The sequence below is a fragment of the Lissotriton helveticus genome, chromosome 11 (genome assembly GCF_964261635.1).
Source record: "Lissotriton helveticus chromosome 11, aLisHel1.1, whole genome shotgun sequence".
Classification (NCBI taxonomy): domain Eukaryota; kingdom Metazoa; phylum Chordata; class Amphibia; order Caudata; family Salamandridae; genus Lissotriton; species Lissotriton helveticus.
The window spans coordinates 25522103-26098818 of NC_136072.1; the positions used below are offsets into that span (position 1 = coordinate 25522103).

General features: G+C 46.0%; 1 protein-coding gene and 2 long non-coding RNA genes across 6 annotated transcripts; 1 reads left to right on the plus strand and 2 right to left on the minus strand.

Annotated features, from left to right (window-relative positions):
• Positions 1-142142: 142142 nt before the first annotated feature.
• Positions 142143-433653, minus strand: LOC144791566 (uncharacterized). The gene is made up of 3 exons (XR_013602424.1): positions 433469-433653; positions 148616-150230; positions 142143-142927 (listed from the first exon to the last, which is right to left on the minus strand). It is a non-coding gene; the product is annotated as an uncharacterized LOC144791566 (long non-coding RNA).
• BCL6 (BCL6 transcription repressor) lies at positions 179234-391295 on the plus strand. 4 transcript variants are annotated; one of them, XM_078666287.1, is made up of 11 exons: positions 179234-179465; positions 259774-259906; positions 376266-376304; positions 376624-376789; positions 377649-377870; positions 378757-379728; positions 381122-381303; positions 385984-386151; positions 387181-387311; positions 389179-389316; positions 390151-391295. In XM_078666287.1, exons 4-11 carry the CDS (start codon positions 376626-376628, stop codon positions 390292-390294), a joined length of 2121 nt encoding a protein of 706 aa, XP_078522413.1. In that variant the 5' UTR covers positions 179234-179465; positions 259774-259906; positions 376266-376304; positions 376624-376625; the 3' UTR covers positions 390295-391295. The 4 variants fall into 4 exon arrangements, with proteins under 4 accessions (XP_078522413.1, XP_078522412.1, XP_078522415.1 ...); XM_078666286.1 differs by lacking the exons at positions 179234-179465; positions 259774-259906 and adding an exon at positions 359609-359688; XM_078666288.1 differs by lacking the exons at positions 179234-179465; positions 259774-259906 and adding an exon at positions 368515-370584.
• LOC144791568 (uncharacterized) lies at positions 275047-343552 on the minus strand. The gene is made up of 2 exons (XR_013602425.1): positions 342918-343552; positions 275047-275424 (listed from the first exon to the last, which is right to left on the minus strand). It is a non-coding gene; the product is annotated as an uncharacterized LOC144791568 (long non-coding RNA).
• Positions 433654-576716: the final 143063 nt, after the last annotated feature.

A 576716-nucleotide genomic window follows, 5' to 3' on the forward strand; every position in this document is an offset into this window, starting at 1 on the left:
TCAAAAAGAGAAGGGAAATCCAGAGAGAAAATGACTCTTTAAAGGATTTCCCTCCCCCACAACGCTCCCCTGGCATGACGTCACGCCGTAACTACTATTTAAATTAGCCCTCCCCGGCCTGATTTGCCGTTTATTCGAGTGCGCGCCAAAAACTGCTTTTTTAACTGAGCGTCAATATCCAATGCTTACAATACTAATCCACCTTACAATCACCCGTAAGTCTGTCGGGAAGTTTAAGTAAGCTATTGCCCAGCCGCTCAGGTATATAACAGCAGCGTATTTGCACCCGGCTGTTCTAAATTAGGTCGGCACCGATGCACTCGTTTCTGAAGCCCCCCGCCCCGCACAATACCTTACGGAGCCTCAAGCCGCCCCTTACAACGCTCTCCAAGCCGCTCTGTGCACTTGATGAACGGCAACCAGTGAAGCGATGATCCTCGACGTCTCTCTGCTCTCCCAATGCGGCAAGCCCCACGCGGCTGGGTCAGCGATCAGCGCGGCTCCAGAACCCCCGTACGTCCAAAGCCTGCGAAAGAAAGCACAAATTTACAAGTTCCAGCGATCCTCAGCGTCGATCCTCCAACAACCAGGATCCCAGCAACCCGCTCTCTCCCGCTTGTATTTCTTCCGTCTGTGTTCCTGAAATACCAAAAACAAGATGTTTAAAAACAAAGAAGCCCCGAGCGCGGGGCACACCGTGCTGTGAGGGAGCGTCCAGGTACAAGGGGGTCTCCTGGGCGCTCCCCACCTCTTTATTCCTAAGGGGCCAGGCGGGGGGGCAACGCCCCCCCGGCCCGCCCCTCCTGTAGCCCGCCCCCCCTGACCCGGACCTTCTACCTGGTATCCGGGTCAGGGAGGCCGCCGGCCAATCGGTGGTGTGTCGCGCCCACAAGGGCCCGCCCCCACCACCGAGAGACACCAAAGGGGAAAGGGGGGAAACGGTCGCCGCGCCGCCATGCGTGCGGGGGGGCCGAGGGCCCCCCCTTTTCACTCGCATCAGCCTCCTGCTGGCTGCTCAGTAGCGAGGGCAGTGTCAGTGCTAACAGGGGACACGCTGGGGGCAGCGGTGGGCACCCCTGTGCCAGGGCCGGGCTTGGCAACTAGAGCAACCCTGGCAGAAAGTTCAAACCAGCCCGGGGAGCACCAGCTCTCTCACTCCATCCTTTTTGTCTCCTCTTCCCTCCTCACTCTCCTCACTCTCCTCTCTCGCTCCCTCCATCTCTCTTTCAGTCTGCTCTCTTCCCCTCGCCCCCTCTTTCTCTCACACCCCTCCACCACCCACATCCAATCCCCAGCTGTACCCACAGCAGTGCCAGGGGGCTGGAGAGTGCCAGGAACTGCCATGGGCCCCACTGGGCCCAGATTGGGGAAATGCCTCATCAAATAGACGCCCCGCCAGCCGCCTCGGGTCACAGGCTACGTCAGTGCCCGGAGTGGCGCGCCGTGTGCTCCTCTGCACGGGATGCGGTGCAGGGAAGGATGGAACGGTCCCTGGGGGCAGGGTTCCTGGGACAGGCCCACCCACGCCCTGACACGGACCTGTGCTCGGTCAGATTACGGGGCAGACAGACGGCAGCTGATACCGACCGGTGCGAGGTGAGAACCGTGGATCCGGTTCCAGGGACAGGTCAGACTTGGTTATCAGATGGTGGGGGGGGGGGGGGGGGGGGGGGGGTGACGTCAGACTAACTTCAACTACAAGCCAAGCAAGGCTGGAGACCATCTGCAGGCGGGCAAGGCCATGCCCATGTCTACGATAGGATTATTAGGCAGAGAACACTGCTCCGGGCATATCATTTTATCAATTTTTAAACAAAGAACAATCAGCCTCGTCAGTAAACATTTCACTGCCAAGCCCTTTCCAATCAGATTGCAAGTTAACACAAATGTTCTTTTGACTGTTTGCGCCATTTGATGGTTCTGCAGGACACCGACGTAAATGAAACCCGCTGTTCCAGCCTTGAAGGGTGGAGAAGTGTGGCTCAATGGTTAGAGCGGCAGACACTGATGCAGAGGTCTGGCCCGGGACCAGGGTTCAATTCCCGCCTCGGCGGGTCTTGGGCTCAATTTCCTCGGACCTGATAATTCTCGCCTCGGTGCCTATTCTAATCATGGGTCCCACTCTGCACCTCTGGGCAATAGCTTGCTTAATCTCCACAACGGCCCCCACAACGCTAAGGATGCCTGGCCTCCACCTTGGGGGTGCCCAGGAGTGGACACCTCACAGGGAAAGCCAGGATGGGTTCCACAGCGGTATTCGTACAAGCGCCTTGAGACCCTTGCGGGTGAGTAGTGCATACAAGTATCAATTTACATTTACAAATGCATTGAAGGGGATATTGTTCGAAATATAATTTCCAAACCCAAAAGCACTGAGTGGTTTTATGTTTGTTTTGCTCTTTTGAAATACACGAGCCCAGTGGGTTCTGCGTTGTTTTCAAATAGTATAGATATCTGGGTCAGACCTTAACCCCTTCGGTGCTGATGACGGCTCCCGGTCGTCATTAGTTACAGTGGGCGTGTGCTGATGACGGCCAGGTGCCGTCATGTCCACACCCGCGATCGGAATGTGCCGCACAGGCTCAGAATTCCGACCGCGGCGGAGGGGTTAAAATGCTGTTGAGGGATATGGGCCGTGATTGGTCTTTAGGAGCTGAACATTGTTTTCCATCTGCCATGTGTGACGTCATGGATTCCCCTGAAGAAATAATGCATGACAGGGCACAGGGCGTGGCCAAGGATGCTGCCCGCTGTGCATAAATTGTTCCCCCTGCCACCAGGGTTAGCATGCGTAGGAACCGCCCTTAGGGGCCGCAAACTACTTGTGCACGCGCTGTGGAAACTTGGCAGAGATCATTGTTAGCATGAGCTGAAGCCATTTTGTTTGTGGCAGCTATTTTAGTTAGCCATGTGCTCCCCGTCTGCGCTGTTGCCTGCTTCTCTATTACGCCGGAGTCATCATCTATATTTAGCTCCTGCAGCACTGAGCCTGAGCACTGCGCATGCTCAGAGAGGCCTTAGTTGCTGGGATGCACCTGTTACACACTTTACTGTCCAGCTATTTTAACTAATGTCAGCAATATTGTAACTCCTCCCACTCTGTTGACTATGCAATTCTGATGTATCCTTGTATGTAACTGACTATTTGTGTGTACACTTGTGCCGCCTCTTTTTGAGCCTCCACGCTTACTCCGCAGTAAAAGGTGTATAAAAGGCCCACGGTTTCGTACTCCATGTGCTGCCTCATACATTGCCTGAGGGTTTTGTATCGATGTAGTTCCACTCATGAGTCCTAATAAACTATTTTCTTGATATTACAGCTTCCGTTCCAATCTCTAATTTGCCAGTCTAAAGGACCAGTGCGCAAAAGGGAAAACCCCTGCACCAGGTGGGCCCCTGAAAAGGCTCACCCCCACAGCGCGCTTACACTCACCTGTAGGCACTAGTGGTAAATGTGTGCAAATTAGCTTTACATCTTTTTTAGCAGTGGAGGGTGGGTCTACGTCACCCAGTTATAATATATTATTCTTCAAAGTTCTGAAAATCAACCCTTTGAAAAAAACATGAGTGTACATGGGTCGGCATAAATCAGCTACTAAACCCTGACTACCAAACTCCATCCAGCAAAGGTCAACATAGTGTGTGTCTTACTCACAGCAAACACCCACCAACACTCTGACTGCTAACAAATTGTTATAAAAACATAACAAAATCTTTGTCAACGTGCAAAACTGAACAAGTTACCTAAGCAAAGTGGCTTCAAAGGGGACTTGTGCGGTGCAACTGAGAACATCTGATTTACGAGAGTGTCTTCCTTCAAGGTTTTCACATTGTGTCGCCATCAGTTCCCCCGTTGCAGTTCCTAAGATTTGTGTGAAGCGACTGAGTTAGCCGTATCTGCTCTGTAAGAAGGGATAGTGTTTATCATGACGTTATTGTACATGATAGCAGATCCTGCGAGTTCATTGATTATGCTCTTTGGAGAAACGTCTGTGTTAGACCTGGGGGTCTCTAATTGGCAGAGGTAAGTACCTTAGACCAAGTAGGGACCCTTGCTTCTTGTCAGGGCAAAGGAATACACACAGTAGATAACCCCTGCTCCCCCTCTAGGTAGCTTGGCGCGAGCAGGCAGGCTTATCCCCAAGGCAATGTGTATAATAAATGCACTTAACACAAACAATGACTCCCCATCCACCACAAACTGAGACCACACAGGTAAGTATATTTATAAAAATATAACTTTATCTAGTTGCAGCAGTAAAAATCAATAGTACACTATAGTTGCTTCTCCGGTAAAAGGTTGCACTTAATCTTGATGGTTGCACTTGTATTTAGGAAGTTCTTGTTATGAAAGAATAGTCTCCAGTCTCTGTAAATCTGTATTAAAAATAATAATACTGACTTATTTCAAAATCAGCTCTTTAAACGAGCTGTCAAAGCAATGCCAGCGTGTAATTAACTTCAAGAATCAGCCCTTCAAACTACTGCGCCCAAGCAATGCGAGCGCGCCTCACCAATGACGTCAGGCACCACCGTGCCGAGCAGAACAGACTCGCTCCCAGCCCCGACCGGTCCCAGTAGCCCTCCGCCCGCTCTCAGATCCTTGGGGAGCGGCGGGGAGCTAGCTCGGCACTCCGAGCAGGGACAAACAGGCCAGGGGCAGAAAGCACTCACGTTGCTCCCTCGGCGAGGTCGGGTCAGTATTCCCCGGCTTCGGCGCTCGCAACATGGCTCTCGGCGGTTGCTTCTAGGGTCCCGGTCCCGCGGACCAATCCTGTCGCGGCCTTCGCGACGAGCCTCCTCAGACGCCCGGGAGTCAGCCAATAGCAGTGCGGCTCCCGGGACAGGCCCTTCCTGACACAAGCACAATCGGCCAATCGGGACGCAGCCTCAGTGATGACGCGGCGGCGCTAGGCCAATCCTAGCGCAGCGATCACTAAGGGGGCTCGTTCTTCTGGGCCAATGGGAGCGCGGCGGCTTCGATCTTCGCTACCGCAGCTCCGGTCAAGGACGGCAACTGTGGAGGGTGTTTCTGGCCGCGGCGGTGATTTGGCGGCAAGAGATTGTCGAGGCCACAGGTCGCGGCTGGACCATTTCCAGCCAGCAGATCGTCAGGGGGGATTCTGGATGCAGGGAGGCACCACGGGCCTCCGCTCACCCCTGAATCTGTGCCGATGAGCACAGCGATCTTTTCCCACAGCTGGCAATCAGAAACACGCGTTGGGGCAAAACACCACACGATCTCCTCAGCAGTTTGGCAATGCTTAGGAACCTTTTAACCCTGGGTTCCAAAACAGGAGGCCAGCTCTTCTCAGGCCCTTGGAGATTTAGTTAGGAGACACAGCACACAGCAAAGTCTCTGGAGATCAAGCAAGCAGGGTCACAGCACACAGTAAAGTCCCTCTTCTCCTCAGCTTCAGTTGGTCAGCAGAATAGGTCAGCCCTTAGAGCACACAGCAAGGCAATCTTCATTTAGTTCTTCAGCAGTCCTTCTTCCAGCAGAGGTTCCTCTTGATTGTACAATCTAATTTTCTGTTGTCTGGCGTCCTTCTCTTATACCCCAAAAAGTCTTTGAAGTCTTTGTGCAAGTGGGCCCTGAGCCCGGTCTAAACCAGTTCTGAGTGTTGCTGGAGCCCTTGGGCTTCCTGGCTTCCTTCTTTCTTTCAGTATCAGGGACAGAGGTGACAGTCGCCCAGCGGGAGGTGGAGCCAGCATTGTGGTAGGCAGGCACAGCCCTATTCACTCCCAGGTGCTATCTCCGCCCACAACTCTAGTTGCAGATGCAGTCATTCAAGCACGGGCTGACTCAGACAACCTCCTGGGGGCTCTCCAGCCTCTGTCACCCTCAAACCAGACAGTCAATCCACAAGCAGGCCCAGGCTCACTCCTGGAGCCAGGCTCCAGCCAATCACAGGCCAGGCACAGATTACACAAATATGCTAACTTCTAGAAGTGGCACTTCTACACTAGACACAATCATGCCGCATATATCATTGCGCAGCATTCAATCTCACGAGTTCGCACATACCAAACTCGACCCTGCACTCCCCACACATCAGGAACTACCAGGGACACACATATTCCCCATTCATTCCTATGGGAGGGCAGGTCACTCACCACACATACACAGAGAGCTCACGCACTTTACACTGTACCACAGTGAAAAAGTGCGCAGAGGCCTAAAATCACCAACACCAGGTCACAGAAACAGGCTAGGAAAAAGCAAAAAGTTTTGGGGTGAACCTGCCAAATGGGCCAGGTCCAACAGTCTGTATTTATGTTTTTAGGTCGAGCCTGGGCAGCGCATGCGCTGCTCTGCGAGGCATGCAGTATTGGGGTATGTACTTCAAGCCCCGCCCACTCTCCGCCCATATTTATCATTGGCTTGTGTGATTGTCCTTCGTAAGTGCTGGCTTCAGGTTCGTTATGAGGCTTGTTAGTCCCTCCTTGGTACCGCCTTGTCTTCATTTATAACCCATGAGGACTGGCCCTTTTACTTCTGTTGTTACACTGTACGTCTTCTTTCTTTTGTCTGTAAGCACTATTTTATTTAATGAGTTTCTCTTACTGCAGGAGGGTCTCTCGTGGGCAGTTGTGACCACCGCCTTGTTTATTTAACTCTTAGCGAACAGGGAGCTTTTCAGGGGCCATGGGAGACAGAAGGGGGCAACTCAGCGATGCCTTCAAGCATTTGGAATGCAATAGGTCTCGCATTTGCGAGAGTTTAAGCTGTTGATAAACGGCATTGTCATGTACAATGCCAATAGCACAAACGTGCATAAATGCAAGACCTATTGCATTGCAGAGGCTTGTTTTAGGAATGTTTGACGGTCTTGAAAGCCATCTTCATGAAAGAGGATGATTTGTACACTCTGCATCCCAGAGAGCCAGCAAGGTAGTGGGATGGTGATAGGGTTGGTTGATGGATTATTTTCTATGTGATTATTTTTAGTGAAAGCTTGTGGGCTCACACTCAATTCAGGGTGCAAATATTCACCCTGAATTGCAAGAAATGTTCGTGCAAGCCAGGCTCTTACCAGAGCCCCAGGATTTTGAAGCTGTTTCTCTGAATTAACATCTGGGAGAAAATGGACTATATAAAGAACTTTACAGAACAATTTTCCAACAATTAGTTAAAACCCCATATGGTTCACAGGCATTGTGAAATAACTCGATAACACGGGGTCTACTTACATGCACCAGAGCAAAATGTCTCTGCAACAGCAAATCATATATCTGTCCATCAGAAATGTGCATGTCTGATTGACGCACTGTATTTTTGTTTATAAAGTTTCATATAGCGCGAACTTGACCCAAGAGGTTATCAGAGCGCTTTACTTTTAGGATTGTTGCGTTACGTGTTACATCAGGTACAAGAGCATAGTAAGGTACAGTACATATAAACAATGTTTCAATATTTTGTAGGAGGAAGGAGTAATAGCGGGGAGACGAGGAGGAACAATGCCCAATGTCCGGCGGGGTAGGTGATGGTCAAGGGGGAAACCAAGGCCAGTCTCCTCATTAGCTGTCAGGCAGCTCCACCGGTCATCAGCCATGTTGCACAGGTCTCAGCGTTCAGGAAAAAACAGTTTTTTGTTTATTTTATTTGCGAAGGTTATATGGCGCTATCTAGACCCGGAGAATCACTGGAGCAGAGTCTGATACAGGCTTACACTCACTAGTGGGAAAACTGCCTCCATAAATTGTATATCAGTATGATCTACATAGCGTAAATACTTTGACAAGAGGTAGAATGTGCGAACACACTCTTTCCGTGCAGCACAGCTCATCAAAAAATAATAGGCAAGAAATTAAAGTGTCATTCAAATTTCTATTGTATAGCAATCTGCTTTCATCGCCATAGCAAAGTACGCCCAATCAGTACTTAATTTGTGAAAGAAACAGCGCCGTTGCCGAAGCTCTGCTCAGAAGCCCGCGGCGGGTGCGGTTTACCCTCGTTGCGCTGTATACCAAGGCTCGTAATCTTTAATCCACTACCAGGCACTCCCTGACCCTTTTTGTCGCCCTTGCAGTGTCCTGATTTCTCCCTTTGTGACAGTATTGCCGTCTTTCTCTTCTTCTGTCTTTCTGATCAGTGTGTTTTTCCCACTCTTGCACTCAGGAAATATCTGATGCAGAAAAGTAAGTGCTGGAGCCCCCCACCGGCAACCACCAGCTCAAATTAAGCACTCCTCCCAAGAAAGTTGTTGACATATCTTGTGGTGTTGCTTGTGTTATGTTTAAGGGGTGACACTCAGGAAGGATGACGCCTACATTCACATGCCAATTTCACATTGTCCAGGTCGTATATTGACACATAAGCATCTACTTGTACTGAGGAAACATTGTCTTGAGTGTTGCCTAAACTGTGCACACACTGTCATATGTCTGCTATGTTCACTCTGCCAATCACAACTTCTTATGCCATTTTCTACATTACCCACAGGTTTATAAATTGCTACTGTAATATATACATGCTCAGTTCTGTTTATTTCCACATTGTCTGCAGAAACCATGCCAGTCTCAAAATCGCCCTGGAAAATTATCATGTTATGTCCACTTTATCATGCTAGCCACCAAGCTCATGTATCTGTTTTTCATTACTAGAGTTATGCATATGTTGTAGTGTCAGATTCTTTGCTACTGCCACCAGAAAATTGTCATGATGTTTGTTCCTTTGTAGAGATAATCACACGTTGACATATCAGTTTCTACACTGCCTTAAAAAGTGATGGGTGGAACTGTTTTGATTAACCTGCACCACTGGTGATTGCTCTTGGTGCACTGCAGGGGATTATGGGAGGGTGCAAATCATATGCAAATCAGCATTGGTCCTGCTCCAATAGGAACACTTGAGACTGATTTCAAGGCCACATCTGCTTTGAATGGGAATTGTTCCAATAGGAATAGTCCAGACCAAACTTCTAGGCCCAGCCCATTCACTCTGAATAGGACCACAAGACCCACAGACAGCTTTCAGCCTTGTTTGGTCTCATCAGTGAGGAATAGTGAGCTGGGAACACACCTGTCGGCATAACAACTCCCTTACACAGCAAACGCATGACGGGTGGAAGAAAGGAAATTACTCTGGATTACTGGTGATCACTCTCTGCACAATCCACAGAACTGATTTTAACTGATCTGTGCCATTATTGGAGGGGACCAACCATATGTGAATAATCTGTGATCCTGCTCCAATAGAGACAGTATAGAACGAACAATGAGGTACCACTCACTCCGAATGGGCACTGTTCGAGTATAAACTAGGCCTGGGCGGTAAATTCCGATCCACTCGTGGAATTTGCGGTAATTGGGGAATTTCGCGTTCTGCGGAAAACGCAAAATTGCCCAAAATTCTGCATTCTGAGACTTCGCAAAATGTTTTGCTTGTTCACGTTCTCAAATGCATGTTCGCAACATATTTCCCCCCGAGCACACAAACAGCGATTGCGAACAGTAAAAAAGCATCGCTAACAAGCAATTCCGCGTGTTCACAGAATTTCTGCGTGTTTGCGGAGATTTTTTACTGTTTTGCAGAGATTTACGTAATGCGATTACGCAAATTCCGCCCACCCCTAGTATAAACCACCTAGAACAACCTGTACGCTCTGTCCACTATAAATGGCAACAGAAACAGCCCCAGAACATTTTCAGCCTGTGTTGCTTCTCATCTGGGAGCCACCTTTGAGCAGACCCATTCCCTTAGACAGCAAATGGCTCCTTAATGGAAATACTTGGATTAATCTGGGATATTGGTGGAGGCACTGGTCACACTGGGTACCTCATTTGTATCTTTACAGATGGACACCAAATGCCTGCAAATACGCCTTTGTTCTGCACCAGTGAGAAGAATCCAGACCGAGCACAAGCCATCACAATCTGGCTTCAATCACGCTGGGACTCATCAGTGATGGGATCCCTTCGGCTCAGTATGCAAGGGGTGCTGCCCACGTTGACGTAACCACTTGACATAGGCCGACTCACAACACTAGGCTCAGGGCCTCATCAGTGTGGTGAACCCTGGATCCTTTTGGCATAGCACGCAGGGGGTGCCGTTTTTGATGTAACCACTTGACGTAGGTCGACACAGAACAATAGGCCGAGGGCCTCATCACTGCAGGGAACCCTGAATCCATTTGGCACAGCACGCAAGAGGTGCCAACGTTGACGCAAGAGGTGCCAACGTTGACGTAACACTTGACGTAGGTCAACACACAACACTAGGCCCAGGTCATACTTTTGTTGGAATGTGGTGGGATGGATGGTTCTTTTCCATGCCATTACAGAAGGGAACAACAACATATGAATAAACTATGGGCCGGCTCCAGTAGTAACAGTTCAGCCCAAGTTGGTCGGCCATGTCCACTTTGCAACCTGAGATTGGGCGTCATCACTGAGGAACCCCTTGAATCTCTAAGGTGCAACACGCAAAGGATCCCCTCTGGGAAACCCATCTCCACTTAGACTCACCCGTTTAGCTAAAAATGCATGGATGGGCAGGTCTAAAGTAATCCGAATCGCTGCTAATGACTCATGGCGCATTGTATGTCACTTGTGATCTTCTGTACCATTACAACTTTGGATTGAAATATCCAAACAAGCCTTGGTCATGGCCTGGCAGTAACAGTGCAGATGAACTCTTAGGCCAGGCCCACTCTGATTAGAAACACAAGCCGGCCAGACTTGGTCCAGCCGTGTTGGACCTCAAGATGAAGTGTAGCCAGAATCCCTCCATCACGACAAGCATGGAACCAACTCTGGTCATACCCCACCATGGAAGGTGGCTCAACGAGACACCAAAAGCTGTGAATTAATCTGAATCACTGGTAGTTACTCTTGACGCATGCTGTACCACCAGTTCTAGCTCACCGATGCTATTGAAGCGAAGTAGCCGTACTCAAATCAGCTTAGCGTATTCGCCTTCAGGAACAATCCACACTGAAGTACAAGGCCACATCCTCACGGATCAGGAATGCAAGCCGCCCTCGAGTGGTTTGAGTCTTGTTCAGGCCCATCAGCGAGATGCAGCTCGAATTCCTGTGGCAAAAGCAAGAAATGGACTGACATTTGCACACCACTTAAGAGGACTCATTCACTGCACAAAACGTGAGGGATGGAAAAGCCTGAATTACTCTGAACCAATGCTAATTAGCCTGGAAGCTTTTTATGTCATCACTTTCAGCTCATTGAAGCCATTACAGGAGGAGGTCGTCCATTTGGAAACCAGCCTTGGTACTGTTCCAAAAATGATGCTTTTCTTGAACTTCTAGGGCACATCTCTTCTCAATGGGAATGGAAGCCAGCCCAGACCCAGATGCTGCCATCACTGACTGCCCAGCCAATTATCACTTCCCTTTGCCATGCCAGTTTCACATTTTGCACTGAAATTTGTGATATCAGTTACCCTTTGTTGGGCCGGATTTATAGTGCTTCATAAATCTGCATTTTCACTTTCCATGTTGCCATTAGGCCTGGGCGGTGAACTCCACTCTGTTCACGGAGTTTGCGAGGTTTTCTGCGCTCAGCGGAGTTCGAGGAGTGCACAAAACTCCACTTCGCGTAGTGCCAGCTGAATTTTTACCCTGCTCGCGCTCGCGAACGGTAAGTTTGCGAGCGCGAGCTGCTTGAATTTCTACCCAAGCGGCAGGAAGACCAGAGCGAACGCACCACACTACGCCACTTGCGAAACTTTGCGGAGGTCCACGTAGCAAAACTCAGCGAACTACGCCCAAGCTTAGTTGCCATGCCCTTTTCACATTGCCCACAGAAGATTGCCTTACTACTTTCTACAATGCCTTTTAATGCTTCACATTGCTGTGCAAGTTCCACATTATCAGGGTTAGGCCCCAGTTACACCAATCACTATATTTCACTACGATTTTGCAAGGCCAATTTTCACACTTCAATGCAATTTAAACAGTGAGTCACCCGAGCATACAAGACCATGTTGCATAACCAGATTTTTCTTGTGAATTTCCACATGTTAGTTTTGCACTCCCTCCGATGGACTACTCTTCCAGTTCCTAATTTCCTCATAGCTGTGTTATGTTATGTTATGTTGTGCATGACTCACCCATAAGGGTATCCTGGAGCTGAAAGCAGGGGCTGCATCAGCCGAACCATGGGCCTCATTTATGAAAAGTGACGCATCGCAGCGTGAAAACAGCGATGCGTCACTTTTCACTGCGCACTCCTTGCGACACCAATGATGCATCATATTGACAGTATGACGCATCATTGCACAAGGAGTTACAGATACGTCAGTATTTCTGCTGTATCTGTATGGCGCAAAAGTGGCGCATTGCTGGAGTGTGTCACAAAAGTGACGCAACTCCAGCAATGTATCCTTTCACATGGGGCAAGCCCCATGTCAAAGAGCCTGCGTCAGTCTTACACCTGCTGTGAGGCAGGCGTAAGAAATTGACGCATTTGTGTCCTAGAAGTGACGCAGTGAAATCTCATAGATTTCACTGCGTCACTTCCTTGACCCTTTCTTGCGTCAGAACGCCCCCCCCCTGCATACATTATACCTGGCATAGGTATAATGTGGCACAGGGGTGTACAAAGTGACGCATCTACCTAGATGCGTCACTTTGTAAATATGGCGCAACAAGGCGCATTTTTTACGCCACTGGTGCGTTACAAAAAGTGACGCACCAGCGGCGTAAAAGTGACGCACGGCCTCATAAATGAGGCCCCATGTCTTCCGTTTCTTTATATTTTTATTCTTTTTGTTTGACTAAGAAAAACAAGCATATGACAACATATAATAACGTGACATTTTGCATAAGTACCAAAACCACCATCGATTTGTCAGTGCAGTCCAACGTTCCCATCACATTCCAGAACATCAGTTTCCACATTATGACCAGTGATGTCACGGAGTCGCACCATCTTGTGTAGAGGGATCAAGAAACGGATCACACAACATTCCCCTCGCCTTGTTCCAATCATCCCAAATCTTGGTCTACTTTTGGGGGCAGGTCTTCCGTTTCGTGCAAAATTCTAGAACTGAGGAGGTATCTCTGATGTACAGGGACATGTCATTCCAAGTTTTAGGAGTGAGGTAGGAAAAGGCACAACCTAAATATCTGGTTTTGTATCTGAGGTGGGTTGTGTGAGCAGCAGTCCAGCTGAGCAGAGGTGTTGGTTAGGTTTGTGGAAGTTTATGCAGTTGTTGAGGTACTTGGGGCAAACGCTGTCTAAGGGTTTGTATATGTGTGTGAGGAGTTTGATATGTGCTCGTTTGTGGATTGGGGACCAGTGGAGCTCTTTGAGGTGTGGGGTGATGTGAGTATGGGATGGGATTTTGAGGTTGAGCCTGTCCACTGTGGGGCATATTTACAAGAAACTGAAGCATCTGTATAGATGCGTCAGTTTCCCTACGCCTGTGTGAAAAACCCTTGTACCACCATAGATGCACTGTATTAACAATATGGCGCACCATGGCGCAAGGATTGACAGATGCGTCAGAAATTCTGGCGCAACTGTTGGCGGAAAAGTCACGCATTGCTGGAGTCGTGTCGCAAGCACGGCGCAACTCCAGCATTGCATTTTGCGGTCTATTCCCAATACACTGCGTCACTCCTTACACTTGCTTCAAGCAGGCGTAAGGTTTTAACGCATCCTAAAGGTCACGCAGTGAAATCTTGTATATTTCACTGCGTCACTTTTACGAGGCTTTCCTGCGTGGGAACGCCCACCCTGCATATATTATACGTGACGCAGGTATAAAGTAGCGCAGGGCTTTACAACGTGATGCATCTTCCTAGATGCGCCACATTGTAAATTTAACACAGTTTCAACACCACCGTTGCATCACAGAAGTGACGCAACGGCAGCGCAAATGTGTCGCAAGGGGCTTGTAAATCTGCCCCTGGGTTTTTAAGGTTCTGGAGACTTCTGGTTAGTTGAGCTTCGATTCTGGCGTAGAGTGCGTTGCCGTGGTCCTGCCTGCTGGTGACGAGGGATTTGGGTGATAGTTCTGTGAGTGTTGATGGGGAGACATTTGTAGACCTCTTGAGCTTCCTGACTAAACAGCATTGTTCTGGAAAAACTGCTGTGCTCATTTCCTAATTTTAGTGCCTAGTTGTTGCAGCTCCCAGGAAATTACAACGCCTGTATCCAGATTGCCACGCTAGTTTCAAATCTGAATTGCCCACAGAAAACTCTGATGCCACTCTCCCCCATGACTGCGGGGCGTCCGCCACGGGTGCAGAGGCCCTTTGTGAATCAGGCCCACAATTTCTACATTTGCCCAAAAAACTGCACTTGCTCTGCCAGTTTCCATACTGGTGTGCCAATGTCGCTTTGCCCCATATGAGCAAACTATACCATGTTGATTTCCACGTTGTCAGACAACATTTTCAAATTTACAAGCCCATTTTAGATTGCCAGTCTTAAATACACTTTGCCTTTCCAGGGTACACAAGGGGCCTAGGTGGCAGAGATCACACCTCTTTGGGATACCAGGGGTGTGCAGAGATAGCGGAGAGCACAAAAGGATTGTGGAAGGCATGCAAAGTGCTGGCATGTGGAAGACAGACATTGAAAGGGTACCCACACAGATGGCGTAAGGTGCTGAAGGGTAAAGTTGTTACCCCATTAACGGTGCGCCTTTGACCATAACCGGTGAGTCTGAGGTTGGAGAAAACATGGTTGTCCCCGACCTACCACTGGGAGATGATATAGGGTGGGTAAGTCTGGAGACTACACAGACCTGTCATACACAGGATTACTTCATTTTGGACTGCCCTTCTTTTGTTCTGAGAAGTCCAGTAACATAAACTGTTGTACCGAAAAAGCGCTTCGACGCCTCGTCAGGGGTAGTAAGCGCTATATAAATGCAATTACAATACAATACAATACCTACAATCTGTATCTACAAATTGTACAATCGTTACAATCGCAAACAGAGCATTAGTCCAGGCAAATGTGAGAAAGAAAATTCCAAACATATATGAAAAGCAGTCTATAGACTCCTGTCTTATTCTCTCCCTTTGTTTGGCACTGCACACAACCCACACACCTCTTCCTGCCCTGCCTTCTACCTTCATCTCAAGTCTGTGTCCAAAGTCAGAGGAGTTATAACAAACGAAAGTCCTTCAGAATGTCCCCCACAAAATGATTCTCCTTCTACTTACAAGTTCGAACATGGGCTTTTGATCTGTTACACTGGATACAAATCTGAACAAATAACACTTTGGGGCATATTACCAACAAATAGCGATATTTATCGCTAAGTAGGCTTAGCAGCATTTTTTTTATCGCCACGCATTACGGGATTTTATCGCTGAGAAAACGTGCTGTTAGCAACGTTTATCTCAAAAGTGATAAAATTCCCGGCGATAGCGGCAAAATGCGTGAATATCGCTGAGAATACCGCGATATTCACGCATTATCGCTAACCGGGTCTTAGCCATTATATTCACCTCCCATTGGATATAATGACTAAGAACTGGTCTGAGCAGGCGTAAGTTTTTGGAGATATTCGCGCTAAGCGCGAATATTTCCATCGCTACTTCTGTGTTGGTAATAGGCGATAGCGATGTTAGTGACTGCTTTCAGTCGCTAGCAGGTTGTGTACGCCCACTTTGCATGTCATTAGCGATAAATATCGCTGACATGCAAAGCGGGCCCCAAACCGCTCGCTACCGCCTACAAGCTGTCGCTAACTACTGTTAGCGACAGCTTGCTAATAGGGCGATAGAATTATCGCCGCTTAGCGGCCGAAAACGGCCGCTAAAGCGGCGATAATTCCCTATCGCCCCCCTTGATAATATGCCCCTTACTTCCTAAAATGTTTGTGAGTATATGACATGAGAACTGCACGTCTAAAAGAGTTTTTTCCCCCAATCCACCTATATATTTTAGTGCTAAACAACACATCGATAAAATATATAAACATTTTACAAACATAATAACACATCTGAAACATATCTTTCAAAGCATAAGAAAACTATATAATGAAACCCACATTTTGTTATCACCATAGACAGAGACTAGCACTCTTCACCCTCCACATTTGAACATTTCTGTCCTGCCTTTAATTGTTACTGAAAATAATACTTCAATAAGGTAGACCCAAGGATCACTTGGGACATGGGGTAATAATTATAACAAAAAACACACTGGCGCCTAGTAACAATACTTTAGATGCAAAGAACCAAATGGAGAATATTTTTTTATTAGGGGTGGGCAAATAATTCCGCTCCACCGGCGGAGTTTGCAGAGTTTTGCCCACTCCACGTTCTGCTTGTGACGCAGAGCTCCGGCAAAACTCTGGCAGCCGCTGCATGGGAGAGTTTTTTCTCGAGCACGACTTGCCAACATTAGGTTGTTGAGTGAGAGAGAGAATTTGTGTCCCCTAGTGCACTTTGCTCGCTAGAACGCCTCCCGCCAACATGTCACAATGCGAGCGGTCGCGGCAGGTCGCGACCATTCACGTTGAGAAAGCTGCCACCCGACCAGAAAATCTACTCAAGTGGCACAAAGAAGCAGCACCCTCTTGTGTGTCACGTGGTGCTATTCACGCTCATTTTACAGCATGGAACAAGCTCCCGGCACTAAAAATCAAAGTAAACAGTGCGACATGCCGAATTACGCCAACTCTGTGGAATTCTACCCGAGGGAAAATCTGCGAGTTCCTCCCACCCCTAATTATTCACCATTTGGTTCTTTCCATCTAAAGTATTGTTACTAGCGACCAGTGTGTTTTTCGATATATGTTTGAATTGTTTCTGAGCAGGATAGTAGTTTTACGAAGCCCCTGGCAGGTGGTGTACATGTTTCTACTGTTCCTCAGCTGCGTTTGACCTACACTGCTGAAGGGCAAGTGATTTTTTTTCTAATGATTCTTTTTTAGGGGAAATAGACATCTTAAAGGTTCTCCTACTCCAGTTTCATGAAGTTTGTGTTTTTTAGCCATCACAAAAATTGTAAAAGACACGAATTTCACAAAACTTAAAAAAAAATCATATGAAGAAAATCTAGAAGCCGGTCTTTGCAGGAAAAAAATTCAGCAAAATATACTTTTATACCTAGAAATTTTTTGAAGCAAATCCTCCTTTGCTAGAATTTGTGCTGCAGATGAAGTTTGGCAAAGTAAAATCATGTGTGCCGCTGTACACAGTGCAATAGTTTAGCAATTTACCCAGCTGTAGTGATAAATGTATAATTTTACATATCGCTAAATTTGATTTCTTCTGATAAATACACATAATTCAATGTCTAAATTCCATCACAACGCCCACTAGAAAATTGATTTTACATTTGAGCTTGGTTTCAGTTTCAGTTTGTTGTTTATTGTGTGATTACTTAAAATCATTACAAATTGCATGAAACAAATTTCACAATAAATTGATTCCCTGTGACATGTTATGTTAAAATACTTATAAAGTGCAACAGCTGCCCATGCTGGGTTTAGCAACAAGTAAGGTTACTCCAAGCCCAACTAATTCAGAGCAGCCAAGTTTTTAATTGTCTGCGGAAAGAGGTCCGCGACATGGTATGTCACTCATCTACTGTCCCTTTTCCGAGGTGCCGACACTCTGTATTTCCAGTAGGACACTGTGATCACCCCATGTCAGATGCCTTTATTGAGATCTGTGGCAGTGTATTGATTTCCCATTTCCTCTTGATCAAAGCAGGTGTAGCTGAGATACAGAAGAAGACATTGATGAATGGGTTTCCCACCCCCTGGTCTGAGACTCTGCCCATCACACCTTAGATTAAATGTCTGCGTGGCGACTGACGTGTGGGACAAATGACGCCCTTCAAAGAAATGTTCATTCTTACACTTTGCTCTTAGAAAATGTTATGTAATTTGACTTTTGAATTTGGATGGTGTTTGAAGTTATAATCTTAATGTGCTACATTGAAAGCTTTCATCAAAATGTCTGAAGATGACATTGGAAAGGTGAACACCCTGCAGAGGTAACAAAAGACATTCAAGCACCATAGGTGTGGCATTCTGCAACACCAGAAGACAAGAAGAGACGAGCCCACATAAAATAATATATTTATGGTAAAAATATATATATGGTTGCCCAGTTTAAGGCATAAGCCGAAACGTGTTGACGTCCTATGTCGGATCTTTTTAAAATGAAAATAAAGCAATGTTGAGCAGCTGGATGGTGTCGTGCCGATCTCTGTAGGTTATGGCCTCGAGGTGCTGTTGATTTCAGTATAAGAATATATATATAGATCACGTCACATTTTTTGTGTTGCTAATAACTTTGGCCCCGTTTGATGAATATGAATAGAACGTTCGAAAATGGTGCTACTTTTATACTATTTTGCTCACAGATAGATTCGGGGCGATCTGCTGCGTGGGAATCGAGAGAAAAAGGGGGGGGTCCCAAAATACTAAATCCCTATGCATTTTCCATGGGCTTCTTTAAGAAGCACTACCACAAAAACTGCTGGACGGAATTACACCAAATTTGGCAGGAAGCTAGGGGCCAGATGTAGGTAATTCCTATTTACCGACTCTTAAATACCGAATTTTACCTATTCGGTATTTAAGAGTCGGTAAATAGGAAGGGGGCAGATGTAGGTAATTCTAATTTTAGGTAAATACCGAATCGGTATTGCCCATTGATTCCTATGGGCCTTGAAGGAATCAATGGGCAATACCGATTCGGTATTTACCGAATCGGTAAATACCGAATCCTGCAAGGGTGCAGGGGGTGTCACTTTGACACCCTCTAGCACCCCAAATACTGGCTTGTGTGACATGTGGCACACATACATGCCCTAATACATGGCACAGGTGTACATGCACAGATGTACACCTGAATTCGGTATTTTACCACCCAATTGGATTGGGTGGTAAAATACCGAATCCTGAAGGCCTGTAGCCTGTAGCACTGTGAACAGTGCTACCTACATCTGGGTTTTACAGAATCGGTAAAATTACCGATTCGGTATTTTACAGAATCGGTAAATTTACCGAATCGGTAAATTTACAGAATCTGTAAAATTAAGGGCCCTACATCTCAAACTCCAATTACCAGTCGGTAACGGCCGAATACGGCCGTTACCGACCGGTAATTGGCGACCTACATCTGGCCCTAGATCTTGGTCTGCAGATTGTGCTTTTTGGGATTTACTGCAAATCCGTCTCATAGATTTTGAAAAATTAAGGGTCAAAATATTTGTATATCTGGACATTTGGTTCCACAAGAGTCTCTCTAGAGTCTCACGGGAGCACCAAAATAGAGCGCTCTGATTGGCCAGGTGAGTTTTTTTTCCTTTGGGCCATCTCGCTCCCACAGGAGTCGGACTCCCTTAGGGTGGGGTGTCGTACAGATTAAATTTCTGAAGGCGTGTTGGGTTTCCATTCTTCCAGGAACACCAGTTGGTTTATTTCGAGAGATTTGATGTAGTCCATGGATGCCTGCATACATCTTGAAGCATCTTGGTCTCCAAAGGTGATGACAGTTTGATCCTCTGGTGCTGATGGGAGTCAAGCTTTTACCAGTCGCCCTTGAAATGTGAAGCTCTTGGCTTTTGCAATGGTTGTTTCAGGTTTCTCCTCAGTTGATTGAAATGTTGAAGGCATGAAATCATGTGGTCCCATGTTCAAATCACTTTGTTAAATATTGGAGGTCAGCTATTCTGACCACCCCATCCCCCCTTAAGACACCGTGGGGCCAATTTAGAGCTTGCCGGAGAGGGTTCTCCATCGCAAAGGCTGCAAATTACCCTCTACGTCAAACTGAAGGTCCACTCGGCTGATTTATAGATGGGCAGACCTTCAGTATGTAGACAACCACTACTAATCCATCGCTGCCACCTACATACCCCTCCGATGGCCTGACGGAGGAAGGCCCATCAGAGATTTGGCCATGTGTCCACCCTCCTGATTTGGAGTGGTGGGCACATGGCCAGTTTTTCCTTTTACAAACCACCATCCAAACCGTGAGAAAAAGTAAAAGTAAAAACCTTTCAAAGACCCCCAGGCCATGGAATAAACTGCCATGGTGAAGGGGGTCATTGCTTTTTTGGGGGAATTTATATTTGAAAATAAAAATAATGTTGAAGGTTTGACGTATGGCTCTGTCTTGTTGAAGGAGCCACACAGCTCCCTTTTAAAACATTTACAGGGACTTCTGTGATTGGGGTTCCTGTAAATGCTAGAAATGTCTGCTGAGGTGGCAAACATCTCTAAATCTGGCCGGCGGAGTACCCTCACCATGGTGCAAGTAAAGCACACCGCCATGGTGTTGGTACTAACACTGTCCGGAAAACTCTAAATTAGCCCCTCTGGTCTCACTGGGCCCGATTCACAGAACTAACTTAAGACACAATCCTAAACTTACTACTTTTGGTATTCACAGAAGTTAGGATTTTGTCTTAAGTTTGTCTTAAGACAAACTTAAGACAGACTTAAGACAGACTTAAGTTAGGATTTTGTCTTAAGTCTGTCTTAAGTCTGTCTTAAGTTTGTCTTAAGGCAAAATCCTAACTTCTGTGAATACCAAAAGTAGTAAGTTTAGGATTTTGTCTTAAGTTAGTTCTGTGAATCGGGCCCACGGTACCTTACAGCAGCGTCAGCATCCAGCTGTGACTCGGGTTTGGAGCAGTCGGTCACCTCAGTGGGATGCATGTTCAGTGCGAGGGGCTAGAGGATGCCAAGGTGTGTGACTCTGGACACAGTTTGGACTCCTTGAGGAAGTTCAGGGAGGTGAAAGATCTTTTAATGAATTCATTGGCTTTTTTAGAGCACATGGCTACTCGAAGGCATCCCAGCGCTATGAAGCAGTCCAATCGCAGAACTCCGAGAGGGACTTCAAGGAAACAAAAAAGTTGTAATAAGTTCTCGTAATTAGACTCGAGACGAATGTGAGTGGGTAGCTGGTTCCACAATTTCACGGCATTATAGGAGAACAGGCGGCCTCCACTTCCGGGACCTTTTTATCATGGGAACTAACGCCAAGTGCTTATTACCTGAGTACAGTGACCTATTGGGACAATAAGGAGAGATGATAGACCTAACAATGAGCGAGCCTTAGCTAGCATTGCCTTATGTGCAATACACAAAGCTTTAAACTGGACACTCTTCGCAATTGGGAGCCAGTGAAGAGTAGCAATAGAAGGCTTTGCAGATTCACAAATAGAGACATTCAAGGTCTTTTAACGCCTTTACCGCAGCGCAAATTCCGCCACGGTGCGGGAGTTCTATTAGGTGGGCGGGAACACGTCGGCCAATGGACGTGCGCAGCACTACCGAGGTAGTGGTTGCGACGGCCGTTGGCAGACGTGCGCACGCAAGGGTTTAATGACCCTTATGTGAAAGGAAGTGGATTTAAGGCCTAATTACGATCTTGGCGGATGGGATACTCTGTCACAAGCATCCACCAAATAACCTGTCTGCCGTATTACGAGTTCCACAGGATATAAAGGACTTGTAATAGGGCGGAAGGGATGGCCATCATGTTTGTGCTGGAGTAACGCTGTCCACCAAGATCGTAATCAGGCCCCTAAAGTTGCCGGAGACCTGGGTGCCAGCACCAGACTTCTTCAGTTGAGTCAGTGCAAGGCCCTCTCACTGGTGACTGCACACTCTGGCCTGCAAGAAGTAGGAAGAATGGTACATCATCATAAAAAGTCACCCCGCAAAGAGTGACATTCTTGGCCCCTAGCACTCGAAGCAGGTCTGAGCTTGAGAGAATATTAGAGGTGGTGGTTGGAGATCAGAGTATTTGCAGGCTAGGTGGACACCACACTCATACGCACATGTACACGGATATACACACATGCGCGCGCTCTTCGTACAGCCATGCCGTTTCATGAATTTGCACGAGTCTGTAATTATTTTGAGGGAGGTTTCTTTTGAGTCCGGATGTGCACAGTTCTGGAGAATGGGGTAGTACGCTGTGTTTTGAGGTAGACATGTTTCAACCTAACAACAAACACAGCAAAGCTGCAGCAGGAGGCAGCGCAGACTGTCTGACACCATCCCCTGCACCCTCCCACAGCATCCCCTGCCACCCCCGCTGACCTTTGTCACAGACCTCCTTCTGCATCCTGTTCTCTGGCTTTGGAAGAGAAACGCAGAGGCGCTTTAAGGAGGTCATCGTTTCGAGCTCCGCGCTGCTTCCGCGGCTGGCACCCACTCACAAGCCCACATGAAAAGAACGCGCGTGAACCTCCCCTGCCAAGACCCAGCTAGGGAGCTCACTTTTCTGGTCAGAGAAGGGACTCAGAATGAGTTTGGCTCTTCAATGAGGATCAATCAATCAATCAATCAATCAATCATATCATTTGTAAAGCGCACTACTTACCCGTGAGGGTCTGAAGGCGCTGGGGTGGGGAATGCTGCTACTGCTCGAAAAGCCAGGTCTTGAGCAGTTTTCTGAAGGCGAGCAGGTCTTGGGACTGCCGTATGTGGGTGGGGAGGGTGTTCCAGGTCTTGGCAGCGAGGTGAGAGAACGATCTTCTGCCGGAGGTCGCTCTTCGGAAGTGGGGGACTGTGCCGAGGGTGAGGTCGGCGGAGCGGAGCTGGCGGGTGGGGGTGTAGAAGCTGAGTCGTCTGTTGAGGTACGTTGGTCCGGTGTTGTGGAGTGCCTTGTGTGCGTGGGTGAGGAGCTTGAAGGTGAGCCTCTTGTTGACCGGGAGCCTGTGCAGGTCTCTCAGGTGGGGGTGATGACATGTGATGTGATGTGAGGATCAAACAAGGCACGTGTACTTGACTGGGCTCAGATGGGTGGCTGTGCATAGCAGAAACAGGGCTGAATGTTTTAGGAGGTGAAGGCCATTTCCTGACCCTAAAAAACCCAGCTGACCTCCTTATTTGAGTACTGGTAGCTGCCTTTTGTTTCCAGACAGATCTTTCCGCGGGGCTCCTTTTAATTGGTTGTAAAGTCATTCAGGAATATCTCTGAGTAAACCAAAGTCTCAACATTTAGGGGCATATTTACAATTCCCCTGCGGCACTTTGATGCCACCGGAGCGGCACTTTGTGATGCTCCGAAAGCGCAGTGTGCTGGCCCATATTTGCAAGGCCACGCAAAGTCACCCTGGGTGGCTTTTCATAGCCTTGTAAATATGGAGTATGGCAATGACTTGCTCTGCGTGGAAGGGGCATTCCATGGGTGTTGCTGTGGGTGTTCCCACGCAACACCCATGATTTCTGACACTCCCCCAGGTTTACAACATAGCGTAAATCTGGTGCAGCACCAAAACTAATGCCTTCCCAAAGCAGGCATAAAGAGGAGAAATCTTTTCATTCCTCCTTGTTTTTTCCTCTTTCCACGGGGGCTGTATTCTGTAGCACACATAAGGTTAACACCATAGGTTAACACCAGAACCTGGGCTGCTACTGGAATTCACAAGGACATATTATCAAGCCCATTACCGCCGCTTTAGCGGCAGTTTACTGTCGATAAAAGCGGTGATAATGTATGGCCCCCTGTGAATTATATTGAATTCATTAAGAAATAAAATTGCCTGGATAAGGGTTTTGAAACTTTTTTCCACCATCTCGAACCTTGTGAGCCCGCAGCGGTTTGAGAGTTTTGATCTGTGGAAAGGAAATTTCCACAGCTTGGGGGGCATTCCCAGGCATGACCGACTCCAAGGGTGTGTTTCGTGGTATTTAGAGGCATGGAAAACTCTGGGTTTACAATAGAATAAAAAATGTAGAAAAAGGCACAACACTCACGAGTAAACAAGAAACTGCGAGTTCGAGAGAAGCCATGTTTGGTGCCGAAAACAAATGACATTTTGTGAGTGACTTCTGACTTGCGAGCAGTGGGGGCTGGTGAAGTATTTATCGCTAAATGAGCTTAGCCATGTTTTTTTTATCGCCAAGCGCATTTAGCGAAAAATATCACTAGTTGTTGATAATATACCCCTAAGTGTGTTGTAAAAAACACAATGATGTTCACTAAAAAAACAGATAAAAACTGAGTCAGAGTTCAGGTTCAAATGGATAAAACCACTGAAGTTCATACGTTGTGGCTATCCAAGTCTGTGGCCTCAGTTCTTTCAATACAAATTAACAAATTTACATATAATATATATACCCCTTTCACATCTAATATTATATCTTTCTAAGTGGATAAGATCAGCAGAAAATAATAAGGGCGAAAATTTGCAAAGGTATGAATTGTATATCTATTTTATTTATCAAGCAATTTGTTATCTTTTCATTATTTTGGTAAAAACAACATCATATTTATTAAAAAAAAATACAATACATAATAAAACAATTTATGTTATAAGAAGAAATCTGTCGACGCGGCGTTTCGGTGAACAAGATCGTCACCTTCTTCAGGCCCTTATTGTTTTCTGATGATCTTATCCACTTAGAAAGATATAAAATTAGATGTGAAAGGGGTATATATTTTATATGTAAATCTGTTAATTTGTCTTGACTCCATTCTATACTCACCATACCGGCAATCAACACAGCAGATTTAGAGTAGACGACCACTTGAGATTTTGCCTTACAAAATAAGGAAAGGGGACTCTTTTATTTGTTAAACATAAACCCATCTCCTTTTCCTATAAAGGGTATCTCCCATAACTTTTTGATCCTCAGTTCTTTAAATGCTTAATTTGTAAAAGAATAAGTGTTAAGGCCCAAGGTTTTGCACCGAAGTCCGCGGCCAGCGCTATTGAATACCAGGGTGCAGAATATGGAGGCCGCGTAGTACTGACTCCACCTCTGGCTTCTCATTCTACACCAAGCACCGCCTACGCATTTATCTCACTCTATCAGGATATTTTTTTTAACCATGCTTTTTTTCTTTGTCACTCTGTTTCTGTTTTTATTTGCCTCCTTCTTTCCCACCTTTGAGTTTTTCTCTCTCTTGCTCTGAGCCAAAGTCTGTTGAGGACATATAAGTGCTGGACCCAAAAAATTAGTGTCGGTGGGCTCCACCATCAACCACCGGCTCAAATAAAGCCTACTAGCGTTTGTCCATTTAGCCATAAATAAAATATTCTTTAAGCAGAGAATGACTGGCACCCAGACTTGTTTCTGATAAGTTACTTGACAAACTCAAAATGATTCAGTATTATCTGCCTTTCAAACTTTCCTTTATTGTTTTTGTTCTTTTTGATTTTCCATGTGAAGCACACACATTCATATCCAATGAAGTATGAAATATAACAAATAAATATGACAGCCAGGCAGCTCGTCTGACATTGAGTGATTTAATATACTACGCCCACCTACAAAAAATGCTGTGATTATCCTATTATGGAAATTTTCGTGAAATGTGTATTTTGTACAATAAAAATATTTTGTAAAATAAAAATAACATCATTTTGACTTGTACAACACAACATTTTGTTATTCAGATCAGAAGTTGTAAAACAGTAAGAAATAATGGTATTATTCTCCTAAAGCAGTAATGGTTGAAAAGTTGACTTGAGGAACAGGTGACCGAGTACCTAAATTTCTTACGAACCCTCAAACTCGCTTATATCTTGACTAGTCGCAGAAAGCCTTTGTGAATCTGATCTGAAATGCATTCTTCTACATCATCTTGTCCAGGGGTCATGCTTTCTTTCCACCAGCATGAGTGCCGCCTTCTCCTAAGTCAGTAACTTAAGTGTACAACTTCTTTCCAGCATGAGTCCTTTTTTCATTTCACTGCCACAGCTGCCAATCTCCTACTACTTAACCTTAAAAGAACCTTTCCACGATTCCTCTTCAAGATGGCCGACTCTTTCGACAATGCCCTAGTGATGAGTGCGCTGGACCCCTGCATCAGATTATTAGTTCAACTGTCATAGGACTCCTCTCATCTGTATTTTAAGCTACTTCCCTGTCACACAAATTTATGCTCACTCTTCCAGGCATCACAAAGAAGCCCTTTCGCCAGCAGTTATGTTATATCAAGCGTGTTTGTTAAAACACACTATCACCAACAAGGGTATCGTAGAAACCCATACTGACATCGCCAACATAGCAAAGAGTCCACCACCTCCATTTCTTCATCTTTCAGGAGGCACCATCGTCACTAGCCTCCTGAGATCTTCTGCGGCCAGTTAAAGTTGGCTTCCGAGGCTTGTGATGGAGCGACGGCAAGGAACCACAATTACATACTTCAGAGTGAACTGCATCCCATATGAGAGGACACCAAAATATGGGCATGAGTTACAATAAATACCTTCTTTTAGATCTACTTCGCCCTGCGCTACTCAACTTAAGAAGATCAGCAGCCCGACCGATCCAAAAACTGCAAGAGAAGAAAGAATCCTCTGGAGTGTGATCAACAATAAATACAAAGACACTCTAAGGGTAAGTAGAAAGATATATAAATATTTTATGCAGCAATGACATCACACAGCATATCTAAAGAGACCCTTGTATATTATACATCTATTTATAGTTCCCTTAGATTTACCAGATTCTTTTTTTTTTTTAAATGACCGCTCTCCTGTTCTTCTCATGTGGATCGAGTTGAGGACAGTGGAGGACTGTGATGATCCGATGGGATTGGAGAACCCGTCGCTCAATCACGGCTCGCGGTTGTAAGACAACGCTTGGTTTTTGAGCTCTAGAAGTGATGCAGTCTGCTCTGCTGAGGGCTCCCTACAACATTAGGGAAAGGAAAGCGAAAGAGAACTTTCAGGAACAAACTCAGCAAGAATTGTAATGAAGTATGAGTGTGCCTTGTTTGAAGTTTTCTGTTTTCCTTCTGAATCAAGGATCCAAATTCTTTACAAAAGTTATTGTAATTTTTTGGGAGACTTGTCCACTGCATATGAGCTTTAGTCCAAGTCTGATGTGTTTGCTCTAGTTGACTCCTAGGAAGGGAAATTGACCCAGTAAGCATCTTGCATTCACAAATGTAACCTTGCAGAAGTTATGATGGACTTTTGTTACATCTCATTATGAAACTCTAAGGAGAAGTGTGTCCATCTCTTTCATGAAGTGGGGAACATTTTGAAATCTTTCATCAGCCGCTGTCTGGTAGTAATGTCGCTGTGCCACCTTATGTTGTAATTATTACGGGCACAGTGACGCAAACATCCTAGGACGGTGTCTGAGGGCACAGGGTCAGAGACAGCGGTGGGATGTCCTTGGAGGTTTCTTGTCTAGAGAAGAGTAGGTGATTCCCCAGCTCTTACAGGAACACAGATTGATTCCAGAATAATCAATACTTTCAGGCAGGTGTGGAGTCAGAACCTATTAGTTTCAAATTGACCTCCACACCAACCTTTTTCTGACCAACCCAACCAGCAGTTACGCATTAATATTAAAGAGCGGGTAAAGTTGTGAAGTCACGAGGCCTCCACTAGGTGAGAGAAATGTGGAACTACCTACAGTAGGTGTTATGTTGTCCAATTGGCAGGCGAGTCTTTATTTTAATGCTTTCACGTGTCACAGCCGACGTGCCTCTGCTTCGCCCTATATCTTTCTCAAGGCTTATATTCAACTTGTATATTAAAGAGCATTTTCCTACAAATATTGTTTGATGTAGTTTATCTTGTGTGTCATTGTTTCTTTGATTCCCTGATAATTTCTATTTTTTTCAACAAAGTAATCTTTATTGGAAGATGAAAACCATAGCCAAAATGTAGTCCACTAGTTGAGAAACGGAGACCACACTTACCGCTGACTGCACAAACAGTAGTGAGTGAAAACAAGTTTTTTGCTACGCAAGTAACCCCGTGAAAGACTTCGGCTGATATCACACTAGGCAGTAATCAAACTTGTTTTCCATAAAGAAACCTTAGGCCTCATTTATGAGAAATGATGCATCGCTGCGTGAAAGCAGCGATGCGTCACTTCTCATTGCGCTCTCCTTGCGTCATGATTGATGCGTCATATTTATAATATGATGCATCATGGCGCAAGGAGTTACAGATACGTCAGTATTTCTGACTTATTTGTAGGCGCAAAAGTTACGCATTGCTGGAGTGTGTCACAAAAGTGACGCAACTCCAGCAATGTGTACTTTCACATGGGGCAAGTCCCATGTTGTTAGTGCCTGCGTCAGTCTTACGCCTGCCATGAAGCAGGTGTAAGATTTTGGCGCATTAGCGGGCAGGAAATGGCGCGGTAAAATCTTATATATTTCACTGTGTTACTTCCATGACCCTTTCTTGCGTCAAAACGCCCCCCTTGCATACATTATACCTGGTGCAGGTATAATGTGGTACAGGGGTTTACAAAGTGACGCATCTACCTAGATGCGTCGCTTTGTAAATATGGCACAACAAGGCGAATTTTTTACGCCACTGGTGCGTCACAAAAAGTGACGCACCGGTGGCGTAAAAGTGACGCACAGCCTCATAAATGAGGCCCCTTGTATCTTTCTATGTACAGACGAAAGTCTTTCTCAAACTCAGATGCCACGTATTAACAGGCAGGAAATGTGTAGTGTATGGAGTCTCCTGGTGAAGTGCTTGTTACTGTGCGATATGTGGTGACACGTGTGACAAATGTGCAGGAACAGACCGCCAGGCTTGTCATGTGCACCCATTACCTTACTTACTGTGGAGTTTGTAGACCATAGTCTGTTACTAGTTATCTTTATCAAACCCCTTGGGAGCGAGGTAACCATTTTGAAATTCTGTTGTGAGAGTGCAGCAGCCATTTTGGAAGTTCTATTTGATAATAGGTGTGAGGCAGCCATTTTGAAATTCTACTTGATAGTATGTGTGAGGCAGCCATTTTGAAATTCTGCTTGATAGGAGGTGTGAGGCAGCCATTTTGAAATTTGCTTTAGTTGTTGACACTACCTTTACATAAACATAATTTCGAAAGTGAACCTCTGCATTTTTTCTCGTCACTTTGGAAAGCCCTTGAGAGTATGTCCAAGTTCACTTCTCATGGTCCTGATTTCTGCCACAGCCGCAAGGCGCCTTCCAAACACGAATGTGAGATGTTGGAAGGTATTTTAATTCCTACGCAATCCCATTATAAAAAGAATAAAACTGAATGAAAGAATTTTGTAAGACCTAACTGTAAACCCTACTGTAATGTGTTTACCTGCTTTGGGGACCTTTCCTGGAGCATGCCTATGATTAGATGTGACACTGTTTTGGCCTCACCTAGGGAGCCCCTCTGTCTGGTTAACCAACACCTACCTGGATTCTCAGGGGAATTGTGTTTCAGCTCTTTTCGTCCACACAGGTGCAGGCGTCACAACAAGGGGAGTGATGTGGGAAATATGTTAGGTGCCTAATCCCTGCTTTTAGGATTAGCATATCCAGGTGAAGGCCAAACAGTACCTGGGCGCTGTGGACAAACAAGCCTTTCTGCTTCTACAGCAGCCATCTTTGTCACCAAAAGTGAGAACTTTAAGTGACTTTCGACACCTTTCCTGAGACAACATTTTATTTTAAGCAGGTGAACCCAGAAGTGCATGTGACAGGGGTGTCCTAATCTTGTAGAACCAGCTTCTGCTGAGACACACCTGGCCTGGAAAGCACAACACACACAGGCAGGGTCAGGCAGAAATAGGTGGTAATTGTGTGGATTGGAAGAAATGTCATGCAAGTGCGTTACCAGACATTTCTATCAAACTCTGCACCATCACAAAATGAAATAGTAACACTATGGGCCTCATTTATGAGGCCGTGTGTCACTTTTACGCCACCGGTGCGTCACTTTTTCTGACGCACCAGCAGCGTAAAAAATGTGCCTTGTTGCACCATATTTACATATCTATAAGATTTCACTGCGCCACTTCTAGGACACAAATGCGGCAATTTCTTACGCCTGCCTCACAGCAGGCGTAAGAGTGATGCAGGCCCTTTCACATGGGGCTTGCCCCATGTGAAAGGACACATTGCTGGAGTTGCGTCACTTTTGTGACACACTCCAGCAATGCGTCACTTTTGCGCCATACAGATACGTCAGAAATACTGACGTATCTGTAACTCCTTGCGCCATGATGCGTCATACTGTAAATATGACGCATCATTGTTGTCGCAAGGAGGGCACAGTGAAAAGTGACGCATCGCTGCTTTCACGCAGCGATCACTTTTCATAAATGAGGCCCAATGTGCTTGACTTGATTGCTAAATTACCAGACCACCTCCCTGGTGTGGCAGAAATAGCTGCTAGTGAAGGAATTACCCCTCCAGCCATGTATACCTTGTTTCCTACCCAAGCTGAACTTGGAAACCTAAACTTTGAAGCAGGCTTTGTCATGTGACCGAAAATGGTTCAGGCAAATCCCTTAATATTACTGTTCCTTGAGTTGGGAATATGTGCTGTTTAAATGTGTTAAGGGATTGTACAGTTGCAAACAAACCCTGCAATTTACAGAACTGCAGGCTTTACGAATGAAAAATCAGTGGCTGCAATGCACTAAGTACAAGGGCTGTTTAAAAAAAAAAGCATGCAACGATGTAGGTCTGATGTCCCTCTCAGGCCTCCATCCGTACAATCTCAGGGTTTCACAGGGGGACACAAAATACTTCCAAGGCGGTAGGAAGTTTTGCTACCTCTGGAGAATTTACATTTTGTATTGTTTTGTGTGCACACTGCACTTGTCGTTCAGTGAGCGGTGCAGGATGCATCGGGCCCTGTGATTGGTGCACTGCTGTAATCACATGCCCCCACCTCCTCATCATACCCAGATATCTATGGCCTTGTCTCAGCTGGACCACAGGTGCTGCCATAAATGTCACATCGCTGAACCCATAGGGACTGTGTAAAATCCATGCGTCGCACACAGGGCACGTGTAGTAATTGAGCCCCGCCCACTCCGCAGGAGAGTGGTAAGGGAGTGGCATGTAGCTGGCGGGTGCATTTTGGTGCACTGGTGCAGCAGGCACTGTCATTTACAGACACCACATTTTCTGTTGAAGTGGTCACTAAATTCCATAACATTTACTGTTATAACAGTATAGCGCCCATCAATAATGTATGAAAATCCGGTTTCAGCGATTAATTATCATTTGCGCTGCCACCAAGTCATGCGTCTTGACCAGTGGCGGCTCTCTGCTAAGGCGCAGGAGCGTCGCCCCACTGCTCTGTGAGCATGTGAAAAAAGGAAAAAGCTTGTTGCACAGCCTGGTGGAGAACACACCCAGCCACCCAGTCCCTCCCTGAGCACCGAACCACAGCGCTCAGACCAATCACAACGCTGCTATCAGCCGCATCCTGATTGGCTAGGGGAGCCTGGAAGCCTGGGAGCTTCCTCTTCCTGCTTCCTGCCCCTGGAGTCCTGGAAGCGGGTGAAAAGGACTGAGAGGCAGTTGCTTTAAGGCAGGTAAGTGAGTTAAAAAAATTATTTTGATTCCCTCCCATCCCAACGACCTGCCTCCTCATCACAGCCACAGGTCTTGACTTATTATATCCTATTATTTGCTCTTTGCTAATTGCTGATATATCTTGAAATATGTGTTACAAAAAAACTAAACTGGCAGCCTACAGCCTTTCCTTTCACTTCCTGTACACAAGAAAGATTGACACATTGGTCACTTTAACCCCTTGGGTGCTCAGGACGGCTCCACGCGTCATGAGTCATGGTAGGCGTGCAGGGTCATGACGGCACCACGCCGTCATGAGCACACGCCGCCCGCGACTCATGACGGCGTCGAGCCGTCATGAGCACCGAAGGGCCACGCCCACCCCCTAGCCCCTCCGCGCTGCGGCGGAATTCACGGCGCAGGGAAGGGGTTCACAAAATATTCTCACTTTGCAGTCAGAGAAGTAAAAGAAAACACCAGTTTCCGAATAAACAGCAATATGTTAAAAGACAGAGGGCCCGATTCACAGAACTAACTTAAGACAAAATCCTAAACGTACTACTTTTGGTATTCACAGAAGGCATTTAGTAGTAGTAAAGTTAGGATTTTGTCTGAAGTTTGACTTAAGACAGACTTAAGACAGTCTTAAGACAGACTTAAGACAGACTTAAGAAAAAATCCTAACTTTACTACTACTAAATGCCTTCTGTGAATACCAAAAGAAGTACGTTTAGGATTTTGTCTTAAGTTAGTTCTGTGAATCGGGCCCAGAGCCTCAAAAATGACCCCTGTCTTTGAATAAAATGTAATGGCCTCTTTATTGCTCATTCACCTTCCGAACTCCATCTTGGTTATGTCTGAGGGCGCTACAGGACCCCTATGTATGTATGTATGCATGCATATATGTATATATATATAAATATATGCACACAACTCCTTCCAAGCGAAAGAAGACAGCGTCCCAGGAGGAAACGGTAGGAAACACTGGTTTAATGACACAGATGCGAATGCATTTCGGCAGCCATTCTGCCTTCCTCAGCGCCCAAAGCGTCCTACCAGTGAGATGTCACGCTGCAAGTAAGTCCCTCATTTGAACGCCTGCTGGTGCAAGCCAGCTCCACCCCTTTGGTGAATTCCCCGCACCTGTGTAAAGTCCCGTGTGTAGCGCAGGACTGCAGATCCCAGAATGCAACGTAGTGGAGACTGGGAACCTCGGTGCAGGAGGATACCATAATTGATGACAATGTCATTGCGGGGGGGGCAGGGAACAGCGTGAGCCTCTTAAAATGCTGTGATGGAAATCCCGCTTTGCTGTGCCAGCTGTCCAGTGCCTCCTCCGGTCCCCCAATACCGTCACAGCCACGTTAACCAGAGAGTCCATGAAGCAGGGGATGAGCCACAGTGTGCTCTACCCAGCATGGAATTAACAATCCCAAAACTGCTCGCTTTCCTCCTCGCTTTCGATGGCGGGCTCCCAGCCTTTCCAACAAACCCTGGCAAAACAAACCGAACTGCAAGAGTCCAAATCCCAGTGAAGCTGGTTGCCCAAAGCGTGACGGGGGTCATCTGAGAAGCGTCCCTGGGTGGCGCTATAATTGATGCACACAACTCCTTCCAAGCGAAAGAAGACAGCGACCCAGGAGGAAACGGTAGGAAACACTGGTTTAATGACACAGATGCGAATGCATTTCGGCAGCCATTCTGCCTTCCTCAGCGCCCAAAGCGTCCTACCAGTGAGATGTCACGCTGCAAGTAAGTCCCTCATTTGAACGCCTGCTGGTGCAAGCCAGCTCCACCCCTTTGGTGAATTCCCCGCACCTGTGTATAGATAGATAGATAGATAGATAGATAGATAGATAGATAGATAGATAGATAGATAGATAGATAGATAGATAGATAGATAGATAGATAGATAGATAGATAGATAGATAGATATATAACCCAGAAGCGGGCCCTGAAAGACCAGCCGTCTGGCTCCGGTAGTCGGCAGACAGGTTCTCGATTGGCACGGGTGTACAATGTGTAAAAATAATTTCAGAGGAACCAGTGAACCGGTCCCAGTCAATCATTACAGCAGGCACAGAGCTGGTACCAAGTGTCTTTGGCACCAGGCATCAGGGGCATAGAGGACATTTAAAGTCACTGACTCTGGGGCACCGAACGCGCATGCGCAGCCAAAAGCACACAGTGTGCTATTGCACGAAGGGTTCAGAAACATTACCGGGCGTGTGGGTCATTTGAGGGAACGAACATTGGAAAGGGTGGGCGTGTCAGGTGTGTGTGTGCGTGTATGTGTCTGTGGGGGGGGTTGGTGCTGGGTAACTTTGGTAAACATATTTTCTATTTTCATGGAAGGTTAGAGAATTCACTTTCAGTGACAAATGACAAACTCAGTAAATAAGTTAACAAAGGCTGTAGGTCTGACACAAGTCAGGCTAGCCTGTGCCCCGGGCGCGAACGCCGATAGCGCGAAAAAGGCTTCAATTGTGTGTCTCAGCCCGGGCTGCTGCAGCTTTCTTCTACAAGGATTGGGTCAGTGGGCGGAGTCAGAGGTGTGGCCAGAAAGTGAGAAACATCTCAATTTTTTGTATTTGGCATTTCACTGACCAGTAACAGCTGATTAAGTTATGTAATTCAACTAGTGGATACACGTGTTTATTTATGGTTTAATATGAGTTATTGACATTAAAAAACATTCACAGGTGGGGTATATTTCCAATAACAGAATGTCCCAAATATGCTTAAAAGTGGAAGCACAAGCCATTTGTCGCCGAGCTGTGCAGTTTCTGTCCTCAGCACTTCTCCCTTTTTCCACAAGAGCAGTTCAAACATGAATGGCAAAATATCATAGTTTGCAAATGTTTTTCACATAATTATAGCTCTGCTATATTTGCCTGATATTACACTATCTACAGCATAATCTGAAGATTTTTAACAAAAGAATTGTTTGTAGTTCAAATGGATGAAAACAACTACAAAATAATGTGACTTGTGTTGCTGTGAAGTGGAGGGCCCTTTCCAAAGGTTGAAAGGTCACCTTTATCACTGCTGCATGTGTATGTTATGCTGGTACTAGTGAGGCAAAATCGCTTTAGAGACTGTTAGCATGTGTAAAAATAATAAAGTATCAGAAAATGTCCCACATTACGCTACAGCCTTTGTTTTTGCTGCATAATTTAGTCAACACTGTGACAATTCTGTCCTCCATTGCTGCATAATTCCAATGCCCCCAAAGCAGGCAGCACATGTTAAATAAAAGTGCTTGTGCATAAAGCAGAGAGACCGTGAAGTTTGCAAACTACGGGGCATATTACCAACAAGTAGCGATATTTATCGCTAAATAGGCTTAGCGACTATTTTTTTATCGCTGCCTATCGCTGGATATGTTAGCGGAGAAAACATGCTATTAGCAACGTTTTTCTCCATTGTGCTAAAATATCCAGCGATAGCGGAGAAATGCGTGAATATCGCTGAGTATACAGCGATATTCACGCATTAGCAACAAAATGCTCTTAGCCATGTTATCCACCTCCCATTGGATAACATGGCTAAGAACTGGTCTGAGCAGGCTTTAGTTTTAGGCAATAGCGGGAATATTTCCATCGCTACGCCTGCCTAGCTAATAGGCGATAGCGACGTTAGGGACTGCTTTCAGTCGCTAACAGGTTGGCTACGCCCACTTTGCATGTCATTAGCGCTAAATATCGCTGACATGCAAAGCGGGCCCCAAACCGCTCGCTATTGCCTAAAAGCTGTCGCTAACATCAGGTAGCGACAGCCTGCTAATAGAGCAATAGAATTATCGCTGCTTAGCGGCTGAAAACGGCCGCTAAACCAGCGATAATTGCCTGTCGCCACCCTTGGTAATATGCCCCTTAGTTTGGTGTTCCTGCAAATCATGCATTGCTGATCACTGGTGAGTTGCACTACTACTGCTGAAACAAGGCCAATGGAGGTACCAATGGGTGAGGCGGACTGGCCTCAAGGGTCCTAGGACCTCAGTGACAGGGCCACTGTTGCTCTAGGGTGTGCTGCTTCGTAGGCCTGCCCTCAAGACTGGAGGTGAACTTCAGTATGGATTGTGGTGGACAGGCCTTCAAGGTTAACCCACACTTGCCACCCCTGGGTTCACCTGCTGGTGCTAAGACACCAGGGCTTCTAAAGTGTAGCAGGGTGTTCTAAAGTCTAGCACAGGAATGTGGTCCCTCAGGAGAGTGGTCTGGTGGACTTGTCATGAAGGGTGAACCTGGTTTCCCATTTCAAAACTCGGCAGCTCTGGGCATAGAGCCACATTCTCTCTCCCACTGAACACCATACTTTGCCACTGAGAGAAACTTGCACTGCCTTCAGCCATAACCCAATTGTGCCCCGCTATAAACACCTGAATGTGACTCAATTCAAATTATGCATTAGTCAAGAGTAATATGCTGCATGGAGAAAAAAAAACTAACAACATCCTGGAAAAAGCAAACACTCATATGGAATGCAAGGTTAAGTAAAGCAGGTGAAATGTAAGCAGGAACAACATGGTTACCTTAACGCTTTTACACTAATTTTTTAGAAACCAATGAGTGTTTTTGCCTGAAACATTAAGGACAAGACTAGAGGGCTTGGAAGGGGCCAGTTTTAATGTACATTGCTCATTTCTTTACAAAAAGTAAGCAGTATGGTTTAAAAACACCACATCCCTGAGCACAGAGCTGCAGTACACATTTGATATACTAAAATAAGGAAAACAGCAGATAAGGTCCACATTGAATGTTTTCCACTCCACCCATCAACTAGGTATTGCAGTACCTCCAAGAGCTGTGCACTACCCCACCCGGGTAAAACAAAAGTAGTGCTTCACTGGTAAACTCTGTAAAGTTGCGCTAATATGTTTGGGTAACACTATTTGCTCAACTTAATTGCTAAATGACCAGGCCACCGATACAGCGGAAATAGCTGCCAATGATGGAATTACCACTCCGTCAAAGAACCAGGTCTTGAGTCTCCTTTTGAAGTGTGTCAGCAAAGGGGCAGTAGGGTACCGGAGGGGAAGGTCGTTGCAGGTTTTGGCAGTAATGTAGGAGAAAAAGCGGCTCCGGTGGCGATGGATGCAGGAAGTGTGTGTGAGGGCGAGTGGATAGGAGCACAGGCGTCGAGCAGGATGGTGAAAGTTCAGTCGATGCTTGATGAAGGTTGGTCTTTGGTTGTGTTGAGCTTTGTAGGCGTGCGTGAGGATCTTGAACTGGCATCTTTTCTGAAAGGGGAGCAGGTGGAGGTCTCTCAGATGAGGGGGGGGCAATATGTGTTCTTTTAGGGAGGCCCAGGATGAGTAAAGCTGCAGTGTTCGGTATGGCCTGGAGTCTTCTGAGCAGCTGGGTGGAGATGCCGGTGTAGAGGGCTGGTGACGAGAGCTTGGGTGATGGTCTTTCTCATGTTTGTTCGAATCTATCTGAAGATTCTGTGGAGCGTGCAGAGGGTGCGGAAGCAGGAGCAGGCGACTGCGTTATCATGTCGTTTCATGGTCAGTTGGCTGTCGAGGATGATGCAGAGATTGCATGTGTGGTCAGTTGGTGTGGGTCCAAGTTTTGCAGGCCAACAGCTGTGGTCCCATGCGGAGGTGTTCCTACCAAAGATCAGCACATTGGTTTTGTCTGAGTTGAGTTGGAGGCAGTTGTATCTCATCCATTCCACTACGTTGGTCCTGGCATTACAGAAGTTGGTTTTGGCATTGGAGGGGTCCTCAGTGAGTGAGAGGGTTAGTTGAGTGTCATTTGCGTAGAATATTATGTTGAGTCTGTGGGATCTGACAACATGTTGAACAGGGTTGGGCTGAGGGATGATGCTTGTGGTACACCACATATGATGCCTTTGGGTGTGAAGGTGAAGGGGGTTAGTAGGATGCTTTGTGTGCATCCTGTGAGGAAGGAGACAATCCGCTCGAGTGCACCTTGCTGTATGCCTATGTTGTGGAGTCTGTTGATGAGGGTTTTGTGGGAGACTGTGCCGAACACTGAGGAGAGGTCAAGGAGGATCAGGGCCACAGTTTGTCTATGGTCGAGGAGTGTTCGGATGTCATCTGTGATGGCCATCAATGCGGTCTAGGTGCTGTGGTTGGCGCGCTCCTGGTTGTGAGGCGTCCAGTAAGTGGTTTTGTTCCAGGAATTTGGTGAGCAGCTGGTTGATGGCTTTCTCGAAGACCTTGGCCGGGTATGGGAGCAGAGAGATCGGATGATAGTTTTTGAGATTGTTGGAGTCAGCAAAGGCTTTCTTTAGAAGGGGTCTGCGTGTTTCCATCTGTTCGGGAAGGTTGCTGTGGAGATGGAGGTGTTGAGGATGCTGGTGAGTTGTGTGCTGATATAGTTCATTGCGAGGTTGCAGAGGTGGTTGGGGCAGGGGTCGGTGGGCACCCCGAATAGGATGAAAGACATGATGACTGAAGTGGTGAGAGCGGTGACCAGGTGGTGATGGTTTGGCTGGTGTTTGCTAGTTGGTTGAGGTCGTCGGGGATGAGAGTGGTGGTTTGGATGTTGAAATTGTTGTAGATGTTAGTGATATTGCTACGGCAGTAGTCTGAGAGGGTGGCACGGAGTTATGGGCTCATCAGTCAGATATAGCTTGGTTCCGGTGACACAGTGTGCACAGGACCCACATCTGGGCATACTCATGCCACTTAAGGCCACATACTCAAGTATACAGGAAGTGATGGATGCAATGCTTGAAGTAATCTCAGTCATTGGTAATTATTTGTGGCCGCATCCTAATCCATCGTTATTTTGGACACCATCCCACCTCGATTTGGACCCAGCTATATGCAAATCAGTCACACTCCTGCTCCAATTGGAAAAGTCCAGCTCAAACTGCCAGGCCAGGTCCTCCTTGAACTAGAACACAACTGAGCGTTTGCCGGTGGTTGAGATTGAGTCAATCTTTTCATACATCACCACGTTGCTGTTGCAGTTGATGCCCTTAGTGCAATGGGTATGCCCAGGCGTGGATCCCGTGTTCACTGTGCTACTGGAACCAAGCTAAACCTGGATGATGAGTCCTTATCAGGATGTAACCAGTCCTAGGTTGCTTGTCTTATGGTTCATGTAGGACCTGGCTTGGCAGTTCGGGCTGGACTGCTCTCACGAGGAGCACGGTCAAGACTGATTTTCACATGACTGGGTCCAAACTGATGTGTCATGGTGGGCGAAAAACAATGGGTTGGGATGCGGCAGAGTGATTGCCAAATTAACTCAAGCATTCCATCTATCACCTTGTTGTTGTTGCAGCTGTCATCCTAAGTTCGACAGGATTGCCCAGACTTGGGTTTTATGCTCACTGTGCTGCTGAAATCAAGCTGCACCTGGCGGCACTATGTTCAACCTGCGGGCATATGGAGCTTGAGTTCCCTTGAAGCTGCTCTGCTTAGCCACCTGCCAGTTGCTGCCGCCCACCAGCAACCAGACAAGAGGGATTAACTCACGCTGACTCGCCGCTTACTTGCTGGTCTCGCTGGACTCGGCTGCCGGCAGTGTCTGCTCGCAGCTCGCGGTAATGGCGGTAATGCACACGGCTCTCCGGTAGGCCAACCGCCTCAATTCCGCAACCGCCGTCAGCTGCTGCTTTGGCTGATGAGCCCTCATCAGGGTGAACCCAGTCCTAGGTTGCTTGTATTCCACTTCATGGAGGACCTGGCTTGGCAGTTTGGGCAGGACTGCTCACAAAAAGAGGGGTGTCAAGGCTGATTTATTTATGGATGGTTCAAAATTGAGAAGACATGGTGGGTGAAAAACAATGGATTGGGATGCGTCTGTAAGCGTTTGCCAGAGGCTGAGATTAATTCAAGAATGTTCTCCATCACGTTGTAGTTGTTGCAGTTTCTAACTAATTCATTACCCCTCAACCCTGCACAGTGCTGTCTGTGCCACCAAACTAATGTCATTTTGACACATCTATGTAGAGCCTTGAAGTTTCCTGCAGCACATATTGTCAAGTTAGGTGTTAGCTTGATCCGTGGATAGTGCACCCCCTTCTAGCGACCAATAGAAGGGTGTAGCTGCCTTTGACACTTCCACTAACCCTGTAGCCATCTGCTATCACCACCCTCTGACCTACTAAGAGTAAGGTGGAAAGTTGAGGCCACCCTGAAACATGCAGTTCCAGTAGAAAGTCTTGTAGTCTCTTCAGGTCCCTTAACAGTCAGCAGAATCTGTACATCATCTGTGGCTTTGAAGCAATCCTGTCCAAAGTTGACTCGCTTGATGGATGCATTTTCCCCAATCCTCTGTAACAAGCACTCACAAGCAAGGGCACATATCAGTGGGGTGAGGGAACACCCCTTCCACGTGCCCCTGCTGATAATCGTAGGCACGGTGTACTGTCCATTCCCTCTAAGCTGGGCCCAATTTCTTTGATGATTGGCCAAAAGGAAACTCACATATCTCATTCAAAGCCAAACACCACCAGGACAGGAACAAACATCTACCAAGTGACTCTCTCTAAGGCCTTTTCAGTATCAAAGAAGATAAGCACAGCATCCCTTCCCCTATGCCTAGCTCAAGTGATAAAAAGCATCACTCTTTTAGTGTTGTCCAATTGGCATGTATCAAATATTGGATATAGCCTATTCATCTATCAGTCAAAACAGCGTAGGGACGACCATGGTCTCCTCCGCAGAAAGTGAAATACCCATAGGGCCAGATGTATCAAAGGGTTTTATCCATTCTGTGTCTATGGGAAAATGTGTTCATACATATGGGTGTTAGTGCCTGAAACTCCTTTATTTGTTTCGACACTTGGACCACCAGTAATACCGGACCCGGGACATGATTAACCACTCATATGAACTCATCTTTAGTTATGGTGACCCCCAGGAACTCTGCCAACTCTCTGCTTACCTTAGGTTGACTGTACCTGGTTCAGATAGTCTCTCCTTGTTACACCATCACTACGGTTGTCCGTGTATAACATTCAATGGAAGGAAAAAAATCAGGACCTTTTCCCTCGTCTGTGTTCTACCCTCACTATCTTTCTACGGCGTTGATCCCTCACTGAAGGCCGAGTCAGTTGCTGTGGCTAGACTTGTGTTGATTCTCCAGTTCCTTCAGTGCATTCGCGAGTGCCTCGCTCATTCCTTGCTCATACCTCGCTCATTCCTTGCTCATACCTCGCTCATGCCTCGCTCGTGCCCTTCAGAAGGGCCACCTCTATAATGAGTGGGAGTATTTTTAAGCAGGCAAATTATATGTTTTGCCTTTAGATTTTGGACTGTGCTTGTGTGTTTTAAATAACCCATGCTTTCTTCAATGTGGGAATTCACCTTACTGAACACCTCAATTTCTCACCTTAGATCCCTTCTTCAGGTTATATAACAATAACAGTCCCCTTTCTTGGACTAAGCCTCTCCTTAGTTGTGTGTTCACACTGCTCTCAACTTCATCCTAGTGGAAGTGTTCCTACATTACAGAGGGTAAAACACCAGCTCACTGTTCATTCAGTGAGCTGGCGTTACCACCGATGCCAGATTGATTTCTGAATTTAACACTCCAACCCTTTCCGGTCTTGGTCATGGGGTGCCCTGACTCCCTCTTGCCTTCCGCTGCCCGTACCCACCACCCTCTTGTACACCCCTTCATTGGTAGAGTGCTCCATTGCTTTAGATATAGGTTCACGCTCTAGATCTTTTCATAAATTACCTTGGCGGCCATCTTACCTCTGGTGCAGGAAAAGGAGGATCTGGCTTCACAACTACACTTTGGTTCCTTTTCAGAGTTGATTGAAGCTATTGATTCCTCAAACTGCTTTGTAAAATATAGTTGAAATAAACACTTCTGATTATGGTATTATACAAGGTGGACATGTGTGACAGTGCTATGGCCTGGCGTCCATTTTGGGACCTACCCAACCCCTATGTACATAACACTTGTTCGACCACAAACGTCCGCTCGATGATTGAAACACATTACGTGGTAGTGCTTGGATATGGTGACCTGACTCAAACCTTCACAATTATGACTCACAGGGGACCTGTAGGGCAAGGAAGGAGGAAACATTTTTTACACATCCACCGCGCCACATTTCTATGATTGCTGAAGAGGAAGTAAGAAGTGCCCACCAGCCAGTCATTGCAGCTGGCAATCAGTATCCCAAAGGTGGGTTGCTTAATCAGTGGTTGAGGCAGACACGTGTCGGTGACATAGGCCACGGTGCAACCCTGAAGTCTCCCAATCCAGGATGGCTAGTGTTACCGCACCAGGTCAGTAAGATGTGCCCGACCTATCTGAGCCACTGTGGCAAGAGTTACCCGATGTTCCTCTCCACCTCCCGGTCTGACCTTCCATCAACCTGTCTGCAAGAAACCACCAAGACGTGAAGTAATGGGGCTGTCCTCAGAAGCTTCCTCTTTGAATGTCATGTACCCTTACTATAGGTTATAAGGATATTGTAAGTTATCACTGAGCTATGTGAAAGTTGTGAGAGGATGTTGGGGAGAGAATGTGGTCCGTCGGCTAGACTGCCGACTTTGGTGCTGGAGACCAGGGTTTGAGCCTCGGGGTCGTGTCCACATCCTGTGATTCTGGGCAAATCACTTAATCTCCCCGTGCCTGAATGTGTAACGTAAATACGGTGCTCATGTAAAGCGTTCCAATACCTTCGGGTAGAGTTTGTGCTATATAAAATATTCAACAAAAAAAAGGTTAAAGTACGAGGCACAGTCCTAGTGCATGGCAGGGCCGGCCTTCAGCATGGGCGATCTGGGCACGGGCCCAGGGCGCCAATTTTCTGAAGGGCAAATGGAGCTGTGTGTATCAAGGTTGTCAACAGCCTTGTCCTTGTCCCTGCCTGTTCGTTTCTGTCTGATTTGCCAGTTTAAGTGGTTTTAGTTCTTCATATTCATACCGCAGGTGATGTTTCTAACACCCCTTTAGCCCTTCCCTTGCCCTCCCTTCACCCTCTGACCCCTGCTGACACACATCAACAAAACCATTATCTGCATGAGGCAGCTGAGCTATAGGTGATTTAGGTGTGCTAGGGGAGATAAGGGGATGTTTGTGATCAGGGGCCACTCTCCGCTCATCCACGTACTGACTCAAAAAAGAGACCCCCTGCTGCCTCATTTAACCCCTCCCATGCTGGTGACGGAACCACTTCGTCACCAGCCACGTATACGCTGTGCTGATGACGGAGCGGTTCCGTCACGGCCCGCTCGGCGCGCCTGCGTGGCGCGGATACCGCGCCTGCGCTGGACGTTCTGTTGAGCGGGCGGGGCCGTGACGGAACCGCTCCGTCAGCAGCACAGCACACCCAAGGCTCATGACAGAGCGGTTCCATCACCAGCATGGGAGCACCGCGTGGCCCCCCCACCCCCTAGTGATGCGGCGGAATTGCCGCCGCAGCGAAGGGGTTAATTCACTACCATCAGCAAGGGCACCACAACTCTCTGCCCACGCCCAGGGCGCGGTCTTAGAAGGCACAGAACTTTGATGTGACTCCTAAAAAGCTTCAAAACATCTTCCATTGCCAGCCATTTGTCTGTAAAACTACCAAAATGGCTGCCATCCTCTTCCAATATGAATGTGCCGGCAAGGCAGGAAGAATTCTGCTGGGTGTAGGGAGGCTGATTTTTGTTTTTGGAAAGAACTACAGATTGTTGTGCAGCCTCATTCCTTTGCCTCAGAGTAGAGAAGGTCTGGCGATGTATTGCCTTTTTTACTTCTTTTACAGCTCAGTAGGAGAACATGGCAGCAGTGAGGTGAGATCAGGGGAGATAGAGCACCCTCCGCTGTTTCAGGGGATGAAGCTTCCACACATGTCCATTTGGAGGTCATCTGGATGCCCACAACATTGCAACTCCCACTTCCTTTCATATTTCCCTTCCAGGGGTCCCCACAGTTCACCTAGTTCCTCATAAACCACAAGAGCTTCATCCCCTGAAACAGCGGAGGGTGCTCTATCTCCCACCTGGTGTCTAAGACCTGGAACACCCCCCCTGCACCTCAGAGCCTCACCATCGCTCCAGCAGTTCAGGAAGGACCTCAAGACCTGGATGTTGTAGCAACAGGAACAGGCAGCGTGATCCCACAGCATGACCCCACAGCGCCTCGAGACCCTCACAGGTGAAGCTGCCCGCTTTATAAATCCAGATTGATATTTCCTCACTGGCCACAGACGGCACAGCATCTACCCTCAGCAGTACTGTCAGTGCCGCTGTCTGTACTGTTGCCCCTCCGGGTACCCTAAAGTCTCCCGATGACTACGAACCACAGCTCTGTGCTTCCTCACTGCTCTCTCTGCTTCTAGGCGCTAGCACAAGCCCAGCACATTGGTCTTTTCGTCACTTGTGGGCACCTTTGTGTCAGAGCAAGAGGGTTCACTAGGTACAATTCGGGGGTGCACCCAATGGGATTTCAGCAGGGCTGGCTTTTGGGCAGTGCGACTGATGCGGCCGCACTGGGCACTGACCTGTGGAGGGGGTGTTGACCTCGGGGGGGAGGGGCTGTGTTTAGCAATAACTTATGATTGGAGAGATGAGGGGCACTTCTACCAGGTGGTAGTGAGAGAATCCAAAGAGTTGGTCATGGGGGCGCCAAAAAAGGATTGTTGCACCAAGCGTCACCAGCGCTAACGCCAGCCCTGGGTTTTAGTGACTAAACTTTGTCTCAGACAAGTGACTCCCTAAGTAAATGCCAGCAGGATGTCCCCTGGATGTCTCAAAGATGTCCAAAGGAGGTCTCTTTGGTTTAAGAGGAGCTTCGATGGAGCCACTCATCTAAGAATCAGAGTAGTAACAATTGCGGATTTAAATTGATTCCTTGAAGAACCTTAATGGAACGAACCAGTCTGGGCTCTAGGTTGGATGACAAAAGTGTGAGGGGAGGGGGCTCTAAAAGTGGCTTAACCTTTGTAAGTAAAGGCATACCATAAACAGGTAAACTAAATTTCTGTGAGTCCCAGAATGTGCCATCCCACCAGTATTTTGGTTCCTCTTTGAGGTGTGTTATTGCATCCAGATCTGTAACACAACATCTGATATACACCTAAAACCAGCCAGGGCTATTGGCTTTGTCAGTTGCTCTTAACTCTTTAAGTTAAATGAGCAACACCAATGATTCTGTTATAAAGAATACTGAAAATGTTTTAATCCTGAGACTGTAAATTAAACAGTGCTCAGGCCTGTGGAAGAGATGACGTCTTCAGAGTGTCTCAATCACTCCTGCTGTGTTCACTCTGTTAGACATTTACGCCCTTTTCCCCCCCACATCTCATCCAGATCTTACACCCCATCTCTTTCCTCTTCAACACTCTGTTTTCACTCTCTCCTGAATCCTCTTCCTCTCACCTCCTTCCCTTCACCACCTCGAAACACACAAAGCGCCCACTAAGCTGTAAGCACTGCGTTTACTTTCACTTTGCCAATATTTTGACAGCTGTGTACCCCCTTCACACACAGGAGCACAGAATCACAATTACAACTGGAATATGTGAGCATTGCTCTGTGAACTCTGCAGAGAGGCCAAAGATTGGATGAGCATCTATTCAGAACATCTTTTTGACCCACTGACAGGCACTGTGGCCAACTTGCACAGCCTTCAGCCTCAGCTCCAGAGCTCTCAATCATAGCTCATTCTAAGCACTCAGAGGGGACTCCGTTCAAAGTATGTACTATATGAAAATAATGTGCTAAAAGCAAAAAAAAATACAGAAACGCATTATCCTGGAAGGAGCAAACGCTCTTGAGGAGTGTGAGAATAAGTAAAAAATTTGAAATATAAACAGGAATAAAATCGCTGACATAAATTACCTTAACGTTTTTTACATTCATTGTTCAGAAATCAATCAGTATGTTTGCCTGTAAAGTTAGGGACATGAATATAGGGCCTGATAGGTAACTATTTCAATGTCTAATATTGATAACTGCAGAGTCTGAGACCTGGAAGGACCTAGGCCACTTAAAACCCTAGAATCAGTTATCAAGGGGTGCATATAAAAAACATGGATTAGGTCTTGATTTGAAAGAGCTTGAGAATGTCCCCCATAAAATTGTTGATTTTCTGCAGACACCTCTGGTGCTCGTACACTTTTATTTGGAGATTCCTAGGTGCTGGACGTCCCGCTGAAGGCCATTTCTCTGACTCTTCCTTTCAGTCGCCACGGTTCGAAAGTAGCACCAGCCCATAAATGTTGGTGGATCGTCCACTTGACCTAGATAGGCTGGTCCACCACCATTTATGGTAAAGTGACCTTTGTGGAAGACCGCCATGGAAAGGGCGGGGTACTTTCCATAGAAGCCAAGTCTAAGCTCCTAAAGATGCTGGCAAGCACCCAACAGCAAGACAGACAGATCAGGTACCTGGGCAGTGGCACTTTACCACCACTTACTGGCGTATTTTCCAGTGCCAATTGGCAGTAATGGCACCATTCAACATTGCCAATGATGGATTTCCTATTCACGGTTCCTCCCAAAAGTGGCTCATGCAATGGTAGAGCTGGTCACTTTTGGCCTCTGGCGCCATGATGGAACCTCTACATGCACGGGGGTTACCACTGCCGGTGGGCACATTACTGGCACTTCATTCAATCTGAGGATGGGGCTGCACCCCTGTAGATGACCCTGTGCTGGTTTGCCTCTTGGGCCCAGGGGCGGCCTTAGGCATGTGCAAGCTGTGCACCTGCACAGGGCCACCAAACCCCAGGGGCCGCCACGCCAATATATATCCTTAATATAATAATCCTCTGAGGATGGATACATATTTGCGTGGCAGCCCCTGGCAGGGATTTGGCCGCCTCCAGCTCTGTTCCACTTCCAAACACCTTGACCCCCATCCGGGGGGCTCCGCCTTGCCCGGACCCCCTCTTCCGGGGCCCCCTACCTACGCTCCCTGCCCAGGGCCGCCATGAGCCTAGAGCCGCCCCTGTTGGGCCTGTATGAGTCCAAATAAGAAACTGAGCGTGCGTCACTTTTACGCTGCCGGTGCATCACTTTTTGTGACGCACCAGCAGCGTAAAAAATGTGCCTTGTTGCACCATATTTACAAAGTGACGCATCTAGGTAGATGCGTCACTTTGTAAACCCCTGCGCTACATTATACCTGCGTCAGGTATAATGTATGCAGAGGGGCCGTTCCCCCGCAAAAAGCCTCGTAGAAGTGACGCAGTGAAATCTATGGTCGCCGTTGCGTCAAAATCTTGCGCCTGCCTCACAACAGGCTTAAGACTGACGCAAGCTCTTTCACATGGGGCTTGCCCCATGTGAAAGGACACATTGCTGGAGTTGCGTCACTTTTGTGACACACTCCAGCAATGCGTCACTTTTGCGCCTACAGATACGTCGGAAATACTGACGTATCTGTAACTCCTTGCGCAATGATGCGTCATACTGTAAATATGACGCATCATTGGTGTCGCAAGGAGGGCGCAATGAAAAGTGACGCATCGCTGTTTTCACGCAGCGATACGTCACTTTTCATAAATGAGCCCCTGACAAATCTACAAATGGATCCATCTGTCCCCTCCTTCATCAAGGTTTCCAGGAGTTGAGAGTGGTCACCCAGCTGTGTTGACGCAGACACGTTTCCCAGGTTTCTGACTTGTGTCTTTTGCAGATGTCTGACTTGTTTTCGTTTCTATGTCTTTTGTTGCTGGGCTGCAGCCCGCAGGTGCATGGTCTGGGACATAGCCGTGTCAAGGCACAAACAGGGTCATGACCCCGCCAGGGCGTCAGGCAGGTTTCTCCAGTCTTGGAACTAAACCCGGGCTTAGAGACATTCCAAAACACCACAGTCATTTCACCTTTGTCTGTTGCTCTCGGGGGTCCTGGTAACCCCAAAGTATTTCTGGAGCACCTGCCTCGAGCTTGTGCTAACAGAATGACAGTTAAGTAACCTCTCAATGCGCTTGGGGCCAAAACAGGGCCAGCCCTAACCTCCAAGACCTGAACAAAGGAATGCTTCAGCCATCAGCACCTAAAACCGGTTCAGAACAAGCTAAAGTCCTCCAATCACATTTATAAACACTTTACGTCAGTGCGCAGTCGCCAAAAGTGACGCACACCTGACGCAAAGTGTTGATTCTGTTCTTAAAGTTGCTGTAAAAGTAGTGCATTCGTAGCACCTTGCTCGATTTGCATTAATTTGCATTAAGGGGTCGTCCCATGGGTGGTACATGGGATTTCCCACGCTACCACTTAAGGGGCCTCATTTATGAGAAATGACGCATCGCTGCGTGAAAGCAACGATGCGTCACTTTTCAGTGCGCACTCCTTGCGACATACCTGATGCGCCATATTTAATGTATGACGCATCATGTCGCAAGGAGTTACAGATACGTCAGTATTTCTGACATATCTGTAAGCGCAAAAGTGACGAATTGCTGGAGTGTGTCACAAAAGTGACGCAACTCCAGCAATACGTGCTTTCACATGGGGCAAGCCCCATGTGAAAGAGCTTGCGTCAGTCTTAAGCCTGTTGTGAGGCAGGCGCAAGATTTTGACGCAACGGCGACCATAGATTTCACTGCGTCACTTCTACGAGGCTTTTTGCGGGGGAACGGCCCCTCTGCATACATTATACCTGACGCAGGTATAATGTAGCGCAGGGGTTTACAAAGTGACGCATCTGCTTAGATGTGTCACTTTGTAAATAGTGCGCACCAGGAGGCATGTTTTACGCTGCCGATGCGTCACAAAAAGTGACGCATCGGATGCGCAAAACTGACGCAAGGCCTCCTAAATGAGGCCCATGGTTTTTGATGCAAAGCCCTATCTACTAACATCTGTAGACATAGGTTTCTGCCGTACAAATACAGCTCCTTGAGGCTTCTGAAAAGCCAGCGAAAAGTTTTGTTTTTCTCCCAACTTTTCACACTTTGCATATGAGCTGCACTGTACAGCACACATATAGACTGGCAAACGTTTAAAAGTATGCCTGAGCACTGTATTTCAAATGGAAGTGTACCCTTTCAGTACAAAACATATAGTGCACATGGCATACATACACCTTTACACTAGAATGCCAAGGTGTGCGCATAGCGAAAGGCAGCCTGACGGTGCACCCGTTCTTGGGACGAGAGCAGCCGTGCCCTGCCTTAGTAGATATGGGGCGGGAAACATCGGTTACATCGCGGTGTTTACACCGCAATACCTTTACAACGCGGGTATTACAACGCAAGTCATTTGCTGGATGCAACGCAAGTTGTTACAACGACTTACGCTAGACTTAGGAATAGTATGATTTACTATTCCAACACCACCTCTATTGTATGTAGACTGGAGTTGGAATAGTAAATCATACTATTCCTAAGTCCTGCGCAAGTCGTTGTAACAACTTGCGTTGTAATTCCTACGTTGTGACACACAGCCCAGTAGACTCCTCAAGCATCACCAAAACCATTGCCAATGCCAGGGAAGTTGGCCTTATTAGCTCCATCTCTTGAGTGGCCAAAAAAGTGTCGCCCTTCTAAACATCGTGAGGCGACTGATGTATTCTACGTTGAAGCAAACGCGTCATCGCTGGACCCTTCTGACTGCCTGATGCCCCAATACCTGCGCCCGAGGACCCCCACTGATGACGACGCGCGATGACCCACTTTGGATCTATACATTTCATATTCCAGATGATGGTGTCTTGGTGCCAGCTAAACTCCACCAACAAATAACAGGGTCAAACCAGCCACAAAGTGATGTTTGTGCCAGTTTTTACCCTTGCACGTTTTATGTAAGTAGCACTATTGTGTGCAGAAAACTCACAATTCTTTTTAAGCCAATATTCATTTCGACAGACAGAATAATTCGGAATAACCCCAATGTTATCTACTTGCACGTGCAAGTTTCCCAATGTTTTGACTGCACATTTCAAGGGGTGAGAGTGTCTTACTGCATAAGCACAAGGCCTCAGATGGTGCATGGGGCACTGTTAACACAAAAGGGCTGCCAAGGTGGAGTGTTGGGGCAACAGCTTGTTTACCTGCATCCTCTGTGGGTAAATCATTCAAGGTCTTTGAAAGAGAGAAAGATGCTCAGTCTGACACATCTGGGTTTAGAACACCAAGGCCTAGACTGCCGCATCTTAAAGGGGGTCCTGAGATAATATAATAATAATCCACATTTGTAGAGCGCACAATCACCCGTTAGGGTCTCTAGGCGCTGGGGGCCGTCGGGAAGATTAAGCCAGGTATTGCCCAGAGTCACATGGTGCTGGGCTATGCCGGGGATCGAACCGTGATCCCCAGATTCCGGAGTCAGTTGCCCTGGCCGCGGCGCCACACCTCTTCCAAACTAAATATGGTTGGTTAGCAGCTTGGTCGCCACAACTATATGTCGCACACATTCATGGTACTGAGGCACTCGACACAAATAAGCCAGCAGGACCACTAGAATGCCGGTTAGACCAATAAAAACTCCTTCTGGGATTAAAAAGAACTTCTAAATGTGCTTTGATGAAGAGTTCAGGATGATAATTACATTAATAAGGGATCCATTCACAAACTGCAGCTTTTAACCCCTTCGCCGCGGGGGTAATTCCCCCGCTGTGTTGGGGTAATTCCCCCGCTGTGTTGGGGTAATTCCCCCGCTGTGCTGGGGGGAGGGGGAGCGCACAGCGCCCCGGTGCTCACGACGAGCTCAGCTTGTCACGCTGCATGGTGACGTTGTGCTCATGACCAGCTGAGCTCGTCACGACCACGCCCGTTTCCTCAGAACGCTCAGCACAGAGGGGGAATTATCACGGCATGTGAGCGCCGCTGCCGTTATGACGAGCTCAGCTCGTCATGAGCACAGGGCAACCGTGCCTCATGACGAGCTGAACTCGTCATGAGCGTGCATGAGGGTACAGAACGCAGCGGCCAGGCTGGTGAGGGATATTCCTAAATTCCACCCAGTCTCGGCATCTATTCGCAAGTTGCACTGGCTTCCGCTAGGCCGGAGAATGCTATTCAAGGCCCTTTGCCTCATTCACAAAGCCTTTTATAACTTAGGCTCCGAAGGCATCAAAAGGCTTTTTCAACGCTATGTTCCTATCAAACATTTATGATCTGCCAGTAAAAACTGGCTGGTAGTTCCCAGGTTCAGGAGAACCTGGTGGGGAGGAGGGGAGCTTTTTCTGTTGCTCTGGAAATCACTTCTGCTGTCAATCTCCGGACAAGAGTCCCACTCTCTTTTCCGCAAGGCCCTTAACCCCTTTGCCGCGGGGCTAATTCCTCCGCGGTGTGGGGGGGAGGGGGGCCTTGTGACGAGCTCGGCTCGTCACGCTGCACGGTGGCACTGTGCTCATGACGAGCTGAGTTCGTCATGACCACGCCCGTTTTCATGGAACGCTCAGCACTGCAGGGGAATTATCCCCACGTGGGCGCGCCACGGCAGTCACGCCGAGCTCAGCGCCACTGTGCTAGCTGAGCTCGTCATTAACGCTCAATGGGATATGACCTGTCTCTTTACCACCTAATTCTTTGGAGCCTTTAGTGCACCTGCGACCTCTGTCTCTATCCACGTGCCTTGATGCCTTTGGGCAATGTTTGCGCTTTATAAGACTAATATTAATTAATTCATAATTCATAATGATGGATCAGGCTAGGGAAAACTCAGGGGTCACAAGCGGGTGTTTACATTTGGTCACTGGAACTCGTGGTCTAATTGGAAGAACTAGGTACCATAATAAACAATAGACACAGGGTAGTCATTCCCAATGTTATTTTATCATAACAATGCAGCATTTAAATATAATACAAAGGTATCTGGGACTGCCAAGAATTGATTGGCTCTGAGGATCTTTGTAGTTGAGAGTGCCTCCACACACTCGTATTACAAGAGATGGTGGTGGTCTGTGCCTCCACACACTCGTAGTACAAGAGATGGTGGTGGTCTGTGCCTCCACACACTCGTTACCACAAGGGATGGTGGTGGTCTGTGCCTTGACACACTCGTTACCACAAGGAATGGTGGTGGTCTGCGACTCCACACACTTGTTACCACAAGGGATGGTGGTGGTCTGTGCCTCCACACACTCGTACTACAAGTGATGGTTGTGGTCTGTGCCTCCACACACTCGTTACCACAAGGGATGGTGGTGGTCTGTGCCTTGACACACTCGTTACCACAAGGAATGGTGGTGGTCTGCGACTCCACACACTTGTTACCACAAGGGATGGTGGTGGTCTGTGCCTCCACACACTCGTACTACAAGAGATGGTGGTGGTCTGTGCCTCCACACACTCGTTACCACAAGAGATGGTGGTGGTCTGTGCCTCCACACACTCGTTGCCCCAAGGGATGGAGGTGGTCTGTGCTTCCACACACTCGTTGCCACAAGGGAAGGTGGTGGTCTGTGCCTCCACACACTCGTACTACAAGTGATGGTGGTGGTCTGTGCCTCCACACACTCGTAGTACAAGTGATGGTGGTGGTCTGTGCTTCCACACACTCGTAGTACAAGAGATGGTGGTGGTCTGTGCCTCCACACACTCTTTACCACAAGGGATGGTGGTGGGCTGTGCCTCCACACACTCGTTACCACAAGGGATGGTGGTGGTCTGTGCCTTGACACACTCGTTACCACAAGGAATGGTGGTGGTCTGCGACTCCACACACTCGTTACCACAAGGGATGGTGGTGATCTGTGCCTCCACACACTCGTACTACAAGAGATGGTGGTCTGTGCCTTTACACACTCGTTACCACAAGAGATGGTGGTGGTCTGTGCCTCCACACACTCGTTGCCACAAGGGATGGTGGTGGTCTGTGCTTCCACACACTCGTTGCCACAAGGGATGGTGGTGGTCTGTGCCTCCACACACTCGTACTACAAGTGATGGTTGTGGTCTGTGCCTCCACACACTCGTTACCACAAGGGATGGTGGTGGTCTGTGCCTTGACACACTCGTTACCACAAGGAATGGTGGTGGTCTGCGACTCCACACACTCGTTACCACAAGGGATGGTGGTGGTCTGTGCCTCCACACACTCGTACTACAAGAGAGGGTGGTGGTCTGTGCCTCCACACACTCGTTGCCACAAGGGATGGTGGTGGTCTGTGCTTCCACACACTCATTGCTACAAGGGATGGTGGCGGTCTGTGCTTCCACACACTCGTTGCCACAAGGGATGGTGGTGGTCTGTGCCTCCACACACCCGTACTACAAGTGATGGTTGTGGTCTGTGCCTCCACACACTCGTTACCACAAGGGATGGTGGTGGTCTGTGCCTTGACACACTCGTTACCACAAGGAATGGTGGTGGTCTGCGACTCCACACACTTGTTACCACAAGGGATGGTGGTGGTCTGTGCCTCCACACACTCGTACTACAAGAGATGGTGGTGGTCTGTGCCTCCACACACTCGTTGCCACAAGGGATGGTGGTGGTCTGTGCTTCCACACACTCGTTGCCACAAGGGATGGTGGTGGTCTGTGCCTCCACACACTCGTACTACAAGAGATGGTGGTGGTCTGTGCCTCCACACACTCTTTACCACAAGGGAAGGTGCTGCTCTGTGCCTCCACACACTCTTTACCACAAGGGATGGTGCTTGTCTGAGACTTCATACACTTGTTACCACAAGGGATGGTGGTGGTCTGTGCTTCCACACACTCGTTACCACAAGGGATGGTGGTGGTCTGTGCCTCAACACACTCGGAGTACAACAGATGGTGGTGGTATGTGCCTCCACACACTCTTTACCACAAGGGATGGTGTGGTCTGTGCCTTGACACACTCGTTACCACAAGGAATGGTGGTGGTCTGCGACTCCACACACTCGTTACCACAAGGGGTGGTGGTGGTCTGTGCCTCCACACACTCGTACTACAAGAGATGGTGGTGGTCTGTGCCTCCACACACTCGTTGCCACAAGGGATGGTGGTGGTCTGTGCTTCCACACACTCGTTGCCACAAGGGATGGTGGTGGTCTGTGCTTCCACACACTCGTTGCCACAAGGGATGGTGGTGGTCTGTGCCTCCACACACTCGTACTACAAGTGATGGTTGTGGTCTGTGCCTCCACACACTCTTTACCACAAGGGATGGTGGTGGTCTGTGCCTTGACACACTTGTTACCACAAGGAATGGTGGTGGTCTGTGCTTCCACACACTCGTTGCCACAAGGGATGGTGGTGGTCTGTGCTTCCACACACTCGTTGCCACAAGGGATGGTGGTGGTCTGTGCCTCCACACACTCGTACTACAAGAGATTGTGGTGGTCTGTGCCTCCACACACTCGGAGTACAACAGATGGTGGTGGTATGTGCCTCCACACACTCTTTACCACAAGGGATGGTGTGGTCTGTGCCTTGACACACTCGTTACCACAAGGAATGGTGGTGGTCTGCGACTCCACACACTTGTTACCACAAGGGATGGTGGTGGTCTGTGCCTCCACACACTCGTACTACAAGAGATGGTGGTGGTCTGTGCCTCCACACACTCGGAGTACAAGAGATGGTGGTGGTATGTGCCTCCACACACTCTTTACCACAAGGGATGGTGGTGGTCTGTGCCTTGACACACTCGTTACCACAAGGAATGGTGGTGGTCTGTGCTTCCACACACTCGTTGCCACAAGGGATGGTGGTGGTCTGTGCTTCCACACACTCGTTGCCACAAGGGATGGTGGTGGTCTGTGCCTCCACACACTCGTACTACAAGAGATGGTGGTGGTCTGTGCCTCCACACACTCTTTACCACAAGAGATGGTGGTGGTCTGTGCCTCCACACACTCTTTACCACAAGGGATGGTGCTGGTCTGAGACTTCATACACTTGTTACCACAAGGGATGGTGGTGGTCTGTGCCTTCACACACTCGTAGTACAAGAGATGGTGGTGGTCTGTGCCTCCACACACTCTTTACCACAAGGGATGGTGGTGGTCTGTGCCTTGACACACTCGTTACCACAAGGAATGGTGGTGGTCTGTGACTTCATACACTTGTTACCATAAGAGATGGTGGTGATCTGCGCCTCCACACACTTGTTACCACAAGGGATGGTGGTGATCTGTGCTTCCACACACTCGTTGCCACAAGGGATGGTGGTGGAGTGTGCCTCCACACACTCGTTACCAAAAGGGATGGTGGTGGTCTGTCCCTCCACACACTTGTTACCACAAGGGATGGTGGTAGTCTGTGCCTTCACACACTCATTACCACAAGGGATGGTGGTAGTCTGTGCCTTCACACACTTGTTACCTCAAGGAATGGTGCAGATCTGTGCCTTCACACACTTGTTACCACATGGGATGGTGGTGGTCTGTGACTTCACACACTTGTTACCACAAGGGGTGGTGGTGGTCTGTGCCTCCACACACTTGGTACTACAAGGAATGGTGCTGGTCTGTGCCTTCACACACTTGTTACCACAAGGGATGGTGGTGGTCTGTGCCTCCACACACTATGCACTACAAGGGATGGTGCTGGTCTGTGTCTTCACACACTCGTTACCACAAGAGATGGTGCAGGTCTGTACCTTCACACACTTGTTACCACAAGGGATGGTGGTGGTCTGTGCCTTCAGACACACTTTACCACAAGGGATGGTGCAGGTCTGTACCTTCACACACTCATTACCACAAGGGATGGTGGTGGTCTGTGCTTCCACACACTCGTTGCCACAAGGGATGGTGGTGGTCTGTGCCTCCACACACTCGTACTACAAGTGATGGTTGTGGTCTGTGCCTCCACACACTTGTTACCACAAGGGATGGTGGTGGTCTGTGTCTTGACACACTCGTTACCACAAGGAATGGTGGTGGTCTGCGACTCCACACACTCGTTACCACAAGGGATGGTGGTGGTCTGTGCCTCCACACACTCGTACTACAAGAGATGGTGGTGGTCTGTGCCTCCACACACTCGTTGCCACAAGGGATGGTGGTGGTCTGTGCTTCCACACACTCGTTGCCACAAGGGATGGTGGTGGTCTGTGCTTCCACACACTCGTTGCCACAAGGGATGGTGGTGGTCTGTGCCTCCACACACTCGTACTACAAGAGATTGTGGTGGTCTGTGCCTCCACACACTCGGAGTACAACAGATGGTGGTGGTATGTGCCTCCACACACTCTTTACCACAAGGGATGGTGTGGTCTGTGCCTTGACACACTCGTTACCACAAGGAATGGTGGTGGTCTGCGACTCCACACACTTGTTACCACAAGGGATGGTGGTGGTCTGTGCCTCCACACACTCGTACTACAAGAGATGGTGGTGGTCTGTGCCTCCACACACTCGGAGTACAAGAGATGGTGGTGGTATGTGCCTCCACACACTCTTTACCACAAGGGATGGTGGTGGTCTGTGCCTTGACACACTCGTTACCACAAGGAATGGTGGTGGTCTGTGCTTCCACACACTCGTTGCCACAAGGGATGGTGGTGGTCTGTGCTTCCACACACTCGTTGCCACAAGGGATGGTGGTGGTCTGTGCCTCCACACACTCGTACTACAAGAGATGGTGGTGGTCTGTGCCTCCACACACTCTTTACCACAAGAGATGGTGGTGGTCTGTGCCTCCACACACTCTTTACCACAAGGGATGGTGCTGGTCTGAGACTTCATACACTTGTTACCACAAGGGATGGTGGTGGTCTGTGCCTTCACACACTCGTAGTACAAGAGATGGTGGTGGTCTGTGCCTCCACACACTCTTTACCACAAGGGATGGTGGTGGTCTGTGCCTTGACACACTCGTTACCACAAGGAATGGTGGTGGTCTGTGACTTCATACACTTGTTACCATAAGAGATGGTGGTGATCTGCGCCTCCACACACTTGTTACCACAAGGGATGGTGGTGATCTGTGCTTCCACACACTCGTTGCCACAAGGGATGGTGGTGGAGTGTGCCTCCACACACTCGTTACCAAAAGGGATGGTGGTGGTCTGTCCCTCCACACACTTGTTACCACAAGGGATGGTGGTAGTCTGTGCCTTCACACACTCATTACCACAAGGGATGGTGGTAGTCTGTGCCTTCACACACTTGTTACCTCAAGGAATGGTGCAGATCTGTGCCTTCACACACTTGTTACCACATGGGATGGTGGTGGTCTGTGACTTCACACACTTGTTACCACAAGGGGTGGTGGTGGTCTGTGCCTCCACACACTTGGTACTACAAGGAATGGTGCTGGTCTGTGCCTTCACACACTTGTTACCACAAGGGATGGTGGTGGTCTGTGCCTCCACACACTATGCACTACAAGGGATGGTGCTGGTCTGTGTCTTCACACACTCGTTACCACAAGAGATGGTGCAGGTCTGTACCTTCACACACTTGTTACCACAAGGGATGGTGGTGGTCTGTGCCTTCAGACACACTTTACCACAAGGGATGGTGCAGGTCTGTACCTTCACACACTCATTACCACAAGGGATGGTGGTGGTCTGTGCTTCCACACACTCGTTGCCACAAGGGATGGTGGTGGTCTGTGCCTCCACACACTCGTACTACAAGTGATGGTTGTGGTCTGTGCCTCCACACACTTGTTACCACAAGGGATGGTGGTGGTCTGTGTCTTGACACACTCGTTACCACAAGGAATGGTGGTGGTCTGCGACTCCACACACTCGTTACCACAAGGGATGGTGGTGGTCTGTGCCTCCACACACTCGTACTACAAGAGATGGTGGTGGTCTGTGCCTCCACACACTCGTTGCCACAAGGGATGGTGGTGGTCTGTGCTTCCACACACTCGTTGCCACAAGGGATGGTGGTGGTCTGTGCTTCCACACACTCGTTGCCACAAGGGATGGTGGTGGTCTGTGCCTCCACACACTCGTACTACAAGTGATGGTTGTGGTCTGTGCCTCCACACACTCGTTACCACAAGGGATGGTGGTGGTCTGTGCCTTGACACACTCGTTACCACAAGGAATGGTGGTGGTCTGCGACTCCACACACTCGTTACCACAAGGGATGGTGGTGGTCTGTACCTCCACACACTCGTACTACAAGAGATGGTGGTGGTCTGTGCCTCCACACACTCGTTGCCACAAGGGATGGTGGTGGTCTGTGCTTCCACACACTCGTTGCCACAAGGGATGGTGGTGGTCTGTGCCTCCACACACTCGTACTACAAGAGATGGTGGTGGTCTGTGCCTCCACACACTCTTTACAACAAGGGATGGTGGTGGTCTGTGCCTCCACACACTCTTTACCACAAGGGAAGGTGCTGGTCTGTGCCTCCACACACTCTTTACCACAAGGGATGGTGCTGGTCTGAGACTTCATACACTTGTTACCACAAGGGATGGTGGTGGTCTGTGCTTCCACACACTCGTTACCACAAGGGATGGTGGTGGTCTGTGCCTCAACACACTCGGAGTACAACAGATGGTGGTGGTATGTGCCTCCACACACTCTTTACCACAAGGGATGGTGTGGTCTGTGCCTTGACACACTCGTTACCACAAGGAATGGTGGTGGTCTGCGACTCCACACACTCGTTACCACAAGGGATGGTGGTGGTCTGTGCCTCCACACACTCGTACTACAAGAGATGGTGGTGGTTTGTGCCTCCACACACTCGGAGTACAAGAGATGGTGGTGGTATGTGCCTCCACACACTCTTTACCACAAGGGATGGTGGTGGTCTGTGCCTTGACACACTCGTTACCACAAGGAATGGTGGTGGTCTGTGCTTCCACACACTCGTTGCCACAAGGGATGGTGGTGGTCTGTGCTTCCACACACTCGTTGCCACAAGGGATGGTGGTGGTCTGTGCCTCCACACACTCGTACTACAAGAGATTGTGGTGGTCTGTGCCTCCACACACTCTTTACCACAAGAGATGGTGGTGGTCTGTGCCTCCACACACTCTTTACCACAAGGGATGGTGCTGGTCTGAGACTTCATACACTTGTTACCACAAGGGATGGTGGTGGTCTGTGCCTTCACACACTCGTAGTACAAGAGATGGTGGTGGTCTGTGCCTCCACACACTCTTTACCACAAGGGATGGTGGTGGTCTGTGCCTTGACACACTCGTTACCACAAGGAATGGTGGTGGTCTGTGACTTCATACACTTGTTACCACAAGGGATGGTGGTGATCTGTGCTTCCACACACTCGTTGCCACAAGGGATGGTGGTGGAGTGTGCCTCCACACACTCGTTACCAAAAGGGATGGTGGTGGTCTGTCCCTCCACACACTTGTTACCACAAGGGATGGTGGTAGTCTGTGCCTTCACACACTCATTACCACAAGGGATGGTGGTAGTCTGTGCCTTCACACACTTGTTACCTCAAGGAATGGTGCAGATCTGTGCCTTCACACTAATTCCTCCGCGGTGTGGGGGGGAGGGGGGCCTTGTGACGAGCTCGGCTCGTCACGCTGCACGGTGGCACTGTGCTCATGACGAGCTGAGTTCGTCATGACCACGCCCGTTTTCATGGAACGCTCAGCACTGCAGGGGAATTATCCCCACGTGGGCGCGCCACGGCAGTCACGCCGAGCTCAGCGCCACTGTGCTAGCTGAGCTCGTCATTAACGCTCAATGGGATATGACCTGTCTCTTTACCACCTAATTCTTTGGAGCCTTTAGTGCACCTGCGACCTCTGTCTCTATCCACGTGCCTTGATGCCTTTGGGCAATGTTTGCGCTTTATAAGACTAATATTAATTAATTCATAATTCATAATGATGGATCAGGCTAGGGAAAACTCAGGGGTCACAAGCGGGTGTTTACATTTGGTCACTGGAACTCGTGGTCTAATTGGAAGAACTAGGTACCATAATAAACAATAGACACAGGGTAGTCATTCCCAATGTTATTTTATCATAACAATGCAGCATTTAAATATAATACAAAGGTATCTGGGACTGCCAAGAATTGATTGGCTCTGAGGATCTTTGTAGTTGAGAGTGCCTCCACACACTCGTATTACAAGAGATGGTGGTGGTCTGTGCCTCCACACACTCGTAGTACAAGAGATGGTGGTGGTCTGTGCCTCCACACACTCGTTACCACAAGGGATGGTGGTGGTCTGTGCCTTGACACACTCGTTACCACAAGGAATGGTGGTGGTCTGCGACTCCACACACTTGTTACCACAAGGGATGGTGGTGGTCTGTGCCTCCACACACTCGTACTACAAGTGATGGTTGTGGTCTGTGCCTCCACACACTCGTTACCACAAGGGATGGTGGTGGTCTGTGCCTTGACACACTCGTTACCACAAGGAATGGTGGTGGTCTGCGACTCCACACACTTGTTACCACAAGGGATGGTGGTGGTCTGTGCCTCCACACACTCGTACTACAAGAGATGGTGGTGGTCTGTGCCTCCACACACTCGTTACCACAAGAGATGGTGGTGGTCTGTGCCTCCACACACTCGTTGCCCCAAGGGATGGAGGTGGTCTGTGCTTCCACACACTCGTTGCCACAAGGGAAGGTGGTGGTCTGTGCCTCCACACACTCGTACTACAAGTGATGGTGGTGGTCTGTGCCTCCACACACTCGTAGTACAAGTGATGGTGGTGGTCTGTGCTTCCACACACTCGTAGTACAAGAGATGGTGGTGGTCTGTGCCTCCACACACTCTTTACCACAAGGGATGGTGGTGGGCTGTGCCTCCACACACTCGTTACCACAAGGGATGGTGGTGGTCTGTGCCTTGACACACTCGTTACCACAAGGAATGGTGGTGGTCTGCGACTCCACACACTCGTTACCACAAGGGATGGTGGTGATCTGTGCCTCCACACACTCGTACTACAAGAGATGGTGGTCTGTGCCTTTACACACTCGTTACCACAAGAGATGGTGGTGGTCTGTGCCTCCACACACTCGTTGCCACAAGGGATGGTGGTGGTCTGTGCTTCCACACACTCGTTGCCACAAGGGATGGTGGTGGTCTGTGCCTCCACACACTCGTACTACAAGTGATGGTTGTGGTCTGTGCCTCCACACACTCGTTACCACAAGGGATGGTGGTGGTCTGTGCCTTGACACACTCGTTACCACAAGGAATGGTGGTGGTCTGCGACTCCACACACTCGTTACCACAAGGGATGGTGGTGGTCTGTGCCTCCACACACTCGTACTACAAGAGAGGGTGGTGGTCTGTGCCTCCACACACTCGTTGCCACAAGGGATGGTGGTGGTCTGTGCTTCCACACACTCATTGCTACAAGGGATGGTGGCGGTCTGTGCTTCCACACACTCGTTGCCACAAGGGATGGTGGTGGTCTGTGCCTCCACACACCCGTACTACAAGTGATGGTTGTGGTCTGTGCCTCCACACACTCGTTACCACAAGGGATGGTGGTGGTCTGTGCCTTGACACACTCGTTACCACAAGGAATGGTGGTAGTCTGCGACTCCACACACTTGTTACCACAAGGGATGGTGGTGGTCTGTGCCTCCACACACTCGTACTACAAGAGATGGTGGTGGTCTGTGCCTCCACACACTCGTTGCCACAAGGGATGGTGGTGGTCTGTGCTTCCACACACTCGTTGCCACAAGGGATGGTGGTGGTCTGTGCCTCCACACACTCGTACTACAAGAGATGGTGGTGGTCTGTGCCTCCACACACTCTTTACAACAAGGGATGGTGGTGGTCTGTGCTCCACACACTCTTTACCACAAGGGAAGGTGCTGCTCTGTGCCTCCACACACTCTTTACCACAAGGGATGGTGCTTGTCTGAGACTTCATACACTTGTTACCACAAGGGATGGTGGTGGTCTGTGCTTCCACACACTCGTTACCACAAGGGATGGTGGTGGTCTGTGCCTCAACACACTCGGAGTACAACAGATGGTGGTGGTATGTGCCTCCACACACTCTTTACCACAAGGGATGGTGTGGTCTGTGCCTTGACACACTCGTTACCACAAGGAATGGTGGTGGTCTGCGACTCCACACACTCATTACCACAAGGGATGGTGGTGGTCTGTGCCTCCACACACTCGTACTACAAGAGATGGTGGTGGTCTGTGCCTCCACACACTCGTTGCCACAAGGGATGGTGGTGGTCTGTGCTTCCACACACTCGTTGCCACAAGGGATGGTGGTGGTCTGTGCTTCCACACACTCGTTGCCACAAGGGATGGTGGTGGTCTGTGCCTCCACACACTCGTACTACAAGTGATGGTTGTGGTCTGTGCCTCCACACACTCGTTGCCACAAGGGATGGTGGTGGTCTGTGCTTCCACACACTCGTTGCCACAAGGGATGGTGGTGGTCTGTGCTTCCACACACTCGTTGCCACAAGGGATGGTGGTGGTCTGTGCCTCCACACACTCGTACTACAAGAGATTGTGGTGGTCTGTGCCTCCACACACTCGGAGTACAACAGATGGTGGTGGTATGTGCCTCCACACACTCTTTACCACAAGGGATGGTGTGGTCTGTGCCTTGACACACTCGTTACCACAAGGAATGGTGGTGGTCTGCGACTCCACACACTTGTTACCACAAGGGATGGTGGTGGTCTGTGCCTCCACACACTCGTACTACAAGAGATGGTGGTGGTCTGTGCCTCCACACACTCGGAGTACAAGAGATGGTGGTGGTATGTGCCTCCACACACTCTTTACCACAAGGGATGGTGGTGGTCTGTGCCTTGACACACTCGTTACCACAAGGAATGGTGGTGGTCTGTGCTTCCACACACTCGTTGCCACAAGGGATGGTGGTGGTCTGTGCTTCCACACACTCGTTGCCACAAGGGATGGTGGTGGTCTGTGCCTCCTCACACTCGTACTACAAGAGATGGTGGTGGTCTGTGCCTCCACACACTCTTTACCACAAGAGATGGTGGTGGTCTGTGCCTCCACACACTCTTTACCACAAGGGATGGTGCTGGTCTGAGACTTCATACACTTGTTACCACAAGGGATGGTGGTGGTCTGTGCCTTCACACACTCGTAGTACAAGAGATGGTGGTGGTCTGTGCCTCCACACACTCTTTACCACAAGGGATGGTGGTGGTCTGTGCCTTGACACACTCGTTACCACAAGGAATGGTGGTGGTCTGTGACTTCATACACTTGTTACCATAAGAGATGGTGGTGATCTGCGCCTCCACACACTTGTTACCACAAGGGATGGTGGTGATCTGTGCTTCCACACACTCGTTGCCACAAGGGATGGTGGTGGAGTGTGCCTCCACACACTCGTTACCAAAAGGGATGGTGGTGGTCTGTCCCTCCACACACTTGTTACCACAAGGGATGGTGGTAGTCTGTGCCTTCACACACTCATTACCACAAGGGATGGTGGTAGTCTGTGCCTTCACACACTTGTTACCTCAAGGAATGGTGCAGATCTGTGCCTTCACACACTTGTTACCACATGGGATGGTGGTGGTCTGTGACTTCACACACTTGTTACCACAAGGGGTGGTGGTGGTCTGTGCCTCCACACACTTGGTACTACAAGGGATGGTGCTGGTCTGTGCCTTCACACACTTGTTACCACAAGGGATGGTGGTGGTCTGTGCCTCCACACACTATGCACTACAAGGGATGGTGCTGGTCTGTGTCTTCACACACTCGTTACCACAAGAGATGGTGCAGGTCTGTACCTTCACACACTTGTTACCACAAGGGATGGTGGTGGTCTGTGCCTTCAGACACACTTTACCACAAGGGATGGTGCAGGTCTGTACCTTCACACACTCATTACCACAAGGGATGGTGGTGGTCTGTGCTTCCACACACTCGTTGCCACAAGGGATGGTGGTGGTCTGTGCCTCCACACACTCATACTACAAGTGATGGTTGTGGTCTGTGCCTCCACACACTTGTTACCACAAGGGATGGTGGTGGTCTGTGTCTTGACACACTCGTTACCACAAGGAATGGTGGTGGTCTGCGACTCCACACACTCGTTACCACAAGGGATGGTGGTGGTCTGTGCCTCCACACACTCGTACTACAAGAGATGGTGGTGGTCTGTGCCTCCACACACTCGTTGCCACAAGGGATGGTGGTGGTCTGTGCTTCCACACACTCGTTGCCACAAGGGATGGTGGTGGTCTGTGCTTCCACACACTCGTTGCCACAAGGGATGGTGGTGGTCTGTGCCTCCACACACTCGTACTACAAGTGATGGTTGTGGTCTGTGCCTCCACACACTCGTTACCACAAGGGATGGTGGTGGTCTGTGCCTTGACACACTCGTTACCACAAGGAATGGTGGTGGTCTGCGACTCCACACACTCGTTACCACAAGGGATGGTGGTGGTCTGTACCTCCACACACTCGTACTACAAGAGATGGTGGTGGTCTGTGCCTCCACACACTCGTTGCCACAAGGGATGGTGGTGGTCTGTGCTTCCACACACTCGTTGCCACAAGGGATGGTGGTGGTCTGTGCCTCCACACACTCGTACTACAAGAGATGGTGGTGGTCTGTGCCTCCACACACTCTTTACAACAAGGGATGGTGGTGGTCTGTGCCTCCACACACTCTTTACCACAAGGGAAGGTGCTGGTCTGTGCCTCCACACACTCTTTACCACAAGGGATGGTGCTGGTCTGAGACTTCATACACTTGTTACCACAAGGGATGGTGGTGGTCTGTGCTTCCACACACTCGTTACCACAAGGGATGGTGGTGGTCTGTGCCTCAACACACTCGGAGTACAACAGATGGTGGTGGTATGTGCCTCCACACACTCTTTACCACAAGGGATGGTGTGGTCTGTGCCTTGACACACTCGTTACCACAAGGAATGGTGGTGGTCTGCGACTCCACACACTCGTTACCACAAGGGATGGTGGTGGTCTGTGCCTCCACACACTCGTACTACAAGAGATGGTGGTGGTTTGTGCCTCCACACACTCGGAGTACAAGAGATGGTGGTGGTATGTGCCTCCACACACTCTTTACCACAAGGGATGGTGGTGGTCTGTGCCTTGACACACTCGTTACCACAAGGAATGGTGGTGGTCTGTGCTTCCACACACTCGTTGCCACAAGGGATGGTGGTGGTCTGTGCTTCCACACACTCGTTGCCACAAGGGATGGTGGTGGTCTGTGCCTCCACACACTCGTACTACAAGAGATTGTGGTGGTCTGTGCCTCCACACACTCTTTACCACAAGAGATGGTGGTGGTCTGTGCCTCCACACACTCTTTACCACAAGGGATGGTGCTGGTCTGAGACTTCATACACTTGTTACCACAAGGGATGGTGGTGGTCTGTGCCTTCACACACTCGTAGTACAAGAGATGGTGGTGGTCTGTGCCTCCACACACTCTTTACCACAAGGGATGGTGGTGGTCTGTGCCTTGACACACTCGTTACCACAAGGAATGGTGGTGGTCTGTGACTTCATACACTTGTTACCACAAGGGATGGTGGTGATCTGTGCTTCCACACACTCGTTGCCACAAGGGATGGTGGTGGAGTGTGCCTCCACACACTCGTTACCAAAAGGGATGGTGGTGGTCTGTCCCTCCACACACTTGTTACCACAAGGGATGGTGGTAGTCTGTGCCTTCACACACTCATTACCACAAGGGATGGTGGTAGTCTGTGCCTTCACACACTTGTTACCTCAAGGAATGGTGCAGATCTGTGCCTTCACACTAATTCCTCCGCGGTGTGGGGGGGAGGGGGGCCTTGTGACGAGCTCGGCTCGTCACGCTGCACGGTGGCACTGTGCTCATGACGAGCTGAGTTCGTCATGACCACGCCCGTTTTCATGGAACGCTCAGCACTGCAGGGGAATTATCCCCACGTGGGCGCGCCACGGCAGTCACGCCGAGCTCAGCGCCACTGTGCTAGCTGAGCTCGTCATTAACGCTCAATGGGATATGACCTGTCTCTTTACCACCTAATTCTTTGGAGCCTTTAGTGCACCTGCGACCTCTGTCTCTATCCACGTGCCTTGATGCCTTTGGGCAATGTTTGCGCTTTATAAGACTAATATTAATTAATTCATAATTCATAATGATGGATCAGGCTAGGGAAAACTCAGGGGTCACAAGCGGGTGTTTACATTTGGTCACTGGAACTCGTGGTCTAATTGGAAGAACTAGGTACCATAATAAACAATAGACACAGGGTAGTCATTCCCAATGTTATTTTATCATAACAATGCAGCATTTAAATATAATACAAAGGTATCTGGGACTGCCAAGAATTGATTGGCTCTGAGGATCTTTGTAGTTGAGAGTGCCTCCACACACTCGTATTACAAGAGATGGTGGTGGTCTGTGCCTCCACACACTCGTAGTACAAGAGATGGTGGTGGTCTGTGCCTCCACACACTCGTTACCACAAGGGATGGTGGTGGTCTGTGCCTTGACACACTCGTTACCACAAGGAATGGTGGTGGTCTGCGACTCCACACACTTGTTACCACAAGGGATGGTGGTGGTCTGTGCCTCCACACACTCGTACTACAAGTGATGGTTGTGGTCTGTGCCTCCACACACTCGTTACCACAAGGGATGGTGGTGGTCTGTGCCTTGACACACTCGTTACCACAAGGAATGGTGGTGGTCTGCGACTCCACACACTTGTTACCACAAGGGATGGTGGTGGTCTGTGCCTCCACACACTCGTACTACAAGAGATGGTGGTGGTCTGTGCCTCCACACACTCGTTACCACAAGAGATGGTGGTGGTCTGTGCCTCCACACACTCGTTGCCCCAAGGGATGGAGGTGGTCTGTGCTTCCACACACTCGTTGCCACAAGGGAAGGTGGTGGTCTGTGCCTCCACACACTCGTACTACAAGTGATGGTGGTGGTCTGTGCCTCCACACACTCGTAGTACAAGTGATGGTGGTGGTCTGTGCTTCCACACACTCGTAGTACAAGAGATGGTGGTGGTCTGTGCCTCCACACACTCTTTACCACAAGGGATGGTGGTGGGCTGTGCCTCCACACACTCGTTACCACAAGGGATGGTGGTGGTCTGTGCCTTGACACACTCGTTACCACAAGGAATGGTGGTGGTCTGCGACTCCACACACTCGTTACCACAAGGGATGGTGGTGATCTGTGCCTCCACACACTCGTACTACAAGAGATGGTGGTCTGTGCCTTTACACACTCGTTACCACAAGAGATGGTGGTGGTCTGTGCCTCCACACACTCGTTGCCACAAGGGATGGTGGTGGTCTGTGCTTCCACACACTCGTTGCCACAAGGGATGGTGGTGGTCTGTGCCTCCACACACTCGTACTACAAGTGATGGTTGTGGTCTGTGCCTCCACACACTCGTTACCACAAGGGATGGTGGTGGTCTGTGCCTTGACACACTCGTTACCACAAGGAATGGTGGTGGTCTGCGACTCCACACACTCGTTACCACAAGGGATGGTGGTGGTCTGTGCCTCCACACACTCGTACTACAAGAGAGGGTGGTGGTCTGTGCCTCCACACACTCGTTGCCACAAGGGATGGTGGTGGTCTGTGCTTCCACACACTCATTGCTACAAGGGATGGTGGCGGTCTGTGCTTCCACACACTCGTTGCCACAAGGGATGGTGGTGGTCTGTGCCTCCACACACCCGTACTACAAGTGATGGTTGTGGTCTGTGCCTCCACACACTCGTTACCACAAGGGATGGTGGTGGTCTGTGCCTTGACACACTCGTTACCACAAGGAATGGTGGTGGTCTGCGACTCCACACACTTGTTACCACAAGGGATGGTGGTGGTCTGTGCCTCCACACACTCGTACTACAAGAGATGGTGGTGGTCTGTGCCTCCACACACTCGTTGCCACAAGGGATGGTGGTGGTCTGTGCTTCCACACACTCGTTGCCACAAGGGATGGTGGTGGTCTGTGCCTCCACACACTCGTACTACAAGAGATGGTGGTGGTCTGTGCCTCCACACACTCTTTACAACAAGGGATGGTGGTGGTCTGTGCTCCACACACTCTTTACCACAAGGGAAGGTGCTGCTCTGTGCCTCCACACACTCTTTACCACAAGGGATGGTGCTTGTCTGAGACTTCATACACTTGTTACCACAAGGGATGGTGGTGGTCTGTGCTTCCACACACTCGTTACCACAAGGGATGGTGGTGGTCTGTGCCTCAACACACTCGGAGTACAACAGATGGTGGTGGTATGTGCCTCCACACACTCTTTACCACAAGGGATGGTGTGGTCTGTGCCTTGACACACTCGTTACCACAAGGAATGGTGGTGGTCTGCGACTCCACACACTCGTTACCACAAGGGATGGTGGTGGTCTGTGCCTCCACACACTCGTACTACAAGAGATGGTGGTGGTCTGTGCCTCCACACACTCGTTGCCACAAGGGATGGTGGTGGTCTGTGCTTCCACACACTCGTTGCCACAAGGGATGGTGGTGGTCTGTGCTTCCACACACTCGTTGCCACAAGGGATGGTGGTGGTCTGTGCCTCCACACACTCGTACTACAAGTGATGGTTGTGGTCTGTGCCTCCACACACTCTTTACCACAAGGGATGGTGGTGGTCTGTGCCTTGACACACTCGTTACCACAAGGAATGGTGGTGGTCTGTGCTTCCACACACTCGTTGCCACAAGGGATGGTGGTGGTCTGTGCTTCCACACACTCGTTGCCACAAGGGATGGTGGTGGTCTGTGCCTCCACACACTCGTACTACAAGAGATTGTGGTGGTCTGTGCCTCCACACACTCGGAGTACAACAGATGGTGGTGGTATGTGCCTCCACACACTCTTTACCACAAGGGATGGTGTGGTCTGTGCCTTGACACACTCGTTACCACAAGGAATGGTGGTGGTCTGCGACTCCACACACTTGTTACCACAAGGGATGGTGGTGGTCTGTGCCTCCACACACTCGTACTACAAGAGATGGTGGTGGTCTGTGCCTCCACACACTCGGAGTACAAGAGATGGTGGTGGTATGTGCCTCCACACACTCTTTACCACAAGGGATGGTGGTGGTCTGTGCCTTGACACACTCGTTACCACAAGGGATGGTGGTGGTCTGTGTCTTGACACACTCGTTACCACAAGGAATGGTGGTGGTCTGCGACTCCACACACTCGTTGCCACAAGGGATGGTGGTGGTCTGTGCTTCCACACACTCGTTGCCACAAGGGATGGTGGTGGTCTGTGCTTCCACACACTCGTTGCCACAAGGGATGGTGGTGGTCTGTGCCTCCACACACTCGTACTACAAGTGATGGTTGTGGTCTGTGCCTCCACACACTCGTTACCACAAGGGATGGTGGTGGTCTGTGCCTTGACACACTCGTTACCACAAGGAATGGTGGTGGTCTGCGACTCCACACACTCGTTACCACAAGGGATGGTGGTGGTCTGTACCTCCACACACTCGTACTACAAGAGATGGTGGTGGTCTGTGCCTCCACACACTCGTTGCCAGAAGGGATGGTGGTGGTCTGTGCTTCCACACACTCGTTGCCACAAGGGATGGTGGTGGTCTGTGCCTCCACACACTCGTACTACAAGAGATGGTGGTGGTCTGTGCCTCCACACACTCTTTACAACAAGGGATGGTGGTGGTCTGTGCCTCCACACACTCTTTACCACAAGGGAAGGTGCTGGTCTGTGCCTCCACACACTCTTTACCACAAGGGATGGTGCTGGTCTGAGACTTCATACACTTGTTACCACAAGGGATGGTGGTGGTCTGTGCTTCCACACACTCGTTACCACAAGGGATGGTGGTGGTCTGTGCCTCAACACACTCGGAGTACAACAGATGGTGGTGGTATGTGCCTCCACACACTCTTTACCACAAGGGATGGTGTGGTCTGTGCCTTGACACACTCGTTACCACAAGGAATGGTGGTGGTCTGCGACTCCACACACTCGTTACCACAAGGGATGGTGGTGGTCTGTGCCTCCACACACTCGTACTACAAGAGATGGTGGTGGTTTGTGCCTCCACACACTCGGAGTACAAGAGATGGTGGTGGTATGTGCCTCCACACACTCTTTACCACAAGGGATGGTGGTGGTCTGTGCCTTGACACACTCGTTACCACAAGGAATGGTGGTGGTCTGTGCTTCCACACACTCGTTGCCACAAGGGATGGTGGTGGTCTGTGCTTCCACACACTCGTTGCCACAAGGGATGGTGGTGGTCTGTGCCTCCACACACTCGTACTACAAGAGATTGTGGTGGTCTGTGCCTCCACACACTCTTTACCACAAGAGATGGTGGTGGTCTGTGCCTCCACACACTCTTTACCACAAGGGATGGTGCTGGTCTGAGACTTCATACACTTGTTACCACAAGGGATGGTGGTGGTCTGTGCCTTCACACACTCGTAGTACAAGAGATGGTGGTGGTCTGTGCCTCCACACACTCTTTACCACAAGGGATGGTGGTGGTCTGTGCCTTGACACACTCGTTACCACAAGGAATGGTGGTGGTCTGTGACTTCATACACTTGTTACCACAAGGGATGGTGGTGATCTGTGCTTCCACACACTCGTTGCCACAAGGGATGGTGGTGGAGTGTGCCTCCACACACTCGTTACCAAAAGGGATGGTGGTGGTCTGTCCCTCCACACACTTGTTACCACAAGGGATGGTGGTAGTCTGTGCCTTCACACACTCATTACCACAAGGGATGGTGGTAGTCTGTGCCTTCACACACTTGTTACCTCAAGGAATGGTGCAGATCTGTGCCTTCACACACTTGTTACCACATGGGATGGTGTTGGTCTGTGACTTCACACACTTGTTACCACAAGGGGTGGTGGTGGTCTGTGCCTCCACACACTTGGTACTACAAGGGATGGTGCTGGTCTGTGCCTTCACACACTTGTTACCACAAGGGATGGTGGTGGTCTGTGCCTCCACACACTATGCACTACAAGGGATGGTGCTGGTCTGTGTCTTCACACACTCGTTACCACAAGAGATGGTGCAGGTCTGTACCTTCACACACTTGTTACCACAAGGGATGGTGGTGGTCTGTGCCTTCAGACACACTTTACCACAAGGGATGGTGCAGGTCTGTACCTTCACACACTCATTACCACAAGGGATGGTGGTGGTCTGTGCCTCCACACCCTCTTTACCACAAGGCATGGTGGTGGTCTGTGCCTCCACACACTCCTTACCACAAGGGATGGTGGTGGTCTGTGCCTTGACACACTCGTTACCACAAGGAATGGTGGTGGTCTGTGACTTCATACACTTTTTACCACAAGAGATGGTGGTGATCTGCGCCTCCACACACTTGTTACCACAAGGGATGGTGGTGGTCTGTGCTTCCACACACTCGTTGCCACAAGGGATGGTGCAGGTCTGTACCTTCACACACTTGTTACCACAAGGGATGGTGGTGGTCTGTGCCTCCAGACACACTTTACCACAAGGGATGGTGCAGGTCTGTACCTTCACACACTCATTACCACAACGGATGGTGGTGGTCTGTGCCTCCACACCCTCTTTACCACAAGGCATGGTGGTGGTCTGTGCCTCCACACACTCTTTACCACAAGGGATGGTGGTGGTCTGTGCCTCCACACACTTGTTACCATAAGAGATGGTGGTGATCTGCGCCTCCACACACTTGTTACCACAAGGGATGATGGTGATCTGTGCCTCCACACACTTGTTACCAAAAGGAATGGTGGTGGTCTGTCCATCCAGACACTTGTTACCACAAGGGATGGTGGTGGTCTGTGACTTCACTCACTCGTTACCACAAGGGATGGTGGTGGTCTGTGCCTTCACACACTCATTACCACAAGGGATGGTGCTGGTCTGTGCCTTCACACACTTGGTACTACAAGGGATGGTGGTGGTCTGTGCCTTCACACACTTGTTACCACAAGGGATGGTGCTGGTCTATGCCTCCACACACTCGTTACCACAAGGGATGGTGCAGGTCTGTGCCTCCACACACTCGTTACCACAAGGGATGGTGGTGGTCTGTGCTTCCGCACACTCGTTACCACAAGGGATGGTGGTGGTGTGTGACTTCACATACTCATTACCACAAGGGATGGTGCTGGTCTGTGCCTCCACACACTCGTTACCACAAGGGATGGTGGTGGTCTGTGCCTCCACACACTCTTTACCACAAGGGATGGTGGTGATCTGTGCTACCACACATTTGTTACCACAAGGGATGGTGGTGGTCTGTGCCTTCAAACACTCGTCAGCACAAGCGTTGGTGATGGTCTGCGACTTCATACACTCGTTACCAGAAGTGATGGTGGTGGTCTGTGCCTTCACACACTTGTTACCACAAGGGATGGTGGTGGTCTGTGACTTCACTCACTCGTTACCACAAGGGATGGTGGTGGTCTGTGCCTTCACACACTCATTACCACAAGGGATGGTGCTGGTCTGTGACTTCACACACTCGTTACCACAAGGGATGGTGGTAGTCTGTGACTTCACACCCTCGTTACTTCAAGGAATGGTGCTGGTCTGTGCCTTCACACACTTGGTACTACAAGGGATGGTGGTGGTCTGTGCCTTCACACACTTGTTACCACAAGGGATGGTGCTGGTCTGTGCCTCCACACACTCGTTACCACAAGGGATGGTGCAGGTCTGTGCCTCCACACACTCGTTACCACAAGGGATGGTGCAGGTCTGTGCCTCCACACACTCGTTACCACAAGGGATGGTGGTGGTCTGTGCCTCCACACACTCTTTACCACAAGTGATGGTGGTGATCTGTGCTACCACACATTTGTTACCACAAGGGATGGTGGTGGTCTATGCCTTCAAACACTCGTTAGCACAAGCGTTGGTGATGGTCTGCGCCTTCATACACTCGTTACCAGAAGTGATGGTGGTGGTCTGTGCCTTCACACACTTGTTACCACAAGGGATGGTGGTGGTCTGTGCCTTCACACACTTGTTACCACAAGGGATGGTGGTGGTCTGTGCCTCCACACACTCGTTACCAAAAGGGATGGTGGTGGTAGTCTGTGCCTTCACACACTTGGTACTACAAGGGATGGTGGTGGTCTGTGCCTTCACACACTTGTTACCACAAGGGATGGTGCTGGTCTGTGCCTCCACACACTCGTACTACAAGTGATGGTTGTGGTCTGTGCCTCCACACACTCGTTACCACAAGGGATGGTGGTGGTCTGTGCCTTGACACACTCGTTACCACAAGGAATGGTGGTGGTCTGCGACTCCACACACTTGTTACCACAAGGGATGGTGGTGGTCTGTGCCTTCACACACTCATTACCACAAGGGATGGTGCTGGTCTGTGACTTCACACACTCGTTACCACAAGGGATGGTGGTAGTCTGTGACTTCACACCCTCGTTACTTCAAGGAATGGTGCTGGTCTGTGCCTTCACACACTTGGTACTACAAGGGATGGTGGTGGTCTGTGCCTTCACACACTTGTTACCACAAGGGATGGTGCTGGTCTGTGCCTCCACACACTCGTTACCACAAGGGATGGTGCAGGTCTGTGCCTCCACACACTCGTTACCACAAGGGATGGTGGTGGTCTGTGCTTCCACACACTCGTTACCACAAGGGATGGTGGTGGTGTGTGACTTCACATACTCATTACCACAAGGGATGGTGCTGGTCTGTGCCTCCACACACTCGTTACCACAAGGGATGGTGGTGGTCTGTGCCTCCACACACTCTTTACCACAAGTGATGGTGGTGATCTGTGCTACCACACATTTGTTACCACAAGGGATGGTGGTGGTCTATGCCTTCAAACACTCGTTAGCACAAGCGTTGGTGATGGTCTGCGACTTCATACACTCGTTACCAGAAGTGATGGTGGTGGTCTGTGCCTTCACACACTTGTTACCACAAGGGATGGTGGTGGTCTGTGCCTTCACACACTTGTTACCACAAGGGATGGTGGTGGTCTGTGCCTCCACACACTCGTTACCAAAAGGGATGGTGGTGGTAGTCTGTGCCTTCACACACTTGGTACTACAAGGGATGGTGGTGGTCTGTGCCTTCACACACTTGTTACCACAAGGGGTGGTGCTGGTCTGTGCCTCCACACACTTGTTACCACAAGGGATGGTACAGGTCTGTGCCTCCACACACTCGTTACCACAAGGGATGGTGCTGGTCTGTGCCTTCACACACTCGTTACCACAAGGGATGGTGGTGGTCTGTGATTCCCCACACTCGTTACCACAAGGGATGGTGGTGGTGTGTGACTTCACACACTCATTACCACAGGTATGGTGCTGGTCTGTGCCTCCACACACTCGTTACCACAAGGGATGGTGGTGGTCTGTGCCTCCACACACTTGTTACCACAAGTGATGGTGGTGGTCTGTGCCTCCACACACTTGTTACCACAAGGGATGGTGGTGGTCTGTGCCTCCACACACACTTTACCACAAGGGATGGTGGTGGTCTGTGCCTCCACACACTTGTTACCACAAGGGATGGTGGTGGTCTGTGCCTCCACACACTTGTTACCACAAGGGATGGTGGTGGTCTGTGCCTCCACACACACTTTACCACAAGGGATGGTGGTGGTCTGTGCCTCCACACACTTGTTACCACAAGGGATGGTGGTGGTCTGTGCCTCCACACACTTGTTACCACAAGGGATGGTGGTGGTCTGTGCCTCCACACATACTTTACCACAAGGGATGGTGCTGGTCTGTGCCTTCACACACTCATTACAACAAGGGATGGTGGTGGTCTGTGCTTCCACACACTCGTTACCACAAGGGATGGTGGTGGTCTGTGACTTCACACACTCATTACCACAAGGGATGGTGCTGGTCTGTGCCTCCACGCACTTGTTACCACAAGGGATGGTGGTAGTCTGTGCCTCCACATACTCTTTACCACAAGGGATGGTGGTGACCTGCACTACCACACACTTGTTACCACAAGGAATGGTGGTGGTCTGTGCCTTCACACACTCGTTAGCACAAGCGTTGGTGGTGGTCTGCGACTTCATACACTCGTTACCAGAAGTGATGGTGGTGGTCTGTGCCTTCACACACTTGTTACCACAAGGGATGGTGGTGGTCTGTGCCTTCACACACTTGTTACCACAAGGGATGGTGGTGGTCTGTGCCTCCACACACTTGTTACCACAAGGGATGGTGGTGGTCTGTGCCTTCACACACTTGTTACCACAAGGGATGGTGGTGGTCTGTGCCTCCACACACTCATTACCACAAGGGATGGTGGTGGGCTGTGCCTCCAGACACTCGTTACCACAAGGGATGGTGGAGGTCTGTGCCTTCACACACTTGTTAGCACAAGCGTTGGTGGTGGTCTGCGACTTCATACACTCGTTACCAGAAGTGATGGTGGTAGTCTGTGCCTTCACACACTTGTTACCACAAGGGATGGTGGTGGTCTGTGCCTTCACACACCTGTTACCACAAGGGATGGTGGTGGTATGTGCCTCCACACACTTGTTACCACAAGGGATGGTGGTGGTCTGTGCCTCCACACACTTGTTACCACAAGGGATGGTGGTGGTCTGTGCCTCCACACACACTTTACCACAAGGGATGGTGCTGGTCTGTGCCTTCACACACTCATTACAACAAGGGATGGTGGTGGTCTGTGCTTCCACACACTCGTTACCACAAGGGATGGTGGTGGTGTGTGACTTCACACACTCATTACCACAAGGGATGGTGCTGGTCTGTGCCTCCACGCACTCGTTACCACAAGGGATGGTGGTAGTCTGTGCCTCCACATACTCTTTACCACAAGGGATGGTGGTGACCTGCACTACCACACACTTGTTACCACAAGGGATGGTGGTGGACTGTGCCTTCACACACTCGTTAGCACAAGCGTTGGTGGTGGTCTGCGACTTCATACACTCATTACCAGAAGTGATGGTGGTGGTCTGTGCCTTCACACACTTGTTACCACAAGGGATGGTGGTGGTCTGTGCCTTCACACACTTGTTACCACGAAGGATGGTGGTGGTCTGTGCCTCCACACACTTGTTACCACAAGGGATGGTGGTGGTCTGTGCCTTCACACACTTGTTACCACAAGGGATGGTTGTGGTCTGTGCCTCCACACACTCATTACCACAAGGGATGGTGGTGGGCTGTGCCTCCAGACACTCGTTACCACAAGGGATGGTGGTGGTCTGTGCCTTCACACACTTGTTAGCACAAGCGTTGGTGGTGGTCTGCGACTTCATACACTCGTTACCAGAAGTGATGGTGGTAGTCTGTGCCTTCACACACTTGTTACCACAAGGGATGGTGGTGGTCTGTGCCTTCACACACCTGTTACCACAAGGGATGGTGGTGGTCTGTGCCTCCACACACTTGTTACCACAAGGGATGGTGGTGGTCTGTGCCTCCACACACTTGTTACCACAAGGGATGGTGGTGGTCTGTGCCTCCACACACACTTTACCACAAGGGATGGTGCTGGTCTGTGCCTTCACACACTCATTACAACAAGGGATGGTGGTGGTCTGTGCTTCCACACACTCGTTACCACAAGGGATGGTGGTGGTGTGTGACTTCACACACTCATTACCACAAGGGATGGTGCTGGTCTGTGCCTCCACGCACTCGTAACCACAAGGGATGGTGGTTGTCTGTGCCTCCACACACTCTTTACCACAAGGGATGGTGGTGACCTGCGCTACCACACACTTGTTACCACAAGGGATGGTGGTGGTCTGTGCCTTCACACACTCGTTAGCACAAGCGTTGGTGGTGGTCTGCGACTTCATACACTCGTTACCAGAAGTGATGGTGGTGGTCTGTGCCTTCACACACTTGTTACCACAAGGGATGGTGGTGGTCTGTGCCTTCACACACTTGTTACCACAAGGGATGGTGGTGGTCTGTGCCTCCACACACTCATTACCACAAGGGATGGTTGTGGTCTGTGCCTCCAGACACTCGTTACCACAAGGGATGGTGGTGGGCTGTGCCTCCAGACACTCGTTACCACAATGGATGGTGGTGGTCTGTGCCTTCACACACTTGTTAGCACAAGCGTTGGTGGTGGTCTGCGACTTCATACACTCGTTACCAGAAGTGATGGTGGTGGTCTGTGCCTTCACACACTTGTTACCACAAGGGATGGTGGTGGTCTGTGCCTTCACACACCTGTTACCACAAGGGATGGTGGTGGTCTGTGCCTCCACACACTCATTACCACAAGGGACGGTGGTGGGCTGTGCCTCCAGACACTCGTTACCACAAGGGATGGTGGTGGTCTGTGCCTTCACACACTCGTTACCACAAGGGATGGTGGTGATTTGTGCCTTCACACACTCGTTACCACAAGGGATGGTGGTGGTCTGTGCCTTCCCACACTCATTACCACAAGGGATGGTGGTGGTCTGTGCCTCCACACACTCATTACCACATTGGATGGTGGTGGCCTGTGCCTTCACACACTCTTCGCCCCTTGCGGAAATACAGGATCCTTCTCATAGCAAATGTGTAGAGGCCTTGGGCACACCTAAATGTTCTGGATTTATCGGAGAACCCATGGATAACCTACCCTGGATACAAGTCATCTTCAGGGCTATTTATTCCAGCCCCCACTGTTCCCCCATGTATCTGATTCAAAGGTGGACGTGAAACCTCTTAACATTAAAATTTGTAAAATCATTTTGAAACTGAATATTCCGCGTCAAATTGGCTTCAATAACTCATGTCGAAATGTATTCAAATGAAAACAACATGTCGCTGTTAATATTTTTATTGTGCGCATTGTACAAACTCTGGGGCTGCCTCAGGTGCTCAAGAAATAAAATAAAATGCACCACTGCCAATTCTTCATCATCACAACAGCTCAGCATTATGCAGGTGTCTGGGGTCAAATGTTCAAGAAAAGCACGGCTCAGTTATTCCCTTTTCTCATCACCTCCAGAGGTGGGATCCACCATTAGACGTGGGACCCTCCATTAGACGTGGGACCCACCATTTGATGTGGGATCCTCCATTAGACGTGTGACCCACCGTTAGACCTGGGACCCACCATTAGAAGTGGGACCCTCCATTAGACGTGGGACCCACCATTAGATGTGGGACCCTCCATTAGACGTCGGACCCTCCATTAGACGTGTGACCCAAAATTAGACGTGAGACCCTCCATTAGACGTGGGATCCAACATTAAACGTGGGACCCAACATTAGACGTGGGACCCAACATTAGACGTGGGACCCACCATTAGATGTGGGACCCTCCATTAGATGTCGGACCCTCCATTAGACGTGTGACCCAAAATTAGACGTGAGACCCTCCATTAGACGTGGGATCCAACATTAGACGTGGGACCCAACATTAGACGTGGGGCCCACCATTAGACGTGGGGCCCACCATTAGACGTGGGGCCCACCATTAGATGTGGGACCCTCCATTAGACGTCGGACCCTCCATAAGACGTGTGACCCAAAATTAGACGTGGGACCCTCCATTAGACGTGGGACCCACCATTAGACGTGGGACCCTCCATTAGACGTGGGACCCACCATTAGACGTCGGACCCTCCATTAGACGTGTGACCCAAAATTAGACGTGAGACCCTCCATTAGACGTGGGATCCAACATTAGACGTGGGACCCAACATTAGACGTGGGACCCAACATTAGACGTGCTACCCACTATTAGACGTGGGGCGCCCAAATAGACATGGGATCCAACATTAGACGTGGGACCCAACATTAGACGTGGGACCCACCATTAGATGTGGGACCCTCCATTAGACGTCGGACCCTCCATTAGACGTGTGACCCAAAATTAGACGTGGGACCCTCCATTAGACGTGGGACCCACCATTAGACGTGGGACTCACCATTAGACGTGTGACCCAAAATTAGACGTGGGACCCTCCATTAGACGTGGGACCCAACATTAGACGTGGGACCCACCATTAGACGTGTGACCCAAAATTAGACGTGGGACCCTCCATTAGACGTCGGACCCTCCATTAGACGTGTGACCCAAAATTAGACGTGGGATCCAACATTAGACGTGGGACCCACCATTAGACGTCGGACCCTCCATTAGACGTGTGACCCAAAATTAGACGTGGGACCCACCATTAGACGTGGGACCCAACATTAGACGTGGGACCCACCATTAGACGTGTGACCCAAAATTAGACGTGGGACCCTCCATTAGACGTGGGACCCTCCATTAGACGTGGGACCCTCCTTTAGAAGTGGGACTCACCATTAGACGTGGGACGCACCATTACACAGGAACTGGGGAACCATTCATCTACCAGAGAACTCCTAATACAAGAAAAAACAGCCCTTTTCCAGGTTTTTGAAATAACATGATGCTAGAAGGTGACGCCTTAATGACTTTCGCCAGCCCTTATGGCAGAGCCGGCCCTGGTGGTATGGCTGCCAGTCCTTCTGCATGGACACCACCATTCAAGTGTAGGACACCACCCCTCGCTCGCCCCAGCAGAAGGAATCATCGAAAATAAAGAGAGGTGCAGGACTCATAGGGGGAGGGTAGCAGACTAAAAAGTTCAACCCACTTTCACCAGTCTGAACCCCCACTAGTAGGTCCCCCCCCCAAAAAAAATCCACTTTAGTGAACAAATATCCCAATGGCTAGCATTAAGCAAAATCACCGTCCCTGTCAGGGCGCCTTATAACAAGTCCCCTTGGCCCCCCTATAGCACTCACACCTGAAAGCTGCCAGATTGTCACCCAGCTGTCTGATTTGAGACTTTAACACCTTGGCCGCGGCTGGAATTCCGCGCCGGTGCTGGACATTCCGATCGCGGGCGTGGTCATGACGGCTCCCGGGCCGCCATCAGCACACGCCCACCAGGACTAATAATGGCCGGGAGCCGTCATCAGCACCGAAGGGGTTAAGCTCTCACTTCTAGGCTTTCTTCAAACAGTTCACAAAAAAATGGATTTAAAAGAAGGTGAGGTCCCAGGCATGGCGAGATAACATGTTATAAAATCAAATATTTCCCTTCATATGTAAAAAAGGCGTTCTGTAACTGACCATCAAGTTCATTTGCCCTGTGAAGCAGCTCTTATATCTGGCTGTAAACTCCTTTGATGATTTTAAGTCATATTCAGTACACAGCAGGGGCTCACCATTTTGCATTTATAAAAATAGGGCTCCGACTCTTATGGTACATATATTTTTGACATTTCTGTCTCTATTTATCCATATATATAGTTTGCAAATGTTATCCACATTTGGGTTTTGTGAAAAAACAAAGCCGAAATTAGTATATTTCCACATTTATTTAACCAATGAACGTTCGCTGAGCCTTGACTGACAGGTGTCAGTGATATGATACGCATAGACGATACTTGTCTGAAAACCCTGCACATTTTAGCAGCGGCCGGGTGCCCATTTCAGCTGTTAAATACCCATTAAGAAAACTTTCTCTGTTTTTGACTCCTCAACTTGTCAATCCGCACAGCTGCTGGCATGGCAACCATGACTGACAGCATTTCAAATAAGCAACTTGTGCCCGTTTATAAACATATTTTGAAATAAATGCAAAGAGGAACATAGAGGATTTTGCACTTGGTACCCTCCTTTCCACTAGTGCGTCCCTGACCTCATTCAAGTACCGACTGACCTCTGGCCGGTCCAGCCCTTCCTCTTAAAGGTTCTTCTTCTGATCTTCCTGGCTCTAGTTCTTCCTCTGGACCACCATCTCTTCTACCCTCCTTCCTCTGTTCTTCCTGGGTCCAGTCCTTCTTCTGGCCCACCCTCTCTTCTACCCTCCTTCCTCTCACCATGCATGGTTCTACCTTCTCTACTACCCTCTCTCTGGGTGGCTGCATTGCAAGGCCTCTGGTCTGGTCCAGCCCTCCCTCAGGTCCCAACCTCCTGAGGAGCCAGGTTCTTCCTGGGTCCAGTCCTTCTTCTGGCCCACCCTCTCTTCTACCCTCCTTCCTCTCACCCTGCATGGTTCTACCTTCGCTACTACCCTCTCTCGAGGTGGATGCATTGCAAGGCCTCTGGTCTGGTCCAGCCCTACCTCAGGTCCCAACCTCCTGAGGAGCCAGGTTCTTCCTGGGTCCAGTCCTTCTTCTGGCCCAACCCTCTCTTCTACCCTCCTTCCTCTCACCATGCATGGTTCTACCTTTGCTACTACCCTCTCTCTGGGTGGATGCATTGCAAAGCCTGTGGTCAGGTCCAACCCTTCCTAGGGTCCCAACCTCCTGAGGAGCCAGGTTCTTCCTGGGTCCAGTCCTTCTTCTGGCCCACCCTCTCTTCTACCCTCCTTCCTCTCACCATGCATGGTTCTACCTTCTCTACTACCCTCTCTCTGGGTGGATGCATTGCAAGGCCTCTGGTCTGGTCCAGCCCTTCCTCAGGTCCCAACCTCCTGAGGAGCCAGGTTCTTTCTGGGTCCAGTCCTTCTTCTGGCCCACCCTCTCTTCCACCCTCCTTCCTCTCACCCTGCATGGTTCTACCTTTACTACCACCCTCTCTCTGGGTGGATGCATTGCTAGGCCTATGGTCTGGTCCAGCCCTTCCTCAGGTCCCAACCTCCTGAGGAGCCAGGTTCTTCCTGGGTCCAGTCCTTCTTCTGGCCCACCCTCTCTTCTACCCTCCTTCCTCTCATGCTGCATGTTTCTACCTTCGCTACTACCCTCTCTCTGTGTGGCTGCATTGCAAGGCCTTTGGTCTGGTCCAACCTGCCCTCGGGTACCATCCTCCTGAGGAGCCAGGTTTTTCCTGGGCCCAGTACTTCTTCTAGCCCATCATCTTTTCTACCCATTCCCCCTCTCACCGCGCTTGGTTCTACCTTCTCTACTACCCTCTCTCCGGGTGGATGCATTGCAAGGCCTCTGATCTGGTCCAGCCTTCCCTCAGGTCCCAACCTCCTGAGGATCCAGGTTCTTTCTGGGTCCAGTCCTTCTTCTAGCCCATCATCTCTTCTACCCTCCTTCCTCTCACCCTGCATGGTTCTACCTTCTCTACTACCCTCTCTCCGGGTGGATGCATTGCAAGGCCTCTGATCTGGTCCAGCCCTCCCTCAGGTCCCAACCTCCTGAGGATCCAGGTTCTTTCTGGGTCCAGTCCTTCTTCTAGCCCATCATCTCTTCTACCCATTTCCCCTCTCACCGTGCATGGTTCTACTTCCGCTACTACCCTCTCTCCTGGTGAATGCACCTCAAGGCCTCTGGTCAGGGCTATACTGAGGAACCAGAAGCAGACCTGGCAAAAATGCTCAAACCAGCCCCACACCTTTTGTCTCCTCTTTCTATTTCCTTCCATTCTCTCTCTCTATATAAAATTTTCTCTCTTCTCTCTCTGATTGCTCTCTACCTTCCTCCTTTCTTCCTCTCTTTCCGTCTCTCTTCAAGCCTTCCTGTGCCTGCTGTGCTTAATTTGAGCTGGTGGTTGCCGGTAGGGGACATAGGCACTCATTTTACCTTATCAGACATTCCGTGAGAATAAAAGTGGGGAAAACACACAAACAGGGAAGTAGAAGGAAGAGAAGACAGTAAAAACATCAACATGCGAGGAAGCAGGAGCCTGCAAGAGAGAGATGAAGGGGCAGGGAGCGTCCGGCAGTGGGTTAAAGAGGCCTGTGGTGGATTCTGTACTACACAGCCTAGGTATTCAGTGCCAGAACATTTAGTAGCACCGGCCACTATCTTTTGAGCAGTGTTTTGGGGCTCCTCCCAGGCCTTCAAAAATGACCTCACAGTTCTCCTCCTTCAAAGACACTTCCAAATGTAATTCCTGCCCTCTCTATTATCTGAAGGAAGACCTTTCATTATAGGAAATTCTATTCTCCATGCCTATGGAAGTGCCTTCCCAGTGTGTTCTTGTGGTTTGAGTGTCTGCCATTTATTGCAGTATTACCCTTCTACCTGTGTTTGGTTCTCTTTTGTAACATGCACACGTCACTTTTCTCTTGTATCACACCGTTTGCTCCTCTCACATGTTTGCTTTTGATACTTGCACAAGTGCCACCATTGCCTACGTAACGTTTTTTCTTGTACTTTGTTCGCTTTTGTAACTTGCAAACATGTCACTTTTTCCTCCTGTAATGCATCGTTTGCTACCTCTTGTATTTTGTTTGCTCACAATTGTCACTTTTGCCTCATGTAACTTAACGTTTGCTTTTGTAATTTGTTCACTTGTAATGTTCTCCTCATGTAACATTACTGTTCCTATTGTAAGGCGCTCTGACGCCTTCGGGTAAAGTCCGCGCTATACAAAACCGCATAAAATAAATAAATAAATAATGTTACAAATTAAGCACTGCCAGCAGCAGCTCAGCTTAGGGAGCTAGGAAAGTGATAGAGGTAGTCCTGGGCTTTCATACCGGCCTCTAAGGGCCAGTGGTGGAAGTGGGCGTGATCTGAGGGGCAGGACTGCCTGTACTTTTAACCTCTACCGCGCTAGCGGGTTTTCCCGCTGTGCGCTGAAATTTGAAAAACGCGCGTTACGGTGACAAAGCCAGCTCGTCATCCGCGTAGCGCAGGTAACGCCCATGACGAGCTGGCTTTGTCATCAGCGCTGAAGGGGTTAAAATTTAACAAATACAGTTCCCCTACTTTTTGTAAAGAGACAACTATACCGGGGCTGTTAATTCTGAGAGTTGAGAGGCAGAAAGTCACCTGTGCTGTGAAACCGAGGGCGGGCAGGCAGCTTAGCAAGCCTTCCTGCCAGGGTGCTGCTGCCTGAAAGAAATGTAAATGTGGCAACTGGTTGATCTGCAGTGTAAAGGGCGCTTGGAAGCCGATATTGGCTTTAATTGATGTAACTCCTTGAAGCTTCCTAATGACACAGATGTATTCTTTTTTAGTGGTATTGCAAGGCTCAGTTGTGCAGTGTGTGTTTTAAAAAAGGAAAATAAAAAAATGCACTATAAAGTCTGGATTTTACTAAAAATCTATATTTTGGAAGTACTTGTTTTCCTTAAAATTGTTGTGCATTTTATAGCTGCCTATCTTATACTGAGTGTAATGCTAAATTAAAATAATAACGTAAATGTTCACAGTGCTTTCTGCTACAGACTGGGACCTCGTAGCACTAAACAAACACAAGTCACTATTCTCCACTGCAACAATCGGGTTTAAAATGTTGGTTCTCTTGTTACAGAGACCTCTGAAGAGCATTATCTAATAGAGGTTTTGTAATGTGTGGGCGAGTGCATTTCCCACTAATTATTTAAGTTGCATTTTTTGGTCATTTAAGCTGTGCGTAATTTTATATGTAGTTACCCGAAGGTGAAAGACAGAAAAAAGTTCTAGAATATTTAACTTTTCTTAGTCACACCTTTTACCCCGCCCACACGCTCACTCACCCAGCCCGATTGCATGCAACATCACAGTTCCCCTACTTTTTTTAATCCACTTCGAAGGCTGCCAAGTGCCTGGGCCTACCAGGGAAATGCCCGGTGGAGAAAAGTCCTGTCCAGCCCTGCTTCTAGTGCATACTAGTGCTGAGCTCTTGAACTAGGCAATGTGGGCATTGATAGGTCTTTCAGTTCTGTATGTTGTAATGTTTTTCAGTACTTGTAGCTTTCCTATGCTATAACAAATGCTGGAGAACTTTGACCGGACACATACCAGTGCTATAGCAGCGTAGTAATCTCACCAAACGTGAACGTCTCATCCTCTAGCACCCTTTCGGCTCTCAATCAATCAATCATACATTACATTTATAAAGCACGCTACACACCCGTGAGGGTCTCAAGGCGCTAAGGGGATGAGGGGGGCGCTACTGGTCGAAGCGCCAGGTCTTGAGGAGTCTTCTGAAGGCGAGTAGGTCCTGAGTCTGTCGTAGGCTGGTGGGGAGAGCGTTCCAGGTCTTGGTGGTGAGATAGAAGGATCTGCCGCCGGAGGTGGTTTTCCGGATTCGAGGGACTGTGGCGAGGGCGAGGTTGGCAGAGCGGAGGCTTCGGGTGGGGGTGGGGAAGCTGAGTCGGTTGTTGAGGTATGTAGGTCCGGTGTTGTGCAGTGCTTTGTGTGCATGGATGAGGAGTTTGAAGGTGATCCTCTTGTTGACGGGGAGCCAGTGCAGGCTTCTCAGGTGAGGTGTGATGTGGCTGCGGCGGGGGACGTCGAGGATCATTCGAGCCGAGGCGTTCTGGATTCGTTGTAGTCGTCTCAGGAGCTTGTTTGTGGTTCCTGAGTAGAGGGCATTCTCGTAGTCGAGTCTGCTGGTGATTAGGGCCTGGGTGACGGATTTTCTAGTGTCGGTGGGGATCCGTTTGAAGATTCTGAGGAGCATTCGGAGGGTGTTGAAGCAGGACACGGACACGGCGTTGACTTGCCTGGTCATGGAGAGGGTGGAGTTGAGGTTGACCCCCTGGCTGCATGCGCGGTCTGTGGGTTCCGGGCTGCGCCTAGTAACGTGGGCCACCAGGAGTCGTCCCAGGCTGATGGGGTGGGTCCGAGGATGAGGACCTCCGTCTTGTCTGAGTTCAGCTTCAGTCTTCTGTCCTTCATCCAGTCGTCTACGGCCTTCATTCCTCTGTGGAGGTTGGCTTTGGCGGTGTGGGGGTCTTCGGTGAGGGATATGATCAGCTGGGTGTCGTCGGCGTAGGAGATGATGTTGAGGTTATGTTGTCGTGCGGCGTGGGCGAGTGGTGCCATGTAGATATTGAACAGCGTCGGGCTGAGGGAGGATCCCTGTGGGACGCCGCAGATGATCTCGGTGGATTTTGAGCGGAAGGGTGGGAGGCGGACGCTCTGGGTTCTGCCGGAGAGGAAGGATGTGGTCCAGGCCAGGGCCTTCTTTTGAATTCCGGCGTCATGGAGGCGTGCTGATAGGGTGCGGTGGCAGACTGTGTCAAAGGCTGCTGATAGGTCCAGGAGGATGAGGGCGGCTGTTTCTCCTGTGTCCATCAGGATTCTGGTGTCGTCAGTGGCGGCGATAAGGGCGGTCTCGGTGCTATGGTTGCTGCGAAAACCGGATTGGGAGGGGTCCAGGATGTTGTTGTCTTCGAGGTAGCGGGTAAGCCGATTGTTAAAGATCTTCTCTGTCACTTTTGCCGGGAATGGGAGCAGGGACTCTAGTTTTTATGCAGTGTGGTAGAGGTTTTGCAAATGTCTTTGTTATGAATACGAAGGTAACAGAAATGCTGGGCTGCCCTTTTGCCAGCCCTGGCCTTGTAACATACTGCAAGAAGCATTTTGGGACTTTTTTTCCCTGGCCTGCGACATAGGCCCAGAAGCACCAGCAAGCACTATGGCTCATTAACACGTCCCGTGCACCGCCGTTACGACACTTTTAGTGACGGTCCAGTGGCGCACACTGCAGGGCCATATCTGCAGGGCCATATCTACAGGGCCATGGAAAGCCACCTTATATGGTTTTTCTTGGCCTCGTAGAAATTATGTGAGGCAACGCAGCGCAAGTTGCTGCGTTGCCTCACACTGCCATGGGGAGGCGTGCTATGGGCCTTATGGTGGGTGTTCCCATGTAACATCGCATTTGGGAATGCGTTAAAAGCCTATGCCTCCCTGGGTTGTTTTTGTGCATTAAGGTGTCTCTTCCTGCACAAAAACAACCTGATTTCAAGGCAGCCCCCCTTGCACCATGGTGCAAAGTTGCCTGCATAGGTGCTAGGCAGCCATTGTGTGCACCAGTGCAGCAAAAGACACGTAATAGATACAGCGCATTCCTGCCCTTTTCTTTTGACGTAAGGCAGTGCAGCAGGAAGGCTTGCGGCCCTGGCCTGCACCAAAAAAAAGTAAACGAGACCCTTCGTATCTACTTTCACAAACTGTCAAAGCGTTTTTAGCATCGAAAGAGAGTTTACCCCCCGACTTCTAGAAATGCACAAATGTGCACTAAATTATTCGCCCTGGATTTGCAGGTGACATTACAAATGCTAGATCGTTGTTTGCATTTGGTTTTAGTCATTTGTCATGGGACCTGGGGTGTCAGCTGCAACAACACAAACAGCGAATGGGCATCCTGTACCCCTTGCCAAGCGCCGAGAAGGCGTGTACGCAGGTTTCATAGCTGCACCACGCGCAGCTGCTCCGCAAAGAGTTGGCAAACTTCCTGCATTTTTCATGATGTTGTTGTTTAATGGAATAGTCAAAATGGCACTTTGATTTGTGGGGCATTTAAGGTCCCTAAACAAACAGATTGAGCTGCACACATTATGGGAAATCATGACAGATGAACTGTAGAATATTATGCATGAATCACACCCAGCAGGAAGAAGCGATGGAAAGGGGTTTACCTAACTCTGGGTCACCCTGCTTTGGCTTAATGCTGTGGTGAGTGCTTGGGGTACAGCTCGGATGTGCTTGGAGGAACATACTGCAGATTGAACATGTGTGTAAAATGCCAGAATAGAATGGCACACACTAGGTGGTGGTCAGTCTGTCACTCAGGTGTATCCCAACCCCAGCACCCATCACCTATCACAACAGGGGAGGTGTGCAATTTCAAGGTGCTCCCACCACCCGCCACGCCAATGTCTGATTGTGCTCAGAGGGCCTTGTATTGAGCCACTTGCCCCACGCTCGAGAAGTTAAAAATCCCTCTGTTTTGCAGGAAGAAAACAAGTTACTTACCTGTAACTTTGGTTCCCCAGTATTGGTAACTTTCATAGATTCCCATGCTTTGTATCATTCCCCGTCGTCAGCCTGGTACTACCGAGGCTCCCAGGCTGACGACGGGGAAAGATACAAAGCATGGGAATCTATGAAAGTTCCAATACTGGGGCAAGAAAACAAGTTACTTACCTGTAACTTTGGTTCCCCAGTATTGGTAACTTTCATAGATTCCCATGCTTTGTATCATTCCCCGTCGTCAGCCTGGGACTACCGAGGCTCCCAGGCTGACGACGGGGAATGATACAAAGAATGGGAATCTATGAAAGTTCCAATACTGGGGCAAGAAAACAAGTTACTTACCTGTAACTTTGGTTCCCCAGTATTGGTAACTTTCATAGATTCCCATGCTGTGTATCATTCCCCGTCGTCAGCCTGTGAGCCTCGGTAGTCCCAGGCTGACGACGGGGAATGATACAAAGCGTGGGAATCTATGAAAGTTCCAATACTGGGGCAATGCACATTTTGCTTGCTCTGTATGACTTACATACTCTGTGGTCCCCCAGTCATGAATAGCTGAAAATGTTTACTGAAAGGTTCTTGTTAGTTTGTACAGTTTACTGTCCTCCGACCCCATTCCTGTCGACTGCCGAAGACAATTTGAGGGTTTGGTTATTGCAGAGGGGTCAGGGGATGCACAGAATACTTTCCAAAGTATCACTGTGGATAAGGCTTCTTGCCGACAACTTCCTTACCACCACAAGGCATCACACCGTGGAGCCCCTGTTCCACAGAACTAGCCCAAGTATGGCCATTTGTGGAGGTCATCTCTGTGGGGCACCTCAACTGCAGTACCACCTGCCCCTAGCCGACAACTTCCCTACCACTACCGGGGCATCCCACCGTGGAGCCCCTGTTCCACAGAACCAGCCCAAGGATGGCCATTTGTGGAGGCCATCTCTGTGGGGCACCTCAACTGCAGTACCACCTGCCCCTAGCCGACAACTTCCCTACCACTACCGGGGCATCCCACCGTGGAGCCCCTGTTCCACAGAACCAGCCCAAGGATGGCCATTTGTGGAGGCCATCTCTGTGGGGCACCTCAACTGCAGTACCACCTGCCCCTAGCCGACAACTTCCCTACCACCACTGGGGCATCACACCGTGGAGCCCCTGTTCCACAGAACCAGCCCATGGATGGCCATTTGTGGGGGTCATCCTTGTGAGGCACCTTACCTGCAGTACCACCTGCCCCTAGCCGACAACTTCCCTACCACCACCGGGGCATCACACCGTGGAGCCCCGTTCCACAGAACCAGCCCAAGGATGGCCATTTGTGGAGGCCATCTCTGTGGGGCACCTCACCTGCAGTACCACCTGCCCCTTGCCGACAACTTCCCTACCACCACCAGGGCATCCCACGTGGAGCCCGTGTGCCACAGAACCAGCCCAAGGATGGCCATTTGTGGAGGCCATCTCTGTGGGGCACCTCATCTGCAGAACCACCTGCCCCTTGCAGACAACTTCCCTACCACCACCGGGGCATCCCACGTGGAGCCCCTGTGCCACAGAACCAGCTCGAGGATGGCCATTTGTGGAAGCCATCTCTGTGGGGCACCTCACCTGCAGTACCACCTGCCCCTAGCTGACAACTTCCCTACCACCACAAGGCATCCCACCGTGGAGCCCCTGTTTCACAGAACCAGCCCAAGGATGGCCATTTGTGGAAGCCATCTCTGTGGGTCACCTCACCTGCAGTATCACCTGGCGCTTGCCGACAGGTTCCCTACCACCACCGGGGCATCACACCGTGGAGCCCCTGTTCCACAGAAACAGCCCATGGATGGCCATTTGTGGAGGTCATCTCTGTGGGGCACCTCACCTGCAGTACGACCTTCCCCTAGCCGACAACTTCCCTACCACCACAAGGCATCACATCGTGGAGCCCCTGATCCACAGAACCAGCCCAAGGATTGCCATTTGTGGAGGCCATCTCTGTGGGGCACCTCACCTGCAGTACCACCTGCCCCTTGCCGACAACTTCCCTACCACCACCAAAGCATCACACTGTGGAGCCCCTGTTGCACAGAACCAGCCCATGGATGGCCATTTGTGGAAGCCATCTCTGTGGGGCACCTCACCTACAGTATCACCTGGCGCTTGCCGACAGGTTCCCTACCACCACCGGGGCATCACACCGTGGAGCCCCTGTTCCACAGAAACAGCCCATGGATGGCCATTTGTGGAGGTCATCTCTGTGGGGCACCTTACCTGCAGTACCACCTGGCGCTTGCCGACAGGTTCCCTACCACCACCAGGGCATCACACCGTGGAGCCCCTGTTCCACAGAAACAGCCCATGGATGGCCATTTGTGGAGGTCATCTCTGTGGGGCACCTCACCTGCAGTACCACCTGCCCCTAGCCGACAACTTCCCTACCACCACCAGGGCATCCCACGTGGAGCCCCTGTGCCACAGAACCAGCCCAAGGATGGCCATTTGTGGAGGCAATCTCTGTGGGGCACCTCAACTGCAGTACCACCTGCCCCTAGCCGACAACTTCCCTACCACTACCGGGGCATCCCACCGTGGAGCCCCTGTTCCACAGAACCAGCCCAAGGATGGCCATTTGTGGAGGCCATCTCTATGGGGCACCTCACCTGCAGTACCACCTGCCCCTTGCCGACAACTTCCTTACCACCACCAAAGCATCACACTGTGGAGCCCCTGTTGCACAGAACCAGCCCATGGATGGCCATTTGTGGAAGCCATCTCTGTGGGGCACCTCACCTGCAGTATCACCTGGCGCTTGCCGACAGGTTCCCTACCACCACCGGGGCATCACACCGTGGAGCCCCTGTTCCACAGAAACAGCTCATGGATGGCCATTTGTGGAGGTAATCTCTGTGGGGCACCTTACCTGCAGTACCACCTGGTGCTTGCCGACAGGTTCCCTACCACCACCAGGGCATCACACCGTGGAGCCCCTGTTCCACAGAAACAGCCCATGGATGGCCATTTGTGGAGGTCATCTCTGTGGGGCACCTTACCTGCAGTACCACCGGCAACATTAATTGCAAAACCAAAGGGATCCCTGGCACTCCAGGGGACTACCTTGAGTGTGACAGTGCTCCTTGAGAAAGAGCAGAATACTGTCACTCACAGAGAAGTTAGCCAATGGATGAAGTGGGCTTACCCGTTGTCTGAAGCTGTGCATTGCAGTAGGCGGAAGCAAAATGTAGATGACACAACAACAGACCAATGAATGAAGAGAACTGGGTGAAAGTGGGGAGAAAATGAAATCAAATGATTTTGGCTAATGCCAGACCCAGTGTTTAATTTGAGCTGGTGGCTTCCAGTGCTCAGCACGGGCACTTAATTGTCGACACCAGGACTAACGACAGTCTGCCATATGGTGGTGCTGTATATCTAAATAGAGATGAGGATAAAAACAGTTGTTTATTGGTTCATTATACAGTAAAAATGACTAGTACCTGCCACCCAAGCCATTCTTATAGTATTGGGGGCCTGGAATAGTATGAATTGTCACACTTTAACCCCTTGGCCGTGGCGGTAATTCTGCCGTGGCACTGGGGGGGAGGGAGCAGCACAGCGCTGCCATGCTCGTGACGGAACCACTCCGTCACGAGCCACGGGTGCGCTGTGCTTGTGACGGAGTGGTTCCGTCATGGCCACGCCCGCTTAAAAGAACGTGCCGCGCAGGCACGGAATCAAGGCAGCGTGGGCGGGGCAGCACGCCATCCGTGATGGAACCACTCCGTCACCAGCACAGCGCATCCGTGGTTGGTGACGGAGTGGTTCCGTCACCAGCACACAAGGGGTTAAGGAGTGTGATGGTTTGTAGTTATGTTTGTACTGTGAGTGGCAGCACCAGCAGGGGCAATAGGTGTCACAAGCTGCAGTTGCCTTCCGAGGACGGCCTTGGTACATATATTTTTTTTTAATTAAGCACTGGCCAGACCTAATAGTTTTATGGCTGTGCATGTGGTTTTGCAGTAGCACTGCCAATCTGTAGATTGTTACTCATTGTAGGGTCTACCATCAATAGCTGAACATTTCCCACCCCCAATAAATGCATCTCAGGGAGTAAAGCGCCCCTGTGGCATGCCACCCACTGGCAGCCCTATGCCATTTATTATGCTGCTGGCTACTTTAGCTTGCCACACAATGGTTGGCATAAGCCTCTAGTGTGTGAAAAGGCAAAGACCCACTGAACTGTTTGGCCACAAGAATGCCAACGCCCTGAGGGGTGATTCTCATCAGCAGCATTGAATCATCCGAGCTTGCTTATGCAGCGATGCTTGCCACCGGTATGAACCAGTTTCAATGACATATCAGTCACTCACATCAAAATATTTTTTCACTTGTTTTGCATTTGATTTGCATTGTATTTTATGCTTATAAAAATGTGTGAGCATTTGAACTGCTGATACACAGTAAGTACTTTTTTGTATTTTCAAACCATTATTTTAGTTGAATATTATAAAGTTGGTGATTCATAAACATTGTTAAACAGGCAGCTACAAAGACTGGGTGGATAATTAAAATTATAGAAAAGTTCAAAACTTATGTTATAGCGTCAAAATCATCTGGGTTGGTCCCAAATCCCATACTGTGCACTACAGCCCAACATTTAATCTAAATTAGATTGTAGCTACTTGAAGTAGTTTGAAGCTTGAACTGTATAAATCTAGCAACATAGCGCTGATCATGCCTCATAAGAGAGTCCTGTGCTTTATTAATCATTATATTTATTTTTGATAAAATAGTTCATAACAAGCATGGTGTTAGTATCGCAAACTTGCTGTATTCTGTAGCAGTCTTCACCGTAGAGTTACCTCTTGCACTCCTTGCTATCCGGCCCAACTGTTTAAATTAAGTTTCTCAAAATTTACAACTATCCTTTGTGACTCTACATAGAAGCACTAAACTCAACGAGAAGATTTTCCAATAATTTATGAACGCGTTACTTCATTTTCATTAATTCATTGCCACCATAACCTCTAACAAGATGCTACTCCAACTTGTTCTTCAGTGAAACACACTTTATTCATCAAATCAAAAAAGATTCTCCAATGTTCAATATCCCTAGTGGATTTCACACTCACAATACAGCTTCTTCTTGGGAAAAGTTTCTCAAAAACTGGAGAAAACTAGTAATTACAATGTGTTAATAATATAAGAACTCACAAGTATATCAGAATCACATCAATCATGTCTGCACGCTGGTCCACTTTACCTCTTTGTGTTACACTCTCATACTTCACTCTACACCACACTCAGGTGTGTTTTCATGTCATGCCATACCTTGTCTAGCATACAACAATCCATATTTTCAAATGTGTGATGTTAGTATCTGGTACTCCTCGCTCTCTTATGGATTACATCTATATAACAAAATTCTCCTGGTAATATGCAGATTAGTTTTTTTTGTTTTGTAATTTTTTATTAGCATTTTTGTAAAAATTCATCACAGGATAATATGCAGATTTAATACCGGAAGGCTCTCCAAAGATCTTGCTACAAGTCCACCTCCTTCATTACAACGAGTACATGTTAGTTCGATACCCAAAGGGGGGATTTAAAATTCTCTATATACGTAGCCGTACGTGTAAACAATAATTACGAATGTTTCATGGTATTTGCAAAAGTATGTAATCTCTTCCCTCCCCGCTCACTCTCAAGTCTTTTGCTACGCTAGTGGAGTTTGTAAATAAAAATCCAAGATATTTTATTTCCTTACGACACTGTTTTATATTAGCGTTATTAAGCATAACATGTGTACATTGAACTATTCATGGAAATAATTCAGGTTTTATGATGTTATCGGCCAAACCAGAAACTTTAGAAAGGGCATCTGTTTAATCTTAACATAACTGAAACCACAATATTAGGGTTGCTAATAAAAAAAATAATGTTGTCAGCATAGGCAGAGGTTTTATGAACAATGCGCCTGATTTAGAGTTTGGTGGACAAGGGACTCTAGCACAATGTGATGGAGTATCCAGTCCTCCAAGACATTTGTCCGCACTCCTCACTTAGCGACACAGGGATCATATGATTTTTGTCGACAAAGCCCCTCTTTGTGTTGCCCCCATGGAAAGCTTCCTCTCATGGCCCAACGGAGTACGTGTCGTTAGGAGAAGGACATTACCACCCGCCCTGTTTATAGTCGACGGGAAATGTCTTATTTTTGTCGTTCGCCGCTAGGGATTATCTGGTGGTGAGAGAGAGAAAGAACCAATATTGACCCTCACGGTCTGGGAGAAAATGCACAACATTTGGTCATCATTCTTTTTTTTGTTTTTCATAAACAAACTCCCACGTTGAGACTCTGACTCTGAAAAAAGAAATCTTTGGAAAAGTTTAGTGAACTGCTATCAAAACCGACAGCAGCCATCCACCAAAACTTTTGTTTGTACCCCAGAATGAAAGGTGACGGAGGTTAATTTGAATGTACATAGATGAACACTGGGCGGGCAGTCACTCTGTAAATTTGGCAAGCATTAGTTCATCAGGTTAGTACTGGACAGCCTGAAGGACAGAGTACTGTGAGCTAAAGCAAAAACCAGGCATTATAGCACTAATACAGATGCCTTCATTCCCTTTTGAATCTCTATTTCAACAAAGCAAAGGTTCAATAGATAACAGAAAGGGATGGGGAAAAACAGACCTCTAAATCTTTTGAAATATGATGTGGAAGTACCTTTTATGAAAAGTACGGTCGATGAGTGCATGTAGAGAGCTGCAACCATTTTTATAGCATTACAGGCAAACTGAAAAGCTTTCATCTCTTGAAATAAAAATAGCCAGTTTCCTTTGTCAAATGCTTTCTCAGCATCAAGGGCAAGTAAGTCAGAAGAAGAATAAATGGACAAAATGGATTATAAAACAGGACAAATAAGCCTGGAGTTATTTGGTCAGAATCTGCTTTTCATAAATTCTGACTTATGTGAATAATGCCTTTCTCACCTTTGTTAGTCTGTTTTCTAGACTTTCAGCATATATCTTACAGTCTTGATTCATTAAAGAGATATGACTGTCGTTTGAGAGTTCAAAAACATCCTTGTCTGGTTTAGGTGTTATCATTATTATTAATGCTTCTGTGAAAAATCCAGACACAACACCTGTGTCACTGAATTTCTCTAAATATTTTAAAAAGATGTGACACAAGTGGGGTAGTAAACTTTTAATAAAACTCTGCTGGTATTCCATTCAGACCAGTGGATTTTCTAGAACAAAGAGAATTGATAGCATTAATATTTATTTTAACAGTGTAGGGTAGTTTAGCAATTGTCAATCAGACTTTTATTTCACAGGTAAATGCAAGTTCTAAAAAAGGAATCTATTTCATTACAATGAATTTCATCTGGTGTACTAGCCATATATAAAGTAGAAAACTGTTTTTGAAATTCATGAATAATATCCTTAGTAGAAACTAAAGGTTTCCCATCTTTCCCACAAATTGTGCATATTGTGGTCCAATACTTTTTAATGTGGAGTTCCTTGGCATGTAATTTTCCAGACTTACCTAAATTAAAATTATGTTTTGCTGTCTCGTTAGATACATTTAAGCCAGCTCTATTACTAAGGAATGAGTTGCATTCATAACAGAGTTTCTCCAACTGCAAACTATAAGAACTGTTATCCATACTAATATAATAAAAAGAGAGCCCCAACCTTTGAGGCGGGTAATCTCAGGAACCACAGCACCAATCACAACACCCAATACAGCATTGGAAAGAGCAGTTGCAGCAGAAGGACATAGGCTATGCAGACGCCCACCAAATACATTTAAAAGGTAAAAGAACCGTGCCAGAAAAGTAGTCCCTTGTGGGCGTGTCTGCGTTGTGCTGTGGGCGTGTGCTGGGGGCGTGACCATCGCTTGGGGGCATGTGGTACGTTCCGCCCTTCATGCCATGTCTCATATCGTGTGCTGTGGGTGTCTGCTGGGGGCATGGGCGGGTGCGGGGGGGGTGGGATTACGGAAAAAAAAGCGAGCGTTGTGCCCAATAGTTCATTGTTTTTTCTTCCCAGGTTCTGTACATTCCAGCTCTGGGTGTCCACCCTGCTCCCTTTAAATACCCCTGTACCCCATAATCATAACCCAGTCTTACTCCTTAAAGTACACCAACACCCTTAAACACTAACCCATCTCAACCCTATAAATATACCCTGTACCCCAAAACCCAAACATATACCTAAACCCTAAAAATACCCCTGTACCCCAAAACTCAAATCTAGCCCTGAACCCTATACATACCCCTGTACCTCAAACCCAAACCTACCCCTGAACGCTAAAAATACCCCTGTACCCCAAAACCCAAACCTAGCCCTGAACCCATAAAATACCCCTGTACCCCAAAACCCAAACCTACCCCTGAACCCTAAAAGTACCCCTGTACCCCAAACCTAGCCCTGAACCATAAAATTAACCCTGTACCCCAAACCCAAACCTACCGCTGAACCCTAAAATACCCCTGTACCCCAAAACCCAAACCTAGCCCTGAACCCTAAAAATACCCCGTACCCCGAAACCCAAACCTAGCCCTGAACCCTTAAAATACCCCTGTACCCCAAAACCCAAACCTACCACTGAACCCTAAAAATACCCCTATACCCCAAAACCCAAACCTAGCCCTGAACCCTAAAAATACCCCTGTACCCCAAAACCCATACCTATCCCTAAACCCTAAAACTACCCCTGTACCCCATAACCCAAAACTATATCTGAACCCTTAAAATACCCAAACACCCCAAAACATATACCTCTGTACCCCAAAACATATACCCCTATACCCATACTTGCCTTATCCAAACATTAAAAAAACATGCTTTTACCATTCATGCATTTACAACGAATTTCGTTGTAAATGTATGCGTGGTAAAAGCATATAAAATGTAATGCCATGCGTTATAATGGCATTGCGGAGTCATGGTACTTTCGTAATGAAAGTATGCGGAGTGATGGTATGCGGAAAGAAAGTTGCGGAATAATGGGTGTTTACCCTCCCCCGGTAAGTACATTGGTGTCACGGCGGCCCACATCTCCAGCAACATACTCATATTTTTTCACCATCCATTTGAAAAATGCACAGGTCTCTCTCCGTGATGGCCAGTACCAACATACACTTTTAGACACACCTCCCGCCACAAGTTCTAGAATTGCGAACTTTAGAGCTGGGGAGCTACGTTCGAATCTCGGCATCAGCTCAACATCCTGTGATTCCAGGCAAATCGCTTTTTCTCCCCGTGCCTACCACAAATGAATGTGTTCTTCTGTAATGTAAATTGTGCTCATGCCATGTTGTCGAGTTTGCGCTATATAATATTGCAAGGAAAAATAAAGTAGGGACACTCGAGTTCACACACTACTGAACGCGCACTCTTAAGTGCATCAGCAGTGCACTGTGAATCGGAGCGTTTTACAGGCCTGTCACAGATAAGAAATGCTATCAAAACGAAATCCTACAAAACAATATACTACTGGCCGGCAGCAATTCACACCCGGACAACGTCGGGACGGGCTGCTAGTTAGAGGTAATAAAAAGAAGCACATTTTCAGGAATGTATTTTTCAAAATCAGAAATTCCAGACAGAAACTGTTTTTTCGCTGCACCATCATAGAAATAGTTTTACCTCTCATATATGTATTAAACACATTCCAGTGTGGTATAGTTGATGTTGCATGTTCTGCATTACAAGTGAAGTATCGTTCAATGGTAGATAACATTTGATCTTTATTGTCTCCTCTAATAACAATCTCATATTCGTTCTCTATGTAAGGAATCAGAAGTTATCCAAATTGACAACAATAGAAATCATGGCATGACACATAATGTTGACCAGTTTTGACATTTAAAATTTAGATTATATGAATTTCTAGATAATAACAAGTAATCAATTCGAGACTAAGAAAGTTGAAAGTTTAGAAAGAAAGTAAATAATTTTTTGCAATATGAATTATCCATTCAGGAAAACAAAGAAGAAAAGTGAAAAAGGGATTAAAAAAATGCAAAACACCAAAAGTTTGACCAAAATGGAAAAACTAGTGTAGCTCATATAACTAAGACGAAAACAAATAACAGATATAAGCCATGAAGAACCATGCAAAACAGGTTTGAGGCATGAACGTGTAGGCCTAAGAATAACAACCAGTGTGAATCTCTTATTTGTGTTCTTATCATATAAAACGTCAGCATGTTTCTTAAAGTGCATCAGTATTTTGGGTATCCAAAGATAAAAGGTGGTACTGGTCAAGATAAGAGATGATGTCTTCTGGATAGTTAAAAAATGGGGAAATGTTGTTTTCCAGACTCACATAGTATAGGGCTACAAAAACATATTTGTAGCCACACTTTTAAGATTGTAAAGCCTCTAGAAATAACTACAGTTTTTTTGCAAAATCTTGGTGTCAGTAAATTATGTTACTTCTTACCATCAAAATTCAGTTTCGTTAGCAGCTTTACTGTTCGTTTGTCCCTAAACTTGAAGATAAAATGAACAAGTTATTCAAACAAGGAAAGCACCCAATTCTTCCAAGCAAAGTTAGTATTTTATCAAATAAATAAATGCAAAGAGGTATGGAGCAAGCAACAACACAAGGCAAAAAAAATCAAAGTCTGCGACGAAACAACTGAAATCCGTACTATGCTGTCAGTGACCACAAAGTGCCAGTAGGAGCGAGAGTTTCCAGGCACGTGGAGGAGGTCTACTCCAGATGCGTGGGTTCTCAAATCTTTTAATCAGGTTATCAAAATGAATTCTTGAGCCCTCTATTCCACTGTGGACCTAGGATCAGACGAATGCCTTAGTCATGGAACAAATTTAAAAAAAGGAAGATATTGTCCTGGTAGGAAACTCTTTATTGGTGATGAAAGTAATATCAGTACAGCCCAAGGAGGAGGAGGAAGGCATGGACTTCTAATTGAAAGTCTTTCTAGTTCCAAACGTATTGTTGGGTTCAGGATGGTACTGGATTTCAAGTGTCTGCACAAATGGGTGAAATCCATTTCATTCAAAATGGAACCCTTTCAAGAATAATCCCTCTCATTACAAAAGGGGATTATATAGTGTATCTGGGGTTTGTAAAAAGCTTACGTTCATGGTCCGATGACGAACAACTAGAAATATCTGAGGTTTTGCATCAAGAAGAGGCATTTCCAGTTCAGCGTGTTTCTGTTTGGACTAAAGCCGGCACCTTGAGTATTGACAAAGGTGGAAACCCTGGTGGTGTCATCACTTCACTTCCAAGCTATAAACATCTACCCTTCTCTGGACAATTGGTTGCTCCACATTCCATCATGGGAACAATTGGAAGTGGGGATGCGAAAGGTGTGTGGCTGCTGTAAACATAGTGGTGTCCTACTCAATGTTCCCAATTGTCAGTTAATAACTTCCAAGGATCTGACCTTCATGGGAGTCACACTCCAACCAGATGTCAACACAGTATTCCTTCCACCAGTCAGAGCAGAGACTCTTCATCACTGGGTATTGATATTCATGTATATTCAAGTGGTTTCAGCGAGAGACGGCTTCCAGATCCAAGGACAAATGTCTGCATGTGTTTTTACGATGTCGTTGGTAAGGTTAGATCTTTGTCCATTATGATCCCATTTGCATACTCTGTGGTATCCAAAGTCACAAAAGTTTGAAAAGCTGATTCCAGTGAATCAAGAATAAAGGAAACTCTTCAATGGTGGCTTTGACCACATTATTTGAGCAGTTACCACCTGATCCTCCAAAGATCCTGGCAACGGACACAAGCCCTTTTGCATGGGGATCTTATCTGGACCGTATGACTGTCCAAGCGAGGTGGTTGGTGGCAGAAAGTCGTTATCAATATGGAGAGCTGTGATTCATTTTCAAGAAGGGATATAAGGATTCAATGTGATCATCAGGTCAAGAAAGACAGATATATTTGTTGTAGGTACACAGTCGGGGGTACCAAGGCTAGAACCCTGAACATAATAGCAATGTGGTCACTTCACTGGCGGAATGCCATCTATTTTTAAGGGTCAGTTCCTATAAGAATCGGAGACAATATTCAGGTTGACAGTCTAAAGAGACAAGTTCTGTTGTTATAGTAAAATCATTTTTTCAAATGTTTCAAAGTATTTGCATGAGGTTAGAGAGTCCTATGCAGGACATATTTGCCTCTCCTGACAATGTTTACCTCTCCAGGGGCCAGATGTAGGTAAATAGTATTTACCGATTCAAAAATACCGAATTTTACCGATTTGGTATTTTCGAATCGGTAAATGCTATGTAGCAAATTAATCGGTAAAAATTACCGAATCGTTAAGATTCGGTATTTACCGAATCGGTAATTACCGATTCGGTAATTGCCATTCATTCCTATGGGCCTGGAGGCCCATAGGAATGAATGTCAATTACTGAATCAGTAAATGCCGATTCTGTAAAATGGGGAAAACATTGAGGGGTGGCAGGGTGTCACTTTGACACCCTGTTGCACCCCTCAATTGTGTATGGGTGCACATGTTGCAGACATACATGCCCTAAGGGCACGTATTTCTGCAACATGGCACTGAAGCAATTTGCATAAACATGTTTTTTTTTTTGTTTTTTGTTATTTACCACCAACTTGCCTAACATGAGATAAGCACTCATTTAAGTGCTCCCTACATTAGAAATTCAGTAATTTACTGAATCGGTATTTAAGAAATCAGTAATTTACAGATTCCTTAAATTACTGTTTCAGTAAATTACCGAATCCTTATTTTCGGCCCCTACGTGAGAAAAGCCTATTAACGGTGGGTAATGGCCGAAATTTGTTAATTTCGGCCGTTACCGACCGGTAATAGCCTTCCTACATCTGGCCCTATGTTTTGCTCCTGGGATGTGGTAGAGGGACTTTGGGAGATGGGGACTCTAACAGTAGCAGGGCCCAACAACTGCTTATTACATGCCACTAATTCCCACTAATTCCCAGGTTATTTCCCAGGATTCGGAGAAAGGGCAGGTAGATCATACACGTAGTACCATTTTAGCTGTGAGGATCATAATTTCCAATACGGAAACCCCTGAGGTATGACGTTGCTGAATTTTTCCTCTGATTCCCTCACATCTGAAATGTGAGGGCACCCTCTTCAATAATAGGGTGTTCTCATATGTCTCTGTCTTGAGGTTGAAAGGAGGAGCTTGCAGAATGAGGGAATTAAGAGACACTCAGAGTTTGCAATCATAAAGAAGGCATAGTGGAAATTTCCAGTAGTGGTGTACAAATCACAATCTTTCTCTGGTAAATTTCAGTTTAAATGATATATTGCATTTTCTGCGGGATGCTTTGAGTTACATTTATCTATATCAACTTTATGATCTCATTTGGCGGCCATTAGAGCATTTTGCAAGCCCTGGGAAAACTTGAAAGATTATGAAGATGTAGGTGCTCCTCGATTTATAGGTTTTACATTGTCCAAGACTATGACTGGGCCAGATTATTCTTTGTGGGATCTTCCACTGGTTTTAAGAATGTTGGTAAGGCACGCCTTTGAACCTTGGCTAGAGGTAGATATAAAATGTGCTGAAATAAGTTGTGCTTCTAGTGGTAATAATGCCAATAAGAAGGGTTTGGAAAGTGTAGACCATTTGGCTAGAAAACCATTTTTATAATTCAAAAAAGTTGGTGTGGTTGGAGGCTAGACCCAGCTTTTCTCCCGAAGAAGACATATTTTTTCCTAGAGACCAGGGGGTGTTACTTTCAGCATTTGACCAGAATATTCTTCTTATTCTGCTCAAGAGTCTTATTGGCCTTTATTTAATGTCACTAGAGCTCAATCAATATATCTAAAAAGGTCACAACCTTCTAGAAAAACAGAGTCTGTTTGAGACTTTGGCACTGCAGGTCAGGGAAGGAAAGCATACACTCTTTCCATTGGTAATAATAATAAACCTTTCTTTAAATTTAGCAACGGCAACAAAAAAGTACAAACCACAAAAAAATATCAGCAACTAAAACAACAAGCATTTACAATGCAATGGTCTCGGCAGTATTAAAGTTAGAGCTATTGGCATTGCTCATGACATTATTTTTATTTATGTTTTTGTTTTTAAAACATATAAATAAATGGCATTGTCATTTACAATGCCAATAGCTTATTCTCTCGCAAATGCGAGACCTATTGCATTTGCATCCACACACACAAAGCCACCCACACACACATACAGAGCCACCCACACAGAGCCACTTACAGTCATTCACATAGAGCCACCCCCACACACACACAGAGCCACCTACACACACACAGAGCCACCCTCACACACAGAGCCACCCACACATAGAGCCACCTACAAAAAAAGCTACCCACACAGAGCCACCCACACACAGCCACACACACAGAGCCCAACACAACAGTTGATGGACAGAATGCAAAACAATGTCATACATTCACCCCAGTAAAGAGATCTGGGCCTAAATCCATTGGTTTTTTTGCACTCCACACCACCCCAGTTCAGACATGGCCATATGCAAATCAGCCTGGACCCTGTGCCTCATGGGAAGGGTATATGCCCAAACGTGGGTCCCTTGCTCACTAAGCCACTGGAGTCAAGCTATCCTGGCTGAAGATGGCTGATAGCCAGAAACCGGTCCTAGGATGCTTGCAAGGGTTTATTGGGTCACCCACTTCTTTTGAATATGTTTTTTTTCTTATGGCAGGTGCGTGTGGCAACACGGACAACAGGATTCTGAACAATACTGATAGTAAGAGACAGGGTGGAAGGGAAAGGGCAACAGGACGCACTGGCTGTGTTATATAATTTTTTTCTAATGGCGGTGGGGATGGGTAGTACGGACAACAGGAGGGTGAGGGGTAGGAGGGGAAGACGTAGCATGGACAAAGAGGAATGGTAGAGGAAAGAAGCAACACAGACAATGGGGTGGCAGGGAAAGAAGCAACATGGATAAGGCGGTAGGAGGGGAAAGCAGCATCAAGGACAATGGGGGGTGGGAGGGAATGAAGCAACATGGACAACGAGGTAGGAGGAGAAGCACTAATACGTATACTTAGGTCAGTACTTGGTCCATGCTCCTGCTGAAAGAAGAGGAAGTGAAGCCTTCACGCGCTGGCCAATTAGAATGCCACAAATAATAAGAGTGACAAGAAAGCCAACGAATGCAAGCAATGAGCTTGCTTCAGGTCCCTTGTTATATACAATAACTCGCACATGCAAGACCTAAGAACTGCAGTGGATTTTCCTTCTTCAGTGCCTTCATGGCTAACTAATAAAGAAGCAGGCTATTGTTCAACTGCGCATCATAAAGCATCCAGCAAAAACCCTGTCTCTTACTTACGGTGGATTTTTTATCAATCTGTTTTAGCATCCATGTTAGCAGCATCTTCGCAAACGCTTTTGACCCCAAGTTCACTAGTGCTATGCTATCATTCATTTGTTCACCAGCTTAGTTAGGCTAGTCACCTTTTCGTATAAACGGGGAACTACATCACAAATCCAATCACCCCCTCCCCACAACCAAAAAAAGAAAAGAAAAAAAAAAGAATTTCAGAATACTCCAAGTAAGTCACTGTTACTCACTCACGAGCCCAGCATTATTTTCTTAAGCCTGGAAAAGCAGAGCGACATTTGGGAATATCCAATGAAATCTAGATACGCGCATTGTCCCTTGACATAGCTGTAAGCAGCTGGTTATGCCATTATGATCTTTTTAGTGGGAGGCCAGTGTGATATTGAAAAGATGAATAAGACGTTGTTGGTCTGTGCTGTCAGGTTCCACCGTGCACAGTGTTTCACAGCCTCCCCATGATTGCAGTTCACATACAGAGGCTGGTTTGAAACACTGTGAAATAATGTGAATGCTCTTTCTCGCCTTCCGCTTGTCCTTGGTCCTTTTGACTGCTCTCAGTCGTGGCCCTTGGTGGGTTTTTGGGTGTTGCCACGCTGCAGCATTTGGCAGCAATTCAAAGGATTTCTGTGTGAAGCTCGGTGAAAGCCACATTCGGTAGTCGAAATAATACACGTCCTGCTTGCAATGCACCGGCATTGGCAGTGCCAGACCCATGAGGCGTGACAGCATCTCTACCACCTCCCCCTAGCAACCCACTATCTTTGGGCCATGGCATATATAGGAAGTCATTTAAAGCCATAGAAAGAAAATAAAGAAAACAAATAAAAAAATACAAAATAAAAGAAATAACATCACGGACAACGGGAGGGCGGGCGGAGAAGGCATGGACAACGGGAGGGAGGATGATAGAGGTGGGCAGAGAGACAGCACAGATGACGGAAGGGAGGGCGCGTGGGTGGGGAAGGCACGGACAATGGGAGGGAGAATGAGGGGGTATTTTGAAGGCACAGAGTTGAAGCGCCACGAACGATGCGCAGCCTCACAGGAAGTCAGGCAAAGTCGCCTGTGACGGGGGCGGGGCCGCGTCCGGACCGGAAGAGGAGGCAGGCGGAGTGAAAGCGTCTCGCAGCCCGGGGCTCCTGTGAGCGGCGGAGAGCCCCGGGGCCGCCTGAAGGAGGTTGCGCAAGTGTTGCACATGCCCGGTGCCTGCCGTGTGCGGAGAGCGGAGTCCCCCAAAATTGGCCCGGTAAGTTGAAAAGGGCTGGGGGGGGCTCGGTGCACTCGTGTGTGTGTGCTTGTGTGTGTATGCATGTGTGCGACGGCGGGGGGGGCTGGGTGCACTCGTGTGTGTGTGCACGCGTGTGTGTATGTGTGCGGGGGGGTTTGTCTCTATGTATGTGCGTGCGTGCATGGGCGCTCGTGTGTGTGTCTGTGTGTATGCGCATGCGTGTGTGCTGTTTCGAGCTTGCCAGGAGACAGCGGCTGGCCACAGCGCGCGTTTGCGTGCGCGTGACAGTTTCAAATCGCCTCCAAGGCGATGCGCGCGGCCAGGATTGTCTCCTGGAAAGCAGACACGGCGACAAAAGGTTCTCGGCGAGAACGCGCTTCCACGCGCTTAGCCGAGACCTAAAAATGAAGAATAAAGAAAAGAATAATATCAACCATCCAAGTAACACAGAACCAACCAATTAAAAAAAGTCATACATTTAACTACACAATGTAAAACCTGTTGTAAAACTAGAACAATCATTTTTAATTATATTTAATATATATGAAAATAGCATACATTTTATTTCTGTAATCCACAGATATGATGTTGTAAACTGCAATATACATCAAATTTAAAAACTGCCATTGGGTTATAAGGGACACCTGTAACCAAGAAGGCACTTCTAGAGAAAGGACACATTGGAAATGCACTAAATAATACGTTAATGCCTACTATGGCAAAGTCACCTCCAGAGAAAATATTGATGTCATCACTCTACCAGTTTTTTAAATCCCCACCAAAAAAACAACACTATCAAGAACTAAGATTGTAACAATCCTAAACACAACTAAACCCAAAAATATCCAAACAAACTGAACAAATGCTAACAATCAAAGTGAGACTATTCGCTAACAACCAAAGTGTACACTACCTTCAAACAATATCCAGAACACTACTATAAAAAATACCAGAAATGAAATCAAACTAACACCTGACTAAAACATTGAACAACAAATATCAATACATTTCTTTAAAACCTCATATTGAGACTAGGTCATGTTTTTCGTTGCCTTATCAAATTGTTTGCATGTTAAATGACTAATGCTTCTAGCCACAGTGAATCCAAACCACGAGGACGTATGGTTCCAAACTACTGGGTATTGGCAGTACATTTGAAAAACATCTATAAACGTAGATCACTTTTTTCACACTTAGAGACATTAACAAGCTACCTGGAGGTTGGAAATTGGGACAGTAGAAGTGGAAAAAATGATCAAGGAGAGAAAAAGGAGGAAGGAGGGTTTGAGGGAACTAGGAAGGTGTACAGTGATGCACGGACTTCATCACAAAGACACATGACCTAAATGTAGAGGAGGAAACATCTCTTGTCCCAATGGATGTGAATACCTTACATAAAAAAAATTACTCCTCTGCAAGGACTGAAAGCACGTGAAGAATTTCTAAAAACAAGACCATTTAAATTATCAGAACTCACGACCGTGGTCATGGCCAAGTTTGATATTTGTTTGAACAGGAATGACTCTTTCTTTGGGAAACCAATTTTTAAACAGCTACTAGGAACTTTGATAGCCCATGTTTAGTTCCCGGCTACGCAAACCTGTTCATGAGCTGGTGGGAGAGACAGGTTCCATTTTAGGGCAATATTGAACAAAGACCCTAAGTATACGACACCTAGACACTTTAAAAAAAGAATTGGGTTACTGCACTTGCTAAAGAGATCAGTGTGTAATCTGCTGCTCACAAGCATGAATAATCGTACAACACTGTGGAGGGTTAGTGGGCCTGCTGTAAGTACTGCATGCAAACTGCTGAGCACAGTTTTGAGGTGAGGTGAGACAGCCGCCAAGGGGGGAGGACAGTATTGTTGGAAAAGTGGGACAGTATAATTGGACATTGGGACAGTAGAGGTGGAAAAATTGGTCCAGGAGAGAAAAAGGAGGCGGAGGGTTTGAGGGAGTTAGGAAGGTGCACAGTGATGCTATTACTTCATCTTGAAGGCACCGTTGATGAACCAACAGCACTTTGTGAGTAGAAGAGCAGGGATGTGTCAGTGTTTTATTCTTTTGGCTCGGAGGGAACATGATGGTTTTCTCTGGTGCATCTCCAAGATATTACCACACACGCTGTCTGCAGAAAGCACGCCCCTCGGAGACCACACACACTATGGGGCATATTTAAGGGATTTGGGAGTAGGGAAGCACACCAAGGCACCTTGCTGCGCTGCCCTACAGCAAAGTGATAGGGCAGGAATGTTTAAGCAATACGGCGCAGTCCTGTCCTTTCTCGCTGCACTAATAAAAAAAATGCAGATAACTAGGACCCCCTGAAAAATTGGTAGAATAATTCCTTGGGGTGAGGGCTTGAATTGTTTAACACTCCGTTCATCATCCCCTTTCGTTTTTCTTTGTTCGCCCTAAGTTGGCAGGGTATGCCCAGACATGGGTCCCTTGCTCACTTGCCACTGGATTCAAGCTAGCCTGGCTGAAATGCCAGAAACCGGTCCCAGGATGCTTGTTTCCGGTCCAGGTAAGACATGGCTTGGCAGTTCGGGCTGGACTGTTCCCATGAGGCACAGGGTCCGACTGATTGGCCACTGGATTCAAGCAAGCCGGGCTGAAGACGGCTGAAATGCCAGAAACCGGTCCTCGGAAGCTTGTTTCCGGTCCAGGGAAGGCATGGCTTGGCAGTTCGGGCTGGACTGTTCCCATGAGGCACAGGGTCAGACTGATTTGCATATGGCCATGTCTGAACTGGGGTGGCTGAGTGAGCTAAAGAATGGTGCTGGATTAAACCCAGATCAGTTGACTGGGGGTTGCGTGCTTGCACTCCGTCCATCATCCCCTTTGGTTTTGCTTAGAACAATTCCTAGGTAGGGGAAATATATAGTGGAAAGTAAATTCCTAGGCAACTAAACAAATAGTTCTCTCTCTATAGTGTTGAGCTCAGTGTAACAAAAACCAAAAACATATACAATTTTATCTGAAAAATATTTAATCTTCACATAAACAAGCTCATAATGGTCATATTTCTTTTTAAAAAATATCAACAGTATAGACAATATTCAAAACATTATATCACTTCATAAAAAGATACATATATATTATATACATAAAACACCGTATGTGGGGCAGACATACAGTGTTTTATGTATATAGATAAAATTGTACTGCTATGTCGGCAACTGAATGCAAGTCCAGAGTCAATAAGGGTCAGTGGGATTCCTAGATGTGCACACAGCGGTACTGAGCCATAGGCGATGCGCGAAATGTGTTGGCGGGTGAGAGGCTGCGTAACGTGTTGATGGACATGTCCCTAACAGTGCCAAGGGGGGAGGGAATAGGGGGGGGGGGAGTTGGGAACGAGTTATTTCCACACTGAACTAAAAAGTTTGATGAAGCGCAAGCACAGAGATGGAATATCACTATGTATGTTACATAAAGTAAATGTATTACTGTACCGTATATTACTACCATTATGCTTCAATAAAAAAGATTTTTTTTTAAAAATAGATAAAATTGTATATGTTTTTGGTTTTTGTTACACTGAGCTCAACACTATAGAGTGATAATTATTTGTTTAGTTGCCTAGGAATTTACTTTCCACTATACTTTCTCACTGCACTGCCTTGGTTGCGGCATTCGCGCCAACATAGGCTCTCTTGTACCATGGTGCAAGGGTGCCTCCATTGCAGGCAGGATAGGTTTTGTGCGGGAAGGGGCAACTTCCTCCATAAAACCAATCCATAGCGGCGTTTTCCTCTTTCTGTGTGTGCTGCAGAATGCAGCACACATGGACAGAGGAAAACACTGGGAGAAATAAAAATATTTCTCCTCATTACGCCTCACCTCAGGAGGAGTATGGATGTGGCGCTTCCCTACATTTACATTACTCTGTAAATCTGGGACAGTGTCAGATTCCATGGGTGTTTAGTGGGAAAACCCAGCGCAACGCCCATGGAACGCCTTCCAGTTGCAGAGTAAGGCAACACGGCAATTTTCGCTGCGTCGCCTAACTCATGGTTTATAAAGTCACTAAGAGCCGCACAGGGTGGCTTTACGTGGATTCATAAATCCAAATCAGAGCCCTGCGTCACGCATGTACCTCTTTACATTTTTACCATCAATCCGCAAATAGAGGGCGGGCACATTTATTTTAGTACCAGGCACTATTATCTGTCGCAGTCCGACCCGAGTCACAAAGCAGCTACGGCAGGAGTCCATGTCTAGCCTGCATGCCCGTCAGGCCTGGGCTCAGTCAGTGGTCAGACACCGCGTCTGGCTGGCATCTGACCCTTCTATAAATGACCGCCCCTTCAGCGTCCATCAGAGATCAGAAGACATCGAATCTGTGAGCTAGGACCGCGGGAACAGCGACAGCTTTATTACGACACAGAAGAAATAATAAATAGGGCTGCTTTGTGGCACGGTAAAGACACTGTAAAGTCACAAATTTATACGAGCGGCATTAAGGTGCCAGGGAAGCAAGGCGGGCCCTAAAGGTACCGCTACGCGGCTCCCGGATCTCGCTGATACAACAAGGTCATTAAGCATTGCTCATTCGTTTTGAGAAAACATAAAAATGTCATGCTGGGAATTGCAGATCTGTGAAGGAGCTGTACCCAGGGGCTGGGATATGATTCAATGAACCCATTAACTGATCTCCAACCAGAGCTCGGAGACCCAGCTCTCAGTAGAGTGTCGCAGCTTCAAACTTTCAAAGGCAGATGTCGCACGTTGTATTCCGCCATTAATCAAAAGAGAGAGAGAGGTCTAGGTAGCTACTCCGTATCCCCAGGGATTATATGGATTATCAATAGGACTAGCCTAAAGTTGTGAAGAGACTCAGATTTGTATTTTTAGGGGTAAACCATTTCGTTTATTCACGTTGTATTCCTGCAGCCTGGGGGCGAGATAGCGCTTAGGTTGTATAGTACAACCCTTGCAGCTGCACTTGTACAGCACTTCACAGGGCAGTCACCCATCCCTTCGGTTCGTCCCTCCATCACTCGGGCAGTCATTATTCATCTGTCTGCACATCCATACTTCACTGTCATCCATCCATCCATCCCTTAATCACAACCCCATCATCCATCACAGCCAACTATCAATCTTTCCCTTTATCACTCTGTCTGTCCATCATATATCCATCTACTCACCTGGTGATTCTTCTCTATCACTGTGTTCGAACATCATTTGTTCATCTATTTATCTAGCCTTCTATTACCGGGCAAGTCCACCTTTGATCTTCCACACATGAATCAATCAATCAAACTGGCTTTATAAGCCGTGGCTATTCACCCGTGAGGGTATTCAGGCACTGAGGGTCTTGCTGCTGCTTCAGGAGGGTTCAGTTGAACAGCCTGGTCTTGAGTCCTTTCTCTAATTCTGAAAGGAAGGATGAGGTCCGGAGGGGAAATGGGAGTTCGTTTCAGGATCTTACCATGACTCAGGAGAGGGAGCATCTTCCGCCGTTGCTTCAGCGGATGCAGGGGGATGTGTGCAAGGGAGGTGGAACGCAGATGTCTGGAGGGTTGGTAGACGTTCAGGCGGTGGTTGATGCAGGTTGGTTCTTGGTGGTGGAGGGCCTTGTAATAGTGGATGAGCATCTTGAATTGACATCTCTTCTGTATGGGGAGCCAGTGAAGCTTCTTGAGCTGAGGGTTGACTGGAGTCCATCTGGGGAGGTAGAGAATAAGTCTGGCTGAGGAGTTCTGCATGGACTGCAGTCTCCTCAGAAGGTTAGTTGTCATTCCTGCGTGGACTGCATTGCTGTAGTCCAGACAGCTGGTGACTAGATCTTGAGTGTTGGTTCGTCTGGCGTGGACGAGGAGCCATTTGAAGAATTTCCGAAGCATGTGAAGAGTGAGGAAGCAGGAGGAGACTGCATTGATCTGGCTTTTCATGGTGAGCTTGCTGTCAAGGATAATGCTGAGGCTGCAGGCCTGGTGTTTTGGAGTGGCTGAGCATCCTAGTTTGGGAGTGGGGAGCACCAGGAGTTGTTCCAATAAGAAGGTGTTGTTCCCGACGATCAGCCCTTCAGTTTTTTCTGTGTTGACTTTTAGGCCATTGCTTTTCATCCAGTCAGGAAAGCTTGTAACGCACCTGCAGAAGTTGGCCATAGTGGTGGAGGGGTCTTCTGGTAGCGAGAGGATGAGTTGGGTGTCGTTTGCATAAGATATGATGATGAGGCCATAGGTTCTGATGACATTGGCCAAGGGAGTCATGTACACCGCAGATGATGTTCTTGGGTTCCGAGGTGAACTGTGGTAGTCAGATTCTCTCGGTTCTTCCCGTGAGAAAGGAGGTGAATGATTTGAGGCCATCTCCTAGGATTTCAAGGTGAAAAAGCCTCTTGATAAGGGTGCAATTGGAGACGGTGTGAAATGCTGCTCAAAAATGTTGAGTAGAATCAGATCAAGGAGGGTTCTTATGTCATTTGTGGCAACTATTAGGGCGGTTTGGGTGCTGTGGTTGGTGCGGAGCACACCCATCCATCCACCTCCCAGTATGTACACTACTTCCACCGTACCATACTTCCTTCGCCTTTACCACAATGCCGGCTATCATCTATCCATCTATTCATTTTGTAATCCATCCCTCTATTGCTAAGTCAGTCTGTCTTTCATCCATTCTTCCACGAATCCATCCCGCAGTTTGTTCACCATTCATCCATCCATCCTTCCCTTTGCCGCCACAAGGCCATCTATAACCCATCATTTATCCATCTTTCCGTCTATTATTCCGTGTGCCAATTATCCGTCACTCCACCTTACAGCCTGTCAGTTATCTGTCTGTTGATTCATCCTTTATCACTCCATCTGCCCATCCATCAATCCTTCGCTCGACCACTCTGTCCAGCCATCTGTCTATCCATCTAGCAATTCATCAATCCATTTCGATATCTTTCCTTTAGCCATCCATGCGGAGGTAGCAGCCAGGTCCCGAAGACCAGGGCCTGGAAGGGGAATGGTGCATGGTCCCTAGGGTGCTACCCAATGTCCGGGCGGGGATAGCAGCATAAGGTCTGGGGGCTGAAGAAGCTCTGCATGTTCTGGGCTAAGAATGTGTGCAGGGTCTGAAGAAGAGGTCGAGGTTTCAGGAAGAGTTGACTAGCCTTAAGAGGAGCTCAGCAGGATAAAACAGAAGAAAGCAGCTCAAAGGTCCCAGTGGTGGGAAAGAAACCTTGGGTCATGCAGGGGGGCAGCATAGGGAGTAGGAGGTACCTCAGTGTCCAAAGAGGAGGGGGGGCATACCTCTCCTACAAAAAATAGTTAAAAGTAGTTGCATTTTCTGTTCAATTTGCCTCATCTGGGTATGCAAGATGAAAGGGCCTCCGGTGATTTATCAAGATGTAAACAGTGTTCTGTCTCTTGGAGTGTGCCTAAAAAATGACATATATTGTGTCTATGTTTTGTAACACTAAATTGTGTGTGATTAATGTGTTTCTGTTTTGTATATTTATTGTTACCCAGACTTGAAAATGTATTTGAAAGTTGGAAAACTACCTACAGGCATCAACATTGCTAGTAATAGCCATTGATACAAAAAACTGCCATTGTTCTAAAAAAAAAAAAAAAGACTAAAGGAATTGTTATTGTCTTTATGTCCTATGTATTGTCTGACACATTTTAGCCACCTTTTTAAATATTTTTTAAAAGAATAAAAATACATATTCAATTATTTGATTGGTACATTAGGTTGTTTTTTAATAAATTTTTTTGATTTAGGACTTCCTTCTAGCCTCTTTTGACCTTATGTTTGCCTAGTGATTTTGATTGACAATTGTTATTTTCCCTGTCCTAGGAAATTTCCATTGATTACAGGGGGTCGTTATCTTTTGCACTAACTGTCTCTTGTACCCTCCATCTTCTTTCAGAATACTTTCTTGCTTCTTTCAGGAACAGTTTGAGTCATTTTATGATGGGGAGGGGCTGATTCACAAACAGCATTTTGTAGTACGTTTAGTAGTACAGTATTACAACTTGTGTATCACCAAATGCAAATCACAAACGTAAGTGCGGACCTCCCTATCTTTCCTTTGTAAGATGTCCATCACAAGCCAGATATCGGCACACATAAGTCTACGTTTCAAGAGTAAATGTGGGAGGGACAGGGGGAGTGGCTGGAAAATGGGGAATACTTACATACATGATTCCCCATCAACATGACTTTCCAGAGAACGCACGCTGGGTGTCGGCTGCCGCTCCAATTGATTGTTTTAACTTACTTTGTGTTTTCTTGTTGGACATCTTACCCATTCTTACTTTGCTACGGTACTGCAACCTTGAAAAGTATTGGAGCTGCGGAGCCTCATAGTGTAAATCCAATAACGACGGCTGTATATCCGTCCGGAAGTGGCGGCTCCAGCGGGGCCACCGCTCCAACTGATGGAACATTGTGTCAGTGGTTTCCTTTTGCTTGATGACTGTACTGGGTTGTACTATGCTACTTTCAGTGCCACAGATGTCTGTGCTTTGTAGTCATACATGCATTATGCAACTTCTCAATAAAACCAAGCAAAAAAAAAAAGAATATGAGTTTTCAGTTGTTGTTTTGTATATTCTCATTTCCTGCAGGAAACTACATTGATGCAGCAGCCTGAGTCCAGCTTTTAGTCCCTGTAAAAAATAAAGTGTAAATAATATCCTGAAAAGTAGAGTGACTATAGAGTGAATGGTTCCAAGAACACCACACAGAGGGCCTCATTTATGAGGCCATGCGTCACTTTTACGCCGCCGGTGCGTCATTTTTTGTGACGCACCAGTGGTGTAAAAAATGTGCCTTCTTGAGTCATATTTACAAAGTGACGCATCTAGGTATATGCGTCACTTTGTAAACCCATGCGCCACATTATTCATGCGCCAGGTATAATGTATGCAAAGGGGGCGTATTGACACAAGGAAGGGTCGTAGAAGTGACTCAGTGAAATCTATGAGATTTAACTGCGTCACTTTTAGGACGCCGTTGCGTCAAAATCTTGCGCCTGCCTCACAGCAGGCGTAAGACTGACGCAGGCCCTTTCACATGGGGCTTTCCCCATGTGAAAGGACGCATTGCTGGAGTTGCGTCACTTTTGTGACACACTCCAGCAATGCGTCACTTTTGCGCTTACAGATACGTCAGAAATACTGACGTATCTGTAACTCCTTGCGACATGATGCGTCATACATTAAATATGACGCATCAGGAATGTCGCAAGGAGTGCGCACTGAGAAGTGACGCATCGCTGCTTTCACGCAGCGATGCGTCATTTCTCATAAATGAGGCCCAGAGTATACAGTGGTCTACTCAAAAGTACAAAGTGTGCCAGAAGGGGGAGCCACCGCTGGACATCAAGGTTTCACTGCCTCATCCATTGAAACAACAACATCTGCCGAAAAGAACCCACCAAGAGAGAGGAGAAGCTGAGGATGAGCAGAGGCTAAGAACCCAGAAGAAAGGTCATGATGACAAAGTCCCAGAACCCACCAGCATAGAGTGCAGGCAGTAGATGTATCAGCTCCACAGCTGCAGCTGCTGCTTTTAACCTGACTATCTGCCCAGCCTTGGCTCTGTAGAAGCCACAGAGCTGTTTTAAGACACAGACAACGTGGTCAGGGGCCTAGAGGCCCCACCTGAGCCCCTAATAAAGTGTTCTGGGTGTACAGCGTTATTTTTGTTAATTGTCAGCTTGAGATGCCAGACAGCTGGTGTGCAATCCTGGTCTGTACAAAACAACCTTAAACTTGCAATATAGGCTAGTTCAATTCATAAACACAAGTCTTTCTGTCTTATGGCTTTCTCATTACATCACCAACCTCTTCTACCTCACTCCTCTCTGTGTACCTCTCCCTCAGTCTCTACACCTCTGTACACGTACCCCTTTCACCCACTCCTAGCTATCACTACCTCACCTATGTTGTGCTGACTTCTCTCTTAAAACACCTCTCAGCCCCTCTCTCCCTGTCTCTTTGACACAACTTCATTTCTTTCAACCCCTTTGTCCCTGAACACATTTTTACCACGGTATCCTCTTCTCTACATCAATTCCTTCTCTACCTCTCTCCACCTCCCTGCTCTATGTCCATCTCACATCCTTGTGTCTCTCCTCGACCTCATCTCTCTGTCCACCTCATTTCTTTCTCCACCTCCCCTCCATGTCTCTCAATCCCTCTATACATCACTTATCTCTTCTTCTCTCATGGCCTTCTCGTTGCATCACCATTCTCTTTGTTACCAGTCTCTAGCTCACATCTGTCTCAGTACCTGATCTTTCTCTACGCAACCTCCCTTACTCACTACCTAACCTCGCACTTCATCTAACCCTTCATTTGCTACCTCACCCCACCCGTCGACCTCCCTGTTCTCTAATTCCACAACTGGCCCCTCTATCTCATCTCTCTCCCTACAATAATTCCTTCTAGTTCCCTCTTTCTCCGCCTGTTACTCTTTTTTCTCTACGATTACTTCAGCTCTCTCTTTGTCATCTCTCATGCAGTATTTTAACTCTCTCTTCTTCCCTTTTAATTCATCCTTATACCTCACCTTCTCTCGCTCTCTATATCTCACAGCTGTCCTCTGTCCCCACCTCTGTACCGTATGAACCTCCCCCGTCGTCCTCAACTACAGTCCTACCTCTCCAATTAGCCTAGTTTCTACCGACACCTCTTGTCACATTCACAGTATGTCCTTCACGTCTCTCTCTACATTTGTCTCTGCCTCAACACTCTCTTTACGTGACATCGCTTCCTATACCTCCTCTCATTTCCCTCCCTTTTTACTGTGCAAATAACTATAGTTCTCTCGCTACCACACCTCTCTACCTATCGCTACCTCTCTCTAACCCACCGCTCTTTCTACCTTATGTCTCTCTACCTCACCCTGGTTTACCATAAGCTTCTTCCTCTCTCTACATTTCCTTCTCCCTATCCCTCAATCTTTCTACCTCATCCTAAAACCTTACCTGTCTTTCGATGTATCTACCTCTTTCTCTTTCTACTTCTCTTGAGCTTTCCTTACTGCTACCTCCCCTTTCCGTCTGTACCATACGCCTCTCTCTGCCTAACCTATCTCTCTGTCTCGTCTCTATCTCCCCCCTCTTATCTATATTCTCACCATACTGTTCTTTTTAACTATCTCTGTCCTGTCTTCACTGCCTCATTTTTCTTTCACTCAGCAGAATGTTTCACTGTCTAGCCAGAGAAGTGTAAACATAGAATGAGAGATAAGGCAGGGAAGGAGTCATGTTTTGATGTTCACTGCTGCAGTGAGAATACCAGTTATAAAGGGGGATTTATTTGTGATTATGGACATCCAGCAATTAAAGCTTCAATTTCAAGAACTGCACTCATAGGTTTTATTGTAAAACAGGAAGGGGTGAGAGCACACTGCTTCACCTCCCAGCACAGTTCGTCCCTTAGTATTATGGTAAATGCAGTTTGTAATACATGCTTACTTGAACATTTCCTGGAGTATTGCACCAAAGTTGGTGCAGGTTAGTGCTGTACATTTCTAGATACATGTTTCTGGATTTCATCCGTCATCAGTAGGGATAAAAAAAGATTTTTTTTAGGTTTTATTTTAACATTATGCAAAAGTCTGCTAAACATCAACCAAGTCGCCCTTATGTGGTGATTTATAACTTAAAACATGGAGGAACAGGCTGGTCAGACATCCAGTTAAATGTAAAAGATTGTTGCAAGAGACATAATATAGAACCAGAAAAAATAAATACCTTTATCAATGCTTGTTTAACCCCATAGCTGCGGCGGCTATTCCGCCGCAGTGCTAAGGGGGAGGAGGGGCCGCGCGGCGCTCGCGTACTAGTGACGGAACCGCTCTGTCATGGCCCTCGGGTGAGCTGTGCTTATGACGGAACGGTTCCGTCACGGCCCCGCCCGCCTAATAGAACGCTCAGCACAGGTGCGGAATTCGCGCCGCGCAGGTGCGGCGAGCGGGCCGTGACGGAACCGTTCCGTCACCAGCACAGCCCACCCGAGCACGCAAGGGGTTAAGCTTTCTTTCGGTACTCTTTAGGCGGTGGGACCTTCAGCTCTCTTCTGTTTTTGTGTGCCCTTTTCTGAAAGTTTAGTCCTTGAATTAACTGAACATGGGTAATACATTCAAAGTTGCTCTGAAGGGCTGTACCAAAATACATTTTGCTCAGGTACCAACAACAACCTTGACACACACACACATATATATATATTACACACAAGGGATGTATACAGGACATTGAGACACAGAAAGTAGAGACACACAGCGTCATGAAGATTGTGGACACACACAACATTCTCCTGCACATGCCTAGATGCCCACTCACACATACACAGAGAGAAAATAGATATGGAAAGTCATAAACACAGCACTCAAAGGTATAGCTGCAGGATAAGACAGTGGGAGACACACCCATACAAAGTCAAATAAAGAGACACACAGAGACAGAGAGATGAAAGTATATACATAGGGGATGCATAGGCAGCCACACTAAAATTGACATTCATGCCCTCTTTCCTTCTCCCATCCAATCACCTGAAAGCTGCCTTTGCCCCCGCCCTCTCGTTCTCCCTCTCATCCAATCACCTGACAGCTTGTTTTGCCCCTCCCTCTCGTCCTCCCTCTCATCCAATCAGCTGGAAGCTTGCTTTGCATCCTTGCTCCCCTTCCCCACCCGAGCTGCCTCCACTTGTCCTCAGGTGCCCGCCTCATGGCTCCTCCCACAGCCGCCACTCACTCGGCTCTGCCCCAGGCTGCTCCTGTGAGGGCGCCTCTGATGACGCTCCTTGTGATTCTGTGCATGCGCGGGCACGCACAGGAGGCGGGGAGGCGCTCACTGACATGAATTACATCCCCCAAGGTCCCCTTCTTCGAAGAACGGTCTCAAGGACGCCGAAGCTGCAGAGACAGACTGTGATCTCAGCACCGAGGGGAAGTGGAGGGAAGAGACAGACAGGCAGGGCCAGGGAGGGGGCGGCACGTGACATGGAAAAAATGGAATAGACTCAATAGAGCGTCAAAACACTGCTCAGAAAACTCTGCCCCCTTCTGGCGATGACGGCGCCATTGATGCTATGATTTTTAGTTATTTGATAGCGTGCAAATTGCACCTGTGTGACCAGGGGCGGCTCTAGGCTCATGGCGGCCCTGGGCAGGGAGCGTAGGGAGGGGGCCCCGGAAGAGGGCGTCCGGGCGGGGCGGAGCGCCGAGGCCAGTGAAGAGGGGAGTCAGGGTGTTTGGAAGTGGAACAGAGCCGGAGGCCGCCAAATCCCTGCCAGGGACCGCCACGCTAATATGTATCCATCCTCAGAGGATTATTATTTTAAGGATATATATTGGCGTGGCGGCCCCTGGGGTTTGGCCGCCCTGTGCAGGTGCACACTTGCACAGCCTAAGGCCGGCCCTGGTGTGACACTAGCGTCCAAACTAAAACCCTCTACCAATGTGCATGTGTGCAGCAGGACCAGGCCTCCGTGCACAAGTGTTTAGTTGTGACTGCGTGTGCACCATCTGCAGTCCTTCTGCAGTCCCCTTGCACAGTCTCTACATCCAGGAGGCCTCTAGACTCTCCTCCGTACACTCTCGTGAGGACTCACCGCTTGCCTTTTTTTTTTTTGTTGCGGATTTATATAGCGCGAACTCGACCCGAAGGTATTGGAGCGCTTTACATGAGCACCGTATTTACATTACACATTCAGGCACGGGGAGATTAAGTGATTTGCCCAGAATCACAGGATGTGGACGCGACCCCGAGGCTGGAACGCTGGTTTCCAGCACCAAAGTCATGTTTTCAGGTCATGGTTTCAGGTCACCAAGTTTTTTTTACCCCTTGAACGGTTTAGACAGTCCCAGATCTTCATCCTTCACAAAGACAGCAGCCTTTCCAATCTGCCTTCCCCTGCATAGTTTCCATTCTGTAAGGGCAGGCCATGGGCCTGCACAGGGCTCGAGTCAGGGTACCACGCGGGTGGACGGCGTCCCCCCACTTATTTTACCGGGAGCTCGAAAACTATAAACTGCCACTGAGTGCACGCTACATTTCGTGACGTCACTTCCTGTTGTGACATCAGCATCCCCCCACTTCTTTTTTTAGGACTTGTGACCTGGGCCTGCTAATCAAGCCTAGTCACAGGACCCATGACTGGGAACGCTTCGCGCAACGCACACCTTTGCGATATAATTCCAAATTGACAAACAAGTACAGAATTTTCAGGACATTAAAGTTCTTATCTTCTTCAACTCCAAGGTCCTCAAGACCTTAACAAACCCTGTTAATTGTTAATCCAACTTTGCCTCTCGTTCATAATTCTCCGTTTCCTAAGCTTAGCCAAAGTAGACCAAAGCAATGGACTATGAGCCTCCTGTCTTAGGCTAAGCAGACCGAAGCAATGGACTGTGAGCCTCCTGTCTTAGCCAAAGTAGACCAAAGCAATGGACTGTGAGCCTCCTGTCTTAGCCTAAGCAGAACAACGCAATGGACCGTGAGCCTCCTGTCTTAGCCTAAGCAGACCGAAGCAATGGACTGTGAGCTTCCTGTCTTAGCCTAAGCAGACCAAACTAATGGACTGTGAGCCTCCTGTCTTAGCCCAAGCAGACCGAAGCAATGGACTGTGAGCCTCATGTCTTAACCTAAGCAGACCGAAGCAATGGACTGTGAGCCTTCTGTCTTAGCCTAAACAGGCCGAAGCAATGGACTGTGAGCTTCCTGTCTTAGACTAAGCAGACCGAAGCAATGCACTGTAAGCTTCCTGTCTTCGGCTAAGCGGACCGAAGCAATGGACTGTGAGCCTCCTGTCTTAGGCTAAGCAGACCGAAGCAATGGACTGTGAGCCTCCTGTCTTAGGCTAAGCAGACCGAAGCAATGGACCGTGAGCCTTCTGTCTTAGCCTAAGCAGACCGAAGCAATGGACTGTGAGCCTCCTCTCTTAGGTTAAGCAGACCGAAGCAATGGACTGTGAGCCTCCTGTCTTAGGCTAAGCAGACCGAAGCAATGGACCGTGAGCCTCCTGTCTTAGCCTTAGCAGACCAAAGCAATGCACTGTGAGCCCCCTGTCTTAGCCTAAGCAGACTGAAGCAATGGACTGTGAGCCTCCTGTCTTAGCCCAAGCAGACCGAAGCAATGGACTGTGAGCCTCCTGTCAGCCTAAGCAGACCGAAGCAATGGACTGTGAGCCTCCTGTCTCGACCTGAGCAGACCAAAACAATGGACTGTGAGCCTCCTGTCTTAGCATAAGGAGACCGAACCAATGGACTGTGAGCCTCCTGTCTTAGCCTAAGCAGACCGACGCAACGGACTGTGAGCCTCCTGTCTTAGCCTAAGCAAAGTGAAGCAATGGAATGTGAGCCTCCTGTCTTAGCCTAAGCAGACTGAAGCAATGGACTGTGAGCCTCCTGTCTTAGGCTAAGCAGACTGAAGCAATGGACTGTGAGCCTCCTGTCTTAGCATAAGGAGACCGAACCAATGGACTGTGAGCCTCCTGTCTTAGCCTAAGCAGACCGACGCAACGGACTGTGAGCCTCCTGTCTTAGCCTAAGCAAAGTGAAGCAATGGAATGTGAGCCTCCTGTCTTAGCCTAAGCAAAGTGAAGCAATGGACTGTGAGCTTCCTGTCTTAGGCTAAGCAGACCAAAACAATGGACTGTGAGCCTCCTGCCTTAGCGTAGGAGACTGAAGCAATGGACTGTGAGCCTTCCTTCTTAGCCTAAGCAAAGTGAAGCAATGGACTGTGAGCTTCCTGTCTTAGGCTAAGCAGACCGAAGCAATGGACTGTGAGCTCCCTGTCTTAGCCTAAGCAGACCGAACCAATGGACTGTGAGCCGCCTGTCTTAGCCTAAGCAGACCGAAGCAATGGACTGTGAGCCTCCTGCCTTAGCGTAGGAGACTGAAGCAATGGACTGTGAGCCTTCCTTCTTAGCCTAAGCAAAGTGAACCAATGGACTGTGAGCCTCCTGTCTTAGCCCAAGCAGACCGAAGCAATGGACTGTGAGCCTCCGGTCTTAGCCTAAGCAGACCGAAGCAATAGACTGTGAGCCGCCTGTCTTAGCCTAAGCAGACCGAAGCAATGCACTGTGAGCCTCCTGTCTTAGCCCAAGCAGACCGAAGCAATGGACCGTGAGCCTCCTGTCTGAGCCCAAGCAGACCGAAGCAATGGACTGTGAGCCTCCTTTCTGAGCCCAAGCAGACCGAAGCAACGGACTGTGAGCCTCCTGTCTTAGCCCAAGCAGACCGAAGCAATGAACTGTGGGCCTCCTGTCTTAGCCTAAGCAGACCAAACTAATGGACTGTGAGCCTCCTGTCTTAGCCCAAGAGACCGAAGCAATGGACTGTGAGCCTCCTGTCTTAACCTAAGCAGACCGAAGCAATGGACTGTGAGCCTCCTGTCTTAGGCTAAGCAGACTGAAGCAATGGACTGTGAGCCTCCTGTCTTAGCCTAAGCAGACCGAAGCAATGGACTGTGAGCCTCCTGTCTTAGCCCAAGCAGACCGAAGCAATGAACTGCGGGCCTCCTGTCTTAGCCTAAGCAGATCAAACTAATGGACTGTGAGCCTCCTGTCTTAGCCCAAGCAGACCAAAGCAATGGACTGTGAGCCTCCTGTCTTAACCTAAGCAGACCGAAGCAATGGACTGTGAGCCTCCTGTCTTAGGCTAAGCAGACCGAAGCAATGGAGTCCAAGCCTCCCGTCTTAGCCTAAGCAGACCAAAGCAATGGACTGTGAGCCTCCTGTCTTAACCTAAGCAGACCGAAGCAATGGACTGTGAGCCTCCTGTCTTAGGCTAAGCAGACCGAAGCAATGGAGTCCAAGCCTCCCGTCTTAGCCTAAGCAGACTGAAGCAATGGACTGTGAGCCTCCTGCCTTAGCCTAAGCAGACCGAAGCAATGGACTGTGAGCCTCCTGTCTTAGCCTGTGCAGACCGAAGCAATGGACTGTGAGCCTCCCGTCTTAGCCTAAGCAGACCAAAGCAATGGACTGTGAGCCTCCTGTCTTAGCCTATGCAGACCGAAGCTATGGACTGTGAGCCTCACGTCTTAGCCTATGCAGACCGAAGCTATGGGCTGTGAGCCTCACGTCTTAGCCTATGCAGACCGAAGCTATGGACTGTGAGCCTCCTGTCTTAGCCTATGCAGACCAAAGCAATAGACTGTGAGCCTCCTGTCTTAGCCTATGCAGACTGAAGCAATGGACTGTGAGCTTCCTGTCTTAGGCTAAGCAGACCGAAGCAATGGACTGTGAGCCTCCCGTCTTAGCCTAAGCAGACCAAAGCAATGGACTGTGAGCCTCCTGTATTATCAATCAATCAAAGCCTTTTGTACAGTGCAAAGCTACCTTAACTGTGGCGTCCCGGCACTCAAAGCAAGACTGAAGACTAGATTGGCCAGCACAATCTAAGCTTGACTGAAGAGCCATGTTTTTTAGTCTTTCCTGAATCCCTGTTCCATGTCAGCCATGCATATGTGGGTGATTAGGGAATTCCAGAGCTTAGCCATCCGTACCGAGAATGACCTGCCACCTCGTCACGCTTTGGCAAACCTCGGAGTGCAAAGGAGTCGCAGGTGGTTGGATCTCAAGACTCCCTCCTGCTGGTACATGGTAAGCCTATTCCTGATATAGTTAGGCCCAATGTCAGGGCTTTAAACTCAACCCTCTTGGCAACCGGAAGCCATTGAAGTTGCCTCAAATAGGAGGAGATGTGATGGTGACAAGGGACCTGACGAATGAGCCTAGCCACCGCATTCTGTATTATTTGTAATCTACGAATCCGAAAAGCTGGAAGCTTATAGACGATTTTTGCTGTGGGATTGTAAGACCTTCTCCAGCTGGGCTCTTGCACCAGCTTTTCTCTGCTCTAAGTTTAGCAGAGAACCCAGGGGCAGATGGCTTAGCTGTCTTGGCTACAACTGTTTTTAAAGGGGCCAGCGTGTCCAGAGCATTAGAGATCCATAGGTTAAAGCAGATAAAATCGCTGTCAGGATTACCCCTAAGGGGAGGCAAGGTGGCTTGAAGGGCCGACCCAAAGGCTTCCATCGTAACTTTCCGTCAGTTCCTCCTCTTTTCTGAATTTTTGCAACTCATTGACTGGTAGCCCTCGTCATAAAAGCTTAGCCTAAGCAGACCGAAGCAATAGACTGTGATCCTCCTGTCTTAGAGTAAGTAGACCGAAGCAATAGACTGTGATCCTCCTGTCTTAGAGTAAGTAGACCAAAGCAATAGACTGTGATCCTCCTGTCTTAGAGTAAGTAGACCAAAGCAATAGACTGTGATCCTCCTGTCTTAGAGTAAGTAGACCGAAGCAATAGACTGTGATCCTCCTGTCTTAGAGTAAGTAGACCGGAGCAATATACTGTGATCCTCCTGTCTTAGAGTAAGTAGACCGAAGCAATGGACTGGGATCCTCCTGTCTTAGAGTAAGTAGACCAAAGCAATAGACTGTGATCCTCCTGTCTTAGAGTAAGTAGACCGAAGCAATAGACTGTTATCCTCCTGTCTTAGAGTAAGTAGACCAAAGCAATAGACTGTGATCCTCCTGTCTTAGAGTAAGTAGACCGAAGCAATAGACTGTGATCCTTATGTCTTAGCCTAAGTAGACCAAAGCAATTGACTGTGATCCTCCTGTCTTAGAGTAAGTAGACCAAAGCAATTGACTGTGATCCTCCTGTCTTAGTGTAAGTAGACCAAAGCAATTGACTGTGATCCTCCTGTCTTAGTGTAAGTAGACCAAAGCAATGGACTGTGACCTTATGTCTTAGCCTAATTAGACCAAAGCAATGGACTGTGACCGTAAGTCTTAGCCTACTTAGACCAAAGCAATGGACTGTGAACGTAAGTCTTAGCCTAAGCAGAACAAAGCAATGGACTGTGACCTTATGTCTTATCTTGCGCAGATGAAAGCCATACCTTTTCTGTCTCCAGTATTCGTGTAAGTAAACCACAGTGGCAGACTGTCATTCTCATACCTTAGCATGAGCACTTCGAAACAATGAAGTGTCACCCTCCCATTTTATAAACAGGAAGCTAGGGTTGTGCTGTCCATTGTGCCATACTGGCACGAGCGCGGAGGCTCTTTTCAGAGCAGGGTGTGGTACCATAACTCAACCAAGCCCCCTTGGCTCCGGTCTTGTTGTGGTCTCCTGCAGTGTTGGTTGGTTTCAATATTTTATGCAAGTGTTGGTTTTTGTTTTCAGTTTGGCCAGGAAGTAGACCAAATCAGTAATTAGCCCATCAATTACCCTAGCAAGAGCACAGCAAAGAGATGAATTATCTGACTACCATGAGCATGCCAACGTAAAGAATTTCTTTTTTCATATCTTAGCATTAGCAGACCAAAGTAATGGAATGTGTGTCTTCCATCATAGTGTGAGCAGTCCAAAGCAATGGAATGTGTGTCTTCCATCATTTTATGAGCAGTCCAAAGCAATGGAATGCGTGTCTTCCATCATAGAATGAGCAGACCAAAGCAAAGGATTGCCTGTTTCCCATCTTAGCAGGGACAGACAGCAGCAATGGATTGTCTGTCTCCCAGCTTACATGAGCAAACCAAAGAGACAAATTGACCACAGCTCTCCTATCACAGGTCAGTAAAATGGATTTCCAGAATGTGGAATAACTAAGAAATTGCACCACTCACATTTTTTTTACAAAACGCGGGCCCCTGTAATTGAAGGAGAAAAGACTGTTGTGTATTGTCCTTTGGCGTGTGCACGGAGAGAAGTGGTGGGTGTTGGATTAAGAAAACCCAACAATGCCAGCCTTAACAAATTGGCATCATGCCCCACCCCCTTTGCTTTTAGCCACTTCCTTCTATAATTGGCTGTAATCTGAGTGTTCTCACTGGGTACAAATCATCAGCCCTCTTCAACAGATGTTGTAGGCAGCCATCTAGTACCATCCAGCCCTGACATGCTTCCCAGGATCATGCGTGACAGCTGCTCCAGAAGAGTAGAATGTTTTTGAAAAATTCTGGATCTTGAAGCCTTGTTTAGCCCATCATAAAACCAGGACTCCAAGTCCTAGAATACAGAGGAAAACATCTGGACAGGGTCAGTTCATGCATGGACCAGGATACGTGGCAGCTATGCCCATCATCTGCTTCTGAGGGGACATCACAGGAGATGTCGGTGATGTCACACCACGCCGGTACGTTTAAAGGCCATTGGGGCACCGGCACAGCCAATCCCAAGGCAGACACTTATAATCTGTTGCACGTGTGTCAAAGGGAGAAAATGATAAAGGTTACTGCTACCCAACTCATGGGCATCGCATTATCGCCATTAAAAGGCGGAGGTGACCATCTGGACTTCACTTCTGTATTGTGAAGGACTCTGCAGGTGGCACATGACCACCCCTGAGTGTCTCCACCCTTCTGAAATATCTCTCTTTCAGCCTGCGTCTACGGGGTACAGCTGTTTGGCAGCATCTTTGATAAAGGTGTTTCTAAAGGCACTGTTGAAACATCTTTTTCAAAAGCTTCTTTGTGGGGGACTTGAAATGGCTTGCTTCTTTCGCAAAGGTAGCAAAGGTGGCTCGCTCAGTGATTCGGGCTACCCATCACTCTTACAATTTGGTTGAATTATACCACACCACGTGCCATCAGCAAATGCCAATTTAGGCACACAGGTTCACGTAGTCGGGCGGATTGATGAAATTTCAGCCCTCATCAAGAAGCAGTCAACACGAAACCACCCAGGAAATCTGCTTGCATTTCAGCTCTGGGTCAGACACTGCCGTGTGTTGTAAAACACAGAACAATGATTGAAACGTATTTAATGTTTGTATATCAAAGTGTTTTAGCCGAAGCTTCACCTGACACACTGTGTTGGCACAAAATCTTATGAACTGTCATTTAGATATTGTGAAATTTTAAACTTGGCTAAGTAAAGCTACTCTTTAGTGTAATTAGAATACATTACGAATAGCATCCTTCAGTGCCGGGAGTCAAAAGGCACTTAAAGCAGGTCCACCCCACAACCCTCTCTCTCTTTCTTTTACTTTTCCTGTCTCTCTCTCTCACACACACACACACACACACACACATGTGCACACACACAAAGACGCGTGTACACAGACACAGACACACAAAGTCCTATGTGCACAAGCACACAGACACACTAAAGTAGACTTCTAGGCTCTTTGTCTTAAAAAGGGACAGTAAAGAACTGATCTCTTCCCTGTCGGTCCATTCCTGAAGAATAATGATTCTGATTGTGGATCTACAGCACTCCGTGTCGCTCTCTTCCAGGAAGCCGATGAGTTCTACACTCTAGCGTACCTGTAATGTTTTCCCAGGGCAGTGGAAGATTGCGGATGCAGGTCACATGGTTCATTGTTGGCGCTGATGCAACGTTCCAAACCTTAGAGTGAAAACGGCCTGAAGCTGTTGCTTCAGGTAGAAGACGGCGCTGCGCGTGTTCGATTCATCACGGTAAGTGTCATTGGTCTGCAGCGGATCAGCTAGGGTGACCAACTGGCATTGGTGGAAATTCAGGACGGTGAGGGTAAAAATTCAGGACAAAGGGTCAAAATTCAGGACACAAATTCAGGACAGGAGGTCAAAATTCAGGACAATACTTCAGGACACGTGGATAAGTTTTACAGACACACCAGAGGTCGTGCAATTGTATATAAGTAAGCCCAGCTATATCTAGACCTATTCAGCAATTTGCAAATCTATCCATCATGTATCCTTCCATCTATCATTTCACTCATCCACCCCTTCATTCATCCTTTCACTCATCCATCCATTTTCCATCCATCCGCCCTTTCACCCTATCCATCTGTACACTCATCCATCCACTCTTCTAATCATCCATCCATCCATTCATTCATCCATCCAGCCATTTACCCTTTCACCCATCCAGCCATCCTTTCACTTACTCATCCATCCATCCAGTCACTCATCCTTCCACCCATCCACCCTTTCAGTCATCCATCATCCTCCCTTTCTCTCTCCATTGACTCTTTCACTTAGCAATCCTTCCTTCCTTCCATCCATCCACCCACCTATCCATCCATCTACTCATCTGCTCATGAATCCATCATTGACCATATCACTCATCCATCCTTTCTCTCATCCATTTATCCTTTCACTCCTTCATTCATCTACCTTCCCTTTCACTCACTCATCCATCCTTACATCCACCATTTCACTCATCCGTCCATCTATTCGCCCTTGCACTTATCAATTCATCAATCCATCCATAATTTTACTCATCCATCCACCCACTCACTCATCATCCACCTTTTCACTCATCCATCCTTTCACTCACCCATCCACCCTTTTACCCATCCAGCTACCCTTCCACCCATACATACAGCTATTTTCCTTTTCTCTCTTCCATCCTTCCACTCACTCATCAATCCATCCATCCTCTCCCATTATCCATCTATTCAATCTTTCATTCATCCATTCACCCTTTCACTAATTCATCCAGCCACCCCTTCACTTACTCACTCACCCACCTTTTCATATTAATTTTGAGCTGAGCCTTTTGGACAAGAGGCCCATCAAGAACTTCACCTTCGCTGCAGGAGCCATTCCAGGACTGGGACAGAAGCCACCCAGGGCGGAGACAGGATCCACCACAGGGGGGACAAGAGCCATCACAGGAGGGGGCGGGGGAGGGGGACAGGAGCCACCACAGGAGGGGGGGGAGGGGGACAGGAGCGACCACAGGCGGGGGACGGGGAAGGAGCCACCACAGGGGGTGACAGGAGCCATCACAGGTCAGGGGGGGGCAGGAGCCACCACATGGGGGGAGCAGGATCCACCAGGGTGGGCACAGGGGTGGGCATGCGGTATTCTAGAATTATCTGGGTCTCTTCCAGGGTGGGAGAGGGCTCCTTACCCCCTCCTGGAATAGACAACGAGAAGACAGGCTCTCTTTCCAAAATGCTAGTTTTGCTCCCCTCCCCCCACACTGATGTACAGTACTGAAAGGAGATACTCCAAGAGAACCGATTTAACTGATTCATGACGCATTGAGGGCTGTTTGCATCTGTACAGATGCCCCTGCTCCTGAAGCCGCAGCCCCTCCCTCTCAGTCCCCTTCAAGCACCTCTTAACAGCTCGTCAAGGGCTGGAGGTGTGAGGGTTGCCACCCCGCTGTGCCTCTCCAATGCTGCTGGGTATCTGAGCTTTCATACAGCATCAGAGCTACACCCGACCTTAACAGCATTGGAGTCAAGCAGGGAGGTGGGGGCCAGCTGTGCCGGTTCCTCCTGCAATGCACCGTTTGCTACCTCTTGTATTTTGTTGGCTCACGGTTGTCACTTTTGCGTCATTTAATGTAACGTTTGCTTTTGTGTTTTGTTCACTTGTAATGTTCTCATGTATCAGTTCTGTTCCTATTGTGAAGCGCTCTGACACCTTCGGGTAAAGTCCGCGCTATATAAAAATGCATAAATAAATAAATGTGTGAACAGTTAAAATTACGGACAAATGGCGTCCGTTAAAGAACCCTTCACGGACAACGGACAGAGGGCCGAAATTACGGACTGTCCGTGAAATTTACGGACGGTTGGTCACCCTAGGATCAGCCCACCTGGTGACCGTTCCTCATGTACAACGACAGCCTGAGGATTGAAGGTACTGGACTGTAGTGGGACAGTCACCCCTGACTGCAGCCCAAAGACCACTGTCTTGGAGATTCCACCAGTAGATAATTAGGCAGATACCCACCAAGGTTCAACTCATGTCCAACTCCATGGGGCGAAGACAGTTACCCCGGGACATTGACTCCCTATGCAGACTCCACCGGGATCAGCCCACTCTACCTACCCACAAGACTAAGGATAGTAACAACACTCGTCGTTCCAACAACCCGCCTGGCCCCAATCTGATGTAATCAGTCTCACCAAGTGACACCGTAGACTGATTCACTGCCTGATCCCTCTTCACGAAGAAACAGGCATATAATGTACAAATGGTTTTGTGGAATCTTGCTGGCACACCTGGAAAGGACAGATTGAGGCTACACCAGCCAACATAACCACTCAATACTAACTATACAGGTCAGCAAAGACTGGAGGTTTTATTTATTTAGAATGTTTTGTATAGCGCGAACAAGACTGCGAAGGGTATCAGAGCGCTTCACAATAATGGAAGGGGAGAACAAGGTAATAAGGGGAACATTGTAGAGGGAGTAAGAGATTATAACATAATGAGCTAAAAAAAATGTACAAGGATGCACAGAAACATTACTTGGTATGGGGATATCTCTCGCACACTTCTAGTCAATGGTAGACTCTGAAATAGTCCACCCTGCATATACCAAATACTCACATCCCTGGACCCCAACATCCTATCACAACAAAAGGTTGTTTATAAGAGTGCATCTTGGCAAATCTTCCTAATTGACATATCATAACAGCAATCATACAAAGTAGAACTGAAAGGCAACCTATATGGGCAGATCTTAGCTTCCCATCCACCCCTAAGGGGTGGGAAGCTCTACACAAATGCTACTCTATAGTTCTACATCCACAGATTGCATGCTATCTAAGCCTCCACCCAATATATGGACACCCTGCATGAAAAGTGCCCTCAACTTAAAATTATTGTTTTTCCTTCCTTCTATTGAACGATCGTCTCCTTACCTTCAACCTCCTAAATGCCTCTTCTTTCCGAGCACCTCCAGCTTTGAGTGGCATCACTCTGTGCCTTATTCTCTCTTGTATTTCTGCAAACTACCCACACCTCATTTCACAGATCACAACTTCTCTTTCTTTGAAACTAAATCCCTGCAACCAAACAATGCTTAATGGGCTCAAGCCTGTCTATTGACTCCTTCAACTATCTACACAAACACACATACCTCCTGTTAGTTTGATCACCACAAAAACTGCAGGAAATGCCTGCAATGGTTGCGGGAACAAGGAAAATGGCAACTGGTTTAACCATTAACCTTGGGTTCCGGAAAATCCTACTACTCCCCACAAAGCATTCCAACACCTTATTGTGGTAGTAAAACCATAGAATTGCAATGAAAAGAAAATACTACTATGAGGCATCCCAGATTTGCCTGCCCATGCACGGTCTAAGTTTGCTGATACCTTCAGTCGAATGACCACGCCATCATGGAAAGGATATGAACAAATTTCCAAATAAAGTTCCAAGGTATATGCAATTCTTCTTTTTATTCTTTTTTTGTTCTTGTATTCTTGTATACAATATATGTCGCCAAATTTACAGAAGAAACAGCCAATGCGTTTCGTCCCTAGCAATGGACTTCGTCTGGGTAAAGCTGTATTCAAAGTTGATAGGTAAATTTTCACGCACGCGACAACTGTCATCCTCTGAAAAGCATGTCAGGGTGGATCAATAAATCGTCAACCCCTAATCAAAACAGACGATGCGGCAAGTGAAAGCGCCCAGAGGTATTAGAGAAAACAACATTCTGTAAATTCTCAAGACATCCAACTGAAATGATATCGTTGAATGTCAAAGAAGGGGTCTATCCACCCCGCTGTGGCACTAGAGTCAGTGCCGTGGTCCGCAGAAGAGCATTCGTCAGGTACTCCATGTACCATGTTCGGAATTTGGAAATGTGTCATATTGTTATTACTTGTGGTCTGCTACAGAGTACCTGCACTTCTATTTTTCCATTTCAAGCACTGCTTGTGGTGCACCTTTTGTTCCAATTCGAAATGTCCTTGCTCTAGGGCTGCATCTTGGCAGCAGGTGGTGATATTGTGCTCACACGCAAACTGGGATTTACCCATTAGGAGTGTTCAAGGACACCGCATAGGTGCAGTGAGCTGGGGTCTGCATCTTTTTGGTGTTTTTGCCAACATGGACATGGAAAGGACTACAGGCTGCAGAGAACAGTCTCCTCGGCTGTCACTTGAGTCACAGCCACATCATTTACTTTTCCCAGGCTGCAAGTCCCAAAGTCTAATAGGACATTCCAGCAACAAAGGGGTGTGGCTGGAAAGTTCCAGTGCCAGCAAAATGCTCCTTTTTAGCTAGAGTAATTTTTCAAACAGCAGCATCTTACAGGTATGTCAACTGATTAAACCAAAAATAAACCAGGCTTGTAAGGCAGCTGACTTCCCAACTTTGCGCAAGCCTAAAAACTTTCTACTAGTTTGTAAATATGCTTTGTGCTGGATGTTTTCTGGGATTTGAGCCAGGTGTACACTTTGGAACAAGAATGGATAATATTGTGAGCAAATGGTATTATTTCCTTATTTGGAGGGTCATTTAAGTATTTTCCCAATTTCCTCTCACACACGTCACCCGCTAAAAGAAAGTGACGAGTGCGAGAGCAAGCAATAAGCAAGCGCATTGTGCAGTGGTTGTTGGTTCGAATAAAAAAAGTCAGCATTTCCCACAGTGAAGTGACAAAATCAAAGACTGCACTGGAGACATCAAGGTAAGAAATGAAGAAATAGAGATTACGCCAAACCTACTGTGTGTCCAATACAAGAGATTATTGCACCTATAGTGATATATGCTACTCAGATAATGTAGTTGCATAAGGGAAATGCATATTTGCGACTGAGGGCCATATGTATCAAGCCAAATTGCATTCGCAAACGCCGAAATTCGCAGAATTTCGGCGTTTGCTAATGCAGTTTGGCCAAATGGTATGTATTAAGCAAATCTGCGTGCAAAATAAGGAATCGCAAAATTTGTGATTGCTTATTTTGCGATTGCATTTAAGGAATCGCAAATTTTGCGATTCCTTAAATGCAATGTAAGAAGCACCAAAAAAGTGCACTTTGGCCTTAAGGAATCGCAAATTACCACCAACTTCAAGTTGGTGGTAATTTGCAAATTCTTTGAAAAATGCATTTTTTTGCATTTTTCAAAGTGCCATGTGACGCACATACATACCCTTAGGGCATGTATGTGTGCCACATGTGCACCCATGCTTATTTCAGGGGTGCAACAGGGTGTTCTTTTGACACCCTTGCACCCTTGAAATTGCATTCTCAATTTGCGATTCGCTAATTGCTAATCGCAAATTGAGAATGTCTCCCCATTCATTCCTATGGGCCTCTAGGCCCATAGGAATGAATGGGGAGGTATTCCTTAATTGCGAATCGCAATTTGAGATACGCAATTAAGGAATATGTAGGATTTGCAAAATGTATTGCAAATCCTACATACATAATATTTTGCGATTCCCAAATACCGATTCCCTAAAAATCGCTATTTGGGAATCTCAAAATGCCTTCTTGATACATATGGCCCTGAGTCCTTGATACATAAGAAAGACCTCGAGAATGCCCCTCTCAGGGGGCAGATGTGAACCAGGGCTATTCCCTTGGGGCACTATATACTTTCAGGCCGCTTTAGGCTTTTTGCAAGCCCTGCAAAGGTTGTCAGCAGTTGCCTTGAATGTTGTTCCCAAAGCTAGGATTCCAAGAGGTGGGCCCAGTCAGAGAAGGGTGGAGAAAAGCCATTGGTTCAGATTCCACATGGGCTGAGGTATCTGATAAGGAAAGGATATCCAAGAATCATTTTATGAAAGGAATGCTAAGCATGATATATGTTTTATCAATGATAAATCATGTTTGGTAGTAACAAAAGATGGAATTTCTGGGGTGTCAGAACTCTGTAAATAATTTTTATGAATTTTGCTGTTCAAAAATAAGGTATGCGTTTTAACAATAGTTTGTTAAACTGCTGCCATACTTTCAATAATAAATCAGCATTGTCAAAGCCAGTAGGTTTCACCTATATGAAATCTATTGGCTTTGCCATTGTTTTTTTTTTAATATTGCACAGCAGCTGCTGAGCTACATAGCTTAAATTAAAAAACACAAAAGTGATATGACATGGCCAGACTGCATCATATTGCTTTTTTTTTACTTTAAGCTATTCACGTACAAACAAGTTAAAATTGTTTTTCCCTATGCTCAATATACAGTTTATATTCTTGAACAAATGCCCACTGCAGTAACCAGCGTGTCACTTTGGAGCTGGGCAACCAGATTCAAGTCTTGGCACTCAACATCCTGTAATTCTTGGCAAATCACTTAATCACAATGGGCCCGATTCACAGAACTTATTTAGGACAAAATCCTAAACTTACTAATTTTGGTATTCACAGAAGTTAGGATTTTGTCTTAAGTTTGTCTTAAGACAGACTTAAGACAGACCTAAGACAAAATCCTAACTTAAGTCTGTCTTAAGTTTGTCTTAAGACAAACTTAAGACAAAATCCTAACTTCTGTGAATACCAACCAAAAATAGTAAGTTTAGGATTTTGTCTTAAGTTAGTTCTGTGAATCGGCCCCACTGTGCCTATAAAAAGTAATGTGTCCTTGTGTGATGTAACTGACACTCGTTGAAATTGCTCCAAATCCTTCCAGTCGACTTTGCACTATTTAACACCAGCTATGACTAGCAACAGAGTGGAAAAGGCGCAAGCAATGTCGGGAACGAAAGGGTGGGAGGGTTAGGCCAGCAACGAACGGGGAAGGGGCATGCGGGGAAGGGGCGTGCAGCAACGGACGCCCATTGGAGGGACACTGCCCGCCAGAAGCAGTACTTGGTCCAAGCTCCACAGCAAGGACGAAGACTTGTAGCTGAGCAGAAAGCTGGAGGCAGGAGGAGGCACTGACCAACAGGAACAAAGGAAACAAGAGTGACGTGAGAGTCACCCTATGGTAAGGAAATATAAGTAATGGGCGGGCTCTAAGTCCCTTTAAGGTTTTTTTTTCTTTACAGGAGATTTCGCAAGCAAGGCTCATGTGCAGTGTGGACAAACTGTAAAAAGGGCTGTGAATGTTACATTATAAGCCATTTTTACAGCAAAATCTATACCATTCAAAAGGACCATTGGTGTATAGATCAAGGGAGGAGACTGAAAAAAAGTTACATGTAAAGGATTTGCTTCAACAATATGACATTTAAATGTCGACCTTCCAAAATATTGTGGCCATATTGACTACTAGAATATCTTGAAGGTAAGTATATATAAGAAAGTAGACACCTAGCATACTTACCTCAATATCCATGTATCTATATATATATCTATATATGTCCAAAAGCACAATCCAACGACGTACACTCTCAGGGCAAAAGGCAGGACACCAGTCTGTAGTCCAAGTTTGTTACACACACACACACACACACACGCACACACACACACACACACACACACACACACACACACATATATATATATATATATATATATATATATATATATATATATATATATATATATATATATATATATATATATATATATATATATATATATAGTTGAATATCTATTTAATATTGATATCTTTTCTTTTGTGTTTCTTTTTCAGGAGGTAAGGATGGGACCCATCATCATTTCACTCACTAGCACAGGTTCCCTACCCTTTTCTTTGTCGTCACTCCTGGGATGGCGTCACAGATAAGACAAACCATGCATGATTTGATTATCTTTTGAGGATCAATTGGCACTATGCCTTTACCAGAGTCAGGGTATGCCAGGGCACTTGCTCAGTATTAGCCATGCAGTCCTACCAAGCACGTTTTTATTCCCAGGCAGTTTTTTGTTGTGGCATGGACGGTCTAGTTTTATGTTGTTATGAGTCCATTACACAGTACTGTACAGTCACTATGCCTTTACGCTTATTGTCCGTTGTGTAACGTGGCAATCGTGTCCAGTCTCTGGCTCCAGGTCATGCTTATAAGTGGTAGCTGCCAATGGATTTCCATTTTTCATGTTTTCTACCATGCTTGTAAATGCACTTTCTTATGGCTTAATGCCTATTACTGACTAGGGTTCTACACCATTCCAATATGGCCGACACTTTTGTTCCCGTAGATGTCCCTTGTCCATTTATTTTTATTGAAAGCGATTTTATATAGCGCGAGCATTACCCGAAGGTGTGAGAGCGCTTTACATAAGAACCAGTTGCGATACATAAGGATTTAGGATTACATGAGTTACATCAAAGATAGAAACAGAAAAAATTGCAAATGTACAAGTTGTAGAGTCACACAAGGAAGAAATACAAACAGAAAAAAAATTGCAAATGTACAAGTTGTAGAGTCACACAAGGAAGAAATACAAACAGAATTTTTTTTGCAATTGTACAATTTGTAAATTCGCTCAAGGAAGAGATACAAATGGATAAACTCTAAGAGTCACATAGGAATGGGAGAGAGTACAAAGGTCTACTACATATACTAGTGGTTAGAGTTATCTCTATATACATATATACATGTCTCCCATGCATTTTTAATGACACCCTTGTGGCGGTGATAGCACATGTCACCAAGGCTGCTGGGCAGCCAAAGCGCGTTGTGTGAATAAACAGTTACCTGCTACAACTTGGTGTGGACTTTGCTGTATACTACGAGCGCGCCTACTTAACTTTGTGGAGGTGTTCACAGCTGGTATGCTCTGCCGGCAAGCGTGCCATTTCCCATGGGTCCAGGAGTTCCAGAAGGAGCAACATGTTGTGGTTATATATATATATATATATATATATATATATATACATATATATATATATATATTCAGCCAATCCTGTTTACCACCATAAAAAGCAGGCACCGACTCCGTGGGAGAATTTCCAAGGATAGTTCTTTATTCAATACGATTTAGACGCGTTTTGGCGGACAGAGACGCCTTGGTCACTACATCTACTTTCACCCAAGTGAGAAAGCCTTTTTATAGTGGGCATTGTTACACATGTGACACAAAGAAAAAAGTTTGTAAAAAATGAAAAAAAGTCACGAGTTGTCATGGTGATGGACAGGTAAGTGATGGACATAGTAGAGTTAGTGAAAAATAAGATTGCATATATATATATATATATATATATATATATATATATATATAGAGAGAGAGAGAGAGAGAGAGAGAGCATGCTTCAAGGTATCAAGATGTGGGAGATGTGGAATTAAGAATAATTGTAAATGCTGGCAGGTCACTATTTTTTACCTCGTTATCCTAAAATACAACTCTGCAAAAATCTGTCACAGAATTTATGGGAACACAGCTCTTGTAGGTCCACAGGACGGGCCTTTGAATGCGGAGTTTCCTTCGTGGACTGCCCAGTGAGGTCCGGGGAACCTAGGTAAGAAGAGTTATCCATGACCTCCACAAATACAGATAAAGCTACCTGCACACGAGAGCCTTTGTTTTAGGTCCGCCTTACAGAGCGCTTTAGCTGTCTTTTTTTAATTTTTTTAAATTTTTTCTACCTCAAGATCCTCCATTGCTCTCCTGCCTCCTCTCGCTTTCTGTTGCCTCCACTGAGTTGACTTCTCCCCCACCTGCTCTTCTGTCGCTCCCTTGTCCCTCCCATTACAAACTTTTAAAATATAGTATTTTTAATTTTTGGGAGGGCCCAGCCGCTTCAATTTGCTGCCAGGCCATTCCTTTTACAAAACACATTTTCATACATTTAAATATTTTTTTATTTAACATTTTAAAATTGGCCTCCACTATCCTGTAATAAAAATATGCACAAAAATGCAGCCGATTCATGCCATTTCAAGGCGCCTGCATGGTGATTCATGTGTACGCATACATTATCGCGCTCGGCCTCCTTAGCATCATGATGCATAAATGCAGTTGCGTAATGACGAATGCACAAGTCATCACACTTTTTTGTTTGTTTTCCTCGTGCTATATATAATCATAATAATAATATATATTATATATATAATATAATATTATATATAATCAGAAAAATTATTTTTGTCTAGGCTGGACAGCTTCTGCAAAAAATATGTCAAAAGCCATAGGTCTGCATTGCCGGCCATAAGACGGGGGTCTGTTTGTTTTGCCAATGCTTGTTTTTTTTTTAACTTGGAAAACACTTTGCATTTCTCAAATATTAAAAACATGCTGTGCAGTTTTGTTCTGGGCCCAAGATTGGCAGAACCTTCAGTGCCATAGAGTGTTTGTAGACCCCCCTTCGGACCTCGACCGACGCCCTTTATCATTTGCTCAGGTTAGGGTCTCCCAATGGCCCAAAAAAATCTTCTTGTAAGTTTTTTTTTTTTTTCTGTTTTATGTGGAATAAAGTGTACCACAAAGCTTTAAACGTTGTTGTTTTCCCCTTTCATCAAACTTTCTGGAAGAAATGTGAATTTCCTACTTGACGAAACAATTAATCCATCATGTCAAACGCAGAGTGACGGCACGCAAAGCGGGCTTAAAGCGACCACAACCTAGGGCCAGCAGAAGACACAAAGGGAGGGGGAAGTGTGGGGGAAATGCCCACCAATGGACACTCCCCTCCAAAGGAGTGAGTAGAGAAAAGGGTAAGGTGAAGCACCTCATTGGCCAGGGACAACTTTCACATCCCTGATTGGTCGGATAGGGGAGGAGACCTTCAAACTAACCAATCACCCGATAAGGGGATGAGGCCTTTAAAATAACCAAACACCCCATTGGTCAGAAGGGGAGGAGAGCTTCAAAATAACCAACCACCCCTTGGCAAGGGTGGATATAAATATTAAAGCAAACCCCAAATTCTACAGGACCAGGCAGCTGTTCCTGTTCTGGGAGAGGTTCTGAGTAACACAGGGATCGAGCTTGGGTGTAAACTGCCAGGGCGAGGCTCAAAATGAAAACAGCTTGTTAGATGCTGTCAAGTAAAACTGGTGGCCTGTACATTTCCAACTCTGGTCTCTAATCAATGCATAAATCTTAAACTAATATGTTAATCCACGTTGGCAAATAATGTTCTTTTCCTCCACTGATATGCTTTGAACTGGCGATGTGTGCAAACATCCAGCAAAGCCTGGCCATAATGTCTGTGCTCTTTTTCTTTACAATGTTGTCCAGTGATGTCATTGTAATATCTTACACTATAACTGATCGGATAAAGGTGCTTTGGTGACATTGCCCCAACCCTGTACGCCTTCCAGAGGCATGGCCCTATAAGAACACCTCCTTTCTTTGCTCTGCACGTTTAACCCCATCATCTGCCCTGGACTGGTGTTTCACCCCACGCCTTCTGCCTTTTCCCTCCTCGGGTGCCCGAATCCACCTCATTGGTCACAAAAGGACGTGCCAGCCACGTCCAAGGCCCAAAAACTGACCTTTCAAGCATGGAAAGATTGCCTCACCCTCTCTGCACGCCCTGCTCGGCTCACAAACACAAGGTGAGCTGTCAGGAGCGCCCGGGGCAGAGTTTGTACTTGAATTCAAACTTTTGTTTATCGAGGTAATAAACCGGTCCTCGGCTCCAGGTGTAGGAGCTATTATGCAGACGGATTTGCGCGGCTCCGCCTTGAATGTACGGTATGTTCTGGAGGGAGAGGTTCCTCCGGCTCCTTACAACACTCAGAAGAATGCAGATGGCCTCCCTGGGGAGCTCGCTGGCTTGGAAATACAAAGTATCTGGGTAACCAGAAGTCACCTCGGTGCCTACCACCCGCTCTTGGCCTGGCCGGCTCCGGCTAGGGTTGAGACTAGGCCCGCCAAGGCCCGCGGTCTCCCACGCGGGGTTGACCCCAGGTGTCCTCAGAGCATGTTTACTTGATCTGTTCTGGCAACTTCTGCCACACATTCTTTATTTATATTCTCAACAAAACAACTTGAGACCAAGTGGCACCTGAGAGCAGCGTGTCAGTTTCAACAGAGTAGATGGGCAGCCGCCAAGTCGCAGGGAGTGGCTACTGAACCGCCGAGTTGCCGGGAGAGGATAGGCAACCGCCATGTCGAAGGACGTGGCCAGAAATCCGCCAACTCAGGGAGCGGACTGAGAACCGCCAAGGCGAAGACGGTGGCCACGCAACTACTAAGGACCGATTATGAAATTTTGGCAGAGTGGTGGCGCGGCGGTGCAAACTGTCGTGCCACCGCTCCACCGAAGGTCACCGCCGCCCACTTGCCACATTACGACTTTTTAGTAGTCTGGCAGGTAGACGGCGTATCGGTCCCATGGCAGTACCTCTTTTAAAGGCTGCGGTGCCTTAGAAAAAGGCACCGTAATATGACCACACTATAAGGTTGCTGCACGGCATGTACTTGAAAGTTCATGCCATGAAGGAACCTATGTGCGTGCACACGGGGGGCACATGTTATGCCCACTGTGCGTATCCATGAGCGGTTGGGGCACAAGGTGGTCCTGTGGAGCCCCCTTTGTTTCCTCTCCTCCAAGGTTTACATGGAGGTCGAACCTCCATGTAAACCCTGGAGAAGAGAAAACTCATAATATGCTTGGCGGGACCACTGCGGTCCCGCCAAGCATATTGTGGCCTTTGACCACCATTCCAATGCCATTGGAATGGTGGTCCCTTGGTGGAGGCGGCTGTCCCGGAACGGTGGTTCCCTGGTGGAGCCGGCTGTCCCAGTGCGGTTCGACCGCCCAACTCCTAATGGGGTGGTCAGACCGCCGGTGCAGCAGTGGCTGGATCTGCCACCGCTGTGCCACCACGAGTCTCGGACTGCCAGACTCGTAATCAGGCCCGAAGTTATAGGGTAAAGTCTTGTGCCTCTCCAAAGTAGTGGATGTGAGAACTGCTATGATGGAGACAGTGAACAGGCAACTGTAAAGTCATAGGGATTGTACCATGAGCTGCCATGTCAAAGGTACTGGATACAGAACTGCAAAATCACAGGGAGTGGACAGGCAACCGCCAAGTTGAAGAAAGGAGAGTGTATAAATTGGCTAGTGGCGTCGTAAAAGTTTACCTAGTTCAAGCGAACGTGTTTTGAGCTCCCTTTAATGTTATGTTTCAACTGCCCATACTGTACAACACTTGTGGTGACTCACCAACCCCTTGCTATACAGATAATTAAACCAAATGCCATCCATGGTTTACAGCCTAATTGAATAATGAGGCCCCAGCAGCCAATGACACATTTTACCATGCACTCCTCCTTCTAGGGCACGCCATCTTGAAGTTTCAGTCCTATTTTTATTTCACCTATTGACATTTGTTGGAGACGATACAAATGGCGGCGCAAGTGCTTCCCAAAACGCAAGGAACATGGCAAGTCAAATTGACGAGGTGGAAGTTGAGAAGCTTGGAATCCCCAGGCCGAGGCTGCTGCTGCTTCTGGTGGCTTGGCAGTGTCAAGTCTGCAATGGCAGTCAAAGGGTTCAACGCTACAGGGAGTCCCGAAAGGCTCAACAAGTCAGACTTTTAATGAAGTGATAGAACCCGTTGGCCCGGTTTTGAGAAATTGAAGCGCGTCCAGCAGTAGGGCGCGAGTCGTCTGTGCACTGTTCTTGGCACACTGCAGTTGGAGCACAGTGGGACCAGGCGGGTATGCCTGTCACGTTTCCTGGCTTCATTCTCCCTTTGAAAATTGGGATCTTTCTGTGGCACAACACAGCACAGCATGGCAGGATAGACTCACCTTCTTAGACAATGTGTTGGATAGGCATTATTAGGGGAGGGCCTGCATTACTCTTTAGTTAATGATGCTGGACTCAATGGCAAAGAAACACATTCCTTTACTGAAAATAAAGCCCTGGTCACAGGACAGCTGGTGTTCAGATCCCCACAGAGTTTCTAACTGTCTCCTTCAACCCCAAGAACCCCCTGTACAACAGACACAGACCTCTGACCCCTTTAACATTCTAAATAATATATACAACATAGAATTCAAGCCCACAACAGAGTCCCCTTCCTTAACCAGGAAAAAATCAACTTAAAAAAAGAGAAAGAAGTAGATACAACTGAACAAAGAAGAGTCCATAAAAGTCTGGTGGAGTAGAACGGAAAAACCATAAGTACAATCCTACCAACCAAGGTTCTTTGGTACTGTAATCTTTCTACCAACCGTACTCACCATATTATATTCCTCAAAATACATAAAGGTAGACTTCACCATCAATTGCATCAGCAACACCTGACTCAGCCTGCTCCATCTCACTACTAACCGAACCATTCCCATGCGCGTCCTTTGAGGATGGGTCATCTGCAGACAGGAGAGAACCACCTACACATATAGGTTGAATGCAGCCATCCTCGTGCTGCAACACCTTTACGCCCATCTCTTCACTCTGCAAGATTCACATCTACATTCCTCTTAATTTAGGTTGGTCTAAGACATGAACATCCCCCTCTCTCTATCACAATGGGGGAACATCCTTTACAACGAAACTTTTACAACGCGGTACCATTACCGCGCAGGTTTTACAATGAAAGTCGTTACAACGACTTGCGCTGGAGGGCGCTGTAGGATAGGGAATAGTTTAATTTACTATCCAACACCTTCCCTACTATCCACAGGGACTGGAGTTGGAATAGTAAATTAAACTATTCCACTATCCAGCGCCCCCCAACGCAAGTCGTTGTAACGACTTGCGTTGTAAAACCTGCGTGGTAACGGTACGCGTGGTAAAAGCACGCGTTGTACCGTCATACATCCATCACAATGTGATGTTTATGCCAGATACTGACTTTCTCCAGCCTGACAATGTTCATCATCACCCTCTTAACCTTTTTTGAGCTACTAAACCCACTCACTCCTTGGACAATCTCGCTTCCGCTCTTCACGGGCACCCATTGCCCAACACAAAATTTATCGTCCTTCACTAAATGATTTGTATCATAATACAGTTTGTTCCTCATCTGTGCTGCTTTCATCTGATGGCTTACCTCTTATATATTCCAACAGACAATTTCCCTTTTACCTCTCCAACCTTAGTTACTTCTAGAATTAGGTACATGTCCCATTATGATAACAGAAGGGCTTTTCCAGGGAATCCTACTTGCAGTGACTCGTTAAGCCCAAAGTATCCTTTTAACACCTTGGCTGCGTCGAACGTTCAGCTCCAGTGCTGAACGTTCGAAAAACGGGTGGGGCACCGTCGGCCAACGGACGTTCGAGGCACTATCAAGGTAGTGCACGCGACGACCGTTGGCCGACGGCAGCAAACAAGGGGTTATCTTCGAAACATCAATCCTTGTTGCTCCGATTTTCAAGCTGTAAAGTCCCTTCGATAACCTGGTTCACTCTTTCGACAAGCCCATTACCACTGGCAAGATACAAAGCAGTACATATATGCTTAACACCAGAAAAAAATTCCCATAATCTATCATTTCTGCAGATATAAAATTTGGATTCGTTGTCCATCAGAATGGATGCTCTCAAACCACTTGTAACAATCTGTTTACTCTGACCAATAGAACGGACCTAATGTATGAATCTTAACTCCTAGCCTCATGTGTATGTGTACTAGAATACTGAACTTCTTTTACATCTATATCCACCGTTTCTGATCACCTCTATCATCAATATTAGAATGCGTTACATGCGTTCTTGCCCCCTCTTCTATCTAGCATTGAGTGCTTGTTGGCGAAGTAAGGATGGTGGACTAGTTAAACTTTTTCTGACGAAGTTTAGACACTGAACAATTCCAAACATGAATAATCAAAACTTTACTATTAGTTGTGCACAAGTGCTTTGGCCACCTAGGTGGTGTACCTTCCAGGAAAGGGAAAGAACGCAAAGAGTACTTCTTGAATTATATTCTTTCTATTGAAAAGGGGAATGTAATAACAGCAGATAAAAGAGAATTTCATTGCACTCAGCGGGTCCTCATGGGATTAAACTGTACAACCAAATGTCTAACTGTGCAGCCATTGGGGAAACTAACATACTCACTTATGTATTTCTGGATTCTGAAAATTAATTTGCACTTAAACTTTGTGCAAGTACCGGTAGTTGCGTTCCAAGGAGGTTAGTCTAATCTGAGAGGAAGGGAGGTAGTAGATGAGCTGGTTACACATGAGTGTGAAGTAATAAATGCACCTTCCGCTGTTGGGGACATTCTTGGCTGTTCCAAAGCCTTGTTGGATGAAGCTTCTACATCACGCTCACATCTGGAACAATAGGCGAGAAAAATGACTATGTAGCTGAAGGATTATGACACTGGTGATTCTCTAAACAGAAATTAGACCCATGTGCTCACGTTTCTTGTAATCTATTTTTTTAGGAGGTGGCTGCACAGCGCTTGAGAAATCTATTGTTTTTAATATAAACTTAAAGGGGACTTACATCCTGTGTCCTCTTGTTCCTGGCTTTTCATTGGTTCTTGTGCGTGCCAGTTACCTTTCCTCTATTGGCTGTAGTATATATTTTCCTGCATTTACAAATGATTGTTCCTTGTCTGCTTCTCTTATCAGTTTCCCACTGCCGAAATACTGTTAACATCCACTTTGTGGAACAATATTTTCATAAAGTTTTTCCTTTTACTATTATAGCATATTTATATCACAGTTTATCACCTAGAGAGATTAAGTGATTTGCATAGATTCACAGTATGTTGCGTAGCGCGACAGAGACTTGCACCGGGATCCCTAGCTCTGGAGTCAGCCGCTCTGGCCACTGCACCGCATCCTCTCCACTCCTGTGTTATCTGTCAGGGAGCTCTTTCTTTCTCCTGGACGATGACTGACGAAAAAAGCTCTTTATTCATTACATAGGTGAAACAGATGAATTACCAATGCATATTCTTTTTACTTCTTCATCCTTTCTTCTTTGGAATTAGTATGGGGTTTTGTCTTTTGTTATTAACCCCTTGGCTGCGGCGGTAATTCCGCTGCAGTGCTAGGGGGAAGGGGGAGCCACGCGGCGCCACCATGCTCGTGACGGAACCCCTCCGTCACTAGCCTCGGGCTCGCTGTGCTTGTGACGGAGTGGTTCCGTCACGGCCCCGCCCGCTCAATAGAACGCGCCGCACAGGGGCGAAATAAGTGCCGCGCAGGCGCGGCGGCCGGGTCGTGACGGAACCACTCCGTCACCAGCACAGCGCGTCTATGAATGGTGACGGAGTGGTTCCGTCACCAGCATTGATGGTGTTAAAAGGGGCAGGCAGAGGGTGGTGGAATGTTGAGTTTGTGTTGCACAATTTGCTCGGTTAATGGTGTTGGGACCTAGAGTAGATATAGATGTTTCTTCTCAGGTGTGCACCAAACTAAAGCTAAAAAAAGCATTCTTCAGATGTGCATATTGTGGACATCACCACTACAGTAACAGCCTCGGGGTCAAATCCCTGCAAGTTTGATGCATTACAAGTGGCAACTATCATCACATCAAAGGACACTTGACACTATTGAAACAATTTACATTTTAGCTAATTTCTCAATAACAGTCTGGGGTGTTTTAATAAAGTTATTGACCTATTAGGTCCAAGCAAATAATTCAATAATTTAATCCTGAACTCAAAACTAGTAGATTTGGCACAGAGCATACAGGATTATTTTAGAGAAACTGTACAAAACATTTAGAAGTATTAAAACAGCAAAAAAGTCAAAAACTCAACACAATTATAACCCCACTCTAATTTATAAAAATAAGGGTAAATGTATCAATCAAAATGACAGAAAAACAACAAAATCTAATAAGGGGAACGGGAGATATGAGCTTTTCAACATTTAAGGTAAAAGTATCAAGAAAAAGTAAAGCACTGATCATTAGTCACTGTTCGTGGGTCACTGGGACATACACGCGTCATGTTAAGCTGACTGCGATGGCGCGCAGGTCTGATACACCGAGCAGATTCGTCCCAAGGACCTGATTTAAAGATTGGCAGGCAGGTTGCTCTGACACAAACGTGACGGATATCCCGTCCGCCTAATTACAAGTGCCTTAGTATATCTCAGGTGTCTAATTACAAGGACATTGGTACATAATGCACTTGTAGGTAGGCGGATGGGATATCCACAACATTTGTGATGGAGTAGCCTGTCTGCCATTAGTCTGTGAAATGAAAGTCAAAATCCTTCAGACAGGCGAGGAAGTCCTCTCGAAGGTAGATAGCCAATAGATGAGGTTCCACTGAAGCTGCTGGAATGCCGGGGAAAGATCAGAGCAGGAAAGTTCACATTTCGGGCCCAGGGATGTACTCTTGTCAACCGTCTGCATTAGTCTGGCCTGGACCACAAACACATGCACCGGTGCAGAGTGACAAATTAGTTGAGCAGGTGTGTGCAACACGGAAGCCACCTAGAACAGAGAGAGAGTATACAATTAGCCAGGGCAGTACCACATGAAAACTACCCAGGACAGAGGGTACACTATCATGAACCTGGCCTGTACCAAAAGAAAACTACCCTTAACAAAGAGAGCATACCATTAACCTGGACTGTACCACATGTAAATTGTCGAGTAGAGAAAGAGCATGCTATTAGCCTGGGCCCTACCACAAGTAAACTGCTCTGTACAGAGAGTGAGCGTACCATTAGCCTGAGCCCTGCCAAAAGTCAACTGCCCAGTCCAGAGAGTGAGTGTACCATTAGCTTGAGGTGCACCACAAAAAAACTGCCCAGATGAGATATGTATTGCTATTTAACATTAGCTTGGGCGTACTGTACCACAAGTAAACTACCCAGTACAGAGAGGTATACCGTACAAATAGAATGTTCTGTATCAGAAAAATACTACCCAGATCAGAGAGGGCAATTTGTTTACCATTGGCGTGGACTGTACGATAAGACAACTGCCCAGATCAGCGAAACGACGTAATACCAGACTACAACCACAAAAAACTGTCCTGAAGAGATATTGAAACCCAACATAATAGACTACAGTTTGCCATTAAAACTGAGAGTTTGGACCTAGAGTACTCTGGCTTGGTTAGAATATTATGCCCAAAATACATTGAGTAGATCAGAAGGTATAAATGCTTTGCCCTACTAACGAGGTCTTCTAAACACATAAGGGGCATAATATTCTCCAGTCAGTACTGACAGAGTCAACACCGCTATGCACGGAGTCTCGGTACTGGACCATCAGGAAGCGTTCCAGGTCCAGAGGGATATCCATTGGTAGAGCTGTGTGAGCCAAGTACACGCAGCGCAGTGGGGGCCAAAGTCAAAGATTAATGTGCATTTGTAACGCTGGGTTCATAGTGCTTGAGAAACACGCGAGTTGAGAGTGAGGATTGGAGGTAAGATAACTTAGCTCCATGTGGGTCTCTGACATGGAATTGTAGGGAATGTGCTAGGCCACTATTTGTTTATTTATTACGTTTCAAGTTCATCAAGCGATACCATTCAGCCTGTGTTCACCTCAGAGCACTTCTTGGTAAATGCAGATAGAAGACGTAACAGTGAGTTCTAATATGGTACATTTACTATAACCGGTGGTGGGACCAGTTGAGCATCCAGCAGTGACACACTACATGGATAAAACCTGCCATCCATATGCCTTCAACTAGATAGCAAGCCTTGGAAGAGCAGTTTATTGTGCTGCATGATATGGGCTGCCCACAGGTCTGAGTATTAGAGTAGGAACGGGTGCCACAAGTCGAGAATTACTTGCGTTGTCTTAGATCTTTGTTGTGCCAGTACTGGATTAACATGGGAGCTGCAGGTCAAGATTTAAGAGCTTTGGGCATCTAAGAACATGCCCCATAGCAAGGGTACGGCGGGCAGGTGAGAATTGGAGGGATAAAACACGTTACTTACCTGTATATGGTGGTTCTCTAGTATTGAAATCTTTCATAGATTGAAGATTGTGAATCTATGAAAGATTCAATACTGGAGAAGTGGACTTCATACCTAATTCACCCCCTACCTAGATGTTTATTTTTTCCTCCTCTGCTGGTTAAAGTTGGGCAGTGCGTTTGGTCACTTAGTGCCAAACACCACATCCAAATTTGCTAGTCTTGACCTGAGTCTGCTGCTACTTACAACTGCGTCTTGTGATGATGGTGTGATTAAAAACCTCCATCTTAGACTAACTGAACTACTGGCTGAAAGCTAATCTTTATAGTACTCAAATTACTATGAGTGGTGTTGGACTTGGCCCTTTTTGCAGGGTCATCCCTGAACTTTTTGCCTCCCTCCTATATTTTTTCTGACCTGTTGTTGGCTGTTTTATGACTCTGGGCACTTTACCACTGCTGATCAGTGCTAAAGTGTATATGCTCTCTCTATTGTAAATTGATGTATGGATTAGTGATTCCATGATTGGCTGATTTGGTTTACTGGTCAGACACTAGTACAGTGTACTGAGTGTGCCCTGGGCTTGTAAACCAAATGCTGCTAGTGGGCTTGCAGCACTGGTTGTGCCAGAATCAGCCTGTAAAAGTGTGTCTCAGGTCTGCCATTGCAGAGCTTGTGTGCAGTCTAGTACTGCCATGTTGACTGGGCATGTGCACCCACTTATCAGTCCCTAAACCTTCCCTTTTCTTCATATCAGACACCCCTATGGTAGGCCAAGGGCAGGGTGCATTGTAAGTATAAGGTAGGACAAGCCCTGATGTGTGTGGCATGTCCTAATAGTGAATTACAGCCATTTTCATTTTTCACTATTGCAAGGCTACCTATTCCCCATAGGCCAGAATGGGCAGTTAGATTATTACATCTTATAATCCTTACTGACTTAGGAAACTAGGTGGAAATTTGAGTTTAGTATGCCTAAACTCAGAATGATAAAATGCATCTTTTAGGGAAGTTGGTTTTAACATTCTGTGTTTGAAAATACCACTTTTAGAAAGTAGGTATTTTCTTGTCTAACTATCCAAGCCTGCCTCTGCTAGGTTGTGTATTCCTTGTCTGGAGTTTGAGTGAAAGGGGCTGGGGGATTCCAGAAGATAGGTTGAGTCATCCCAGTGGTGAATAGAGAGATCTGCATCTAGATGGGAGGGAGGAGTTGCACCTGGGACCTGAATAGGGCTGTGCCTTCCCTCCACAATGCTGGCTCCACCTCCTGTGGTGCGTCTGACTTCTCTGCCCTGCACTGTGAAAGGAAAGAAGGAGTTATGTCAACAGAGTGCTTCAGGACTGACCAGAACTGGTTTGGACTAGGCAATGGCCTCTCTGCCTTCAGAGAATAAAGAGAAACTGTGTATAAAAGAGGGGATCCAAACCCCAGAGAATTAGATCACTTTTGGACAACAAGAAGAAACCTTTGCTGAGGAGTGGAACCAGAGAGACTGAGGAGAGACTATCCCTAAGCTGAAGTGCTGTTTGGGGGATTGGCCTGCAGTGGTTGCCTGACTGCCAAAGAAAGGAGAAAGGGACTTTGTGTACTTTCATCAACTTGTAAGGATCTCCAAGGGCTTGAGAGAAGAGCTTGCCTCCTGCTGAAGTCTCATGGACAACAGACTTCAACCACCAGCTCCCCAAGAGTTCTTTGGAAGTGCCTGCAGCTGTTTTAAGCCTTCTGAGGGACTGCGTGTCGCAAGGAGCTGGAAGCTCGACTCATGAAGAAGAAGTGCGTCGTTGTTGCATCCGCTGCCGTTCCATCATGGAGATGTCACCGCTGTAGCTGTCGCATTGCACAGCATCACAAGAAACATCTCGCAACATCGAAGAAGGGTGTCGCCGTCGCAGCCGTCGCATCACAGAGCAGGGTTATCACCACTGTAGCTGTCGCATTGCACTGCAGAAGCGCCTCGCATCCACGGAGAAGCGTGCCGCATTCGCAGCCGCTGTCGCCGCATCACTAAACAAGGGTGTCGCAGCAGCAGCTGTCACATCGAGCGGAAGCGTCTCGCATCGTCGGAGTAGAGTGTCGCCACCAATGCAGCTGTCGTCGCATCACTGGACAAGGGTGTCACCGTTGCAGCTTTCACATCGAGTCGACACATTTCGCAACATCGGAGAAGGGTGCCACATCAAGAAGAAGATGCCATCTTTGTTTCTTTGCACCGGATCTTCAACGCATCTCTGTCTTTGCATGTAAGGAACTACCACATCATGATCCCTGCAACACTTTCATTGTAGAAGCGTTACGCATCTTAAGGTACATTGACTCAAAGTGTTGCATTTTAAGATCTAAAGAGAACTAAGTTAATTCTACCATTTTAAGTACAGTATTGTGGATTATTGGCCTGCAGTGGTTGCCTAACTGCCAAAGACAGGAGAAAGGGACTTTGTGTACTTTCATCAACTTGTAAGGATCTCCAAGGGCTTGAGAGAAGAGCTTGCCTCCTGCTGAAGTCTCATGGACAACAGACTTCAACCACCAGCTCCCCAAGAGTTCTTTGGAAGTGCCTGCAGCTGTTTTAAGCCTTCTGAGGGACTGCGTGTCGCAAGGAGCTGGAAGCGCGACTCATGAAGAAGAAGTGCGTCGTTGTTGCATCCGCTGCCGTCCCATCATGGAGATGTCACCGCTGTAGCTGTCGCATTGCACCGCATCACAAGAAACGTCTTGCAACATCGAAGAAGCGTGTCGCCGTCGCAGCCGCTGCATCACAGAGCAGGGTTATCACCACTGTAGCTGTCGCATTGCACTGCAGAAGCGCCTCGCATCCACGGAGAAGCATGCCGCCGTCGCAGCCGCTGTCGCCGCATCACTAAACAAGGGTGTCGCAGCAGCAGCTGTCACATCGAACAGAAGCATTTCGCATCGTCGGAGTAGAGTGTCGCCACCAATGCAGCTGTCGTCGCATCACTGGACAAGGGTGTCACCGTTGCAGCTTTCACATCGAGTCGAGACATTTCGCAACATCGGAGAAGGGTGCCACATCAAGAAGAAGACGCCATCTTTGTTTCTTTGCACCGGACCTTCAACGCATCACCGTCTTTGCATGTAAGGAACTACCACATCATCATCCCTGCAACACTTTCATTGTAGAAGCGTTACGCATCTTAAGGTACATTGACTCAAAGTGTTGCATTTTAAGATCTAAAGAGAACTTAGTTAATTCTACCATTTTAAGTACAGTATTGTGGATTATTGTCGTTTATGGTCTTGTGTTAAATATATATAAAAGATATTTATTTTTAATATACAACTTGTGTGGTGTTCATCTGTAGTGTTGTCACTGGATTACTGTATGTGTTCACAAATGCTTTACACACTGCTTCTGAGATAAGTCTGTCTGTTCGTGCCAAGCTACCAAGGGGGTGAGCAGGGGTTATTTTAGTAGTGTACCCCTTACCCTGACTAGAGGCAGGGGTCCCTATTTGTCACAAATACCTACCTGTACCAACTAGAGACCCCCAAATCTAACAAGTGGCTACACATCCAATCTACATTATTGCCTGCGATGTTCCAACCAGTCTGGAGTATGAACTGTCCTCATTGAGTGGAAATCTGATTGTGTGAGGAGAGTTTAACATCAGTCAAAGTCGCGTAGATCAGAGTTGGGTGATGCTTGGTCTACAACTGAAAAGAAATGCAAGCTCTTGTATCATTAAACAAAAGTAAATCTAGTAAAGATTTGATGGGGTTTGGGTGAGATTTCGCTCTTCAATACAAGATTCATACTCATATATCGACTTGTAATCAACAGATGCAAAGAAACAAATAACATTGTGGGAACAGTCCAGCCCGAACTGCCAAGCCAGATCCTACCTGGACTGGAAACAAGCATCCTGGGACCGGTTTCAGGCGTTCACCCTTCATCAGCCAAGCTAGCTTGAATCCAGTGGTGTGGTGAGCACGTGACCCATGTCTGGGCGTACCCTTCCCACTGAGGGCGACATATACAAAAGAAAAAACTGATGGATGGAATGCTGGACAATGCAAACATTCAACCCCAATCACATGGATCTGGGTTAAATCCATCATTCTTTTGCTCACCACACCACCCCAGTTTGGACCCAGCCATATGCAAATCAGTCTTGACCCTGTGCCTCATGGGAACAGTCCAGCCCTAACTGTCAAGCCAGGTCAACAGGTGGAAATATTACTAAACATGCATTGGCATCTCCAATAGACTGTTCTAGTGGAACTTACCTTGCTCCTGTACTGCTCTCCTTTGTTCTCAGTTGGAAGACAAAGCTTAATTTCACTTGGAAATTAGGCTATTTAATTCTTGACAAGACCAGATTTAAAGACTGACTTAACAACCAGGTTGATGTTTTTGGAAAACAATATGGGAGATGTTGAAGTCTTGCGATGGAAAAGTATGAAAGCAGTTTGATGGATATTTTTATTTCAGAAGCATCAATGAGAAAGGAAGGCATGTGTATCAGTCCCGGAACAGCACGAACAACACCTAGTTAAACCTTGTTAATGGGTAAGATGACCAGCAGCCACGCCTGATATCAGAAATCACAATAAATGTGAAATATCAACTCAAAAACACTTTACTGAAAAAACAGAATTTTGTTAAATAAGGATTGAGTAACAGTTTTGGGAAAGAAGTGAATGCAATATCAAACTCTTTGTTTATCTCAGAAAGATTCTTCTAGCAATTAGACATCAAAATGAAAAAAAAAAACGTCAGTGATGTCAAGCAAATGATAAATACCTTCAAACCTTACTATGAAAACTACCCAAAAACAAAAGAAATAAGGAATGGAGCATTTTGAGAACTTTTATGATGTTTGGCAGCACCTGAACTGAAAGCAGAAAGAAAAGAGCGACTCAATGAATTTATCTTAGGAGTGGACGTCCCTCAACTATTAAGTTTTACATGTTGGAAATCCCTGGGACTTTATCTGCACTTCACCGTAGATAGCTCTCCTTTGTTAAGGATGCCTTGGTAAATCCCTTCCCAAGACTGACACAAGAAGAGTCTCAAATAATCCTCTCGCAAAGATCCACTGGATTGAAAATCCGCCATATTGAAGATCCACTGGATCAAAGGTCTGCTAGTTTGAAGATCTTTCCAGATTGAAGATCCCTTGATTGAAGGTCTGCCAGATTGAAGATCCACTGGATTGAAGATCTGCTGGATTGAAGATCCACTGGATCGAAGATCCCCTGGATTGAAGATCCACTGGATCGAAGATCCCCTGGATTGCTGTATTTACAGTCCAGTCTCCATGGTAAGCCTCGGTGCCGATATACTCAGTAGAGTCTCCTTCGAGAGGCTGAGTGGTGTTATAAGAGAACTAGTCCACAACGATCAACCATATCTCGTTACACAATGCACAAGAACCAGTAGCATTCAGCAGGGGGTGGATATTGTACATATCACCTGGGAGATGCGCAATTTCCACATTGTGTGAGATGAGATGTTGAGGGCAGGGATTGAGTGGTCTACACTGGCTCCCCATTGCTCAATGTCTTGAGTTGAAGTCCCTGTGCGTTGCCCATAGAGGCCGTCATGGGAAAGCCCGCCCATCCTTCAACAGCTTGTTACTCGTTATGACCCTAATAAGGCTCTCCATTCTTCCAACCTGCATTTGGTCCCCGTTCCTGCCAGGAAGGCATGATGTTCCTTTCGGTTCAATGTTGCTCAGCTTTGGCATTCTCACCTCTTGGCCATTAGTAAAGTCATTACAACTGTCTCTTTTAGCTTCGATCGTTTAGAAGACTGATCCTCTCACGATCTCCGACTTGCCATGTTTTCTCTTTTTCTTAGCATTGGGATGAGTCCAGGTCACCATGCGCTATGCAAATCCTAGAATAAAATAGATTATAATAGAATAGAATAGAATAAATGTGTAAAATACTTTTGATAACATTAACTGTGACAACGTAAATGAACATCTGAGATCAATCAACTTGGGTGAAGAATTCTGCACTTATTTTAAGGCTGTCTAAGCGCAACAGTCTATCGGCCACATGCATCATTGTTGCCGTTTGTGATTTCTTAATTGCGAAAATTAAGGAATCGCAATTAAGAAATCACAAAAGGCTATGCATTAAGAAATCACAATTTTTGTTGCGATTTCATAAAATTCCTTAATTGTGATTCAGAATTTGCGAATCGCAATTAAGGAATCCATTCCCATTGAAGTCATTCTCAATTTGCGGTTCGCAATTTGCGAATCGCAAATTGAGAATGCAATTTCAAGGGTGCAGGGGGGAGTCCAATGGACCCCCCCTGCTCCCCTGAAATATAACTTTAAGTGCATTTTTCACGCACACATGCCCCAAGGGCATGTGTGTGTGTGTAAAATGAAACTTTCAAAAATTCACTTTTGTGCATTTTTGAAAGTTTTTGCAAATTACCATGAAGGTCAACTTCATGGTAATTTACCTCTCCCTATTTGCGAATTCGCAAATTTAAAATTTTCATGCATTGCATTTAAGAAATCTCAAATTGCGATTTCTTAAATGCAAACACAATTTTAGAAATCGCAACATGATTGCGATTTCTAAAATTGCGAAAAACATGATGCATCCCAATTTTGACAATTGCATTCGCAAGCGGCCGTAAATTGCTATTCACACTGTTTGCGAATGCAATTGACAATGATGCATGTGCCTGTATGTGCATTAATTCCAATGGCTTCCACTTGGAAAGCAGAACTAGTAGCAGAGGAACAAAACCAGGCGGCCCCTCAGCAGTCACCAGTACTCTTCACCCTAGTATTGGGACTACTAGCAGCTGCTATCAGAAGCAATGGACACCCCAGAGGTGTTCGGGGGGGGGGGGGGGGATAGATGAGCATTAATTTCCTTTGACTATGTCACTTGCTGTTGCCAAACTAGCCAAGACTTTCCTGGCACTGTTGGGCCATGTTATAATATTTGGCACAGTACCAGGTTATGCCGTTAACTGGTCAAAATAAAGCATCATTCCTAACTCACGAATGATCATTAAATCTGATTATAGAGTATTTTTAAGTTTAAGTGGGAAGCAAAATAAACTGTATGTGTATCTTAATGTAGTGTGTACCTAAGCATATTAAAGCACCAGTTGGAAATAGACAAAAGTCCAGCTTTTTGCCCTTACTGAAACGCTATAGAGCATACAATACTTGGGAAATGAACTTTCAAAAGTTTTGGGCACAAGAAAGTAAGATTTGGGGTGGGGGAGAATGTGGGAGAGAGATAGAGAGATTGATTCTGTGAGGAAGGGTAGGAAGATGCAGATCGAGAGTGAGAAAAACACCAGAAATAGATAAAAAGTAGCAGAGGGGACATGGACATCTAGAAAGAGAGAGAAAGAACGACAAAAAAGGAATAAGCGCATTGTACCCCATGAAAAACGGTTGTCCACAGGCAATGCCAAAAAACATAACTTAGCCAACAATGTTTTACTAGACGTGTATCAATCCAATGATACAGGAGTGGTGTTTGTAATTAATAATGTCTCAAAACAGACAGCTCTGAGGAAAACTGCAGAACCCCTCCGTGAAGTTACAACCACACAAACAATGCCTGCAAAGCAGGTGTGGGAAGATATCCATTGTAGTAATGACTTGTGAAGAACCGTGCACTGAGAAGAGGGGTGCGAGCATGGACGTCATTTAAGGGTTGCCAGGGGGCACCACTGTGACACCTGGCATGCCCCTTGTGACTTCTATAGTCCCAAACATATGTGTGTAAGGACATGTTAGTAGTTGCCTCTCTCAACCAACGAACTGCTACAAGTGAAATATGACTGGGGGAGACATCCCTTAAGGATAAGAACCCTCACTCACCCAAGGGTGACATGCTTCATCATGTGGGTCCTCCTTACCAGTGTGGAAAACCTAGTCACCACTGGGAGCTACTACTTCGGTGTTTAAGGAAGGAGCTCAGAGATGTTTTTGAAGTAAGGATGGTATTCCCATATGTGAGAGAATTGGTGTAATGAGGTATGCAGTGCTGTGTGAAGGATAGGTAGGTGAAATTAAAACTATGTAAGTGGAAACACTATATAACTTTATTGATGTGTTCCACTTGACAGGGTTAAAAAGAAACAGCACAGTGGTATGGATATAGAACCACTGTCACTTAATGGTCAACATGTTTCAGCCTATTGATCTACGAGAGAGTATCAGCGGCTTTCTTCAGGACCAGATCAAATGTGTGAAACTGCTGCTGCAAAAATACGTGACAACTAATAAATCTTAATAGAATAAGGTACATTTATACAACACCGGTATTCCTGCTTTTCATATGTTGGTCAGGTCATACCCAGGTATCCAGGTATCAGGGGCGAGCTCTACTGGGTAAAGAGGTACCGACGGACAGTGCGGGGCCTCCTTCCAGAGCAGCCAGCCAGGTAGAGGTGAGGCAGGATTTTCCTTCTATTGAGGATACCTGTAAAATCAGTGCCAGGAACAGATGCTGCTCGTCCTTATGCACATTGGTGGGGGCTTCACTCTCCTTGTTTTCTGTCTTTTTTTAGGTCGAGCCTGGGTAGTGCATGCACTGCTCTGCGAGGCACGCTGTATTCGAGTATGGACTTGAAGCCCCACCCACTCTCTGCCCATATTTGTCATTGGCTTGTGTCACTGTCCTTCGTAAATGTTGGCGTCTGATTAGTTAATAGCCTTTTTAGTCCCTCCTTAGTACCGCCTTGTCTTCATTCGTAGCCTCCCATGAGGACTGGCCCTTTTACTTCGGTTGTTACAAGGAATGTCTTATTTAGTATGTAAGCCCTATTTTCTTTAATGAGTTTCTTCTGCTGCAGGCACAACATACTTTCCTGCAACATTCAACGTACCATGAGTGCTTTCACTTTCCAAGCAGTCAGTGGCAATGCCGGCCGCTTCTTTGAAATGCTATAGGTCTCGACTTTACAAGAGTTTGAGCTATTGGTATTGTAAATGACAATGCCTTTTAGTCATGTGTTAATTATCAAAACAGTTAAATAAAAGGCATTGTCATTCACGTCAATAGCTTAAACTCTCGCAAATGTGAGACTTATTACATTGGAAATGCGTGTTTAATTATATAATAGTGAGTAATATTGTATTATTCGCTATTAGTTTAATATAAAATGGAGTACAACTAGCTGGAATCCGACTTTCCCTGGCAGCTGAGGTAAGTACCAAAATGTGTTTAAATGTGTCTATTTTGTGTGCGTGCTTGCGGGTGAGAGTGTGTTTATGGTAGAGAGAGTATGTGTATGTTGAATGTGTGTGTATGTGTAGGTAGAGTGTGTGTGTGTGTAGATGTGTGAGTGTATGTGTGAATACACGTGTAATTGTAAGCAAGTGTATGTGTGAGTGAACGTGAAGGTCAAAGGGCATGTGTAGTGAAAAGGATGTTCCACGTTCCAGTCTAGTGCTCTGCAGCAGAAAATCTTCTGCCCGAGTCCAGAACCCACCCCTCTAATCCTCAGAGTGTGAGTGAGAGGCCAAAGGTCAGAGAGCGACACCACTATATGTGTAACTGTAACCTGGGCCTGCCTGTGAGGACAGAATGAGGTGTAACCCGTGGGAGCGGGCTCATAGCTTCAAGCCCCACGAGGCGTGGTGGCGGCTTGTCCCCAGGGCAGCTAGCCCTACCCCTCTCCGCCAACCACAACCACCAATATCTGAGGTCTCCAAGATATCCTTCATACTGCTGCTGGGTCAAGACAAAGCTCGAGAGTCAAGTGTATACGGTGATACAATAAGCAACGAGAGTGCTTTAGAATAAGGGGGGAAGAGTGATGGACACACCCCTTTCTGGTCTGGTGTAGGCTAATATGAGAACCCTCTGCCGACACCGGCCAATCCGCATTATACAAAGTTGTGTCTAGAGAGGAGAGTGACCGAACCCCTCGCCCTGACGAATTTGCCACAACATACTTAATTGGCAATGAAACAAGTTGGCCTTCCTGGAAAAGGTTAGCAACATGCTGTGCTTTTAATTCGAGTAAACTCACATTCCAGAATAAAGAGGGTACTTTGATGGTGAGTCTTAACTCGATTTTAATTGCATTGAACATGCTGTTCTTTGCATATCACGAGTTACGGGTTGGGGCAGTTAATTTACTTTTTCTGTTCTCCTTCTCATTGCACTGGACACTATTTTCTTTCTGTGAGTGGGCAACCGATGATGATATACATGGGCATACTGGTGAGACCCGGCTGGTAGCCTCCCTGGTGTTGCATAGAAGAGGTGCCCTCTCACTTTCTCACTTATTTTTGTGAAATATTCTTTACTCATATGCTGTGGGAAAGGATATGGGTGGTTGGACACTTTGACTATCAGCGGTTTGTGTGGTTTCTTTAAGACTATATTAGATTGAGAGTACTGGGACTGCGAAAAAGTGGACAGGATGCCAAAGAGTGGGTTGAAAGTGATATTCCCACGGTAGAAGCAGTCTTCAGGAGCTATATTGAAGACACTCTCTTGCAACCAGGCCTTTTTTGTATGAATAATTTGTGAGAGGAGGGTGGCCTGGTGATTTCCCTCTATAGCTCCTGGTTGTTTAACCACATCTCTGCTTAAGAGTTTCCCCTGCTGTGCTGGACAGCAACGAAAACGGGTGTGGTCATGACGAGGTCAGCTCGTCATGAGCACCTGAGAGGTATATGCCAAGCATGGAAGTGGTTAAGAGTCTCCAAGATATCGCCTTGTCACCTATGTATGTGAAAGGAGCACAGGCAGACAGAGCAAGGAAAGTCCTACAGTGTTACTAGTGCTTCACTCAAGGATGCAAAAACAAGCTCTCCCTCCCCCGCCCCACCGCCCTGGGCCTTTCAAAATAATGTCTTGTTTACATTGGTAGACACCTGACTGCAGCCATGCCTGAAGAGAGGCCCGCAGAGGCGAACAGCCTGCTGGGAGTGCCGGAAGCTGAGGTCCTGTTCCTCGATGAAGCCCCTCCTCGATCTGCGGCGTCTGTTGCCTGCGCCAATTTTGTACATTTTGTGCAGATCCAGGGCCTCGTTTATGGGGTTTTGGCGTAGGGCAGCGCAGCAAGGCACTTTGGTGTTCTGCCCTATGCCAAAGTGAAAGGGCAGGAATGCTCCGTATTGAAGCAATACGGTGCATTCCCGTCTTTTATCTCTGCACTGGAACCATTTTGGCAGCCTAGCACCAACAGAGGCACCCTTGCATGGTGGAACGGTGCCTCCATCGCAAGCAGGATTGTTTTTGTGGAGGATGAGATACCTTCCTGCACAGAAACAATCTTACAAGGTATTTTCCTCTTTTTATATGTGTTGCATTCAGCAGCGAATATTGAAAGCGGAAACAACGAGGAGAAATAAACACATTTCTTCCCATTACGCTTCACCTAGGGCGGCCTACGGATATGACACTTCCCCCAGTTTACATCTCTTTCTAAATCTAGGGCAGCATCACATTCCGTGGGTGTTGCCCATCGCAACACCCCGTAACACCTCCCTGGTGCAGAGTAAGGCATTGCAACGATTTGGCACGGAGTCGCCTCACTCACAGGGGCGTAACACAGGACCCCGCATCTCCTGCAGTGCGGGGGGGCCCAGGGTCTGCAGGGGGCCCCCTCAGCACTGTACTCTCGCCAGAGACCGCCGGATTAAATCCGGAGCGGGGCCCCACTGTGTACCTTGCTGGGGGGCCCCTATAACTTTCGTTACGCCACTGCTCACTCATGATTTATGAGGCCACCCAAAGCCACACTTGGTGGCTTTGCTGGCTTCATACATCTTTATGAGACTCCTGTGTCCCACATATACAACTTTACGTGGTGCAAAAGTGACGCAGGGCTCTCATAAATAAGCCTCCCCCGTGCCCCATTAGTCACCGTGCATCCCGTACTGCAAAATTGCTATTCAAACATCACTCGTAGAAATTTCATTTCTCCAGTTACAGTTGGTTCATGCTGGAGTCAGTTAGATTTCTTTGGGAGCTATTCTGAACTTCTCTGTAGAAATTGCATCCGGTACGCCTTGGAACTGGTTTTTGGCATTCACTTGGAACTGGTTTTTGGCATTCGATGGTGTCTGTTCACTTCTGTTGCCATTTTTAGCCACTAGAAGTTTCCCTTATTATATTTCTGTCTGCAACATAATCCAATGGTCAAAAACATATATGCCGTAAGTGGATCAAGTCGAAACTATTTGCAGCTTGTCAGCTGCAATTTCCACCAGGGTTATGAAGGGGAAAAGAGAGAGAGAGTTCCTGTTTTCAGGTGAGTTTGTATTTTAACATGTTAAATCGTGAGACCTCAACAACAGGAAAATAAATCGGAATTTAGTAGAATGAAAAACGGTCTGAATACAAAAAACAGATTTAAATAAATGTGTCACTTTCTGTACATTTCTCTGTAATTCAATTGGGTTTCTATGTTAAAGTGCGAGCTGAGACCAAGCTGTAGCTCACAGCAAAATGCAAAGGTCACAAGGGGGCATATTAACAAGGCAGGCGATTTGAAATTATCGCCGTTTTTGCAGCCGTTTTCGGCCAAAAAGCGGCGATAATTTCTTCGCCCTATCAGCAAAGACACGCTATCGCGTGTTTTGCTGATTTTGCACCCTTGTCAATAATGCCCAGCTTTGCATCTCTAATGAGATGCAAAGTGGGCGTTCCAGGGCAAAATAATAGGAGAAATGTCGCTAAGCGACATTTCTCCTATTAACAAGCTGCTCGCTAATAAGCAGAGCGTTAGGAAAAGTAGCGCTAACCACAGTTAACGCTACTTTCCTAACGCCTGCTTGTGACCTGTTCTTAGCCATGTAATCCAATGGGAGGTGGATTACATGGCTAAGATTGTCCTGCGCTATCAGCAAGGTTATCGCCATTTTCAATGGAATATCGCTGGAAAACCAGCGATATTCCATTGAAAACGGCGATAATCCCCGCTATCGCTGGGATTTTTTTCTCCATGGCATTAAGCGTTGTTAATACAACGCTACCATGGAGATTATCACCAGCGATAGTTTTCCTCACGCTAGCAGCGGTCAGCGATAATTATCGCTGCCGCTTGCTATGCCCCAATGTTTCTTAAAGTAGTCGCCTCAGAGTACGAACAGGTGAATTTAAATTAAGAAGTCGAATTGATTTGTTCCAGAAGGCCCGGTGACAAGGACACCTCAGATCACACAAGCCATGCTGGGATCACAGAGCTTTGGGGTTGGCCCCTGTCCCGTTAGGTGTATGTTCCTAGGAAGCACCATAGTGGGTGCTGCTATGGAAACCAAAGCACCGTTGCTATGCTGCGGGAGGGAGAAACATTGCCCTGCATTTCAAGAAGGGTTGCCACCTTTCTCAAAGACATTTAAGAGCCGTTTTTGAGTGATTTGGGGTTCTGGAAGGACAGGAGGGACACTCTCAGAGCAGGCTGCTTGAAATCATCTGACACCTTTTTTTATGCAATAATTTAAATTCGATTAGCTGGGAAAAAACATTCTTGAATAGTAGATAGCATTAACAAACTTTTGATTAGGCCTGGGCGGTAAATTCCATTCTGCTCGCGGAATTTGGGTAATTTCGTGTTCTGCGGAGGACGCGGAATTGCCCAACATTCTGCGTTCTGCGGCTTTGCAGAATTTTTTGCTTGTTCGCGTTCTCAAAATGCGTGTTCGCAAGATATTTCTCCCCGAGCACGCAAACAGCGATCGAGAACAGTAAAAAAAGCATCGCGACCAAGCAAATCCGCGGGCTTGTGGAATTTCTGCGCGTTTGCAGAGATTTTTACCGTTTCGCGTAACTTTGCGTTGCGCGACTACACAAATTCCGCCCACCCCTACTTTTGATGAGTTTTTTTTAAAAATAATTACTTCTGGGGCATTTGTGGCATTGGGTAAAAAAAAGTCAAAACAAATCCCTCCTCTAGGGCCTTGTCAGGGAAGAAGAGGGGTGCAGGAGCTCAGACGGAGGAGCGCCCCCGATGCAGCCAGCCTAGACCCGGCCCTAGGGCCGGACTGGCCAGTTATTCCACCGGGCATTTCCTCGGTGGCCCGGAGCCATTGGAGGCCGGGTTTGGAAACCGTGGGCGACTCTCCCAGCTCTCACAGTTTATCTGCAGTAGACACAGGGGGGCTTGAGGAGAGAAAGAGCGAGAAGGCGGTGGAGCGAAAGCAACAGAGAGATAGGGGGAGAGATTACAGTGAGGCAGAGAAGAGGGCGAGGCTGGTTTGAGCATTTTTGCCAGGGCTTCTTTTAATTCCCCAGTCCCCCACCATGAGCTGACACATGCCCCCAACCTGCCAACCTCTTCCACACCCTGCTCATGGAAAGCGCCAAAACACCCCTCCCGCTACCACACCACCCACACGCCCATACTGCCCATCCTTACCAGTAAACCACTTGACCCTGAGAACTAGCACCAGAGCATAGCAGCAGAGCAGCACTGGAGCTCACCAGCACAGTAGCAGAGGCAGCACAGCAATGCCGTTGTGCCTGGAAGTGGGGATAGTTGTGAGGGCACCACTGCACACTACCTGCAGAGGTAGCAGAAGTGAGGTGGTGTTGGCAGCCGGGTAAGCCGGCGGGCTGAAACTGGTACTGTGCATGTCCACCGCACTCTGCCGTTGCTGCTCCTTCACCTCTGCAGAGCTCCTCTCACCTTTTCTCTCTGAACTGCATTAGCCCTCATGGTAGAGGCTGGGGTGGGGTGGGCACTAGCTGTTCTGGTGTTCAAAGGTGGAGTGGTCGTGGAGTATGAGGCATAGTGCTTCTTCCTAAAGAGGTGCCACGGAAGGTAGATACTTACTAGCAGGTGCAAGGGAGAGCCGGCAGCGGACATCGGCCCGCGATCGCAACCCGGAAAACCGCCGGACCCATTAGCATGGCGATGACGAAGGCGGCGGTGAGATTTTCCACCCAACACTTTTCTGCCGGTAGCAGTCCGCACACCAGCCTAGCAGGTGGGACTGGACCACCACAATGGTGCCGGTGCAGGGCCGGGCACTGCCGGCATTATAGACTGTGATGCCGGCGGTAGCCAGCCTTTCGCGGTGGTGGGACCGCCATGGAAAGGCATGCAGAGAATGTCTCCGGGGGCCCATTGCGGGCCTCCAATGTGTTGGGGGGTGTGTGGGTGCACTGGCGGGGTACCATGTTCCTGTATCAGGTGGCAGGCAAGGTTTGACAGGCCCTTTACGATGATCAAAGTTTGAGGCCGTGGATTTCACTGCTCTTGCGGCTGGGACAACCGTTCTCCATCGCTTTCTGCCAGTATTTTTCCTATGTCTATTGTTACATGGGCATAGAAAACAGATTAGCACTGGCAGGAGAAGGAGAAGCATACATGGAGCCAGTCTGAAACCAAGGTTTAGCAAAAAATCTATTTACTTACCAGCATGTAAGTGTATTTTGTGCTCCTCTCCCAGACCTTCTCTGCCTCTCATTCATTTTCTACATCCAGGTCACCGTACTCGTGGAACACGTACTGTAGAGAGGCAACAGAGAACGCAAGCTGCATTTGGGGAGACAATATAAGGCTCTTAATGGTTTTTGGGAAACAGCATATTTTCCTGCTATGCAGAGGTATGGCCTCCCTAACCGAATTTCACATTAAATAACCAGGAGTACTGCCCTGTAAGGGCCTTTCCTTCCTCTCAAGAGCCCAAAAAGAAAGAAATAAGGCGTACACAATCTTGCGGGGGTCAGTCTATCACTTGTGGGACATAAAAAGTTTCCTGCCCATACCCTCACTTCCCACCATACATTCACTCACAGGTATAACAGCATGCTCCACTGGTTGACTTATGCTGATTTCACGGCAGGGCCGGACTGGCTACCGGGCGTTTTGGCATGCTGCTGAGCTGGGGGCTGATTGTGTTGATGGGGACCTGCGTGTGCAGAACGAATTTCGTTTTGCTTTGTTTATTTAGAAGCACACGCAGGTCTCCATGAACGAAATCAGCCCCCACCGCAGTGACATCAGCCCCCAGCTCGGCAGCACGCCAAAACGCCAGGACGCCAGTCCGGCCTGTTTCACGGGTCCCACGGATCGCCCAAAATTAGGTTTGCCCAACTTACGTTTTCATGGCTCCACAATCGTACTTGCGTGCATGGAGTTTCAGTAGCGTTTTTTTAGGGTCCAAGTGGACAGCACAGCTTTTTGCAACCTACATTTTGCAATAGCCATGGAGCAGGTTTGGGTCAGTCCCCTCCAACCAGTGGGTGATAAGCATCAGTTTCTCTCAGGCATTGGCTTGAGATAATGTTAGTCCCATCTTAGTTTATCCCAGAGGAGAATGGATCAATCACCCTGATGGTATTGGCTGGTTGGTGTATCATTCCGCAACAAAGAGGGATTATTTTGCATGGAAACCTATAGTAAATAATCAGACTTTTTGGCACATTCAAAAAGCCTCATCAGGGCTTTCTTCACTACATGTTCCTGAGTTTGTCTTTGACATTTATGGATTTCACTAATTGCCAATGGATTGAGTGATATTTTTTAATTTAAAAGATCCTTGTGATGTTTCTGCGTGCCATCGAGTCCAGGACTCGTATGAAGGGATGTGGTACAAGAGCACCGTTGTCAGAAAGGTAAGTAATATTGTTCTGTAAGGAAGAATGTGTGGTAATTTAAAGCACTAATACATTAAACACCACACGAAATTGAATCTGTTCTACGTGTTTCTAAAGTTTGCATTCAAAAGAAATGAGCCACAGTGAGGTCAAAGGGTTTGCTTAGGATCACACATTTTGGTGAAATAGGGAAGCTGTGATTTGAACCTAGGTGGGTCACTAGAAGAGCACCCAAACCAGGCATAGAAATGATTGCCCAATGTGCCATATTGCATAAGGGAGACCACTGACTCGCGCATGATTGTCTTTCTGAAGCTGAACCTTTATGCTGTTTTGACTTGCAGGTCACATGACAGGCCCGCCTGCTACTCTAGAAGAAATATTTCTATGAACAAGTCAGGCCAAGTAAGTGTGGCTCAGCCACAAATGGGCATCAAGTGATGCAAATTGCGTGGGACTCATTGAAGTCAAGAAACCTCACACGGATATTAAAGGATTCTAAACACCAATGAAATGATTAGATATTTGAGTTTAGTTAGCCATCAACAGTACTAAGTATACACTGTTGGAAGAACAATCATCATGGCTCTTTGATAAAAGAATAAATCAATAAAGGGCTGGACCAAGGAAGCTTCAGGCAGACATGTATTGTATTCCTACATATATGTAACAAGGTGTGACAGTGTGAACCGATAGTGCAGACGACGCAGTGTACATAAAGCGGTTCAACAGACAACAATCATTATAATACAAAGATGCTGTGTGATCTCAATGCTTGTGAGCGTATTCGAGGTCACAAGAATAAAACGAGGCTCAAGGATTTTGGCCACACTTATGGTTCAATTCCAGGCATTAACCAATTGGGAATATTGTCAACATTTCGACATTTATAGGGGTCTCTTCAGGAAGCCATTATTTGACTACCACACCAATGATGGTCATGATGCGTTTAATCAATTCTTATATCGGTTGAAAAACAGCGCGTGAATCAGGGGCAGCTCCACCCCTAGGGCGGAGGAGCATCGCCCCACTGCTTTCTCGCAGTGCGAGAAGCAGAAACATAAAATGGTAATAATTTATTACCATTTTATGTTTAGTTGCAGGAGTGGGGGGATTGGCGGAGCTGCTCTGCGAGCAGGGGAAGAGTGGTGTATCCACTCCTGAGGGCGCAATGACTGTTTGGTCGGCCCTCTTGGGCCTCCCAAACCAGTCATGCGCACTCTGCCCTTTCTCCACCGACTGTGAACTGTTTGAAATTCTCAGCATTGTAATACAGATTTGTTATCTGATTTCACTCTAAGGAGCCTGACAACAACTCGGTCCATGCTTTAAGTACCTACGATTACTCTATGCTGTAATCATCGAATTGTTGTCGCCCAATATATTGTGGTTCTAAAATTCCAAATAGATTCACTAATGAATGTAAAGGGTCTTTTTTAATTAACATATTCCATGTCCTGAAGATGGTCTAAGAGACATAATTAGACCGAAACGTCGACTATTATACCTATGTTTTCCCTCAATGTACTGTAGGCAATGTTTGCTTTGTGTAAGCTATTCAAATTGCCTTAAAAACATTTTGTGAAAAGGTGTCCACAACTGTAACTGTGAAGGATATTTAATCTCATGTAATCCTTACTTCTGCCTGCATTGTGTTGTTTTTATGAACCCTCTACAATTGAACAAACTTGAATCAACACTAAATCATTTAATATATTCACCTGTGTTTAAAAAAAAAAAAATTCTTAATGATTTACTCATTGATAAATAAATTGAATTGTTTTTTTAATACGTTAATTGTGAGTTACTTGAATAGAACTTACCTAAATCGATTTATTTAACTATTGCTGAATTATCCTTGAACACATCCCTTGCAGAGGTGGCTGACTGGATGACGAGCTGCTGCCTCAGACAGAATGCCAGCAAAACCGAGGTCCTCATTCTTGAAAAGTCTCCCTCCAACTGGACATTGACCTGGTGGCCTGATGTAGTGGGCCTTGCCCCAGCCCTGAAGGAAAAGGTCAAGGAGAACTATTTTTACTTACCTGTAAACAGGTGGTTCTCCAGTATTGGTGTCTTTCATAGATTCACATGCTTGAATATTCCCCGTCGTCGAAGTGGGAGTCCCACGGTACATAAAAATAGCAATATTGCTAATATAACATAAATGATAATATCATAGAATAATAATAATAGAGATAATACACTGTAAAACCTCTAAATGGTAACTTCCATAGGAAGACATTACAAGAGAAAAAACTCATTTGTAACATATCAGTGTCATTATGTTGGTCCAAACTGCAGCCAATCAGGCTCAAGCACCCTCTAGAACCTTCTCCTCAGAAGCTCAAGCCCTCAGATTTTCGTAGCACTAGTAATAATAGCGTATGAGGAGAAGAGAGCCTCTGAGGGGAGGAAGGGTGGGTCGCATGTGAATCTATGAAAGACACCAATACTGGAGAACCACCTGTTTACAGGTAAGTAACAATAGTTCTTCTCCAGTATTAGGGGTGTCTTTCATAGATTCACATGCTTGAATAGAATAGATAGCAGTAACTCCTTAGCACTGGGATTGCAAGCATCTTCACAAGAAGTAAACACATAGCTTAAAAGCATATAGCAATCACAGAAGAAAAAGGAGGAGGGAACAGAGGCTCACCTTATTTAAAGAGATGGCGAAGCACTGCTTGCCCCACTGCGGTATCCGCCTCGTTGATAGAATCCAAACAGTAATGTCTGGTAAAGGTGTGCCTATTCGACCACGTTGCCGCCCGGCAAATCTGGTGTAGAGGCACTCCGGCAAACAAGGCGGTGGAAGACGCCATCGCTCTCGTCGAATGTGCCTTCACAGGACACTGTAAAGGCTTGCCAGCTTGTTGATGACAGTAGGATATGGCTGCTGAGAGCCATCTTGCAAGTGTTTGTTTTGTCACTGAATGTCCCCTTCGCATTCTTCCATATGCTACAAAAAGTTGATCTGATTTGCGGAAAGGGGCAGTTCTTGAAATGTAAAACTTTAGACAACGGCTGATGTCTAAGGAATGAAGGCGTTGTTCTGCCGGTGACTGTGGATTCGGGAAGAAAGTCTTCAAGAAGACAGGTTCGTTCAGATGGAAATCTGTAGGCACTTTTGGCAAAAAAGAGGGATTGGTACGAAGAGATACTCCATCTGCTTTGAATTGCAAATAAGGAGGCTTGATTGTGAAAGCATGAAGATCGCTCACACGGCGAGAAGATGTTAGGGCCAAAAGCAAAACGACCTTCCAGGTAAGAAACTTGTTGTCTGCTCTGTGGATTGGCTCAAAAGGAGGCTTCATGAGCTGTGACAATACCACGTTGAGCTGCCATGCCGGAGGCGGGCGTCTGATAGGAGGAAACTTCCTGAAGAGACCTTTAAAGAATTGTCGGATAATTCTGGATGAGCAGAGAGAGGTTGAGCCATCATGTCTGAAACGTGAAATAGCTGCCAGAAAGACCCTCAAGGTGGCATGAGAGAGGCCAGACTGAGCAAGGCTTAGAAAGAAAGGCAACAGCTGTTCCGGGGCAGAAGTGAGTGGATGGACATTTGCTTCTGCGCACCAATGGCAAAACCGTTTCCACTTTAGTTTGTACGTTTGAACAGTTGAGGAAGCTCTAGCAGAAGCCAGAATCTCTCTGCATTCCTGGGGCATCTCTAAATTCGCGAATTCGAGGTATTCAGGTTCCATGCCCATAACTGAAGAGTGGTCGGGTCTGGATGGCAGACTTGGCCCTCGTCCATGGACAGAAGATCTGGACGTGGATGTAGACGAATGGGCGTGCATTGGGACAACAGAAGAAGTTCTGAGAACCAAGCCTGTCTGGGCCAACGAGGTGCGATCAGTATCAAGTGGCAGGGTTGCCTGCGCATCTTCCACAATGTCCTCGGCACCAATGGAATGGGAGGAAATGCATAGGCGAACAGGCCGCTCCAGTCCATGAGAAGGGCGTTGCCGCTGGACCCCGGATGAGGATGCCAGCTCGCAAAGGCGGGGCACTTCCGATTCAGTGGAGTGGCAAAAAGGTCCATCAGGGGACGACCCCAACGGCGGAACACCATGTCCAGAGTTTGTTGATGAAGCTCCCACTCGTGGGTCGATGATGTGGACCTGCTCAACGAATCCGCTAGGATGTTTGAAACCCCCGGCAGATGGACCGCCGTCAGGGAGATTCGATGACGAAGAGCCCAGTTCCAGATCTTCTGAGCTAGCCGAGACAAGGGCTGAGATCTTGTGCCGCCCTGTTTGTTCATGTAGTGCATGCTGGTTGTGTTGTCCGTTTGAACCAGCACGGACTCTCCTTGCACTACAGGCAGAAAAGATCTGAGAGCAAGGAAGATCGCCAGCAGCTCCAATCTGTTGATATGCCATGTTCGTTGTGACGGTGTCCACTTTCCTTTGATTGAAAGGTCTAGGAGATGAGCTCCCCAACCCTCCATGGATGCATCTGTGGTCAGTGTTAGATCCGGAGGAAGGGCCAGAAAGGAAACTCCTTCGTTTAGGTTGGATGGTTCTCTCCACCAAAGGAGACTGTCTTTCATGCGAGACGAGACTCTCACTAGATCGTTGAAGGATCCTGACACTTGGCGCCATTGCAGGTCTAGTTCCTCCTGAATAGGGCGAGTGCGGAGCCTGCAGTTCGGGAGTAGAGCGATGCAGGACGACGCCATCCCTAGAAAGGACTTCAACATGCGGACAGAAACTGACTGTTTTGAACGGATGAGGGTGACCAGACGTACTATCTTCACCTGTCGTTCTTGGGAAACGAAGGCTTTTGATAATTCCGTGTCGAGAATGGCACCCAGGAAGTTTCTCCTTTGTGATGGTGTTAAATGTGACTTGTCCACGTTGATGGTCAACCCCAGTGACTCGAAAGTCTGTAGGCAGAGACTTGTGTCGTGAGCCAGCTGTAGAGGAGACGGAGATTTCAGGAGGCAATCGTCCAGATAAGGAAAAATCTGCACTCCTTGAAGACGTAGATATGCCATGACTGGGGCCAGGACCTTCGTGAAAACACGAGGCGCCGAGCGCAGGCCAAAAGGCAGCACTTTGAATTGGTAATGGACAGTGCCTACCTTGAACCTTAGAAATTGGCGATGCTGTTGAAGAATCGGCACATGAAAATAGGCGTCTTGCAGATCTATCGTGGACAGGAAATCTCCGCTGCAGAGAAGCCGCAAGACTTCTGACAATGTGAGCATGCGGAAAGACTGCTGTTTCAGAAAGAAATTGAGCGCCCTCAAATCCAGTATAGGCCGCCACTCTCCCGTCTTCTTGGCAATGAGGAAAAAACGTGAGTAGAAACCTGTCCCTTGTTGTGATATAGGAACCACTTCGACTGCACCTTTTAGTATGAGAAGACGAACTTGATGTTGCAATTCTAGAAAATGGGGAGGTGGCGGGCCTGATGGCGGAGAATGAGGAGGAATCTCTGTGAACTCCAAGGCATGACCCTTGCGAACAATGTCCAATACCCATTGGTCCGATGTTATCAGAGACCATTGGGAATAAAACTGCGAGATTCTCCCTCCAACTCCTTGTGTGACATGAGAGTCACTGGCGTTTGTTGTTGGCACCCCTATAAGTAGGTTTTCCTTTATAGGGTCTTGACTGATTTTGGCGAGTAGACTGTTGGGAGGAGTAACGTTGATTGCCTTGGTTGAATTGGCGGTACTGACTGTGTCCTCCTCGAAAAGTTGTGGAAGACGAAACTCTTCCACGGGCGCCACGAAAGGGCTGTTTCTTAAATTGTAAGGAGACTAGCGATTTTGCTGTATCGGTGTCCTTTTTAATTGACTCAAGCGCCTCGTCAATGTGAGCGCCAAAAAGAGATTCACCGTCATAGGGCATGTCGAGTATCTTCGACTGGACCTCTTGCCGGAAAGAAGTGGATTTAAGCCAGCCCTGGCGGCGGAGGGCCGCAGCACTGGCGAGGATGCGAAATCCCGTACTCGCCACATCAATCGCACAGTCAATCATTTCCTCTGACGCCCTCATGCCATCCTGGAGAACTTGTTGGGCTTCCGCTCTGGACGCTTCCGGTATTAGTGAAACGAATGCGGAAATATCAGACCACATTTGCCTGTCGAAACGACCTAGAATGGCCAATGCATTTGCAGCGCGTACAGACGTAGAGGACATGGTGGAAAATTTCTTCCCAATGGCGTCCAAACGTCGACCCTCTCTATCAGGTGGAGTAGTGAGAGGAGTTGCCGGATTACGGGATCGTCGCTGTGCCGCCTGTGTGACCACCGAGTCTGGTTTGGGATGTGACAGCAAACAAGCAGGTGAACCAGCCGGAGCCTTGTACTTCTTTTCCAGGCGAGGGACTTGTGCCGGCAAGGAGTTAGGAGAGTGCATAATCCTCATCCCTTCTTTCCATACAAATTCTATGATTGGTATGGTGTGAATTTGTTTGTACGGTTTGTTCTTGAAATCGTAGAGAAAGCAATCTTCTTGCCGCTGTTCTCTCGGCAATTTAAAGCGGTCCGCCGCTTTATTCATCAGCACATGGAAGCTTGCTGTATCAATGGAAGGCGAATCACCTGCCTCTGGCTGTTGCGGAGAAGGTGTCTGTATCCTATAGTCGTCGTATTCCGCCACATCTGGATCCTGCTCATCGTCAGTATCCTGGTGTAATTCCCCCTCTTCACTGTCCGACTCATCCACCCCGTGCGCACCAGGTTGCGGAATAAGAGGGGGGTTAGGGCGGGGAAGCTCTGTCAAAACAGGCTGCTCCAAAGACTGCGGATGGGTGGCAGGGCCGGAGTCCTCCGCAGGAGCGTGGCTTGGAGTACCTTGAGGGGTAGGCGGAAACCTTCGATTGTAGTCATCCAGCATATGCTGGAGGTTTGAAAACAAAGAAACTGGGAAAGATGCCATAGGAAACTGGACAAATTGGTCATCCGGTTGGACCACTTCCTCCACCTCCTCTTGGTCAGAACTGGAGTCTTGACATTTTATGATTAACTCCGATGGACTGTGAGCTTCATCGTTAACATCGTCCCCCATAGACCCAGTCTCGTGATCAGTAGCCATCAAAGGTGAGGGTAATTGGAGATCAGGAGGTGGCAACTGCAGAGAAGAATCCCTGCCAGAGGTCAAGGAAGGCAGTGGTACCAGAGGCATGGTGGCAAAAGAACCCAATCCTGAGAAGGAATCTGAACATGCCGCTGAGGAAATCGCCATCGTCGACGAGGTAGGGCCCACTGAGGGATTCGCCGTCGACGGTATCGTCGTCAACGAAACGTGCGTCGACGGAGACTTCTTTGCTGGGATCTGCGGAGACGTCAGCCTCGTCGACGGTGTCTTCGTCGACGGTATCTTCGTCGACGATACTTTAGTCGACGGCATCGTCGTCGACGGTACCTTCGTCGACGGTACCTTCGTCGATGGAACCGGCGTCGCCTTCTTCGACGACGACGCCGTCGTCGAGGAGCTGGTCGACGGAGCACCCGACGTCGACGGGGATCTCGTCGTCGGAACCGTTGCTTTCTTCGTCGACGAAGCCGACGTCGACGAGGTGGTCGACGGAGAGGCTGACGTCGACGGGACCTTCGTCGACGATGAATCCTTCGACGTCGAAGAGGATTTCTTCGTCGACGGCAACTTCGTCGCCGACGAGACAATAGGGATCGTCGACGGAATCGTAGGAGCTCTCGTCGACGTTGAGGACGTCGACATCACCATCGTCGACGACAAGGAAGCAGACGTCGTCGTCACAGAGGTCGTCGACGAAGACAGCAAAGCCAATCTTGTGGACGGAACGGTCGTCGACAAGCCCGTCGACGACCTGGGAGTCAAGACTGTCAGAATACTGATAGAGCCTGGACAAGACGCCTGAGAGCCAGGTCTCGTGGGCGTTGACACAGAAGTCATAGGACCTGAAGATTGTGCCACAGGTAAAGCCAGCTTTTTCTTCTTCTGTAGAAAAGGAGAAGGTAAGTCCTGAGCACTCCCACGCTTGGAAGGGACAGTGGAACAGCCTGACTGAAGACTTACTGCGTCTGACAGAACATCTTCTTTATCTTGGAGGCGCTTCAACCATATAGGAAGACGACCGTCCCTGTCTCTGAGAGTCTTAGAAGGAAGAGCTCTACAGAATTTACATTCATCCACCTTGTGGTCAGGGTACAGGCAGTAAATACACTTTTGGTGGGGGTCCTTCTCAAACAACCGTAGTTTCCCACATGAAGAGCAAGCTCTAAACAAAGACTTCTTACTTGACATTCTGGAAGAAATAAGTTGAAAAGACAAAGTTTGAAGAAAAAAACTGAGCAGAGCTCAGGGAGACTCCCTTCACACGACGTGCGGTAGAAAATCTGAGGGCTTGAGCTTCTGAGGAGAAGGTTCTAGAGGGTGCTTGAGCCTGATTGGCTGCAGTTTGGACCAACATAATGACACTGATATGTTACAAATGAGTTTTTTCTCTTGTAATGTCTTCCTATGGAAGTTACCATTTAGAGGTTTTACAGTGTATTATCTCTATTATTATTATTCTATGATATTATCATTTATGTTATATTAGCAATATTGCTATTTTTATGTACCGTGGGACTCCCACTTCGACGACGGGGAATATTCAAGCATGTGAATCTATGAAAGACACCCCTAATACTGGAGAACTTGGGAGTCTGGTTCGATGCAAAGCTCGTTTGAACACCAGATAGCTTGTGATGCAGGGAAGTGTTTTATCATCCTTAAAATGGTAAGAAAAAATCATGGACCTCCTCCCTGTTTGTGCCAGGAAAACCATTTTGCAGCCATTGGTGACTGTGAAGTTAGATTATTGCAATATCCTTAACCTGGGGGCAACCAAAGGGAGACTACAAAAGCTACAGAGGGTGCAAAATGTGGCTGCACACCTAGTATCAAATTTATCTAGACGAGCACCCACATGTCCAATCCTTGCTACCTTGCACTGGCTGCCACTCAGCAAGAGAAATCTGCTCAAAGCTATGGGTTTCTGCCATAGAACTTTCAATGGCAGAGGCCCACGGTACTTGGCATCACTGGTGAAAGGCCACCTTTCAAGCCACAGTCTCAGGTCTTCAGGTACCAACATGGCAGTGGTTCCTCAAGTGAGAAAAGCCAGGATGGGTGGTTGTCCACTTGGTTTTCTAGTGGCAAATATTTGGAAATCTCTGCCTCTTCAGCTGAGGATGGAACTGTAGGATATAACAGGAACCTTCGGAAATTGTTTTACATAAGAGGCGTAAAACTTGGCTATCCCAATCGGCTATGGAACAAAGTCATGTTGGGTAGTTAGGGTGGTAGAAAGCGTGCTGACCTTGTGTCTGTGAGTAGGAAAGGACTGTTGGGTTGTAGGATTTTAGGGCTTTCTTTCCCCAGCGCTGGGACACACCTCTGGGCGTAACCAAGAGCTTTATAAATTAGGTTATTATTAATATTATTGAGCTAGGCTTCAGTTTTACTTGGCTCACACATCCAACAGCCTCCAGCAAAAATGGTAGTGTGTGTGGTATAGTACGAGATAATGTACATTGGCAATGTATATCTTCAAGGCACATAGATGTGGTGGTAAGAATACTAAATCTGTACATATCTATATATAAATATGTTCACAGTACTTAGATTGTCAATATTCTGGCTATGGTTCTTTGGTGTTCAAAAAGTGATGGAAGGAATGCTTGAATTAATGTCATCCACTGCTGCTTACTCTAGCCGCATCTCAATCCATCATTATTCTGCTCAGCATGCTACCTCAGTTTGGACACATCATATGCAAATCAATCTTGACCCTGCTCCAGCGGGAACAGTCCAGCCTGTACTGCCGGACCAGATACTCTCTGAGCCGGAACACAAGCAGCCCAAGACTGGTTTCACTCTAGTTATGGACTCATCAGCCAGGTATAGCTTGGTTCCAGTGACACAGCGTACACTGGTCTTGGATTGCTTGCGTTATGGATCGGACAGGATCTGGCTTGGGAGTTCAGGCTTCACGGATCCTATTGGAGCAGGGTCAAGATTGATTTGCATATGCTGGGTCTAATCTGAGGTGCACGGTGAGCAAGAGAACGATGGTTTGAAATGATACCCGAGCCATTGCCAGTTATTGGACTTATTGTAATCATCTCCCGTCAACTTTTGTGTGTGTTGGTAGCATCATATTTTTGGGTTCTATATTCTAACACCACAACCTTTGCATGAAGCTGTGAGTATGTCAGCATCACATGCCCAACATGGAGGCAACGTCAAGTCGGAGAGAGCATGGGCAACGCCTACGTCACAAAGACACAAAGGCAAGTCAAACGCAACACTTGAAAAACATGTATGCTCAACATGGGTGACCAGGCATGTGAGGGATATCTGCTGAGACTATCGCTGAGGACACTATATAGAAATTGTAAGACTCAGACACAAGAACCAGATAACACAGTGCCGGGGGTGTTGTACCGTGTTACACTATCGAAGCTGAGGGTCAAGTACATGCAACTGTTTGTGAGCAGTTTATTGATGTATCACGTGGTGTTGTGCTGTATACTAGTATGAGTTGTGTATACTGTTGTGCTGTATACTGCACAACCAGACAGTATGGGTTGTGTATACTGGTGTGCTGTACACTGCACAACCAGACAGTATGAGTTGTGCAGACTGGTGTGCTGCATATTACACACCCAGATATGTTCACTCTTGAGAACATGGACTGTGATAGAAGCCATGGGGATAATGACATGTTCACGCAAAATACAAGTAACAGTGATCAGAGGACTGATGCAGAGCAGGACAAGAGGTCACACAAAACACTAATGTGTGGTTGTACATCCCTACGTCTGTCACTGAAACCATGGCAACTGAGATGGAGGCATCACTGATCCTACATTAGCAACGAGGTTACACACACATCCTGCCTGGACAGCCATATGAATGTGCAACCCATCAAAGACGCAAACAAGTGCAACAGGCAGCATCTGTGGAAAGCATGTTACTGCAGGTTTCTTTCTTGCCTGCCCCACAGGGTGACGCCTTACAACCCCTGTCTCTGGGTCAGGTGGGCTGTTTAGCATGGCCCATCCACCATGGCTGGGGTTGGTGACTGCTGGCGCCTGTTACACTTCTTATGGTAAGAACCGTAATGGGCTGCGGGTTGGCAAGACCCCCGTGGCTTAGTCACCTGTCACCCGCAGAGACTTGATGCTGGTTCCATGAGCTCAGGCCTCAGGTGTCTGATGTGTATCTCCATTCCAGCCTGTTGATGCTCTCTCTGAGTCTGTAAGCCGAGCCCTAGGGCCTGCACCAACATGGCTGATAATGTTGCATGATGTCATCTGATATGTATCTCCCAAACATGCTTTCTGCAGGTCTCAGGATGGCATTGGCCATCGTTCATCCATGCATGCCTCTTGCACATCCACTAAGGTGCCCCCGGCTTGTCATGGAGGTGCTGTGGTGCACACACAGCTGATACTCGTGGCTTGATGTCAGCTGACATGTATCTCCCAAACAAGCCTTCTACAGGTGTCAGGATGGCATTGGCCATCGTTTATCCATGCATGCCTCTTGCACATCAATCAATCAATTAATAAATCAGAGCATTTGTAAAGTGCACTACTCATCCGTGAAGGTCTCACGGCGCTGAGGGGGGGAGGGGTGCTGCTACTGCTCGAATAGCCAGGTCTTAGGAGGATAGGGAGGGTGTCCCAGGTTTTGGCGGCGAGGTGGGAGAACAATCTGCTGCCAGTGGTCGCTCTTCGGATGCGGGGGAGGGTGGCGAGGGCGAGGTCGGCGGAGCGGAGCTGGTGGTTCGGGGTGTAGAAGGTGAGTCGTCTGTTGAGGTATGTCGGTACGGTGTTGTTGAGTGCCTTGTGTGCGTGGGTGAGGAGCTTGAAGGTGATCCTCTTGTTGACGGGAAGCCACTGCAGGTCACCCAGGTGGGGTGTGATGTGGCTGTGGTGAGGGATGTCGAGGATCAGGCATGCAGAGGCGTTCTGTATGCGTTGTAGAAGTTTCCGTAGTTTGGCCGAGGCTCCTGCGTAGAGGGCGTTTCCGTAGTCCAGCCTGCTGCTGATGAGGGCTTGGGTGACCATTCTTCTGGTTTCAGTGGGGACCCACCTGTAGATCTCGCGGAGCATGCAGAGGGTGTTGAAGCAGGAGGACGAGACGGCATAGACTTGCTTGGTCATAGAGAGTATTGAGTTGTTGATTAGCCCCAGGTTGCGTGCGTGGAAGGGGTTGTCGGTGCTACTCCCAGTGTGGTCGGCCACCAGGAGTGGGGGTAGAGCCGAGGATGAGGACTTCCGTATTGTCTGAGTTCAGCTTCAGACAGCTGTTCTTCATCCACTCGGCGACGGTTTGCATTCCTTCGTGGAGGTTGGATTTAGCAGTGAGGAGGTCTTTAGAGAGGGAGAGGATCAGCTGGGTGTGGTCGGCATAGGAGATGATGTTGAGGTCGTGCAGTCGGGCGACGTGAGCGAGCGGTGCCATGTAGGCGTTTAACAATGTCGGGCTGAGGGATGATCCTTGGGGTACGCCGCAGGTGATCACGATGGCTTCGGATCGGAAAAGGGAGGCGGACGCTCTTGGTTCTGCCGGTGAGGAAGGATGTGGTCCATTCCAGAGCCTTGTGTCGGATCCCTGCGTTGTGGAGGCGTGTGCGCAGGGTGCAATGGCAGACAGTGTTGAAGGTGGCTGATAGGTCCAGGAGGATGAGGGCTGCGGTTTCGCCGTTGTCCAGCAGGGCCCTGATGTCGTCGATGGCGGTGATGAGAGCAGTTTTGGTGCTGTGGTTGCTGCAGAACCCGGACTGGGATGGGTCCAGGATGCTGTTCTCTTCGAGGTAGCGGGTCAGTTGTCTGTTGGCGGTCTTCTCGATGATCTTCGCCGGGAACGGGAGCAAGGAGATGGGTTGGACATTCTTGAGGTCCTTTGGGTCAGCCTTGGGTTTTTTGAGTAAGGCGTTGATCTCGGCATGCTTCCAGCTCTCCAGGAAGGTCGCGGTCTCGACGGAAATGTTGATGGCCTTGCGGAGATGGGGTGCGATGGTGGCGCTGGCTTTGTTGAAGATGTGGTGTGGGCATGGGTCTGACAGAGAGCCGGAGTGGATGGTGTTCATGATTTTATTGTTGTCGTCGTCGTTTATGTTGGTCCAGGTGAGCAGGGGATCGATGTGGGCGGTGGCCGTGAGGTCACAGGACTCGGTGGCTGTTGGGGCGGTCAGGTTGTTGAAGCTGTCGTGGATGTCTGCGATCTTGCGATGGAAGAAGGTGGCAAGGGCGTCGCACAGGTCTTGCTATGGTGGGATGTCGTTGGTGTTGGAACTGGAGTTGGAGAGTTCCTTTACGATGTTGAAGAGCTCTTTGCTGTTGTGCGTGTTGTTGTCTAGGCGGTCTTTGAAGGAGACCCTTTTGGCGAATCTGATGAGGTGATGGTGTATGCGGATGGTGTTCTTGTGGGCTGCGTAGCTGTCCGGTGTCTGTTTGCGGTGCCATTTCTTCTCTAGTTTCCGGCAGGTTTGCTTGGAGGCCTGGAGGTCCGCAGTGAACCAATTAGCTTTCTTGTTGGTGTGTCTGTTGGAGGGTTTCTTGAACAGGGCGAGTGTGTTGGTGCAGTCGTCGATCCACTTTCTGAGGTTGAGGGCGGCAGTGTTGGTGTCGGTGGGGTCGACGGGTGGGCTTCGGGCGAGGATGGTGTTTAGCTAGTCTTCGGTGACTCTGCTCCAGCAGCGGCGGCAGATATGTTGAGTGCGGTGGTGGGTTTCCTGAAGGTGAAGTGGATGCAGCGATGGTCGGTCCAGTGTAGTTTGGTGGTGTGGCTAAAGGAGTCAAGGGGTCAAGCGTGTGGCCAGCAGAGTGGGTGGGTGTTGTGACGAGCTGTCTGAGGTTGGCGAGGTTGGCGATCAGGGTGGTGGATTTGGTGTCGTTGTTGTTCTCGAGGTGGAAGTTCAGGTCCCCGAGGAGGATGTAATCTGTGGAGGCAAGGGCTTGCGTACTGACAAAGTCAGGGATGGAGTCGCTGAACTGTGGCCGTGGTCCGGGGGGTCTGTAGATGAGGGTTCCTCTGAGGGTGGTGTTGTGATCAATGTGGATCTGGAAGTGCACTAATGTGCCCCCGGCCTTGCCATGGAGGTTTCTGTGGCATGCAGCCTGTTTACCCAAGGGTTGGGAAGGTTTCTGTTGTCCTCCAAGTCACTTCATCTAACACAGACCAAGGGTTTTTGTCAGACTCCAGTAGATGCCGCTGGCCCTGGGGTGACATGCTGACAGGGGTGACTAGGCGGCAGCCATCTTTTTTCCGTTGATAGGAAGGCTTCTTTTAGGGTCTGACCTGAGGTTCAGGGATCAGAAACTCATAGGATGATGTGATATTACCCAGAAGCGACAAGACATGTGTCATACCCAGGTGGTGTTTGCAAAGCATTGGCATTTGCATCTGTGTGACACTGTGTGACATGCTTCAAGTTAAAAGCAGGACAGCACATTCATGTAAAAATGAAGATTCATGACATATACATACATCGACGTATGCGTGGCATGGTGACGTCTTACGCGAGGACCTAATGTGGCTCCTGCCCTTCTCAGGAGTCCCCTGTGAAGCCTCAGTTGATGGAATATTAGGACTCAGTGGGTCACGGCCATTGGTGCGCACTAATTGCAACGCCACGATCTTAAAAGGACTTTCTGGACAGGCTCACAATGAATTGCGAGACTTTGATGGGTGACGTGTCTCTGACGAGGCCTTGCTGTATGTGTCTGGTTGTGTGTTTCAAACATTTTGCACCCCGTTCTTCGTACCCTTGGGGGTGTACGTGCTTTACGAATGGTCATCGGCTGCGTGCCCAGGACAGGCCTGCTCTGGTGACGCAGTGTAGCTCACTTCACTACATGGCTCGTGTTCACTATCTGTCACACCTGGCAGGCTCCCTGGGGATGCTGTGTTGACCTTCTGTGCTACCGGCCTCTTCTCAACCCTAGGGCACCTGTGGCTGGCACATCCTTCCGGCTGGCACCAACGTGGGCCTCGGTGTCAGAATCCACTACTTTTGTGTCACGATGTTTGAATCATGCCCTTCATCCGCAATTCTCTTGGTGGGCACAAAAGCATTGGTGTGTGCAAGGATGGCATTCTGCATGGCATTGGCACATCAATTTGTGGGTTCATCCCTGGACCGCGCAGTGCGGGGTTAGCCTCCGAGAACGCTTCCAGCAGATGCATAAGGTGCCCCTCCCCTGTGCCAACTCTGAGCTGGGGCTGACCGCCCCCGAGGTACAATCGATGCCTCACACATGTGCCAAGCACTTTGGGATAAGAAAGATACAAGCCCTCGACTGTTCCCACAGCTGGGCGAGCGCCTGCTCACTTCAAGGTAGGAGACAAAGAGCAAACCCTGAGAAGGGGCCAGATGTGCACAGAGAAACCAGGGCTGGGGAGGGGTCACCACAGCGTCGACGGAGAGAGCGTCAATGAGAGAGCCTAGAGGACAGGGAGCTATTCACACAGGCACTATATCATCAAACAAGATGGCGACAAGCCCGGAACCACTGAAAAGCATCGTCACAACCTGAAAGTGACAATGAAGAGTAAAACTTAAAATTAAAAAAAGGCTTTATACACTGTGCTGTGCCCGGGACCTCGTCAGGGTTATGAAGCGCCAGGATACTCTGCGAGCATCTATGCAAAACAGAATCATTCATTTATTATAAATGTTACAACCTCGAGGCCCGATTCACAAATTGCACTTTCTAGTAAGTTTCGTAGCACTACATAACTTATTTCAAAGTGCTATTCACAAACTGCTCTTTTGTAGTAACTTCTATTTTTAGTAAGTTTACTACTTTTCAGTATTCACAAACTGAATTTTTGTAGTATCTTACACTTTTGAGTATGTTTAGTACTTTTCAGTAATTACAAACTGCACTTTAATAGTAACTAACGTTTTTTTTGTATGTTTACTACTTTTTGGTATTCAGAAACTGCCCTTTTGTAGTAACTTACAAATTTGAGCAAGTTTACTACTTTTCAGTATTTACAAACTGAACTTTTGTAGTATCTTACACTTTTGAGTAAGTTTAGTACTTTTCAGTAGTCACAAACTGCACTTTAATAGTAACTAACGTTTTTGAGTAAGTTTACTACTTTTTGGTATTCACAAACTGCACTTTTGTAGTAACTTACAAATTTGAGTAAGTTTACTACTTTTCGGTATTCACAAACTGACCTTTTGTAGTATCTTACACTTTTGAGTAAGTTTAGTACTTTTCAGTAGTCACAAACTGCACTTTAGTAGTAACTAACATTTTTGAGTAAGTTTACTACTTTTTGCTATTCAGAAACTGCACTTTTGTAGTAACTTACAAATTTGAGCAAGTTTACTACTTTTCAGTATTTACAAACTGAACTTTTGTAGTATCTTACACCTTTGAGTAAGTTTAGTTCTTTTCAGTAGTCACAAACTGCACTTTAATAGTAACTAACGTTTTTGAGTACGTTTACTACTTTTTGGTATTCACAAACTGCACTTTTGTAGTAACTTACAAATTTGAGCAAGTTTACTACTTTTCAGTATTCACAAACTGACCTTTGGTAGTATCTTACACTTTTGAGTAAGTTTAGTACTTTTCAGTAGTCACAAACTGCACTTTAATAGTAACTAACATTTTTGAGTAAGTTTACTACTTTTTGGTATTCACAAACTGCACTTTTGTAGTAACTTACAAATTTAGAGCAAGTTTACTACTTTTCAGTATTTACAAACTGCACTTTTGTAGTATCTTACACTTTTGAGTAAGTTTAGTACTTTTCAGTAGTCACAAAGTGCACTTTAATAGTAACTAACATTTTTGAGTAAGTTTACTACTTTTTGGTATTCACAAACTGCACTTTTGTAGTAACTTACAAATTTGAGCAAGTTTACTACTTTTCAGTATTTACAAACTGAACTTTTGTAGTATCTTACACTTTTGAGTAAGTTTAGTACTTTTCAGTAGTCACAAAGTGCACTTTAATAGTAACTAACGTTTTTGAGTAAGTTTACTACTTTTTGGTATTCACAAACTGCACTTTTGTAGTAACTTACAAATTTGAGCAAGTTTACTACTTTTCAGTATTTACAAACTGAACTTTTGTAGTATCTTACACTTTTGAGTAAGTTTAGTACTTTTCAGTAGTCACAAACTGCACTTTAATAGTAACTAACGTTTTTGAGTAAGTTTACTACTTTTTGGCATTCACAAACTGCACTTTTGTAGTAACTTACAAATTTGAGCAAGTTTACTACTTTTCAGTATTCACAAACTGACCTTTTCTTACACTTTTGAGTAAGTTTAGTACTTTTCAGTAGTCACAAACTGCACTTTAATAGTAACTAACGTTTTTGAGTAAGTTTACTAGTTTTCAGTATTTACAAACTGCACTTTTGTAGTAATGTACACTTTCGTAGTAACTTATGGTTTTGAAGAAAGACCCCCCCCCCCAACTTTTCGATAGGAGGGTGTTGCAGTACTAGTGGTTGGTCACATGCAGTGATGGGCTTTTTACAGTGTATGTTTACTACAAAAGTGGAAAATACTACAAAAATGCTGTCTGTGAGTACGGAAAAGTAGTAAACTTAGCCAAAAGTGTAAATTACCTTTGTGAATCAGGCCAGTATTAGTTACTTACCAGAACTACTCGAACAACCAAAGTCTGCCACAGCCCTTGCAAGGGGTAAGAAATCGCTGTATAAATGACAATAAAAACACAAATCAATTTGCATCTGAATTTGTAAGGCACAGGTAGATTCATCTCCTCAGAATGGTCATCCACTGATGAAATAAGTGAGCTTTTTAGGAACTGGGCGCGAGGACAGAAGGGTGGCGCTGGGTGGCATTCCCGAAGGGAACCAGTGATGCAAACTCCAGTGTTGCCTATTGAGGTCATGTACCAGCCGAGCTTGTACACAAAGGCTGCTTTCTGGGCAGGAGTAAAAGGATCAGATGAACTGTAGGCATTGGATGAGTTCCATGGCATGGATGACGGCAGTGCAGTGGGCACGGTGCCACCCTGCCCGCTAACAATCATGTCTCAAGGCACTGGAATGGCGGGTGCAGATCGCAATGAGAGCCAAGGTCTGCTGAGAGAAACCTGCGAGGTTCAGTGATGATTCAACAGGACTCAGTCTAAAGAAGGAGTGCCCGTGTCATGGAGGCATCAACAGCGATTCTTTCAAACCCACTTGGCCATGGGCGTCTACCATCTGATTGGCTCCCATAGTTGGCAAGCGCTTCCGGAAGCTACCTTTCGCCGTAAATTAACAATAGTATCGAAAGAGCATTTCCCTCCGTAGATTTCTAATTATTTAAAATTTGTTTTACTGATATCCAAGGGCTGATTGGTTAAAGGTTCAAAATTCTGCTTGCAACAGACCTCGTGGCAGACAATAATCCACATATTTTAGTACTTGCAAGACATTGCCTGTGGGTTCCTGGTGCCTGACGCGGAGGACTTTAGGGAGGAAGCATGGTGGTCAACCAAGCGTGCATGTAGAAGGGGGCCAGGCATGAAGGACAGGAAGAATAGAGGAGCTTTGCCCTCCATCTTGGGAAATTTGCAGAAGTTAGCCAACGGTAAGCGGCAAATTTTCTTCTATTCTGATTAAACGCATATTGTGCAATACATAGATCACGACTTGGGCACGCAGCGCGAGTCTGTGCAAGCTCAAGGCTTGGAAGGAAATTGTAGAAGCCGACTCTTAAAATTGTGGATGGCTGCAGGAGTGCAGTTTATTGTGCTTTGAACAAAAAGGAATGCAAATGCTTGAATGCATGATTGAAGTAAGAGATACATCTGCATAGTATCTCATGCCTTCATTAGCATTAATTACCTCTGCATGAATAAACGAGAAAGGACGTAGGCGAAACTGCATGGCTGTTTGTCATCGGCAGGAATGCGTGTGCAGGGACTCCTCAGCCTTACATGAGGTGAAAAAGCCTCAATCGCGAGCTTGTTTATAAATCAAAAGAAATGAAAAGGAGAAACTGACTTTTTGAAAGAATTGTAACTCCTGCAGGTTGTATTCTAATAGAGGAGTCTTGTCTGAACTATCTTTTTATCTATCCGGTACTAAATACGTGTTGTGGATTCATGCATGTTTTTCTTTGCAATATGTGGAATTCTGAATGTGGTTTTCTCCTATTACCTTTTTTGACTTGGTTATTGGAATGTGTAGCATACTCAAGCCATACAAACCATAACAAATATATTTTCAAATAGATATTAACACGACCCAGCAAATAGGAGTTAGATGCAAAAATGTGAAGTTATATTGGATTTGTGATCGACTGCTGTAGGAATATATATGTGTTTGATATGTATTACCAGCCCCGCCTCCGGAGACGCCCTTAGGGCTACACCCATTATTTGTTTCTTGACCGGGCTAGGCTTCGCTCGACAGGAGGCCAAACCAACAGCATCCACCCTTGAACAATCGTCCACATTTGAGAATTCAAAAAGGGAGCCCTGTGTGTCAGGACAATGGACTTGTGTGTTGCAAGGAGGGTTTTGTAATTTGAGTTCACGCCTGACAACTTTGAGACCAGTAAACGTTGGATCACTGACTACACCTCCAACGCAGAGTTGCTCACAACTCTTCCATGGCTGTAGGGTTTGCATTTGTTGCCAGGGCTGTAGGGTTTGCCCCTGTGTCCCTGGCTGAAGGGTCTGCAATTGTGCCCCTGTCTCTAGGGGGTACCCTTGTCTTAATGGCTGTAAGGGTTACCCTTGTGACTTTGACTGTAGGGTTTACACATATGTCCATGGCTGTATGGTTTGCTCTTGTGTCCATAGCTGTAGAGTTTGCTCTTGTGTCCATGGCTGTAGGTTTTGCTCTTGTGTCCATGGCTCTAGGGTTTGCAAGTGTGGCCATGGCTGTAGGGTTTTCCCTTGTGTCCATGGCTCTAGGGTTTGCCCCTGTGCCCATGGCTGTATGGGTTACCCTTGTGCCCACATCTGGAGGGTTTGCCCTTGTGTCCATGGCTGTAAGGTTTGCCCATGTGCCTCTTGCTGTAGGGTTTGCCCCTGTGCATCTGGCTGTAGGGTTTGCACTTGTGTCCATGGCTGTAGGGTTTGCCCTTGTGTCCATGGCTGTAGGGTTTGCCCTCGTGTCCATGGTTCTAGGGTTTGCCGTTGAGCCCATGGCTGTAGGGTTTTCCCTTGTGTCCATGTCTGTAGGGCTTGCCCTTGTGCCTCTGTTTGTAGGGTTTGCACATGTGTCCTTGGCTGCAGGGTTTGCTCTTGTGTCCATTGTAAGGACTGCCTTTGTATCCATGGCTGTAGGGATTGATCATGTGTCCATGGCTGTAGGGTTTGACTTTCTTTCCATGGCTATGGGGTTTGCCTTTGTGTCCACGGCTGTAGGGTTCGTACTTGTCTCCACGGCTGTAGGGTTCGTTCTTGTGTCCACGGCTGTAGGGTTCGTTCTTGTGTCCTTGGCTGTAGGGATCGCCCTTGTGTCCATGGCTGTAGGGTCTGCAATTGTGCCCCTGTCTCTAAGGGTTGCCATTGTGTCCATGGCTGTAGGGTTTGCCCTTGTGCCTTTGGCTGTACAGTTTGCACATGTGTCCATGGGTGTAGGGTTTGCACTCGTGTCCATGGCTGTAGGGTCTGCCTTTGTATCTATGGGTGTAGGGGTCACCCCTGTGTCCATGGCTGTAGGGTTTGCATTCATTGCCATGGCTGTAGCGTTTTCCCCTGTGTCCATGGCTCTAGGGTCTGCATTTGTGCCCCTGTTTGTAGGGACTGCCCTTCGGTCCATTGCTGTAGGATTTGCACATGTGTTCATGGCTGTAGGGTTTGCCTTTGTATCCAAGGCTGTAGGGTTTGCACTTGTGCCTCTGGCAGTAGGATTTGCCCTTGTGTCCATGATTGACCAGTTTACCCTTTTGCCCATTGCTGTAGAGTCTGCCCTTGTGTCCATTGCTGTAGAGGTTTCCCTCATGTCTGGTGGTCACTGGCAGACCTCCACACTCTTGTATTTCTCTCTGGTATTAAACGCCGTCGGGACTATATCCACCAGTAATGAGCACTCATCAAACACTGTGCAATGCAGCTGAACAGCTCCCTGTGTCCTTAGTATACCTACCTCCTCCCAACCTGGAGACCCTGCAGCCTTTTCATCTTCTACCCCATCATGGGTATTTGAGAGTTCATGGTTTATGCTTGAGAGCAGCATCTCTCTCTCTGTTTTTCAGCCTTTTTTAACCCCTTCGATACTGATGACGGCCCCAGCCATCATGCATCACGGGGATCGTGTGCTGATGATGGCTGGGGGCCGTCATAACCCCGCCCGTTCGTGATTCTGCCGCACAGGCGCAGAATCGCGGCCGCACCCAAGGGGTTAAAAAGGGCCCTGGGAGCGTGTTTTGGTCTGTGGTTGCCTGTCCCTCTGATGCACCAGGTGGTTCTGTTTCTAGGCTATGAGGCTAATGTGGCCGCCATCTACCTCTGGACGATTCCCCCAGGGTCGCTTAGTTTGGAAGAACAATAGTTACTTACCTGTAAACAGGTGGTTCTCCAGTATTGGTGTCTTTCATAGATTCACATGCCTGAATCATTCCCCGTCGTCGGAGTAGGAGTCTCATGGTATATAAAAAGCAATAAAATGCCATAAAATATATAGCAAATATCAGAAATACCAAACCAGGAAGTAAGTAGCCCCAGCTACAGCAGAAAAAACTTCCATACTCGTGACTATCCAAGTCGTTATGTGTTAGTCCAAACTGCAGCCAATCAGGCGACAGCACCCACCAGAATGTTCTCCCCAGAGGCTCAGGCTCTCAGATTTTCTCGCACAGGAGTGAAGTCCCATGCTATTCGAGAGAGTCTCTGGGGGAAGGCGGGCGGGTTGCATGTGAATCTATGAAAGACACCAATACTGGAGAACCACCTGTTTACAGGTAAGTAACTATTGTTCTTCTCCAGTATTAGGGGTGTCTTTCATAGATTCACATGCCTGAATCAGAATAGTAAGCAGTACTCACATTATAACGCTCGTAGACGTCAGAATATCATATATGCATATAATTAGATATATATATATATATATATATATATATATATATATATATATATATATATAGGAGACATGCATAACAGTAATCAACAGGTTCTGAGCAAAACGTCTAAAGAGCATAAATGAGGAGGTGGAAACAGAGGCTCACCTTATTTGAAAAGATTGCGAAGCACTGCTCTTCCAACCGAAGCATCTGCATCGTCTGCCGAGTCCAGACAGTAGTGTCTAGTAAAGGTGTGCCTGCTAGACCACGTGGCAGCTCTGCAGATCTGTCGAAGTGGCACACCAGCAAAAAGTGCAGTGGAAGAGCTAACTGCCCTAGTTGAATGTGCTCTTGGCAATGCTTGTAAGGGTCTACCAGCCTGTTGATGACAAAGTCCAAACGTAGAGGAGACCCATCTAGCAATGGTCTGTTATGAAACAGCACAACCCCGGCGTTGCCGGCCATAAGCCACGAACAGTTGGTATGTCTTGCGGATGGCCGAAGTTCTGGAGAGATAGAATCGAAGGCATCTTCTAATGTCTAAAGAATGCAGTGCTCTCTCAGCCGTAGACTGTGGGTCAGGAAAGAATGTTTTAAGGACAACAGGCTCAATTAGATGAAAGTCCAGCGGCACTTTAGGCATGTACGTGGGATTAGTGCGCAATACCACTGAGTCCGTGGTGAATTGAAGGAAAGGTGCCTTAGATGTAAACGCCTGAATATCGCTGACCCTCCTAGCAGATGTCAAAGCCAGGAGCAACGATACTTTCCATGTCAGAAATTTCAGGTCCACCTTATGAATCGGTTCAAAGGGGTGTCGCATGAGCTGAGATAGGACGATGTTCAGATGCCATGCCGGAGGAGGTTTCCGGACCGGCGGAAACATGCGAAATAAGCCCTTGAAAAATTGTTGGATGATCCGTACAGAGAACAGAGAGTTTGATCCATCTTGGCGAAACCTAGAGATGGCTGCTAGAAAGACCTTAAGAGTAGAGTGCGCCAAACCCAATCTGGCTAGATGCAGAAAGAAAGGAAGGATTTGTTCTGGTGTTGCTTGAATGGGATGTAAGTCATTAGCTTGGCACCACGCACAGAACCGTTTCCACTTGAGTTTGTACGTTTTGATCGTGGATGGAGCCCTGGCTTTTGCCAGCACCTCCTGACAATCTTGTGGAATGTTAAGGTGTGCAAATTCCATGTGTTGAGGAGCCAAGCTGACAATTTCAGCGAGTTCGGGTCCGGATGGTATACCCTGCCTTGCTGGGTGGATAGAAGGTGCGGAATGCGTGGTAGTGGTATAGGGTTGCATTCCGAGAGAAGGAGTAGTTCGGTGAACCAGTATTGTCTGGGCCATCGAGGAGCAATCAGGATCAACCGGCATGGCTGCTTCTTCATTTTCCTGATGACTTTCGGGATCAGAGGTATCGGTGGAAAGGCGTACGCGAATATTTGATTCCAGTTCAGCGAAAGGGCATCTCCACACGAGTCCTTGTGGGGAACCCAGCTTGCAAAGAATGGGCATTTCCGGTTCTGGAAGGTTGCAAACAAGTCCAAGTCCGGATGCCCCCACATCTGAAAGATGCGATGTAGAGATGGAAGATGAAGTTCCCACTCGTGAGTGCAGCCCCCGGACCTGCTGAGAGAGTCCGCCAATACATTCGCAATCCCCGGAACGTGGACCGCTGACAGATGGATATTGTGAGTCAAGGCCCAACTCCATATTTCTTGTGCTTGTTGAGATAATCAGACTGATCTGGTCCCGCCCTGTTTGTTTAGATAATACATGCAGGTGGTGTTGTCTATCCGTATCAAGACTGTGGCACCTTGCAGAGTCGCTTGAAAGGACTTCAGGGCTATAAATATGGCGTGTAACTCGAGCCGGTTGATGTGCCATTTCATTTGGACCTGGTTCCACTTCCCGCTGACCGTCATGCCTTGGAGGTGTGCACCCCAGCCTGTCATTGATGCATCGGTCGTCACTATGAACCTGGGAACTTCCGCTAGGAAGGAGCATCCCACTTGTAAGTTGGATCGGTGGGTCCACCATGCGATCGCTCGTCGCATGCGAGGTGTAATGTGGAGGATATCCTCAAAAGATCCTGTGACTTGGATCCATTGGCGACTGAGCTCCTCCTGTAAGGGTCTCATCCGAAGACGGCAGTTGGGAGTGAGCAGAATGCAGGAAGAAAGCATTCCGAGGAATGACTTGAATATGCGTACTGAAACGCACTTTTTTAGTGACAATGTCGCCGCGAGTCGTTGAATCTTGACCTGTCTTTCTTCTGAAATGAATACTTGGGCAAGGTTGGTGTCTAGTGTCGCTCCCAAGAAGTCCTTTCTTGCTGTTGGTGTGAGATGAGACTTCTCGAAGTTTATTGAGAAACCTAGGTCCTGCATCAGTGACAAAGTTCTTTGAACGTGATCTTGAGCCGTGTCGAAAGAACTGGCCTTGATAAGGCAGTCGTCCAGGTATGGATATATTTGAATCGATTGCAACCGAAGATGGGCCGCTACTGGGGCCAGCATCTACGTAAACACTCTGGGGGCTGAACGCAGGCCAAATGGGAGGACCTTGAACTGGAAGTCCCTGCCAGCCACTCTGAACCTGAGAAACTTCCGATGCCGTGGGAAAATCGGTACGTGGAAGTATGCATCTTGAAGGTCGAGTGTTGCCAAAAACTCTCCCGCCAAAAGAAATTGGAGGATTTCCTGAAGTGTTAGCATCCTGAATGTGAGCTTCTTCAGGAACTTGTTCAAGGCTCGCAGGCCGAGGATGGGGCGCCACTCTCCTGACTTCTTGCGAACAAGGAAAAACCTTGAGTAGAAGCCTCTTCCTCTCTGATGATGAGGCACTCTTTCGATTGCCCCCTTCCGGATCATGGTGTTGATCTGGATGAATAGCTCCTTGAGGTGCGCTGGATCGGGTCCTTTTGGGGGGCAATTTGGGGGAATTTTCACGAATTCTAAAATGTGTCCTCTGGCTACTACATCCAGGACCCATTTGTCTGTAGTAATTTTGGACCAATTTAAGTAGTGTTGGGATATTTGTCCTCCAATTTGGTTCGGGTTGGCACAAAGTGGTGGCAGGATGCGTGCCTCATTTCTTGTTGTCTCTTCCTCGATAATTAGATTTTCCTCGAGGTTGAGAGTAATGTCCTCTCTTTTGCCCATAGGTTTGTTGCCGGTAAGGCTGAAATCTTTGGTTTCCCTGGGTGGAGGAATAAGAGCGTTGTTGGGTGTATCCTCCTCTATTATTGAAATTCCCCCTTCCTTTTGTACCACGAAAGGAAGATTTCCGGTATTGAAGGGTACCCAGTGAAAGTGCTGTTTCAGTGTCTTTCTTTATGGCCTCCAGAGCCTCATCAACATGTTTGCCGAATAGTGACTCCCCATCAAAAGGCATGTCTATGATTCTGTTTTGAACCTCCTGCCTAAAGGAGGTTGCTTGTAACCATCCTTGCCGTCTAAGAACAGCTGCACCCGCTAGCTGTCGAAAGCCAGTGGCAGCAACGTCCACAGCAGCGTCAATCATCTCCGAGGAGACACACTCTCCTTCCTGAAGGATTTTCTTGGCCTCAGTGCGATCAGGCTCGGGAAGCTTGTCCATGTACGGTGAGATGTCCGACCACATCTGTCTATCGTATCTCCCTAAAATGGCGAGGGAGTTTGCGGCCCGGATGGTCGTGGCTGCAATGGTAGAAACCTTCTTGCCGATGGAATCAAGACGTCTCCCATCCTTGTCTGGAGGAACAGAGACATGAGCCGTAGGATTGGAAGATCTCTTCTGCGCTGCCTGTGCCACCACAGAATCGGCTTTAGCTTGTCCGACAAGGCATGCTGGAGAAGAAGTAGGCGCCCTATATTTTTCATCTACTCTAGGGAGCACTGCTGGTAAGGAATTTGGCTTGGCCATGATCTTAAGACCCTCCTTCCAGATGAAATCTATAATTGGAATGGTCCAACTCTGCTTATGTGGGGTAGATTTAAAATCATACAAAAAGCAGTCTTCTTGTTTTGCCTCCATGGTTATCAGAAACCTCCTAGTTGCTCTATCCATGATCTTGTGGAATGAGGCAACGTCCACGGGTGGTGACTCAGAAGTAGTAGGCTCCGCCGGAGAGGGTGTGTTTGCATTGTAATCCTCATACTCCGACGATTCAGAGACTTCATTCAGCTCTCCTTCCTCTTGATCTTCCTGTTCCGAGAGCTCCTCGTCCCTTGGCTGAGGAGATGAAACTGGTGACGTAGGCAACGTTGAGCGACTGTCCTCCAACCCAGTAGTAGCCTTTGGTCGTGTCCGCGGAGAGAGGGGAGGCCTTCCCTGCGGCAAAGGTGTAGACATCACCGAGTCACCAGACTCGGAAGGTGGGAAACGTCTATAATAGTCACTGAGCATGTACTGCAAATTGCGAAACAAATCTTCAGGCAATTGAATATCAGTTTCAGGTCTGTAAGCACGCGGAGCAGGCTGAACGTCCTCCATGTTATCCTCAACCTCTTCCTGAACTTTAATATGGAGTTCAGATGGACTTCTAGCTGCCCCAAAATTTTCGTCTTCATAGGATCCTTCCTCATCGGAATCCAAGAGCTTGTCAGGCACCACAAGGGTAGTAGAAATAGATTCCGCAGTAGCTCTCTTTTTTACCAAAGTAGCTGTAGTCGCAGGAGATGGCAATGGAATCCCTGCTGTTTGCGCAGACCAAACCTGCAAAGTAGTGCAGCTTGAAAGAGGCGGCGTCAACGGGACGTCTGCATACTGCTGACATTGGTGTCTCGTCGACGGTATCGTCGTCGACGGGGCCGTCGACGGGGTCGTCGACGGGTTCGTAGACGGTAGCTTCGTCGACGAGTGTTTTGTCGTCGACGAGGATCTCTTCGTCGACGAGGTCGTCGACGGTGGTTTCGTCGTCGAGGTCGTCGACGGTGGCTTCGTCGTCGAAGTCGTCGATGGTGGCTTCGTCGTCGAAGTCGTCGACGGTGGCTTCGCCGTCGTGGTCGACAGTGGCGTCGTCGACGGGGGCGTCGTCGAGGTCGTCGACGGAAACGTCGTCGACGTAGACTTCGTCGTCAACGAGGATTTTACCGTCGACGGGAGGGCCGTCGACGTCGATGTTCTCGTCGATGGTACCAATTTCATCGTCGACGGGGATCCGATCTTCGACGGTACCTTGGCCGTCGTCGTCGGGGCAACTGTCGACGACGAGATAGGCCTAATTTGGACATGAACCAGTGTAGGCGAAGAAGCTGAAGACATGACAAGGGTAGGCTTTGGTGAGGAGAAAGTCATAGTGCAGGTGGTAGAAGTGGCCACATGAGAAGAAACACAGTCCTTCCTTGACGTTGAAATTGTCAATGATGGCAACTGAGGAGGCGCAGATTTAGAAGATTTCTTGGGCACTGTCTTAGTCCCAGACTTCTTAGAGGGCGTAGAATCCCCTTTGGAAAGTGGGATAACTTTACTTGAAGAACTAGGCCCAGGAGCATCCTGAGAAGATTTAGACTTCTTAACCACCTTCGCCCTCAGAGATGAAACATCAGTTTCAGCCTTCCTCTTAGTTGAAAGAAATGAAGAGCCGGAGGCACAACTTCCTACCTCAGAGACAGGGTCATCCTTGTTCTTGAGTCTATTGAGCCACAATAGAAGTCACCCTTCTCTATCCTTGATGGTCTTGGAGGGGAAAGTCCGGCAGATCTTGCACTCCTTCACCTCATGATCAGGATAAAGACAATACAAACATTTCTTGTGGGGGTCCTCCTTGAAAAGTCTTGGCTTCCCACAAGAATCACAGGCCCTAAACAGGGATTTAGATGAAGACATCTGTGAAATTTGAAGAAATCCATGATATAGAAGAAAAAAACTGAGCAGAGCTCAGGGAGACTCCCTTCACACAACGTGCGGTAGAAAATCTGAGAGCCTGAGCCTCTGGGGAGAACATTCTGGTGGGTGCTGTCGCCTGATTGGCTGCAGTTTGGACTAACACATAACGACTTGGATAGTCACGAGTATGGAAGTTTTTTCTGCTGTAGCTGGGGCTACTTACTTCCTGGTTTGGTATTTCTGATATTTGCTATATATTTTATGGCATTTTATTGCTTTTTATATACCGTGAGACTCCTACTCCGACGACGGGGAATGATTCAGGCATGTGAATCTATGAAAGACACCCCTAATACTGGAGAATTTGAAGTCTATTGGCTGATTTCTAACATCTTTTTAAGCTTCTCTCTCTGATCACACATGGATGGGTTGACAGCCGTCAAACCCTTGATGCCAGCTTCTTGTCTTTTAATTCTTCAGTGCGCATTGCACAACATGCACAAGGAACCCCCTCGCCTTCATCCTCAACAAGAGGTCCTACTGAAGTCCTTGTTCCTGGATCTCTTGGGCGGAAGCAGCTGAGGTGGAAGTTGTCCTCACGCCTTTTGATATTTCTTGCCAAATCTTGGTTGTCAGTGTTTTTAGACCAACCATGGTGAGTCGTAGTGTTTTCAACAAGGTTTGCACAGGGTGGGATTTGCCTCCAGCTATAAATTTGAACACAACACAGTATACATATTTTGAAGAATAGATTGAACTACAAATCAATATGAACAGTGGTAAAAGTAAAAAAAAAAAAAATAATCATTACATCTTAGTAGATTTAAAAATAGGCAATTTCATCAATGGTATCGCCACAGAATTCATATATCATACACTATATAGACAAGCATGATGTATAATGTAGTAAGATACCGCAACTCAGGGGGGCACAAACCTCAAGACCCAAGATTAACCAATAAGAAGGTAACCTATAAACTATATCAAGTCAATGCAATCAACATTTCATAAAACTCCATACGTGATATAGATAAAAGGTAAACAATGTATTAAACAGATTTAAAATGCAAGTGATAAAAGATTTACGCAGTGAGGTTCAATAGCACCATTCAAAGATCAAATTGATGCTTCAGCCGAGGGTGAACCTGGTTGAGAGGGTGCTAGATTATTCTCGGTAGGTACAGTTTTTGATCTGATGCACCAAACCCACTTTACATATTTGGCTAAGGGGGCAGCAAAACGAAGCAAGGGATCAGTCCTCAGAATTCTTAAGGCTTCTCTGCTTTGCCTGGTGCCTAAGTAGCAATTACACTTTATTTTTTTCTAAACGAGGAATAGATTTTTCTACGTGGAAAAACCACCAGTTTTGGGGGTGTTCCCAGCCTTTACCTCTCTAGAAAGTAATCTACTCCTGCAATCGACAGGAGTAAACGTGCCCCTGTTTCCGAGGTGGAAACGGGCAGAGTAAAAATCTGAAGAGCCAGAAATCTACGAGATTGTGGTTACACACACACACTTTCCTGAGTGATCACACCCTGCAAACACCCCTCCTCCCTCAGGGGACCATATTTACTCCCACGTAATTTTCCACCATACTGGGGGTCATTTTACATCAATCAATCAATCAGGGGGTTTATATGGCGCGCTACTCACCAGTGAGGGTCTCAAGGCGCTGGGGTGGGGCGGCTCCTGATCAGTCGAAGAGCCAGGTCTTGAGGTCCTTCCTGAACGTGGCAGGGTCGCGGAGCATCTGATGTTCACCGGGAGCACGTTCCAGGTTCTGGCTGCGATGCAGGGGAAAGCTCTCCCACCTGTTCTGTTTCTGCAGATGCGGGGGACCTCAGCCAGGGTAGGGTCTGCGGAGCGGAGGTTCCTCTTGGGTACATGGAAGGATACTCCCTCGTTGAGGTATTGGGGTCCGATGCTGTGGAGGGAATTGTAGGCGTGGGTGAGAAGTTTGAAGGTGACCCTCTTCTCGACGGGGGAGCCAGTGGAGGCCTTGTACGTGTTGGGTCATGTGCTCATGGAGCGGTGTCCCGAGGATGAGTCTGGCTACGGCGTTCTGGATGGTCTGGAGTCTGTGCAGGACTGTTTTGTTGATTCCGGTGTAGAGGGCTTTGCAGTAGTCCAATCTGCTGGTAATGAGTACGTGGGTGTGGTCCTTCTGTAGTGGGGGGGTCCACTTGAGTCTTAAGGAGGATGCGAAGGCAGTTGAAACTAGTGGAGGCGACGGCGTTGATCTGGCGTTTCATGGAGAGGGAGGAGTCAAGAATGATGCCGAGGTTCCAAGCGTGGTCTACAGGGGTGGGTGGACTCCCGAGGGCGGAGGGCCACCAGGTGTTGTCCCCGAAGGAGGTGCAGGGGCCGAGGATGAGGACCTCGGTCTTCTCTGAGTTTAGCTTCAGGCTGCTGTCTTTCATCCAGGCTGCCACGTTCTTCATACCTTCCTGGAAACAGAGTCTAGTGTCTTCAGAATTCTTCGTGAGCGAGAGGATGAGCTGGGTGTCGTCGGCATAGGATACGACGCTGAGCCCATGCTGTCTGATGATGGTGGCGAGGGGGTCATGTAGATGTTGAAGAGTGTGGGGCTGAGTGATGATCCCTGGGGTACTCCGCAGTTGATTTCCGTGGGTTTGGAAAGGAAGGGAGGGAGTCATATCTCCTGGGTTCTGCCGGAGAGGAAGGATTGGATCCCATCGAGGGAGGCTCCTTGTATTGCCGCATCATGCAGTCTGGCTGCGAGAGTGCGATGTGAAACGGTTTCGAAGGCTGCAGAGAGATCCAGAAGGATAAGGGCCGCAGTGTGTCCCTGGTCGAGTAGCATGCGGATGTCGTCAGTGGCAGCAAGGAGGGCAGTCTCGCTGCTGTGGTTGCTGCGGAATACAGACTGGGAGGCGTCCAGGATGGAGTTCTCTTCTATGAAGGCGGTCAGCTGGGCATTTATGAGTCTTTAGGTGACTTTGGCTGCAGAAGGGAGGAGAAAGATGGACGGGTAGTTTTTCAGGTCCGTTGGGTCGACCGATGGTTTCTTGAGGAGGGGTTTTACCTCCGCCGGTTTCCAGTTGTCTGGGAAGAAGCCTGGCCTGAGGGAGGCGTTGATGGTGCATCCAAGTTCGGGTGCGATGGCGATGACAGCCCTGTGGAAGATGTGCAGTAGGCAGGGGTCCATTGGGGCTCCTGAGTGGGTCTTCTTCATGGGCGCTGTGAGGAGTTCGACGGTAGCGGGATCCCAGGACATGATGGTTGGCTTATCGGTGGCTGTGGGTAGGGGGGTGGTGTTTGTTGTCGGTTTGCTGAAGTTGTTATAGAGGGCCTTGATCTTCAGATGTAAGTAGGAGCTGAGCTTGTCACAGAGTTCCTGGGAAGGTGTGATGTCTGTGGCTTCACAGGTGGGTTTTGGGAACTGCTGTATAATGTTGAACAGTTCCTTGGCATTGGTTGCGTTGGTCTGGACTTTGTCTCCTGTGAATGTCCATTTGGTGTCTCTTATGCGTTGGTGGTATTCCTTCAGGGGGTTCTTGTGGTCGTTCTGTGCTTCCGTGGTTTTCAGGTTTTGCCAGGATTTCTCTAGGCGTCTGCAGGAGCGTCTGGCTTCTTGAAGTTCTGTGGTGAACCAGGCGGCTTTTAGTGGGCGTTGTTTGGCGGGGGCGGAGGGGTGTGAGCTTGTCAGCACAGCGGGATACCCAGCCGTGAAATTCCCTGGCTGCGGGGTTGGTGTCGGTCACGGCGATGGGGGGGGGGTCTCGACGGAGGGTGGTGTTTAGGTGCTCCTCTGTGACTTTGCTCCAGTTCCGTCATGGCGGGCGTGGGGCAGGATTGGGTGCGGTGGTGGTGTTGAAGGTGAAGTGGACGCAGTGGTAATCAGTCCAGAGGGGCTAGGTGTGGGTGGTGTGGCAGAAGTGGATGTTAGTTCCTCCCGCGAAGATGAATATATTACGGTTGCAAAAACACCTTTTGTGAATTGCACATGCTGATCAGTGTATTGATCAATACATTTGCATGTATAATGTGAACTTGTTTATGCAGATTGCTTTATACGACGAACTTCAGGTGTGGGATGTAGGCTGACTGCTGGGAGAGAGCGGGTCTGAATCAAAAGTCATACTCCAGAGATATACCACTTTCCTAGAACACTGCAGCAAGAAGTCAACAGCCACGCCCACACCTACCTATAATAATTCGCAAACCCACGACCAAGTGTCACAGATGAGCACAGACAGAAGTCCCTAAATTCTGCACAAGATTGCAATCAAGCAAAAAGTACATTATTGGTCGGTATCGGTTGACCATCCATAAATCAGCAACAACTGCGCTTTGTCCACAAATTAAAAAAACATAGGGGCATATTATCAAGGCGGGCGAAATGAAATTATCGCCGCTTTAGCGGCTGTTTTCGGCCGCTTAGCGGCGATAATTTCATCTCCTTATTAGCAAGCTGTCGCTAACATCAGTTAGCGACGGCTTTTAGGTGATAGCGAGCGGTTTGGGGCCCGCTTTGCATGTCAGCGATATTTATCGCTAATGACATGCAAAGTATTCGTACCCAACCTTTTAGCGACTAAAAACAGTCGCTAACATCGCTATCGCCTATAATCAACGCAGGCATAGTGATGGAAATATTTGCGCGAAGGGCAAATATCTCCAAAAGCTAACGCCTGCTCAGACCAGTTCTTAGCCATTATATCCAATGGGAGGTGGACATTATGGCTAAGACCCTGTTGGCGTTAATGCGTGAATATCGCTGTATTCTCAGCGATATTCCCGCATTTCGCCGCTATCGCCGGATATTTTATCGCTTTAGAGATAAACGTTGCTAATAGCACGTTATCTCTGCGATAATATCCGGCGATGCGTGGCGATAAAAAAAAACTCCCTAAGCCCATTTAGCGATAAGTATCACTAGTTGTTGGTAATATGCCCCATAGAGCCCAAGGTAACAAATGTATCTGGAACTTGCAGTGACATTTTGAGTCCTTGGAAGGCATCACCGAATTTAAATTCCCCGCTCTAACTCCTAGAATTGAAATAAGTAGAATCGTTGGCTTGTAAAGTGCACTCGCGGCCACTGAAAGTTTGCCAACAAGAGAGATTTTCACAGCCAGAAGTTTAGAATGAGGGGTAGGGAAAAGGCCAGGGAGGGAGGGACAGTGCAGATGTCTGTGTAAAATGCGTGCAACCCCACAAATGTGCACCTTTGTACAGAGTTATTAACTGGGCCTCAAGGGTAAGATTGGGAGAGGGGCACACGCCCTGTCTGCCCTCCACAGGTATGCCGGTATGATGCCCCCGCCCTTCTGACCATGCTGACTTTGGGGGCTGCCCGACTTGTTTACAGCCAGCACAGCACCACTCCTGCGGTTGAAGCAATCTCGAGAGCAGCTGTATTGATTCTCGCCGGGTTTTCCCATTACAATAATTTATGGGAATAGGTTTGGCTTTCGCATCAAGTCGATAGTTCACAGCAGCAAATAAATGCAGGAAATCATTTTTGAGTGCGCCCGGGGACGAGTGATCGAGAACTAAATATGTGATCTTTCTTTGCGGTTGTGGCGCGTCTCACTTTTTAAAACAAGTCCATTCTTCGACAGGGTAGTGACGGGGGGCCCGATCCACAAAGCACTTCTAGGAGAGGTCTCCCTCACTCTTGTCTTCGATGGAAATAACACACATTTCCGAGCCGGTTTCAGAAAGATATTTTCTGAGTTTGGCCTTACTCCTGTCTTATGTGTGAGTTACTTATGAATTTCTAGATCTGTTTAAGAAAGGTTTTTCTTTGGGAGTAGCTGTGTCTTTACTCAGATCTAGGCGTGATTTACATGAGTTATAACAAGCGTACTCATAGTTCAAGAGGCTTTTTGTGAACTAGGTCTGTGTAAGCATGCCTTGCCTTTAAATACATAAGCCACAACTAGGGCTCCTTGTTTTATGGTATTTCTTTTTTTGCCATTTCCGTATGTATTTATCCACATTTATTTTTTGCTAATTTTATCTGTATTTATCCAAATTTATTTTGGGTTTTGTGGAAAAATTAAGCTGAAATGAGTATATGTCCACATTTATTTAACCAATAAATATGCACTCATGCTTGAATGTCTGTCGGGTTTTTTTTTAATGCCGTGAACACCTGCAGAAGATAAATCAATGCACTTAAATGAAAATATGCAAATATCACTATCACCCTTGTGCATATCTACTGGTTTATAAGCCTCTTTACTAAAATTCCTTTATTTTTTAACGCACTTTTCTATCACCCCACACGTCTATTGGTCGGGCAGTCATGGCAACCATTATTTACAATTACTTAAAAAAACAACCTAATTTCCGTTTTTATCCACATTTAAAAATAAATATAGGCAAGAAAATGAATGTTTTCTGTCTGTATTTATCTGTAAAAATCATTAAAAATGGAAAACAGAGAGCCTTAGTCACAACTAAGGGCCTGCTTTCGAGTTTGGCAGACGGGTCAGGCCTAAGTCTGAAGTAAGAAACACTTCTCAGAGAAAAGGTTTGCAATTCTGCAATGCACTACCATAGTGCATGAACAGATGCTCCTTGCCAGACATTATGGCCAGTGCCTAATTTGTAAACAATTAAGTGCCAGGGCCCTTCTTGGAAGGTCACTGCAGCCTGCACAACCCATACCCTGCCAGCGCTGCCAATGAAAGTACCAACATAACACCTTACCATCGCACTCCTACAAGTGTGCCCATTCTGACTATGTCAGACCACAAAAAGCTTTAATAATGGCATGAGAGGCTGGTACTACTCATTTTTTATTTATATTCACTTAATACACAGGGTTGTTGGGCTCATCTCCAAATTAAAAAGACAGTTCCACCATGTGGTGGACTGTCACTAGAGTTGGTGCTGACAATTAAGTGCTGGTGCGGAGCACCGGAAACCACCGGCTCAAATTAAGCACAGATTATGGCAGACATAAAGCTTAGAACGTTGTACATGGATTCTAATAATACATTAATAAACAAGTGCTGTGCAGGAGGGCAGTGTATTGTGTTATTGCAGAACAGGATTGCTGGGTCTTAGGTACGTTCTACAAGGTAAGGCATTTTTTTAGCCAACACGTAACTCTCCATTTGAATGCAGATACGTACATTTGTATCCCTTCTGCTAAAGCTGCATTTGTAAGTAATTAAATATTCTGAAGGCATGCTGCTTTCGAATGCCTATATTTATGTAAAAGTCTCTTATTGATTTGATCAGTTATTAATCAGGCCATTTATTGAAAATGCTTCAATGGGGACACGGAATGGCTAGGTCCATGGCTAACAAAGTGTCATGGGAATTCCTTTTAGTTAGCCCTTGCCAGTTCCTAACAATGTGACTATGAGCATCCTATGTAATTAGGCCTAGGTCTGACAATTAATTTATGGGTATCAATAATGGTTGTGCCATGACCACCAATGCTTTCATAGACGTTCTTAGATATAGACTAGGCCTGAGGCTAGCAGTGAGCATACAGCCATCTATAATGGCTAGGCCTAAGTAATATATTGCAGATATATTCATAGAGCTAGGCCAGATCCATAGCTAAATTTGCTTCTATGACCAACCATCATGATCACGGAAATGACTAACCGTGTTTCTATGAATATCATTAAAGTTAAAACAATCGTCTAATAACATTTGTAAATAGATCCTAAGACAGGTGCTTAGCAATGCTATTACCAACTTCCTTAGAGGTGAGGACATTTTTAAACAATGAATCCAGACATTCGTAGACATCAGGAGAATGGTCAACAAGGATTGAGTGAATATCCGTGAGACTAGGCCATATCAACCAGAGCTTCGATGAACATCCTTAGAAGTTAGGCCTATGGTTGTCAGTTCTTTCACTATCAGCTATAGAAGTCGGGCCGGAGTTAATAATGCCTTTCAGGGTATTATTAAATTATCAGTCCCCTTGTTAAGAAAGCTTCCATGGTCAGCTTTAAGGGTATAAAACCGATGGTGATGGTATTTTACTTCGTACGTCAAACCATAACTATTCTATGTTGATGAAATATTAATGCATTCCAATTTTTCTGGAAATAAACTAAATGCAAATAAAACCAAGGTTTTACCACTTAACAATTTATACACAAAATGTGTTTTTGCTTATTCAAATTTCCAGTGGAGCTCAAACAAAATAAAATATCCTGGCATTTGGTCTAGAAAAAGATTGAAAACACTATTAATAATGATTTTTTCACCCTTAAATATACAACAGTAAACTTAAAAGCATCCCATATATTTGCCCTGAAAAGAAATATCGATTATCTTAAGCTTTGACTCAAAAACACATTTTTAAAATTTGGGTTTTATGTTATCAGCATTTGTTTGGGACTAAAGATGGCCATGACTAGCCATTCATCAATTGAAATGATTTAACCATGAAAAGGCTGTAGGAGAGGGATATCTAAATCTCAATGGCAGTAACTGCCTCGGCACCGCCACCATTATTGGACGCTGCTCAGGCCCCCATACTCATCTAGTCTCTGATCCTGGTGGAGGCGGTGGTCTGTCATCCGACAGATGTGGGTCCGACCGCCAACATTGTAATGCAGCGGTCGGACCGAAGGGTTGTCGGTGGTTGGACCACCACCGACGGCGTGTCAGTGGTTGTCTGACCTCTATCGTAATGAGGCCTTTAGGTTCGGATCAGATTTAAAAAAAACACATAGATAGCAAATGCACAAATGTATCTGATTGGGTTGTTTACTTACAGCTACAGCCATTATTTTAAAAGTTAAGTGATTTCTGATTGATGTACAGGTGTAGGAATACTACATGTGTCCTAAAACAGCATTACAAGACTAATTAAATTCAAATATATTAAATTGTTCAATTTTAGTGAATTAAAACACAATGAATATTTAAAGAGGTATTAAAAATGCACCTAAAGTAAATCTTTATATTTACTTAGTATGTATTAAAAATGGCAAAATGTTATAGAATTAATTTCAGTTAATTTAATATTTGTTTATGAAAGTTAGACTTATTTTTAAAGTAACAATGGTTATTTAAATATGTTATCATAAAATGCTTTTATTTATATACATTTATTGACATTTCATTTCTACATATTTTTTTAAGTTGGAATAAATTAATTTATGTGAACATTATTTCTATGGGATTCTATTTTAGGTCTCTGCCTCCATTGTTTTGCGTGGGAGGTGTTGCAGTGCCAGTGGTTGGCCATGTGTGGTGTTGGACTTACTAGAGTTCATTTACTACTGGTTTGGTGGTAGTAGTTTTAGAAGTTCAGACGGTTAATTGCAATGGGCTTACTCTTTTGTGGGTGGATGTATGTCCATCCCTAAACCTCCTTTACCCCCCTCTCCGATAGCATCCCCCATTTAGTAGTAAGTATTCCGGATTTTCCAACCACTCCTCTGCTCCCTCCCATATTTACTAATTAGTAGTAAACTTACACGTGTGAGGATCTCACCATAGAAAAGATCAGAAAGGTGGAGTTCCCCATTTGTTGGTGTATTAATTGCACTTTGTAGTAAGAAGTACTACTGTAGCACTACTTTACATACTACAAGATGCAGTTTGTGAATCACCGCCAGAGTGTTTGAGGAATCTCCCCGGGAAACAGAAGTGGTCCACAGCGTATTCAACTTTCTGCGTGCAGCATGCTCCCTCGCAGAGAACACTGTGCTGCACAGGCAGCCAGTGAAGATTTTGGCTTCCATTGAGGCAGGATCAAACTACACACTTGCTGATAATATTTATGAAACTACTACTACTGCTACTATTATTAATACTACTACTGCTACTACTTCTATTACTATTACTGCTATTAATTCTACTACTACTACTACTACTACTTCTACTGCTACTACTACTACTTCTACTGCTACTACTACAGCTACTACTTCTACTGCTTTTGCTACTGCTACTACTACTTCTACTACTACTACATCTACTACTAATACTGCTACTATGACTACTTCTACTACTACTACTGCTACTACTTCTACTACTACCACTACTATTACTACTTCTACTACTACAACCTCTTCTACTACTACTACTACTAATAGTGATGTTGGTTGTCCCTGTAATCATTTACAAAGACATCCAAATTAATGGGTAGGATATTGCTAAATAGGTTGGAGGACTGGGGGGAGGATCGGGGCATCCTGATAGCATCACAATATGGTTTCAAAAAAAGAAACGAGACGATAGATCAATGTTTAAATTTGAACCTGGTCACTGATAAATATACAGCGGCTAAGAGGAGCCAAATATGTATGGCCTTTATGTACCTCTCAGCCGCTTTTGACTGTTGTGAATTCAAAACTATGGTTCATTACGGAATCAATGGGGATTGTAGAGAGTATTATAGCATTCATTGGGCAAATGTATGCACAGACATCTGCTTGTGTTCAGCATGGAAGGGAGAGGGAATGTACCAGAGCATGTGAGATTATGAGGGGCGTGAGACGGGTACAGGGGTGTGTCCTCGCCCCATTCTTGTTTTCAACTATACCAGTGGGGTGGAGGCAGCCTTGATTGGATCTACCCTGACGTCCCACACATTAATTCAACCTACCTCCCTATACTATTATACGCCAATGGCGTGGTGCTAATTACTTGAACTGGGAAAGGGTTTTGTAGACCCTGGTTGGGGTATACAAGACTTACATGGAAAACGTGGACCTTAGAGGTAATGAAACTAAAACTTATGTATTAGTCTCTGGAGGGCACCCGAAGAAATTGTCACCCTTTCTCATAAATAGCCAAAGGCTTGAGGTGGTGGATACTTTTCAATCCTTTGAAATACTGTTTTGATGCCAAACAAACCTGGAATGCTATGATCGCTAATAGGGCCCTGATAATGGAAAAAAATATTCCGGCAATTCTAACATTTATAAAGAAATTGGAGTCTAAACCTATCCCCGAAATTAAGAAAATATATCATGCCAAAGTCATGTCTGCAGCCACTTATAGAACAGGGGTTTGGGCCACAGTGGTAATTGAGGTCTTACAGCGCATAGAGGGCGGTTTTGATAAAATGCTGTTAGCTCTCCCTAGTAGCTGCTCCAGTTACAATTGTCATGCAGAACTCGGAGTCCGGCTAGCTTTTATTGTGGCACTCAATTTGGAGAAGAGAGTCGGTAAACTTGAATCAGAGCATTATTAGGGAGTGCCAGAATTTGGATTTTTTACATAACATAAGGTGGTTACAATATGTTAAAAACACGTTGAGGTCACTGGACTTACTGGAGTTGTATGAGAATCCTCACGCCTGCACCCTTATTTCAAAGACTAAAATTAAGGAAATCTTTCTAGGAAAGGCTATGAGAGATAGAAAGAAAGCTATTAATTTAAAGTCAACAGTGATGACATATCTCGCGAATCCTCCCATAACACAAGACCTGCACTCTTATTTGGCCTTCGTATCTCACCTCCAGCATCGTTTTTTGTTGTTGTGATGTTTAGGTTACATTTTATTCCTCTTATGTTGGGCTTTCCGAGTCATACGCATTCTGTAGAAGACTTGCCGCCATGTTGTGTGAAAGGGTGCCATCGCAATCAAATTTACATATTTTATTCTTTTGTAACTTCTACATTGTCCAGAGGAAAAGATTCATCCTACCGGTTTTACGTAGACATAACTTCAGACAATATTGGGTAGTCTCGCATTTCGTCCATAGGCTAGCAGATCCCTTTGTATGCTACTCCCTGGCCTCCTTTTAATAGTCTTCATTAAAGAGAAGGAGAACAATTAAGGTTGTTTAAATAATTATCTCTTTGCCTCTCTTTTAATGATACTGCAACGCATTTTAAGATGAATTCTTTAGGCGAAGCTTCTTTTTAAAAAATTTCAAAACTTGTGGAACAGTTTTAGAATTGTATTCTTTACTATTTAAACATATAATATGATTATACTATACACATTTTATATCCTATAAAGCTGTAGCGAACCAGGTTGGCAGGTGCGTAAAGCGGACCCATAGTTGAGTTTTTTGCCCTCCTTCCGTCCCACTTGCTCCCAACTTTAATATGTAAAAGCATCTTTTGAATATCAAAGATGGGGTTATGTCAAGGTATGATAGTGCTCTAAATAAATTGTTTTTAGAATGCATTGTAAAAGACTCTGTTGGATAATAATTACATTTAACGTACTTTTTATTGTACGTTTATGGTCTATTTCTTTCGATCGAATAAAGTTGATTCTGATTCTAACATCCTTATTCTTTTTGGCATATGCCTCTTGCAATCCTTAATTGTCCATTTTGTTTTAAAATAGGATGATAAAAACGAACTCCTGGCAAACATATTCTGTATCCTATGCCTCTTCATGTAGCTTCCCTGTGGTGTCATTCCGTGTAATGCTTCCCATGTACAAATGAATGGAATCAATTAGGAGTATTTCATACTTTGTGCTTGACTTGCATCATCCTTTTTTGCAAGCTGAAAATGTATATTCTCTATCTTACATTAGTTCATCTGTTTTTGTAAAGCGCTACTTTTATTCGCGTTGCACTTATTGATGTTGACAGGCAGAAGAGAAACCCCCACCCCGATTTTTTAGCTAATACCACAGAGCCTGGCTCTGATAGATTTCTTCTGCAAGTTCCTGAGAACTTCTGAGTAAGTCACAACTAAGCCAGGAGTAACTCACACATCTGAAACATCTTTGAGAATCAGGCCTTGTAGCCGAAGAACTTCTGCACAAAAACAAATCATTAGTAACTTGAAAAGTATGAGATGACGCGATCCTCCTCTGCGGGGTTCTGGGATTGAATTCCAGTGGTTAGTTCCCGGCACTCGCAGAGATCTATCTTAATTCCATCTTGATGTGGGAGACTCAGCCCTGCCCTCTGGCAAATTGCTCTTCACCAGAAGCATGGTCCAGTGCCAAGGTCTTGCTGAAGAGACTCACCAGCCAGCTTAGGCGCCACACCCAGTAGTGATGGCGGCTTCCTTCGTCCGTGGGCTGAGAACGGATAGGAGCTAACTCGCCCGCTATCACCCGCTGTTGCCTAAACTTGAATGTGCGTCACCGAGCTCAGGTGTTAGATTCAGGAATCACTTTAGACATGTCCACATTTGAAACTTCAGATGATGCAACATCAAGATGAAAACCTCAAACAGATCAAATGTCATGATGAACAAATCCCACAATTCAGTGCAGGAATTTTAGTTGAAAATGTATAAAGTGTGAACCACAAAGTGAACTCTGAGGATACCTAACTAAGTTATTTGGTTAATTTTCTTGTTTGCTTACTGGCAGTGGTCCTGCAGCATTACTTCTTATCTTATAAATATTCCTTCTTTTGTCAAACTTTTCCAGCTAAAAGCCCAGTCTGACTTTTCTGCTAAACGCTATTAAGGGTAGTGTGTTCTAAATATGGCAAACTTTGCCACATTCACACAGATCATCACTTTTTAATGGCCCGTCATTTCCACAAAGGTAAAATGAAATTCTTAAAACATTGAAAAAGTGGAAGCAAATTAAGTAAAGACAGTTGGCTGGAAGATGGGAAAAATATGCATCAAAAGAAAAAAAGCAGTTTCAATTGGAAGTGGAAGAATTTCAATTTTGCCCATCAAGCTGTGCAAGTTTTATACATTTTACATAATTTGCAATGCTGAAATTTTGAGATTTTGCAGAAACATCTTACATATTCACCTGCAGGCACAACTGTTTAGAGAACATATTTTTGTAAGGATTTTCTTGGCGGATATTTTTCTCACCTTTTAAACTTTGCAACATCAGTCAAGCTTCTGAAGCTTGGAAAATGAAACATTTCCACAATATTTAAAAAAGAAACACTTGCCTTGTCCTCGCGGCATCGCTGAGTTGGCGATGCCGCAAGCGAAGGTAAGACGGGGAATATTCAAGCATGTAATCTATGAAAGACACCCCTAATACTGGAGAAACATAGGTTAGTTTGGATGAAAGAGCCTTGAGCTCACTCACTCTTCTGGCAGATGTGATGGCTACCAGGAATGGTGGCTTAAGAGTTATGAGTAGTAGAGGACAGATGTGAAGCGGCTCAAAGGGAGCGCACATCAAATAGGTTAAGACCAAATTCAAGTCCCACTGAGGCATTACGAAGAGGATAGGAGGAAAGAGATGAGTAATGCCTTTTAAGAAATTATTTACATCCGGGGACTTGATGAGAGGAGGCTGATCAGGAAATTTAAGAAAAGCAGAAAAGGCCAAGAGATAGCCCTTGATAATTCCCAGAGCAGAGCCCTGCTGGGCCAAAGAAAGGAGGACCAAGAGGACCTCAGAAAGAGGGGCAGAAAGGGGATCCACAGCATTTGCTACGCACCATACAACAAATTTGTTCCATCAGCATGCAAATACCGTCTTAGTGGAGGGACGGATGGAGGGCCGACCCATTCTGCTGCGACAGAAGATCCTCCTAAAGAGGCAGTCTGATCGAAGGATTGATGGCCATGTTGCGCAGCTCAGGATACCAGACTCTTCATGCCCAATTTGGAGCCACAAGTATTACTTGGGCCCGGTTGCGCTTGATCTTCTTCAGTACTCTGGGCAGAAGTGGTATAGGCGGAAAGGAGTATAGAAGACCGCAACTCCACTCGCGACGAAAAGCGTCGCCTAGCGAGTGCTGCCTTGGAAATTCCAACACCCAGAATTGCTGACATTGCGCGTTCACTTCGGTGGCAAATAGTTCTAACCAAGGCTCTCCCCACTGCTGAAAGAGACCTTGCACCACCTACGAGTGAAGATGCCATTCATGATCCATCAAGCACCTGAGTATTCTGCCCTGGCGTTTAGAGAACATGCCAGGTATTGCACCACCAGGAATATGCCCTGATGTTCCAGCCATGCCCCGAGGCGGAGGGTCTCTTGACATAAGGTCCACGACCCCACCCCGCCTTCTTTGTTGCAGTACCACATGGTGGTAGTGTTGTCCGTGAACACCTGCACTACTCTTCCCCGGACAGAGGGAAGGAATGCTTTGAGTGCCAAACGGATCGCCCAAAGCTCCAGGCGGTGGATGTGAAGCCTGGATGTCGCTGGAGACCAGAGGCCTCTGATCTATGCCTCTCCCAAGTGGCCACCTCATCCCAGAAGAGATGCGTCTGTCACCACTGTGTGTTCTGGTTTGGGAAGGGAGAGGGATCTGCCGTTGACCTAATCCTGTTTCGTGAGCCACCACTGCAATTGTCGTGCAGTACCCTCCGTGATCTGGACGCAATCGGACAGATTCCCCTGATGCTGCGCCCACTGGAACTTCAGGTCCCATTGCAGAGCCTGCATATGCCACCTGGCATGATCGACCAGCAGGATGCAGGTGGCCATGAGGCCCAACAGCCTCAGGGTCATTCTGACCGAAACCCAGGATAGAGGCTGAACGATCGGAATCAAGGCCCGAATATCCCAGACTCGCTGTTCGGGAGGATAAACCTGAAACAGCGTTGTGTCCAGAACCGCTCCGATGAAGAGGAGCTACTGAGAGGGGGGCAGGTGTGACTTTGGCACATCGATGGAGAACCCCAGTGAATGCAGGAGGTCGGCCGTACTCTGGAGTTGGGAGACGACAGCCTGGGGTGATCCCGCCTTCAACAGCCAGTCATTGAGATAGGGGAAGACTGGAACCCCTGATCTGCGCAGATGAGCTGTGACCACCGCCATCACTGTCGTGAACACCCGAAGGGCGCTGGTAAGGCCAAAGGGGAGCATGGTGCTCGTGGCCTGCTGTGAACCGCAGCTAACGCAGGTGGGCCAGCAGGACGGGGATATGAAAGTAAGCGTCCTGCAAGTCCAACGCTACCATACAGTCTCCAGGGTCAAGGTCAGACAAGACCTGAGCGAGTGTCAACATCTTGAACTTCTCCTTCCTGAGGAAGCGGTTGACGTTCCTGAGGTCCAAGATAGGATGCAGGCCCTTGTCCTTCTTGGGTACTAGAAAGTAGCGGGAATAGTAACCACAACCTACTTCCGGGGCAGGAACGCGCTCGATGGCTCCCTTGACCAAGAGAGCTGTGACTTCATGTTGGAGAAGGCCCAGATGATCCTCCGACATACGATGGTACTGAGGTGGCATGGCTGGGGAGTAGCCTTGAAGGGAAGGGAGTAGCCCCTTCAGACTATCTGTGAAACCCACCTGTCCAACGTGATGGTGCACCAGTGAGGGAGGTGATGCGGATCCTGCCGCTCACTGGCTATTGATGGGCCTGAAATGTCGGACTAGGAAGGTTTGAAGGTGGAGCAGAGGGGGGGGGGTTAGTGGACTGGCCCGCTCACTGGCCCCCAGAACCACAGCGGTGGTTCCTTCGTCCCCAGCTGCATGAAGGTTGTGGAACTTGCATCGGCCTGTGGCTCTGGGCGGGACGTAGTGGGGCACCCCTTCTGTAGCCACAAAAAGGGCGAAAAGCAGACTGTGCAGGGCGGTTGAAGAGGCCGAAGGCCTTGGCCGTAGCCCGTGAGTCCTTGAAAACGCTCTAGAGCGTTCTCTGCTTTGTCGCCAAAAAGGTGACACCCATCAAAGGGCATGTCCATAAGAGGGCTCTGGACATCCCCAGAAAAGCCAGTCAATCTCATCCAGGCGTAGTGTTGAAGGGCTACCGACATGGAAATCGTCCTGCCTAGAGAGTCTACGGTATCCAGCCCACAACGGATGGTAAACTTCGCTGTGTCCCTCCCGGCGGCAACAGCCTGGGAGAGTATGGTCTGGGCCTCCTCCAGACACTGAGGCAGCACTAGCGGAACCGTATCCCACACATTGTGATAATAACGGCCCACTAGACATGCGTGTTTACCGACCACGGTCCCAAGCTAGCAGAAGAAAAAATCTTCTTCCCAAGAAGATCCAGCTTCTTGGATTCCCTATCTGGTGGAGCGTTAGGGAATGCAGACAACTGAATATACTTCCTCATAGCCTATCAATTCCTTACATCAAAACATAATCATTCTAAAAAATGTCTCATACATTTGCTCACAACAGCGACACTTGACATAGGATTTTCCATTATTTTATTATTTCATTATTTCATTTGTTTTATAACATTTCAATTTTCTTTTTTTTAATGTATATCTTTATACGGAATACACTCTTGGAGGTAGAGGCTTGGACCACCAAGCTCTCAGGGGTGTGGTGTTGAGAGGAAAGTGAGGTAGCCCGGGGCCGGGCGGTGGCATCAGGCCTATCCACGGGAGCCTCCATGTTGGGCCTGGACCAGGTGTCCAAAACGATATCGGTGGGGGCTTCATTAAACGGCAGCAGCGGCTCCGCAAAAGCTCACTTGTGGTTGAAGTCCTGACCGCCATGGTAGGGAGCTCAAGGTGGAGAGCCTCGGCCATCCTACGCAACACCACTGCATAAGAAGCTCGCTCCTCTGTAACCACGGTAGGAGGAGACAACATGCCATGTTCTGGGGAGGTATTGAGACCACTGGTATCCCCCAGATCCTCTCTCCGGTCTGGGTAATAATCTAACTGGTCAGTCAGGCGGTCACCTGACTCCTCCCAGTCCTCTTCCGCATCCTCTCGGTGCCATTCTGGCCTGAAAGGGACCCCAGGATTGAACAGGGTCAGAAAGTCGAAGAGCGACAATGCTTCTTCGACTTCTTCTTTTGCTTCGACTTACCTGACCCCGAATGTGAAGTCTTGGATGACGAGTGGTGATGGTTGCGCGACCAGTCCTTCGACCTCTCACTCGACTGGGACCTCGAATGGCGCGGAGCTGACTGCCGGCGCTCTAGAAGCTTTCGGGACCGCTCCCGCAAACACTTCGGAGCCATGGTCTGGCAGTCGGAGCATGACTTGGGGTCGTGGTCACGCTCCAGGCAAAAGAGGCATACATAGTGCGGATCTGTCACCGATATCAGTCGGGTACAGGAACCGCAAGCCTTGAAGCCGGGCATCCCTATGTGCACCAAGGGTCGTTAGGACTCAAAAAAGACGTCGACAAAAGTCGCTCAAAAAGTTCAGTCAAAAAGTGACTGGAGGTACCGCTTTCTCCGGATCTACGCTGGCTGGAGCGGGAAAAGAAAGAGCAGTACTGAGGTCAGCGCACGAGGGCGGCATCTAAGTAGCTACTGCGATGTCAACCCGGTGACCACGATCCCAACGACGGACGCGGAGCTGACCGATGCCACCTTCCGACGTGCTGACGAAAAAACTTTCCGGATCCAGTCTGACACCTGGGGGTAATTCTAAGGTAAGGAATCTATAAGTAACTGTTTCTTTTAGATTATTACCTATCCTGTCATCTGTTGACTTCCACCTTCCAGTCCGCCCGCTCAACAGCTCTTACCTGTTCCGGCCACCACTGGCTGTAAGTGATCATCACTCCTGGGAACAGCTCACCTACCGGGCTCTAAATGATCATCACTCCTGGATACAGCCCACCTACTGGGCTCTAAGTGACTGACACTCCTGGGTACAGCCCACATACTGGTCTCTAAGTGGAATATATGACGATACAATGCGTTCCATTACAACGCGGTATGTTACATCGCGGTTTTTACTTCGCAAGTCGTTACAACGACTTGCGCTGGGGGCACTGGACTTTGGAATAGTATGATTTACTATTCCAACGCCAGTCTGTGTGGCCAGTAGGGAAGGTGTTGGAATAGTATACCATCCTATTCCTTAGTGTAAAGCGCCTGATAGTCGTTGTAACAACTTGCGCTGTGAAAACCGCGATGCAAAAGTATTGCGCTATAAAGGTTGCGTAGTAAAGGATGTCTCCCCTCTAAGTGATCATCTCTCCCGGCTACAGCTCACCTACTGGGCTGTAACAGTCAGATGTACAAAGGATTTTTGCAGTCAAAAACCCTCCAATTTGGTAAAATACATCCACTGCAACGGAAAAAAAAACCTCTTACATATGTATTTACCTCATTTTGTGACTAGGAAAAGTTTTCCGAATCACAAAATGGACTTAGAAAATCATTACTGAAACATTAAGGGGCGTGTTAGAGGCATTTATTCCAAATTGGGATTCAGTAATCTATTTTGCAATGGTTTTGACCATAATTTCTGTGCCAAAATGCGAGTCCTGTTTGAATCTCTTTCCCTATGGAAACTACTATAGTGGCTTCAGGGGGGACCTGCTCTCACTGAGGTTTTCCAAAATGGAAGATTTTATCTTTTTTTAACAAGCAGCTTGGTTCTTTTAAGGAATGAGACAGCTTTTTGTTTACATTTTTATTTTTTTCTGTTTTGGAAAGCAATGACAGGGGTGGTGGTTTGCTGCCCCTAGAAGACCATGATGTCTGGGAATATAACCCATCACAGGGTGTCGCACATTGTTACTTGCCTAATGAATATTAATTAGGTAGGCTGTTCATAAAATAGTGATTACAAAAAGTCAGTATACAATCTGTGACTGTTTTTTCCAACCTCTTTCTTAGTTTATCAAAACATGATGCCCTCGTGAATTCATGGGACATGACTTAAATAAGCCCAATGAGTCTCTCTGTCCATAACACAACTGGGGCCATCACAAGTACCACTGATTTTCTGATGTGACCGGTTTCTTCCGATGTGGCCTTTACTGGTCGCATCAGAATTTATGCGGTCGCTGGAAACACCTTGAATGAATGAAATGAATGAAAAGGTATTTGTAGAGCACATGGCTACCATGAGGCCTCCCAGCGCTAAGGGCCTGTTTTGTGGGTGTCCACTTTAACTGGATGGATATAGGAATGTTTTCAACTGCTTACGAAAAGCCGAGTGGTTTTCTTCCAGTCGGATGTGGTCAGGGAGAGTGTTCCATCTTCTGGAGGCCACGTATGAGAAACGTTGGCCGCCGCTTCTGGTCTTGTAGATTCTTTGAATGGTAGCTAGGCGTTTATTTGCAGAGCGAAGAGCTCTGTTGGGATGGTATGGGGCAATGATTGACTGTAGGATTGTCTGCCTTTTCTTGGTCATGATCTTGTGAGTGATGTAGAGGACTTTAAATGAAATCCTCTCGGCGACAGGTAGCCAATGAAGGGAGGCTATGGCTGCTCGGGCTGACTCTCTGCGGGGAATATTCAGAATCATTCTAGCTGCGCAATTCTGGACTGCCTGGAGTCTCATTATTGTGAACTGGGGTGCTCCCGCATAAAGAGCATTCGCGTAGTCCAAGTGGGAAAGAATTAGTGCTTGGACCACTAGTTTCTTGGTTTCCCAGGTTAATAGCGGAAAAACTTTTCTCATCATCCTGAGTAACCCAAAGCAGCATCCTGCAACCTTCTGTGCTTGAGTTTTCATGTTTAGTTTACTGTCCAGCCAGACTCCTAGACTCTTTATTTGATCTTTGGGGGTGGGTGAGATGCCCAAACAGTTAGGTAAAATAGAAGTGGACCCCTCTGGAAGAGGTTTACACAGGAGCATCACTTCTGTTTTTGCTCCATTTAGTTGAAGGAAGGAGCGTTCCATCCAGGCTGAGATGTTTCTAAGACAGTTGGCTAGATTGTCTGGGTTGTGTCCAGGTTGGTTAAGGGATACTATCAATTGGCTGTCGTCAGCGTATGTGACAATTCGGATGCCACAGGGCTCGAAAATTTTGGCCAAGGGACTCATATAAATATTAAAAAGGGTGGGGCTCAGAGATGAGCCCTGTGGCACCTTGCACCTGTCTTGCTTCCCCCACAAGCTTATACTGTTCAAAACAGTTGAAAACTCCAAGGGAAACTCTAGGGACACATGGAGAATTCTTTGTTGGATTATGCTCAGAAGTACCTATTTACCCAGTAATTCCCCAATTCTTAGTGGACCCTCAGAGTTACCCTCAGAATACCAGCTAACTTGGCTTCCCAGAGTTAATGGAACCCCTCATAACATTACCTTGGGGGTTGCAGATGTATCGGGTATGGGTACTGGTACTCATAATGAGGTCCTAAAGGAGAATTACAGCTCTGCAGCACAGCATTACCACTCAAGGGTCCACCTCGTCTCAGTCGGTACACAGTGAGGACACCCCACCCCCAGACAGGCCACCCGCATTTTTCTATTTCAATAGATATTTTAAAGGATCCTCTTGCCCTCCACCATTCCTGTAAGTGAAAAGTCAAAAACAGATGTGTAAAATCTTAAAGGAGGGAGGGCCGATGACTGGGACGAGGAGGACCCTAATCGGGGTAATGAAGTTTACTGGTAAGCAATGTATTAATTTTCAGCAACTGACAGCCTTCCAGATCGGGTGTGGGTAAACTGCCATCAAAGTATGGCCCTGTGACGTGTGTGCTGGGAACTCGCCTGTAAGTGTTGGCAGGTTTACCAGCTATACTCGGCAGTTTTAAAAGAACTGGGCATGGCAAAGTGGCACATTAAGAGCATCACATCTGGCATCAGTTGAGATGTGACTATGTTTAGGGAGGGCATCACTTCTGACTGTCTCAAATGAAACTATGTTTAGGAGAGCATCACAGCTGAACACCCTCGCTGACAAGAAGTCAGGGGAATCTGGGAACACCAGGTGTCAATTGCTGGACTGGAGGGACATCAGATCTGTGTCTTTTTGGGCTGAGTTAGGTTTAGGAGAGCATCACACCTGCCAGCAACTGGGAATGAACTAGGTGTATGTGAGACTACCAAAGCTCCCACCTGCTGAGATGGGAGAATGTAATACAGTAACATAGGAAGCAGAACATGTACGAAACTGTAATGGCGTTGGGAGCAAATAAACAATGGATTTAGGCCCAGATCTCTATACTAGGGTGAATGTATGACAATGTTCTGCATTCTGCCCATCATTTGTTCTTTTGCATTTGTCACCCCAAGTGGGACGGGTATGCCCAGACGTGGGTCCCGTGCTCACTGTGCCACTGGAGTCAAGCTATCCTGGCTGGTGAGGGGTAAACCCCCGAAACCGGTACAAGGATGCTTGTTTCGAGTCCAGGGAGGGCCTGGCAGTTCGGTGGATTGTTCCCATGAGGCACAGGGTCAAGACTGATTTGCATATGGCTGGGTTCAAACTGGAATGGCATGGTGAGCAACAAAACGATGGATTTAGGTTCAGATCTCTGTACTGGGGTGAATGTATGACAATGTTCTGCATTCTGTCCATCACTTGTTCTTTTTGCATTTGTCACCCCGAGTGGGACGGGTATGCCCAGACGAGGATCCCGTGCTCTCCATGCCACTGGAGTCAAGATATCCTGTCTGAAGAGGGGTGAAACGACGAAACCGGTCCCAGGATGCTTGTTTCCAGTCCAGGGAGGACCTGGCTTGGCAGTTCGGGCTGAACTGTTCCCATGAGGCACAGGGTCAAGACTGATTTGCATATGGCTGGGTCCAAACTGGAATGGCATGGTGAGCAAAAAATTATGGATTTAGGCCCAGATCTCCGTACTGGGGTGAATGTATGACAATGTTCTGCCCTCTGTCCAACAATTGTTCTTTTTGCAAACACAGAAGGGGCATCATTTCATTGGTTAGTCGAAAAAGAAAGCTAAACAGGGTGTATCCGAATGTAAATAAGCGAATTGCACATAAACATAGAATATCTCGCCGCTGCTTGTGATCCTGCACAATTTCCTCCAGATGTTTGATTCCGACAAGGCTGGGAATTTACGAAAAGAAGAATACACATATTTATCGTTCTAATGTTACGTCTTGTAAGAAGTCCTGTTTGGGGACGAGGGGTTTGACACAAATTGCAAAGGCAACAGCTCTAAAACCCAGAATAGAGTGTGCTCGAAGGCATTTACCTCTCTGATGTAACAACTCAGGAAGCTCTTTCGACAATTTCTCTCTACTTAGACACATTATCTTACAAACAAGGCAAAATGCGCAGGAATCAAAACCAGTGCTAGAGAGCCTCCACTGCCGGGCTTCGCTTCCATCTGCCCTGTCGCTCGCCTCCGCGCTGCTGCTCGCACCCTTCTCGGTGCTTCTCGAGTGAAGTGATGCAGCGTGACTGCGTCAGTGACTCGTGGTCCTGATATACACGTGTCTTGGAAAGTAATTCAGTGATGGAGGCAACGCCGCAAACTCTACAAAGACGCCGAGTGTGATACCGCGAACTCTGCAGTGTATAGAAGAGAGAGGTTCCTGCTAGTGTCGGGTGGGCTGGGGCGGTGTCTAAATATAAAATACAGGGCTCAGACAGGCAGGCTCCCTCTAGGGGATATACACTGTTTGACTGCAACTGGCTACAATCCTCCTTTTACTGGGCGGGCCAACGCTGGTTGGACTCTGTCATGTATGGTACTGATCAGATAAGAACACTTGAATGAGAGTGTTATAACTTACGTGTTGCCATTCACTGCTCCTGGTGGGGCTTTGTTATCTTTTACTTATCTACTTGAAACTTAACTTGGAACTAAGCTTCATTAAATCCAGCGTGTTATATATACCTGGCTCAAGGACTTTTTAAGTATTACAGAGATGCTCCCACACATTCTCACAGTGAGTACCATATTTTAGTCACATTTCATCACTCAGTGAGTTTCCTTGATGGTATTTGCAGATACAGGTCTAGGCAGCTGTGGCCGCTGCAGGTAAGAGTGGTGAGGCCAGGTGAGGGGGGATTTCGAGAGACGACCACAAGGGAAAATTAAATAAATATTTAATTTTCTCTCTTGGTCGACTCTCAAAATCCCCCCACTCTCCTGACCCTACCGCTCTTACCTGCAGCGGCCGCGGCTGGGACTAGGGTTCTTTATACCAAAGACCCACCAGACCAGGCTACGAATGCTAGTGATCTATTGCAGAATGAGTTAGGTCCAGTAGGTCTGAGTGAGCTGTCCTTTCTCAGGTGGGTCAACACTGACTGCCATAGAGTGTGTCCTCTTTTCCAATGGGACGTATCAGTCAAGAACAAAATGCAATCGTACTCAGCAGAATTCACAATGTGTAAGAAATGTTAGCGAGTATGGCGACAGGTTCTAGGAACACAGGGACATAAATGGCAGAGCTGTGGCAGACTGACCGAGGTAGATTTGGAGCTACAAATTAATGTAGATTGACCCGTCTCAAGTCTTTGTAACATCAAAGATACCTTTGGTCTCCAGAGTCCTACTGATTGGAAAGGATTTGATTCTGACAGTGGGGGGCTGGTCAAGCAGAGACCTACATTTGAAGACTGGGTTTTAGAAATCCTAACAATTCAAAATATGAAAAGGTTATCTTTTATTATACGATATTTAGAGACAAGCATGACAGTGTGATACTTAGAGACCAGCATGACAGTGTATCGTGATGCATTGATATATTGTATAAATAAGTATTTTTTTAGTTTTTTGCCTATCCCTCAAGACACACCATTTTAATTAAGAAAAAGATCTATCACTTGTAGTTTTAGCTGAGATTGAGTTATAAGTAGAAATTAATTATTTGTTTACAATCCAATGATAATTTCAGTAAGAGCCTCAAACTGTAATATTATCAATCTGTTATTATATATTAACAGCTTATTGGTTTAACTCGTTTGCTGCTTCGAACGTTCAGCGCCAGTGCTGAACGTTCGAAGAAACGGGTGCGGCCGCGTCGGCCGTTGGACGTGCGCAGCACCAGGGAGGTAGCTCGCGCGACATCCAACGGCCGACGGCAGCAGCGAACGGGTTAAAGAAAATGAACATTAAAAAAGAATAGTGCCCCTCATCCATCAGGCTAAACTGAGTATCAAGGTCTTCGGATCTGTAAGCAGCCAACGTATCCAATATACCCTGTCCTCTCTCAACTCAGCTTTTAAAAATGTGTGTCCTTTCCCATGGGGAGTAGGGTCAAGACTGATTTGCATATGGCTGGGTCCAAACTGGAACGGTATGGTGAGCAAAAACCGATGGATTTAGGCCCAGATCTCTGGACTGGGGGTGAATGTTTGACATTGTTCGGCGTTCCGTCCATCGTCTTTTTATGTGTTGCTATAGTCGCCCCTAGTGGGAAAGGTAAGCCCAGACGTGGGTCCCGTGCTCACTATGCCATTGGATTCTAGCTAGCTTATCTGATGAGGGGTGACACCCCTAAACTGGTCCCATGATGCTTGTTTCTGGTCCAGGGAGGACCTGGCCTGGCAGTTCGGTCTGGACTGTCTCCATGGGGACACTGACAACAAAAGGTCCCTTTGCTTCCATGGGGAGCAGGGTCAAGACTGATTTGCATATCGCTGGGTCCAAACTGGAATGGCGAACAAGTAAACAATGGATTTAGTCCCAGATCTCTGTACTGGGGGGGAATGTTGCCACCCAGGTGGAGTCTTCGCCTTCTTCTCCCATTTGATACTGAGGTCTGGGTGCTCACGCTCACAAGTTTCTGTCCATTCAAGCTCATTTTCGACAGAGAGCTGAATGAGACATTTCTATTTTCCAGGGCAGCAGGCTCCCCCCCTTTTAATTAGTTTTAATGAATTTAAATTGAAAACCTAGCATTTCGGTTTATTTCACTACTTTTCAATTCATTTATTAAAATAACCTTAACTGTGAAATACTGTTTTAAATTATTTTGTCATGTATATGTAATTAACATATCTTGGGAGAATTCCCTACAAAGCCCAGATTGTGTTTAATTCAATTAAACACATTTAAATCAATTTAATTTAAATGTCATTAATAACCTTGAACTCAAAATTAATAATTAGATTTATACTAATTTTATTTAATGTTCATTAATAACCCCGACCGCAAAATTAATTAGGGACGGATGTATAATTGTGCGTTCACAAACCAGTCAGTGCTTCTTGCATGCCCACTGGTTTGAGATCCCTTTTCCATTTTGAGATAAAACTGATGTGATAATCAGATGCATCACCCATCTGCAGGAAGCTGCCAAGACTCCTGTCTCATTCATATTTCTGAGTCAGAAATCCTCGTGTTACTGCCTGCGAATGGCTGTAAATGCACGATTGAGGCCTTTGAAGAACTACAAACCTCGCACACTGCATCAACCGCCGTCGGCAGTAGGAGTTTAAAACGAATTTCACCAAATGCAATGCAGTGCGCGCAACGAAATTCGTTTTATTTATTTATATGTTTACTTAGCTGTTAAACTCCGTAAACCATACATTACTACCCCCCACCCTGCCCCTCCCCCTCCCCACGTCACCGCCCTGCAGGAACTCCTACTGCCGACCGCGGCTGCACTGCATTCAAGTTCAATAAAAGTCAATATTTGTCTTTTAAAGTCACCCACAGTCTGTGCAGGTAAGAGCGGTGAGGCAGTGGTGCCGGGGGGGGGGTGGGGGCGGGCAGGGATTTCGACAGGTGACTACGAGAGAAAATTAATTATTCATTTAATTTTCCCTCATCATCGTCTGTCAAAATTCCAAAACCTCCCCCCCCTCCCCCACCCAGTCTCACCGGTCTTATCTGCACGGGCTGCAGCTGTTTAAAGCAGCCCTGACCTAAGCCAGAAGCCCACATTCACAATGTGTGAGCTGTTCCAAGGCGACAGCTACCACTTTGTGGATGGGATATCAACCCTTTCATGAAGGTTGTATCAGGTCAGTGGTTTGCGAGCACCATTGATACATTCCATTGCAAATCACAAAGTGGGGTGCCAGTGGCAGTTGTAAGCTATGGAGAATGGACGGTGAGCAAATGGGTGAGCGCAAATCTTTATGTACTAAATTGATGCCGACATGCATAAAATTATCATTTTAAAGTTAAAATGTTTCATTTTAAAAAGGTAATGTAATGCATGTCACCGACTTAGGGCATACATGCAAACACATAAATACATACAAAAGAAAAGGAAATAAATGTCAATTCCCTTGCTGCACAACCTCTACGGTCCAGATGTTCTTCTCTCCTCGGGCCCAGCCAATTCCCCTAACCAATCCTGGTGCTGCTCTCATGCTGTTATTTAGCATGAGAGAAGCACTAGGATTGGGTGGAGCAGCCTCTCTCAGCGCTCTTAAGAGCACTGGAGGCTTGTGCTTTCTCTAACCCAGCTGTTTAAGACAGTTGGGTTGGAGAGGTTTAAAATGTGCACATCTGACTGGCCATTACAAGATGGCCGCCCAAAGAGACATACATGCTCACTTTAAACTAGTGCACAGGCAGCTCACCACTCCTTCGTGCTGCTGCCACTCAGCAGGCCCCGCCCCTGTCCTGACACTCAGCTCAGGACACAGGTTTGTTGAGTTAATGAAAAATAACATCGTAATAATGTTTATTACCATTTTTTTTATCTGGGAGCATTTTAATTAGTGGGGTGACACTCCTCTGCCTTAAAGGAGGAACCGCCCCTGAAGGGTGCCCCTTTCATGTCCCCTCCTTCTTCTGAAAGACAATCAGCCTCGAAATTTATTTTGTGAGTAGCACAATCCTGATTGAAATGCGTTGTGACTTGTGAACATTGCAAATTGCACTTTTGCGGTCACAAAAGCTGTGACTGCGAATCATAGCCTCTGTGGCCACAAAAGTGCTACATCCGTTGGGCCCTTTGTTACTTCTGTTAGTCAATGTAGTTATCAGGCATGTAGTAAGCCGTGATATAGCTGTGCTGAGGATGTAGTGGGGTCCCCGGAAGCTTGTTTCCTTTCCAGTGAAGAATTGGCTTGGTAGTTTGGTCTGCCCTGTTCCCATGATGCACTGGGCCAGGGACAGACTAATTTGCATATAGCCAGGTTCTGAACTGGGATGGTGCAGTGAGCTAAAAAACGGTGATGGATCAAGCCCTGATCTGTTGACTGGGTAGGAGTGTTCTGATTAACTCAGATACTCTGTCCATCACCACCCCCTTTTTTGAAATTATTTTGGCCACCATAAGTGTGGAAGGGTATGCTCAGACATGAGTCCCTTGCTCACTGCACCATCAGGATTCAAGCAAGCCGGGCCGAAGACGGCTGTAATGCCAGAAACCGGTCCCCGGAAGCTTGTTTCCTTTCCAGTGAAGAATTGGCTTGGTAGTTTGGTCTGCCCTGTTCCCATGATGCACTGGGCCAGGGACAGACTAATTTGCGTATATAGCCAGGTTCTGAACTGGGATGGTGCAGTGAGCTAAAAAACGGTGATGGATCAAGCCCTGATCTGTTGACTGGGTAGGAGTGTTCTGATTAACTCAGATACTCTGTCCATCACCACCCTCTTTTTTGAAATTGTAGTGGGGTACACCAACAACTATATTCCCATAAATCGACTACAGGGCAGATGAGTGGCCTCGACTGTGGCCTGCATCCTCAGGAAGAGTGACACTGATGTTTTAAAATTCAAAAAGCTCCCCCATGTTTACAAGCAATCCTTTGGTTTCCAGGTCAGAATTTCTCTGAATATGGATCTTTTCTGGTCAGCGTCTCCCATCTGCTTCATCGATAACTATCAGGCATTTACTTTGTAGAGAGACAGAAAGCATTGGAAAATGGTGCATTCTCTATAACTGATGATAGCTTGGTATAGGATGTGGCATTTCATGGGTCGGATTCTACAGTGGCCAATTCACAGGCCAGTTCATCTGAAACCTGTGAGCACCCAGAAGCATGCAGCACGTGCCTTTAGGCGCTATGCGCATGTGTATGGATGTGTGTTTAATAGGAGGGCTAATCGAATATTCTTTCCAAGTCATCCGTCAGTGCAGAGACGCTCACCTCCTCACCATCAGGGGAGGGAGGTCTTCTTCAGAAGGCACAAATGGCATCGCCAGTGATTGTCCGGGGTCCTCTCGGACAAGGCTTCGGTGGATAGTCAGATACCATTGGGATCCAAGGACTTTGAACCTCTTTTGGCATTTACAAACTCTGTCTCAATGGAATATGTAGGGGTTAAGGTTTGGAACTTGCAACTCTGGTTGTAGGTAGACATGTTTTATTTGTTGTGACACCAGCTAATAATGTCGAATTGTGAGCTAATATATTGTGTATACTGCTTTCGTGAACACGTGGAGGCTACCTAATACTTTTACGTAAATAGAATCAAGCATTTGGGGAAAGTTCTAAAGCTCAAGTAATCCAAGCATGAGGGGATGGAGTCAGATGAGGATCACAATGATGCCATAATTGGGCTACATGTCCTACACCTCAGGCTATATGGATCAGAAAAAGCAATGAATCAAGGTCGACATTATGTACCTATTCTACCGTCAACCACTAACTGCATCATCAAGGTAAGGGCAGTTAGAATCCTTACCCCCACCTTTGTCTTTTTGGACTTGCGTTGCGACGTTGTGTCTAAGTTGATGTGGCAGAAGCAATACTTCCGGGAAGTCATGTGAAGCATCCAGTATAGTCAGTGTATATCACTGTAGGATTGAGTGGGTGCTTATGTGCACCATGCTCCTTGGTGAAGGGACTTGCTTAGCAAAGTCTCTGCTTCCTCGTCAGCTCTTGCATTGGGGTGTGAAGTAGGATATGGCTGGATGGGCACCACGATGAAGTGCAGACATATGTAGAGGATTTCCCTTAAATGTATTCATGCGTGAGAAGGAGGCCTTTATAGATGACCAAGGAGCTTACTGAGTGACTGGGAGCCAGGGGAGTCTTCCTAGAAGTGAGAAGGCGGACGCCTGAATTACTACAGTGTTACTGGTTACAGTCTTCACCAGGGCCTGGCTTAAAAAGCAGATTTGATGTTTGGGCCACTGAGGTAGAGAGAATGTGCACTAATAATCTAGAAGGGACCCCCTATCCTCTGAAGGAGCAGCGGAAGGTTGAAATCGATGCAGCTGAAAGAATTACTTTGCCTGCAGCTCAGCCCTATTATTTGGGGAGTGGGCCTTTCATTACTAGTATGGTCATAGGCAGTGGGCTCAAATGCAGCGTACTAAAACGTGCCAGGTCAGTGCCATCCCACATGAGGAGCAGAGAAGAAAACAAGTTACTTACCTGTAACTTTGGTTCCCCAGTATTGGTAACTTTCATAGATTCCCATGCTTTTGTATCATTCCCCGTCGTCGGAATGGGAGTCTCGGTAATAACAAAATACCATAGAGTAGGTACAAAAGAGAGAGGAAAGGCCTAGGCCTCATTCCCTTTTGTAGCATATCAGCCTCTTTTTGTAAAAGAGACCAAATATTAGGCATCAGCCAATCAGAAGAGCCTCACCCCCGGAACCTTCCTGAAGGAATCTCAGAGCCTCAGATTTTCGTAGCCGTTGTGTGCTAGACACCCTACATGCTGAAGGCTGAGCTTTCCCCGGGGAGGTGGGTGGGCGCATGGGAATCTATGAAAGTTACCAATACTGGGGAACCAAAGTTACAGGTAAGTAACTTGTTTTCTTGCCCCAGTATTGGAACTTTCATAGATTCCCATGCTTTTGTATCAGAATAGCAAGCAGTAAACCATCATAAACACATTTTGTAAATAAGTACTGTATATCATCACAAATGAAATCACAAAATGTGTTACCACTGGAAGGTGGGATAGAAAGGAAAGCTCACCAATCACTGGAAGAGGTTCCTCAGGACAGCCTGGCCCACTGCTGCATCATGCTGCTGCTATGACTCTAAGCAGTAATGCTTAGTGAAAGTGTGCACGCTGCTCCAGGTAGCAGCCCTTTTATAGGCATCCCCGCAAAGAGGGCCGTTGAGGATGCCACTGATCTCGTGGAGTGAGCACGTATCCTGCCCACCAGAGGTTTTCCTGCTATGTTGTGGCAATGCAGAATAGCACTTGAAATCCATCTGGAGATCCCCTGTTTGGACAGAGGGAGACCTTTGCTTGGACCACCAAAGGCGATGAACAATTGCGAAGTCTTTCTAAATTCCTTGGTACGGGCCAAGTAGAATTTAAGAGATCGTTGTAAGTCCAGAGTGTGCAATGACTTCTCAGCTGGAGTGACTGGGTTTGGAAAAAATGTCTTTAGAATTACTGGTTCGTTCAAGTGAAAGTCTGTGGGAACTTTAGGAATGAATCTTGGTTTCGTCCACAAGATGACCGTGTTCTTCTTGAACTGTAAAAACGGCTCCTGGATAGTAAGGGCCTGCAATTCTCCCACTCGCCTAGCCGATGTCAGGGCTAAAAGTAGGGCCAATTTCCATGACAAATATTTCAGGTCCGAGCGGTGAATTGGCTCAAACGGATCCTTCATCAGTTGAGCCAGGACCAAGTTCAAATGCCAAGTTGGAGGAGGAGGTCTCACTGGTGGATAGACCCTGAACAGGCCTTTGAGGAATTGCTTGACAATTCTTGAAGACCACAATGAAGGACAAGAGTCAGCTCTCCTGAATCTGGAAAGTGCCGCCAAATGGACCTTGATCGTAGAATGGGTCAGATTAGACTTTGCTAGCGAGAGTAGGTAAGGCAAGAACTGATGAGGTTTTGACGTAAAAGGATCAACCTTTTCCTTTTTACACCAAATACAGAACCCTTTCCATTTTAATCTGTATGTCTTGTTTGTTGAAGGTGCTCTTGCCTGGGAAAGGATGTCCTAGATCTCCTTGGAAAGAGGGACATTCATGAATTCTCGCTGGTCAGGAGCCATGCAGTCAGGTGCAGCGATCTTGGGTCTGGATGCCAAACCTGTCCTCCGGACATGGTCAGAAGATCCGGAACCTCCTCCAGCTGCAATGGAGGGACTAGTGACAGCAGATGTAGTTCTGTGTACCAAAACTGTCGCGGCCATGCTGGCGCTATCAGGATCATTTTGCATGGTTCTGTTTTCATCTTCCTGATGAGGCGTGGAATCAGGGGAATCAGTGGAAACGCATAGAGAAACCTCCCTGTCCAGGCTAACAACAGGGCATTGCCCAATGAGCCTTGATGGTGGAACCTGCTGGCGTATGAGCAGCACTTCTTGTTGGTTGGCGTTGCAAAAAGGTCCACCTCCGGTGTGCCCCATGTCTGAAATAGTAGATCCAGAACCTGCTGTTTTAGTTCCCACTCGTGACTGACTGATGATAATCTGCTCAGTCTGTCGGCGCCCTCGTTCAGCACTCCTGGTAAGTGCTCCGCCTTTAGTGAAATTCTCTGAAGAATAGACCATTCCCATATCTGCTGAGCTTCCTGTGACAAGAGGAGTGATCTCGTTCCTCCCTCCTTGTTCACATAATGCATAGCTGTGGTGTTGTCCGTTCTGACGAGCACATGTGAACCCTGGAGTCGCGGAAGAAAAGCTTGAAGAGCTAGCCTGATCGCTCTCAGCTCCAACAGATTGATATGCAGTTTTTGCTCGCGAGGGGACCAATGGCCGCTGACCTGCAGGTCCTGCATCACTGCTCCCCATCCCTCCAATGACGCATCCGTCGTCAGTATTTGAGGCGATGGTACGCTTGCGAAGGATAGACCGTGGCACAAATTGTCTTGAAGTGACCATCAAATCACTGCCTCCTTCATCTCCCGAGTGACAACCACCTTGTCCTCGAACGATCCGTGCACTTGTTTCCATTGGAGGTCCAGTTGTTCCTGCAGGGGACGCATCCGAAGTCTGCAGTGTGGAATTAAGGGGATACATGATGACATCACCCCTAGCAGCGACTTGTAACTGCGTACAGAAAGAGACCTTCTTACCCGAAGGTTTCGTGACAACCGTTGCAGTTTCTCTATCCTCTCTTGAGTAGGAAACGCCCTCGAGAGCTTTGAATCTTACACTGCTCCTAGGAACCGTGCTCTTCTTGAGGGCATCAGCGTGGATTTTTTTCTGTTCAAAGTGAGCCCCAGATTCTGGAACAGATTGGTGCAAGCCTGCACAGCGTCCTGCGCTAACCTTCTGGACGGGGCCTTCAGTAACCAATCGTCCAGATAAGGGAAGACCTGGAAGTGGCTCCTTCATAGAAATGCCGCCACCGGTGCCAGCACCTTCGTGAAAATCCTGGGGGCCGAGCGAAGTCCGAACGGCAGAACCCTGAAATGAAAATGGCTCTTGGCTACTGTGAAGCGTAGGAACCTTCTGTGTGCTGGGTGAATCGGGACATGGAAGTACGCGTCCTCCAGATCGAGCGTGGCCATAAAATCCCCCGGGCTGACCATCTTCAATATATCCAGTAGGGATACCATCCGGAAGGATAGGGAGACGAGATAGGTATTTAGCTCCCTGAGGTCTAAGATGGGGCGCCATTTCTCCAGCGTCTTTCTCACCAGGAAGAACCTGGAATAGAAACCTTGGCCCTGTTGTCTGGAGGGAACCGGCTCTATCGCCCCTTTGCGGAGCATGTGTTGTACTTCGAGCCTTAGGAGACGCAGATGTTTTGACGGAACGGCTGCCGGGGGCCTGGGTGGAGGGACTTCCATAAATTCCAAAGTATGTCCTCGCCTTATGATGTTGATCACCCAACGGTCCAATGTTATTTTGGACCAATTCTGAAGGAATTTTGACACCCTGCCTCCAACTGGAGATTTCTTGGAGGAGGGAACAGTAGGCAGAGCCAGGAGGCCGCTATTGGCGCTTGGACGTGTCCCGTCCACGGGCAGCCTGCTTGCCCTTATTGTAAGGCCTCGAATAACCCGAAGATTGGCCTTGCCTTTGCTGGTATGACTTGCGATTTTGCTGGTATCCAGAGCTGTTCGAAGAATAGCGTTGTTGCTGTTGTTGGTATGAACCCCTATAACCACCTCCTCTGCCTCTCGAACCTCTGAAGGGAGATTTGCGATACTGGAGGGTACCTAGAGACCTGGCTGTTTCTGTGTCTTTTTTGATCTCTTGAAGAGTATCATCTATCAATTTCCCGAATAGGGCTTCGCCATCGAAAGGCAGATCAAGGACCTTGTTCTGAATCTCCGGTCTAAACCAAGTCGCCTTCAGCCACCCTTGGCGTCTCAACACCGCCGCTCCTGCTAACGTCCGAAAAGACGCTGTCGCGATGTCCATGGCACAGTCTATATTTTCCATGGAGACCGCCTCACCCTCCTGTAAAGTCTTCTTCGCTTCAGCCCGTGACTCCGGTGGAAGGAGTTCCAGATATGGGGCTACATCGCATCATAATTGGCGATCATATCGTCCTAATATTGCCAAAGCATTGGAGGCATGTATTAGTAGGCTAGCCATTGATGAAAACCGCTTGCCCGTGTTATCAAGTCGTCGCCCATTCTTATCAAGAGGGGCCGTTAATGGAGCCGAAGGGTTCCGCGACTTCCTCTGTGCTGCTTGTGAGATGACAGAGTCAGGTTTTGGATGGCCTGTCAACGCTGCAGGTCCATCATCAGGTGCTTTATATTTTTTATCCAGACGCGGTAGCACAGGGACCACCGTCGCTGGGTTTTTCATAGCTTTCAAACCTTCATCCCACAAATGATCCACAATTGGAATCGATCTTGTCGTTTTGCGATGTGTTTCCTTGAAGTCATATAGGAAACATTCAGTGGTTTCAGCGGGCATTGCCAGCTTAAATCTTCCTGCTGCACGTTCCATCAGTTGGTGAAAACTGCCGATGTCAGCAGGAGGCGAATCTACCAAGTCATGATGAGGTGAAGCTTGGTCTGGGATGATGTAATCATCATATTCATCCCTATCCTGATCCGAGTCTTGGTTACCATCAGATGAGTCATCATCATCATCATCTCCCTCTGGCTGATCGTCTGGCTCTGATCGAGCCTGAGGTGTCGGCCGCTGAGGTTGAGGTGGCGTCCGTGCCGGAAGTACCAAAGGGACTACAGATGAGGGGTTCCTGACTGGTGTCGAAGGAGCAGACCTACGTGGTGTTGGTCTTTCCGCTTTCGACTTATAGTCCTGCAGCATCTTGTGGAGGTCATGCAGGAATGTGGTAGGTACCGAAACCATGTCCTGTGGCACATAACCCTTAGAGTGGGCCACTTGATGATACTCTCCTTCTCCTTGGTCATATGCCCCATCCGAATCAGTCTCCTGACTCTTGATTAGTAGCTGAGACGGGCTACTGTCATAAGCATCCTGTCTGTCTTCCTCAGATTCGTCTTGATCCAACTACAAAGTTGGCGGTAAATCGGTCACTTTTCCCGGGGATGTCATTTACGGAGTGATCCTCGTCAAAGAAATCGTCACTCTTCTCTCCGTAGCCAGGATTGTCGATGGCTCCGTCGAAGCCGGAGTTATTCTCGTCGACGATATTGGAATCACAAATGTCGTCGACGACACCACCGTCGTCGATACCGTCGACGACGCCGTCATCGTCACTGCTGTCGACGATGATGGTTTCTTCATCGTCGATGGTAATGAAGCCGTCGACGACGTCTTCGTCGACGATGCCGTCGTCGTACCTCTCGTCGACGCTGCCATCGGCGCTACCTTCAACGACGACGACGACAAAGCTTACGTCGACGATTCTCCCGCCGACGAGCCCGTCGACGGGACCAATTGAATTTTGGGCTTTGTTTTCTTCGTCGACGGACCCACCGTCGACAATATCTTCGTCGTAGAGGACTTAGAACTCCTCTCAGAAGAATGTGATGAGGGTTTCTTGAAGGCTGGGTCTGTCTTCTCACCCTTTGGAGGCGAAACCAGTTCTGCCTTATCCTTCCCACTGCGGTGGGGGGAGCTTCCTGAACCCCGGCTCTCAGACTCTCTGGTGTCTGTTTTGAAGCCTTTGAGGGGCGCCCAACAGAGGAAGATGGGGAACCTCTACCCCATTTCACTGACCTTTTTGAGGAAGCAAATGAAGACGATTCCTCCTCATCACTGGAAACTCCATGTTTCCTCTCCGTTTGCCTCTGTAGCCATGTAAGCAGTCTTCCAGCACGATCTCTCAAGGTCTTGGTGGAGAGAGTGCGGCACATTTTGCAGTCTTCTGCCTTGTGATCCGGATAAAGGCAGTAAATGCAATCCTTGTGTTTGTCCTCCACAAACAGCCTCTTCTTCCCACAGGTGGAACAGGGCTTGAAAAGAGCTTTCTTTTTCTCAACTTCAGACATCTTGATGAAAAGGAGAGATTTCTGAAGTAGAACTGAAGAAATCCTGAAGAAAAAACTGTAGAAATCTACTTGAAAGAGTTGAAAATAGAGCAGAGCTCAATGGAGACTCCCTAGCACAACGTGCGGTAGAAAATCTGAGGCTCTGAGATTCCTTCAGGAAGGTTCCAGGGGTGAGGCTCTTCTGATTGGCGGATGCCTAATATTTGGTCTCTTTTACAAAAAGAAGCTGATATGCTACAAAAGGGAATGAGGCCTAGGCCTTTCCTCTCTCTTTTGTACCTACTCTATGGTATTTTGTTATTACAGAGACTCCCATTCCGACGACGAGGAATGATACAAAAGCATGGGAATCTATGAAAGTTCCAATACTGGGGCAAATAATCACCACTGAAGAGATAGAAATTGTATCATCCACCGATATTGTGCGGTAGTATGTAGAACTAATACGATAGTACTTATGAGCAGTGGCGGCCAGCATGACTCACGGGGATGGGTGTGGGGGGTCGCGGGGCACTAGGATAATGGTAAAACAAACAAAACATTAAAAAAATTGTACACTTACCTTGCCGCCGCGTCGCTGCTCCTTGCTACTGCTCTCCTTGTGGAACAGGAAGCCGAGAAGAACAGCCAGGCTCCCCTGACCAATCACAACGCTGCAATGCAGCGTTGTAATTGTTTCTGAGCGTCCTCGTTCGACGCTCAACCAGGAAATGGGGGCCCCAGGGTGTTCTCTATGCAGGATGTAATGCAGCCTGCATGGAGAGAGGAGGAAGTGTGCATAACTTGTTTGGCGGCCCGAGAGGGCTGACTAAACAGTCATTGTGCACTTAGGAGTGGGCAACCCACTCCTTCCCTGCCCTGCTCCAGGAGCAGAGCAGCGCTGCCCACCCGCAAAGGAAACATAAAATGATAATAACTCAAAGTTATTAGCATATTATAGTTCCTTTCCTTTTCACTGCTCAAAGGCAGTGGGACGAGGCTCCTCCACCTTAGCGGAGGACCCTGGACAAATAGGTTTTGCGATAAAGGGTACGAAAAAGATTAGGAAGATGCTGACAACATAACACATTTGTCCTCAGGGAGCTTGCCCTGCTTGAAAGCGTAGGTGAACTGTGTGGTTGCTGTGGACCTCAGTGTGGCTTGAGGTGGTCTTGTGGGCCAGTTCAGATGTAAAGGAAAAGAGACGCCCTACTGTCCGGTCATAGTAGTGCCAGGAGAGCATAAGAGGAGAAACTGAAGGTGGTGCAGCAAAGTTGCGGTACTCCTGCAGTGATGGATTAGCAGTAAGCTGGGCAAAGTTTGCGGAGATCCGCATGACCGGCCACGCTACGCGGAGCACCTCAACCAGCAGACTGCACTTGATCAAGCCTGTTCATATTGATTTTCAGGACCAAATGCTTGTCCTACGCTGGAAAATCAACGCGAAGAGCACCATGCGCAGTGCAAGCGGGCGCTGCTTCTTTTTTGCCGCTCAAGTAGATTTTCTATCCGACCAGCAACTTTTACAACGCGAACAGAAGGTTTCTCAACGCGAGTGGTCACGACCACCCGCTACCTCCCACATTGAGAAATCCGACCGCTCACATTGAAAAATCTCGCCAAAGAGGTTGATTTTTCTCCTCCCGCTCGCCAACTTGCCGTTGGGGAGCGCGAACAAGGAGAAATGTCACCGGGCGGTGAATTTTCCTTGCTCGTGCTCGCCAACTTGACGTTGGGGAGTGCGAGCGCGGAAAAAAACTCTCCTACGCCACACGGAGCACAGTCTTTTAAACTCTGCATGCTCCCCGGAGTGTGGAAAACTCCGCAACCAGAGCGGAGTTCACCGCCTGGGCTTAATTATCAGATCAATGAGACAAGTGCAGCAGGAGATGACTGTAACTAGTAAAGGTGGTTAAGACTGAGGGCTTGATTTAGATCCTGGCGGACAAGTTACTCTGTCGCAACGGTGACATATATCCCGTCCACCGAAATTCATATCCCATTATTTCATGTGGGATTTATATGTCGGCAGGCGGGTTATCCATCACTGTTATGACGGAGAAACCCTTCAGTCAAGAATTAAATCAGGCCATAACTGTTTGACTTTTAACATTTAGAATGTGTACTAGTCCCCATTTTGCCACATTTAAAACCTATAAAATGTCTTAAGGTGATAGTAAGGAAGGGTCTATGGAAGGAAGATGTGAGTTATATTTCCAGCATTAGGAAAGACTAAAATAGGAGAACAATGTCAAGGGTGACGTACCAGTCCAGATTTCTGAGTTTAAAGGATGGGGGGACATCTGGACAGAGGTTGCGACTTTTCAGAAGGTGGCTGTTGGGGAGAAGGACAGCGGTGAGGTGAGGAAGATGGAAAATGCATGGTTTCTGGGGGCGACTCCTAATGCATGTGGTTGCCATGGTTATCTGAAGGTTTCTGGCTGAGGGTGTCCTCTGCAGAAACTGATATGGGAGCCCTGGTAACAGTGGTAGAAGGAATCACACAACGTTTGAGTTGTGTTGAGCGCCAGACAATGTAGATCCATAAAGTGACAAGCAGCATTTAGGAAACAAAAGCTTTGCTAAGGAGATGGGGTCAGATTGGGTGAGGGCAGGAAATTAAATGTAGGTGTCAGGTAACGAGTCAGACTTAAAACATGAATTCAAGAAAAGAAATGTCAGGTAAAGCACAGAAACATAAATCAATTGAAGTGCTTAACTGACTAAAAAAATCAATATATAAACAGGGTCAGATACCCAATTAAAAAAGACCCTGGACAATTTATTTATTTTATTTATAAAGCTTTTTAAGAAGCAATTGGAGAGAGTTCCAGGTAAAAGGGCTGCAGGAAATAAAACGTGGTTATTTCGTTGTGGTGAAATAACGGAGAAATTAAAGTATTCGGTCCTGTGCTAAGCATGAGACGATAGTAAAGGGCGTTTCAAAATCCATACCACCTGTTTGAGACATCATTTAGGTTGCTAAGAAACCACAACTCCCTTTCCACTTCAAATAACAGTTTCACTATTTTCACAAATTGTGCAATTCCTGATTCTGACTTTGTTGTCTCACAGGAAAATGTTTTATTAATCCCTTATACCGGAAGTTCTTTTCTGTGCTGCTTCACTGTTTCACTTTTCTATTATGTCTTTTTATTGAATGAATTATTTTGTGCCACAACCGTTTCTCATCTTACCGTTTATTAGTTTCTCATGGATCCAGGGGTGTTTTCTTGCCCCGTTAAACATTTGTTTGCTACTTTTCTTGTCTTCACTTGATTTGCCTTCGTAACCCTTGACTCACATTCTTCAGCACATCTGTATCCTTTTATGTATCAATAGAATGTTTCTTTCCTTCACCTCTGCCCCGTTCACTCATCTCAAGTCAATGCTTTTTTCTCACAGACTTTGGTACTTAGCTAACTTTAAATATTTCCCTTCATCACTTCTCTTTTCGTTCCTGTGAAATAATTTCAGCTCCTTGTTAGGTCTGGCTCGGTGTTACAACTGTCAAAAGACCTTATGTGATCAACATGAAATAGAGCTTCCAGGGAAGGGCTTCGGCTCCACCCACATGTTGCATCCCCTGAGTACAGGATTTGTTTGGTCGAAGTTGTGCTTCCACTGAAAAGAGTACGTGTAGTGCACTTTTGGGCTAGTGGCAGAGCTTACACTCAAGGGCTGAGTTGGTCACACTGGCGAGCCAATGAACATGGCTATGTGCCCGATCTCTTATAAAAAGTTACAATAAAGGCAGGGGGTCTGGCATATTTACTGTGTGAATCATACATTGACATACATCTGTTTAAAGGTGGATTATTATTACTCTGAAGGAAAGCCTGCAGCGAAGGATCTAGTTCACGGAATCTCACGGATTACTGGAGTAGGCAGGGGTTTCGGTGTTGGATACCCCCGTTACAAACCATGGATATAGACGATTTGCATTGTGGGAATCATTGTTCGGCCCTCATTAGAGAGACATGTTTTTCTCTGTCTGCTGTAATTTTGTGTATCTTTGTAATTTTATGACTATTTGCCACATTGTTGCGTTATTGGAAAGCTCGCGCTCAACGCAGTAGGCTTGAGTTGGTGACAAGCCAAAGATAAAGGCCTCACGCCTGATAGCTGTACTGGGAAAAGGACTGACTGATGCCAAAGGTCTGGTCTGTTTACTACGAAAAGTTATAACAAAGGCAGTAGGCTTGGATTATTTATTGTGAAAAGCTTTTGTTAAGCTAATAGGTCTAGCAGTGGGTTGTTATCACACTGCGTTACTGATGCAAATAGTTATTTTGCTATATGTAATTTCACAGATTATCATGGGAGGCAAGGTTTACCGCCTCTAGCAAACTGAGGGCATAGATTATTTGTACTGTGAACATCCTTATTATCCCTTCTTATGATAAAAATATATACTGCTATGCAAACTTAATTTTGTATACTTTTGTAATTTTATGACTATGGGGCCAATTTAAGATTTGTCAGACTGAGGATTTGGCAGTCAGAGCGATGGAGTCATTTACTCCATCTCCTTGACTGCTCCTCCGCCCGCCAAATTATGAAATGACTGCCAAGTCAGCTGTCATTTATTAAAGCATTGTGAGGAACCAATGACATGGTGGTTCATGGCAATGCTTTTTGCAGTTTGACACACGGCTCTGTCAAGCATGAGGGAGCCGTACGGAAAACTGTTTTCTTTTTTATTTTCAGAATGAAGATCCCGAAGCAGGATTTTCTTTCTGAAAATCAAAAAGACAATGCTTCCCTCTCAACGGTACTCCTCTCTCATGGCGAAAGGAGCATTTTGAAGGTTTCGCTGCCCCTTAGCGCCAGGGTTTTCCTGATGGTGATAGGCAGTAAAAACTGACCTCTAATTCCGCCCATCTAAATTAGGTGGGTGGAATAAGATGTCAACCGCCATCATCCCTTATTCTGTGGGGCTGTTAGAGGTGTTTCATCATGATGGAGGCAGTGTATTCTCCACCATGAAAAAACAAAGGTCTGCCCATATTTTAAATGCGGGCGAGCAGACCACATACTTGGTAGTATAGATAGTCCATTGCTGTTGCACTTGAGTATCCATACTGCCAAGATATAAATCAGGCCCTATATGCATGATGGTTGCCTTGTGGGAAAGCTTAAGCCCAACAGGATACGCCTGAGTGTGTTATGGTAAATGTGGGTGTACTTGTTAAGGGCACTACGACTCCAAGGAGTACCTAGGGCGCTGAAGACCGCTGGGGAACCCGTCCTGGTTTTCCCTGTGAGATGGTCCCTTTCTGGGTATCTCCAAGGTGAAACCAGGCATCCCCGGAGTCTGTGGGGGGCCATTGTAGAGATGAGGCAAGCTTAATGCCCAGAGTTGCAGAGTGTGTTCCCTGGTTAGAGTAGGCACCGAGGCGAGAATTATCGAGTCCGTTTTGACCCTGATCCACGACCCTGCCGCGTCGGGAATTGAACCCTGGTCCCGGGCCGTTCTCTGCTTACGGGTCTGCCGCCTCTAACAAGTGAGCCACACCACTCCACACACATATTAACAGCTGTAGGCCTGACTGGGTTCACTAGGTATTTTGAATGCAGGTGATCTGATCTGTTTATTATGAAAAATTATGACAAATGCAGAAAGTCTGATTTTTTTTGACAATGTAACTTGTTGAAGTCAATAGGCCATTAAGGGTGGATTGTGTTTGCATTGTGCTAAAGCCTCCCGCCAGGTATATTGTTGAACAAAAATTCATAGATAAACTTTGTAGGGAATACGTTGGTGCTGGTTACACCCTTTGACAAACCCTAGGTGTAGAAGATATGTTCTGTAATACGCTACAAGCTGGCGCTTCCAATGTAACTGAAGATGACGTTACAACTGACCCTGAGTCACTGTCTAGTGGCTCTAGTGAGGATAGAAGTGAAAATAGCAGCAGAGACACAGACAGCATGTTCTTCAGTCTAGAAGAAGAAGTCGATTTTTTGGTAGAAGCGAGGCTGAAAACCCTGAGACCTTGCAACGACAGAAATCAGGTCGGAAAAGACGCAACACAGTCAGACGTTCAAACAGGAGGAAACGCAGGCGTGAAGCCCAAAAAGAAGAAGAACTACTGGCGCAAAAAGAATTCATCGATAAACAAACCGTAGTAAACCTCACAACCATGACTCTGACGAAAGCTGAAGAGCAGTTGTTAGCATTGGGCCTGAACTTTTGTCCGAATACAGATTTTAACTACGCAACCACTCGGATAGACATTTTCAAATTCATAAGGAAACTAAAATTAAAAAAAATGTTGCCATGAAAAGTGTTTGGGAGGACAAAAAAACAAAAACACGAACTGTGGCTGGGTCACACTTGCAAGCCTCTGAGGTACCTACACTATGGGCATTACATGAGCTAAATAATGAAGAGGAAAATAATTCCCAAATATCAACCCAATCACGGGAGCAAGAGATCGGCTGATCTCGAAACGCGTAGGGTTTTCTTGTGCCTAATAAACCTGAAGCACTGTGAACTGCAGAAGTATACGGACCAGGAGTGGTTGAATATATATATATATATATATATATATATATATATATATATTACCTACTGGCGGTCGCCAGTAGGTAGTTATAGTTAGGATCGTTTTCCATAGGAAATCTGCAACATTTTATTGGGAATAACTTTGGCGCCGAATGAGGGATCTGCCTGTAATTTTCCTTAACTTTGCCTCGCTGCGCTCCGCTCCTTCCCTGAAAGTTTCGGGGGGATCCGTCAAGCGGGGGCCGAAATAAAAGGGGGGTCCCAAAACGTGTTTTCCCCATGTTAATTTCCATAGGGCGGTTGGACTCACTTTTAGCCCGAACGGCTGAATGGATTTCCACTAAACTTGGCAAAATTGAAGGGACTGGTACCCCAATGTGCCTTTGCTATGTCTCAAGATATATGCTCCAGTGGTTTTTACAAAAATTAACTTTGAAAAATATATATTGGGCTACATTGGGCTATATATATGTTAGAGCCCAAATGTAGCCCAATGTAGCCCAATGTAGCCCCAAGATGGCCACCAGAGACAAAAAAAAACAAATGTAGCCCAAATATCAGCCAGATGTAGCCCAACTATAGCCCAATGACAGAATGTCCCAGAGTGTTCTAAAGAACAACTAGAGCGCTAACAGTCTTACTTATGACAAAAGTATGGCACACCTGAAGTCATCTTGATTGGAATAAAGTGTTAACACTTAAAACATTTAATTTGCAAAGGAACAAAATGAGGGGGTTAATTTTGCCATAGAAATTATGATTAGTGCTGAAGAAAGAAAAATTAGGGCACATTTTGAGTGACTTCTCAAATCCTCTTATATTTCATTAAAATAATTCTGATATGCAGTCTCCCAAGATGGCCACCAGAGACAAAAGAGCCCAAATGTAGCCCATATGTATATATATATATATATATATATATATATATATATATATATATATATATATATATATATATATATATATATATATATATATATATATATATATATATATATATATATATATATATATATATATATTCACTGAAAAACCATAGGTTTCACACCAGTTATAGTTAAGAATTAGCATTTAAAAAACCTATTAAATTCACTGAAAACACATAGGTTTCACACCAGTTATAGTTAGGTGGAAATTTTACTCGCATAAAACCATTGAAATTCCCACGTTATAGTTAGTTGGACTCACTATAACTTGCGCGTGCAATGCACTGCTGATGACGTCACATATTACATCACTCATGACATGGTCAGTGACATCACTCATGACATCACTGATGACATCTCAAATGACATCACTGATGACATCATCCAGTGAATGTGTATCTTTCTGAAAAATAAATATTTTTTATATATGTATATCTAAAGGTTGGTGGAAGAATAAATGGGTAAATAAATGTCTAAATGGATGTTTTTTTGTGTAAAATTGATTGGTTAACTGACTTATTAAATGTATCTTAGTGAATACATATATTAGCGAATAATGTTTAAATATTTAAATATCTGTATCTGTGTCTCACTTTGTGTATAAGTGGCTGCATGGGTTGGTGAGTAGCTACATGAGTGTGTATATGGGTTATTAGTTGTTTTTTTGAGTATCAGTATCAGTGTCTGTATGGTTCGGTGGGGGATATTACTTAGAGCACAGATGCATGAATGAGTGACTCACTATTTGTATGTATTTTGAAGACAGCATGTGTGCAAGACTGTATGGGTGGATGATTGTATGTATGGGTGGGTTAGTGAGTATGTGTTTTTATAATTGATTGTTTAAGAGAGTAAATATGTTTCCGTTTCTGTAGAAGTATGTGTAGTGGTGTGTATATGAATGAATGAATTACACATTTGTTACGCGCACAGCTACCCGTAGGCATCCTGGCGCCCTATATAGCAGTATAATCAAGTAAATGGTTTTTTGATAGTTTATTTGCATGTGTGAATTTGTGTGTGAGTAACTATATGGATGAGTATTAGTGTGTAACAGGATGTATAGGTGTATGAGTACATATGATGAGTAAGTACATGCATGAGTGACTATATAGAACTGTTGGTGAATGAGTGGATGTGTATGTAGATGTTGGAATTACCTAATGAGTAGTTGTAATTGGTATTGGTTTCTCCTTTTTAAAGAAAATATTAGTTTCTATTTTTTAATGTGTGTGTCAACGGTTATTTTATGCTGATAGGAGGTCTGCCACTTTGTCACAAGGATGTTATCATCAGTGATGTCATTTGAGATGTCACTGACCATGTCATGAGTGGTGTAATATGTGACGTCATCAGCAGTGCATTGCACGCACAAGTTATAGTGAGTCCAACTAACTATAACATGGGAATTTCAATGGTTTTATGCAAGTAAAATTTCCACCTAACTATAACTGGTGTGAAACTTATGGTTTTTTCAGTGAATTTTTAATTTTTTTTTATTTTGGAAGTTTTGTATAGCGCTAGCCAGACCGCAAGGTATCGGAGCGCTTCACATAAGTACAAGGCGGTGCAAAAGAAAGCCAACATAGCATAGCAAAGCATAGAAAAGTACAATACAGTGCAAAGAGACATTTGAGGTGCACTCCAGGGTGAAACTATCTGATAGTTAAGGAACGATCAAGGAACAGGGTTTTGAGCTGACTCTTGAATTTAGGGAAAGAACGAATAGTTCTGATGTCAGGGGGTATAGAGTTCCAAATCGTGGGTGCATTCCCGGCAAAGGACCGATCCTTGGTTTTTTGTTTCCGAGTTTTTAGTGGGATCAGGAGTAGGGTGTTAGAGCTTCTGAGGTTCCTACTCTGACCCGCTTTTTTAAGTTTGGATGCCAGATATTCAGGTTTGCCAGTGTGAAGGGCTTTGTGGGTGAGGCAGGCTGTTCTAAAGTTCGCCCGCAATTCAATTGGTAACCATTTGAGTTCTTTTAGTGCCGGAGAGATGTGGTCAAATTTCTTTTTTCCAGTGACCATTCTGGCAGCCGCGTTGAGGGTTGTTTTCAGAGGAGCCAGATGTATTTTGGGTATTCCAGAGAGGATTGCAATCCCATAGTCAAGCCTTGATAGTACCAGTGCTTGGGTGGCTTGTTTGAGATCACTGGGTGGAATGAAAGGTTTTATTTTGCTTAGTAGCTTCAGATTAAGGAAGGCGCTCTTAGCCGAGATCTTGATGTGTTTGGTTAGATCTAGTTTGGAGTCAAGTGTGATGCCAAGTGATTTGACAGAGTCCGCTAGGGAGAGATTCTTATTTAGCGCGTCAATATCTTTTAGCCATTCGATCATTTGTGGGTTCTCTTCTTTGTTCGAGATGAGGAGTAATTAAGTTTTGTCAGGGTTCAGCTTTAGATGGTTGCTAGACAGCCAGCATTGGACTTCCTTTAGTGTTTCGTTGAGTCTGTGAATGTCTTGCGCCGAGGAGATTTCCAGATAGATTTGGGTATCATCTGCGTAAAGGTGGAAGGGGATGTTAGCTTTTCTTAGTAAGGTGGAGAGGGGTTCCATGTAGATGTTGAAGAGTTGAGGGGAGAGCACTGAACCTTGTGGAACTCCTCTAATGACTGGATGAAGGTCGGATTCAAAGCTTCTCATTTTGATTCTTTGTGAGCGATTATGCAGGAAAGAGGAGAACCAATTGAGTACCATATCATCTAGTCCAGCCCTTTCTTCGAGGGCTTTGAGGAGAAGAATATGGTCAACTATATCGAATGCTGCAGATAGATCGAGGAGAATGAGGAGGCAGCATTGGTCTTGGTCCAGTGATTTGTGTATGTCATCAATTATGTTAAGGATTGCAGTTTCCGTGCTACACCCTTTCCTGAATCCTGACTGATGTGAGTCATGGAGGTTGGTATTGGTCAAGTGCTGTGTTAGTTGTTGGAGAACACACCTTTCTAGTATTTTGGAAAGGAGAGGAAGATTGGAGACGGGTCTGAAGTTATTTAAGTCGTTTGTATCAAGGCCAGGTTTCTTTAGCAATGGAGTGACTTGTCCTACTTTCAGGCACTCTGGGACATTCCCGGTTTGTAAGGAGCTATTAATGATCCTGCACCACAGTGGGGCTAGGGAGAGTTTCCGTTTTTTGGTTAGCAGAGCAGGAAGGGGGTCAAGGGTGTGAGATGAAGGTTTCGAGGTGGAGATAAGTTTGACTATTTCCTCTTCTAGAATGGGCTGGAAGAGTGACCATGGTTTAGAGTTTGGTGGTGGAGCGCTACCAAGCACCCTCCCCTGGCTGCTATGGGGTTGTGGAGCGCAGTTGATGACCAGAGAGCGCTCGATTTTGGAGACCTTGTCATTAAAGAAGTTGGCGAAGTTGTCGCAACGTTCTTTGGAGGCCTGTCCGAGGGAGGAATCCGGCTTGGAGGTTTGTTGTTTAATAATACTGAAGAGCTCCTTGGGTCTGTTCTTTGCGTTGTCTAGAGCTGATCGGAAATACATGGATTTCTTGCTCTTGATATGGTTGTTGTACTTCTTCCGGATGGATCTAAGTTTGTCTCTGTGGGAGATAGTAGGTACACTTCTCCATTGTCTTTCTGCAGCTCTTAATTGTCTCCTTTCTTCATTGGTGTCGGAGTCGAACCAGGATCTAGATGGAATGGCTCTGTTCTTTCTTTGTTTCAGTGGTGCTAGTTGGTCGAGGAGGTTTAGCATATTGATGTTGTAGAGTGAGGTGAGGTCGGTTGTGGATAGATTTTTGTCGTTCGGAAGGAGTAGCTTTAGCCTATCTTCCATGACTTCCAGGGGAATCTGGGAGAAATTTCTCGTCCATTTGGGGGGATCCTGCACCGGAGGCAGAGATAGGACTCCTTGATTAATGTGGAATAAGATCATGTGGTGATCCGACCAGTCCACAGGGAGGATGTTGTCGATTTTAATTGTGTCTTGTTGTGCAATGATGACATCCAAGATCGCTCCTTTGTTGTGGGTTTCTTCGGAGCAATGTTGGAAAAGGTTATTGTCACAAAGGAGAGAATTAAGCGATTGGATTAGGGCGTTGTTGGATTCATTCCAACGTAGGTTGAGATCACCCAGAATTATGTGGTTAATGTCTTTGAGTGCGCAGTTGGCAATTAGGTCAGAAAGATGTTCCCCAAAAGTAGGAGTGTTGCCGGGTGGGTGATAGAGAAGGTGACCAACTAAAGGGCTGTTGTCCTTAAGCTTAATAGAGACCGATAGACATTCAAAGGAGCTATATTCGCAAGGGTCATTACAGTGATGGAAATATCCTCTTTGTGGATGATGGCTATCCCTCCCCCGCGTTGGTCTATTCTGTCTTTATTGATGAGTTTGAAACCCGGGGGCACTAACATGTCGAAGCAAGGTGGGGCACTAACATGTCGAAGCAAGGTGAATATATATATATATATATATATATATATATATATATATATATATATAAACCAAAGTCCTGTCTCTCTTATTGCAGCCAAGAGGGAAACACCACAGGTACGGACCACCAACGTATTCCAAAGAATCCAAAGGCACGGGTTCACAGTTCCGTAATTTATTTGATATTCACCCAAGTGAAACAGACAAGTGTCCGCCCCAGATGCGTTTCGATCGCCACAGCGATCTTGATCATATGTCCAATGCAACACAGATGCTGAAGTGCCCAGTCTAAGGCCTGTGACTCGTGCTGTGGATGTAACAGCCATATAAATCTCTCTGCTGTCAACCACTACCCTCAATCCAGTCAGGAAAAAAATGAACCACACCAATGAAGTTACTTTATATAGTTTAACTTGGCAGAAAAGGGGAAACACAGCGCGTTTCGATAAAAGTCGGCCTTGATCACATGACATGTAGTTGCGATCACCAAATATTTAAATGGCTACCAACATTATTAACATGATGGTAAAACTTTTTCTTATATGCAGAATGATAGTTACTTGAGCTAACTATAACTGGTGAATTTCAGTGGTTTCGTTTCTTTAAACACTTACGTTGTGACTGACATTTTCACTTATCTATAACATTACCTTTGGGTCAGCCTCCTTCTGCCATTCGTCTGTCTGAGTGTCATTTACACTCTGCTTCCATACATGGCTTCATACTGTGCGGTTCACTGGTTCAGTCCTCATCAGTCATTGGCTTGCTTGCTCAGTGACAGTTGGCATTTTAAATCTCATATGTGCACCCACCTGAAAATGTGTGTGCTTCAGTGTGTGAGCTGATTGCCCAGTCTTTTAGATTTAAATGTAATAGTACTCCTTTCATTTCTATGCCTCTCCTCTTTTTATGTTATTTATTTGAGAGGAGATTGCAGCTCCCCTGGCTGTTCTTGCTGCTCATTTCATCTTCAGTGTACCACATCCCATATAGCCACTTCCTCTAAACCAAGCAACCCATATGGAACGTTGTTGTCAATAGCATATCATTTTTTTACCATTCCAAGATGGCCAACATGTTGGTTCTAACTATGGCGGCCATGCTGGAACTTTAAAGAAGTATTGATCAGAGAAAAATAGAGAACGGTGTAAAAGAGAAGCTGATTGCAGGAAGGGTACCGAGGGATGCCCAAAGAGAGGAGGCAGTGCGTACCCTGAGGGCACAGCAAGGAGGTGGCCAACTTCTTCAGTGACCATCAGATAACTGTTGAGTACCACCAGGATACAGTGAAGTCTCAATAGAAGAGTCTTCAGTTCCTTTTGGAAGTGGATGATCTCGGTGGAGACAGAGGTCCAGATTTGTATGTGCCTAGCAGGAGAAGGCCTGCCATCCTTCCTTTGTTAGTCTGTCCCCTGATGCCAATGTTACTAAGAGTACCATGGACAGAAGCCTTGTTTCTCACTTTGTGTCGTGCTGATTACATATATGCATAGCTGAAGTTACGCATGGTTTCCCCATCCTTCTGTAGGTCATTGTAGATACGTATTTCAATAATTGGTTGTCCACGCCCGTATCTTGCTTAGATGGTTTATAATAAAGCTCGTTTGTTAATGTCCCTCATTCCTAATCATCAACACTCAGTTGCGCAATGTTATTCCACCGCTGGTGTTGAATAGAGGTTACCAGTGGCACAACAATGTTGTTTTCTTTTCTGTCTCATCTGTGTTTTTTGTGGTGATCCACAGTTACATTCCAGTCATGTGACAAATGCCGCAAAGTTTCTGTCAGCCTTACAATAGTGTAGGTTTCTGCCCACATTACAGTTGTCCTTATTCTTTCTGCTTCAAGCTTTTGTGTATCAGCACTTGTGTGAACTATCTCACCGGTGTCTGTGATGTGTTCCCTCTACTCCTTCCTTATGGCCGCACTTTTTAGCCGCTTCTCGCGCATGCCACTAATTTAGCCTGTTAAATGATGCTGATGGCAAACAGAGCTGGCAGATCAGCGTTCACGGGTGCAGCTGATGGCAACAGCCCTTCTGCACTCATGTGTTGGTGGCCCTTACACTACATGGGGCCATGACTCATTGCCAAGCAAAGAAGCGCAATGTACATGGGGATAATGAAAGCTGCAAGACACCCTCAAAGCATAAGTTCTGTTTACTCAATTTAAATTTCCACTTTATAACTAAGATCTGCTTCTTACAGTCCCATATGGTCCAATCACTAATTATTCATTTACAAATGCTGTTTATTGTATCTGTGCTTTCATGCTATTTTTCAAAAATATCCTACTCTCATTTAATTTTCAACAGAATTCAATTTTATAGGCAAACTCTTTATGAAATGTAAGGTATGGTCATGGCCTAAAACTGGTCCCACGATGATAGTTTTTGGTCCAGTGAGGACCTGGCCTGGCAGATCGGGCTGGACTGTTCCCATGAGGCACAGGGGCAAGACTGATTTGCATATGGTGCAGTCCAAACTGGGCTGGCGTGGTGACCAAAAAGATCGATGGATTAAACCCAGATATTTGTGACTGGGGTGAACGTTTGCATTGTTCGGCATTCCGTCCATCAATAATTCCTTTTGCTTTTGCTACCCTAAGTGGGTAGGGTGTGCCCAGACGCGGGACCCGTACTCACTGCACCACTGGATTCAAGCTAGCCTAGCTGATGAGGGGTGATGCCCTGAAACCAATCCCAAGATGGTTATTTCTAGTCCAGGGAGGACCTGGCTTGGCAGTTCAGGCAGGACTATTCCCTTGAGGCACAGGGTCAAGACTGATTTGCATATGCTGGGTCCAAACTGGGCTGGCGCGGTGAGCAAATGAACGGTGGATTAAACCCAGGTCTTTGTGACTGGGGGTTAATGTTTTCCTTGTTCAGCATTCCGCCCATCAGTTGTTCCTTTTGCTCGTCCTGGGTTTTTATCCCTTCTTCAGCAGTACGGTGCTTTACCTTCATGCTTAACACAAACCTCAGAAGCCATGCACACAATTCCGAACATTCTGATGGTCGTGTTACATACAGCCCCTGCAAGGACTATGCCATCACCACTCCAGCTTTACCTCTTCTGACCATCAACTTAACCCCATTTCAGCTATCATACCATTACCTTTTCTGCCCATTAACTCAACACATTTAATCGAATACACATACATAATAAACCATGATTATTGTTGGGGAAAAGATTACCTTTCTAGAAATTAAATTTAATTAATTCAATTTAAATAACTGAAATATCACCATGTGTTAGGGTACACATTTGGGTTAGGGTAAGGGTCCCTTAACTATTCTAAATTATTGTAATTCGAGAGAATTTAATTCATAAAACATATTTTGCATTAGTAAAAGATAGTGTTAGGTACAACAGAATAAAATTACTATACATTAATACCTAACATAGGTCAGGGTTGAAGTTAAAAATGGTTACAGTATTTATTTTATTTTAATTTAATTATGAATGCAGAAAAAAATACAAAATTAATGCTAACAATAAAAACAATATCTTAATGGAATAGGGTTATATTTAGGTTTTATTGACAGGGTAAAAGTCAAAATGAGAAGATTTTAAGATAATTGTGATATTAATAATAAAAAGTGGGTAATGAAGTAATGGAAGATGGGAACATTGGGGTGGTAATGGCTGTAGGAGGTAACGAGGGAGAGATAATTGTATAGCAGAAGAAATGGCGTCAAACTAACTATATCAATCAATCAATCAATGGCATTTATAGAGCGCACTACATACCCGTGGGGTCTCAAGGCGCTGGGGGAGGGGGGGGTGCCGCTACTGCTCGAACAGCCAGGTCTTCAGCTTCTTCCTGAAGGAGAGGTGGTCTTGGGTCAGGCGCAGGTCGGTCGGGAGGGAGTTCCAGGTTTTGGCGGCCAGGTGGGAGAAGGACCTTCCTCCTGTAGTCGCTCTTCGGATGCGGGGGACGGCGGCGAGGGCGTGGTTGGCTGATCGGAGGTGGCGTTTGGGAGCGTAGAAGTTGATTCGGCTGTTGAGGTAGCTCGGGCCTTGGTCGTGTAGGGCTTTGTGTGCGTGGGTGAGGAGGCGGAAGGTGATTCTTTTGTTGACGGGGAGCCAGTGAAGGTCTCTCAGGTGTCCGGAGATGTGGCTGGTACGTGGGATGTCGAGGATGAGTCTGGCAGAGGCGTTCTGGATCCGCTGGAGTCTCTTCTGGAGCTTGGCGGTGGTACCGGCGTAGAGGGCGTTGCCGTAGTCCAGTCGGCTAGTGACGAGGGCCTGGGTGACGGTCTTCCTGGTCTCGGTGGGGATCCACCAGAAGATCTTCCGTAGCATGCGTAGGATGTTGAAGCATGCCGAGGAGACGTTGTTGACTTGCCTGGTCATGGAGAGGGAGGAGTCCAGGATGAAGCCCAGGTTGCGTGCATGGTCTGTTGGCTTGGGTGCGGTGCCCAGGGCGGGAGGCCACCAGGAGTCGTCCCAGGCGGAGGGTGAAGAGCCCAGGATGAGGACCTCCGTCTTGTCGGAGTTCAGTTTCAGGCGGCTGGTCGTCATCCTGTAGTGTAGCTCCTATTTTCCCAATAGGCTCTGCGCATTGGAATAATACCTACAGCAGTAAAGGCCTAGACCAGACGTTAACTAGGTCTACTACTGTCGATACTAGACTTAAGTTTTGGGTTTGCCAGCTAAGCTCAGAGTTCACTAGAAACTTTCTCGAATGTTCAAGGAAGGAATTAACTCCCCTGATTAGACAAGAAGGGATTTAGTTTCTGACAACCATAGAACATGACAACTTTGCTCTCCCCTAATCAAGAGTCAATCTCGAGAGTCGTGTGAGCACAAGGCAATTATTTTACTCAGTCAGTACGTGCATTCTTAGTCTCATCAGATTGTAGAGAAAAGGAAGAGACGGGCATGTTCAATAAAAAGGTGTTATTTATTGATCAGTCTCTTTTCTCGTACAAGAGAAATGGATCGATATTATTGCAATACTTATAGTTAAGTAAAGTGCATACATTAAAAGCAATAGTATAAAATAATACTGTAAAAACATTGATATGGTTTCTGAGCCATATGATGTTTGAAATGATTAAAATATATTTACATACACATATACATTTGACTAAACGTACTCAACTGGTGTTTCTAAATACGCCTACCCCGTGTACCTGACCTAAGTCTAATGCGTGGGCGGGAATAGAAAGTTACAGTTTAAGTTAAGTTTGTTTTTGCCAAGTGAATAACTAAAGAATTCTCTGTGAGGGGTTATTCAGTTCTGTACCTGGAAGTTAGGATGAATGAGGAATGGTATCTCTTTCTCTGCTCTCGATATTCCAGGCTGCCTGCGAGGGCTGCCCAGAAACGCCGGTGCTGGGTCTCTCGGCTTGAGATAGCAGCGCGTCTCTCAGCGCGTCAGGAAGGCGGGGCTGCTGCCAGCGGGGTCTGCTTCTGCTCTCGGCTTCGGCAAGTATGGCTGCTCCGTCTCGTCACCACGCGTGTGTTTGCATAGGGCAAGATCGGCAATATTTATACCTTAAAGGTGCCGAGATTGACGTAAGGATGGGCATAGATACGTCAATAAAGATGTCATACGACTTGCTCGTTAGCACATTCTTTACTAGAGTTCTCTGTGAAATCAAAACAATGGCCGCACGGATTTTCCAGGTTGTCATAGGTTTGATTTGTTATGAGAACGTCGTATGCCTTATCAGGGGCTGGAGGAATGTCGCTTGTCTAATTAGATCTCAAGCGTTATGACCTAATCAGATAACATGTTCCTGTGCCGTAGTGTGACTGCGTCAGATAACGGTATCTGCATCATGGGGGCTGTCCTTGCCTCATGGGCTGACTGCTAGTTAACTTGATAGTTAGTTTAACCAGAATAGGGTCAGGAATAGGGGGATCGATTCAGAACCTATAGAAATACACGACACCCACTCCACGCTAACTATGGTCATATCTACTAATCTATGCATAGTATAACATAGTACAACATACTATAGAGTATAGTGTATACCTTACCACCCCAAAATACATAAATGCATCTCGAAATTTTCAAATATACTGAAAAGTTGCAGTCATATATACTGTATGCACTTAAGCTATGAATTAAATGCAAAGTAAACACGCATTTTATGCATTATTGCTTATTGGTATTTGAGAAATACACATGAAATGGCTCTTAATATGGCTATACAGAAATGAAGTTCGAGACCATTTCATCACATAATAAAATATTTGTGAACATACCAGCGGGCAACTAAAGTTTATAAAGTATCTAAAAATAGAAATCTTAGTTCTCTAGGAATAGTTTCTTACTTTAAGCAGAAGATCAGTGTCCCGAAAATTTTGTAAAAAATAATTTGGGGCTGCTAAAAAAATTGTTGTCCGTAAACTGTGGGAAGAATTGTTCATGTGACTTTATTTTTAAAGTTGAAGGCCGAATTCAGGGAACGCCGTGTGCGAGTTTACTCAAAAGTCTCTATTTCTGTTCTGGAGAGAACATCATATCATTAAGGCTTTCGAAAAAACTGTCAACAGCTTCATGGGAAAGTTCCACTAAGTCGGAAACAGGTGTAACCATGCATTCATGCGCATGATTGTCTCCATTGACATTCTGATTTGCATCACTGACAGAAGGTCGTACCTGTTCGATGCTACTTTCATCTTGAACTTCACTACTCTTCAATCGTAGTGGTGAAGATTCCACGAATGCCGTCATCAGGATTGGCAGCCTTTGAGGGCAGCACAAAGCGTGAACCTTGGTAGGAACCAACAGTGTATCTGCATCCACTGGCGCATCCGATTGTAGCGTCAGACAGGTGTCTAACACGCATTCTTCTCCGCATAGCAGACACCTTAGTACAGGTAAAACACACCTTTGCGTATGTATCTCTGCAGTCGTCCTTGCGACTTGTAGATCATACGTTTCTTTTGATGACGTGAGCCTTGTAGGCGTCTGAAGAAGCACTGTTTTCATTCTGCTTAAAGTATCTATTCGAATAGAAGTAATTTTCAAATTGGGCCATGCCCTTGCCTCCCTGTCTGGAAAGGAGCTGGGGAACAAAGAACGTCCACAGCACTTGACCTTCGCCGTTGTAGTGACTAGATAAGGAGTCCCGGGCATAAGACTACAACATCTGCGGTCTACAATAAGAATGTAACTCCCATTATAGAGTCTTTGAAAGAATGGTTCTATTTCAGTTGCAGGTGCGCCTTGCTGGTGACATGAAAGGTTGTATGAATTCCCTTCACAGGCTCCGTGCAAACTAATACCGTTACACAGAAGCGTGCCGCTTAGTGACATAGCACAATTGTTGCCACTAAGAAACACTTTCTGTCCTTTATTACTGACACATGCATGTGAATAGGGCAGGTTCCAAGTTGTTTTAAGGTACCCCTTTCCCAATTTCTCGTACATGCCAGCCTGTATATATTTTTGGCAGTATTGAAACCTGAAGGTTGAGATTGGAATATTTATGATTCCGTGGATTATCCATTCACTGACAGGTCGTTCTGACATTGTCATTGGTAATCTTTCTAGTTTTTCAATGCTCAAGATTGTATAATCAGCACCCTTTTGCGCCATACCGATTTGTCTATCAGTAAGGTTAAAGATTTGGAATAGTGACGTTGTGTTGATTAAACGCCAAGGCACATAGCCTGAACGCAGATTTTGTAACGTCCAGCCAAGCTGTACAATAGAACGCAATTGTGACTGACCATGTTGTAATAACAGTAAGTCTTGCGATAATATATCGATTGCTGAAGACACAATGCTGTCCAATGAAAAAATTCTGGAGGACAGAGTCATTAACCCATTGTCCACTACAGAAAGTGATTTTTCCAAATTAATACAGTCAATTTCCCGTATTCTTTCTGCTGTTTCAATTTGAGTAACCTTCCAGGCCTCATTGTATGCTGCATATACAGAGGCTGCTATGAAACGCTTTTGACACTGTTTGCGTGGTCCCATTTTGAAATCACGCAAGTCAGCACCATCAGTAAGTAAAGTTAGGTGTTGCTTAATTTCAGGCAGTGTGGAAGTTTGAAGCCATTGAAGGCATAATTTGCCCACACTGTAGGTTGTTGTTATCCCTGGGTGATGTCTTTGGGGATATCTTGGGTCTGGCCTGGTCATTTTGAAACCCTGTGTTTTATTCAGGAATCTATCTTGACAGTTGTTTGTATCTGTGGGCCAGATCAACCATTGTTTCCAATCAGGATGTGTTCTGTTTTGGTTTAATATATGGTTTACGTCTATCTCTTCATCTTTAGAAGTGTTGCTAAACCGTGTTGGCTTTGGAATAGACGGGTTATTTAAATCTTTGATTTTGGCTAAGCCAAGACAGGTGGTTTGTTGAACAGTGTCATTTAAAAATATCATTTGTTCTGGGATCATGCAGGCTCTAAACAAAGCTTCTAAACCCTGTACTTGCCATTCTTTTGTACCCCAAACACTTTTCAAATCAACATTTTTGTCCCAATAATCAAATCCAAAAGTATTCATTTTTTCAAAGAATGAATCTGAATATATCAATTTTGTGTTGGTTATCATGGTTTTCATCCCTGTCTAGTTTGACAATTTAAAATAAAATGTTTCAGCATTACTTGTGTTAAAACCTGAAAAAGATGAATATTTGTCATAAACGGTTCTAGAGCTCCCTTTTGGAGGTGTAGCACAATGTTTCCATTGATTATAATTTAAAACATTTCTAGGTTGTGCAGATTTATGCAAAAAATGGTTACCATAATGGTTATAGCAATACATACTATCATAATTTGTAGAACCTTGCAAATAATCATGTTTTGTAAATTTAGCAGACATTACTAAGTCAGACATCATGTTGTTAATGCTTTCGAAGTCCCAATCATCAGCAAATGAGTTTGGTTTTGCAAAGTCACTCAAGGAGATCTTGATTTGGTGTGGATATTTCAGGATCTCGACCGGACCATAAATTTCATAGTCAGTGTTGTCCCAGGCTACCCCACCAGGTATAGGATTGGCTGTGAAGTTGGCTGAAGAAAGTTCTCTTTTATCGACGTGTGAAGATGTGTGTGGTTTGAGGACCAAGTTGATGTTCTGACTTGCTGTGTCCATTTTAGCATATTTTCCCTCAATGAAGCGTCCCAAAGTAAATACCATGATGAGCCAAAGTATGAGGATAAATGCACCAAAACCCACCCAAAATTCAATCCATGGAGAAATCAGATATGTTTCTTTCAGTTGTTTCAAAAGTTCCTTAGCTTTGTCTTTAAAGGATTTTGTTGATGGCTGTGTCTTTGATTCACTGAAGCCTTCAGAGGAATCATCGAAGTTGATGAAGTACCCGGATGCAGTTCTGTCAATTGTTCCAATTGCTTCAGGATTTTTGTTTCTTGCATTGTCACTCGGTACTTCATTGTAGATTGGTGTGTCTCTGCTAAATGTTTTTATTTGGGTTTTCAGAGGTCTGAGTTCTATTGCATTGTTGCATAGTCCTTGTTGTTCTTCTGTAGGCGTTTCGAATGTGATGAGCCTTTTTGTTAGGACCTCTGTACTGGTAGCAAACCTTGGTGTTCTGCTACTTATTGGGAGTCCACTTGGCCTACTGTTTGTTATCGGCCACATGTTGTGGTTTTACCAGGTCGATGGATACAACTCGGTTCTCCTTTCTTCCAGCAAGTGGCGGTAGTACAACTGATCTTGTCCCATTGACAGACAAGACAGGAACTGCTTTTCTGTAAGAAGGCCCAAATTCCTTCTTTACCGCGATCTTCTCCCTGACTAGATCCCCGACTTTTGGAATCCAGACAGGTCTTGCTGGGACAGGTGGTGATTCTTCAGTGGTTGTTGGCTGTTGTTTCAACTGTATGTTGCTCAGGTCTTTTCTTGTTTTGTTTAAGTCCTGCAAAATAGCCAAACGGTCTTTGACATCAAAGCTTTTTTCTTTCACCACTGAAGTCTGACTATCAAGGTCAGAGATAATCATTCTAGTTCCAAATAATAATTCGTACGGACTGAATCCCTTCAGAGAATTTCTTGGCAAGTTATTTAGACTACGTTGGACACTTATTAGATGTTTGACCCACCCAGCTCCCGAACCTAATACCTTTGCCGTTATAGATTGCTTTATGTCACGGTTTTTTCTTTCAACAATTCCGTTCCCCTCAGGGTGAAATGGACAAGAGTACCGCAATTGCACGCCCATGCTGACCATGGCCTCCTTATAAGCCCGAGAGCTAAAAGCAGGACCATTGTCCGAATGCAGCATGCCAATTGCGTATGTGCCGATAAAGACTCGCAAATCTTTTATAACAGTTCTGGCGTCAGCCGTTCGCTGGGGCCACATCCATATGAATCTCGTGCATGAGTCCACTGCGACCAAGATATATTTGTAGTTACCATCCCTTTGTAAGGGACCGCAGTGGTCTAGATAAACACAGGCTAATGGTTTATCCGAGATTAGAAGGGGCGTCTGTGCTGGACGTCTCACCGTTGATACTTTCATTTTTTGACATATTTCACATGCCAGAGCATAGTTCCTTGTTTGTCTTCTCATTTGTGGCCACCAGTATCTCTGTTTTAATAATGATACTGTGGCTGAGACGCCAGCATGAATAGAAGCAAGCCCTTCGTGTGCCGCTATTATTAGTCCTAACCTATGTTCCATGTTTGGAATTGCCCTATCCCCCACTCCAGGGATTCGAGCAAAAGGAACATTGTTTGCATCAGTTATGTATGAGTATTTTACTGGAAAGCCTTTAGGGAGTGGTTCTATCGAATCCTTTTCTGAAGCGCTGACAGCTTGTAATATTTCGCTGTCTATTTTTGTTTTTGACCGGGTGACGGCAGCTACGGAAGCCGTTTGCACAGCTGCCTTCGCGGCCTCATCAGCCAATGAATTCCCTGCAACGTGAACGCCATCACGTTGATGACTCAGTGTATGTATCACGTGAGTCTTTGGTAGTTCTTTTTGTAAAAGAACTACTTGTTCCCAGAGCATTTTATGCTTGATTGTGCCACCTTTCGCATCCTTGAAACCGTTCTGAAGCCAGATCTGCAAGTATTCATTATAAGACTGAACGCAATAATACGAATCGCACACTATGAGTGTGGGGAATTCTCGATCGGTATTTTCAAGCGCCATCTTGAATGCTAGTAGTTCAGCTCGCTGAGCTGTACAATCTCCTAGGGATTGTGTTTTAGTGAGGGTTGGTTTAAATTTCCCTTCGTGCCAACGACCTTTAACAATCGCGCACGCAGCACTGTAAGCTTGTTTACCCCCTACTGCGGGTTGTGCTGATCCGTCTGTATATATTATACAGCCGTAGTGATCTAGAGGCAGAATTTCGGTTGGCGGAGGACATTCAAATTCATATTGGAGAAATTCTTGTGTTTTTAAGTAAGGATCAAATTCGTACACCACGTCTGTTGCAGCAAGAGAGTTAGCCCATTGTATCCATCTCGGATGGAGTGCTTTAGCATTTGGAATGCTTGCCTTTGTTACCGCCTCTAAGGCTGGTATTGGTGTCACGATTACTATTCGTTTACCTTGTGCCAGGGCTCGTTCTTTTGCTATAGCTGTCTGTGTTGCTGTAAGAATTTTTTCCGTTGGGCTAAATTTCATTTCAGCCTTAGTGTACAAGTGTGATTTGAATGCAATTGGTACCTTTTCTCCCTCATTAGAGGTCAGGTATGTGAATCCGCATCTCCCTGGGATGACTCGAATCACAAGATTGCGTGTGTTATCACGTGTTTCTAATTTTGTTTTAATTAGCATGTCTGTTTGTAAGGATCTCAAAATTTCTGTGTGTGTTTGAGTCCAACTGGATCTTTTAAAGTCTGGTTTGATTAGATCATAAAGGGGTTTGACCCTTTCTGCGTAATTTGCAATGTATGTTCTTCCGAAATTTAGGAAACCTAGAATTGACTGTAGGTTTTTTAGTGTTTTAGGAGCTTGGATTACGGCACATTTCTCTAGGAAATTGTCTGCCAGGCTTTTACCTTCACTTGATAACTCGTATCCTAAGAATAGGACCGTCAGATGGGCAATTCTGGATTTTTTGAAGTTGAATTTGTAACCCTCTGCAGCGAACCCAAGTATTATGGTGTTCACCCTTTTCAAGTGAGTCTCCAAGTCATCATCTGTTAAGTAAATGTCATCGACATAAGATAATGCTTCATCATCATATAGTTGTAGTAATTCTGTTACTCTCGCTGAGAATACCCCCGGGCTGTTCTTGTACCCCTGGGCTAACCGACAGAATTGTTTTTGAGTGCCATTTACTGAGAATGCAGTTAAATATCTGCTCTCTGGTGCTATGTTTTGACAAAAGAATCCATTGGAGATGTCCAAGGTTGTTTTGTATTTTTTGCGCACTATGTTATTCATTAGTGCAGCACTGTGTGAGTTTTGCACTGCAAAAGTTTTGCAACATGTATTAAGGTGTCGGTAATCCAAAACTAGACGGTATGAATTGTCTGGTTTGGAGACCGGAAACAAAGGGTTGTTCATTTGTGAGGTGCAAGTTTCAATCACCCCCTGGTATTCTAGCTGATCTAGTATTTCATTTACTTGCTTAATTGGGTACTGCCTTTGTGCAGTAGGTTGTGATTTTAACTGGATTTTGTGAGGAGGAGAATCCTCATCCCATCCTACATGATTTTTATATAAAGCAGGTGCTAAAGCCACTGCCCACTTTCTAGCAAGTGTGTATTTTTTATGAATCGGTATTTGATTCGAGAAGGCAGGCATAATTACTTCTTCGCCATGAGGGCACTCCCTGACAAACTCTGGTGGCCAGTCTTTTTCAGCTAGAAGGATATCATAGCCCTCGGAGAGATTATCCCAAAATAGTCCCCTTATTTTCCTAGTCTTATCTCCCTCTATACGTAATGTTATCTCGTATATCTTGTGGGGCTTGCTAACTCTGGTGTCTGCAGTTTCCACTTGAAGGTATTCATTCGTGTCCACTGTCTCCAGATGATTCATAAGGACTTTGCGAGCTATGCTCACCTCTGCTGCGCTGTCTAGCATTGTCTGAGCCCACTCTCCGTTTTTCAGTTGTGTCCTCAGTATTCTCGGCATTGTTAACTACCTTGATACTGGCTACCTTCTTTTTTGGAAATTGTAATTTCTTTTTTAGCTGAGCAGGTTCCTTGTCTTTGGACTTGGCGTGCTCTTCTGATCGTCCTCTTCTTTCCGATTTCTGCGAGGAATTCTGAAAAGATTGAGAGGGACGTGTATCAATGTCTTGATATCTATCAGGTTTTTTAATATTATCCCTATTTCTAAGGTTATATCTATTCCCAGAGGGGTCACTCTGCGGTGACCTCTGTCTTTGGTTTGGAGATTTCTCTCTTCGCCTAGGAGACCTTCCTCTGGACTGGAATTTCTTCTCTTTAAGATTGGATTGTTTGTTTCCATCCCAGTTCTTTTTTGGTGAATTATTATTAAAAAATATTTTTTCTGGACTTGTAGTCAGTTGCGGTTTTACTGGTATTCCACCTAGACTATCTCTGCCTAGTTCTTCATAGGATTTTTCTATGATTCTGGCAATTTCAGCTGGTTGGTCTGCTATATCTGTCTCTTTTAACCTCTGGCGGATCGCCACGTTTGCTGCTTCACCTTTTATGTTGGCTAGTAATATAGCCGAGACCTGCTTGAAATCTTTTAGTAATTTCATACCAAGAGTTAAAGCAGGTTCTGGACCGTATTCATCTTGAATTTGTTTTAGCACATCTGGTATTACCGAAATGGATGGAACACCGTGCGTTTTTGTGTAGATGGAAGCAAAGACTGTACCCCAAGTGTCACAGTCCTCAATGTGTGGTGCGATTCCCATTGGGAGACATATAGTCAGAATCCTGTGTTTTTCCAGCGGGGTGGTGTCAGGAAACACCGCCTCTATTTGGGTGATTTTCTGTGCCAACCAGAATGGTATTTGTTCCCGTTTAGCTGGAACTTTACCTAGGCAGGATTGGATGTTCTGTGGTGTAATTTTATTTGTGTTCCCCTGGTGAGGGGTCAGCTGTGGAAGTTTAATCGCTGGCTGAATTGTTGAAGTCCGCATTACATACTGAACTAATTGTCTATGAATTTTTAGTAGTTGTTTTAGCTGTATTAACAGCTCTGCTGCAGGCATTCTATCGATGTCTGGATGTGGTGTGTATCCGGCTAAGACCGGCCACGTTGCTCCTGGTCTTCCTAAAGGACCGAGCCTTGTGATGTGATTGTTATGTATTAGGGCGCCATCAAATAAGAGCAAATGCTCTTGGAATTTGAGTGGTACTTCCACCTCCTCGAAAGGAGTGTACGTTTCAGGAGGTTCCTCTACTTTGTAATAGTGGAAGTACTTTGTTACAGCATTTGCTGCCGGAAAATGTATCCATGAATAGTATACCTCTGTCTGCCGATATTCGTGTGCCTCAATTACGAATATGACTGTGCCACCTCTAGGTGTCAGTCCATTTTCTATAAGTTTTAAGGTTATAGATCTCCTTTTAATGACCGGAATGAGTGTTATATTCGGGTCTGCTGCTTGCATGGTAGCATCAGCATCTGCGAGTTCAGTTGCTAATCTAACTGCCTCTCTTTCTTCATCACTGTCTCCCATTTTACTGACAGGATGGTATTATGTTTATTTGCAGATCAGGTTTCTTATGGAAACAGAGATTAGATGCACAATATTTTGGAACTGTTTTTATCCTTCAACGTTGACTATACCAAGAACCATACATAGGAGTTCCCTCCTGCGAGGTTTTGGAGGATATTACCTTTCACCCACTCCAGACGTCTTTGGAGTATTTGGGAAAAGGGGTCTGAGTGAGAAAGCACGACTGAGTTACTCTAAATGTCTTACGTTAGTTTTATCGCCCTTTCCAAACGCGTTGGGCGCCATGTAGTGTAGCTCCTATTTTCCCAATAGGCTCTGCGCATTGGAATAATACCTACAGCAGTAAAGGCCTAGACCAGACGTTAACTAGGTCTACTACTGTCGATACTAGACTTAAGTTTTGGGTTTGCCAGCTAAGCTCAGAGTTCGCTAGAAACTTTCTCGAATGTTCAAGGAAGGAATTAACTCCCCTGATTAGACAAGAAGGGATTTAGTTTCTGACAACCATAGAACATGACAACTTTGCTCTCCCCTAATCAAGAGTCAATCTCGAGAGTCGTGTGAGCACAAGGCAATTATTTTACTCAGTCAGTACGTGCATTCTTAGTCTCATCAGATTGTAGAGAAAAGGAAGAGACGGGCGTGTTCAATAAAAAGGTGATATTTATTGATCAGTCTCTTTTCTCGTACAAGAGAAATGGATCGATATTATTGCAATACTTATAGTTAAGTAAAGTGCATACATTAAAAGCAATAGTATGAAATAATACTGTAAAAACATTGATATGGTTTCTGAGCCATATGATGTTTGAAATGATTAAAATATATTTACATACACATATACATTTGACTAAACGTACTCAACTGGTGTTTCTAAATACGCCTACCCCGTGTACCTGACCTAAGTCTAATGCGTGGGCGGGAATAGAAAGTTACAGTTTAAGTTAAGTTTGTTTTTGCCAAGTGAATAACTAAAGAATTCTCTGTGAGGGGTTATTCAGTTCTGTACCTGGAAGTTAGGATGAATGAGGAATGGTATCTCTTTCTCTGCTCTCGATATTCCAGGCTGCCTGCGAGGGCTGCCCAGAAACGCCGGTGCTGGGTCTCTCGTCTTGAGATAGCAGCGCGTCTCTCAGCGCGTCAGGAAGGCGGGGCTGCTGCCAGCGGGGTCTGCTTCTGCTCTCGGCTTCGGCAAGTATGGCTGCTCCGTCTCGTCACCACGCGTGTGTTTGCATAGGGCAAGTTCGGCAATATTTATACCTTAAAGGTGCCGAGATTGACGTAAGGATGGACATAGATACGTCAATAAAGATGTCATACGACTTTCTCGTTAGCACATTCTTTACTAGAGTTCTCTGTGAAATCAAAACAATGGCCGCACGGATTTTCCAGGTTGTCATAGGTTTGATTTGTTATGAGAACGTCGTATGCCTTATCAGGGGCTGGAGGAATGTCGCTTGTCTAATTAGATCTCAAGCGTTATGACCTAATCAGATAACACGTGTAGCGATTGCGGGGTCCTGGGGGCTGGGTACCGGTCACCGTCGAAATCCCCGTCGCTGTTGGGCGCCTGGGAGAATCTGTAGGATACGTCACACGAACTACAGGAACCAGCATGCACAGGGAAAAGCGGGTGGAGCCACGAGACCCAGCGTTCATAGGCACCTCCCTTCCTTCAGAAAGGTGCTTGACAATCGATCCGGAAGCCGTGGGATGGGCGGATGGTGTTCCCCGCCGGATTTCAGCGAGAAGCACAAGACTGCAGAGGAGCTGAAGCCGTTTGTATCCTGCCGCCTGCTGCCTGCACTCTGATAAGTACTTTGTTCAACGGAGACGGGCCCGTCTCCGTTTCCAGCCCTGTATTTTCATGGTACCATAGTTAGATAGGGATTCAGTTGGTACCGGGCGCTTGCTTGCTTTGTGAACCCTGGGTGCTCTCCCCTCTGAAGATTCCAAGAGGGGACCTCGTCTGCCGTTAAGCCGAGGATTTGCCTATTTTCGTCCGCTACCCCCCAGAGAGGTATTCTGGGAGTTGTAGTGTTGTGACGTTCTGTACTGGGAAGCCTTGAATAGGAGGCAGAGATTTTTCATTGACTTTTGTTATCACTAGTACTCTTCCCTGGAATTCAGGCTATGTGCGGCTTGTGCTGTCAACAAACCGTCATAGTCTATGTACTCTGTCCGCAACAGGTCCAGTTCTGGTAACGCCTGTCTAAGGAACAATCAACCATCCTCTGGACGCATTTCTTCCTGTAGAGTCAGAGGGCTCTCTGCCCCACAGGAGGCTGTTGTTATCCGGTTCCAAAGGCCTGGGTGGTGTGTGAGTCTGGTAAGATCCAGAAACCAAAGGGGGGTTAGTGGTGTTCTCAGACTCCAAAAGCATTGGGGGTAACGCTGTTCCTTTGTTTTCCCTGGACAGGTGGAGTGTCCTTGTCGGTCCCCTGCCATCCTTAGACCAGACCAAGAGGGGTCCTCAAGATTCACCATTACCTGTTTTTTATTTTATCCACTTACCCTTTCCCTGCTGGGTATGTGTTCACACAGTGAGTAAACCGTCACTGTGGGATCCGTAGCTGGTAGGGCTGGGGATATAAGCATCCGACGTAGTTTCTGCCGGACATCCTGAGCAAAGGTTAGTGGCGATTATATGCTTGCGCTGCTGCCAATCCCCGACAACACGTTAGATAACGGTATCTGCATCATGGGGGCTGTCCTTGCCTCATGGGCTGACTGCTAGTTAACTTGATAGTTAGTTTAACCAGAATAGGGTCAGGAATAGGGGGATCGATTCAGAACCTATAGAAATACAGGCGGCTGGTCGTCATCCACTCGGCTACCTCTTTCATCCCTTCGTGCAGGTCGGCTTTGGCGGCGGCTGGGTCGTTGGTCAGGGAGACGATCAGCTGGGTGTCGTCGGCGTAGGAGATTATGCTGAGGTTGTGTTGGCGTGCGATGGCCGCGAGGGGGCTCATGTAGACGTTGAAGAGGGTGGGGCTCAGAGAGGATCCTTGAGGGACGCCGCAGATGACTTCGGATGCCTCTGACTTGTACGGTGGGAGGCGGACTCTCTGTGTTCTTCCGTCGAGGAAGGAGATGATCCATTCCAGCGCCTTGTCCTGGATTCCGACGTTGCTGAGGCGCTGTACTAGGGTGCGGTGGCAGACAGTGTTGAATGCCGCGGAGAGGTCTAGGAGGATGAGGGCCGCTGTTTCTCCGTTGTCCATCAGGGCTCGGATGTCATCGGTGGCGGCGATGAGGGCGGTCTCGGTGCTGTGATTGGCTCGGAAGCCGGACTGTGAGGGGTCGAGGGATCCATTCGTCTCGAGGAAGGCGGCCATCTGCTTGTTGACGGTCTTCTCGATGACTTTGGCTGGAAACGGGAGGAGCGAGATGGGGCGGTAATTCTTGAGTTCGGTGGGGTCCGCTGTGGGTTTCTTGAGTAGAGCGCTGAGTTCGGCGTGCTTCCAGCTCTCAGGGAAGGTGGCGGTGTCGAAGGATGTCTCGCAGGTGGGGTGCGATGACAGCGTCGGCCTTGTTGAAGACGTAGTGAGGGCAGGGGTCAGTCGGTGATCCGGAGTGGATGGAGTTCATCGTTTGGATGGTGTCTTCGGTGCTGATCGGGGTCCAGGCGTTGAGGGTGGCGGTGGGGGGTGGTTGTTCGGTCCTGGTGTGCGTTGGTTGGTTGCTGAAGCTGTTGTGTATGTCCGCGATCTTGTTGTGGAAGTATGAAGCGAGGGAGTTGCAGAGGTCTTGCGATGGGGTGATGTCGTTGTTTCCTGCGCTGGGGTTGGATAGCTCTTTCACGATGTTGAAGAGTTCCTTGCAGTTATGTGCGTTGTTGTCCAGTCGGTCCTTGAATGCAGTTTTCTTGGCGGCGCGGATCAGCTGGTGGTGCTTCCGGGTGGCCAGCTTGAAGGTGGTCCTGTTGTTCGGTGTAGGTTCCCTTCTCCAGACTTTCTCGAGGGCTCGGCAGTTCTTCTTGGAGCTCTTGAGTTCGTCGGTGAACCACGGGGCTTTCTTGCTGCCGGGTCTGCTGGGCGGGGTCCTTAGCGGGGCGAGCTCGTCCGCGCAGATGCTGATCCACTTCGTGAGGTTGTCGGCAGCCTGGCTGGGGTTCGCTGAGCTGGCAGGAGGGTGCTGGCTCAGGGAGGTGGCGAGCTGGTCTGTTGTGATCTTGTTCCAGCTTCTGCGGGCGGTCTGTTGCTGGTGGTGGTGGGTCGTCGTTCTCTTGAAGGTGAAGTGGACGCAGCTGTGGTCCGTCCATTGAAGCTCTGTGGCGTGGCTGAAGTCGATGTCTGGGCTGGAGGAGAAGACTGCGTCGAGTGTGTGTCCGGCGAGGTGGGTGGGGGTGGACACCAGCTGCTTGAGTCCAAGATTGGCGAGGTTGTCGAGCAGGGAGCTGGTGTTGCGGTCGTTGTTGTTCTCCAGGTGGAAGTTGAGGTCCCCCAGGAGGATGTAGTCGGTGGAGGGGAGGGCGTGCGGGCTGACGAAGTCGGCGATGTCCTCGCTGAATTGTGTGCGTGGTCCCGGGGGTCGGTAGATCAGGGTGCCTCTGAGGGTGGTGTTCGGGTCGGTGTGGATCTGGGACTATAGTGAAAGTAATTGCAGGAGAGATAAGAGGATTGTTAAGTATGTGTTCACAATCACTTGCATATTGAACCACTGACTTAGTAGATAGACATTTATTCCTCCATCAAATTATTACCTTTTCAATTATTCTTATCCTAAAAGTACTCATATTTTCTCATTCCATATTGTAAAAAATGTGTATAATTCCAAATTGTCTCTGTTCAGCATAGTTTTTGCCTCTTATTGAATCTTTTCTACTGCATGGATTTGCCCTTGGATGCTTTTTGACACTTACTGGCTAACCAGAACATTCAACCCAATTTCAGATTTCCACTACCTGGGATTCTAGAGAAAGGAATGAAACTCCCACAAATAGGCTATGATTTAAAAAGAGTAGTTAGTTTTAGAAGTAAGTTGTGGACGCCCCATTTAAGAGGAGAAAAAGACACTTGTCTGGCATATTTTGTTTCCACTTTGCTTTGGAAGAGAGATAACTATAGATAATTTGTCGTGAATGTACAATATAAAGGTTGTCGCATTACTCAGCTGAATAATTCCACTGTTGGCGACATCAGAAGGATGGAAAACTGTCCTAGGACCATGGGGATTCAAGCCAGATACGATTATGCATTAAACCTTGATTAGTGTTAGGTATATGATAAGCATTAGTATGCAGACTAAAATAAATTATATTCACTTCAATTGAGTTGTTTTGATTCTAAAGCAGACACATAAGTCACTTATGCCGTACCATGTCATGTGTTTCTGTGAGCTGTGACTGGTGCCTCCTTGCTGCCAGGCGACCCTTGAAGACTCAGGAACAGTTGTGTCAATCTCCTATGATGTGTTGTCATATTGATACACAACAGCAATCAGATAACATACATACATAGCGTGGACAGCACGTGCATTGAAACTTCTTCATTTGCATATACGTAATCATTGTAACGGTAGAAATGAGGGTTGAGAGTACACACAGGGGCATTGCCACAGCACGCCATCGGAGACATTTAATAACAAGAATTTGCAAGGCCAGGAGGTCTGGCTTGTAACTGAAAGTGCCTCTTAATTGCTGATGAGATTATGGACTCAAGAAGTCATCATGCAGGTACTCTGTCACTCAACCATGCACTCATTCATCCACCCACTGGTTCATTCTTGTATTCACCCAATTATCAATCCGTAATAACACGGGCACACAATCTCAACAGGCATATGGAAGGTGTATTAAAGGAATAAAAGCAGAAAAAAGAAAGCAGGCCACCACCAAACTTAGTGTGCATGTGCTTGCAATAAAAGATAATATAGCGCCTGTCTGGCTATGGTATTGTACATAGTGTATTGTCATTTTAAAGTTACAATATACCTGCAATATTTAGAAGCAAGGTGATAGCCACCCTGCAATGAAGAAAAACAATGTTAAACTATGCACAATACCATTCAAAGATGGCCACTTAGTAATTATCACACTGGGAGGCCGTCTCCAAATGCTTACGTGTATAGTGCATCACTTTTGTCCTGGTCCAAGGTGGCCAACATGATGCTCTTGGAATCTAATCTTGGAATGCTACACCAATGATACACTGTGGACAATACCATTCCTGCGAGATGCAGCACACTGAAGATTAAATGAGTGGCAATCGTCCCAGTAGGCATGTCTGAGGAGACGCAGGGTGCACATAAGAAAGCAAGAAATCAAAGAGGAAACAGGAAAAGATGGAAAACTTAAGACCTGGTATCAACCCAGATTCTGAAGCGCACTCATTTTCAGGCCAATATGCACACGTGATCATGCAAAATGCTGTAACCCACAGCACATCAAAGCTGAAATATGCTTGGTGGTGCTGCTGCGGCCCCCCCCAGCATATTTCTGCCTCTGACTGCTGCGCGTCCGCCGCGGGACCCTGGATCCTCGTCGGTTGCAGAGGTCCTGTGGTGGTCCAGCCATCACACACGTCATACTGCAGGTGGACCCGCTATGTGGCGGCGGTCGGACCTCCACTGCAAGTACGGCGGTGCTATGGACTGCCGTACTCATAATGGGCCCCTAAGTATATTGTCTTCATAGATACAATACAGGAGAAAAAGAATTGCACTGATACAAAAAATATTGCCGGTTTATAAATATTGTACAGGTATCAATCAGTCAATCAATCAATCGGGATTTATAAGGCACGACAAATCCCCCGAGAGGCACTGGAAGAGATTAAAGTGAGATTTAAATATCTTCTAACTATAATATACATGAAGAATTTGGATTATAGGGACACTCCTTCAAATAGAAAACACAATAAGCCAGAGAAAGGATTTATCGTGACACATAAACATATCCATTTATTACACAGTGGATAGGGTAGAAGTTATATTAACAATTATGTCTCTCCAGTTCATAAATGCAGTACAGGAATGAGAGAGGAGGGACTTAAGTGACATCTATCACACGTTTAAAAATACATTACAGGTGAGGGGGGTGTATATTGACACTGAAATATCTCAAATTTATATATACACTCAAGGGGCAAATGGGCATACATTAGAGCAACATCAAAATAGCTCATTAACAGATGTAGAGTAGAAAAGGGAGAAATGTTACACATTTAAATGGCTCAGGATATTAATTAAGTAAAAGTGCGAGGGGATTTATTGTCACATTTTAATACCACATCTTCATAAATAAAGTACAGGAGGGAGATTAGATGTCTGGAGCTATTTAAATATCTCAGTGATATAAATTTAGTACAGAAGAGGGGCAAGTGATAAGATACCTCTCAATACTTAACCGATATAAATAATGTGAGGGAGGAAAATGAGACATTTAAAGATTGCTGGACTGTGAACACAGTAGGGGAATAGGAAAGATATTGCGGCCTACTGAAATACTCCTGGTAACAGATGTGTGATGAAGGCATTACAGAAAGAAAAATCACTATATGAATAATATGGGAGTCGGAGAGATAGATGCAAAAGACAGATTTAAATGCCACTAAGGTATAAATATAGAAGAGGGTAACCAGAGATGAAAGAGAGACATTTCAACACATCGCGAGCGTGAACGTCGGAACAGGATGTTAGGGCTGAGGCATAAACGTCTCCACGAGGAACAAGAACAGAACACTGGGAAGAGGGAGAACTCGGAGGTGAAACATCCCAAAGGTATAAACACAGAAGAGGAAGAGATATGAGACACAGTTAAATGCCACAAACACTAGGGAGGGATGGAGAGGAATTCTAAGGACACCTACATACTACATAGGAGTGGCAGATACATTACAGAGGGTTTTAAATACCAACCGTAGAACGAATACAGTAGATGGTAAAGCAGGAAATATGTAAAAAACATTTAAATATCTAAAGTCATAATAAGTCATACTATAGAACTGAAAGGAATAGGAAAAATGTTTAAATACCCCCAACCTATAGTTAAAATGAAGAGAGGAGATATTATAGAAGTAGTGAAAGGTTTAAATACCACTGACGTATAAGTACGGTGTAAGGTGGGAAACATAAGAAAGCATATTAACACCAGAAGGTATATAATAGAGGAAGGGAATAAGATATGTGAGGCATACATGTAGGGGTACACCTTTAGAAGGGGAGCGATAGAGGTAGCAGCCACGTTCTTGGGTGTGAGTTTAGTGAGACAGCTCCTACACTCCATTTTCAGGGTACATTTATGGAAGTAGGGGATGTTTTGGCCTATGACTGACATCACAGTTATCTTTGTGGGAACTGGGCGAGTGGCAGTTGGTTCTCCAGTCCAGTTGGCATTACTTCCATGATTAAGGCTACCAGTTTTCCGTCTTTACTGATATGTAAAGATAAATACAGACAGAAAACAATGTGTTTCTTGTCTGTATTTATTTTTAAAAGCAGAAAAATACTGAAAACTGTGATTCTTTTGAGAGACTCTTTATGCTGCCTTTCATGAATTCTAGACAAGAGCTGAGCAGACAGACAGCATGAAGAGTTAAAAAAACAGGATGAGATTTCCTTAAATACTAGTATATGTTAACATATATTTGTAGTAAAATGCTTATTTGCTACAACAAGACTGGCATCCATGTATGACTGCCTGTCCAAGAGTTAAATACAAATGTAAATATACTATTTTACAGCACCATTTATTCTCAAAACACAAAATAAATATGGATAAACACCAATGAGATGGCCAAAAAATAAATATGGATAAATACAGGTGGAAATGTTAAAAAAAGAAATACACAAAAAAAGGGGGCCCTATCCGTGATGTACATAAAACACAAACTGTTTTCTGAAACGATTGCACCACAGAAATCAGGTGTTTACAGATCTCAGCAGCGGACACATATAGAGTGAATCAAGGGTCGGCCATCTTTAAGTAGGCCAACCCTGCCCAAACCCTGTATATGAATTTGAATGTGTACATATTTGGTAAGGATTTATGTATCTCAGACAAACATTATGGAATTTGTAGAAATAACTGTTTATAGTACAGGGTTTAATTAGTCAATTGTTTTTGCTTTCTTACAGTTTCATATTTTTAGCACGTATTTGAAATAATGCAGAAGCAAAAAGAAGAAAAAAAGAAAACAGAAAGCAAAGAAGAAACTGCAGCATTCCAGGACTACGACTGGCAGAGTGATGGCCTGGACTTTGGCTACAGGTATGATGCAATGAATGAATGCTGTTGGTACTGGTGAAAAACCTTTTGAGAGAAAGCAACAGAAAACCCTCAGTGTGAATGTCCTATTGCAAAACACGACTCATACACAAGCCATTCTGATCCTGAGCCCCCACAGAGTCAGAACCCTCTAAACCAACTAAAAGGAACTGCAGTGTTTGTGGATTCAGTCCATGGCAAGCCTTCTATGAAGGCAAGCGATAACAGGGAAATACCATGGAAATAAATGATGTCCATAAAGCGATGATATTAAAAGTACAGAAAACAAAGAGACGTGAACGATGTCCCTCTGCAGACCTGTTATCTTGCGCCAACTGCTCCATAAAAATCTTAATCAAGCATATTATCTCTGTCTGTGTATTTGACCATCTTGCAATCTGTCTGGCGGGCTGGGCTGTCTGTCTGTAGATCTTAACTATTTATTTACCTGTATGTCTTACTGAGATGTGAGTCTTTATTCACTGAACAAGGAAAAGTTTGCATTTGCTAATGAAACAAGCATTTGCAATGCATTGGTCTCGCCTTTGGGACCTTGTGAGTGTTTAGCCAGAGCTATTGGCACTGCCAATGTGTTATGTTTGAGACAAAAATATCAAGCATCTGCAGGATACTCATTTTCAATCGTATACTCTCTCGTAAGAGTCATCTCCTCAACTAAACAATTAAAACTAGGGACATTTTGGGTAAAAATGAAGAATGTATGCACAAACCAGAGGGAAGAAAAACCTAAGGTAGAAATACCAAGCAAAGGCCACCTACACAAACACCATCTTCCTACAGTGTATACTGAAGATGTTGTGGAATATAAACTTGCAGACATTAAGCAGGATAAAAGATGTTGCAGCCAGGAAACTTTGAAACTGCAAGTGGCTTTCTTTAGGATTAACTGCCTGCTGGTTTGAACTGCTCTCTCAAACTTCCTCATGTCGTGCACCTTGATCTCATAAGATAAATACAATGGAGAGTTTCAGTTTAATAGCCTTCACCTAAAGCATCCAATATTTGTGGAAAATGAAATTATATTCGGGTAAACTAAATAATTAGCGACTGACTTTCTGCTCAGCTAACCTGAGACCAGCGAGGAAGAACAATAGTTACTTACCTGTAATCTGTGGTTCTCCAGTATTGGTGTCTTTCATAGATTCACATGCCTGAATCATTCCCCGTCGTCGGAGTGGGAGTCCCACGGTATATAAAAAAGCAATAATATGCCTGTAATAACCAAAAAACCTTGGTAATAACCAACCAGGAAGTAAAGTAGCCCTAGCTACAGGAGCAAAAAGCTCCCACACTCATGACTATCCTAGTCATTATGTTAGACCAAACTGCAGCCAATCAGGCGACAGCACCCACCAGAATGTTCTCCCCAGAGGCTCAGGCTCTCAGATTTTCTCGCACAAGAGTGAAACCAACATAATTTTGCCTGAGGGAGCCTCTGAGGGGAGGTGGGCGGGTTTCATGTGAATCTATGAAAGACACCAATACTGGAGAACCACAGATTACAGGTAAGTAACTATTGTTCTTCTCCAGTATTTGGGGTGTCTTTCATAGATTCACATGCCTGAATCAGAATAGATAGTAGTACATAAAAACCATTGTTCTTAGACGCCAACAGTATATAGTATACATGCATCATGATAAAATGCAAAAGAAACATGGTAAAGCGTCTAGAAAGAGCATAGAGGAGGCGGGAGAACAGAGGCTCACCTTATTGGAAAAGATTGCGAAGAACTGCTCTTCCCACCGAAGCATCTGCATCACTAGCTGAGTCCAGACAGTAGTGTCTCGTGAACGTGTGCCTGCTGGACCACGTTGCAGCTCTGCAGATGTGCAGAAGAGGCACCCCAGCAAACAGAGCAGTGGAAGAGGAAACTGCCCTTGTAGAATGCGCTCTGGGTAAGGCCTGTAGGGGTCTTCTTCACTGTTGATGACAGAGTGCGATTGCTGACGAGACCCATCTGGCGATAGTCTGTTTGGACACTGCACAGCCCTGGCGCAGTCTGCCATAGGCCACAAACAACTGATCAGTCTTGCGTAATGGTGAAGTCCTTGAAAGATAAAACTTGAGGCACCTTTTGATATCCAAAGAGTGCAAAGCTCGTTCAGCCGGTGTTTGTGGATTCGGAAAAAATGTCTTGAGAATTATAGGCTCATTTAGATGAAAGTCTGACGGGACCTTGGGCATGTACCGTGGGTTGGTACGAAGTACAACCGAATCAGGTAAATGCAAAAAAAGGTGATTTAATTGTGAAAGCCTGGATGTCACTGACCCTTCTTGTAGATGTCAAAGCCAATAACAAGGAGACTTTCCAAGTAATAAACTTCAGGTCAACTTTATGTATCGGCTCAAAGGGGTGACGCATGAGCTGGGTTAGTACCACATTCAAATGCCAAGCCGGAGGCGGCCGTCGAATTGGTGGAAACATGCGAAATAGACCCTTGAAAAATTGCTGGATTATTCTTGATGAAAACAGAGAGTTCGATCCGTCCTGACGGAAACGGGAAATGGCTGCCAGAAACACCTTCAGGGTTGAATGCGCTAAACCTGATCTCGCTAGTTGCAGGAAGAAAGGTAGTATTTGCTCTGGTCTAGCATGAAAAGGATGTAGATCAACAGTCTGGCACCAGGCACAGAAACGCTTCCACTTAAGTTTGTAGGTCTTGATGTTGATGGTGCTCTGGCGTTAGCCAACACCTCTTGACAACTATGAGGAATGTCTAAGTGGGCGAATTCATTGTGCTGACAATTTCAGCGAAGCTGGGTCCGGATGGTACACTTTGCCTTCCTGAACTGTGAGGAGATTCGGTATTCGAGGCAGTTGCATTGGTTCGCACTCCGAGAGGAGGAGAAGCTCGGTGAACCAATATTGCCGGGGCCACCTTGGAGCGATCAGGATTAGACGACATGGTTGACTCCTCATCTTCCTGATGACCCTGGGAATCAACGGAATTGGCGGAAAAGCGTATGCAAATATTCGACACCAATTCATCGAAAGGGCATCCCGGCACGAGTCCTTGTGGGGAATCCAGCTTGCAAAGCGTTGGCATTTCCGGTTCTGGGCTGTTGCAAACAAATCCAGGTCGGGATGACCCCACTCTTGGAATATCTGATCCAGGGATGGTTGATGCAGTTCCCATTCATGATTGCTCCCTGCGGACCTGCTGAGTGAATCCGCGAGGACATTGGCAACCCCTGGGACATGGACCGCCGACAGATTGATGTTGTGATCCAGGGCCCAATTCCAAATCTCCTGCGCCTGACGGGACAACCTGGCCGATCTTGTGACCCCCTGTTTGTTCAGGTAATGCATGCTGGTTGTGTTGTCCGTTCGTATCAACACTGTAGAGCCCTCCAAGATCACCTGAAAGAATTTCACAGCGAGAAAAATGGCTCTTAGTTCCAGTAGATTTATGTGCCATTTCCTTTGCTGAATGTTCCATTTGCCACTGACTGTCATCCCTTGGAGATGGGCGCCCCAGCCCTCCAGAGGAGCATCCGTGGTCACGATGAATCTGGGCCCTTCCGTCAGGAATGTGCAACCCACTTGTAGGTTGCAATCTTGCCCCCACCACTGGATAGAATTTTTCATCCGAGGAGTTAAGTTGACGACGTCCTCGAATGAACCTGTGCTTTGCACCCACTGACGACTGAGTTCCTCCTGCAAAGGTCTCATTCACAGGCGACAGTTGGGGGTGAGAGGGATACATGAGGAGAGCATCCCGAGGAAAGACATGAACTTGCGAACAGAAACGCACCTTCTTCCTAGCAGAGATGAGGACATCTTGCGAATCTTCGCTTGCCTTTCTTTTGATATGAACACCTGGGCGAGTCTTGTGTCCAGCGTGGCTCCCAGGAAAGACTTTCTCTGAGATGGAGATAGGTGGGACTTTTTGAAGTTCACCGAAAACCCCAGGCTCTGGAACAATGAGAGACATCTTTGAACGTGAGTCCTTGCAAGGTTGATGGAACTGGCCTTGATAAGGCAGTCGTCCAAATATGGATAAATTTGAACTCCCTCTAGTCTCAGGCGTGCAGCCACCGGGGCTAACATTTTTGTGAAGACTCTGGGTGCCGAAGGTAGCCCAAAGGGGAGTACCTTGAACTGGAAGTCCCTGCCAGCCACTCTGAACCGCAAGAACTTCCGGTGCCTGGGAAAGATGGGCACGTGGAAGTATGCGTCCTGAAGGTCAGGTGTTGCCATGTGATCTCCTACTGAGAGAAATTGGAGGATTTCTTGAAGTGTCAACATTCTGAAAGATAACTTCTTGAGGTACTTGTTGAGGGCACGCAGGTCGAGGATGGGGCGCCATTCCACCGACTTCTTGCGGATCAGGAAAAATCTTGAATAAAAACCTGTTCCCTTCTGATGGTGGGGTACCCTTTCTATTGCTCCTTTCCGAATTATAGAGTGAATTTGGGAAAACAGCTCCTTGAGGTGGGCTGGGGGTGGTCCTCTTGGGGGAGAATTTGGAGGGGCTTTGACGAATTCGAGAATGTGACCTCTGGAAACCACGTCCAGGACCCATCTGTCCGTGGTAATCTTGGACCAATTTGAGTAAAAACGGGATATTCTTCCTCAAATTTGTTTCAGGCTGGGACAAAGTGGTGGCAGGATGTGACTCTCACTTGCTCTTGTTGTCTCTTCCTCGATAAGAGGTCTTACCCCTTGGCTGAGAGTAATTATTTCTCCTCTGGCCATATGTTTGTTGACGGTATGGCTGGTATCTCTGATTGCCTTGGGTATTACTGAAAGAGCGTTGCTGTGAATAACCTCCTCTGTTCGAGAAACTGCCTCTTCCTCTTGCACCACGAAAGGAAGATTTTCAAAACTGAAGAGAGCCCAGCGAACGTGCTGTCTCTGTGTCCTTCTTTATGGCCTGTAAAGCCTCATCCACATGTTGACCAAAGAGGAACTCTCCATCATAGGCCATGTCCATGATCTTTGTTTGGACCTCCGAGCGAAAAGATGTAGCCTTCAACCAGCCTTGCCTTCGGAGAACAGCTGCTCCTGCCAGCTGTCGAAAACCTGTGGCTGCCACGTCCACTGCAGCATCAATTATCTCAGAGGAAACGCTCTCGCCCTCTAACAGGATCTTTTTTGCTTCAGATCTATCCGGTTCTGCAAGCTTCTCGAGGAAAGGCGATATGTCGGACCACATCTGCCTATCATACCTCCCAAGTATAGCCAGTGAATTTGCGGCTCGGACTGTGGTTGCCGCAATAGTTGACACCTTCTTTCCGATCGAGTCAAGACGTTTACCGTCCTTATCAGGGGGAACAGAGACCTGTGCAGCTGGATTTCTGGCCCTCCTTTGTGCCGCCTGTGTGACTACGGACTCCGTCTTAGCCTGACCAATCAGGCATGCAGGTGATGAATTAGGTGCTCTATATTTCTTATCCACCCTAGGTAGTACTGCTGGTAGAGAATTTGGCGTTTTCATTATTTTTAGACCTTCCTTCCATATGAAGTCAATAATGGGAATCGACCAACTTTGTCTTTGGGGCAAGTCTTTAAAATCATACAAAAAGCATTCGTCCTGTTTAGCCTCCATCGTGATGAGGAACCTCTTAGTAGCTCTATCCATAATCCTATGGAAGCTGGCAATGTCCACCGGTGGAGATTCCGCCGTAAGCGGGGCTGCTGGAGAAGGGGTTTGAGCCTGATACTCGTCCCACTCCGACGATACCGACTTGTCATCCAATTCACCATCTTCTCGTTTGTCCTCTGACGAATTGTCCCCCTCCACATGATGGGAAGGTACTGGTGAAGTAGGTAGAGCGGGTCGAGCTTCTTCAGCTGCCACTTGAGGATTAGATATTTGAAGTCCTAAAGTTGCCGTGGATGTTCTTGGCCTAGGCGTAGAGACATGAGATTCACCTGATTCCGAAGGTGGAAATCTGCGATAATAATCGCTCAACATATATTGGAGGTTTTGGAACAATTCTGTAGACATTTGCATGCCAGGTGTAGACACAGTCTGCCGACTAGCGTGCTCTTGTAAATCTTCATCATCCTCTTGATCCAGGTCTTGTACCTTTATGAGCAAGTCCGAAGGGCTCCTGGCGGCATGGAAATTATCATCCTCGTAGGATTCTTCCTCCTCAGAATCCAACAATTTATCTGGAAGTTTTAGAGGAGACAAAGTTGTGGAGGTGGAACCACGTTTTTGTAGTAGCGAAGCAGTGGTCGCCGGTGATGGCAAAGATATTGAGGATGCTCCCGCAGACCACACTTGCATCGTCATACAGGTTGACAGAGGGGGCGTCGACGGAGTCACCGATGATGATGACAAGCCTGCTTCCCCCTGCGATTCGAGATCCGTCGTCGACGGAGCGCCCGTCGACGGTAATGGCTTCGTCGACGAGGATGTTTTCTTCTTCGTCGACGGTATCATCGCCTTCGTCGACGAGGAGTTCGTCGACGGTAACTTCGTCGACGAGGAGGTCGTCGACGGTAACTTCGCCGACGAGGGCGTCGTCGACGGCAACTTCGTCGTCGATGGTGTCGTCGACGGTAGCTTCGTCGACGGGGACGTCGTCGACGGTAGGGATTTCTTCGTCGACGGCAATAAATTCGTAGACGATTGAGTCGACGTCGAAGAGCCCGTCGACGGTACCTTCCTGCTTCCCGTCTACGGTGGAGTGTCGACGATCGATGGGACTATCTTTGTCGACTAAATGGGTCTGATTTGCACATGAACCAATGTCGACGGTGAGGAGGCTGAGGACATCACCATAGATGATTTTGGTGAGGAGAAGGTCACCGTTGAAGTGGAAGAAGTGACCACATGAAGAGACGGCGACGATGAGGCTGCTCTTGAGTCTGTCCTGGCCAAAGGTGTAATCTGAGGAGACACCTTAGGAGCAGGTGCTTTGGAAACTGAAGATTTTTCAGATTTTCCTGAGGGCGCAGATGTCACAGGAGGAGACACCTTCTTGGAGGTAGTAGGCAAACTAGAATCCTGAGAGGATTGGGCCTTCTTCAAAGTTTTTGCCCTAGGAGAAGCCAACTCTGCCTCAGTCTTTCTCTTCCTTGAGGAGACAGAAGACCCTGAGGCAATGCTCCCTACCTCTGAAAGAGGGGCGTCCTTGTCCTTTATCCTCTGGAGCCACAGGAGCAGACGACCTTCCCTGTCTCTGAGGGTCTTTTGAGGGAAGGTTCTGCAGATTTTACATTCCTTTGCCTCATGATCCGGATACAAACAGTAGATACATTTTTTGTGTGGGTCCTCCTTAAACAGCCTTAACTTCCCACAGGAATCACAAGCCCTAAAAAGGGATTTTGAAGTAGACATTCTTTGAAGGTTAAAAAACCAACCAAAGTAAGTGAAAACTGAGCAGAGCTCAGGGAGACTCCCTTCACACGGCGTGCGGTAGAAAATCTGAGAGCCTGAGCCTCTGCGAAGAACATTCTGGTGGGTGCTGTCGCCTGATTGGCTGCAGTTTGGTCTAACATAATGACTAGGATAGTCATGAGTGTGGGAGCTTATTGCTCCTGTAGCTAGGGCTACTTTACTTCCTGGTTGGTTATTACCAAGGTTTTTTGGTTATTACAGGCATATTATTGCTTTTTTATATACTGTGGGACTCCCACTCCGACGACGGGGAATGATTCAGGCATGTTTATCTATGAAAGACACCCCAAATACTGGAGAAGTCCCAAATCACTCCTACCTGTCGCAACTCTGCCTGATTGCCCCATTTGCTCTTACTAACTGTTCACTCCGCCTGCTTCTGCTGACCAGTCACTCTGCCTGCTCCTACTGACTGCACTCTGACTGCTCCTACTGACTGTTCACCCCGCCTGCTCCTACTAACTGTTCACTCTGCCTTCTCCTACTGATTGCACTCTGCCTGCTCCTACTGACTGTTCAACCCGCCTGCTCCACCTAACTGCTCACTTTGCCTGCTCATACAGACTGTTAACACAGCCTGTGACTACTGGCATTTCGTTCTGGCTGCTCCTCTCGACTGCTTGCCCTGCCTGATCGCCTCTTTTGCCTCTACTGACTTCTCACTCTGCCTGCTTCTGCTGACCAGTCACTCTGTCTGCTCCAATTGACTGATCGCCCTGCCTGATTAGCCCCCCTCCTCCAAATAATGGCTCACTCTGCCTGTGCCTAATAGACAGTTCCTAATGACCACTCACTCTTTTTGCTACAACTGACTGCTCACACAGCCTTCTCACCCTCAGTGACCTCTCGCTCTGCCTACTGCTGCGGAGTGCTTTCTACTCTGCACACTACAAGGCCCTACTGACTAATCACGCTCCCTACTAACTGTTCTTACTGTCCTAACTCACTGCCCACTCAGGCTGCCTCCTCACGCATACTGTGCCTAGTGCTCCCTACTACATAACAATGAGCTGCTCACACGTTCCACTCACTCTGGCTGCACACTCTGAATTCTGACTGCTCCGGCTGGCTGCTTACACTGAGCGCTCGTGCCCAGCACCAGTACTAATTGGCTACTGCGCACCCCTACTGACTGCCGCCAGCGATTAAAGTGCTGCTTCCTCGTACTCACTATCTTTCTTATAGACAACCTTTTCACACTCTGTCTTCCGATTGACTGTACACAGTGCTTGTTGTACTGTCGCCTTCGCCTCCTACTCTGTGCTCTCCTGCCTGCTCCTAAAACCTGATCCATACACCACTGACTGCTCCAATTGTATGATCAATCCTGAACATCCTGCTCTGACTGACAGCTCCCTTTGAATGCGCATCTTCGCTGTTCATACTGCCTGCTTCCTCGGGTGAGCACTGCCCTCTCCTGCAGCTGGCGTGCTGCTTGCTCCGGGAATGAGAGAAGCTAGGTCTCCCCACGTACGTGCCTGCTCCAGGCACGCTGCTAGCTCCAGGTGCAAGAGAGGCTAGGACTCCAACTCGCTTATTTCAACTGTTTTTGTTAATTTTCCTGGGCAGTGCTTGCAGGAGCACTACGATTTTACATTAAACGAGCGCACTGAATGACGATGCTCATCAGCAGAGAACTACAGAAGAGGCACAGAGAAAATAAATAAACAGCAATTGTTAAAGCCAGTATCATACCTGTTAATTAAATGGCTTTGTTTAAACACACAGCACACAGCTTTCAGACAGCCGTCAATAAAAACAAGCATTTACAATGCAATGGTCTCGGCATCATTAAAGGTAGAGCTATTGGCATTGCTCATGACATTTCTTTTTTTTTCTTTAAATCATAAATAAATGGCATTGTCATTTACATTGTCAATACACACCACTCTGCACTCGACTGCACTCACCTGCACTGCACTGCACTCACATGCACTCACCTGCACTGCACTCACCTGCACTGCACTCACCTGCACTGCACTGCACTGCACTCACCTGCACTGCACTGCACTCACCTGCACTGCACTCACCTGCACTCACCTGCACTGCACTCACCTGCACTGCACTCACCTGCACTGCACTCACCTGCACTGCACTCACCTGCACTGCACTGCACTCACCTGCACTGCACTCACCTGCACTGCACTGCACTCACCTGCACTGCACTCACCTGCACTGCACTCACCTGCACTGCACTGCACTCACCTGCACTGCACTCACCTGCACTGCACTCACCTGCACTGCACTGCACTCACCTGCACTCACCTGCACTGCACTCACCTGCACTGCACTGCACTCACCTGCACTGCACTCACCTGCACTGCACTCCACTCACCTGCACTGCACTCCACTCACCTGCACTGCACTCACCTGCACTGCACTCACCTGCACTGCACTGCACTCACCTGCACTGCACTGCACTCACCTGCACTGCACTCACCTGCACTGCACTGCACTCACCTGCATTGCACTCACCTGCACTGCACTGCACTCACCTGCACTGCACTCACCTGCACTGCACTGCACTCACCTGCACTGACCTGCACTGCACTCACCTGCACTGCACTCACCTGCACTGCACTCACCTGCACTGCACTGCACTCACCTGCACTGCACTCACCTGCACGCCACTGCACTCACCTGCACTGCACTGCACTCACCTGCACTGGTCTGTACTCACCTGCACTGCACTCACCTGCACTGCACTCACCTGCACTGCACTGCACTCACCTGCACTGCACTCACCTGCAATGCACTGCACTCACCTGCACTGCACTCACCTGCACTGCACTCACCTGCACTCACCTGCACTGCACGCACTGCACTCACCTGCACTGCACTCACCTGCACTGCACTCACCTGCACTGCACTCACCTGGACTGCACTCACCTGGACTGCACTGCACTCACCTGCACTGCACTGCACTCACCTGCACTGCACACACCTGCACTGCACTGCACTGCACTCACCTGCACTGCACTCACCTGCACTGCACTCACCTGCACTGCACTCACCTGCACTGCACTCACCTGCACTCACCTGCACTGCACGCACTGCACTCACCTGCACTGCACTCACCTGCACTGCACTCACCTGCACTGCACTCACCTGCACTGCACTGCACTCACCTGCACTGCACTGCACTCACCTGCACTGCACTCATCTGCACTGCACTCACCTGCACGGCACTCACCTGCACGGCACTCACCTGCACGGCACTCACCTGCATGGCACTGCACTCACCTGCACTGCACTCACCTGCACTGCACTGCACTCACCTGCACTGCACTCACCTGCACTGCACTCACCTGCACTGCACTGCACTCACCTGCACTGCACTGCACTCACCTGCACTGCACTCACCTGCACTGCACTGCACTCACCTGCACTGCACTCACTTGCACTCACCTGCACTGCACTGCACTCACCTGCACTGCACTCACCTGCACTGCACTCTCCTGCACTGCACTCACCTGCACTGCACTGACCTGCACTGCACTCACCTGCACTGCACTCACCTGCACTGCACTCACCTGCACTGCACTCCACTCCACTCACCTGCACTGCACTGCACTCACCTGCACTGCACTGCACTCCACTCACCTGCACTCACCTGCACTGCACTGCACTCACCTGCACTGCACTCACCTGCACTGCACTGCACTCACCTGCACTGCACGCACCTGCACTGCACTGCACTCATCTGCACTGCACTCACCTGCACTGCACTCACCTGCACTGCACTCACCTGCACTCCACTGCACTGCACTCCACTGCACTCCACTCACCTGCACTGCACTCCACTGCACTGCACTCCACTCACCTGCACTGCACTCACCTGCACTGCACTCACCTGCACTGCACTCACATGCACTGCACTCACCTGCACTGCACTGCACTCACCTGCACTGCACTGCACTCACCTGCACTGCACTGCACATACCTGCACTGCACTCTGCACTCACTACTCTGCACTCACTACTCTGCCCTCACTACTCTGCACTCTGCACTCACTACTCTGCACTCACTACTCTGCACTCACTACTCTGCACTCACTACTCACTACTCTGCACTCACTACTCACTACTCTGCACTCACTACTCACTACTCACTACTCTGCACTCACTACTCTGCACTCACTACTCTGCACTCACTACTCACTACTCTGCACTCACTACTCTGCACTCACTACTCTGCACTCACTACTCACTACTCTGCACTCACTACTCACTACTCTGCACTCACTACTCTGCACTTTGCACTCACTACTCTGCACTCTGCACTCACTACTCTGCACTCACTACTCACTACTCTGCACTCACTACTCACTACTCTGCACTCACTACTCACTACTCACTACTCTGCACTCACTACTCTGCACTCACTAATCTGCACTCACTACTCTGCACTCACTACTCTGCACTCACTACTCACTACTCTGCACTCACTACTCACTACTCACTACTCTGCACTCACTACTCACTACTCTGCACTCACTACTCTGCACTCACTACTCTGCACTCACTACTCTGCACTCACTACTCTGCACTCTGCACTCACTACTCTGCACTCACTACTCACTACTCTGCACTCACTACTCACTACTCTGCACTCACTACTCTGCACTCACTACTCTGCACTCACTACTCTGCACTCACTACTCTGCTTTCACTACTCTGCACTCACTACTCACTACTCACTACTCTGCACTCACTACTCTGCACTCACTACTCTGCACTCACTACTCTGCACTCACTACTCTGCACTCACTACTCACTACTCTGCACTCACTACTCACTACTCTGCACTCACTACTCACTACTCTGCACTCACTACTCTGCACTCTGCACTCACTACTCTGCACTCACTACTCTGCACTCACTACTCTGCACTCACTACTCTGCACTCTGCACTCACTACTCTGCACTCACTACTCTGCACTCTGCACTCACTACTCTGCACTCACTACTCTGCACTCACTACTCACTACTCTGCACTCACTACTCTGCACTCACTACTCTGCACTCACTACTCTGCACTCACTACTCAGCACTCACTACTCACTACTCTGCACTCACTACTCACTACTCTGCACTCACTACTCTGCACTCACTACTCACTACTCTGCACTCACTACTCTGCACTCACTACTCTGCACTCACTACTCTGCACTCTGCACTCACTACTCTGCACTCACTACTCTGCACTCACTACTCTGCACTCACTACTCTGCACTCACTACTCTGCGCACTCACTCCTCTGCACTCCCTCCTCTGCACTCACTCCTCTGCACTCACTCCTCTGCACTCACTCCTCTGCACTCACTCCTCTGCACTCACTACTCTGCACACTCACTCTGCACTCACTACTCTGCACTCACTACTCTGCACTCACTACTCACTACTCTGCACTCACTACTCTGCACTCACTACTCTGCACTCACTACTCTGCACTCACTACTCTGCACTCACTACTCTGCGCACTCACTACTCTGCGCACTCACTACTCTGCGCACTCACTACTCTGCGCACTCACTACTCTGCACTCACTACTCTGCACTCACTACTCTGCACACTCACTCTGCACTCACTACTCTGCACTCACTACTCTGCATACTCTCTGCACACTCTCTCTGCACACTCACTCTGCACACTCACTCTGCACTCACTACTCTGCACTCACTACTCTGCACTCACTACTCTGCACTCACACTCTGCACTCACTACTCTGCACTCACTACTCTGCACTCTGCACACTCACTCTGGACTGTGCGCGCCGCCGATATCATGGAATCTTCCACCACACTTTCTAAAACTCTATAGTCCGAAGCATAATAGGCACAGAACCAAAAGAAGGGTAGACATTGCTTAAAATAATCTTATTGTATTTATGAGAAGCAAAAGCGAGACTGTGAAATGTGCTGAATATCAGTTTGTTATGAATCAACAGAGTGGAGTTAGAGAACCAAGAAATAGTAATTTAGAATCCGGGTTAGAAGGAGTAGTAATCACAAGCTGAGCATCAACGGGCGCGAAACAGCGTGGTGGGCGCGCAGGAGACGCAGCGTGAGCGTGCACATCAGCTGAAGATCGCCGGAGAAGATTCCGAGTCTGCCTGCTGCCCTGACTGACCCGCTGCGGAGGGAAAGAGCCCGGTGAGTGGGGGTAGAGGGGGGGCGGCAGAGAGGGAGTGGGCAGAGAGGGAGGGTGTGTGTGTGTGTGTGCGCGCGTGTGTGTGTGTGTGTGCGTGCGTGTGTCTGTCTGTGTCTGTGTGTGTCTGGTGTGTGCCTGCCTGCCTGCCTTTGTGTGTGCGCGTCCACAGACCCTGGTCGGCTCGTGCACCGCTCTGTACTCCCTTGCGAGCTTACTCGGCGACAATAGTTCTCGTTGCCGAGACCTAACAAGCGGCCGTGAAAGTGAAAGTGATCCCAAAAGCGATTGCGCAAAGGCCACGCTAATTAAAAGCACACGCGAAGCTGCATTTTTGTCGCTATGGCAACAAAATGGCGTCGGACTGTCCACAGTCCCACCGACACGCGCATGCTGTTTGCTATGGACAAATTAGAGCAGCCATCTTTGTCCATGCAAATGCGTGCATGCAAGCCCTTGGCAGAATTGATTCCAAAAGGTACTCACAATGGTGGGGGCAGCGCATATGCTGCTTTCGTCAGGCGAGACCTAAAAACAAAAGAAATGCCCCCCTATAAAATTCCAACTGCCTCTAGAAGAGCCTGGTCGCCAATGAGGGGGATGTGGCCCCCAGTACCTGCCACAAGATGCTGGACTGCTGCCAGGCCAGTGACTGTGGTACAGTCTGCTGTCGGTACTGACCTGATATGTCTTGTCATCTGTGAGGTCATCAATGTCCTTTTTATAACATCTGCGACTCCAAGTGCGAAGTAATGAGCGCTGCACTGGGGGAGTCATGGGTCACTGCTCATCACAGCAGGCAAATGTCACTGTTTTTTTTAGGTTTTCAGCATAAACATATCAAGACATAATAAGGCATTTTGAGGGCAATTTCAGTGTTTTTAATGACAAAGATTTTTCTCTTCTGTTCGAAATAACAGAACTTCCTTTAAAGAGCTATTTTCGATTATTCCTCTTGGTTCTTAAGCACCATGCCTCGGCTACGGCCCAAGCTAGAAGCCACTGTGCATGGCAGGAATGTGGGTGCAGGCTGTGGTCATGGATGGATGCCAAGAGACATGTCAGTAATGTAGCCTTGTGCCCAACATGTGCCCATATCTTAATGTCAAGTTAGGGGTAATTCTTTTATGTATTTCTTAGTACAGTCGAGAGCAATGGGATGTAATATGGGAAATGTTTCTTTTAGTTTGCCCCAAAATTACTTTGCCAACAGGGATAATCAGTAGGAAGAAAAGAAAACAAACTGGACCTGTGAGAGTTTCTGATGATTCGTGTAATGGCGCCAAACTTCTATATGCAAATCGGAAAGGCCTTTTCTTATGAAAAGGGCAATTTAATCTTAAGCACAGAGTTGCTGTTGGTGACTCTGTAATCCATTTAATTGGCTCTCTGTGGGTCTACCTACATCTTTCTGCGCACCTTGCAAGCATTTTTTAATTAATATATTTACCTCTGCATTTCCCTTTCAATGCACGTGTCTATCTACAATATTTACAACCAGCATTAAGAATCTTGTGCTCTAGAGGAGGCAGTTGGTAACAAGTTTGGGAAGTGCCTATCTGGTCATCGTAGGGAAAATACAATCACACAACAAACGAATGCCGCTTACACAACAGATTGACAATCAATATATCTTTAATAATGGTTTTAAAAACAATATTCCATACAAACTAAAATATGTACAATAAAATAACATATTTACAAAAATATACATTTCTTGCAACCCATATTGAAATGTCCAAAAGAGGATATACCATCTGTAGCAATTTCTATTGGTGTGCGTGGCCTTCGAATAGGCCCAAAAGGCACCACGGCAACCAGGGGGAGGAGTGAACCTGCGTGTCTGTGCACGTCACTTCCGCCCTACCAACCATGAACAAATATCACTGCCAGATCCTTCCTATACTGTCTGTAGTCTTTTGTTGAGAGACAGTCTGCACAATTGTGATAGGTTGTTTGAAGCCCGCACTGGAGATACCATGAGGTTGAGGGTTCCTAAGTAACAAATGATAAAAAATAAAAATTAAAAATAAATTATTGTGAATTTCAAATTTATTTAAATCGTTTTCACTCCACCAACATAATGTGCACCATTTTATTTAATTGAACCTTAAGCTGGTTAAGTTAGAACTTTTCCCAATGTTTGTTGTTTCATTGTGTAGGCGTTATGGAGATTTCCTTTTTGCCTGATGTTTGTATTTTAAATGCAAGTCTACTGTTAAGAAGAAGTAGAATCTTTATGAACCCAGGCTTGCACACGTGATTTAGTGATTTCTTTTTCAATTCTACATCCCTTTGTTTTACAGTCCGATGTTTGTTTTTCTCCCACTATACTGTTCACTAGGATTGTATACAGTGGCATTCCTACTCTGATCCCACCAGGTTGTATTTACACGTAGACGGTTCTTTAATGTTTACCGATGTCCATATGTCCACATTCATTATTTGACGTCGAGTTAATTTGACCCACAGTGCGAATGATACCGATTTTACTTCAACTTGGGTAGTTTTATAAAAATATATACAATTGTTTTTTTATCTTTCAGTTGTATCAGTATTTGCCTCAATTCATTCTTTAGTAAAAAGCAGGGTTTTTCTCTATAAAGAGGCCCAGTTTTCTTTTTTAGATCGTTATGGAACATTAATAAGTCAAATCATTTTAATAAAATTCCATATGCCTTATTCTGTTTTATTACCAGTGGTTTGTGGTTGGTGGATCGGGTTTGTTTTTATGGTATTTTTAGTCTATATTTTTATAATAAGGCATATAATTTCAGTGCATGTTTTGACGCTTTTTACTTATATTTTGTTTTATAATACCGAATTAGAAACAGATTGGTATGCAAGAAAGTAATACTCATTTTTTTCATGTAAATGTTTGAGTCAAGCACAGCATTGCTATAGTGCACATTTGTCTCACCATTCATTTTGCGCAGTGTTCCAAAAATGCTAGTTCAAGTTTTGCTTTTGTTCCACATTTATTTTTATTTAGAATAGTGTATTTACTTAGGGCCAGATGTTTCTTCTGAACAGTCATCCTCACTCTGATTTCACCTTGAGCTAAAATACACAGTATGTGTCCCATTCTTTTTGAATAATTTAATGTATGTAAGTCCACTGTATTTTTGCACCACATTTTACTTTAATGTAACTGAATATGTATGGCTGTTCACGGCTACATTGGTGTAAATACGGATGTTGAATTGAGTCTTGTTATCAAAAAGGCTTGTTTTACTTACCACAATGTGCATGATTTAATGTATGTTTCGTAAGCAAGAGAGTAAACTTCTTTGATTGGCTTTGATGTTTCCCTTTTGGGCACAGTAATTCTGCTGAACATTGAGATGATAAAACTACTGTTCAGCGCTCTAGAGCTCGCTTTTGTAAACATGTCTTAGGCCACCGTTTGTAGGAGGCACACCAACCATCTGTTACAGGCCTCGGTTCAAAGACAGTTGGGATGTTGACATTAACAATCATGTTTTTATATAGCACTTCATAAAACAATCCTAAATTACAGGTGTTACTATTACACAATGTAATAGTGTTCAATTTACCGGCTTGCGGGGATGGGAGGCTGGCTTCGGCCTAGTTTGGGATCGAACTTGTGGTCTGCAGCTCCCCGCAATGAACCATCAGCTCGCTCAGCCACGCTGCTGGCTTTGAGGGGGCCACCCTTGGCCCACAGCCCGTTGAAGAGGATGACTTGGGGTTCTGGTCTTGGGGGACAGGCCATTGGGTGGGACCATCTTTGGGGTCCTAGCTGTGGACCTTTTGGGCTTGGTCGTGGTAGCCAGACTTATAATTATGTGCAAGGTAAAATCAATAAATGCAACTGTGCCCCAGTTCCCTCCTTGTCCCACCTCACTTTCAGTCATCTGCACCCACGCTATCACTGGGTTTTAAAAGCATCATATGTGAGACGCGCCTGCTAAAAATCACATGCGCTCCATGTAGAGCAACCGACTCCTGCTTCCTGATTCTAACATCAAGGACCTGAGATCATATTAAACATAGTGTTCAAATACAAAACACGTGGATTTGTTACATGAAATGCATCTCTTTAATAGAGGCGGACATCTCAATTCAATCAATGTCCAGCGTTAGTGATGGACGGGGCCTGCGTAAAGTTATCAATCGGGTACGCCATTTATGTGACACAATAAACACAAGATTTAAAGGCCTGTTTACAGAAAACGAGCACTCAGAAGGATACAGTAAATAAGGTTTGGGTAAGGGAAGGGACGAACTCAAGCTGGACGGCCTAAAACAAATAAAGCAAGCAAATAGAAAGCCAGAAAATGTGAGTTACAACCCACAAAGCCAATGGACAGCAATGGACGGAAGGCGTTCCTAGGTCAACTTTCTGGATGTCTCCAAGATGTCGTCAGCAAGCCAGACAGCTGCCCTGTCGGGTGAGCTTCGACCCAAAAACACTGGCCCATGTTCATTCAAATGTATTTTTTTTTTTTACAATGTTGTGGCCTCTTATCCTTCTGCGACCTAAGTCCACAAATAATTTGCAAGTTAACGGTCAAGAATGACATAAAACTACCTCCTTGAAACACATCTAAAACAGGGAAACAGACTTATGAGAAACTTCATGATAAGCTGTTCAGTAGAATCCGTTACAGTAGTCTGGTTTTTCAGAGACTTAAAATGGAAAAGCTTCTATTTTCAACCCCCTGTCTTTAATTTTCCCACCTGGACAGATATGTATGAATATGCACATAACAAAACTGAGCTGAAAGTGATACGAGTGTGCTAACTCTCGTGCAAGTTTCTAAAACAGTCTAAAAAGTGAACTCCCCTATAGAATTGCTTCATACACTTATCTGCATAATAATAAAGATACCAAACCTGAGGTAAATCTGCTCTATGCCAAATTTTGTGCAGACTCATATGTGCATTAAAGTTATTACTAAATGAAAAAATGTTTTAATGGAACTTCAACTTTAACAAAAATATATATTTAAAATAGTGATTTCAAACTGTAATTTGTATTTAAAAGGGGCATTTAAAAAAATATATTTTCATAGAGAGAAATTGTTTCTTTTTTTAATTTTCAGAATACCTGCAAATAGCATGTTACAATGTGGATATCTGCTTGTGTGATTTATGCCATGCCATTTTTTGTGTTTCGTTGTTATAAAAAATATTGAACCGAAAACAGAACGCAAGCAGTGAAAATTGTGCAGTAAGTTAAACTCACATTGAAGAGGCCTACGACCCTTATGTTTCGTAGGAGTATTGTTTCCATGCATTGGGTAATTTTAATATGCTCTGCCAGGCTGTTAACAGTATTTTTCTAATGTCAAGTTCACACTTCTCTGCTATTCAACTGCAATTTCACCTTGCAGTGTAGAAATAAATGTGTAAACTTGCACTTACCAATCGTTTGCATTCTATACAATATTTCGATTATATATATATATATATATATATATATATATATATATATATATATATATATATATATATATATATATATTACCTACTGGCGGTCGCCAGTAGGTATATATAGTTAGGATTTTTTCTCTATGGGATTTTTGAAAATTCTATGTCTAATAACTTTGGCGTTTGTGGACGGAATTGGCTGAAATTTTCAGGAAAATGGCACATTTTGTTTCTGAGCAGCCCTTGAAAATTTGGGGGGGGGTTCGTCAAGGGGGGGCCGAGAAAAAAGGGGGGTCCCAAAACGTGTTTTTAACATTGAGTTTTCCATAGGGCGGTTGGCCTCACTTTTAGCCCGAACGGCTGAATGGATTTGCACGAAACTTGGCAAAATTGTAGGGACTGGTAGCCCGATGTGCCTTTTGTAGGTCTCAATATATGTGCTCCAGTGGATTTTGAGAAATTAACGTTTAAAAAAAGATATATATCTGTAACAGCGGACCGGGCAGCGTTCTAGGACGCGTACTTTTCGCGCAACGGAGCTTTGTGAAGCGAAGCTGATTGGTTCTCTGGCGTCTGTCAACATTCCAAAAAGTCCGTAGCGGCCGCCATCTTGTCTCTCGGTAGGATCGAGAGACAAGAGGAGGCCAAAGCAAAGGGGGAAATAACCATAAGGGGGCATAGTAGATCTTCGCTGACCCCCTAGGTTTGATGTGGAGGTTTTAAAAGGGCCCCGCGGGGCAAAAAAAATAATAATAATAATAATCGAACGGCTGAATGGATTTGCACGAAACTTGGCAAAATATTAGGGACTGGTAGCCCGATGTGCCTTTGCTAGGTCTCAATATATGTGCTCCAGTGGATTTTGAGAAATTAACGTTCAAAAAAAGATATATATCTGTAACAGCGCTCCGCTTCGCGTAACGGAGGTTTGCGAAGCTGATTGGTCATTCTGTCACTGGGCTATAGTTGGGCTACATCTGGCTGATATTTGGGCTACATTTGTTTTTTTGTGTGTCTGGCGGCCATCTTTGGGCTACATTGGGCTACATTGGGCTTCATTGGGCTACATTGGGCTACATTTGGGCTCCAACATATATATAGGCCAATGTAGCCCAATATATATTTTTCAAAGTTAATTTTCGTAAAAACCACTGGAGCATATATCTTGAGACATAGCAAAGGCACATCGGGCTACCAGTCCCTACAATTTTGCCAAGTTTCGTGGAAATCCATTCAGCCGTTCGAGCTAAAAGTGAGTCCAACCGCCCTATGGAAATGAAGGAAATGAATGGGTAATTTGTAATTAGCAAATAGCTAATCGCAAACTAGGAATGGTAAAGAATCGCTATTTATTCCTTAAAGTTCGCTATTTAGGAAATGCAAAAAACTTTGATGATACATATGGCGGTTCATCTCTAACAAGATAAGAAGCATAGGGATACATTTATGATGACTGGCGCATCACCAGGGATGTGTTAGTCATTCTGTGCCGCTGTTCCGTCACCTATGGTGTGCTGCATTTACAATGCGGCGCATCATGGGGCAAAAACAGCACAGATGCGTGATGTATCTGTGCCGTAAAGGTGGCGCATTGCTGGAGTTGTATCGCAAGTGTGATGAAGCTCCAGCAAGGGTCGGGGGTGCCCCTGTCGCAGGGTTTCTGTTCTCACACAGAACTGTGGACAGAGGATTGGAACCTCGGCGAATTAGGGTGTCCCAAAACTCACGTTAGTAATCAAAAACCCCTTAGCAAGCTAGGTACAGTGTCACATTGGATATAACAAACTCTCAATGTTTAGACAATCCAGAATATGAACTTATAGTACCTCAGGATACGTGGAACTCATGAACAGTCGGTCGTTATATATTTCTTAGAAACCAGAACATGGAGTTAAGAAGAACACATGTGTATTTGAAATGTTTATTTACTAATGCCGTCTTCTCAGGCATAGTATCTTAGATAATACAAGTACACATATTATCAGTAGCAAAATTACCAGCATAGTTACTAGTACATAAAAAGCGAATGGTGATAGTATGTTAACATGCTGTAAATGAATAAGAGTTAGCAACACTTATAAGCAGCCGCGGGCCGTGGAGGGAGTTACGGTGAGGCAGGGAGGCGGGGAGGGGGAGAAGCAGGGTGGAGAATACAAGTACACATATTATCAGTAGCAAAATTACCAGCATAGTTACTAGTACATAAAAAGCGAATGGTGACAGTATGTTAACATGCTGTAAATGAATAAGAGTTAGCAACACTTATAAGCAGCCGCGGGCCGTGGAGGGAGTTACGGTGGGGCAGGGAGGTGGGGAGGGGGAGGGGCAGGGTAGAGAGGGCTCCACCCTGCTTCTCCCCCTCCCCGCCTCCCTGCCTCACCGTAACTCCCTCCACGGCCCGCGGCTGCTTATATCTCACCCTCCCTAATACACATATTATATTATTTGCTAAGAAGGTCTCTTTGTGTTGGTTTAGGGCGTGCCCATACTTTAGTGTCTTAGATTTGAAGGAATCACATCAGCATACACCAGCTCTCTCTTCATGTGAACCGCATCAACTGTTGTGTATGTGTGTTCGGCAAAGCAATATAAAACCCGCCTCATGCCCAGAATTGGCAGAAGTTGCACTTATGTTATGAGTATGAAGTCGTGGAGATCAGACCTCATAACAATTCTGTATCGTGTTGTTCTTGAAACTTTAGCACTCGCTGTACAGATATAGTTTAACAAGCAAAGCAGATAGTAGAGCAATAACATATTATTCTCATGTAAACCACGATGAACTACTAGGTGGAAAGCTAAAGCAACAACTAAGTGTCGTGTGCAGAAGTTGCAAAAAAGGAAAAATGGCGTTTAAACCGGTAATGAGCCCATGCTAACTTAACACGGTGTAAAGATATCCAGGACCTAGATGACACCTCCCCATGATCCGGAAACGAACTGAATAAGATAATAGAAGTGCCATCTCATGAGAGCAGATTGCAAGTTTATATGTGGACGGTCCGCAAGGTAAAGCATTAAAAACTAGGAAAATTTAATGCTAAAGAAAAATAAAACAGCCAAGTACTTTATCGAGTCTTAAGCCAATAGGCAAGGTAAATAATAAAAACTTGACAAATAAGTCAATGAATTGTCAATGAAATGCTAGTACTCAGCATATCAAACATGAAAAAGGTCTATGACATAACTGTGTATGCAACATAAGCTGCAACAGCCTCCAATAGGAAGTCACCGTCTTCATCCGAAAACAGTTCAGCCATCCAATTTAAAAGCGGAAAAGAACATACGTGCTCTCCCAGCACCGGATCCTCTATCACCATCAGAGGACAGCTCGGTGGGTTTTCAAGAAAGCTCTGTTCCAAGAAAGACTGTGCTGCCGCCAGTAAATTCCAGGGACCAATTAGTCCATGCATCAATGCCACAGCCATAATCCTTTCGCCAGGACAAACCAACTCGTGAGTAATGATAGGAGTCATCAGCTGATTAAAGTCGACGTCAGGAGAAACCGGTCCGCAGAGACACAAATCAATGGCCCAATCGAAATCACAGGTCAGGCAGTGAAATACAGGCTGGACACAGGTGAAGTAGGAGAATCGAAAAGATAATCCATATGCCGTGCTTAATATCGCCAACGGCATTGTGCCATAATATTCTAGCATGCGATTGCGGAACAGTGTCAGCAGCTGCAGGGTGGGAGGTTGCATAGGAGGGACATCCATATTTAAAAATGTAAAAAAGCACAAGAGCGTCCGCTGGTAATGCAAGTAAAAATGCCAATCCACGAAGCAGAGTGGAGAAAATAGAATGAAAGAAAGCAGGGATGACTCCAAAGATTTTCTCAAATGAAGTCACGAGACCACTGGTAACAACTTTAAAAAAGTGCGCCAGGGCCTTTGTGGAGGATGCGTTAAAGATAGTCCGAACCATCTTGCTGAAATTGAAAGGCAAATCTGAATTGAGAAGGGTCTGCACCTCTGTACGGGTGTTCGCTATGTGAAGCACGAAAGTTTCACGGGCCGAACTCAAGGCCACCTCTCTCTGAGACAAAAGAGCTCTTATTCTTGCCATGCCGTTGAAATCTCTCCCAAGGTTGGTATTCGTGGCCAGATTGAAAACTCCCTATGTTCATGTGTGGGAGGAAATAGAACATTTCTGCAGCAAATAACCCGTTCACTTACTGTTACGATAAAAGGAATACTTTTAATTAACTCAGAACAATCTTCATTATTGAGCATCAAATAACTACCATTTTCCAACAACTTGAACGTGGGGATGATAGCAGGAACTGGCGTGCCTTGCAACACGCAAGCCATATTTGGTCGGTGTTTGTTGCATGAACCGTGTAACTGTATGTGCCTACACATTAGTGAATGATCTGGCGTCTCAGTGCATTCCTCTCCATTCAGATAAACTTCTTGATCATCTTTGAAACATCTGTATGTGTATGGAAGCGACCAGACCTCATGAAGAAAAGCACTACCTAAAGGTTCATAACGACCTATTGGTATATATTTCATACAATTTGAAAACTTATATAAAGCAAAAGGCAGCGTTAATAAACGCGATACGTCACAAGACGCATTTCGCGGCAACGCAATACCGTCACTATGTTGATTTCTTATCGGTTCGCGGACCGGGTCGCGGCATCTATTTGAGCTAACGGAAAGCTTCCCGGTTCGCGGACCGGGAGCGAAACAAAAAAATATTTAAAAAAAATTATTAATAAACATATAAAATATATTTTTGTATTTAAAGAAGAATACATTTTACAGCTATAGATATTAGCTTTTAAAAAACCAATGAAATTCATTGAAAAAACCATAGGTTATAGACCATATATAGTTAGGAATTAGCATTTACAAAACCTTGAAAATTCACTGAAAAAACCATAGGTTATAGACCATATATAGTTAGGAATTAGCATTTACAAAACCTTGAAAATTCACTGAAAAAACCATAGGTTATAGACCATATATAGTTAGGGATTAGCATTTAAAAAACCTTATTTTACTCACACAAAACCATTGAAATTCCATATATAGTTAGTTGCACTAACTATATATCGCGCACCCGCAATCCACTGCTGATGATGTCACATATTACATCATTCATGACATGGTCAGTGACATCACTGATGACATCACTGATGACATCTCAAATGACATCACTGATGACATCACTGATGACAACATCCAGTGACTGTATGTTTCTGTAAAGTTAAAATATGTCTTACATATTGAAGAATGAGTGGATGTATAAGTGTCTTGATGAAGGATTTAGTAGGTGCATGACTGACTGTATGAGTGAGTGATTAAATGTGTGTCACTGAGTGCATGGGTTAGTGACTAAACTGTCTTAAAACTGATGACATCTCAAATGACATCACTGATGACATCACTGATGACATCTCAAATGACATCACTGATGACATCATGACACACCAATACCAGTTACTACATACGCACTCACTGATTCCTACGTCTACACACACATTCACTCATTCACCCATAAAATGACTCATACATACAGTCACTTATTATTACAACACTATCATATGCACTCATACACCTATGCAGACAGTCACACACTGCCACTCATCCATGGAGTTACTCACACACCAAGTCAGTCCTGTAAAGAATCAATCACACTTCCATTTCTTCATCTATACAGTTAAACACAGAACACCATACTTCAGTGACATCACTGATGACATCACTAATGACATCTGAAATGACATCACTGATGACATCTCAAATGACATCACTGATGACATCATGACACACCAATACCAGTTACTACATACGCACTCACTGATTCGTACGTCTACACACACATTCATTCATTCACCCATACAATTACTCATACATACAGTCACTTATTATTAGAACACTATCATATGCACTCATACACCTAGTCAGTCCTGTGAAGAATCAATCACACTTCGATTTCCTCATCTATAGTTAAACACAGAACACCATACTTTTCACACATATACTAACACATACTTACTCTCTTATACAATCACTGATACAAGTACACATTGATATGCACAGAGTCACACACCTCCCAGCCAGCCACACACACACTCAGTCTTCCATACATCCAGTCATTCTTCAATATGTAAAACGTATTTAAACTTTACAAAAACACACAGACACTAGATGATGTCATCAGTGATGTCATTTGAGATGTCATCAGTGATGTCATCAGTGATGTCACTGACCATGTCATGAATGATGTAATATGTGACATCATCAGCAGTGGATTGCGGGTGCGCGATATATAGTTAGTGCAACTAACTATATATGGAATTTCAATGGTTTTGTGTGAGTAAAATAAGGTTTTTTAAATGCTAATCCCTAACTATATATGGTCTATAACCTATGGTTTTTTCAGTGAATTTTCAAGGTTTTGTAAATGCTAATTCCTAACTATATATGGTCTATAACCTATGGTTTTTTCAGTGAATTTTCAAGGTTTTGTAAATGCTAATTCCTAACTATATATGGTCTATAACCTATGGTTTTTTCAATGAATATATATATATATATATATATATATATTTACAGAGTGTAATTAATTCCATATTATGCTCTGCTGCTCTGCATATCTGGATTAATGATTTATACCATGACATTGTTTTTATTGTATTTTTTCTAACAAATGTATTTAACCAGCTTAATGCAAGGGGTACATTTGTGCAGCCAGGTAATATCACGCTGAAGAGACATCGTGTATAAGAGGACACAATATGAAATATTAAGTATTTACATAGTCCAGGCACACACAGTAGATGTTTTTTTTTTAATTTAAATTAAACAGCTGCTAGAAATGCCAAATTTACATAAGCCCGAATGGAATGTACAGTGCCTGGAAGTGACATTCGCTGTACTTGAGTTCAGCATTTTCCCGAAACATAACTTGCCTATGGCAATATACTATTTTAAATATAAAAATGCAACTTCTTTGGGGTCAGTTTTAACTGTGCCCAGCCCTCAGCACAAGATGTGGTGGGTTCGAAGTCCAGATTCTCTGGGGTCTTTCTTCTAAAGTATGTGTGTAGTTGGTCTGGGTCGAGGGGTGTCAGAGTTACTATAGGCCCAAATATTGGTTTCCTACTGAGTGTTGTGTCACCGTTCACTAAGGCGACATACCCGCTACCTGTGTAATGCACACATATGGATCACATAAAAATTACATTTATGCCATGGTATTAAAAATATATGGCCCCAAAAAAACATTTAATTTAGAGTAATTGTAATAATAAACACATATTCACACATACCGTGCAAATGTCATATTTTACTTTACTACCACGGTATAGCAAAAGAGACATGAGAAAACAAGTTTTCCTTCCCCTCTAATTACATGTAACAATGACTTTACACAGAGGAATGACTCTCCTCTTGGACACGATATCTCTTCAGTGGGAAACCACCTTGCTGCACAAATGTATCCCCTTGCATTGAGCTGGTTAAATGCAGAAGTTAAAATAAATACAATTAAAATGCCATAGCATAAATCATAACTGCAGATGTGCAGAGTATAATATGGAATTAAATACATTTTGGGGGGGGGGGGCATCCTGACTTCATCAAAGCTTTGCTTCTCCTGAGTCCAACAGTAGTAATAAATAGCACATTACACTCTGCGTGCGTGTGTGTGTGTGTGTGTATATGTTATTGCATCTAGTGAAAATGATTGGTAAATGCACATTTACACATTTATTTCTCCACTGCAAAAGTGAAATTGAAGTTGATTGGCAGAGAAGTTTGAACTTGACTTTAGAAAAATACTGTTTACTGCCTGACAGAGTGCATATTAAAATTATTGACTGACAGAGTGCATATTAAAATCACTGCCTGACAGAGTGCAGATTAAAATCACTGCCTGACAGAGTGAAGATTTAAATTACTGCCTGATGAGTGCATATTAAAATCACTGCCTGACAGAGTGCATATTAAAATCACTGCCTGACAGAGTGCATATTAAAACTACTGCCTGACAGAGTGCATATTAAAATTATTGCCTGACAGAGTGCATATTAAAATCACTGCCTGACAGAGTGCAGATTAAAATCACTGCCTGACCGATTGCATTTTAAAATTACTACCTGACAGTGCATATTAAAATCACTGCCTGACAGATTGCAGATTAAAATCACTGCCTGACAGAGTGCAGATTAAAATCACTGCCTGACAGAGTGCATATTAAAATCACTGTCTGACAGAGTGCATATTAAAATTACTGCCTGACAGAGTGCATATTAAAATTACTGCCTGACAGTGCATATTAAAATCACTGCCTGACAGATTGCAGATTAAAATCACTGCCTGACAGAGTGCATATTAAAATTACTGCCTGACAGTGCATATTAAAATCGCTGCCTGACAGAGTGCATATTAAAATTACTGCCTGACAGAGTGCATATTAAAATTACTGCCTGACAGTGCATTTAAAATCACTGCCTGACAGATTGCAGATTAAAATCACTGCCTGACAGAGTGCATATTAAAATTACTGCCTGACAGTGCATATTAAAATCACTGCCTGACAGAGTGCATATTAAAATCACTGCCTGACAGAGTGCATATTAAAATTACTGCCTGACAGTGCATATTAAAATCACTGCCTGACAGATTGCAGATTAAAATCACTGCCTGACAGAGTGCATATTAAAATGACTGCCTGACAGAGTGCACATTAAAATTACTGCCTGACAGAGTGCATATTAAAATTACTGCCTGACAGTGCATATTAAAATCACTGCCTGACAGATTGCAGATTACAATCACTGCCTGACAGAGTGCATATTAAAATCACTGCCTGACAGAGTGCATATTACAATTACTGCCTGACAGTGCATTTTAAAATCACTGCCTGACAGAGTGCAGATTAAAAACACTGCCTGAAAGAGTGCATATTAAAATCACTGCCTGACAGAGTGCATATTAAAATGACTGCCTGACAGAGTGCATATTAAAATTACTGCCTGACAGAGTGCATATTAAAATTACTGCCTGACAGTGCATATTAAAATCACTGCCTGACAGAGTGCAGATTAAAATCACTGCCTGACAGAGTGCATATTAAAATGACTGCCTGACAGAGTGCATATTAAAATTACTGCCTGACAGAGTGCATATTAAAATTACTGCCTGACAGTGCATATTAAAATCACTGCCTGACAGAGTGCAGATTAAAATCACTGCCTGACAGAGTGCATATTAAAATCACTGCCTGACAGAGTGCATATTAAAATTACTGCCTGACAGTGCATATTAAAATCACTGCCTGACAGAGTGCAGATTAAAATCACTGCCTGACAGAGTGCATATTAAAATGACTGCCTGACAGAGTGCATATTAAAATTACTGCCTGACAGTGCATATTAAAATCACTGCCTGACAGAGTGCAGATTAAAATCACTGCCTGACAGAGTGCATATTAAAATCACTGCCTGACAGATTGCAGATTAAAATCACTGCCTGACAGAGTGCATATTAAAATTACTGCCTGACAGTGCATATTAAAATCACTGCCTGACAGAGTGCATATTAAAATTACTGCCTGACAGAGTGCATATTAAAATTACTGCCTGACAGTGCATATTAAAATCACTGCCTGACAGAGTGCATATTAAAATCACTGCCTGACAGAGTGCATATTAAAATTACTGCCTGACAGTGCATATTAAAATCACTGCCTGACAGATTGCAGATTAAAATCACTGCCTGACAGAGTGCATATTAAAATGACTGCCTGACAGAGTGCATATTAAAATTACTGCCTGACAGAGTGCATATTAAAATTACTGCCTGACAGTGCATATTAAAATCACTGCCTGACAGAGTGCAGATTACAATCACTGCCTGACAGAGTGCATATTAAAATCACTGCCTGACAGAGTGCATATTAAAATTACTGCCTGACAGTGCATATTAAAATCACTGCCTGACAGAGTGCAGATTAAAAACACTGCCTGACAGAGCGCGTATTAAAATCACTGCCTGACAGAGTGCATATTAAAATGACTGCCTGACAGAGTGCATATTAAAATTACTGCCTGACAGAGTGCATATTAAAATTACTGCTTGACAGTGCATATTAAAATCACTGCCTGACAGAGTGCAGATTAAAATGACTGCCTGACAGAGTGCATATTAAAATGACTGCCTGACAGAGTGCATATTAAAATTACTGCCTGACAGAGTGCATATTAAAATTACTGCCTGACAGTGCATATTAAAATCACTGCCTGACAGAGTGCAGATTAAAATCACTGCCTGACAGAGTGCATATTAAAATCACTGCCTGACAGAGTGCATATTAAAATTACTGCCTGACAGTGCATATTAAAATCACTGCCTGACAGAGTGCAGATTAAAATCACTGCCTGACAGAGTGCATATTAAAATGACTGCCCGACAGAGTGCATATTAAAATTACTGCCTGACAGAGTGCATATTAAAATTACTGCCTGACAGTGCATATTAAAATCACTGCCTGACAGAGTGCAGATTAAATTCACTGCCTGACAGAGTGCATATTAAAATGACTGCCTGACAGAGTGCATATTAAAATTACTGCCTGACAGAGTGCATATTAAAATTACTGCCTGACAGTGCATATTAAAATCACTGCCTGACAGAGTGCAGATTACAATCACTGCCTGACAGAGTGCATATTAAAATCACTGCCTGACAGAGTGCATATTAAAATTACTGCCTGACAGTGCATATTAAAATCACTGCCTGACAGATTGCAGATTAAAATCACTGCCTGACAGAGTGCACATTAAAATGACTGCCTGACAGAGTGCATATTAAAATTACTGCCTGACAGAGTGCATATTAAAATTACTGCCTGACAGTGCATATTAAAATCACTGCCTGACAGAGTGCAGATTAAAATCACTGCCTGACAGAGTGCATATTAAAATCACTGCCTGACAGAGTGCATATTAAAATTACTGCCTGACAGTGCATATTAAAATCACTGCCTGACAGATTGCAGATTAAAATCACTGCCTGACAGAGTGCATATTAAAATGACTGCCTGACAGAGTGCATATTAAAATTACTGCCTGACAGTGCATATTAAAATCACTGCCTGACAGAGTGCAGATTACAATCACTGCCTGACAGAGTGCATATTAAAATCACTGCCTGACAGAGTGCATATTAAAATTAGTGCCTGACAGTGCATATTAAAATCACTGCCTGACAGAGTGCAGATTAAAATCACTGCCTGACAGAGTGCATATTAAAATCACTGCCTGACAGAGTGCATATTAAAATTACTGCCTGACAGTGCATATTAAAATTACTGCCTGACAGTGCATATTAAAATCACTGCCTGACAGAGTGCATATTAAAATCACTGCCTGACAGAGTGCATATTAAAATTACTGCCTGACAGTGCATATTAAAATCACTGCCTGACAGATTGCAGATTAAAATCACTGCCTGACAGAGTGCATATTAAAATGACTGCCTGATGAATAATGCACTTCTCTGTTGAACCATGTGCATTTTCCCCGCCCTGACATGCATATACAGAATACATCACGGGTAACCTCAAATAACATGGCCTAATCTTACTATCAGACGATTGTGGTGACGCCATAAAATACGTGGCCAGAGGCGAAGTGGTTGCCCCCATGCGCACTGCTTCTTAATACTAGTGGCCCTGGCAATGGTTACGGTCTGCAGAGGGGCTGCCTTTAGGATGCCCTGAGCCATATTTTACAGGGATCTGTGGGGCAGGTTCCTGATTGTAGGGGTCCCTGTGAGATATGGCATTATACACACCACGCGCCTCGAGTCCTGGCGCCACGCGCAAACCTTTATTAGTTTCACAAAAGTCCTTAATGGCCGAACGATCTGAACCGTCCGATGACGTCATTAGACCACCTCCCCATGGTGTCGCTAAACCTTCAAGTGTGTTGGGGCGGGGGCGCAGCGATGAGTCTGAAGGGGGGGACACCCCACTCACTGCAGCGTCTGTGCCATGATGAGAACTTTATTGGGTACCGAGACACAACATTTCTGGGTGCGCCCCAGGGCACAAGTCTTATAAAATGAAGAGGGGGACTGACAATATGCAAATGACCCCATGACGTCACGTGCTCAACGTGTACCGGTGTCTGAAAATTACACCACGTTCAGCTTATTTCTGTGGGGCCCAGCTTCTTGGCAGGGGGGACGGCGTCCACCCTGTAAAAAGAGTGGGGGGACGCCGTCCACCCGCGTGTACCCCCGACTCGAGCCCTGGTGCGCCCTGTATTTAAAATCCAGGTTCTCTGCCAGTACAGTTTCCGCCCCTCCTCCACCCCCGATGGAAACACTAGAAAGAGCCAAAGAGCCCCCCCCCCCCCCCAGCCTTTAAGCGCCCGATGAATAATGTAGCGCTTGGTGAATGGTTAACCTGGTGTCAACCTGCAGCTGAGAGCTAACCTTGGACCAGGATCTGGCGGGTCCTCGAAGCCCGCCTGTAGTCGGCATACTGCAGCACCGGGGCTTGTGCCCCCAGGGCTGCCCCCAGGGTGGTTCAAACAGTTGTGGTTCTGTCCACCTATCCTAATTCATGTCAAACATAGGCTGAGCGTGAGCTGCGTTATTGACAAATGATTTCTTCATTATGACGTTTTGATAGTGATCACTTGCAAAGCAATATCACCCATCCGAACCTCAAAGGTGAGGTTTTTTATTTGAACACGTCATTTACCTTGTGTTCACAGCGATGAAAATCAGCAAAAAATGTTCGGATGGTTATTATTTCATTTCTTAATTTGTTCAGGAGAGCGCGGGCTGCGCTGCTGGGTTGATGCCAGGGTTGGATTGGGATCAGAAATCGACCCGGGCACACCAAAGAACCAGTGGCCCACATTTGCGTATTGCCTTTCCGCAAAACACTCCTTCAGCGAAGTTTTGTAAAAAGAAAGGGGGCGGGGGCATGTTTTATTAACTTCACTTAGTTAAAAAAAAAATGCACAGATTAGTTCACACTGCTGAGCCACACATGAATGCAGGTAAAACCACTTCTGCCCAGGCCCAGCCCCCACTCAATCAGCATACATGATTGGGCGGGGCCAGCGGCAGAAAGGGAGTGATAGCTCCGCCCATCTGCCGCCAGAAAGCCCACTCAGGCACCCACTGGGCCGCTGGTGGCATCCTAACAGCACAGATAGCCCCAGCAGCCGCAGCGGGTAGTGGGAGTAAAACAAATTTTGTTGCTTGCCACCACCAAATGCAATGCAGCGCTCGCAATGAAATTCGTTTTATTTATTTATATGTTTACTTACCTATTAGGGTCCGTAATCCATACATTACTTCCCCCCACCCTGCCCCTCCCCACTTCACCACCCGGCAGGTACTCCCACTACCGGCCCAGCTGAGCCCCTGGCTGCCCAAAAAGGCAGCCCACAGCTAGAACACGGCTACCGGCCCTTCGGCCATTTCCCGAGTGCCCGCCTTACCAATCGACCTGATTGATGCGTAGTTCATTCACAGTGGGAGCTGCGGAAAGTAATCAATGCCCCCAAAGAGGACAGGGTTACAGCTACGTCTCCTGGCGACCCCTAAGTGACGCCCATGGGTCGTCCTCATGCCCATCGCTCCAGGGCTCTCCGGCAGGGATAATGCTGGTGTCTGGCGCTACAGGGCAGCCTCGCCAGCCGTCATGCCTAGCCTGCCTCGAAAGGGCAGCCTCGACAAAGGTTGTGCTGGTGCCTGTGTCTCAAGGGCAGCCTAGACAAAGGTCATGCTGGTTGGTGCCTGTCTCTCCAGGACAGCCTAGACAAAGGCCGTGCTTGTGCCGGTCTCTCGCGCTGGTGCCCGTCTCTCAAGGATAGTCTCGCCAGAGGTTGTGCTCACGCCTGTTTGACAAAGGTAGCCTGATAATGGGTCAGGCTAGCTTCCTGTCACTTGTGCTGGTGACTGTCTCTTAAAGAGAGTGTAGCCAAGTTTCCTGCTAGTGCTTCTCATAGGCACGCTAGACAAAGGTCGTGCTCGTACCTGTCTCACAAGGGCAGTTGGACAAGGTGCCATACCTGCTGCCTGTCTCTAAAGGACATCCTAGCTAGAGGTGGGCGGAACTTAGATACTAATTCAGCGATATTACGCAGAGTGTGGTATGTCGCACTGCTCGTGCTGATTTCTAGCGTCAGGAGTTTGTGCCGCGCTGTAACATCAGCTGCTTCTTTCTGCTGCTCGAGTAGATCTTCTACTCAAGCGACAGCTTTCTCAACACGAGCGGCAGATTTCTGAATGCTAGCAGTAGCGGCCTGCCGCGACCACCCGCGAGAGGTGGTATAGTGCTCAATTTTCTCCTTCGCACTATGCAACTTAACGTTGCAGAGGCATGCACAAAAAAAATCTGTAGCACAAGGCGGTTGGTCAAGTTTTTCTGAAACTCCGCGAGTGGACACAACTTTGCGAACTCTGCTGCCAGAGCGGAGTTTACCGCCCACCCTTAATCCTAACCAGATGCCGCGTTCTGGCCCTGTCTCTAAATGGCAGCTTACCAGGGGGTGTGCCGGTGCCCATCTCTCAGGTGAAGCCTGGCCAAATTTCTTCTTCATGCCTGCCACTAAACAGCCTGCCCATTTGTTGAGCTTTTGCTTGTCTGTAGATGGCAGCCTGGCCAGATGTCTGCTGTGTCCGTCTCTCAAGGAGCACACTGGTCGGGTCATGCTTCCCCCATCTATAAAGGGCAGCCTGGCCCGGGTCATGCTTTTGCCCATCTTTAAAGGGCAGCATGGCCCGGGTCATGCTCATGCTCCTTAACAATCTGAAAAAGATAATGGGTTTGGAAGGCACAGTGCTTAAATGGTTTACCTCTTTCCTTTCGGACGGATCTCAAATGGTCAAAATAGCGAACAGTATTTCATCTTCATTGGCGGTAGGGCAAGGTGTCCCTCAAGGCTCTATCCTTGCACCCACATTGTTCAATCTCTATTTGGAAAATGTGGGAAATCTCCCAAGTAAATCTGGGATCCTTTACCATCTCTATGCAGATGACACCCAAATCTACCTTAAGGTGTCCTCAACACATGATCTCTCAATCCTCAACTCTACTCTCTACTCTATTAAAAACGGGATGTTAACTCATCAACTCATACTGAATCCCTCCAAAACAGAATTTCTCGTCCTCTCAACCTCTCTCTCTCCTCCTCCTGTTCAATCTTGGATGGATCAGCTGAATCTACTTAACAATAAATCTATTGTCGTTGACAGCACAAAATCACATGGTGTCTTACTCGACTCCATTGCAAAAAATGCTCGATACCAACTGCGCCTTCTTTGGGGGACTCGAAGCTTCTTCCCATAGCAAGACCTTAAAACCCTTGTCAATCGCTGGTTCTCTCTAGATTGGACTACTGCAATCCTCTTCTTACTGGCCTCCACAAATCCCACCTTTCCCCCCTTAAATCTGTTCTCCATTCAGTAGCTAGTTTTATAGATGGTGCCAAAAGAAGTGACCACTTCACACCCATTTTATCCACCCTCTGTTGGCTTCCCATAGAGGCAATCAATCTAAAAGACGGCTTGCATCACCCACAAAGCCTTGCACACTTCCTCCCCTCGGTACCTGGCGAATAAACTGAAAATTTCTGGAGGCTCTAGACCGTCTCGTAATGTGGAAACATTACTGCTTGAGCCTCCCACTTTCAAAAGGGAGAGATCGATGGCTCAATCCTTCTCAGGCAATGCGGTGAGAATCTGGAACTCACTTCCACTGCAGCTCCGCACCACCACCTCTCTCCAGACCTTCAAAACAGACCTTAAATCTCTTCTCTTCCAAGGACACTTCCAGAACTAATACAAGCCCTTTTGAGTCCCTCAAGGAAGTTATTTCACTATAGTACATTTTGCATTCTATGCCTGTACAAGTGTCATTCCAGTGTGTTTCCGAGTGACTGCTTCTATTGCTATATTATAGCTCTTCTTGTATCTCATTTACTTCTGTGACATATACATTTGTAACAATTTCCTCTTGTAATGTAACTGGTCCTATTGTGAGGCGCTCTGACACCTTTGGGTAAAGTCTGTGCTACATAAAAATGCATAGATAAATAAATAAATAATGCTTTTGCCCATCTCTAAAGGGCAGCCTGGCCCGGGTCATGCTTTTGCCTTTCTCTAAAGTGCAGCCTGGCCCGGGTCATGCTTTTGCCTTTCTCTAAAGTGCAGCCTGGCCCGGGTCATGCTTTTACCCATCTCTAAAGGGCAGCCTGGCCCGGGTCATGCTTTTACCCATCTCTAAAGTGCAGCCTGGCCCGGGTCATGCTTTTGCCTTTCTCTAAAGTGCAGCCTGGCCCTAGTCATGCTTTTGCCCATCTCTAAAGTGCAGCCTGGCCCGGGTCATGCTTTTCCCATCTCTAAAGAGCAGCCTGGCCCGGGTCATGCTTTTGCCCATCTCTAAAGAGCAGCCTGGCTCGGGTCATGCTTTTGCCTTTCTCTAAAGTGCAGCCTGGCCCGGGTCATGCTTTTGCCTTTCTCTAAAGTGCAGCCTGGCCCGGGTCATGCTTTTACCCATCTCTAAAGGGCAGCCTGGCCCGGGTCATGCTTTTACCCATCTCTAAAGGGCAGCCTGGCCCTAGTCATGCTTTTACCCATCTCTAAAGGGCAGCCTGGCCCGGGTCATGCTTTTGCCCATCTCTAAGGGGCAGCCTGGCCCGGGTCATGCTTTTACCCATCTCTAAAGGGCAGCCTGGCCCGGGTCATGCTTTTACCCATCTCTAAAGGGCAGCCTGGCCCTAGTCATGCTTTTACCCATCTCTAAAGGGCAGCCTGGCCCGGGTCATGCTTTTGCCCATCTCTAAGGGGCAGCCTGGCCCGGGTCATGCTTTTACCCATCTCTAAAGGGCAGCCTGGCCCGGGTCATGCTTTTCCCATCTCTAAAGTGCAGCCTGGCCCGGGTCATGCTTTTACCCATCTCTAAAGGGCAGCCTGGCCCGGGTCATGCTTTTACCCATCTCTAAAGGGCAGCCTGGCCCTAGTCATGCTTTTACCCATCTCTAAAGGGCAGCCTGGCCCGGGTCATGCTTTTGCCCATCTCTAAGGGGCAGCCTGGCCCGGGTCATGCTTTTACCCATCTCTAAAGGGCAGCCTGGCCCGGGTCATGCTTTTGCCCATCTCTAAAGAGCAGCCTGGCCCGGGTCATGCTTTTGCCTTTCTCTAAAGTGCAGCCTGGCCCGGGTCATGCTTTTGCCTTTCTCTAAAGTGCAGCCTGGCCCGGGTCATGCTTTTACCCATCTCTAAAGGGCAGCCTGGCCCGGGTCATGCTTTTACCCATCTCTAAAGGGCAGCCTGGCCCTAGTCATGCTTTTACCCATCTCTAAAGGGCAGCCTGGCCCGGGTCATGCTTTTGCCCATCTCTAAGGGGCAGCCTGGCCCTAGTCATGCTTTTGCCCATCTCTAAGGGGCAGCCTGGCCCGGGTCATGCTTTTACCCTTCTCTAAAGGGCAGCCTGGCCCTAGTCATGCTTTTACCCATCTCTAAAGGGCAGCCTGGCCCGGGTCATGCTTTTACCCATCTCTAAAGGGCAGCCTGGCCCGGGTCATGCTTTTGCCTTTCTCTAAAGTGCAGCCTGGCCCTAGTCATGCTTTTACCCATCTCTAAAGGGCAGCCTGGCCCGGGTCATGCTTTTGCCCATCTCTAAGGGGCAGCCTGGCCCTAGTCATGCTTTTGCCCATCTCTAAGGGGCAGCCTGGCCCGAGTCATGCTTTTACCCATCTCTAAAGTGCAGCCTGGCCCTAGTCATGCTTTTACCCATCTCTAAAGGGCAGCCTGGCCCGGGTCATGGTTTTCCCATCTCTAAAGGGCAGCCTGGCCCGGGTCATGCTTTTACCCATCTCTAAAGTGCAGCCTGGCCCGGGTCATGCTTTTGCCTTTCTCTAAAGTGCAGCCTGGCCCGGGTCATGCTTTTGCCTTTCTCTAAAGTGCAGCCTGGCCCGGGTCATGCTTTTACCCATCTCTAAAGGGCAGCCTGGCCCGGGTCATGCTTTTTCCCATCTCTAAAGGGCAGCCTGGCCTGGGTCATGCTTTTGCCTTTCTCTAAAGTGCAGCCTGGCCCGGGTCATGCTTTTTCCCATCTCTAAAGGGCAGCCTGGCCCGGGTCATGCTTTTACCCATCTCTAAAGGGCAGCCTGGCCCTAGTCATGCTTTTGCCCATCTCTAAAGGGCAGCCTGGCCCGGGTCATGCTTTTACCCATCTCTAAAGGGCAGCCTGGCCCGGGTCATGCTTTTGCCCATCTCTAAAGAGCAGCCTGGCTCGGGTCATGCTTTTGCCCATCTCTAAGGGGCAGCCTGGCCCTAGTCATGCTTTTGCCCATCTCTAAGGGGCAGCCTGGCCCTAGTCATGCTTTTACCCATCTCTAAAGGGCAGCCTGGCCCGGGTCATGCTTTTCCCATCTCTAAAGGGCAGCCTGGCCCGGGTCATGCTTTTTCCCATCTCTAAAGTGCAGCCTGGCCCGGGTCATGCTTTTGCCTTTCTCTAAAGTGCAGCCTGGCCCGGGTCATGCTTTTGCCTTTCTCTAAAGTGCAGCCTGGCCCGGGTCATGCTTTTACCCATCTCTAAAGGGCAGCCTGGCCCGGGTCATGCTTTTGCCTTTCTCTAAAGTGCAGCCTGGCCCTAGTCATGCTTTTACCCATCTCTAAAGTGCAGCCTGGCCCTAGTCATGCTTTTACCCATCTCTAAGGGGCAGCCTGGCCCTAGTCATGCTTTTGCCCATCTCTAAGGGGCAGCCTGGCCCTAGTCATGCTTTTACCCATCTCTAAAGGGCAGCCTGGCCCTAGTCATGCTTTTACCCATCTCTAAAGGGCAGCCTGGCCCGGGTCATGCTTTTGCCCATCTCTAAAGAGCAGCCTGGCTCGGGTCATGCTTTTGCCTTTCTCTAAAGTGCAGCCTGGCTCGGGTCATGCTTTTGCCTTTCTCTAAAGGGCAGCCTGGCCCGGGTCATGCTTTTGCCTTTCTCTAAAGGGCAGCCTGGCCCGGGTCATGCTTTTGCCTTTCTCTAAAGTGCAGCCTGGCCCGGGTCATGCTTTTGCCTTTCTCTAAAGTGCAGCCTGGCCCGGGTCATGCTTTTGCCTTTCTCTAAAGTGCAGCCTGGCCCTAGTCATGCTTTTACCCATCTCTAAAGTGCAGCCTGGCCCTAGTCATGCTTTTACCCATCTCTAAGGGGCAGCCTGGCCCTAGTCATGCTTTTGCCCATCTCTAAGGGGCAGCCTGGCCCGGGTCATGCTTTTGCCTTTCTCTAAAGTGCAGCCTGGCCCGGGTCATGCTTTTGCCTTTCTCTAAAGTGCAGCCTGGCCCGGGTCATGCTTTTACCCATCTCTAAAGGGCAGCCTGGCCCGGGTCATGCTTTTACCCATCTCTAAAGAGCAGCCTGGCCCTAGTCATGCTTTTACCCATCTCTAAAGGGCAGCCTGGCCCGGGTCATGCTTTTGCCTTTCTCTAAAGTGCAGCCTGGCCCGGGTCATGCTTTTACCCATCTCTAAAGGGCAGCCTGGCCCGGGTCATGCTTTTGCCCATCTCTAAAGGGCAGCCTGGCCCTAGTCATGCTTTTACCCATCTCTAAAGGGCAGCCTGGCCCGGGTCATGCTTTTGCCCATCTCTAAAGGGCCGCCTGGCCCGGGTCATGCTTTTACCCATCTCTAAAGGGCAGCCTGGCCCGGGTCATGCTTTTGCCCATCTCTAAAGGGCCCCCTGGCCCTAGTCATGCTTTTACCCATCTCTAAAGTGCAGCCTGGCCCTAGTCATGCTTTTACCCATCTCTAAAGGGCAGCCTGGCCCGGGTCATGCTTTTACCCATCTCTAAAGGGCAGCCTGGCCCGGGTCATGCTTTTGCCCATCTCTAAAGGGCAGCCTGGCCCGAGTCATGCTTTTACCCATCTCTAAAGGGCAGCCTGGCCCGGGTCATGCTTTTGCCCATCTCTAAAGGGCCGCCTGGCCCGGGTCATGCTTTTGCCTTTCTCTAAAGGGCAGCCTGGCCCTAGTCATGCTTTTACCCATCTCTAAAGGGCAGCCTGGCCCGGGTCATGCTTTTGCCTTTCTCTAAAGTGCAGCCTGGCCCGGGTCATGCTTTTACCCTTCTCTAAAGGGCAGCCTGGCCCGGGTCATGCTTTTACCCTTCTCTAAAGGGCCGCCTGGCCCGGGTCATGCTTTTGCCCATGTATAAAGGGCAGCCTGGCCCGGGTCATGCTTTTGCCCATGTATAAAGGGCAGTCTGGCCCGGGATTTTCCTGGTGCCTGTTTTTCACAGGCTGCCTGACCAGGAGCCGGGCCTGTCTACCAAGGGCAGCCTAGGACGGATTATGCCAGGTGTCTTCGAGCTGAGGGGCAGTCACGTGGGGGGCGTAAACTGATATAAGCCTGCGGGTGCCAGACTCTGGGCTAAGAGGAGCAGTTAGTAAGCCCCTTAGAGCCCAGACAAACATCATGCTATTAATCAGGACTGTGATTTTGGGAAACAAACTTTTTGTCAGTCTTGCCTTGGCTGAGTGGGGCTCCAAATAACGCCTACCATCTCCTCCCTCACGCTGTTAAAGGGCCACACTGGGGGCACTTTTAGAGAGATAGATCTAAAAACTCTATGTTGGCCCTCATGTATGTGACTTCACTTTTAAAAGAGATAACTGCAATGTTCCAATTGTTAAACATGGCGCCATTTCCTGTGAAGCACCTTCAACCAGTTCTGGTGTTTCAGCTAACAATGCACTGCGCTTTGTGACTTCTTTTTTTATATTTAACATTGTACGGATGGGTTAAAAATTCTAGCATTAAAAGTGCTTTTGTCTAAAATGCCAGGACTGGTCTCAGTGTCACATGTGACATAGGACTAGTTTATTTATTATTTATTTATTTAAAGGTTTTATATAGCGCTGGCTGAACCCAAGAGTATCAGAGCGCTTTACAAGATTTGGTAATAACAGAGTCACAGTTAATTTTAGTACATTGAGGTAAAGAGGCAGGGCACTTTGATAAATTTAGGAAAGGGTAAGTAAGCTAGGAAGACCTAAGAAAAGTAACAGATTGAAGCTGGAAGAACTGGAGGACAGCAGAGATTGTAAAGTAAGTGAGAAGGGGCGGGCGAGAGAGAGAAGGACAATTGTGGCGAGTGAGGAGTAAGGGGAAAGCAGGTGGCAAAGGGTGGGTGAAATCCTGAAAGATATAAAGGGGGGGTGAGGGGGTGGTCGGGAAGAGAGAATAGAGTGGGAAAGGGAACCAGTAATGACAATGTAAGGAGGAAGAAATTAGTAATCAGTGAACTATATATTAGGAACCAAAGTATTTATTGAGAAGGAGCATCTTGAGGTCGTTTTTGAAGCTGGGGTAGGAGGGGTTGCAGTGTAGATCTTTAGGGAGGGCATTCCAGATGGTAGGCGCATTTCCAGAGAAAGAGCGGGACTGTGTTGATTTCTTTTTTTAACAAAGGAGGGACAAGGACGAGAGCATTAGTGCTCCTCATTGTTCTAGTGCAGCCCGCTAGGAAGGGGGATTTTGGTGGAGGGCTTTGTGTGTGATGCCAGCGGTCTTGTAGTTAGATCTGCCTTCGATCGGAAGCCATTTAAGGTTTTTGAGAACGGGGAGATGTGATCAAAGCGTTTGCAGTCAGTAATAAGCCTGGCAGCAAGGTTAAGAACAGATGTGATAGGGGCTAGGTGGACTTTGGGAGTTCCAGCAAGATTGGCGATACCGTAAACAATTCTGGACAGGACCAATGATTGTACAACTGATTTAAAGTCATCTGCAAGAATAAAGGGTTGTGCTGTGCAGTTGGGTAAAAATGTAGCAAAATAAAAGGCAAGAATGCAAATCAATTTTTGTTAAAATGTATTGGATATGCTTTAAATTCCCTTACATATTTTGGTCTCTTTGCTTATAACATTTGTTTTCAATTTTGCAAATGTGATGTAGTGAAGGAATAAAATGTTAGAGAAAAGGCCTTCGAAGTCTGAAGACCATTGAGTTAAACTGATTTATTAAAATCCTGATTAACAAAGAAAGTCAGCAATGTCGTCTTCCTTCATTTAGAACAATTTTCGGCTTTCTTGGAATTTAGAAAGTATTCTGCGACTCTTCATTATTGCTGACACACATACAGATTGGGAAAACGAGCAGGTGCACGTAACTGAATGGGACAACGTGCTGCGTGGGTGCCTTGGCACATGCTAACTATAGATTTTACACCAAGGGAAAACATATTTCACGTAGAGAAACTGTTTCTCCTACATCTCTGCCTGCAGTGTTCCCTCCCCTTCCCCACCATGAAACTAAATGTACTCCTGTCTTTCACAGGTGTAAACCACAGAGCGTCAGATGGCCTGTAAATATTTTGTGCACGCCAAACAACTCCCTGTGGGTGTTTGCTAACTTCTGCAGCTGTCCCCCACCCTTGTACTCCCACTTTAAATAAAAGTTAGATACAAAACGAAAAAATCAGAGTAAGATAAGTTTGTCACTGTGCAAAAAATATTATTTTAGTTTAACTTTAAAAGATAATCAGGAGAGACCTGAAGTAAACATTGTCCAGACAGATACAAACTTAAGAGGCGGGAAGAACTGGGTCGAGCAACATAATGAAAAGTATGAAGTCTCTCCCAGAAGGATGAAACGAACAGGCCTGAGACACTTCTATACACACATTACATTAAGTGTTACATTGTCGTACCATTAATGCTGTGGAGTGAGGACATGTCGAGCCCCTTATGCCACCGTCTGCCATCTTCCAGGTGGCTCTATGGCTGACAGCAGGTACAACAGTGAATCACACTGCGTTATAAACACTGTAGTCTAAATAACATACTATAGTGGCTCTAGAGAGGAAAACAACTGCTAATAGTCAAAGAAATGCGTCTTCGAGGTGATTTCTTCTCACTTCACAAATGTAACCCTTTCATCTTGATTTGGGTCAAATTTCACATGAAAAAAGACCATGGCATACATTGTATATGCAGAGGAGAGTGTATTTTTATTCCACTTCTTGCCATCGTTGAGGGAGAGGAACGGCGTCGTGCTGGGGTAGTTTTTATGTGTTTTGTGCTATTAGGTGAACCAGGAAAGGCAGGCCTGTGGCTAAGGTGCGCCGAGAGGCCTGCAGAGGCGCTTCATTCATGCCAGGGCCGTTGTCAGTATTATGGCTTAATCTGGCAAAAAGTGAACATTTCTGCAATTTGATGGTCGCCTCCCTAGGTTCAGACGACGATGAACAGAGGCCAAGGCGGACCCTGTACTTTTCAATCTCCAATGGGTTGAAATCCACAAGTCAACTGAGCGTGCGAGGAAGAACAATCCACTGGGCCTGGACTAAGTAAACTGTACAGTGGAAAAGAACTGAAGTTGTTAAAAGGTAAATACCAACCACACCAGAGGGGTAACATATCAGTCGTCGGTGTAAACCATTCTGGCGATGGCACTGCTACCACAGGTGTGATTTTATGTCCGCTGGCAGGAGCAGTGCTGGTAGCGGCCTGGTCCATTTTAGGAGACCAGGCCATCCAGAAGTAGCATTCTTTACCACTAAAAATAAGATGATCTGAGCTGTCCTCATAAAGTGGCAGAACAAGGCCCAGCTGCCAGCACCTCACACACCCAGATCATGGGTGGGTGCTGTCGTTTACTAACTTGGCCCTTTAAGTGCGTGCACCGTTGGGGTCTCCGTGTCGGAGGCTTCCATGTTGGTCAGTTGTAGACTGGGGACTGAGGGCTGGTGGTGCGTCATCTCAAGCTAATAAAGATACCATTAAAATATGCATTTATGCATCCATCTTTTTTTCAATGGGGATAGGAAATGTGTGCCAAGGCTGAGGTCAGCCTGCACCGGGCAAACCACAAATTAAGCAATAATAACAAAAATAAAGGATGTCCACAAGCCATAAACAGGTGCGAGGGCAGCCATCTAGTTAAGCGGCCTGAATCTGCCCAGAGCGGTGAGGATCATGGCAGGGCTGTGAAGACTCAAAGTTACAAACACATAACATTTTATAATGATCTCATCTCCGAGCAGAAGTTCATAGTGTTGGCCCTATATGAAGACAGCGCCAAAAAGGCCGAGCAGAGCAGGGAGCGCTTGAACACTGCGAGCGATAATTCAGTATTTTTATCTGATGGGATAGGAGGGGGCAAGCAACAAAAGGGGAAGGTTTGACAGACAGGGCAAGCAACAAAGAGGGATTGGGAGGACTGAACAAGCAGCAACGCGGGAAGGGTTGTGGCGGCCGGGCAAGCAATAATGTGGGAGTAGGAAGGGGTGCAAGGAAAAAGTACCTCTGAAAGCGGAGAGCAGTGAAAAGACACTGGGCAAAGGAAGCAGTACTTGGGTCATGCTCCAGTGTATGGACAAGCACACAAAGAGGAAATGCACCAGCACTCGCTGACCAAAGAGAGGTAAAGGGAGGTAAGGGTGATTTTAGGGTTCAAAGGTGGGGAGACATAAAAAGAGGTAAGGGTGATTTTAGGGTTCAAAGGTGGGGAGACATAAAAAGAGGTAAGGGTGATTTTAGGGTTCAAGAGTGGGTAGACATAAAAAGAGGTAAGGGTGATTTTAGGGTTCAAAGGTGGGGAGAAATAAAAAGAGGTAGGGGTGATTTTAGGGTTCAAAGGTGGGGAGACATAAAAAGAGGTAAGGGTGATTTTAGGGTTCAAGAGTGGGTAGACATAAAAAGAGGTAAGGGCAAGAGTGGGTAGACATAAAAAGAGGTAAGGGTGATTTTAGGGTTCAAGAGTGGGTAGACATAAAAAGAGGTAAGGGTGATTTTAGGGTTCAAGAGTGGGTGACATAAAAAGAGGTAAGGGTGATTTTAGGGTTCAAAGGTGGGGAGACATAAAAAGAGGTAAGGGTGATTTTAGGGTTCAAGGGTGGGGAGACATAAAAAGAGGTAAGGGTGATTTTAGGGTTCAAAGGTGGGGAGACATAAAAAGAGGTAAGGGTGATTTTAGTGTTCAAGGGTGGGGAGACATAAAAAGAGGTAAGGGTGATTTTAGGGTTCAAGAGTGGGTAGACATAAAAAGAGGTAAGGGTGATTTTAGGGTTCAAAGGTGGGGAGACATAAAAAGAGGTAAGGGTGATTTTAGGGTTCAAAGGTGGGGAGACATAAAAGAGGTAAGGGTGATTTTAGGGTTCAAGGGTGGGGAGACATAAAAAGAGGTAAGGGTGATTTTAGGGTTCAAGAGTGGGTAGACATAAAAAGAGGTACGGGTGATTTTAGGGTTCAAAGGTGGGGAGACATTAAAAGAGGTAAGGGTGATTTTAGGGTTCAAGGGTGGGGAGACATAAAAAGAGGTAAGGGTGATTTTAGGGTTCAAAGGTGGGTAGACATAAAAAGAGGTAAGGGTGATTTTAGGGTTCAAAGGTGGGGAGACATAAAAAGGGGTAGGGGTGATTTTAGTGTTCAAGGGTGGGGAGACATAAAAAGAGGTAGGGGTGATTTTAGGGTTCAAGGGTGGGGAGACATGAAAAGAGGTAAGGGTGATTTTAGGGTTCAAGAGTGGGTAGACATAAAAAGAGGTAGGGGTGATTTTAGGGTTCAAAGGTGGGGAGACATAAAAAGAGGTAAGGGTGATTTTAGGGTTCAAGTGTGGGGAGACATAAAAAGAGGTAAGGGTGGTTTTAGGGTTCAAAGGTGGGGAGACATAAAAAGAGGTAAGGGTGATTTTAGGGTTCAAAGGTGGGGAGACATAAAAAGAGGTAAGGGTGATTTTAGGGTTTAAGAGTGGGTAGACATAAAAAGAGGTAAGGGTGATTTTAGGGTTCAAGGGTGGGGAGACATAAAAAGAGGTAAGGGTGATTTTAGGGTTCAAGAGTGGGTAGACATAAAAAGAGGTAAGGGTGATTTTAGGGTTCAAAGGTGGGGAGACATAAAAAGAGGTAAGGGTGATTTTAGGGTTCAAAGGTGGGGAGACATAAAAAGAGGTAAGGGTGATTTTAGGGTTCAAAGGTGGGGAGACATAAAAAGAGGTAAGGGTGATTTTAGGGTTCAAGTGTGGGGAGACATAAAAAGAGGTAAGGGTGATTTTAGGGTTCAAAGGTGGGGAGACATAAAAAGAGGTAAGGGTGATTTTAGGGTTTAAGAGTGGGTAGACATAAAAAGAGGTAAGGGTGATTTTAGGGTTCAAGGGTGGGGAGACATAAAAAGAGGTAAGGGTGATTTTAGGGTTCAAGAGTGGGTAGACATAAAAAGAGGTAAGGGCAAGAGTGGGTAGACATAAAAAGAGGTAAGGGTGATTTTAGGGTTCAAGAGTGGGTAGACATAAAAAGAGGTAAGGGTGATTTTAGGGTTCAAGAGTGGGTGACATAAAAAGAGGTAAGGGTGATTTTAGGGTTCAAAGGTGGGGAGACATAAAAAGAGGTAAGGGTGATTTTAGGGTTCAAGGGTGGGGAGACATAAAAAGAGGTAAGGGTGATTTTAGGGTTCAAAGGTGGGGAGACATAAAAAGAGGTAAGGGTGATTTTAGTGTTCAAGGGTGGGGAGACATAAAAAGAGGTAAGGGTGATTTTAGGGTTCAAGAGTGGGTAGACATAAAAAGAGGTAAGGGTGATTTTAGGGTTCAAAGGTGGGGAGACATAAAAAGAGGTAAGGGTGATTTTAGGGTTCAAAGGTGGGGAGACATAAAAGAGGTAAGGGTGATTTTAGGGTTCAAGGGTGGGGAGACATAAAAAGAGGTAAGGGTGATTTTAGGGTTCAAGAGTGGGTAGACATAAAAAGAGGTACGGGTGATTTTAGGGTTCAAAGGTGGGGAGACATTAAAAGAGGTAAGGGTGATTTTAGGGTTCAAGGGTGGGGAGACATAAAAAGAGGTAAGGGTGATTTTAGGGTTCAAAGGTGGGTAGACATAAAAAGAGGTAAGGGTGATTTTAGGGTTCAAAGGTGGGGAGACATAAAAAGGGGTAGGGGTGATTTTAGTGTTCAAGGGTGGGGAGACATAAAAAGAGGTAGGGGTGATTTTAGGGTTCAAGGGTGGGGAGACATAAAAAGAGGTAAGGGTGATTTTAGGGTTCAAGAGTGGGTAGACATAAAAAGAGGTAGGGGTGATTTTAGGGTTCAAAGGTGGGGAGACATAAAAAGAGGTAAGGGTGATTTTAGGGTTCAAGTGTGGGGAGACATAAAAAGAGGTAAGGGTGGTTTTAGGGTTCAAAGGTGGGGAGACATAAAAAGAGGTAGGGGTGATTTTAGGGTTCAAGGGTGGGGAGACATAAAAAGAGGTAAGGGTGATTTTAGGGTTCAAGAGTGGGTAGACATAAAAAGAGGTAAGGGTGATTTTAGGGTTCAAAGGTGGGGAGACATAAAAAGAGGTAAGGGTGATTTTAGGGTTCAAGGGTGGGGAGACATAAAAAGAGGTAAGGGTGATTTTAGGGTTCAAGAGTGGGTAGACATAAAAAGAGGTAAGGGTGATTTTAGGGTTCAAAGGTGGGGAGACATAAAAAAAGGTAAGGGTGATTTTAGGGTTCAACAGTGGGTAGACATAAAAAGAGGTAAGAGTGATTTTAGGGTTCAAGAGTGGGTAGACATAAAAAGAGGTAAGGGTGATTTTAGGGTTCAAGAGTGGGTAGACATAAAAAGAGGTAAGGGTGATTTTAGGGTTCAAAGGTGGGGAGACATAAAAAGAGGTAAGGGTGATTTTAGGGTTCAAGGGTGGGGAGACATAAAAAGAGGTAAGGGTGATTTTAGGGTTCAAGAGTGGGTAGACATAAAAAGAGGTAAGGGTGATTTTAGGGTTCAAAGGTGGGGAGACATTAAAAGAGGTAAGGGTGATTTTAGGGTTCAAGGGTGGGGAGACATAAAAAGAGGTAAGGGTGATTTTAGGGTTCAAAGGTGGGTAGACATAAAAAGAGGTAAGGGTGATTTTAGGGTTCAAAGGTGGGGAGACATAAAAAGAGATAGGGGTGATTTTAGTGTTCAAGGGTGGGGAGACATAAAAAGAGGTAGGGGTGATTTTAGGGTTCAAGGGTGGGGAGACATAAAAAGAGGTAAGGGTGATTTTAGGGCTCAAGAGTGGGTAGACATAAAAAGAGGTAGGGGTGATTTTAGGGTTCAAAGGTGGGGAGACATAAAAAGAGGTAAGGGTGATTTTAGGGTTCAAGTGTGGGGAGACATAAAAAGAGGTAAGGGTGATTTTAGGGTTCAAGAGTGGGTAGACATAAAAAGAGGTAGGGGTGATTTTAGGGTTCAAAGGTGGGTAGACATAAAAAGAGGTAAGGGTGATTTTAGGGTTCAAAGGTGGGGAGACATAAAAAGAGGTAAGGGTGATTTTAGGGTTCAAGGGTGGGGAGACATAAAAAGAGGTAAGGGTGATTTTAGGGTTCAAGAGTGGGTAGACATAAAAAGAGGTAAGGGTGATTTTAGGGTTCAAAGGTGGGGAGACATAAAAAAAGGTAAGGGTGATTTTAGCGTTCAAGGGTGGGGAGACATAAAAAGAGGTAAGGGTGATTTTAGGGTTCAAGAGTGGGTAGACATAAAAAGAGGTAAGGGTGATTTTAGGGTTCAAGGGTGGGTAGACATAAAAAGAGGTAAGGGTGATTTTAGGGTTCAAAGGTGGGTAGACAAAAAAAGAGGTAAGGGTGATTTTAGGGTCCAAAGGTGGGTAGACATAAAAAGAGGTAAGGGTGATTTTAGGGTTTAAGAGTGGGTAGACATAAAAAGAGGTAAGGGTGATTTTAGGGTTCAAAGGTGGGTAGACATAAAAAGAGGTAAGGGTGATTTTAGGGTTCAAAGGTGGGGAGACATAAAAAGAGGTAAGGGTGATTTTAGGGTTCAAAGGTGGGGAGACATAAAAAGAGGTAGGGGTGATTTTAGTGTTCAAAGGTGGGTAGACATAAAAAGAGGTAGAGGTGATTTTAGTGTTCAAAGGTGGGTAGACATTAAAAGAGGTAAGGGTGATTTTAGGGTTTTAAGGTGAGTAGAGGGGAAGAGAGGTAGAGGTGATTTTAGGGTTCAGAGGGGTAAAAATAAAGGGAGGAAACATTGATTTTAGTGTGAGTAGATGGGTAGAGGTAAAGGGAGGTAAGTGTGATTTTAGGGTTCAAAGGTGGGTAGACATAAAAAGAGGTAAGGGTGATTTTAGGGTTCAAGGGTGGGTAGACATAAAAAGAGGTAGGGGTGATTTTAGTGTTCAAAGGTGGGTAGACATTAAAAGAGGTAAGGGTGATTTTAGGGTTCAAGGGTGGGTAGACATAAAAAGAGGTAGGGGTGATTTTAGGGTTCAAGGGTGGGTAGACATAAAAAGAGGTAGGGGTGATTTTAGGGTTCAAAGGTGGGGAGACATAAAAAGAGGCAGGGGTGATTTTAGTGTTCAAAGGTGGGTAGACATAAAAAGAGGTAGGGGTGATTTTAGTGTTCAAAGGTGGGTAGACATTAAAAGAGGTAAGGGTGATTTTAGGGTTTTAGGGTTAGTATAGGGGAAGAGAGGTAGAGGTGATTTTAGGGTTCAGAGGGGTAAAAATAAAGGGAGGAAACATTGATTTTAGTGTGAATAGACGGGTAGAGGTAAAGGGAGGTAAGTGTGATTTTAGGGTTCAAAGGTGGGTAGACATAAAAAGAGGTAAGGGTGATTTTAGGGTTCAAGGGTGGGTAGACATAAAAAGAGGTAGGGGTGATTTTAGTGTTCAAAGGTGGGTAGACATTAAAAGAGGTAAGGGTGATTTTAGCGTTCAAGGGTGGGGAGACATAAAAAGAGGTAAGGGTGATTTTAGGGTTCAAGAGTGGGTAGACATAAAAAGAGGTAAGGGTGATTTTAGGGTTCAAGGGTGGGTAGACATAAAAAGAGGTAAGGGTGATTTTAGGGTTCAAAGGTGGGTAGACAAAAAAAGAGGTAAGGGTGATTTTAGGGTCCAAAGGTGGGTAGACATAAAAAGAGGTAAGGGTGATTCTAGTGTTCAAAGGTGGGTAGACATAAAAAGAGGTAAGGGTGATTTTAGGGTTCAAAGGTGGGGAGACATAAAAAGAGGTAGGGGTGATTTTAGTGTTCAAAGGTGGGTAGACATAAAAAGAGGTAGGGGTGATTTTAGTGTTCAAAGGTGGGTAGACATTAAAAGAGGTAAGGGTGATTTTAGGGTTTTAAGGTGAGTAGAGGGGAAGAGAGGTCGAGGTGATTTTAAGGTGCAGAGGGGTAAAAATAAAGGGAGAAAACATTGATTTTAGTGTGAATAGATGGGTAGAGGTAAAGGGAGGTAAGTGTGATTTTATGGGTTAGGGTGGGCAGAGGTAAAGGAAGGTAAGGTTGATTTTGGGGTTTAAGGATGGGTAGAAGTTAAGGGAAATAAGGGTGATTATACATTTTAGGGGTGGATAGAAGTAAAGATAAAATAAAAAACTTTTGAAATCACTGCATGTTTGATGATGAATAAAACATCCTCTAAATAAAAAACGAAGTAACCAACAAATAAGTAAATGTGACACAGCGTAAACGTTAAATCAGAAAAACACATGCTGTATGAGAAGAGTCTTAAACGAAGGGAGTATGTTTTCCACTTAATCATCAATAAAAGTGACAGGCGGCCAAAATGTTTGTGTCAGAAATTGGTCACATGCCATGAACCCTTCTGATTAGTAATCCAGCTCTTGGACATTCTGGAAAGCGCAAGCTTCAACTCACAATGGTTTCCAGTTGTCATGCAAGCAAACCCAAAAAGGAACCACAATCCGCACCAGAGCAAAGCAAAAGAACACATCCAAAAAAACAATCAGTACTTGGTCCATGCTCCAGGGAAGATAACAGACACATGCCTTGCATACGCTCACCAATCAAAAGGAAGAAAATAAGATTGACAATGAAGACAACCAGTAGTCAGTAATGGGTGGGCTATAAAAGCTCCAAGGGTCTTGGAACTGGATTGCTAGTCCATCGGGCAGAGGTACACCCATAGACATGACATTAGGAGGAGACAGGCAGAAGGGGCCTGTGACAGCACATGGGGATACACAAGGGGCGGATAAACATGTATATAGATTAGGGACAGACAGACAGACACATGCTGTACATCCATGCCTTCTGAGAGCAGACAGGGGCCCACAGAGGCCTCACAGACGTGACAGGCCAAGGGCCCCTCCACCAGCAGCTCTCAGGCCCGTCTCAGGCTGCGCTGCCCTTTTGAAGCCACTGGAAGCAAATGAGTGTTTGCCTTTCCATCACATTGGGTTCAACCAGCAGACTTTGCTCCTCGGCAGAGTTAAACATTGATGGGGGCGGGGGACGGGTGTATCACTCTCTGTTGTGACTGAGAGAACAGCACTGAAGCCTTATCACGGTGCACATGAATCAGTTAATGCCTAGACACCGCTCATTCTGTACAGTTTAGAGGTGTCCTTACTCACTTGGACTCCAACCAAGCACACGTGATATCAGCCAGGGCCATATTAAGTGATTTTAAAGGCCACAGTTAATTTGCTACAAAAGTTTAAAAAAAAAAAATCTAATTAGACTGTTTTTCCTGTTTCTGCCATGACATAATTAAAAAACAAAATTCCCTTTTTTTTAATTGTTCATGGACCAGGGCTTCTTTGTAAAAAAATATTGTTGTTTTAAATCTCCATGTAAAATGATTTGTTAGACGGGGACCTGGAGGGTCGGCCGAGCACAGTGATCGCACAGACAGGTAACTTCCCCCTCACAGATGGACACCACACAAAGTTCAGGGTAACACCTTTTATAGGCACTTCTGGGAGTAGAGTGGTACGATACAAGGCAATCAGGACACGATGATCCTCTCAATTCTAGTCTCTAGTAAGGGAAGGGGGTAGCGGGACAGTCTTGGTACCCACGGGTACGGGTGTGTAACGGTGATAGCTCACAATCCTCGAGCTCGGTGTTCGGAGGGGTCAGACCGCGGCAGCGCCCGCAGGTCCCGAAGAGGTCGTAGGTGGCACGGGCCGCGGCAGCGCCAGCAGGTCCCAACGAGGATGAAGGTTACAACGGGCCGCGGCAGCGCCAGCAGGTCCCACGAGAATGCAGGTTGCAACGGGCCGCGGCAGCGCCAGCAGGTCCCAACGAGGATGAAGGTTACAACGGGCCGCGGCAGCGCCAGCAGGTCCCACGAGAGTGCAGGTTGCAAAGGGCCGCGGCAGCGCCAGCAGGTCCCACGAGGATGAAGGTTGCAGAGGGCCGCGGCAGCGCCAGCAGGCAGGACAATAGTTCACAAGGCAGGGCTGTGGCAGCGCCAACAGTCCGTCAAGGATGAGTTCGTCGCGGTGTCTCTCGACTCCAGGATACAACTGCCTTCCTGTCCTGGGGCTGCCTCAGTTATAGGTCTGGCGCCCTTTGATGTCCGGACCCTCGCTCTTGGAGGTCGGGAGGTCTGGGATGAGGGAGTCCAGACACCCAGCAGGGGGGTGGAGCCAGCGCCCGAGGAGGCTGGGGGTGCTCGGCACCTGGCGGGGGAGAGCCATCGACACTTCGTACTCCCATTGACCTGCCAAGTGGGCCGTTCACCTCCTGGGTGGAGGGTGGTGCCGGGATGTCGGGGCCTGGCCAGGCCCAGGGTTGGGGTCGGGCTGAGGCCGCACGGCCGCGTGGTGCCGTGTCCAAGATGGCGGCTGGGCCGGGCAATGGTGCTGACGGTGGCCCGGGCCCTGTCCTGCGGGGAGGGAGCGAGCCCTTCATGTGGCCTGTCCAACATGCGTCCCCCCCAGCTGAAGGCGGGGAGAGTCACCCATCTTCTTGGGGACTTTCCTCGTCGAGGCGGAAAAAGCGGGACAGGCCATCCGCGTTGGCGTGGTCTTGGCCGGGTCGATGTTCCACAGTGAAGTCCATCCCCTGCAGGGAGATGGACCAACGTAGTAGTTTCGGGTTTTCCCCCCGCATCTGCATGAGCCATTGCAGGGGTCGATGATCGGTCTGGACCCGGAAGTGGGTGCCGAAGAGATAAGGCCGGAGCTTTTTGAGGGCCCACACCACGGCGAAGGCCTCCCTCTCGATGGTGCTCCAGCGTCGTTCTCGGGCCAGGAGCCGTCTGCTGATGAAAGCCACTGGCTGGTCAAGCCCTTCGGGGTTCAGCTGGGAAAGGACTGCCCCAACGCCATGGTCGGAGGCATCTGTTTGGACGATAAATTCCCGGCTGTAGTCGGGGGCCTGGAGCACCGGGGCGGAGCACATGGCGGCCTTCAGCTTCTCGAAGGCCGCTTGACAGTCTGGGGTCCAGTTGACCTTCTTTGGTTGGTTTTTGGAGGTAAGTTCCGTGAGGGGCCCTACGATGCTGCCATAGTCCCTCACGAACCGTCGGTAGTAGCCTGTGAGTCCCAAGAAGGCGCGGACCTCGGTCTGGGTGATGGGGGACTGCCACGACTGGATGGCAGCGATCTTGAGTTGCAGAGGGGCCACCAGACCGCTTCCCACCTGGTGCCCGAGATAGGTCACGGACCCCTGGCCAATTTGGCATTTGCTGGCCTTGATCGTGAGGCCAGCTCGTTGGAGGGCCTGTAGCACCTCTCGGAGGTGGTGGCGGTGGTCGGACCAGTGGTGGCTGTACACAGCGATATCGTCCAGGTAGGCGGCGCTGAATCCTTCGAGTCCTGCCAGGACCTGGTTTACTAGCCGCTGAAATGTTGCTGGCGCATTCTTCATGCCGAATGGCATGACCTTGAAGTGATAGTGGCCATCAGGGGTAGAGAATGCCGATCGTTCTTGGGCCCGGGGTGTGAGACCGATCTGCCAGTAGCCCGCTGTCAGGTCGAAGATGCTGAGGTAGCGGGCAGCTCCCATGCGGTCGATTAGTTCATCTGCTCGGGGGATGGGGTGTGCGTCTGTTCTGGTGACCGCATTCAAGCCCCGGTAGTCGACGCAGAACCGGAGCTCCGGCGTGGCGCCGGGGGCGGCCGCTTTGGGGACCAGTACCACTGGGCTGGCCCAGGGGCTGTCTGAGGGCTCGATGATCCCGAGTGTGAGCATCTTGGCCACCTCCTCTTGGATGCAGGCCCGTACCCGATCTGGTACGCGGTAGGCCCGATGGCGGATAGGGGGACTGTCTCCAGTGTCCACGTCGTGTAAGCACCAGGGGGTGACCCCTGGGGTGAGGGAGAACAGGGTGGAGAACTGGAGCAGGAGGACTCGGCAGTCTTGGCGCTGTTCCAGGGTGAGGGCCTCCGAGAGTCGGACCCCGTCCACGGAGCCGTCCATCTCCCGTGACCGTAGGAGTTAAGGAAGGGGTTCGGAGTCCTCCTCGGTTCCATTGTCGGTTGCCATCAGGAGACTGAGTTCGGAGCGTACAAAGTGGGGTTTCAGTCTATTAGCGTGGAGGACCCGGAGAGGGTTTCGGGAAGATTCCATATCGATGAGATAGGTGACAGGGCTCTTGCGCTCGATTACTTTGAAGGGCCCCGTCCATTTGTCTTGCAGGGCGCATGGTTCGGTGGGAGACATTACCCACACTTGTTGGCCGGGTTCAAATTCGATGGAGGATGCATTTTGATCGTACCACCTTTTCATGTCCTCCTGACTGGCCTCCAGGTTTGTTTTTGCCATCTCTCTGAACCTTCTGGTCTGGTTGCGGAGGGTTAGGAGGTACTTGAAAACATCTGGAGGGTTCTTTAGAGGGGGCATTTCCCAGCCTTCTTTGACTAGGCTGAGCGGGCCTCGCACCGGGTGTCCATACAAGAGTTCGAAAGGGCTGAAGCCGAGGGACTTCTGGGGGACTTCTCGGTAGGCAAAGAGAAGGCACGGTAGTAGCACATCCCACTGGCGACGGAGCGGCTCATCCAACCCCCCAATCATCCCTTTGAGCGTGCGGTTGAACCGCTCAACCAGTCCGTTCCCTTGAGGGTGATAGGGGGTCGTGAATCGGTAGGTGACCCCACACTGTTGCCAGAGGGACTTCATGTATTTTGAGATAAAGTTCGTACCCCTGTCGCTGACGACTTCCCGGGGGAAGCCCACTCGAGAGAAGATCCCCATCAAGGCTCGACCCACTACTGGGGCTGTTATCGTACGAAGGGGGACCGCCTCAGGATAGCGGGTAGCGTGATCCACCAGGACCAGGATGAAGCGATGTCCCTGTGCTGTTCGGGGGTCCAGGGGCCCCACAATGTCTATTCCCACCCTTTCGAACGGGGTGGTCACCACGGGGAATGGTTGTAGGGGTGCCTTGAGTTTGCGGCCGCTCTTCCCACTGGCCTGGCAGGTCGGGCAGGACTGGCAATGGTTGGATACGTCATTTCTCATTTTGGGCCAAAAAAAGTGAGTCACCAGGCGGTGGTAGGTCTTGTCTTGGCCCAGGTGCCCGGCCAGGGGGGCATCATGGGCTAGGTTCAACAGGAAGTCTCTGAAGTGGAGGGGCACCACCAGCACTCGCCCGGCCCCCAGTTCTGCGATTTTCTGTTCGCTGTACAATAGATCATTGTCCCAATAAACCCAGTGGGCCCCGGTGGTGTCTCCTTGGCTCTGGGCGAGCGCTTGCTGTCGCAATCCCTCGAGGGAGGGGCAGGTCTTTTGCTCCTGCCGGAATTGTTCCTGGGTGGGCCCCCCTTCTTGACGCCACTGAGCCAGGTCGGGAAGCTCGGGGGGCTGTGTGGACCCCTCTGGGGTGGGGTCCGGGTGGTCGGTCTGGAGGAAGTCTTCTTCTGGAGTGATCGAGGGCGGAGGTGCTGCCCATTCTGGTTCTTCTGGTCTAGGGATGGTGCGGGTGGCCATGGACCGGGTGGTTACGCACGCCCAGTCCGGGAGACCCAACATCCCCAGATGCTCTCTTCTTTCCACAGCGGCCCACGGGGAGCTCTCGAGATCGTTCCCCAGGAGGCAGTCTACGGGGGCATCGTCACGGACAGTTACTTTCAGCATGCCGGACACTCCTCCCCATTCGAAGGGGACGCAGGCCATCCGACACAGGCTCTCCGAGTTATCTGCCGATCGGACGGGGCAAAGTACGTTTGGTAGGATTTGTTCTGGGGTCACCAGGTGACAGCGGACAGCCGTCACACTGGCCCCGGTGTCACGCAGGGCCTCGGCCTTGCGCCCATTGATGCTCACCCATTGGCTGTACTTCCGAGTGTTGGCGGGCAGGGGAGTCCGCGGGACCATGTCTCTTCCTCCTAGGCATGCCAGGGTCATGGCGGCGGGTTCCCACTCGAACTGCTCCGACTCATAGGTCTCCGTGTCTTCGGAGACTTGTTCTTCTCCCAGGGCGGCGGCCGCCATCTGGCGGGGCCCGGGGGCCTGGTTCTTCGGGCAGGTCGGGTCACTGGCATAGTGGCCGACTCGCTGGCATCGATGACACGTCACGTTAGCTCGGAACCCCGGGCGCATCGGGGGGTTTCCCCGGCCTGCTGGGGCCGGGGTGGCGTTAGTGGGTGCGGCCGGGGGCGGCGTCTCTGCCCCGGCCCGGGCCTCCTCCTCCTCCTCGGGGACGATGGTGACCTTGGGTGGTTCTGTTCTGCTCATTCGGCCCACTCCGGGCCACTCGGGTGCTCTCCCACCGGTCAGCCTCGGTGGCGAGCTGCCGGGGTTCAGTCAATTTACTGTCGAGGAGGTGCTGCCTGAGCTCGACAAAGCAGTTGTTGGAGAGGTGCTCCCATACAATGAGATTGAAGAGTTGTTCGTAAGTGGTTACGTTGTTACCCTTGATCCACCCCTCGAAGGCTCGGCTGAAATAGTTCACGTATTCCAACCACGTCGTACCTGGGATCCTGGTGCAGTTGCGGAACCTCTGGCGGTACATTTCGGGTGTAAGTCCATATCGACTGAGGAGGGCGGCCTTCATGTGGTCATAGGACGTCATTTGATGGTCCGGAAGCTGCAGCAGGGCATCACGACCCTCGTTGACGAATCTCCCCCATAGACCGGCTCCCCAGTCACTTCGAGCGACCCGGTGGGCGGTCATGGCAATCTCATAGGCCTTGAACCACTGCTGTATGTCGTCGTTCCGGTGATATTCTCGGACCACATCCTTGGGGATGTGGACCTTCTGCTCGGTAGGACCCGGGGAGTGCGGTTGCTCGGGCACCCCTAGGTTTTTGTTCAGTTTGCGCATTTCTATCTCCGCTAGTTTGCACTCGTGCTCGTATGCCAGTCTTTTTTCTTCGAGGTCTCTCTGTCTCTGTTTTTCCTCTCGCTCTTCTCTGAGCCGTAAGTGTTCTAAGTTTATTTTTTGTTCCGCCAGTTTCAATTCTCCGTCTAATCTGAGTCGTGCCAAGTCTAACTCGTGTAATCTATTTTTTTCCCGCTCTTGGATCTCTTCATGGGAGGGGCCTGTTCTCCGTTCCTCCGTCCGGGTGGTGTTGACTTCCGGGGCTGCGGGGTCCCGGGGGGTTGCGGTATTTGTCTCTGTCCAGGCCTCTAGGGCGTTTTTGAAGTCTTCTTTTGTGCTTAGCCCGGTGGTAGCAATGCCTAAGTCCATGCAAAATTGTTTGAGCTCTCGGTGGTTGTATTCTTCCAGCTTTTCCATCTGGAACTTCTCTGCCGATCCGCTCTCTTTGGTCGTCATTGTGGTTTTAGTCGTAGGGTGAGTTACTGTCTGTACGGTACGCGTTGGTTCGGATCGCGCCGCTAGCCACCAATGTTAGACGGGGACCTGGAGGGTCGGCCGAGCACAGTGATCGCACAGACAGGTAACTTCCCCCCCACAGATGGACACCACACAAAGTTCAGGGTAACACCTTTTATAGGCACTTCTGGGAGTAGAGTGGTACGATACAAGGCAATCAGGACACGATGATCCTCTCAATTCTAGTCTCTAGTAAGGGAAGGGGGTAGCGGGACAGTCTTGGTACCCACGGGTACGGGTGTGTAACGGTGATAGCTCACAATCCTCGAGCTCGGTGTTCGGAGGGGTCAGACCGCGGCAGCGCCGGCAGGTCCCGAAGAGGTCGTAGGTGGCACGGGCCGCGGCAGCGCCAGCAGGTCCCAACGAGGATGAAGGTTACAACGGGCCGCGGCAGCGCCAGCAGGTCCCACGAGAATGCAGGTTGCAACGGGCCGCGGCAGCGCCAGCAGGTCCCAACGAGGACGAAGGTTACAACGGGCCGCGGCAGCGCCAGCAGGTCCCACGAGAGTGCAGGTTGCAAAGGGCCGCGGCAGCGCCAGCAGGTCCCACGAGGATGAAGGTTGCAGAGGGCCGCGGCAGCGCCAGCAGGCAGGACAATAGTTCACAAGGCAGGGCTGTGGCAGCGCCAACAGTCCGTCAAGGATGAGTTCGTCGCGGTGTCTCTCGACTCCAGGATACAACTGCCTTCCTGTCCTGGGGCTGCCTCAGTTATAGGTCTGGCGCCCTTTGATGTCCGGACCCTCGCTCTTGGAGGTCGGGAGGTCTGGGATGAGGGAGTCCAGACACCCAGCAGGGGGGTGGAGCCAGCGCCCGAGGAGGCTGGGGGTGCTCGGCACCTGGCGGGGGAGAGCCATCGACACTTCGTACTCCCATTGACCTGCCAAGTGGGCCGTTCACCTCCTGGGTGGAGGGTGGTGCCGGGATGTCGGGGCCTGGCCAGGCCCAGGGTTGGGGTCGGGCTGAGGCCGCACGGCCGCGTGGTGCCGTGTCCAAGATGGCGGCTGGGCCGGGCAATGGTGCTGACGGTGGCCCGGGCCCTGTCCTGCGGGGAGGGAGCGAGCCCTTCATGTGGCCTGTCCAACATGATTTATAAGTAAAATAATGTCTACTTTTAGCCATGTCTCCGCAATCCGTTTTTTACATTTGCCCGGGTGCAAACACCTGTCTGCGGTGTACCCCGCATCAACATTAGTTTTCTACATTTGAAATAAGACATGCAGCAAACTGATGTAAAGTTCTCCACCTCTGTTTTGTGCCTGTCCTGGAAGTCCCTCTGCAGGACAGGGTGTGTCTACAAGCCTCTGAGAAAGGGAAGCCGACGAGGGCCATCCCAGCCTGAACATTAAGGCCTAGATGTACCGAGGGTTGCGGAGTGCCCGAGGGATCTTTTTAATGTTAAGTGAATCTCGATGCATTGCGTTGTATTGCTTTGCACCACGTGACCTTCGATGCAAAGGTTAGTAGGTGACTCTCAAGCAATCTCTTGTGGTGGGGAAAGCTGGCTGCCCCAACAGAAACGCTCCACTGAGGGAAACAGAATCGGACATGTTACAACGCGTGTCATTACAATGATTTTTCACAACGCAAAATCCATTACAACGCATGTCGTTACAACGCATAATCCATTACAACACAATTACTATTCTAACGTCGCTGGGGCATTACTTTGGGGAATGTGTTGTAATGGTTTATATGTTGTAATGACATGCGTTGTAATGGATTTTGCGTTGTAAAAATGTATTGTAATGACACGCGTTGTAACACGTGCATTGCAAACAATGTTTTCCAGGGAAACACCGTAGGGCGAGCAGGAAAACTTTGCATACAACTTTGCGAGGATTAAAAAAAATTATATTCACACACACACACACACACACACACACATATATATATATTCACTGAAAAAACCATAGGTTATAGACCATATATAGTTAGGAATTAGCATTTAGAAAACCTTATTTTACTCACACAAAACCATTGAAATTCCATATATAGTTAGTTGCACTAACTATATATCGCGCACCCGCAATCCACTGCTGATGATGTCACATATTACATCATTCATGACATGGTCAGTGACATCACTGATGACATCACTGATGACATCTCAAATGACATCACTGATGACATCATCTAGTGTCTGTGTGTTTTTGTAAAGTTTAAATACGTTTTACATATTGAAGAATGACTGGATGTATGGAAGACTGAGTGTGTGTGTGGCTGGCTGGGAGGTGTGTGACTCTGTGCATATCAATGTGTACTTGTATCAGTGATTGTATAAGAGAGTAAGTATGTGTTAGTATATGTGTGAAAAGTATGGTGTTCTGTGTTTAACTATAGATGAGGAAATCGAAGTGTGATTGATTCTTCACAGGACTGACTAGGTGTATGAGTGCATATGATAGTGTTCTAATAATAACTGACTGTATGTATGAGTAATTGTATGGGTGAATGAGTGAATGTGTGTGTAGACGTACGAATCAGTGAGTGCGTATGTAGTAACTGGTATTGGTGTGTCATGATGTCATCAGTGATGTCATTTGAGATGTCATCATTGATGTCATTTCAGATGTCATTAGTGATGTCATCAGTGATGTCACTGAAGTATGGTGTTCTGTGTTTAACTGTATAGATGAAGAAATGGAAGTGTGATTGATTCTTTACAGGACTGACTTGGTGTGTGAGTAACTCCATGGATGAGTGGCAGTGTGTGACTGTCTGCATAGGTGTATGAGTGCATATGATAGTGTTGTAATAATAAGTGACTGTATGTATGAGTTATTGTATGGGTGAATGAGTGAATGTGTGTGTAGACGTAGGAATCAGTGAGTGCGTATGTAGTAACTGGTATTGGTGTGTCATGATGTCATCAGTGATGTCATTTGAGATGTCATCAGTGATGTCATCAGTGATGTCATTTGAGATGTCATCAGTGATGTCATCAGTGATGTCACTGACCATGTCATGAATGATGTAATATGTGACATCATCAGCAGTGGATTGCGGGTGCGCGATATATAGTTAGTGCAACTAACTATATATGGAATTTCAATGGTTTTGTGTGAGTAAAATAAGGTTTTCTAAATGCTAATTCATAACTATATATGGTCTATAACCTATGGTTTTTTCAGTGAATTTTCAAGGTTTTGTAAATGCTAATTCCTAACTATATATGGTCTATAACCTATGGTTTTTTCTGTGAATTTCATTGGTTTTTTAACAGCTAATATCTGTAGCTGTAAAATGTATTCTTCTTTAAATCCAAAAATATATTTTATATGTTTATGAATAATTTTTTTTTTTAATATTTTTTTTTCTTCGTTCCCGCTTCGCGAATCGGGAAGCTTCCCGTTAGCTGACCTTGATGCCGCGAAATAGACCGCGAGCCGGTAAACGTTTCTTTACCGCAAGTGCCGCGTTAGAAAACAACATCGTGACGCCTCCCGTCCGCATGACGTTTCACGTTGTCGCGTGATACGTCATATGACGTGCTACGTTAGCGAACTGGTACGCGAAGCGAGTCGCAAAGCGCAGGTTTCTGGAAGCAAACCGGGAGGCCCTGCAAAGCGCTTAACGTAAACACAGCAAGTCATGTGACTTGGTAATAACACTTTTCATTGGTTCATTTCACTTTTGGTTTCCTAATGATGTAAGACTAGGTCATATAATCTAAAATGAACACTTTTGATTGGTTGAGAACTCTTGTTTTTCCCAAATGATGAAAATCCCTCCTTCTTTCCTCACTCTGACTTTCATCATTGTGAGAGAAAGACCCTTTGTGATCACTGAGCAATGGCTTCTTTAGTAGCTTCAGCTGGTGCTTTCCCACCACCTCCACCACATCCAAGGAAGAGTGGACCACCTGCTCAAGTTATAATTCAGCAAGAAGAGGAAGAAGAGGAAGACGAGGAAGAGCAGGAAGAGAGGCAGTTTTTGCCTGAGGAACCCAGGACGTCTCACCGGAAAGAAAACTTCATTTGGCAATTTTTTTTAATTCCCAAAGGTCAGAAAAAAGTAAATGCAAGATACGTAACTTGCCTTATATGTCAAGATAGACTGTCCAGAGGAACCGAGAAAAAATACAGTTTCGGAAACTACACAATGCATCGCCATATGACTAGGTGGCATCGTAACAACTACAGTGCTGCACAGTTTCGGAACGACCTAGATAATCTCCCTAATATGGCCAGAAGATCTGTTGTACCGGAAGTAACGGGACCAGAGGGCAGGGAGATGGTGCCAAATATACAAATGAGATTTGGTGAAGTAAAACACATCTGCGTATTTTGCGATGGATTCATTTGCTACGGAGAAAGAAGCATCACTCTGATCAACAGAGCTATTGACTATCATATGCAAGTTTGTACGAAACGCCCAAAATAATAAATACTTTTTTTTTGTTTTGTTGCTCCTGTTGAGCCCTTTACAATGAATCGTTTTCATTGCCCCCTCCAAGAAAAACCCCAAAAAATATAAAACTGTTCAGAAAAATTCAAAAAAAGTAAAAAAATGTTCTGAAAAATAATAAAAAAAATATAAAACAACAAAAACAATAAAAAAAAGTCCTTTTCAGAACTACCTCCCCGTTATTAAAAAATTGGTACAATATTTGGAACTGTGCCAACCTCTATTTCTCGTAGTACGCTTCCCAGTTCGCTCGCCGGTACGCGAACCGGAAGCGAACCAAAAACAGTAAGTATAAGGGAAGGAAACAGACACTTATGTTAAAAGAAAGACAGCTATAGGGGAGTAAACTAGAGATACTATTACCCGTAATCCACTGCTGATGATGTCACATATTACATCATTCATGACATGCTCAGTGACATCATCAGCAGAGGATTGCGGGTTTTTTGGCAACGTGCCTTATCCACGGTTTAATAACGCTGCCTTTTGCTTTATATAAGTTTTCAAATTGTATGAAATATATACCAATAGGTCGTTATGAACCTTTAGGTAGTGCTTTTCTTCATGAGGTCTGGTCGCTTCCATACACATACAGATGTTTCAAAGATGATCAAGAATTTTATCTGAATGGAGAGGAATGCACTGAGACGCCAGATCATTCACTAATGTGTAGGCACATACAGTTACACGGTTCATGCAACAAACACCGACCAAATATGGCTTGCGTGTTGCAAGGCACGCCAGTTCCTGCTATCATCCCCACGTTCAAGTTGTTGGAAAATGGTAGTTATTTGATGCTCAATAATGAAGATTGTTCTGAGTTAATTAAAAGTATTCCTTTTATCGTAACAGTAAGTGAACGGGTTATTTGCTGCAGAAATGTTCTATTTTCTCCCACACATGAACATAGGGAGTTTTCAATCTGGCCACAAATACCAACCTTGGGAGAGATTTCAACGGCATGGCAAGAATAAGAGCTCTTTTGTCTCAGAGAGAGGTGGCCTTGAGTTCGGCCCGTGAAACTTTCGTGCTTCACATAGCGAACACCCGTACAGAGGTGCAGACCCTTTTCAATTCAGATTTGCCTTTCAATTTCAGCAAGATGGTTCGGACTATCTTTAACGCATCCTCCACAAAGGCCCTGGCGCACTTTTTTAAAGTTGTTACCAGTGGTCTCGTGACTTCATTTGAGAAAATCTTTGGAGTCATCCCTGCTTTCTTTCATTCTATTTTCTCCACTCTGCTTCGTGGATTGGCATTTTTACTTGCATTACCAGCGGACGCTCTTGTGCTTTTTTAAATTTTTAAATATGGATGTCCCTCCTATGCAACCTCCCACCCTGCAGCTGCTGACACTGTTCCGCAATCGCATGCTAGAATATTATGGCACAATGCCGTTGGCGATATTAAGCACGGCATATGGATTATCTTTTCGATTCTCCTACTTCACCTGTGTCCAGCCTGTATTTCACTGCCTGACCTGTGATTTCGATTGGGCCATTGATTTGTGTCTCTGCGGACCGGTTTCTCCTGACGTCGACTTTAATCAGCTGATGACTCCTATCATTACTCACGAGTTGGTTTGTCCTGGCGAAAGGATTATGGCTGTGGCATTGATGCATGGACTAATTGGTCCCTGGAATTTATTGGCGGCAGCACAGTCTTTCTTGGAACACAGCTTTCTTGAAAACCCACCGAGCTGTCCTCTGATGGTGATAGAGCATCCGGTGCTGGGAGAGCACGTATGTTCTTTTCCGCTTTTAAATTGGATGGCTGAACTGTTTTCGGATGAAGACGGTGACTTCCTATTGGAGGCTGTTGCAGCTTATTTTGCATACACAGTTATGTCATAGACCTTTTTCATGTTTGATATGCTGAGTACTAGCATTTCATTGACAATTCATTGACTTATTTGTCAAGTTTTTATTATTTACCTTGCCTATTGGCTTAAGACTCGATAAAGTACTTGGCTGTTTTATTTTTCTTTAGCATTAAATTTTCCTAGTTTTTAATGCTTTACCTTGCGGACCGTCCACATATAAACTTGCAATCTGCTCCCATGAGATGGCACTTCTATTATCTTATTCAGTTCGTTTCCGGATCATGGGGAGGTGTCATCTAGGTCCTGGATATCTTTACACCGTGTTAAGTTAGCATGGGCTCATTACCGGTTTAAACGCCATTTTTCCTTTTTTGCAACTTCTGCACACGACACTTAGTTGTTGCTTTAGCTTTCCACCTAGTAGTTCATCGTGGTTTACATGAGAATAATATGTTATTGCTCTGCTTTGCTTGTTAAACTATATCTGTACAGCGAGTGCTAAAGTTTCAAGAACAACACGATACAGAATTGTTATGAGGTCTGATCTCCACGACTTCATACTCATAACATAAGTGCAACTTCTGCCAATTCTGGGCATGAGGCGGGTTTTATATTGCTTTGCCGAACACACATACACAACAGTTGATGCGGTTCACATGAAGAGAGAGCTGGTGTATGCTGATGTGATTCCTTCAAATCTAAGACACTAAAGTATGGGCACGCCCTAAACCAACACAAAGAGACCTTCTTAGCAAATAATATAATATGTGTATTAGGGAGGGTGAGATATAAGCAGCCGCGGGCCGTGGAGGGAGTTACGGTGAGGCAGGGAGGCGGGGAGGGGGAGAAGCAGGGTGGAGCCCTCTCTACCCTGCCCCTCCCCCTCCCCGCCTCCCTGCCCCACCGTAACTCCCTCCACGGCCCGCGGCTGCTTATAAGTGTTGCTAACTCTTATTCATTTACAGCATGTTAACATACTGTCACCATTCGCTTTTTATGTACTAGTAACTATGCTGGTAATTTTGTTACTGATAATATGTGTACTTGTATTCTCCACCCTGCTTCTCCCCCTCCCCGCCTCCCTGCCTCACCGTAACTCCCTCCACGGCCCGCGGCTGCTTATAAGTGTTGCTAACTCTTATTCATTTACAGCATGTTAACATACTATCACCATTCGCTTTTTATGTACTAGTAACTATGCTGGTAATTTTGCTACTGATAATATGTGTACTTGTATTATCTAAGATACTACGCCTGAGAAGACGGCATTAGTAAATAAAAATTTCAAATACACATGTGTTCTTCTTAACTCCATGTTCTGGTTTCTAAGAAATATATAACGACCGACTGTTCATGAGTTCCACGTATCCTGAGGTACTATAAGTTCATATTCTGGATTGTCTAAACATTGAGAGTTTGTTATATCCAATGTGACACTGTACCTAGCTTGCTAAGGAGTTTTTGATTACTAACGTGAGTTTTGGGACACCCTAATTCGCCGAGGTTCCAATCCTCTGTCCACAGTTCTGTGTGAGAACAGAAACCCTGCGACAGGGGCACCCCCGACCCTTGCTGGAGCTTCATCACACTTGCGATACAACTCCAGCAATGCGCCACCTTTACGGCACAGATACATCACGCATCTGTGCTGTTTTTGCCCCATGATGCGCCGCATTGTAAATGCAGCACACCATAGGTGACGGAACAGCGGCACAGAATGACTAACACATCCCTGGTGATGCGCCAGTCATCATAAATGTATCCCTATGCTTCTTATCTTGTTAGAGATGAACCGCCATATGTATCATCAACGTTTTTTGCATTTCCTAAATAGCGAACTTTAAGGAATAAATAGCGATTCTTTACCATTCCTAGTTTGCGATTAGCTATTTGCTAATTACAAATTACCCATTCATTTCCTTCATTTCCATAGGGCGGTTGGACTCACTTTTAGCTCGAATGGCTGAATGGATTTCCACGAAACTTGGCAAAATTGTAGGGACTGGTAGCCCGATGTGCCTTTGCTATGTCTCAAGATATATGCTCCAGTGGTTTTTACGAAAATTAACTTTGAAAAATATATATTGGGCTACATTGGCCTATATATATGTTGGAGCCCAAATGTAGCCCAATGTAGCCCAATGAAGCCCAATGTAGCTCAATGTAGCCCAAAGATGGCCGCCAGACACACAAAAAAACAAATGTAGCCCAAATATCAGCCAGATGTAGCCCAACTATAGCCCAGTGACAGAATGACCAATCAGCTTCGCAAACCTCCGTTACGCGAAGCGGAGCGCTGTTACAGATATATATCTTTTTTTGAACGTTAATTTCTCAAAATCCACTGGAGCACATATATTGAGACCTAGCAAAGGCACATCGGGCTACCAGTCCCTAATATTTTGCCAAGTTTCGTGCAAATCCATTCAGCCGTTCGATTATTATTATTATTATTTTTTTTGCCCCGCGGGGCCCTTTTAAAACCTCCACATCAAACCTAGGGGGTCAGCGAGGATCTACTATGCCCCCTTATGGTTATTTCCCCCTTTGTTTTGGCCTCCTCTTGTCTCTCGATCCTACCGAGAGACAAGATGGCGGCCGCTACGGACTTTTTGGAATGTTGACAGACGCCAGAGAACCAATCAGCTTCGCTTCACAAAGCTCCGTTGCGCGAAAAGTACGCGTCCTGGGACGCTGCCCGGTCCGCTGTTACAGATATATATCTTTTTTTAAACGTTAATTTCTCAAAATCCACTGGAGCACATATATTGAGACCTACAAAAGGCACATCGGGCTACCAGTCCCTACAATTTTGCCAAGTTTCGTGCAAATCCATTCAGCCGTTCGGGCTAAAAGTGAGGCCAACCGCCCTATGGAAAACTCAATGTTAAAAACACGTTTTGGGACCCCCCTTTTCTCTCAGCCCCCCCTTGACGAACCCCCCCCAAATTTTCAAGGGCTGCTCAGAAACAAAATGTGCCATTTTCCTGAAAATTTCAGCCAATTCCGTCCACAAACGCCAAAGTTATTAGACATAGAATTTTCAAAAATCCCATAGAGAAAAAATCCTAACTATATATACGTACTGGCGACCGCCAGTAGGTAATATATATATATATTCCACGCACTTCTAACTCGGTTGAGTTGACAGATGGCAAGCACTCAGGTATCCGTTTTTTAGATGTTTTTATTCACAAACCCCTCACCCCCGACAGACGCGTTTCGCTTCCCAGCTTCGTAAAAAAAAAATATATATATATATATATATATATTTATATATATAAATATATATATTGCCTTGTTTCTTCTTTTCCACGGTTTCCCACAGGTGAAGTCACGGCACAGCAACAGGTCCGTTTTTTACAGATTTTTATTTACACACCATGTGCAAAATAACGTGCATCAACTAACGGACGGCATGTATATACATAAATCTGTAAAAAAATTGTTTTATGAACTTTGAGAAAAGTTGGTAAAAAAAAAAACAATACACGTATATATTTACCGGATAATGGAGGGGGGGCACAGGGAGGTTGTCAATAAAATAACTTTTTGTTGAGAAATTGTTCTGCATAATAGATCTTACAGGACAATTCTCCCTTTAGGGCCTTTTAAGGCAAAAAATTGTCACTGAAGACTGGTGAATTGCGAAATGTGTGCCCTTTAGACAGTTTCACAGTTTAAATTTTTGTATTCCACACAGGACAATCATTCAGGATATCTTGGGCAGGGGAACTTGCCACGTTACATCAGTGAGCACAAGAAGGTGTTTCTAACTTTTAAAAAACAGTATAACTATGTATTTTGATTTTTTATGTTATAAGTTAGCGATGTCACACGTTATTATGTATTAAGTAAGTACATGGTTGTTGTTTGTTGTTCATTAGCCATGATATCTCACCTTTTAAGTAGGGGTGTGCTGTTTTTATGCAGGGTGATGTTTGCAAAGTATCACATTTTCCGCCATTTGCACATTTTGCAGGTTTAAGTACAGCATTGCCTCTTATGAACATTTTGATAGGATTCCTATATAATATTTACTCCAATGAAACCCAGCAAATATGGAAATGTTATGCAAAACATCTCAGTGCAGGATTGCCTTTTGCCTAGTTATTCTGTGCACAATGGCAAATGCATGCAACGTTCTTCCCTGCAAATATACCCTTGGTGGCACCAACTGCTGTAAAAGTAGCCATTTTGACTAAAACGTGAGAAAAGCAGTACATTTTGCAAGTTCACAAAGTTGAAAATTCTTTCATGAAATTTGCAGAGGTTGTGAGACAAAATCTTCTCAACTTCACGCACTCTAGGCTACATATTGCATATGTATTTTTGTACATGTCATGTGGTTATATTGTGGAGGGTTATGTGTTGTCACAAGGCTTATGTTTTATATTGTTATATGTAATATATGTTACGTTATCTTGTATGGGAGGGTTTGGATATTATGGGGCACATCTTGAGAAAAGTAGCATATATCTTTTGTCCTGCTTTTTCTCTTGAGGTTTTCCTTTTTTTGGCGGGGAGGGGGTTATGTATGTGAAGCACTTTTTATTAAAAATATATTTAAAAAAATCTAAAATACCATGGACCTACACAGCGAGATCCCCAGTCCATCCTGGTAGAACCTAAGGAATGGCTGTATAGATTTCAACATCACTGTGGGCTCCTGTGGGAACCAGCGCTCTTGTAGTGTAAGTCCATACCGGAATACCATGGATTTAATACGGCCTGGCGGTAATACCATGGCCCTGTGACTGACATTCAAAATATTGCTAATTATACGGTTAAGTATAGGTTTACGGCACTTTAAACTCTCTCGCTCTCTCTCTGTATATATATATATATATATATATATATATATATATATATATATATATAAAAATAATGGTGATGCAGTGCGCGCAACGAAATTCGTTTTATTTATTTTAATGTTTACTTACCTGTAAAAGTCCGTAATCCATACCTTACTACCCCCCACCCTGCCCACGTCACCGCCCTGCACTAACTCCTACTGCCGATCGCTACTGATATATATATATATCCAGCAACATGTATTCTCCAAAAACCTCCAAATGGCGAAGAAGGAGACGGACCACAGGAATTTTAGGCAAGATGTTTTATTCTGGACCAAGTTTTCAGTGCATGGCGTGTTTCACACATATATCTATCTATATATATATATATATATATATAGATAGATATATGTATGTATCTATGTATGTATGTATCTATATCAATATATATATTTATAAGCAATCAAACGACTCATAATTGTTGAAAAAGAGATGGAACCGGTACTCAGAAGGTTTTCACTCTGGCTTTTTTTATTTTATGAGTGTGATCATCCACGCGTTCCGGCTGCCAGTCACAGCCTCATTCATGTTCTCTTTCTCTCTCTCTCTCTCTCTCTCTCTCTCTCTCTCTCTCTATACATACATATATATATATATATATAGGGTCATGTGTTCAAGACCCGAGTGGGGGTCGAAACCCGTAATGGTGATCTTGCTGGGCACCAAATAAATCACTTGATTGGCACCAAGAATCTGGGGTCCGCTTTTCGTCATTTCTGTTCGAGTGAGGCAGCTGTTTTTTTAATTTTTTTTATTTATAAAGTTTAATATAGCGCGAACAAGATCCTGAAGGATATCAGAGCACTTTGGATCGAGTCTCACACCACACATTGGAGTTGACGCCGAATTGCGCATATATATATATATATATATATATATATATATATATATATGCGCACAAAAACAACACACAGGCACGCACATAGACAGGGCCGGACTGGCTACCGGGCAGTTGTGTGTGCTGCAGAGCAGGGGGATGATTTCTCCGTGATATGGGCGTATTTCGTTGATGGGGACCTGCGTGCGCTTTGAAAAAAAAAAAAAGCAAAACAAATTTCGTTTTGCACACACAGGTCCCCATCAACGAAAGCATCCCCCTGCTCGGCAGCACACACAACTGCCCGATAGCCAGTCCGGCCCTGCACATAGACGCACACACATAGATAGATAGCTATTTTGTCTAGATTATCCTTGTAGGAGAGTGTTACATTTTCCACGATATTCAGACATACAACCGTTCATAGATAACAAAAGACGGATCATTACTAAAAACAAAACAGTCTGATTCACAGCAACTTGTCTAACCTAAAGTAATTCCATCTACTACAAATATAACAAGAAAAAAAATGTTGGAAAGTTGCTACTGGGGTAAACTATCAATAAAAATAGCGTTTCTTGTTTTCCAGGATGTCTTTTTATATTTCCATCTGTATTTATCCATGTACATTTGTACTCATTTTATTTCACATTATGTTTTGGGAAAAGAATGAAGCTGAAACGTGTTTCTTTTAATATTTATTTAACTATTACATGCACAGTCACCTTGTGATGTTTGATGGCTGATAGTACTAGAAGTAGCTGTCGATGACATAATTAAAACAATTCCCAACAAAATATTAACACAGTAATACAAACTCATGTGGATGTTAAAACCTGTTTAAGCTTCTTTATAAAAACACCACGCATTCTTTCACTCTCCCACATGCCAAACTTCACAGCTAGCATTGAAAATAATTTTAAAAAATACCAATTTGACACTGTTTTCCATATTTTAAAATACACAAAGTCAAAAACAACTTTATTCGGTGAAATTATATCACCATAAAAGCATGCTAATCAAGGGGAATCAATACAAGCGGCAGTTAGTTGTCAGAGTTAAACAATAAGAATTAAAACATTTTATGAACATTCAGTAGGACACAACGGGCCCGATTCACAGAACTAACTTAAGACAAAGTCCTAAACTTACTACTTTTGGTATTCACAGAAGTTAGGATTTTGTCTTAAGTTTGTCTTAAGACACACTTAAGACAGACTTAAGACAAAATCCTAACTTAAGTCTGTCTGAAGTCTGTCTTAAGAATGTTTTAAGACAAACTTAAGACAAAATCCTAACTTCTGTGAATACCAAAAGTAGTAAGTTTAGGATTTTGTCTTAAGTTAGTTCTGTGAATCGGCCCCAACGTATTATACTTTAAAAATAATGCATATACCAAGTGACCAGATGCCTAAAATGCAAAGCGCAGATATATCAAATCAATAGTAAAGTGCAAGGTGCAAAATCCTAACAGGATGTGGACATTTCAAACAAATGAGTAAAGTGCTTGAAGCTATTAAACATAAAAGAACAGGTTATGCAACAGGCTATAATTAATCATCAAAGTTTTCGTATTGCAGAGCGTCCAAAAATGCATATGCTTTGCTTTTCCTTATTGCTAAGAGTATAAACAGAATAACAGCATTGATAACTTTTTCATTGCACCGGCCACACGTCGCCTGGGAATAACTCTCTGTGTCCACCTGTTAAAATCAGTCAAACAGAGAAGTTTCCATTACCGTGTTGGAGGGACTGGCCAGCCTGGGAGGCGCTACTCAGGACACACCAATGGAATATCTTCTAAGGAATTGCGCGCAGTATTTTTAAAACAATAACTGAACAACTTTGTTCAGGTAGGCAACATCCAGGCCCCCCGCTGGGTTTTCAACAAAAATAATCTCGAGACATTCACACATCACAGGACTGTAGAAGAGATGAAAATCTCCCGAAAGGCTGGTTGTGAAATGAAGGGGGTTGATTCATATATCAGAGAGGCTTCTCAGGTGCCGACTGTACCAAGAATTCTAGTAAGGAAGCATACAAGGTCAACGCACCTGCCGCCGAGATTTGAATTTTGTAGGTCACACACAGGTTCTAACCTGCTCAGTAGGCACCAGTGAAGGAGAACACTATGTAGTCTGTAGGCCACAGGTTAGAAGTGCAGTGTGACAGCTCAGAAGGCTAATGCAACTGTTGCAGACATCTATGTCATCTTCAAACCACTTTTTAAAACTGAATAAGGCAACTCATAGGGTTAACCAACCTGCCACAGAGATGTGTAGAGAGCAAGGAGGTCCACCAGGAAAACAAATCCAGTCCTGTATGTTGTATAAAGAGATTCTTTATTCCAAATTCATTTACAATAAATGCAATCCAGCCAACACGTTTCGTTCCAAACAAACACTCAAGGACCTTCATCAGGGCTTTGTATTAGAGTAGGCTAATAGGCCTTAAATATCCTTAATAGTCCAGCAACAACCGTTAGTATAAATGGGAATTCCCAGGCCTTATATCTGCCACCATGCTAAGTGTCCTTTCCTATGTAGCTGCGGTTCGGTTCGTGTTGTGTGTGTGTAACCTGCAGGCTCCAGGGCAGAATTCTAGTAAGAAACTGCAGAAGGCGCCATACCTGCACCGGAAAGGTCAGGGTTTCACTTTCAATTAGATACCTTGGAGGGTTAATGCACCTTCAGCAGAGATCTCTGGTCACCTGTAGGGTAGAAGTCTAGTAAGACAACTCAGTGGGTTAATGCACTTGCTATGAAGATCTGTATGTAACCTGCAAGTGACAGCATCGAATCGAAAAATACAAACATGAGCGCCACGCCTTTGGCCAACGAGAGCGCACATTGAGTGGCGAGAGAGCGATCAGTTTGAGGCTTGCACAGTTTCACTGGTCAGATATGTATACTACAGGCCATCTAAATTCATGGTAACATAAAATGCCTGAGTTGACAAATAAAGATCACTTCTTTAGAGTCAAGATGCGCAAATGTATAATTCAACGTTATTGCTGTGAGCAGATTGTGCAGGTGGAGGCTTTATTTTGAGCTGGGTGGTACCGTCCTAAAAGCCACTGTTACCCAGAAACGAAGAATTGCAAAATCGGTTGCCACTAGGTGCTGCGTGACACTTGTCTGTATATAGAGCGCTGCTTGCACCGTTGCCAAGCTCTGTACACACATGTACACACATAATTCATAACCCAGCATTATGGAGCTCACGCTATCAAGGCCTTCTAAGGGACAAGAAAGGCTCGCTGAATTTGAGCCGGTGGCCTGCAGAGCTCATCCGCGAGTGCACAAGTCACTGAGCTATGCCACCGTGTCATAGAGGTGTCTGACTGCCTGCCACCGACCCTGCTCACTTCGTGACGTGCCACAGGGCACCTACTGTTCTTGCACTGTCTGCACCCTCCACGCACTGCAATTCACCCTATGTGGGAAGGGTATGCCCAGACGTGCTCACTACACCACTGGAGTCAAGCTATCATGGCTGAAGACATAGCCAGAAACCGGTCCTAGGATGCATGATTCCGGTCCAGGGAAGACATGGCTTGGCAGTTCAGTCTGGACTGTTCCCATGAGGTTCAGGGTCAAGACTGATTTGCATATGGCCATGTCTGAACTGGGGTGGCTTGGTGAGCAAAATAACGATGGATTAAACCCAGATCTGTGAGTGGGGGTGAATGTTTTGCCATTGTGCAACATTCCGTCCATCATCTTGTGTGTTATACTCTTGTTCCACACACATTTGCACTGCTTGCACTACAGCTATCCTGGCACTGACGTACTCTTGTTCCACACACATTCGCACTGCTTGCTCTTCAGCTATCCTGGCACTGGCATACTCTTGTTCCACACACCTTTGCACTGCTTGCAGTTCAGGTCTGTTGGCACTGGCGTACTCGAGTTCCACACACATTAGCACTGCTTGCTATCCTGGCATGGGAACACTCCTGTTTCACACACCCTTACACTGCTTGCTCTTCAGCTATCCTGGCACTGGAACACTCTTGTTTCACACCCTTGCACTGCTTGCACTACAGCTATCTCATGTACGGCAGTGTCTTGATTACACATAGTCTCTGGTGCCACAACACCCTTGCCTCAGTACCACCCATGGACAGCAGTGCCTCGACAACGCACCGTCTCTCTGGATCACAGTGCCCTTGCCTCAGTACCACCCATGTACGGCAGTGTCTTGATTACACATCGTCTCTGGTGCCACAGTGCCCTTGCCTCAGTACCACCCATGGACAGCAGTGTCTTGATTACACATCGTCTCTGGTGCCACAGTGCCCTTGCCTCAGTACCACCCATGGACGGCAGTGTCTTGATTACACATTGTCTCTGGTGCCACAGTGCCCTTGCCTCAGTACCACCCATGGACGGCAGTGTCTTGATTACACATCGTCTCTGGTGCCACAGCGCCCTTGCCTCAGTACCACCCATGGACGGCAGTGTTTTGAATACACATCATCTCTGGACCACAGTGCCCTTGCCTCAGTACCACCCATGTACGGCAGTATCTTGATTACACATCGTCTCTGGTGCCACAGCGCCCTTGCCTCAGTACCACCCATGGACGGCAGTGTCTTGAATACGCATCATCTCTGGACCACAGTGCCCTTGCCTCAGTACCAACCATGAATGGCAGTGTCTTGATTATACATTGTCTCTGGTTCCACAGCGCCCTTGCCTCAGTACCACCCATGGACGGCAGTGTCTTGATTACACATTGTCTCTGGTGCCACAGCGCCCTTGCCTCAGTACCACCCATGGACGGCAGTGTCTTGAATACACATCGTCTCTGGTGCCACAGCGCCCTTGCCTCAGTACCACCCATGGACGGCAGTGCCTCGACTACGCATCGTCTCTCTGGACCACAGTGCCCTTGCCTCAGTACCACCCATGTACGTCAGTGTCTTGATTACACATCGTCTCTGGTGCCACAGCGCCCTTGCCTCAGTACCACCCATGTACGGCAGTGCCTCGACTACACATCGTCTCTGGTGCCACAGCGCCCTTGCCTCAGTACCACCCATGTACGGCAGTATCTTGATTACACATCGTCTCTGGTGCCACAGCGCCCTTGCCTCAGTACCACCCATGGACGGCAGTGTCTTGAATACGCATCATCTCTGGACCACAGTGCCCTTGCCTCAGTACCACCCATGGACGGCAGTGTCTTGAATACGCATCATCTCTGGACCACAGTGCCCTTGCCTCAGTACCACCCATGGACGGCAGTGTCTTGATTACACATCATCTCTGGTGCCACAGCGCCCTTGCCTCAGTACCACCCATGAATGGCAGTGTCTTGATTATACATTGTCTCTGGTTCCACAGCGCCCTTGCCTCAGTACCACCCATGTACGGCAGTGTCTTGATTACACATCGTCTCTGGTGCCACAGTGCCCTTGCCTCAGTACCACCCATGGATGGCAGTGTATTGATTACGCATCATCTCTGGACCACAGTGCCCTTGCCTCAGTACCACCCATGGACGGCAGTGTCTTGAATACGCATCATCTCTGGACCACAGCGCCCTTGCCTCAGTACCACCCATGAATGGCAGTGTCTTGATTATACATTGTCTCTGGTTCCACAGCGCCCTTGCCTCAGTACCACCCATGTACGGCAGTGTCTTGATTACACATCGTCTCTGGTGCCACAGCGCCCTTGCCTCAGTACCACCCATGTACGGCAGTATCTTGATTACACATCGTCTCTGGTGCCACAGCGCCCTTGCCTCAGTACCAACCATGGATGGCAGTGTCTTGATTATACATTGTCTCTGGTTCCACAGCGCCCTTGCCTCACTACCACCCATGTACTGCAGTGTCTTGATTACACATCGTCTCTGGTGCCACAGCGCCCTTGCCTCAGTACCACCCATGAACGGCAGTGTCTTGATTACACATCGTCTCTGGTGCCACAGCGCCCTTGCCTCAGTACCACCCATGGACGGCAGTGTCTTGATTACACATTGTCTCTGGTGCCACAGCGCCCTTGCCTCAGTACCACCCATGGACGGCAGTGTCTTGAATACACATCGTCTCTGGTGCCACAGCGCCCTTGCCTCAGTACCACCCATGGACGGCAGTGCCTCGACTACGCATCGTCTCTCTGGACCACAGTGCCCTTGCCTCAGTACCACCCATGTACGGCAGTGTCTTGATTACACATCGTCTCTGGTGCCACAGCGCCCTTGCCTCAGTACCACCCATGTACGGCAGTATCTTGATTACACATCGTCTCTGGTGCCACAGCGCCCTTGCCTCAGTACCACCCATGGACGGCAGTGTCTTGAATACGCGTCATCTCTGGACCACAGTGCCCTTGCCTCAGTACCAACCATGAATGGCAGTGTCTTGATTATACATTGTCTCTGGTGCCACAGCGCCCTTGCCTCAGTACCACCCATGGACGGCAGTGTCTTGAATACACATCGTCTCTGGTGCCACAGCGCCCTTGCCTCAGTACCACCCATGGACGGCAGTGCCTCGACTACGCATCGTCTCTCTGGACCACAGTGCCCTTGCCTCAGTACCACCCATGTACGGCAGTGTCTTGATTACACATCGTCTCTGGTGCCACAGCGCCCTTGCCTCAGTACCACCCATGTACGGCAGTATCTTGATTACACATCGTCTCTGGTGCCACAGCGCCCTTGCCTCAGTACCACCCATGGACGGCAGTGTCTTGAATACGCATCATCTCTGGACCACAGTGCCCTTGCCTCAGTACCAACCATGAATGGCAGTGTCTTGATTATACATTGTCTCTGGTTCCACAGCGCCCTTGCCTCAGTACCACCCATGTACGGCAGTGTCTTGATTACACATCGTCTCTGGTGCCACAGCGCCCTTGCCTCAGTACCACCCATGAACGGCAGTGTCTTGATTACACATCGTCTCTGGTGCCACAGCGCCCTTGCCTCAGTACCACCCATGGACGGCAGTGTCTTGATTACACATTGTCTCTGGTGCCACAGCGCCCTTGCCTCAGTACCACCCATGGACGGCAGTGTCTTGAATACACATCGTCTCTGGTGCCACAGCGCCCTTGCCTCAGTACCACCCATGGACGGCAGTGCCTCGACTACGCATCGTCTCTCTGGACCACAGTGCCCTTGCCTCAGTACCACCCATGGACAGCAGTGTCTTGATTACACATCGTCTCTGGTGCCACAGCGCCCTTGCCTCAGTACCACCCATGGACGGCAGTGTCTTGATTACACATTGTCTCTGGTGCCACAGCGCCCTTGCCTCAGTACCACCCATGTACGGCAGGGTCTTGAATACGCATCATCTCTGGTGCCACAGCGCCCTTGCCTCAGTACCACCCATGTACGGCAGTATCTTGATTACACATCGTCTCTGGTGCCACAGCGCCCTTGCCTCAGTACCACCCATGGACGGCAGTGCCTCGACTACGCATCGTCTCTCTGGACCACAGTGCCCTTGCCTCAGTATCACCCATGGACAGCAGTGTCTTGAATACGCATCATCTCTTGAACACAGTGCCCTTGCCTAAGTATCACCCATGGACGGCAGTGTCTTGAATACGCATCATCTCTGGACCACAGTGCCCTTGCCTCAGTACCACCCATGAACGGCAGTGTCTTGATTATACATTGTCTCTGGTTCCACAGCGCCCTTGCCTCAGTACCACCCATGTACGGCAGTGTCTTGATTACACATCGTCTCTGGTGCCACAGCGCCCTTGCCTCAGTACCACCCATGGACGGCAGTGTCTTGAATACACATCGTCTCTGGAGCCACAGCGCCCTTGCCTCAGTACCACCCATGAACGGCAGTGTCTTGAATACGCATCATCTCTGGACCACAGTGCCCTTGCCTCAGTACCACCCATGTACGGCAGTGTCTTGATTACACATCGTCTCTGGTGCCACAGCGCCCTTGCCTCAGTACCACCCATGAACGGCAGTGTCTTGAATACGCATCATCTCTGGACCACAGTGCCCTTGCCTCAGTACCACCCATGGACGGCAGTGACTACGCATCATCTCTGGACCACAGTTCCCTTGCCTCAGTACCACCCATGTACGGCAGTGTCTTGACTACGAATCATCTCTGGACCACTGTACCCTAGCTTAGAAGCATGCTAAAACTTTGCACCTACTTGAAATATACTCTTTCTCCGCACCATTCTCGGACTACAGAATCATTCTTGGACTACAGACCCATCCTAAGACTACGGATCCATCCTTGTACATCGTAACCATCCTTGGACTACGGAACCATCCTTGGACTACGGTCCCCATCCCTTAACTACAGAACCATCCTTGGACTACGGAACCATCCTTGGACGACGGAATCATCCACGGACTACAGAACCATTCTTGGACATCGGAAGCAATCTTGGACTACAGAACCATCCTTGGACTACAGAACCATCCTAAGACTACGGAACCATCCTTGAACATCAGAACCATCATTGGACATCGGAACCATCCTTGGACTACGGAACCATCCTTGGACTATGGACCCATCTTTGGACTAGGGAATCATTCATGGACTACGGACCCATCCTTGGACTATGGACCCATCTTTGGACTACGGAACCATTCTTGGACTACGGACCCATCCTTGGACTAAGGACCCATCCCTTGACTACAGAACCATCCATGGACTACAGAAGCATCCTTGGACTAAGGACCCATCCCTTGACTACAGAACCATCCTTGGACCACAGAACCATCCTTGGACATCGGAAGCATCCTTGGACTACGGAACCATCCTTGGACTACGGACCCATCCCTTGACTACAGAACCATCCTTGGACTACGGAATCATCCATGGACTACAGAAACATCCTTGGACATTGGAACCATCCATGGACTACGGACCCATCTTTGGACTACGGACCCATTTTAAGACTACGGAACCATCTTTGGACTACGGTACCATCCTAAGACTACGGTACCATCCTTGGACTACGGAACCATCCTTGGACTACGGAACCATCCTAAGACTACGGAACCATCCTTGGACTATGGAACCATCCTTGGACTACGGTCCCCATCCCTTGACTACAGAACCATCCTTGGACTACGGAACCATCCTTGGACGACGGAATCATCCATGGACTACAGAACCATTCTTGGACATCGGAAGCAATCTTGGACTACAGAACCATCCTTGGACTACGGAACCATCCTAAGACTACGGAACCATCCTTGGACTATGGAACCATCCTTGGACTACGGTCCCCATCCCTTGACTACAGAACCATCCTTGGACTACGGAACCATCCTTGGACGACGGAATCATCCATAGACTACAGAACCATCCTTGGACATCGGAAGCATTCTTGGACTACAGAACCATCCTTGGACTACGGAACCATCCTAAAACTACGGAACCATCCTTGGACTACGGAACCATCCTTGGACTACGGTCCCCATCCCTTGACTACAGAACCATCCTTGGACTACGGAACCATCCTTGGACGACGGAATCATCCACGGACTACAGAACCATTCTTGGACATCGGAAGCAATCTTGGACTACAGAACCATCCTTGGACTACGGAACCATCCTAAGACTACGGAACCATCCTTGGACTATGGAACCATCCTTGGACTACGGTCCCCATCCCTTGACTACAGAACCATCCTTGGACTACGGAACCATCCTTGGACGACGGAATCATCCATGGACTACAGAACCATTCTTGGACATCGGAAGCAATCTTGGACTACAGAACCATCCTTGGACTACGGAACCATCCTAAGACTACGGAACCATCCTTGGACTATGGAACCATCCTTGGACTATGGTCCCCATCCCTTGACTACAGAACCATCCTTGGACTACGGAACCATCCTTGGACGACGGAATCATCCATAGACTACAGAACCATCCTTGGACATCGGAAGCATTCTTGGACTACAGAACCATCCTTGGACTACGGAACCATCCTAAGACTACGGAACCATCCTTGGACTACGGAACCATCCTAAGACTACGGAACCATCCTTGGACTACGGAACCATCCTTGGACTACGGTCCCCATCCCTTGACTACAGAACCATCCTTGGACTACAGAACCATCCTAAGACTACGGAACCATCCTTGAACATCAGAACCATCATTGGACATCGGAACCATCCTTGGACTACGGAACCATCCTTGGACTATGGACCCATCTTTGGACTACGGAATCATTCATGGACTACGGGCCCATTCCTTGACTACAGAACCATCCTTGGACATCAAAACCATCCTTGGACTACGGAACAATCCTTGGACTACGGACCCATGTTTGGACTACGGAACCATCCTTGGACTATGGAATCATCCTTGGACTACAGAACCATCCTTGGACTACGGAACCATCCATTGACTACAGAACCATCCTTGGACTACGGAACCGTCCTTGGACTACGGAACCGTCCTTGGACTACGGAACCATCCTAAGACTACAGAACCGTCCTTGGACTACGGACCCATCTTTGGACTACGGAACCATCCTTGGACTACGGAACCATCCTAAGACTACAGAACCATCCTTGGACTACGGACCCATCCTTGGACTACGGAACCATCCTTGGACTACGGAACCATCCTTGGACTACGGAACCATCCTAAGACTACAGAACCATCCTTGGACTACGGACCCATCCTTGGACTACGGAACCATCCTTGGACATCGGAACCATCCTTGGACTATGGACCCATCTTTGGACTACGGAACCATCCTTGGACTACGGACCCATCCCTTGACTACAGAACCATCCATTGACTACAGAACCATGCTTGCACTACAGAACCATCCTTGGACTACGGAACCGTCCTTGGACTACGGAACCATCCTAAGACTACAGAACCATCCTTGGACTACGGACCCATCTTTGGACTACGGAACCATCCTTGGACTACGGAACCATCCTAAGACTACGGAACCATCCTTGGACTACGGACCCATCCCTTGACTACAGAACCATCCATTGACTACAGAAAAATGCTTGCACTACAGAACCATCCTTGGACTACGGAACCATCCTTGGACTACAGAACCATCCTTGGACATCGGAACCATCCTTGGACTACGGAACCATCCTAAGACTACGGAACCATCCTTGGACTACGGAACCATCCCTGGACTACGGACCCATCCCTTGACTACAGACCCATCCCTTGACTACAGAACCATCCTTGGACTACGGATCCATCCATGGACTACGGACCCATCCTAAAACTACAGAACCATCCTTGGACTACGGACCCATCTTTGGACTACGGAACCATCCTTGGACTACGGATCTATCCTTGGACTACGGAACCATCCTAAGACTACAGAACCATCCTTGGACTACGGACCCATCTTTGGACTACGGAACCATCCTTGGACTACGGAACCATCCTAAGACTACGGAACCATCCTTGGACTACGGACCCATCCCTTGACTACAGAACCATCCATTGACTACAGAAAAATGCTTGCACTACAGAACCATCCTTGGACTACGGAACCATCCTTGGACTACAGAACCATCCTTGGACATCGGAACCATCCTTGGACTACGGAACCATCCTAAGACTACGGAACCATCCTTGGACTACGGAACCATCCCTGGACTACGGACCCATCCCTTGACTACAGAACCATCCTTGGACTACGGACCCATCCTAAGACTACGGAACCATTCTTGGACTACGGAACCATCCCTGGACTACAGATCCATCCTTGGACTACGGAACCATCCTTGGACTATGGACCCATCTTTGGCCACAGACTGGCGTCACACTCTCTTGGACTGTACAGTGCACCAACGCACTGCAGTACACCCGCTACACACCACCCCTGGACTACAGTACCCGTGCTTACACCATTCTGGGACACTGCCCATGCTTCACATCATCCTTGGCCACAGTGCACCTGCTTCACACCGCCCCTGGACTACAGTACCCGTGCTTACACCATCCTAGGACACTACCCGTGCTTCACATCATCCTTGGCCACAGTGCACCTGCTTCACACCACCCCTGGACTACAGTACCCTACAGTACCCGTGCTTACACCATCCTGGGACACTACCCGTGCTTCACATCATCCTTGGCCACAGTGCACCTGCTTCACACCACCCCTGGACTACAGTACCCGTGCTTACACCATAACCATACTAGAACACTGCCGTGCTTCACATCACACAACACACTTTCACTTTGGTTTCACACCATCTTTACATTCATTTTTTTGGCCAAACGCATAAACATTTCCCACCTAAAAACACCGAAACCTGCAAACCCCTGAAATGTAGGGTAGCAGGCACCGACGAGGAAGAGACCCCGTGGAGAGAAGGTTAAATAAGGACTAAAATACCATGATGAGGATATTCAGACCCTGAAACGGGGGCAGTGTCTAGCTCGAGGCCCCCAGGAGCAGCAGCGTGTTCGACACCGTCACTGAAAGTCGCTGTAACAAAGTGTCCAGACAGCGAAGCGGGCGCTGTCTGTCTCCCCCGCCCGCCCCCTCCCCGAGCAGAGGGGTCCTTTCAGGACAAGCTCCAGCATCTTCGCTGCATTGCGTCTTGTGGGGGGCGGTGAGCCCTGAACCCCTCCCCTCGCTGCCCACTGTGCCCTCCGCCTGCATCGGTGGCAGGGGCGGGGTGGGGTCTACCCCAGACTGGCACCCTGCCTGGCACCGCCGCACCAGGGGCGCTGCTGCCATGCTTTCTAGGATGTTCCAAGCGCTGCGTACCCCAGGCCCTGCAGTAAACACCCCCCGCCCCAGGGCCTTCACATGACCATGTTCACACAGGGATGGCATGACGCGGGGGTGCTCATAACATGCAACACGAGGGCGCAGGGCACACTTCGGGGTTCACTCTCATAAGCTCCGGTCCCACTCACTCACGGAGGACTCTGGTCGCACTGAGTGAACCCCACACAGTGGCCGGACTGGGTGGTGAGTGAGTGTGAGTGCACAGCTTGCCTCACTCCGACATATTTGAAAGTCACTCCGAAGGCTTCAGGCGGGCTCGAACACGGGAGCGCGGGCTCGGGCACGTCTCAAGCACCAGAGGACAGTCACAGCCATCAGGAACGAGTCTCACACCGTGTGACTGTGACACAGACACGCTCATCAGATGCGAGTCTCACACACTGGAGGGTGCACAGAAACATACATTGGATCGAGTCCAGATGCGAGTCTCACACACTCAAGAGTGCACAGACACAAATAATGTGTATATATCTAGGACCCCCTGAAAAAGTAGATACTACAAGTCCTCGGTCAGGGATAAATAGCATGGGAGATAACAACCAAGGCACTTTGACCAACCAACTATTTTTATAAAAATAGAATAATCATATAAAGCGAAGTAGTATGAGTAGGTCTAATTATGATTTTTATTATAAACTATATAATGCACAGACACATACATGGATCGAGTCCCACACACTGGAGCATTGACAGCGACACACTCATTAGACGCAAGTCTCACAGGCTGAAGCACTGATACTTCCATCAGGTCCGAGTCTCACACCTTGTGACACAGACACGCTCATCAGATGCGAGTCTCACACACTGGAGCACAGGCACATACATTAGATCGAGTCTCACACAATGTAACACTGATACATCGATCAGGTACAAGTCTCACACCATGTAACACAGACACGCTCATCAGATGCGAGTCTCACACCATGTAACACAGACACGCTCATCAGATGCGAGTCTCACACCATGTAACACGGACACGCTCATCAGATGCGAGTCTCACACCATGTAACACAGACACGCTCATCAGATGCGAGTCTCACACCATGTAACACGGACACGCTCATCAGATGCGAGTCTCACACCTTGTGACACAGACACGCTCATCAGATGCGAGTCTCACACCTTGTAACACAGACACGCTCATCAGATGCGAGTCTCACACCTTGTGACACAGACACGCTCTTCAGATGCGAGTCTCACACCTTGTGACACAGACACGCTCATCAGATGCGAGTCTCACACCGTGTAACACAGACACGCTCTTCAGATGCGAGTGTCACATACTGGAGCAAATACATATACATTGGATCGAGTCTCACACATTGGAGCTCTGAAAGTTTCACACTCACCAGGCACAAGTCTCACAGATTGGAGCACTGACACGTCAGTCAGGTCCGAATGTCACTCATTATAACACAGCCACTCTCATTGGCTCGAGTCTCACACATTGGAGCATTGACAGCGACACATTTATTAGACGCAAGTCTCACACACTGGAGTACTGACACACATTGGCTCGAGTCTCACACATTGGCTCGAGTCTCACACATTGGAACATTGACAGCGACACATTCATTAGACGCAAGTCTCACACACTGAAGTACATCCATCAGATTGGAGACCCACCCCTTGTAGCACAGAAACTGACAAGCTCATGGTAATCGAGTCTCACACCTTGTAGCACACACAGGAACATACAGGAACAGGCTCATTGGACGCAGGTCTCACACACCGGAGCACTGACGGATCCATCAGGTCCGAATCTCGCGCTTCAGCGCTCACACACTCATCAAGCGTGAGTGTCACGCTTACAATACGCGCTGGGATAGATCGGCGTCTCCTGCATGGACTATAGCCTCGTCCGACGCGAGCCTCACTGTACGGATCCCCATTGGCCCTCGTCATTTAATATAGCCAGGCACCCACACACACCAATCAATCTTTTCCGCTGAAACGTTACCTTCTTGGTCGAAATCCCACAATTATGAGTCCTGGGACCTGACGACCCCCTGAGATGGTCGTCGAGTCCGACCGTGGGGTCATTTGGGAGGAGAGAGCAGCCTTAGCTCAAGGGCAAACAATTGAAATGCAGTATAACCGAGAGCCCCGGCCCCCGGCCAGGGCAGCACCCCCCGTCCTCGGACCACGGCTCCGAGCTCCATCCAGTCCTGCCGAGGGTCATCGGCTGGGCAGTGTGCCAGCGCCGGGATCCGGGCACCAGCCCTCCCTGTCCTGCGTGGATCCATTCGTCCTGCTGGTGGCTGCCGGGAGGGCTCCTTCTAGGAAAGGCAGGAGAGGGGGCGAGCCATGGGCGAGCCTGCAGAAAGAGGGGAGCCCCCTGTCCCCTCCCGGGGAGGGCAGAGGGTGCAGGCGGGCGGCTGTCCGGGGCCCCCACCGCAAGGATGCCGGCTGCAGCTCGGGAGCACTGGGGCACCGGCTCCATGAATGCCGATTCCTGGAAGGCAGCGGAAGGAGGGGCGGTGGGGGGTGGGTGGACGCCTGTGAACAGAAAGGGAAAGTGCTGCTGGGAATCAGCCCTCCCCGCCCGGGCCCCCGCGCCAGGACTCCCAGTGCTTCCAAAGTGCCCAAAAGTGGCCTCGGGAGCCGCTTCCACCCAGGATGAGCAGGGAAGGCCTGCCTGCCAGCCGTGCGGGCCCGCCCTCTTCCTGCCGCCGCTGCCTCCCTGCTCCCGGCACGGCATTCCCAGCCTCGGTGGCGTGGATGGGCGGGGCCTGCTCCCGGAGTGGGAATCAGACCCTCTCCCTGGTTTTCATTCATTAATTTTTAATTTTTCGCCCAGGGCATTAGAGCGCTTTATATAAGCATCAGTCACGTTACACAAGGGCAGATCCTTACTTTCAGGCAGGGTCAGGGAGATGAAGTGATCTGCCCAGGATCACAGGATGTGACCCTCAAACCGCTGCCCCAGGTCCAAAGTCAGCAGCTCTGGCCTTTGGTGTTCCGCCGCCCAGGCAGTGGATCTGCCCCCATCCTTGCCCCTTTCATTGCTTGGGTATGCACTAGACCACCGGAATTATGCGGCAGGAGAGACTACATTCTGCAGCAAGAAAAGACAAATCATGAAGTGTAGTGCAATTTGTACACGTGTTAACACTGTCTGGGCATTGATTGCCCCTCATTAGTGCCAGTTTAACACCCAAACACAGCAAAAATGAACAGAAAGGTGACCAGCCCAGCTTTAAAGGGCCTTCCACTGTGCGTTGTCAGTAACGTTTGTTCCGTTTGAGCTCGAATGTTTTGTGGTTGTTGTTAACTCTTTACCCGCGGTACAAATTCCGCCGCGGTGCGGGAGTTCTAATGAGTGGGCGGGGCTGCGTCGGCCAACGGACGTGCGCAGCACTAGCGAGGTAGTGCTCGCGTCGGCCAACAGACGCGAGCACGGAACGGGTTAAAATATGCCGATTATAGAGCAGAAGATGAACTGTGTGGCACATCCATATATATGCGAAAACTCAGCAGCTGCACAATCGCATACGTCCAGCGGCGCTGGGTATGCCCTCTCAGTCGGTTTTCAGGATGTGCTCCCCATTGTACGACTTCTCTGAAACTTGCAAGCCAGAGATATTGCATTATCATTGAGTTTGTTCACGACGGACATCTATTGCAGCGGAATGACTTTCCGTCTCTTACCTTTTCATTGATTATTACTGAAAAGTTTGAGCACTGTTTTCTATTTGTTATTATTCAGTAGACTTAGAATAAATTCTGTACCCGACAGAGCTGATACTTTCCACATGTCAGTACATCACCAACTTCAAGCCGATACTTTCCATATGTCAGCACATCACCAACTTCAAGCGCACTGCACTTACAGTTTGTACCTGCTGCCTCGGCTCTCCGTTTGCAGCAAACGTCCCCACTATTACTGTTTTTTAGGTCGAGCCTGGGCAGCGCATGACCTGCACTGCGAGCCATGCTGTATTGGAGTATTCAATTGAAGCCCCGCCCACTCTCCGCCCATATTAGTCATTGCCCTTCGTAAATGCTGGCTTCTGATTCGTACTTAGGCTTGTTAGTCCCTCTTTTGTACCATCTTGTCTTCATTTCTAACCGCCCATGAGGGCTGGCCCTTTTACTTCGGTGGTTACACGGTCTGCTTTATAAGTGGTGATCACTATTTTCTTTAATGCTCTTCCCCTATTCCACCCACGACATCGCAGCACCCGCCCGCTTTTAGTTTAATAGTAATGTATTTGTATTCAAATTAATCTTATTTAATTATTTAATATATGACGCGGTCTGATTTCACTTTAGCGGCTGCGCCTATTTAATTTTTAATAACCATCAGCACGGGCCGCTTACACTTTAGCGGGCGTGCTTATTTAACCCCTTGGCTGCTGGGGTCATTCCCCTGCCGTGCTGGGGGGAGGGGGGCACGCACAGCGCCCCGGTGCTCCTGACGAGCTCAGCTCGTCATGAGCCATTGTTCTCGTGTGCTCCTGACGAGCTGAGCTCGTCATGACCACACCCGTTTGTGTAGAACGTTCGCACATTAGGGGAATTTCTCCAGCGTGCGAGCGTTCTAACGGTCATGACGAGCTGAGCACACGAGAACCGTGGCTCATGACGAGCTGAGCTCGTCATGAGCGTGGGAGGGGTTAAATACCAGCGCAGGCCGCTTCCACCTTAGCGGCCGGGATACAGAACCTTTTGAAATTATTCATTTTCTTAGCTTTGGGTGAAAGTGCCATACCGCTTTCTCTTTAATGCTAGCCATGCCCCTTTGTTTAGACGCTGCTCACGGTAACCTGAATATGTGAGCAGCTTCTCATAAAAGGGGTGTGGCCATCATTATAGTGGTCTCGCATTTGCGAGAGTTTGAGCTCTTGGCATTAAAAACAACAATGCCTTTTATATATGTGTTCCTTTTAAGAAAACATAAATAAAAGGCATTGTCATTTTCAGTGCCAATAGCTCAAACGCTCGCAACTGCGAGACCTATTGCATTGCATATGCTTGTTGTTCCTGTTACCCTGTTTACGGGTTCTATTGTCTCCATGAATGAGCTGCTCCCAGATGGAGCATAGATGGCAGGGTCTTCTCTATCAGTTGTCTCTGCCACCCCTGTACCGGCTCTGCTCCCACGTGTACTGGCTCGGATCTCCTCGTGTACAGGCTCAGGTCCCCACGTGTACTGGATCCCCACGTCCTGCCTCTGCTCCCCAACGGTGCTCTGCCATGTAACGGCTCTGCTTCCCAAGTGCAGGCTCTGCTCTTAATGTGCAGGCTCTGGCCCCTATGTGCAGGCTCTGGCCCCTATGTGCAGGCTCTGCTCCCTATGTGCAGGCTCTGCTCTCAATGTGCAAGCTCTGTTTCCAATGTGCAGGCTCTGGCCCCTATGTGCAGGCTCTGCTCTCAATGTGCAGGCTCTGGCCCCTATGTGCAGGCTCTGCTCTCAATGTGCAAGCTCTGTTTCCAATGTGCAGGCTCTGGTCTCAATGTGCAGGCTCTGGCCCCTATGTGCAGGCTCTGCTCTCAATGTGCAGGCTCTGGCCCCTATGTGAAGGCTCTGCTCTCAATGTGCAGGCTCTGGCCCCTATGTGCAGGCTCTGCTCTCAATGTGCAGGCTCTGGCCCCTATGTGCAGGCTCTGCTCTCAATGTGCAAGCTCTGTTTCCAATGTGCAGGCTCTGGTCTCAATGTGCAGGCTCTGGCCCCTATGTGCAGGCTCTGCTCTCAATGTGCAGGCTCTGGCCCCTATGTGAAGGCTCTGCTCTCAATGTGAAGGCTCGTCCCCTATGTGCAGGCTCTGCTCTCAATGTGCAAGCTCTGTTTCCAATGTGCAGGCTCTGCTCTCAATGTGCAGGCTCTGGCCCCTATGTGCATGCTCTACTCTCAATATGTAGGCTCGGTTTCCAATGTGAAGGCTCTGCTCTCAACGTGCAAGCTCTGTTTCCAATGTGCAGGCTCTGCTCTCAATGTGCAGGCTCTGGCCCCTATGTGCAGGCTCTGCTCTCAATGTGCAGGCTCTGGCCCCTATGTGAAGGCTCTGCTCTCAATGTGAAGGCTCGTCCCCTATGTGCAGGCTCTGCTCTCAATGTGCAAGCTCTGTTTCCAATGTGCAGGCTCTGCTCTCAATGTGCAAGCTCTGTTTCCAATGTGCAGGCTCTGCTCTCAATGTGCAGGCTCTGGCCCCTATGTGCAGGCTCTGCTCTCAATGTGCAGGCTCTGGCCCCTATGTGAAGGCTCTGCTCTCAATGTGCAGGCTCTGGCCCCTATGTGCAGGCTCTGCTCTCAATGTGCAGGCTCTGGCCCCTATGTGAAGGCTCTGCTCTCAATGTGCAGGCTCTGGCCCCTATGTGCAGGCTCTGCTCTCAATGTGCAGGCTCTGGCCCCTATGTGCAGGCTCTGCTCTCAATGTGCAAGCTCTGTTTCCAATGTGCAGGCTCTGGTCTCAATGTGCAGGCTCTGGCCCCTATGTGCAGGCTCTGCTCTCAATGTGCAGGCTCTGGCCCCTATGTGAAGGCTCTGCTCTCAATGTGAAGGCTCGTCCCCTATGTGCAGGCTCTGCTCTCAATGTGCAAGCTCTGTTTCCAATGTGCAGGCTCTGCTCTCAATGTGCAGGCTCTGGCCCCTATGTGCATGCTCTACTCTCAATATGTAGGCTCGGTTTCCAATGTGAAGGCTCTGCTCTCAACGTGCAAGCTCTGTTTCCAATGTGCAGGCTCTGCTCTCAATGTGCAGGCTCTGGCCCCTATGTGCAGGCTCTGCTCTCAATGTGCAGGCTCTGGCCCCTATGTGAAGGCTCTGCTCTCAATGTGAAGGCTCGTCCCCTATGTGCAGGCTCTGCTCTCAATGTGCAAGCTCTGTTTCCAATGTGCAGGCTCTGCTCTCAATGTGCAAGCTCTGTTTCCAATGTGCAGGCTCTGCTCTCAATGTGCAGGCTCTGGCCCCTATGTGCAGGCTCTGCTCTCAATGTGCAGGCTCTGGCCCCTATGTGAAGGCTCTGCTCTCAATGTGCAGGCTCTGGCCCCTATGTGCAGGCTCTGCTCTCAATGTGCAAGCTCTGTTTCCAATGTGCAGGCTCTGGCCCCTATGTGCAGGCTCTGCTCTCTATGTACAGGCTCTTGCCCCTATGTGAAGGCTCTGCTCTCAATGTGCAGGCTCGTCCCCTATGTGGAGGCTCTGCTCTCAATGTGCAGGCTCTGCTCTCAATGTGCAGGCCTGGCCCCTATGTGCAGGCTCTGCTCTCAATGTGCAAGCTCTGTTTCCAATGTGCAGGTTCTGCTCTCAATGAGCAGGCTCTGGCCCCTATGTGCAGGCTCTGCTCTCTATGTGCAGGCTCTGGCCCCTATGTGAAGGCTCTGCTCTCAATGTGCAGGCTCGTCCCCTAAGTGGAGGCTATGTCCCCTTGTGCAGGCTGTCCTTTCAGGGTGCAGACTCTGACCCATATGTGCATGCTCTGCTCTCAATGTGCAGACTCTGTTTCCTAGATGCAGGCTCTGTTTCCAATGTTCAGGCTCTGCTGGCAATGTGCAGGCTCTGGCCCCTATGTGCATGCTCTACTCTCAATATGCAGGCTCTGTTTCCAATGTGAAGGCTCTGCTCTCAATGTGCAAGCTCTGTTTCCAATGTGCAGGCTCTGCTCTCAATGTGCAGGCTCTGGCCCCTATGTGCAGGCTCTGCTCTCAATGTGCAGGCTCTGGCCCCTATGTGAAGGCTCTGCTCTCAATGTGCAGGCTCTGGCCCCTATGTGCATGCTCTACTCTCAATATGTAGGCTCTGTTTCCAATGTGAAGGCTCTGCTCTCAACGTGCAGGCTCTGGCCCCTATGTGCAGGCTCTGCTCTTAATGTGCAGGCTCTGGCCCCTATGTGAAGGCTCTGCTCTCAATGTGCAAGCTCTGTTTCCAATGTGCAGGCTCTGGCCCCTATGTGCAGGCTCTGCTCTCTATGTGCAGGCTCTTGCCCCTATGTGAAGGCTCTGCTCTCAATGTGAAGGCTCTGCTCTCAATGTGCAGGCCTGGCCCCTATGTGCAGGCTCTGCTCTCAATGTGCAAGCTCTGTTTCCAATGTGCAGGTTCTGCTCTCAATGTGCAGGCTCTGGCCCCTATGTGCAGGCTCTGCTCTCTATGTGCAGGCTCTGGCCCCTATGTGAAGGCTCTGCTCTCAATGTGCAAGCTCTGTTTCCAATGTGCAGGCTCTGGCCCCTATGTGCAGGCTCTGCTCTCTATGTGCAGGCTCTTGCCCCTATGTGGAGGCTCTGCTCTCTATGTGCAGGCTCTGGCCCCTATGTGAAGGCTCTGCTCTCAATATGCAGGCTCTGTTTCCAATGTGAAGGCTCTGCTCTCAATGTGCAAGCTCTGTTTCCAATGTGCAGGCTCTGCTCTCAATGTGCAAGCTCTGTTTCCAATGTGAAGGCTCTGCTCTCAATATGCAGGCTCTGTTTCCAATGTGAAGGCTCTGCTCTCAATGTGCAAGCTCTGTTTCCAATGTGCAGGCTCTGCTCTCAATGTGCAGGCTCTGGCCCCTATGTGCAGGCTCTGCTCTCAATGTGCAGGCTCTGGCCCCTATGTGAAGGCTCTGCTCTCAATGTGCAGGCTCTGGCCCCTATGTGCATGCTCTACTCTCAATATGTAGGCTCTGTTTCCAATGTGAAGGCTCTGCTCTCAACGTGCAGGCTCTGGCCCCTATGTGCAGGCTCTGCTCTTAATGTGCAGGCTCTGGCCCCTATGTGAAGGCTCTGCTCTCAATGTGCAAGCTCTGTTTCCAATGTGCAGGCTCTGGCCCCTATGTGCAGGCTCTGCTCTCTATGTGCAGGCTCTTGCCCCTATGTGAAGGCTCTGCTCTCAATGTGAAGGCTCTGCTCTCAATGTGCAGGCCTGGCCCCTATGTGCAGGCTCTGCTCTCAATGTGCAAGCTCTGTTTCCAATGTGCAGGTTCTGCTCTCAATGTGCAGGCTCTGGCCCCTATGTGCAGGCTCTGCTCTCAATGTGCAGGCCTGGCCCCTATGTGCAGGCTCTGCTCTCAATGTGCAAGCTCTGTTTCCAATGTGCAGGTTCTGCTCTCAATGTGCAGGCTCTGGCCCCTATGTGCAGGCTCTGCTCTCTATGTGCAGGCTCTGGCCCCTATGTGAAGGCTCTGCTCTCAATGTGCAGGCTCGTCCCCTATGTGGAGGCTATGTCCCCTTGTGCAGGCTGTCCTTTCAGGGTGCAGACTCTGACCCATATGTGCATGCTCTGCTCTCAATGTGCAGACTCTGTTTCCTAGATGCAGGCTCTGTTTCCAATGTTCAGGCTCTGCTGGCAATGTGCAGGCTCTGGCCCCTATGTGCATGCTCTACTCTCAATATGTAGGCTCTGTTTCCAATGTGAAGGCTCTGCTCTCAACGAGCAAGCTCTGTTTCCAATGTGCAGGCTCTGCTCTCAATGTGCAGGCTCTGGCCCCTATGTGCAGGCTCTGCTCTTAATGTGCAGGCTCTGGCCCCTATGTGCATGCTCTACTCTCAATATGTAGGCTCTGTTTCCAATGTGAAGGCTCTGCTCTCAACGTGCAAGCTCTGTTTCCAATGTGCAGACTCTGCTCTCAATGTGCAGGCTCTGGCCCCTATGTGCAGGCTCTGCTCTTAATGTGCAGGCTCTGGCCCCTATGTGAAGGCTCTGCTCTCAATGTGCAAGCTCTGTTTCCAATGTGCAGGCTCTGCTCTCAATGTGCAGGCTCTGTTCCCTAGATGCAGGTTCTGCTCACAATGTGCAGGCTTTGTTTTCAATGTGCAGGCTCTGACCCCTATATGCAGGCCCTGCTTCCAACATGAAGGCGCTGGACCGTATGTGAAAGCTTTGCTCTCAATGTACAGGCTGTGTTTTCAATGTGTAGGCTCTGAGCCCTATGTGCAGCCTCCGCTCTCAATGTGCAGGCTCTGGCCCCTATGTGCAGGCTCTGCTCTTAATGTGCAGGCTCTGGCCCCTATGTGAAGGCTCTGCTCTCAATGTGCAGGCTCTGGCCCCTATGTGCAGGCTCTGCTCTCAATGTGCAAGCTCTGGCCCATATGTGCAGGCTCTGCTCTCAATGTGCAGGCCCTGGCCCCTATGTGCAGGCTCTGGCTCCTATGTGCAGGCTCTGCTCTCAATGTGCAGGCTCTGGCCCCTATGTGTAGGCTCTGCTCTCAATGTGCAGACCCTAATCCCTGGGTGCATACTTTGCTTTCAATGTGCAGACTGTTCCCTGGATTCTCTGCTATCCAATGTGCAGGGCAGGGTCCATTCCCTGGGTGCAGGCTCTGCTGCCCAATGTGCAGTCAATTCCCTGGGTACAGGCTCTACTGCCCAATGCAGGGTCCATTCCCTGGTTTCAGGCTCTGCTGCCCAATATGGAGGGTCTCGTTCCTGGGTACAGGCTCTGCTGCCCAATGCAGGGTCCATTCCCTGGTTTCAGGCTCTGCTGCCCAATATGGAGGGTTTCTTCCCTGTGTGCAGGCTCTGCTATCCAATGGTTAGGGTCCATTCCCTGGGTGCAGGCTCTGCTGCCCAACATGGAGGGTCTCGTTCCTGGTTTCAGGCTCTGCTGACCAATATGGAGGGTGTATCCCTGGTTTCAGGCTCTACTGCCCAATATGGAGGGTTTCTTCCCTGGGTGCAGGCTCTACTGCCCAATATGGAGGGTCTCGTTCCTGGTTTCAGGCTCTGCTGACCAATATGGAGGGTTTCTTCCCTGGGTGCAGGCTCTACTGCCCAATATGGAGGGTGTTTCCCTGGTTTCAGGCTCTGCTGACCAATGTGCAGGGTCTATTCCCTGGGTGCAGGCTCTGCTGCCCAATGCAGGGTCCATTCCCTGGGTGCAGGCTCTGCTGCCCAATGCAGGGTCCATTCCCTGGGTGCAGGCTCTACTGCCCAATATGGAGGGTTTCTTCCCTGGGTGCAGGCTCTACTGCCCAATATGGAGGGTTTCTTCCCTGGGTGCAGGCTCTACTGCCCAATATGGAGGGTCCATTCCCTGGGTGCAGGCACTACTGCCCAATATGGAGGGTTTCTTCCCTGGGTGCAGGCTCTGCTATCCAATGGTTAGGGTCCATTCCCTGGGTGCAGGCTCTGCTGCCCAACATGGAGGGTCTCGTTCCTGGTTTCAGGCTCTGCTGACCAATATGGAGGGTGTATCCCTGGTTTCAGGCTCTACTGCCCAATATGGAGGGTTTCTTCCCTGGGTGCAGGCTCTACTGCCCAATATGGAGGGTCTCGTTCCTGGTTTCAGGCTCTGCTGACCAATATGGAGGGTTTCTTTCCTGGGTGCAGGCTCTACTGCCCAATATGGAGGGTGTTTCCCTGGTTTCAGGCTCTGCTGACCAATGTGCAGGGTCTATTCCCTGGGTGCAGGCTCTGCTGCCCAATGCAGGGTCCATTCCCTGGGTGCAGTCTCTGCTGCCCAATGCAGGGTCCATTCCCTGGGTGCAGGCTCTACTGCCCAATATGGAGGGTTTCTTCCCTGGGTGCAGGCTCTACTGCCCAATATGGAGGGTTTCTTCCCTGGGTGCAGGCTCTACTGCCCAATATGGAGGGTCCATTCCCTGGGTGCAGGCACTACTGCCCAATATGGAGGGTTTCTTCCCTGGGTGCAGGCTCTACTGCCCACTATGGAGGGTCTCTTCCCTGGGTGCAGGCTCTACTGCCCAATATGGAGGGTGTTTCCCTGGTTTCAGGCTCTACTGCCCACTATGGAGGGTCTCTTCCCTGGGTGCAGGCTCTGCTTCCTAAATGAAGCAGGTGACTCCCTGTTTGCGGGCCCTGTTCTCCCAATCGTGGTCTGTGGCACCCACATGACATTTTGTTCCTCACCCTCTGAATGCCCTACTGCCCTGGGTGTGGGCTCTGCTTTGCTTCTTGTGGGCTTTAGTCCCTATCAGTAGACCCAGAGGCAGATTCCTTTGCAGACTCTGTTCCCTCCATGGTTTGCTCCGTATGTGATTCATGCTCCTCGTAAGCAGATCCTGCTGCCCCATACGCCAGGATTCTCTTCCCTATGTTTCTATATTGCTCCTTATATGAGGCATGCATCCCATAAGTAGGCTCTCCTCCCCGTGTGCAGGCACATGTGGAGCTCGGTTCTTCCACATACATGCTCTAAGCCCCATATGCCAGCATGCACAGATACTGCTCCCAGGTCACATGCAGCTCACGTGCAGACGCTGTTTTCATATGAGCGGTTGTGAACACCATTTCTAGGCTCTGAACCCCATGCACATGTCCTGATATCTCGGGTCCCTCCTCGTTGTTCCATTTGATGGTGCTGGTCCTCCTTTTGCCACAATGCATGGCCTCTACTGTGCATTGCTCCCATATGTTAATCAATCAAAACATTTGTAAAGCGCACTACTTACCCGTGAGTGTCACAAGGAGCTTTATGGGGGGGGGTGTTTGGGGGAAAATGCAGCATCTGCTCGAAAAGCCAGGTCTTGAGGAGTCTTCTGAAGGTCAACAGACCTCATGTCCCCCATGAGCAGGCTCTGAACCCCACACACACATACCCAGATCTCGCTTGTGCAAGTTCTATGGCTCCATTTGAGGACTCTGTTCCCCATGTGTCACCATGCACAGCCTCTGCTCCCTAGGTTGTGTTTGGGTCCCATGCATCATGTTCCCCAAATGCCAGCCCTGTCGCTTCATATGAGCAGGTTCAGTACACCATGTTCAGCCTCTGAACCCCATGCACATGCCCTGATTTTGCATGTGCAAGCTCTGTAGTTCCGTGTGAGGACTCTGCCCCACATGCGGCATGCACAGTTTCTGTTCCCTACCTTGTCTGTTTTTCTGCTACGCATTATGTCCCCCACGTGCAGGCTTTGTCGTTTTATGAATGGGCGCTGTACCCCATCTTCAGCCTCTGAAACTTATGCACAGGTCCTGATGTCTTGTGTGCAGGCTGTGTCGTTCCATTTGAGGGCTTCATTCCCCTTGCGCCATCACGCCCAGATTCTAGTCCATGGGTTGTGCATGTTACTCCCATGTGGCATGTATCCCATGTCCTGCCTCTGAATTCAAATGAGAGAGCAGTGGTGCTGGAACAATTTTCAGAATGGTGGACTGTCATCGAACTCACAGAAGTCATAGTGATAATGAAAAACGGAAGCCTCGCTCAAAGAACAAGTGTAGGAAATGAGCCACGCCCGTTCAGCAGTAGAATGGTACTGGTGGAGTACATGTCAGGTGGTGCATCGTGGAGCACACTGTCGCAAATATATTAGCAAAGCACGGTGTGGTTGGCCATTGACAGCACATATTTCATTGAAATGGCCACAAAATTTTCACAGACTTTTGATTTTACTGATAAAACTATACAGCACACAAATGATAAAGTGTAGAAAATGTGTTTGAGCACATACTTATCACGCATCACTCAGTGTCTTGTTTTGTTTTGATCCTGTTATAAAATCGTTCTTTTCATTATACATCAGAATTAGAAATATGCCTCATTTGGGCTTCCCTTGCTGCTGATATATTTTGAAATATCTATATAGGTTGTGTACAGCCATTGAAATGTTGTAGTATGCTAGGAAAAATGGCATCCTTTCGCTTTTCCTTTCACTCCAAGCGGACTGCTTAGATCTGAAGGGAAAGGGCAGCTTGCGGTCCCCCTGCTACAGGAAATTACGTACAGGTGGCAGAACTGTTGCCTACCGTGGCCCGAAATATTGGAACACTCTGCCCGAGGCCCTGCGTAAATGCCCCAGTCTGCTTTGTTTCAGGAAACTTCTGAAGACTGAACTAGTCCGGGACTGATTTGTGCTTGTCCTGTACCCTCTCTTTCTGGCAGCGTGGATACCCCTACACGGGTGATTATAAAATCCCATACATACATACAGTATTTTCCGGCGTATAAGACAACTTTTTAACCCCTTAAAATGTTCTGGAAAGTCGGGGGTCGTCTTATATGCCGGATGCCAAAATTTACGGTATGTATTCATGCGTTTTTACATAGCACGGACTTCACCCGAAGGTGCCAGACCGCTTCTCAATAGGAAATGGTGCATTACAGGAGGAAAAAGTGACATGTGTACAAGTAGAGGTACGGTATAATATTGCAATAAATGAAGGTCACTCAAACACAAGAACTAACGTTACGTAGGCGATGGTGGCACTGTGCAAGTATCAAAAGCAAACAAAAAGTAAGAGGCAAACAGAACAAATGGCGCCGTGAGTCCTACTTAGACTGCAGCTGCACACGTGCCTCCAACCGCTTGCGATGCAAGGTACTTCCACAATTAAGGCAGACTGCGTTGGACTGCGATGGAAGTGGGGGTAGTCTTATACGGCGAGTATAGCACGAAACCTACATTTTATCAGGAAAGGTAGGGGGTCGTCTTATACGCAGAGTCGTCTTATACGCCGGAAAATACGGTACATACTCCCCAGTACCCCAGTACCCCAGCAAGACTGTCACATAGTTCACTTTACAGAATCCTCTCACTTTGCAGCCAGAGAAACACATTTAAACATCAACATCCAATTTAAAAGTATAAGCAGAAATTTGTATTTGCAAATGTGACAAGCGCGAGCATCAACGAGCGCGCATTTAGGACCCAGCCCCCGGTCCCCGCCCCTACCTCGTCTAGTGCATTGGTGGCCGGTCAGCCCCAAGGGGCGACCGGCCACTTAGTACTTCCGGGGGGAAGAGTGACGCACTTCCGGTGGGGCAGGGGGCGGAGGCTGGGGACCTATTAAGGTTCCGGGGGCGGGGGCATTGCTCTGCAGGATGTGTGTTTTGATACATGCGCAGGGTGTGTGTTTTGATACATGCATTGCTCCGCAGGGTGTGTGTTTTGATACATGCATTGCTCTGCAGGGTGAGTGTTTTGATACATGCATTGCTCTGCAGGGTGTGTGTTTTGATACATGCATTGCTCTGCAGGGTGTGTGTTTTGATACATGCCTTGCTATGCAGGGTGAGTGTTTTGATACATGCATTGCTCTGCAGGGTGTGTGTTTTGATACATGCATTGGTCTGCAGGGTGTGTGTTTTGATACATTCATTGCTCTGCAGGGTGAGTGTTTTGATACATGCATTGCTCTGCAGGGTGTGTGTTTGGATACATGCCTTGCTCTGCAGGGTGAGTGTTTTGATACATGCATTGCTCTGCAGGGTGTGTGTTTTGATACATGCATTGCTATGCAGGATGTGTGTTTTGATACATGCATTGCTCTGCAGGGTGTGTGTTTTGATACATGCCTTGCTCTGCAGGGTGAGTGTTTTGATACATGCATTGCTCTGCAGGGTGTGTGTTTTGATACATGCATTGCTATGCAGGATGTGTGTTTTGATACATGCATTGCTCTGCAGGGTGTGTGTTTTGATACATGCATTGCTCTGCAGGGTGAGTGTTTTGATACATGCATTGCTCTGCAGGGTGAGTGTTTTGATACATGCATTGCTCTGCAGGGTGAGGGTGTGTGTTTTGATACATGCATTGCTCTGCAGGATGTGTGTTTTGATACATGCATTGCTCTGCAGGGTGTGTGTTTTGATACATGCATTGCTATGCAGGGTGTGTGTTTTGATACATGCATTGCTCTGCAGGGTGAGTGTTTTGATACATGCATTGCTCTGCAGGGTGTGTGTTTTGATACATGCATTGCTACGCAGGGTGTGTTTGATACATGCACAGCTCTACAGGGTGTGTGTTTTCATACATGCATTGCTATGCAGGGTGTGTGTTTTGATACATGCATTGCTCTGCAGGGTGAATGTTTTGATACATGCATTGCTCTGCAGGGTGTGTGTTTTGATACATGCATTGCTACGCAGGGTGTGTGTTCGATACATGCACAGCTCTACAGGGTGTGTGTTTTCATACATGCATTGCTATGCAGGGTGTGTGTTTTGATACATGCATTGCTCTGCAGGGTGAGTGTTTTGATACATGCATTGCTCTGCAGGGTGTGTGTTTTGATACATGCATTGCTACGCAGGGTGTGTGTTTGATACATGCACAGCTCTACAGGGTGTGTGTTTTCATACATGCATTGCTATGCAGGGTGTGTGTTTTGATACATGCATTGCTCTGCAGGGTGAGTGTTTTGATACATGCATTGCTCCGCAGGGTGTGTGTTTTGATACATGCATTGCTCTGCAGGGTTGTGTGTTTTGATGCATGCATTGCTCTGCAGGGTGTGTGTTTGATACATGCATTGCTATGCAGGATGTGTGTTTGATACATGCATTGCTCTGCAGGGTGTGTGTTTGATACATGCATTGCTCTGCAGGGTGTGTGTTTGATACATGCATTGCTCTTCAGGGTGTGTGTTTTCATACATGCATTGCTCTGCAGGGTGTGTGTTTGATACATGCATTGCTCTGCAGGGTGTGTGTTTTGATACATGCATTGCTCTGCAGGGTGTGTGTTTTCATACATGCATTGCTCTGCAGGGTGTGTGTTTTGATACATGCATTGCTCTGCAGGGTGTGTGTTTTGATACATGCATTGCTCTGCAGGGTTGTGTGTTTTGATGCATGCATTGCTCTGCAGGGTGTGTGTTTGAAACATGCATTGCTATGCAGGATGTGTGTTTCATACATGCATTGCTCTGCAGGGTGTGTGTTTGATACATGCATTGCTCTGCAGGGTGTGTGTTTGATACATGCATTGCTCTTCAGGGTGTGTGTTTTCATACATGCATTGCTCTGCAGGGTGTGTGTTTGATACATGCATTGCTCTGCAGGGTGTGTGTTTTCATACATGCATTGCTCTGCAGGGTGTGTGTTTGATACATGCATTGCTCTGCAGGGTGTGTGTTTGATACATGCATTGCTCTGCAGGGTGTGTGTTTGATACATGCAGTTTTGATACATGCATTGCTCTGCAGGGTGTGTGTTTGATACATGCACTTTTGATACATGCATTGCTCTGCAGGGTGAGTGTTTTGATACATGCATTGCTCTGCAGGGTGTGTGTTTGATACATGCAGTTTTGATACATGCATTGCTCTGCAGGGTGTGTGTTTGATACATGCAGTTTTGATACATGCATTGCTCTGCAGGGTGTGTGTTTGATACATGCACTTTTGATACATGCATTGCTCTGCAGGGTGTGTGTTTGATACATGCAGTTTTGATATATGCATTGCTCTGCAGGGTGTGTGTTTGATACATGCAGTTTTGATACATGCATTGCTCTGCAGGGTGTGTGTTTGATACATGCAGTTTTGATACATGCATTGCTCTGCAGGGTGTGTGTTTCGATACATGCAGTTTTGATACATGCATTGCTCTGCAGGGTGTGTGTTTGATACATGCAGTTTTGATACATGCATTGCTCTGCAGGGTGTGTGTTTGATACATGCAGTTTTGATATATGCATTGCTCTGCAGGGTGTGTGTTTGATACATGCAGTTTTGATACATGCATTGCTCTGCAGGGTGTGTGTTTGATACATGCATTGCTCTGCAGGGTGTGTGTTTGATACATGCATTGCTATGCAGGGTGTGTGTTTGATACATGCATTGCTCTGCAGGGTGTGTGTTTGATACATGCAGTTTTGATACATGCATTGCTCTGCAGGGTGTGTGTTTCGATACATGCAGTTTTGATACATGCATTGCTCTGCAGGGTGTGTGTTTGATACATGCAGTTTTGATACATGCATTGCTCTGCAGGGTGTGTGTTTGATACATGCAGTTTTGATATATGCATTGCTCTGCAGGGTGTGTGTTTGATACATGCAGTTTTGATACATGCATTGCTCTGCAGGGTGTGTGTTTGATACATGCATTGCTCTGCAGGGTGTGTGTTTGATACATGCATTGCTATGCAGGGTGTGTGTTTGATACATGCATTGCTCTGCAGGGTGTGTGTTTGATACATGCAGTTTTGATACATGCATTGCTCTGCAGGGTGTGTGTTTGATACATGCATTGCTCTGCAGGGTGTGTGTTTGATACATGCATTGCTCTGCAGGGTGTGTGTTTGATACATGCAGTTTTGATACATGCATTGCTATGCAGGGTGTGTGTTTGATACATGCATTGCTATTAGACCTGATTCAGGTGGGAGACTCCAGACTGTTGATGCAAATAATGGCTGTAGGTGTCTCCAGCCTGACCTTGCCTCTGCTTCAATATAAACCCATGGGTAAAATACATCCCCCCATGTTCTGTTTCAAACTCTCCCCTTTGGGAGGTCATGTGTTTGTAAGTTTCCCCTTTGGCCGCGCACCGGATCCGCAGCCCAGGGCCTCCAGGAGCTGGCCCTGCTCCCCCTCCATGTGCAGGATCTTTTCTTCCTGCGCAGGCTCTTCCCTCCATCCCCATTGGTCAGCGCGGCCTGTGCATCATCAGCTCGAACAGGCTCCAGCCCCGCCCCCCCTGCAGCTGCCCACGTCATCGCATAACTAATGAGTTCTCAGAATTTCGGGGCTGGCATTCCAAGCGCAGGTCCACGTCACAGTCCGCCCTCCCACGTGACCCGCAGAGCCGGGCGCTACCAAGTGTGCGGGGGAGACCGCCGGAGACGGGCCCCATAATATCTGTTTTTATAGTAAATATATAAGGTTTCGAAGGGATTCACCGGCCTCGCGGCGCGGCGGGGGTCCTAGCCCACCGGGGCCGAGGGTGCGGCGGGCTCAGCCGGGCCCGCGGAGCCGCCGGGGGCCCGGCCGCTGACAGGCGGGCCTCCCCCGCCCGCTGCGGGTGGTAGGGCCCGGAGCTCAAATTCCGAGAATTTGCCGAGGTGATTCTTAGAACTGGGGTTCTTAGAAGTGGTGATGCAGGAATTCTAGGAAAGCCGAGCAGGTGATTCTTCAGCCTTTTCTACATTCGGGAGTTTTTTCAACAGACTCCTGATTGCGATGTTTTGGCGCGAAGGCTGCTGTGTGTGTGCGTGTGTCTGTGCGTGTCTGTGCGGGGCTGGCACCGCGGCCGCCCGGGCGGCGGGTGTGACGCAGAGGGGCGGCCGCCCGGGTGGGAGCGGGGATCCCGGGCGCAGCCGCCCCGGGAGCCCCGGTGCCTGTCAGTGTGTCTGCGCGGGGTCCCGGCGGCGGCGGGCGGGGGGGTCTGCCTGCTCCGCTCCTGCCTCTGACTGTGTTCAACACTCTGGATCAGAGCGGGCGTGTGTCCGATCTGACAGGGGCTCCTCGCTGCCTGCGCTGGGGCTCGGGCTCATGCCTGGTGCATGTGATCAGACCGGCTCTTGCTCCTGACAGTGGTGGGGCTTGTGTCCGCCAGGTCGGGCCGTGCTGGGGGGTACTGTGCCCCATGCTCAGTGCATGCGATCTGACAGGCTCTCGCTCCTGACCGTGCCAGGGCTCCTGTTCGATCTGACAGGAGCTCCTCGCTGCCTGCGCTGGGGCTCGGGCTCATGCCTGGTGCATGTGATCAGACCGGCTCTTGCTCCTGACAGTGGTGGGGCTTGTGTCCGCCAGGTCGGGCCGTGCTGGGGGTTCTCTCTCCTATATTTAGTGCTTGTGATCTGACAGGCAGGGGGGATTGTTGTTGCCGCCAGGGCTCGGGCCATGCTGGGGGTACATGCTGGGTGCTCAGTGCATGCGATCTGACACGATCTTGTCCCTGCCTGTGCCAGGGATTGTGTCCGATCTAACAGGCGCGTGTTGCAGCTGCCTGTGCTGGGGCTCGGGCTCCTGTAGGGCTCTGTCTCCCATGCGTGGTGCGTGTGATCTGACAGGGCCTCCTCGCTGTCTGTGAGAGGGGTTGTGTCCGATCTGACAGGCGCTTGTTGCTGCCATGGCTCGGTCCATGCTGGGGGGTTTCTCTCTCCCATGCCTGGTGCAAGTGATCTGACAGACAGGGGATTTTTCGCTGCTTGTGGTTCTTTATTCCCGTGCGTGTGATCTGACAGGCAGGGGAGCTTGTTGCTGCTGCCTGTGCTCCATCCATGCTGGGGGTTCTCTCTCCCATGCCTGGTGCATGTGATCTGACAGGCAGGCAGCTTGTTGCTGCCTGTGACAGGGCTCGATCCATGCTGGGAGTTCTTTTCCCATGCTTACTACATGTGATCTTTTAGGAGCTTGTTGCTGCTACCTGTACTCGGTCCATGCTGGGGGGTTCCCTCTGCCATACTTCTGACAGACAGGGGATGTTTCGCTGCGTGTGGTTCTTTATTCCCATGCCTGGTGCATGCGATCTGACAGGCGCTTGTTGCTGCCGCCAGGGCTCGGTCCATGCTGGGAGATCTCCCTCATACCTGGTGCATGTGATCGGACAGGCAGGGGATGTTTCGCTACTTGTAGTTCTTTATTTCAATGCCTAGGTACATGCGATCTGACAGGCGTTTGTTGCTGCTGCCTGTGCTAGGGCTCGGTCTATGCTGGGGTTTCCCTCTCCCATGCCTGGTGCATGTGATCTGACAGGCAGGGGGCTTGTTGCTGCTGCCTGTGCTAGGGCTCGGTCTATGCTGGGGCTTCTCCCCCATGCCTGGTGCATGTTATCTGACCGGAAGGGGGTTTGTCGCTGCCTCTGTCCGCGCTGGGGTTTTCTCGGTTATTACCGGTGGTGTGAATGATCTGAAGGCGGTGTCTGCGGCTGCTTTAGGGCTCACTTGTGTAAAGTTCGGGGTTTTACTGCCGCTGTCTGCGGCTTGGTTCTGTCCCAGGCGGGTCTTCTCTGCTCGTTTGCCCCTCAGTGCTGGGGTCTGGTTCTTGATTCCAGGGGGGGAGGGGGGGGGAGGCTGTAGTTGCTGCGGATCATCCCTGTGCTGCCAGACAGCCCCTGCCCCGGTGTCTGGGGCTTGCTTCGAGCTCTTTTCCTGTATTGCCTCTTCCTGACCAGCTCAGTCCCGCAGTATTTGGACTCTTGAAGCCGGTGCTGTGTTGGCTAACCCCGGGCGAAGGCTGCGCTCCTGCTGCCGGTGCCACAGAGCCTGGGAGGGGGGTTGGTCCGGTGTTACCGGAGGGGTCGGGTCCTTGGCCCCGGTGCTGTGTCTGCTCTTACAGCAGGGGGAGTTTGGGGGAGTGGGTTGTATCCCTGAACCTCGGCCCGGGTGCGGTGCCAGTCTGCGCCTCGTCTGCTGGGGCACTTGTAAGCAGACTCGCCGGGTGCCCTGTAGGGGTCCGGGTGCTATGCCCCAGCAGCCCTCTCCTGCAAGACTCGCCGGGTGCCCTGTAGGGGTCCGGGTGCTATGCCCCAGCAGCCCTCTCCTGCATTAACGGTGCTGTCCCAGAGCTGCCCGAGTGTGCCACCTTCGCAGGGCTCCCGGTTCCACGTAGCAGCGGATTCTCGGGACGTGGGCACTTGAATGCAGCTGGGGGACCAGTTGACTTGTTTTGGTGGTGTCTGTGTTAGCCAGGCTCAGCAGTGGTTGTTGTCTGGGACATGCCAGGTTGCAGTGGCCGCTTCTGACCGAGTGGCAGGCTGGCATTCAGCTATGAGATCGTGCCGCGCACCCGCTGCCCAAATGTGTGCCCTGTGTTCCCTCCTAGGCGGTCTTCCCCCGCTCCGTCTGGCATGCAACCTTGGACAGGGGCATATCGCAATTGACATAAACAGTGTATACAATGCAAAGTGTATGGTGATTTCTGGTGCACAACAATGTTTGATGACATGTGATTGACCTGTTTATGCACATTACGTGTCTGTTTTTTATTTCCAACTTACATTCGTGTAATACATTTGGGACCGATAGTGCTTGCTGTGGGACCTTCCCGCAAACCTTTTGAGGGCATGATGGACATTTGGATTGGCGGCGGGTGGGGGTAAAACTTGCAGACGGAAGCCTTCTCTTAAAAGCCCAGACACATATCGCAGGATGGGAGGGGAGGGGAGGAGTGGTGAAGGGGGGCGTCTTTGCTGTGTGTATAGGCTGCTGCCGATGGGCTAGGCAGAACTCTACAATTCGGAAACCTGTCCCAAGATTAAGGAGAACTGTACTGCCCTCCGACCCCAGGGCATTTAGGTCGGATATATATAAATATATATAATATAATCTATATTTCATGAATGGTTCCTTGTGAGATCAACATCTCGCCCATGAAAGCGTCAGTGAATCGCCTCTGAAATAACAGTAACTGAGGGTCACGCCACTCGCGCGCAGCTCGAAGTGTTCTGGGGAATAACCCAGTAAAGTGTTTCTTAAAGTGCCTGGTAGCACGTGCTCGGGTCTTCCTTGCCCGATGTCTGCTCTAAACGTGTCTGTTCACCCGGGCTCGGCGTCCTTGGCGGGGCTGTTGATGCATGAGGCGGGGCGCGGGAGCCTCCGCCGGGCTCGGGGAGGGAGTAGTTTCCTAACCACCCTGGAGTGAGTGATGAGAACTCGCTGACCGCCAGGGTGAAAGGAGGGGGCTGGGGGCGCGTCCAGTGTCGGTGCAGGATGTTCCCGTGGGTCTCCACACTGCCCCACGCCCCTCCCTCCAGTATTTACGAGCGCCGAGGCCTGGCCTTGTTACAGGGGCTCGTAAATCTGCGGCAGCCCTGGACCCCGGCCACACGCTATTCCTGGAGGGAGCTCTGCCGAGAGTGAGGGGGTCGGGGCTGCGCCAGACTCCCCAAAGAGGCGGCCGACTAATGCCGCCCAAAAGAAAACTAGAGCAAACTTGCGGGTGTTTTTCATTTAAATAACATATCTCCACACCGAAGGGCGACCGCCCATCCTTTAATTCCGGCGAGAACATGTTATATTTGCGTTTTCATTCGTTTTCCTGCGTCTGGCTGGAAGGAAGGGGCGGTGGATCTAATAATGCACTTGAAACTCTTTACATATAAACTTGATGTATCTGACGTCCGTGTTCCTTCCCGTGACCCCGGGTTGCCAGGCTGGCTGCCTCTTACAAATCGAGGTGGGGGTCGCCTTCCCTCTCGCCCCGTGGCAAAGATGCGCCTCTATTTTGTCCCCTCCCCTGAATGGAAAGCGTTTCCAGCTGCAGAGTCGGGCGATAACGCAAGTATTTCCCAGGGAGGAGCAACATATGCTGAGACGTTTCTGGCCGGACGACAGCGCCCCCTCCTGGTAGCAGAGGAGCCAGGTGGGGGCGGGGGAGTCGAGTATGCGAGCAATGTTCGGGAATCGGAGCCAGCCGACGGCGGGGCGGAGGATGGGCCAGGCGTGCGCTCTCCCACAGTGACTGGCCCTCCGCAGGCTCCTGGACACTTCTCCCCGTCCACTGTTGATGTGGTGTCTCCTGCCGCACCTTATGAGGCTACGCCCTCACAGTTCAGGAGACGGGGCAGAGACTTTTTTGTTGTGTCCAGGTGTGACCGTGTAGTTGTAAGCCTCATTGTTCCTATACTGTTGTGAAGCCTCCGGGTCTGCTGATCAGGCCAGCCTGTGCCCAGGATCACACTTGTAGTCCAGTATAGATTACAATGGCACAAAGCTCGCTCGTGGTGAGGCGCTTCCACTCCGAGGAGTCCCACCACCCTCGCCAGCGGCTCCTGGTGGCGCCAGCAGCACCAGGCGCTAGAGATGCGTGAACACCTACTACCCTGCAGGCCACTGCTGCGGACTAACTCGCCCCCAGTACCCCTGGCACGCATTGGTGAGGGCACCTAACGTGTCCGCAGGATAGCCCACTGCGATCACCCCTTAGAACCAACACTAGCTGGTTTAGTAAATCAACCTTCTGGGGGCATTGAAACGAGGGTTATAAAAGTCGGTAAAATTGCCACGTCACTTTGTTTAAAGTGTGCCCCGAATGGCAGACGGAACCCGTTTTACAAATTATTCTAATGAATGTAAATTAAAGAATGTTTCGAATTCTCTCGAATGGTGTCCGCCTCTTCTCACAACTCCCAATGTGCGTGCGCAGCTTTCAAGGCCGCCACAGCCAAGAAAATGCAGCAAAACACCGAGCTGGTTGGAAAGTGACGTCGGTCAAACCTGTTTTTGTGAATAGGTTAAAAAAATCGGCTGTCATTGGCAACAAGTCGTTCTGCAGCATCAAAGTGCTGTAATGAGACGGCGCTTTTGGCGTAGCCCTAGGGCGCCACCAAGCGGCCACACTCGTATTTTCTTCCTTCGGTCCCATTCAGAATTTTCCGCGCTCTGCTCGAGTGCCAGGACCCCCCCCCCTCCTCTCCTCGCTGCGCTGCGAGCTCCGGGCTGTCTCTACCACCGACCCTCGGTGATTCTTGGAAAGGCCATGAGTGGAGCAGACGGTCCCACTCGTCGTGTTTTTTTTAATTGTATTTTATTTAACAACGCGATGTATTCCTGCAGCCGACTACGCAATAACCCAGTCCTTTCCATAGTAGCGATCCATCCACAGAAAGTGTTGCCAACCTTGGCAGGACGTTGAACCCTCCGCAAGAGATTGAGATTATACCGCATTACACTCTTCTAAAGATACAATAAAATAAATACATACAAGGACTTCCAAACCGTAATTACGAGATGCAAATGGTCTTGTTTTGAACCATGCCGGCCTTGGCGCACTAACCTGGGGTGTCGGGCATGCCCAGCCCTTGCAGTGTAGAAGGTTGCGCTGTGGCCCATACTGGGTATTTAAAGATCTCGGCTGACAGGCACCTGTCACCGTGATTTACCGCCTCTGCACATGCTCTACCCTGCCACGGAAGGATCTCACATCACCCTTTCAGCCTGCACGGAAAGAGTTTCACCACTTACTTAATGAAATGAAATGAAAATAATATTTATAAAGCGCAACAATTGCCCTGAGGCGTCCAGGCGCTAACACTGAAACAGAAAGGTACCCTCAAAATGTTACTATTTGCTAAAGAGGAAGGTTTTAAGTTGTTCCCGGAAGCTGGTTAAATTGGGGTTTTCCCGCATCTGTAGAGGGAGGGTGTTCCAAAGTTTGGAAACATTATACGAGAATGAGCGTCCTCCTGCTCTGGCTCTAAAGATTCTGGGGATTTTGGCTAGTGAGGCAGTTGAGGAACGGAGTGCCTTGTTGGGCACATAAGGGGAGATCAGGGCACGGTTGATTTCTGGACCCATACACTTAATGTGTCTTTATATATTAAAGCGATTCAAGAATACTTCCAATGGAAGTGGCTGACTTGGACAAGGACCCTGCCTCAGGCTGGGGTTCATACTGGCACCAGAGTCGACCTCTGGGGTGCCAACAGGACAGGGCCTCGCGGTTGCTGGTTGAGTGACTGTGTTTAAACGTATTTAAAAGGGGCCATCTCTCTAGCCCACCCTTTACAACCGCTCAAGGCTGCAACTGGAGTTGAAAGTGGCTAAGCTCCCAAGGCAGGCTTCGGACGGGACAGTTGGCTAACTGTGCGCTCTAGAGCCAATCCTGTGACTATGGTTTAAAAATGTCCTGAGACATACGGCTGGGATTACATGGGAGGCAGAAGGCCGACACTACTTTTTAAAAGATGTTGAGTCCAGGATTAAACCGCATCAATAGATTAGTTTAAAGTGGCAAAAGCAAGGCTGAGCATGAAGTGCACAATTTAAATCCATGGTGAAGTGAACTAAAGCCCGATGGTGGATTCAACCCAGATCTGTGACTGGGGGTGAGTGTTTGAAAAGTTTCAGCGCTCCGTCCATCATCTCCTTGTGTTTGCTCAATTAAAATATAGCCTTGATGATAAGATATTCAGAACTATAAAACGTCATCACAGCTGGCTAACTTTGAGAGCAAGAACAATCAAACACAAGATATGCTATTCAGGCGATATTTTCTAGTGTCAATCAGAGTGCACGAACATACATGCAGCTGGAGCCTGGGGAACCTTTACGGGTTTACAAGCTGATACGACTACAAACTAGGGTGGACGGTAAACTCCGCTCTGCTGGCGGAATTTTGCCCACTCAGTCCCATTCCAGCAGTGCGGAGTTCCAGGAAAAACTCAACATGACCATTTTTTTGTGAATGCGGGTCGCCAACTTAATTTTGGCAAGCCTGATACAAGAGAAATTGAGCACTAGGATGACTGTGGCCATCATTTGCGTTGAGAATGCTGCCACTCGAGTAAAAAATCTACCTGAGAAAGAAATGGCACCCGGTGCCGTTTACGCTGACTTTACAGCACGGGACAAGTTCCTGGTGCTACCAAGCAGCGCGACTTGCTGTAATTCCGCAGCTCGTGGAACTCTAGGGGATATTGCAGTTTTCTGGAACTCCGTGGAATTCTGCAGAGTAAAACTCGGTGAGTTGCGGCCACCCCTACAAACACGGACGTCTGTATGAAGTCCACCTATTCACTGCTCCCACACGAAGTGCTGTGCGCAAACACTTGGAGCTCATGCTTCAGCCTCACCTCCTGCTTTATGCAGGGAAGGTACATAAAGAGTGGTGTGTGGTTTGCGTGACGCTGGCTATAGATCTCTTCTTGGCACTTCACGTTAGGCTCCGGGCTGTGTTCTCCACATAAGCATGTTAGGACTGTTTAGAGTTAAACTAAAGCTGCCTGGTACTTTGCAGCACACTTGGCGGGAGCATGACTGTTTCTAAGCGCTGTAAGATCTAGCCTTGATCCAATAACTCTGCCACGTGCGTACCATGATGATGCAGCATGATGTCGCCTGGTCACACATCCGATCTCTAGTTGGACGTCTAGGACAGACCCCCATGGTAAGGATCCCCGTCCCTGCACTTTACCCACTTCTTGTGATGGTCTGGTTTGTCTGCGCTCGTGAGAGTGTTTGAAGACTTGGCTGCGTCTCCCGGAAACGCCAATTTCCAGGGTCTCTCCCTTCAGCAGACAGTTTAGTGCAACGACGCGACGCGCACTCCAGCCCCATGCGGCCACCCAGGAAGCGGCTCCTATAAACCTATTCTGAGGCCCCAGCCCCTTCCATCAACCGAGATCTAGACATGCCCCGAAAAGCACGGTGCAAAAGCGCGCACATGGGCCGTGTTTACGTCTGTGCCTCTCCTTGCTATCCGAAACGCCGAGTGTTTCCCTGAAGCCATTTCTCCCAGGCTCTCTGGACCTGGCATCCCTGGAAGTTCGTGAAACCAGCAATGCTTTCGCTTACATTTCCTCAGCGGCCGCGTTGTTGCCACTATGTATTCCGTCTTCAAGATGCTAACCTACTGCGAGCCCAGGCGGCGGCACCACCCGGGAGCTGGCCAGGTTCATGTCAGGTCTGGCGCACCTGCATACGGTGTCCAGGCCAGCCAGGGCAGTGCGCCATGGCGCAGCCGGTGTTGCCACTGTGTATCCCGTCTTCAGGATGCTAACCTACTGCGAGCCCAGGCGGCGGCGCACCACCCGGGAGCTGGCCAGGTTCATGTCAGGTCTGGCGCACCTGCATACGGTGTCCAGGCCAGCCAGGGCAGTGCGCCATGGCGCAGCCGGTGTTGGCGCGCCCCCTGCCGGCCGCCGCGATCCTCGCCTCCCTCCCGCCCCACCCCCGCGTGTTTATGAAACTAACTTCTAACCAGCATTGCCCGCTCCAGTTCGTTACCTTCTAACAGCAGAACGCACATCAGAGTCACGGGCTTCGTTCGCCATTAAGCAACAATTGGCAGTGGGGTGGGAGTGAATACTCACAGCGAGAGCTGCTCCATCCTGCAGCAAAGCCGGAAGAGGCAGAGGGAGGCAGTGAGTGCATGTGAGGTCAGCTCCACGCCCCTGCTGCCACACTGCAGAACGCACGCCCTGCCGAGGCTCATTGAAAGCCCTTGGTGGCACGGTTCACTCCCGCGCCGCCTCTCCCGGGCGGTGCTGCTTACAGGCAAAACCTGGAAATCCGGCCCCCCGTGAGAAGTGCAGTGCGCCTCATCCTTGACTACTTACTGGGGCTATCCAAGTATCCCCGAATTGTGCCTGGCACTAGAAGACGCAGCCCAAAGTCCAAGAATGGGCACTGCCCCCTGCAAGCCTGGCAGGCATGTCTCTAGCACCGTTGCCAACAGCCATTAGATCAATCGGATTGTACACTCGCTCCGCAGGGAGCTTGGGGCATCAAAGGGGTAAACACAAAGTCTCACTTTGCCCGAAGTGTTTCCCACCGCCAGGCACACACAGCGATCTCTAGTGCTTCCGACGCCATGCCACTGTGCAAAGCACTAATGAGAAAGAGGTCTGCGCCTGTAACTCAGGGGCTGAATCCCTCTCTCGGGATCAGTGGGCGAAGGCCAGACTGCTGGCATCACTTGCGGACCTACAGGTGCCCACTGTTGTACTCGCATCTCTGGGGCCTATTGGAACGGGACTGGACAGGCTGGTGGGCAACTCGCGGACATGCGACGGCAGGAAGTGATGGGAACTTCAGCTCATGTGAAGCTTGTGGTTGGTCCTACCGCAGGCCGAGCGCCTAGAGGCAACGGGCTCACCGTTGTCTGTGGTGAACTGCCATGTTGTAAGCCACCGAATTAGAATTCTATACAACCTTTGCGATAGTCTTATTAAGGTAGCTTTTACCACAACGTAATTTGGGGCCCTTTCACTTAGTTAGTGACCCCCAGTTAATTGATGGGTATTTATGCTTGAGGGCATCGGACACACCGATGGGTGACACGCACTGATCTGAAAATAAAAATCTGGGAGTCCAACGGCAATTTAAGCCCCCTTTACTGCTTGGGCACACAGTGCTGCCCCGATATGCCTCTTGAAGGCATACAGGCTTTCAGGCCACTAAAGGGATACACCCATTCTCCCGCACGAACCACCAGACACATTTCAAAGTAATTCATTTTTCCAAGAGTCGTGTGCAAGATTCTGCTCAGGCCAGGTTCCACATCCGCCCAGTTTGGAGCCATTCCTTCAGCAGGGCTACAGCCCCAAGAGCAACACAGCACGGTATGTGCACGGAAGGAAGCCTGGAAGTGGGCACGAGGGGACTCATGCAAACAAAACATATGTGAGGAATGGCATGGGGCGAGTCAAAATGACACCCACACAAATGTAGTCTTTATTTTGACAAGCTATATGGGCATCAAGAAGAAGTCTGGTTTATTGACATTCATATGTGACCAGATTCTACAAGTGGGTCACAGGAGGACACGGATGGATGTTTTTAATAATTGACACCAAACTGGAATGGTATGGCATCTCCAGCATGATTTCAAGATGACTAAGCCGCACAGTGACTGAGCAACCAAAACCTGACAACACTGTTGTAGACCAAAGCGAGCAACGATACTAGACAGAGGACAGCCATTATCAAGCATTTCAGCTTAAAAATCCTGTAGTATGCGTATGACGCTCAAATTGTCGTTACCATAGCCAACGACTACAAGGTCACTAAACTGACTTTTACCCACTGTATGTCAGAAGTTGCGCACTGGACACGCAAACATTTTCTATGAGGTAACAGTGAAAAGACAAATGCAACTATTTGGGTATATCACTTAAATGGTCTTCCCAAAGGCCTGCATTGTTAGGGCAGCCCCCCACCCATGGGTATTTGTAGCACTTTATAAATACTGTTTCATTCAGATGCAGAGGAACTCAGACATGGGACCTGAAGTCCTAGTCTTTCTTAAAAAAGACTGCGAATCCGTAGCATGCCTGGCACCATGCGTGGTAGAGTTAAGTTATTGTGACAAATGCCAAACCAATAGAGTGAATGAAGAGCGCTCTACCCTGTGACTGTTTGCAGCCTTGACCTCCATTCGTAATGCATATCCCACAGCCTATACTCTGTTCAATTCTCTTTCAAACTGGGAGACCAAGAATGCCCTGTACAGTCTCCTCTTCACCCACCCAGACCTCGCATTCACCTAAAATCCACCATCAGATGAGCGGTGCCAACTTGTAACCAGTTAACTGCGAGGGCACACCCAGAGTGCATTATGTTTGGAAGACTATCAGGTTTGTCTAGCATCATCCGCTCATGCCTTCTGATAATCTGCATCTTTCTGTACACCTCCTATACATTGATATTTGCTCCTGCTGCATCGTGGTTAACGGTACCTATCCAGCACTTTAGCCAGCGCCGTTAGTCATTGGTGCGCCCAAACTTGCTACTGCCATCCTCTGAAGCCAACCTTGCTAACCCTTCCATACTTTTTCTCCAATAGGAGCACCTCTACATGAGCAACTAGATGAATCCCGCTTCTTTGCATGTCAATAATTTAAATTCATAGACTACACTAAATTTCCACGGTGTGGACCTTAATCTGCATTTATTTATTTGGTGTTGCGAGTATCTAATTTCAGACAGTGAAGGAATACTATTCTTTTCAGTTAATATTCCAATCTTTATTACTCATGTACATAATAATTTTTGATAACAACGGGCACAGCATGCACATCTTTCTCCCATCATATCGAAATCACGGATTCTTGATCATCTCAATGCAAGAGTAGTTCTGGCTAAAGACAGGTGCTAGTTCCACAAAGTAACAGTGGTCTGTACTCACCCCCAATGGTCAAACTACTCCAAAACCATAAATACACTGAAACAGAAAAAAACACAGAAAAGGAAGTGCCTCATGAATCCAATAATTTTATCGTAGAGTTTGTTCTTCATTTTGTGTCTCCTCCTTTCATAAAGCACACATAATTCAATAGTGTCAATATCCGTGTACTCTTCTCCAATATCAACACATGGGAGCCGTGGTATGAAGCCGCAACACAATTCTCTTATTATTCTTCCATACGTCAACAAAACAGCCCGGCCAACGAGTTTAGTCTTCCGAGAGGACTTGATTAGGGTTAATGCATTTCTTTACAGCAATGTCACGTCGAAGTGTAAAATGAACCCGTTCTCCCGAGAAATTCTTGGAACACTTGTACTGCTTCTCTATTGTTGTAAGAAAATACAAGGTGACCATATATAAATATAACCGCTCAATAACCACACCCCATTGGGTTCTATAAGCTCACCACCTTTACTGACCTTCTCCAAGGTCAGTAATGGTGGTGTGGATATTAAGCTGGGATATTTAACACCACTGTGCTTTCTGTTGCTCCTCAAAGGAATGGAGATTTTAGCCGCCTCCACCAGCATATGATCTCCAGGCCATTTGTTGACCTGGCACTCTTAATGCTGCTCCGCTTTAACAGGCAGGAGTGAGGCTAAGGTGTGCTCTTCCAGAATGTCTTCTCTTGCTGCACGGAACGGAAAGGAGCGTTTGATGTAGCAGCGGTGTTATGCTGTTTATTCAACTAGGAGGGCATTGGTTTGCCAGCACAAGAGGCCTCTGCAGCAACAAATTGGAAGTGGTCAAAGGCTGGTGTGTAAACTAGAGGCACAGAGTGAACCCAGGGAGGAAACCACTTGTGTTTGCAGCAGATTTCTAGCAAAGGAGCTGGGGCCCCGGTAGATGACCCCTAGAAGAGAAGCTGATGGGAGGACTCGGTACACAGCACTCTTCGCTCTTGGGCCCCGGTGGTTGTCCTCTACGGAGAGTCGAGTAACACACACGCGGGAGGGCTCTGCACACAGCACTCTTCACTCTTGGGCCCCTGGGGGTTGTCCTCTACAGAGTGGAGGAACGCACACGCAGGTGGGCACTGCGCACGGCACTCTTCACTCTTGGGCCCCCAAGGGTTGTCCTCTACGGAGAGTGGAGGAACGCACACGCAGGTGGGCACTGCGCACGGCACTCTTCACTCTTGGGCCCCTGGGGGTTATCCTCTACAGAGAGTGGAGGAACGCACACGCAGGTGGGCACTGCACACGGCACTCTTCACTCTTGGGCCCCCAAGGGTTGTCCTCTACGGAGAGTGGAGGAACGCACACGCAGGTGGGCACTGCACACGGCACTCTTCACTCTTGGGCCCCCAAGGGTTGTCCTCTACGGAGAGTGGAGGAACGCACACGCAGGTGGGCACTGCACACGGCACTCTTCACTCTTGGGCCCCCAAGGGTTGTCCTCTAGGAAGTGTGGAGGAATGTACTACATGCGGGAGGGCACTGCACATGGCAGTCTTCGCTCTTGGGCCCCCAAGGGTTGTCCTCTACGGAGAGTGGAGGAACGCACACGCAGGAGGGCACTGCACATGGCACTCTTCACTCTAGGGCCCCCGGTGGTTGTCCTCTACGGAGAGTGGAGGAACGCACACGCAGGTGGGCACTGCACACGGCACTCTTCACTCTTGGGCCCCCAAGGGTTGTCCTCTAGGAAGTGTGGAGGAATGTACTACATGCGGGAGGGCACTGCACATGGCACTCTTCACTCTTGGGCCCCTGGGGGTTGTCCTCTACGGAGAGTGGAGGAATGTACACGCAGGTGGGCACTGCACATGGCACTCTTCGCTCTAGGGCCCCCGGTGGTTGTCCTCTACGGAGAGTGGAGGAACGCACACGCAGGTGGGCACTGCACATGGCACTCTTCACTCTTGGGCCCCCAAGGGTTGTCCTCTAGGAAGTGTGGAGGAATGTACTACATGCGGGAGGGCACTGCACATGGCACTCTTCCCTCTTGGGCCCCCAAGGGTTGTCCTCTACGGAGAGTGGAGGAACGCACGCGCAGGAGGGCTCTGCACACGGCACTCTTCCCTCTTGGGCCCCCAAGGGTTGTCCTCTAGGAAGAGTCGAGGAACGCACGCGCAGGAGGGCACTGCACACGGCACTCTTCGCTCTAGGGCCCCCGGTGGTTGTCCTCTACGGAGAGTGGAGGAATGTACACGCAGGTGGGCACTGCACATGGCACTCTTCACTCTTGGGCCCCCGGTGGTTGTCCTCTACGGAGAGTGGAGGAATGTACACGCAGGTGGGCACTGCACATGGCACTCTTCACTCTTGGGCCCCCAAGGGTTGTCCTCTAGGAAGAGTCGAGGAATGTACTACATGCGGGAGGGCACTGCACATGGCACTCTTCGCTCTTGGGCCCCCAAGGGTTGTCCTCTACGGAGAGTGGAGGAATGTACACGCAGGTGGGCACTGCACATGGCACTCTTCACTCTTGGGCCCCCAAGGGTTGTCCTCTAGGAAGAGTCGAGGAATGTACTACATGCGGGAGGGCACTGCACATGGCACTCTTCGCTCTAGGGCCCCGGTGGTTGTCCTCTACGGAGAGTGGAGGAATGTACACGCAGGTGGGCACTGCACATGGCACTCTTCACTCTTGGGCCCCCAAGGGTTGTCCTCTACGGAGAGTGGAGGAATGTACACGCAGGTGGGCACTGCACATGGCACTCTTCACTCTTGGGCCCCCAAGGGTTGTCCTCTACGGAGAGTGGAGGAATGTACACGCAGGTGGGCACTGCACATGGCACTCTTCACTCTTGGGCCCCCAAGGGTTGTCCTTTAGGAAGTGTGGAGGAATGTACTACATGCGGGAGGGCACTGCACATGGCACTCTTCGCTCTAGGGCCCCCGGTGGTTGTCCTCTACGGAGAGTGGAGGAACGCACACGCAGGTGGGCACTGCACATGGCACTCTTGGGCCCCCAAGGGTTGTCCTCTAGGAAGAGTCGAGGAACGCACGCGCAGGAGGGCACTGCACATGGCACTCTTCGCTCTAGGGCCCCCGGTGGTTGTCCTCTACGGAGAGTGGAGGAATGTACACGCAGGTGGGCACTGCACATGGCACTCTTCACTCTTGGGCCCCCAAGGGTTGTCCTCTACGGAGAGTGGAGGAACGCACACGCAGGTGGGCACTGCACATTGCACTCTTCGGCCCCCAAGGGTTGTCCTCTAGGAAGAGTCGAGGAACGCACGCGCAGGAGGGCACTGCACACGGCACTCTTCACTGTCTGGGCTAGGTAGCAATCCATTGCCACTGTGATTGCAGATAACAAGCGGACTCCTCGGCCCATTTCAAATGGGTTGGTCAAAATAACGAGTAACTGTTCAAAGAAGTCAGTGGGCGCTACACCCCATGTAAAAACCACAGCATTGGAGATTAGCACTTACATTTTTTTTTAAGAGGGTCTTGTTCTACTCAAGCCACTCGCGTCAGGACCCGAGGGGAGCCACTTTCCGGCCATAGTCTAGCACCCCTGGCCTGTAGACACAGGAAAGTCGTTATCTGAGTGGAGTTACATTATTGGAACAAAAAACCTAATCCTATGAACCCTTTAGGCTTTAAGCACTAAAATAAACATTCATATCTTTGGTCCAAATGAAGCGACTAACTCTGGACATATGTAATGTACATGGAGCCATTGTCTAATAGGAGTGAGGAGCAAAACCAGTCACTTCAAACAAGTATTAGCAAAGCCAATATGTCTGATTTTTCATCTGAAGATGAATGCATGGTGTCTGCATACATTAGCCCAAACAAGTCAGACCTCTTGACTTCGCCAAAAAGGTCAGATAGCACGGTAGCCACCGCGATAATCCTGCGCTTGTTTCTTTGATACAGAAAGAAAAGCGGTAATATCTCTAGTGCTTTGGCCACTATAGGTTTATGGTGCTCTGACTGTACTCTGCCTCTGATAATCAAGGCTTTGTTGGCAGCTAAGTAGGTTCTAGAAGGCTTGCTATCCTACCCAGTGAAGTGGAAGTCAGACTTCAAGGGAACCTGTGGGGAGCAGGTCTTCACCTGAAGTGGCATCGCATTTTAAGACTAGGCTGACACAATTCTTATTATTGACCGACTACAGGAACAAACACGCATTCTGGAAAACTCCACTTTTTCAGAGGAAAGCACTTTGAATGGAAAAGGCTCTTCCTCCTAAGATTTAGGCAAGAACTACTAGGCAGGAGACCGGGGTTAGTGCGTTTAACTAATTCAATGAAAACTGATGGAGCTCGCTACGCAAGCAACCAGGCTGACTAGCAATGTTGCGAGGCACATGCCAGGTTTCCCTGCCAGTTTATAGATGTAAAGAACTGAAAACAAAATAACCAGTACAGGAACATCCGTCTAACATTCCAAATTACAGAAACGTAACTTGGTAAATTCTAATGTGTATTTGAAACATATATGCTCCACTATGGCAGAATAGTCGACATATTTACATTTTCTGTCCCAATGCTCCATCTTGGTTTCTCGATATTGATATGAGGGACCTTTTGTTCAAATCCTTTTTAGCCCGCATGCTGTTCTTTTTGACTAAAAGGTCAGTCTCTTTGTACACGTATAGATGTTTGATCCCATAATAACTCAACGGTCTGCCTATAAAATCTCACTGTCCACGAGAGGCGCCATTGTTTCGGGTAGTTTTAGATCCCATTACATGTAGGTGCATTCTGCCATGGTGCAGTGTAGTCTCCAAATTGTTACATTTTGAATATCCATTTCCTTGGCATGCTCGCCCTATTAGTAAATGTCTTAAGTTAATGAATCGTATATATATAAGTTTGACCACATCATACCTAAGGCTGCACATCCTGCCTTATTGGCCGACTGTTCTCTTTCACAGATTTGTACTGTGGCACTGTAGCAGCCAAGGCATTTCCGTTTGAGGAAGTGGGGACCACTTGCCCATTGGGCAAAATAAAAATGAACATTTGTTGCCCTTGACCCAAAACAACATATCCTCTGTGTCATGCCATCGCAATTCCACACCTTGCAACATAGTTTGATAAAATATGAATATTTTCTGGAGGTTGACTGCCCGTGCCTACTAATAAACCTTTTGTTTTGTTTTTTTCAGGTTTTGAATTGATTTGGAGATTGTGAAACACGCCACCAGGTAAGTCACACTCAAAATCTTTGAAAGTTATTGTGTGCCCGTTCTCTGGAACTTTGTCTTTACCCACAGTGCTCTGCAACTTGAAGTAAATACCTTTAGCGTCCCCGCATGATAGAATTCTTACACTGGTTGTGTGGAGCTAGCATCAGTGGTCACCAACTTTGAACATTTTTCCACTGCCACTATATAAATAAATAAATGCTCCTTATAATCATAGGCTACCATGTATGCCCACTGTTGCCACTGGATGCTGCCAACCTAAAACTCAACCAATTGTTGACTTCTAAATGACATGTTTTCCTTTTTCTTTCCCTCCCAGTAATGATGGCGTCCCCTTCGGATAGCTGCATTCAGTTCACGCGCCATGCCAACGATGTCCTTCTGAATCTCAACCGGCTTCGAAGCAGGGACATTCTCACAGATGTCATCATTGTGGTTAACCGGGAGCATTTTCGAGCCCACAAGACTGTCCTTATGGCCTGCAGGTACGCGATCTAGTGAGGTGCCTGGCACACACCCACATAACCTATTTGGTGTCACTTAGACTACTGTGAACCACTGACTATGGCAGTTCGCCTCTCCTCCTTGGTTCCTTTGTATGGATGATAGTGAAACAATTCTGCTTCTACCTATCCGAGCAGACCTGAAGCTTTCTCATCGAATTGCTTTAGACGTTCTTCATTGTGATGGCATCGGAATCACAGTCCACTTTCCTCTCTTGTGTTGCTGATCATCCGTGCTTTGAACGCTTACGTTAAGCGTGCACACACTCACACACGTGTGTGTGAGGGGTTTGACTGAAGTGGGAGCTTGAGTGCCAACGATTGCTGTTTTCTGGTGACTACAGCAGCAAAGTTTAGACTGGCACTTGTACTGAAAATTCTTTCCACAGTAACCTTATTGCCACCGTTATGTTTTTGGTCTTAAATTCACATACCAAACCTTTTGACCCTCTTGAGCAGAGTGCATGACTTTTAAGACCACACCATTTAAATCTCTGCGTGTTTTGCATTTCCCAACAAGACTTTGCGTAGTAGCTATTTACCTAGCGCTAGTGTTTCAACTGTTCATTCTTTTTTGAGTATTTTTTAATGTGTCCATGTCAATGCAATGCCTTCTACAAGGAAACACACTGCCATACCCCGCCGTGTGCATTAAATACAACTCTTTAGAGGGTAACCTTCGATCCAGGGCTTTGACAATGGGGACTAGAAGTAGAATCCCTTTTTCGAAATGGGCTACTATGCTGAACTCCTTCTAGCTAGATCTAGATGAATCCCTGCTGTTGATTGAACTTGTGTTGTCGGATGTCTAAACATGTGACCTACATCCTTTTCCCAACAGTGGTCTGTTCTACACTATCTTTACTGACCAGACTAAATGCAACCTGAACATAATCAACTTGGACCCCGAGATCAGTCCAGAGGGGTTCCGGGTCCTGCTGGAATTCATGTACTCTTCGCGACTCAACCTGAGGGACAGCAGCATCTTGGCGGTCATGGGCACTGCGCTCTACCTGCAGATGGAACATGTCGCAGACACCTGCCGGAAGTTCATGAAGTCCAGGTGAGATTATGCATGCAGTTTGTGGAAGTCGTATGAAAGCTGAGTGTATGTAAGAACTCACCTGAAGGCTGATAGCTTTACTTTAAACATCTGCCATCCAGCTGATAGCTTTACTTTAAACATCTGCCATCCATCTTAAAAGTATTGTGTGGCAAACTGGATGGTACTAAGATATATTACTTGATAACAGATAATGGAGACGATGTCCAGCTAGTCCAACGGTGTCCCTACCAAGTTTGAGGCATGACCTACATACATTTAGATCATTTATTTTGTCTATCTGAGGCAGGACTAAGATACTGCTGCTTTCTTTCTCAACGCACCCGCACCACTGCCGTCGACTTAAGGCCTCATTAAAACAGAGCTCGTATGGGAGGCCTAGCATTTGCAGTTCAATCTGCTACTCGATGAACTTTTCTACAGGTAGCCTTGGAGAACCAGACCACATTTTTAGCTTTTCTTGGCAGATGATCGGTTAGAATTGCTAGTTAGATGCCAGTCCGTGCAAGAAGCCTTTATTGAGTGCATCTCGGTAAATAAAAATAAAACTTTGCAAGACTGACCAGTTTACTCCACTACATACTGTTTGCCCTGAAGTCCTCATTCCTACTCCTATGCTACGCGCCTCCAGGCAGTCTCCTGTTTGTGGCCTTTTCACACACCTCATTTAGTGTAACATAACTCCGAGTTTAGCATCGAGCTCATGTCTTTGCAGTCTGTTAAACCGAGTAGCTTTTACACCGTTGTCTGCATGGGTTAGTAAAGTAGTCTTGGTTGAGTGCACGTTTATAAAACTATAATTTTAGTATCGTCTATTGAAAGACTGTCTCGCCACTTTCTAATAAATCGTGCTTAATGTTGATTGTCTGTTGTTGGTATCTTTCAGTGAAGAGATTGTACCTTCAGTGAAGCCTCTCCGAGAAGACATCATGGGTGGAAGATTGATGTTGCCCCAAGATGTTATGCCCTATAGGAATCGAGATCTGAGTGAAAACAACGGAGCACTTCGGAACAATGGTGTCTGTGACGGAAGACCTTTTGTCCCAGGCCTGTACAATGGTATGCCCGGTTCCCCCTCCTCTTACCCCTTGTACAGTCACATCCCAGTACATGGTTTCCTCTTCCCAGAAGACGATGTCCGAGATGGGAGAATGGCTGCACCAGAAGTCCCCAGAGGCAGAAGTTTTCCGAAGGAAAGCGTTTTGCCTTGTACCAGCTCTAGAACACTCATAACGGATTATAGTAGGGCTGTCTCAGATGTCTCTGGCAACGTGTGCCAGAACGCCAGCTACTCCCCAAAGGAAGCTGCGAAGGACGACCTCAGAAGGGACTCGCACTACAGTGTGGCTTCAGGTCCCAAGACCGCAGTTTCTTCAGTGAGGAACAATCCATACTTCATTTGCAACAAGGCTGCAAATGAGGAGGACAGGACTTCTTCAGAGGATGAAATAAGTCTTCACTTTAAGCCATCCAATTCGCCTGCAAATCGCAAGGGCCTGGTGAGCCCTCAAAGTCCTCAAAAATCAGACTGCCAACCAAATTCACCGACCGAGTCCAGCAGTAGCAAAAATGCATGCATCAATCAAGGCACCAACTCACCAGTGTCCAAAAGTCCCACTGATCCTAAAGCCTGCAACTGGAAAAAATATAAGTATATTGTCCTGAACTCTCTCAACCAGAGTACAATGGACAAAGGCACCAGCCAGAATGAGGCAGACACACTTTCCCCTCAGTCATACAGTTCCACGCCTGCATGCCAACCACCCAGTGAGCCTGAACATCTGGATGCCACATCAGAAAAGATGAATATTGGCGAAGACTCCACAGTACCTCAAAGCCGGTTGAACACCAGTAACAGGTAAAGACAATAATTAAGTGGCAGCCATTCACAGCTGCGGCATATCCACCGTATCAACCAGCTTTGCTATATGATAACCTTGCACTAAAACTTTATTGACAAAGGTTTGCATGAAAGAACATCGTGGATGTCGTTTCTGTATGCAAACAGTAGTAATGCAACTATAATCATCGGTCCAACGCCTTGTAAAAACACCACCCAGCATCAAATCAAAGAGGTCGCCACCAGGCACTCTTTATCTCTGGGCCTAAATCAGGGTACAGTGAGCAATAAGGAGATAATCAACCCATAGCATTGTAACAAATGCAGATGGATGGCAAATATAGGCAGTGCAAAACATGTTTCCAATTTAGAGCGCTTCACATAAGTGAATAAAACTCCTTAAAGCTCCCACTCTGCATTTGTAATAATTAAAGCAAACTAGAAGCGACATATAAAGTATAAAAACATAAGGAAATAACTTTATGACCGCACAAGTGCTGAAGATGACTAGTTGCGAGATAAAAAAAAGTTGTCCATATATAATCAGGTACAGGTATTCCATTTGTACGAAGTGAAAAGGTGGATTTTTGTTATGTTTGCCTGGAGCACATGTGCATTAGTGTGGGGGGGTGGGGGGGTAATAGCAGTTCACTAACGGTGGTCTGTACAGAATCTGTTAAAGGATGACAGTACATTTTTTTCAGTCTTGTATGTAATTTGCTTTCTGGTGTAATGGACGGCTTAGCTAGTTATCACAGATCTCACCTAACCAAATCTAGAAAATCGAACTATAGTTTGAAGGACATTTATTCTTGTGTTAGATCTAAGATATGAGAAGATAGTGGGGTGATTGAGGATGGTTAGATCACCAGAACAGGTTCTGAACATCTTGCTGAAATATACTGGTGGCTGTTGATCGCACGAGTCCTTCATTCTTGGTGACCAAGTGCTTGATATTGTTGTACAGAAGACTCAATGGCTGCACTCCCCAAATTCTAATATCAGCCAATGCTCCTGAGATTGACTGGGGCTTCCAGCCTTGCTTGCTGGAAATGCTTGTCTGCCAAAGTTGTGACATCTTTATTAAAAGCGTATGTTGTGCACTTACAGATATTACTTTTGAGAATGGCATCTGTCTGATATCGCAGAAGGGTTCTTTGGTCTTTTGGGGGCAGAAACCTTGTAATGACTGCATGGAAAGCCAGGCAATTATCTGTAAGCATACTTGGCATCTTCTTTTTCTGAGAAATATTCATAAGTGCCGTAAAATCCATGCTTTGCATGATGCTATGAGTTTTACCTAAAAACAGAATTCCACAATACGCCCGTTTTCAATTTCAAATGGTTTTTTGAAAAAAGTCTTTCTGCCAAACTTTTCTCTTATGCTCTGCAATGTATTGTCTCCCTCAAGGTCCCCAGCGGTGTCCCCTCAAAGCTCTGAAAGCAGCTCACCTCTGTATGTGCACACCCCAAAATACAGCTCCTGTGAATCTCGGTCTCCGCCACACTCTGAGATCTGCCCACTTACTCCAGGATCCACCTTCGGCGAGGAGATGACGGAGACACAGTCTGAATACTCCGACTCCAGTTGTGGTACGTAGAAGATTACACTGAGTAAAGCCAAGACCATCTCAATTGCAAGGTATGGGGCAGCAATATGGGGGTTTACCAAACCCGACCCCATTCAAACAGAAGAAAGAAAACAAATTTTTACGGTCCCTTCTAGGCCTTCCACAATCCACAGCTACCCACTCTGTCCATCTTGAGTTGGGGATAGGATATATATCAGATATAATTAAAATAGCCCCTATCCTGTTATGGATCAAAATTTGGTTGAATTCGAATCTTTCCCTAAACCACTAGATCCTAAAGGACTGTATTAATTTAGATAACATGAAGGAAATCCAGTGGTTGTCCTATATAAAAACATCAGCTGTGAATATGGGGCGCCCTGAGATTTTTTCCAATCCAGAATCTTTAAGTAAGGCTGATTTAGCGTGGGTAAAAACTATTTTTACTAAGCTAAGAGGTAGAGCGGGAAGCAGTAGAATTATGTAAACCATCGGTTAGGGGCCACCTCCTGGTTATTTTGGCATTAGTGATGCCTCCTTATTTGTCCATTGTGACTAACTCTTTTCATAGATGGCTATTGACAAAATTTCGGTTCAACCAAATACATATGGTATTAAGGGATTTGCTTTACTGTTTTTACAACTGTTGGAAACCCCCGAAACCATGTTGAGTGTTGCCAGCTTCCTTGCTGCGTCTGTTAGAAGCAGGAGGGTTAGACAGGATGCTGCACAGGAAAGTTAATTCTCTTAATATAAGTCTAGGTATACTGTTTACTGGCTTTAAAAATGGAAATGTTTGTTAACGGTTTTTTAATGTCCTTTGTACTGTGTTTTAAATTGTATAACATATTAAAAAAAATATTTTTTATGTTTTGTATATGTATAGCATACTTTTATGATTTAAATTAATCGAATAAAGTGGTTTGACTTGACTTACACTGAGTAAGAATGCATGGGGAACCATGTAGTTTAGGTTTTTTACAGTTATTGAATCTGGAGTTTCAAGTACTTTAAGAGAAAGAAAGGGAAGATGAAGGCATTGCTGAAGACGAAGCAGTTTAATTTACAGGTGTATACAATGTGCAAGTCGTGTACTATGTATTTATTTATTTGTAAGCTTCCATGTGCTGTTTTGACGGCACTACAGGTTGTATTACAAGCTGCCTCATGCAAGTTCCCCAGACCTTGTGCAGGTGGGATTGGCGGTGCTGTTAGCGGATCCTGCTAAGGTAGAGCACTGAAAGCCACCCTTCTCTGTTCATCGGACTGCTAGGTTCTCATGTCCAGATTCTGGGAGCATGTCGGCGTTGTAGGTCTGTCATGATAGAAACAGTATCATTTTTCAGGTCACACACTATTAGTAATGCACACCTTTGCTTGTGTATCGGTCATGATGATGCCAACAAAATGTCGTCTTTTTTTCTGTTTTATATTCCTCCGGTTGCAGTAAATCTATAGAGTAAATGTAACACGGCCAACACATTTCGTTCTCCTAAAAAAATCTTCAATGTTTTACGGAGTCTCAAAACCCATGTCTCTGAAATTTCTTGAAAATTGCACGCAGTTCTTCGAAACAGCAGAGGTGGAGCTCTGCTATGGTGACTGAACTAAACCGGACAGACTTCAGTCTCGTGTTTCGGGGTCTGGTAACTCCGAACAGTGACCCCTTTTTGGTCTCGCCTGCAGGCAGCACGCATGCACTGTCACTACTGCGACAATCTTGTGTTAAAAGAAAAAAATCTAAAGGGGCTTTAAGCTCGCTCATTACTTACCTTTTGTTGGCATCATTATTCCTCTTCGTTACTGCCTTCTCATTTGGACGTGCGCACGACTTATCACTTTTTGTTCTTTGTGTGGAGCACTGACAGCGTACAAATTGATTAAACGCTGTGTCGTCCACTCTGTAAAGTCCAGGGCGTTAGGCCTACATGCTATGAGTAAGGATGATTCGGACACTAGTGCTTTTTTAACTTTCATTTTAGCCATGATGCAGAGCCATACATGCCAACCCTTCAGATTCAGACAGGAAACTATAGATTTCAAGGCTTGTCTCCCGATTCCAGCATCCAAAAACCGATTCCTCAATGGGCTTCATCTGTGACTGGTCTAGTGAAACTCTTAGTATTTGCTGCCAGTAACCTGCGACTGCAGGCACGGGGATAAACATTTTTTTCATGCACTCTCTCGGTCATAGCGATTTCTCTGTGCCCCTGCCAGGTAAGGGGGAAAAAAATGTGTATCTGCAATTCTGATATCCAATTTTGCAGCAGTACACTTGCAAGTCCCTTGCAAGATAGACCCGAATCAGGCCTCAACAGAAGTCAATAGGAGAAAAACCATCTCCCAGTTATTTTTCTAAAATCTCCCACTTTCCTCTTCTAAAATGTTGACCTGTATTTGTACAGCACCGGCGCTGCTGTACAACATGGCTAAAACACATTGACAAAGCCAATAGCTCTCATTTAGGTAAGATCTAATTGCGTTGCCAATGCTTGTTTATTATACCACAAGGCTTTTTCTCATGAAAGAGGGCATCACAGTAACGGCAAACAGGTAGAGCATGCTGTGAATACCGCATCCTTTCGGTCTCTTTAAAGTTACTGAATACCACACCCAGTGCACCTCTGTTACGACTTTTAATGCATTACCCTGCATGACAAATATTTGTAAACTTGCTGGATTATTACATGACGGCCATTGGAATTATATCGTATGAGTGGACCAAATTATGCAGTATGTCTGACTAAATTATGCAGCAAGAAAAGGCAAAGTATGCACCGTACAGAGTCTGATTCTGTGGCGGTATTACTTCATTATTGAATTTTTTTTATATGCATGAACACTGTCCCGGCAAATGGTTCACCTCATCTGTGTACCACAACAATTGCCCACCAGAAAGATGGCCAGATGACATTTGCAACGGGCCTGCCAATACATAGAGGGCCCGATTCACAGAACTAACTTAAGACAAAATTCTAAACTTACTACTTTTGGTATTCACAGAAGTTAAGATTTTGTCTTAAGTTTGTCTTAAGACAGACTTACGTTAGGATTTTGTCTTAAGTCTGTCTTAAGACAAACTTAAGACAAAATCCTAACTTCTGTGAATACCAAAAGTAGTAAGTTTAGGATTTTGTCTTAAGTTAGTTCTGTGAATCGGGCTCATAGTATTTAGTAACTTTTGATCCTTTAGAAATTGAAACTTTTTTGTAAAAATTTGCAGTTGATGATGGATTATGCTGCAGGCACAGCAAATCCATAAATATAGGAAAACGCCATGGTTACAGAAACGCATAATTCTAGTGGTCCAGCATTAAATTGCATCATTTGGTCCATAAACATCAGTGGCCAGGATGTATCCCCTCTAAATTGTCAATTTTACAATCTATTAGCCCTTAAAAATGAGAACTAATCTCGTGTAAGCTCTGTTGGCGTGTGTGAATTACAATATGCAAAATAAGAATTTTAAAAAGCAATCTTGTTTGCATCCGTATGAATGCTTGTTAACATTCAAGAATTAATGTAGTATTTAATAGTGTTCTACCATTCCAAATAATACAGATTTAAAGGACCATCAGTTTACAGCAGGACTGGATGGATTTTAGTACTTATCAAATGTTGTTGGTTTGTACTGTGGGGACTAGGGTTGTGGTGTGCATCTATCTCAGTCACTGTTGTGTTTAGGAAAAAAAAAAAATTGTATTCGAGCAGTATTACCAACAAATTTGCAATGAGTCGAGGAATACTAGAATTAAATATAACCATTACTCCAAAATCATACAGACGTTTAGTACCCTGCATCCAGGCTGAGGGACAACGGGTACTTTGGTTTGTGCATGCAAACATCCATTCTTTAGATGCCTTTCTGGTAGTATACATGGTAGCGAAAGCCTTATTACATCCTTAAGGATTATTAATTGGTCAGCTCAGGCTCACAAAACCAGAACAAGCTCTCTGGAAGGCTTGCGGACTCGTAGCAGAAGACTCCAGTATGGACCTACAGGGAGATGATAAACAATGTGCACGTACGGCTCTTACCAAAGCCTGGTCTGTCAGAACGCCTTAGCCGATTCTTGTACCAAAGTGTCAATTGTTGTACTTGAGAATACCATGGCTGCTGTAAGACCGTCTCCTTTCTAGTCAAAGTAGTCCGAATACGATTCCAGCAAAACATTCAGAATTAGTGGGTGAGCGTTACAGAGAGTGTGGCTTGGTGGCTGTCAGTTCCTCATAGTTTCAGCATACCTTGAAGCTACAAGTGGACGGTCACTGTCAAGTAGGTTTAAAATTAGTAGCCCTGGTCCATTCTGTTTCTTCGTTCTTAGATAGCAATGCGAGTTTGAGCTCAAGGAATATAGGCTCCATGCAATAGCGCAGGTTGAGTCGTTCTCAGTGAGCAAGCCTGTGTAGCTCACACTCCACAGCAAAACCCCTTCAATTCAATTCTGTCTCTATTTCTCTTATTTGCACCCGCTTGATGTAGTCTCATTACCTTGATAGTCTAGCATTACATCTTTGTCTAGATTTTCAGATATCTGATTTCTGAATCCAACAGGGCCCTGATTTTACTGCCCTTGAATTTCACTCTTGGGGACATACCCATGTAGTGCAGATAGATATACATGCTATAAATAGCTTTTTTTCTGAATATCTTTATTAGTAAATGGCATGCTGAGTTATTTCTCGCACTTGTTTCCTGCAGAGAATGGTACCTTCTTCTGCAATGAATGCGACTCCAGGTTCTCGGAGGAAGGCTCTCTGAAGCGACATAACCTGCAGATGCACAGTGACAAACCCTACAAGTGTGACCGTTGCCAGGCCTCATTCCGCTACAAGGGAAACCTAGCCAGCCACAAAACGGTTCATACAGGTATGTTACTGGGGTTCCTTTCCTAGACCCCTGCATCTGAATGGATGTGTGAAAGGCACTGCTGGTGGCACGTTGTAGTATCCCTGTGGCATACTCCGTGCCTGAACCGATCCTGGCTCCAGTTTGAGCTAGTGTCCGCTCATTCTGCTTGGGTAATGGCGATGATGGAGGGGTAAGCGGTGTCTTTCAGGAAGGAGGAACATTGAGGTCTTTGGAAATTGCATCTTTACAGAGGTCCAGTACCCCAAATCCAACGTGTAAAGATTTCAATTTCTTTGGACAGTTTACATCCAGGGAAGTGGAGGTTGAATAATGCAACTTCCTACGGGAAGACCATACACCCAGAAAAAAGAAAAGCTACTCCCTTAAGGCGATTTTGAAAAAGAAAAAGTCAAATAGGCCAAAAAACTCCTAGACAAATAGTCCCCTGGCAGTCCACAATAACTTTGAAGGAGTAGGCAAATCCACCTCCTCTTTGTCAGCAGTGCGAATTACCAAATTTTGTACATCAGGGTTTACTCTGCCATTCTTCTTCTCAACACTGGTTTTGTGAAACTTATCATTGTCTGTTTGTTAGTAGCGTGAGCTGCATTCTTAATCTTAGTATCAATAATGAACTAGACTAGCAATGCAAGTACCTTCATGTAACACTGAAATTAAGATGTGATGTATGTCACCCTGTTCCTATAATTACTGAGGTGTCTGATGGAAATAGCAAAGATAAATAGCCCCTTTTGCTAAAAACAAAAAAAAATGCATTATTACATTAAGGATGGAATCTAAATCGGTTTGCATCATTTGACACGTTTTTTTTCCCTTTATGATGGGTTCCTTGCTCCATACAATTATCAAGTGGGAGCTTTTCCATCTTCAGTTGTGACAACTGCCTATGAGCTAACCGAGTTGGGAGATGTACAGGGCTTCAGTACATAGGTCTTGTGTAGTAGTTCCTATTTGACACTGATTTTGAAAATTAACAGTACTAGGCAAACCGCATTATAAGATGTCCTTTACTTTTTTCTACAAAAGGGGAGAAACCCTATCGTTGCAACATCTGCGGGGCCCAGTTCAACCGACCGGCAAACCTGAAAACCCACACGAGGATCCATTCTGGTGAGAAGCCGTACAAGTGCGAAACCTGTGGAGCACGGTTTGTGCAGGTTTGTTTACAAACATTCCATGAAATTCACTCACTTTACAGTAATACTAATTCGTTTGTTTACATGTACAACATGCGGGGGGGGGGGGGGTCCTTTTTCCCCAGTCTTCGTTAGATCTTGAACACGTTGGTTTACTTTTTTCCCTTTAAAATGGCAGCTGCTTCAATTGTAGCCCATAATCAGTCCAAAGCGTGGCTAGTGGTGGACTTTCTAGTACGGATATTGGTAGTTTTTTCAGAAGGCCATGGTATCTGAAGAGCCTGGGTAGTTAGGCTGCCTTATACCGTACCTCTGCTTGGAATGTTGTCTGGCTAACTTGATCCAGCCACCCACAAATTTACTGAAATCCTAAAGTCAACTATCTTAGGATTGAAAAGCCTTCTATTCACAAAATCACATACTTTGTGACCATAAAACAGTGTCGCAATGTGAAAGTGTAAAATATATTTCCAACTAGTGAAGTAGATTTTGCGACTCGTACCGACTCTCAAAAGACATGCAGCCTGATTCATCAACGGGCCGTTTTGCGAGCCCCTAATAGCGATTCATAGCGAATCGCTATTAAGGACTCGAAAAACGGTATTCATGTAGGAATTGCTAAATAAATAGCGATTCCTACACATTCCTTATTTGCGAGTAGCAAATTGCTAATCGCAAATAAGGAATAACTCCCCATTCATTCCTATAGGCCAAAAGGCCCATAGGAATGAATGGGGAGTATTCCTTATTTGCGATTAGCAATTAGCTAATCGCAAATAAGATAGCGATTTAAAGGGTGCCTGGGGTGTCCAAAGGACGCCCTGTAGCACCCCTTAAATGCAAATTGAAACAGGTGTTGCGCACACATGTCCAAAGGACATGTGTGTGTGCAACATGCAACATAGAAAAATGCTTTTAAAAGCATTTTTCTACGTTTTTGCTATTTACCGAGAGGTCTGACCTCTCGGTAAATAGAGGCCCGAAATTGCGAATTAGCAATTTAAAAATGGTTGAATTGCATTTAAGGAATCTCAAATAGAGATTCCTTAAATGTAATTCCTCGCAATTTAGCGAATTAGCAATTACCGATTTTTGCATTTGGGATGATGAATCCCAAATGCAAAAATTGCGCTCACAAAGGGCCAGATTCTCAGAATCTGGCCCTTTGCGAGCGCAATTCGGCTTGATGAATCAGGCTGATGGAGTTCTAACGGGGATTGCACTCTACTTTCTGCTTCACATGAAGTGTTTAGATGATTTGCGACTGTAAACAATTGATCTGAAAGGTGGTTGTAACAGGTTAAAAGTAATGAGTTGTGGCTGTCCGCATTGAGGAGAGCAGGCACAGGGCAAGGGGACGGTAGCTTCTGAAAGCTGCTGCTATTCCCAGAGTCACAAACACTCCTGCTTCACGAATTTTAATGAGGCAGGAGATTTTAAGGACTCTGCAAATGGACATTGTACCCAGAATCTGACTAGCATGACAGTCTCAGTGCAAAACCAATGTGAAGACGCAAAGCATACAGAGTGCAGAAAATAGACTGGTTTGCCACCTCACTTTAGTACAACTGCCCCCACATTTTTCTGAGATGCCCTTCTAAGATACAACTACATAGGCTATCAACAAATGACTTAAAATGTTTTTGTTATATACAGGGTTGTAGATTATCTTGAATGACCTGCACAACATCATGCAAACTTGGATATCTAGGTTTAACCCACCGTATAATTTCCAAACCTCTTAAAGCGGTCTTTAGTTCTTTCCAATCTGTGCAAGCGAAGTTGAATCTGACAGGTTAAGTGAAAGTGCACAATAGAATAATAGAGAAAAATGCATGTGCTGTTTTCTGAATTGTATTTCATGTGCAACATCTTGTCCTTCTCACAGGTTGCTCATCTACGAGCACATGTACTGATCCACACAGGTGAAAAACCGTATCCCTGCGAAATCTGTGGCACCCGCTTCAGGCACCTGCAAACGCTGAAAAGTCACCTGCGGATCCACACAGGGGAGAAACCTTATCATGTAAGTCCTCCAGCCTGTGCGATCTTCTGTAAGCCAATGCCAACCAACGCTGGATTCCAGTTTTTTAAAATGGAGCGCTTTATAGTTTTAAGTTTAAGGTAGAAGATCATAAGACGTCTCTGCAAAATCGCCTCTTAAAACCAGTTGAACCAAGTTGATTACCTAGGTATCAGACGTAGCATTCCCAGATGGTTCTCTAATGTTTTATTTCTTTTCTTTGCGTTATTTAATGCTAGTGTTCTGCTTGTTCCAAGAGCTCACACGTTTTCCAGTTAAGTACTGGACAGAAATCTTTAAGCCCAGTATCTCTCAATTTCTTTTAAAGTGAGAACATTGGGTCAGAATGTAGGTATATTTTGGCGACTGCAAATACACCACTGGATAGCCCTATTTCCTTAAGGCCCATTCAATTTAAAAAATGGTATTTCCTCTTCCTACCAAAACTCTGGGCTACCCATTTCTTTACACACAATAGTTGCGTTTAGACTCATTAGTTCCTCATAAAAATTATTAAAATCAGAGAAGTTAAGCGGTATCTAGGAATGAAGCCTCAAATTATGTTTCTATATTCACTACTACTTTAGGGATCCTATTAGAAAGTAGTGCAAGATCAGACTTAGACTTCTGAATTATTTTAGCTGTATGCAACAGTTCTATGCATTCTGCAACAAATGTACAAAGTGCTTTTGCATCAGTCTAGGAATGAAGAGTAAGACAGTGACGAGGCAAAACAGGCAGAACCAGAAGCTATGATCTTGAATTTATGGATTTTTATCGTCTGGGTTAAGGCAATATGTAGACACTAACATGAATGTCTTATTTTCTTATTTTTAGTGTGAAAAGTGTAATTTGCATTTCCGCCACAAAAGTCAACTGAGGCTTCACCTGCGGCAGAAACATGGTGCCATCACCAACACAAAGGTCCAGTACCGAGTGTCTCCTAGCGAGCAGCCACCAGACTTGCCCAGGGTCTGCTGAATGGGGCTGCTGCAGGGCAGCATCCCAAGATGGACAAACTCACATTTTAAATCACGTCACATGGTGATGACGACGGAGTGCCTCGTGCTGACCTGGTTGCAGAGATTGGATTTCTTTCTTCTGGACGTGAAACTGAGTCAGTGGCTTGTACATAATTCCTTCTAAATGTCAACGTGGTGGAGTTGTCCATACGCTTTGGAACTAAACTGCGCAGTCTTCATATTGCTGAGGAGCCTGAAATGTCATCAATTTGCATCAAAGTCTTGGATTTTATTTCTGGAAGGGAAACCTGAATTCTAGGAGGCCTGGTCAAGTGTCCAGAATGGTCTCCGCCCACTCTGACCTTCTAGATTCAAAGGTTCAACGGCGTCCTTTTGCCAAACTGGAACACATGAACACAAGCTTACCTGCTGAGCACTGTTTTTTGAGGACTGACCTGCTTTCACAATGGAGACGATGGGGCAAAAGACTAGCACCTTGTTACGATCTGTCTTCTCCGTTCTTGATAGAATGGATTGTGAACCAGCCTACCTTTGCTGACTGCAGTTTAGGCCAACGCCGTGACTGTGCCAGCTCCTGAACCTCAGTAGAGGGTTAGGAGAGGTGGTAGTCGAATTTAATGAGTCATGGTGCCCATCATAGGCTTTCCAAAGAGATTATTGCCCACTAAACTCTCCAGAAGAGCCAATGAAATCTGCTTTGTGTTTGAAAACATACAATTTGTGGAGTATGCAGGGCATTTTCCAACGTATACACTTAAGGTTCCTTGTGAATTTCAATGGAACCTCATAGGTACGAGTCCAGCAAATAGCACTTTACCGCCTTGTCCCCCAGCAAATCCTAACACATTGTAGGAAATGGTACTGAGACGTTTGGGGTGCGAACTTGCTGTGCAATTGCTTGCTCAGCAGAAAGCACCCATGCACTCCACAAAAGGCAATTCCTAAAATATACACTTTATGGGGACGTACGAATGGTATTTATTTATTTATTTATTTATGGGTTTCTATAGCGCTGGAATCGACTCCAACCGGAGTATCTCTGCGCTGTGATACCAGATAGAGTCCAACACTATGCAGATGAGAGAATGGGTCTAGATTTTATCGGTGAATAGCAGAGTTTTGAGTTGCTTCCTAAACTTTAAATGATCTGTGCAGAGCCTAAGGGTCAGGGGCAGTTTGTTCCACAGTATGGGCCCCGCAACAGATAGGGCTTTCCCTCCATGTCTAGTTTTTTTTACACGAGGTACAGCCAGCAGAAAATTCTCACTAGATCTCAACGATCTGGAGGGAGTATAGAAGGTAAATTTCTGCTCCAGATATGTAGGGCCATTTCCATTCAGGCATTTGTGAATGATACAACATATCTTGAACTTGGCTCTTTGTCTAATGCTCAACCAGTGTAGTTTCTGCAGCAGAGGTTTTGATGCTGTTCTAGGGGGAGCATTTAGAACAAGGCGGGCTGCCGTGTTCTGGACCACCTGAAGCCTGTCTAGAACTCCTTCATTGGCAGAAAGGAGTAGCCCATTACAATAGTCAATACGACTCAATATAAGGGCTTGCACCAATGTTCTTCTGGAGGAGTCCGGTAGCAGTGGAAAAATTCTACGCATCATGCTTATGATGTGAAAGCATGCGCCAGCTACCACATTGCTGTGCTGTTTGAGCGAAAGGTCCTGATCAAGGCGTATCCCCAGATTTTTGACAATCTGTTTAGGCTCTGGAACAACACCGAGATCAGAGGGCCACCAGTCAGGGGTCCACAGTAATTTGGCGTCTCCAAACAGCATTACTTCCGTCTTGCTGACATTGCACTGTAGGAAGTTGGTGGACATCCACAGTGCGACGGCTTTCATGCCATCGGAGAAGGAGTTTCGTATTTCTGTGGTGAGGTTATGAAATGGGAAGAGGAGCTGCGTGTCATCCGCATATGACACGGGGATGAAACCATATTTGCGCATCACTCTTGCCAGGGGTGCCACGTAGATGTTAAAGAGTGTTGGGCTCAGGCAGGAGCCCTGTGGCACCCCTTTCGTAATCCCCACCTCAGTTGATCTGTATTTGCCCATGATGACAGTCTGGGTCCGATCTGTAAGAAAACTCCTTAGCCAGGCAAGGGCGTTGTTCTTAACCCCTACGTTCGACAACCGGTCAATGAGGATGTTATGTGACACGGTGTCGAACGCGGCTGAAAGGTCTAATAACACCAAAATCACTGAGTAGCCCTTGTCTTGAAACATGTGCAGATCGTCAGACACAGACAGGAGGGTGGACTCTGTACTGTGTTTCGGCCTAAACCCAGATTGAGAAAAGTCTAGGCCGCCAGCTTTCTCAATGTAGCTAGATAGCTGACGATTAACATGCTTCTCAGCTAGCTTACCCAGATATGGCAGCAACGAAATAGGTCTAAGGTTAGACAGGTCAGTCCACGGAGTTGTGGTTTTTTTCCTGACTGGTCTGACCAAAGCTTGTTTCCACTGCTTAGGGACAGAACCTGTGGAAAGGGATAGGTTAACAAGTTTCTCAATGGTGGGAGATAGAATTCCAAGTAAGGTAGGCATGAGTCTTGCCGGGATGATGTCATCAGGACTTCCACTTTTAATCTGCGCCATGAGCAGGGATACTTCTTTATGGGTGATAGGGGAGAAGAGGTCCAAAGTATGAGAGCCGCTATCAAGTTCTGCATCCTGAAAAATCGGGGCTGTGTTTGTAGTCAGGGTATTATTTGTATTTACTATTTTAGCATAGATAAGATCTATTTTATTGCAGAAGAATTGCGATATATCATCGCAAAGTGATTGCGACGGTGTGTCTTCACTCTCACATGCTGTGGGATTGGTGAAAGAGTGAAGGACCTGGTACAGTACTCTAGGAGAGTTATCTGCAGCCATGATAGTGTTAGTAATATGGGTTTTTCGCGCCATTCTGATAGCCTTGTGATATATGCTTAGGGCGTCCCAGTAATGTGTCCTATCTGTTACTAGATGGGTAGATCTCCATATTTTTTCTAGTTTCCTGGCTGCTTTCTTGAGATTTCTGAGCTCTTCAGAGAACCAGATCTCTTGTTTTTTGGCTGGTCGGGGTCTAAATTGCTTTAAAGGAGCAATCTTATCTATGGCAATTTTGGTGTCTTTATTGAACATGTCAATAGCTTTATCGATGTCATCAGGAATCTCATGGTAAAATTGAACAAACTGTTCAGAAAACGAGGCCTCATTAACCTTATGCCATTGACGTCGAATTTCGGGGATATTGGTAGATTTGAGGGCAGTATTTGTAGGATAGGGAGTATGAAACTCAAGAATAAAATGGTCCGTCCAACTGACCTGTGTGTGTGGCATGCATGTGACATTGGGGAAGTTGGTTATTACCAGGTCTAAGGTGTGTCCGGCCACATGAGTTGGGCCCACATTGTGTGGTCGAAGACCTAACAATAAAAGATCATTAAGAAAAGCCTGTGCTTCTTTGCAATTTGTGAGTTCACTGTGAAAATTAAAATCACCTATTAACAAAAAGTCTTTATCCTTTTGAACATACGGCGCAAGATTTTCCAATAAAGTATTAACAAAATTAGAGCTAGGTCCAGGAGGACGATAAACTAAGGCTCCTAATCTGGTTTGCTTGGTGGAAAGAGGTTTTAAAGACCAGCAATTCGATGTCTGGTGTGCAGAGTTCTGCCAAGACAGAACAGTCAATGTGACTCTTATGAGCAATAGCAATTCCACCGCCAATTTTCTTAGGTCTGTCTAACCGGATGATTTTATATCCAGAAGGGATGGCCAATGTAATGGAAGGAGTAGAATGGGGTTTAAGCCACGTTTCGGTCATAAAACAGTAGTCCGGTGCATTTGTGGAAATAATATCCCAGACTTCAGAGGTATGCTTGGGTAGGGAGCGTACATTACAGAGAATGTTTTTATGACCGGTGATTTTGGATGTTTTAAGTGGTGGTGTACAACTAATCACAGATCTATCAGTAATAGACTGGGAATTACAATATAAATAAGAAAAAGAATCTTCAATGATTGGTTTAAGGGCCCCGTGACAGTCAATCCTCTGTAAATCCTTTAGTACCTGGGCTGAGTATGTGATCCTAGCAGGGAGCGGGACAAGCGGGTGAGTGGAAGAGACCGACATGGCCCCTGGCCCGTTCTGGCGCGGACGGGCGCAGACGGGCAGGTCTTTGGCTTGTCTTCGGCGCGTCAGAGGCGCCTCCCTGCGCGCAAACGCTGCGCGCTTGATCCCGACGAGTGGCTAAGTAGCCCCAGTAACAGCAAGGCTAGAGCGCTACCCGCTCTGTGCTGCAGCGGGGAAGCGGAAGTGAGTGACTCAGGCTCGTACCTGTCCCGCCCTCCGCTCAACGGTATTGGATACCGAGTCGGACCGGGGCGGGCAGGCGGTATCACAGAGCGCTGAGTACACACGTAAGTTATCAACCCCTGACAATGCCTATTTCTGGCGTTATGCCCTCAACAAAGATTGTAGCAGCGTTTAAAATACAATTTACACAATTAGATAAACATTAAAATCTGTTTAAAATCGGGTTTTTCTGTGTGTTGCTATCGCTAGAGAGAGCTTTTCGTTTTCAATAGTACAGCATCAGCGAGTAATTAGCACTGTACCTGGCATCAAGCGGGGTCGACCGACACTGCCACTGTCAGCCTTACCGCACTGTGCCTCGCCTCCTCGCCGCCTAAGTAGCCCCAGTAACAGCAAGGCTAGAGCGCTACCCGCTCTGTGCTGCAGCGGGGAAGCGGAAGTGAGTGACTCAGGCTCGTACCTGTCCCGCCCTCCGCTCAACGGTATTGGATACCGAGTCGGACCGGGGCGGGCAGGCGGTATCACAGAGCGCTGAGTACACACGTAAGTTATCAACCCCTGACAATGCCTATTTCTGGCGTTATGCCCTCAACAAAGATTGTAGCAGCGTTTAAAATACAATTTACACAATTAGATAAACATTAAAATCTGTTTAAAATCGGGTTTTTCTGTGTGTTGCTATCGCTAGAGAGAGCTTTTCGTTTTCAATAGTACAGCATCAGCGAGTAATTAGCACTGTACCTGGCATCAAGCGGGGTCGACCGACACTGCCACTGTCACTTACTTAAGTATGCAAACTGCACTCTTAAGAAAGGCACAGAGAACTGTTATGAGAGGGTTTTATTTTTTTTAACCAAAGGTACAGCAAAGGAATATATGGCAGAGCTGTATATATATAGATATATAAATATGCATATTATGAACATTAAATATATAAAGTACATTAAAGGCTAGATTGTATCTGCTGGCAGAATCCAATCTTGATTTGTGATAGAGCACTTACGAAATATTTTAAAGTATTGCATCTGTAAGTCAGAAAATATTTTGTCTAAACGCATCAATGTATTTGTATTTTTTTGCAAGTGGAGGTTTACAATTTACAGTGTGTATTAAAATGTCAAACAACTGCGGAAACAAACGTGTACTTTTGTTCTAGTTTGTACATATGTAAAATGAGTCCTCACGGTGCCTTCTTCGTTGAAGTTCGGAAATGTACTCCCCGCTCTGCCTTGCAACGGCTAATACATTCATCACCAAGTAAATGCCCTTTCAGAAGGATTTTTTTGGAAGGGTCTTCAACATGCTACGTCCTGCTTGTGTAATGATTTCTCGGGAGACAGGGTTTGGGCTGTGTCTGAACTGCATTAATGCATTGTAAACTATAGCTGTGCAAGAATAAAATCATGGAAACCAAACCTGCTTTTTAATTCTTCACATTCAGATTTGGTGTGTGGCTAGGCAGAGTAGACAGTTCGAGTGACTGACGCGTGAGTGCCTGTGCGTGTGATTTGAAGATGAGCAGATGTAATACCTCCTCTCTTTCCATCACTTCAGTATTCTGTAATTGACCGGAAAGCGTAAGCCACCAGCCTTATGACCTCTTTATAGCACATACTGCTAAATCCAGACGATCTGTTAATCAGATTTGCGTACGTGGAAAATAAATGATTGTGTCTGTTTTTCATGGAAAAAAAATCTTTAGAGGTGTTCAAAAAGTCTGAAGGCGGGCACATTGTGCTCCTGAGCTCAATCCTATGTTGACGGATGTAAAACATGAACACTTCTATCAAACACGCATCCATGGGGCTGAATCACATTAGATACTTGGATGACCTCTGTCTAGAGCAAAGACATCCAGAAGGAAAATCTGCTTTAGGACACAGGATCAGCCTCAGGGCGAATGTGCTAGTCTCTTGTCTTACATAGAATAAGTTTGTATTAGTCTTGCAAAAAATGAGTTTCATTCAATGTAATCTGATGTAAATTATGTTTTGGTGACTACGTAAGTTTACCCATGAAACCCACCAGACTTTAACTGAGGCAACTGCTGTTGAGCATTCGGACTGACCAATGTCCATGACAAACGCTAGATCCAAAAGAATAATTCCATGTTCCAGCTGCTGGCCACCAACAAGGATGCTTGTTTCCGGTCCAGGGAGGGCCTGGCTTGCAGTTCGGGTTGGACTGTTCCCATGAGGCACAGGGTCAAGACTGATTTCCATATGGCCAGGTCTAACCTGGGGTGGCATGGTGAACACAAGTATGATGGATTTAACCCAGATACCTTGACTGGGGTTGAATGTTCTGCATTCCGTCCATCAATTGTGTGTCTTTTGCTTTCCCACCAAGCCACGACAGAAGTTAAAGATCAAGAAACAAGGCATTACTGTTCGAAATGACTTTGGTGTAAACTGTAATCTACAGACTGAAAAGAAAAGGAAAATACAAAATCTCAACTGAAAGTACAACATAACCTCATTGTAATTCGCCTAACAGCCATTAAAGTGTCCAACTTTTTTCGTTCTAATAAAGGGAAACATTTAGAATGATTAAAATACCAGCATTACATGGCTTATGCTTGCCCTTATTAATGTTGGCCAAGTAGACCAGATATTATTCAGCGTCTTACTTTCGTTATGCTAACTTGAGTAGGAAGCATTCATGCCCAATTCTGTGAAGTATACATTGACATTGTATGGAATGTAGTGTACGTAAATTGTTGACGATTCAGTTTAAGAAAGCGGTCTTAATACCCAATCTTTGTGGTCTCGGAGCAGCTACAGAGACTACTTGGAAAATTGGCCTTTAATATAAAAGTCCCTTGTTTGGGTACAACGTTAAGAATATATGGAATAAAGTCTGGATCATAAGAATAAGATACCTACCTTCAGTAATTTTGTTTCTGGTGGGTAGTTAACTACAGATTCATCACCTTGTGAATATTTCCCCAAGTGTCAAACTGGATATGGAAATAGAAAAGCAGTACCCCTGGGCACCGGTACCTGGTGGCATGTGGCTTTTGTCAGTCTTTGTTCTGCTCAAGAAGTAACAAGTAAAAGCTGCATATGAGCGCCACCCAGGGGCTCTGATGTCAATTGGTCTTGTAGCCTTGTCTGAGCACATCAGTTAACTGCTTTGCCCAGTGAGCTTGAAAATTATATTATGGAACCTAAATGGGTTAGGAGGACAGCATAAGACTGAAAATGTAAAACAACTAGCCCAGTGTGCAGAGATTGTCTTCAGGAAGCCTGGCTATGCGACAAAATCCCTGAAATTGAAGGCATCACCAAGCTCTATAGGCCAGCCATGGAAAGAAAATGTGGTCGTCCATTGGGGGCGGGGTTGTTATGACTCTAATATCAACAAGGATTGCAAAAAAAGGTGAAGTCATGTAAATGTCTGCAAGGTATCACTATTGGTTACAGATAGGAAGAATGAAAACCTGGTACTTGTGAATGTATACAAACAATGGGGTTCGTAGGAGGAGTATGGGGTCGAGATGGGACTCTTCAAGGAAGATGTGGATGGATTGTGCGAAAAGCATGGTAAAAATTTGATCATTGTAATGGATGTTTTAACCCGTGTACCGCGGCTGCAATTCCGCCGTGGTGCGGGTGTTCGGTGAAGGGGGGCTGCGTCTGCCAACGGTCGTGCGCAGCACCCAGCAGGTAGTGCTTGTGTTGGCCGTTGGCCGACGGCCGACGGGAGCACGGAAGGGGTTAATCACAAATTTAAACCCAAAGAAATTTGATCCATGGTTTAAAGAAATATTGGGTGCATACAATATAGAGCAAGTGGACTTTCCCAACTGCACTTCTACTAGACAAGATTTGCCATTAGGGAAGTACTTTGGGTCAAAGGAGATGTTTAGTCTAAACAGCAGGCTGAAAACTGATCACCCTGCAAAACAAAGCTTTAACATAGGCTTGCAGTACTGCCCCTTTGACTACGTGTTTATTCAAGCATGGCACTTTGCAACAGTAATAGGCTTTCAGGTATCCCAAAGAGAAGACAGTGACCATAACCCCTAGCATTTAAAATTATTTAGGGGTCCGAGTCACCGTGAAATAGTACTTCCACAACAATTGGAGTACCACTAACGCCTGGCAATGAGACTGATGGATGAATACGTAGAAAAAGTGACTAACTTCTAACAGACATTAACAGTTAAATACAAAAAAGTCTACCCAAGCAGATAGAGATAAGGGCTCTACTCGAGTCCTAACTTTATATCAGTAGTAAACTCACTAGACCAGCCGAAATCATAACATTCAAAACAGATAAGTGAAAGAAGAATTCCATGTTTATTCCATTTTTACGTATATAAATTAAATCAGAACATAGTTACATTAACATAATACATAGTCAACTCATTCAACCAAACTCCCACGCATCCCTTCAATCAATCGTATCCAATTCACAAATACTCACACATTCTTCATTCATCCAAATCGCATCACACTTCAGTTGCCGGTTGTTAAAGATGTATCCAGTCCCGCGGGGTCTCAAGCAGAGATCGAGACTAGATGGCAAGATGGCGGGACAAACTTGAGGCGCCTCAAGTTTGTCCCGCTATCTTGCCATTTCTAAAAATTGGAGGGGTCCGTAATCAGACCAATACACAAGAGGGACAAGAAAGCCCTGAAGAACTATAGACTGATTAACCTGTTGGATATCGGTGAGAAGGTCTTTGCCAAAATAATTCTGGGTAGCTTGAAGGATTGGGTGGAACAGCGGTTGATCGTGCCGGTGAAACAAGGAGCTTTTTTAGGAAGGTCACTCAACAATCGACCACTGTTACGCTCGGTGGCGCAAAAGTATATGGAGCAATGAGGGAAGTTGTATTGTTGCTTTGTAGACTTCCGTGCTGCGTTTGACCTGGTCGACAGGAGTTGTCTTTGAGAGACCTTGAAAAAAACATGATATCCCAGAAAGGCTCTTCGTGGTAATCCAGGAGTTACACACAGAACTGGGCCCAAGTTATTAAGGATATGGCGGGATCCTTGACCTAGAAAATGGCGATCAACAATGGCCCAAGACAAGGTTGTGTATTGGCCCCCTTACTCATTGCTATTTTATTGGCAGAGTTGCCAATGGTTTTGGAAGTAGACAGAAGTGCAAGCCAAAAAATGAATGGAAAACAAGTATCCGGTTTACTTAATGCAGATGACATAGTCATTTTGGACCAGACAGAGTTGGGCCTGCAGCGGAAGTAAGATGCGTCTAGCAAATATTGTGGTGCAAGACATTTAACCGTAAATATGGTTAAGACCAAGATTTTATGCTTTGGGAAGAGAGTGGTTCAATTGGTACCTAGGACCATCTAACCTGGAAATCGTGAATGAGTACAAATACCTTGGTCTGGTTTGACCAGTCTCTAAAGTGGTATACGCACTTGGGGGCCCAGAAAGCCAAAGCACTGACATCTGTGTGTGGGTTGAAAAAATTCAATCATACCAATGGGGAAATGTCTCTCAGACTAGTGTTAAAGGCCTACATCGCTATGATACCACCCCAACTACAATATGGTGCAGAAGTAATTTGCTTAAGTGGCAAAAGCAGCTGGGATGTAGAGGAAGGGAAATGCATAAAATCCCATGTCACTACTGGACTCATCCATGATCCAGGCAATTCGAGTAGAGATGGGAATGACATCCTTGCATGTCCAGGCACAAGTCGCCCTATTAAGATTTTGGAAAAGATGTAGTACGGGATAGGATATAAAAGTGTCTGTGGTGCAAGAATGAGTCTCAGCTTAGCGACAACTTCTCACAGATATGATCAATCTTTAATTTCAGTAGCCATTGCAAAGTACATGGTGGCAGCAAAAAGTTTTCCATGGAAAAGGTAACGCAGGGTCGAGAGACATGATAGAAGTTGTGATAGGTTTTTTAGATAAAAGGTTATTCAACATATATTGTTTTAGGAATATATTGTATAATAGAAATGTTTATTGTTTTAAAAATGTTTGTCTATAAACGTGTGTATGAATTATAGTTTTAATATTGTGTACATTTGGGAGAGAGTACATAGAAATTGGATGTTTGTAATGGAAGTCGTGATGAATTGAGCACATTTTAGAATTACTGTATAGGGTGACCTGTTTTATGTGTTTAAAGACCTATGGTCTGAAGAAACGTTACTTTTGACTTGAGGGGGAGTGACCCACCCGCCCATGTGGGATGCCATTTTGTTCTGGGGAAATGTGGGAATGCTTTGTGGAAAGACAATTGTGAATCCTCGCAGATTCTGTAACTATACTTGTCTGAAGCATACAAATTTACACAAAGTTTAATGTTTGCAGGACCTTCCCAGTAAGAAAAATGGCAGGATTTGCATAGGCCAGACCACCCTGGACTCCTCAGTCTAGATTTTCAGAATTGTATGAGGTTTAGGTTTACCTGGGTGCCAAACCTTGATGTCTCTGTGTTGCATTTGGAGGTCTTTATTGGCCCAGCTACATAAGTGCGATACAGTTTCTATCGCTCTCTCCCTCTTTTTCTGGCTTCCAAATGAAAGTAAGTGTGGAAGAAAGAACAACTTTTGCAAACTGTTGCCTGATTCTCAATACTATGGGTAATTATATATTCATAGTCCTATGAATGACCATTTCAGGTTTTGGTATTGTTGTGATGTAATCTATAATACTATTATAAAGTAAGAACTGGGAACCTTTGAGGCGGGTAAACTCGGGAACCACAGCGCCAATCCAAACACCCAATACATCATTGGAATTGGCAGGGTCTGCAGAGTGACATAGGCTATATAACCCCCAAAAATATACGCTCTTTAAAAAATAGTCCCTTGGAAGTAGCGCCGCCCGTGTGCACGAACGTGCTGACATCATCAGGAGCGCGAGGAGTACAGCCGTGGGGAGGAAAAGTAAAGACGGCACGAGGTAAGGGACTACCTGGAGCGTGGAAAGGAGCAGACAATTTGTGAGGGGTGTCAGTATTGCAGGGGGCCCTGAAGCAGCCTTAAGGTCGGGACGGTCTACAAAGAAATGAATAAACAGGCAAAAAGAAGGCCCCTCGAAAACCCTGAAAAATAAATAAAACAGGCCTGTGGTTACTCGGAATCGGTAAAAGTGTGCAGGAATACAAGGACTGAGGCCCGGATTAACCCTCCTCCCCCCGGAGCTACGGAGACTCACAAGAAGCAGAGATAGTTGATAAAAACACCTGATAACAGAACATGGACGCGGCAGGCGGGGGAGGGAGGGTGCGAGGGAGAGAGAATCAGTGGTTTGTGATATTCATCGGATGAAGTCATTTCATATTTGTGGCTGTTTCCACTTTAACACCACGCACAGTAAATGTCTCTCCTGTTATAACATCACATTTATAAAAAAATGGAATTCTACATCGCAAACAATTTGGGTGCTGAGGTTTTATCAGGTCTCTGCCAAAGCGCTGCTTTACAGTGATCAATGAGGCGTTTAATCAGTGCGTGAAGACACCAGCATCACTGGACCAGAGGCCCCAGTTTACGGGAATTGTGGCACTATAAATTGTCTGCACATGTTAAGGTTTGTCAGCATTGTGGTGAGATTGCAACATGTGTTTTTATGCACTCCCTGGCGAGGGTTGCAGACACCACTACGACCAGAAGCCCAAGTTTATGAGACTGTGGCGCTAAGCTGTGTGCAAGATATATGGTCATAAAAGTACATGAATGATGGATGCAGGGTGGGTGCATTAACGATTGTTGGGTGGATGGGTGCATGGATGGATGCATGCATGATGGGTGGATGGATGCATAAATGATGGATGCAGGATGGATGGGTGGGTGGATGCATGAATGAATGATGTATGGATGCAGGATGGATGGGTGGATGCATGAATGAATGATGTATGGATGCAGGATGGGTGGGTGGATGGATGATGTATGGATGGATGCATGGATGCATGCATGATGGGTGGATGCATGATGGATGGGTGGATGCATGAATGAATGATGTATGGATGCAGGGTGGGTGGATACATGAATGAATGATGTATGGATGCAGGATGGGTGGATGCATGAATGATGTATGGATGGATGGATGCATGGATGCATGCATGATGGGTGGATGCATGATGGATGGATGGGTGGATGCATGAATGAATGATGTATGGATGCAGGATGGGTGGGTGGATGGATGGATGCATGAATGATGTATGGATGCATGCATGATGGGTGGATGCATGATGGATGGATGGATGCATGCATGATGGGTGGATGCATGCTGGATGGATGGATGGGTGGATGCATGAATGATGTATGGATGCAGGATGGGTGGGTGGGTGGGTGGATGTATGGATGGATACAAGGTGGTTCGGGCTCACTCGCTGCGGTGTAATACGCAAATTAGTTTACGCCGCACCACTTTCAAATGTCACCAGCCGCCCCTGATTGTCTGCACTTTTTAGTTTATTCCCGCATAACGCTTGCGCTGTGCTTGTGAAATCAATTGTATCTATCCATCTATACTACTATTATAAAGAGAGAACACACACCTTTGAGCCAGGTAAATTCGGGAACCACAGCGCCAATCCACACACCCGATACATTGTAGAAATTGTCAGGGTGTGCAGATGGACATAGGCTATAAAAAATAAAAAATAAACGTACATTTAAAAATATAACTTTTTAAAAAAAGTAGTGCCCTGAAAGTAGCGCCGGCCGCGACGCTGCTATGGCCGCGACGTAGCGCTGGCCGGGACGTGCGTGATGACGATGAGGAGGAGCGGCGGACAAGGAGCGGCGGTGAAGTGAGGAGCGCTGGTAGAAGCGGCGGCTCAGGTGCATCATGGCAAAGAGGAGTGGCGGTTAAGTCAAGATCCGGGAAGGAGCGGCAGCTCAGGTAAAGTAAAGTAAAATTGAAATCAGGGCGGGAGGGAGTCAGGGCTTGAGGGAGTCGGGGCATGCACAGAGGGACAGGCGGGAGGAGTGGGGGCAGGAGGGAGGAGTGGGGGCGGGAGGGAGTCAGGGCGGGAGGGAGTCAGGGTGGGAGGGGGTTGGGGCGGGAGCGGGTGTACTGCCCCCAGCCCCTTTCTGCCCCAGGCAACTCTGGGGCGGGCTGCTAGTATGTTCTATAAAGGAACGTGTAAGTAGTTGAGTGTCACTGTTCCAAGCCCTTGCAATTACTGCTGGGGTAAGGTGCTAGCGGTGTCATCATTATCGCTCTGGCATTAAGAACTTTAACTACACTGGGCACTTGTGCACAGCTAGCTTTCTGCCCACCTGCCTGCACCTTGCAGTGTTTTCTGGCACTTTCCGGCCTGCACTGTCATTTCTGCCTTTCCCTGTAATTCCCGTGGGGGTGTACAGCCAATTCAGCGCCATCTCAACCTGTGATGGAGTGGGTAGCTTTCATCAGAGCCTGTGCTGAGGACCAGCATTAGGATCGAGGCCAATGGCAAGTGCGGTCTACATTGCAGTGTGAAAACTGACAGAGTCGGGCATCGGGCCTATTTCCAATATACCCTCGGTCATATACACAACAGCATAGCGCATCATTTTCTGGGCGCTATTTTACACCCTGATATGCATGCCTGGACACCTTGTCTTGACACCTCATCCTCAAAAGTGTGATCTGGTGTATGCACCCAGCACCATTGGCATTCTCCTGCATTGGCACAAATATCTTGAGTGTAACGGACAAGGTCATTTTGACTGGGTCTGTAAATCTAGTAATGCCTTTCGCTAAAATCTAAAATCTAAATCTAAAATCTAGTAATGCCTATCGCTAAAATGGCTAACCAACAACCATCTCAAGCTAAACGCAAACAAAACAGAATTCTTACTTATCACACCACAAAAGAATCAATCAGTAGTGAAGGAATGGTCCAAAATGATCACAGCGTTAAATTGCATCCCTACCCTAGTTGACTCGGCGAAATCACTCGGAATCACATTGGATGAGAACCTGGATATGAAAACTCATATCAAAACAATGGCAAAAAACGCACGTTTCCACTTGAACTATTTGAGAAAAATGAAATGTTTTCTATCGGAGACTGACTTAAAACTAGCTGTGCAATCACTGGTTATATCACGGATCGAATATGGATGTACAACGCTAGCTGGACTACCAAAAATCTCCACAGCACCCCTAAAAGCCTGCCTCAATGCAGCAGCCAGGCTAATTACAGGATCGAGGAAATTTGACCATATATCCCCTCACCTGAAAGCTTTAAACTGGCTACCATATGAAGCTAGAGTACAGTTGAAAATAGCATGTATAACTCATAAAGCGATTCATCACAACACACCTAGATATCTTGCCAACAAAATAGAAATTGCAGGAAGAAATAGACCAACCAGAAGGGAAAATTACCTACTCTTGAGACCACCAATCTTCAAGAAGAAAAGAACATATGAGAGGTCATTCTCAGGCGTAGCCCCCAGAATTTGGAACTCCCTTCCCGCTAACATCAGAAAAATCACAAACTCTATCATATTTAAGAGGGAAATTAAGCTCTTTCTTATGAGTAAGTTCCTCCCATAGGTACGACATAGAGCCAGCTAAGACTTATTATGGGGCGATAGCTAGAAATTCTCCATAGGAATGGAACTGGAAGAGCATTAAATGAAAACAGTATATTAGATACTTATAGACTAGGTCTAAAGTAATACCAATTACGTTTTTTGTTGCTAGATCTTGTTGACTTCTACACATTGTTGTTTCAACTCATGCCATGCGATGTTAAGCGCTCTGATACCCACGAGTCTTGTACGCACTATAGAAAACTGTTAATAAATAAATAAATAAACCGTATCCAAGCTTGAAAACGAAGGGCAGGGCGGTCACTCTGTGTTGATCGTAACTGAGGGGTATGTTAAGGAGGGAGGGTCTGAAGAAATTGAAGTAGCTGCAGTGGGAGGGAGGAAGAGAAAACCTCCATAATGTAACATCTGCATAAGCAAAAGGGAAGTTTGAGTCGTGGCTGACTTGGGGTCACAGTTCGCATTATTAGGGAAAGAAGTATTCCACATATTCCAACTGATGATACTGAGAGTGTGAAAGGGGAATTCAATGTTGTGCTCAAGTTTGATGGAAATGTGACAAAGGGAGTGGTGTATGTAGCAAAGTAAGGCTCGAACTTGTTGGAGTTGGAGGACCAAAGAGAACTGAATATCATTCTTGACCAGGGTCACACCAAACCGGTCATAACTAGAGTCAGGTTTTTAGCTGTCAGGCAAATTGATTTTAGCAATTTGACACCTAGGACAGGGTGGAAACTTATTCTGAGGTATTTAGCAAGATTTTAGGAAGGCCAGTAGTTTTCCAACATAAGATCATTTTTAATCACGGTGCAATACCAGATAAGGGGCCAGGTTTATCAATACTTGTGGCTATACAAATTCATCAAAAGTGACAAACTGTTGAAAAATGTTGATTTGGAATTCACTTTCCAGCGCAAAATTTGGTTTGCCCTGATAAGTTGCATAACAATAACACAAAATGTGTTACTTTGAATCAAAGAGATGCATCATTGGTAAAGCATAGGCATTAAACACCACACATGGTTTTGAACATGAAGCACTTACTACTAAAATTTGTAGACAGGGCTTTGCATAAAAATATATTCTTCTTTGAGGCCGAAGTCTTCTTTTCTCCAAAAGTTTCTTACTTTGGATGTGTGCTGTACCGTACACCACACATACAAAGTGGGAAACATTTAAGAGTGTGTTTATGCAGAGTATGTTGTACTGGACGGCAGGCACCTTTGCACCATTGGTGAGTTACAGCCAAATTTGGCAGCCAAATTGTGCACCCGTGCTTCGGAAGACAGCTCCAGATTTTGGTAGGCATGGCGCTATCCTGTTCTCTAGCAATGCAGTGCTGCAAATAGGTTGCTGCCCTACATTGCATGAGATATTAATATTTATGCTCCAACGGTCATACGGTGCATTTGGGATGAAAGGGGTGCAAGGAGAGGTGGGGATATTGAACATTCAGAGTGGTTTGCCCCACTGATCTTGGCATACCCTTCAGACAAGTCACTAAGATTATGTATTAACCTGCTTAACTGCAACATTTGGATAGAGTGGGAATCCTTACCCAATATAACGGAGATGCTGTGCATGCTATGAATGGCACAGGTATTTGCAGCACTGCATACGATGGCTGCATATCATCACATTGAATGGTGCGATGTGTCTAAACACCCTACTTTATTTATAATAGAGGGTGCCAATCAGTACAGCCCTATAGGTTAGTTTCCACAAACCTCATTTTTCTGAGATTAATTTTTCAGCACAAATAGGATGTCAAACTTCCAGGATGACATCCTGGTGTATGGTAAGAACATATGGGAACATGATGAGAAGTCAAATGAAGTACTGGAAATTCTCAGACATCCTAGATTGTCTTTAAATAGGGATGAGTGCCAATTTGCTGAAGATGGTGTTGCCTATTTGGGCCGCCATATTTAAAAGAGAGGAGTGGAGTGTAGGAAAGTAGAATCTTTCTGGCATAGTTACCCCTACTTTTTGACTGGCGTCTTTTGTGGTTTGACTGTAATACCCTGGGATCCTGCTACTCAGGACCCTGTGTCTGTGCTCTTTCCTCACTTTCAATGATAAGTACTTTATACACCCACAATTGGCATACTGGTGTACCCCTGTAAATCCCAAGTGTATGGTACTAAGGTACACAGAACACTGGTATACCAGTGGTCTCTCAAAGGCTGCAGCATGTATTGTGCCAACCATAGGAGCCCATGCAAACTGTGTCTGCAGGTCTGCCACTGGAGCCTGCGTGAAATGGTACATGCACCTTTCACTTGATATAAGGTTTTCCTTCTATCCTGGTCACTACACTTAAAATGTGTAAGTCACCCCTACGTAGGCCTTACAGCCCACAGGCAGGGTGCATGGTTCTAAGTGTGAGGGCGTCCCTGCATGAGCTGGCTTAGTAAGGGCCGAGAAGCCATTTTAAGGTGTGTAGTGGAAACTTGCAAAGTTGAGTTGTCCAACTACATAATGGCTTCACTGTACCAGGTCAAGTTTGAGATCAAACATGTTGGAATCATGCACCTACACCAATTCCAGTGTTAGTTGCTTGATACCATGTACTAGGGTGCTCCTTAGAGGAACCCCCACATCCCCCATTTACCTGTGTAGCCTTGCAGGGTCTGCGTGCAAGTTAGTGCTGCTGCCAACCCCAGACACTGTTCTGCACTCCTGCTGCTGACCTAAACTCAGGCAGGAGAAGGCTGAACAAAGGCTTTTCTGTGCAGGAGAGGTGTTACCATCTCTCCATGTCTGTTGCATTTGCCAAGGCTTGTTGTTGGTCCTGCCAGCCGCTGACCAACCTGCATCTCGACAACCGATGTGGGACAGCTCGCGGATGTCTCAAGGGCTTCTGTATCATCGCCTGGGCTCCACAACTGCATCTTCAAGACCTCTGTGCTACCGCAAAGTACCTCCTACAAGGGCTGGCATTGTGCCCCTGCTCCTTCTGGACATCTCAGAGTGGTGTGCACTCTGTCCCCTCTTTTTGCAGGTACTCCACATCCAGAATCCACATCTGGGTTTCACCCACCTGGCCCACGAGACTCTGTAGCTGCTGGACATCCAAGGTTCCCTTTGAAAATAATGGATAATTCCGACACCACTTCTCACCTATGTACCTGAGCTTTCTGGTGTGGGTATCCTGGTTCTACGGGAATCCACGGCTGGGGGTGTTCTCCAACCTTACTGTTTCCAAAGAGGTTACTCAGGGTCTTTCTAGGAAGGGTCCTCAATTTGTGAAACGCCAACTGCTACTTCCCCACTTTATCCTATTGACAATGACCCAGGGTATCATCTCTGCACACAGGTGTCTAACAACTCTTAGTTACTTACCTGTGGTGGTTCTGTGCTTCCCCAGGCCCCTCGGGTGTTAGTCGTGGTTTGGTACTTGGTTTGCATTCCATTGTCTTAGAATATGGTTTGGCACCTCAATTGGGGTCCATGTGTTTCCTATGCTTTACTTACATGTTTTGAAGTATTTTTCTATGTGTATTGATATCTCCGGGTAGGAGATACAAAGTAGTTTTAGTGTTGCTGTATATTAAATACAATGAATTTTTCCAACACTGGTGTGGTTCTTTCTTGTTTGTAAGCTTCACTGACTGACTGTGTGGTAATGTTACCTCTTTACACCCGCCTGCATAGGCCTTAGCTGCTCTCCACAGCTACCCCTTGAGAGCTTTGGTTATCAGAGACCACTACAACTATCACTAAGGGTTACATTGACTCGGTGCAGGGTGCCTCACCAATAGGTGTACACCATATAGTGAGCCAGCCTCCTACATGGAGTTCAAAATGACTGTCGAGGACGCCCCTAAACCAGGTCACAAAAATCGCTTAAGGCTGTTCATGGAGTATTTAGAGTATTATTCCAAGTTAGTGCCACAAGTCTTGGAAAAAACGACAACTTTGGAAAACCTTTTAAAAAGGAATGCCAGGAATATATGGAGTAAAGAATGTCAGTCTTCTTTTGTCCAGGTTAAATCAGATATCAATAATGCCTACCCCCATGACACTTTTCAACACCAAAGGATACCAGCATCATTATGACTGATGTTAGTAGTCATGGTTTAGCCATAGTAATACTCCAAAAGCGGAGAGAGGTCACAGATGAGGTAATTCCTTTTGCTTGAAGGGCATTATGGGTTGCCAGACCAACATACTGCATAATTGAAAAATAAGCTCTGACACTAGCATTTTTATGACTGATGTCAGCAGTCATGGGTAAAGTGGTATTCCTCCACACGTGGAGGAATACCAAGATGCTTCTGAATGTGTTGTTTACAAAATGCTGGACGACAGCAGGAGCATTACAGAAGCTGAAAAGCATTACTGGATATTCGAAATGACCATTTCTGAAATTGAATGCCATCTTCCAATTAAGGGAATATTTTTTCAGGCTTAACTAGCTCAAGATGTGAGGGAAAATGATACATACTTGTTTCTTGGAGTAATTGCATTCAGGTCTTGATACTCAATGCATAGTCTGTATTCTTCATTCATTTTTGTCACAAACAAATTTGATGCCGCTGCTGGGAAGGTGGAGTACCAAATGAGGCCTTTGTCCGAATGTTCATGTAGCTATTGCTTCAAAACGTCATCCTCTTTCAAAGTCAGTGGGTAAATCTTTCCATGAGGAATAGGCTTGCCAGGGAAAAGGTTAATTTGAGAGTCATTCACTTACACAGTGATCTTTGAAGAATTAGGTTGCGGTGCAAAACATGTCATGAAGAGGTCTTGTCAATGACTGATTTTAGAACACAATGAGTATTGGAGTAGAACAAATTAAAGGTGAAAGCTTGTGTGTTTCACTCTATTTGGTGATTTAGTTTCCTAAGCCATAGAGTGCTCAGGACAATGGAAAAGTATGGGGGGACAGATTAAATCTATGTGAACTTCTTCAACATGTCTTGTCTTTGTAGTCATTATTGATGGAAGAGTCTCAAAATATACAGCTCTAGAGGTGATAGCAGTTCCGGCAATTATTTGTATTTCTCTCTTTACAGGTTTCTCCTTGATAGGAATTTGTAGTGCAGCTTGAAACTGATTGTCCATAAAATATATATATGCTCCGGAATCTACCAAGGCAACTACCACCACAGGTCCTCGACAGGTGGTTATAACTCGCAGATAGTAATGTGCTTGATCAATAACGGACACTGCTGTAATTCGTGAACCCATCCAGGGTCTGTTGCTAATGGGCAGGCTTATTCATTCCCTGTAACTGATGGCAAGCTGTTGTCAGATATCCACTCTTTCTCCAGAAGAAACCCATTCAAATCGTTCTTTGGCATTCCCTATCTTCAATTGACAACATATTATGAGATTCTCCAATCTGCCTGGGTCCTTTGATGAAAGTAGTGGTTCCACTGCCATCTGGCATCTTGGTAGTCCTGGGCCTTCAATTATAGGTTCGGAGCTCAGACTCACAAAGTTGTTGTTGGGTATCGGTTTGTAGCGTTATGTCAATGCATCCTTTAGAACATTTTGGGGACCCAACTACACTCGAGGTGTTGGAAATGAATGATAAAAATGATTTAAGTCCTTATTTCGATGTGTTCGAGTTGAGGTTTGTGTGAGTCGATGGGGTGTTACATTTCTGATCAAATAAAGGGAAATATTGAGATAGACATTGAGTCCAGCAGGATAATAGATGAATCTTGTTTAATATGACTAGAGAAGCCCTCATAAAAGCATTTTTTGTAAGATATGTGTGTACAAACGTAACTTCAGAGGTGCCACTGGTAAAGATTTGGGGTTTCCCTAAGAGGTGCAATTAACATTGGGCATAACGTTTTGAAATTTCTGCGGGCATTGGTTAATAAAAAAATAGAAGTAATAATCACATTTTGGTCTATTCCAAGACCTCCACCCATAATGTCAGCGAGATTTGAAACACTTGCCTTGGAGTTATCATTAGCTGAACTAGGCATTAATTTTATTCAGGCAGTACAGTATATTGACTCGCTCTTCCTGAGCGGTTTCAGTCTTATTAACACCTTGGCTGCTAGAGGTTTTCCCCTCCTGTGCTGAAAATCCTAAAATCCTATGGTTCATGACAAGGTCAACTCGTCAGAAGCACAGCTCCAGTGTACTGCATGACGAGCTGACCTTGTCATGAGCACCGAACAGGTTAATAGCCGGAGCCATCAATTTTGTCAATATGGTTATCATGTGGTTCTGACACCCCCCTCCCCAGCTGAACTTTACACCTCGCAGAATAATGGAGGGTGACAATTAATCTCAGGAGGGGGTCTGGAATGTCCATTTTCATTAGTTTCTCCACAATGTATGTCCATCAACCCTGTCGAATACCGTAGAAAAATCGACATACAGACTATATACCACCTGTGATTTGCTTATTACATACTAATCGATAATTGTCTGTAAAATGCTTATGTTGTCCGTCACAGAATGGTTCGACCGAAATCCTGCTTGGACCATGGGAATTACATTCTTGGAGGAAGCCCAGTCTTTTAGATATTAAAGAATACTCGCTGAAAAAAGTTTCCCTGTAGCGTCTAAGACTGCAATTTAATGATAGTTGCTGGGATTGAGGCAAGATACTTTTTTTACAAGGGGGATGACGATGCCTCCTGTCCATGAGTTAGGAACAATAAGAGATAAGAGGTCTTGATACATGATTTGTTTTGTTTTTCTGAAGGTGGTCTTATCTGCTGCTCAGATTCATACAGAGACCTAAGATTGCAGTCTTCAAGCAGATAACTTTCCCAATCTTTTTTGAGAGACTGGACTGGCCTTTAGAGATTGTCTGCTTCCTATTCCTTTTGCGATTAGTCACTAGAATTGTTTGCTATTTTTTGCCGGGATGCCATTTGTAAATTAATTCAATTTTTGTCCATTATTTCTCTGCTGTTTTTCTACTTGATTCTTTTCAGTTTTTTTGTAAGTAAACTATTTATATTTTCCTTGAAGCAGAGAAGGCAATGAATTGCTGTCTCATTAACTTATTTCTTCTTTCGGAAATACCCCCGCCCCTCCTCCCCCTCCCCAAAGAGATTTCTTCTTGCTCATGAAGGTGGAGTTATAAGGGACAACCATCTTCTGTAGTGCGTGGGTTATGGACAAGATAGTTAGCTAGAAATTTGAAATTGGGCTAATATTGTTGTTCGTTGTACTCAGCTATTAAGAAATTATTACTTCATTTATTTTGTTGATACTGACTGTATTCCAGATAATTCAGCCCTGTTTTTGTTCTACTGAAGTGACGCCATTCATGTGCGATAAAGTCCAGGAGGAAATAGACTGAAGATTTAAATCAACATTCAGATGAATTACCGCGAAATCACTCCCTTTTCTGAAGTGGGTACTCACGTGGTTACATTTTTGGAAAAGATCTAGACTACAAATTATGTATCTTAATATGGAACAGCCAAAGTCTCCTTTTCTTGTAAAACTTGCTGGTATGTCACCTTCCAATCTGCCATTCAGGATCACACAGTTGATACCGTTAGTTAACTTTAATCACATTTTCCCATGTTTATCTGCATTTTTTGCTGTGGGAATATGTATTGACCAGAATTCTTCTGCATCTTTATTCCTGCAGGTTTTATTGAGAGATTAGATGTTTTTGCAATAAAATATTCCATTAAGATCTCTTGGGAATTACCACTGGCTTCGAGAGTTAATTGAATCTGGTCAAAATTGTTTACAAGCATGGAATTGAATTTAGGACTGGGTGGAACATAGATATCAAAAATAAATACTGATTGGGCAGTGTGAAGACTCTTTTGGATATTTATATTAATGCACTGAAAGTTATTGCTGCACAGGTGAGTTATTTTGAAATCCCAATGTATATCTTCCGTTAGCAAGATTGCCAGACTCCCCCTGTGTGTGACCACGTCTTGCACTCGTTGCAGGGATTTCAAAAACAAAGTAATTTAATTGGTCGAGTTTTTCAAGGGACCAGGTTTCTTGAAGGCAAACAATTGCAGGGGGTTATCCAAAAGATGACAGAGTTTTTGTGGTTCCAGTCCTGCTATGTTCCATGATAGAATATCTACGTTCTCACTGGAGATGTGTTCGCTAAATAGGAATTTTTGGTCCTCTTCCCTGCCAGTTTCCATGTAAATTGCCAGACAGCCACAACCTAGAGTTGTCCTTTTTTTAGATATTATAGGGTCGGAAAGACTGCGATTCCAGATCTGCTGATCACCTTCAGTTATGCAGACTGTTAGTTTCTCAATTTGGGGTTGAAGAGAAACTTCTATGGAGTGATTTTGATAGGGAGTTAAAGAATGTTCTTAAACCTCCGTTTTTGGGATTGGTGATGCCTTTGGGATTGCAGAAATGATTTTTGATTTAAATCCAATTACATCGAACCAGAATTTGTGCAAAATTCCACTTTCATTGAGGATGATTGATGGAATCACACTACAACAAAATTCAACTCTCGCTGTGGAAACAACAGAATTATCAGGATAAGATACTAATTTTATTTTGAGGATGTTAAAGATTGGAGAGGAGGAAATGTATGTACCTTTTTCGATTTCGAGGTTTGTTTCCAACATGGAAAGGTTCAGATATCTCTAAAGTAAGGTATAAGCTCTGTATTTGCCTTTTTCCTGAATCTTTTACGTTAAGAGAGAGTGTGGACTGAGTAAATGGTCTGAGGACACGTTTTGCCTATAAAATCGAGAGCTCAGGGATTCAGTTGTGTTGTTTGTTCCCCTCTGGAGATAGGGGAAATATTCCCTTCCCAATATTGCACTCAGATTTAGGTGGTATTTCTTCATTATGCCTTTTTATCGCTTCTTGTATATCGGAAGGTGGCTGGGCCTGTTGTGGAATCTTTATCTTGTGATTTTTTTTGCTTTGAGATTCTACGCTTTGACCTTTTCCCTCTCTTCTTTGATCTTTTCGTTTGTGTTCTCTTAGTAGAATTAAAAACATTTTCGGGTTTTGTTTTTTTGGATGATTTTTTCACTTATATCTTGTAATTCTGAAATACACGACAAAGATTGTTGTAAATGCGTTAATGTTTCTCTTTTAAAAATTTTTTTATTGAGAGTTCATTTTACAGATATATATATACATAAAGTGCCTATATAGGTCCATTTTACTATTATGATCTTAACTCATGTTCTTGATCAATACAATATACTTAAAATATACAAAAGTAGAGGGTGTTACTTGAAACAGTGGATTAAAAGCACATATTACACAAAACCTTATAATAAATTACAGATCTCAAATTTAAGATAAGTGACCATTTGATTTTGAATCATGGCTGACTAGTTTCCTATAGATTTCCAACGGGTTATACATTTTCTATAGGAGCCTGAACATAAAGCGTACATATAATTGTTATGGCGAATTAAAATATAGACCACAATGGGCTGCTATATAGTATACACAATCCCTTACCCAGCCGGGCAGGGAATCTTTATTCAATTAATAATCTATTCTGATGTCTGAATGTAATAGGTAACCGAAGACATCAAGGTTACTGTGAGGCACAGTCCTGTGCCATACATAGAAGAAAAAAATAGGGAAGACAGTGAGTACACACAATATCAGGCAAACAAAGTGAGCTTACAGGCCACTGACATTATTTAAAATCAACAGTGTGACCTAGAGTTAACCAACCATACTCTAATACAATGAATTATAAAAATTTTAAATAATGTCAGTGGCCTGTAAGCTCACTTTGTTTGCCTGATATTGTGTGTACTCACTGTCTTCCCTATTTTTTTCTTCTATGTATGGCACAGGACTGTGCCTCACAGTAACCTTGATGTCTTCGGTTACCTATTACATTCAGACATCAGAATAGATTATTAATTGAATAAAGATTCCCTGCCCGGCTGGGTAAGGGATTGTGTATACTATATAGCAGCCCATTGTGGTCTATATTTTAATTCGCCATAACAATTATATGTATGCTGGGGACCACTTGTTCTCTTTGAAATAATTGATACCCATGGTCCCGGGCCATTTATTGGGTTCCCCTTGTTCTTTCCAAAATGAACATAAAGCGTAGCGCTTTTCCATTTCTCGGACTTTATGCAATTTCGACTGCCAGTGGAAAAATGGGGGTATAGTCTCACTCTGCCAATTCTGCAGTATTAGTGATCTTGCTATGACGTTATCGTTTCTCTTTGAGTAAAAATACGACAGTACTGAGGGATTATGCTTGCCTCACTGTTTTGTGTGGGTTCCGAAATCAGCTTTCGCGGTGAGTAAATTGTATCAGCTTTTCCTCTTTTTCTGATTTTAGTTTTATTGCTTATACTATTAGTTGGAGTTGCTCTTGTCATTTTATGGTTCTGGATGAGTGGATTCCCCTTGGACTGAGGAGTAACATAAGCAGGATCGATTTCTTCACTGTTTTGTTCTTCATTTCCATAGGGGGACCTTAATGACGTTTGACAGTTTTTCTGTTCCACCAAACATTGTAGTACGATAGATTAAATTTACAGAATGTGATCGGAATTTGATACAGATTTTTCTACAAGTACCAGTATCGATGCTAAAACTCTTTGCAAGGAGCTATGAGATTCAGAAATCATTTCATGCTTTACTGTAAAGTTCGGAGATAATAATAATTGAAAATCTGGAGAGTGGGAATAGTTTCTTCAAGACCCGAAGTATTGTTTGACATGCTATTAAATAATTGCAGAGTATCCTTTGGTAATTTTGTCTCTGGCTCATGATGATATCCGGAAGAGTAAAGTCTGTCGCAAGAATGTGTGTTGATACAATTGGTGGAGGAGTTTGTTGCTGTAGCAAGACTGTTGCTTAACCGGAAGTATTCTGCCCGTAACATCTTCATTTATGAATTCTATTATTGGATATGGTGTTTTCATCATATCTTCCATTATTTCCCTTTGTATTTCTGGTTTTGAAAGAATTTCTTGATCGGTTTTTTGCAGAATGAGCACAAGAGAGAAAGAACTCGGGTATTGTAAGTGACCCTGGGAGTGCACCAATATGTGTGGCCCGCAATTTACTCTTTCTCTGTGATTGTGCTGCAACCAGTCTTATCATGACTACTGTGCGATTTCTTGATTTTTTTGTAGGCCATAACGTTCGCCCTAGTATGATAGGGTTTTCCTTTGATTTGAAGGCCAATGGAGGAGAACGCAATGTTTTTGTTTGTACTCCAGAGAATGTAGGCTTATGTGGGAGGCGATTTAGTATGAATGAGAGTGTTTGATGGATCCATGTTTGTTCTGGTAAATATCAGAGTTCAATGTTGCAGATGCGCTGGAAACCCCTGCTGTCCCCGATGTCTCTGTACTGATGCGCAAAGCGATAAGCATCACTAGACAAAGAAACCAGAGAAGAAACAGGAAAAAGGATTAAGAGAGAAATCTAGGACTACAGCTCACTCTAAAATACCTTGTTTCTAGGAAAAGAACTGTTCTACCTTAATGGTAAGGATCTTGAGTAGATCTAACCAGCAGGAAGACAGAGATCAGTATGTAGAACAGCTGGTTGAAAAAACTGGTAATAATTGAAACAAGGCTGTTTGCAGCAGCAGATGATACTACGATGTGCCCAGTAACCGACCATGAAACAAGCAAAGGCCACAGGATGCTTCAATCTGGACACACACAGGTAAGACTCTACAAAAAAGGAATGCAGGAGACAAAAACAACCAAGAGAGCAAGATAAGGAAGTGACTATCGAGGGAACTGAGAGGGAGAGAATAACAACAACAGAGATATGCAAAACGGGTGCAAACTAAAGCAAGGATCGAAAAAGCCAATACAACCACACAACTTGTACAAGATACACAGCTCAGCACCCAGGGGGTTTAAATAGGGATCTACTCAATCTTGACTTAGAATTGACCCCAAACCAGTAAGTGAGCATACATGTACGCCGACGAAGTTAGGGGTATATTGTGCCCGCCTGTCCAATACAGTTCGAGTTGTGGTTGGTGAACTTTGAAAGTGGAGAGGTTGCGGAAATGAGCCTTTTTAGGGGCTCACTGGTGCAGGGGTTCACCCTTATCTGTCCACTGGTTCTTATACCAACAAAGCAGAGATTGGCACAAAAGCTGTAATATCAAAGAAATAGATTTATTAACCTCTCATGAGTGGGACTACGTCAATACAGTACCCTCGGGCCACTGTAGGAGGTAGTGTTGGAAAGGGGAGTCTCTGGTTGGCACAGTGCAGCACTGGCGACAAGCAGGGACCCTCTCTTCCACGTCAGGGCTAAGGGTTACCTTCAAGAACAACCTCTGCTTACCCTCTAGGTAGTGTGGCGCAAGCAGTCTAGGCTAATCTCTGGGGCACATGGGGTTAAACATTTGCAGTATTACACCTCCACAACCAACCCACCACACAATGACACCAAACTGTAGTGTATTAAAAATATATTCTCTTTATATACTTTTTAGAAGCAGGCTTGTAAATACAGTCTTGGTTACTTTCAAAATGCGATGTTCCAGTTACTCTCAAATATATGCCACAGTTCTTATTCAGTTCTCTAAGTTCCTTTAACAAAAGGGGGGTCAGGCTCTTCAATGTACTTTTGTTGTTCGGCAGGCACTGTTCCTAATCAGCCAGGGTCACCCCGGGCTGTCCGTGGGCCTCTCTGCGCCACTAGGCTCCTCCGCGTAGGAAAAGCGGGCCCGGTCTGCCCACTCTCACGCTTCTGGCGGGAGCGGCGGCCGGGGAGTCAAAGTCCGCCTCTCTCTGCGAGCTGCACGGCGGTGCGCGGCTGGCGGGGGAGAGAGCGGGGGCCCTGGGAGCGCTCAACACGCGGCTTCGAGGGCTGGGCGAGGCAGAGGGCGGTGCGAGCGAAGCAAGGCAGATGCTCGCACCGCTGGGCAGGACACAGTACCTTTCTTTTCTCAGATGAAGCAGCCTGGGCGCAGGTCAGCGCGGGGATCCGCGTCGCGGTGTCTTCCTTCCGACGTTGGAGCGAGCGGCGGCTCGGCTCTGGCTCGGAGGGGGGCGTTGCGGCGCGGACCGGGTCGCGCTAGGGAAGCGCCTCGGGATTTCCTGGCACAGGGGGGCACACGCAGGGGGCAGCGGTCGGCAAAGCACACCTCCCTCAATCCAGGCGACGTTTGGGCCCCACACGCCGCAGCTGCTCTTCGGACAGCGGCAGTCGGGTTTCAAGGGCACCAGACACGGCGGGTGCAAGCAGGCACCGGGCACGGCCTTTCTACACGTTGCGAGCTGCGGCTCGGGGCCAGTCACGGTGCTCAGATCAGCTGGGCTAATCTTCACGATGTTTCTGGGCCAGGCGGGCGGCAGCCACGTTGTGCAGAGGGGGGGCAGCTCCCAGAGCGTTGCTGAAGAGCGCGATGGTCACAGCGCGCTCCGCTTTTCCTGGAGAGGCGGGCAGAGGGAAAGCAGCTCCTCACAGCGGTTCCTCTGTCAGGGGGTAGCGCCCACTGTTCCTGGGGCGCTGGTCAGGGGGCAAGTTCCACAGCAAGCCCTTGGAGATCTTTTAGCAGAGTTTGGCACAAAGTTCAATAAAAGCAAAAGTCTCTTGTAGTCTCTTCTTTTCCTCTCCTTCTGCAGCAAGGCACCAGACACAGGCCAGAGACAGCACTCCTCCTTGTAGTCCTTCCAGGTCCTTCTCTTCGGGCAGAGTTTCTTCTGTAGCGCAAACAGGATCTAATTTACAAGGAGCAGGGCTCCTACTTTTATACCCAGTTTCTTTTGTTCTTACAGGCCAGGGGGGCCTTTGCATAACTGCTCTCAGTCCCTGAGCACTTGTGGTGGGTACTTCTGCATTCAGTGTGAGGGCAGGCACATCAGCCGCTCCCCAGGGGGGCGGAGCCAGCATTGTGAAGACAGGGGCAGCCTGAGCACTTTGTTGACAAGCTTCGGTCCTTCCTGGGCCAGGTGCAGGCTGAGTCATCAGTCGCTCCCCAGGAGGGCGGAGCCAGCATTGTGGAGGCAGAGTACAGCCTGATGCAACATTCAGGGAAACTCCCACCCCCCACTAAGGTGTCATCCTGCTATTCACCACCTGTCAACTCCCAGCCCTGTCACTCACACATACCAGACAGTCAGATCCACATCCAAGCAGAGGCGGGCTGAAATGGGTAGGCAAGCAAATGCTAGCTTTCTAAAAGTAGCATTTGCAAACACAGGATATTAAAATAAACTTTACTAAAAGAAGTATTTTATTATTCTGAGCTCAGGCATACTAAACATTAATTTCTACCATGTTCCCTGAGCCTGCTGGGATTATAGAGTGTAACAATTCCAGCAGCCCATCTGGCCTAAAGGGAACTGGTAGCCTTACAATAGTGAAAAACGAATTTGGCAGTAATTCACTATTAGAACATGCCACACACATCAGAGCATGTCCTACCTTACACTTACAATGCACCCTGCCCTCAGGCCTACCATAGGGGTGACTAACATGAAGTTAAGGGAAGGTTTAGGGGCTGGCAAGTGTGTGCACTTGCCCAGCCAGCATGACAGTACCAGACTGCACGCAGGTTCTGCAATGGCAGACCCTAGACACATTTTAAAAGGCTGCTTCTGTGGGTGGCGCAACTAGCGCTGCAGGCCCACTAGCAGTATTGGCATTTACAAGCCCTGGCACTCCTGGTGCACTTTACTGGGGACTAACAGTAAATCCAATGAACCAATCATGGACATCAATCACATGTACACTTTACAGTAGGGAGAGCATATGCACTTTAGCACTGGTCAGCAGTGGTAAAGTGCCCAGAGTCATTAAACCAACAAAAACAGGTCAGAGAGAATATTGGAGGAAGGCAAAAAGTTCAGAGATGACCCTGCCAAGAGGGTCAGGTCCAACAGGTAGTCCATAGAATACAGAGGCCAGGGGCCTTATATACTCAGTTTACAGCTGAGTAAGCATGAATACTCAAAAAGGAGGTACAGGCATATACAAGAATAGTTATTGACTAACATGGGCATACAATTATTGCTTGGTCAACAAAGTGGGAGGGAAGACATTTCTGCTTACATCAGTTAAAACAGCCTGACAGTTACTGTCTAAGACATGTGCATTCTAGCAGCTACATGCCTTTCTGAGCATGCGCAGTGCTCTGGCTCAGTACTGAAAGAGTTAACTATAGTTGACTCAAGCAGAATAGAAAAGAAGGCAACAGTGACGACGGAAGAAACACATGGCTAACACATGGCTAGCTAAAATGGACGCCACAAACAAAATGGCTTCAGCTTATGCTAACAGTAATTTCTGCGATTTCTACCCAGCACACTGTAAATTTGGCAGCCATGGAAGGAAGATGGTGCCAGGCCTCTATGGCAGCTTGACAGATGAGGCAAGGCGCACTTGTACTCACCGTTTTTTGCTTGGTGTTTCTCCAAGAAGTGTCTCTCAGGCCCGGCTGCAGCAGGTGAAGGAAGAAGGAAAATACAAACTCAGCACAGGCCGAAGAAAGAAGTACTTAAAATCCTGCCTCACTGTTTTCATAGGCTGACAGTATCATGGGTCAGCCAGTCAGAGAAGGAGGTGGGATCCTAGAAGAATGTTCTGAGCTACGTCACAGATCCGGGCAAACCGAGTATTCGACCGAAGCCCTAGAAAAACTTGCTTTTGGCAGTGCCTGATTACCCTCACTTCTGCCTCACAGACACACACTGCTCATGCGGGATTGGGGTGTGCTGCACTGCTACCAGACTGTACAATATAAGTGCTGCAGCCTCAGACCTGCAGCCTCAGACCCATCTTTTAATCTCCTTCTCCTTCCTCTGAGACTGGTGGTGCTCGGCCCCTAGCCCCTAAAGCAGGAACCACTCCAGTCCCGTTCTCAGTCACTTCCAGCCTCTGCATGCCTTCCGCCAACCCGGATTCCTGAGAAGCATGGACAGAAACAATCTATTCCTAACCAATATGAAAACAACGCAGGACAAATGATAAACATTAATTTAGCAGTATAATAACAGACAACTCTGCATAAAAAACATGCTACAAAAAATTGAATCTTCTTAAAGTCAACCTAATACTGGAAGTATCCAATGCGATTCAGAAGATGTAAGAACTGAGAGACAAAATCTGCCTGTCAGAATTCACAGAAGAAAGAGCCCCAGCAAGTTAAATATGATAAGATCACAGGACATCCTATTTGTCATTTTTGCTCAATATGCAATCTTGGAAGTCACAAAAACAGCCACCTTTATGGATCCAGTTAACAAAGAACACTAGAACAAGGAATGGTTAGAGTGCATCAATATGTATTTTATAACGTCCTTGCCATACACGAAACATAGGCAGTACTGTCCATCCACTTAAACTGAGGACACAGGAACACACACAAACTCAACCCAAGTAAACTCTCAGAAAAACACTCTTAGAACAATATGATAAATAACATTAACAGAATCCTAGTGTTAAGTAATTTGCAATCTAATAGATTAAAAAAGCAACAGAAAGTGGTAAAAGAACTTAATTCTAATTAAAATGGAAGGCAAATGGATTTTACGTTTGAACACAGCCCATAACAGATTGAATATGGCGGCAGAGAAGTACTATTAGTTACAATAAAGATCTGTAATATACCCACAGCAATCTAAGTAACCAGACGAAAACAGTTGTATAGCCTGGGTTACTATATCATTTTTTACCACAAAACAAGCCTATGACTAATCCCATTAACAGAAAATGCAATATCAGCCTTTTATAACCAACATTAAAACATCCACTCCGTAACCCCAGAAAGGTATTTACACCCACATGGCTTTAATTGACATAGAAGCATCCATCTAACAGAAAACAGCTACACCCCAAATATGAAATAAATTAAATGACTCCACTATATACCAAAATCAGTACTGAACTTTGACTCGCAATTGAAAAGCAAGGGATCATATAACAACTATGGAAATCAAGATCCCCTTGATGTCTACTTAAAATCCTAAGAAAGAATAATGATACTCCCCCGTGCCCCTGCCAGCTAGTAAACAATTCTCAAATACCATTCCCCAATCAAAGGACCTGTGGGGTACTCTCTTTAGGAAAATAAATGTCCTTTTATATAGCAAATGAGGGTTCTACCCTCAGGGTTGTAGCAAATAATTATTGTTGAAGTTGTTTCCCTCGATGTACAAAATGGTCTTCATATTCTCACCTTAATGATGATATTCCACTATAACCTAATCTACTGAAAATCAGGACACCACATTGGCTCTATGATGTTATGAATATAATGCGAGAAAACACATGCCTACTGGGGTACCATATTATGTGTCATGAGCAAGAATTATTGTTCTCATTTTGATCTCAGTGCTAACAATTGTTCTCCTAGTCTTTTCCGTATGCCGATATTGAAGTGCAACCACACTTATGGAACTGGTGGGAAGCAAGTAAAGCTGTAGAACACATTTGCCTACTCGAGGAAACAGTCTAACATGGTCATCGTATACCAGTGGTACTGGAAGGCACCATCCAAAAGGTTTGTGCTGCAGCAGTTCAAGTCTACTTATCCTGTGGGCAGAAAGAAACATGCAGATGTGTGCCCTTTACAGTTTACACCAATTTGTTCTGGGTCTCAGGCGTAAGGAATTCCATTCCGAAGGCAGCATATTATGTTTTATTTGTACTTTGCATACTGGCATTTCTAGTTCTGCACTTCAAATAAAAGAGGAAAACAAACACCAGAATACAAGGTAAACAGCAGAGTGGGAGGGGGCGCTAGAGGCTAGTACAACAAGATGGACACCGGAGTAGTGAGCTTCACTGGTCCAGAACAAAATCCGTAAAAATACTGCCAGTACATCACGCATCCAGTATTAATCTAGAATGCCAGCAGTGGCGAGGATTTGTGGCAGGGATCCCCGTTATCTAACGCCTGGCCAGCCAGGTGTAGCTACCTGAGATACTCCCTTAATAAGGAGCGCAGAGACCTAGGCCCGCATCTGACCACCATCTATGAAGTATCATCCCAACTGAATGAAGTGAGAGAAGCCACTGTGGTCAAGGCAGAGGTCACTCTTTAAGAGAGGCATGCTGGTCGACATTGTGGGCAGAGGTGGAGGGAGAAGAGCTGCGACAGGTCGGAGCCCAGGACCGGTGTCGGGCCGGCAACTGTATAGTTAGGGGCAGGCTGGGTGGGTCCTAGGTTGCCTTTTAACAGACTGACAGGCTCTACACCTGGGCAGTGACAAGCAACATGGACCAGGTGCACTTCATTCTTGATCTAGCTATTAGTTATATAAATGGAGGACACCTTATTGAATAAGAACTATTGGTACACAAATGTGTGCATGTGGGCCATGCCCCACTACCAGCACTGTGCTCAAAATTCAACCCATGTTGAGAACTGGGGTCCATTGCTGTGGCCACGTTGTGATTGCATGGAGTGTGAAAGGGAATATCAACCTGCAACTAAGGTAATATCAACCTGCAACTAAGGGAATATCAACCTGCAACTAAGGGAATATCAACCTGCAACTCAGGGAATCAATCACAGGTGTGGATGCAAGGTGTTGTTACAGTATAATTACTTGAACTCCAGCAGGTTAGACTCAGAGCTGTATCCATGTATTATGACTGCTGCCAGACGCCCAAACTAATCCGGTCACCTGTCCTTGAGGACGAAGAATATTGCCCTTACAATGAATATGGGGCAAAGCTCAACTGTAAAGATGAACCTGTTGCTGGTTAGAGTTTGAAACGCTTCTATCCTGGTATGCATGCATAGCAATTCACAGGAGATAATCTGCTAGTGCGAGGCCTTCTTGTTACTCTAAAATGGAGCACCTAATTGTTATGTTGGGCAGGCTGGAAATAAAACAAGCACAATTCTGATTAGGCAAAAACCAGGGTGGTTTGCAAATATATGAGCATCTGCAGGAGAGTGTGACATCTACCACCAATGAGATGGCAGTCTTATGCAAATGTATGAAAACTAGCCTATGTATATCAACGGTCAACAGTAAAATTGACTTCTTGACCATTAGATTGGGATATCTGAAGGACTGATAAATATAGAACTTATCTTGATAGCTGAAACAAGGTTCAAAAACATCAACGATTCCACCAAAGATGCAAAGTAAGAAATTCTGATGTGGCGTAAATGAACAACTCAGACAATAAGTACACAGATCATTCAACCAAGGCAAAATCTTAGACCTATAACTGCAAAACTGTTCACTTACAGCAACAAGGACGTTGCTTTCGGACGCAGTAGAATGGAATCAGACATGCAATATGAGGGGGTCTTCTATTTCAGTTTATTAAAACTTTATATCGGACATACAGGAAGCAAGGAGATCCTTCTTTTTTAGGTAAAAAAGATTTTTGGAATCGCAAGGCCCACTTTTTATGTGAAGATGCAGCTCTGGAATCGCAAGACCCACTTTTTATGTGAAGATGCAGCTCTGGACCGCAAGGCCCACTTTTTATGTGAAGATGCAGCTCTGGAATCGCAAGGCCCACTTTTTATGTGAAGATGCAGCTCTGGAATCGCAAGGCCCACTTTTTATGTGAAGATGCAGCTCTGGAATCGCAAGGCCCACTTTTTATGTGAAGATGCAGCTCTGGAATCGCAAGACCCACTTTTTATGAGAAGATGCAGCTCTGGAATCGCAAGGCCCACTTTTTATGTGAAGATGCAGCTCTGGAATCGCAAGACCCACTTTTTATGTGAAGATGCATCTCTGGAATCGCAAGACCCACTTTTTATGTGAAGATGCAGCTCTGGACCGCAAGGCCCACTTTTTATGTGAAGATGCAGCTCTGGAATCGCAAGGCCCACTTTTTATGTGAAGATGCAGCTCTGGAATCGCAAGGCCCACTTTTTATGAGAAGATGCAGCTCTGGAATCGCAAGACCCACTTTTTATGTGAAGATGCAGCTCTGGAATCGCAAGGCCCACTTTTTATGTGAAGATGCAGCTCTGGAATCGCAAGGCCCACTTTTTATGTGAAGATGCAGCTCTGGAATCGCAAGGCCCACTTTTTATGTGAAGATGCAGCTCTGGAATCGCAAGACCCACTTTTTATGAGAAGATGCAGCTCTGGAATCGCAAGGCCCACTTTTTATGTGAAGATGCAGCTCTGGAATCGCAAGACCCACTTTTTATGTGAAGATGCAGCTCTGGACCGCAAGGCCCACTTTTTATGTGAAGATGCAGCTCTGGAATCGCAAGGCCCACTTTTTATGTGAAGATGCAGCTCTGGAATCGCAAGGCCCACTTTTTATGAGAAGATGCAGCTCTGGAATCGCAAGGCCCACTTTTTATGTGAAGATGCAGCTCTGGAATCGCAAGACCCACTTTTTATGAGAAGATGCAGCTCTGGAATCGCAAGGCCCACTTTTTATGTGAAGATGCAGCTCTGGAATCGCAAATCCCACTTTTTATGTGAAGATGCATCTCTGGAATCGCAAGACCCACTTTTTATGTGAAGATGCAGCTCTGGACCGCAAGGCCCACTTTTTATGTGAAGATGCAGCTCTGGAATCGCAAGGCCCACTTTTTATGTGAAGATGCAGCTCTGGAATCGCAAGGCCCACTTTTTATGAGAAGATGCAGCTCTGGAATCGCAAGACCCACTTTTTATGTGAAGATGCAGCTCTGGAATCGCAAGGCCCACTTTTTATGTGAAGATGCAGCTCTGGAATCGCAAGGCCCACTTTTTATGTGAAGATGCAGCTCTGGAATCGCAAGGCCCACTTTTTATGTGAAGATGCAGCTCTGGAATCGCAAGACCCACTTTTTATGAGAAGATGCAGCTCTGGAATCGCAAGACCCACTTTTTATGTGAAGATGCAGCTCTGGAATCGCAAGACCCACTTTTTATGAGAAGATGCAGCTCTGGAATCGCAAGGCCCACTTTTTATGTGAAGATGCAGCTCTGGAATCGCAAGACCCACTTTTTATGAGAAGATGCAGCTCTGGAATCGCAAGGCCCACTTTTTATGTGAAGATGCAGCTCTGGAATCGCAAGACCCACTTTTTATGAGAAGAAGCAGCTCTGGAATCGCAAGGCCCACTTTTTATGTGAAGATGCAGCTCTGGAATCGCAAGGCCCACTTTTTATGTGAAGATGCAGCTCTGGAATCGCAAGACCCACTTTTTATGAGAAGATGCAGCTCTGGAATCGCAAGGCCCACTTTTTATGTGAAGATGCAGCTCTGGAATCGCAAGACCCACTTTTTATGAGAAGATGCAGCTCTGGAATCGCAAGGCCCACTTTTTACGTGAAGATGCAGCTCTGGAATCGCAAGACCCACTTTTTATGTGAAGATGCAGCTCTGGAATCGCAAGGCCCACTTTTTACGTGAAGATGCAGCTCTGGAATCGCAAGGCCCACTTTTTATGTGAAGATGCAGCTCTGGAATCGCAAGACCCACTTTTTACGAGAAGATGCAGCTCTGGAATCGCAAGACCCACTTTTTATGTGAAGATGCAGCTCTGGAATCGCAAGACCCACTTTTTATGTGAAGATGCAGCTCTGGAATCGCAAGACCCACTTTTTATGTGAAGATGCAGCTCTGGAATCGCAAGACCCACTTTTTATGTGAAGATGCAGCTCCGGAATTCATCGAAATTCACATCAGGAGTAGAGGTGATATGATAGTAGTCCAATATCAGAAACTTGGATTCCTCCATGAAATACTGCTACATTAAGCAATGCTTCAGTACCAAACATAGAATAGATCTAATATGTGTAGTGAGTAATATATGTGCACAATTCCTATTATAGATGTTAAGAATGGACCAGAGGTTTGTATACCTACAGCAGTCATGAGCAGCTTGATATAATAGATACTGCACATTCAAAACCACTTCCAAATAACAGGCTCTCCCCTTGTTGCAGCTCATTTTGAATCAAATAATAAGCCTACTGCCTCCCCACACAAATGAACCTGATAGGTCTGTACATTTCTGCTCTGTACAGCTGCTACTTCAAAATAATTATAAGTACATGAGTGACGGCTACACTTATATTAGTTCAACATTTCTTGTATTGGTAGCACAAGTGAGTTTTCTAAACTGATTAAGACATATAGAACTATCTGAATCATGATGTTGCTGAAACTTTTACATTTGTTAACAATTACGAACTAGCGTGGATACACCAGAACTCTTTGACACAACTATGACTACATGCAGATCGCTCGTAGGCACACCTATTGTGTGGGGAGGAGATATTAATATTGCTTTACACTAATATCTAGATCGAACTTCGCAGTCTGTCAGCAGACACCAAGAGTGACCCAGTCAATGAAACAGATAATGCAGATGTGTGATCTCCTTGATGCCTGGAAAGGTTTTCCAAGTCCAATGGCACAATACACATGCTACTCTTCAGGACATGATTCCAGTCCTTGAATTGATCTGAGGCTGAGATGCCCAAGGTACAAAATGTCACAATAACGGTGAGAACACTCTCCGCTCTTACTCCTATAGTGTTGTCACTGATTAAGAGGATTCCTCCCCAATTGGTTAAGAGTTGGAGGCGGAAAGGAGCCGAACTGTGTAACCCAATAGTTAAATTTGAAATTAGGTCTTATATAGCTGAGTAGTTTGAAATAAACATTGAAATGGTTAGAGCAGTTGATGTTTAGTGGTAGGCTTTAAGGCTTACATTTGCGGGAGGAGTATGATGAAGCAAGCAGGAATTTTAGAGGCTTTATGTGCATGGTTAATTAAATTAGAAAAAAAAGACCTAATGCAACTACAAAATGGTAGCGACCATGGGAAGGGCCAGACCCTTGTATTGGGGAGAGTGATTGGTCAGGCAAGGTACTTACATGGATCCTTAGAGGCCAAGTAAGGAATAATCAGGTTGTGAGTATTACCACCAGCAATAGAGATATTTTATTATCTCTTTTGGAAATATGAGACACCTTCTCTCTTTATTATTACCAGTAATATGTTGCCCATACTTCCTACTCCCACAGCAGATTTCAAAACAAACTAAATGTTGAAACCCTTGTCTATGTTGAACGTGAAACATGAGATCTGTTAAGTAATATTCTGATGGTTGAAGACAAATCTGCAGTTGGAGTTTTACAAGGAATATTATGACCTCCTTGCCCCACATTTCATGTACCGTGAAAAGTGGAAGCTGCAACCCACGTGTTTTATGCAGTGATCACAGTGCTTCTGAAACCTTGTAAAGATCCACATTATGGTTCTTCACATCGACCACTGTCCCTCATATTAGAGGATAATACAATTCTAGCCAATGTAACTTCAGATTATCACTATTAGTGCCATACATGGTTGCATCAGGTTATTCCGGATTCATTTGCCAAAGGTCAACATTTCATAATCTGCAAAAACAAAAGAGGTGATGGAAGGAGGGCTTCAATTCATCTCAGCCACTATACTACTCTGGCCGTAACCCAATCCATAATTTTTTGCCCACCATACTACCTCAGTTTTGGCTCAACCACAAACAAATCAGTCTTGTTCCTGCTCCAATAGGAATAGCCCAGCCCAAACTGCCAAACCAGGTCATTTCTGAACCCAAACACAAGAAACCCAAGACCGGTTTCAGGCTAATTGTGCATTTTCAGTCAGGTGCAGCTTGGTTATAGAGGAGCGGTGAGCACGGACCCACATCTAGGCAAACCTGTTACACTTAGGGCCTCTACTGCAAAAACAACAAGGTGATTAAAGGAATGCTTGAATTATTTCAATGGTAATTACTTGGAGACACATTGCAATCCATTATTTGTATGTACACCATGCCACCTCAGATTAGACCCAGTGATATTCAAGTCAGACTTGGTCCTGCTCCAGTAGGAATACGCCAGCCCAAACTACCATGAAAGTTCCTCTCTGAACCGGAACTCAAGTAACCCAAGACTGGCCTCGTCAGTCAAGTGCACATCAGTCTCGGTGGCACAGTGTGCATGGAGCTCACATCTTAGCATACCCATCGCACTTAAGGCACCTACTGCATAAAAGAAAGGTGATGGAGGCAATACTTTAAAAAATCCAAGCCACTGGTAATTACTCAGGGCCACATCCCAGGTCATCATTTTTTGGACCAACGTGCCACCTCAGATTAGAGCCAGTCATACGCAAATTAGCATTGGTCTTACTCCAATAGGACAAACCAGCCTGAACTACCAAGCCACATCCTCTCTGAACAGGAGTATTCCTTCCATCAGCTCGATATTTTGACCAACGATGCCCTAAGGGCAATGGTTATGGCCAGATGTGGGTCCCGTGCTCACTATGCAACAAGTTGCAAACTATGCCTCAATGATGAGACCTAGTCATCTGAAACTCGTATGGGGATGCTTTTATTTGGAGAGAACTAGCCTAACAGTTTTGTGTAGACTGCTTCTATTGGATCAGGACCAAGACTGATTTGAATAAGGCGTTCATGGTCATGGTCTTGAATGGAACTCTGGGCAAAAAAGCAAGGTCTAGAATACGGTCATGAGCGATCGCCAGTGCCTGCGATTGATTTAAGCATTCCTTCTATCACCAAATTTTTGCTGTTGATGGTCTAAGTGTGATGGGGATGCCCAGACATGGATCATGTGCTCACCCAGCAACAGGACTCAAGCTATACCTCACAGATGAGACCCAAGTAGGCTGAAATCGGTCTAGGGTTCCTTGTGGTCCCAATTGAAGGTGGCCGACCTGGCAGTTCAGGCTGGACTGTTCAAAATGGAGCAGGACCAAGATTTATAAGGCAGGTATCTGTTTACAATGGTCCACTGGGCAAAAAAACTATGGTCTGGAATGTGGCCTGATGATCGCCAGAGAATGAGATAATTTAAAGCATTCCTTTCATTGGCTTGTTATTTTTCAAACATTACCTAATCTGTATTCTATGATGTTCATTCTGCATCATATAGGCACTGATCTTCCTGCAGTCGAAATCCTTTTTTAATGACAAAAAGGCATTTGATTCCTTATAAAAGCCTTTTCTTTTGGAGGTGCTCTAACAAACTGGCTTGGGCAAATACTGTATTAAAAAGATTAGCCTTTAGTATCCATGTCCCATAGCATGTGTTAAAAGTAAACAATTCAATTTCTACCCCATCACTATTAAAAGAGGCAAGCACCAAGGATGTCCATTTCCCTCACTCATATTTTGGTATTGCCATTTCAATGCTGGCATGTTTACTCAGGGTGAGAAAGCAAAATACACACAGTTGATGGATGGAATGTAGAACAAATCAAAACATTCACCCCCATTCAAGAGATCTGTGTTAAAACCATCATTCTTTAGCTCACTTCGCGACCCCAGTTTAGACCTGGCCATATGCAAATCAGTCTTGACCCTGTGCCTCATGGGAACAGTCCAACCCCAACTGCCAAGCCATGTCCTCCCTGGATTGGAAACAGGCATCCTAGGACCGATTTCTGGGTTTCACTCCTCTTCAGCCAGGATAGCTTGACTCCAGTGGCACAGTGAGCCCGGGACCCACGTCTGGGCATAACCGGCCCACTTAGGGCGAGAAAGCAAAAGACACACAGTTGATGGACGGAATGCAGAACAAATCAAAACATTCACCCCCAGTTTAGACCTGGCCATATGCAAATTAGTCTTGACCCTGTGCCTCATGGGAGCAGTCCTGCCCGAACTGCCAAGCCAGTTCCTCCCTGTGCCGGAAACAAGCATCCTAGGACCCCTCATCAGCCAGGATAGCTTGAATCCAGTGGCACAGTGAGCCCAGGACCCACGTCTAGGCATACCCGGTGCACTTAGGGCGAGAAAGCAAAAGAAGCACAGACACACAGATGTTAACATACATGTCACATAGCATGTGTTAAAAGTAAACACTTCAATTTCTATCCCCTTCAATATTACAAGAGACAAGCACCTAGGATGTGCATTTCCCGCACTCATATTTTGGTATTGCCATTTCAATGCTGGCATGTTTACTCAGGGCATCTAATTCCCAGCGGAGATTAATCATGCGGGGTATACAGCTTTTGACATCACTTTCTGAGGACAATACTAGCCCATACGTACAGAAGGCTGAAGTTAATATTAACCACATTGTTTCTGACATAGTGTACTTTGGTGTCTTTCGGGTTTAAAAATTATTTGGGATAAATCAAAGGTATTTCCACTCGGTGACAACACTATGGAACTCCATTGAGAATAACCACTTTGATGGCAATTGGAGACAGTAAAATAGGTAGAAATATATATCTTCAGAAAAGTATCAATGATTATTCAGTAGAATTAGGGCATTGCACTGGACTCGATGGATACTTGGTAGATATATGGTTTGCACTCCCAATCTCTGACAGACCGTGTCTGGATCATTAAAATGCTCATACACCCTGAATTTTAGTATCTGTTACATAATCTATGAATGACTTGACAATGTACAATTTTAAGCAACGTAGAAAACTGCTGAAGTTGATATAGAAATTCAATCAAACACATATGAAATGGGACGTTCTTACACCCCCATGGAGAACAACAGGATCCCGGTTCCTTATCTATACTTGTATCATCTAGTTCTACATGCGCAATTTGTTAGATTTTGGTTACCATTCCACGCGTCCTGCAACAATGTTGTAATTAAGCATAGACTTGCCAAACCTATTACGCTTCCTATGATTTTGTACACAAATGCAATACCTACTAGACACACTATAGATACGGCCTCAACATGCTGAGATGGGAAAAACCATCAAATCTGAAACAAGGCAAGCATTTACAGCGATAGCTAAATGGGAAATGGAGCTGACACAAACACTTTCAGATAACTGGCAGAAATACTGCTATGCCCAAGTCTGAGATAGCCCTTTCAACTACAAGAACATACGCATACATTTAAAATTTCTACATTGGCTATATATTACACCTAAACAAAAGGTTGAATTCACCACTTATGGGCCGATTAAGATGTAACAAGGGTGCATAAGAAATTGTGGGGTTCCTACATCTGGCCTGGCTCTGTTCCCCTGTGTAGAGGTATTGGCATGAAGTAGTTTCCTCTATACCATAAATGATTAATAGTCTAATAGACATTTCTTCCATAGTAGTGGGGTGCACGGAATAGCTTCTATGAGCCATATGTTAAGTTCACCTCAACAGTATTGGTACTTGAAACCACATATTGCTATGCACTGGGTGAGTGCAATTCCACCTTTTAAGATGCACATAAACAACCGAAACAGTGCAATGAAACAGATTAAATGTAAACAGCAATATCTTATTCACCAGTGATATTTCTAGTTTTCTGGGATCCCATCCACGCCTACTTTCTGAGCCTCGAGGATGGGTTTCAAGCTGCAGAGACACAACATGTGAACCTGGATGTTACACTGTAATGTTCACATTGGCCCTTTTCCCGTAATGTTGCACTACATTGAATGTTTACGTATAGCTTTGTCGAGAGGGATGAAACTGTTCTTGAATGCATAAAAATGTTTGTGGACACCTAGGAAACATGTTCTCTGATCTCTATGCATGCTGAGTTTATGCCATATTCAGTATAAAATGTAAAATACATGACAAAAACTCCTATCTTTGAGGAAGGTGAGATCTCAGCTTTACAGGAGTGGTAAAAATAATCAGGATGTGCCGTTGCTTGAAAAATATATTGTTCTCGTTGTTCCGCAGAAATGAGGGTAAACCACAAAGAAAGCAGTACGATGGGGCCTGACACAGGGCATGCTCGCGATCTCAATCTGACTAGTTCTGTTTCACAGGTCGGATATGAATAATCATTTTTCCACGCATAGACATAGGAGTGTTGCTATTTACGTTGTATACACACAAATACATACATATGCCTGCAACCAAACTCCAAACAGGCCTGGCAATATTAACCCCTTCTGCGCCGATGACAAGCTCAGCTCGTCATGAGGTTTACCTGTCGTGCGCTCATGACGAGCTCGCTGGGTTTTAAAAACTTCAGCGCGCAGCGGGAAAACCCGCCGCGCGCATGTGGTTAACATTGAATCACTTTTCTGCTCATGAGTCACTCAAATGATCACAGATGAGGCCTGAAAACATCACAAGCATCTTGGTAACAGAGAAATCTGACAAGAGGATACAGAAAATACGGAAGCCATAAACTCAGCAGCTACTCACTGAAAGAACACATCTTGATATCTCTCACTACCTCATTTTCAAATTTCAAGCATTTAGATGTAAAGATTATAATTCAAAAAATGAGGGGTGGCATTAGTTTAAGAATAGGGCTCCCACCTGGTGGCTATTTCACTCTATTGTCAGCATTCTGCTGTCCCCCAGATAGCAAAACTAAAGAAAACAACAACATTTGGCACCTACAACCTCAAATCTCAAATGTAAATTTAAGAGTAAATATATAAAAAAAATACTTCAAATGTATTTTTTGAACGCCCTTTAGCATTTCTACGTGTTTATTAAAAGCGACGGAAGAATAAAGGTCATGTTATTAGCCCTGTAATAAATAAGTTGGCTGGTTTAAAAGAGCTGGGAAATAAATACCGGCAGCGGTCGGCAGCTGCTTGCTTCGGGTCCGCCTTGCGTCCCGTCAGAGGTGTCAGAGGCGACGGTTCGGTTCCCGGTTCCCAATGTTTGAAAACAACGGCTGCTCGTCTCTCTCAGCGTCGAGGTCTAAAGGCGGGAAGCGGCGGCGTGCTCGCGTGCCACGTACGTGCGCTCCTCGCGCCTCGGGTACGCAAGCACAGCGCATGCGCAGTTCGCGGCACAGGCGCGCGCGCAGCCTCCATCGACTCTAAAACAGGTGAAGCGTTCGAAAACGGTTTATCGCTCGCTCGGCGCGAGAGTTACTGGCGCGCCGCTACGCACGCGCGGACCGCCCAGAGCACGTGCTCCCGCTCGCGCGGCACATTTATAGAGAAGAGCACCACGAGGGGAAGGCGCGCGAGGCTGCACACTTGGCCACGCGCCCCTCGGCTGCTTCATTAGCTACTTCCACGTGCACAATTAGTAAACTGCTGACGTAACAGTTGCTACGAAATAATTAACAACCAGTTGTTAACTGGCCCACTGTCGTGAGGTTTTTTTTCAACCCTGCTGTTTACTAGGCAGCTATAATGAGCAGCGTGCATGCTGGGAATTGTAGTCCCTGTTTATTGTTGGGAAAGTGAACTTGAACCAGCCTCTGCATGATGTGTTGTTTTGGTTAAAAAGACGCCTGGCTCAGTGACCTGAGGCCTAAAGGCACCCGAAAGAGCGGCTGTTGGGTAATCTCGCTTTTATGACTTGCTTTATAATGCTTTTAGTTCATACTTGTCAAAGCTGTGTTGCAAAAGTGTTAAAACAAATATGTTAAAAATGTATGTTAGGGATGGAACGTGCTTCAAAATAGCTGGTGGTGGCAGGCACACAGTGTCTGCTTTTCAGCTAACTTATAATGTGCTGTGATTCTTTTATTTATGTTGTAGAATCAATGATTTAAATTGAAATATAGAACTTCAGAAACTCACTGTCCAGAGAACTTGGTAGCTACCAAAAAGTGTCCGTACTTCCCAATTAACATATTGCACCAATGGCGAGGGGTCCCATTCAAATGAAAGGAGTGCAGGTGCTCAGTACCTGACAGTATCTGCCCATTTAAAGCACTTTTTTGAAAAATTTACATAACATCTACGTGGGCTGCCAGTCTCTTTGTAGAGCTAAGTCTCCCACATGTACATTTTATACAAAGGCTTGTTTTCAAGGGCGGTTCAGGGGTGCATGTTCTGATCACTCCTGGCATGGATGCTTATTTTCACAAGTTTGTAGAGTCCAATCCTTTACGTTGATAGATTAGGCTTCACATGAATAAGTTAGCAGGGGCGGCTGGTGACATTTGAAAGTGGTGAGGCGTAAACTCATTTGCATATTGCACCGCAGCAAGCGCAGCGAGCGAGCGCAGCGAGCGAGCCCGAACCACCTTGCATCCATCCATACATCATTCATGCATCCACCCATCCATCCATCCACCCACCCACCCATCCTGCATCCATACATCATTCATTCATGCATCCACCCATCCATACATCCACCCATCCATCCTGCATCCATCCTGCATCCATCCTGCATCCATCATTCATTCATGCATCCACCCATCCATCCATCCATCAATTCTGCATCCATCCTGCATCCATCATTTATTCATGCATCCACCCATCCATCCATCCATCCTGCATCCATCCTGCATCCATCATTCATTCATGCATCCACCCATCCATCCACCCATCCATCCTGCATCCATCATTCATTCATGCATCCACCCATCCATCCTGCATGCATCATTCATTCATCCACCCATCCATCCATCCACCCATCCATCATCCATCCTGCATCCATTCCTGCATCCATTCATCCATTCACCCATCCATTCATCCATCCATTCATCCTGCATCCATCATTCATTCATGCACCCATCCACCCACCCATCCTGCATCCATACATCATTCATTCATGCATCCACCCATCCATCCATCCACCCATCCATCCTGCATCCATAATTCATTCATTCATGCATCCACCCACCCATCCATCCTGCATCCAGGCATCCACCCATCCATCCATCCATCAATTCTGCATCCATCCTGCATCCATCATTCATTCATGCATCCACCCATCCATTCATCCACCCATCATTCATCCTGCATCCATTCATGCATCCACCCATCCATCCACCCATCCTGCATCCATCATTCATGTATTTTTATGACCATATAACTTGCACACAGCTTGTCAGTGTTCAATACCAGTCTCGAACCTTGTACTCCAGCACCAATGATACATGATTAATATTAATTGTTTTTAAAACATGTATTTATTCGACACCAATTTCACATCTTAGTCAGAACATCATTTTTATTTGTTTTTTAAAATATCTATTTATTTAACACCAAAGTAAGTCATGTATACATTTTTATGGTTCGATAGGAGGCTCGAACCTGGTTTCTCAGCACCAAAGTCGGCCGCGCTAACCGTCAGGGGTCATGTACCCGGGCTATGTATTGACCAGCCAATCCTGGCGCTGTATGTAGCGCCAGGATTGGCTGGGGGGGCACCATGACTCCTCGCCCAGTCGCCCTGTGTAACCCCGGGGGCTGCGGCCCGCCCCCTGGTCCTCTCTCTAAGGGGGAATTTACAGGAAAACGATCTGCGCATGCGCGGGCATGTGTGTGCCCAAAAATACACTTGCGCAGCTGCAGCAGGCCCATCCTCCCCCCCCCCCCCCCGCCCCCCTCCCTGCGCACTCCGGGAAAGTCTGGTGTCTCTCGGTTTCCCGGCCGGCAGATAGCGCGATTTTTTTTAATGTGTATTTGGCTTCTGGTGACGACGCGGTAGGTCCATGGGGCTTAGTGGGGCTACGCCCCTACGCCCCAATGGACGCACCGCGCCTGTAAGTTAGTAGGGAAAGTGTCAAGCTTTTTCTAAGCTGTTGCTTTTCTTTACCATGGTTAGAGCTGACAAGGTAGATTTTATAACGTATTTGGAGAGAGTGTCAGGTGGCACTCCTGCAGAGGCGCCATGTTATAAGTGCTTGTGGGGCTGCGTCCACCCGTGATTTAAGCTAGAAGCTCCAGGTTCAGGTCAATACTTTTCTCATTGTTGTCTAAAAAGAGAAGGTGTGAAATCACTCTACCAGCATATCTAAAATGGAAGGGATGAGTTGGAGACAGAAGATGGAAGTTGCAAAATATGTCTCAATTGTAGAACAGTTATCACCTAAGCATCAAGACACAAGTCCTAAAAAAAGAAGTGGGGGGACTAATCTAGTTCATCAGTATGCAAGTGGCATCACAGCACTTGACATCACAGCATATGACATCGCAGTGTGTGAGACGCGTGACATCACAGCTCGTGATATCACAGGAAGTGGCATCACAAGAAGTGACATTAAATCTTAAGCCTTCACATATATGTTTAGCAGGTCTATCATGAGTACATTTGAGCATATTTCGAGTATACTTGCAAACCCTCCTGATTTAGGCAGAAGATTCACACTTTTGTACGCTACACATAAAACAATGTTGCATTTTGTAAGCGTAAACCGTAAAGCTTCCTCTAGCCATAGTGCTTTAAATGAAAAAATAGTGATAGTTGAATTAGTACAACGCCTCTTCAGTGGTAGTAAGCACCATATATAAATGCTATCGATTTTGTGCAAATACTGGGAAAGATCAACTCGTCTGACATTTTACAGAACATGCATATCTCCTAAACAGAGCCTGAACAAAGAAATGCTACCTCTCTTAACCGCATGCGTGCGGCCGCTATTTTCGCGCTGTGCGGCTTTTTTTCAAAAGCCGCGTTACATGATGAGCTGAGCTCGTCATGAGCATGCGAGCGGCGCAACTCATGACGAGCTCAGCTCGTCATGAGCAGGGAAGGGGTTAAGTATGTGTGAAGTACTAAAAAGATAAGAGCCTTTGTTTCCCCTCTGCTACTTTTGCTTCTAGGTTTGAGGCTCCTGACTGCTGCCAGCAAGAATACTCGCACAAAAGGAGGCCTGATGACCCCTAAAATGCTGCCTTTGTTATGGGCCCAGCAGGAGTCTGAACTAACAAAGCCCTCTCCCCGCCTGCACGTTGTTGCGAATCGAAAGCAGATAACAACATGCAGACACTGCTGAATGTGTCCCTGTGTTTGCAAATTACACCAGGACAAATTCAGCATCTTTTTCAATGGTGTCTAGCTTCTTGGCAGGGTGGACGGCAGCCGCCCGTGAGAAAAGTGTGTGGACGCCATCCACCCGCGTGTACCCCTGACTCGTGCCCTGCTAAGCACCAAACGATTCAACACAGAATGACTGTTCTACTTGTTGAAAAGTGCTCTTTTGAAAGACATGAAGCCAACTTACTTACATTTTGTTTTAAATGTTATAATTTTGAGGCATTTATACAGTCAAGTACTTCTTACTATTCGGAAAATATGCATCTGATTTGAAATAGGTAAATTAACCTTTAGATATTCCTCTCACATTTCCTTTTTCAGGTCGAGCCTAGAGTCAGCGTGCATTCGCTGGTCTGTGAGACTTGTTGTAGCGGAGTATAGAATAGAAGCCCCGTCCACTCTCCGCCCATATTTATCATTGGCTTGTATTGTATTGTAATTACATTTGTATAGTGCTTACTACCCCTGACGAGACGTCAACGCGCTTTTTCGGTGAGTAGCATGCTACTCCTGGACCCATAGAGGATTAGGGTTGAATTAGTATAGTGAAACATGCAAGTACATTTTAAGTGGTGGATAGGTTAGTCAGTTATTTGGATTCGGATGAATAGCAGAAGGGTAGAGGAGGAAAAAAGGTTTGTATTTATATAGCGCTTGTTACCCCTGATGGTGGTGTTGAAGCACGCTACTCCGGAAACCCATAAAGGATTAGTGGTGAATTAGTATGGTGAAATATGAAAGTCATTTGAATTTGAGTGGTGAATATTAGTCAGTTATTTGGAGTGAGAAGGATAGCAGAGGGATAGAAGGGGAAGAAAGGTTTGTATTCAGATAGCACCTGTTACCCCTGTTGTGTCATTGTCCTTCGTGAATGCTGGCATCTGATTCATTAATAGGCTTGTTAGTTCCTCCTTAGTACGGCCTTGTCTTCATTTGTAACCTCCCATGGCAACTGGCCCTTTTACTTCGGTTGTTACACAGTGCGTGTTATTTAGTCTTGTAAGCACTATTTTCTTTATTGAGCTTCTCTTACTTCAGGCAAAACATGTTTTGCTTTCATTCAGCGCACCATGCGCTCTTTCTCTTTTCAAGCAGCCGGGACAATGGCGGACACTTCTTTCCAATGCCATAGGTCTTGCATTTAAATGCAAGACCTATTGCATTGCAAATATTTCCTTGCTTTGCTATATCTCTGGCGGATGCTTTTTTTTGTAAAAGCACCCCATACTGCGCTTTTACTTTAATGGCAGCCACCCCCCTTTCTTTAGACACGGGCCGATACTAAAGTTAAAGCACCGCATGGGCGTTTTTACAAACTAGCATTTGTAATGCAATAGGTGTCGCATTTATGAAACTCATGTAAATGTGAGACCTATTGCATTGCAAATGCTTGTTACTAATTTCCAGTTTATTGCTTTGTATAGTTCTCAATCAGGAGGTCGCTTCAGTGCACTTATAAAAACATAACAAAATTACAAATTTCTTTATCTGAGTTATGTCTACAACGGCGGTTCATGAGGGGGTTATAGCCTTTACTATGATGAAGTGATATCATTGCACATTGTCTATAACAATTATTCCATCAAATATTTTTTTAAGATGTGCTCCCTGCTTGCAGGTTTTAAGAAAGGGCTCCATCAGTGTCCAGTACTAGGTGGTGGTGAGCACTATACAACATTAATAAATAAGTGATTAATTCATGGTTCTTGATTCTGAGAACGTTAATTCGTTCTTAGGTCTCTTGCATAGACCATCGCACACGTTGATATCGCATCTTGAGGACACACTCAGCATCACACCTCGAAGAAGCTGATCGTATAATCTGAGCCCCACTTATAATTCAGTGAATTGGGATCCTGCTCAAATAATCGGACCACCACCACTCACTCACTGAATCAGGCTCCACTTAATTCCTGGCTTTTTGTTCCAGAGCAACAGGAAGATTGAGCTGTATGACGTGTATACCTTGTTGCTTAAAAAGTTTGCTTACTTCCGAGAGAGCTTACTTTATTTCACTATGGCAGGTGAGTTCCATGTGTAACCTTCTACTGCTATGTAGGGTTCAGCTATGTAGCAACATCACCCGTGATTTGTAGATGTGTGCAGCTCAGTAGAATAAACAACTTCTATTCAGCATGAAGAAGACTGCTGGCTCACAAGTTAGGTATTGAAAAGGTGGACTTAATTTCTTTCTTGCATATGTTGTTGTGCTTGTTTTTTTAACATTAATTTGTTTATTTTTATTTAACAGTTTTACGTAGTGCGGTGAAAAGGAGATGGACGCTTAACATAACAACCCAATAGCAATAAAGAGTTATATTGAAATGGAGAAACTTGCAACAACCAGCTGGGGCAAACAGTAAAGTGAACAAAAAGGAAGAAGGTATCATATCCGTATAGCTGTGCCAATAATGCACTGGCAAGGTGGCATATGTATAAGGGCACTTTACAACAATACAATAGAGAAACAATGCAATTGAGAAAGAAGACACTTGAAAAGTGAGCTGTGGCGATACACAATGAGAATAAAATAGTTATAAATTAAGTTAAAGGGCAGAGGGGAGCAGTTGAGAATTATATTAACGAGAAGAAAGTGGACAGGTGAGCTTAAACAACAGATAATGAGAACAAAGTAGTAATCAATGTTAAGTTGCAGAAGTGCAGAGGCAAAGTACAAAGACCGACTTGCTCTAAATGTGGCTTTGCAGAAAACACACTTGCAGGGTGCAGTTAGGGAGACAGAGCAAGGAATACATATTAAGTCACATGGATGACAGAGGGAAGAGGAAGGAAAGGAAGGCACCATAGGAGTGGAGGATTCACCATAGGCAAAAGCATCTGTCGTAGAGAGTCCAGCCAGGATTACAGCCGGCCTAATCACGATATGCCTTTCCGTCGGGACAATCGTGATGGGGATGCCTCCATGCTTGAGGTGGCGGATTCGAAGGAAATTAGGTTTGTACCTTTTGTTCTGTTTCCCACTTCTGTTTCCGTCTTAAACTCCATTGTCCAGGTCCGTCCTTAGCTGCTACAGTTTGACTACAACGCTAATCAACTCCGTTGTCGCCAGGATCAAAGGTATGTTTTTTTCATATGTCTACTTTGAATCATGTTTTAACATTTTTTGTAGCCTAGTGTATTTTTAAAGTGCCCTTACATGCAAGTTTATTCTTATGTGGAATGCATTAGTGTGCATTTTACAACTAATCAATGTAAAATGGACACAACTGTATTGAAACAGATATTTTTTGTTGTGTTGGTTTTGGGTGATGAGTTTGTGTTACATTCAATAGTGTTTATACATTGTATGTGTGCTATGCTATATGTGCAAAAAGGGTCACGACACATTACCTACATATATTTTAAATCGGTTCTAGAAAACTTGTTTCCGGTATGGGGAGGGTCTGGCCTGGCCTGGCAGTTCAGGCTGGACTATTCCCGTGGGAGTAGGGTCAAGATTGATTTGCATATGGCTTGGTCCAAACAGGAATGGGGTGGTGACCAAAAAAACAATTGATTTAAGTCTGGATCTCTGTACTGGGGAAGAGTGTTTGACATTATTAAGCATTCAGTCCATCATTTGTTCTTCTTGTATAATACACATGCTGGCATCTTACTATGGTCGATCTGGCATTCAAGATTTTTCTTTCAGAAGTTTCCTCCTGCTCCACTCTGGTACAATCTGACAACAGAGCAATGATGGATTATACTAAGAGGCAGGGAGAAATCATGTTTAATTCCTGTTTAGATTGACTGGGGCTAATGTAGGCTTGCATTTCAAAAATGTCTCCCCAAGTCTGCCATCTTGTCTGATGGCATGTGTGTATTTTATTTCTAGAAGAACCTGAAGTTCAAATTATTGAATTCAACGCTCTTTTGCCTTCTTTCCCATGTGAAAAGTTTTTTTTTTCTGCAATAATCATGCAATGTTATAATTGTTTGCATAGTCACGAAATCACCTGAGGAGGACAGGCTGGGCCATATATCTCATTTTGTTACAGACAATGTGAGCTTCAAGGACGCTGAAAAAAGCTGTACAGTGGATGATCTGGAGAAGCTAATGAACCCACAATTGTATCCTTTGACTTTAAGCTGATTGGTTCTATTCATGAGAACTGCAAATGTTAGAATTGTGTGATTTAAGCTAGTGCAGAGTCAATTATAGTTCAGAACACGTAATCCTTTTTCTTGATGCACCTTAGAGCATAGTAAGAGTAGGGTAGTCTCTTCAAGAGACAACTGACTTACTTGCTTTTCCTTTTTGAGGTGACTCTGTACTAGGTCGCCTTCTTACTTATATGGCCTAAAGTGACTTGAACTTCGTACTAATGTATGCATTCATATATTGATTGATACTAACTTAATGACTTTGCCTTCTTTCAACTTTAACCTTTAATAAACTTTATGGTTTGACACTAGAACCATTCTCTGTCTTCATTGTAGAGCCTAATGTGCTTCATGGTATTTAAATATATTGACTTGTTAAACAGCCTCAGTTTTGAATTTCAATGTATCAGATAGCGCTTCACGTGTCCCAAAATTTGCATAAGGTAAAAGCATTAACAGCATCATGGGCTTGAGAAACAAAAAATGCATCTGCCAGTGCATTGTTGAACTGCCTCAGCAGCTTACCTTGGGCCAGGGTCGTACGATGGGAAACTACTGAGTCTTTTTGGTGGTCTACACTTGAGGATTCAATTGTAAATAACAAGGACCCCCTGAATGTGGATCAATTTATTTCCTGGGTCAGAGCAAAAAGTATAATGACAAATAACAATCCCAGGCAAAACGAAATTCAACAATGCAATGAGGACCAGCAAATAAAAATAACACTTTACTAGAGAGGATTTTTGTATAAAAACAATCAGAATTTTTAATAATTTTCCTAGTACAAATTGATTTAAAAAAAGAATATGTATATTTTGAAAACAGTTTACATTATAACCAAAATACATAAAATACAATTTAAAACGATAGTAAGGGTGAGGTAGTGACGGTTTCTTCAACACGTTTCGACACCAAGTGTCTTCGTCAGGAAAGTACCATCATATAGTTAATTTAAAATTGAAATAAACAGTCTTTAAAAAAACGAAATTTACAAACATTTCAACCTAAGTACATTATTAATATTTTGTAAATACATATTCTTTTTTTAAATCAATTTTTACTAGGAAAATTATTAAAAATTCTGATTGTTTTTATACAAAAATCCTCTCTAGTAAAGTGTTATTTTTAATTTGCTAGTCCTCATTGCATTGTTGAATTTCGTTTTGCCTGGGATTGTTATTTGTCACTACACTTGAGGATTCGCCACATGTTCTTTTTCCGGCGAGTATTGCTTTCCTTGATTTCACATTGGTTGCAACAGCTGCGCGCTACTCCAGTGATGCCGTGTGCACGCGTCAGCGGGGAACATTTCTCAGCGGGACCTTGAGAAGCTCAGAGTCAAGCAAGGTGGAGCAGCTCTATTTGTGGCTGGAAAGAGAGACCTCTCTAGAAACAACATTTCCTTTCAAGCCTCACTCCAGGACATACATTATTTTTTCCCAGTTATCCCTTTCCAAGATGGCTGCCTACTACACAATACTTGGGAGCCTGACATCCCAGTATAAAAACCTGTTTCAAATTCTATTATTACAGTTAAGTTCTAATATCTCTAGTTAAGTGTAACAACGAAATAGCATAGCTGACTTACTCTAATAATAATAATAATACAGTTGCTTTGTGACAGCACAAAGCCTGCTGCTGAGGCTTGCTGCCTTGGTGAAAGGCAAACTAAGGAACAAAATTACAGCTGCAATGTACACAGCAAAAATAAGAAATATCTTTTCCATCTTATGATCTGTTTTTGCAAAATGAGCAGTGATCAATAGAAGTGAAAGATTTATGACAAGATGTTGATTTTCTGAACGAATTTGATGACAGAAAAAAGCATCTTTCAACTGATTCTGAGCCTTTTTTAATCTGATTTACATTACATTGATTATAGTATGTTTGTGCAGCATATTACTACTGCATTTTGGTGTGTTTCATTTTCAAATACAGATTCTGTTGTTATTCTTCATACAAACTATGCTATAACTTTCATGTGAACGAGCAAGACACTGGGTGAATGTTTTGTGAGAAATCCTGCCTGCCTTAAATTAAAAGGATATTGCAAGTAAACTTGGATTTACATTAACCTTTAAAGGAAGTAAGCCTTTAACCCTGTTCCTCCATATGGTCCCTGAACTCCTCTGTGATTTACAATCGCCTTATACTATACAATGGAGGTACTTTATCCCATATATCTAAAACATATCGATCATGGTGCCAAAAGTCTTTCTGGATCCAATCGCGGTCTTTCTTGCTCTATTGGATATAAAGCTTCCATTGATGCGCACAAAAGATCAAAGGTACGGGTGTACTATTCCCTATCTGAAGTACGTTCTCAAAACGTATCGAATCAGGGAAGGGGGAAACCAAAAAGGAGAGGTCCCTAAGTGTAGTATAATAACCATGTGTGATCCAAGAAGTGTGCCCTGTTCGTGGGTGGGGGGGAACCCTTTTCTTAAGAAAGCCAGTATTTGGCCGGACATTGATTTATAGTTCATACTGTTTGCATTTTGAGTTATGAGTCGTGCTCACCGACCTGTATCTACATCCCTCGAGGGATCCTTGACTGCTCGACCACAGCTGCCACTGAGAGTCAAGTGCAGAAGAGGCACTTGGCCGAGGTGAGCAGGATCCATAGTAAGTCTGGCTCTGGCACATCAGAGTAAAATGTCATATCCGCCATGATTGGCTCAGTAGCCCCAGTGTGCCCGTGGCACTCTGATAGATGTTCTGACACACCTGCTCCTTTCACATCATCCTTTCTCTGAAAGGGCAGGGTGGCGAACTGCCAGATGTTGCCACCTCCTGAAGGGAAGAGTGGCAACTCCTGCCTTGTTTCAGCCGAGTTAGATATCATCAGCGAGTTATGGCATGGAGTCTGTGCAACAGGATACAAGCCAGACCCACCATTTGTATGTTTGATGTAAAGCCGTAAGTGGACAAGGGTATTCCCAGATGTGGGACCCTTGCTCGCTGTTTTACAGGATCCAAGTCATTCCTAACTGATGAAGACCAACACTTCCAAAACTTTTTTAGGGTTGCTTTTAGTCTATTCTTAAAAAGTCCTCATCTGGCAGAGTGAAATGGACTGTTGCCATGAGGAGGTGGGTTGTTCGGTTTTGTATAGGGTGGGCCTCTGTCTAGAGCAGCTCAGTGGGTGGAATGCTATCCAGAATGATAACCAGTGGTTTGAACTATTTGCAAGCATTCCTCCCATCAACATTTCTGTGTTTCCTATCACTTCTGGAGAGGGCCTCACCTGGCAGTTCGAGATGGACGTTCCCATGACGAGCTTGGTCAGAAGTGATTTGCATAAAACAGACCCCTGTCCAGCTATCCTGGCTGATGATGGGTAATACCCCGAAACCAGTCCTAGGATGCTGGTTTCAGGACTGGGGAGGATCTGGCCTGGCAGTTGGGGTTGGACTGTTCCCATGGGGAGCTGGTTTAAGACTGATTTGCATATGGCTGGGTGAAAACTAGGATGGCATGGTGAGATGGATTTAGGCCCAGATCGCTGCACTGGGGGTGGGTGTTTGACATTGTACAACATTCCGTCCATCATTTGTTCTTTTTGCATTTGTCACTCTATGTGGGATGGGTATACCCAGACGTGGTACCCGTGCTCACCATGCCACCGGAGTCAAGCTATTCTGGCTAATGAGGGGTGATAACAGTCCTAGGATGCTTGTTTCAAGTCCGGAAACCAGTCCTTGAGTGCTTGTTACAGGTCTGGACTGGAACTGGAATGGCACGGTGAGCAAAAAATGATATATTTAGGCCCAGATCTCTCCACTGGGTGTGAGTGTTGAACATTGCTCAACATTCCGTCTATACGTTTGTTCTTTTCGCACTTGTCTAGAGTGGCACAGTGGGAGAAAACTTTATGGGAAGCAAATTCCAGGGCTTTAGACTATTTGCAGGCATTTCTCCCATCACCTTTTGTGTGTTTATTCAAACAAACTCCACTATTTCAGAGATCATGGGTCAGTCTACAGAAGAATATGGAGCTGCAAGCTCCAAGATTTTTCGTCCTATTCAATGAGGGGTCGTCATCAAAAGCTGAGAAGCCTGAATCTTTGTATGCTCTGCTTACTACTTCAAGGGGATGTATGATATTACAACGCATGCTTTTACCACGCATGCCTTTACAACGCGGTATTTACAACAAATACCTACAACGCATAGCGCTTTGGGGTGCTGGATAGTGAATATTTTAATTTACTATTCCAAATCCAGTCGCCGTGGACACTAGGGAAGGTGTTGGATAGTAAATTAAATCTATTCCCTATCATAGAGCGCCCCCCAGCGCAATGCGTTGTAATGGTTTGCGTTGTAAAAGTTGCGTCGTAAAGGCACTGCGTGGTAAAAGTTGCGTTGTAAAGGATGTTTCCCACTTCAAGGCAACCTCTGTCTGCGACAGACAACAATACAGAGTTCCCTGCTGTTTTGTACGGAATAATTGCTATTTGCCTTGGTTGCAGTGGGGTGCATACGGCACCTATCTATTGATGATCCCAATAAACGAAGGTGCATACGTCTCGCTATTGCAGCATCCTTGACCCTGGGAATCATCTCTCCTGTGGCCGGAGAGTAGACATGACCCTGTCGCAGAGGATCTCCCGCTTTCCTAAGAGAAAACCAGTGAAAATGTACAACTGACCAATCCTCCTCCTTGTCCCTGTGGAATTCTGCTTCTGTGGATGGTGAGTTCCAACTGTCCTGTGGACATGGAAGTAGTTGCTGCTGTAGTGAAATACTCAAGAGCATTTGGACCCAGACATTTCACAGTGGATATGAAATAAAGTTGTGGGGAGCTCTCTACCATTGGAGACCACAGACTGGTGCCTGAAGGAACAGTCTTGAATGTTTGAGGATTTTGTTTTACCAATGTACCTTCTATTCAGGATAGATATGAAATAAAGTTGTGGGAAGCTCTCTACCACTAGAAACCACAGACTGGCGCCTGAAGAAACATTTGAGGATTTTGTTTTACCAATGTACCTTCTATTCAGGACATTCCCAATGAAGTTATGTGGAATGCTCTTGTTAAAAAGCACCATAGAGTAAAAATCTCACCTCTGCCAAAATCCACTTTTGAGAAAATAATTATTTGCTTTCTTTACACAGCTGATTTTACCAATAAGCATAACATGTATTTCTTGTCTTATGTTTCGATCCCTTTACCAGGTTTTCTTCAATTGTGTGGCATTTTTCTTTTCCAAACCTTAACTTTTCAACCTAGCTCATTATTGCCATTACTGTATTCTTGCTGAGGGTAGGTGTTGCACATGCATTTTTATGAGCAGATGGAAAAACACGAGTGGATACTTAACAACAGGGATCTTTAAGACATGTTCACATCCTAGGGGAACAGACATTCACTTTTTTTTTACCAGTTTCTGAGCTTTCACATTCAGGTACCCTGTGCCCTGATCAAGAAGATGACCTCCTTCAAAAGGCTGAAGATATTGTTTTAGCCAGAACACAACAGCTGCTGTCCTCATTGCTTCAGACTAGCCTCATCACTGGTGCCACCTCACACATCCACACACCAACAGAAATTTGCCCTGGGGTTAGACCTTCCCTCCTGGGTGACTGACAAGACCCATCATCACTCTCTAACATTGGTTCAGGGCAGGCACCTGCAGCTTCAAAATGCCTGAAAGAGCATTCTCAAAGAATCAGAGCATGCTTCCAAGATATCACTGCAGGCTTTCAGATGAAGAAGGTTTTGTATCTCCTGTCTGAAGAAAGTCAGCCTAAGAATCTTCCAAGAAGATAAGGTATGTCCTAAGTTTCTTTATTTACCAGATGTGTTCCTCCAATGTCCATTTGTTGAAGTATATTTGGCTTTAATCGTGGCATACTGGAAATGTCCTTCCCATACATCTGTGTTTACTATTCCTAGAGTAACATATTTCCCAGAAGCCCTTAAAAAAGCTTTCTGCACAATGAAACTATCCCTTTCTGTGAGTAGTGCATTGCTTTTTCTAAAGTAAAGGGTCCCATGTTAACATACACCCAGGAGCTCTGGAGTGTTATAAGGTGTGTTTCTAGCGACTCGAAGTTCTGCAAGGTACGCGAGTGCGCTTCAAACTCTACACCACTGACCCTTACTCTATCTTCCATCAAATAAAGGCTTAGAGCATGGACCTTTTTTACTACCAAAGGCTATTTCATAAATCCACAATATCCAGGCAATTTCAATTCATACCTTCCTCCTGAATCTTTCAAGTCTAGCAGAAAATTCAGTTGTTACTTGTGTTTGGATGCCCTAAAATATTCAGGAAAAACAAAGATCTCTGTAGATTGCAATTGGCTTATGTAAGTTATGGAGCAGCTCCCTTCCTCTAAATAAAGCATTGTTATATGGGTACTTACTTGTATCACGACTCGCTACCAAAGAGCGAATAGGTCACTGCCGTGGACATCGAATGGCCATTACACCGGACGGTAGGAAGCCACTGCTCCTCTTAAGAGAATTGTTCAAATCAAACATTTGCAGGACTGCCACTTGGACGTTGTGCAGAATATTAATGTTTAGATTCTGTTTAGATTCTTATTCCTTGACCGACACCCTGATGGATTAGGGTTCCTCGTGTTACCTGTTCGAGGGATATCACATACGTTTCTTGCTCCTTCCTCCCAGGTCGGGTTTAAGTTTTCTATTTTGTGCTGTTTCTTTATAAGAGGCAGAATCAAATAATGCAGAAATAATCATTATTTACCTGTAATTCTAGTTCTTCATTATGAGTATTCTCAAATTTTCTAAGCAGATCACGGACGTCGATTCACCAAAATGCCAGGGGTAACAGAAGTGACATCACTTGCCTTTTCACTCTCTGATGACATCACAAGAAGTAACATCACACAGCTTACCCCTCACAGGAAGTGATGTCACATGACCTGCACTTGTGGACACTCAAGTAATATGAATATCTAGTGGAAGATCAGTAAAATCACTAGCAATATAGGAAAGCTCGTAAAAGTGGATTGTAGTTGCCAACCGTATGTCAACTAGTGGGATGCCAGAATATGCTCTGGATTCTGCCACCATATGCATGACTACAGCAATTCTATACATACGTACAACTATATATATATATATACACCCAGTTATAGCCCGTAAGCTTAGGTTCAGTCATTATATATTCATGCATTGATTCAAATGCCCAAATAATCTCAAATGCGCATGCCCAGGTCCAGCCCAGTGTGTTGCAGTAGAAAAAGCAAGCACTTCCATAGGGTTAAACATATTGGAGAGACTCCGGAGAACCTTGCTATCCCTTTGGTTAAACAGATGTTGCAGGCTGAGCTTTGGGCAGCAGACTATGTGCTCAGGTTGGCAAATCATACTGTCTTAGGGTTGAGATAGTAAACATAACCCTGAAACAGATCTTATGTGCTCAGGCATTGATAGCCGTGGCTTCAGTTTTAAATACTCCCATAGGTGATGCAGGGTCAAGGTATAGACAGCAGTACTGTTTTTCAAGTCACATGTATTTTGCCTGTTCAGGCTTTTGCCAGCAGAGCTATCTCTCAGTTTACATATGTCTTGAAGGCTCGGGCTCCAGGTATAGCACTTAACAGATGTGAATTGTGTCAACTTTTTAGGAGCTACACAATAATGTTTAGAGATGGGGAAGTCTTAACAAGTAAATATGCACCAAATAACCAGCCATGAAGCAGTCAATGGCATGCATGACATATTAACAAACGCTTGTCTTTATCCCATGCATTTTGTACTATGTGTCTGCTAGACGTGCGCCTATAATCAGCAAACATGAAACTGTAAGGCTCAGAATGCAAAGTGCAATTGCCTAAAAAGGCACTAATGTTCTGATGTTTCAGACTGGCTCACATACATTTGATGCATTATGGCGAATGGTGAACTTATTTACTAAATTCCCAGCAGCACTAGAGAACAAATTGAACAATCCATCTTCCTGATAACAGCTTTTTGTTGACTCTATAGCCTACAGTCATTTTGCATTGCATTTTGCACTCCTGCTGTCTGACACTGTTTTTTGTTGTTGTTTTTTTAAAAATGTTTTTATTATTTCAAATTCAATCTCCAACAATGACAACACTTCGTCCAAAATTGAGTCCAGTATAACAGTTTAGATGCAATACGCACAATTATCAGGTTTACTCAGCCTTTTAGCCAACAACCCTACTTGGGCAGGCGGCAACTTTCAGCTAATCAGGGAATAGGGGCCAGGGAACCGCACAAATGAGTGGGCAGTCAGCTGAACCCAGTGCCGCGTGAGGAGTAGAACCCTCTAAAGCATAGCTTGCAGGACTTCTCGTCAGCCCCTAGACCTTAGCAATCACCTTCCCCACACACTCCAGAGTCAGAACCACCCACCCCCAAGAGCCTCGCACACTACCAACACCTACCCATCACTGCACTATCACCCTCCAACATCACCCAATGAGATCATCAAGGCCTCAGCCAATCCCCGCTGGCTCATGCACATTCTCCGGCCTTTCACCATTTAAGCCGTCAATCTCGACATCTGCATTCCGTTCCTCACGCTGCATGTGATTGGCATACAGACCCCAAAAGTTTTTGGGTCTGCTTCTGGGGGGCAGAAGCTCACTATATACCTCCGACTGTGTGGAGCAGTAAATCAAATCACGGGACCATTGCCGCAGCGTCGGGGGAGACCCCCTCATCCAACACAACGCCACTCGCTTTTTGGCCACCAGGAGCCCCATATCAACCAATCTGCGCACCGCCTTGGGCAGCACCTTGGTGTATCCCAAGAGTGCCATCAGGGGGTTCAGTGTGAGACTCAGGTCGACCACTCTACTCAATTCCTCAAACACACTTTCCCAGTAAGTATGCACTCCTGGGCACATCCATGACAAGTGCATAAAGTCTGCTACTGGTGCATCACACCTCTCACACCTGGCATTATCACATAAGCCAGATCTGCACAACCGTTCAGGCGTATAGTATATTCTGTTCAAAAACTTAAAATGCACTAATCTATGGCGTACATGTAGTGACACTTTCCTGGTGTTAGTGCAGCAATAAAACCACTTGTCATCTTCCAATTGTACATCCAAGTCACGTTGCAATGCAAGTCTAGTCGCAGTGTATTTGTGTGATCTATGTGAAATCGCAATCTTATAGATAGACGTAATAAGCTTGCGGGGTGAAACGTTTTTAATAACATGCGTCAGCTCGAGAACCTCCGCTGGCTCTTCCATGCTGTCACCCAATTGTGCTCTAAGCGCCCCACTGGTTCTATGGAATTGGAATCTAGTCAACAGGGAGGGTTCTTCCATGTTGCCCCTCACCTGTTCCAACATGCAGGCTACTCCATCACGGAACAGATGACCAGCTATCCCAACTTGGCGGTCACGCAGTGCTTGTATGACCCCCCGTTCAGTGCAGGGTCCTATCCATCTCATCCACTCTAAAGGCATGTCCGGAGAGTACAGCAATGCCCCCGCCTGATTCTGTACAAGGCAATTCCACGAGTGCCAGGTAGCGTTCTTCGATCTACAGGCTCCATAATAGTAGCCGGCAGTGGGATTGGGTCAGCAAAGAGCCTCTCTAGTCTCAAATACGGGACATCTGCACCGCCGTGAATCCAACTGTGCAGCTGCGCTCCCTGGGCCGCTCTGTAATATAATTCAAAATCGGGCGCACCTAGACCGCCTAAGTTATATGGCAGCACTAGCACATCCCACTTCACCCTAGCCTGCCTTCCTCCCCACGCCAACTTCAACATCAATTGCCATAGTTTATGAAAGAATATGCGCTGCAATACCAGCGGGATATTCGTGAAGAAAAACAAGAGGCAGGGCAGCACCACCATTTTCATAATGGAGATAGGCCTCATCAGAGACAAAGGCAGACGGCACCACAAATCAACCTCGTCTTCTAGCCGAGAAATGGCCATGCCATCATTTTCTCTAAATACTATATCCGCATCTGTGTGCAGTCTCACGCCTAAATATCTCACAGAGTCCGTAGTCCACAATAATGGGTATTCCATGTCAAATTCTGTAGTGTTAGGTGTCAATGGGAACACCAGAGACTTAGCCCAGTTCACCCGAAGTCCAGACAGTGCACCAAACCTGATTACCTCCCTAATAATCGGAGCTAAGTTATATTCCGGGTCTCTTACATACAACAGCGTACCATCCGCGTATGTGGATACTACTATTCTGTACGTCGGGAATCCGATGCCTTCATTACCATGATATTCCCTCAACGCGCAAGCCAATGGTTCCGCCACTAGAGCGTACAGCAGTGGTGACAGCGGACAGCCCTGTCTGGTACCTCTGAAAATATTAAAAGGGGCCTTGACCGAATCCCCAATCCGCACCCTGGCCGTTGGCTTGTGATAGAGTGTCCCTAGCATTTGTTAAAAAACACACCCCCAGCCCCGTTCTTTGCAACAATCGCCTTAAAAAGGACCATTCCACAGAGTCGAACGCTTTTTCCATATCCAGGAAAATTGCTACCGCCTTCGTGTCCTGTCGGGTATGCTGCATTACCCCAAAGATTGTATGGAGATTATATGTTAAATTCCTGGATGGAATAAATCCCGCCTGTTCGGGAGTAACCAAAAGATGTGCCATCAGGGCCAGCCTAGTAGCCATGACCTTAGCGAATATTTTAACATCAACGTTAAGTAGAGACAGCGGACGGAACGAACCGCACTCGTCCAATGGTTTACCTGGCTTTGGAATAGCCATTAGCATGGCCTCCCTCATAGTCAGCGGCAGTGTGCCCTTTTCGCATATATCATCTGGACTGCTAGATGTGGGAGCAATTGTTCCAGAAATGCCTTATAAAAGGCAACTATTAAACCATCCGACCCCGGGGCACTACCCACCTTCATACTACCCACTGCTTCAATTATCTTGTCCCTTTCTATTCGGTGCATTAGCAGCTCCCTGTGTGCATTTGGAAGAAAAGGAAGTTGGATATGCTCCAGATACTCCATAATTTGCTCATCCGTGTCCGTCGATTGTGAACTATATAACTCCGAGTAATATTGACGGAAGCGTTCAGCCACCTCCGCTTCTTCTGTCAAAAGCACCCCACTATTCGACTTAATCTCAGTGACTAGCATTTTGCCTCTTCTCGCCTTCATCAATCGGGCCAGGACAGATCCCGGCTGCTCCCCTTCTCCGTACACACGCGCAGTAGCATACTTGCCTAGATGTTTCACCTCACTATCCGCTGCTTCATGGTGTTCCGTCAGCACCACTTTAATTTCCTCGTCAAGTAGCTCGCTGCCCCCTACCAGTCGCCGCTGCTCTAGATCAGCTAGTTTCACCTCTAAACCCGTCAGCGTCTTGCGTAATGCTCTAAGGACCCCCGAATGTTTAGCCATGGCATCCCCTCTGATGTAAACTTTAAATGCCTCCCATAGTGTTTGGAAATCGTCTACAGAACCAGTCTTTGCGTCAAAGAAAGTGTCAATGGCTTCAGTGATCTCCTCCCTGAACACCGGGTCTAGTAGGGAGTAAGGAGGAAACCTCCACGTAAATGGCGGCGGTCGCCTACCCGGGATATCTAACACCAACAATAACGGGGAGTGATCCGAGAGCATACGTGGCAGCACCCTTATGTAGCAGTGCAGTGGTAACCATCCAATAGTCTATCCGAGTATGTATGTTATGGTATGCCGAGTAATGCGTGTAGCCCCCCTTCTCTGCATTCTTTTCATGCCACACGTCACACACATCCAAACGTACTGATACCTCATCAAGCTTCTTGGCGGCCGCCGACTGGTTCCTAAGAGGTCCGGCAGATCTGTCCCTGTCCGGGTCTCTGACCAAGTTGAAGTCTCCTCCCTAAAGGATCTTAGCATCCCCCCACTGGGCAACAATCGCAGCTATATCCCTAAAGAATTCTGGGCAGTCGAAGTTCGGGCCATAAACATTAACTATGAGCAAGTCCAACCCCCTGCCTGCACATTTGGAGGCAACATATCTACCTTCTGGGTCCCCTTTAAGGTGAGTGATTGTGAGCAAAGATCTGGGGTTAACCCAGTTCAGGACGCCCCTCGCATGCGTGGTAAAACCGGCCGAGTTGACATTACCCGCCAGCCCTCTATATTTTAACATAGAACTAGATTGAGGGAGATGAGTCTCCTGCAGCAGTGCTAAGTCTATATTATGCCTATTAAGGTAGCTCAAAACTTTCCTGAGTTTCCGGTGGTCATTGAGTCCCCTAACGTTCCAGGACAAGGACCTTATTTCCCCACCCGTCCCCGAGTCTCACGTTGCGTATCTGCCATTTGTAGGGTTTTGTGTGTATAAAGCAAATCTTGAACTATGGGACACAGACATACCGTGCTGCATTGAACCACCCCACAACAAACATCCACACCATACCCTCCCCTGTGGCACAACCTCCCCCAGGCTCCTACCCACAGAAGACCGCCCCCAACATGGCCGCATGCAATATAGTTCTCCATACCCCCACCCCCAAACCCCCCCTTACACTACCCATGAACCCTACAGTGAAAACGGAAACAACAACAGTGCAAGGCACGTGTGGGCAGAGGTAGCTCTCGCTTCCAACTGAATGAGGTAATAACAACCACCATAAATTGTTCCCAACTCCTCCTTGCCACTCAGTAACTTTTCCTCTCTTCTAGGATCTCCTCCGAGTAGTACAATCACCTGACGCCTCATGTGGCCCATCAGTATGCAGCAGGCCCTCCTGCTACCTTGCTACGTAGTAACTGAGTCATAGTGACCATTTCAAGCCGACTTCACCTTCAGAGGAACCCCCCCTTTTCAGAGGGCCTATATTAGTACAGGAAAATACCTATCCAGATGCACTGGGCATCTCACTTCGTGTCCACTTGAACATATTAACATTATAAAAGCCGCCAACATGCAGTTCAATCTTGTTTTTCCAGCGTGGCTCCCTCCATTCCATCGTGCTGCGAGTGCGTCGGGCTGGTCCTCCGGTCCTTGGTCCAAGTTTTCTTAGCCTGCTGCAAAACCTTGGGGTCCGTGAAAATGAGAGACTTCCCTTTCTGTTAACTCGAAGCTTTGCGGGGTACAGCATAGCGTAATCCACACCCAGTTTGCGCAGTTGCTTCTTGAGGGGCACAAAATGTCTACGGGCCTCCTGTACCCGAGCGGTAAAGTCAGGAAATAAAGAGAAGCCAGAACTCTCGTACTTCAAGATCTTCTTTTCCCAGGCCACCCGCAGGGCAGCGTCTCTATCACGATAATTGAGTAGTTTCGCAATAATTGGGCGTGGAGGAGTGCCCGGCGGAGGACGAGGTCCCAGGGCCCTCTGCGCCCTCTCCACAACAAACATTGCAGAGAAGACCCCCTCTCCCAGCAAAGAAACAAGTAATTTCTCCATGAATAGTTCCATATTGCCTGTAGCGGTCATTTCAGGAAGGCCTACCAGACGCAGGTTACAGCGCCGGGAACGCGCTTCTATGTCTTCTGTCTTATCCTGCAGAACACGTATTACTTTCCCCAGTTGCTTGAGATCCGCGTCTAGCGTGGTGTGGGCCTCCTCTACCTCCGTGAGGCGCCTCTCGGACATGTCTAGAAGTTCGGCATGCTTGTCCAGTCGCTCCACCATTCTATCCATCCTACACGACATAGCGTCCATTTTAGCGCCCAACGCAGTGATGCCGCTCTGTAAGGATTGTTCCATCGATTTTAGAATAATGCGAATGTCTTCATCTGTATCCTCCCGCACTGGTGTCATCGCCTCCGCGCCCCTGCCGGGGCCAGGGTCCTGTGACTTGGATCGTCGTTGTTCAAAGGTCAATTTAGATTGGGTCTTATCACCCTTACCCATTCTTGTTGCGTGCGCACACTCCAGGCAATCCAAACCGTCACACGGGCAATACTAAGGATGGCAACAGGCAGGACAGGAATCCCCGGGCTGGGCAAGGACTGCTCACAATGTCAACCTCCTGTGTTACGTAGTCACCATTGGTCTACGTGGCCCCCATACACTCTAGGCGCTTCGTGGCGGTCTCTACTCTTGTGCTCGGCGTAGCTGACCCCCTCCAAGCCCAGGTGTCCAACTCAGTATGTGGTCCGACCAGCTGTCCAGCGTTTCAGGAGTGAGGTTCGCGGCCCCGGGTTAAGCTCGGCTCACCACCGCTTCCACTCAGTATGCCCACGTGTCCAATGATGCCAATTTATGAGTATGCTTATAAGTTTCCCCAGGTGTAGGACTAGCCCACTCTCAGTTCTGGTCCTCTGGGGTAGCCGCGAGTGCAATAGTCGGGCCCGAGGTCACAGCACTTCTTTGTGCCCCAGGAGTCCCCCGCCGTGTCCCATCTGCAATCTGCCACGTTCGCGCCCGCGGGTGCCGAATCCCTACCAGCCTGACACCAATACCTCACTGACGACGCTCTCCTTCCTCGCGTCCGCTTCAAGGGCGTCCAGGGCGTCACCGCAGACAGGGTCCAGGTCAACACTGGGCAGCAGCTGCCGCACTCCCCTACAGCGAACTCCCGGAACACTCGACACAGCCCCGGGGCACCTTCCCCTCGCACAGGCCACTTGGTTCTTTCTCCGCTGTGTCCGCTCTCGTTGGCCGCTGCCACACTAAGGCCCGCTCCCCACCGGGGTGGGTGCAGCACTTCCCGACATCGGTTTTCCGCCGCTCCGAAGACACTGGCTCCAGTCTCCCCCCCCCCGTGGCCACACGTCGTGTTACGTAGCTCGGCCGCACGAGCTACTGTGGGCCGGGGATTTGCGGCCCAGCTGCGATGAATCTCCTCGATACCTTCTGCCTCCGGGAGGGCACCGCGATCACAAGACCGGCACAACTCGGCGTCTCCGAGTCCCTTTCGGCGCCTCAGGAGCAGTATTGCGGCAACGAATTCGCCTCAGCTGCAGGATATTTTATCGGATCTTGTGGTGGCTCGAATGGGCCTAAGCGACCATCACGCTCCCGAGCAAGCTCCACGCCCTGTCTGACACTGTTCTCAGCTGTGCCAAGTGCCTTATAACTAAGGGATCTAGCCTTCCCTGCATGTGAGCCATGAGGGACACTGAAATGAACCTCTGCTTAGGCTTTAACTGGGGTGAGGGTGGGGACTGGGATTGGGGGGATTTAAGACTCCCAAGCAGCACCAGTTCTACTTCCTCAGTTTTCAGCCTTATCTACCACAGAGTTTAGTAACCGGACTGAGAAGGATGCATGTCTTCATAGCAAGAGAATAGAATGCATTAAGTTTTGCTCAAATGTCTGTACTTTAGTGGCTGTTTGCCATATTTGTTTCTTAAGATAAATTTGTGAGTTAATCCGCGGTCACCAGTATCTAATTAATTTATTGAACTTGAGGATTATGCATGCTTTATTTACTTGAGGAATAGGAAAATCAGCTTTTTCTCCTTCTTATTAAGCAGTGAGTGTTAAGCTCTTTGATATTGAATTGCTCATCCAAGCTTCTTGGCCTGAATCCTGCATGTCCACGCTCTGTGTATCGCTGGCAGGCTTGGTGTCAAGCCTGTTTGCTTCTCCTCTCCTGCTACCGGTCCATGCTGAGGTACCCACGGATGGTGCTGCAGATGGCACCAGATTCAGACCCGAACTGGGCTTCCAAAGGAGCCCGGGAGAATATTTTCAGACCAGCCCCCGTATGGTGCATAGCAAGCGAGAGAGCATGGCCACTAGAAAGAGGGTTAAAATGGGTTCTCCACATAAGATAACTCGGGCAAAGTGGTGCATTCTATAAGACATTTTCCATTAAATATTAAATTGTATTAGCTTTTAAAGCATAGTAAATGATGACCTTACAGTGCACTAGGATATGACAATCTTTGTTGGTGCTCTTCAATGATTCCCTAAAAATCACCCTCCAACAGTGCCTCTCATCTCTTCATAACCTCTGTCTCACATGCATTTCATTTGTTTTATAGCGCTTCTCATACCAGTGTAGGGTATCAGAGCACTTTACATCACATAATACAGAGACAATGAATACTATGAGTGTAAATCAATGTATACAAAATGTTACAAAGACAAGGGGAAAAACAAGGTGTAGGATTCACATGTCATCCACACTGGAAGGCATTTTTTAAGAGTGCTTGGTGCGGAGAAGCACACAACCAGGATTCAGAATGAAACACAGTGGTTATTGGTGGACTTACTTATAAGAATGTATTTGTACCCAAATAAACCATTTCTAGTAACATTAGAATAATGAAAGACTCAAAAAAATGTAACTTTTTAACTCTACCATGTAGTTTGCGTGCAGCTTTTTTTATGACACTTCGTAGCTCACTGTGCTAGATTATGATTGTAACTTATCAACTTCACAGTAAAAAGAGGGTCTCTGTGAAAAAAACAGTAACCCACTGCGCTTAGCACATAAAATACTGTTCAGTGATCTGCATGGTACACTTCCTTTGCAACAAGCATATTAACCCTCTACGCTCCCTTAGATGAGACAAAACTGCCACTAGACAAATATCGGATCTTCTCCTTCTGGTACATGAATCACTAGAGGTTCTTGACCTAAGGCTTACTCTGAACATTAGAAACGGAAAAAAGAAGGCATGCTTCCACCTTATCTAACTTGGCATAATGTGGAAGCTGCAATGTTGCAACAGATCCATCTAATCACAGGTTCAAACAACGATTCACGTACACTTGTGGCCCACACAGATAAATCCATTCCAGCATTTCTTATTCTTGTGGTGTGGCTACTTGAAGTAAAAAAGTCAATAAGTTTGAAACTCAGGTGTGAGCATGTCCCTCCACAGGATATGTAAATGTACAGGAATTTATATAGCGCAAATCACCAAGCGGTCTCTGAGCGCTTGCTTAGGGAACCCGTCCTGGTATTCCCCTGTGAGATTACCCCGGCAGGGTATCCGCAAGGTGAAAGCCAGGCATCCCACCGCGAGGGGCCGTTGTGGAGATTAAGCAAGCTATTGCCCAGAGTCGCAGAGTGTGAACCCATGAATCGAGTGGGCACCGGAGCGAGAATTGTCGAGTCCATGGACATTTTAGGACTCAAGACCCCGCCGAGCCAGGAATTGAACCCTGGTCCCGGGCTGACCTCTAATTCCAGGTCTGCCTCCTCTAACCAGTGAGCCACACTTCTCCACTAGATAGAGCGCACTCATAGTGCAGAGAACCCTGTGTGACTTACAGGTTGCTCTAGTTATCACCTATACCCCCAGTGTTGACTCTCCCAAGTTCTTCGGGAATGTAATCACCATACGTAGGTGGATGAACACCGAGAACGTCATCTTGGGGGCTTACTTTAATTAACTCTGTGGCCAAAGATAATTAGTTATGACCATTTTGAGTAGACCACCCATACGTACCATCCCAACTCGAACACCACTGGACATGGAGAGCTTATGTGATGTATGGATACACTAATATATATTCATACTGCTCATCGGCTCACAATACCCACTCTCATATTGACTTTCGACTTGTCTCAGTGACAGTTCTACCCTGGATTACTGATGTACTATATTTGCCACATACACTATCTGACCACAGTACCCCAATACTTCTCATAGACATTTCAGAACCTCTGAGATACATCCTTACATATCATTTTCCATTTAGAGCCCGCTGCTATTCAGATTTTTGTCTAGCCGTTATAGGCTTTTTTGATGGTAATGTGGGGCCAGTCCCCAGCTTTCACAGTCTGAGAAACATTCATAACCTTTATTAAAGGCTACACTATGTGTAAACAGGATGCTCTAATAGAGTCTCTTATGACACAGTTAGAAGCTCTAGAGACAACACTGACTGAATTCGAGAGTAAAAGTGTGTAGGATCAAACTCCTAAATTCCTCAAAGCCTTGGACGAGTCTCTTACTAGCCATAGAGGGACTGCAGAAAAAGAATGCAATCTTCTTAACAGACAAGCGAGTGTGCGTAGATACGGGGAAGGCGAACGCCCCAGTAGAACCCTAGCATGGCTGATGAAACATACCCTCAAGCATGCCACATAGCATATGTCGATTACTGACTCGGGGCGTCATAACCAGAACCACACGCATTCCCCATGCATTTCAATCACACTACTTTGACCTTTTCACCTACACAGGTACAATTAACCTTATACGCAATAAGTGGACACAGTGATGCTGGCCTGGTTTGAGGTAAGATGCACAGTTATTTGCCTGAACCAATTACCGTTCAAGACATAATCACTGCAATAGAAGACTTGTCAGGTGGAATGGCAACGAGAACTGATTGGCTCATATCAGGTTTTTACAAAGTACATAAAGTAATATTAGCACCATAGCTGGCAGACATCTACCAAGAAGCCGTCAATCTAGGGATGATGCCCATCGCAGTACTGTAGAGGCGGATATATTCGCTCTACTGAACCCGGGAAATGATTAAAGGAATTGTCGATCCTACAGTACATTGTCCCTTCTGAAGATGGAGAATAACATTCTAGCCCTTATAATAGCCTACAGATTAAACCCGCTCATGAGTACCCTTGTGCTGTTAGATGAATCTAGATTTATACCAGGCAGGACCTCATCCAATAACCTTAGGACCTTCTTCTCTTTGGTCCACCAAGAATTGGATGCTATCTTGGGATTTCTAGATCTAGAGCATGCATTCAACTCCTTAGAGTGGCCTTTTCATTGGCGATGTTTTGTGTAGGGTGAGCATGAGTAACAATATATTGAGTTTGACTCATTTTCTTTCCAATAACCTTAATGGCCATGTCTGTATCAATGGCTGCACCTCTGAGTCCTTTCTGATTCAGGGAGGCACTAGGCAGGGCTGTCCACTTTCCTCTCTCTGTTTTGCCTTGTCTGTGGAGCCCCTCACCGCTTGGCTGAGAATGGAACATTCCCACAGAGGTATTACGTATCTTTATCAATGCATGTAGATGATATTATGATTTTTGCTAAGCACCCGGGAACTAGCTTTACACCCATCCTCAGGGAGGTGTTCCATTACGGTGGATTATCAGGCATACATATAAACTGGTGAAAATCTTATCACTACCACTGACCAGAGCTACCAAAAATATAAATACTAAGTACCCACTCAAATGAGTTGCTAGTTAAATACCAAAATATGGAGGCCTGTGATCTCAAGTCTTCTGCAGCAAAATCTCAAAGGAAGTATCCCAGAAATTGGAAAGAGAAAAGTACTCTAAGGAAACAAGAGCCAGGACTCATCCTGCGCTTGAAAGAACCCTCACAAAAAAGCAAAACCAAAGGGGATGATGGACGGAGTGTTGAACATTGCAAGCACTCACCCCCAGTCAACTGATCTGGGTTTAATCCATCATCATTCTTTAGCTCACTCCGCCACCCCAGTTCAGCCATGGCCATATGCAAATCAGTCTGACCCTGTGCCTCATGGGAACAGTACAGCTCGAAGTGCCAAGCCATGTCTTCCCTGGACCGAAAACAAGCATCCTGGAACCGGTTTCTGGCTAATCAACCGTCATCAGCCAGGTTAGCTTGAATCCAGTGCTCTCCACACCACTGGAGTCAAGCTATCCTGGCTGATGAGGGTGATAGAGCGCGCGGGTCACCTGACCAATAATTTCGCCACTTCTGGCTTCGGGCCCATATATTTCAAATCACCATATACATTGATCAGATGACCTCACGATCTGCTATCAGATATTTGTGAGTTCCTTTCGTTATTCTTCAGCGTACCCGACTTACCATCCACCGACACGGGTACCTATGACCACAATGGATCAGGGAGCTAGCTGTAAAAGGAAAGGCAGCAAAATACAAACCCAACAAATAATATTCAATACCTTTTGTAAAATGACCTCGGACAACTGGAAGTTTTAAAGTCTTTATCTAATTTAGTAAAATTCAGAAATCATCAAATTCACAGTAATTAAGCAATCGATAATCAGAATAACAGAAAGTACATAGCTGAATAGCAAATAAGTCAGTGCAACCATTTATAAACTAATGGAACCAGGACACATTTAAAATGAATGGATCCAGAACTATAATGTTTGAGATGAATCACTAAAGATGGGATAGGCTTTGATTAAGACTAGTATTCTAGAATTATCTCAGAACAATGAGACAGGAGTTCGGGACATTTATCTCTATAGGAGAGCCTATGAAGAGAGACACGCTATGCTTTAAGGCAAAAGTTCCTTAGACAGTTTAAGTAAGGAGGTTCTAGACCATATCAGGAAATGACAAACTGCAATGCAAAATATAATTTCTAACAGGTAGGGTAACATAGGAACACGTTATGAATAAATGCAAATGACTTTACGATTCAATGATTGCGGCAAAGCATGGAAAATTAACATATGCAAAGGTATGTCTTTATTAAAGCAAAAGACAGAAATTCAGAAAGGTGCAAGATTTAGAGTTTTCAGAGTGATATTTACCTAGACTGGTGTGGAAACCAAACCCTGGCCACGGGTCTGTTAAGGACAGGAAACCCTCAAGGAAGGATACCCCTCAATGGACAGCAGGTGCAGAATGGACACCCAGGACAGGACAGGAAACCCTCAGATTAGGAATCAGGACAGGACCTCTCGGACAGGACCCTCAGGACAGGACCAGCACCCGCAGTTCGGAAGCAACGCCTGCGCTCCACCCTCTCTGCAGCTATCGATCAAGACCCCGATTGGGTCAGCGAATTCCCCAGCAAAGTGCTTCGCCAGCACTTAAGGTTCAGTAAAACCTTAGTCTATGGTCAAATTTCGGACAGAGTGCTCCGCAGCGCTCTGTATCTTCAATCACCTATTGAGTGCGTTGGGTCAGTGACAGGTCAGCTAAACCAGACAAGTCGGACGACTTCCCTAGGTGAACCCAGGGTAGTAATACTGTTTGGGGACGGTGTACCACCCCCCAATGTTGCAAAGTGTCAGAATCCCTCAATTTGGATTGGTCCTAAGGTAGGGTCTGGGTAACACACCAATCAGAATAGACTATTTGGAGGCCTAATTTACATCTCTGGGCACCGCCTAGCAAAATTGGGGTTCTCATGAGAAAGCCGCACAGAATACAATGAAGAGAATACATTTTGGTTACAATTGAGCATAATCATGATGCTTCTGCTGGGTGAGGTGTCCCTTTCCCAGGGTGGCTCTGGCATCAACCTTCTTTGGCCTGAGTTCAATGCCATAGCAACTTCTGGCGAGTCTGCGCAGAAATACCCTCCAAGATGGACTCCCCAGCCCAGCACCCCTCCGAGTCGAGGATACATGAAAAGTAAGCGAAAACAAACTAATACATAGAAGTGACGGTATGAAAAACACATCATTGTTCTTGTACTTCAAACTTATCATTATAAAAATATACTATGCAATTTAAATGTTAGCAACATATACACTGTCACAAGAGCAACTGCACGAGCAGTACCACGTTATTGCCAAAGCTGTGTATTACGCATGCGCACCCTTTCCCACCAAACTTATAACTACGTCAGGTCACGTGAGTGTGACTGACGCATGCGCAGAAGCAATTTTCCAAGCGGCGGCCATGTTTTAGAGACATGGATTAGTTGTATTAGAAATACACGTACGCAAGCTTCCTCTACTTTGTTCGAATATGAAAATAAAAGATTAGTAAGACGTACAAATTCTATTAATTGATTACACACAGGCGAGGTTCTTGACTCGAGCAAGTCGCGATGCGAAGCTTGCTCTATCAATCCCCTCTTTGATGATATTTACTATTATCACAAAAATAATGGAACCAGATGCCAACTTCTTCACACTTTATACAGCTCTATCTCTTCCAACAAGCGATTCAGCTTTTCCTTCTCATTTTTGGTAGGGTGAGAATTCTTCACCTTTTTGTATATCTGATTATTCATTTCCTCTAATTCAAGCTCATCCACACTTCGTTTCACTCCTCTGGCATTCACTTGATGCTTTCTGGTGTGCTTACGGCATTTGCAACAGACAAATATGAAAAATAGGATAAGACCTATAATTCCAATTGGCATCAGTACCTCAAACAATAAGCTTTTACCTAAGCTAGCAAGCCAATGACCTACATTTGAGAGACCATCTACCAGTCTCTTCCAGGCACTGTCAACCTCGAGTGGTTTGAGTTCCTTTTTCAAATTAGTAATGTTTTTCACATATCTTTTGAGCTGCACACTTTTGTCCGGAATATAAGTGCAACAATGTTGCGCCTTCAACATCCGGCAGACTCCGCCCTCCTTTGCTAATAAGGTGTCAAGAGCAAGTCTGTTCTGCAAAACCATTGATCTGATCGCAACCATTTCGGTATTGACCAGCAGAAATCCATGAGCTGTGTCAGTAGACAACACATCCACTATGGTGGATAATTTGCAAATTCTGTGAGTGTTCAGAACCACTCCCACTCCAGGTATCAGTGCACTGAAAATACTACCCATTATTTCACCTACGCTTTCTCTTTTACTACGCACTAAGCCATTAGTATTTTCATTGCTTCCAGCAACTTTATTCACATGGTATATTTTCGGGAAGACAATACCAAAATAGCAGCTTCCATACCAGTGATCCGGCAATTTGAAATAAGCCTTGTCCCCACATATATAATAAATTCCAGGAAACACAGGCTCTGACCCATTTTTGAAACCCCATCCTCCAATTACCTTGTAATTATGTTCACATTCACTGGAACCAATGAAAATGTTATTATAGTAGCTAGTCTTCTCGCGGTGAAGACATAGCTTTCCTTTCTTTTCAAAATCCAGCAACAGAGCAGGACCCGCCCCACCATTTGAGGTGCCTTCCATGTTCTCAGGCCATTTTGGCGTTTTCTGCCTTTCGTCATCTGCCTTTCTTTGTATTTTTATTCTCCTCTTCTCTGCCATGTTCAGGAACATCTTTTCCTGCTCACGCAAAGAACAGGTCAAGTTATCTCTGTGCGCGTCAGCTATATCTATATTGCCTATAGTCAGAAAGTAGTCTCCCATATATCGTATTACGTCACTTTTGGTATGTACAGGATTCAGGTTCCCACGTATAGGAAGTTCAGAAAAGATCACGTCATTGTTAGAGTAATAGTACTGTAACGGTCCTCTTTTGTAAAATAAGCTTGCTAAAATGCTACAGGATATTCCATATGTCAGGGGCAGGTGATGGTATGTCACGCCTTCAGCCACAGAGGTAGGTAGCTTCATGCAGACATAGCAATCTTCAATTTCCATAGTCTCTACATAGTGTATCAACAGGTTTGCGAAAACATTTAAATGTGTCTTGTTTCTAACTCCGTGGTAATGTAGTCCTTCCTCATCTGATGCTTCTAAGTCATGTTTTGTCTGTCTGAGTGCTCTCTCATGTCTTGCTACACTCTGTGTTGTCAGTTCTTCAATGTCAGTATTTACAATCTCAGTAGGGTCAGCATTAGTATTTTTGCTCACCGCAAAAGGAATGAAAACTGTTAGTCCTATCCAAACTAATATCACTATAATTATACTACATACACATACCTTGCAGCATGTTTTGCAACAACTGCGACTAGGTCTACCATTCACGTTTGAATCAGACATTTTGGCTCAGAAGAAGTTTCTCGACCCCTCTTTGTGTCTTTACACGAGTAGCTTACTTTGTGCAAATTCACGGTGGCTCGTCTTCTTCTTCGGCAGAGTACTCAGCGACTGGTTCTCCGTCGCTTTCGTCAGTTATATCAAGATCTTCAAATTCTTCCAAAACGAGCGTCCATTCAGGAGACTTGTACTTTTTGTTTTGTCTTTTTATTCGATCGCTCCTTCTTTTGGAAGTGTCTTCTGGTTGCTCTGCTATGCGAGCACTTCTCCTTTCTTCTGCACGTTTTTCTTCTACCGTTTTTATCCTCAGTCTCAATTTCTTAATGAATCCGGGCTCAATATGCTTTCTTTTCTTAAGTCTTTTAGTTGGCACTGAGACTTCGTTCTCTTCTCTTGCCCTTTTATTTTCATTAGTTTGGGGCAATTCTGCTTCTTCTTCCCTTCCTATCTCACTAGTTCCAGGACTTGCATCTATTTCTTTTGCCTGGTGACTAATCTGGCCTTGTTCAGGAGAGTCTTGTGTTTGCTTATCAAATGTCTCTGTCTCTGTGTCCTGAACACGATTTTCTAATCCTATCTGATCCTGTTCGAGCACTTCGATCTCTTGATTTTCTTCCGCTCGAATCTCTTTACTAGGTCTAATCTGTCCCTTTTCGATATCAGGAGTCAGTGGAGGAGTATCGATCACTTGTTCTGTCCCTGTGTGACCTTCTCCTTCCTCAGTTTTGATGTGAATCTCAATACTCTGAGGTTCTTCGCCTGTGCCTTGCTTTTCCTCTCTATTCCACTCTCTACCTTTCCAAATTCGCTCTCTTGTTCTGATTGGGTCTTCGGTGAGGTCAATCAAGGGTATCCACTCATCTGGCCATATGCTTGGCAGCTCGTCATCAGCTACTTCTGGACCAACTTCTGGGAACCCTTCAGCAGGCTGGACTCTTGGTAGCTCGTCATCAACTACTCCTGGACCAACGTCTGCGGACCCCTCAGCTTGACTGGTACTGGGCTGTACGTCGTCAGTTACTTCTGGTCTGGCTTCTGCAGGCCCCTCTACTGGACGGTCTTCTTCTCCAGGCTCCTTGTCGGGTTGTACCTTCTGGGTGTGGCTGGCGTGGATCCAATGGGGAACACCTGCACACTTCACTGCTGTGGTCGTTACCAGGATCACTTGGCGCTTCTCTCCCCACCTTGGCTCCAGGCAGCTCGACCGAGTATGCTTCTTTATTTTGACCCAGTCCCCGGGAACCAGTTTGTGGAGAGGAGTCGTTGGATTGGCGACGGCGTCTTCTCCGATCTGGCGAGAGATATAACGCACTTGGTCACCTAATCTCTTGCAGTATTCAAGCACCAAATCATCAGTAATACTCAACAATTTGCTTCCTGGTACCCATGCTTGTCTCAGAACTCTTCCCATCAGGATTTCATGAGGGCTCAGGCCTGTCTTCCGGTCTGGAATACTTCGGAGTCCCATCAGAACCAGAGGCAGGGCCTTTACCCAGGTCATGCCAGATGCATCACACAATTTCGCTAGTCTTGTTTTGATAGTCCCGTTTATTTGTTCCACTACTCCAGATGCCTCTGGACGATATGCACAGTGGAGTTTTTGTGAGATCCCAAATGCTTTACAGAGTTGGTCGATCACATCATTCTGAAAATGTCGGCCTTTATCTGATTCAATCGTGACTGGAACCCCGAATCTAGGTATCAGTTCTTTCAGTAAACACTTTGCTACTGTCAGTGCGTCACTTTGGGGAGTAGGGTAAGCTTCCACCCACTTTGAAAATAGTCAGACAATGACAAGGACATAACGCTTCCCTTCACAACGTGGCATGGTGATGAAATCAACCTGTATTCTCACAAAGGGACCCCCTGACCTCCCAATTTTCCCTAGTTCCACCATTGTTCTCTTGCCTGGGTTCATCTTTTGACATGACAGGCACCTCTGGCAGAGGGATTCTGCTACTTTCCTGAACTTTTTGCTATACCAAGTCTGTTGGAACACCAGAATCATGGCGTCCCTACCAATGTGTGATCCCTCATGTATCAGTCTAGCCATTGTGCCAAGCAAGTGTCTGGGTAACACAGGCATACCAGTTGGGCCCAAGATGACACCATCCTCACGTCTTGGTCTACACCCTTCTTCCTTCCACTGCTCTCTCTCTTGCCAGGGTGCCGCCTGCTGCCATTTACTCACTTCATCCCATGTAGGCACTTCTTCAAACACTCGAAGTTGGCAGCTGTTTCCGGCCCCCCCCCCCCCCCCGTTTTGGATTTATGATATATCGATCTCTGGCGCATAATTGTGCCACTCGATCAGCAAAATCATTTCCCAAGGATACAGGGTCAAAGTCCTTCTTATGGGCAACACACTTGACCACTGCCAGTTCCTTTGGTAACTGGATTGCCTCTAAAAGGTCTTGGACAACTTTTCCATTTCGAATAGGGGTACCTGATGAAGTCAGGAACTCCCTCTGTAGCCATAATTGGCCAAAGTCATGCACAACTCCAAAACAGTACTGACTGTCAGTATACACTGTTAGGCGTACGTTTTTCCCAATTTTGCAAGCTTTTATCATAGCGATCAATTCGGCTACTTGTGCAGACTTTACTTCAAATAAATAACCTGCTTCTACAATTTTGGTTAAGGAGACTACCGCATAGGCAGCACTCAGGCCTCCTTGTTCATGTCTTAGGCATGAACCATCCACAAACAATTCCATGTCATGTTTAGGCAAAGGTGTTTCTTTAATATCTGGGCGTGGTTTTGTGCAAAATTCTGTTAAATCAATGCAGTTATGCTCCTCTTCTTCCCCCCCTTCCATATCCATTGAGTTGGGAAGCAGAGTGGCGGGGTTCAGAATGTTGCACCTGACAATGGTTATATTCGCAGCACCCACGAGAATCCTCTCGTATTTAGTCAGCCGACTAGGGGTGAGATACTGAGTTTTCGTTCTTGTTAACAAAATTACCACTCCATGTGGAACATACAAAGTTACAGGATGTCCCATGACAATGGATTCACTCTGCTCTAAACTTGTGCAAGTAGCAGCTACTGCTTTCAGACATCCTGGTAATCCAGCAGCCACTGGAACCAGGGTGGCAGAGAAATATGCCACTGGCCTTCTGGTTGTGCCATGTTCTTGAGTTAGGACTGACAACGCGCAATTATCGCGAGTGTCTCAGAACAGGGCAAATTCCTTGGAATAGTCTGGCATTCCCAATGCAGGGGCTGTACACAGACAATCTCGCAATTTTGTGAAGGCTGTTAAGCTTTCATCATCCCATTCTACAATATCTGGTGTTCCTCTTTTGGTCATTTTTATCAAGGGCCTAGCTAGGACTGCAAATCCCACAATCCATTGCCTGCAGTATCCTATCACTCCAAGGAACATTCTGATTTCTTTCTGAGTACGGGGTAACTGCATCTTTTGAATTATTCTCACTCTTTCTGATGTTACTTTCCTGATGCCTTTCTCTATCTGGTGCCCCAGATATTTTCCTGATTTGGCACAAAACTGTAATTTTTCAGGGGCCACTTCATGTCCCTTCTCACTCAGGTGATTCAGTAGGACAATGGTGTCAATCACACAGTCCTTATGACTTTTGGACGCCACCAAGAGGTCGTCAATGTATTGCACCAAGACAGAATTTCCAGGTAAGACCAAAGTTTCCAAGCATTTTTTCAAGATCTGATTAAAGATAGAGGGGCTCTCTGTGTACCCCTGGGGGACCCTGTTCCAGACATACACGTGACTGTTGAAAGCAAATGAGAAAAGAAATTTGCTTTCTGGATGCAAGGGAATGGAAAAGAATGCATGACACAGGTCTATCACAGTGAACCACTCAGCATCCCAGGGAATCTGGTACAGAATCACTGCTGGGTTCGGGACAATAGGGCAGCAAGGAACCACTATTTTGTTTACCTTTCTTAGGTCCTGCACTACTCTGTACTTGCCACTAGGCTTTTTGATGCCCATAATCGGTGAGTTGCATGGGCTACTCATTACTTCCTGTATGATGTTTCCCTCTAGCAATTTCTGTATTTTCCAGGGCAACCCCTGCTCTCACTTCTGCATTCATTCTGTAGGGTTTAGTATTAGGGTATACTGCATTGTCCTTGATGGCTATCTGTATGGGGTCTACGTTTTTCATTAATCCTACATCTTTTCCGGTAAAATCCCATACCTCTGACTTCACTGTTTCTTGGAGTTCTTTGGGCAAATCCTGCATGGTCATTCGTTTAATTTCTGAGTCAGGTCTGATTAACATTAATTTATAAATGCCATCTTCATCTGGGGTCTGAATTTCAACACCCTTTGGCGTGCAAAAGATGGTACAGTTCATTTTGCACAGCAAATCACGTCCCAGTAAGTTCACTGGAGTTTCCAATTGAGATCTCCATGGGCTCGGTAACAGGAGTACTAATTAATTGATTAGATACACCCACTACTTGGATGGCTTCTCCCGAGAGGGGTAGGTTTGGAACGTCCACTGTTCTCACAGTAGAACGGGTAGCGCCAGTGTCCAACAGAAAAGTGACATCATTTCCGTCAACCTTTTCTTCAATGTTTGGTCCGGACTGGTCTACCGGCAAGGAGGCGCCAAGTACGCACTCCTCGTCCTCCCCTCTCAGGCCCCGTCAGTACTGGTCATCACAAAGGAAGGTATCATTTAGTAAATACTGCGAAGTTGCTGTATTTCTGTTCTCATTGCTTTCCCAGACTTCTACGTCATCACCCTGCGTGGATTTTCCCTTAAATACTTGCTTTGGTGCTCGGGGCAACTGAATCGTTTTTACCTGTGGTTGGGTCTTTCTTGGTCTTTCATTCTGCGTCTGTGGAGTTAAATCAGGTGTTTTGGAGTTATCATCGGGCAAATAGGGACACTCGTCTCGCCAGTGTCCAATTTCTCCGCACTGGTGGCAGGGAAATTTCTTTTTAGCCTCCTCCCTGCTCATTTTGGGCCGGGGCTTGCCTCCTCCCCCACCCCCAGGACCTTGGTTCTGAGTAGTTTTGGCCATTTTATTCAATTGTTTTTCCTGCTGTTCTGCGAGCTTCACTTGAGCCCACATAACCTTCTCCTTGAGGGCCTTTTTCTTTTCTGCCATCTCGTCCTCGCAGTACTTTGCGTACCGCAGGACCTCATCCATCTTTTTAGTATGCCAACAGATTTTGTTATCTTTTATCCACTGACAAATTTCGGGTCTTAAACCATTTACAAACCTGTAAATAAAATGTGTCATATCCTTCATCTCGATATTATCTATACCACTGTATGTTTTGAACACCTGCAACAGCCTTTCATAAAAGGAGTGCACTGTCTCGTCTCTTTCCTGCGTGGTTCTGTCTATCTTGGTCCAATCAGTTTCCTTTGCTGGCACTTTTAGTTTCAGATGCTGAATTACTTGCTCATATTTTTTCATCACTTCTTTCGATGGTTCCCCTGTGTTGCCATCTCTCGGGTATTCCTCACTAGGCCAAGCTATGGCTATTTTACACTCGGTCCACAGATCTACCGGGACCACAATGTCGAAAAACCCATCCAGGTCTTTCCACAGGCATTTTTGCACCTTTACGAACCTTTCCACCTGCCTGTACCAGTCTACTGGCTTTTCGCGCAATTTGGGGAAATCGTTAGTAAAGGACACAATATCCTGTCTGGACCATGGAACGTGCACATACTTTCCACCTGGTACTTCGCGCATAGGGCATAACTGTTCTGGTTTTTCAGCTTCTTTTAGCAAGAATTCGGGAGTTGCCTGCCTAGACCTGGCCTCATCCTTTTTCTTGGCCCATCTAGCTTTCCACCTTTCCACATCTCCCCATTTTTCCAATACTGTCAATAGTTCTTTGACCTGGGCTTTCTTCCCCGACATATTCAAGTTTTCCAAATCTTTGTCTGAGAAATCTGCCCTGTATGGTTTTCGCAGCGGTTTCGATCTTGAAATATCTATTCCCATGCTAGCAGCCGTGTCGGTCAGTTTTTCATGAAGTACTCTGGTACTTCGGGTGAGACTCTTGCAGATAAACAGCATTTCGTCTTCAGAGTAGGTATTTAATCTGTCTAATCCTACGTTTCCTGCCATCAATTCCTCTATTTCTATTCTCAGCTTGTAGAGATCTAAAGGCTTCGTTGGGGACGCTTGTTTTCCCAATTCTTGACTCCATCTTTCAATTTCTTCAGGAGTCACCAATGTGACACTCCTGGTACCTGAGGTCGATTCCATCTGAATTTCCCTCGCATTAAAAGTATTCTGTCCTTTCGGTATCCTTTTTCCAGTCTTTCTAATGGGCAGATCTAGCAGCGAGACCTCCGACTCGCACTCACTGGTCTGTCATCTACAATTAAGGGTTCTGGTCTGGTCGGTGCAATGACAGGAGTAATTACGGGAGGTTTCGGACTTCCTTGACGGTCCCCGTACAACGGAACCACCGGTCCGATTGTTACTGGGATCGTCAAGGCTTCAGGACTTGCATTTAGCTGTGACATTTTCTGTATTATCTCAGCTCTCTGATTTCCTAATGCTTCTCGTTCCCTTTCTTCTAACAACCTGTCCAAAGTGTTTCCATGTAACACCTGCGGGGTTAGAATGGGAGCATAACTCGGGGCAGTGGGATGTGTCTCACTTGGTCCTCCGCCATAAATAGGTTTCTGAAAGAGACTTCCTGTGCCTAGAATTCTCTGATCTTCCTCATCCCGGGACTGTAATTGTGGCATTCCTGAACTCAAGGACCTCACCTCACCTCCATAAGGGGGGCGAGAGCAAAAATCTCCTTCACGTGAATAACCCGTTTCCCCACCCACGGGTCTCCTGGGGTAAATACTTCTGGTTTCTACGGGTCCCAGATTCTCAGTATAAGGAGGAATTAGATAATCCCCTCCCACACTTACGGACCTGACCTCCTCCCTTTGTAGGGGTCTCCGGGGAATATCTCCTGCACTCGAAGGTCGGTGTCCCTCATTATAAGGAGGCGGACTTCTCATGCATATGTCATCTAACAATTCGTCATCTGATTCTCCCAGGGGCCCCCAGTGCTTGGACTTCTCTGTTCTTTCCCCCCCCAGGAGGATCTTCTGCTGGCATCATGGGGAACAGTCCCTCAACAATCATGCTCTGTCTCCATTGTTTCATCTTTTTATCTCGGGATTCTTGTCTCAGTTTTGGGTAATACTTTGTCAGCCCTTTGTCCATTCGGGGCTTTTCTCTTTGGAAAGCCTCAATCTCCCATTCCTCTAATGCCTCATACTGCGTTAGTCTCGGTCTGGGATGTAATTCATTCATTCGGGTTCTTAAGTTAAATAAGATCCTACCATTAAAGGTACCTTCTAACGGAAAGGCCATTATTCCGTCGTCTTTTGTGTACTTTACCCAATTTTCTAACCACACACACGTATTGTACCCTCTGTCAAACATCATGAAAGAGGCGGGAGTGTTTGGTGGTGGAATAACAATGCCCTCTCTAGTTTTAATCGGCTTGTCCTTTTTGAAGTAATTCTTTACCTTATTTACAAGGGACATTTTTCTCTTAGTTCCGTACATAATATCGTATCTATTAGCCTTCCACTGATCCCTTTCAAACCCTTGGTTTCTTGGATCGGGTCTAGTCTCTGGAGTATACGAGTGCCACATACGATTTCTACGCTTAACTTTGTTTACAAATTACCTCCAATCAGAATGCGTCTTATAATTCCGCGCGACCAATGGGGTGCACGAGTTCAAATATTTTCGACCAATGGGTGCGCGGCCTTTTCGCGAGACAGTTCTCACGCTTCGGCGCTCACCCCTCCTTCACAATTCCAGCCCCGCTACCCGCCCGCTGCTTCTACCAATCCCAGCGCGGCACAGAGTGACGTCAGAGACGCTTCGCGACTGACTCCCTCCCTTCACAAGGTAACGGAAACTTTCTTTCTTTCTTCACCACAGTGCTCAAGTGTCTAGACAGGAAAGAGTTGTTTTACTGCAAGTAAACTACTTCCATTTACTTTTCACACGCTGCGGGTAGATCTCTTCCGCCTACCCTTCACTCTAGCATCAGTGAACCTGTTACTTCCCTAGACCCATCCACTCTTTCCGGGATATATCCGAGTCTAGGGTTTCCCAGCGGACCCCTTTGCTTTCACTCAAGCTCCGATGAACCTGCTACTCTTCCGATGTGACCCTTACTAGGTTACGCCACTATTGGAATTTTGCCAATGAACCTCGTTACTAACATTTATTCACACATGTATTCAGGAAAAGCCCTAGTTAGTGCTTCTGGTTTCTACCTAACCTGCACCTAACTTTCCTTGAGCCTGCGACCTCAAGGCAATGGATTCTATTCACCACTTGCCATTCAATTCCCCGGGGAGTTCCGACAACACTTAACGATACGTTTTACATACGCTTGGATTAATACATATAACAATATAAGAACAAGAATAACAATTTTAAAACAATTCATAAATTTCAAAAACAGCGCATTCTCAAGAGAGTGATCAGGTCCCTCGAAATGGCCGCTCTTATAGCAGCATCAATATACTAGCAGCTACCGACTTGACTTAGCTTTAACTAGTCCTACCTAACCTTTAACTAGTCCCTAACCATAACTCTGCTACCAGAAAATACTGATAGAGCGCGCGGGTCACCTGACCAATAATTTCGCCACTTCTGGCTTCGGGCCCATATATTTCAAATCACCATATACATTGATCAGATGACCTCACGATCTGCTATCAGATATTTGTGAGTTCCTTTCGTTATTCTTCAGCGTACCCGACTTACCATCCACCGACACGGGTACCTATGACCACAATGGATCAGGGAGCTAGCTGTAAAAGGAAAGGCAGCAAAATACAAACCCAACAAATAATATTCAATACCTTTTGTAAAATGACCACGGACAACTGGAAGTTTTAAAGTCTTTATCTAATTTAGTAAAATTCAGAAATCATCAAATTCACAGTAATTAAGCAATCGATAATCAGAATAACAGAAAGTACATAGCTGAATAGCAAATAAGTCAGTGCAACCATTTATAAACTAATGGAACCAGGACACACTTAAAATGAATGGATCCAGAACTATAATGTTTGAGATGAATCACTAAAGATGGGATAGGCTTTGATTAAGACTAGTATTCTAGAATTATCTCAGAACAATGAGACAGGAGTTCGGGACATTTATCTTTATAGGAGAGCCTATGAAGAGAGACACGCTATGCTTTAAGGCAAAAGTTCCTTAGACAGTTTAAGTAAGGAGGTTCTAGACCATATCAGGAAATGACAAACTGCAATGCAAAATATAATTTCTAACAGGTAGGGTAACATAGGAACACGTTATGAATAAATGCAAATGACTTTACGATTCAATGATTGAGGCAAAGCATGGAAAATTAACATATGCAAAGGTATGTCTTTATTAAAGCAAAAGACAGAAATTCAGAAAGGTGCAAGATTTAGAGTTTTCAGAGTGATATTTACCTAGACTGGTGTGGAAACCAAACCCTGGCCACGGGTCTGTTAAGGACAGGAAACCCTCAAGGAAGGATACCCCTCAATGGACAGCAGGTGCAGAATGGACACCCAGGACAGGACAGGAAACCCTCAGATTAGGAATCAGGACAGGACCTCTCGGACAGGACCCTCAGGACAGGACCAACACCCGCAGTTCGGAAGCAACGCCTGCGCTCCACCCTCTCTGCAGCTATCGATCAAGACCCCGATTGGGTCAGCGAATTCCCCAGCAAAGTGCTTCGCCAGCACTTAAGGTTCAGTAAAACCTTAGTCTATGGTCAAATTTCGGACAGAGTGCTCTGCAGCGCTCTGTATCTTCAATCACCTATTGAGTGCGTTGGGTCAGTGACAGGTCAGCTAAACCAGACAAGTCGGAAGACTTCCCTAGGTGAACCCAGGGTAGTTATACTGTTTGGGGACGGTGTACCACCCCCCAATGTTGCAAAGTGTCAGAATCCCTCAATTTGGATTGGTCCTAAGGTAGGGTCTGGGTAACACACCAATCAGAATAGACTATTTGGAGGCCTAATTTACATCTCTGGGCACCGCCTAGCAAAATTGGGGTTCTCATGAGAAAGCCGCACAGAATACAATGAAGAGAATACATTTTGGTTACAATTGAGCATAATCATGATGCTTCTGCTGGGTGAGGTGTCCCTTTCCCAGGGTGGCTCTGGCATCAACCTTCTTTGGCCTGAGTTCAATGCCATAGCAACTTCTGGCGAGTCTGCGCAGAAATACCCTCCAAGATGAACTCCCCAGCCCAGCACCCCTCCGAGTCGAGGATACATGAAAAGTAAGCGAAAACAAATTAATACATAGAAGTGACGGTATGAAAAACACATCATTGGTCTTGTACTTCAAACTTATCATTATAAAAATATACTATGCAATTTAAATGTTAGCAACATATACACTGTCACAAGAGCAACTGCACGAGCAGTACCACGTTATTGCCAAAGCTGTGTATTACGCATGCGCACCCTTTCCCACCAAACTTATAACTACGTCAGGTCACGTGAGTGTGACTGACGCATGCGCAGAAGCAATTTTCCAAGCGGCGGCCATGTTTTAGAGACATGGAGTAGTTGTATTAGAAATACACGTACGCAAGCTTCCTCTACTTTGTTCGAATATGAAAATAAAAGATTAGTAAGACGTACAAATTCTATTAATTGATTACACACAGGCGAGGTTCTTGACTCGAGCAAGTCGCGATGCGAAGCTTGCTCTATCAAGGGCTGAAAGCCCGAAACTGGTCCTAGGATGCTTGGTTCCAGTCCAAGGAGGACCTTGCCTGGCAGTTCGGGCTGGACTGTTCCCATTGGGCGCAAGGTCAAGACTGATTTGCGTATGGCTTGGTTCAAACCGTAATGGCATGGTGAGCAAAACATGATGGATTTAGGCCCAGATATCTGTACTGGGGTGAATGTATGACATTGTTCTGCATTCTGTCCATCAATTGTTCTTTTTGCATCCATCACAAAAAATGACACCACAAACCGGCCGTCTCTTGCCTCCCTCAGTGCCCACTCTGACAAAGAATTCCAAGACTTTATCAACAAAAGCAGACCTCTAGGATCATCTTCAGGCCCAACGCCCTGACAGCCCCCCTCAGCCTTTGCCTTATTACATGGAGTGCTTCTTCCACCTCAAACTTCAGTGATTTGTAAACAGTGCTCCATATAACTTTAACTTGCAGAATTACACCTGTCTGAAGAGTTTATGCTGTATCCATCATGTGGACACTCAGTAACTCTACACTGTTTATGACTGTGGTGTTATCATTGATGTCATCGGTGAATGTCATCAATGACGTAATTTGAAATGGCATCAGTAATGTCAACAATGAAGTCACGTAACATGTCATGAGTGATGTAATATGTGAAGTCATAAGTAGTGCATAAGGGCAGAGAAACAGAACACATATTGCTTCCAGACAGAGAGAGCAAGCATAAATATCTGCTCCCCCGGGGACGGAGAAATGCCAGCTCCCTGAAGATGCGGGGTTCTGTGGCTCCCTCACAGCCCCCAATATGTTGATTTATAGGTGCCCTGGGTGGGCACCAGGGCCCCCACCTACAATAACAAGAGGCCCGGGGAATGGGGTCCTCTAATGACTGCCAGCAACATAATTCTCATGTTGCAGGCAGCCAATGAGAGCGCTCGCTCGCTCAGGAGTCTTGTCTCCCAAGGGAGCAAATTGACCCAAGGGGAAAAAAAGCTCCCAGGCCAATCAGAATGCTCAGTTATTTTAGAATTTGGTTTGAGGGATTCTTGCAAGAGTCTCTTGAATCCAACCAACCATATATAAAAATACTTTTAAACCTTAGCATCTCAAAAACTCGTGAACAGATTAACAACAAATCACAAAAAGCACGCTTTCCAAACCAAGATCTAGCTTCCTTCTAAATTTGGCATAATTTTGTTCAGCAGTTTTTTGGGTAGCCCTGTCTAAACAAGGCTATCTAAAATGCATGAGGCTCTCACATTTTGGGACATAGGGATCGTAATTTAAGACAATATGCATTTACTTTCATCACAGTACTGCTACTTAAGAGACCTCCTGTCAAATTCAAGGGGGACAGGAAGTCTTTTTCTGCCACCTTATATAGCTTGTTTCCTTTATTTCCACAGCACCTGCACTTTTTCACAGTAAACAGTAATTGTGGCCATTCCATTTCTAAACATCTAACAGCCAGCCAATCAGAGTGCTCACTCCCACAAGAGTCTTCTGTTCCCGCAGAAGAGTGAAGCCTCATGGGGAAAAACGGGCCTCTCGACCAATCACAGGGCTCCATTTTTAAATGTGCACTCTCGCAGGACTCCTGCGGGACTCCCTTAAACCCAACAGTTAAGATATACATTAATTTTTAAACTTATTTTTCAAAAACTTCTGAACAGATTTGCAGTAAATCACAAAAAAGCACAATCTGTGGACTAGCTTCCTGACAAATTTTGTGTAATTTCATCAAGCAGCTTTTGCTGTAACCTGTCTTAAAGAAGTCTATTCGAAAATGCAAGGGGCTTTCATGTTGTGGGTCCCCTCTTGACGGACCACCCCAAAACTTTCCATGCACAAACTAGTCAAAAGTTAGAAACTTTTTGAAAAGTTTTGTGGAGATTCGTCAAACAGTGCCAAAGTTATTAGCAATACAAAAAACAGGTTTCCTAGGAAATAGCTGATCTAACTGCAACTACCAAGTGGTGACTATATGTGTGTGTGTATGTATGCGTGTGTGTGTATATATATATATATATATATATATATATATATATATATATATATATATATATATATGTGTGTGTGTGTGTGTGTGCATATAAATGTATGTGTGCTTATATATATTTATGTATATATATGTATATGTGCATATAAATGTGTATATATATTTGTGTGTATATATATATATATATATATATATATATATATATGTGTGTATATTACCTACTGGCGGTCGCCAGTAGGTATATATAGTTAGGATTTTTTCTCTATGGGTTTTTTGAAAATTCTATGTCTAATAACTTTGGCGTTTGTGGACGGAATTGGCTGAAATTTTCAGGAATATGGCACATTTTGTTTCTGAGCAGCCCCTGAAAATTTTGGGGGGGTTCGTCAAGGGGGGGCCGAGAAAAAAGGGGGGTCCCAAAACGCGTTTTTCCCATGTTAATTTCCATAGGGCGGTTGGCCTCACTTTTAGCCCGAACGGCTGAATGGATTTGCACGAAACTTGGCAAAATTGTAGGGACTGGTAGCCCGATGTGCCTTTTGTAGGTCTCAATATATGTGCTTCAGTGGATTTTGAGAAATTAAGGTTAAAAAAAAGATATATATCTGTAACCGCGGACTGGGCAGCGCTCCGCTACGCGTACTTTTCGCGCAACGGAGCTTTGTGAAGTGAAGCTGATTGGTTCTCCGGCGTCTGTCAACATTCCAAACAGTCCGTAGCGGCCGCCATCTTGTCTCTCGGTAGGATCGAGAGACAAGAGGAGGCGAAAGCGAAGGGGCAAATGACCATAAGGGGGAATAGTAGATCCTCGCTGACCCCCTAGGTTTGATGTGGAGGTTTTAAAAGGGCCCCGCGGGGCAAAAAAAAAAAAATAATAATAATAATCGAACGGCTGAATGGATTTGCACGAAACTTGGTAAAATATTAGGGACTGGTAGCCCGATGTGCCTTTGCTAGGTCTCAATATATGTGCTCCAGTGGATTTTGAGAAATTAACGTTCAAAAAAAGATATATATCTGTAACAGCGCTCCGCTTCGCGTACTTTTCGCGTTACGGAGCTTTGCGAAGCTGATTGGTTCTCCGGCGTCTGTCAACATTCCAAACAGTCCGTAGCGGCCGCCATCTTGTCTCTCGGTAGGATTGAGAGACAAGAGGAGGCCAAAGCGAAGGGGGAAATGACCATAAGGGGGCATAGTAGATCCTTCCTGACCTCTTAGGTTTGATGTACCATTTTGCCAAGTTTGGTGTAATTCCGTTCAGCCATTCAGGCTGTAGACGTATGTAAATGTCCTATGGAAAATTGCATGGGGAAAACACATTTGAAAGTGTTGAAATTTAGAACCAATTAAAATGTTACTTTGGTTTTGTATTTGTGTGTGATGAAAGTTAATTGGTTATGTATATATGTCAAATGAGAGGAAACCACAGCCATTTTGTGATACTACTGTCTGAGGTACATTTGTGAGGAATTTTTGGTGGTGAATTTCTGGTGTTTGATTTACACAGTACTAACACTTTTCCTACTTTTGAAAAGGTGAGTTGTTAATTTGTAAGGGGAACTATGTTGTACACTTGAAGATAATTTGAAAAATGTTTTCTGTTATTTATTTGCAGTCCTTCTGTTATACTAAATACTTGATAAAGTTAGTTTTATATTATGTATTACTAAAAACGATAAATGAAAGTGATTATTTTTTTCTGCAATTTACAGCAAGCAATTTCAAAATAAAATGGCTCACAATGAAGAGACCGTGGCAATTTCTTTTGAATCGTCCACTACATTGATTGAAATTGAGAGCACCAATAATGAAACATTGTCACAAGGAGGACATGACTTGTATGATTCCATTAGATTGATTGAAATGGACAGCACCAAGAATGAAATATTGTCACAAGGAGATGACTTGAATGATTCCACTACGTTGATTGAAATTGAGAGCAGCAATAATGAAATATTGTCACAAGGAGGAGATGACTTGTATGATTCCATTAGATTGATTGAAATGGACAGCACCAATAATGAAATATTGTCACAAGGAGGAGATGACTTGAATGATTCCACTACATTGATTGAAATTGAGAGCACCAATAATGAAATATTGTCACGAGGAGATGACTTGAATGATTCCACTACATTGATTGAAATTGACAGCACCAATAATGAAATATTGTCAGAAGGAGGAGATGACTTGAATGATTTTTTTGATCAATCTCTTGATGGCGAATTTATCGAGTGTTTGGAGACCATAGAGTTACAAGAATCATTATTGGAGACTTTTCATGAGGACATTGCTGATGAGGACATGTTACTAGTTCTTTCAAATTTAGAAAATTCTGAAGAATAAATTTATATTTAGAAATCAAAAATTGTTTGAGACATTATTCATTTTTATTTTTAATTTATGAGGTTGTAGCGAAGTGATTGTAGTATAAAATGAGACTTATAGTATAGAGTGCAACATTTTTATGTTACATGGTAAGTTTACTCATATTTACTTCCCTTCTGCCACTATATTATCTCCAATGTGTATTTGACATCTCTTCTTCATCTCCGGCCTCCTTTCTCTCACTGTGTGTCTCCGATGCATCTTATCGCTGCTATTTTGTGTAATTACAGAAGAGAGTAAAATAAAATAGTTCGGAACGTGAAAAGGGGGCAAAGTAGAGTACTCCTCACCCCCTAGGCCTTTTTAGGCGGTCCCAAAAGGATCAGTTTCTGCTTTCCTGAGAGATTATGGTATGAGTTCCATATACCACAATAACTTGCATTACAACATGCAAGATATCTATCTCCTATTACCAACTTTTGGAGATATTCGTGCTAAGCGCGAATATCTCCAAAAAGTAACACCTGCCCTGAGCAGTTCTTAGCCATGTTATCCAATGGGAGGTGGATAACATGGCTAAGAGCATTAGCTCGGTAATGTATGAATATCGCTGAGTTTTTAGCGATATTCATGCATTGCGGCCGTTTATTATCGCATTTGTGATAAACCTTGATAATAGCAAGGTTTATCTTCGATAATTTCTGATGATGCTTAGCGGTAAAAAATTCGTTGGTAAGCATCGTTAGCGATAAATATCGCTTAACTTTGGTAATATGCCCCAACGTCTGTTAACGTTCGATTCGAAGGAAATGAGGAAGTGTTGAAAAACATTGTCTGCGCCATCTTGCCTTTTTTGAAATGCCACACTTTTGTCGTGCACGGCAGCCATTTTAGATGTCTTGACCAGACCCACTCTCTGCACGCTGTCGATTCGTAGCATGGCTCCTCACCCTCGCAAGCATCTTCCCCAGGCACTGGTCACCCCCGCTCTCTGTCTTATGCATGGGCAATAAACCTCCCCCCATCTGCGCTGCTCTTCCCTGAGAATCACACTGTGCCCGCCCGACACCTCCCTTTCGCCCTATTCACTACCGCACCCTCTGACAATCCTCTTCCTCTGTGTCCGATTGTCCAGGCTATCAGCTAGCCCTGCAGATGTAGTTTATGGCCCCAGCTGTAAAGAATCACCCCTCTTCAAAGGAGTTATAGTAGATGAAGGCCCACACCCGATGAGATCCGTCACACCACACGTGTTCCTACTATCTGAAAACCATCCTGTATTGTGATTGGGGAGGGGACCGAGCCTGAAGCGGAAGATTCCAGGAATCACTCTTTGTACATCAAAGTTTTTACAATTATGTGTCACATTAAAAATATATAGCACTCCAACAAAGTAGTAGGAATATAAAACTTTAATAACATATAAATATATACAACAAAACAAAAACAGTAAAAACATTTAAACAACGAAGAGACCGTGGCAATTTCTTTTGAATTATCCAATAGATTTATTGAAATTGACAGCACCAATAATGAAATATTCTTGTCAGTAGCGGTCTGTTGTGCGAATAGTTCCAAGGCAGCAGAACGCGCTGAAATCTAGATGGCACGAAAGTGATGTCTAGCAAGTTGCCGCCCAGCAAATAACGGCGTGGGGCGCCGCGGGGGTGAGTGAGTCCAGTAGGCACCACAGCTATTCTTACCGGCATTGCAGAATTACTGCTGGGGACAATGCCTGTGCTGTAGCAGGGTCACAGCAGAAACAAAAAGGATTCTGTTGAAGATGTTGTTGGTTTTCAATTTGAAAACAGTTCTGGTGTCAACTGCTATGTTATTGTAGTGGTTAATGTTTTGTTTTCTCTAGAAAATGTAAAAGAGGGGGAGGCAGTCCAAAGTTCCGTTAAAAGGGCAAAGGAAAGGATCGGTGGTTTGAACTATCAGTCAAAAAGGGGAGGGGGTGCAACAATTTTTCCTACCGGGTCACACTGTGCTTTCACCGGAAGTGAGGTCTGCAGGATTCTAGTAATTCAAAGTGAGGCTGGCGCCGACGTCCCGCGGATACAGTTTCGTCACTCCACGGGTGATCATGGCAGTCATTCCCCATCGGGGGTCGGAGACTCCCGCGGCTCCTCTAGAATCTTCAAGGTCGTGGAGGACTACGGTGGTGGAGTCAACCAGTGACCGGGCCATTTCTTTATGCTGGGCCCGCTCTTGCCAGGTCGACCGCCATTTTGAGAGTTCGGTAGCTACTGGCGATCGCGGGGTCAAATGAGCGGACGGGCTCCACCCTGCCGGGCGAGACGTTGCAGCATGGCCACAGTGGAAGAACCCTTTTCCGGGCGCCTGGAGCGCTGAGGGTGCAGCTGGGAAGCCTCCACCTGGGGAGGCGGGAGAGGCCTGTTCGCACCGTCTCTCCCTCCCAGTGCACCCCACGGCGTCTCGCTTGAGATTTGTTATGGCCGGACCAGGCGATGAGGACGAGGGGGAGGGGGGGGGTCGGAGGCATGTGCAAGACATCCCCCCCCAGGGTTGTTGCAGCAATTATACAAGAAAGAAGAAGTGTCCCGTCCGTCTTCGGGCCGGGCTTCCGGTAGATGTCGGCCGGACGCCCCTGGCTCTGGCCCCATGAACGGGTTTCTTGGTTTATTGGCTGCAGCCGGATCCCGTCGGCCTCGGCCCCCCGACCGTTGGTGGCCGGACCGGAAGAGCATGTGGCGGGACTACCTGCAACTCTCAAGGGCCACCGCGGCCGGACTGGGAGAGAGAGGGGAGGGTCGAGGAGACATTCCCCCCCCCCTGCAACTGTTCAGCGTTGTAAAGGCAATCCCCTGGCCGGGTCCCGCTGGTCTCGGCCTCTCCTCCGGCTACACCCTACGTTAGGATCTCCTGGCCGAGGCGTGGCAGCAGGACCTGCCTTATATGGGCTGCTCCCGGCTGGGCGTAGCCGGAACCCTGCCCCACCTTGGAAGTTTCCAGAGTGGGGGCGGATGTTCTACTGACTTGCATTTTCCCTAGTCTATCGATTTTTTTGGCGTGGCAGGCGATGGGACAGCGAGGGGTGATTTGGTTTCTCTTACTGTTTTTCTGGTCTCTCACCACTGGCATATTTCGAACGTTTTCTTGTTTCTAGGACATTAATAGGTTTTATCATTACGTTATGTTATCGTTTCTTTGTTCGTTGTTTAATAAAAGTTCATGTTCATCAGTGGCCTACTGATTTTCGATTTCCTATTCTTTTCTTTCCAGGTTGTTTCATGCTAAAGTTTCTGTTAACAGGATACAGTGATCACTTCGTTATTATTGCATATGTCCTTTTCACTAGGGGTGCTCTCTGGTCGGGCCAGATGACGTATGTCTAGTAAATGGTCCGGGTGAAACAGGTGCATCAATCAGTGGGGAGTAGATAGGCATGACAGATTACAACGGGGGAGAAAGGTCCGCATTACGTACCCTTTCACTACTTGCAAAGATTTTCCTACGTTTATTTGCAAACAGGGAATACCTCCAAAAAGAACTAATTCCCAAACAGTCAATGTTCGGACAATCAATCAATCAATGAGGAATGAAATAGGTACGACGTGTTAAAGGCTTGCGTTACCTACCCTTCACTATCTGCAAAGGGAGAGAGAATATTCCTATTCTTCCTCGTTTGCAGGCAGAGAAGATCCTTAAGAGAACCAACTTCGAACAATTCAATGCTCGATTCAAACAATCAACAAGGGGTACTGTGAACACAAATGAACGCCGCTTATGTACATACGCATTGCTATTTTCAACAGGTTGTTCCTAATGTTTCTATTTTAGCGAGGTCAAAAAGAGATCCCATTAGTGGCCTACTGATTTTGCTCGATTCCTTTTGTTTTTTTACACGGTTTTTCGCTATCTGCAAAGACTAAACAGAGTATTTTGACTCTGTGCTTGTTTGTAAATAGAGAATGAACCAAAGAGAACAATCAATCAAATGGAGAGAGAAGCAGGCACGACGGATTACAAAGGGGGCAAAGGGCTGCGTTAACTACCCTTCACTATCTGCAAAGAGAGAGTACTCCTAATAGAAATGAGGGGTGGGGGGCAGCATTCAAAGCAGATCAGTGTGCATAAACACGAAAATGTTTTTACTTAGCACGTACTTGACATTCGACAGCTTATGATATTTGCTATTAAAAAACCATTGAAATTCACTGAAAAAACCATAGGTTATAGACCATATATAGTTAGGAATTAGCATTTACAAAACCTTGAAAATTCACAGAAAAAACCATAGGTTATAGACCATATATAGTTAGGAATTAGCATTTAAAAAACCTTATTTTACTCACACAAAACCATTGAAATTCCATATATAGTTAGTTGCACTAACTATATATCGCGCACCCGCAATCCACTGCTGATGATGTCACATATTACATCATTCATGACATGGTCAGTGACATCACTGATGACATCACTGATGACATCTTAAATGACATCACTGATGACATCACACTTGACATCAATGATCACATCACTGATGATATCATTCATGTGATAATACAATGCATCTCCTCACACTGTAATATAACCTCCGTTACACCCAGTGTTAAATAGAGAGTATCATTTTTGAAACCATTGACACACCAATACTAGTTACTACATACGCACTCACTGATTCCTATGTCTACACACACATTCACTTATACAATCATTCATACATACAATCACTCATCTTTACAACACTATCATATGCACTCATACACTTATACAGACACTCACACTCTGCCACTCATTCATGGAGTTACTCACACACCTAGTCAGTCCTGAAAAGAATCAATCACACTTCCATTTTCTCATCTATACAGTTAAACACAGAACACCTTACATTTTTGAAACATATACTAACACATAGTTACTCTCTTATAGAATCACTGATACAAGTACACATTGATCTGCACAGAGTCACACACCTCCCAGCCAGCCATACACACACTCAGTCTCCCATACAAATACTTGTGCAACCAATCAATAACCCATATAGCTACTTATATAGCTACTGATCAACACATGCAGCAGCTTGCACAACAACAGACATACTGATGCACACTTTCAGACAGTTTAGTCACTAACCCGTGCATTCAGTAAGACGCATTTAATCACTCACTCATACAGTCAATCACGCACCTACTAAAACCTTCATTCAGACACTTATACATCCACTCATTCTTCAATATGTAAAACATATTTAAACTTTACAGAAACACATAATCACTGGATGTTGTCATCAGTGATGTCATCAGTGATGTCACTGACCATGTCATGAATGATGTAATATGTGACATCATCAGCAGTGGATTGCGGGTGCGCGATATATAGTTAGTGCAACTAACTATATATGGAATTTCAATGGTTTTGTGTGAGTAAAATAAGGTTTTTTAAATGCTAATTCCTAACTATATATGGTCTATAACCTATGGTTTTTTCAGTGAATTTTCAAGGTTTTGTAAATGCTAATTCCTAACTATATATGGTCTATAACCTATGGTTTTTTCAGTGAATATGTATATATATATATATATATATATATATATACACACAAATATATATATATATTACCACTCACAAGCACTATCCTCGCACACTTCTCAAATTCCCAAATACTTTCCACAGTGCTGCCTGTTGCTCGGTTCGGTGTCTTGAAAGACCGAGCAGGGCTTCCCCCTCTACAGCAAGAACCTCACCCCGCGTAATTCACCGAGCGCCAGACTGGAGAGAACATGAAATGGAAAGGAGATGTACTTTCACATCCCGCTGCCATGGAAACGGCATCTAAAATAGGAACCGCTGCAGCTCTGACGGAATCAGGCTGCATCCCAAGAGTGCCTCATTCACAGGCATTTTAAGACTTGAGGTTGGTGGAGCAAGGGCGCCACCCGGTGGAGAGAAGCGTTCATAACAGGGCCATAAAAAGTTTCTTCCCATCTAGAACGGAATTTTAAAACGAATCCAAATTGTTTTTTAATAATAATATAAGTGGAAGTTTTTTGTCATCTGGTGTGTTTGCAGCTTGCAAGCTCTGATGTTGCTCAATTCCTTGACTGCCAAAGAGGGCTGACAGCTGCGACCTTTGCCTCTTTCACCAGGGGCTACAAAAGCTTCAGTTTGCTTACGTGGGATATTTCCAGGTTTACTGTGATAATGTGGGACACGTCTTCACGTAGTTTCACAATTCTTTTGTGAACAGAGAAAATTCGTCTGTGTTAAACCATGCTTTTTTTCAAAATAAAAGTGTTCAGATAAGTATAAAATAGATCACTTTTTCTGTTGAAGATGTTAAGTTTGGTATGGGGGTTCTGCTTGCTCCTACAGGTGCTCTGCGATTGTGTCTCCTCGTCCTGTGGCCATCTGGTCACCCAATATTCCTCACCATGTTGGCAGAGTCGGGGTTTTAGGTCTGGCCTACAAGGCAGCCCAAGCTGTCTGCTTGAAATAGGCTTGTTGTCTATTGTTACTTATTTAATGTCTTTCATTGTCCATCTGGTTTCAGCTTATTTTTGTCCCCGCCCCTAGAGCTAACGCTTATTGGTCCAGCAGATGCAGCAAACTTACTTTAAACTGTTATCAACCTACAGGTAAATATGCCCTCTGCTGCTTCTGACTACTGCCCACGGCTGTTATAACTAAGTGCGGGTCAACATCAGGTTATTTGTGTGACAAAATATTGCAGACAAAATATTAGGGTAACACAATTATTGTGGTCGAAATATCGACCACAAACATAGTAAATGTAAATACATATATAGGTAAAGTAAAAAGAAATGACTACCAAAATGTTGAAGTCTAAAATATCAACATACTAATGGTAAGGGTGAACAATCTTTACAACGCAACTTTTACCACGCAGTGCCTTTACGACGCAACTTTTACAACGCAAACCATTACAACGCATTGCGCTGGGGGGGTGCTCTAGGATAGGGAATAGGTTTAATTTACTATCCAACACCTTCCCTACTATCCACGGGGACTGGAGTTGGAATAGTAAATTAAACAATTCACTATCCAGCGCCCAAAAGCACTATGCGTTGTAAAGGCATGCGTTGCAAAAACAGCGTTGTAAAGGCATGCGATGTAAAAGCATGCATTGTAATGTCATACATCCAATGGTAAGTATGTTTAATTATTGCAATTGACAATATAGTAATTTAAAATACGATATGCTGTTTTAAAAACGATTGTATTAAAAAAATATACACAAATATATATTATATTGTATTAAATATTTATTTTGTAAATAAATATCACTTTAAAGGATTATCAGTGAATAAAGAATCCATTTTGATATAAAAGTATAAATTATAATATACTTATTAAGCAAACAAAAACATTCCGTAAAGAAAAACATAATAGCAATTTATCTTACAGAAATAAACATAGCATTTATATATTATTTAATCATACACATATATAATACCATATCTTAAATTGATTCAACATTATAAGTAGTATTTCAAAATATATTCAAAAAATGAATAGTTTTAAAATACTAAAAACATAAAAAATATAACAAAAATGGTAAATCATTTTAAAAAACAAAACTCAATAGAATAAAAAAAAATATGTGCAACTAATATTTAAACTCCTGACAAGTCAGTGGAGCCACAATTGTATGTTCTGCAACCTAGGCAGACTAGTGTTAACCAGTTGCAAAAGATTTTAGATACTGTGAGCTGTTGTAGCTTCATCAACGTAGGGTTACTGGGCAGACAGGGTGTTCCAAGGATGTTGGGTTTTAGTTCTTCTTCAAGGGGCCATCCAGTGAATGATGTCACAATACATGTCAAACCCCACGAAGAAGTCTTCATAAGGTACCATTCTAGAATGCTTCCTTTGGTGATGCTGGACAGGGTAATGGAAATAGTTATTTTTCCCCTCGGTGAGGGAGAATCCTCAAAAACAGCTCCAAAAATAAAGTCTCCCAAAATTATATCACCCATAAGGAAGAGAGCTCTCTTTTCTCAAAGATGCCAAAGGATATTTCCCAAAAGACAATGGTTTGGTATTAAGTTCAAGCGAGTTGCCAGGGCTTTTGTATTTAGCGTGCAAGCATAATGGACACAGGTTAGGAAAGACTGGTTAATGGTAAATTTGATCCCAAATAGGTCTAACTCAGAGATACCTCTGGTGCTCGGTGACATCCAAAGGGTACTACCTGCAGCTATCAATATTTAAGGACCCCTATATCAAAATTGAATTCGATTAGTTAGCGGAAGAACTGAGTTGGGAACTTGGGAAATGGAATTAGGGCAACGGTCCATCAAGAAAGGGGCTGATACAAGCTCCCACTATGTCAAGCATAATCTGGAGTGGGTAGAATGATTTAGGCACCCAACTCAGTTGCAGTCCTGGGAAGCTATCTGTTGTCCTCTGACACACTAAAATCAAAGATGCTTTTGGTTCATTTTTGGACACAAAGGATGCAGGGTCCTCCTGGGTTCTGCATACGTCATAACCTGAGATGAATTCCATTCAAGCTTTAACATGCTTGGCCTATTTTCTGAATATTCCTGGTTAGCAGCCTACTCAACTCTACACAGAACAGCACATTTCCCTCTTTTTCCAAGCCACAACAGCAGGGTACATCCTGATTGTAGTCCTTGTCCTGCATTGATGGGTAGAATGACTGGCAGACCCCGATCCCCGGCACACGTCTCTCTGGTCTGACGTGATGGGCTTATGTTGAAGAAAGAGGACACAGAGCTTCTGGCTGGGCAGCTCCAATGTTTACCCTACTTTGGGGATGGGGTTTGTAGGAGTCACAGTCAGGAAGCACAGGTAATACCCAAGCATTCTTTAAAATGTATCTAGACAACAAGCTCCCCTCCCCGCATGATGCGATGATGGCAGATGCTAAGAGCGGTCTTAAGAGTCTTGGGCTGCGGTAAAGTGCCTCTTAAGTAAATGACAGACATCGCCCGCGGCTCTTCAAGAGCACCCTCCAAATGTCACGAGTGACGCTCAAAGTGACAGTGGGCTACGAGCATGCAAGTAAGCCGGGGCGCTCAGCAAACTGTTACAACAACGGGAGGCACAAGGGGTTTATAAATTAAACTAAATTTCAAAATTCAGCCAAAAAATAAAGCACAGAGGCATCTTGGAATTTTACAGTACCTGTAAGATCAAACAATATGTAGTCAAATCCGTGATGTTTGAGTATCCAGATATAAACTTTACTAATCCGTATGTTTACGTTTCTCTCCTGTTTCAGATAGGTAGCAGGCACAACTGGGGTATCCCATACTCATCGTTGAAGAGAAATAGGGGATCATCAGTATATTCCAAGAGGAACAGAGCGTAAACATGTCGCTTTTTTGCAGAGAGAGAGAAACTCCATCCACTTAGCACAGCCTCTGCCAGGAGTCTGCCGGCACAGTTTCAAGTCATAACATTCCAGATTCCCTGGAGAATGCTGCAGCACTACTCAGGCAGTTCAAGGAATAACACATGGACATCAATACAAGTGTAAAGTGAGAGATACATCATTACAAATGTAAAGTGAGGGATATCACATTATGTCTTAACTCTATGGTGCCTGCGCTATCAGGCATTTTCTCCAGTGATCAGGGAGCTCAGACACAGCATGGTAAACATTGCCTATTGTATCTCGATCTTCAGGAGAAAAAAAAGGCACTGCCAAGAACCTCCTTTCTAGGCTCCTGCCCTTAAGATGCTTCAAGAGTGGTCAACTTAGACGTGCCCATGAAGGGTGATGTTGGGTAAAGCCTCAGATTTAGCTAGCATTTGAATGGTACAAGAAATGTAATGTCCTTCGAATGTTACAACTCTTTAAAAAAGAAAAAAGGCCAACTCAGTAAGACATTTAGGAGATCAAGAAGTGGTACTACAGGAGTGCTCCTTCACGTACTCACGAGTGCCTTTGCAAACTGGCCCTGAAATGTAGGGATGGGTGGAATTTGCGAAATTCACTTTCACAAACTATCGCGAAAATGTAAAAAATCTACGCAAACACGCGGAAATATCGCGAAGACACAGACGTTTTTTTCCCCCACCTGTTCGCGATATTTTCTGCGTGATCGCGTTGAAAAATGTCTCGCCAACTTGCCCATGCGGTCGCCATCTTGTTTTCACTTGTTCCACCCGCTCGCGATGCTTATTTCCTGTTCGGGGTCTCGAATGACGTGTTCGCGATCGCAAACTCACGCGGGATAACGCGACTGGCTACCAACAATCCAACATAGGAAAACTCATCGGCGAACGCAGGGACGCTACCGCGTGCGCGAGAACGCATTTTTAAAAGCGCGAGCAAGAAAAAACTTCAGTTTCGCAGCAGATTGTGTAAGTTTTTACATTTTCGCGCTCTCTGCGGAACGCAAAAATGTCAAATTATCGCAATTTCCGCGAGCGGAACGAAATTTACCGCCCAGGCCTACTGAAATGTCCAACTCCTGATCAGGGAAATTGGGATGAGGGAACAGTCCTTTCAATTTGTACTAAATGTGTGTGAACATTCCCTGAATATTCGTATTTTGGATGTTTTTAGGCTAATTCACAAAGGCATCTATGAGTAGATAGGTGAGAATATTTGCCTGAGAAGCAATAAATTAGGCGTTATAGCAATAACCCTGTGTACTCAACTGTTCCAAAAACTCTGCTTTGTGTTTGAAGCTGCTCCCGTCTCCTGCCTGTCAAGGCGTACAGACTAGCCTAGATGCATCTCTTTAGCCACTCACAGTTGTTGCTGACTGTATGACAAATGCAAGTGGAGTACAGCGGTGACACGTCTAGCCTCCTCCTGCCTTTGCTTGTCAGAGACACTGCTGCGATCATCACGCACAGGAGAAACCTACAGGTTTAGTGCGAAGAAGGAGGTATGGGGGTGCGGTATAGGAGTGTGCTCATTTTTCATTACACAAGCAAATCTCAGTTAATTTAATTTTTATTGGACTTCATCTAGTTTTCAGAGTTTTCCACTTACCCTCCATTTACTCCCTTGTGTAGTTTTACCCCACACAGAAGCAGGTAAATCGCAAGTCACTTTCTAAATGAGCGGATTCTTACATTGGCTGCAGCTAGAGTGGTTGACCTAGAAGCTGGGGAACCAGGAGATACATTGTCGCCGCTTTTATCGGCAGGAAACTGCAGCTAAAGCGGCGATAGTGGGCTTGATAACATGCCCTTGTGAAGTCCCATAGAAGCCCAGGTTAACACCAGAACGTGGGCTTCTATGGGAATTCACAAGGGCATATTATCAAGCCCATTATCGCCGCTTTAGCGGCAGTTTCCTGCCGATAAAAGCAGCGATAATGTATCGCCATTTCTTGATAATATGGCCCCAGGTTCGAGTCTCGGCAGGGACGCTCTACATCCTGTGATTCTGGGCAAATCACTTAATCTCCCCGTGCCTAACAAAATGAATGTGTCCTCGTGTAACGAAACTGGTGCTCGTGTAAAGCACTCTGATACCTTTGGGTCGAGTTTGCACTATATAAAACTCCCAAAAACAAAACCAGAATAACTAGCCACTAATAAAGGCCACTTTGTGCTTCTAACCACATGCAATGAGTTTGGCTCATTAGTCAAGATGTCAGCCTCCTCAATGCACAGCAGTTCGGCACTGCCAAGACTGAAGCCTCACCGAGAGCTTCTTACATAAGCTGGTGTCAGAGCTAGTTCGAGGGACCACAGGGCAGGCAGTAGCTACTGGGCCACTATTGTGCAGGTTTGGGTCTTTTGCCTCTGGTGTTCTGGGTACCATCCTATTGTAGGGCTGCAAACTGGGCAGGTGCACTCCTACCACACTTGACTCTCAGGGTAGCAAGGACGAGCAGTCCAAGGTGTCTCAGGGAGGTAGTTTGAGTGGTAGAGACTGAGAGCTCAAGCATTCAAAGCGTAAGTTACACGTCAGTGTTCATTCCACTGCTTTGCGATTAAGTGATTTGGCCAGAATCACAGGATGTTCAGCATCATTGTCGAGACTCAAACCCAGTTCCCCAAATTCGAGGTTGACCGCCCTAGCTGTTAGGCCAACTCCTCTCCCCTAGCTTTACTGAATCCTGTAGCTGGTTGGTCAGTCCGTATGATTAGACTAGGCAGTTCTCTTGAGAAGGATGCAATAATCTCAATAAAGGCCTACTACAATATGTTAGTCTAGTTCTCAATATATGCTCTGGTCATGAGTTCGAGTTACATGAAGTAAAGCACTCACAGTCTCAAAGCACGGGTGTGCAGTCTTCAACCGCATAGTGCAAGCCACAACATTCTGGGCCATAGGGGTTCATTAGGTGGCCCCACCACCTTCCCTCTGCATTGCGCCCACAGAAGCTCCAGCGGGATTGGCAAAGGCGCTGAGATCTGGCACGCCTAGCACTCGTATGTGCTGGGTCGCAGTCCTCAGAGTGCGCAACGGCAGAGTCAGCACAGGTTGTTTGGACTTCATCTATGGTAGAGGAAAAACTAGCAATGTATCCTCTGGTGGACCATATACTGCTCACTGTTCAAATTCATCCATATTACACATACCACTCAGTACAAAAGAATACAGAGGGAGGGGTGTTGGTCCAAGGTGAACTTGCTCTCCACGCCAATTGTTTTGCTAGTCAGGGCATTCACTTTGATCATTCCACTTGATCAATGTAGCTCATGAAGGGCATTGTGGTGGCAATGAAAAGACTACTTAGACAAGACAAAATGGGTGGTTTTCTTTCTCGGACAAACAAGTAGAAAGAAAGTAACAGAATGTAAGGGCTGCCAGGCTGTAAGGAGAGACTGGTCCCCTGAACCCCTCAAATGTTGAAGCTTCCCACACAGGTAGGAAGTTGACCTCTTTCGACCCATTGTAACTGGGCAATACCCGATCATCAATAAATGCCCTTGATTCTCAGAAGTAATGGCTGTATGATTTTGAAGTACCCATGCCACCCTCATCATGGTCTTTTCCACATTTGGTATTCCCAAAATAGTGAAGTCGGACAATGGTCCTTCTTTCTCAGGGTGAGAATTCAAGGAACTTGCTGCCCACGTGGGTTAGAGACACTGGATTATGGCCTCAAGCCAATGGAATCTTGGACTGAGTCATGCCCTTTTCAAGAAGACAATCCAATTCACAAAAACTGCAAAGGGTTCCAACTCGGAAAACACTATGTCAAACTCTCAGAGGCTACAGAGACACTCTGAACAACCATTCCCATTTGGTGGAAAACCCTGACTCTGATGTGTCGCAAGAAGTGAAATTCGAGACGCCAATGCCAAGGGGAAGATGAAGGCCTATGCTGACCGATGATGGAGAGCTCAATCTTTAAACCTGTCACAAAGGAAGCCTTGTGCTTGTCAAGTCTCAAGACAGTCACAAGGATGATCCTAACTATGACCTACAACCGGGCATGATGAACACACAATCTCTGAAACCTCCTAGTACTTTTGAACATTCATTACCCCTATGTATACCTGTCTGAAGGTTCTCATATGGTGACTGTGGAGAAAAAGATGATGCAGACATTTGACCTATCCCCGATGACCAGGTATCCTGGCACTCACCATCCATTTCTCATTCTCTAAATTCTTAAACTGTCTCTCCTTCCATTTCTCAGTCTGCCGTATCAGTAGGACGAAGTATTTCTTGGTCTCCTACCACCACTGTACCTCTTGTTCCTTCCAAACACTTCTCAAGGCCCAAGCGCTGGAGCTCCAGAAAGCCTTCTATCTGTGATGGACTAATAGAGGCTGTCATCAGAAGCTCTGGGTGGATGCAGCTACTTTGGCTCTGCCCGGCTTCTGGTCACGTCACTCCCTGCACGTGATGTACTTCCGGGTCCAGGCTGGGAGAAGACACACACAAGAGTGCGATAGGTTCAGAGGAAAGAGCTTGAGTGGAGCCCTTTCAAGCGGTTTGCTCAGGTGTTCTCTTTGCTTGGCCTTACCGACGATGGGCTTCACCTGATCAGAAAGATAATGTTGAACGTTGAGTAGGGCCAATGCAGTTATGTTAACGGCAACCAGGTAATACATATGTTTGAGCATCATCATCTTGTCACTGCCTAGAAAGGGAGCTCTCTGATGCCCGCATTGCATGGTCTGCTATCCGAAGATCATACATAGGATTGCAGGTTTTCAGTTAAAACCGAGTATAACCAATAAAACACCACCAAAGGAAATATTTGTTTTTCAGCGAAAACTAGAAAACACCGGATTTTGCTACAATTTAGCGCCTTTGGCTCCGACATGTTTCGAACGGTGTAAGTGTAGGCTCTACCCCTAAGCTATTTTCTCTTTCCCAGTAAGACCCACTGAGGCCATTGTAAGCCATTTAATATACCCAAGGGACTTTCCCAAGGTCACTGGACCTCTTGGACATGCTTCTCATTTTGGGAGCCTGTCTCATCTTGTGTAGCATCAGCTCAAATGGTGTCATCTTCTTTTATTAAGAGTGTTATGGAGTTTTGCATCCTCAAAGCTCTTTTACCAGGACTGTAGCAATAAAACGCACTGTGCACAATGTTGCCTCCAGAATCAATGTCCTGCCATTCAACACCACACCCAACACTCCTGTTTCTAGATTTACTTCATGATGGTCTGAAAAGCATGCCTATGATGAACCACGTGTCCTTCTACAGAAGCATCCCGTCTCCAGTGCCATGTGCAGGAGGTTTGTGCCTTGGTTTTGCTGAAACTGCGTTGCTTTTAGCAGATACTTTAACTCAAAAATCCGATGAGTTGGTGTACGAGCTGTAAACTGAAAGTTCAGAAACATGATGAGGCAGTCACTGCTGTGTTTCCTAGTACTTGCTGCAGACTGTGCAAATTCAGGCAACACTGGCGCATAGCAGTGCTTAATTTGAGCCAACGGTTTCCGGTGCTCAGCACCAGCACTTTGTTTTTGGCACTAGCACTTGTGACAGTCTGCCACATGGTGGCGCTGTCTGGCTAATTTGGTTTTGAGCACACCAACAAACGTTTATTAATTTAATATGCATTAACAATCACTAATACATGGCAGCCAAGCCATTTTATAGCTTTTGGGGCCTTGAATAGTATTCATTGTCACACTTGTAGGAGTGGTTTGTAGTTGCGTTGGTACTGAAATTGGCAGCTCTGGCAGATGGTGCAAGCTGCTGTGGCCTCCAGGCACTTATTGTTTTACAAATTAACCCCTGGTGCATAGGCTTGTTCTGAGCAATGGAGCAGGACTCTTTCACAACACAGGTTCAACAAGTTCAACTTTCATTCCTACTTCCTCCATGGCAAAGCAAAGCCTGAAACTTGTGAGCTAAAATGAGGTTTAACACTTAGCAACATCTTTTCTACTAACCTGTGGCTGCACTTAATGGAAACCTATTGATCTGTGCTTGTTCTTTCCCCCAGAATGGAAAATGCAACAGAACAACGCATGCTACACAGAACACAAAGGCAAAGTGCTGTATTCAACCCTTTTCACAGGAGCACAGTCTGCACTGCTTTCAAATAAACAAATACCCACATGAGTGGTAAAAAATCAATGCTAAGATGTCCCTGTGCTGGCCTTAAATAATCCTCAAGTAAACACAGAATTCCATAAACACAGCCTAACGGTGTAAAACAAACTTGTTTTCACAGTACAAACTGCACAGACAGATGACCAAAGGTATCCTGCAAGGTATGACGTTTCTTAATTATCTCAGCTGCTTATTCATAATTTCTTAGCAGGTGTGTCCACTGTGACCAGGGAGAGCAGAAAGCAGTAACACATTTAGTAGCCCAGTTTTTTCTTGATATCTCAAGATAATGTAAAGGGCAGTGTGATACTGGTTTACATTAATTAATATCATTGAATAATTAATGCTCTCAGTGTTAAAACTTCATTCAGCCAGTCTTTGCCAATTGGCTGAAGAACAAAGCAGCAGAAAAGTCTGTTAAATGCACGCCATTAACCTTTTATCTACTATAATCAAATCTTAATGAGGGGGAACCTATCTCCATCCAGGCACATGCTTGACAAGGGGTTGCATGAAAAGCAGGGGTTGAGTACTGAGTAATCAAAGAGGCAGTGAGGAGAAATAAAGAAAGTGACCTGAAAGAGCAAATCCTAGGAAAGGTTACAGAGAAGGAGTGAACAGCAAGAAAGAAGGTAGGAATAATTTACAATATGAATGAAGAGGAAAGGAAGGGAACAAAACACATGTCTTTCTGAGCACTGGAAACACAATGGGCCCGACTCACAGAACTAACTTAAGACAAAATCCTAAACTTACTACCATTTTCGTATTCACAGAAGGCACTTACTCATTTTGGTATTCACAGAAGGCACTTACTCATTTCGGTATTCACAGAAGGCACTTACTCATTTCGGTATTCACAGAAGTTAGGAGTCCTAACTTTAGGACTCCTAAATGCCTTCTGTGAATACCGAAAGTCTTAAAATTAGGATTCTTCTCAGTTTAGTAGAAAAATCCAAATTTTAAGACTTTCGGTATTCACAGAAGGCATTTAGGAGTCCTAAAGTTAGGAGTCCTAACTTTACTACTACTAAATTGAGACAAATCCTAACTTTAAGACTTTCGGTATTCACAGAAGGCATTTAAGAGTCCTAAAGTTAGGACTCCTATCTTCTGTGAATACCGAAATGAGTAAGTGCCTTCTGTGAATACCGAAATGAGTAAGTGCCTTCTCTGAATACCAAAATGGTAGTAAGTTTAGGATTTTGTCTTAAGTTAGTTCTGTGAATCGGGCCCAGAATCCCCATGATCTTGAACAGGGCATAAAGAGCTAACACTAATAATCAGTTTATTGCACTTTCTCAAAACACTAGAAAACACCTGAAAAAACCTGAAAACAGAAAAGCCTGATACATCATCTTTCTCCTTACATGTTGGAGCTTGGGCCAGGAGCCAGCGGTTCGCTCTTCTTTCCACCGCTGTGAAGGTACCTCAAAGGACATGGATGTGTGGATGCAGAGGGCTAGCTTCCTGGCAGAGAGAGGGGTCAGTGGTGGTTTTCAGATCACCAGTCCTCTGCTGAGCTGTCAGGTGAAGCAATCAAACCCCCTTTCCAGTGCTTAATTTCAGCCGGTGCTTTCCGGTGCTCAGCACCGGCACCTAATTCTCAGCACCGGTGCTTAGAGCACCAGTTAAGGTCACAGTTGATTTGAAGTCGCATGATTCTACATGATTTTACCCAGCTGTTGAGCCACGGCAAAACTTGAACCGGGTTCTCCAGCTCTGAAATCGGCAGCTCTACCCATTAGGCCAAGTCCTTTCCAGGTTAATTAGTGCTGGGGCTCTAGCCAGGAGGCAGTTTGCAGCAGCACTTTTCTGCTGTCAGCGCTGCCTCCCGAGGAGAGTCCCGGCACTTTTTATTTTTTACAAATTAACCACTGCCCCTTTCACAATCCCTTCACCCCCGCCACTCGTGAAGGAGTCACACCACAGGTTCTCGGACCAGTCTTGTGATGATGTGTGGTTACTAGAGATACATAAAGATATTTTTTTTCATGGGAACAAGACCACAAAGCAGAGACATTTTGATGGCCTGTCTAACCAGGAAGCCCTACTGCTGGCAGGGAAAGTCTTGTTTTCTCAGTACCTCCTGCTCTCATATGTGCAGGAAGTGTTAGCATGTAATAACAAAAGCTGCCTACAATGGTAACGCATTAAACATTGTCTGTGATAACATAACATGTGTATTTGTAAAGCGTACGTTCACCACTACGGGTACCTTGGCGCTAAATTACAGATGCTTGTTGTTACCCAACTCAATGGTACTCATTTTATCGACCTCAGAAGGATGATAGGCTGAGTGGACCCGCCGGGATTTGAACCTGTGACCATGAGGTCGAACACAGGCCCCTGCAGTAGATGCATTAGTCCACTGAGCCACCAGACCCGGCTGTGATGACACCATTTATAAGCCTGAATTAACAGCGTAACTGACCTATTGTTACAAGTACTGTGCAGAGTGGGCTTTGGATCTGCTCAGTGGAGTATGTTTCCTCATCTCGTTCTATTGGCTCTTAGGCGTATCATTCCGCCTCCAGTGGAGTGCTTGCTTTGCAATGCATGATGCACTATTTATATCCCAAAGTACACTGAATCATTGCTCATAAACAACTTTTCTCTAAAAATGCATTTTGTACAGAAAGTAATGCTTTTGTTTTGCTTTTTCACTGCAGCAAGCTTTCTAATGCATTAGGGTCCGATTTCAAACTTAGTGGTCAGACTGACCTCTGCCAGGGTGACGGAGTAAATTACCCCCTCGTCCTGGGGGAGTCCCGATGACCACAGTTTGAAATGTCCGTCGGGCCCGTGGAACTTTCAGGCGTTGACAAGAATTACTGTCAAGGCTGTGCCCACAATATATCGAAACTTTGCCATACAGCTCCGTCAAACATGACTTTTTGTTTTTGAAAATAAAAAAGACAATGCCCCGCTCGCCATGGGTGTTACCTCCGATGGTGAGGTGGGTATTTTGGAGTTGTTCTTCCCCTTACCACCATGCTTTTAACGCCCAGTGAAAACTGACTTGTAATTCCACCCATCTAAGGGGCCTAATAGGATGACGGGCGGACTTAGTCCGCTCGCCATCTTATCGGTGATTGGGACTGTCCGCCATAAGGGCGGGGGTCCCGTGGGGGGGTATTAGGATGCACCTGTCACAGTGGCGGGCGCATCCTGCCTTTTTAGCATTGTGGCGGGCGGTGCTCTCAGCACTGCCCGCCACAATGCTAAAAATGCACAAATGCATTTGCATACACAAAGCGACAGGCACCGCACGGTGCCTGCTGCTTTGTTAATGCAAATGCAGGTACCCCCCGTGTGCACCCCCCACCTCTCCTTCACTCCGGGGGCCCGCAGGGGGCCCCCCAAAGTGAAGACCGCATGCCTTTCCGTGGCGGCATCCCGCCACGGAAAGGCATCTGTTTTGGCCCATCATAATATGGCTTGTGGTGTCTAATAGACACCGCTACCATCTTAAACCTTTTCCGCCCCGGCCGCAAGGCAACCGGGCGGAAAAGAGGCAGACTGTCTTTTCATCCACTGCGGACCCCCCTGCCATTCTAATGTGGCAGGGGGTCATTTCTGTGCGGATGGCGGGCGGATTGCCCCCGCCAGGCCGGCGGTGGCTACCGCCAGCTTGGCAGGGGCAATCCGCCCGCCATCCTAATGGGCCCCTAAATTTGGTGGGTGGACATACAGACTAACCTCCGATGACCTTTACTCCGTCTGGATGTCGTCGCAGTGTAACAATGGCAGAAACAAAGTATCCTCTGCACTTGTTACATCAAAGGTCCGCCCGCATTTAAATCGAGCAGCGTACCATTATGTTGATGGAAAGGATACTAAGTCGCCTTTCAACCAACATATTAATTAGGCCCTTAATTTGGATTAAAAATGCAAGCCAGTCTAGGCTTTGTCAACGCTTGCTTCATTCATTCTCAATCTAAATTTCAGAATAGCGCTAAAGGGTTTACGCTTTTAGAAAATCAAAAGTTAGTCAAGGCTCAACCATGTCTAGCTCAGATTGAAATAATCAGCAGGCCATTGATTGGAGTCTTGGCAGGGCCGAATCCACTGTTCAGCCTCCCAATGACAGTAATCTCAGCAGCGTTTGACTGAGTAATAATGACACGTTATTTAGGGCACTGAAAAATACCTCAAAATGTACATGCATGTATATTCCCAGTTTTTCTGAATCCATTTATGCTGCCAGTTTACCAATTTCAAAGCACTCAACATTGAGTAAATCAATTAACCAAGGCATGGGATGAACCCCCCTAATTAGCCCAAGTTCACACAATTTCGTCTTGTAGAGATACTAGGATTAGCGCTCTTAAGGTCTGTTGCTTCAGCCAGTAGTTCAGTCGCTCCAGAAACCGGAATCCTAGAATGTGGCAAAGTTCCTTGTAAGGTGTCATAAGGGAGAGGTAGAGGTAGGTACAGATTCAATGAGTTATTTAAGCAGGACATGTTTAGCAAGGTTAGGTGATGCCAGCCAGGCACTTTCGGCCACATGCATCAATGTTGCCGTTTGCGAATCCTTAATTGCGAAAATAAAGGAATCACAATTAAGGATTCGCAAACGGCAATGCATGATTAATTCGCATTTTTTTAGCGATTCGGTAATTTTCCTTAATTGCGATTCACATTTTGCGAATCGCAATTAAGGAAAACCTTCCCATTGATTCCATGATTCGTTTCTGGACACTAACCATCTTCTCCATGAGATGCAGGCAGGGTTTCGCGCACATCACAGCACCGAGTTGGTCATGCTCTCGGTGCTGGATGATTTAAGAACGATGGCTGACAGTAAAAAACCTAGCGCACTGATACTTCTAGATCTGTCAGCAGCGTTTGATACTGTCAGCCATCCCCTACTCTTGGACAGGCTGGCTGGCTTTGGGTTCAGAGACTCAGCATATGACTGGCTGGAATCCTTCCTGTTGGGGAGAACCCAGAGAATCCAGCTGGGAGATATGGTTTCAGGAGTGCGCGAACTTACCTGCGGGTCCCTCAAGGCTCTGCATTGTCTCCCCTCCTATTTAACCTGTATCTACAACCCTTAATAAAAACTTTGACCGAGATAGGTTGCCGCGTATTTAATTATGCGGATGATACTCAGCTACTTTTAAGCATGGAGGACACAGAACGAGCCCAGCTACAAGCACAGGAGGTACTTCGATATACAGTTAAATGGATGTCAAGTAACCTCCTGAAGATCAATCCCGAGAAAACCGAGGTGCTGATCGTTTCATCCATTTGTTCCCCTTGGAGCGACCTATATTGGCCACAGGAACTGGGCTCCATCCCCAAACCAGCCGACTCGGTAAAAAGCCTTGGCATCAAGATAGACAGTGCTCTATCAATGAAGAGCCAAGTCTCTACCGTGGTAGGGGTCTGCAATGGTCTTTTGAGACAACTGCGTAAATTAGTCCCACTTCTGTCCCAACCTATGCTCCGCACCGTAGTCTCGGCTACCATACTCTCGAGACTCGACTACGGGAATGTCCTTTACCTGGGCCTACCAAAGACACTAACTAACAGATTGCAGGTGGTTCAAAATGATGCAGCACGACTTATCTTTAAATTGCCACGGAACTCTCATGCCTCCCCGTTGCTACAGAACCTGCACTGGTTGCCAGTGATACAAAGGTCCATTTTTAAAAGTCTCTGCATAGCCCATAAATCTATCTATGGTCAAGCCCCTGCATATGTTAAGGAAAGGTTGGAGATTTATCGACCTGAAAGAAGACTGAGATCGTCGGAAGCACAACTGTTGGTGTGCCCTCGGTTCAAATTAGCCACAAAAGGAGGCAGAGCATTTTCAGTTTTGCTGCCAAGAATCTGGAATGAATTACCGGAAGCCCTGCGTAGGGATGGTAACAGGCTCCACTTCAGGAAAACCCTAAAAACCATTCTGTTTAAGGCAGCGTTGAATTTAGTTTAGTTTGCTCCCCCCCCTAGGATGTTGATTAGGCTGTTATGTTTTTATGGTCAAAGCGCCTTGAGACCTGTCGGTGAGTTGGCGCTATACAAGCACATATTAACAATAACAATAACAATAACTATGGGTCAAAAGGCCCATAGGAATCAATGGGAAGGCATTAACATTTTGCGAATTTCATTTTGCGAATCGCAATTTGTTAATGCATTTCAAGGGTGCTGAGGGGGGTCCAAAGGACCCCCCGTGCACCATTGAAATGTTTTTGTAAATGCAAGTTTCACACACACATGTCCAAAGGACATGTGTGTGTGTAACATGACACTTTCAAATATGGATTTTTTGTGCATTTTTGAAAGAATTCGCAAATTAACACGAGATTCAACCTCGTGTTAATTTGCTCCCCCTATTTGCGAATTCTTAATTTTTAAAACATTCATGCATTGCATTTAAGGAATCGCAAAAATGCGATTCCTTAAATGCAATCGCATTTTTAGAAATCGCAAAAAATTGCAATTTTCACACAATTGTTTCATGCATCCCAAAAAGTGATTTTGGAATCGCACACGGCCGAATTTTGCGATTCGCACCGTTTGCGACTCCAAAATCGCTTGATGCATGTGGCCATTTATCATCACACAGAGATAGGAGTGAAAGATGAAACTGGGCGTGCTGGGCACTCAGGCATCACAGTTTGACAGTGCTTAATTTGTCAAAAAAATATATAAGTATCAGGGCTCTTGTCAAGTATTTGACTTAGAGGTTTGTGTCACGCATGTAACATGTTCCGTGGTACACACATGGGACACCCTCTCAAAAATATGCCCCCGTCATGTCCAAAATATGAATGCAGAGAAAATGAAATGATTCTGTTTTTCTTGGTTGCATCACAAAAGCTCCAAATAAAGAGGCATCCATTCTAGAATCTGCCCTGGAGGTGGCATTCTTTTTTTTGAGGGGATGAAATAAAGCTACACGTGGCATTGCCAGCTCGCATCTGTACACTGGATTAATAGAATATTTAATAAGTACTCTTTGGAATGGACTGTATTGTCGTGTATTTCTATAGGTTCTGAATCAGTCCCCCTATTCCTGACCCTATTCTGATTAAACTAACTATCAAGTTAACTAACAGTCAGCCCATGAGGCAAGAACAGCCCCCATGATGCAGATACCGTTATCTGACGCAGTCACACTACGGCACAGGAACGTGTTATCTGATTAGGTCATAACGCTTGAGATCTAATTAGACAAGCGACATTCCTCCAGCCCCTGATAAGGCATACGACGTTCTCATAACAAATCAAACCTATGACAACCTGGATAATCCGTGCGGCCATTGTTTTGATTTCACAGAGAACTTTTGCAAAAGAATGTGCTAACGAGCAAGTCGTATGACATCTTTATTGACGTACCTATGTCCATCCTTACGTCAATCTCGGCACCTTTAAGGTATAAATATTGCCGACCTTGCCCTATGCAAACACACGCGTGGTGACAAGACGGAGCAGCCACCCTTGCCGAAGCCGAGAGCAGAAGCAGACCCCGCTGGCAGCAGCCCCGCCTTCCTGACGCGCTGAGAGACGCGCTGCTATCTCAAGCCGAGAGACCCAGCACCGGCGCTTCTGGGCAGCCCTCGCAGGCAGCCTGGAATATCGAGAGCAGAGAAAGAGATACCATTCCTCATTCATCCTAACTTCCAGGTACAGAACTGAATAACCCCTCTTAGAGAATTCTTTAGTTATTCACTTGGCAAAAACAAACTTAACTTAAACTGTAACTTTCTATTCCCGCCCACGCATTAGACTTAGGTCAGGTACACGGGGTAGGCGTATTTAGAAACACCAGTTGAGTACGTTTAGTCAAATGTATATGTGCATGTAAATATATTTTAATCATTTTAAAACATCATATGGCTCAGAAACCATATCAATGTTTTTACAGTATTATTTTATACTATTGCTTCTAATGTATGCACTTTACTTAACTATAAGTATTGCAATAATATCGATCCATTTCTCATGTATGAGAAAAGAGACTGATCAATAAATAACACCTTTTTATTGAACACGCCCGTCTCTTCCTTTTCTCTACATTCTGATGAGACTAAGAATGCACGTACTGACTGAGTAAAATAATTGCCTTGTGCTCACACGACTCTTGAGATTGACTCTTGATTAGGGGAGAGCAAAGTTGTCATGTTCTATGGTTGTCAGAAACTAAATCCCTTCTTGTCTAATCAGGGGAGTTAATTCTTTCCTGAACATTCGAGAAAGTTTCTAGCGAACAGTGGACCCGATTCACAGAACTAACTTAAGACAAAATCCTAAACTTACTACTTTTGGTATTCACAGAAGTTAGGATTTTGTCTTAAGACAGACTTAAGACAGACTTAAGACAGACTTAAGTTAGGATTCTGTCTTAAGTCTGTCTTAAGACAAAATCCTAACTTCTGTGAATACCAAAAGTAGTAAGTTTAGGATTTTGTCTTAAGTTAGTTCTGTGAATCGGGCCCTCTGAGCTTAGCTGGCAAACCCAAAAATTAAGTCTAGTATCGACAGTAGTAGACCTAGTTAACGTCTGGCCTAGGCCTTTACTGCTGTAGGTACTATTCCAATGCGCAGAGCCTATTGGGAAAATAGGAGCTACACTACATGGCGCCCAACGCGTTTGGAAAGGGCGATAAAACTAACGTAAGACATTTAGAGTAACTCAGTCGTGCTTTCTCACTCAGACCCCTTTTCCCAAATACTCCAAAGACGTCTGGAGTGGGTGAAAGGTTATATCCTCCAAAACCTCGCAGGAGGGAACTCCTATGTATGGTTTTTGGTCAAGTCAACGTTGAAGGATAAACAGTGTTCCAAAATATTGTGCATCTAATCTCTGTTTCCATAAAGAAACCTGATCTGCAAATAAACATAATACCATCCTGTCTGTAAAATGGGAGACAGTGATGAAGAAAGAGAGGCAGTTAGATTAGCAACTGAACTCGCAGATGCTGACGCTACCATGCAAGCAGCAGACCCGAATATAACACTCATTCCGGTCATTAAAAGGAGATCTATAACCTTAAAACTTATAGAAAATGGACTGACACCTAGAGGTGGCACAGTCATATTCGTAATCGAGGCACACGAATATCGGCAGACAGAGGTATACTATTCATGGATACATTTTCCAGCAGCTAATGCTGTAACAAAGTACTTCCACTATTACAAAGTAGAGGAACCTCCTGAAATGTACACTCCTTTCGAGGAGGTGGAAGTACCACTCAAATTCCAAGAGCATTTGCTCTTATTTGATGGCGCCCTAAAACATAACAATCACATTACAAGGCTCGGTCCTTTAAGAAGACCAGGAGCAACGTGGCCGGTCCTAGCCGGATACACACCACATCCAGACATCGATAGGATGCCTGCAGCTGAACTATTAACACAGCTGAAACAATTACTAAAAATTCATAGACAATTAGTTCAGTATGTAATGCGGACTTCAACAATTCAGCCAGCGATTAAACTTCCACAGCTGACCCCTCACCAGGGGAACACAAATAAAATTACACCACAGAACATCCAATCCTGCCTAGGTAAAGTCCCAGCTAAACGGGAACAAATACCATTCTGGTTGGCACAGAAAATCACCCAAATAGAGGCGGTGTTTCCTGACACCACCCCATTAGAAAAACACAGGATTCTGACTATATGTCTCCCAATGGGAATCGCACCACACATTGAGGACTGTGACACTTGGGGTACAGTCTTTGCTTCCATCTATACAAAAACGCACGGTGTTCCATCCATTTCGGTAATACCAGATGTGCTAAAACAAATTCAAGATGAATACGGTCCAGAACCTGCTTTAACTCTTGGTATGAAATTACTAAAAGACTTCAAGCAGGTCTCGGCTATATTACTAGCCAACATAAAAGGTGAAGCAGCAAACGTGGCGATCCGCCAGAGGTTAAAAGAGACAGATATAGCAGACCAACCAGCTGAAATTGCCAGAATCATAGAAAAATCCTATGAAGAACTAGGCAGAGATAGTCTAGGTGGAATACCAGTAAAACCGCAACTGACTGAAAGTCCAGAAAAAATATTTTTTAATAATAATTCACCAAAAAAGAACTGGGATGGAAACAAACAATCCAATCCTAAAGAAAAGAAATTCCAGTCCAGAGGAAGGTCTCCTAGGCGAAGAGAAAAATCTCCAAACCAAAGACAGAGGTCACCGCAGAGTGACCCCTCTGGGAATAGATATAACCTTAGAAATAGGGATAATATTAAAAAACCTGATAGATATCAAGACATTGATACACGTCCGTCTCAATCTTTTCAGAATTCCTCGCAGAAATCGGAAAGAAGAGGACGATCAGAAGAGCACACCAAGTCCAAAGACAAGGAACCTGCTCAACTGAAAAAGAAATTACAATTTCCAAAAAAGAAGGTAGCCAGTATCAAGGTAGTTAACAATGCCGAGAATACTGAGGACACAACTGAAAAACGGAGAGTGGGCTCAGACAATGCTAGACAGCGCAGCAGAGGTGAGCATAGCTCGCAAAGTCCTTATGAATCATCTGGAGACAGTGGACACGAATGAATATCTTCAAGTGGAAACTGCAGATACCAGAGTTAGCAAGCCCCACAAGATATACGAGATAACATTACGTATAGAGGGAGATAAGACTAGGAAAATAAGGGGACTATTTTGGGATAACCTCTCCAAGGGCTATGACATCCTCCTAGCTGAAAAAGACTGGCCACCAGAGTTTGTCAGGGAGTGCCCTCATGGCGAAGAAGTAATTATGCCTGCCTTCTCGAATCAAATACCGATTCATAAAAAATATACACTTGCTAGAAAGTGGGCAGTGGCCTTAGCACCTGCTTTATATAAAAATCACGTAGGATGGGATGAGGATTCTCCTCCTCACAAAATCCAGTTAAAATCACAACCAACTGCACAAAGGCAGTACCCAATTAAGCAAGAAGCTAAAAAACAAGTAAATGAAATACTAGATCAGCTAGAATACCAGGGGGTGATTGAAACTTGCACCTCACAAATGAACAATCCTTTGTTTCCGGTCTCCAAACCAGACAATTCATACCGTCTAGTTTTGGATTACCGACACCTTAACACATGTTGCAAAACCTTTGCAGTGCAAAACTCACACAGTGCTGCACTAATGAATAACATAGTGCGCAAAAAATACAAAACAACCCTGGACATCTCCAATGGATTCTTTTGTCAAAACATAGCACCGGAGAGCAGATATTTAACTGCATTCTCAGTAAATGGCACTCAAAAACAATTCTGTCGGTTAGCCCAGGGGTACAAGAACAGCCCGGGGGTATTCTCAGCGAGAGTAACAGAATTACTACAACTATATGATGATAAAGCATTATCTTATGTCGATGACATTTACTTAACAGATGATGACTTGGAGACTCACTTGAAAAGAGTGAACACCATAATACTTGGTTTCGCTGCAGAGGGTTACAAATTCAACTTCAAAAAATCCAGAATTGCCCATCTGACAGTCCTATTCTTAGGATATGAGTTATCAAGTGAAGGCAAAAGCCTGGCAGACAATTTCCTAGAGAAATGTGCCGTAATCCAAGCTCCTAAAACACTAAAAAACCTACAGTCAATTCTAGGCTTCCTAAATTTCGGAAGAACATACATTGCAAATTACGCAGAAAGGGTCAAACCCCTTTATGATCTAATTAAGCCAGACTTTAAAAGATCCAGTTGGACTCAAACACACACAGAAATTTTGAGATCCTTACAAACAGACATGCTAATTAAAATAAAATTAGAAACACGTGATAACACACGCAACCTTGTGATCCGAGTCATCCCAGGGAGATGCGGATTCACATACCTGACCTCAAATGAGGGAGAAAAGGTACCAATTGCATTTAAATCACACTTGTACACTAAGGCTGAAATGAAATTTAGCCCAACGGAAAAAATTCTTACAGCAACACAGACAGCTATAGCAAAAGAACGAGCCCTGGCACAAGGTAAACGAATAATAATCGTAACACCAATACCAGCCTTAGAGGCGGTAACAAAGGCAAGCATTCCAAATGCTAAAGCACTCCATCCGAGATGGATACAATGGGCTAATTCTCTTGCTGCAACAGACGTGGTGTACGAATTTGATCCTTACTTAAAAACACAAGAATTCCTCCAATATGAATTTGAATGTGCTCCGCCAACCGAAATTCTGCCTCTAGACCAATACGGCTGTATAATATATACAGACGGATCAGCACAACCCGCAGTAGGGGGTAAACAAGCTTACAGTGCTGCGTGCGCGATTGTTAAAGGTCGTTGGCACGAAGGGAAATTTAAACCAACCCTCACTAAAACCCAATCTCTAGGAGATTGCACAGCTCAGCGAGCTGAATTACTAGCATTCAAGATGGCGCTTGAAAATACCGATCGAGAATTCCCCACACTCATAGTGTGCGATTCGTATTATTGCGTTCAATCTTATAATGAATACTTGCAGATCTGGCTTCAAAACGGTTTCAAGGATGCGAAAGGTGGCACAATCAAGCATAAAATGCTCTGGGAACAAGTAGCTCTTTTACAAAAAGAACTACCAAAGACTCACGTGATACATACACTGAGTCATCAACGTGATGGCGTTCACGTTGCAGGGAATTCATTGGCTGATGAGGCCGCGAAGGCAGCTGTGCAAACGGCTTCCGTAGCCGCCGTCACCCGGTCAAAAACAAAAATAGACAGCGAAATATTACAAGCTGTCAGCGCTTCAGAAAATGATTCGATAGAACCACTCCCTAAAGGCTTTCCAGTAAAATACTCATACATAACTGATGAAAACAATGTTCCTTTTGCTCAAATCCCTGGAGTGGGGGATAGGGCAATTCCAAACATGGAACATAGATTAGGACTAATAATAGCGGCACACGAAGGGCTTGCTTCTACCCATGCTGGCGTCTCAGCCACTGTATCATTATTAAAACAGAGATACTGGTGGCCACAAATGAGAAGACAAACAAGGAACTATGTTCTAGCATGTGAAATATGTCAAAAAATGAAAGTATCAACTGTGAGACGTCCAGCACAGACGCCCCTTCTAATCTCGGATAAACCATTAGCCTGTGTTTATCTAGACCACTGCGGTCCCTTACAAAGGGATGGTAACTATAAATATCTCTTGGTCGCAGTGGACTCATGCACGAGATTCATATGGATGTGGCCCCAGCGAACGGCTGACGCCAGAACTGTTATAAAAGATTTGCGGGTCTTCATCGGCACATACGCAATTGGCATTCTGCATTCGGACAATGGTCCTGCTTTTAGCTCTCGGGCTTATAAGGAGGCCATGGTCAGCATGGGCGTGCAATTGCGGTACTCTTGTCCATTTCACCCTGAGGGGAACGGAATTGTTGAAAGAAAAAACCGTGACATAAAGCAATCTATAACGGCAAAGGTATTAGGTTCGGGAGCTGGGTGGGTCAAACATCTAATAAGTGTCCAACGTAGTCTAAATAACTTGCCAAGAAATTCTCTGAGGGGATTCAGTCCGTACGAATTATTATTCGGAACTAGGATGTTGATCTCTGACCTTGATAGTCAGACTTCAGTGGTAATAGAAAAAACCTTTGATGTCAAAGACCGTTTGGCTATTTTGCAGGACTTAAACAAAACAAGAAAAGACCTGAGCAACATACAGTTGAAACAACAGCCAACAACCACTGAAGAATCACCACCTGTCCCAGCAAGACCTGTCTGGATTCCAAAAGTCGGGGATCTAGTCAGGGAGAAGATCGCGGTAAAGAAGGAATTTGGGCCTTCTTACAGAAAAGCAGTTCCTGTCTTGTCTGTCAACGGGACAAGATCAGTTGTACTACCGCCACTTGCTGGAAAAAAGGAGAACCGAGTTGTATCCATCGACCTGGTAAAACCACAACATGTGGCCGATAACAAACAGTAGGCCAAGTGGACTCCCAATAAGTAGCAGAACACCAAGGTTTGCTACCAGTACAGAGGTCCTATCAAAGAGGCTCATCACATTCGAAACGCCTACAGAAGAACAACAAGGACTATGCAACAATGCAATAGAACTAAGACCTCTGAAAACCCAAATAAAGACATTTAGCAGAGACACACCAATCTATACTGAAGTACCAAGTGAAAATGCAAGAAACAAAAATCCTGAACCAATTGGAACAATTGACAGAACTGCATCTGGTTACTTCATCAACTTCGATGATTCCTCTGAAGGCTTCAGTGAATCAAAGACACAGCCATCATCAAAATCCTTTAAAGACAAAGCGAAGGAACTTTTGAAACAACTGAAAGAAACATATCTGATTTCTCCATGGATTGAATTTTGGGTGGGTTTTGGTGCATTTATCCTCATACTTTGGCTCATCATGGTATTTACTTTGGGACGCTTCATTGAGGGAAAATATGCTAAAATGGACACAGCAAGTCAGAACATCAACTTGGTCCTCAAACCACACACATCTTCGCACGTCGAGAAAAGAGAACTTTCTTCAGAACTTTCTTCAGCCAACTTCACAGCAATTCCAATACCTGGTGGGGTAGCCTGGGACAACACTGACTATGAAATTTATGGTCCGGTCGAGATCCTGAAATATCCACACCAAATCAAGATCTCCTTGAGTGACTTTGCAAAACCAAACTCATTTGCTGATGATTGGGACTTTGAAAGTATTAACAATATGATGTCTGACTTAGTAATGTCTGCTAAATTTACAAAACATGATTATTTGCAAGGTTCTACAAATTATGATAGTATGTATTGCTATAACCATTACGGTAACCATTTTTTACATAAATCTGCACAACCTAGAAATGTTTTAAATTATAATCAATGGGAACATTGTGCAACACCTCCAAAAGGGAGTTCAAGAACCGTTTATGACAAATATTCATACTTTCAAGGTTTTAACTCAAGTAATGCTGAAACATTTTATTACAAATTGTCAAACAAGACAGGGATGAAAACCATGATAACCAACACAAAATTGATATATTCAGATTCATTCTTTGAAAAAATGAATACTTTTGGATTTGATTATTGGGACAAAAATGTTGATTTGAAAAGTGTTTGGGGTACAAAAGAATGGCAAGTACAGGGTTTAGAAGCTTTGTTTAGAGCCTGCATGATCCCAGAACAAATTATATTTTTAAATGACACTGTTCAACAAACCACCTGTCTTGGCTTAGCCAAAATCAAAGATTTAAATAACCCGTCTATTCCAAAGCCAACAATGTTTAGCAATAACTCTGATACAGATGAAGAAATAGACATAAACCATATACTTAACCAAAACAGAACACATCCTGATTGGAAACAATGGTTGATCTGGCCCACAGATACAAATCACTGTCAAGATAGATTCCTGAATAAAACACAGGGTTTCAAAATGACCAGGCCAGACCCTAGATATCCTCAAAGACATCACCCAGGGATAATAACAACCTACAGTGTGGGCAAATTATGCCTTCAATGGCTACAGACTTCCACACTGCCTGAAATTAAACAACACCTAACTTTACTTACTGATGGTGCTGACTTGCGTGATTTCATTCTGGGACCACGCAAACAGCGTCAAAAGCGTTTCATAGCAGCCTCTGTATATGCAGCATACAATGAGGCCTGGAAGGTTACTCAAATTGAAACAGCAGAAAGAATACGGGAAATTGACCGTATTAATTTGGAAAAATCACTTTCTGTAGTGGACAATGGGTTAATGACTCTGTCCTCCAGAATTTTTTCATTGGACAGCATTGTGTCTTCAGCAATCGATATATTATCGCAAGACTTACTGTTATTACAACATGGTCAGTCACAATTGCGTTCTATTGTACAGCTTGGCTGGACGTTACAAAATCTGCGTTCAGGCTATGTGCCTTGGCGTTTAATCAACACAACGTCACTATTCCAAATCTTTAACCTTACTGATAGACAAATCGGTATGGCGCAAAAGGGTGCTGATTATACAATCTTGAGCATTGAAAAACTAGAAAGATTACCAATGACAATGTCAGAACGACCTGTCAGTGAATGGATAATCCACGGAATCATAAATATTCCAATCTCAACCTTCAGGTTTCAATACTGCCAAAAATATATACAGGCTGGCATGTACGAGAAATTGGGAAAGGGGTACCTTAAAACAACTTGGAACCTGCCCTATTCACATGCATGTGTCAGTAATAAAGGACAGAAAGTGTTTCTTAGTGGCAACAATTGTGCTATGTCACTAAGCGGCACGCTTCTGTGTAACGGTATTAGTTTGCACGGAGCCTGTGAAGGGAATTCATACAACCTTTCATGTCACCAGCAAGGCGCACCTGCAACTGAAATAGAACCATTCTTTCAAAGACTCTATAATGGGAGTTACATTCTTATTGTAGACCGCAGATGTTGTAGTCTTATGCCCGGGACTCCTTATCTAGTCACTACGACGGCCAAGGTCAAGTGCTGTGGACGTTCTTTGTTCCCCAGCTCCTTTCCAGACAGGGAGGCAAGGGCATGGCCCAGTTTGAAAATTACTTCTATTCGAATAGACACTTTAAGCAGAATGAAAACAGTGCTTCTACAGACGCCTACAAGGCTCACGTCATCAAAAGAAACGTATGATCTACAAGTCGCAAGGACGACTGCAGAGATACATACATTATTATCAACTAATTCCCCCGTACATTTCGCGGAAATCCTAAGCGAAATCTTAAATATTTCTGATACCACAGGGGTCTCAAAGGTATTTAAGACAGTATTTTCGATGGCATTAACACCATTCAAAGCCATACTGGGTATTTTTCCAGATTTCGTCCATTCGATTTTTGGCGGACTTCCCTTGATCCTGGGACTAATTGCAGGAATCCTATTCCTAGTCCTTATTTTTCGTTATGGCAACCCATGTCACAGATCAAACTCTCGCGACAATGGAAGATACGATCCTAGCCATTGGATACCGGGACCGGATATCAAAAATCCTGGGACTCTCCCGGCTTAGAGACCTAAATATGACTTGGTTTCTATCATTTCGACCAATGTGGCAAAGGTGTGTTTTACCTGTACTAAGGTGTCTGCTATGCGGAGAAGAATGCGTGTTAGACACCTGTCTGACGCTACAATCGGATGCGCCAGTGGATGCAGATACACTGTTGGTTCCTACCAAGGTTCACGCTTTGTGCTGCCCTCAAAGGCTGCCAATCCTGATGACGGCATTCCTGGAATCTTCACCACTACGATTGAAGAGTAGTGAAGTTCAAGATGAAAGCAACATCGAACAGGTACGACCTTCTGTCAGCAATGCGAATCAGAATGTCAATGGAGACAATCATGCGCATGAATGCATGGTTACACCTATTTCCGACCTAGTGGAACTTTCCCATGAAGCTGTTGACAGTTTTTTCGAAAGCCTGAATGATATGATGTTCTCTCCGGAACAGAAATAGAGACTTTTGAGTAAACTCGCACACGGCGTTCCCTGAATTCGGCCTTCAACTTTAAAAATAAAGTCACATGAACAATTACAATCCAGTTCACGGACAGCGATTTTTTCAGCAAGCCCCTAAAATATTTTTCTATATATTTTTTTTCCGGGACACTGATCTTCTGCTTAAAGTAAGAAACTATTCCTAGAGAACTAAGATTTCTATTTTTAGATACTTTATATAGACTTTAGCTGCCCGCTGGTATGTTCACAAATATTTTATTATGTGATGAAATGGTCTCGAACTTCCTTTCTGTATAGCCATATTAAGAGCCATTTCATGTGTATTTCTCATATACCAAAAAGCAATAATGCATAACAATACGTGTTTTACTTTTGCATTTAATTCATAGCTTAAGTGCATACAATATATATGACTGCAATTTTTCAGTATATTTGAAAATTTCAAAATGCATTTATGTATTTTTGGGGTGGTAAGGTATACACTATACTCTATAGTATGTTGTACTATGTTATACTATGCATAGATTAGTAAATATGACCATAGTTAGCGTGGAGTGGGTGTCGTGTATTTCTATAGGTTCTGAATCAGTCCCCCTATTCCTGACCCTATTCTGGTTAAACTAACTATCAAGTTAACTAACAGTCAGCCCATGAGGCAAGAACAGCCCCCATGATGCAGATACCGTTATCTGACGCAGTCACACTACGGCACAGGAACGTGTTATCTGATTAGGTCATAACGCTTGAGATCTAATTAGACAAGCGACATTCCTCCAGCCCCTGATAAGGCATACGACGTTCTCATAACAAATCAAACCTATGACAACCTGGATAATCCGTGCGGCCATTGTTTTGATTTCACAGAGAACTTTTGCAAAAGAATGTGCTAACGAGCAAGTCGTATGACATCTTTATTGACGTACCTATGTCCATCCTTACGTCAATCTCGGCACCTTTAAGGTATAAATATTGCCGACCTTGCCCTATGCAAACACACGTGTGGTGACAAGACGGAGCAGCCACCCTTGCCGAAGCCGAGAGCAGAAGCAGGCCCCGCTGGCAGCAGCCCCGCCTTCCTGACGCGCTGAGAGACGCGCTGCTATCTCAAGCCGAGAGACCCAGCACCGGCGCTTCTGGGCAGCCCTCGCAGGCAGCCTGGAATATCGAGAGCAGAGAAAGAGATACCATTCCTCATTCATCCTAACTTCCAGGTACAGAACTGAATAACCCCTCTTAGAGAATTCTTTAGTTATTCACTTGGCAAAAACAAACTTAACTTAAACTGTAACTTTCTATTCCCGCCCACGCATTAGACTTAGGTCAGGTACACGGGGTAGGCGTATTTAGAAACACCAGTTGAGTACGTTTAGTCAAATGTATATGTGCATGTAAATATATTTTAATCATTTTAAAACATCATATGGCTCAGAAACCATATCAATGTTTTTACAGTATTATTTTATACTATTGCTTCTAATGTATGCACTTTACTTAACTATAAGTATTGCAATAATATCGATCCATTTCTCATGTATGAGAAAAGAGACTGATCAATAAATAACACCTTTTTATTGAACACGCCCGTCTCTTCCTTTTCTCTACATTCTGATGAGACTAAGAATGCACGTACTGACTGAGTAAAATAATTGCCTTGTGCTCACACGACTCTTGAGATTGACTCTTGATTAGGGGAGAGCAAAGTTGTCATGTTCTATGGTTGTCAGAAACTAAATCCCTTCTTGTCTAATCAGGGGAGTTAATTCTTTCCTGAACATTCGAGAAAGTTTCTAGCGAACTCTGAGCTTAGCTGGCAAACCCAAAAATTAAGTCTAGTATCGACAGTAGTAGACCTAGTTAACGTCTGGCCTAGGCCTTTACTGCTGTAGGTACTATTCCAATGCGCAGAGCCTATTGGGAAAATAGGAGCTACACTACAGTATGATATATTGTTTATTCCCAATATTTTTCAAAAATGAGTCTGTAAAATGCAAATATTGGTTCAATTTTACAAAAAGTTCTTAAGGGAGAATGGTGGATGGTTGGGTTTGCGTGTAATGCTTGTTCACTTCATGCAAAGATCCCTGGATTGACACAGTTTTTGCAAGGCTGGTTTCAGTTCAGTGTGGAACTGCCAACAAGACTATTGAACTAAGCACAATAACCACATCCCCTTTCCATATTGCCGCGGCCCGAACAAGGGGTGGTTTTGGCCCCATTCAAAGGAGTTCCATTTTGGATCATGCCCTTTAGTCCTCAAACGTCTAACTCTAAACTGGTTGAGCCTGGGCATGTCCACTCATGGCACTGGCCACCTGCATGAAAACATGCAGGGTCCATATTAATATTGAATTAAACAGCAGGATCACACATGGCTAGTCTGCCAAAACATCTCTGACTCTAGAGCCGCCTGCCGCTCCTTGAATCAGACATGCCAGGGAATGCTCCTCTCCAGAAGAATAGACAAAGGCCTGATGTAGGTGTTGGTGGACGGGTTACTCTGTCACAACAGTGACTGACATCCAGTCTGCCAAAATATAAATCCCTTAGGATAATATGGGATTTATATTTCGGTGGACGGGATAGCCGGCACCGTTGTGATGGAGTAACCAGTCTGCCCAGATCTAATACTTGCCCAAAGTTCCTTTATGTTTCCACATTTCAGTCCAAGGTCCAGATCATGCAAGGAAATGGATACCAATGCAAGTGCAGGTGTGCAGTTTCTATGGCCACCAGTCACCTCCAGGGCTTATACAATCTCCACAGGGAGGCTGAACATAAACAAATAAGAAAATTTGGTTGGATGAGAGGCAATATATAGGAACAGGCACTTAGGTACACAAGAACATGTAATAACAAGCATTTACATATGAATGTATTTTATGGTGTTTTTATTCTTTGTTGCACGTCACATGATACATTCAGCCAACGCGTTTCGCCCAGACATGGGCTTCTTCGGGGCAGTATGGTATTAAGATAGGCGTGTCCTGTGACGCGTGTGTCCAAGAGGATTATTAGAAATAAAGAAGCCCATGTCTGGGCGAAACGGGCTGGCTGAATGTATCCTGTGACCAATTACTGGCTCTTGCTAGGCTTGATTGGGTTCCAATTATTCCCTTCCTCGTTGCATGAGCTAAGTACGGCTCTTGCGGGTGATGTGTATGTTACATTCATGTCCCTCACTGATTCCCAATGTTGACTACAGTTGTTTTTCTATGTGTGAGTAGCAGTGCTACACATTGAATTCACTTATTTCCTGGAGCCTCTATCATTCACTGTAAGTAACTTGATCGCATGGTTCTAAATCCATTGATGCAGCCTGGTGAGCGTTAGACCCCCTTCATTTAGGTGACAAAGTCTGCTACCTTTTATGTGTCCCAGTTCAAACCTCATATGTAGTATCATGTCAGAACGTGTGCTCACAAATGGGCTACAGTGGCTGTGGTTAAAGTACACAGGTGTAACTGTTACAGTATACGTAATGTGATATAATGTGATGCTGTGTGTAGATTTGTGGAATTGTTACGCTTATTCACCTTTGTTTCAGATCTCCCTCCCTGCTGTTCCCATCCTCTCCTTCCCTCGCGTGATCACCCTCTTGAGTCTGTTAATCATAACCAGACCAATGGGCTATCTGGAGATGGACCCCATTCAGCATCGCAGAAATCTGATGGTCAAAGATACCAACAGTCCCGGGCAGTCGTGTCTCTGCAGCATTACAGGTACCCTCATTGCATTTCATTTTTCCTTCAGAGCAATGCCACTGGCCATGTCCATTGGCTACAGCAGCATGGCCTCAGAACAAACTTGAACCATTTCGGTCGTAAAAGTATTTCCAAGTGTACATTGAGCCCCATTACTGTTACCGCAGATGTCTTGTCAGTCTGCATGCGTCATCTATGGCATACTTTACAACGTTAGTGCATATGTGGTTTTGTGTCCTGTGTCAACATGCATGGTGTTTGTGATAGTTCATGGTCCATTATGTGATTGGCATACATGGTTGTGTATGTACTTTTTTGAGCTTGATACCCACAACGGTCATGCAACACATGCAACACATGCTGACGCTGTTTGTCCTGTGTCCCGCTTGGTCTTTTGGTGCATGGCCCAGTGCCCATCATGATTGGTGATTGTTCACCCATTTTCTATCAGTGACCCATGAGTAACCAGACACTCCTTCCTTTCCATACACATGTCACATGTTGCTTTGCAAGTATCCTTGTCTTTGTGTGCTACTTTTCATGGTGTCTCACACGTTTCTGCCATCATGTGTTCACACATTCCTGATGCTGCATCCCCAGTGACACTGCAACACCCAGTGCCCAGCTTGTGCCACACACAGGCCTCCAATATGCTCCTCCATCCATCCATTCGTAAGGCTGGCGCAAGCTTGTCTGTTCCACAGTTGCGCCGGGACTGTGCACAGCGCCAGACCCCTGGACCCCAAAGTGACAACAACATCAGACTGCACTACAAATCCAGCACCCTCCGCGCACTCAAGCCCGGACGCGATCCCTCCTGCTACTGGTCTACCCCTGAGCACACCCAAGGGCCCTTCACCTGCCGCAACTGCAGCTTCTACAGCATCCGGCACATAAATACATAAACCAGAGAACCCACCACTTCTGCTGCATCCTCGTCAACACCCACTCCAGTTGCAAACACACCATCAAACTCTGGTACCTCCTAGACTCAACCACCCACGACATCGCCTTCCTGACGGAGACCTGGCTGAACGACACCTCTGCACCAGACATCACCATTGGCATCCAAGAGGGGTACAAAATCGCAAGCAGAGAGTGCACCAACAGAGTGGGAGGGGTAATCACCATCATCCACAAAGACTCCCTCGGAGTCACAAACAACACCAACGACACCCTCACCACCGCCGAGCATATGCACTTCCAGTCCACACCGACCACAACGCCACCCGCTGAGTAACTGTCGTCTACAGCCCACCCGGATCCTTAGCACAGTTCTGCAACACCATCACCCACATGATCAGCACCCACGCGTTCACCTCCACAGACTGCATCTTCCTCGGGGACATAACCTTCAAACAACAACGACGCCAACTCCACTGCTCTGATTGACAACCTGGCAAAACTCCGATTGAAACATCATAAAACTGTGTTTCCAACAAGATGTTGGAAGCATCCCCCGGCGCACACTCTTGTGTGGTTTAGAATACTCCACAAAAGACAGTTAATTTGAATAAAAGTTCATAGACGTGTTTATGAAGAAATAAACGTATTTTATATTCATGAGTTCATGTGCTCTTCGTTTTATACATTCATGTATGATAGTTCATTCAATCAAAATCATCATTCGTTGAGTCCAATGCATTTCGGGCTTGAATGCCCTTCATCTGGGACAAGTACTGGAAACAAGAAAAGGTATGCTATTCATGTTGTCTATCAGTCAAAAAGAATATATACATATACATTATCATGCTGTGGTAAATAAATAAATAATACCTCTATTTTTGACTGGATATATAATAACAGATAGCTCAATAAATAAGAGTCAAGATTCGAGGTAGTCGGAGTATGCAGGTTTAATACAGCATAAAGGACAGGACCAGGACAACCTGCACGGGAATAGGATGGCAGCGCTGCACAACTTTAATAACAGTACACACGTATATATACTAAAACAATGGCATTACAGTACATACAGTAGGCGGAGCAGTGGGTGGGGTGCGTAGCAGTCGCGAAAGATAAGGGTGAAAGTGGGTGTAACAGGAGGCGTATACATAGGCATGTGATGTAAACGTAACAAAATATGTCATAAATGGGGCGGAAACATGGAGGGGGCTACCTAAGGAGCCGGGACCTCTAACCTAGTGGTGCGCGCAAACTGGCAATGACGTGTTACTAGGGAGAAACTGGGGGCTATGACTTCTGCGCTAGGAGCAGAGACGAAAGTCTGGAGAGTCAGAGCGACATGTACCTAAACACTATCTAGTATCTGATGTTTAGAGAACATGTTGATAGAATCCAAAAGTTATCAGGGTAAAGGCTAACAGACACTAAGACTGGTGCATGCGTTATTCTACATGTAGTGTGCGTTGAGGAATATTAAATGACCATTAATACAGTATTTCTCTTACATGGAGACGTAAAGGCTAGACGATGACTGAAACTATTGATGCGATTCAGTAGCTTAGGAATGCAGAGAAGGAGGGCTGGACTGATAACTAGAATCATAACATACTCTTGGCAGACTGGCAGGCAGAGCCAGGCCGAGCCGGGCACTGTGAGGCAGGAAGTAAGTGAAGGGTCGGGAATACAGGTGGGGGCTGTATCGCTCCTCGGAGAGGGTTCAGAAGACAGGAGCTGAATCTGAGTCCGGGCCCTTTTGAGGCCTAGAAACGGGGACTTTACAATGAAATAACGTGCACACTGAGAAACGTGGCAACGTAGCTTTACATAGGCCTGATACTCGTAGCTTTCACGAGAACTGGAAACTGGCATACTAGAGTTGGACACAACTGTAATTGCGTCTTTAATCGATCATGGGAATACATATGCATATTAATCATGCACACATAACATAAGATGGGGAACACGTAGGGACACAGAACATGGCAAAATTTACTTTTCCACATTCCCTCCTTGTCACTACGTTTCCATCAGGAAACATCAATATTCATGATACCATCTATCATTTCATACAGTATCATTTGCTCGTCTCGAATTGTCTTGGAACGGGATTTAGGACGGGACTTGGGACTAGGAATACAAGAGGTAGCACAAATGCCGCAAATCGCAGGGCCACATTGTATACAGAGGCAGCAACTGAATATGATCGCTACTGCAATACCTAGAAATGACAATACTTTCCATCCCCAGGCAGAAATTATACTCCAGAACCAACCGGACCATGTCCAGGTGCCTGGATTTTGGTGTAACTGATGGGCAATTTTATGAAGTCTGGTTATAGCTGAATAAACAGACGGCGCGTTATTAGGAATAAAAATGCAGCAACTAGATCCGATGACTCTACATGCTCCTCCTCTATCGGCCAGTATGACGTCAAGAACGAGACGATTTTGGAGCACGACAAATCTCATAGCAGATTGCTCTTCGGTTAAGTTACCTAGAGCAGAGGCAGTTTCATTCACTACTGCTTCAAGGGTTCTGGTTAACCTACGTATTAACTTACTATTCTGGATAGGTCCTATAAAGAAAAAGAATCCTCTATTGAAATCTGTATACTGTTCTAGAGCAGTTTCAGTATAATCGACAATTGGGGACTCGATCTCCCTTTTATGTCTAAGGTGTACTAGATGTGTGTTTCTATGATAATCGGACGGGGCTAGGAAAACTGGTGGCAGTAGGAAGGCAATGTAACAGGTTCCCTCCCAATCGAGGGGCAGACGAACATATGCGGTCTGACCACAAACAAAATAAGAATGACGTGAAGCTTTAAAAATAGATTTCCCACTGTCACTATACTTGACAATAGTAGTACAATCACTATGTCCTACATGTATGGAACCATTATTTCTGACACATAATTCGCCTTTGACTGGTAATACTGAAATAGCAGGTAAGTCTGGAGTAGGATCAGACTGAACATTCAGGACCATGAAATTCGAAGAATAATTACCCAAATTATAAACTTCATTTTCTAGATCTAACCCTGTTCTGTGGGGAAGACCTTTCTTGTCTGGAAAACATGTACTGTTCAGAAAGGACATATCATTTGAGGATGACGTTAACGTGGACCATGCTCCACATGAACCATTATGTGAAAACGGATAAGGAAACAGTGGCAGAACTCCCTTCGATGTCTGGAAAGGGGGGAGTCGACCACACACCCAACAATTAGTGGCATTGCTGGTCTGGTGTGAATAATGCAACATACGGATAAATGAATTGTTGCGCATAGCAAGACGATAAGATAGTTCATGAGGAGGCAGATCACTAAACGTGTGCTCTACTGTAGCATTAGAAAACTTATTTACATGAGAAATTGGAAAACATAAATGGAATGCATAACTCGTGCAGGTAACCATCAGGCTTAAAAATAATATGAAACTTAGAAAAACGATACATCGGATTGAGTTTTGACTAACTCTCTCGCTATGGGGGTCTATTTCATACATGTCAGAAACCTGTCTAACCGTTTCACCTAGGGGAGGACTTAGACAATTAAACTGGCTGACTTATTTTACTAGACCGTAACTTCTTTTTATACTCCTGCTGCGGAGTTTCCTCTAACAGGGGAGGCTTGGTATCAATGTCATTTGCGGGACAGTCCTTGAGAATAGTATTTTGGCAGTCTTTAGGTAAAATGCAATCCTTGGCAAAAGTTTTCTGGACACAGTTTCTAGTCGGGATCCGTGAAATTTCTTGACGTGCGACAAGTGTAGCCACCCCTTCCTGCCTTCCAACTTGACGGCAGTGCGGGTGGTTAAAAGGACCAACTTCAGCTCCTTCCAGCGAGGCTCCAGCGGACTTGAACGATCAAAATTCCGGACGAGAACCAAGCTTCCTGGAACGATTTCATGCGGTTTCACCTCGGTATTGTCTGGAAATGCAGCGGCAACCTGTGAACGACAAGAGTGTAGGGCAGACATCAAGGAAGCTAGGTAATCTGTCAGCATATTACTGGAAACATCTGTAATACTTCGGGGTCTAGGTGTACCCCACACATTTGGGGGGCGGCCGAATACGACCTCGTACGGGGACAGACCTGATCTGGAATGTGCGACCATGCGCATATAAAATAAGGCGACTGGCAGAGCTACTAGCCAGTCTACACCTTTTTCTTGACAGATTTTGGCAATGCGGATTTTCAAGGTTTGATTATGTCTCTCTACGAGACCGGCTGCTTCAGGATGGCGTACACAATGGAACTTCCACTGGTACCCTAACAAAAGGGAAACGTGCTTCATCAGTTCAGATGAGAAGGGCTGGCCGTTATCAGAATACACGACCCTAGGGAGTCCATAACGGGGGAAATATTCACGAACCAACTGTTTGGCAGTGGTCGCGGCTGTGTAATCTGGGACTGGATATGCTTCTGTCCACCTGGACAAAGCGCATACAACTACAAGGACATACTTGAAACCTCGACATCGCTCCATCTGAATATAATCCATCTGGAGGACTTCAAAAGGGTGGTCAGGGGGCTGGAATCCACCTTGTTCCACCGGGACACTTTTACCTGGATTAAACTGACAACATATCATACAGGTACGGACTTTCTGCTTGGCTGCAGCTCGTAAATGCTTGTTGAACCAAATGTTCTGGATACTGTCTAACATGGCTTTTTCCCCTAAATGTGCTGGACTATGTGCGGTATTGATAATGACTTGAACCATTGAGTCGGGGAGAAACCATGTGGCTTTTCCCTTTGTCAACCATCCTTGATCTGTCTGGACCCCTCCTTGTTCGGACCATTTCTTGATTTCATCGGGAGTGGCATGTGACTGGATATCTATGACATCTTGAGTAGGGTCCTTAACTGTCATACAAGTAGTCTGTTCTAGAGTGGATGTCGATGTCTTGTTAACTGGTATGTCTGGTGTCTGTGCTGTAAGCTTGGCTGTTCGATCTGCTAGATCATTACCTTGGGAAATAATGTCTGTGACTTTCGTATGTGCTTTGCACTTCATGATAGCGATAGATGTCGGTAAATGTATTGCATCTAACAGAGCTTGAATGAGGAGACCATGCTGAATCTTGGTTCCATGAGAAGTCATGAAACCTCTCTCCTGCCAGAGCACTCCAAAGTCGTGTACGACTCCGAATGCGTAACGTGAATCTGTGTAAATATTAACTTTCAGGTTCTTGGCGTGTATGCAGGCTTGAGTCAGAGCAACTAGCTCTGCTGCTTGAGCAGACAGGGTGTCAATACGGTGTGTCTCTATAACTGTAGTGTCAGTAGTCACTGCATACGCGGCTACTAGATCTCCTGTACTTGTTCTCATACATGAACCATCCACATAAAGTGTCAGGTCAGGATCTGGTAATGGAATATCTGTCAGATCTTGTCTTGGCTTGGTCATGGTGTTAACTACTTCCACACAGTCATGTGTGGCAGGACTGGAAGTAACTGACGGTAACAGTGTAGCAGGATTCAGAACATTGCAGCGTCTGATTTCTATGTGTGGCTGGAACAGTGTCAGTTCATAACCTGTTAAACGTGCAATTGTCAAGTGCTGAGTCTGTGTTCGGTTTAAAAGTACTTCCACGGAGTGTGGAACTTGTACTGTCAAGGAATGTCCTAATACTATGGAGTCACTTTGTCTGATAGCTAGTGCTGTGGCTGCAACTGACTTGAGGCACGCAGGCAGAGCCTGGGCTACAGGATCTAATGTGCTCGAAAAATAAGCAAAGGGCTTGTATTGTCCTGCTTGATCTTGTGTAAGAACAGATAATGCTGTACCATCACGTTCTGTGACAAAAAGTGTAAAAGGCTTACTGTAGTTCGGTGTAGCTAGAACGGGAGCTTGACATAAAGCTTTCTTTAACTCATTGAAACTAAGTGTATGTTCAGATGTCCAAGGGAGGACAGTCGATACGGCTGCCTCCTGTGTCGTTAACTGTATCAGTGGCTTGGCTAGAAATGCATACTGAGGAATCCATTGTCTGCAATAAGAAGTAAGGCCGATAAAAGCACGTACCTCCTTCTGGGTCTTGGGCTGAGGAAGACTCGCTATTAACTGGATACGATCGGGTGTCAACTGCCTACCCCACTTGGACAGTAAGTGGCCTAAGTAGATCACTTGCTGGACACAGAATTGAAGCTTCGAAGGGGACACCTTGTGCCCCATCTCGGCCAGGAAATACAGAACGGTAAGTGACGCTCGCTCGCAAGCACGTTCAGAACGGGCTGTGATCAGTAGATCATCGACATATTGGAGCAGGGCAGTGTCAGTTGGCATGTGAATGTTGTCTAGTTGTCTCTTAAGTGCTTGACTGTAAATGCTAGGACTTTCTGTGAAACCTTGAGGAGCTCGTGTGAATTTATAGCTCCTTCCATTTAAACAAAAACCGAAAAGGTACTGGCTGTCTGGATGAATGGGGACACTGAAAAATGCGTTCTTGAGGTCTATAACTGTGAAAAATGTGGCTTCAGAATCAATGGCTGTCAATAGGGAAGAAATATCTGGGACTACTGGGTACTGGGGAATAATACATTTATTGAGTTCTCGAAGGTCAATCACTAATCGATATACTGGGGGTGCATTTGGATCAGTACGTTTCATGACTGGAATGATAGGAGAATTACATACATTGGAGTTAGTTTCTACAACTACTCCTTGAGCCATGAGCTCGTCAATAATTTTGGATAAGGCTGCTACAGCCTCAGGTGGCAGTCTGTACTGTCTGATTCGTGGTAACACTACACCTTGCTTGAGAGTCACACGATGGGGTGTGATTTGCATGAAACCAACATCAGTTGGACCTTGCGCCCATAGATGCTGGGGGACATTCAATAATCTTGGATCAAAATCTCGTAAAACATAGTGACCCTTAAAGTCACGTAAAAACAAACGTATTCCTTCTGGGGAGCAGCAAATAACTGCACCTAATTCTTTCAGTGTCTTAATGCCTAACAAATTTTCTGGACATGATTTCGTAAGTAACAGGTCAGTAGTTCGGGACAATGGACCTACTTCTAGAGTAACTGGCTTTGATATCTCGTTTACAATAGGCTTTCCTGAAAATCCAAGGGAAACATTTCTAGAGCCTGAGAGCGGAGCCCCTGGAACCTCGCCGTGACTAATAGTCGTCCTACTTGCCCCTGTATCAATCAGAAACTTTCTGTCTTTCCCTAATACTTGACTATAAACATAGGGACCTTCTTGATCTACAGGAATCTCGATGAGAGGCAAGCCTACCTCCCTCTCTAGGCTGTTTCATGAATACGCTTGGTACTCTGGATACTCGGACTGTGCATACTGGTACATCTGCTGTGTAACATGCTGTGTTGCAGCAATAGGCTGCGGTGCTGGAACTGTCTGTTGTGCATTCTGTGGCTGAGAAGTCTGAGAAACTTGTTCTTGTCTAGGCGGACGTGGTCTTTCTTTAGTTTTACCAGTGGCTATATTGTGTTTCAGAACTGCACACTCGTTTATAAAATGACCTGGCTGTTTACAATAATTGCATGTCCCTTTAACGGGAGCTGCAGGATGACTGGCTTGATGCGGACCCCTCTTCTGACTGTCTTGAGGAACGGATTGTGCAACTAGTACTTTCATTTTCGTGTCTTTCATACGTCTTATCTCGTGTTCTTGCTCTTCTCTGATTCTATTCTGGTGATACTGGAGCATCTGTAACATCTGGGACGGAGTACTAGCTTGCCATGTACTTTCGACTTTCAAAACTCTATTCTTAACTTGTGGACTTGAATTCTCGACTAATTTAGTAACAAAAAGATGAGGGTATGACTCGCTACTCGTCTTCAAACCACTGTTTATTATAAAGCATTTCTCAAATCTGGAATAAAAATCACTAGTGTCTTCGTCTTGTTTCTGTTTACAGGCTGAGATTGCATCCCAGTCTTCCTTTTTAGTGGCTAATAATCTAGGTAAAACTTGTATTAATAATTCTGGTAATTCTTTACATTTCTCTCCAAGACCGGTACCTGGTACTCGTATCTTATCTTCAGCTTCTAGAGCTGTCCAATCGATCTTTTTCTCTCCCACCTCCCAATCTTTTTCCTTGAGTTTCTCATATATGCCCGCAGGCAACAGGACTTTTAACATTTTAATGATATCTGGATACGTGTATTCTCCCATACGGAGCATGTCTTTTAATTCTCGGTGGAACCCTGCTGGATCTTTGTCGTGACAGGGAATTAATTTCTTCATCTCTAAGAGTTCCATCTTGGTAACTGGGGTGTAAACAAATACTCGTTGCATTTCACCATCTGCTGTCCTAACTGGGTGTACTTCTCGTAACGGATTCTGTCTGTCTATGAAAAACGGTTTACTTTCTGGAGGTGAGACATGAACAAAATGTGGGTTCAGAAACGTTCTATATTTATGGCGCTGTTCTAGAATGACACTAATTAAATCGGTACCTAAACCTTTCCATCTATACTGGAGTAACTCGTTCAGGATATCATGTAACGGACCTGGATCAGAATGTTGACCCTCATACAGTGTAATGAGGTGTTGGATCATATACATACCCACCAGTCGCTGCTCGGCTGGGGGCAGTTTCAGAAACATTTGTGCCCCTATTTCGTCTGGAAAAGTGGTAGAATCAGTAATCCATCGGACTGCTGATCGGGCTAGTTCTTGTTCATGCATGGTACTTAACTCACTATAACCGATTCGTGATTTCAGAATTTGATCGGTAACTTGAAATACTTGTTCTAGAGAGCCTTGTTCCGGTGCTGGAAGATGAAAAACTTTCTTGTGTTCTAGGCGTAAATGTCGGTCTGGAAATCTAGATTTACCTACATACGCTATTCTGGCGGTATTCTCGTCCTCTACCTCTTCAGTAGAAGAGTCATTTTCTTTCTCGCTTCCTAGAGCTTCTTTGCGTTGTTCGTGTAACCTTATTATTTCTTTACGAATTTTCTTGTACATATTCTCTATACTATTGAGTGTCTTGTGCTTACCCTCGGCTATATTATCACTCCACCTTGTCAGGACTTTCATTTCGGTCGGATCTTTAGTCGGGGAATCTTGTTCCCGTATTAAACAATTGATCAGAAACTTTAATAACATCAACTGGATCTCAGCTTTCCTGAGAGACATGACTTCAGCAATACTTTCTGGATCTTGTCCTGTACGAATGAAACGATACATCCTGTCTAGATCTTCTTTCATATTTGGTAAGGTGACCAAATACTCGGACACCTGTCTTATACGCACGGAGTATAGAACCATACTATCCTCGCCTGGGACTGGATCATAACAGCATTCAGTAAGAACTCGCCTGATTTCTGCAATGGACTTATATTTGGGCGTACGCTGTAACGCACGTTCATGTAACTCGACTGCTCCTAAACGTCTACTTGGCGGCGGGGTACCAGGAGGACCTCCTCCCGCGGCCCCTATACTGGAATCATCGACTGATACTCTTCGTGCTGGCAGAGTGACTGATGTGGCGGGAATTTGTACTACGGGCTGGACCGGGGGTACCGTAACAGGTACTGCAACAGGTGCCCCGGTGGCTGGAAGACCACGAATTACATTATTTACAGGAGCTGGCGGAACAGGGTTTGCATATTCTGGGACTGTGTCGTCCAAATAGGACGAGAGAAAAATATCAGCTGCGGTCGGTTTGTGACGTAGCTTGGTCGGAACTAAGGGTGGCGGAAAATCACTGGATGCTTCCGGGGTTGCTTTTGGCAAGCCCTCGGCAAGAAGAGGATACATACCCTTAATGAGGGCATTTCTCTGTCTGTCTGACTGTTCGGTTTTAACTCGTTCACCTATTTCGATTAGTTCCCTTTCTTGGGCTCTTTCTATGGATTCTCTACTTAATTCCGACTTTCTGATTTCTTTTTCGGTTCTTTTATGAGATTCTTTGCGCCATAACTCGATGGCATCTTTCTGTGACTGTCTGGCTTTCTTTTTCCATAATACTTCCTCTACTCGCATGATGCACTCGGCATCCCACGCACCTGATACGGGCCATCTGTACTTTTCTTCTAACTGTTTGGTGTACTCCACCCATAAGTCTAGATATAATATGGCACTTATGCCATGCTTTTGATACATAAAATGACCTGGACTGTCCCTAGGCGGGACAGGAACTGCTTCTTCGAGCAGACCTTTTCTAGTTTTTAACTGACGTAACTTGGAAAACAAAGGCATGACTGAACTGTAGTCTAGTCACAATACAATACACAATGAACACGATAATTACACCACTTTCATACCACGATATTGAAATACATGAATGACATTTAAAATAACAGTTCTGACAAAATACTACCTGGAATACTGAGGACACAATACAGAATTTCTCGAGAACAGAACGGACTAGAACAGAAACTAGATGTACTGCTAAAACAGTACGAAACTTACCGGTCTCATAAAGAGACACGTCAGGACCCGCATCCACCTAAGTGGACACTTCGTGTTGGGTCTGTGTACCCCAAACCCACGGACCAGAGACAATTAGATTGACCCTGTCTAGATACTACCCCAGCAACGGTACTCACCGGGCAGCAAGAACGGAAGGCCTCGGACTGGACTGGACTGCTTCGACGCCGGACGGACGAACTTCGGACTTCTGTTACGGGTGGGCCTCCGGATACCTCGGACCTTGGACTCTCGGCTTGGGCTCTGGTCGGGACTCGCCGCGTTCCTCCACCGCCTCGTCTGGATGCTGGACCGCAACCTCCGTCTCCTCCGTGGGCCTGAGGGATACTTGAAGCAGAAATATCTGCACGTGCACGGTATGGTTCCGTCACGGCTGCAGAGGATCAGGGGGCCTGCGTGGCTTCGCCGGCGCGTGGGGAAAGGGCAAGTCCCTATTCGGGCGCCATTATGTGGTAAATAAATAAATAATACCTCTATTTTTGACTGGATATATAATAACAGATAGCTCAATAAATAAGAGTCAAGATTCGAGGTAGTCGGAGTATGCAGGTTTAATACAGCATAAAGGACAGGACCAGGACAACCTGCACGGGAATAGGATGGCAGCGCTGCACAACTTTAATAACAGTACACACGTATATATACTAAAACAATGGCATTACAGTACATACAGTAGGCGGAGCAGTGGGTGGGGTGCGTAGCAGTCGCGAAAGATAAGGGTGAAAGTGGGTGTAACAGGAGGCGTATACATAGGCATGTGATGTAAACGTAACAAAATATGTCATAAACGGGGCGGAAACATGGAGGGGGCTACCTAAGGAGCCGGGACCTCTAACCTAGTGGTGCGCGCAAACTGGCAATGACGTGTTACTAGGGAGAAACTGGGGGCTATGACTTCTGCGCTAGGAGCAGAGACGAAAGTCTGGAGAGTCAGAGCGACATGTACCTAAACACTATCTAGTATCTGATGTTTAGAGAACATGTTGATAGAATCCAAAAGTTATCAGGGTAAAGGCTAACAGACACTAAGACTGGTGCATGCGTTATTCTACATGTAGTGTGCATTGAGGAATATTAAATGACCATTAATACAGTATTTCTCTTACATGGAGACGTAAAGGCTAGACGATGACTGAAACTATTGATGCGATTCAGTAGCTTAGGAATGCAGAGAAGGAGGGCTGGACTGATAACTAGAATCATAACATACTCTTGGCAGACTGGCAGGCAGAGCCAGGCCGAGCCGGGCACTGTGAGGCAGGAAGTAAGTGAAGGGTCGGGAATACAGGTGGGGGCTGTATCGCTCCTCGGAGAGGGTTCAGAAGACAGGAGCTGAATCTGAGTCCGGGCCCTTTTGAGGCCTAGAAACGGGGACTTTACAATGAAATAACGTGCACACTGAGAAACGTGGCAACGTAGCTTTACATAGGCCTGATACTCGTAGCTTTCACGAGAACTGGAAACTGGCATACTAGAGTTGGACACAACTGTAATTGCGTCTTTAATCGATCATGGGAATACATATGCATATTAATCATGCACACATAACATAAGATGGGGAACACGTAGGGACACAGAACATGGCAAAATTTACTTTTCCACAATGCACATATATTTAAACGAGCAGGGAGAAACGTGACTAAGGTTGTAGTGTGTTTATCTTGGTACCTGTATCGATATTCATATTCTTGGCCCTTGCCCGGTTATAAATCAATAATGTCCCTACAACGGCACAGAAACCCGTTTCATATATTAGTCATAGCGCATGCTGTCACATTAAGCAAGCACTATTCCTCCAGCCCCCTAGAAAGCACACCGAGTTCTTAAACAAATCCAAACCTCGAGTAACCTGGGAAATCCCCGCCTGCGATTGTTTTGATTCCGTTCGAGAACTCCTGTAGAGCACTGTAAGAACGACCAGTTCTTAGTGACATCTTTATTGACGTCTTATGTCCATCCTTACGTCAAACTCGGCACCTTTCAGGTATAAATATACCAACGTTGCCTTAAGCATACACACGGTGGTGATGAATCTGGAGCAGCGACTACTTGCCGGAGAGCCCAGCTGATGCGAGAGCCCACGGACGCTGCCCCTCCCCTTTGACGCGCTGAGAGAGACGCTGTCTTTTCTCCTCCTGAGAAATCCAGCTTCCAGCGTTTCCAGCCCACCTTTGCGGGTGACTGGGATACCGAGTCCTGAGAAAGAGATACCAGCCCTCCTGCCTTCTAAATCCCAGGTACTGAACTGACTAAACCCTTACAGAGAATTCTTGAGTCAGATTCTTGGCAAACCAAACTTAACTTAAACTGCTACTTAGTTACTCCCTCCCATGTATTAGGCTTAAGTCAGGTACACCGGGGTAGGCGTAGTTAGAAGCACCAGTTGAGTACGATTAGTCAATGTATATATGTATGTATCTATTTTATCAATTTTAAGGTATCATATGGCTAAGAAACCATATCAATGCTTTTACAGTATTATTTCATAATCCTGCTTTTACTGTATGCACTTTACTTAACTATAAGTATTACAATTGTAGCAATTCATTTCTCTTGTATGAGGAAAGAGACTGCTCAATAAATAACACCTTTTATTGAAAACGCCCGTCTCTCCTTTTCTCTGCAAATCTGGTGAAACTAAGTATGCACGTACTGACTGAGTAAAATAGCTGTCTTTTGTTTTCACACGACTCTAGAGATATACTCTTGATTAGGGGGGAGCAAAGTTGCCATGTTCTATGGTTGTCAGAAACTAAATCCCTTCTTCTCTATCCAGAGAGGTTAAACTCCTCTTTGCCTATTCGAGAAAGTTTCGAGTGAACTCTGAGCTAGCTGGCACAAAAAACGTACGTCGAATATCGTCAGTAGAGACCTAGTTAACCTCTGTCCTACGTCTACACTACTGAAGATATTATTCCAATGCGCAGAGCCTATTGGGAATATAGGAACTACACTACATGGCGCCCAACGGTTTGGTAAGGCGATAAATCTAACGCAAGGCATTAGAGTAACTCAGTCGTGCTTTTTCACACAGACCCTTTCTCCCGTAAATACTCCAAAGACGTCTGGAGTGGGTAAAAGGTTAAAATCCGCCGGAACTTAGTAGAAAGAGATTTCTATGTATAATTTTTGGTTTATTCAACGTTGAAGGATACTACAGTGTTCCAAAATATTGTGCACCTAATCTTTGTTTCCTTGAAACTTGATCTGCAACAAAAAAAACCTTCCTGTCAGTAAAAATGTCAGACAACGAAGAAGAAAGGGAGGCAGCTAGAATAGCAGCTCAACTCCTAGCGGATGACACAACTCTGCTACAGAATGATCCGGATGTAATACTCATCCCGGTCAACATAAGAAAAACTATAACTCTTAAACTCATAGAAAATGGACTGACATCGAGAGGTGGTACAGTCATATTTGTGATTGAGGCACACGAATATCGGCAGACAGAGGTATTCTATTCATGGATAAACTTTCCAGCAGCAAACGCTGTCACACGTGAGTTCCACTATTACAAAATAGAGGAACCTCCGGATGACTAACCTCCTTTCGAGGAGGTGGAAATCCCATTAAAATACCAAGAGCACCTGCTCTGGTTTAAAGGCGCCCTAAAACATAATGATCACATCACCAGGCTCGGTCCACTAGGTAGACCAGGAGCAACGTGGCCGGTTCTAGCCAGCTACACACCACATCCAGACATTGAAAAAATGTCAATACCAGAACTTTTAGCACAACTAAAACAACTGATTAAAATTCATAGACAATTAGTCCAATATGTAATGCGGACTTCAACAGTCCAACCAGCGATTAAAATTCCACAGCTGACCCCTCAGCAGGGGAACACAAATAAAATTACACCACAGAACATACAGTCATGTCTGGGTAAAGTACCCGCAAAACGGGAACACATTCCATTCTGGTTAGCACAAAAAATCACTCAAATAGAGGCAGTATTTCCGGATACTACACCTGTTGAGAAACACAGAATTCTGACTATCTGTCTTCCAATGGGGATCGCACCACATGTGGAGGACTGTGACACTTGGGGCACAGTCTTTGCTTCCATTTACACAAAAACACATGGTGTTCCGTCCATGGCGGTAATACCCGATGTGCTAAGACAGATTCAAAATGAATACGGTCCAGAACCTGCTTTAACTCTGGGTATGAAACTACTGAAAGACTTCAAGCAGGTCTCAGCTTTATTATTATCCAACATAAAAGGAGAAGCAGCATCTGTGGCGATCCGCCAGAAGTTGAAAGAAACAGATATAGCAGAACAACCATTTGAACTTGCCAGAATCATAGAAAAATCCTATGAAGAACTAGGTAGAGATAGTTTGGGTGGGAAACCAGTAAAACCCCAACTAACTGAAAATCCTGAAAAGATATTTATTAAAAATAATCTAAACACTCCAAAAAAGAGCTGGGATGGAAATAAACAATCCACTCCCAAAGAAAAAAGATTCCAGTCCAGAGGAAAGTCTCCTCGGCGGAGAGAAAGATCTCCGGACCAAGGACACAAGTCTCCCCAGAGGGAGCCCTCTGAGAAAAGATACAACCTTAGAAATAGGGATAATTTGAAGAAACCTGATAGATATCAAGATATTGATACACGTCCCTCTCGATCTTTCGAGACTTCCTCGCAGAAATCGGAAAGAAGAGGACGGTCAGAACAAAGGGACGAGCACGTCAAGTCCAAAGACAAGGAACCTGCTCATCAAAGTAAAAAATTACAATTTCCGAAAAAGAAGGTAGCCAGTATCAAAGTAATCAAACATGCCGAGGATACTGAGGACACAGCTGAAAAACGGAGAGTGGGCTCAGACAATGCTAGACAGCGCAGCACAAGTAAGCATAGCTCGCAAGATCCTGATGAATCATCTGGAGACAGTGGACACGAATGAATACATTCAAGTGGAAACTGCAGATACCAGAGTTAGCAAACCTCATAAAATATACGAAATAACATTACGTATAGAGGGGGATAAGACTAGGAAAATAAGGGGTCTATTTTGGGATAACCTCTCCAAAGGCTATGACATCCTTTTAGCTGAAAAAGACTGGCCACCGGAGTTTGTCAGGGAGTGCCCTCATGGCGAAGAAATGATTATGCCTGCCTTCTCAAATCACATTCCAATTCATAAAAAATATACACTTGCAAGAAAGTGGGCAGTAGCCCAGGCTCCTGCATTATATAAAAACCATGTGGGATGGGATGAGGACTCTTCTCCTCACAAAATCCAGTTAAAATCTCAACCGACTGCACAAAGGCAGTACCCAATTAAGAAAGAAGCTAAAAAACAGGTCAGGGAGATCTTAGATCAACTTGAATACCAGGGGGTGATTGAAACATGCACCTCACAAATGAACAATCCTTTGTTTCCTGTCTCCAAGCCAGACAATTCATATCGTCTAGTTTTGGACTACAGACATCTAAACTCATGTTGCAAAACTTTTGCGGTACAAAACTCACACAGTGCAGCACTAATGAATAACATCGTGCGCAAAAAATACAAAACAACATTGGACATCTCTAATGGATTCTTTTGTCAAAATATAGCACCTGAAAGCAGATATTTGACCGCTTTCTCAATAAATGGCTCGCAGCAAAATTTCTGTCGTTTGCCACAGGGGTTCAAGAATAGCCCAGGATTATTCTCAGCAAGAGTAACAGAGTTACTACAAATATATGATGATGAGGCATTATCGTATGTCGATGACATCTATCTAACAGATGATGACTTGGATACTCACTTGAAAAGAGTGAACACCATAATACTTGGGTTCGCAGCAGAGGGTTACAAATTCAACTTTAAAAAGTCACGAATTGCCCATCTAACTGTCCTGTTTTTAGGATATGAATTATCAAGTGAAGGCAAAAGCCTGGCTGACAATTTCTTAGAGAAATGCGCTGTAATCCAAGCACCAAGAACGCTGAAAAACTTACAATCAATTATAGGTTTCCTGAATTTCGGAAGAACTTACATTCTAAATTATGCAGAGAGGGTTAAACCTCTCTATGAACTAATAAAACCAGATTTTAAAACAATCAATTGGACTCAAAAACACACAGAAATTTTGAGATCATTAAAAAAACAGACATGTTAGCTAAAACAAAATTGTAAACACGCGATAACACACGCAACCTTGTGATCCGGGTCATCCCAGGAAGATGCAGATTCACATACCTGAACTCTAATGAGGGAGAAACGGTACCAATATCATACAAATCACATTTGTACACAGAAGCAGAAAAAACATTCAGCATTAAGGAAAACATTGTACATGCGGTTCAAACAGCAGTAGCAAAAGAAAGAGCCCAGGCCGAAGGCAGACGGATTACTGTTAGAACAGCAAAATCAGCCTTTGAGGCACTAACAAGCCCATGTAATTTACCTACTATGGCATTAAATCCAAAATGGATACAATGGGAAAATTCTCTTGCTACAGACAAAGTGAAATACTATTTTGACCCGGAAATGAAAAGATTAAAAAATCTAGAATATGAAAGAGAATATCCTCTGCCAATCGACATTCTGCCCATACGACAGTACGCCTGTGTAATATATACAGACGGATATGCACAACCCTCAGTTTGGGGAGAACAAGCCTATAACGCCACATGCGAAATTGTTAAAAACGTGTGGCGTGGAGGTAAATTGACACCTCTGGTAACAAAATCACAGTCTGTAGAAAATAATTCAAAACAACAAACTGAAATAATAGCGTTAAAAATGGCGCTAGATAATGCGGATCACGAATTCCCGACACTAATAGTGTGCGATTCATATTACTGCGTCAAATCATACAATAATGACTTGCAGACATTGGTTCAAAACGGTTACAAAGATGACACAGGTGCCACAATAAAGCAAATATTGCTTTGGGAACAAGTAGTTCTTTTACAGAAAGAACTACCAAAGACTCACGTGATACATTCGCTGAGTCATGAACGTGATGGCGTTCACGTTTCAGGGAATACATTGGCTGAGACAGCCACAGCGGAAGCAACTAAACCGGCTTCCGTAGCTACAAAAAAGCGTTCAGAAAAATACATAGACGGGGAAACCATGCTGGCGGTGAAAACGTCATCGAAAGGTGACTGTACAGCGCTACCCATCAACTATCCACTCAATTATACATACATAATCGATGCAAACTCCGTTCCTTTTGCTCAAATCCCTGGAGTGGGGGATAGGGTAATTCCAAACACGAACAGGAGAAACTTGTTAATAGCAGACGCACACATGGGTGAGGGTCTTAGACACCTTAAGATTAAGGAATCTCTGAGAGAGTTACAATCAATATACTGGTGGCCAGGAATGAGCCTGCAACATCACAAATTCGCAATAAACTGCCCAGACTGCAACAGAGATCGCAGTGGCGAACCAGCCAGTGTATTGCCATGGTACTTCGCTTAGATAGGAAAATGCTATCTATATACAAAACCCAGTAGGAATAATGCGTCATATTAACATATAGAGACTAGTTTCACTTAAAATGTAGACCCCAGCTCTCGGCTGACGCCAGAACTGTTATAAAAGATTTGCGAGTCTATAGCGGCATATACGCAATGGGCATGCTACATTCTGACCAGTGTCCTGCTTTCAAGCTCTCGAGCTTTTGGGGAGGCAATGGCCAGCATGGGCATTGCATTGCGGGACTCTTATCAATTCCTTCCTGAGGGAAATGGGATGGTGGAAAGAAAAAAACGAGGCATAGAGCAATCTATAACGGCAAAGGTATTAGGTTCGTGGGCTGGGTGGGTCAAACATTTAATAAGTGTCCAACGTAGTCTTAATAATCTGCCAAGAAATTCTCTGAGAGGTCTCAGTCCGTACGAACTATTGTTCGGGACTAGAATGCTAACCCAGGACCTCGATAGTCAAACTTCAGTGGTAAAAGGAAAATGCTTTGATATCAAAGATCGTTTGGCTATTTTACAGGACTTAAACAAAACAAGAAAAGACCTGAGCAACATAAAGTTGAAACGACAGCCAACAGCCACTGAAGAGAAACCACCTGTCCCAGCAAGGCCTGTCTGGATTCCAAAGATTGGGGATCTGGTCAGAGAGAAAATCGCGGTGAAGAAGGAATTTGGGCCTTCTTACAGAAAAGCAGTACCTGTCTTAGCTATCAACGGAACAAGATCAGTTGTACTACCGCCCCTTGCTGGTAAAAAGGAGAACCGAGTTGTATCCATCAACCTGGTTAAACCACAATCATGTGGCCGATAATAAGTAGTAGGCCAAGTGGACTCCCAAGAAATAGCAGAACACCAAAGTTTGCTACAAATCAAGAGGTTCAAACTGAGAGGCTAATCACATTTGATAAACCTACAGTGAATCAACAAGGACTAAGCAACCAAGCTATGGAACATATGCCTCTTGAAACCCAAATTACTACAATTCGTCAAGAAACAACAATCTACTATGATGTAGCCAGAGACTATGCTAATGAAACAAAGAAAATTCCAAAAGCAAAAAGAAATCCAGAAGCAATTGACAGAATTGCATCAGGCTACTTCCTCAACTTCGATGACTTTTCTGAGGATCCGAGCGAACCTGAGGAACAGCCGACAGTAAAAAAGACTTTTAAAGACAAAGCCAAAGAACTCTTTCATCAACTCAAAGCAACCTATCTGATTTCTCCATGGATTGAATTTTGGGTGGTACTAGGTGTATTTTTCCTCCTACTTTGGCTCATCATGGTACTATGCTTGGGACATTTCATTGAAGGAAAATATGTTGCAATGGACACAGCAAGTCAGAAAATCAACTTAGTCCTAAAACCACACAAGTCTTCACACATTCGAGAAAAGAGAACTTTCTTCAGTAAACTTCACAGCCAATCCTATACCCGGTGGGGTAGCATGGGACAAGACTGATTACGATATATATGGCCCGGTCGAGCTCCTGAAGTATCCACACCAATTTAAGATTTCATTAAGTGACTTTGTAAAACCGAGCACATTTTCTGATGATTGGGACTTTGAAAGTATTAATGTTATGATGTCAGACCTAGTTATGTCAGCTACATTTACAGAACATGATTATTTGCAGGGTTCAACTAATTATGACCAGATGTACTGTTACAACCACTATGCTAACCATTATTTGCATGAATCTGCTCAACCTAGGAATGTTTTTAATTATAATCAATGGGAACATTCTGCAACTCCACCAAAAGGTAGTTTGAAAACATTTTATGAAAAGTTTTCATACTTCTCAGGGTTTAACACAAGTAATACAGAAACATTTTATTTCAAACTGTTAAATAAGACATGAATGAAAACCATGCTGACAAACACAAAATTAATCTATTCAGAAACATTTTTTGAAAAAATGAATATATTTGGTTTTGATTTCTGGAACAATAATATTGAAACGAAAACCATCTGGGGTACCAAAGATTAGCAGGTCCAAGGTATAGAATCATTATTCAGAGCCTGCATGATCCCAGAACAAATTATATTTTTGAATGACACAATTCAACAGACAACCTGTCTTGGCCTAGCCAAAATTAAAGACTTAAATAAACCATCTATTCCAAAGCCAACACCTGACAGTAATAGCACTACAGAGGTTGAGATAGACGTATCCCATATTTTAAACCAAAACAGAACACATCCTGATTGGAAGAAATGGTTGATCTGGCCCACAGACACAAATAACTGTCAAGATAGATTCCTGAACAAAATACAGGGGTTCAAATTGACCAGGCCAGACCCTAGATACTCCCAGAGACAACATCCAGGGATTGTAACTACATACAGTGTAGGGAAACTCTGCCTCGAATGGCTACGAACATCCACACTGGCAGAAATTAAGCAACACTTGACTTTACTTAAAGAGGGTGCTGACTTGCGTGATTTCATTATGGGGCCACGCAAACAGCGTCAAAAACCTTTCATAGCGGCCTCTATATATGCAGCTTACAACGAAGCTTGGAAAGTAACTCAAATTGAGACAGCAGAGAAAATTGGAAATTGACCGTATTAATTTGGAAAAATCACTTTCTGTTGTAGACAATGGGTTAATGACTCTGTCTTCCAGAATATATTCACTGGACAGTATTGTATCATCTGCAATCGATATAATTGAGCAGGACTTACTAATGTTACAACATGGTCAGTCCCAATTGCGTTCTATTGTACAGCTTGGCTGGACATTACAAAATCTGCGTTCAGGCTATGTGCCTTGGCGTTTAATCAACCCAACGTCGTTATTCACTATCTTTAACCTTACTGATACACAAATCAGCTTGGCACAAAAGGGAGCAGAATATACAATTCTGAGCATTGAAAAACTTGAGAGATTACCATTGACAATGTCAGAACGACCTGTCATTGAATGGATAATACACGGAATCATAACTATTCCGATAACAACTTTCCAATTTCGATACTGCCAAGAGTATATACAGGCAGGTCAGTATGAAGGGTTGGGTAAAGGATACATTAAGTCAACATGGAAATTACCTTATACACACACATGTTATAGTGAAAAAGGACAGAGTGTATTTCTTAGTGGTAATAATTGTGAAAAATCACTAAGTGGTATACTTCTGTGTCAGGGCATAAATTTGCATGGGGCCTGTGAGGGGACTTCAAATAACCTTTCATGTCACCAGCTTGGCACACCTGCAACTCGAATAGAGCCATTCTTTAGACGGCTTTCTAACGGGAGCTACATTCTAATTGTGGATCACAGATGTTGTGGCCTGCTGCCAGGAAAAACTTATCTAGTAAGCGTGAGTTCCATGGTCACTTGCTGTGAGCGAGTATTGTTTCCAAACAACACTCCAGACAGGGAGGGAAATATTTGGCCCAGTTTGAATATCTCTTCTATTCGAATTGATACTTTAAGCAGAATGAAGACTGTGCTTCTACAGACGCCAGTGCACTTGACGTCATCAAAAGAAACGTATGATCTCCAAGTTGCAAGGACAACGACAGAGATACATGCATTATTATCAACAAATTGCCCCCTACACTTCGCAGGAATGCTAAACGAAATCTTAAACATTTCTGATACGAATGGTATCGCTAGTGTATTTAAGACCGTTTTTTCGGGACTGTTAACACCCTTCAAAGCAGTCCTGGGTATTTTTCCTAATTTTGTCCATTCTGTCTTTGGCGGACTTCCACTCCTGTTGGGACTCGTAGCAGGCATCTTATTTTTGCTACTCCTGCTTCGTTATGGCAAGCCATGTCACAGACAAGACTCCAGCATCAATGGAAGAAACGATCCTAGCTATACGCTATCGGGACCGCATAACTAAAGTCCTTGGTTTAGCCCGGCTAAGAGATCTGAATATGACCTGGTTTCTTTCATTCCGACCTATCTGGCAGAATTGTATCTTACCTGTGTTAAGATGTATGCTATGCGGAGAAGAATGCGTGTTGGACACCTGTCTTTCACTACAATCAGAAGTACCATTGGATACAGATACTTTGCTAAGTCCAGTAAAGGCTCATGCATCGTGTTGTCCCCAGTGGTTACCTATCCTGATGACGGCATTCGTGGAAACTTCACCACTGCGATTAAAGGGTAGTGAAGTACAAGACGAGAGCAGCATCAACCAGGTACGACCTTCTGTAAGCAACGCTGATCAAAACATCGATGAAAGCAATCATGCTCGCGGCTGTATGGTAGCGACATTCTCCAACTTGGTCGAACTTTCCCCTGAGGCAGTAGACTGTTTTTTTGAAAATCTGTCTGAAATGATGTTTTCCCCCCGAACAAAAGGAATAACTTTAAGCAAATGAGCACACAGGGTTCCCTGAACTCTGAATTTGGCCTTCAGCTTTGTAAAACAAAGCTACTGAGACTATTTGGAACTATTTTTTCTTCTTCCCCTGAAAACGAAAACTTTTTCCCGATTCCAAAATATTTACCTTTTTTGGCACTCATCCTCTGCTTAAAGTAGATCTATTCTTAGAGAACAGAGCTTCTATTTTTAGGAACTCTAGAGGCAATACATTACCTCAGCCTCTAGCATATTTACAAATAACTGTATTTATATGTGATGAAGCGGTCTCGCATTTTTTTTCTGTATTAAGAGGCGTTTCATGTGTAAATTTTTGCAAATCATTCATACTGATATAAATGTGCATCCTTTTGAATGATTACGCTGCTTGTAAGCATACAGTACCTATACTCGTTTTTTTTCATGTATCTCGCATATACCATTTCAGATGCAAAATAATATATTTTAGGGTGGATCGGTATACACATGCACTATTAGATATGTTTACTATTGCTTAGATTAGTAATTATGGACATGAATTCGTGGAGTGGGTGTAGTGTGTTTATCTAGGTACCTGTATCGATATTCATATTCTTGGCCCTTGCCCGGTTATAAATCAATAATATCCCTACATCGGCACAGAAACCCGTTTCATATATTAGTCATAGCGCATGCTGTCACATTAAGCAAGCACTATTCCTCCAGCCCCCTAGAAAGCACACCGAGTTCTTAAACAAATCCAAACCTCGAGTAACCTGGGAAATCCCCGCCTGCGATTGTTTTGATTCCGTTCGAGAACTCCTGTAGAGCACTGTAAGAACGACCAGTTATTAGTGACATCTTTATTGACGTCTTATGTCCATCCTTACGTCAAACTCGGCACCCTTCAGGTATAAATATACCAACGTTGCCTTAAGCAAAGACACGGTGGTGATGAATCTGGAGCAGCGACTACTTGCCGGAGAGCCCAGCTGATGCGAGAGCCCACGGACGCTGCCCCTCCCCTTTGACGCGCTGAGAAAGACGCTGTCTTTTCTCCTGCCGAGAAATCCAGCTTCCAGCGTTTCCAGTCCACCTTTGCGGGTGACTGGGATACCGAGTCCTGAGAAAGAGATACCAGCCCTCCTGCCTTCTAAATCCCAGGTACTGAACTGAATAACCCTTACAGAGAATTCTTGAGTCAGATTCTTGGCAAACCAAACTTAACCTAAACTGCTACTTATTTACTCCCTCCCATGTATTAGGCTTAGGTCAGGTACACCAGGGTAGGCGTAGTTAGAAGCACCAGTTGAGTACGATTAGTCAATGTATATATGTATGTATCTATTTTATCCATTTTAAGGTATCATATGGCTAAGAAACCATATCAATGCTTTTACAGTATTATTTCATAATCCTGCTTTTACTGTATGCACTTTACTTAACCCTAAGTATTACAATTGTAGTAATTCATTTCTCTTGTATGAGGAAAGAGACTGCTCAATAAATAACACCTTTTATTGAAAACGCCTGTCTCTCCTTTTCTCTGCAAATCTGGTGAAACTAAGTATGCACATACTGACTGAGTAAAATAGCTGTCTTTTGTTTTCACACGACTCTAGAGATATACTCTTGATTAGGGGAGAGCAAAGTTGCCATGTTCTATGGTTGTCAGAAACTAAATCCCTTCTTGTCTATCCAGAGAGGTTAAACTCTTCTTTGCCTATTCGAGAAAGTTTCTAGTGAACTCTGAGCTAGCTGGCACAAAAAACTTAAGTCTAATATCGTCAGTAGAGACCTAGTTAACCTCTGTCCTACGTCTACACTACTGAAGATATTATTCCAATGCGCAGAGCCTATTGGGAATATAGGAACTACACTACAAGGTAAGGTGCAACCCCAAGTGTGCGTGATTACATGAAGTCAAAACCAAGTAAAAACAATCGACATCACTCACTTGTAGTTCTGTCAAACTCGCATGATTGGCTTTAGTTTTAAAGGCTGTTGAAAAACGGGAAGCGTGTTAATGCCCTGAACCGTTTGTTTTGTATTAATTGGAAGCATGAGTCTAGACACTAAGCAAACTTACTTTAGTGGACGCGCAGCGTCTCCTCGGGGATGTTTCCTCATCTCACGCGAAGCAGCCAACACTGGCGGTCAATCGCGGTAGATGTAGAAAGGTGCATAATGTAAGCCTCTGTGTTGTGTGCAGTGATTGGTTGGAGTTCCGATCACGTGATCGGGAGTCCACCAGTCACGGACTGTTAAAAGACCGAAATCTTAGTCGAATAAAGGCATCCTTGTTGAAAGAAAAAACGGGTTACACTAAAATTAAGCATGGCGTAAAGGATACTGATGTATGCGTCATCATAATACCTAAGTAAAAATAAAAAATAATAATAGAACATCGAGTTCAATATGACAGAAAATGGAAAAGGCAATTGAATCAGATCGGCCACTTATGTTTCCAACCCTGAAACAAGGTCATGGGCCCGAATTAGTCTGGGTGTCTGCTTGGAGGTGACAAACAAAAAATAACACATAAATTCTGTCCGGTCATTAAGACCATTCGGTTTGCTGGAATTAAGCAGGTACATCCAGTGGTTCTCTCTTTGTAGCAGGTAACGATTATTGTCTCTGCCTTCTTGTTTCTCTACTGTCTCAAGGATCACAAATTGTAATTGAGAAACATTGTGGTGTGCTTTAGTGAAATGTACAGCTATAGATGATTTCAAGCTCCTGGTTCTGATGTTCTACTTGTGTTCCTTCACCCTTGTTTTTATCTTTCGTTCCGTTTTGCCGACATATACTTTGCCGCATTGGCATTTTAGCATATAAATTACGTTGGTCGTGTCGCATGTTGCATTCACTTTCAATTTGATTGTGTGACCCTTCATTGGATGGGTGATGTAATGAACTCTGATCAAATTGTTACAGTTCCCACATTGTAGGCAAGGACGAGTTCCACGGTATATTTTGTTGTCTAGACTCATGCTTCCAATTAATACAACACAAATGATTCAGGGCATTAACACGCTTCCCGTTTTTCAACAGCCTTTAAAACTAAAGCCAATCATGCGTGTTTGACAGAACTACACGTGAGTGATGTCGATTGTTTTTACTTGGTTTTGACTTCATGTAATCACGCACACTTGGGGTTGCACCTTACCTTAGTCACGTTTCTCCCTGCTCGTTTAAATATATGTGCATGATAATGTATATGTATATATTCTTTTTGACTGATAGACAACATGAATAGCATACCTTTTCTTGTTTCCAGTACTTGTCCCAGATGAAGGGCATTCAAGCCCGAAATGCATTGGACTCAACGAATGATGATTTTGATTGAATGAACTATCATACATGAATGTATAAAATGAAGAGCACATGAACTCATGAATATAAAATAAGTTTATTTCTTCATGAACACGTCTATGAACTTTTATTCAAATGAACTGGATTTTGTGGAGTATTCTAAACCACACAAGAGTGCGCACCGGGGGATGCTTCCAACATCTTGTTGGAAACACAGTTTTATAGTGTTTTGATCGACGTCCATGACAAGAGACGCCACCCAGGCAGTCACCTCACACCTTTAACATTCATAACTAGCGATGTAAAAACATTCTGGATAAACTATAGCTGTGCAACTCTCCATCACTTCTGTAAAACTCCGATTGAAACAGCTCGTGACGACACCCACCCACTCTGCTGGATACACACTGGACCCCATGTTCTACACAAGTCACCACGTCTCAGTCAACCTCACCACCATACATTACTGGACTGACCACAGATGTGTCCACTTCACATTGAGGAAGCCAACAAAACTACACCGCACACAACAGTTGCCACACCTCTGCTGGCTGAAGCTCACCGAGGACCAACAGACCACCACCCTCACCCTGGGACCAACCATAGACCCCACCAACGCCAACGCCGCAGCCATCAAACTCAAACAGTGGAACAACAACTGCGCCAACACCCTTGCCCCACTTCAGACCTCCGCAACCAATCACAACAACAGGGAAGCCACTAGGTTCATCAAAGACCTCTGTGCCTCAAAACACACCTATCAGAAAGTGTATCTGAACTGGCTCCGCAACCTAACACCAGACAGCTGCACAGCCCACAAGGTCAACACTCACACACACCAGCAAATCATCAGGACTGACAAGAGGGCCACCTTCAGGGACCGCCTACACAACAACACAGACAGCACCAAAGGGCTCTTCTACATCGTGAAAGACCTCTCCAACCACAGATCCAACAAAAATGACATTCGACCATCACAAGACCTGTGAGATTCACTGGCCACCTTCTTTCAGCGCAAGATCACCAACATCTACAACAGCTTCAACACAGACACCCCCTCATCCTCCGCCGAGAGCACCACCCCTGCGACCCCCACCCGCACCATTCGCCTGACCACCTGGTACAACACCAGCAAAGTACACACCATGAAGACCATGAACTCCATCCACTCCGGATCCCCATCTGCACCATGCCCTCACCACATTTTCAACTAAGCAAGCACAGCCATCACACCCCATCTCAGATAGGCAATCAACTTCTCCGTCAAGACTGCAACCTTTCCGGAGAGCTGGAAGCACACCGAGATCAACGCACTACTGAAGAAATCAAAGCTGAACCCCAATGACCTCATGAGCTTCCAGCACATCTCCTTGCTCCCTTTACCGGCAACAGTCACGGAGAGAATTCTCAACAGACAGCTGACCCACTACCTCAAAGGCAACAACATCCTGGACCCATCCCAGTCCAGCTTTTGCGGCAACCACAGCACCAAGATCACCCTCAACGCCACCACCAATGACATCTGCATCCTGAGGGACAAAGGGGGAACAGCCGCACTCATCCGCCTGGACCTATCAGCAGCCTTCAACATGGTGTGCCACTGCACCATGACAGCACACCACCACGACGCTAGTATCCAAGAGGAGGCCTTGGCCTGGACCATGTCCTTCCTCTCTGGCAGGAGCCAGAGCGTCCGCCTCCCACCTTTCCGCTCACAGACCACCAAGATCATCTGCGGCGTCCCACAGGGATGATCCCTCAGCCCAACGCTGTTCAAGATCTACATGGCACCACTCACCCACGTCCCTCAACAACACAGCCTCTACATAATCTCCTACGCCAACAGCACACAACTGATCATATCCCTCACCAATGCCCACCACAACGCCAAAGCCAAACTCCACAGGGGAATGAGGGCCATTGCAGAATGGATGAAGGTCAGCAGGCTGGAGCTGAATGAAGAGAAGACTGAGGTCCTCATCCTCAGCACCACCCCAAAATCCTGGGACGACTCCTGGTGGGCAACAGCGCTAGGAACAGCCCCAGAACCCACCGACCACGCACGCAACCTGGGGGTCATCCTCAACTCCACCCTCTCCATGACCAAGCTAGTGTACGCTATCTCCGCGTCATGCTTCAACACCCTCCAAATACTCTGCAGGATCGTCAAGTGGATCGCCTTATACACAGAAATACGCATTACCCAGGCCCTCGTCAGCAGCACACTGGACTGCGGGAACACCCTCTATGCGTGAACAACAACAAAGCTCCAGAGACGGCTGCAACACATCCAGAATGCCTCTCCACAAGTGATCATGGACGCCCCCCGAAGCTGTCACATCACACCCCACCGGAGAGGCCTGCATTGGCTCACCCTCAACAAGAGGATCACCTTCAGACTCCTCAGCCACACTCAGTAGGCACTCCAAGACCACTGGCCAAAAAACAATATATGGACGTCTCCCATCCCGCACCCCGTTGCCTGTAGTACATCCGGCCTCCCTTGCCCTGTGCAACATTCATCACTTCCACAGTCAAAGTGCATGCAGGTGAAATTTAACCCACATCAACAAAGAGACCTGGTAGTCACTCACTGGAGACAGACACATTACCCATGACCTGTACACTTTCATGTGACTCTTCCGTAACTGACTGTCTGAGCAGTATGGCAACCCAGCCCACCCCCCCATAGCAGATAGTAACCATCACGTGTGAGTGTTTCCCTCCATGGATGTAGTTGATCATACATTGTGACCTATGTGTATCCTCGGCCAGACTCTGATCACACTGTATGGATGGGTTGAGTTTGTTCATCACTCTGGCATACTTTGACATATCCCTAAACATATGTCGTGCACTCACGTCAAAACTAACTCAACATCCACACGTATTGTGTTTGTAATTTTTAATTCTCCATCTTGTGAGTGAATTGTGAGTAGGGCTTAGGTGCTGTACATACATGTGGGTGATCCAAAGTTCACAGAGGGAGATGTGATGCCTTGCAGTTTTAGTCAACAGAGTCAAGACCACAGTGTTTGGCATCATTGGTGACACTGTGACCAGCAAGTCCATGTGGGAGAATCAGACAGTGAATAAGGTGATGCTGTTGCACATAATGGCAAGATGCCAGACCAGGTGACCTGGAAGATGCGCATGGCCCTCTACCTCTCAACGTCTTCTCCGTGGACGACCCACCTTTCTTGGGGGACCCTCATGTGCAGGCCTTGTCGATGCCTGAGACTCTCCGTCGGATGATTTCACCTCCTCCTCCCTCCCTGTGCCTCTTTGCAGTCTTTGCCTAGATGTCTCTGGCCTGGTGACACAGGGAGGGTGCTGCATGTTGTCAGCAATCCGACGGAGTGAGTGGCTAATGTCCCTATGCACCGCCAAGAGCTCAGCCAGTGTTGCCTCCATCCATCCAAGTTGTCGTAGTTGACTGGCGTGTTGCTCGGCCTGCTGGTTTTTTAAGGCAATGAGGGCCCCCACTCCCTGGCTGAACTCCCTGGTGTCCCGCCGGTAGTCCAACATGATGTTTCTGAGTTCAGACATACCGGGCCCTGCAGCTTCCTGGTCAGGTTCTCGCCCCCGCCTTGAGCCACTCCCACCACCCCTGCCCACACGAGCCTGGCCTGCTGTTGTGGGCACATTAGGGGCCAGGACCCCTGAGCGTTGACAGTGGTGGTGTTGTCTGCCACCTCCTGGGTGCCCGGCGAACCTTGTCCCTCATTTTCAGACTGGCTCAGTTGTGGATTGTGGGCAGGGCTCCGAGCTGTCTGCTGGGAAGTGGCGGGAATGGGTGTGGTGGTTGGCGCAGATGCCCCTGATCCAGCTGCTGCACGGGTTTGGGATCCAGAGGTGCCAGGTTGGTCGGGGTCATCCATGGAGTGTTGAAAGGCGTCACTGTTGAAAGGGTCAGGGCCCTGTGAAGCCTGGGACTGTGATCCATCTCCCCCCCTGGTTGGGGTTAGATTGCGCACGTTGCCCTGTGGGTGTGAGAGACAGACAATGTTAATAGCATTCAATGGAATATGTATTTTTCATGTACATTGTTGTAGGCACTGTTAGACCTGCTTATGATTTTGCTCACTGTTCACTTGTGATGTCACCTTGATCTGTGTTCATTACACATTTCAATGTGAGGGTCTATTTGCAATGAATGGCACAGCCAGACATATTGGCAGGGATTTGGCGATCATTGTGTACCACAGCTATGCCAGCATGGATGCAAAACATTAACACTGCAGATCACCATGGTGGAAATACCGAACAACTGCATTCTGCATACGTGCCATGGAAGTGGCACATTGCTGGAGTAGTGTTGGTGGTACAACGCAGCTCCAGCAATGCTCTGTGTGGGCCTATCTGCACAATGCTGTGTCAATCCTTACGTCTGCTTCAGGCATGCACAGTGTTTTGAGGCAGCATGCGCATACAAGTGGCAGAGTGAAATGTTTTAGATTTGTGTAAACCACTTTTGGGAGGTGTTGCTGTACCGTTACAGACAGCCACTGCCCACCACACCACAACCACACCACGACCAGTACAGCTACTTCTGGTGCAGTGCTTTATGATGTGGCACATCTCCCAGGTGCATCAAGTTGTCAATACCCAGCACCATCGCACAAATATTTGTGTGTCCACTGCGTCAGTTAGGTGTAGTTACGGCATCTTAATATGAGTGCAAGGGACTTGTGAATCAGCCCTGTGCTTTTCTTGCTTGAATGCTTCATCTTATAGTGATTTGTTGTGTTACATGACGTTTGTGACAGTGTGGCACTACATTGTCTGGCCCACCTTGCTATGTTTAGGTAAGGGGTGTGTGTGACAGGCTGTGCTGGTATTTGGGGTGTGAGTTGGTAATCTGCCTCACTCATGGTGTGGCTGTCCCCCCCATGGAGCATGCTGCCATGACCATGGTTGTGAGATCCTGTGAAAGATATCTGACCTTGCTGTCCTGATGTTTGTGTTTGCACTGGTCACAGGAGTGCCTTGTGCTGCATACACCAGGGCCCAGTGTCAGCTATGTTGTCAGTACTTTCTCACTCCCTGTACAATGAGCACAGTCCATGTATGTGTACCTGGACCATATGGGATGAGTGCAATTGGGCTTGTGCGTACACAGTATTGTGAATTGGGGTGGACAAAGATTTACCATATTCAACATCCCCCTTGCACCCTCCGACCATCCCCCTTGCAGCCTTCTGGACCTCAGGCCTTGCACCCACCCCCATACTGTTGGCCTATGCTGGTAGTCATATCCACCCACCACTCCTATGTCTGGGCACTGCTGGGAGTCCTGTGCACCCACTCCCAAACTGTTGGGCACTACAGGGAGTCGTATCCACCCCCCCCATACTGTAGGGGACTGCTGGGAGCCATATCCCCCCACCACTCCTATGTCTGGGCACTGCTGGGAGTCCTCTGCATGCACCCCCATACTGTTGGGCACTGCTGGGAGTCCTGTGCACCCACCCCTCCTATGGCTGGGCACTGCCGGGAGTCCTGTGCACCCACCCCTCCTATGTCTGGGCACTGCTGGGAGTCCTCTGCACTCACCCCCATACTGTTGGGCGTTGCTGGGAGTCCTCTGCACCCACCCCCAAACTGTTGGGCACTGCTGGGAGTCATATCCACCCACCCCTCATTTGTGTGGCCTATCCTGGGAGTCCCCCTATGTTACATGAGTTGTTTGTATACTCACCAGGCTTCACGGCTCCTTCAATTCCATGTACTCCCACCGGTGGTAGCAGGGCCATGACCTTCTCCTCCCAGGGCTGGTACTGTACTGGTCTGCGGGGACCACCACCTCCAGTGTACTGGCTCTGGGCGTAGTCCTCGTCCATCTTCCGCTTGACCATCCTCCCCAGATCGTACCACCGGGCCTGGCAAACCGTCCTGGTGCGCCTGATGGGTGCAACAGCATTGACCCTATTGACGATCCTCTCCCACATGCTTGTTGTCTCAGCTATGCTGGTCTGTCTGACCAATGCGCCAAACAGCTGTGGCTCGACTCTGATGACCTCATCCACAAGGATCTCCATCTCCTGGTTTGTGAACTTTGGATTTTTTGGTCCAGACATGTTGTGGGGTGAATGTGTTTGGGGGGATGTGGGTGTGTATGGATGGTGGGGTGTGTGTCTGAATGTGAAGAGGGGGTGTGGGTCTGAATGTGATTGGTGGTATGTGTGAACGTGGATGCGTGCAGTTGTTGGTGTGTTGTCAGTCTCTAGATAAACGTGTATGCTGCAAAGGATGCTGGTTTGTGTGTGTGGGCTCTTTTTATTGGTCCATTTGTGGGTGTGGCTTATTTTGAATTTGGGTGGAAGTGTTATTAGGGGTGGGTCTGAGTTTGGCCCTCTGTTTGTCAGTTTGGTTGTGGCCAGGACTTTGTTTTGCAATGTTTGTACACAGGAGATATGTTTTGGGGTGTTGTGCGACTCGTTTGCACACTCCTTGTGCTGTTTTAGGGGTAAGCGTGAGTTTTTATGTGGGTGGTTCGTTAGCGTACTTTATTGTGTGGCTGTCTCATACGCGACGTACTTGGGGGTACGTGTGGTGTTCGTTGAGGGGGGTTCGTTAGCGTACTTTATTGTGCGGCTATCTCATACGCGACGTACTTGGGGGTACGCGTGGTGTTCGTTGAGGGGGGTTTGTTAGCGTACTTTATTGTGCGGCTATCTCATACGCGCCGTACTTGGAGGTACGCGTGGTGTTCATTAAGGGGGGATTCGTTAGCGTACTTTATTGTGCGGCTATCTCATATGCGACGTCCTTGGGGGTACGCGTGGTGTTCGTTAAGGGGGGTTTCGTTAGCGTACTTTATTGTGCGGCTATCTCATACACCATGTATTTGGGGGTACGCGTGGTGTTCGTTAAGGGGGGTTCATTAGCGTACTTTATTGTGCGGCTATCTCATACGCAACGTACTTGGGGTACGGGTGTTGTTCGTTAAGGGGGTTTGTTAGCGTACTTTATTGTGCGGCTATCTCATACGCGACGTACTTGGGGGTACGCGTGGTGTTCGTTAAGGGGGGGTTCGTTAGCGTACTTCATTGTGCGGCTATCTCATACGCAACGTACTTGGGGGTACGCGTGCGGTTTGTTGAGGGGGGTTTGCTTTTTATTTGAATGTGCGGCTCGCTCATCCGCGATGTTTGGCATACAAATTTCGGTTCGTATGCGACGCGGTTTTCCCGTACATATGGCCCTCGAGGTTCCGGGTCCGGATCGTACTTGGCGGGTCATACGGCATGTTTCCAAATCGTACGGTTCACTGGCCAAGTCCGTGTCGTACGGTTGTTAGCTTGTTTTTCGTACGGTTCGTAGACATTTGTATGGCATCTTTGTTGACGGATCGTACTACGCATTTCGGACTGTTTTTCCCCGATTCGTATGGAAACGGCTCCGAATACGATTTGCCGGACGGTTTATATTCCTGAATCGGGAACGACCCCTTGATGTATTAGCATTAAGGGCAATTAAATTTAAGTAATTAAAATAAAATATTTGTATATTATATGTAAATAAATAAATAAAAATACATCATAAAACACTCCATACCCTTTACCCTATAAATCCTACATCCCATCATAAAAAAACACAAACAATGTACATTGACACACTAAAAGAATATATCAAAAACAAATCAAAATAATGCAGAAATATTTATTCCTAAAAAAATGGAAACTAAAATGAAATAAATGTAAGAAAATTTAAAACACTTAAAAAAAAGAAATTACTCATCTATATCCCCTGAAAAAGCAATATTCCTCTCCTAAAATATGTAACCATTTTAATATATAAAAAAACATAATATGGAGCACTAAAATTATATAAAAAGAAACAATATTACTTACATCTGTATTATATACAGAAATGTTTTTAGCAACAATACTAAATATAACACTAAAAAATGATATTCTTACCCGTGATATTCCAGACAATGATATTTGATATATTATGATATAAAGGCAACAATATTATGGTAAGACGATAGTTCCAAGCTCCACAGTTGGGATTACGAGACAACCATTAAAAGGCTGTTGGAAATGGAATTTGGGGCCCCAAAACAGGGTCCCCATCCCTCGTGAGCCACAGTAAAGTGGCCCTGGGGGAACATGCAGTGCCCCCACTCACCTCCATTCACCGTGTGCCATGCACTATGCGATCCATGGCACACGGTTCATGAACGTGCAGAGGTGCTCCTTATCATGGCAACTTGTGCTGTGGCCCTTTTCCTTGGCCGCAGCACAAGCCGCCAAGATAAGGAGCTCTTTCCGACTGCCAGCACAGCCCTTGCATCGTAATGCGGCAGCCGGACCGCCGTCTGCTTGTCGGGCGGTCTCTTGACCGCCCAAAAGTGGGCGGCAGTCCGACCGACCACCATCGTACATTGCAATTGGCCCCAAAGTGTGGGCATACCCATGGCCATTTAGGTTGTTGTATCAGATGCACATAAGGCATTACTCAGAACTATGAGAGTCCTATCGGAGTTGGAAGTGTCAGGGGTTAGCAGAATTTGGTAGTAGCTGCTGGTCAGATCTACGGTGCTCAAACATATTTGAGCATGGAGAGTGTCTTCAAGCTCATCTACTTTTGGCATAGTGTGGGCATCTGTTTTTATGACCTCTTTGAGCCCATGGCAGTCCACACAAAAACACACATCAGTGGTGCCCTGCTTAGAAACCAGCCTTACAGAATTTCCATGGCCTCTGTGACTTCTGAATCGCCTTCATGTCCAGCATCTTTACTATCTCTGCCTTGACCAAGTCTCGGTGTGTGTTTGACATTCTGAATATTTGGGTGTTCACCTTAAGAGAATCTCCAGGGTTGATGTCCATCCCGTAGGGCACCAGCCCTGGGATGTGTGAGAACACATCTCTGAGTTGTCTGATGAATGCCCTTCACTCATCCTGTTGAGAAGGTGTTCTGTCTGGTTGGCGGTACTTGAAACAAATGATAGAATGCCCACTGAATTTTCCTGAATCGATTATTGATTGGCGATGTTCAAAGGCAAAGGTATAAGCAAGCTGGCTCTTCTTAGTCCTCTGTCCCAAAAGCATATTGATGAATTGCAAAAACGACTGTTACGCCTTTGCGACTAGACGCACAGCTATGTAGGCGAAAGCCATAAGATTCTATCCACTTGAAACTGTTTTTGTCCACTTAATCCACATTTAATCCATTTTTAGCTTTTTAGCTCATACTGATCCAAGTTCGGCAATTCTTCCTGAGTATACATAAAAGCAACGTGATTTGTAAACTTTAAGGGGCCGATTCACAGAACTAATCTGAGACGAAATCCTAAACGTACTACTTTTGGTATTCACAGAAGGCATTTAGAAGTAGTAAAGTTAGGATACCTAACCTTACTACTACTAAATCCCTTTTGTGAATACCGAAAGTCGTAAAGTTAGGATTTTGTCTCAGTTTAGTAGTAGTAAAGTTAGGAATCCTAACTTTACTACTACTAAATGCATTCTGTGAATACCAAAAGTAGTATGTTTAGGATTTTGTCTCAGTTAAGTTCTGTGAATCGGCCCCAAGATACTCAAGAAATGCCCATCCGGGCCTTTTTCAACAGCACGTTTCAAATTCACAACACATTCTCGATGACATTAGAATTCACCCAATGCATTTCGGGTTGACCAGCCCTTCGTCAGGGGTAGCTGTAATATAAAACAATCTATAAGCGTGCGTAAATATTCCCTTAAAACCATAAACATGCTGTGCACAAAATCAATATCCACAAATCCAACATGGCCAAATCGTGTGCTGTATTCACGAAATGCAATGCAACAATACACAAACTCCAACCCCGTGCCTGCTGTGCACCCCAGCTAATGCCATCCATGTGCATAAACAAACTGTGAAAAAACAACAAACACCAATAAAATATAAATTAAAAATTTAAGATGAGCGAATTTACAATTCTCCACGTTTCCATGCATAATTTTAAACCTCTCAGCACCAGAACTGGTTATATAACACCAACTGAATAGTGCTTCTAACAAACTAGTTATGTATCGACTCTCTAACCCATATAAATGTCTGGTTGGTGAGAAATGTCCTCCCTTCACTCAACAGCCTCTAGTATCCTAATAACAGTGGCTTCCTGTCCTCTTCATCATTGTCTCCAGATCCAAAGACTACAGCCATCTCTACCCTGTGCTGGTAATGCTTCCTCCTGAGCACATGACATGAATATGTCCAGTACACAGATCAACCAAATATTTGGCATCCCTCCTCTTTTTGGGATCAGTGAAGGGTCTTATTAGTTTTTGCTGGTGAGCCTGGGGGTACAAAAGGGGGTGGTGATGGACGGAGCATCTGAACCAATCAAACACTCACACCCAGTCAACAGATCTGGGTTTAATCCATCACCGTTCTTTAGCCCACTCTGCCACCCCAGTTCAGACATGGCTATATGCAAATCAGTCTGACCCTGTGCCTCATAGGAACAGTCCAGCCCGAACTGCCAAGCCATGCCTTCCCTGGACCGGAAACAAGCTTCCTAGGACCGGTTTCTGGCATTCCAGCCGTCTTCAGCCCAGCTTGCTTGAATCCAGTGGCAAAGTGAGCAAGGGGCTCACGTCTGAGCATACCCTGCCAACTTATGGCGAACAAAGCGGTACAAAAAGGGGGTGGTGATGGACGGAGCATCTGAACCAATCAAACACTCACACCCAGTCAACAGAACTGGGTTTAATCCATCACCGTTCTTTAGCCCACTCTGTCACCGCAGTTCAGACATGGCCATATGCAAATCAGTCTGACCCTGTGCCTCATGGGAACAGTCCAGCCCGAACTGCTAAGCCATGTCTTCCCTGGACCGGAAACAAGCTTCCTAGGACCGGTTTCTGGCATTCCAGCCGTCTTCAGCCAGGCTTGCTTGAATCCAGTGGCAAAGTGAGCAATGGACTCACGTCTGAGCATACCCTGCCAACCTTTGGCGAACAAAGCAGTACAAAAGGTGAGCCTGGGGGGGGGGCACATAGATTTCTTGGTAGACAGCCACCATTGCCTTCTGGTCTTTCCACTCCTTCAGTAGCTTTGTGTAGTTTGAAGGTTACCCCTTGCCTTGTGCGTACACTGTGCATTATTTTTGCCACATCTAAACATGTTCTCAACCCTGGCAAACCTCAGTGGGCCACGGATGGGGTGAAGCACCAATAGTGTCTGTCTACATACACTGTGAAATCCAATTGGAAGATGGACACACGCACTCCTATTTATACTTGTTAATCAAGAGTTCAAAACAAGGTCGTGGGTGCTAATTGGTGAACCCTCCCGAGTGTGAGGGTGGGTAAATCACGAGAACAAGCGGTTTCTCTCGTGAGAGAAGCGTCCCCAAGTTGCACATCTTGAACAGAATTTCCAAAATTTTCCTGTAGATTGTTCATAAGGTTTTCGTTTATTTTGTTTCATCTTGATACTATAGTTTCCATAGTATACATTACTTGAAGGATTGTAGTATCATTTCTGCCCAGTGCATTATTATTAATTATTTAAACACATTTACACGAGTCTTTACCGTGTTTATACCACTAATCCAGAAGCGATCATCGCATACAGACCCCTGAAGAAGGGTTAAGCCCGAAATGCATTGGGCAGAAATGATAATACAGTCATTCAAGTAATGTACACTATGGAAATAATAGTATCAAGATGAAACAAAATACATGAAAACCTTATGAACAATCTACAGGAAATTTTTTGAAAATCTTTTCAAGGTGTGCAACTTGGGGACGCTTCTCTCACGAGAGAAAGCTCTCGTGTCTACATACACTGCCCCCCTCCGGATGGATTTTGTCCACTTTCACCCTGTAGACGTGACCACTCTGACACAAATTTTGCATGATCCCCATTCGTGCCACGTGCCCCTGTCTGAAGCTGGACCTGTCTGACACGGTGCACTCCCACGGTGATATTTCCTCAGTATTCATAGGTCTGTCCGCTTCACGCTCGTGTGCGTTACTTTGAGACCTATGAGTCTTCGTGGCCATACACACAGTGTGAATCTCTGGTTATCTGTTACTATGCTTCCCTCTTACATAGGGTGACCATACCTCTGGGGACCCCCAAGCTGGAATGTAACATAGGGTTTCTAGTTCACTTTTCTTTATAATTGTGGAGAGAAGGATTATACTTACCCTCCCCTTGCTGCTGTTGAGCACACGCGGATTACTTTCCCCGTCTGGGTACTTCACCCCCCCCCCCCCCCCCCCACCTCACCACCAGTTCAGGATGGCATTACAGTGACCTGCTCACTGGCACTCCTGGACATTACACACTCCTGGAGTCAGTAACTTTCACTCATTGTTTTCTATTCACGTGGTGACCAAGGAACGGGGCCAGTGAGAGCCCGGACGACGAAGCCATTCATTAACGAGTAGCTAGAGATGGTTAGTTAGGTAAAGCCCTTGTTAACATCTAACTGATTCCTTACTCATGCCATAAGTAATTTTTCAGGGGCATATGTATCAAACGATGTTTTATTCACAAACACTGCGATTCGCAAATAACCAGCATTTGCGAATAAAAAATCGCTAAACGCGATGTATGAGCTGCTTTCTCATCCCAATTTTAAGGATTCGCAAAATTTGCACTTCCTTAATTTTGCGTAAGCATTTAAGGAATCACAAATTGCGTTTCCTTAAATGCTATGTAACAAGCACCCAAGTTGTGCGATTTCTCCTTAAGAAATCGCAAATTAGCACCAACTTGAAGTTGGTGGTAATTTGCGATTTCTTTAAAAAAATGCACTTTTTGGCATTTTCCAAGGTGCCGTGTGGCGCACATACATGCCTTTAGGGCATGTATGTGCGCCATATGCACACACATGCTCATTTTCAGGGGGGCATCAGGGTGACCTCATGGCACCCTTGCACCCTTGAAATAATTCTCAATTTGCGATTATCAAATTGCGAATCGCCTCCTGGCCCATAGGAATGAATAGGCAGGTATTCCTTAATTGCGATTTCGCAATTTGCTAATCACAATTAAGGAATACTAAGAAATCGCAAAAAAATTGCTAAGGAGGAGGAGCGTCGCCCCACTGCTCCGCAGAAGAAAACATAAAATGATAATAACTTGCGTTATTATAATTTTAAGTTTCCTTCTGCTGCGGCGGCTTTCTGGTTGGGGCGGGGCTGTTCCGAGCTCAGAGGATCAAGGAAGGAGGGGTTTGCCCACTCCTAAGTGCACATAACTGTTTGGTCAACCCTCTTTGGCCACCCGAAACAGTCATGCGCACTTCCTATATTCTCCATGCAGACTACATTACAGCCTGCAGGGAGAACATGCCCAGACCCCCATTCACTGGCTGAGCGCCGATCCACAGCGCTCAGACCAATCACAGCCCTGCATTGCAGCATTGTGATTGGCTATCGGGAGTCTGGGAGCTGGGTGCTTCCTGCTGGTTCCTGTACTCTGCTGGAACCGGAGTCAGGAAGAAGAGGTCGGAGGAGAGACGGCAGCCGGCCATCACAGGTAAGTAGTTAAAAAAAATGTAATCCCCGACTCCTCTGCCCCCGCATCACCACCTGAGTCTGGTAGCAGCCGCTACAGGGTCTAGTTTCACCACTGTTAAATCAAACACACAAAAGGTGATGGAAGGATGCTTGAAATAAGTCTAACTACTGGCAATCGCTCGGGGTGATATTCCAACCCATCGTTCTTTTATACACTCAGGCCCGACCCAACCATATTAAAATCAGCCTTGGACCAAAAGAGTGTGGAGGGCACATCTCCTTGAACAAATAATGTAAGTTCAGTTGATATATTGGGTGGCAATGATAGCGTTCGCTATTTATTTTACATGAGCTTTAAGTAGTGGCTTGTTGTTGTTTTTTTATACAGTGTTTCAACGTCGGGTTTTGATTCGAGCGTTTTTCAAGAGAAGGTAAGAATTTATTAGGAGGCATGAGGTGAAGAGCAGTTTTGATTCGACCAATAAGGGCTAGAAAAAACCTTTTTGTTTTGTTTTTTTCCCCACAGCTGATTTTGGTCCTGAAGAGAACTCCACAGCAATCAAGAGTTCGAAACGCGTAGACCATTATTCCAAGCCATAAGACTATAAAACCGAATTTGAATCATGTTTACAAAAAAATAAAGTGCTGACATTGGTTCTTCTATGGCATTGTCTTAAAAAGACTAAAAAATACTGTTTTGTAATTTATTGCAAATTGATAGTGTTTGGTTTGTATGGATTGTTTGAAAGTCCGAGTGGTTAAATAGGTGATTTTTGAGGAGTGATAGAGTATGTTGATTGATTGAGAGTCCGCTTAGGGTTACTAGGAATTTGTATATGTGGATGATTTATGTGATTTACAAACGTGATATTTATGTTGTAATTTTGATGTAAATATGTAAATGTTTGTTCAAAACCAAAAATTGCTTTATGTTGATTCGACAAAATAATAAAATAGATTGATTCAGACAGAATTAGCAGTCTTCAGTACCTGTTGTAAAGAGTTACAATATGGCTACAGGAATTTGATTATAAATCAAAGAACAGTATTGGCATTTGTTTTGTTTATTCAAGTGAAACTCTCCATCATGAGGAAATGGAAAGCGACCATGCCCCCCTCACAGAATGTTCTAATGTTCCTCTCTTCCCTCTCTATGCCCATCACATAGGGTACCCTACTTGACCGTTCCCTAGACACTCTCTTGGTCACCCCTCCACAACTCGCTTGAGCAGTGCTCTACCTCCACACATGGAATGTGCCATCACCATTGGCTGCCATCCTATCGCTGCCTTAAATGACAATAGGATTAACGCGCACCTCTGTCCTCAACCGCGCAATAGTCTAACACCAAGTGAGCACACCCTCCTCTGCACTACTAATTGTTCACTATTGCTACTAGAGTTGGTGCCATATTCTGCCTCCATTTCCCCATCTTTGGCTACCAAACCCGGGTACCAGAGGCTGGAACTTTTCACTCTTGACCGGTGAGATCTTGTTGGTGTTCAAGGGGTATCTCTGGGGCACTTGTAGAGACCCCCACCTCTAAAATCCTCTTAAAAACCCCCCATCCCTCATTTTACCCTATGCCGGCTCCTGTTGTTGGCCATTTCTTTTCACAAGAGACCCTTATCAGCTTTAGACAACACATATTGACCAGAGGCCAGAGTTCACAAGGGGTAGAAGTCAAATTTGAGCTTATATGTCCAGTCTCACCACTCGCCCCTGTGAGCAAATCCCTAAACAATAGATGTGTACAAATTGTCACTTGGAATGTTGCTGGTTTAGGTGCCAAACGTAGGAATAGTGAATACATTTTTTTATCTCCCAGTTTCATAATATTATGACAGGAACCCTGAGGTCCTGATGCCTTCACGTTGATGGTTATGACACAGTTCTAGTCCATCCCCACTCTTCACCCTCTGGTAGAGGGAGGAGGGACTCACTAATTTGGGTTGGTCTGGCTGTGACTGGGTTATCAATGGACTTATAGCACATTGTCCTGCCCATGATATAACCCCTCGCCCTGCCCATGATATAACCTCTTCTCCTGCCCATGATATAATGCCTTGTCCTGCCAATGATATAACCCCTGGTCCTCACCTTGATATAACCCCTCATCCTGCCCTTCATATAACCCTTTGCTCTGACCATGATATAACCCCTTGTCCTGTCCATGATATAACCCCTCCTCCTCCCATGATATGACCCCTTGCCCTGCCCATGATAACACCTCTTGTCCTGCCCATGATATAACCCCTCGTCCTGCTCTTGATATAATCACTTGTTCGACCCATGATACAGCCCCATGTCCTGCCCATGTTATAACCCCTCGTCCTGCCCATGATATAACTCCTCGTCCTGCCCTTGATATAACCCCCTGTCCTGCCCATGATATAACCCCTCGTCCTGCCCATGGTTTGACCCCTTGTCCTTCCCATGATATAACCCCTTGTCCTACCCTTGATATAACCCCTCGTCCTGCCCATGATACGACCCTTTGCCCTGCCATGATAAAACCCCTCATCCTCTCCTTGATATAAAAGACTTCTCCTGCCCATAATATAATGCCTTGTCCTGCCCTTGATATAACCCCTTATCCTGCCCATGATATAACCCTTTGTCCTGCCCATGATATAACCCTCGTCCTGCCCTTGATATAACCCCATCTCCTGCCCATGATATAGCACCTTGTCCTGCCCACGATATAAGCCCTCATCCTGTCCTTGATATAACCCTTGCCCTGCCCTAGATATATTCCCTCGTCCTGCCCTTGATATAACCTCTCGCCATGCCCATGATATAACCTCTTCTCCTGCCCATGATATAATGCCTTGTCCTGCCCATGATATAACCCCGGGCCCTCACCTTGATATAACCCCTCGTCCTGCCCTTGATATAACCCTTTATTCTGACCATGATATAACCCCTCGTCCTGCCCATGATATAACCCTTCCTCCTCCCATGATAAGACCCCTTGCACTGTCCTCCCATTTATATAAACACTTCTCCTGCCCATTATATAATCCCTTGTCCTGCCCTTGATGTAACCCCTCGTCCTGTCCATGATATAACCCTTTGCCCTGCCCATGATATAACCCATTGTCCTGACCATGATGTAACCCCTCATCCTGCCCTTGATATAACCCCTTGTCCTGCCCATGATATAACCCCTCGTCCTGCCCATGATATAACCCCTCGTCCTTCCCATGAGATAACCCCTCGTCCTGCCCATCAGATCACCCCTTGCCCTGCCCATGATATAACCTCTTGTCCCGCCCATGATATAGCGCCTTGTTCTGCCCATGATATAACCCCTTGTCCTGCCCTTGATATAACCCCCTGTCCTGCATATGATATAACCCCTCGTCCTGCCCATGATATGACCTTTTGTCCAGCCCATGATATAACCCCTTGCCCTGCCCATGATATAACCCATTGTCCAGCCCATGATATAACCACTTGTTCTGCCCATGATATAGCCCCTCCTCCTGCCCATGATATAACCCATCGTCCTGCCCATGGTTTGACCCCTTGTCCTTCCCATGATATAACCTCTCGTCCTGCCCATGATATAACCCTTCATCCTGCCCATGATATGACCCTTTGCCCTGCCATGATAAAACCCCTCGTCCTCTCCTTGATATAAAAGACTTCTCCTGCCCATAATATAATGCCTTGTCCTGCCCTTGACATAACCCCTTGTCCTGCTCATGGTATAACCCTTTGTCCTGCCCATGATATAACCCTCGTCCTGCCCTTGACATAACCCCTTCTCCTGCCCATGATATAGCGCCTTATCCTGCCCATGATATGAGCCCTCGTCCTGTCCTTGATATAACCCTTGCCCTGCCCTTGATATATTCCCTCGTCCTGTCCTTGATATAACCCCTTGTCCTGCCCAAGATATAACCCCATGTCCTGCCCATGATATAACCTCTTCTCCTGCCCATGATATAATGCCTTGTCCTGCCCATGATATAACCCCGGGCCCTCACCTTGATATAACCCCTCGTCCTGCCCTTGATATAACCCTTTATTCTGGCCATGATATAACCCCTCGTCCTGCCCATGATATAACCCTTCCTCCTCCCATGATAAGACCCCTTGCCCTGTCCTTCATATAACCCCTCGTCCTCCCAGTTATATAAACACTTCTCCTGCCCATTATATAATCCCTTGTCCTGCCCTTGATATAACCCCTCGTCCTGTCCATGATATAACCCTTTGCCCTGCCCATGATATAACCCCTTGTCCTGACCATGATGTAACCCCTCATCCTGCCCTTGATATAACCCCTTGTCTTGCCCATGATATAACCCCTCGTCCTGCCCATGATATAACCCCTCGTCCTTCCAATGAGATAACCCCTAGTCCTGACCATCAGATGACCCCTTGCCCTGCCCATGATATAACCCCTTGTCACGTCCATGATATAGCACCTTGTTCTGCCCATGATATAACCCCTCGTCCTGCCCTTGATATAACCCCCTGTCCTGCCCATGATATAACCCCTCGTACTGCCCATGATATAACCCTTCGTCCAGCCCATGATATAACCCCTTGCCCTGCCCATGATATAACCCATTGTCCTGTCCTTGATATAACCACTTGTTCTGCCCATGATATAACCCTCGTCCTGCCCTTGACATAACCCCTTCTCCTGCCCATGATATAACCCATCGTCCTGCCCATGGTTTGACCCCTTGTCCTTCCCATGATATAACCCCTTGTCCTACCCTTGATATAACCCCTCGTCCTGCCCTTGATATAACCCTTCATCCTGCCCATGATATGACCTTTTGCCCTACCATGATAAAACCCCTCGTCCTCTCCTTGATATAAAAGACTTCTCCTGCCCATAATATAATGCCTTGTCCTGCCCTTGATATAACCCCTTATCCTGCCCATGATATAACCCCTTGCCCTGCCCATGATATAACCCATTGTCCTGCCCTTGATATAACCACTTGTTCTGCCCATGATATAGCCCCTCGTCCTGCCCATGATATAACCGTCGTCCTGCCCTTGACATAACCCCTTCTCCTGCCCATGATATAACCCATCGTCCTGCCCATGGTTTGACCCCTTGTCCTTCCCATGATATAACCCCTTGTCCTACCCTTGATATAACCCCTCGTCCTGCCCATGATATGACCCTTTGCCCTACCATGATAAAACCCCTCGTCCTCTCCTTGATATAAAAGACTTCTCCTGCCCATAATATAATGCCTTGTCCTGCCCTTGATATAACCCCTTGTCCTGCCCATGATATAACCCCTTCTCCTGCCCATGATATAAGTCCCCATCCTGCTCATGATATATTCACTCGTCCTGCCACTTACCTTGTCTGGGGCTCCTTTAACAACATTGATCATATATCTGCCTCTGTCTCCTTAAGCCAATACATCCAGCTCCTTGAGGCGATTCCTTTAGCTTACAGCAATGAAAACCTCCTTTTATCCCACTATTTTATCCCTCTTTCCTAAATGCAGCAACCAACAAGCCTAGAGTTTGGGGGTTATACAAAGAGAGGACTGTCCTATACAAAATGGTTACATAAAGCGATTAATATGAGACCCCTTATTAACTCTTCGGGGAAAATCGTTTACAACGCGTTGTTTACACCGTGTTGCCTTAACCAAGCTGCCATTACAGCGCAAGTCGTTACTACAACTTGCGCTGGGTGGCGCTGTTGTATAAGGAATATTGTAATTTTATATTCCAACACCTTCTCTACTGTTACGTGGACTGGTGTTGGAATATAAAATTATAATATTCCACAATCCATGCCCTACAACGCAAGTCGTTGTAATGACTTGCGTTGTAATGGCAGCGTTGTCATGTACCGCGATCTAAAAGATCGCGTTGTACTGACATACATCCAACTCTTCTATGTACCCACTCTATTTCAACACCTCCCTTTTTAAACTTACTTGTTCCTTTCATTAGCCAATATCTTTAGATGATACATTGTATGAAAAATAGGTCTGGATGGAGTTCACGGAGTTCAGCGTAGTGCTGCTGCTCTCCATGGAGTTACGCAAACAGCAGAGTGAGGTAAGTCGCACTGATTGTGCAGATTTTTAGCCACCACACTCAGCGCTAGGGTAACAACAAGTTCAGTGCACACGCTTATAACTGAAAAAACAATGTAGAAAAGTAGTTATATAGGCAAGTATAAAGGACAGAAGTATTATTTTTTTTTATTCTTGATTTTAATAGTGTATTGCTTTGTGAACCAGCCAACACATGTTTCGTCAATGGGGTGTGAAAACCCTTGACTTCATCAAGGCTGCCTTAGCCAATTTCAAAAGTGCCCCGTGTAGGCAAGACCAAGTGAAAACGGCACCATTCGCCATAAACAGAATCTCAGGCGAGTATGCCCTAGTCCTCTCGTGTGTCCGGGACCGCGTCTGAGCCGGATTGTGCTGACTTTCAGCCACCACACACAGTGCAAGGGTTCTGCTTCTTTCTGCAACTCGAGTAGTTGTTTTACGTGTTCCAGAGGCTTCCTCAATGCAAGCAGCCGGTTTCTCAACGCCAGCGGTAGCGACCTGCTACAACCACCGTGTTGATAAATCTTGCCAGTAGGTGGTCTAAAGTATGATTTTTCTCAATCGTCAACGAAACATTGGCAAGCTGCGCAAGAGGATAAACTCACTGCTATGTGGAATTTTCTCGAGACTCCGCCCCCTACACAGAGCCTGGAGTGGAAAAAACTCCGCAATCAGAGCAGAATTTTACACCCAGGCTTACTGATAAATCCTCCTCCTTCCAGAACTGCCTGGGCACCATTTACCTCGAGAACTACCATATTTTTTTCATTTCAATAAAGCATTTACTGTTTTTTGAAAAACACAACACTCAGAGCCATCAACCGAGCTGCCTTTATAATAACCCTGGGTGGAGTACGGGGAGTTCTGCTACGCGGAACTCCACAAAGTGCACCAAAAACTCAGCCGCTCTATGTGGAGCTACACGAGTGGTGAAGTTTCTTTAGATAAATGCAGTTTGAGGTGATTGTCAGTGCCAGGTGCTTGTCTGCAGTGTGTAATCATTGCAAACGGAATAATGAACAGCACAAGCGGGCGCTGCTTCTTTTCTACTGCTCGAGTAAATTTTTACTCGAGCTGCAGCTTTCTCAACATGAGCTGGCGGTTTCTCAACGCGAGCAGTCGCTAGCATATGCGACCACTCACAATGAGAAATGTGTCCGCACACATTGAGAAATCTCACCAGGAGGCTGATTTTCCATGCTCGCACTCGCCAACTTGATGTTGGCGATCGCAAGTGAGGGAAAATCTCGCCCGGAGGTGGTTTTTCCTAGCTCGCTCTCGCCAGCTTGACATTGACGAACGCGAGCAAGGAAAAAACTCTGCTCCACAACGCGGAGCGGTGTTTTTCAGAACTCCACGAGCTCCGCGTAAGACGGAGTGCGGAAAACGCCACAAACACTGCTAGATGAGCAGAGTTCACCGCCCATACATACTTTATAGTGATTTTTCATTGTGTAACCACCATGCATGAATTCATATTGTAGAAACTAATGAACGAAAAATGGGCATGAAGGAAAGCTATGTGCTTTTGACATCTGTCCAAGCATCTGAGTATAGGAATAGTGGTTATTTGTTCAACTCTGAATTTGGGGTTACCGTAATATAGGATTCTGGGGCCATTTTTCAAAATGTGTTCTCTTTGCACATTGACTAATATTTGGAAGTAAAAAGAAATCAAATTGATAATAACAGATGATCCATTATTCTATCTTTGTGCACTTCCCCTGATAGAAAGACCCCACTGATGTGGGTGTAGCCTGTGGTCTGAACCGGAAATGCCATAAAATTCAACATTGAGACATCAAGATTTTTCCTTTGAATTTAAATCTACCTATACCGATGTGGGTAGCTATTGTATTTGGGCCCCTGGTTAGCTGACACCAAAAGAAACCCCCGGTCCCAGACATTTCAGAAAATTAAACAGAGTGGTGTGGCTTACGTGCATCCCACCACTTTTTCTTACCAAAGTGCCATGTGAATATCAGACTTTAGCAAAAGTCACACGTTTTCCTTAGATATCTGAGAAGGAAAGTTCAGGAATCTGCAGGAAGTAACAAAATTCCTACCACTCAGCATTACCACACTTTGCCTGACAAAAATGGTACTCCCGCTTGTGTGGGTTGGCCTATTGCTCACAACAAGAGCTGGTAAAACGGGTATGCAATGTGTACAACGAAATTTTTACAACGCACTACCATTACAACGCAGGCATTACCAAGCAAACCATTACAACGTATTCCGCTGGGGGGCGCTCTAGGATAGGGAATACGTTTAATTTTCTATCCAACACCTTCATTAGTGTCCACGGGGACTGGAGTTGGAATAGAAAATTATACTTACCACTATCCAGCACCTCTAAGCGCTATGCGTTGTAATGGTATGCGTGGTAAAAACCGCGTTGTAAAGGTATGCGTGGTAAAATTATGCGTTGTAACGTCATACATCCGGTAAAACTTGGGCCTTATGCAGTCAATGTAGAATCAAATTGGTCTTTAAATGCTTATTATTTTAGTCCTTTTACCTATGATGATTGTTAGGTCTCACTACACATGGGTGCAGTTATTTAATCAGTAGAGTGTGGGAATGCAATGTAATAGGACTTTGTCTATTTAGTGGAAGTGATCAGTTTGCTATCACATTAATATGGGAAAAAGTAATTTTGACTATATTTTGACATTCAAAGGCATTCTGTGTAAGAAAACGTATGTGGATCCATGCAAGCCGCACCACCGTGGACTCCCGTGGGTTGCTCGGTTTCAGAATTGCCCTGGGTTGGGAGGGATCCCTCGATACCGACCAACCCCAGGTCACAATCTTGCAGCCATCCTCTCTAGCAAGAGAAATTAAATTGAGTGTTTAACAATCACAGTGTATTCCGGATAAGAGTTTGTACTAAAATCCGCTCAAGCGACACCACACTGAATTCCCTTTTTATCTAGGTTTGAAAAATGCCCATAGTTGATAGGGTTCCCTGGTTGCTGGCTGACACGGCAGGACTGGGAACCGCAACCGGCCCTGGGAAACACATTTCGGCTGGCCCCTGGTAGGCGGGGTACCAGTTGGAAGCCCCTCTCCCATCTCACCACTGCAGCTTTTGTTACAGTGGGCAGATATTGCAGCTATGCCGCAAAACCAGCACCTGGTACAAAAACGTCCCCCAGGAGTCCAAACCCGACCCCCACCCTAGCAGCCCTCCAGGGAAACACCTGTGCCCACTACAGCCAGTCCGGCCCTGCTCGCTGACCCGGAGCCTAAATACTGAAGCCATTGCCCATGGCAAGTGAGAAGAAGTTGGAATTTCTTAGAGCATTTTTTAGGCATATTCTCTGGCAGAGAGGAAGTAAACCCCAAAGACTAACTCGCAGCAGCAGAAAATACTACCTAGGGTCCAGTGGTGGGGCCAGATGCTAAGATTCTCCATCCCCCAAAACCATAGGTTGTTGAGGGACCAGAGTTCTAATCCCTGCATTTCTGCTTGAGACAGAGTGTGATCCTGGGCAGGCCTCTGCAGCCCCACATTCAAAGAAGTGCAGACAAAAGTCAGACAGTTGCATATGTAGAGTTATTTTTATGTTTGAAGCATATCCGCCCATCCATGACTTATTTTTGTAAAAAGAAGTCAATGAATAGTCAAGTAAATCTACACAAGTTGTTAATTTCTATGTGCACTGAAATTTGCAAGTATTTGAAAGTACATACTAGTAATGTACAGTTCTGTATTGGTGGGATGTACATAGATGCAGATTTATTCCAATATTTTTCTCCACACTGAAAATCCTTTCTCTACCCCTCTATCTGTCAAGGATGAGTTCTCTCTTCCTGCACATTCTGTAAATACCTTCCCTTCTGTTCTTGCTATAAGTAGATCCACTTGTTTCTGGAGTGGGGAGGTGCATGTGATTCATACATCAAAAACCCTTAATATTAGTCCTGGGCGGTAAATTCTGTTCCGCTCGCAGAATTTCTGGATTTTGGATGATTTCACATTCTGCGGAGAACGCGAATTGCCAAAAATTTCGTGATCTGCTGCTTTGCGGAATTGTTTGCGCTTTGAAAATGCATGTTCGCGACATATTTCCCCCTGATCATGCAAACAGCGTTCCCGAACAGGCAAAAAGCATCACGAATGGCGGAACAAGCAATTCTGCATGTTCGCAGAACTCTGCGAGCTCGCGGAGATTGTTTACCGTTTCGCGGAGCTTTGCGCAGCGCGACTACGCAAATTCCACCCACCCCTACTTAATACCAGGAGTTTTCTTAATGAGATCCCACCCAGAAACTCACAAATACCTCCCTTAATCTTAAATTTGTGACTGCGGAAATTCCACCATGGTGACAAATGGGTAAACAGTCTCACATTCATGATTCAATGAACTTTTTATGAGGCCCCACTCTGTCGCTCTAAATATTTGTAACTTGAACTTAGGGCCATAGATGTGTGTTTTTCGGTTCCTTTCTCTGCAGTTATTGGGACCACGTAGAAAGTTTTAAGGCAAAACCTATCTCAAAACACTTCCTCTCAAGACTATGGGGCAGATTTATGTTAACTGGCGCATCCCCAGGGATGCGCCAGTTAATGTGCGCCACAGTGCGCCACAGCTCCGCCACCCATGGTGCGCCGCATTTATAATGCGGCGCACCATGAGGCAAAAACGGCACAGATGCGTGACGCATCTGTGCCGTAAAGGTGGCGCATTGCTGGAGTTGCGTCGCAAGTGCGACGCAGCTCCAGCAAGGCTCGGGGGTGCCCTATCTGACCAATGCTGCGTCAAGACCTACGCCTGCTTCAAGCAGGCGCAGGGTTTTGACGAAGCATTGGCCTGAAAGTGACTGAGTGAAATCTTATAGATTTCACTCAGCCACTTTTGCGAGGCGCACCTGCCCCGGAACGCCCACCCTGCGCCAGAACGCCCACAAGCGGCGCAGGGCTTTACAACGTGACGCATCTCCTAGATGCGTCACGTTGTAAATCGTTCGTAGGGATGCGCCACGTTTACGCCGCCTTGCGTGACGCAACAGCGGCGTAAACGTGGCGCAAGTGCCTCATAAATCTGCCCCAATATATGGCGTGCGGATTGCTCGTCCTTAATTTACAGGTTCACTGCGCTGGCAGACTGCAGCTCACCTGCTTCAAAGCGTGACAAGTGTGAGAATCTGAGAGGGTTATTTACAAGCCCCTTGCGCCACTCTTACGTCACTTTTCACTTCTTAAAAATGACGCAAAGGTAAATCTGCCCTGTTTATTCAACTTTCCGCCTACTAAGGGCGTGCACGAATTAGAAAGTGCGAAATATAAACATTGACCACTAGATGGCTGTCAAGGGCTTTCGAAAAACGTCAACAACCTAAACTATTCAAACATGTCTATTGAGAGTTATGATTTCTTTTGCCTGTCAATGTACAAGTAATCTTTATTTTTTGCTTAATTAAAACCGTAACAATGTTGCATAAAGAACTTCAAAGTGAGACCATTGAAAATGTAATTTCATACAGAACATATGAACCTTTAAGATTATATCAATTAAAATACAATTCCATACATTACATATGTTCCATCTTCTGAATCGAATCAATATTAATACAATTAAATATTAGTTATGTAAAAAAGTGACTTTCCTGCCTGTCAATGATAACACGCACTTTAATTCCAGGAACAACGGACAAGTGAAACGGGGTGTTTGGGAGAATAAAATCACATAATATTTGGTGTAATGAAAGCATGGTGAGTTTGAACAAACTAAGTACAAGTTGTGTTGTATGTATTCCGAAATTAAAGCCAGCATTCAGCAGCTCAGTACATGCATGTTGAAGGGATCGGCACATTAAACGCTCTCTGCTGATATCTACTGTGGTTTGGAGGTAAGAGATTTGGATCTCAGCGGGGACAACTCGCCTTTTCATCCTTCCCACATCAATGAAACTTGAGTCATAGTGAAATCTGTTATTCACAGTGCTTGGATGTGGAACGTCTGGGAAGGGGGGCGGGGGTGTTGTCCATATTCCTCCATTTGCATTTCCACCAGCTGCTGGCCAGGGCCCCTCTGCCTCCTCTTCTCCCTGGCTTAAAGCACTGGCAGGCTTAGAGCTTGCACCAATGGAGGGGCCAGGGTTTGGCGGGCAGGGCAGGAAGTGACGAGACTGGGTGAGATCCGGTGAAGAGCTGCACTGTCCCATGTCTGAGGAGAGAGGCATGTTGGACCTGGGAGGAGAGATAAACTCACTGCTCCTGAGGAGAAAGAGAACTGCCCGTTCTTGGGACGAGAGGAGGGGCTCCTGGGTGGGGTGAGACCTGTGAAGTGTGGTCTGATTCGATTTGTAGCCATTGTTACTTGTCCAGATCACATCACTTTGCATTCTGGTACTTGTGGTCCTGCATTTATTAAAATACATATAAACTGCATCTTTCAGAATGCACTGAAGAAGATGGACACAGTGGGCTAGAGCACCAGGGAGGGGGCAACCCGAAATCCCTGGTCCGAGTCTTAGGCAGCTGTGCCTTTTCAGGCCCATATTACATTGCATTGTGGGAGCACTAGTTTCCAGGTATCAAGGGTAAAGAGGACTACAAGGTCCAGAATAGAGCACTCTGGGGACAAAAGAGCCAGGGCTGGCCACACAGAACACCTCGGACAGGAAGCTGCTTGAGTTTTCAGGTATGGAGCTGGCCTTCAAAATGTCCTGCACACCTTAGAATTGTAGAAAAGATTGTTATACAAGGAGTAAAGCTACAAAAGAAAATGTTTTAAATGCTCTATTTACCCTTATGTGAAATATTTAAGCACACGAGCACCGTAGTGCATGACGGATGGGGGCCGTCATCAGCATGCAAGGGGTTAATGGAATCACTGAAGCTTCATCAAATTACAATACATTGGAAGTAAAAAAAAGCTGATTTAAATAGTCAACATCACACACATACTTGTTTCTCAAATGACCCTTGTATATAGGTTGGCCCACTTTCCTGGGTCATCTTGCCCACCCAGTAACGTCCACCCAATCAGAGCAGGTCTCTGCTGGGCTTCAATGGCCTTGTCTCCTAGGTAACCTGCGTCTTCCTCCCAGCACTGTTTGATTGCCTGGGCTTTCAGTGGCTTCATCCTGCTAGAGACAGTGTAGATCGCTGACTCCCCCAAATCACGCCCCACACACCTTTATCACTGTCCAGGGGAATTCCATGCTCCCTACTGTCTGAGGTCATGGAGACAAGCTGCAGGCTCTGCAGCTCAACAATTCTCCCAGAAGAAGCTTTCAGATGTACCCACAAGATGTAGTGTAGTTCCTATATTCCCAATAGGCTCTGCGCATTGGAATAACATAAACAGCAGTTTAGACGTAGGACTGAGGTCATCTAGGTCTCTACTGACTATGTTAGACTTAATTAGGTTTGCCAGCTAGCTCAGAGGCCACTAGAAACGTTCTCGAATGTTCAGGAAGGAGTTAACTTTCCTGATTAGACAAGAAGGGATTAGTTTCTGACAACCGCATAAACATGACAACTTTGCTCCCTCAGAATAAAGAGTATATCTCTAGAGTCGTGTGAAAACAATAGACAACTATTTCACTCAGTCAATCGTGCATGCTTAATTTCACCAGGAGGGCAGAGAAATAGAGAGACGGGCGTTTTCATTAAAAGGTGTTATTTATTGAGCAGTCTTCTTTCTCATGCAAGAGAAGTGAATTGCCACAAATGCAATACTTATCATGAAGTAAAGTGCGTACAGTAAAAGGAGTATTATGAAATAATACTGTAAAAGCATTTATATGGTTTCTGAGCCATATGATGCTTTAAAACGGATAAAATATATACATACATAAAAACATTGACTAACGTACTCAACTGGTTCTTCTAAGATACGCCTACCCCGGTGTACCTGACCTAAGCCTAATACGTGGGAAGGAGTAAGTAAGTTGCAGTTTAAGTTAAGCTAGTTTTTGCCCAGAATTTGAATCAAGAATTCTCTCAAGGTTTTAATCAGCTCTGTACCTTGGTTCTAGAATGAAGGAGGTCTTGTATCTCTCTCTCGGGACTCGATCTCCCAGCAACCCGCAAGGGTGACTGGAAACACCGGAGCTGGAATTTCTCGGCTGGAGAAAAGACAGCGTCTCTCTCAGTGCGTCAAATGGGAGGGTCGGCTTCCTTCGCAACTCGCATCAGCTGGGCGTCGAGCAAGTAGATAGCCTCTCTGCTCCAAACCACCGTGTGTTTGCTTAAGGCAACGTTGGTATGTTTATACCTGGATGGTGCCGGGTTTGACGTAAGGTTGGACATAAGACGTCACTAAGAACTAACAGTTCTTTCTGGACTCTAGGAGTTCTTGTTCAAATCAAAACAAAAGCAGGGGGATTTTCCTGGCTCCTGGAGGCTTGGTTTGTGTAAAGAACGCGTTGTACTTTCTAGGAGTCTATGGGAGTAGCCTTGCCGTATTTGGAATGCATTGGCTATTACTAAATATGGACATGATTCTTATGCCTTTATAAGGATATGTTTTGTTATAACCACATAAGGGCATAAATCGAGGATATCTAATTAGGGTCCTAGATAGATTCACAACACCCACTCCACCTATTAATGTCCATCATTACTAAATACTAAGCAATACTAAACATATAACGATGCATGTGTTTTCCAACCCACCCCAAAATACATAAATTGCATTTGAAATGGTGTATGGTATATACACGAAAATGAGTATTTATACTGTACGTTTTTCAAGCAGTGTTATCATTCAGAAAATGCATATATAAATTTTGGCTGAATGAATTGCGAAAATTACATTTATGAAATGGCTCTTAATACAGAAAAGAAGGTCGAGACCATTTCATCACATATTTATACAATACTGTACATGTGCTAGAGGCTGAGGTAAAATATTGTCTCTGGTGTCTCTAAAAATGGAAGCTCTGTTCTCTAAGAATAGTTCTACTTTAGCAGAGTACCATTTGCCAGAAAAAAGTAAATATTTTGGAAGTGGAAAAATAATTTCGCTTTCAGGGGAAAAAATAGTTCTAAATGTTTTCAGTAGTTTTGTTTATCAAAACAGAAGTCCGAATTCAGAGTTCATGGAATGCTGTGTGCTCGTTGTTTTAAAAGTTATTCTCATTGTTAGGAGAGAACATCATATCAGACAGGCTTGCAAAAAATTGGTCTACAACATCAGGTGAAAGTTCGACCAAGTTCAAAAAAGCTGTAATTGTGCATATGTGAGAATGATTGCTATCATCGATGTCTGGATCAGAAATGCTCACAGAAGGTTGTACCTGTGTGGTGCTGCTTTCATCTCGTACTTCAATGCCACCTACTCGTAATGGTGAAGTCTCAACGAATGCCGTCATCAGAATAGGTAGCCGCTGGGGACAACACGTTGCATGAGCCGTTACCGAACCAAGCAAAGTATCGATATCCATTGGTACTGCTGATGGTAGTGTAAGACAGACGTCCAACACGCATTCTTCTCCGCATAGCACACATCGAAGCACAGGTAAGATGCAATCTTGCCAGATTGGTCTGAATGAAAGAAACCAGGTAGTACTCAGATCTCTTAGCCGGGCAAAGCCGAGGACTTTAGTGATTTGTTCTTGGTAGAGTATTGCTAGGATCGTTTCTTCCATCGTAGCTGGAATTTTGTCTGTGGCTTGGCTTGTCATATCGGAGCAGAAGGATCAAAAATAAAATTCCTGCTACGAGTCCCAAAAGAAGAGGCAGGCCGCCGAATAACGAATGCACAAAATTCCGGTAAATGGCCAGAACTGTTTCAAAGGGTGCTAACAGTCACGAAAAAATTGTCTTAAATACATGTGCGATGCCACTGGTATCAGATATGTTTAAAATTTGACCTAACATTTCTATGAAATGCACGGGGCAATTTGTTGATAATAGGGTATGTATCTCTGCCGCTGTCCTTGCAACTTGCAGATCATACGTCTCTTTGGACGAGGTTAAAGGCACATTTGTCTGTAAAAGAATAGACTTCATTCTGCTTAAAGTATCAATTCGAATAGAAGAGATATTCAAAGAAGGCCATATTGCCGCCTCCATGTCTGGATTTTTGTTTGGATACAATACTTGCATACAGCAAGTGACCCTGGACGTAACGGTTATGAGATAGGCTTTTCCTGGCACCATGCCACAACAGCTGTGGTCACTTATTAGAACGTAGCTGCCGTTGGAAAGCTGTCTGAAAAATGGCTCTATCTGTTTTGCAGGAGTGCCATGCAGGTGACATGAAAGGTTATTTGATGAACCTTCGCAGGCTCCATGCAAGTTAATACCTTGACACAGAAGTGTACCGCTTAGTGATTTTTCACAATTGTTACCACTAAGAAATACCTCCTTTTTCCCTTCACTATAACATTTGTGTGTATAAGGTAAATTCCAGGTTGACTTGATGTATCCTTTACCCAACCTTTCATACAAGCCTGCTGGTATATATTTTTGGCAATACTTAAACTGGAAAGTTGTTATCGGAATTGTAATTGTTCCGTGTATTATCCTTTCAATGACAGGTCTCTCTGACAATGTCAATGGTAACCTCTCGAGTTTTTCAATGCTCAGAATCGTATAGTCTGCTCCTTTTTGTGCCAAACTGATTTGTTTATCAGTAAGGTTAAAGATAGAAAATAATGATGTTATGTTGATTAGACGCCATGGCACATAGCCTGAACTCAAGTTTTGTAACGTTCAGCCTAGCTGTACAATAGAACGCAATTGGGACTGACCATGTTGTAACATTAGCAAGTCCTGTTCTATTATATCAATAGCAGATGATACAATGCTGTCCAGTGAATATATTCTGGAGGACAGAGTCGTTAACCCATTGTCCACTACAGAAAGTGATTTTTCCAAATTAATACGATCAATTTCTCGTATTTTTTCTGCAGTTTCAATTTGCATTACTTTCCAAGCTTCGTTGTCAGCAGCGTATATACCGGCGTATATGAAACGTTTTTGATGCTGTTTGCGAGGTTCCAGTATGAAATCTCGCAAGTCAGCACCGTCTTTAAGTAAAGTCAAGTGTTGCTTAATTTCAGCCAGTGTGGATTTCTGTAGCCATTCGAGGCATAGTTTCCCTACACTGTATGTTGTAACTATCCCTTGATGTTGTCTCTGGGAATATCATGGGTCTGGCCTTGTCTGTTTGAACCCCTGTATTTTGTTCAGGAATCTATCTTGACAGTTATTTGTGTCTGTAGGCCAGATCAACCATTTTTTCCAATCAGGATTTGTTCTGTTTTGTTGTAAAATATGGGATACGTCTATCTCCACATCTGTAGTGCTATTACTATCAGGTATGGGCTTTGAATAGACGGTTTCTTTAAGTCTTTTATCTTGGCTAAACCAAGACAGGTTGTTTGCTGAATGGTGTCATTCAGGAATATTATCTGTTCTGGGATCATGCAGGCTCTAAATAATGCTTCTAGACCTTGTACCTGCCAGTCTTTTGTACCCCAGATGGTTTTTGTTTCAATGTTGTTTTTCCAAAATTCAAAACCAAATGTAACCATTTTTTCATAAAATGTTCCAGAATAAATCAATTTAGTATTTGTCAACATTGTTTTCATTCCTGTCTTATTTAAAATTTTGAAATAAAACGTTTCTGGATCAGTTGTGTTAAACCCTGAGAAGTATGGGAATTTCTCATAAAATGTTTTCGAGCTGTCTTTTGGCGGTGTTGCAAAATGTTCCCATTGGTTATAATTAAAAACGTTTCTAGGAATGGCAGATTTATGCAAATAGTGATGACCATAATGATTATAACAGTACATTTCTTCATAGTTTGCTGAACCCTGCAAATAATCTTGTATTGTGAATTTTGCTGACATTACTAAATCTGACATCATATTATTAATATTTTCAAAGTCCCAATCATCAGAGAAAGTACTTGGTTTTACAAAGTCACTTAATGAAACCTTGAACTGATGTGGATATTTCAAGAGCTGAATCGGGCCATAGATTTCATAATCCGTTTTGTCCCATGCTACCCCACCGGGTATTGGATTGGCTGTGATGTTCACTGATGACAGTTCTCTTTTCTCGATGTGAGAGGATCTGTGAGGCTTTAGGACCAAGTTGATGTTCTGACTTGCTGTGTCCATTGTACTATATTTTCAATCAATAAATCTACCCAAACATAAAACCATGATGAGCCAAAGTAGGAGGGAACGTACACCTAACACAATCCATAATTCAATCCACAGTGAAATCAGATATGTTTCTTTTAGTTGATGAACGAGTTCAGTCATTTTTTGTTTAAAAGTTTTTGTTGCTGGCGTTTCTTCATGTTCACTTGGAACATCGGAAAAGTCATCGAAATTGATGAAGTAGCCAGACGCAGTTCTGTCAATTGTTGGAATTGCTTCCGGATTTTCTTTAGTCTTTGGATCTTCTTTTGTCACATTAGTATAGTCTGAAGCTACATCGTTGTAGACAGGTGTTTCTTGACGAACTGTTGCAATTTGGGTTTCAAGAGGCACAAGTTCCATGGCTTTGTTGCATAGTCCTTTTTTATTTACTGCAGGTTTATCAAAAGTGATTAGTCTTTCAGTTTGAACCTCTTGGATTATAGCAAGGTTTGGTCTTCTGCTACTTCTTGGGAGTCCACTGGGCCTACTACTTATTATTGGCCACATGATTGTGGTTTTACCAGGTCGATTGATACAACTCTGTTCTCCTGTTTACCAGCAAGGGGCGGTAGTACTACTGATCTTGTTCCGCTGACAGCTAAAACAGATACTGCTTTTCTGTAAGAAGGCCCAAATTCCTTCTTCACCGTGATCTTCTCTCTGACTAGATCCCCAATCTTTGGAATCCAGACAGGTCTTGCTGGGACAGGTGATTTTTCTTCAGTGGCTGTTGGCTTTAACTTTGTGTTACTTAGACTACTTCTTGTTTCATTTAAGTCCTGTAAAACAGCCAAACGATCTTTGATATCAAAGGCTTTTTCTTTCACCACTGAAGTCTGACAATCTAAGTCCTGGATTTTCATTCTAGTACCGAACAATAGTTTGTAAGGAGTGATACCTTTTAGAGAATTTCTTGGTAGATTGTTAAGACTACGTTGGACACTTGTTAAATGTTTGACCCACCCGAAACGAATACCCTCGCTGTTATAGATTGCTTTATGTCACGATTTTTTCTTTCCACTACCGCATTTCCCTCAGGATGGAAGGGAGAAGAGTACCGCAATGCAATGCCCATGCTGGCCATGGCCTCTTTGTAAGCTCGAGAGCTAAACGCAGCACCCTGGTCAGAATGTAGCATGCCAATTGCGTATGTGCCGATAAAGACTCGCAAATCTTTTATAACAGTTCTGGCGTCAGCCGAGCGCTGGGGTCTACATCTTAAGTGAATCTCGTCTTAATAATTATGGGACCGCCTTTTTCCTTCTGGATTTTTGCGTATAGATTGCCTGATGCTTTCTAATAAGGGTATCTGGGCTGGTGTCTCGTCCGGTTCCCCACTGCAATCTCTATTGCAGTTCTGACAATTAGTTGCAAAGTTGTAAACTTGCACGCACATTCCCGGCCACCAGTATTGTGATTGTAATTCAATTACAGATGTCAAGATCTCTTGGTGCCTCAGACCCTGTCCCATATGTGCTTCTTGAATCAAGTAAGCCCTCCGGTTCGTGTTTGGAATTACTCTATGCCCCACTCCAGGGATTTGAGCAAAAGGAACGGAGTTTGCATCAATTATGTATTTATTTCCGAGTGGATAGTTTAGAGGTAACGTCGCATAGTTGCCTTTCATTTAGGCTTTTACTGCTAGTAGCGTTTCACCGTTTATTTGTTTTTTAGTACGCTTTTTTGTGACTACGGAAGTCGGTTGAACCGCTGCCGCTGTGGCTCTGTTAGCCAATGAATTCCCTGCAACGTGAACGCCATCACGTTGATGACTCAGTGTATGTATCACGTGAGTCTTTTGTAGTTCTTTCTGCAAAAGAAATATTTGTTCCCAAAGTTTTTTATGCTTTATTGTGGCACCAGTCTCATCTTTGTAACCGGTTTTGATCCATGTCTGCATGTCATTATTGT

Coding starts and splice junctions, on each gene's coding strand:
- BCL6 (XM_078666287.1), top strand. CDS start 376,626: ATGATGGCGTCCCCTTCGGATAGCTGCATTCAGTTCACGCGCCATGCC. Junction 376,790..377,648: donor ACTGTCCTTATGGCCTGCAG/GTACGCGATCTA, acceptor TTTTCCCAACAG/TGGTCTGTTCTACACTATCT. Junction 386,152..387,180: donor CCACAAAACGGTTCATACAG/GTATGTTACTGG, acceptor TTTCTACAAAAG/GGGAGAAACCCTATCGTTGC.